The sequence below is a fragment of the Lynx canadensis genome, chromosome A2 (assembly GCF_007474595.2).
Source record: "Lynx canadensis isolate LIC74 chromosome A2, mLynCan4.pri.v2, whole genome shotgun sequence".
Classification (NCBI taxonomy): domain Eukaryota; kingdom Metazoa; phylum Chordata; class Mammalia; order Carnivora; family Felidae; genus Lynx; species Lynx canadensis.
The window spans coordinates 30,735,349-31,312,064 of NC_044304.2; the positions used below are offsets into that span (position 1 = coordinate 30,735,349).

The following is a 576,716-nucleotide window of genomic DNA, read 5'->3' on the forward strand; positions in this document are numbered from 1 at the left end:
TGGAGGCTGTAATGAAAATATTCTGTCAATCTCTTCCCATTTCCTAACAATGAACAGCTTGAATTGTTCATTAAATTTGCTCCTGATTAAAGCACAACCTTTGAGTAATTTAATTACACCATATATTTCTGAAACACTGATAAGTGCTAGCATCAAAAAAACCCACTTTATTGCTAAATCTTACCCACTGGGAATAAGTGTTTGGCTTACGAAAAGGAAAAAAAATGCTGTTTCTACATTTCTCAGATTGAGTGTCCCCAGTGACTCTTGAATATACATAGCTATGCAAGGAGGAAGGAGCAGAAGGACAGAAAGGAGAGCAGACTTGAGCATTCTTCTGCCAGCTGTCCGTACTTGAAGAGCAAATTTATGCCCTCCTATGCTTGAATACCAGCCACTGACATAATGCAATATTCTTTTATTCAACTGGACTTTTAAAAAAAATCAGATACCTTTTCAATCACACTGCCTGGAATTCCCCAGATGCTTCTGTGATAGATATCGTATGAGACTGGTGATGGAGATGGGATGTACTTGCTTGATTCATTCATTCACTCACTCACTCACTCATTCATTCTACGAATATTTAGTGTGCATCTATGGTGTGGCAAGCACTCTTCTAGGTCCTGGAGATCTGGAGAACAGACTCCAGCTCCCGACTTCATGGAGACTACATTTCTGAGCGAAGAGAGATACAATGCAGAAGTACAAGCATGGTATGTCACATGATAATAATTTCTATGTAGGAAAATGAGACAGAGTAAGTGGAATAAGAAGTGTTGGTAGGTGGGGGGGGCGTATTTTATACAAAGTGGTCAGAAAGTACTATTGATAAGGTGACATTTGAGCAGAGACATGAGTTAAGTGCAAGTTTAAACCTTGTGGGTATCAGAGAAAGAGCATTCCAGGAGAAGGAACAGCAAATGTAAGCCCCTCTGAGGTGTGGCCCTGGATTCCTTTTAAATATTGCCAATGCTGTGTAGCAACTCAGCATGTAACACAAGTTATGAGCCTGCTTGAGCTTTGGAACTCAAAAACTTGGGTAAGATGCTATTGACAATTTACAAATTGCAATTGACAAATTACTTAAAATCTCTGAGTTTTTGTTTTCTCTGCTATAAAATGGGGATTTCTACAATTTCTTTCTTCCCAGGGATATTGTAAAAATTAAGTGAAATATTGCAGACAGGTATAGCACTGCTCCCGGTATTGTGCTTAGTTCAGGAAGTGTTAGCTCTCAAACGGGAAAATGCTTCTCAGGGACACTTGAATTTTCTGCAACATTTATGTATTAAATGGATCACAAATGTTAAACTGGAATGTTCTTCTAATAGTAGTCAAAAATCATAATGTAAGCAGAAATATTTCTTTTTCTGGGTTGTCCTGGACAAGCTGCTTTACCTTCGTGAACCTTAGGTTTTGCAAAACGAGGATATTAAAACGGTCACTGCAGTCTAAAGCCTCCAGGTCATATGAGGGCTACTCTCCCTGTTTTAAACCCCCAAATAAAATTACTTTTCATAAGGATAATGAGGGGCTAGACTTTCAGGCTTGCTTTGGGCTGAGTTATGAGGCATGGAATTCAGTGGCTGAGGTATCTGGCTATGGAATGAGACAATCTGGCCAAAGTGCTATCCCGAAAAGTTGTTCAATTTACATGTACCTGAAGAGCATTGCTTTCCTCAAACTCCTGTGTTCTTGAGATATTTTCAAGGGCTCCATTATCCAGATCTAACTCCAACACCTCCATTACCAATGAGCCTCCTTCACAGGATTAATTCTCTCTCAATCCCTTCTTCCCAAATTCCATTCCTTCTCTTTCTGCCTCTTGAGGGAAAGCCCTTTCCAAGCTCACTCTGTAAGTCAGCTAAATACGGTGAGATGAAGTGTCTGAAGACTGTGAGGGGTGACTGAAGAAGCAGAAAGCAGAGAAATGATCCCTCCAGAACCATTTCCATGGGGGAAATGAGCCCAAAAGGTGGGGTGGAGAATCAGGAATCTAGTCTATTCCTCCTAAGGCGCCTTTGTCCAAGTTTGAAAAATTGTCAGAGGGTCAGGTAACACAGGCTGCCTTACTCATCCTTAGAATTTTTAAACAGGATTAAACAGAACTGGTCAGAGCACTGAAGGAACAGCTAGCTGCCCAGAGGCAAAGTAATGTACAGGAGGCCTTGGTGTGGCTAGCTGTTAAGTAGCAAAGTCTATTCCGAGAAATTGCCCAGCTCATGTTAAAAATCTCCCTCCTTTTTCCTTGCAGAATTTATCAGAACCCCCAGAACCTATTAAAGCTGATTCTGGAATTTACTGGATTTTGACTCTGGGCAAGTTGTTCAGCCTTTTCTGAGCCTCCGGCTCTGTTTGTAAAATGGGGGTGGATGACAATTAGCCAGGAGAGTTGCCTGGCACATAGTATGGCTTCAGGGCATGGTAGCAATTATCAAGATAAAGGGGCAGCATGGTGGTTCTAAGGAGTTATGTATATTGTAAGGCACTTGCTAGCTGGAAGACAGTATGCTAATTTTGGTAAGATACAAGTAAGTATGAAATAAGAAATATACGAAATGGGCATGAAGAAGATCTGAAGACTGAAAAGTCAGATATTTTGGATGTTACATAATTAAGGTGTGGAAAAACTAATCATGCAGTTGGCAATCAGGCCTCATTTATTCCTCCTGAAGTTCCTACATGGCACCAAATCTACTCTAGTGGAAACTCGGAAGCAGTGACAGCACAGGACATGTGAAATGGACACGATGCAATCACCTGCATTGAGACCAAAATCCATTGTACTAATCAGTTACTGGGATCTTTGCATAATTACACATGCTCATGGGACATTTACTGACTTTGTTAGCTCTCATGGCTGCTAACATGTGACCCTTGGGACAAACACCATCCTGGTAAGAACTAGCTTTTTCTTTCCAGTGTGGAGATATTACAACACAGTCAGAGCATAATTATTAGCTGTGTGTTGGTGACTCAGTTTTTCATTTTCACTTTTCTTTTGTTCTTAACCCTATATAATATTTATTTGCTGTCAAATGAAGTAGAGACTGGGAAATAGTTGCATTAATTTCTATGTAATCCATTTCCCAAAACAAAAATAAACAAATATATAACTCTTAAAAAGATTCTATTTAAACCACCTGAGGATTATTTAACACAATATTTTTCATGTCAATAAGCATTTTAGGGAACATAAGGTGCAAAGGGCTAAAACAATGTGAGAATATGTTCAATTTCTTTTGTTTTTGGTTTTTTAATAATTTTTTTAATGTTTATTCATTTTTGAGAGACAGACCATGAGCTGGGGAGGGGCAGAGAGACAGAGGGAGACACAGAATCTGAAGCAGGCTCCAGGCTCTGAGCTGTCAGAACAGAGCCCAACGCGGGGCTCGAACTCATGGACCGTGAGATCATGACCTGAGCCGAAGTCGGATACTCAACAGACTAAGCCACCCAGGTGCCCCAAACTCTCTTTGAATTAAAGGTGGAAAATCAAAAACCCAGGAAAAAATACTTGCAGTTAACAGACTGAAAAAACTTAAATATGTGATAAAATCCTAGTGGCTAAAGCTATGGAGAAGCAGAACTTTTTATTTTATTTTATTTTATTTTATTTTATTTTATTTTATTTTATTTTATTTATTTTTGAGAAGTATGCACTTCTGTACAAGATTGTGGTGGTATAACCTTTCCAGAGGGGAAATGTTGTCCTATCCATCAGTATTTAAATGATACTTTCCCTTGCACTTTCTCCTGGGAATTCCAAAGCTAGGACTTTTATTGTCAATATTCTTCCATAAATTTTCAAGCTAATGGACAAAGATGGTTAATGTGGCTTATAACAACAGCAACAGCAATCAATGGAACAACAGAAATTACTACCTATATTTCACAAATAGGACATACATACATGTGACGAGATAACATTTTGTAATATTACCTGTTTTGGGGGTAAGACTGGTTATCTTTTTCACCTGGTGTAGTGGGTCCCTTGCTTCAGGGGACAAATGGCACGGCAGAATGCAAATGACAAATACGTAGAGAACATTTGGCTTTTGAGTTTCAAATGCCTAGACCCTGATATTTAGAAGCTTGTGCAGTAAACAAGAGAAATCTATTTATCTGCCCTCCAAGATAAAAACTTCCTGGGTTGGGAAAAGGGAAGGAGTTACAGGAGGAGCATGTATGTGCACTAGAGAAGAGCCTTCCATTTCAGGCTGAATCCAGGGACGGTTAGTAACAAAAGCTACAGATCATTTTGCTGAGTCTAAGAGAAAAGAAAACCTGCCTCTTAGATAGAGGCCTGCATGGGACTAGAATCTACCCCCACCCCCAGCCAACTCCCATGACCACCAATTTTGATAGCATCCTGACATAGTGCTGAAAAAACAGAATAGGAAGGAATGGCTCCCAAATGCCAGCATGGCTCAGTAATCCCGTGTGTCTGAGAGTGGCGTAGACACATCAGGGAGATCCAAATAACCTAAGGGAATTGGAGTAGGAGTCGGGGATGATCAACAGAGATCTACATGGAGCAGCGCTTGAGGACCAGGGGGAACAGTAGACATCTTAGCATCTGCCAGCACAGAATGACAACAACAAGACAACATCTTGTTAGATGCCACATTCATGTCTTAGGACTTCTGCTCTACATACGTCTCATGGAACTCAGATAAATGCCATGCAGAAAAACCCTGAAGTAGCAGAGATTCCGTTTTGGGCCACCCATGGGAATTGAATCTTGAGATGAAATTAAGTTGAGCTAAAGAGAAATAAAGATAATTGAACGTCTTCCTTACCTTAGTTATTGGAATGAGACAGTCTCTCACTTCACATACCATGGAGTAATACATATGGAAAATAAGGAGGCAAGCAAATATGCTCCAATGTGAGATCTGCAAGATAAATTTTACATTAAAAAAGGGAAAAAACAATTTGAAAGTATGCCTTCATTTGCATAAAAATGTTGTATGTGCTAAATGTTTCAAGGATATGAAATAAATGAGTAACTGATTTCTTCTAGACACTGAGACTTTTCATTTTATACCACTTTCTGAAGATTTCTTTTAAACCAAGAGCATATATTACTGTTATAAAACATATTTATAATGCATAATAAAATATCCTTTTCATCTTTATAGCATGTTTTGTGATCCATTACATTGAATTAGAATTCCATTTATGTAGCATTTATTTCAATAATTTCAGAATAAAGGATGAAAATATGGGTCTTAAATATCTTTTGAGTGTGGCATAAAGCTGTCAAAGAGAACTCATTTGGTTTTCTTTTTTCAGTGACAAAGGGTGTTGCAATGTGCCTTTAAGGAAAACAACTCTTTCTCCATCGTTTCTGTAAAGTCAACACGCAATTTTTCTCACCACAAAACTACAAAAAGTTTTTCTTAAAATGTGTTGATAATCAGAACAAGGACATATGATTTGAAGAACTGGGCAAAGTCATACATTTTCATATGCCCTAGCCTATGGTCATACATGTAGGTAATAGACACTGAACATATCACCAGAACTTAAATATGCAGAAAAGAATGGCTACCTTCAAAGTCATCCTGCAGTTATTCTAAGCCATGAAAACTGTTTTGTAAGCCATTGTTTTGAATTGCTGTTAGAACGGATAGCATATTATTTTGATTGTTGTAACAGGTGCCAAGTAATCACCATTTGAGAGTGGATTTAAATTTTAATAGCAGCTAAAGGCCATTTAGAGTCAAGTATGGTAAGACAGTTGTTCAATTGAGATAATAAATTTACAATTAACAAACAAGTGGGGTACTATAAAATAACATGATTGTTCCACAAACTCTGAAGGAAAGAATGTCTATTCCCCCAAATAAACTCTTTTTTAAATGTTTATTTATTTATTTTGAGAGAGTGCACTCAAGTGAGTTGGGGCGGGGCAGAGAGAGAGAGAGAGAGAGAGAGAGAGAGAGGGAGAGAGAGAGAGGGAGAGAGAGAGACAGTGTCCCAAGCAGGCTCCACACTGTCACTGGGGCTCAATCTCACAAGCCATGAGTTTCATGACCTGAGCTGAAATTGAAAGTCGGACTCAACCAACTGAGCCACCCAGGTGCCCTGAAACTCTTAAATGTCTGCAGCATCATTTGAACAACTGTATTGCCTTCCTACCAGGCTACTTTAAAATAATAATTTTGATGAATGAATTTTAGCCTCTCTGTTAAAAATCAGTCTAATGACTCATGGTGGTAGCATTCTATATATCATAACTTTTTAAATATGGAACTACAGGATTTTAAAAACCAATTTAGTGGGTGCAACCAATATTAAGAATATAGAAAAGAAAATATCAGAGTTTATGATATGTAGTCAGGGAAGCACCATTTTATCAAACTTTGTTTCAGTTATGTATGTTTAGCCACACATTCATTATTCAGTAAAAATTTATTGAGCCCCTGTTTTGTGCTAACCCAGGGCTCTAGACCAGAGTCTTGCCCTTGTTCAAATTTTGGGCCAGGTACTCCTTTATTGTGTGTATGTCTAGCAAGGAGGAGATTGTCCTTTGCATTGTAGGATATGTAGAAGCAACCTAGGTGTTATGGGCTGAACTATGTCCCCCATATTTCATGATCACTCCTCTCCAGGTGAGTTTGGCCATGAGCTTCTAGGACTTCTCACTTGACTGGGCAGCTGGGTTGGTTAGTAGAACAAGAGAGAAGCAGAAGCTTCTAGTTTCTTAAGAGTCCAGAACGTGACACAATGTATCCCATTGACAAGGTAGCCCTAAAGCTAAATTAAAAAGGAGGGAACATCAGCTTCACACTTTGATGAGAAAAGTGTCAAAGAATTTGGGGGTCGTGTTTCAAAACTGCCACATCTTCAAACAACCACATGAGGTGTATTTTCTATTAATATGTCCTAATCTTACAGACAACTAAAACAAAGAGAGATTAAGTAATTTGCCCAAAGTCACATAGCTTTTACATGTTATCTTTTGGTCTTCAAAGACAAACCACAGCGATTCTGCTGTTCTGTCTCTACTTGAGATTAGCACATATAAAACTCCACATCCTTCAGGGGTGCCTTGGTGGCTCAGTCAGTTGGGCCTCCCACTCTGGATTTCGGCTCAGGTCATGATCTCACAGTTGGTGGGATCACACCCCACGTCGAGCCCGTGTCAAGCCCCACACTGGGCTCTGCACTGACAGCACAGAGCCTGTTTGGGATTCTCTCTCTCCCTCTCTCTCTGCCCCTTCCCTCCTCATGCACAAGCACACACCGTCTCTTGTTCATAAATAAACTTAAAAACAAAAAAAACCACTCCACATCCTTCATAATTTAGAGCCTGGAATAGCTGATTGAGGGCAAAAGACACAGGGGTTCCATAAAATGAGAAAAATATGAATAGACATTTTATCTGATGGTGGGCAGATTAAAAGGTGAAGGAACTCAGTAATCTGTGCAACAAATATGGAACGATTAGAAGATATGTGATCAACATGATGCTTGAATTTAAGCAAAATAATAATACATTAGAAAGTCTCTCCGGACTTGAGGTCTTTTTGAAAAAATTATTCCAGATAAAGTTGCACATGCCCATTAAGCATGCGGTGAATCTTTGAGCTTTTAAGAGGAAGTGCTCTAAGTAAAAAGTAATTTTATTAAAAGCCAAAACAACTCCTATCAGCACATAGCAGGAGTATGCGTATTTTTTTTATTGTGTCTTAGAACTGAATGCTAAATAGAGTCTAGTATTTTTTGTAATGTAAATGTAAGTGGTACTTAGCCATTTAACACAAAACCCAGTTCTGCCCTGTAAGAAAAACCCTTCCTCTCTAACAGAAAATATAGAAATGTTTAAAATTCACTGGAGGGCACATTACTGGCTTATTGACCAAACAGGTATCTTCTTCCAAGGAAGACACAGGAGCTATTCAAACTCATAGATATAATTCAAATGCATTCTTAAGTATACAGTATACAGCGGCAGTTTGGTTTCCAATGACACTCTTCAACTGAAATTTGTGCTGTTTAAAACAAAACAAAACAAAATTTCCTTTCCTTTTTAATCTGAAGAATCGGTATAAGAACTACGATTATTTTCTAGCCAGTGACAAATACTTCTGCGTCCATGATATTCAGTATACCAGCAAGTAGAGAAGAGGACAAGGTATTTGATCACCGAACTTCTACATTCCACGTGGGCTGGGAACCTGCCTGATGCATTCACTCTTGTAACCCCACTCCCTGGTACATTTGTGTGGAGTAGAACATTCAACAGACAGTTCCTGAATAAATGAGATGTTTCTTTTGCTCCAAGAAATAATATTTAGTCAGAGTGCGTGTCCACTTAATGGACTTAAATCAGATTTATCAATACTTAAAAATATATTTTACCTCACTTCCTTAATTGTTATGGAGCGGCAGGGACATTAGAGACAACTTCTCTTAAAATTTTTAAAAAATTATTTTATTTTATTTTGAGAAAGAGACCGTATGCACACATGGGTGAGGGGCAGAGAAAGAGAGAGAGAAGGAGGCAGGAAGGGAGAGAGAGAGGGAGAGAAAGAGAGAGAGAGAGAATCTTACGCAGGCTCTATGCTTGGCATGGAGCTGGACGCAAGGTTTGATCCCACGACCCTGGGATCACGACCTGAGCTAAAATTAAGAGTTGGACACTCAACCAACTGAGACACCCAGGTGCCCTTAAACTTTTCTTTTCTTTTCTCTTCTAGTCTTTCTTTCTCTCTTTCTTTCTTTCTCTTTTTTTTTTTTTTTTTTTTTTTTTTACTAATGAAGAAACTGAGTCTAGAAACACGGACTCTAGCGTACCTGGCCAAAGTTCACAGATGCTGCAGAGACCCAAACCAGAGCTCCCCATCCAAGTGGACACAGACTTTGCCATACTCATTTTTTTTTAACGTTTATTCATTTTCTGAGAGACAGAGCATGAGCGGGAAAGGGGCAGAGAGAGGGAGACACAGAATCCGAAGCAGGCTCCAGGCTCTGGACTGTCAGCACAGAGCCCGACGTGGGGCTTGAACTCACGAACTGTGAGATCATGACCTGAGCCGATGTCGGATGCTCAACTGACTGAGCCACAGGCACCCCTTGCCATACTCATTATTAATGCGAAAGGAAACACATCTATATCTTACCGAGTCAAGTACATGCCCGTGTTCCCCCAGGTGGGGCTTGGCCCAGACAAGAGTAGAATCTATTACATAAATGTGTCCAAGCATTTGTGGTTTCTTTTTCATTCTTCTTTTTTTTTTTTTTTTTAGCACTATTGCGCTGTTATTTTTTTCACTACCTTTATATCACCTATCCGACAACATTCAAATGCTGAAAACAACAGGTGCCTGTTGTGTTTATTAATACAGTGCCTAGTACGTGATAGGTGCTCAATAAATTGTTAGTAGGAGGAAATAAAAAAATAAAATTATGTTACAACATCCTCCTGAGTCTCACTTGTTCAATATATTGGTTAAATCTATGCAGGTTTACTCAGGGCTGGCTTCTCCACTCAGGCCAGGGGCACAATGCCTAGGAAGCATGAAGAGGCTCATAAAAGTGTTTCAGTATCCTTTAAAAATCAGAAGAAAAAATTTATATGATCCAGTCTGGATTATATTCATCTTTACGCCAATGCAGTTATAAAATACAAGTTTTAGTATGTTTTTGAAAAGAAAGAGCCAGGAAGGCAAGTCGCTTAGTGCCCACGAAAGTTATACTATGGCCCTGGGTTCTCCTGGGATGCTTTAAGAGCTGATGCATGAAACTACAGACCTGCACTGAGCTCACTGAAAACCTACAGACATGAACGTGGAGCTCAATGTGTGTACCCAGCAGTTGGAGAAAGTGTGCTGGTGTCTGGCTACTTGCTGAGAAATATACTGGGTTAACTAATGGTAGAGATGTTAAAGTCAAAGATGGAAACTCTGGGTGAGCTGCTCTCTCAAAGTTTATTGGGGAAAAGGATTCACAAGTTTTTTTCTGTGGACCACCCATAAGCCACATTACATGTAATGGATCCTTTTAGCCTCCTGGGGCTGCCAGTTTCCTAAGAAGCTGCAAAGGGAACACGTTACCAGTGGAGGCAGGAGCACACACCTTAGGTCAATGACAGCCAGGTGAGTGGTCCCTGATAGTAGGGATTAGGAGTGTCCTTCTGAAAAAGAGAAAGTCTTCCAGGCTGAGAGGGAACGAAGCCAATTTACAACAGTATCAGTCAACTAGGAGCCTTCGTACTCACTGACACTGACCCCTCTTCATTTCTGCCAGAAACCTGTTAGCAAGGGAGAGAGGAGGAGCAAGGAAAGAGCGAGGGAAGCAATCCACAGCATCCTCCGCCATGTTGGTTTGGGCTTAGGGAAAGATTTAACTTTTACTCAGTTTTGCTACTTTGATTATTAAATGAGACTGGAAATTACAAATTTCAGAATCAAGAAAATTGTAAATAACCTATAACTTTTTGTTGAGAGAGCAATTCAAAATCATGTCTGAGGTTTCTTTCAGGGGCCTGGGGCAATCATGGGAGACAAAAAAATAAGGCAATTTGTTCAGTATCATCCATTTCAGTGGAAATATTCCGAAACAGTCAATACCTCCACAAATGGGTTTCACAAATTCAGATTTCCCATCACTTGAATGTTCATTATTTCACACTGTGGAATAATCAATCTTCATATAAATAAGCAAATAAAATGAGCATAGAATTTAATTCATGATTCTATATGCCAAGTCATAAGTGAGGGCTGAGAGCTCCCACAGAGCCTTCTGAAAGAGGAAGATACTGGTCAAAGACTACATGACATGCAGACAGCAAAAGGAGAGGCCTGGGTGATATTAAGGAGATTTCCATTTCATGTTGCAGAGTACTGATCACATCAGTCAATCTATTCTGGATACATACAACACATGTGTTTGTGATCACTTCTGTTTATATACAAATATTTGTGGAAAATATGGAAAATTTAGAGAACTTAATATCAACCTGTTTTCATATGGGGGAGTTGAATAGAACTGTTGAGGATTCAAAGTAAATGTCCCAAATATGTTATTTTTTGAAGTTTCTTCACTGTGTCAACCTAGAAATTTCTTTTTTTTTTTAAATGTTTTCACCATCTGCCACCATACAGTTATTACAATATTATTGACTATATTCCCTATGCTGTACTTTTCATTTCTGTGACTTATTTATTCTATAGCTGGAAGTCTGTACCTCTTAAGCCCCTTTACCTATTTTGCCCATCCCCTACCCCCACCCCACCAGTTTGTTCTCTGTATTTAAAAGTCTGGGTTTTTTGTTTGCTTGATTTCTTTAGATTTCACATATAAATGAAATCATGTGGTATTTGTCTTTGTGTGACTTATTTCACTTAGGATATCAACCCTAGATATTTCTCTCAATTTCTATATAATTTTAATATACAACATATTTGTGAAGGTATTTTTCAAATAATTTTAATGATAATAAATGAGAAACCATTTACATATTTAAGTATCCCATTTATCTATTTCCCCAAATATAAGCATAAATTCTGTTTTCTTTTTTTTAAATATTTTTTTTTTCAACGTTTATTTTTATTTTTGGGACAGAAAGAGACAGAGCATGAACGGGGGAGGGGCAGAGAGAGAGGGAGACACAGAATCGGAAACAGGCTCCAGGCTCCGAGCCATCAGCCCAGAGCCTGACGCGGGGCTCGAACTCACGGACCGCGAGATCGTGACCTGGCTGAAGTCGGACGCTTAACCGACTGCGCCACCCAGGCGCCCCTAAATTCTGTTTTCTTAATAATCTAGGATATGATTTGCTTATGTGTTGCAGACTATGAGTTTGGAGTTCTCTCTTGTCCAGCAAGAGAACTGACGCAGAACTGAATATGAGAGAGGCTAATGTCCGGGAGGAGACAAGAACCCCAAACAGGGGTTTCATCTCCATATTCACTGAGCTCACAACATATTACCCACGTGGTGAATGTGAAGAAAACAAGATCCTACACTTGTGAATGTGGAGAAAACAATCAGACAGTAATCATTAACATGTGTGTGTGTAAGAAGCAAAGAGCCTGGGGGACACGTGGAGTTTGTGATCAAAGTACAAAAGTATATTGGCCTCAGATGGGAAGTAATTTCCTGCAGGTGATATAACAAGTTACTCATGATCCCATTCTAACCCATTTGTGTAAGTAGAACCTCTTTCCCCATACCTAAAGAAATTAACTAATGATGAATTTGCTCACAAATGCTTGACCATGGAAAGGTGGGTGTGAGGTTTCGAGTTGAAATGAAAAGTCACACAACTGCTTTTAAGGTACAGAAGACTCATCTTAGAATTTATGTAACAGCCATTCCTGTCTGGTTCTTTTTTTTACTGTTACTTCCAGTGATTATTTCTCAGAAATAAAGAAATGTTAACGTATGTATTGATGGAAACACTGGCAGGTAAGTCTTTTATAAGACTTTTTGCAAGACTTTTGAAGATCCTGTTCACCAAAAATACCTACCCACGGCCCTTCGCGGAACTGATGTTTTAAGCCCATCCTATCTTTTCCAATAGCATCCCATTCAAACCTAGTTTGTTGCATTCTACATTTACGGGCCACCAAAGGGGTGCCAGACACCAGGCTTAGCAATGAATGGGCTACAAATATGATTGATCTATATTTCCTACCTTTAAGGAGACCATTTATTTATCCAAGAAGCATTTTCTGTGAGCCTATGATGTGCCACATTTCCTGTCGAAGTTGGAGATACAGGAGGCAGCCAAGATTCTGCCATGTGGAGCTTACATAATATAGTGGGCAGGTAAACAGTGACAAGGTAAATTGGATCATAATTGTTATACAGAAGTAGAGGGTATTAAGATAGCACAGGACAAAGGCACCTAACTTAGTCTGGAATATTAGATAGGCTTCTTTGTTAACATCAGACATTACATTACAAGAAGTAGAATAAAACCAGAGAATTATAAGCTGAAAGAAACATTTTCAAAGTGAAAAGAGCACTGGGATAAGAGTGGCCAGTTCTGATTGGTTTATGACTGAAGGAAGTGGAAATCTAGGCTTCCCAGAATAGATGCCACTGGAACTGAGCAATGAGGGACATTTTATTAGGGTACAGTCTAAGGCAATCTAACAAACTCCAAAACATAATGGCATGAACAAAGTACTACCTTGTAACAGATCAAAGATCAGATGATGCTATCATCCTCCAGATATGACCTTCATCCTTGACTCTAAGGTGGCCGCTACAGCTCTTGTCATCACATATGGATCCCACCTGGCCACAAGAAAAAAAGGACGTAGATTGGTATGTGGAGACAAGGAAAAAACCCTGTTAAAATTTAAAGTGAAAAAAGTAGGTTGTGTAATAATATACATGGTATTAACTCACTTTTATTAATGATAGCATATATGTGTCATTTGAAATAGATATAACATATACATTATATTTTTAAAATATATTCATATACATATGCATATACATATATTCACATACATATACTTCTATATAGAAAACTGTATATTCCTGTAAGCAATGGAAGTAGGAGGTGGGAAAAAAAAATCTTACCTTAGGTAGTTCTAGATTATTTGAAGTTTTATGTGTATTACTTTTATAAATATGTGTAACATAAAGAGAAGAAAGGATATCAGAGTGTTAATGTGCTTATATTTTCTCTTCATAAGCTCTCATGAACACAAATGCACACAAAATATACATAAAACCAAAAAAAATTACCTTTAATTAATCTTCATATAGAAATAAAGCCATGCAGAGAGAATTACATTTCTCTTGCTTAATTTATAGATCATGCTAAGGAAAAAGTAATCCCATATTCATTTCACTTCTCGAAGAGTTGCAGAAAATTGTGTTATTTGTTATTCTATCATTGAGTATGATGGGTCCCTGGCTAGTAAAATAAAAGCACTAAGTAATGATGGACTTTTTTTTTTTTAACTTCAGGATGTTAACCTATGGTTGCTAGATCTTTTTTTTTTTTTTTAATTAAGACTATTTTCTCTTCAGGGAAGTTTTAGGTTACAGCAAAATTGCACAGAAGGGACAGAGATTTCCTATATACTCTCTACCCCAACACAAGCATAGCTTCCTTTATTATCATCTGCCACTACCTGAATGGTAGAATTTTTACAATTGATGACATTACACTGACACACTGTAATCACCCAACGTCCACAGTTTACATTACAGTCATCCTTGGCACTATATATAACATAGGTTTGGACAAATGTAAAGTGACATGTATCCATCACATGATATCAAACGGAGTATTTTCACTGCTTGAAAAACCCTCTGTGTGTCACTTATTCATCCCTTACTCCACCACAATCTCTGGCAAACAATGTCATTTTTACTGTCCCCATAGTTTTGCCTTTTCTGGTAGGTCATATAGCCAGAATCATATACTGTGCTGCCTTTTCTGATTGACTTCCAATGTTTAACAGGCATTTAAGTTTCCCCCATGCCTCTTCATGGCTTGATTAATTTTTTTAATCAAACATGCTCCTATCACCTCATTTGTACTTAACAACCTGTAACACTAAGGTAAAATAAGGAATCCTTTAAAATAAAACCTTTAGAAATCTTGAAAATAAATGGGAAAAGTGCTCTCCTCAATAATAAATGACATTGCAAAAATTACTAGTAGCGAGATGAAAACTAGTAGGACATACGAGGATTGAGAGTGTGGGATACTTGGGAATAAACTTAAGCAGGTAAAAGACTTTTACATTGAAAATTACAAAACACTGAAAGAAGTTAAAGAAGACATAAATGAATGGAAAGAAATGTGTATTTGTGTACTGGAATATTTAGTAATGTTAACAATATCCGTAGCGCCCAAGGCAATCTCCAATCGATGCAATGCCTATCAAAATCTCAATGGCAGCGTGCCTGGGTGGCTCAGTAGCCTGACTCGTGGCTACGAGTGGTTTCAGCCCCAGGTCATTGATCTCACAGTTTGTGGGTTCAAGCCCTGCGTTGGGCTCCATGCTGACAGTGCAGAGCCTGCTTCGGATTCTCTCTCTCTCTCCCTCTCTCTCTGACCCTTCCCCACTCATGTTCTCTCTCTCTCTCTCTCAAAACAATAAACTTTAAAAAATCCCAATAGAATTTTTCACAGAAATAGCAAAAACAATCCTAAAATTCATATGGAACCACAGAGACCTTGAATAGCCAAAATAATCTTGAGAAAGCACAAAGCTGAAGGCATCACACTTCCTGATTTCAAAATATAAAGTTACAGGGGCGCCTGGGTGGCGCAGTCGGTTAAGCGTCCGACTTCAGCCAGGTCACGATCTCGCGGTCCGTGAGTTTGAGCCCCGCGTCAGGCTCTGGGCTGATGGCTCAGAGCCTGGAGCCTGCTTCCGATTCTGTGTCTCCCTCTCTCTCTGCCCCTCCCCCGTTCATGCTCTGTCTCTCTCTGTCCCAAAAATAAATAAACGTTGAAAAAAAAATTTAAAAATTCAAAATATAAAGTTACAATAATCAAAATAGTTTGCACTGACATATAGACAGACGTAGATCAATGGAACATAGTAGAGAGCTCAGAAATAAACCCAAGCATATATGTTTAACTGATCTTTGACAAGATTATCAAGAATACCCAATGGGGATAGGACAGTTTCTTCAGCAAATGATGTTGTGAAACCTGGATATCCACACATGTTCTTTCCACAATTAAAAAAAAGAAGAAGAGAATGTGGATAATTGATGTATATTTTATATTTTGGATAATTAGAAGGTATAAAATTAGTTCAAGCTCTCAAGAGTTATTGGGTTCAGGGCCACCTGAGTGGCTCAGTAGGTTGAGCATCCGACTTCGGCTTAAGTCATGATCTTGCAGTTCACGGGTTCAAGTCCTGCATCAGGATCTCTGCTGCCAGTGCAGAGCCTGCTTCAGATTTCCTGTCTCCCTCTCTCTCTGCACCTCCCCTGCTCATGTGCACGTGCTCTCTCTTTCTCTAAAATAAACATTAAAAAAAAAAAAGAATTATTGGCTTCACTTCCATTTAGCTGTATGAACTTGGGCAAGTCTTCAACTTATCCATGACTCAGTTCCATTATCTGCAAACTCTGGATAATACTAACTAATTTGTAGTGGTATAAGAAGCTTATCACAGTGACTGGCACATAGTACATCCTCATTAGAAGTCACTTCTAAGAAAGCTGTTAATATCTGCTGACCATGATTTGGGGAAAGGATTCTTTCATTTTGTCTTCTTTCTCTCCCTCCCCACTCTGTTTCTCGTCTTTCCTTCCTTCCTTCTCTTTTAGTGACTTTTTGGGTTTTAACCTGTCTTCTATTTCTGCCAAAGAACCTATGTAATTATACCTTTCTTCTGGGTATTATCTGCCAAGCAGGTGTAAAAGTGCAGTGCAGTGTAATTTAGTAAAGATCTAATTTTAGGTATTGGATTTGTGTTTGTGTGAGTGGTCCAGCAGTGCCCTCACACACACTTGTCAAGCTGTGTGAAAGGACCTTGGCCAGCAGAGAATACAACCATGAAGTGACAAAAGGGTCAATTTTGCAATGTCTCATGTTTGAATTAATCTGAGTTTGTTTTTGACTTAAAGGTTCATATTGGTAAGGAATAAGTAAATGTGTTCTAATTGTTGAATAGGATGGGGTTTTCTTTGGACTCATTTAGAGTAGATACAAAAGCCATTTTGTCATACTGAGGCATGAGGTCTATAGACCATCTGGAGAATTTACTAAAATGACAAGCATGTAGTGTCTAATTTGGATTACAGACTTTTATTAAAGATAGGAAAGAATTCATCTGATCTTTCCTACCTTTATCATCTGTGAGGGTTTTATAAGTATATGTATGTAACTGTTCCCTAAAACAAGGATAAAATTATTGGAGATTGCAAATATTCCCAAGTAAAACTATTTTTAAGAACATCCTAACAGGGGCGCCTGGGTGGCTCAGTCGGTTAAGCGTCCAACTTCAGCCAGGTCACGATCTCGCGGTCCGTGAGTTCGAGCCCCGCGTCGGGCTCTGGGCTGATGGCTCAGAGCCTGGAGCCTGCTTCCGATTCTGTGTTTCCCTCTCTCTCTGCCCCTCCCCCGTTCATGCTCTGTCTCTCTCTGTCTCAAAAATAAATAAATGTTAAAAAAAAAAAAATTAAAATAAATAAATAAATAAATAAAAAAGAACATCCTAACAATCCCTGTCAAAGCTCTACTTGTAAACATCAAAGAAATAAAAAAAGACTTTCACATTGAATTGTATGTTCTTGGAAAGTGTATGTATATTGGGAAGCCTCCCAAAAAGAATGTTACCAATGTTCTTATCAACCCCCCGAAGAAAATTCCCAAGATTAAGTGACGAGCTTGGAGTTTAAGGAGAAAGGAAAAAACAAGAAACATTTGAAGGAAAAAGAAATGAGAATTTTGAAAAGAAAAAAAGGAGATAGAAGAAAATAAATGATTTTTAAGTGTTTATAAGTCGTGGTGTATGACAGTCACTTGGGATGCCAATGTCATAGGCTGTCTCCCTACCATTGTGGTAGGTCTTATGTCTTGGCTTTTTAGCAGCTTTCTGTACTAGATTCTCTAATGCCAGGTATTATTCTGGGTCCTTTACTTGTGAAAACTCACATATCCCTCCTTACAAAGCAATGTGGATGTCCAGTTAATCTCCATTTTGCTATAAGGAAGCTAAATGAAAAGAGTTTAAGAGCCTTGCTCAAGGTCACATAACAAGGGAGTGGTAGAGCCAGGATATGAGGAGCACAGTCAATCTGTTTCCAGAATTTGAGTAATCCTCTCTTATGCTAGACCCTTTTTTCAGGCAGTAACACTTTAGTCAAGATGTATCCATTCTTTGGGCTTTATTTATGTCATTCAAAACTTGCAGTGGGTGACATGAGATTAATGCAAAGCGGGTGTGATCTATGAGTCTGTGAAAACATGGGAGTGATCCAAGAAGACTGTCAAGAAGGATGAGCATTTTGGAAAATGCAGTTAATGATGAAAGATAAAAATAATTAGAATGATTGAGCCTTTGAGAAGGGGAGGAGTGTCTTCTAATTAGGTTCATGGAAAAACAGTGGTAGAAGTTGTACGTGAAGTCGACAATGGTACCCATCTTTATTTCTTCAGAGACATTTCGTTTATGTTTCAGCAAGAAAAATATTTTTGCCTAAAGCTTGTGACATTTTCAAATTTGCAATGGAAACTGCATAGTATCTTTTTTCTTAGAAAGTTACAAGGGTAGGAGAAAAATCATGACTCTGCTGTTTACTGTCTATAAAAGCTTAGCTGAGATTTTGCATTTCTCTGAGCCTGTATTTTCTTGTCTACACAAGGCAAGAAAGTGAGAAAGACTTATGAGGTTGATGAGGATACTGAGTTATGCCAACAGGGGCACTTAGCATTCTATCCAACATCTACTTAATACTGAGAGTCATTATTATGATTACTGTTACAATTTGTATTCCCTGAGGTCAATGGTGAATCTTTGGACATGCATTTTGGTCTTCTAAATTTGCATGTGTTCAAGCCAGGCCATATTTACACAGACATCTTTTGTTTAAAACAAAGATGCAAATAGAAATAGTGAAAGCATTTTGTGATGTGAGTCCACATCGGTCTTGACATTTGAATTTTTGCATCAGTTATGATTATTTTTTTAATGTTTATTTATTTTTGAGAGAGAGAGAGAGAGAGCAAGCACAAGCAGGGTAAGGGCAGAGAGAGAAGGAGACAATCCCAAGCAGGCTCCGTAACATCAGCACAGTGCCTGATGCGGGGCTCGAACCCACAAACTGGGAGATCATGACCTGAAGTGAAACCAAGAGTCGGATGCTTAACCAACTGAGCCACCCAGGTGCCCCTATCAGTTATGATTATTAATTAAGAATGATCCTGGGGCACCTGGGTGGCTGTCACTTAAGCATCTGACTCTTGATTTCAACTCAGGTCATGATATCATGATCCTGACATGGAGCCTGATGGGGCTCTATGCTAAGCATGGAGCCTGCTTGGGATTCTCTTTCTTTCTCTCTCTCTCTCTCTCTCTCTCTCTCTCTCTCTCTGTTCCTACCCCAATGAGTGTATGTGCATGCACATGCGTTCTCTGTCAAAATAAATAAGTAAACATTTCATAAAAAAAGAATGATCTTATTTGAATGCTAGTAATTCCATAGACGCCTATGAAATCTTATTTTGTGATGAAGTTTCAAGCCAAGTAAACATGCACACATCCTTGTATATTGTATTTCAGCCAGTTTTTTCAAAGTAGGCTTCAAGCCCAGCACAAAGCCCAAAGCAGGGTTTGAACTCACAACCCTTCGATCAAAACCTGAGCCAAGATCACGAGTCAGACACTTAGCTGACTGAGCCACCCAAATGCCCCTATATTGCAGCCATTTAAGACTGAAACATAAATAAAGATGGCTTTACTTGATCTGTGTGTTGACAGATATTGCTGCCACTTATTGTAAAATTCGAATTCTTGAAAATATTTCCATACCAGCTCCTCGACCGTGTACCAGCCCCATGCAAGCCAAATTTATAAGCAAATAATTACAGAGACATGCTATTGGGCTTTGCTTTTGTACTCACTAGTCAAGGAAAGATTTGGAAAGTTTAGGTTAGCAGCATAAGCAGAGAGTTCAATATACGACATTTGACTTCCACTCATTACTTACTTCCAGTATTTTAAAGGTCATAACATATGGATAGTATTTCCTCCTGTATTAAGGTGCTATGGATAAAAGTTTAAATTACTTTTTCCTCTTTGACAGAAGAGATATAGGAAGATGAAACCCAAGCATGTTATTTATTCCCTGTTATTGAGAGCAAGATTTAATTGCGTGAATAATTCAAGTTCCTCTACTGCAGTTTGGTACTTCAGTTTTTGTAATGTTGATCCCCTGTGAGAGTCAAAATGGTCGTTTTTATAACTTAAATTTTGTTTATTTGCTTGTTTTACCACATGTTGACCTGGAACATATTGGATTTGTAATATATCCCACTACAGTGTAAACTCTGTGAAGGCAGGGATTTTGTCAAGCTCTTTATAGTACCGAGAACAGTACTAGCACATAATAAGCATGCAGTCCTTACTTGTTGAATTACTTGTTGAAGTCCTAACTTGTTGTTAAGTCAAGGTTTCTCAACGGAGGCACTATTGACAGTTTTTGAAAAAATCTTTGTTGTGCGCAGCTTTCTTTTTTGTATTGTAGGAGGTTGAGCAGTATCCTTGGCCGCGACACTTTGGATGCCAGCAGGTGCCAATAGCATCTTTCTACCCCCCCTTCCCCCACCCAGTTGTGACAACTTAAAGTGTCTCCAAACAATGCCAAATGTCTCCGTGGGGAGGGAAGGACCCAAACCTCCCTCTGTTGAGAACCAGGGCAGTAAATGAATGAACTGCCTTGGCACATCAAAGGAAGTCTTCATCAACCTAAGTCCCTGGTCGAAAATAAAAGAAGAATTTGGAAACTGATTTACATAACCAATACAGGCCACTAAAATGGATTGCTTACGCCTCACCCTACTTAACATGATTGTTGAGCCAATGCAAAAATCTGTTATAGTAAGAAAGAAGTTATCTTTTGTCGTCTTGTGGCAGAAGAGAAGGTGTCACCCTCAGCCACTGAGAATGATATTATGGCAGTGTTTATTCCATCCCTCCTACTTCTCCCAGCCTACCTCTTTAGGGAACCCACTGTTATCTCTGGGTCTGAAGACAGAGGTTCTAACCCCAAAGTCTACGAAACATTTAACATTGCAAATGTGATACGGAACTCTGGGTTATTTTGGTGATACAGCTGTCGGAAGCTCATACATTTCCGGAACGTGAAAAGCATCCTGTGACAATGTGTAATTGTTGTCTAAGCTATGACACATTTGCCATTTGCCACGATTCTGGCTTCCTTCACATGGTGTTTGGAGGACTGGAAAAATCTGCCACCATATTAGCGAGGAGAGATGTTGGGTGTGAAGAAAGACCTAGGGGGACAGGCTCAATAATCACACTTCAGCTGTGTCCACTCCCCAGCTCAAATGAAATGCTAGTGGGCAACAGCGTAAATAAATCACTCTCTCTGTCGAAAGAGCCACGTTTAGATGTTTATGTTTAGATGACCCTGGGCACGGTAGCTAGCCTTTCTAAGCCTGGATGCACTATCCATAAAAGAGGGGATTGAGGTGAGGTTTAAATGATGTATTTAAAACACTCAGCACAATGTCTGGCATGCACTGAGAACTGAATTAATATAAGCTATTATAATTATCATCATTAAGCAGGAGATGTTATAGCCATAAGCTAGTTGACTGTGATGGAAAGAGCAAGGATGCAAGGACAATGAGGTCATACAGATTCAGGCAGAATCATGGTTCAGTTACTTCCTAGCTGTGTGAATCCTCGTATGAATCACCCCAGGTTGCATTGCGTTGCAGTCACAAAAGACTTAAAAGTCTCAGGTACTTGCAACCCCAAAAGCATTTCTTGCTCGGTTCCATGTTCATAAAGTCCAGCTGCTGCTCTGCTCTTCATCAATATGGTTTTTTTTTTTTTTTTTTACGTTTATTTACTTATTTTTAAGAGAGAGACAGCGAGCACAGGCACAGGAGGGGCAGAGAAGAGAGGAAGAAAAAACATGAAGCAGGATCTGTGCTGTCAGCGCAGAGCCCCGTGCAGGGCTCGCTCCCACAAACCGTGAGATCATGACCTAGAGCTGAAATCAAGAGTCGGATGCTTTCATAGACCGAGCCACCCAGGTGCCCCTGGTCTTCATCAGTCTTATGCCAGGACTCAGGCTGTCAGAGTAGCCTCTGTGTAATAAATTGTATTTGTGGTGGTAAAAGGAAACAAACAAGATGGCAAATCTCTAACGGTTCTGAAAACTCCTGCCCAGAATGCACACATCACCTCTGCCCATATTTCAGTGGCCAAAGCAAATAAAATGGCAGCTCCTGAGTTCAAAAAGGCAGGGCTACGTAGAGGAGGGGTGCTGCGGAGAGTGGCAAGACTGTGCTACAGCTGACCACAGCTCCACGGAGAACCTCTGAACTTTCACCTTTGCTTTTTGTTTTTGTTAATTAGTGTGGGCACTGAGAAATATAACTAATACATGTGGAGAGATTATGATGTGCCAGACTGCCTTAGATACATTATCTACGAAGTCTCATTGAGTCCTGGTAACAAACAGCCGAGGTAGATATTGTTGGCTCCATTTTACAGATTAAAACAACAAGTGAGGTCTTGAAGAGGCTAAGCAACCTCACACACAAGATTATATACATAAATGTCAGGTCACATACTAAGTACTTGATAACTGCTTTCTCTCCCCCTCCCCTTGTTAAGTTGCATAATGGCTTATTTTTGAAACAACTGTTTCCAATTGTTTTAGACTGTGTATGTAGGAAGAGCAGTAGGAACAAAACTGGCTGACTGCAGATGGTGCAACTGGCCCTTTGGAGTTCTTATGAAATTTCTAGTCTTCTCAAACAAAATCCATGGGCGGGGGGCATCTACTCTGGATGTGCTCTTTCTTACCCATATTTGGCCTGCGGGCTCCCCTTAGCAGACTCCTAACTACTCATTTCCATTTTCATCCCCCACTCTTAACTATTAGTCACTCCCTCCCGCCCCCCAACACACACAAACTCCAAACCTTTTTGGCAAATCTCCGTAGTAAACAGATGGGGTATCTGTGTTGCCCGGAGACCACTTCATATGTGGAATCCAGTCCAAAGCGAGTGAGAAGGAAGGGGCATATCAGCAACATGACTGAGTGGTTAAGCCCTCTCCTCCTCCTCCTTTTTTCTTCCTCCCCTCTACCCCTTACCCCACTTCTCTTTTACTGCCCTTTTGAATTCAGCTCTGGCTTCGTCATCTATTAACTGTTTAAACTACAGCAGACCACGTCCCTTCCATGGCCCTCAATTTCCTCACCTCTAAAATGAGAATAGTGTAGTAACCCATGGGGGTTTTGTGACTATGTGAAATGCTGTTTATAAAGCCCTTTGCGCAATTTCTGACTCACAGAAGGAACTCGTTTGGTTGTTGTTAGCTATTATTTCGGGCAAGGTTAGCAGTCCATGGGAGGGAAAAGGTAGGAGTTTGGGAGGCAAGGACTCAGCAACTACAGGATGAATTCGGAGGAGCTTCATTGGGGGTTATTTGTTCGCCAAAGGGTCTCGGTGGAAGAGCATGAGCTGAGAGGAACTTGAATTTCCATCCCTGTATGGCCCCTCACGAGCTGTGTTACCTTGGCTGATTCGGTCTGTAAGCCTATTTTCTACCTTTAACGTGGGCATGACCTCACACAGTGGCCTCGAGAATTAGCCTGCTGGCGCACAGTCCCCTATTCAAGCTGACTTTGACCCCCCCGCCCCCCTTCCAGCCGCGTGCGTCGGTCCCGACCCTCTCCTGGGGCTGGGGGAAGGGGCCGCGTTACCCCGTTCTCGGTTGCATCCCGGCACCCGGGCTGCCTGGCCGCGCCGACGGCGCCCCCGGAAGGCGTGTGCGGACCAACGAGTCAACAGGCTCTCTTCGGCGTTCAGAAGTCACCGGACCTCACACACCTCCCCAGGTAAGGGGTGGGTGCCCTTCTCTCACCTGGAGCCCCCGTCCTCAGTCTGGGAACCGTGCTGCCGACGGAGCCAGCCGGCTCTCCCCGCGCCCCGGCCGCGAAGTTTCCCGGGCGCCCGAGGGCAGCGGGCGCGCGCGGCGAACGTACGGCGGAGCGGGGCGCTCGGCCTCGCCCGCCCCCCGCCCTCCCCTCCCGGCGGCAGCTGGCCAATGGCGGCCCTCCCCGGGCGCTCCCCCTCCCGCCGCGTCTCCCCCTCCCCGCGCCCTCCCCGCCGCCCGGCTGCCTCCGCTCGCAGCCGGGGCTCGCAGGCTTGGCGGAGCGCACGGCCCGCCGAGCGTCAGCCAGCCCGCGCCGGCCCCGCTCTCCCCGGCCCCCGCCGGCGCCTGCACGCCCCGGGCCTCGCCCCTCCGGCGCTTCCCGACGCGGGGCTCCTGGCCCCGAGGACCGCGCGGCTGCGGCCCCCGAACTTCATCTGAAAGGGAAGAGACGATGGACCCCGTGAGTCAGGTAGGGCGGACCTGGGTTGCGGAGGGGGGGGGGGGCGCCCCGCGGTCCGGAGAGGCGCCCCAGCCCCTTCCTCACGCTCTCTCTTTCTCTCTCTCGTCTGGCCCGTCCAAAGCTGGCCTCCGCGGGCACGTTCCGGGCGCTGAAGGAGCCCCTCGCCTTCCTGCGAGCGCTGGAGCTGGTGAGTGCGGGCTGTGTGCGCGGAGGGGGACCGGGCGGCGAGCCGTCAGGTGAGGCGAGGTCCGCAGGGGCGCCCTCAGCTGGCTTCCGCTGCGAGCCCGGGGTTCGGCCCCCGCTCCAAAGACCTCCCCACTCCGCAGGTGCCGTTCCGGGCTGGCGGGGACCGGCTGGAGGGACCCAGCTTGGCCGCGGGAATGTGGACGGGCTTTTGCAGGCGCCCCGAGGTGTCCTCTCGCCTCCCGCTCGCACGCGCGCAGGGGCTGCTGTCGGGAGCTCCCGGGAGATGGAGAGGTGGGAAGGGGAGCCGGTGGAGGTGAGGCTCCGGGCCTCACCTGCACTTCTGCGCGGGGGGGGGGGGGGGGGGGGGTGGTGAAGGCTGGAGAGGAGGGACTCTCTGAAGGCTGGGCCTCCACTTGGCGGAGCTCGAAAGTTGTTCAGCACTGAGGCAGCTCTGCGCCCGGACTGGGATGCTGGAAGCCTGTGGTCAGCCGCCCTGCGGGAGCTCCAGCGAGGCGCTTCCAGGCTGTGAATGCTGTAGGTGGAGACAGCAGGAGTTCTTCCTTCCACGTTATAATTTCTCTACCCCGGCCACTCCTCCAGGGCTCTAATGATTCTTCCCAGGACAACCTACCACCCCCCCTCCCCCGATGCCCCCAGCCTTCTTGGTATAGCTTTCTTCAGCCACTGGGCTCTCCGAAGTTTTGTTACTCTTTGGCTTTGTACCCCTGTTAAAAAAACATTTTGCCAGTCCTCTGGCAACCTGTCTGTTGACAAGCAGGGAGGCACAGAAACAGCTACTCACGGGGCCACAGAGCAGTGTTGGTGTTGTTGGCTGGGATGATGGTTATTCAGAGTGAAATCTGCAGGTCGCACATTCTCTCTTGCTAGGAGCTCTGAGAGGCAAGCGGACCTATCTGGACAGAAAGTTCAAAGCCCGTCATGTAGCATTAATCACAGGCCCTACCACTGACTAGCTGGGAAATTATGTAAGAGCGTGCTCTGTCCTCCCTGATCTTAGCTCCGAGGGCTAGCGTGTGGCTTTGGCTACACAACTGTGGTGCGTTTACACGGATGATCTACAGGGTAATCACGTTTGCCTTGTTTGTGAACCTGCATTAAAATGCAGGAATGTATCAGTTTGACATACATCAAGACAGCATTTGGAAAGCTTGAACTAGCGGTTCTGGATGGCCATTAGAAAACAGTGGCCCTTACAGCCAGGTTAAACAAAGCCAGCAGGGCTCATGGTCTGGGAGGCTTCCGGTCGCTTTCTCAGAATTCTGCCCTCATTCATTCATTCAGACATTCAATAAACATTCCCTGTGGAAAAGCAGGCGTTTTTGATCAAAATCAGAACTCCATTGCCAAGCCATTGTGTCTCAAAACAAGATTCAAAGAGTTGACATCAATTTTCTGGTATCTCTGATTGTCTCACATTGTCTTTTACCTGACACATTAATCTGTATTCTTTTCAGTCCTGTGACAGCATCATTCCATGTCACTACTCACCACACAGCCTCTACCAGTATGTTTCCAAGTACAGTAAACCTGGATGAATTTGTTTAAAATGCAGATTTCTGGACCATCAGTTCACAATATTGGGAAGATGGGTGCCCGGGAATCTGCATTTTAAACAAGCTCCCTAGATAATTCCTATGCACTTTTAAGCTGGAGAACCACTACCCTAAGCTATCCAGGTTTCTTCCAAAACTCAAAAGCACTTTAAGTTTCCCTTCGTCCTCATACCCCAAGCCTGGAAAAAAATGTGTGTCTTTTAACCTCAGCTTAAATATTACCTTCAGGAAGTTGTCTTATATTGCCTCCTTTTCCTTTCCTCTACCCCAAACAGAATGATTCAACCCATTCTTTGGGCTTCCATTACATTTTATTCATGAGAATTTATCACACTGCATTATAGTTGTTTTTTTCTTGATGTGCGTGGTGAGAGAGAGAGAGAGAGGGAGGGAGGGAGGGAGAAGGAGAGAGAAAGGGAGAGGGAAAGGATTAGTAGAACATTTATTACACCTAAAATATTTATAGTCTTTCCTCTCTTTTAGGCCTCTAAGGCTATAAGGTGGAATAGCTTATGCTTGCAGATCAGTTACTACATTCTCTTTGTGGAAGAGAGCCTGAATAAGGGACAAAAACAAACAAAAAAGAAACAAGGGGACAAACCAAAACAAAGCTTAAAAAGTCAGAGAAGTTAGTTGATCTACCTTTTTGAAAATCTTTTTTAATGTTTATTTATTATTGAGAGACAGAAAGAGACAGAGCATGAGCATGGGAGGGGCAGAGAGAGGAGGAGACCCAGAATCTGATGGAGGCTCCAGGCTCTGAGCTGTTAGCACAGAGCCCGATGCGGGGCTCAAACTCACAAACCCAGTGAGATCATGACCTGAGCCGAAATCAGATGCTTAACCAACTGAGCCACCCAGGTGCCCCTTGATCTACCTTTTATAAGTGCTAAGGCGAAGAGGTGAAAGCAGAGAAATAGAAGAAGGTTAGTTACCAAGTTTAACAAAGTGGAGAGAGAAGGAATATCTATGTTACCGTATGCATTAGTAGGAGGAGCCTCTCTGAGCCATCTTTTTCTGTAGGAAATAGTGACAATGAGAGAGCGTGTGATCTCTTAGCAGGAAACTTGTTCTGTTTGTCTCTGTGTTCCCCCCTAGTGCCTTTCAGAGTTCTTGGTAAACAGTTAAGTGATGAGCTAAAGGTGAAAATTGATGATGACAGAGCACTAATAATACCCCAGTTTCTCCTTTTCTATGGAAAGCAGCTTTAAAGTTGGTGCTCCTTAAAATTTTTGAACTATAATCCTTTTGTTTTTCAGTATTTATAAATAAAAGTGTATATAAAGATACATGTTCAAGGATATTGACTGCAACATCATTTGTAGAGGAAAGAGCTGGAAACAGTCCATTCATAGGAAAATCATTAGTGTGTGATTCATATATGTTATGAAATATTATACTGCCATTAAAAAGAATGAGTTAAATTAATATGCATTGACCTTAAGGTCAGTATATGTAATTGTCTTTGATAAAATTGTCAAGTGCAAAAAAAAGGGTTTCATTCTTTTTTTTTTTTTTAATGTTTATTTATTTTTTTGAGAGAGACAGAGACAGAATGCGAGTGGGTTAGGGGCAGAGAGAGAGGGAGACACAGAATCCGAAGCAGGCTCCAGGCTCCGAGCCATCAGCACAGAACCCGACGTGGGGCTCGAACCCACGAGCTGTGAGATCATGACCTGAGCCGAAGTCGGATGCTCAACCGACTGAGCCACCCAGGTGCCCCCAAAAAGGGTTTCATTCTTAATATTTGGCAAAATTAAATTAAACAAGTTTAATTAAGTTCCATTAAATGAAAACAAGTGGCTTTCATTTTTTTAGTCAACAATTTATTCAATCAGATTTCAAAGTAATGCGCAGAGTATAATGCTATTTTTGTAAAAAATAGAAAAGGGGACATATAGTTGTGTGTGAGAGAGAAAGAGAAACAGATTTGTCTGAGCATAGAGAAAAGCATAGATGTGTACCACGGAACCGTTAAAACTGATTTTTTTCCAAAGGGTGTAATTTGAGGTGCAATGGGAAGAGGAGGGGGTGAAGGAAAGCTATGTTATGCAGGAAGAACCACAGGCATGTCACTTGTCTGCAGTTGTGCACAACTGTAATTTTTTAAAATAACTTATATTATGAATGATTTCCTATGGATTGGCCATATGAAGTTGTGTTACTTCTAAAGACATCCACTGATTTTGGATTTATAGCCTTAGGGTGAAACATGCACTTTATGTGCTCTTTGCTTAGGAAAGGCTCATGGATATAGTAGATTTAAAGTTTAAATAATGTGTAAAAGCTAAGCCTTCAGGGGAAAGCTTTAGCCAATTTCAAAGACTTTGAAGCAAAACTTGCAATTCTTAATCTCTACTTAAATGAAGTCAAGGACTTCTCACTATCTTTTGAGTCAAACTCAAAATTCAGGACATAACACTGATCCCAGTGGTCTGTTTCATTTATTCCGTGATGATAGAATAGATCCAACAAATCTCTTAAACTTTGATTTGGAAATGGTAAAAAAAAAAAAAAAAAAAAAAAAAAAAAATTACATTTACCCCATTTCTCAGTCTTACTCTGAAAACTAAGTTAATAGAATCCTGCCTTCCACTGATCACTCTTACTTTGCTACTTCAGTTCTTTGCTAGTTGGACTTTGGTCTTTTTTTTTTTTTTTTTTTAAAGTATCATCAGCACATTCTTTCTTCCCTGTACTATTTACAAAGCTCTGAATATACACCTGTGGATTTATGTGTACTAGAATGTGGCAGACCCCAACACATCTCCATCACCCAGGACCAGAATTAGTGTAGATGTAAGGGCATCAAAAGGACTTCAGCTCCACAAATGATATTCAGCACAGTCTTCCAGCATCATGATGCTGCAAGTCCAGATTCTGTCCCTATAGAAAGTCCTGCTAGGTCAAATTGCCTGATTCCTCTAATCCTTAATCTTTGACATCCATCTCAAACTGTGCTATACCATTTCTGCAACAACCCTGAACTTCACGTTTCCATTCTGCTTTTCCTTTCTGCCTTTCCAAAGGAAGCCAGCCAATCCAGGGATGCAGTGTGTCTGACAGATGAGCCATAGGGGCTACTACTTCATGTAAATGGAGGCACCTGCTTTGCATAAACTTCATCCCTGAATCTAAGTCCTCAAATATGTTTTCCAAACAAACAGAAGACATTCTGTTTACTTGATACTAATAGCATTTATAATCATGATTGGTAGTAACAAAATAAAGCAATAATATAGTTAATAAGATATAATATATAATTAACATAACGTATCACCATTTTGAACACTTAATGAGAAAAGGAACGAGAGCTACCTTTCTCATGCAGGCTTCATGTGAGGCGCTATATTTTAGTGCTTTCAAATGTTTCAGCACATTAAAATCTATATGACTAATATTTCCATTTCACCATGAAGCGCAGGGACTTAACTAACTGATCAAGAACAAAATTGTGGGAAGTGGCAAAGCCAAGATTTGAGCACTCTCACTCCCAAATGTATTCTCTTAAATGCTGCACTTTTCTGCCTTGTTCAGTGTGGCAGGCACCTGCTGTATCTTATCTCTAATCCTCAAAGAAATGTTAAAAGGCAGATACTATCCTATTTGCAGTGTTTATCTCACCCACTAAGATATATTTTTGAAGGCTTTTCTGAAAATGCCAAGGAGGGTTTGCATTTAGAGACGAATATAACAGACATCAGTTGTCTTTTATATTGTTTTATTTTTTATGTTGGTTGTTAATTAACCAAGGTCGAATAGGTTCTAATTAAAAATTAGTATCTCTTCATTTAAAATACATAGAAAATGACTATGATTATAAAGCCAATAACTTAATCTCATTTTGTGGTCCTTTTTTTTTTTTTTTTCTATTTTCTTAAAAAAAATCTGTGTGCATGAGTCAGACAAGTCTTTCTTTTTTTCCTAAGTATAAACACGACAGGGAATTCTAACATGCGAGATATTTAAATTATGAGCAGCAATCTGTCATTGAGGGCCTGATGTAATTTCAAAGCTACATTAATGTGGATTTAATTATAACTTTCTAGCCTCTCAATTAGTGACAAAAATCATGTGTGATTGGAATATGAATCAATAAATACACTTTTCATAAAAGAGCAACTCCCCAGTATGCTAATGGATTCATCACTTAATGCACTTCCAAGTTTATTAAGACCGTTGGTGTTTGGCCCCATAAGTACAGAAAAAAAGAGAAAAATGTTACTTATGGATTTGAATCCTGATTTTATTTTTCACTAGCATGGTGACCTGGGACAATTTATTTAATTTCACTAGACTTTATTTTTCTCATCTCTAAATTGGATTGATAATGGCTCCTACTTCAAAGGGTTGCCATTATGATTAAATGACTTAATGAAAGTAAACCACCTTGCACGGTGCCTGGGCTATAAAAAGCGTTCAACAAATTATGAAGGTGGTGATGATGATGATAATGATGATAATGATTTGGGTGATTCTGGGGATGATGAAAAAGGAGAAAGTAGAAATCCATTGGAAGGTAATTTAGAACGTTATGGAAACCTCTTGCGAGTTAGAATCTTGGCAAAATTCAGAAGTAGAAAATCTGTATTCACCTTGCATGTACCTCTTTAAGCCCCTCTCTCTGTATACCATGCTGTCATGGTTGGGGGTTTTTGTTGTGTTTTCTTTATTTGTTTTTATCATTTCATAAATGATTCTTCAGGAACTTGCCCTTGGAGTATCTGCATTTCAAAGAACATTGCAGCGAGGTCAGTGTGGAACCTGCAGGAAAAGGTCTCTTGAAAGAATTGCAGGCAGTTGGTTCTCCAGAGTTTTTTGTTGAGGTGCAGGGAGAGAATCTTCCTCATTTTTCTTAAATCATAATCCATAGACATTGCTTATGTTTGGAAGAGTTACATGTATCCAAATGAATTCTCCAGTTTGTAGATGAAGGCATTCGTAGGATCAACCGCAGGCAGTTATTAACCACACCCTAATACCCAGCTACACCTGGCACTTGGGAGTCTCCCAGGGTAGGGATCCTGCCTTCATGCTCAAGTAGAGACATTGTTCTTAGTTCTCTCTTCCCCAGAGGATTTACATCTCTTCCTGACCCAGGTAAGGGGAAACAAACAAACAAAAAAGTCCGGTCCCCTGGGTGGCTCAGTTGGTTAGGTGTTTGATTCTCAATTTTGGCTCAGATCATGATTTCACGGTTTGTAAGATCAAGTCGCGCGTGATTCAGCCTCTGGGCTGACAGTGTGGAGCCTACCTGGGATTCTCTCTCTCTCTCTCTCTCTCTCTCTCTCTCTCTCACTCACTCACTCACTTTCTCTCCTTCCCTCTCTCTCCCTCTCCCTACTCTCAAAGTAAATAAACTTCAAAAAGAAAAGAAAAGGTCACGTGTTAATAGAAAAAAAAATAGTCCCTAAGGAATATGTGTAGAAATACATGACTTTCCTTTGAGTCTTCATCTTCTTCAGGCATGTGTTTGACTTTGGCTATATTTGTAACTATTCTTGTTCATTCTATTAACGTATCCTTTCTTTGAGAACCTCAGTTTCCTCACCTGAATACTGGGGTAATACCTTTTGCTTCTCACAGTGTTGCAAATTTTAAGTGAGATCAGGCATGTAAAATACTTTGTAAACTATTAAATGTCCGCTAAAAGTAAAGATAATTGTAATCATCATGATGGTAATGATAAAGAAATACTTTTTTCTAGTCTAAATGACTCTGGGCAGCGCCTGGGTGGCTCAGTCAGTTACGACTTCAGCTCAGGTCACAATCTCGTGGTTCGTGAGTTCGAGTTCCGCATCAGGTCCTCTGCGGACAGCTCAGAGTTGGAGCCTGCTTCAGATTCTGTGTGTCTCTCTCTGCCCCTCCCCAGCTGGCACTATGTCTCTGTCTCTCTCAAAAATAAATAAATGTTAAAAAAAAATTTTTTTTAATGACTCTGGGCAGCATAAGATAACTGACCTAGTGTGAAGGTTGAGGCATAAAGTATGAGCACCTGATCTCTCTCTTTGAGTGGTTGAGTCCTTCCCAACCACCAACCTCTCTCCAGTCTCTCATATTGAAATCCAGTTTCTTGCTCTGTACACATTTCACATTTCTTAGATGTTTTGGTGATGGTTTCTTGCTGATCTGATGGACTTTTGCAAATGTCTCTTCCTCTGCATGGAATACCACCATTCTCTTCTAACCCAGCCCTATTTAGCTGACAAATTCCTCTTGTCCCTTGAGGTGTCAGCTTAGATGTCACTTCTCTTGGGAGGACCTCTCTGAGTAGGCTGGTTCCACTGGAAGAAGTCAGCCTCCTGATGGCTCCCCAAGCACATTCTTTTTTTTTTTTTTTTTTTTAAGTTTGTTTATTTTGAGAGAGAGAGAGGCAAAGAGAGAATCCCAAGGAGGCTTCGCACTGTCAGTGCAGAGCCCGATGTGGGCTCAAACCCATGAACCGTGAGATCATGATCCAAGGCTAAATCAAGAGTTGGACGCTTAACCTACTGAACCACCCAGGTGCCCCATCCCAAGCACATTCTTTAATGGCTTGTTTGCATTTTAGCTTCTCAGGCAGACTAAATGCTCCATGAAGACAAGTTGTCTTGTTCATTACTAGATTCTAAGTGTCTAACACTGTGCTTGACACAGAGTAAGAACAACTCTTACTATGGAGATGTTTACAAATCCCATCAAAACATCAGACGGTAAGTGCTCAGTAAGTATTAGGTGAAGGAAGAGGGGGGAAGAAGAGAGGGAGGAAAGAGAATAAAGACTGAATAAATGAATCCTTGAGAACACATTGGATGTGGTGTAAATTCGCCTTCATGATTTTCATTGTGAGGAGGAATCCTAAGGACTCCTATAGAAATAATTGTTCAGCTGTTACTTTTGGTTGTGGAGCACAGTAACTCACCTAGGCCGAGTCAACTATTAAAAGAAAGACAGGAGTTGTAGACATCCTCACTGTACAATAAAGGAGGTGAACTCTTACAGCAATACAAGTGTGAGGGCAATAACCAAAACACAACAAAAGTGTGAGGAAGGAAGTAGGAGTAGGTCTCATGTCTTGTGTTCAGGACAATGAGGACAACTGCCTTACCAAGAATGTTGCCATTATTGTGTTTTGACCACTGTCCTGCTTCATCTCTTTGTGTTCCCTGTCTCTTCTCATTTACCCCATTCTTTCCCTGATTCTAATCTAATGTCCTAAGAGAAGGGATGTGATCGGTTCAGCTAATAGTTCTTTCAGTGTGGGCACAGCTATCAGCCCCAGGCCATAGCAGGCTATGGATTGGCTGCCCATGGATCAGATGCCCACTGTTGGCTCTGTCACTTACAGCCTGAATGAAATGGATCATGAGACTCAAAACATGTCTCCCTACATTGTTCTTTCAGGGGAAGAGTGGGAGGGATAATTCTTGAAGTCACCGGCACGTTAGGCATAGTAAGAAGTTTACATGTCTAGTGGAAGAATACATCATTTGTTTTATGAGTACACCTTCCATTAAGGTAGTGCTGGCAGTTTTCTCAAGATGTTACGTCTTTGATATCTGGGACCAGCATTCCTGGAATTCTCTATGATGAGATCATTTGGTGGACTCACATTGGTAATGTTATTCGAGGGGGTGTACCTTTGGCTCTTCAGCTCACAGGGCTCCAGAGCTTAGGCCAACTTGTTCATCACCTCTTCTTTAAAGGAAGGATGAGGTCTTGTCTGTGATTAGATAATCCGTTTGTGAAGGAAAATGTATTCCTTCAAACCACATGCACTTCGTTTTTTAATTGAGCTCTGGCGCTTAATGTTAGAATACTACATTAATTACTACGTTAACTAGTTCTTGTGCTTATTCCTGTGGTAGAAAACAGGAACGCACTAATGTGGTTTTTTTGTTTGTTTTTAGTTTAAGATTCTTACCCCACTTAATTTTTTTTTGTCCTGAATATCTACTCATGAAAGAGTCATTGGCTTGCCTGGTGTGATAGGTGCTGTTTGTTTGAGGGAGAGGAGGAGAGAAATTGGTTGACAAGCAAGAATCACCATGAAAAAAGGCAGCATGGTGGGTGAAGGAGCCTGGGCTTTGGCATGTGCCTTACGCTGGAAAACTGGCTCTTCTTCCTAGCCATGGAAAGTGGAGGTGACTGCATAATCTTGCTGTTCTTCAGGGTCTGCAGCCATCGAAGGAGGAATATAAGTGTCACATCTTTTGGTCGCCATAAGGGTTAAGTCAGATAATGTTTGCAAAGCCTTCAGCACAGTGTCTAGTCCATACTAAGTCTTCCTAACTGTAACTAAGGAAGAGATTGTTAAACTTGATGATATGTTACCTATAAATGCACTTAACATTTCTAGCACAGTATAAACATAAAGTTTGCTCAATTTATTATTGCCATATTATCTTTTGTTTCTGTTATTATCTCTCTGTTGTGAGCACATTGATTGTGAGATGATCATAAAATAGATACAAGTAATATGGATACTAATACGTAGAGACAAGCACTTTAATAAGTGCTATGCATGTATTATTTCATTTAATCTCACAATCACCTTTGAAGGACCAAGCAATAATTCCTTTTTACAGATGAAGAATCTGAGGCCTAGAGAGATCAAACTACTTGCCTAAAGTCATACAGCTAGTAAGTGACTAGAGCCAGGATTTGAACCCAGGCAGTTGAATGGCAGACTCCTTCATCTTAATCATTTTTTTCCATCTTAGCTCGCATTAGTAGCGACTACTCATTACCCTTAGGTCTTGAAATTAAATGATTTCTCCAGTGAAAACAGTGGTAACAATATATATCATTCCTTCTTAAAGTCATGTCTTCTCAATCCCAATTCAGGTCCCTTTTCACTATCATGCTACCAGAGCACAAACAAAATTTAAATGTCTCCATAATGACTAGGGATGTCCAAACCCTCTTAGGGACCTTTTTACTCCTCAAAAATATTCCCATTCCCTGATAAAGATTTGCTGATCTTGGGTCTCTTTTCTAACAAAATCTTTTTTTATTTAATTTTTAATGTTTATTTATTTTTGAGACAGAGTGTGAGCAGGGGAGGGGCAGAGAGAGAGACACACACAGAATCCGAAGCAGGCTCCAGGCTCTGAGCTGTCAGTACAGAGCCCTATACGGGGCTTGAACTCAAGAATTGTGAGGTCATGACCTGAGCTGAAGTCGGACACTCAACTGACTGAACCACTCAGGCGCTCCTCTAACATAATCTTTATTCACTGATCTATTGTGTAAAGAAATCATGTTCAGGAATGTGTTGTGAAAACATAATTATGAAAAGTTCCATAGAATTCAGAAAGGATCTGGATATTTAGCAAGATGTGAACACTTAAATTCTTTTTTGGTGCCTTATAAATTACTCAAGCCAAAGGTTACATCGTGGAGGCAGAAGGAGCAAATGAATTTTGTCTTTCCCGTGTGTGTGTGTGTGTGTGTGTGTGTGTGTATGGGCTGCCATTCTTTGGATTTGCTATTTTGAAGGATTTGTGTGCCAAATAAAAAGACATACCCCCTATGGCTTTAACAAGAAGTGCTCACATATCCATCTGGTCTACCATGAGACTGCCTGGCTATGCTTTCATGCCCTTAATTCACCTGATGGTTTTGCCTGCACCTGATAGACAGTTGGCATCCCCCCTGGGCTCCTTCCTGAAGCTGGGATCCAAAAGAACTGAGAAGGCAGAAGGGTTAGATTGAAAGAAAGAGCAATACCAGGAAATTACTAGGTATGAACCCATGAACTGAGTGAAGAATGACAAATCCCGGGAGATATTTAAGCTGGAAAATGGTGTAGCTGGATAAGTAGGGATTATCATGATGACTTAAGAGTGTGCTCACTTAGAGCCACAAGCTTGAGTTTAGTCACAGAACTTGGATGAGTTCATAGGCAAATCAGGTTTGCTGAACTTCCAATTTCTAGGGATTTTACCTACAGCAAAAATATGTTTAAAAGATAAAAATGAATCAATGGCTCAACGTTTAGACAATTCCCTTCATCTCCTTGAGCTATAAAATGAGGATAATATCCATTAACACAGTGCTGTGGAATAAAATGAATTAACATGCATGAAGTTCCTATCAGAGGGCTCAATAAATATTGACTAACCCTGAATCTAGAACACTAGACCTCAGGTGTCCAGGGAATCTTTCCTCTTTGGGCAGTGCCTGATGTGATACCTTAATGTTCTTCTCTGGCTGCAGTTGTTTGAGGAAAGGGGGGAGGCTTACTTGCATGTTTCATAATCCTCTACTAGAATTTATATAAGAACTTCTATTGCCAGAAAAACATTACGAATTCTACTTATGAAACAGTTGAAAGCAAAAGCATGATTATTACATATGAATGTGAAATTTATCTTAAAAGATATGTACTTGTTAAAAAGAATCTGTATGAAATTGTTAGTGGTATTGTAGCTATTTTAGGGGAAGCCACCAAGTTTACCAGCCACAGTAGGTAAATTTGAGGTGTAAATATTATACTTTTTCTCCTTTTAAAATGATTTTAAATTGCAGACTGATTTGTGTGTGTCTTTTCATGTCTGGCTTTATTTGCTACCTTTGCCTCATCTGGTACAGAAAGAATACCTGGGCTTGGGGCGCCTGGGTGGCTCAGTCGGTTGAGCATCCGACTTCGGCTCAGATCATGATCTCGCGGTCTGTGAGTTCGAGCCCTGTGTTGGGCTCTGTGCTAACAGCTCAGAGCCTGGAGCCTGCTTCGGATTCTGTGTCACCCTCTTCTCTCTGCCCCTCCCCTGCTCATGCTCTGTCTCTCTCTCTCTGTAAAAAATAAATAAACATTAAAAAAGAATACCTGGTCTTGACTGTCAGCCCTATGACTGAGAAGCTATGTGACTTTGGACGTATTATTTAACCTCTCCGGTCCTTGAATATATATGCCAGTGAAAATCATGATAACTAGCAGGCAGAATTACTGTGTTCATTAAACAAGATAATATTTACAAAGAGTAATGGCACATAGCAAGCATTCAATACATACTTATTTTCTTTCTTTCTTACCACCAATGTGTAGAAATAATAAATTGGAAAATTCACGAGTGTGATTTTTTTTTCTAGACATTCCTAGATATCTTCCCTCCCTTCCCCTCCCCCCATACATGCACACATACATTCTTCATATTAAAGTCCGTAAAGATCAGGTCTTCATAACCCAAATGAGTTTGAGTGGGATAGTAAAATTTGGCAGGTGTGGTTTGAAAGGAAAGAACTATTAGACTGGTCTGTCAAGTCCTAGATCAGTGTCCCAGACACATTGGAGCCCCAGGCTGCCTATAGGCTTTGGCAAGGTGACCATGCATTTGTGAAGCTATTTTCCAAAAGGAATAACATACTTCTTTGTTTTAAAAAAGGACAAAGTTCCCATAAATAGTGGGAGTTCACTGTAAAGGCTGTAAAGAAATGATCTCTTGCTGTGTGTCAGGTTGTATATGTCAGTGCTACCTACATTATGTACACAATCTCATTAATACCTTACAATGAATGACCTTATAAGGCTCATTTGTACACAAAATAAGTAAATGACCAAAGGAGGATTTCAAGCCATGTCTGTAGGACCCCCTGTCCCTTCTCTGCCTGCCATGATCCAAACATACTGAGCATATATGTATTCTCAGGTGAATTTTTTTGACATGTTATCTGGAGCCATTTTATGTAGAAATAAAATGTTTATTAACTTAAAATCACAAACATTAGTAAATAGAAATTACCCAATGTCCTTCTGCCGAGAGATAACCAACACTGATATTTGGAAAAGTATACTTTCAGACATTTTCACGTTCATGTATCTTTTTTCCTGCAAAAATGATACATTCTTTTGGTAGGGTTGCCATTACAAAGCATCACCAACTGGGTAGCTTAAACACAGACACTTAGGGTCTTCTAGTTCTGGATGGTACAAGTCCAACCCAAGTATGGATAGGGTTGATTCCTTCTGAGAGCCTCAATGGGCAACCTGTTCCATACCTCTCTCCTAGTTTCTGGTGGTTTGCTAACAATTTTTGGTATTCCTTAGCTAGTAGATGATATGTTGCCTCAATTTCAGCCTCTGTTTTCACATGATGTTCTCTTGTGTGACTGTGTCCAAATTTCCCCCTTTGTATATGACACCAATCGTAAGGCATTACAGCCCATCCCACTGCAGTATGACTTCATTTTAACCAGTTACATCTGCAATGACCCTGTTCCCAAATAAGGCCACATTCTGAGGTACCAGGAGAAAAGACTTCAACATTTGAATCTTGGAGGGAGGACAGGATGGACCCAATTCAACCCATAACAGATAGGTAGGCACTATTATCACCTGTTTCGTTCCCTTTAATATGAGTGTATTTCCAGGCTACTAGATAAAATGTCTTTGTCCATAATTTCTGTGGCTATATATTATTATACTGTATGCCTGTCCTGGAAATTATTTAACTTGTTTCTAGTTTAAGTACTTTTCAAATGTATATTTGTAATAATTTTAACCTCCAAAGAACCAATCCCTCCATCAAAATAACTGGTTAGTGTACTTTTGTTATTACTTGCTTAATTTCTGGATGTAGAATTTCTGGTTCAAAAGGTTATATGTTTTTAAGGTATTTGAAACAATTGTCAGGAATGAGATAGCACCAGTGCACCTATTATCATTTAAATGTCCAGTTTTACAGGTGGAAGTGAAATCTTGGCTGAGTATGTACTTAATGGTGCAAAGAAATTGCACATTTTTTCATAACATTGGATATATTTTTACTTTCTTTTGGAAATATTTTAATGAACAGAATGGATTTATAAAGAAGTAGCTGAGGGTGCCAAATTCATGGTTCTATCCACGTAGACTTTTATATAAGCTGCTGTCTTAATCTTTCTGGGTCATGGTACTACTCCACCGTTTGGAAATTATTTAGATTGCTATACTCTGACTTGGGTAGAAAAGGAAATACTAAGCCATTCTTTCTCTATTTCATTATATAAGAACAGATTTATGTAATTTTTAGAATGCTGAAGGTAATTACTATTGTTATAAAACCTTTATGAGTAGTTTTATCATATAAATTTACTATTCTATTTGCATTTTATTTATATTGTTAATATTGAACTTACTTATCACAAACAACTTATTTTACTTTAAATGATACTCATAAGCGCTCAGTACCTTTCTGAAATGTGAAACTCATGTATATGTGACTCATATATAGTGACTCATGTATACAAATTTATACCATACCTTCTTCAGGTTTGAGACATTTAGAACTTTAACAGTTGTTTTGAGGGAAAGGCAGAGTGGATAGTGTCCCTATACCCTGTGAGGAATCCTGGGGCATATCTGGCTGGAGATTACAGAACTCCCCTTTGATGAAGTAAAATAAATTCAGCAGCTGTCTGATGCCACGGGCGTTTATGTCCTCTCTTTCTTGGATCACATTCCTGACCACACTTGCTATCATCAACAGCATCAGCATTATGGATGCACTCTGCCTCTGCCTTACATATGGCTATTTTGGGCCACCTTGGCCTCCCTGTGAATTAAAATAACAGCTGTTAGCATTCACTGTATACTTACAGAGCTCTAGGCACTGTGTGAAATGCTTTCTACATGTTATGCCATTTAATTCTAACAGCTCTTTTAGAACGTATGCATCATTATTTTCCCATGTTTAAGGGACACGACTCTTAGAAAAACGAGTAATGTGTGGAGCGCCTAGGTGGCCCAGTCAGTTAAGCGTCTGACTCTTGCTTTTGGCTCAGGTCATGATCTCATGGCTTCGTGGGTTCGAGCCCCGCACTGGGCTCTGCACTGGCAGTGTGGAGCCTGCTTAGGATTCTCTCTCTCTTCCTCTCTCTCTCTCTGCACCCCCCACCCCCCCGACTTGTGCTGTCTCTGTTTCTCTCAAATAAATAAACTTAAAAAAGAAAAAAGAAAAACAAGGAATGTTTAATTGTGTACAGTAGATAATAGAACAGCTGAAATTTGAACCCAAGTCTTCTGTGTTTAAAAAAGACCATGTGTGCTTAACCTAGCAGTAAGAGAGACAAAAAGTTCTGATTCTCTCCCAGGGACCAGATCCCTAAGAGGAAGAGCCATCTTAGCCAACAGGTGTGCCATCCACAGCTGTAAGTGAACCAAGGTTATACCTGAAGACAAGCCCCACCATCTAGCCAGGCCATTTGTACCTCTCGGGGGAAAAAAATATCCACCAAGGTGGATTCTGTGATGGGCAGGCAGAGCAAAGTTCTTAAATTCTCTGCAGTTCAAAGACAAGGCCTTTTTTTCAGGAATTGTTTTTTGTTTTGTTTTGTTTTTTGTTTTTTGTGGTTTTTTTTAGAAGTCCACTTGATAAAACAATAAAGGAAAGGATAGTTTTGATTTGCTTTGAATTGGCACACTGGAACATGGATTTCTGCTTATAGGAACATCTGCTTTGCCAGCCAATTCTTGAGTGGAACCACAGACCCAATGTTTCCATAGAATTCCACTTTTCTTGAGAAAATAGATAAGGATTTTGGTGCTATTCTTGGCAAGTTTTAATAGAGGGAGTATCTTCGATTTTTCAAACATTATAAGAGCCATCCTTTGCAGAATAAACAAAACATGGCTGAATTCTGGATATGGCCCATAGTCTCCAGCTTGTTCCCACTGCACCACAGCATTCTGGCATCCTGGGAGCTTTGTCTCTGCACCCCTAAGGACCTGGCCAAGTTCTCTTCTTGCACAAGAGATTTTCAGGAGCAATTTGTCTGATGTTCCATCATTTCTGGTGTTCAGAGATTAATCCTAACTTGGTTTTTTAAATGATGGAATTAGTGAGTCCACAGGTCCCTTTTGCCTTTCTTCAGAGAAGATAATTTTTTTTTCGCTAAGTGTCAAAAGCATAGAAATATCGGGACTATTCTTGGGCCAAAACCTTAATGGAACTGAGGCGGTGGCTTGTATTGTTTGAGTAGGCAGTTAGTTAGGTTCTAATAGGATACCTGGAGGCCAGCAATGAGGAAGTCATGGACAACTGTTAGGGAAGTCAGAGACCTTGTCCTGGCAGCACTCCACAAGAAACCAGGTCAAACCAGACAGGCCCAGGTTGGTGGGTGCCAGGAGAGGAGACCCCTGACCAAATTAGGAAGAAAAAGTGGGAAACCCTGCGTTCCCACCCCAAGTAATGAATATTCTACCCTCTAATTAACAACTGTCAGGAAAAGATAGAAACCCCACCCCCAGGGTGTTTTCTCTCTCTCTCTCTCTCTCTCTCTCTCTCACTCCTGGAGAGTATACTCTTGCGTTAATAAACTTTCCTGCTTGTGTCACTCATCAACTGTGTTGTGTGTCTGTCCTTGAATTCTTTCTCACGTCAAAACCAAGAACCTTTGCTGACACTTTTGGGACAGTCTGGGTCAAGCCACCAGGAGAGCCGGGGGTCTCCCCAGTTGACGTGCAACAACAATGTAGAGGAAGTTGGTAATACAGATTTGGGTACTTGGTGAGGCATTGAGAAAAACTGAATTTCTCAGTCAACCAGTATAATCTCAAAGAATTCTGTTCATAAAAAGTACAGTTTAATTATTTATAGCTTAAGGAATCAATGAATGAATGAATCCTAATGGGAGAAGATTCTGGGTATTTATGCAGAGTAGGACTGTCCAACAGAACATTCTGCAATAATGGAGAGGTTTTTATCTTCACTGTTCTATGTAGTCGTCACTAATAGCCACATGTAGCTACTAAGTACTTGGAACTAATGAACTGTGTTTTCAATTTTATTTATTTTTAATTGATTTACCTTTAAATAGCTGGTGGTTACTACCTTATACGGCAGAGTGGTGAGAATTAGCCCATCCATCTGGTTTACAAGGAGGGGGGTTGTGTTGAACTATAGTAAATAATTTAGATAGAGACTGGCTGCTAGGTAGTAGAATATATTCATTGTGAAGTGGCTCTGCTCTTTAGAAATTTCATTTTTACATTTATTGTTTAGTGCACATCATATAAAGCTGACCTCCAGGAGTTTTTGAAACCAACTTGCAAAGATTTATTAGACTGCACATTCTCCAAATTTTACCAGTTCTTTAGCTTATGCTTTTTATGCATTTTACCTATTTTTATGTGCTTATGAATTTTTTACATTTACACATCCATTTTGTACATTGAAGTAAAAAGATGAAGCAAATGAAAGAGTTTCCTATTTGCCCCCGATACGAAGCAAGATGACAGTTGTCAAAGTTTGCATTAATTTGTCAGCGCAAGAATATCCCACAGGATATTAGGATTTTTTAATGAGGTTATGCATTTTATTTGGGAAGCAGGATAAAAACTACAAAGACTGCTCAATATTATGTGATACAGTGAAATTAAACATTTTCTTCAAGGTTTAGTTAGCAGGAAATCATGCTGAGACATTTATTCTACGATTAGCAAGGTAGTGTGGTAATGTTTTGACAGTGGCCATATGAACAGTACCATCAGCATTCAGGGGGACATATAAGAGGAATAAGAGAATGGTAATCAGATTAAAGAGAGTGACAGTGGAACAGCTGCGTTGAGGTGGTGGTGTCAGCCATATGGACAAGAACTGGGAATGTACAATCCCGTGTGTATCACACACCCCATCCCATTTAGTCACTCAGAGAGAGTATGGAACTGTAGAGATGGCCCAAATATCCTAGTTTTGCAGAATCCTAGTTTGATTCCCCTGTGTGCAAAACCTAAGTCAAAGGTGGCGTCTCTGAAGGTAGTGTATTGGGACGTGATACCAGGGAGCAGGCATGAGAGACCAGGAGAGGGAAATGGAGATAGTAGCAAAATAATTGAAGGGCGCATTATAGAGTTGGTCCTCCTTGGGAGAGGTTGTTGCATAAACTCATGGGGCTTCCTGAGTAGCCTCATGAAATACATCTCAGGACTTTCTACCCCCAGGGGACAAAAGGACAGAACGGTAACCCCTTGGCGTCCATCCCTCATTAGTCAAGGGTGGCTTTGTGGAAGTTAACTCCTGTTAACTCCTTTTGTTCCCCAAAAGCAGACTGAGAAGGATTCCTGTAGTTTATTGGGGAGGTAATCCTAGGAATCACTGGTAAGGGAGTGGAGAAGTAAAAATGAGAATGAACAGTAAGGCAAGAGAGAGAGTACATTTCAAATGTTACCACTATTGGCAACTGCAGATTAATCCCATGGGGAGACTCTGGGGACCAGTGTGGAACACCTGTTGGCTCTAATTGTACCACCTGGCTACCCTGTGTGCAAAAAAAGAAAAAAAAAAAAAAGCTGGGAAATGTACTTTCTAGCTGGGCATGTTGCCTCCATGACAAAACCATTAATAATAGAGATAGAATGGATCTTGAGGAGAGATTTACCAGTCTCTGACAAGATACACAATAGATGTTCTTCAAATATTCTTTAAATGTTGGTGCATTCACCCCTTTGCTTTGGCTGAGCTAATAATGACAATAAAAATAATAGCAACAACAACCACAAAAAGATTCCATCCTGGTTCTTCAGTGTATCAGAGATCATCACACAGAAGTCATTTGACTGCAAGGAACAACCCATTCAAACTGGCTTAGAAAGAAAAAGTAGAATAGGAAGGTATAAGATTTATCAAAAGGTAAGAGGTAAGTCAGGCCTCCTGAGGGAGAGGGAGAGGGAAAAAGCCCTGGGAGCTGGAAAATTAGCTGGAAGTGTTTTTCTGAGTCATCCTGCTGAGCCTTTGTTGTATCTTCTCTTTGCTTCTCTTTGTGTCTTGGCTCCATTTCTCCGACTTTCTACTGTAAATATCTTGCTTTGCTTTTTTGTGTGTTCAAAGAAGACATATCTGCCCAAAGCCCGATTCTGACCTCACAGTTCAGGTGTCCAACGCTTTTGCTCTTGGCATAAATTCTCAAGAGAGGGAAAATGGTTGACTCAGCTCCACCTATGGCATGGTTCACCCAAGGGTCCTGTTGCTAGATTTGGGGTGAGAGGCAGGACCATGTAGTATACAAGGCTAGCCAGTTTTTGTTTTTTTTTTTTTTTTGGCGGTGGGGCGGGGAGAAATTCTTCATGAAGGAACAGTGGGGTAGGGAGAAAATTGTTGCTACCTCGACCTTATTAATACTAACTTTTTTCAAGTATGATAAAATGCAAAGTTGATAAGGAAGCACAGTCCCAGGAATTTGGTAATCAAAGCTGAATCACAAACCCCGAGGAGACTGATGGTAGTGGTTTCATGATAATTGAGAAACTAGCACAAAGGAGGTATCTCTGTGGGTGGTGACAGTCATTTAGATGTTGGGGATACTAATCTTCAGACTTATCTCCTGTGCAGCAGGATGAGGTACTTCCATGTCTTGTCTTCAGCTTCGTTGAATTCATTAATCATTAGAGGAGCTTGGTATTAAAATTAGCAGTAAATGTTGAGTGTCCTTGATTGCAGAATCGGGATATGTTTTTCACCAGCGCTCAAGAGCGATTCGGATATCCTTTGGCTAACTCTTCCAGGTTTCTTTGCCAGTTTCAGAAGAACTTGTCAGAGAAGAGCTAGTGGGTGAACAGAAATGGGCGGCAGGGGAAAGAGGGACTATGACTTGGCTTCAAATGATTGAATTTTACTTTGGCAATTAGCATTTAATAAAATTTGTTACCCAGAGCCCCCTTTTATTTTATTTTCTAATATGAAATTTATTGTCAAATTGGTTTCCATACAACACCCAGTGCTCACCCCAACAGGTGCCTTCCTCAATGCCCATCACCCACTTTCCCCTCCCTCCCACCCCCCATCAACCCTCAGTTTATTCTCAGTTTTTAAGAGTCTCTTATGGTTTGCCTCCTTCCCTCTCTGTGACTTTTTTTTTCCCCTTCCCCTCCTCCTGGTCTTCTGTTAAATTTCTCAGGATACACATAAGAGTGAAAACATATGGTATCTGTCTTTCTCTGCCTGACTTATTTCACTTAGCATAAACTCTCCAGTTCCATCCACGTTGCTACAAAGGCCAGATTTCATTCTTTCTCATGGCCAAGTAGTATTCCATTGTATATATAAACCACAATTTCTTTATCCATTCATCAGTTGATGGACATTTAGGCTCTTTCCATAATTTGGCTATTGTTGAAAGTGCTGCTATAAACATTGGGCTACAAGTGCCCCTATGCATCAGCACTCCTGTATCCCTTGGGTAAATTCCTAGCAGTGCTATTGCTGGGTCATAGGGTAGGTCTATTTTTAATTTTTTGAGGAGCCTCCACACTGTTTTCCAGAGTGGCTGCACCAGTTTGCATTCCCACCAACAGTGCAGGAAGGTTCCCGTTTCTCCACATCCTCGCCAGCATCTATAGTCTCCTGATTTGTTCGTTTTAACCACTCTGACTGCCCAGAGCCCCCTTTTAAAATGTACTTGTATTCGGAGTTATGAGTGTGAATTCTGGAAGGTACATTGCATCTATCTATTGTTGGGAACAAAAATTTTTCCCTGCCTATCAAAGTTCTTGTGGCTGGTCTAAGAATTAAGTTGATAGGAAAGAGGTTAACAGGAGAAAAACAGACAAAAGCTAATCACATGTATAACTACTGTATACATAGTAGAGACCCAGGAAAACTGAGTAACTTCCCAAAATGGCTGAAGTCATTACCTTAAATACCATCTTCAGCTAAAGACAAGAAAAAAAAGTTGAGGATGGGGAGCTGGTTATGGGAGGTTGCCAGGAAAAGCACAGAAAACATGGATAAGGTTTTCATGCAGATTTAAATCCATGCCTTCTGCACTGATAAGAGTTTCTAGAGATTGGCTCATCATCCTCTTCCTGTACTCCCTTACAAATGAAGATTTCTCTTATAAATGTGAATGTTTCTTACAAAATAACTTCTACTCAGTTTTCAGAGCTTCTCCTGTGTTTGCAGTTTCTTTAAAATAATCAGCCTAAAATGATGCTTTGCCAAAGAGACATATTTTAAGGTGCTGAATTCTGCTATCCTACTCTCTCTTCCTTTCTGTCTGTTCTGCCTGACCATCCATCCATCCATCCATCCACCCACCCACCCATCCATCCATCCATCCATCCACCTATATGTCTTCATTCTAAGGTTACATCAGCACAGAACTGCTGATTCCAATGCTTTGGTTAAAAAAAAAAAAGTGTCATGGTGCTGGTATTCACCAGCCTGCTGCCAATCTTCAGGTTGCTTTAAGGATCAAGTAATTATGGTGGACCCTGTCCTCTGCCCAGATCCCTTTATCGAGCTAGTGCACAGCCCTCTCCTCCTCCCTCTGCTGTTGTGAATGTTGACTGCCAACAGGTCAGAGCTGCCCTTTCTCTAGAGAATTACCTTTGGCTATTGTTGAAAGTGCTGCTATAGGGGCGCCTGGGTGGCGCAGTCGGTTAAGCGTCCGACTTCAGCCAGGTCACGATCTCGCGGTCCGTGAGTTCGAGCCCCGCGTCGGGCTCTGGGCTGATGGCTCAGAGCCTGGAGCCTGTTTCCGATTCTGTGTCTCCCTCTCTCTCTGCCCCTCGCCCGTTCATGCTCTGTCTCTCTCTGTCCCAAAAATAAAAAAAATAAACGTTGAAAGTGCTGCTATAAACATTGGGCTACAAGTGCCCCTATGCATCAGCACTCCTGTATCCCTTGGGTGAGTGGAAGTCATCACACCCAGGAACTTACACTCTGTAGGGAAACATACAGCCACTGACTGTCTAATACAGGGTACAAGAGGCTGGTTCCCTTCCCTCAAGGAGGGACCACTTTTGGTATGACTCACACTTCAGAGCCCTTGGTGAGGGCAGACTATAGCTCACTTCTAGCTGATATCATGTCCTTGATCACCTCCTCCTCCTTCTCTCTCCTCCTTTTTCCTGAAGAGCACACCCCCAATAAATGAAGAGCACCTAAATCTTTTTCTCAGGTTCTGCCTCTAGGGAATCTGATCAAAGACAAGAATGTTACTCTAGATAGACCTCATTTATAAAAAAGCATATTGGCAAATAAAGCTGTAGAGGGGTCTGTTTCTATGAAATCCTTTTATTCAATGCAGTGGAATATGATTTAGTGAAAAGAGAACTAGATTTGAAAATTGAGGCCTGAGGGGCGCCTGGGTGGCTCAGTCGGTTAAGCGTCCGACTTCAGCTCAGGTCATGATCTCACGGTCCGTGAGTTCGAGCCCCGCTTCGGGCTCTGTGCTGACTGCTCAGAGCCTGGAGCCTGTTTCAGATTCTGTGTCTCCCTCTCTCTCTGCCCCTCCCCCGTTCATCCTCTGTCTCTATCTGTCTCAAAAATAAATAAACGTTAAAAAAAAATTTAAAAAAAAAGAAAATTGAGGCCTGAATCTTTGTTTCCCCATAGGACCTTAAATCACTTTCTGAGTGTCAGTTCCCTTGTTGGAAAAATAGGAATACTATTCTTTCATGCTCTGTTATTAATCTGGCGTTTTGTAGACCTAGACTTTCTTTTCAGTAGTGTTACACTGACAAGTTGGAGAAATACATCTGGATATTTAGATGTTTTGGATAACCTTTAGGTATGAAATGTGCTTAGCACAGGGCCTAATATACATTGATATGGAACATTGTTTGGCCACCTCATACTGAATTTGATGCACATACCGGCATTCATTATTTTGAGAAATTTATTTTTGTACTGAAGTATATGAACAAAATGCGCTTAGCATAGTACCTAATATACATTGAGCGCCCTCAGAAAATGTGAATTTTGAGCACTTATTTTTAAATATCTACACTTAAAAAGACATATGTTTGTAAGTATTGACCGACTTAAAAGACAGCTCAAGCCATACAACAATATCTAGAAAAGTCTTGTTAACAAAATTCAACTGAATAAATTTGAAGATCAAGTTGGCTGTATTCAATGATTCATGAATTGGGCACATCTCATCTAGCAAGTAGAAAGGAGCCTGAGGAATTATACAAAATGAAGGTTTTTATAGGAAAGAGGGTGGGGTAAGGAAGTTATTAGCAAACCAAAAGAAAGGATTGTTTGAGGCAAGGTCACCTTCCCTTAGGGATGAGGACAAGGGTGTTTTTTGTTTTTTTTAGGTGGATTACCTCATCTTCCTTGGGTGGAGGAGGGAACTGACAGATAATTTCATTGAGGCAGACCAGGAAATTCCCTAAAACTACATTTCTGGGGTAAGTTGATGCTGTAGTTAGGTTAGGTATTAAGTACTAGTTTGGTGACTTACCCTAGTTATAAAAAGACTCCATTTTGTGGTTTTCTTTAACAGGCTCCAATACAAGGATTTAGCCTTTGTTTTTTAAGTTGGATTGGTATGGAAGAAATAGATACAGGACATTGTTTGGCCATCTCATATTGAGTTTGATGCACATACCAGCATTCATTATTTTGAGAGATATTTTTGTACTGAAGTATATGAACAATTAAAATTTCCTATAATATTCCTTCACCAAAGTAAGATCTTTCTGTCCTGAGGCTACGATGTGAATCTTCTGAAAATGACACATTGTAATTTATACAGTTCTTCTAAATTCTCTGCAGCAGTGTTTTGCTTAAATACATATGACTTAATGAGGAGAGCTGAACTATTTTAGAAAATTCTCTGTAGAAACTTAGCAATAACTAGCAGGTGTATGCTTATGGCATTAATTCATGTCATTTCTTGACACTTCTGGATTTTGTAAAGTTCCCATCTTGCCCTCTACAGCACAAAAAGATTCAAATGCTCACCTGATGTCAAATGAATTAACTTCACTCTAATATCGAATGTTACACATAAGCTTCACTGGAATGTATGCTCCATGAGGATGAGCTTGTCTGTCAACTTCACCTCTACAATTCCATTACCTAGAGCTGTGCCTGTTTCATGATAGGCATGCAAATATTTCCTAAATGAATGGATGTATGAATAAATGAATTAGTCATTTTTCCACCTGGAATGTCATTTTTCTCAACATCCCTTGTTTCATTATTTTCTCCTCTGTTGAAATTTTACCCATCCTTCTAGAACCATCTCAAACTCCCAGGTTGTTCCTTTACTTCTTTGAACTTTCATAAAAGAAATGTCTTCTATATTGGAAGACTCATGGCTTTCCTGTATGCACTCTTGAGTTAGGCTGGTGTTTCCCACCATAAACTGGGCTTTTGCAGCAGGAACCTATTTTTATCATTCATATAGATTAGTGGGAGGGAAACAACACTTTTTAGAGCATTTCCTTCATGGCAGGCAATATGTGAGGGGCTTTATGTTTCCTCATCACTCCTTGAAAGGTTGCCATTATTTTGTAGATTAGGAGACTGAATTTTGGAAATACCATTATGTCCAATGCCATGTGACTAAATTATAGGAACAAAATTTAAATCTCAGTGGGCCTGACTCTGAGTTGATTATATTCTCCTCTATACCGCTTTATTGCAATGGTCTTCAAATTATCTAGGCATGTGATATATTACATTCTTCAGTGAATGAGATTATTTTATCAAAATTTTAATGAGTTTATTTTCATTATTGAAATAAACCATCAATAGTATTCAACAGCCACGCTGAATAAATGTTTTATCATCTTTTCTTCAAATGTGTCTTTAAAACTATTTTGGAGGGACCCCTGGGGAGCCTCAGTCAGTTAAATGTCTGACTCTTGATTTCAGCTCAGGTCATGATCCCAGGGTCGTGGGATTGAGCCCTGCATCTGGTTCAGCACTGAGTCTAGAGTCTGCTTGAGATTCTGTCTGTCAAAATAAATAAACAAACATCCATATATGTTTGTATATGTATGTATATATATATGTGTGTGTGTGTGTGTGTTGTTTTTCTAGATACAAATATAATGCGTAGTCCTCATAACAAGCTTAGAAATTAACAGTGAGTTACAGGAAGGCATTTTATGTATATTTTCAGAGGTGAAGATTATTAGTTATAAGACTTTGCAAAGTATTCATGTAGAAATACTGGCTTTGGAGATAGTCTACCTTGTAATTGTGAAGTCAGAAAAAAACTTGAGAATAAAATACTCTATATGAACTTAACACTTGTAAGCATCACTGCTGTGTTCGTGGTGCCCTGGTCCAAGCATCTCTTTAATGCAGGTTGATGTAGAGGGAAGGAAGCCTGAGTTTATTCCTCAAAAGACCTTGATCTGGGTCCTGTCTTGGCCACTTACTAACTCGTGAAATCCTGGGCAAACCAGTTCCATGTACAAGCTTCAAGTGTACATACTGTGCAGGTGTTCAAATGTAGAATAAACTCATTAATATCTGTTTAGCCAATTTGCCAGATGTTGCAAATCAAATAGCATATGAGCCCTTTGTGCGAGCATGCCTACTAAGCGGTAACTCATTATATCCGTAGAAGGTACTTAATCCTCTGGAGCCAGAGAAATTCATGTTCAGGTTTGAGCTCAATCACTTCCAAGTGTGGAAGAATTTTTAATCTTATGCATCAAATTGGGATACAAATACCTACGTCATATATTTATTGTGAGCATGGAATTTTAAACTGTAAAAAACTAAGGACAGGGTTGACTCTTGGTAAGTACAGAGGATAGCTGCTATCAAGAGTTATGAAAACACTGAATGTAGACTTTAGTTTCATTTATTTCCCCCTTTAAAAAATTCATTATCACTTCACAGACATGATCTTTTAGACTCTACCAGCAATTTTTGCTGAGGTTTTTAAAGAAGCCACACCACTGTTTGGTGTTACCTGGTGTTCTCCCATAAAGCAGAGTGGTTCTTTTGAGTTGACCAAGGGAAAGCTGAATTATCTGGACACACTGTCCATCATGATCTACTGTGAGGGTTAAGGGACATAGGGTTCATGTCCCAAGGAAGTCCCATGTAATTAATTAAACCCTCCCAATGGGTACAGTTGAGGAGCAGTTGAGGAGCAAAACTATACTGTCACCAAGGGCTGTAAAACTGATCCAACATAAAAATGTGCTCCCACTTAACCTTGAAACATCACATGAATTCTCCAAAGAGTGCTTATGGCTTTTCTGCACTCTTTTCCTAGTTTAGGTCTGTTCAAAAAAGCTGTTCATTCCACAGTCGGTGATAATGTTTAAATGGCAAATTTTCTCAGAAACAGTAACAGCTGGGTTAATTTTATATTGTATTGTAAATGACTTCTAGCAGATCCTTTTCTCCAAGTGGGTTCTCTAACAGGGGAAAACATTTGGGAACTGAGGGGAGACAAAAAGGCATCACCAAGGCCAATCCAACTCCTGAAACAGTAAGACCTTCAATCAGCTTGAGAATCAGGTGAATAAGAAAAACAGGAGTGTGTGTGTGTGTGTGTGTGTGTGTGTGTGTGTGTGTGTGTGTAAAAGAAATCTTAAGTTCCTGGTCATTTGGATGTAGTTTTCCTCTCTAAACAATATCAGAATTACTAAGAGCAAAGGAAAGACCACTCCAGAGAAATGGCATAATTTACAAGGGAATTGATCCTCTAAATTGCAGGGCATGCTGCAGTTTTTTATTTCTTGTTAAAAGATTTTGTCTTTCTCTCAGTGCCTCCCAGCTGGAATTCTCTGATTTAAAAATATCACAAGTGAGAATCGTATGAATGACTCATGCAAAATAGTCAACATTTTCTTCCTCTTGGGAGTATCAGTATCACAATCTCCCCCTTCTACCCCACCACCTTTTTTTTCCCAATAAAAATATCACATGTATCTTACTGGAAGAAAAGGAGAGGATTCATAACGAAGGGTTCACCTTTCTGGAAATTAAATTTATGTTATTTAATTTTATTTAACATTAAATGTATAATTTTATTGTTTAGTGATGAGACAAATCAGTGTCTTAGTAAATGTGAGTTCATTTGATAATTTTTATTCAATGTTTTTTGTGAAGAAGATTAGTGTAGTGATTACAAGGTTTTGGACAAGTTAAACATCAGGTAGGTCTTGATTTTGGTCCCCATTCTGCTATAACATTACCTGTAGAATGATGGGGAAAATTATACTCTTTCTGAGCCTCAGTCTCCAGATCTATATAATGGGTCCAGTTTAAGAATTACAAGAGTAGCCTCCAAGATGGCTTCCAGTGACCCCTACCTCCTTGGTAGTCACATCTTTCTTTGTGTAGCCCCCCTCCCACACTTCCCTGAGTTGGTCTGCCCAATGGAGAGACCTGGGAGGCAGGAATCAGAAGCCTTCAGCCAACAGCCAGGGAAGAAATGAGGCCTTCAGACAATCACATGAATGACCTCTCTAGCTGAAGTTGAGCCTTGAGATGACCGTAGCCATAGCTGACAGTTGACTGCAATATCATGAGACACCCTGAGCCAGAACCATCCAGCTGAGCCCTTCTGGGTTCCTGACCTTCAGAAATTACAAAAAGTAGTAGATAATTATTGGTGTTGTTGTTGTTATTGTTTTCATTATTTATTTTAAGAGAGAGAGCGAGAGAGCAGGAGAGGGGCAGAAAAAGAGAATCCCAAGCAGGCTCCGTGCTGTCCACACAGAGCCCAATGCAGGGCTTGAACTCACAAACCATGAAAGCATCACCGGAGCTGAAATCAAGAATCAGACGCTTAACCCACTGAGCCCCCCAGGTGCCCCTAAATATTTGTTGTTTTAAGTGGCTAATTTTTGAGCTGTTTTGTTACAAAGCAGTTGATAACCAGTATTTCCTGTCGGTATTATGACAGGAAAAAGAGAATTCCTTATACTATAAACAACTGAAAGCCTGTTGAGTATTTAAGTAATGAGTATATGAGATGCGTTTCAGATTTTTTTCCCTTATACAAACCCTATATTCTCTGTAGTTTTCAAACTATATGATGATTAATAACCTCCCGGAGAACTTGTTTAAAACACATACACCTAGGCCCCACCAGCCTATATTCTGATTAAATCAGGGGTAGGGCTGAGGCATCTTTATTTTTAACAAGCATCCTAGGTTTTGAGATACAGTCACTCACTCACACATCACCTCTCAGAGACTGTCCTTTGTCAAAGTAAGCTGTTAGATACTCTCAGAACCAGCTCCTGCCCTTCTTGTGTATCCTGGGATGACAACTCCCCCCAGTTTGGCATGGTATTTCCCCATCCCAACGCTGAAAGGCCTGTGTCCTGGGAAACCCCTCAGTGCTGGGTAGACTGAGATGATTGGTCATTTAGCATCTTCCCATAACCACTGCCACCAGAATGCCCTGTTCACCCCCGATTTCTGCACCTCCTCCTGCCAATGTCCAACTCAACATTCAAGGCCCAGTGCAAATGCCCCTTCTCCATCCCAGACAGCTTTTCATATTCTTCTCCATTGTCCTGAGAACCTTTGGATTCTCAAAGCACGATTTCTTTTACTATATTTTATAAGAATAACATTTGCACCTTCTATATCCTTTGTAAATCCTTGGAGGCAAAGACTGCTGTCTTATTCATCTCATAATTGAATGTCAGCCTCCTTGATTTGAAATGTCGATTTAAGTTCAGGTGCCAGCTTGCTGCAGCCCTGAGGAGCAAGCCTTTGGGGCAAGGGAGAAAGCGTCTCTCTTCAGTGAAGTTTCTCAATACGGTCCCTTTCGGTATGTTTGAATTTAACGCAATCCAGTGTTCCTGACTCTCGAAACATTAAATAGGTTGCCATTATAAATAGGACTCTGCACTAGGGCAGGTGACTTTTTTTCTGGCACCTGATGGTTCCCCACTGGCAGAGCAGACTGACAGGTTCCTAGGGACTTTCACTTATATATACTTAACATCTGTCAGATTTACCAATGATGAAAAACAATATAAAATTAATTTGCAGATGGCCCGTTAAAATTTGCCAAGGAGTTCATTATAACGATAAAGATCAAAGTAGCAGGGAACTCAATATGCTTAATTAGGACTTCAAAATGCAAAGAAATCAATCACAGCTCCCTCTCACTCATCCTTGAAAAGGATTCAGTTTTCCTTGCCCAATTTCAGATCGATTCATACAAATGGAAGACTGCTTTTTGGGGACAGGTGATTTTAATGAGGGATTTCACACCAAGTCAGTTTAGACTTGAGGAAGGCAATTCATTCAGTTCATCTAGGGAAGGGAGGGAGGGATTGTTTTCTTTTCAACTGTCATTATTTTTATTGTGCTTATTCTCCTAAACTATAAAATTTACACTCTCCATGGTGAAGCAGAATAACTGGAGGAGGTTTCTAGATGATAATAATAGTAGTAGTTGTCATATATTAAATACTTTGTGCAAGGTTCTGTGCTAAATGAAAGCATCTCTCTTTACTAGGGTTTCTCATTATGCTCCCTTTCTGTATGTGTGAATTTAAAGTAATCTTGTGTGTTATCCATTGTTGCATATTGCATTATCCAACTTACTTTTCCCAGTCATACAAAGGAGGAGATATTGTTAAGGTCTTCATTTTATAGATGTGGAAATGGAGGCTCCAATGTTAAGTAATTCACCTGGGATCCCACACAAGTTACATGAGTGAGGCAGGATTCAAAGTCAGGAAGTCTGACTTCCAATCCAAGTTCATAACCACTGTATTACCTTTCCTAGCACCTTCACCACCTTCTTAAACAAGAGCTTTCTATTGAAACCAACTTTATTTTTGGAAAATCACTTTAAAAATTGTTACTAGGGGCACCTGGGTGACTAAGTCAGTTAAGCACCCGACTTCAGCTAAAGTCATCATCTCGCAGTTCGTGAGTTTGAGCCCCACATCAGGCTCTGTGCTGACAGCTCAGAGCCTGGAGCCTGCTTCAGATTCTGTGTCTCCCTCTCTCTCTCTCTCAAAAAATAAATAAACATTAAAAAAAATTTAAAAATGGTTACTAATAACAAAGTGCTGAATTTACTTTAATTCCTTCATTCATTATATGTATGTTTCCCCAGAAGTTGTATACTAATATATTCATATTTTCTCGTTGACTGACATTATAATTTCAGAAATGTTTCATCCTCCTCCGCCCTTTAATTAGCAGCTTCCTCAGCTGTTAGCTAGCAGTTTTACGATCTTTCCTTTCCATGCCATCCCCTCACCTCAGCCTCCCTGTCTGATCATTTTTTTTTTTAAGTTGAAGGAATTCTTCATGAAAATCTTTTCTAATGCAGACAGTCAGCTCTCAATTTACAAGTTCTTTAAATTTTGATTTTCATATATTAAGTTGTCTTAAAAAGAGGTCACACATGGAGATGAAGTGGTCCTCATCAACAATCCTGTGTTGATAAGATTCCCAGGAGGGAACCTATTTAGAAAGTTCACTTTCAAGAAAAAAAAAAAAAACAAAAAACCAAAAACAGACTCTGGTCTAATTGCAGTTGGTATTAAGAGACTAATAGAGATCTGATATCAGACTTGAGAAGGACATAGTTCACAGCTTTTAATCTGGCTCACATTAGGGGAAAATAATGAATAAGGATTTTTACCAAAGTAAAGGACTTTGAAGGACACAGAAAAAGAAGATTATATTCAATAATCCTAGGAAATGTTAAGGAAGAGGAAGAGAGTGCATCTTAATATCCATCATATATGAGGAATAGTAGAACCAAATCCTTCATTTTGCTTTGGCATTTAAGTTGAAAGATAAAAGAGGCAACTATTTTTTGTTGTGTTTTAATTTTTGGAGCTTTTCACTGTGGTCCGTATTTATTTATTTAAGAGAGAGAGAGAGAGAGAGAGAGAGAATGAGCAGGGGAGGGACAGAGAGAGAAGGGGAAAGAGAATCTGAAGCAGGTTCTGTGCTGAAAGCAAAGACCCCGGTGCAGGGCTCAAACTCACTAAGCATGAGATTGTGACCTGAGCCAAAGTTGAACGCTTAACCAACTGAGCCACCCATGAGCCCCTCACTGTGATCTCTCTGATCTCATTGTAGTTGGAAAGCCATTCTGGGACAAGGAATCGATCCAATCAGTGTTGTTTTCATACAGATAACAGATCTTCAACAACTATTTCCTTAGGCAAATTTTATTTACTGACACATATTTTTTAGCACTTTATTGAGGTGTAATTGACATATAATAAATGATATTATTACTGTTTGTCGTGCTTCTCATTCCTGTGCATAGATCCACATTTCTTTTTGGTATCATTTCTCTTCTGTTTGAAAGACTTTAATATTGTGTGTGGGGGGGGGGGGGCACAGGTCTGCTAGTGATGAATGTTTTCAGCTTCATTTTGTCTGAAAAAGTCTTTATGTCATCTTTGTTTTTTGAAAGACATTTTTGCTGTGTATGAAATTCTAGGTTGTGAGGGTTTTTGCTTTCAGCATTTCAAAGATATTGTGCCACTGTCTTCCACTTGTTTTGGAAAATTTCCATAATCCTTATCCTCCTTCCTCTCTACATAATTTGTCTTTTCTCCCTGGCTGTGTTTAATACTTTCCTCTTTGTAATGACTTGAGCAACTTAATTGCGGTGTATATTAGGTGTAGTTTCCTTCATGTTTATTGTGCATAGGACTTCATGAAGCTTTTTAGATCCATGGGTTTATAATTTTGAGCAAATCTGGAAATTTTTCAACAATTATTCTCCAATTTTCTTTTCTGCTCTTCCTTTCTCTGGGGACTCCAATTCTTATGTTAGGGCTATTACAGAGGTCCCACAGATCACTGATGTTCTGTCCATTATAAAATTCTTTATTCTGTGTTGCATTTTGGGTTGTTTCTCTTCCTATGTCTTTAAATTGACCAATCTTTCCTTCTACAATTCTAACCTGCCATTAATTCTATCAAATATAGTTTTCACTTCAGACACTACAGTTTTCATCCCTAGAAGTTCAGGTTGTCTTTTTTTTTTTTTTTTTTAATCTTCTGTGTCTCCATTCAACTTCTTGAATGTCTGTAGTACAGTTACAGCTGTTACAATGTCCCTGTATGCTAATTCTAACATCTGTGTCACTTCTTTGTCAATTTCAATAGATTTTTCTCTTCATCATGGACTGTATTTCCCATTCTGTTTGCATGTTTAGTAATATTTGCTTGGATACTAGATATTGTGAATTTTACCATGTTTGATGATGGGTTTTTTTTCTATAAATATTATTGAACTTTATTCTGGCAATGGGTTAAGTTATTTGGAATCAGTTTAATCCTTTGAGGTCTTGCTTTTAGGAGTTGTTAGTTAGAACCAGAGAGATATTTGGTCTAGGGCTAATTATTCCCCAGTTCTGAGGCAAGACACTTCTGAGTCTTCTATACAATGCCTGCCAGCTTTTCCACTCCTGCCAGCAGGCTCAGGTACAGTTCCCAGCCCTGTGTAGGCATCAGATCCTCTTTCCTTTAATCTTTGAGGTGGTCCTCTCTCCTCCATGGGCAGCTCACTCACATACAAGTGTTGATGAGTTCTCTACTGAATATTCAAGGAGAGACTTCTGCAGATCTCCCTCAATGATTCTTTCTGCCACTCTTTCCATTCCAGGGTGGTCCACTCCTGCAAACTATAGAGACTCTGGTCCCCTAGACTCTCCTGTGCAATGTGTATGAGACACAAATCAGTGGCCTTCTTCTGCTGCCTGATGGCTTCTTCTAGATTTTTGTCTAAGATGGGATTTGTATGACAATAGACAATACCTTAAAGTTTTGTTCTATGCACCCACCTACCTCCAGCCCCTAGGTCTGCTCTGCTGAGTGAATGTTTCCTCATGCAGAGACCCGGTGCCCAGCTGGGTTTAGGGAAGAGCTCCTCTCCGTGTCCCACCCTCTACCTCCAAGGCTCAGCCCCAGCTGCTCCCCAACCCTACCATCCTAGATCCACTTCTTTGTCCCTTTGATGGAGTTGAGATGGAGTCTATCTCATCTCTCTCCATCAGTCTCTTATTTATTTGGTTTCTTCACAGCACACCTTGACTTTAAGGAAGAAGGTGGACTCTTTCTGTTTTGTCGAGTTAAAAAAAAAAGTAGTAACATCTACACTTGCTTATAAAACAGGGAACCTACTGGCTTATGTGTCTGACAAGTCCATGGTTAGAACTGGCTTCAGGTCAGAAGTTCAATTCATGGTCATCCAAATTGATTAGATTTAACCATATGAACTTAATATTATTTGACAATATTGACTTTCAAAAAATGGAAACCTCATAATTTTAACCTCATAATTTTTTGTCTCTCAGCTCTGCTTTCACTTGTGTTGGCTCCCTCTCAGACTGATTCTTGTTACAGCCCCCCCCAGCTTGTGTCTTCTCAAGTCTAAGTCTTCTGTTCTAAAGTCTCAGCAGAAGGTTCATGCTGGCCCACGGGCTCTGACGTGTGCCATGCTGAGCCAATCTTGAGGCCACTGGCGGCACACTGGCCAGCTTAGGCTTGGTCCATGTTCCAGCTCTAGAACAAGCAGTGGGTTTACAAGGAGAGCTGGTTTTTTTAAGAGAAATCAGGAAGGAGACCCATGGGATGTGTTCAGACCATGAGAGTATCTTGCCTCGGGTTAAACTGGTAAAGACCAGTGCATTAGAGGGGACACTGATGAGTTCCCTTCACTCCAAACTCCTCTAGCTAGCTCAAGGCTATCTAGAAGATACATAAATGCCATTTAATGCAGGTGTCCTTCCCACATTCTTTCAAAAATCAGATGTGTAAAGTTGAATGTGCATGAAGGAACAGAAGGAAGGCAAGAGAAGGCGGTAGTATTTTTGTTTTGTTTTATTTAAAAGTCTCTGCTTTTTTTCATGTTTTTAATTAACTTCTGGTTCTCCCCCTTAACACATCACTATAAAAGGAAATTAGGTGTAATTGTATTTTATGAATCTCAGTTGTCAGTTTGAGAAATTTTATCTGTGCGCCTGACAACCACTGGCTATCCATGGGATAATAGTGGTAAAGAAATGACCTGATCGACTTCTCTGTAGAAGTCCTCAATATGGTATCTGTAGAGGTGCAATCTGTAAGATAAAAATAGATAATGCGTGTATGCAATCTAGATTCAAAGTTGTGTGTGTATGTATGTGTACGCGTATACATACACACACACACATATACACACACACACATACATACACACATATACATATATGCATACATGGAAGTATCATCCTCAAACAGGATATGTCTTTATGCAAAAAGTGCCTTCAACACCCAGGTTAAAGACAGTCTTCTATATGTTATTTTAAATTTAATACTCTAGGGGCGCCTGGGTGGCGCAGTCGGTTGAGCGTCCGACTTCAGCCAGGTCACGATCTCGCGGTCCGGGAGTTCGAGCCCCGCGTCGGGCTCTGGGCTGATGGCTCGGAGCCTGGAGCCTGTTTCCGATTCTGTGTCTCCCTCTCTCTCTGCCCCTCCCCCGTTCATGCTCTGTCTCTCTCTGTCCCAAAAATAAAAATAAACGTTTAAAAAAAAAAAAAAATTTAATACTCTAAAAAAATTTAAAAAAAATTTTTTTTAACGTTTATTTATTTTTGAGACAGAGAGAGACAGAGCATGAACAGGGGAGGAGCAGAGAGAGAGGGAGACAAAGAATCCGAAACAGGCTCCAGGCTCTGAGCTGTCAGCTCTGTGCTGACAGCTCAGAGCCCGATGCAGGGCTCGAACTCACAGACCGTGAGATCATGACCTGAGCCGAAGTCGGACGCTTAACTGACCAAGCCACCCAGGCGCCCCTAAAAAATTTTTTAAAAATAAATAAATTTCATACCATATCTGAATTTTGCAGAGGAAAGACTCTTGGGTAGGAGTTAGGACACCTAGGACCCACCCATCTCTGTAGTTAAATCCTTAAAAGACTTTTTAAAAAGGAACTTCCTCTTTCTGGGCCTCACTTTTCTCATATTTAGAAGAAGGTATGGGGCACCTGGGTGGCTCAGTCCATTAAGTGTCTAACTCTTGATTTCGACTCAGGTCATGATCCCAGGGTCATGAGATCGAGCCCCATGTTGGGGGAAGGAGTAATGGGGGGGCTCCATGCTCAGTACAGAGCCTGCTTGGGATCTCTCTCTCTCTCTCCCTCTCCCTTTGCCCCTCTCCTTCTGCCCCTTTACCTTTCTTGCACTCTCTCTCTCAAATTTAACTAACTAAATGGAGAAAGTAGGACAAGATGATCCCTTTGAGACAGAAAATTCTGCAGTTCTCTAAATGCCTCCCACCATTGGCAGTATGATAAATTCCAGTGGTGTGCAAATATGAAATAAATCTAACAATGAAATGAGTCATACTAAGTAATTCAAACAATAAAGAATAAAATATACATCAGAATCACTCACCCCATAAACCAATGGTGCTTGACATATTGGTTAATTTTCTCCTAGACATCTCTCTCTGCCTATGTGCCCAAAGATATATGCATATGATTCTACATAAGTAAGGTCAGCTGTACTTCCTATTCTGTAACCTGCTGACCAAAGACTTAATTTGCTGTTATTAAAACTGTAAATCCACAAACTGAGACCTAGGTGCCACCCAGCAGTCTCTGTTTCCTTAGTCAGCTCTCTCTCTTTCTTCCTGCTGTTCTTCAGAGGGGCTATTTCAAACTGGACCACGTCTCCTTAAACTTCTGTTACAGCCATCTCTCCCTTCCCTGTCAGCAGATGCACTCATTTCTTACTTCCAGATAAAAGTAAAGGCATTTCCTTCCACTTCCTGTGGCCAGACCTGCTTACCTAACTTACCAGTGTTCACACACATCCTCTTCTCCTTCCTTCTTGACATGATGAGCGATGTTCCTTATTCTTTCATGCCTGACCTTTCCACTTGTGCTCTGGATCCCTGCCTCTTCCACCATGGCATGGCTCAATGCAAGTCTTTGGTACAGAGCTCCCAAAAGCTCTACCCACTCCAGGACCAATAGCCTCTCAGTTCTTTGAACAGACTGACTGCTTCCCTGCCTTAGGACTCCTGCCCTTGTTCCTGCTCCTAGAATGTTCTTTTCTCCACTCCTCCCAGGGATGTTGCTTCCTGTCCTTCAGATCTTCATTTAGATATCCCTTTCTTTGCAAGAGCTTCTCTAATGGTCTCTGTGGATGCTTGTTCACCTCGATAGATTTTACACCAGAACCATGCTTGTTTCTTTCATAGCACTGATCACAATAGACATTATTGGATTCCTGGTTTGTTCCATTGTTCATTCTCTGTCTCTCTCACAAATTTAGAAACTTCGTAAGGCCAGAAACTCTGTTTTAATCACTAATGTGTACTCAGAGCCTAGCAGAGTACCAAATACTATTACCATATATTGATTGAATGAGTGAATGAATGAGTAAGTATCTTCCTAATTTTTAAAGCCATTTCAGTTGAAGAAAAGCTGACCTAATGTTTTATCTGGGCCAACCTTATAAACATTTAGAGATTGAACTTTGTGGAATTGCCTTGAAGACATCATGGTTCCAGTCTGGGTCTTCTTGAACAAGGTGCACAGTCTTCTCAAAATTAATAGAAATCCTCATATACAAGTTCACATGAAAAGTAAGATATGAATAGACATTTTAATGTTTACAAGAATGTAGTCTTTTTTCTGAATTGTGTGGTGAGAAATACAGAAGATTTTTTTTTTTTTATGAGATAGCCCTTATTTCATGCATACAATATAACACCGGAAATTTCTTTTGGCTGACATAAAGCTTTGCAGGGTGAAGACCTATTTCAGCCTGATGCAAGACGTCATAAATGTCAGATTTTCACAGACTATGAATTTAGGGTTTGGAAAAATATTTTTATTTTGTAATGCCATGTTATTTCTATCACCACACACATAAGAACTATTTTCAGTATTGAAGTCAACAAAGAAAATCGTATTTGAAAAACACTTGTTATTTATCTATAAGATGTCTCAAATAAACACTGGCATGTAATTCAGTCACTAAATAAGGAAGAAATCCCTGTAATTTACATTTTTTACAGTGGTCCAGCTAGCATACAGTAATGCAGTACTCAACCTAGCAGTTGCTGATGGGGTATTGTCTAACATTTAGTTGAAGAATTATGAAGAAGTTAAATGGTTAGGTCATCATTTGCATCTCCCTTTACAGAAATGTAGCTTTTACTGAAATAACTTTTATTATAGGAAGCAGATTGGCATAATTTTTATTTAAATGACAGCTTTTTTCCCCCCGATCACTAAAATGGCAACCATTGTTGTCAAAATTGGGAAAATACAAAAAAACAAAAAGCAGAAAATAAACATCACTCATAATTATAACATCCAAAAATAATGCCTGTTGTTAGACCATACTGTGTATATATGTCCTACATAATTAGAATTATGTTATAAATATTATTTTATAACCTTGTATTTTCACATATCATAATGTGAAATTTTGTCATTGGGAATTTTTCTAAGATTACTTTTTTTAATGGCAGGGTGCTCTAACATATTGCTATATAATAGTTTAATGGATCTCTAAATCATAAGGAAATGAAGTTTTCACTTTACTATCTTATAAATAATGCTGTAGGGAACATCTCCCCCCCCCCCCCCGCCGGCCCCCCTTGAGAGAGAGAGTGCGAGAGTGAGCAGGGCAGAGGGAGATAGAGAATCTTAAGCAGGCTCCACACTCAGTATGGAGCCTGACGTGGGGCTCAATACCAGGAGCTTAGGATCATGACCTGAGCCCCATGGGAACATCTTAAGATAATACAGCTTGGGGTGCCTGGGTGGCTCATTTGGGTAAGCCTTGGCTCACTTCGTGATCTCACAATTTCATGAGTTTGAGCCCCACATCAGGCTCTGCGCTGACCGCAGAGAGCCTGCTTGGAATTCTCCCTGTCTCTCTGCCCCTACCCCACTTGCACTGTCTCTCGGTCTCTCTCAAAATAGACAAATAAACTTCAAAAAAAAACAGATAATATGTCTTCATGCACATTTTTTATATTTCTTAATTATAAATTCTTAAAGCAGACTTAATGAGTCAGTGGGACATCAGCACAGCGACCCTTGGTTATTTAAAATGGAGGAGCATCTGGGTAACTCAGTCAGTTAAATGTCTGACTTCAGCTCAGGTCATGATCTCATAGTTCATGGGTTCAAGCCCCATGTTGGTCTGTGTGTTGATAACTCAGAGCCTGGAACCAGTTTTGGATTCTGTGTCTCCCTCTCTCTGCCCCTCCCCTGCTCATGCTCTCTCTCTCTCTCAAAAATAATAAACATTAAAAAAATTATATGTCAAGGGACACCTGGGTGGCTCATTTGGTTAAGCGTCTGACTCCTGATTTTTGCTCAGGTTGTGATCTTAAGGTGAGATCATCCACAGAGCCAGTTTGGGACTCTCCCTCTCTCTCTACCCCTCCCCTGTGCGCTCGCACGCTCTCTCTCTCTCTCTCTCTCTCTCTCTCTCTCTCTCTCTCTCTCAAAATAAAGAATTAAATAAAATGGATGTCAAGTTAAAGTAGAAGGAAAATAATCTTATGTATGGCTACCATATATTCTGAAAATATTCCTGTTCCTTTTAGTAGATATTTGCAGATTAAGTGGAAGAAAACTATATTCAACTTGCGGTGCTATAATAAAGGTATGCCTTGTTAAAAAAGAAAATAAATAACTCATTATAGAGAACTTTGAAATCCAAGAACTTGATCTATATATCTCTACCTCTTGACCAGGAAGACAGGGTCCACGTACAGGTCCCTGCCCTGCCTGGTGTCCATAGAATTTAGAGAATTGTCTGGCACATGGCAGTAAGTTAGGAGGTACCTAGTGAATGAGTGAGTGAGTGAATCAACCATCATTGTTAACTGACTGGCTTAACAGAACTTTTAAAACCCTAACAGCTTATCTACACCTTTTGGGAACTGTGCTCCTAATTTGTTTACTGACTTTCTGAATGGAAATGGCATCACTTTGAGAAGCAGACACAAATGTTCATCTTAGCACTGTGTTTTCTTCTGTGACCTTGTTCTTAGTTTTCCTCCTCTGTAAAATGAGGGTACAGTACTTAGTTTTCCAGAAATTCTTGCCATTTCAAAGAAATTGTAATCTAAAACCTGTTCTCTTTTCCCCTCCTTTGATTAAATCAATATTTTAAGGTTAAAAGCCAGGAGCATTAATAGTGCTAGAAAACATGTGTTCCAGAAAAAGCAGGGAGAACAAAGAGTATTACTTGGGAAAGCATGCTAGATATGGATTGGATACTTAACCCAGAAAAACCTAATTACTCAGACTGTATTTTTGAAGTATATGCCCTCCAGATATTTCTTTCAAATATAGAAAAGACTTTATATGTTTTAGAACTTATTTTTGGAAAATATCAATATTTTATTACAGCATTTTCATTTTGTCAAAATATGACTTCAAGAGGCTTAGTGCATTTCTGACCTTTAAATACAATAGCACTTTTTCTTTATAGTCTTAGTATAAAAGTAAACCGTATTTTATTGTAGAAATGTGGGTCCTGGAGAATAGTGCAAAGAGGAAAGTGTGTTTCATTCTCTCCCTAATCTTGCTTTGTTAAGGATTGTGGAGACGAATATTTACGTAAGAATACATTTCTATTTCTGGAATAGAGTACGATGATTACTGTTAACAGTGGTTATGAAAGTCAAGTTATATATGGGTACAGATAAAGGAGAAATTAATTTTGAGCCCCTAAAGGATGAGTAGTACGTGTGTCCAAATCTCTGACTTTGGTGGGGGCTTAAAAATGAGGACTGTGCTTTATTTGCTCTGTAGTTTGAATACCCAGTTCATTGCTTAGTGTATAGTGGGTACTTATTCTTCAGTATCACCTAGGGAAGGAGAAACTCTCTGCTCCTCTTTTAGGGAGGAGAGCCTAAATCTCTAGCTTCATGTACCCATATGAAAGTTCTCCGTATGTTTATACACACCTGTTCACATGGATAGCCAATCAGAACATGAAGAAACCTCCCCTTGAATAAGATGAGCTGAAGGTTTTCTTGCACCCTACAGTAGAAAGCTCCCATTTAACCTTCTGAAGTTCCCCTTGAAGGGGTCAGCCAAAAAGCAGCCATGTCAGGCTGACTGGCAGTGAATTAGCAGTTCTCAGCTCCGAGAAGGTTCAAGTGTTTTCTAGTGTGTTTTTTAGTGTAGCTGTGTTCTACTGTGTTTACAGCTCGCCTGTCACCAAGGGAGTCCACTGTTATTACTAACCCAATTAGGTCTGTTACAACAGTAAGTGAGGAGAGATGTTGCCTTCTTGCAATGTCCCTGCTTGGCCAGAATGAGGAAAATCTTCCTGATGGAGGAGTAGTATGAGAGCTGACGCTGATTGGAGAAGTACACAGCAATTCTCTGCATTCAGTGCTTAGAGGAGTATAGGGTTTTCATAATGTTGTCCATAAATGTTTGTCATGAGCATTCTACAATGTAGGTGCTGGAGATATGAACACATGTAAACAGAGGAGATGGGCTTACACTCTGGAGTGTCACAAATGGATTGGGTACTGTGCTAGGCACTTTGCTTTCTCTAACTCATTGATTTTCCATAGGTTTTCAGGCACGTGGTCTTATTTCCACTTTATAGATGAGGAAACAAAGGCTCAGAGAGGTTAAACACTCTCCTGAGGTTACAGTTTGAAGTGATCTCAACATCTTCCCTACCCTTGAGAAACTCATCAAGGAGATGAATATATGGAGATGCAAAGAGATTTACAAGTCTCCATCTAAGACTTACTTGCTCACTAAGAGTGATATTTTCTGGAAGAGACTACTGAGTTAGTGTAAGGGCCATCAGTGCCATAGGGCATTTATCCTCCGTAAGCATCCCCTTAAGGGATAGGGAGAGGCTGTTCATTGGGGATTATCCAATGAGAGCTTCCTTAGCCAGGCACTGCAAAGATAGGAGTGGAAGATAAGACCTTAAACCTCAAAGAAGCCTCTTTTCCAAGATCTGGGAGAGGCTCAAGAGAAGGACTAGTTTAAGCACATCAATAGTATTCAAAGAAGCAGGGCTCTAGCTGCAGAGTGTGGTATCTGTCAGGGCAGAGCTTTTGACATTTGTTTCTTTTGAAGCAATGATAGAGCTTTTGAATCAACAGTGCTTTTTCTTCAGGGCAAAATTCTTAAAAACTGGCACCAGAGGAAATAAGAAAGGGCCACATGTAATATTATGGATTGGCTCAAATATTAGAGATACTCACTTTCCAAGGGACAGTCCACCTTCTTTCTCCTGACTTTATAGCTTCAGTTCCTAAAGCTCTGGGTCCTTTGGGCAAAGGGATGGGAACTGGGTAAAACAGTTCTGTGAGCATTTGCTGAGGTCCTACTATTAGGGGATAGAAAGATGAAATAGATTGAGTCTCTGTCCTCAAACTTGATCATTTCATTATTGAGATAAAACATACACAGTCCAGAATGCCTCAGTTCTGTTGGAAAGGTACTCCTTTAAACTTCCAGAGTGATTTATTTCAGAGAAGTTGTTTCCTGCTGAGGCATCCAGAAAGGCTTCCTGGAGGAGGAAACATTTTTGAGTGTTTGATCTGGGTTTAAAGACTATAGGACCCAGAGAGTTATAAAAGGAACATAAGGTGTGTAGGGTGGTTCTAGAATCGGGGTGGGAATTAAAACATGCAAACAAGAATGTACACACAAAGAGAGTGTATTAAAGTAAACTCAAAATAGCACAGGAAATAATGCTTGCTTTTCCCTCAGCACTCACTTTGTTCCAAGAATAATGTTAAGCTTTTCATATGCATTCTCTCATTTAGTACTCACAGCATTACCAAGAGGCAGGTATTATTATTTCCATTTTACTGAGGTGGACAGCAAGGCCCAGAAAGGTTAAGTAACTTGCTCAAATCACACAGCAAGTAGCAAAGTCATCATTCAGGCCCAGACACTCTGATTGCAAGTCCTAATGTTTAACCACTTACACTATAGTTCACTGTTGCTGGAATATTGGCCAAAAGCAGGAAATAATACTGAAAACTTAATAGTAATGATTATAATTGTCACTTAACCTCCAAAGAATATTTTCAGTGCTAAAGTACTAGGCACATTGCTTTGATTTAACTTAATCCCTACCACAGTTGTGGAAGTGTCATTAATCTCATTTTAAGATGAGTAAACTGAAAGAATAACTAACCTGATAAAAGAATATTAAGGAAATAATAGATCTGAGCTTTGAATCAGTATCAGTGACCTCAACCATTACATTACATTGCTTCCCAAAACTAAGACCAGATGGTAAGAGTCTTGAAAGCTAAGCCAGGAAATTTGCATTTGTCTGTTGCCAACATGGCAGTATTAAATGTTTATGACCTGGAAGGTGAGATGGCTTGATCAGGGCTTTTGGATGATTAACCTGGAACTGACATTGGGTAGACTATAGACAGCTTATAGAATGGAAAATCAAAAATAGAGGGGCCAATTATGGGACTATTGCAATAGTCCATGTAAAAGGTCTTGGTGAAATGTGTGGTCTAGTCGAATGGTCCTAAAAGGTCAATATAGACTCAAAGAGGTGAGAAAGGAATTGTATAGTATTGGGTTTGTGAATGGTTAGGGTGCTGTTTTGGTGCTTTGAAACCTGGATCTCTTGCTGGAGAAGGAAGCTGCCCATAGTGAAATATGTTGGCCAGGCAGCCACTTGAGCTAACTATTTATCATGGAGACAACTGGGAGCTATGATTACCAGACCCTGGGTTGCAGCTGCAGCCACCCAGAATTAGCTTGGCCAGATGGTGATGGGTGACTGGCTGTTCTCCATAGATTTCAGGAGAGAGCACAACAAATATCACAAGTGAGAGGCACATGGCTTCCTATGAACACAGAAAACCTGTGTTGTGATTTTCTGATTCTCTGAAGATATTTTATTCTCATGTTTTCACAGTTAAATTAACTGAGGTTGATAATGGTAAAGAATGCTTTATACAAATCAGATTTTTTTTTTTTTTAATGAGGCCATCTGGTGGGTAGTCTGCATTTATATCCTAATATCCAAAAAAGTCCTCCCTCCCAGGAGGTTAAAGGCTGAAATTTTCACTGCTAGTACAGTGTTAGTAGGCAGTATTTATAGCGTGGCAGAACAGCCACCATGATTACAACTTAATTCTTGTGTGACAAGAGACAGAATATTAATTAGATCTTCCAGATAATAGTAATGACCATTTATTTGTACAAGGCATTTTCCCATATGTAACAGGTATAAATTCTCAGTATCACTCGTTTGGGTATACAAGAAACACAGTGTTAATAGTTTCTTTAATAAAATAATTCGAACTCATAATCTCCCTAGTGGTCAGAACATCACCTACACACTTCTAAAGAAGGTCTGATCCAGAAATGGGTTGGTCCAGGTTTGAAATTTGGTCATGTTCAGAAGCCCCCACCCCATTTATTCTCCCTTTTCACCCAGGGAGGATACTAAGCCCAGAGCATCTCACAGGTGCCAACCTGGTGACAGTAGGAAGTGGGTGTCCTCTTTGTCTGGACCCACCCAGCAGGGCCTCTGTTGGCCTCTTACTCTCAACATGAATTCATTTAGTCAGACCTTGACACACCTCCACATGGAGACCAGACAATGTGCCAGTTCTGACCCACCCCCATTGGATGCTTGGCTCAGATAATCTGGTAAGGTGAAGTCCAAACCTCTCATTATTCCCTGTGGAAACTACCCATGTAGCTGACATCTACACATAGCTTTTTGTGCCCACAACATGATCCTGTACAAGTCCATGCATCTCTCCTCCTCAGTCAATGTTCATGTTCCCCTCAAGACCCATGGGAAGTTTTGGATGTCCTGTCCACCATGCTACAGGGCTCCAGGAGTCTTGGATCAATAAAAGGGGATTCATGTTGTCTTCACACCTGGGTGTCTGAGTTGGAGCAAGGAGCTGAGAAATTGTCATTTTTATTAATTGGTCCAATTTTAAGGAATCTGGCTCCAGGACAAATGGTGACCCATATCTCCCCACCTACATGGGCTGAGATGGGGAGAATAAAAGAAAGAATTGGTTAATACCTCAAATTATGATTCTGCCACACACACACACATGATCTCTAACTTCTGCAGCACTTCGTACTTTCACAATGAGAAAAATGAGGTTTAGAAAAGTTGAGGGACATGTTAGAGGCCCCACTGAAGCCAAGAGTAGTACAGGAGTTTGGACCCATCTGCCTGACTGCAGAGGGTGAGCTCTTACCCAACACTCTACACATAGCAGAGGCTGAGGCTGACTTATGGGACCTCACTTAGAACTTAGCTCTCAGCACACATATTTGAGATTGTTGTGTGGATCAAATTACCTTGCAATGGATCTATCTTATTATTTTTTTAAAAATTCATTTTTTAATGTTTATTTTTGAGAGAGAGAGAGAGAGCGTGCGAGCTGGGGAAGGGCAGAGAGAGAGGGAGACACAAAATCCAAAGCAGCCTCCAGGCTCTGAGCTGTCAGCACAGAGCCTGATGTTGGGCTTGAACCCATAAACCATGAGATTATGGCCTGAGCTGAAGTTGGACGCTTAACCGACTGAGCCACCCAGCGCCCCTCTGTTTTATTCTTCCATTTTCAGATATTAGGGGCAATAGGTGAGCCATGTCTACATTGTGTAGATCTCATAACAATTGGAACCATACTGAGAGTCTAGGGAACATCTCCATATCTTGGGGATTAAAAGGAACTCGAGCGAATCGCTGATTGGGATTGCATTTTCTTTTCTTTTTTCTTTTTTTTTTTTTTTAAATTCCAGATCCTTGAGTGGCCAGTTTTGTCCTAAAGGTGATTACCTGTAATGACAATACTGGAAGGTTGAAGTCCTAGACTCTGGTCCTTGGTCTTTCACCTTCTCACAGTGATGCCCTGAAATCAGTATCTTCTTCTTCATCCATTGATGTCCCTCTCCCTGTTACATAGCAGCAAGAAAGTGAGTTGCAGTTATCACTGACTTTAAGATCTTTACAAGAAAGCAGAAGTTCATGGCAAGAATTAGACTCAATAACTCATGGAAATACTTGAGAGGTTGTGCTGGTACTCTTTCTAAGTAAGTATAGATAGGGCTAGTTTTAGGAGGTATAAGATGGAAATATGTTGGATTTAAATGGCCATCAGATTCTTTTCTGTGCTTCTAAATTTTACCAAAATTAATAGTAATATTTCTCAATCCATTACAAGACTAAATCTCTTACAGTAATAAAATGAACCACTCACGTTTTATTTTTTAGCTTTATTCCCCCAGTGACAAGATGTATGTTGATTACTAGCTATGTTAAACTTGCAATCATTCATGCAAATTGGGAGGGGGAAAAATAAGTCACTGGCTGTGACAAATGGAAAATAAAGATAAATACACACACTATAAAAGTAAATGACTTTTCCCTCCACCAAAATGACTAAAATGAAAAAGACAATACCAAGTGATGGCAAGAATATAGAAGAATTAGAACTTTTTTACACTGTTTAGGAGAATAAATTGATGTAACTTTGAACAGCTGATTAGTGGTACCTACTGAAGTGAATACATAAATGTAGGTTTATTTTGAATATATGTGTAAGTGTCATATATATGTAATAAATGCTCATGAACTACATATATGTGTATGTGTATATATTATATATTATTATTACATACAACTGTATATAATACATCCAAGTAACTATTCTGATGTGTATGTTTCCCAAAAGACACAAGTATGTTCCTAACAGCCTATTTAGAAAACCACAAATACCATCAGTAGTATGATGACATTGTGGTGTATTTATACAGTGGACCACTTGCAGCAGAAACAATGAACAAACTGAGAGTTCTCACAACACTGATGAATTTCATACAAAAAAAATTAAAGAAACCAGATGCAAAAGAGCATATAGCATACAATTCAATTTTTGAAAATAATCTATGGTCTTAGAAGTCAAGACAGTAGCTAACTCTGGTAGGAAGAGCATAGCATACTTCTCAGGTTCCGTTAATATTCTGTTTCTTGATCTAGGAACTGAGTAGGTAGGTGCATTCACTCTGTAAAAATTCACTGAGCTGTTTTGCACTTCTCTGTGTGTACGTATATGTCCAGAAATTTGCTTTTGAAAAGGCCATGTGTGAAAAGGACCAGGAAAGGTGCAAATGGGACCAGAAGCACAAATTAGTACTGTTAACACATTAATTGGGCATAAATTGTAAAATGTTATTCAAATGTAGAATATCACGTATGCTGAATCTAAAGAAGATTTTAGTGGCCTCATCACTGTGTCTTAACATTACTTCTAAGAAATTCCACAAATCTCAAATCTGTCACAAGATTAGTTATATCATTCAAGATGCTCAATACTGAGCCCTAACAACAAAATTTAGTACCCCCTCAAAAAAACTATGATGGAAACACAGTGGGTGTTTCTTCTCATTTTTCTCCTCATCTCCAGGTTCTAGAAGCTCAGAGCCCTTTCTCTTTGGGTCTGTCCAGAATCTTTTATTCAGGCTGCACATTTCACCACAATTAGGTAACCTGTTTAGCATTACTAGCCTGAGTCAGCCCATTTTGTATCAGATGAAACTGGTCTATATTTAAAACAAGGAATTCATAATGTACCAGCATAATCTAGGAATTTAATCATTAGGTTGAGAGTTCCAGGTCCCAGTCCCCTGACATGCCTATTCCCTCTGGCTTTGACTCACAATCATGTGTTTTCAAAATGGACAAGAGAATGAGCCCAAAAGCAAAATTGCTGGTGACTAAGAATAGGAGCCAGCAGTCCTGGGAAGAATGCAGGGCTCTGGAGCTTAGCAAGAAAGCTGTAGAAGCTTGTGCACTGTGTTCGTGCAAAATAACCATCGGATTGGAAGACTGATGTGAGTCTGAAGAACCGAATTCCCCAGAGCTGGTGTCTGAATCCACTGTGATTAAGTAAACTTGCCATATTTAGTGGCTTGCATTTAAACACAAGCATCGTATAGCTTTATTTTTTTCTTTTATTTATGATAATGTCCATGAGAGGCCAGATTTGCTGTTTTCCCGAATTGACTGCCACCATCTCCAGGATTTATTAAATCAGATGTACTATACGAACTGCTCAATATATTTTTTATTTGAATGACTTGAATATAATCTTTAAGTCAAATCCAACCTGAAGGTTATCTCAGCTATTCCATTTTTCTAAATAGGGGTAGTCCTTACACAAGTGAGCCTGGGAGAACGCAATGTCTGTTTAGGTAAACAAATGAAAGATTTTGACTGTTTGGCACACTAGCTCTAGACCTCTCAACTCACAATCTACTTAGATATTAAAAATAATAACCACTAATAATTAAGAATTTACTACGTGTCAGCCACTAGCCTGGTCACTTAACCTACATTTTAATTATCACAACAATCCAATGGAGTAGCTGTTCTTCTTAGCCCTATTTTACAGGTGAAAAAACTGCGGCATGGAGAGATAACTTGTCCCAAATGACACTGATGCTTAGTGATCAGCCAGGATTTGAACCCAGGATCTAACATTGATTACCACAGGGGTGCCTGGGTGGCTCAGTTGGCTAAGTGTCCGACTCTTGATTTTGGCTCAGGTCATGATCTCATGGTTTGTGAGTTCAAACCCTGTGTTGGGCTCTGCGCTGACAGTGCAGAGCCTGTTTGAGATTGTCTCTCTCCCTCTCTCTCTCTCTCTCTCTCTGCCCCTCACTGTGTGTGTGTGTGTGTGTGTGTGTGTGTGTGTGTGTGTGTGTGAGTTCGAGCCCTAAGGGCTCTGTGCTGACAGCTCGGAGCCTGGAGCCTGCTTCAGGTTCTGTGTCTCCCTTTCTCTGCCCCTCTCCTGCTTCCACTCTGTCTCTCTAAATAAAAATAAATAAACATTTAAAAACATTTAAAAATATATAAATAAACTTTAAAAATTAAAAAAATGAAATAGATTAACACAATATATAAAAAATAGTCTAATCCTTTAACCAACCTGCTTTGCTAACCTTTGCCCTGTCGTCATGATGTAGTAATTTTGGAGTAAATGGAACCAATTTGATCTTAATCTGAATAATTTCTTGAATCAGATCAAATCTCCAGAATGTAATGTGGTTCTTTTCTTTTCTTTATATATATATATATAAATAAATTTATATATATATATAAATCTCTCTCTCTCTCTCTCTCTCTATATATATATATATATATATATAGAGAGAGAGAGAGAGAGAGAGAGAGAGACAGAGAGTGAGAGAGAGGAGAGAGAGAAAGCAATGGAGAGGGACAGAGGGAGAAAGAGAGAGATTCCCAAGCAGGCTTCACGCTCGGTACAGAGCCCAACACGGACTTCAACCCTATGACCCTGGGATCATGACCTGAGCTGAAGTCAAGTGTCAGATGTTCAACCTGCTGAGCCACCAGGTGCCCCAATATGTACATTTCTAGAGGAGAGGATTGTGCCCTCTCAGGAGAGATTGCATTTCTTGGGGCTGCCCTGGCTTACACCTGGTCCTGGAGTAATTCATACTGTCTGTCCTCACTCACTAAAGTGTCTCTATACAGTAAATCATATGGTTACCCTGTAAACCTGCTTGTCTTTGCCTTCTCAAATAAGCTCAGGTGTCTAGAATAGAGGCTAGATCAAGGACGAGACTGGTTTCTTCATCTGACCCAGGACTCTCAGGATCAAGACTAAATTCTTGACCAGAAACAAGTTGTCCAGGCACCTCTGGGTTTTGCCCAGAAAGGTCATCCTTGCTTGGCCAAGCAGGAAGTGAAGATATCATTATTAGAGCAGGAAAGTAAATGCCATAGGATAGTCTTCTGAAATCAGGTGGCATGCCAGGAGGACAGGTGCCTTGTTTTCAGGGTGATGGGCATTCCTGCTGCTATTTTAGCCTCTATTTTGGCTGCCTGGGCTGAGAGAATTCTGTGATCTGGCACATGTAGGCTCAGCTGTGCTCGGTATTGTCTTTCTGGGCTCCAAAGTGCTTCTTAGCCTTCCAGAGCCTTTTATCCAGTGAAGTCCCCTTTGGAAAAGCAGTCCTCGGGCCCCAGTCATTCTTGTTCCTGGGACTGGTCAATCTCCCCTAGGTACTTCGGGTGCGTTTTTCTGGAACACATGACTTCAAGAACAGACCTCTACATGGAAGTTAAAAGTCCCTTGCAAAATAATGAAGGATCTGATAATTGTGAGTGTCCAGAATATTCCTCAGATTTGCTTAGGCACGACAGACAAACAAAAATATCCTTTAAATCTAGGTTTGGATTGCTATGTGAGTCATGACTGGATCCAGGATTTCACATGGTATTATTAGGATCTGTCTTTCTATCTCCATCTTTTAGCTATTCTCTTTGTATTTGTATCAGAGTTTCACCACACACTGCCACCATGATCACAACCAGGTTTGAGCTTCTGTGATTCTTGAGACCTCAGAAAGAGAGTGACCACTTCTCTCCCAGTGTGCAAGTCAGTCCTTAGATAAATGCCCTAACCAAAGTAGGGACATAAGAGACGGTGAACACTTAAAAAGTGTTTTTGTATGCTAGTCACACTTCAATACTTTATATGTATTAATTCATTTAATCTCTACATGCATCCTGTGAAAGAGGAATTATTACTATCTCCACTTTACATATAAGGAAACTGAGGTACAGAGAGATTAAGCAACTTGATCAAGGTCATATAGCATGTAATTGCTGAGCTGATATTTGAACCCAGGGAGTCTAGCTATGCTCTTAACAGTCCATTTTAGTAAAGAGGCATATAACAGATAGCTGGCATATGACAGTGTATAATGGATGAGGACCGAACCGTTTTCTAAAATAAAACTTGTTGCTTAGGCAAAAATTAATAGTATAGTATACTAATTAGTGTACTAATCTTGTACTCGAGATGACGATTACACTTGTACAGGTCACTAAACTCTGATCCTTCAGCATCACTATAAGGAACATACTGGTCTAGATGAGGGTCAGAAATACACAACACACATGCCACTGCCACCATCAAGCCCATGCTGTTCCTATGGCAGACATCGTTACTCAGTCACCACACTATCTGTCCTTTAAATCTGGGTGCAGCCTCAGATTCCTTTTCAACACACTAATCCAGGCAGCCTTGCTAACTGGACACCGTTTACTATTAAAAATGAAACCTGTTGCTATTTTAGGATTAAGAGATTTCTGGGGCGCCTGCGTGGCTCAGTCGGCTGAGCATCCAGCTCTCGATTTCAGCTCTGAGCATGATCCCGGGGTTGTGAGGTCCAGCCCTGTGTGGGGCTCCTCGCTGAGCATAGGGCCTACTTAAGATTTTTCTCTCTTTACCTCTGCCCCTGTTCCCTGCTTGTGGGTGCCCTCTCCATAAATACATACATACATACACAAAAGATTTCTAAAGACGTTTCCAAGGCTAATGTTTCAGAATTCTTCTGAGGCAGCAGAAATAACAGACTTTGGTTTTCAAAGCATAATCACAGAAGTTTATTCGGTGTTCATAAACAAGGGCAGTCCTTTGAATTCTTTAAAAATTCCCTCATCTATGCTCCATGTCATCCTGTGGACCTTTTCTCATCCTCTTCCAATAAGAACAGAAATAGTGATAACATACTATAAACCTCTTCTAATGTGCTCAGATACGTTTACACCCACTCTCTGAAGTGCATTCCATCAGGACCACTGAGAAAGGCCAGCAATCTGGAAGGGTCCTAGGGCTCAACTATAAAGGCACCTAAATATTTTTTACCTGGGGATCTTGAAAAACATTCTTTACAGGGCATAAACCTGTTCTTAAAGCCCTGGGTAGTACACCCCTCTCACTTTTGTTATGAGGAAGTTAAAACTCAGAGAGGTTAAGAGATTTTTCTAAAGTCATACAACTGAAAGTGACAGAATTGGGTCCTAGACCTCAGGCATCTAGCAACAAATCAATAAATATCTAGTGAGCTTTTATAGTCCAGTGCTAGAAGCTGAGGGTTTGGAAAAGGCTTATTAAGCCAGTATGTCTGTCCTACCACATACTTTTTAATTGGCAAGATGGCAAGAATCTAAAACACTGACGAGATAAAAAGTAGGTGCTGTATGATTTCTCAAGTTACCGTTAGCTGATAGGCCATCTTGAGGGTCATGCTTCCATCCTCTCTGGGGTGTGTTCCCTTTCAAAGTACACCTAGCATATAGATATAGAATATAGATCTAGCATATAGAAAAAAGTTTCAGAACCTACCCTAAGGGGAGAAGAAGGGTGAGTTTTCTAGGGGGACTTCAGGAAGTCTTGTGCCTCTTCCCACCTTAGGAACTCGAGGCTTGTGGTTCCCTGTTCTTGACTTGCTCTTCCTCACTCTTCTTTACTTGCTACTCTGACTTATCCATTACATTCAGCGCCAAGGTCCCTTCCACAGGAAGGTGTTCCTGATGGCCACCTTCCACCCCTGCCCTCAGGTTTGGTTTACCTTATGCTTGTGTGGTTTTGTAGAGTTCACCCAAATTACACTCCTGAAGGAACTTATCATTTAATGACTGTCTCTCACACTGGAATGCAAACTCCTTGATGGTTAAAATATGTCTGTCCCTTTCCCTGTTGTATCCCCAGGGTTTAGTTCAGTACTTTGCTAAGAGTGCCCCCTCAATGTGTTTACTGGGGGAAGAAAGGAGAGAAGGAAGAGAAAAGAGACATGTATACACCTTAAGGTCTGAACCTTGATAATAAGTATGAAAATGAGACGAGTACTTATTGAGCCATTATGTCCCAGGTTTGTCTCATTTCCCTGGAATGTAGATTTCATCATCCCTATTTTATAAATGAGAGAACAAAACCCAGAAAGGTTTAGTAACTTGCCTCAAGTCGCTCAGCCATTATGTGAAACATTGAGGATTTAAACTCAGGCTGACTCCAAGGTTCTTCTGGAGTCTCTCTTGTCCAAGCACAGGGTTTCTCAACGTTGGCTTTATTGGGCTGCAGAATCCTTTGTTGTGGAGGCTCCTGATTCTTTGTGCGGTATCCCTAGCCTCTACTCACAGATGTCAGTAGAACCGCACCCCCCCCCCCCCCCCCGCCAGGCTGTGACAACCAAGAATGTTTCCAGACATGGCTAATGTTCCTAGAGGAAAATCATCTCTGGCTGAGAACCACTGCCTTAATCTGCTGCATCCTTAAAGAAGCAAATTAAAACTCACACTTCCTCAAAAACAGGGTTTGTTTGTTTTTTTTTCCTAAACCTTAAAATTACCTTAATCTTGTTTCACTGAATTCAAATTAAGGAAATTTTCAAATCTGGTGAAGTCTTCATTGGTTATATACTCTCTCTCTTTGTACACCTTTCAGAAACTTAACATATAGCCCCCTACCCCCAGCCTTATGTCTTCTTTGAATCTAAAAAGAAAGAATAGCCTTGGTTTCAAGGGAAGGCAAACACAAAGTGATGGCTCATACTTAAATGGGGAATTTTTGATTTGCTATCAGATTAGCCCTTTTTTGTTTATAGCAGTCCACAGTCCAAAGATAGTTGTAGAATTAAATGTGTAATTAAGCTTTGTATTCTCCATTTACTGCATACGGGAGTTTTTTAAAGCTGAAATGTTTATTAAGACATTTTCTAAACAAACGGTATTAAAGAATGAAGAGATGGTCTATAGTAATAGAGAAATTGGTGACACCTGGTGGTGGATTGTATAAAACTTCTTAGAGTTTAAACAGGGTTATTATTATTTTTAAGAATAATCTGGGCTATTTCAGTCAAGTACTATGAAGTATTTTTGGCTCACAGCTGTTTTAATGAACAGGGCAGGAGTGTATAATTACAAATGGTTTAGCTATGGAATTCAGAATAGCTAATACAACCCCCCTTCCCCATGTAAAAGCTTTGTGCAGGCAGGAACGGTGACCAGAGGCATATCCATATGCTTATAAGACCTCTGTCAGGAACTAGCTTTGGTTCTTACAATCAGAATGTTAACCTTTGGTGGGTATGGAACGTGACCCACCAGGAGAGGATATGTCTTAGACATGGTTGCTGTAAGAGAGGGTCCAGTGTGAGGGGAGAGAGATGCTGCTTGCTAAAGGATGTAGTCAAGAGAAACCAGGTACACGTAATAGCCATCCTCATAGCTAGCTTTCATTAGCTCCTCTGCTGAAATTCAGCCTGAAATATCCAGATAATTATCTCAAACGTGTGTGTGTGTGTGTGTGTGTGTGTGTGTGTGTGTGTGTGCGCGCGCGTGCACGCGTGCAAGCAGATGGTGGTAATTACAGGTCACTTCACTAGTCCTAGACACTCAGAATGCAAGCTGGCTGCCTTAGAGGTAAGTGCTTTTGTGAGGATTTGGAATTCTAGGCTGATTGATAATTGGTTATTTCCCTGCAGTCACTCCTGACCCTTCCTCTTGCTGATGAGCATTTCCTTTGACTCTTGGTAGCTGCTAAAATTAGTTTCTGTAAGGCATGCTTGAAAAACCTGCTACTGGAAGACGGTTTAATTCCAGGATGGAGACTGAACCCCTGATATGTGCCTTACACTGTCCCATGTCTGGGCTGTGAAGGCAACTGAGACAAAGCCCTGTGCTCAGGGGTACAAAGTCCCAGAGGAGACAATGATCACATTGATCATTGATGTGATTTGTAGGGGGGCTCTGGAGCTAATGGCCAGGAAAGAATTCTTGAGATGTTTTTGAAGCAAAATGGTGTTTTTATTATAGCACGGGGACAGGACCTGTGGGCAGAAAGAGCTGCATTATAAGCGTGAGGGGTGACCGATTATGTAAGATTTTCTATCCTATGGAGGGGAGGGTGATGTTAGGGCTGCAGGAAATTGAGTCTATAGGTTTCTGGAGGTCTTACTTTTGATAAGGTTGCTTTTTTCTGGTAAATCACTTAAGGCAGTTGCAAACTGATGGTGACTGTCCTGCAGGACTGTGATCTCTATCAGTTAACCACTTGTTTTGCCCTTCTCTCTGTTCTTGGGCAGCCAGGAGTGCCTGAGGAATGTCACACATATCCCATCTAGAGGGGGCATGGGGGGGGGGTGGAGGTTGTTAACTTGTACTTTGCCCTCAGCTTGCCTTTGGCTCCCTCATCAATATCAGTGTTGGGTTTGGTGCTACGGAGACAGCACAGCTATGCACATGGGACATGAAAGAGGGCAGGGCCAGTAGAAGCCACTATACCTGGAAGTCCACAAGATTTCCATTCTCCTTGAGTTTAACCAGAGTCCTAGAAGTGGTTGCACCTTTGGGAAATTGTTCATCTGAGGGTGTCTTCAGATCTTGGTAGCCTTAACCCAAGTAGTATTCTCTTTCTCTTTTTTAAAGTATTCCCTATGCCCACCATGGGGCTGGAACTCATGACCCCAAGATCAAGAATCAGGTGTTCCACCGACTGAGCCAGCCAGGTGCCCCAACCTTCTCTTGATGTACAAAACTCCCTCACCCTTCTGACCTTGTACCTTCTCTCTGGGCCGCATTTCTAAATCTTTAAAGGCCACTTTCTGGCCTCACTCAAGTCCAGGATAGCTTCCTTTCTTATGTCTCATTTAACAACAAATAGAAATATTGGAAACAACCTAAATGACCATTAGAATTTGGTTGAATATATCATGGGGTCATATGCAATGACAAAAAAAATGACGACATAGAAAATTGCTTAGAAAAAATATTCACAATATTTGATTAAGCAAAAATTCGATAGTAAAAAGAGTATGCATAGTATTTTTCAGTGGCCACAACCATGAATTGCTGCTTTAGGATGAAACCAGAAATTATCCCAGGAAAGTACTGAGTAGGGGGACTATCAAATAGAGTAGGATTCCAAAGATGTAATACATACACACCACACGAAATGGAATAAAGATTTATGAAATATTCACCAAAATGTTACCAATGATCACCTCTGGGTATCCATGAGCATGTAATATTTTATAATCTAAAAAAGTTTATTTATAGAATCTAGCCTCAAGGCTTCCAATAGGGAAAAAATAGTATTTTCAACAAATAATGCTGGAAAAATGACATTTACATACAAAAAAAAAATGAATCTAGACTCTGACCTCTTTTAGAAAATTTAAATCAAAATGGGTCAGAGACCTTAATGTAAGATGCAAAGTTATATAACTTCTAGAAGAGGACATAAGAGAAAATCTAGGTGACCTAGGGTTTAGTGATGACTTTTTAGAAACAACACTGAAAGGACCATGAAAGAAAAAATGGAAAAGTTGGACTTTATTACAATTAAAAACTTATTCTCTGTGAAGCATATGGTTAAGAAAATGAAAAGGGACCTCACAGATTGGGAGAAAATATTTATAAAACATATATCTGATAAAAGTCTTGTATCCAACATATATTTTTTAAAAACTCTTAAAACTCTGATAACAACACAACTCAGTTAAAAGCTGTTTAGACACCTAGCCAAGGAAGAGATGCATATGGAAAATGAGCATTTGAAAAGATGCTAACATCAGATGTAGTTAGAGAATTACAGATTAAAACAACAGTGAAATAGCACTGCATTCCTATTTGGATGGCTAAAATGCAAAACACTGACAACATCCAACGCTGGTAAGGACATGGAGAAACAGGAAATGTCATTCCTTGATGGTGGGAATACAAAATTATGCAGCCACTCTGGAAGATAGTCTCTACTTACAGTCTACCCTGGAAGGTAGTCTGTCTCTTACAAAGCTAAACCTCATCTACCATATAATGAAGCAAATGTGCCCTAGATGTTTACCCAAATGTGTTGAAAACATGAAACATGTACACACACACACACACACACACACACACACACACACACACACACTGCCCACAGATGTTATAGCAGATTTATTCACAATTGCTAAACACTGGGAGCAGTCAAGATATCCTTCAGTAATTGAATGAATAAGCAAAGTATGGTACCTCCATACAATGGAATATTATTCAGAAGTTAAAAGAAATGATCTATCAAGCCACAGAAGTCATGGAAGAAACTTAGATGTTTATTGGAAAGTAAAAGAAACCAATCTGAAGAGGTGATATACTATATGATATTAACTATATGACCTTCTAGGGAAGGCAAAACTATAGGGACTATAAAATGATCATTGGTTGCCAGGGCTTCGAGAATAATGGGGGGAAGGAGGGAGGGATGAATAGGTAGACCACAGGGGATTTTTAGAGCAATGAAACTATTCAGTGTGGTACTGAAATGGTGTCTACATGACGTTATGGATTTGACAAAACCCACAGAATGTACAATAGCAAGGGTGAACCTTAGTGTAAACTATGCACTTTATTTAAAACTAATATATCAGTATTGGTTATCAACTGTAACGAGTGTAGCACACCAATGCAAGATATTAATAATGGGGAGAAATATGTTTTATGGTGGAGGGAGGGGGTAGAGAGTTGGGACTGTGTGGGAACTTCTGTTCAGGTTTTTTTTTTTTTTTTAATTTTTTTTTTCAACGTTTATTTATTTTTGGGACAGAGAGAGACAGAGCATGAACGGGGGAGGGGCAGAGAGAGAGGGAGACACAGAATCGGAAACAGGCCCCAGGCTCCGAGCCATCAGCCCAGAGCCCGATGCAGGGCTCGAACTCACGGACCGCGAGATCGTGACCTGGCTGAAGTCGGACGCTTAACCGACTGCGCCACCCAGGCGCCCCTGTTCAGGTTTTATATAAATCTAAAACTGCTCTAAGTAATAAAAGTCCATGTGTTTCTTACAAAGAAATCTAGCTTCCAATAAACCCTTTGAAGACTCTCTTTTGACATTTGACCCTAGTGGCCAACCAATTTAACTTCTCAGCCAATCACTTCCCATAAGTCGCAAATGGTGGAAAGTCTAGATGTCTAGTCCCTTCAAAATACCAAGGGAAGTGGGGGTGCCCAGCTGGCTAAGTCTGTAGAGAATGGGACTCTTGATCTCGACATTATATGTTCAAGCCCCATGTTGGGTGTAGAGCTTACTTACAAAAATAAAAAATAAAATGATTAAGGGTTAATATTTTAAAAAATACCAAAGGAAGCATTGGTCGCAGCAGGGTGGGGAGTGGTTGTCTGGCTTTCTTGGTCTTTTTTCTCTCCTTTTTTGTGTATCTTTAAATATTCAAGTTGATGGCAATGGAATAAATTTCTAAGCAGAAAATCTGGCTGCCTTTGGAGTCAAATGCCTTCTGAATATTTTTTTCAGAAGATTCAGACAGTCTATCATTGCAGACAGTCCAAAGTATACACATTATTCGAGAACCATGGACCAGACTCTACGAGTTATGTATACACGGAGGTAGTGTTATTAATTCCATTTAGAGTTGAGGAAAAGGGCAGCTCCAGGGGTCTTAATACTTTGCCCAGGGACACACAGCTAGGGAACATACACAGTGACATTGCAGAGACCCGTGATCACAGTCTTTACTCTGTTCAGACAGGCTTCCCAGAAGTGGGAACATTTCAGAATCCAGCAGTCCCACCACATGTCAACTCATTTTCTGGCTTACTTTCTCCCCTTCAACTCTCGTTTTACATTGCGGCTTCATCACTGTCCAAAGAGGGGTGACAATGTCATGAATATTATGCTAGCCTCTTCTTTCTCCTTAAAGAGACACTATGGATGCTTCTTAAGGCTAAGCAAATAATCCATCTTCTAGAATCCTTGCCTCATGCGTTTGCTTATAAATTCCTTAAACACAATGACTTTTCTTGGCTTTATCTTGATTACCTGGTATGCTGTCAGGTGCTTAGGTACCGTTTAGTAAACTCCTATTGAATGAATGAATGAATGAATGGATGGATGAAACCATGCCTGTATCATAACAGTTATTTGATGCTGACATGTTGTCATTATTGTTTATTAAGCACATTTTTTTTTTTTTATTACGTACTCCCTAGCCCCCAGGGAATCATGATGGAGTTCAGCAGTGAACAAGATAGACAATGTTCCTGCTCAGGTGGTATTTGCATTCTATTGCAAAGAGAAAAGTGGTGAGCAAATTAACAAATTTCATAGTGCACTTAATTTCTTAAATTGAATTTTTATTGAGATAATTGTAGATTCACATGTAATTATAAGAAACAATAGAGAGAGAGAGATCTCCTGTACTCTTTACCCAGTTTTCTCCAGTACAAACATCTTGGAAAATTATAGTAGGATATCATAATCAGGATAGTGACATGGATACAATCCACCTGTCTTTTCCTGGTTTCTCCACTTTTACTTGTATGTACTCGTGTGTCTGTGTGTGTGTGTGTGTCTACTTCTATACAATTTTATCACATGTGTAGGCTCATGTATCCACCACTACAGTCAAGTTAGAGAACATTTCCATCACCACAAGGATGTGGTGATGCCCTTTGATAACATACCCACCTCCCTCTTCTACCTTGTTTTTTTTTAATTTTTTAAAGATATTTATTTGTTTTTGAGAGAGAGAGAGCAGGCAAGCTGGGGAGGGGCAGAGAGAGAGGGAGACAAAGAATCTGAAGCAGGTTCCAGGCTCTGAGCTGTCAGCACAGAGCCTGTCGCGGGACTCGAACTCACAAACCATGAGATCATGACCTGAGCCGAAGTCAGACATGTCGGACACTTAACCCACTGAGCCACCCAGGTGCCCCTCTTCTACCTTGTCCTTAACTGCTGGCAACCAGGAATGTGTCCTCTTTTTCTATAATTTTCTCCCTTTTAAGGAAGTTATATAATGAAATCTTATGGTGTGTAACCTTCAGGGATTGGCCTTTTATTTTCACTCAGGCTTTCCTTCAAATTCATTCAGGTTGTTCTGTTACGGAAAACTGGTCTGGATCACCCAGCAGAAGAACCAAGTGGCACTCGGAGATCTTGGAAGGAAGGAGGTTTATTTTACACTGGTGGGCTCAGAGTAGATTATTGTCCAGAGATCTGAGCCCACAGCATCAACGGAGGAGACAATTTATAGTCTGTTACTTCCGCATCCCTCATTAGTAGTAATTGGGTGCCTGTGGCAAGCAGAATAGGAAGGAAATCCCGGAAGGGGTATCTTCTGACAAGGACTGGAATTCCCTTATCAGTCCTGTCGGCCATCTTATAACAGATTTTTCCTACGTACCAATAGTTCTGTGTATCAATAGTTCAATCCTTCTGACTGCTGAGTCTCGTCGATGGTATAGATGGAGCACAATCTAAGAATTCACTAACTGAAGAACATTGAGCCTCTTTTCAGTTCATGGCCATGATGAACGAAAGTACTATGAACGTTTGTATATAGGTTTTGTGTGACAAGTTTTTTCTCTCTCAGTCTTTTATTATATAATGTTTCAAACATACAGCAAGGTTGAAAACATTTTAGTGAATGTACCAACCACCTAGATTCTACCATTAATTGTTTTAGTTAATACACTTTATTTTTTAGAGCAGTACTAGGTTTACAGATAAAATTGGCCAGATAGAGAGTTCTCATTTAGTCTTCTCTATAGAATTTGCCTTAACATTAACATCTTGCATTAGTGTGGTGCCTTTGTTGCAATTGATGAACCAACGTTGACTAAAGTTTGGAGTTTACGTTAGGGTTCCCTCTGTGTTGTACATTCTGTGGTTTTGTCACATGCATAATATCATGGGTATACTTTCACAATGTCATACAGGATAGTTCCACCACCCTAAAAACCCCCTGTGCTACACCTTTTCATCCCATCCTTCCTCCCTACTGGAGCCCATGGGAACCACCAGTCTTTTACTGTTCCTGTAGTTTTACCTTCTCTCCACTGTCATACAGAGGACGTCATACAATATGTAGCCTCTTCAGACTGACTTCTTTCACTTCTCAATATACATTCAAGGTTCCTCCGCATATTGTTTGGCTTGATAGCCGCATAAATGTGTATTTCTTTTTAGTGCTGAATAATATTACATTGTTCGGAGGTACCACAATTTATGTATCCACTCGTTAATGAAGGCTACGTTGGTTGCTTCCAGTTTTTGGCAATTATGGATAAGGCTGCTTATAAACATGTGTGGGCAGTTTTCATGTGAACATGTTTTCAACTCATTTGAGTAAATACCTAAGGACACATTTGCTGGATTGAAGGGTAGACTAGGTTCAGCTTTGTAAACTCCCAAATTGTGTTCCAGAGTGTTTGTCCCATTTTGTATACCCCCCATCAATGAACGAGAATTCCTGTTGCTTCACATATTCACTGGCATTTGGTGTCGTGAGTATTTTGGACTTTAATCACTAATAGATATATTAGTGATTAGTGCTATCCCATTGTTGCTTTATTTGTAATCCCCTAATGACATTCGATGTTGAGCGTCTTTTCTTATATTTCTTTTCCATCTGTATTTCTTCTTTGGTTAGATGTCTTTTCAGATCTTTTGCCCACCTTAAATTGGATTATTTATTTTTTTAATTGGGTTTTAAGTGTTCTTTAGCAGATATGTGTTTGCAAGTATTTTTTATTTGGTGTCCGTCTTTTCTTGAAAGTATCTTATACCGACAAGTTTTTTTTTTTGTTTTTGTTTTTTTTTTTTTTCATTTTAATGAAGTCTATTTAAATATTTTTTTTTCTTTCATGGATTGTGTTTTTGGTTGTGTACCTAAAAAGTCAGTACCAAATCTGAGGTCACTTAGAAACATTTTCTCCTATGTTATCTTCTAGAAGTATTATAATTTTGCTTTTTATATTTAAGTATATGGTCTATTTTAAGTTGATTTTGTGAAAGTTATAAGGTCTGTGTTTAGATTCCTTTTTTTTTTTTTGCATATGAGGTCTAGTTGTTTTAGCACTGCTTGTTGAAAATACTGTCCTTTCTCCATTGAATTGCCTTTGTATCTTTGTCAAAGATCACTTAACTCTAATGATGTGGGTCAATTTCTGACACGGAGCTCAGTGCTGGCCTGGAATCCAGGGACCATGAGATAGCTGAAACCGAGAGTTGCTTAACCAACTGAGCCACCCAGGCACCCCAAAGAGGTTCCTTTTTAATCCTGGTTTGCCTTAGAGTTTTTAATCATAAATGGCTATTGGATTTTGTCACATGCTTTCTCTGCACTGACAGGTACGATCATATGATTTTGTTTATTTTACTGACATGGTAAGTTGCATTAATTTTGAATGATGAATCATATTTGCATACCTAGAATAAATTCCAGGTACACACTTGGCCACTTGGTCATGATCAGTGACCAAATAATGACCCGGTATAAGTTGGTCATGGCATATAATTGTTTGTTTACATTGTTGGACTCAATCTGCTGATGTTTTGTTGATGATTTCATGTATAAGTTCATGCAAGATATAAGTCTGTAGTTTTTATTTTGTGATGTCTTTGTCTGGTTTTTGTGTCAGAATAAAGCTGGCCTCATAAAATGAGTTGAAAAGTATTCCCTCCTCTTCTGTTTTCTGAAAGAGATTGTCTAAAGTTGGTGTTAATTATTTTTTGAATGTTTGGTATAATTTCTAGTGAAACCATCTGGGACTAGAGATGTCTTTGTCGGAAGCTCTTTAATTACAAATTCAATTTCTTTAATGGTTATAGCAGTATCCAGATTGTTTATTTCATATTGATTGAGTTTTGGTAGTTTGCTGTTTTGGAGGAATTGGTCCATTTCTTCTAAGCTAGAATTTATGAGAATAAAGTTATTTGTAGGATTCCCTTATTATTCTTTTGCATTATTTTAAATAATGATAATTGCAGTGAATAAAATAAACAGGAATGATAAGAAAAGACCTCTCTGAGGAATTGATACATGTGTGAGCTGAGATCTGAAGGAGTCAGCCATGGAAAATTGCAGAAAGCACTCCAGGCAGAGAGAGGTTAGTGCAAAGGCCCAGAGAGAGGGACCAGGTTGGCATTTTTAAGGAAGAAAAGAATTGCTGGAGTAGAAAAAGCAACAGGGAAAATGGTTGGAGTTGAACATGGAGAGTACAGGGATTAAAGAATGTGGTGGCCTGGAGCTATGGGAAGGACCTTAGATTGTATTATAGGAGAAGAGGGATATCATTGTGATGAGGTTTTGGGGTGATCCTGAGTTTTGGAGCTGACAGCCAAGAAAGAATTCTTGAAGATGTCTTTGGTGCAAAAAGGTGATTTTATTATAAAGCAGGGAGACAGGACCCTTGGACATAAAGAGCTGCACTGGGGTTGTAAAGAATGACTGGTTATATACTGTAGAGTTGGGGGAGGTAAAGTCAAAAGGGAAGTTTCCAAAAAGATTTTCATATGCTAAAGACTTACAGATTACTGGAGGCCTACATATTGTCAAGATAAGTTTGTTTTTCCCTCTAGCAAAGCTTTAAAATTAATACAGTAGGGGGTTCCTGGACTTTAGGCTATTGATGAGATTGCTTTTTTTTTTTTTTTTTTGTAATTGTACTAAGGTATTTGTAAACTGATGGAGACTCTCAACAGTTTGGTAACCATCTGTTTTCTTTCCTTTCCTTTGTTCTTGGGCAGCCATGAGTGCCTGAGGAATATCACACATAATCCCACTTGGGGTTGGGGTCGGGTGGGGTGCTAGCTTATGCTTGGCCCTCAGCTTGCCTTATTGTCCCTCATCAACTGGATGGATTAAGATAGGACAAATCATGCCCGGATTTATATTTTCAAAAGATCATGATGGAGATCATGCATGGAGAAAAGATTGTAGGAGAGCCAAGAATCAAAAGCCAAGTGATAATGAGTTTGCAATTGTTTCTGCAAGATGATGATGGCTTGGAAACTGGAGGCCGCGTGAAGATGGAGAGTAGAAGGCAGAGTGGGAACATGGCTTGAAGTTACTATTTCTCTCTTTGACTATTGGTCTAAATGCCTTTCCCTTAAGGACTAAGAATGACCACCCTTTTTTGTTGAGCATTCAGCAGAGTTAGTCTGTGAAGTTTAAATAAAGTTGAGACTATCAAAAATCATCTTAGCTAGGGGCTCCTGGGTGGCTAGTCAGTTGAGTGTCTGACATCAGCTCAGGTCACGATCTCATGGTTCGTGGGTTCAAGCCCTGCATCAGGCTCTGTGCAGACAGCTCGGAGGCTAGAGCCTGCTTCAGATTCTGTGTCTCCCTCTCTCTCCGCCTCTCCCTGACTCATGCTCTCTCTCTCTCTCTCTCTGTCAAAAAACATTAAAAATTTGTTTTAAATCATCTCAGCTGTATGTTGACTTTTCTTGTTCATGTATTCTGGCTGCTGCCACAAAGATACCATCAAATGGCTGGCTTATAAACAGCAGAAATATATTTCTTGGGACACCTGGGTGGCTCAGTTGTTTAAACATCCAACTCTTGACTTCAGGCTCAGGTCTTGATCCCAGAGTGGTGGAACGGAGCCCCACATTGGGCTCTGCACTGACAGCAAGAAGCCTGCTAGGGATTCTCTCTCCCTCTCTCTGTTGCCCCTTCCCTCCATCTCACTCTCTCTCTCTCTCAAAAAGAAAAAAAGATTCTCTCTCTCTCTCTCCTTCTAACCCCCCTAAAAAATTTTAAGATATATATATATAATATATATATATAATATATATATATTATATATATATAATATATATATATTATATATATATATATATATTCTCTCAGTTTTGGAGACTGGGAAATCAAACACAAGGCACCAGCAGTTAAGGTGCCAGGTGAGGGTCCTTTCCTTGTCTATAGATGGCCTTCTTGCTCACTAGGCAGAGGGGTGGGGAAGCTCTCTGGGGTCTCTTTGTAAGGCCATTAAGGCCTTTCATGAGCTAATTACCTCCCAAAGACCCCACCTGTAAATACCATCACAGTGGAGATTAGGATTTAACATAGGAATTTGTGGGGTGGGGCGGGGTTCAGTCTATATAATACAAGACCACCTAAACCCATGAAGTCAAAATAAAGTTCAAACTATCCGAAATCCTCTCAGCTAGATTTTGGCTTTCTCCTACAGTGTAAATTACCCGAAAAGTTTTGTGCAGGCTCATGATTCACTGCCTAACTTTGGAGGGTTTCTTGAAAAGGCTTTGGCCATTTGTTCTGTCAGAGGCTTGGGCCATTGTTCAGAGTGTTGAGAGATAACAAGAGTACAGTTTAATGTGCTACAGATGTCTGGGACGGTGACTCAGGCTCCTGGCAGAGATCCAAGGCAGGAAACCTGCTGCTGCCATTCGTATTCTCTGTGTCTATGCCGGAAATGGCTCGAGCTGTAATTTGCAGAGTTTATAGTGATGTAAATGCAGCCAAACCCCAAGTGAAGCCTCGCAGATGTACATCATTAGGAGAGCTCTCAGCCTCTCTTGTATGCTGTTCAGAGGCGATTCATTTGCAATCAATTTCAAAGACTCTGTGGACGGGAAGAATGTTCTCTCATATTGTCTAGCTCATTTTAAAATCTGTCCTCCTGACATTTTGATAAAAGGTAATAACCAAACCTCTTGTGTTCAACAGAATGTGCTTATAATAACAAGCCTGGCATTAAAAAAAAAAAAAAAAAAAAAAGACCCAAAGTATCAACAGCCCTTTAAAAATGGAATGCATCATTTTCCATTTGACTCAATTGTCCAACTGTCTGCAGCACCTCTTCTGTCTTTACCTATTTTATGATTAGTTAAGGAGATCGGCATTTGCACTCATAAGGCAGAAAGCTTTGGGTACAAGTTTTAGAAGCTCTGCTTGTTTCCTAACGTGAAAATCCAAAGGAAAAAAAAAAACCCACCATTTTTTTGTTCTACTTAAATATATAAGCTCTTAGAAATATAAAGGAAATGGTTAATATGCAATTGTAATAATTAAATGTGAAAATATTAATATTTAATGTAATTCCTTATGTAGTATATTTAGATCCCAATGGGAAACAGATACATACTCAAACAAGATAGTTCATTATAAAGGGAGCATTAATAAAAGCATAGTTGGGTATAGGGGAACCACAAGGGTCAGCGCCCGGGGTCAGTAGCAGCAGTGTTCCTACCCCTAGGCCTGCCTCTATGGTACAGGAAGAAGCAGCTGTGTAACCTGGGAGGAGGGAACTGTTAAGAGTGGTGGCCTCCAGTGAGGGGTAGAGACTGGTTGGGCTGGCCTTGTCGGGAACAAAACTGAGGAACTGACACCCTGACTTCACTCTTCTGCTTTCCCCCATCCTCTGATCTTCTGGGCTCCACTGGCTGAATCCGGACCAAACCAGAGGCCAAGAGAGGCCATGGTCATAATCCATCCGAGTTACCTCCTGGGAGAGGGCAGGGGGAAAAGAGGTAGAAAGTAGATCTGAAGGAACAAATTCATATGTTTTTAAAGATTTATATCCTAACATATTAATTTTGAAATATTGCCTTTGCCTACCCCAGCATTTCCTGAAACTATTTCATTTGAACTCTTTTCATACATCAATTTTGTTTTCATCACTAGAGCCTGTAGAGGCTGCTTTTAAGCAAACAGACTTGAGCAATGGAATGCAAAAAGGGTCCACAGTGACCACCTGGCTGAATACAGACAGGCCCATCAGGCGACCCACCTCAAGATACCCATAGACCCTAACTAACCAATGGACTACTTACAACGAGGCAGTTAACCAAAAAGGAAGATTCCATGCATCGCCATACCTCCTCGTCTTCCCTTCTTTAAAAACACTACCACTACCTTTTGTTACACACAGCCTCTCCTCTGCCGTCCTGCCTGCTACTCCCTTGTGGTGTATTCAGTAAACTTCTATCTCCTCTGTTCTGCCTCTAGTGAATTCTTTATTCACCGCCCACACCATTGCCACCAACTTCCACCTGATCGTCGTCCCACATTTGGGGCCCCCATCCAATCGAGGGACAGACACCGCATTTAGATACCACAGAGCCATCTTTGAGTCAGCTAATACAGCTTGAAGAGACCTTCATTTTTTAAATACAGAAATCTTTTTTTTTAATTTTTTACTGTTTATTTTTGAGAGAGAGATAGAGAAAGAGCATGAGCAGGGGAGGGGCAGAGAGAGAAGAGAGGGAGACACTGAATCCAAAGCAGACTCCAGGCTCCGAGCTGTTAGCACAGAGCCCCGTGTGGGGCTTGAACTCAAGGACCGTGAGATGGTAACCCAAGCCGAAATTGGATGCTTAACTGAGGCACCCAGGCACCCCTAAATACAGAACTCTTAAATCTTTCTATGATCCTTTACTGGAATTTTTACCCATGTCACAAATATATATTCATGTGTTATTATGACAATTTTGACTCTTCTTGTAGGTATGTTTATATACGTCACCGTAGCTACTTACTGTTTTACTTCTAAAAATGATTTTAAGAGATTATAATAATATTGTTCTTTGTACTCGAGAAGTCATATTAACAGAAAATACAATGAAATGTGTGCAGAATTTTTTTGCCTTTCTTTTGGCCAGTTCTATCAGCTTACCTTAATAATAACATCCAAAAGTAGGATTGATTGTGGTCACTTCGGAAATGTTATGTGTCCCGCAAGGGCCACTTGGTGATGGAGTACTCTATAATTTGAGAGACTCTGTAATGAAAATGAATATAAGGCTATTACTTTTTACTTCAGGAATAATGTTATGGAGGGAAACATTGTTTTGTTCAGGCATATATAATGCTGAAACTGTCTAGATCTCAATTTCCTCCTCTCTGGAATAAGAATAATGCTAGTATTTACCTCACCAGAGTTACTGAGAAAAATTGAACTGATGTAATTAACACAGAATTGAGGACGCGATAAGTGCTCGGTTTCATTTGGCTTGTGTTAATTATTTATAAGGTTTCTAAATGGCCCTAAAAATCCATTTCCTTAAAGAACTATCTTCTTAACTGATGATTGCTTTTTTTCTTATTCAGGCTGGTAGGTAGTAGATTAACAGAGTGATTTGGCAATAAGGAAATGCAAACTTGTCGTTGAAAAACCATTTTCATCTGGTTGGTGTGGATAAATTTCAGCATTTCCAGTTTGAATTTCAACAGGAGGCCGGCTTCTTTCTGGACCATTAGAAAGAGTTGATGAAGACCGGTTTATTCCCTGTCTGAATTCCACGCACACACCTATTACCTTTTGTTAAGCACACAGTTGCTGAATCAAGGCAGCTTTTTTTTTTTTTTTTTTTCTGTTGGCTGGAGAACTGAAGGCTCTTCTGCCTCATTGTGAACAACCGCCTCTGCCCAGTAGGTGGCGAGAGCATAGAAGATTTATCTGTACCTGCCGGGTAACAAATGGTACCATTTTGTCTCCATTTTGATTATTTATTTTTAGTTTCATTTTGCTTCCTTTTTCTGGTCTTTTCATAAAGGTAAAATGCAAAAAGTTAGAATAATCCTTTGAGTTTGTTGAATTGTATTTAAGCCGAGGAAACTTAAAATGTAAGTTCTTAATAGTCTGGCATTATGATTCTAAAGTGCAGGTCTTTTGCAGCCGCTGTACATTGAAGCTGGTGAGAAGACCTCACATCATGATCTTACATTCCAGTGTCCCATCTACAGCATTTTAGAAAAGGAATCTTAATTCAAAAGACACCTTCCACATTTACAACTATACTCAGTATTTATAAATGTTAAATGGAAAGGAAAATGTACATTAATCCCTTCCTACCTACCTATGCACCACACACAGATACACACACACACACACACACACACACACATACCCCACAATTATTTTAAATGTTTATTTTTTTATTTTGAGAGAGAGACAGCGTGAATGGATGATGGACAGAGAGAGACACACAGAATGCAAAGCAGGCTCCAGGCTCCGAGCTGTCAGCATAGAGCCCCACGCAGGACTTAAACCCACAAACCATAAGATCATGACCTGAGCCGAAGTCAGACACTCAACCAACTGAGCCACCCTGACACCTCCCGCCTTTTTTTTTTTTTTTTAAGTTTATTTATTTATTTAGAGAGAGAGGTAAAGAGCATGAGCGGATGAGGGACAGAGAGAGACACATACTTTTCCTTACAGCAAGCGCCTATGTCACACTAGCTTCTCACTTGCTGGATCTAGTACAGCCCTGTGCTGGGGGGATGGGAGACAAGAAATAGGGGAGCCCTGTCTGGTTCATGTTTTCTAGCTAATGAGGACTTCATAGTATATACCGTGATGGAGGCAGAGAGAAAGTCCACATCGCACAAGGTGTGTGTGTGCGTGCACGCACACACGTGTGTGTTGGAGTAAAGAGGAGAGAGGTGTTGCACCATTATGCAGAACATCCCAAAGACATTAGACAAAAGTATAAAGTCATGCCTGCAGGGGCTGGGCAAGTCACGTGAATGCACAAAGCAGGCTGGCCATTAGAAAAATCATCAGTGTGCTGACTGGAGAGGACACTTGCACTCAGTGCTGACATCATGATTGGGAGTGTGCGTGTAAGTGCATAAGAGACACAGACTGTGGCCAATCTGAGAGCCGTTGCCCCTCCTGATTGATAGGTTAACCAGCAGTGTGTGGACCAAAACATGTGTATAGTTTGGATCTGCTCCAGAGCCCTTCATGAGTGATTTCTTTCTTTTTTCCTTTTTTTTTTTCAGTGAGTGATTTTTTTTTTAGGTTTATTATTTATTTTGAGAGAGAGAGAGAGAGAGAGAGAGCATGCAGCAGAGGGGCAGAGAGAGGGAGAGACACTCCCAAGCAAGCTCCACGCTGCCAGTGCACAGCCCCACTCCAGGCTTGATCTCATGAACCGTGAGATCATGACTTGAGCCAAAATCAAGAGTCGGACACTTAACTGACTGAGCCACCCTGGCACCCCTTAGTGAATGATTTCTTGACTTCACATCAAGGTGCAGTTGCTCTGAGGTCACTTCTTACTCCCTCCTTGTTTTACCAGTGGGGAATTTGATAGCCCTCCTCCCCAACTAGGGATACATTAGGTCCTATCCTTATTCTCTTGAGTGTGCCCCTTCTGATACTGTGCTTCCTTCCTGCATATTTTCCCTTCTATTTGATCCTACTTGTTTCTTGGGTTGTCCTAAAGTGACCACTTATCCCTGATCTTTATGGGTCTTGTGGGAAGAAATGTGCTCAGTGTCTCAAAGGCCAGAATTCTGAGTGATCCGCTCAATTGGTCTTGGTGGATTTAATCCTCAGAACAGATAAGCACCGTGAGTAGCACTCATTTACTTGTTGTGGGTCTTGCTCTTTTCATCTGCTTACTTCATCTGGTTTCAGGGATAATGTGACACTCCATGCCTAATGGGTTTGACAGTTTGAGTTCAAGCTGCAATATTGCATAATTCCAGTAGAGGGCACCTGTGCTTTTCAAATCGAGTGTGAGGGCACTGTAGGGAGAAATCATTTATGCTGACCTTCTGATGCTCCAAGAAACAGGAATCCTTGCTTTGTTGTTGTTGCTTTAAGGAAATTTAGGCCAGATGTTCCTTAGCTGAAGAAATTTAAAGTAGAAACAGTGGTGCTTTTTTTTTTTTTTTTTTTTTTTGCACTTTCAGAGAGATCAAAGTCTGGGGCAGTGAATGATACACTGAGGAATATTATCTGAGATGACAAATTTATAAAGGTCAATGTGACATTTGGTTTTATTAATCCAAGGCTGTTTTTAGAGTAATACCATATATAGGATAGTGTTCAAAGATTTTCTAATATTCATGGATTCCATTTATCACTATTTACTAAGAACTTGCTATGTGATAAGTAAAGTTCTAAGATACTTGGGGATACTTCAGAGACAATAGAAGGCTCATCCCTGCAGTCACAGAACTTGAGTTCCAAGTAAAGGAGAGGTAGAACAAATAAACAGATCAGTGGTGACCCAGTCAGTTAGTGGTAACTGCTGAGATGCTCTGGTAGATAGTATGGAGGTTGAGAAGCAAAGTGGGACAGGTAATATGAAACATGTTCTCTGAGGAGGCAACATTAAAGCTGACCAGAAGGAAAAGAAGGAGCCAGCCATAAACTTGGAGGAGGGAGTTCCAGGCTGAAGGGATAGCAAGAATGAAGGTCCCAGAGTGGAAATGATGAAAAGAAAGCCAGTGACCCTAGGGTAAAGTAAGTAGAAAGATGAATTGGATGGAATACACTGGAAGAGGTGATAAGGAGCCCACAGTCAAGACTTGTAGGCTTTGGCAAGGGGCTGTGGTTGTGTTCCATGAAATTGTAGACTTGTAGTGTTGGAAGAGACCTTCAAAGTCACCTTGTCCGGTTGTTCTCAAAGCTTGCAGACGAATCTCCTGAGGATTTTGTCCATAGGCCAAGTCTGCTGGAAATTCTGATTCTGAGGTCCAGGGTGAGCACTGTGGATCTGAGTCTTTAAGCTCCATGGTGTAGCGACATAACTGGTCCTTGGACCACATTTTGAGAACATACTGATTTATCAGTTAGGGTTCTGCGGTTGCAAGCAACAGAATTCAACTGTAACTAACTGAAATACTGAGAATTTATGGAAAGAGGCAGCTGGGGAGCTAATGGAACAAGGGAAGGTGATTTGACAAGTCCCAAAGATGCCCCAGTCATCTGGATTTGCAGAAACAACAGGGAATTTCTTTTTAAGACACTACAGTTTAGAGATCAGCTCCAACCCAGGTTCTCTGCCTCCCAGTGCATAGTATTTGCTCATTCATTACTACATAGCTATTAGGCATCTACCAAGTATCAGGCAGTACGTAGATGCTGATGGGACAGTGATGAACAAGACAGTCCTGAGTCATTGTGCCCTTTCTAAACCACATCTTTCTTTCTCCATATTCATTGAGCAAATATTTATTAAGCACCTAGGTGCACACAAGGTGCTGTGGGTGAAATAGAATTCCACACAATAGTCTTCATCTTCAGGAAACATATAATCTTGTAAGAAGGGCAGAGATAGAATGTTACAGGAATTCAGAGGAGTAAGAGGTTGCTGTCAACCCACAGGAGCTGAGATGTCTTCCCAGGAATGAGACGGATCATCTTTATTCATCTTCACCGACAATGAGGAATGCTTAGAGAGACTGCCTAGATTTCAGAATGCCTTGGGCTACTTGCTAAGATGGAACCTCTGACTTTGGCCTTGAACCTCCTGTGTTTTAAGCAGCACATTCTGAGCCTATTCTCGACATTCATGATGGGTTATAAGGTCTTTGCTCTTCTGGCCCTGGAGTAGAGATTTGGGAGTTAGCCAGTAGTTGGATCACGATGTGGACAGATCAATCAGATGATTCAGGGCCTCTGCAGTCACACTCTTGCCTGACTCAGAGATGACTCCAGTCTTCTCATCTAAGCTCCACTTTTAGCAAACTGTCCCATTCACTTACAAAACTTAAGTTTTGCATCACTCCAAGCTGTCAATACATCCAGATAGGTGGTTGAGGCAGGCTACTTAATGCTGAGGGTGGTGATATGGTAGGATTCCAGGCACAGGCATTTTCTTAGCTTGAAGATACATTATTTTGTGTGTGAATGTGAATGCATAAACACGTACTGCTGTCAGATTCTCATTTTTCACTCATTTATTCTTCATGCTTTGTGTTACATTTAGAAAGACCAGCAGACACTTTAAATTTGAAGGATGTGGCTTTCTTTTTTCTTTTTTTCTTTTTAATTTAAATTCAAGTTAGTTAGCATACAGTGTAATCTTGGCTTCAAAAGTAGAACCCAGTGATTCATCTCTTACATATGACACCAGTACTCATCTCCAGAAGTGCCCTCCTTAATGCCCTTCACCCATTTAGCCTATCCCCCCACTCCAGCGACCCTAGTTTGTTCTCTGTATTTAAGAGTCTCTTACGGTTTGCCTCTTATCTTATTGTTCCTTCCCTTCCCGTACGTTCCTCTGTTTTGTTTCTTAAATTCCACATATGAGTGACATCATATGATATCTGTCTCTCTCTGACTTGTTTTGCTTAGCATAATACCCTCTAGTTCCATCCACGTTGCTGCAAATGGCAAGATTTCATTCTTTTTCATTGCCAAGTAGTATTCCATTGTGTGTGTCTATATGTATGTATATTATATATTATATATATATGATATATATATATGATATATATATATCACATTTTCATCCATTCCTCAGGTGATGGACATTAGGGCTCTTTCCACAATTTGGCTATTATTGATAGGGCTGCTATAAACATTGGGGTGCATGTGCCCCTGAAGGATGTGGCTTTCTTATGAGGCTTTTTAATGCATGAAAGACAAGAACACAGATTCTTTTTTTATTTTTTTAATATGAAATTTATTGTCAAATTGGTTTCCATACAACACCCAGTGCTCATCCCAACAGGTGCCCTCCTCAATACTCCTCATCCACCCTCCCCTCCCTCACACCCCCCATAAACCCTCAGTTTGTTCTCAGTTTTTAAGAGTCTCTTATGTTTTGGCTCCCTCCCTCTCTAACCTTTTTTTTTTTTTTTTCCTTCCCCTCCCCCATGGTCTTATGTTAAGTTTCTCAGGATTCACATAAGATTGAAAACATATGGTATCTGTGTTTCTCTGTATGGCTTATTTCACTTAGCATCACACTCTCCAGTTCCATCCACGTTGCTACAAAAGGCCAGATTTCATTCTTTCTCATGGCCACATAGTATTCCATTGTGTATATAAACCACAATTTCTTTATCCATTTATCAGTTGATGGACTTTTAGGCTCTTCCCATAATTTGGCTATTGTTGAAAGTGCTGCTGTAAACACTGGGGTACAAGTGCCCCTATGCATCAGCACTCCTGTATCCCTTGGGTAAACTCCTAGCAGTGCTATTGCTGGGTCATAGGGTAGATCTATTTTTAATTTTTTGAGGAACCTCCACACTGTTTTCCAGAGTGGCTGCACCCATTTGCATTCCCACCAACAGTGCAAGAGGGTTCCCATTTCTGTACATCCTCTCCAGCATCTATAGTCTCCTGATTTGTTCATTTTAGCCACTCTGACTGGCGAAGAACACAGATTCTGAAGTGTCACTGCCTTGGTTAAATCTCAGCTCTGACACTTAGTTGCAAAACCTGGGGCCAGTTGCTGAACTGCTCTCTGCTTCAGTTTCTTCATTTATAAAATAAGCACTAATAATGATAACCATCTTATAGAATGTATCAGTTAACAAGTGCTATAAAAATGCTGCATAACAGACTACTTTACACCCCAGAGATTTAAAACAATGATCATTTGCTATTTCTTGTATAAAAAAGAGTTCACTTGAAGTTGGTGGCTCAGGGTGAACTTGGCAAGGCTAGTTCTTCTTCACATTGCACGATGTGCCCCACCTGTTCCTCAGACCAGCAGAAGAGCAAAGGAGGCTTTTCTCATGGTGATGGCAGCATCATAAAGAAGGCAAGTGGATATACATGAGGCCCTTTTAAGACAGAGGCTTGGAATTGGCACACCATTATTTCTGCCTTGTCCTGTTGACCAAGGTGAGTCACATGGCCAAACCCAAAATCAAAGGGCAGAGGAACTGCAAAGTTACATGGCAGAGGGAGTGGCTGCAGGAAGGAGGGAAGGATAGGAGCAAATAATGCACATAACACCCAGGGTTATTTTTGAGAATTATGTGTTTTAATGTATGTTAAGTATTTAGAAAGATGCCTGGCACATAGTAAATACTATGCAGTATTTGCTTTTATTATTATTCTTTGCAGATGTCTTCTCAGTCTAGAAAATATTGCAGGAATGATCATTAGCATCATGAGACAGAATGGAGCCTGCTCTCTAAGCTGTTGGTGTGCATATTTATAATCACCGTCAGTATGTGTTGAGTGCTTTCCTATCCATTATCTACCTTGACCTTCACAGTCAAGCCGAGGAGTAGGTATAACTTTACCTTTTGGAGGTGAGAAAGTACAAGCTCACAAATGTAGGCCAACTTACCCAAAATCACAGAACAGTAGATCCTAGGATTTCACCCAAGGTTTGCTCGGTTCAAAGATTACTTGCAACAAGACCAGCATCTGCTGTAGGCCCTAGGCTCCTGCCCCCCAGATCATTCAGATTTCCAGAGCTAGGACAGCTGCCATTGGCAACAGCTTCCCCACTCATGGTCCCACATCCTCACTGGCCGGCACCCCAGTCCATTCTACACTCCTCAGCTACAGTGATAGTTTCAAAATGCAGTTTTGATCATACTAGTCACCTGAATAAAATCCTGAGTAAATAACTACCACTTTCAGAAAGCTTAAGATTCTTAACATATCCTACACGACCTTGATATGGAGTCCTGCTTTCCTTTTCGTCCGCCATCCCCTCCCACGCTCCCACAGCTAGGTGTTCTGGTCCTTGCTTAGATCCCTTCCCTGGCACAGGACCTTTGCAGGTGTTGCACCATGGCCGGGCCTCTGTCCCCTCTTCCTCTGGCGCTCCCCCTAGTTAACTTGGACTCATCCACCATGCCTACGCTGGAAGACCACTTCTCAGGAACAGCTTCCCTGACCTTACTGAAGGTCACTTTCTCATTTCATGCATTTTCTTAGTGCTGCCCAGCCACCCTAACAGCACTTGTCATAGCTGTGTCCCTGTGCTGGTAACTGTATGATGTGAGTATCTTGAAAACCCACATAACTGCTTCAGAATCTTCAGTACAGGTGTGATGTGGCTCCCCTGCCTGTGACCTTCTGTACATGCCACCCAGCCTTGGGACTCCACATTCCCTCCTACTCCTCTTTGGTCTCAGCTCAGGCCCATATCCTCAGGGAATAGGACATGGCATTTGTCTGGTGATGTCACATCCTTCCCCCCGCAGTACTTTACACACTTATTACTTTTTCATTCAATGCCTGTCTTTTATGGAAGTCTGCAAGCTCCGTGAACCCAGCAAGGACTAGTGTGTTTATTGTACTTCTAGCAGCTAGCACTGGGCCTGGTGAAGAAGCTTGGTTAGAACTTGTTTAACCAAGTGACAGTGGAATCACCAGGCATCAGGAATGTGCTAACCATCCTGGTCTATTTGGCTAAACTTCTTTCTTTCTTTCCTTATTACTTATTTATTTTTATTTTAGAGAGAATGCAAGCAGGGGAGAGGGATGGAGGGGAAGAGAGAGAGTGCCAGCAGGGGAGGGGGCAGAGGGGAGGGAGAGAGAATCCCAAGCAGGCTCCACGCTCAGTGCAGAGCCGGATGCAGGGCCCCATGGTCCTGGGACCGTGACCTGGAGCTGAAATCAAGAGTCATTTGCTCAACCCACTGAGCCACCCAGGTGTTCCTATTTGGCCAACTTCTGAACTTCTGTGGTGCTGTTTGGAACATTGTTCAAGGCCTACAACAACAGCATGGCATCTATAAAATACTACATGTTAGAAACTATGCTAAACAGTTTACAAATATTACCTCATTTAATCCTTAGAATAACCCTATTAGGGTTCTCTTCTCATTATCTCTACTGCAGATAGAGCAATAAAACTGAAAGATAGGTTAAATAATTTGTTCAAGGCCAGTAGGCAAAGGCACCTTCTGAATCTGCAAGAATAGATTAGTGCTGTCCCCAGTTTGCTGTGTTCCCAAAGAGCGCGATGCATTTGTCATTGTCATTATTACCCTCTCCTCATGAAACTTTGAAAGCCAGATGGTGTCACTCATCTTTCTAGCCCCCATGTGAATGTTCCTGGCATATATTAGGTACTCAATTAATGTATACTGAATATGAAATATATTTTTCCTGATATAAACCCATAAGCAGTTTTAGAAATGGAAAAGGAGGGTTTTCCTAACAGATTGAAGCAAATAAAAAAAAAAAAAACAACAATGAAATCAGCCAATGTGAGCAAAGCAGGAGTCAAGGGTTAAAATGTAGAGGTTAAATGATATGGCGCTGTACCCCAAAAAATCTGTGTACCAGTCTTGCCTCTTCCTCCTAGCTATGTGAATGTTGGCAAGATATTTATCCACGATAGGCGTCAGATTCTCCATCTGAAACATGAGAGCAAAAATATTATCTATACCCTTGTAGAATTCTTGTAACATTGCTATGATTCAACATGTGAAAAAAAAATGCTTAGAATAGTGCTTTCACATAAAAAAAAAATAGTACAAATAGCAACTATTATTACAAATCTTTGTGACTTGGCCCAAATGCTCAACATTGGTGCCCTGGTTTCTCACATCTCTGGAATTGGAGTTGGCTTTCTTGGCTCTGGCAGAGTTCAGACTCTGTATCCTGGCTCTGTTCCTGGTTGTGCCTGTAGGGTGAACAGTCCTCATCTAGTTGCTGTCTGGGCTCTCACCCCTTCTCTGTTCCCTGGCCCCATGGGGAGGTGCTTCACTACTTGAGACCCAAAGATCCCTCCTGCTTTAGATGACCTGTTACCATCCTCCCTGGAACCTCCGTTTGTATCCTGGAGCCTGGCGTAGCTACTTTGTGGCTAGGTTAGGATGGTGACCCAGGCATTTTGACTTTAGAACCATTAAATATAAGCACTTTACAATTTACCTCTCCTTCCCCAAGAGTCTAAAAGTCATGTAGTGTTCTTCTATTTAATGTTAATACTTTTGTCCTTCTATTTAATGTTCTTCTGTTAACTTTATATAGCACTAAGAATTTCTAAAGACTTCTATTTTTTATTTAAAAATTAAAGTATTTTCCATGTTTTTTCTTAAAAAAAAAAAAAAAGCCTTCTTTTTATTCAAAATTAAACATCACCCAGGTACCAGACACTGTGCTGGTCTCTGGGGAACATTTGCATGAGCAAGAGAAGCCCCTCTCTTTTTCTTCCAGGTAATAACCTATTGAGATCCTGCCCTTAAATATAGGAATCCACAGAGCCTTATTTTTTACTTTATGTAGATAAATCTTATCAGGTTCTCCAAACGAGAATGCATCAACCTCTGAGAATTTTGCTGTGAATTAAATTTCTGTACCAGTCCAGAGAACAATAACTTTTCCCTTACTTGTCAACCCTTCTGCTCTCCTGTTGGGAGAACTGAGCCAAGAGTTGAGTTGATTGTACATTTGCAACAGAGAGTCGGTGTAAAATAACAGTGTGCTCCCGAAGAAGAAAAAGTAAACTCCTTGTTGCTTTGAGATGCCTCTTGAAATTTCAGGTTGGTAACTGCTGGCTCTCCTAGAGAGATGCCCTTTTCTGTTTGAAGTTGTGCCTCTCTCCTGCTTTTCTTTGCCACTATGAAGTCACTTTGAACAGTGCCCCCTCGCCCCAGGACTTTGAAGACTTTTTGCTAAAGAGACCAGGCAGGTAGCAGCTGTGCAATATTCTGACTGTAAGAGACGTGGTATCTTACAAACACACTTGGCCTCAAGACCCAGCTCTGCCCCTTGTTATCTTTGTGATTTTAGTCAGGTTACTTAACTTTACCAAACTTTGTTTCTGTATGTGCAGAATGGAGATAGTGTTGTAAGCAACAGAGACTTACTTTGAGATACAAGATGTAGAATTTATTTGAAGATCATGAGGTAACGTGTAGGTTCAACAAAAATATAAGGAAGAAGAAAGAATCAGAATCAAGCATCACTGGAGATTTATGAATTAGGAACTAATGGGTAGTCCCATCAGCTTCTCAAATATACATCCTGGCCCTTACCCCTCTTCTGATGTGACGTCTCCACCTGGAGGTATAATCGGCAGATTCATACTCAAAACAAAACTATCCCCTCACTCCCTAGCAATCCTGACTTCTGTAAACATACTCCATTTCACCCTGTTCCTCTAGCCATTTTCTCATCTTTTTTTTTTTTTTAATGTTTTTATTTTAGTTTTGAGAGAGAGAGATAGAGGGAGCGGGGGAGGGGCAGAGAACGAGGGAGACATAGAATCCGAAGCAGGCTCCAGGCTCTGAGCTGTCAGCACAGAGCCCAACTTGGGGCTTGAACTCCTGAAGCATGAGTTCATGACCTGAGCTAAAGTCAGACGCTCAACCGACTGAGCCATCCAGGCACCCCCATCTTGTCATCTTGTAGCCATCTGTCATCTTCTATTTACACCTCACATCCAGTCTATCAGCAAAGCCTTTCACGTATCCCTTCCACCTGTATCCTAATTCTAACCACTTCTCACCTGTCACATGTCACCCACAGGCCAGGAAGTCCTCCTGTCTTAAATGGATGGTGGACGTGATCTCTTTCCTCTTCTCCCATCTGCGTTTCTCACCCCTGCCCCACTTCTATTCTGCACATAGCAGTCAGCTTATTTTAAAAATAAAATAAAAACATGTCAACCCTCATTGAACTTCCTAATAACTTTCCATTGCATTAAAAATAAAATCCAGTATTTTAATTTTGACCTACAAGACCCAACATTATTCAGACATGGGCTACATCTCCACCCTCATTGTGTAGCATTTTCTTCCCCATTGGGCACATTAGTCTCCTCAATATTCCTTCAAAAGGACAAGTTCGCCTCCATCTTGGGGTCTTGGTGCTTTCTGTTTCCCCTTGGCCTAGAATGCCATTCCCTTGATAGTCACATGGCTGACTCCCTCACTTCATGCAGGTCCAGAGTCACCCTCTTAAGAGGAATTATTAACTATTCTATGTAAAACAGCCCCCTGCTTTCACTGTATTTCCTGTAAACTCCATGAAGGCAAGAGATACATGTATTTGGTATATTGCTAAAATGCCAGGGGCCTTCTGGGGCACATAGGGATAATAAATACATATTGGAATAAATTAATATGTTCAAGTGTTACTACTGGGGTATACAGCTCCAACTATTTTTCCATTCCATCTCTTAGAGGTTTTCAAATTTCCAAGAGTCTCAATGACCTGTTCTGAGTTGTATGCCCATCCCTTGGTCAGGGGAAGACAAGCCTCTGTTAAGTCACACCCACAAGGCCTTGTGCAATGAAGGACTTGTGGCTCACTAAAGGCAAATTGGAGTGGTCTTACCAAGAAAGGCAGAAAGGATACTAGGCATTGAGTTCACATTATCTCCTCACAGGACTATTGTGAGGGTTACCTGGGATACTGCATGTAAACCATGCCCCAAAGTACAGTGGGTGTAGCTTTCATTGCAGTCATGATTATCATGGGACACTAGTAACTGGAAACTCCCACTGTGTCTTCCTGTATACATATACATATGAGTATACACAAATATTGTATACAAACATTATACAGTTTTATAAAATAAAAAGTTGGTAGCCTTAAGCTACAACACATGAAAAAGAGCTGATATTATTAGAATATGTTCAACAATTGTTTTGGTGGTAGATGAGATTTTATTAATGTTCACCCATATATAATTCTGTAATTTTGAGTACAAGAGGGATTTTTTTCCCCTATTCCTTTGAATTTGAGTGTAGTTAATTGGCTAGTGTGGCCAATACAGTGTGGGTAGAGTGTTGCATGCCCTTTCTGACAGAAGCTTGAAAGGGCCGGGGCAACGTCTCCCTGGCATCTTCCTCCTGCCACCGTAATCAGAGATGTTTCAGATGGTGAAGCCACAGTCAAACTGAGTGAGTGAGTGAGTGAGTGTGTGTGTGTGTGTGTGTGTGTGTGTGAGAAGCAGAGCCTCCAATGCATGATGGACATATAATGTGAGTAAGAAATAAACCTTTGCTTTTTTAAAACTGATTAGATTTGGTGGTTGTTTGTAATATAACCAAGCCTATTCTGACCCAAACAAGGAACTTTACTCTTTTTTTTTGCTCATATTAGGTGAGCAACCACTAAGTGACAAGCACTATGTTAGGAAGCAGGTTTCCCAAGATAAATAGTGCAATTATCTCTCTATTCTAGTTTCATGGATGGGTTTAATAAAATTAGAGGAGTGTTCCACATTGCCAAGCTTGATGCTAAGCTCTGGGAAAATAGAAGAGAACAAACAGATTCACATTTACCTTTAAGGACCTTACAGTCTGGTGGGACTTACACTGAATAATCACACAAAGATAGGAGTCACAATTGTGATGAATGCTATTGGAAGCAAGTACTGGATTCTGGGCATTAAAGGGGTGGGAGTGTCAAGGAAGGCTTCCCTGAGGAGGTAGGTAACATTCTTGCTACACCCAAATAATGAGCAGTCATGTCTCAGCCTCTAACTGGGGATGCTGATATAATGACTCTACTTTCCGAAATCTGTTCCTTTCAGTGCCCCGATTCTAAAATTGTTCTGTATCTTCAGCCTCTTACTAGACAAGTAATAAGACAAAATTTCATAGAGAGCCAAAGCCATTAACTGAATCATCCTAAGGAAAGCAACTATCGACACCAATGGAATCATCTAAACAATTTCCTGAATATGGAGACTGGATTAGTAGTAAGTATGACACCAAAATTTCTATAATATTCACACAATACTACTAATCTGCGAAGTGGCAAATGCAACTTCCAGTTTTTATGCCGTCCAGAGTAATGTTAACTATTGAAGGCCAGCATCATTCTCCATAATTATTTCTTGTGCTACAGTTTTAAAAATTTCCCTTTGCATGACACCTGTGTTACAGTAGGAAATATCAGCCCCTTGGCATTTAGATATTAAAGCATCTTATTCTAAGGAAGATTTGAGAGGTAATAATGATAATTCCTCGTGTTTAATTATGCATTATCTCCTTTGAGTGTTAAAACCACCTTTCAAGGTAAGCAGGACAGGCAACATTTATTTTTCAAATGAGAATACTGAGACTTTGGAAGTTTCTGAGAGATCCCCAACGTCTCTAGTTGGAAGGGACTGAACAGTAAAGCAAACTCAATTCTCTTGATACTGTGGTTAGAGACAGATGAGGTGTATTCATGATCTGGCTGCAGAAATACATGGCTGGGACTGTTGTTCTTACACCGACTCTTGATCTTAAGCAAATCACTTAGTCTTTCTGACCCTCATTTTCCTCATTTGTAAGGTTAAGAGAATGATAGCTAACTCATGAGGCTATTGCAGGGATTAAACACGATGAGCTACTCTGTATTCATGTAATCATTTATTTATTTACATTTAGATATCATTTGAACCCTATTCAGTGCCAGATACTGTCTGAATACTCAGAATGCAGCCTTGGATGAGACAGTGTTTGGGTTTATGTCTAGAATAGCAGGTAATAGTGAAAGCACCATAAGACTCACGTAATAGTGTTTCCTTCTGCCCAGACTCTTTTCTATAAACACCTGTATAGACTCATAGCCTGCACCAAGTATGACAACTATGCATGGTAATGAGGAGGAACATTAAGTGTTAAAAGGAAATTTATTACCTCTACCTTACTACCATTGCCACTATTATCCCTGAAGAAGCAGGTTCTTTGATTTGGATGGATGAGAAAACGTTAAAGGGTAATACTGGCTGATAACAATATTGTAGTTATCATCTGCAGAAGCTTTCCCACACTTTATTTTCTCTGTCAGAGAGTGACCACAAATCTGGAAAGGTAAAACACACCACTGCTAAGGATATTGAAGCTCCGTAAAGGTGAGGTTCAGAAATCTAGATTACTCCGTTTGTTGTGTTCTGGGTGAATTGCCATTTTGTGCAAGATATTAAAAAGAGCTTTTCAATTTGCATAGATATTGGTGATGTTTTATAAAGGAGGAGGGTAACTAGATAGTACAACTTCTAGATTCAAGAACTTAAGGTCAATCCAATGCCAAATTCTAGGACAGATAGTCAAATAGATAGATGGCCTATAAGCACATAGAGAAGGAACAAGGCATACTAGAAGTACTGACCTCACTGCCTTTAAAAAAAAAATAGGGTTATAGAAATCTTATATTTTTTTAAATATAAATTAAAAAAAATCTTTATTGTTTATTTTTGAGAGAGAGAGAAACAGATCAGAGTACGAGTGGGAGAGGGTTGAAGAGAGAGGGAGACACAGAATCTGAAGAAGGCTCCAGGCTCTGAGCTGTCAGCACAGAGCCTGACACGGGGCCCAAACTCACGAACCATGAGATCATGACCTGAGCTGAAGTTGGATGCCCAACTGACTGAGCCACCCAGACGCCCCAAGAAATCTTTTAAACAGATAAATCTGGATGCAACTAGGATTTGGGAAAGCCACTCAAGAGATTCCTGTTTTCAGGCAACAACCTCTTTAACCTCAGCCACAGCAACTTCTTACTTGACACATCTCCAAAGGCAAGGGAAATAAAAACAAAAATGAACTATTGGGACCTCATCAAGAAAAAAAGCTTCGGGGCGCCTGGGTGGCGCAGTCGGTTAAGCGTCCGACTTCAGCCAGGTCACGATCTCGCGGTCCGTGAGTTCGAGCCCCGCGTCAGGCTCTGGGCTGATGGCTCGGAGCCTGGAGCCTGTTTCCGATTCTGTGTCTCCCTCTCTCTCTGCCCCTCCCCCGTTCATGCTCTGTCTCTCTCTGTCCCAAAATAAATAAACGTTGAAAAAAAAAAAATTAAAAAAAAAAAAAAAAGAAAAAAAGCTTCAGCACGGCAAAGGAAACAATCAGCAAAACTAAAGGCAACCGACAGAATGGGAGAGGATATTTGCAATTGGCATATCAGATAAAGGGTTAGTATCCAAATCTGTAAAGAACTTACCCAACTCAACACCTGAAAAAAACATAATCCAGTGAAGAAGTGGGCAGAAAACATGAACAGACACTTTTCCAAAGAAGACATCCAGATGGCCAACAGACACATGAAACAATGCTCGATGTCACTCCTCATCAGGGAAATACAAATCAAAACCACATTGAGGTACCACCTCACACCAGTCAGAGTGGCTAAAATTAACGACTCAGGAAACAACAGATGTTGGCAAGGATGTAGAGAAACAGAAACTCTTTTGCACTGTTGGTGAGAATGCAAATTGGTGCAGCCACTCTGGAAAACAGTGTGGAGGTTCCTCAAAAAATTAAAAAGAGATCTACCCTATGACCCAGCAGTAGCACTGCTAGGAATTTATCCAAAGGATACAGGAATGTTGATTCATAGAGGCACATGTACCCCAATGTTTACAGCAGTGCTTTCAACAATAGCCAAACTATGGAAAGAACCCAAATGTCCAATGACAGATGAATGGATAAAGAAGATGTGGTGTGTGTGTGTATATATATATATATATACACACACACACACAATGGCGTATTACTCGGCAGTCAAAAAAGAATGAAATCCTGTCATTTGCAGCAATGTGGATGGAACTGGAGGGTATTATGCTAAGTGAAATATGTCAGTCAGAGAAAGACAGATATCATATGTTTTCCCTCCTACGTGGAACTTGAGAAACTTAACAAAAGACCATGGGGGAAGGGAAGGGTAAAAAAATAGTTACAAACAGAGAGGGAGGGAGGCAAACCATAAGAGACTCTTTTTTTTTTTTTTCAACGTTTATTTATTTTTGGGACAGAGAGAGACAGAGCATGAACGGGGGAGGGGCAGAGAGAGAGGGAGACACAGAATCGGAAACAGGCTCCAGGCTCTGAGCCATCAGCCCAGAGCCTGACGCGGGGCTCGAACTCCTGGACCGCGAGATCGTGACCTGGCTGAAGTCGGACGCTTAACCGACTGCACCACCCAGGCGCCCCATAAGAGACTCTTAAATACAGAGAAAAACTGAGGGTTGATGGGGGGGATGGTGGGGAGAGGGGGAAATGGGTGATGGGCAATGAGGAGGGCACTTGGGATGAACACTGGGTGTTGTATATAAGTGATGAACCATGGGAATCTACTCTGGAAGCCAAGAGTATACTATATACACTGTATTAGCTAACTTGACAATAAATTATATTTTAAAAAAAAGGTAGGGGTGCCTGTGTGGCTCAGTTGGTTAAGCGTCTGACTTTGACTCAGGTCATGATCTCATGGTTTGTGAGTTTGAGTCCCGCACTAGACTCTGTTCTGACAGCTCAGAGCCTAGAGTCTGCTTCGATTCTGTGTCTCCCTGTCTCTCTGCCCCTCTCCTGCTTGTGCTCTGCTTCTCTCTGTCTCTCAAAACTAAATAAACAGTAAAATTTTTTTAAGTAAAAAAATTTAAAAATTTTTTTTTAAAAAGGAATTCTTGTTTTCAGTTTGGATAAGGTAATTTAGGGGCACCTGGGTGGCTCAATTGGTTAAGCAACTGACTGGCTCAGGTCTTGATCTCATGGTTTGTGAGTTCGAGGTCCGCATAGTGCTCTCTGCTGACAGTACAGAGCCTACTTGGGATCTTCTCTCCCTCTCACTCTGCCCTTCCCCTTCTCTCCTTTTCCCTCTCTCTCTGCCCCTCCCCCACCTCTCTCTCAAAATAAAATAAACTTAAAAAAAAGAATTTAGTAGAGGATAGAGTCAGTGAATTCTTCATTGATTGAACTGTCAGATATAAATTACGGATTCATATAAACCATGACAGATGATCTCTGTCCTTGGTCCTGACTCATTCACTGCTACAGATGACTTGTATTAAGACCTCATGTAGTGGTTCCCACACATCCAAATCAGCTGGGGGTGCGAGGGAAACACAGAACTGCTTGGACCTGCCATTGAAGATTATGATTCATTAGGCATGAGATGGGACCTGGGATGTTCCACTTTAAAGAAGTTACCTTCATCAGACTTGTCAATGACATTAGTTGGAGGATGAATTAATATATTAGGTGACTGAATTATGACCTCAAGTGACTGAATACACTGCCGTGAAGGCCGGTTTTAGTGAAATGACATTTTAAAAAACAAGGATAAACGAAAAGCTTTACTTCAGAGGTTCTGAGAGCCATCTGCACAAGTATATGTAGGGGGAATGATAGTTTAAGGTTAGTAAGTATAGAAAATATTTAGAAGTTAGCTGACTGCAAGATAAACATGTGCCAGCAGAGGGCTGTGGTTTGCAATGCAGCTGATGTGAGCTGAAGCACAGGATATTGGCGAAGGGGTGAGAGTTCAAATGTATAATTCATAATTCCCCTCACAGATTCCAACACATGACATCACGGCTTTGAACGTTGTGTTAAACAACCAGAATGTTGTTGAGAAATAGAATTTAGAGCTTGGAATGATCTACAGCCATCTAGTCCAAACATATTCAAACAGGGTTCCATGGATCGCGGGCTCCACAGAGAGTCTTCCTGACTGGCAGTGGGAGGGCTTAGGTCTAGGAGGGAGTAGGTGGAGCTCAGCACCCCCACCCCAAAGGAAGTTCCCACCAGAGCAGCTCTGCCATTATGTGTTTTACATTTTATGTGTCCACATATGGGGACTTTGGTTTTAAATTTGGTTGGTTCAAATTTAAATGGGGAAATAAAGTTGAAGTATTATTGAAGTTTGTCAGCCATACAATTTGTTGTCAAAAGTATCATCACGGTTATTTCCTCAAAAAGATGCTAAAAGAGGAAAGAAACATATTCAGTGCCTCTTTCATTAATTTGAGGAAAAACTGTTACCCAGGGCAAAAAAGGCCTGTGTTTCTTCAAAGGAGACACATATGTATCTATATAGATAGATAGATATCTTTATTTTGTGTGTATCTATATTTTGTGTGTGTATATATAAATGGATAGACAACAACATTCTTTCATTCACTACACTTTCTATTCAGCTGAGAAGTGATGCAAACATTTTGACCCTTGGTACCCTTTCAGAGTGATGAGTCTATTACTAGGGATATACCTCATATTCTGATTATTTTCCACATAAACAGGGTGAGCAAAGCATCTGTGAGATGCTTTTGATGTTCTATTCCCCGATTTCCTTTGTTGCAGCAATAGCTCTTTGCTATTTTAAACGGCATTGAATGTTGTCTGTATAATTCATAAATATTTGCATTTAGTAATTATATCAATAAAAGATCTGGAGGACTGAATTATGCAGAATCCATTTTATTTTCTGTAAAAGAGGCAGAATCTTAATTAGCTTTACTTCTAATGCTCATTAACCCACATATAATCTCTGATTATGTATTGAAATCAAGTAGAGTTTAAATCTTTTAATTGAAAGACTTTCTTGGGATAAAGTTGAGGGGTTTTCCCCTTAAAGGTTTCTTTTTCTTCTAAAATGCTAATTTTATGGGGGGGAGTGTCAAGAAGAGGAATATGTATGGTTTTAGATAAATTTAGACACTCACTGTTACTATAATAATAGGGCTAGAAGAGAGTAGCTTCATTATGCTATGAAAGAAAAAAGGCAGAGTATGATATAAAGCAAAAGCCATAAGTCACCCTCAGGAACATTCTGGATCACAACCTCAAATAAAGAGTGGGCGCTTTTATAGATAACAGTGTTACCTGGTAAGTCATTCATTGTCACTCACTGAGCAAGGGTTTATTGCGTTTTCTCTATGCTATTTGACCCTGTTGGGAAAACAGAGTAAATATAAGATATAGTTCCTTTTTGCTGGCAGCTCATCCATCTAGGTTAGAAAATAGAAGATGGATACACTTGTAACACACTTAGTTTTACGGTCTCTATCCAGGAGTTACAATGAGTGATGCAGAGTAGGTTATTGTACCATTATTGAGAGCTCACTCTGTGCCAGGTACTGTAAGGTATATGTATTATCACAGGCACTCCTTACAACACCCACTTTGAAAATTGAAAACGCCTGAGCTATAGAGTGGTTAAGAAAAGTATCCAAGGTCATACAGTTAGTATACAGAGTGAAGATTAAATGAATACTAAACACTAATCACAGTGGCTGGCATATGAAGTGCTTCATAAGCATTAGCTCATAGATCAGGCGGTGGTAGTGGCAGTAGGAAGGGTGTGCCAGTGTCCTTCATAACAGCCCTGTTATGGTTACCTAATTATTCAATTGAGAAACAGGCCCAGAGAGGGTGAATGATTGGCTTGGGGACACCAAGCATTGAAGTAACAAAGCAGGAATTCCAATCTGTAATTTTCCTCCAGTCTTCCCAACTCTATAGCTTGGATTTTAGTTTTCAGAGGATCAGTACACCCACTGAAAAATTTCTGCAGGGAATGACAGGGAGCATACTGGTAATTAAAGGTTAGTGTGTTATGATGATGTTCTGGAGCGACTGGGTGGTAAGGAGCCAGTATGGTGGAGATTAGAGAGAGAGGGTCAGTTTAGAGGTTATCACATCAATCCAAGTGTGATAAGATTGTTGTAAGAGGATACAAGATATTAGCATATGGAGAAAAGGGAACCTTTGTGCACTGTTGGTGGGAATATAAACTGGTGCCACTGTGAAAAGCAGTATGAAAATTCCTCAAAAAATTAAAAAATAGAAATGCCACATGAGTCAATAATTCCATTATTGGGTATTTTTCCAAAATAAACAGAAACACTAATTCAAAAAGATATATGCACTCCCATGTTTATTGTGGCATTATTTGCTATAGCCAAGAGGTGGAGACAATCCAAGTGCCCACTGATAGATGAAAGGATAAAGAAGATGTGGTGTGTGTGTAGAATATTACTCAGCCATAAAAAAGAATGAGACTTTGCTGTTTGCAACAACATGGATGCAACCTGGAGGATGCATAAGTGAAATAAGTCAGACAGAGAAAGACAGATACTATATGATTTCACTTATATATGGAATCTACAAAACAAAACAAATGAATCCATAAAATAAAACAAACAAAAAGCAGAAGCAGACCTATAAATTAAGAGAACAAACTGATGGTTGCCAAAGAGGGAGTGGGATAAAATGGGTGAGGAGTGGAAGATAAAGAAAAGAAAGAAACAAGATGTTGGCTTTGACGGCAAAGAATTGTTAAAAAAAAGAGAGAAAGAGGGATATGGGCCTCAGGGATGTTTGAAAGGAAGGACTTACGGAATCTAGTGATAGGGTATGGAGCACGAAGGGAGAGCTTGCCTAGACCAAGAGCACATTGCAAGGCTGAAGACTGTGTCTGTCCCATTCACCCGGTATCTGCATTGCTTAGCACTGTGTGAGCCTCCCAGCAGGTGCTCAATAAACACATGCATAATATGTTCATGAATGACCAGAGAGAACAAGAGCATCAGGCCTGAGGAGTGTCCCACACAAAAGCAAAGAGAGTGCAGAAAAGGGCACTGGTTTGAAATAAAGAGGTAAGATCATTTGCATGTGCTGAGTCTGAACTGAAAGTTGCAAATGAAACGACTAGAGTTGAATGTTAAGAGACCCAAGTTCTGAGGCAGTTCAGGGAAGGCAGTTCAGCTACTTAGTAGGAAGAGATGGCTCAATCAGTTGAAAGGGCACAATGTTTTCAAGGAAAGTGAGAACAGCAGCCTGGAAGAATGAGACTGAACCTTAGCAACTAGAGCAAAGATAGAAGGGAGAACCTGGAAGGAATAACAAGAAATCTTGTAGCGTCATGTCCCCAAGGAAGGAATGCATTTCCAAAAGGAGGCAGCAGTAATGGTGTCCAGTGCTACTTACTGAACCAGGGGAAGTAGAATGTGGAAATGGTCTTTGAATTTGGTCAAAGGAGATTATAAACAGGTTTGGAAGGAGCTATTTTATTTCTAAGGTGTTGCTTCAAGTCAGATTGAAAAGACTTGATACAGTGATCGAGGATTAGAAATGAGGCCACTTGACAGATATTCATTCAAACCCGAACCTGAGTGATGGGAGTTACGTAGAGTTGAGAAGGAAGTTTTATAAGATGCTGTTTTTTTTCAAAATTAGGAAAAATAGGGGCGCCTGGGTGACTCAGTCGATTAAGCATCCAACTTCAGCTCAGGTCATGATCTCACAGTTTACGAGTTTGAGCCCTGTGTCAGGCCCTGTGCTGACAGCTCATCGCCTGGAGGCTGCTTCGGATTCTGTGTCTCCCTCTCTCTCTGCCCCTCCCCTGCTTGCATTCTCTCTCTTTCAAAATAAGTAAACATTAATTTTTTTTTTTTAATTATGAAAAATAAATCCTCCATGCTTATGGTTTGTGTTCTGGGCCGAGTTGTGTCTCCCCCCCCCCCCCCCGCCTACCCCTGCAAATTAACATGTTGATATCCTAACTCTAATTCAGAATGTAACCATGTTTGGAAAAAGGATCATTAAAGAGGTGATTGAATTAAAATGAGCCGTTAGGTGGGGACCAAATCTAATATGAAAGGTGTCTTTATAAGAAGAGAAAGAGAGAGGGAGACACAGAATCCATCCAGAGCAGGCTCCAGGCTCTGAGCTGTCAGCACAGAGCCTGATGCGGGGCTCGAACCCATGAACCATGAGATCATGACCTGAGCCAAAGTCAGTTGCTTAACCGACTGAGCCACCCAGGTGCCCCTAAACTTCTGTTTTTTTAAAGCCCCAGTCTGTGGTGTTTTGATATGGCAGCCAGGGCTGACTAAGGCAGTCTTCCAGGTAGGAGGTGAGGATAGGCATGGAAAGGATAGCCAGTATAGTGGAAACAGACCACAGAGAATATATGTACATGCAAAGACAATATAAAGTCAGTCGAGAAATTAAAACAGGTAAGTGTTGATTGCCAAATAACTTGTCCTGTGTGATATTTCTTTATCTTTTACTTTTCTTGAAATATTTTAGTATTTGTCTTTTGCCCCCTGAATCCACCAATGCACCCTGTTGAAATTTGGAACCTGGTGATCAAGCTCTGTAAAATCTAATCTCTATTTCCATTCTGCTGCCTTTTTGTTGTTGTTGCTTTTAATAAATCACCACCTACTAGTGTGAAGGTGGAGGAGAAAGGGGATGTTGCTCTCAAGGCCTGCCATGTCATTATTTGTTATTTGGTGGTAATTCGGATAGTCATTGATCATCTAATACCCTATTTTACTTGTGGTTTCAAAGCATTTTTTATTAAAAATTTTTTTTTTATTTTACAAAGACAGAAAGCTCAAGCAGGGGGGAGGGACAACAGGGGAGAGGGAAAGAATCTCAAGCAGGCTCTATGCCCGGCATGGAGCCCAAAGCAGGATCCCACAACCCTGGGATTATGACCTGAGCTGAAATCAAGAGTCAGATGCTAGCCAACTGAGCCACCTAGGTGCTCCGTTTTAAAGCATTTTTAGTCTGTCTCCCTTCTTGTTTCTTTATGACTGTATGGAATTTTAAGATTGATTTGGGCTAGTGAAGACGAAGAATTGCCTTCCTCATCTATGGAATTTAAAAGCTGAGAAATGCAGAGTGCATTCAAACCCTCCTCTTGTCCCATGACCATTTGTGAAGAGTGTTGTGGATAGACCCCTTCAAGTTAGCTCATTTGAATCTTACTGTCTAAAGCAGACAATAAAATTTAAAAGCAGTCCGTGTGGCTCCGTCCTTGAGAATTAGCCATATTCTTTCTGATTTTTTTTTTAATATATGAAATTTATTGTCAAATTGGTTTCCATACAACACCCAGTGCTCATCCCAAAAGGTGCCCTCCTCAATACCCATCACCCACCCTCCCCTCCCTCCCACCCCCCCATCAACCCTCAGTTCTCAGTTTTTAACAGTCTCTTACGCTTTGGCTCTCTCCCACTCTAACCTCTTTTTTTTTTTTTTTTCCTTCCCCTCCCCCATGGGTTCCTGTTAAGTTTCTCAGGATCCACATAAGAGTGAAACCATATGGTATCTGTCTTTCTCTGTATGGCTTATTTCACTTAGCATCACACTCTCCAGTTCCATCCACGTTGCTACAAAAGGCCATATTTCATTTTTTCTCATTGCCACGTAGTATTCCATTGTGTATATAAACCACAATTTCTTTATCCATTCATCAGTTGATGGACATTTAGGCTCTTTCCATAATTTGGCTATTGTTGAGAGTGCTGCTATAAACATTGGGGTACAAGTGCCCCTATGCATCAGTACTCCTGTATCCCTTGGGTAAATTCCTAGCAGTGCTATTGCTGGGTCATAGGGTAGGTCTATTTTTAATTTTCTGAGGAACCTCCATACTGCTTTCCAGAGCGGCTGCACCAATTTGCATTCCCACCAACAGTGCAAGAGGGTTCCCGTTTCTCCACATCCTCTCCAGCATCTATAGTCTCCTGATTTGTTCATTTTGGCCACTCTGACTGGCGTGAGGTGATATCTGAGTGTAGTTTTGATTTGAATTTCCCTGATAAGGAGCGACGTTGAACATCTTTTCATGTGCCTGTTGGCCATCCAGATGTCTTCTTTAGAGAAGTGTCTATTCATGTTTTCTGCCCATTTCTTCACTGGGTTATTTGTTTTTCGGGTGTGGAGTTTGGTGAGCTCTTTATAGATTTTGGATACTAGCCCTTTGTCCGATAGGTCATTTGCAAATATCTTTTCCCATTCCGTTGGTTGCCTTTTAGTTTTGTTGGTTGTTTCCTTTGCTGTGCAGAAGCTTTTTATCTTCATAAGGTCCCAGTAATTCACTTTTGCTTTTAATTCCCTTGCCTTTGGGGATGTGTCGAGTAAGAGATTGCTACGGCTGAGGTCAGAGAGTTCTTTTCCTGCTTTCTCCTCTAAGGTTTTGATGGTTTCCTGTCTCACATTCAGGTCCTTTATCCATTTTGAGTTTATTTTTGTGAATGGTGTGAGAAAGTGGTCTAGTTTCAACCTTCTGCATGTTGCTGTCCAGTTCTCCCAGCACCATTTGTTAAAGAGACTGTCTTTTTTCCATTGGATGTTCTTTCCTGCTTTGTTAAAGATGAGTTGGCCATACGTTTGTGGGTCTAGTTCTAGGGTTTCTATTCTATTCCATTGGTCTATGTGTCTGTTTTTGTGCCATCTTTCTGATTTTTGAAATAAATTATTTTGCCGAATAGTCAACAAGTGTCTAGACGGATGGAGGTGGTGGGTCAGGGAAGGGAGACATTTGTAGATGTCCACGTGAAGTGATATGTTAATCCACTTTCATCACCTGAGTTCTTTCCCCTAAGGGAGAAGCTTTCCCCAAATCTAGCCCAAGATAAGAACAACCATATTTTAAAAAGCTTAGTCAGATTTCTTTAGAAAACCAGGTCCTTGGGAATGTTCCAAAAGGATTGACTCTGCCTCTATCTGGGATTTCTTTAATCCTTTCATCGTCCTTTAGTGAGTTTAAAAACAAGAACAAACCAGGGTGCCTGGGTGGCACAGTCAGTTAAGTGTCCAACTTTGGCTTGGCTCAGGTCTTGATCTCACCACTCATGAGTTCGAGCCCCACCTCGGGGCTCAGAGCCTGGAGCCTGCCTCAGATTCTGTGTCTCCCTCTCTCTTGGCTCCTCCCCTGCTCACACTCTGTCTCTCTCTCTGTCTCAAAAATAAATAAACATAAATATTGACAAGCTGTGTAGTGTGCCAATAAAGACTCTATTGGATACTTTCTTTTAATAGAACTTCATAATCTCTCTTCTTTAGAGGTCTGAAAACAAAATTTTTCTCATCCAAAAAATTATACTGGAACTTAACTATGTCCATTTCACATTGTGATGTTTCAAGTGGACCAATACCACATGGCCTTTTGTATATTATTTGTGGGCCTAGCTGGAAGTTTCTAAGCCAGAGGCAAAACTTCAGGATGGTTCTCTTAGAATTTTGTGGGGAGTGGGGTTCAGAATAAGTATATCTTCTGTTCTATAGCAATTTGGATATTGTTTAGATGTTTTTCAGGCCCACTGGGGAAAGGAGGGAGGAATTTTATATTCTATACAATCACTTTGAGCTTTCAATTAATGAGTGAGAATGCTGTAAAGTTTTAGAATGTTGAGTTACAGAAAGAATCCTGTATATACCTAGTGCATTCAAAAGCTCAGAAAAATCCTCCAAGTCCCATTGTTGAATTAGAATTCCAATTCTTCCATTTTGATTGTATGGTTAAAGCACTTTTAGACACCAAGTCTTCAAATCCTTCAGTTTCCAGTTACACTTATATGATATTTTTAGTATAGTTGTGAACCTGGAAGAACCTACCATCAGTTTTTGCTGAGGCCTTAGGTTTGCAGTTAAACTCTATTCTACACATGCTCCCTGAAATGATATTTGATGCCAGTTTAACAATTTCGCTTAGTTCCACTTTAAAAAATATTAACTAGATGCCAGTCTGTCCAAAATTCCTATCTCTAACCCTGACTTTCCCTTTAAACTCCAGACTTGAGTATGCAGTGATCCACTAGGTGTATCCTATTGGGTATCTAAAGGCATCTGGAAATTTACATGTCCAAAAAGAGGGGCACCTGGGTGGCTCAGTCGGTTAAGCGTCCGACTTCGGTTCAGGTCATGATCTTGTGGGTTCGAGCCCTGCATGGGACTCTGTGCTGACAGCTCAGAGCTCAGAGCCTGGAGCCTGCCTCAGATTCTGTGTCTCCCTCTCTTTCTGCCCCTCCCCTGCTTGCACTCTCTCAAAAATAACTAAACATTAAAAAAAACTAAACTAAACTAAACTAAACATGTCCAAAAAGGAACTCTTGATTTCTACTTTAACCTGCTCCTATGTTGTTCTCCTGTCAGTAAATAGCAACCAACAAACCAACCAACCACCCACCCAACTAAACAAACCCCAAATCTAGAGGTCACCTTGGTTTCTCTCCTCTTATCTCCCTTCACATCAAATTCATCAGCAAGTACCGTCAATAGCACCTTTTGGACATATGTCAAATCCATATGCTTCTCTGCTTCACTATCCCTGCTCTAGTGGAAGCCATCACCATCTGTCAAGAGGACTCTTATGATAGTCTTCTAACTTGAACCTTCTTCTGGTCTTGTCCCACTAAATCCATTTTCTATATCATATAGCTGCAAAACCAGTCTTGTTACAATTTCATTAAGTTCCTATCACTCCCCTGTGAAACATCTAATAGTTTCTCCTTACACTTAGGATAAAATACAAACTCTTCATCACGGTCTACAAAGTCCTACATGAAGTGGCCACATAGCTGTCTCTCTATGTCATTACAGACCTCTCTCTACCTCAGTAACCATTCTCCCACTACTCTGAGCTGCTTTCTGTTTCTGTAAAGGGGCAAAACTTCCTACCCATTGCCTTAGCACTTGCTGAATTCTCAGCCCAAAATGGTGTCTTGCCTGCCACTCTCTCTTCCCCCACATCCTCACATGATCCATCAAGTCTTCCTCCTCCTCCAGGCTTTACCTCAGGTGCTAACTTACAAGAGTGATCTTTCTTGATCCTCTCATCCAAAGTAGCTGTATATATCACCTTCTCTTTTTATTACTTCCCTTTTGTTTGATTCATGCAGCTAGTTACTGCCCAAAATTATTTCTTTATCTCCTTGTTTGTTGACTCTCTTCTCCATTACACTGTAAGCTTAACCAAGGAAAAGACCATACTTGTCTTATTTGCTCTTACATTCTTAGTGCATAAAACAGGTCATGGTGCATAGCAGACGGTTAAATGAAGAAGCATCAAAACATTAGTATTGTAGTCTCGCAAAGTCATGCCTTAGACTAATTTCCCTCTGTATCTTTGTCTCCTTAACTAAGTAAAACCGACTTAGCCATGTATAAGTTTAGGTGATGGTTTCATTGTTACATTGTCAACAAAAAGGTTAAAAGAAAAACCAAAACTAAAATATGTTGGTAGAGCCGGTAGAGTCTGATTCTATGTCATAGAGATAGCATTTATAAAATACATCTGCTGTTAAATAAATTAAACATCTATTTAATAAGAAGCACATGCAAATACTCAATTTACTTAAAAGCACTAGAAAAAATGTTTTATATTGAAATATGTCAACAGGATGTGGCTTTTTTTTTTTTTGTTTTTTAACCAGCTTTTTAGCCAGGAGACTTCCTGAGGCTTAAACAGACATAGTTTACCAGTTCTAGATTTATAAGGCAACTTGCTCCTATTTTTGAAGTCACTTGCAGGTAAGAAAAGAAGTCTTATAAGTATAATTATCAGGTTTAATTGAAACTGTCAGCCTGGAAAGGAACAATAAAATCACTTCAGGACAATAGCAAATTTCAGTAAAGTGATGCCAACCTATCATCCTTAATGAAATCACGTACTTTGAGTTAAAGTCTTTGTTTTAGTGTACTATAAAAGGTGGAAAAGCATTTTTTAAGAGTCAAACGGCAAGGAAGAAGCAAACCAAGTGAGATACATTTTAGATGCTTTAAAAAAAAAAAAAACGCTGCTTCACAAAGACACAATGCAGAAAATTGGAATCTATGTTATTAAGCAAAAACATTAATTACATGGTTTTAAACTTAGCAGAGCACTGTAGAGTTATCATACAGATTGTTCTGTATTTTGTGGTGTTACCCTCTTACTGCCAAGTTGAATCTCTAATGAAACAAGTATAACAGAAATTAGACAAATGTAAGAAACCTGGACTGGCAGAATACACGGACACACAATATTGCACAGATGAACTTCACTGAAAAAGTCTCATTAGTACTGGCTCAGCAAGTAAAGAATAAAAAGTTCAAATTATGATTCTTTAGAGTTGATCTATGGGCCTATATTGCATTTACTGTAAGAGCGTAAAATCAAACATTTTAAAAAGAAAATTGTACAATATAGTGGAATATATTATATGGAGTTACAAAGAATAACTCCATAGATATTTTTGTATGTGAATAAAGATCTTTAGAATGTGGGTATTATAATTGGGTCAGTGCTTGTAGTTTATCTACTACAGTCTTTCATGATGGGGCTTTAAGTTGTTTAAAGTCATTGCATTAAATCACATTACATAGAGTGAAAAAAGATAATCACCTTCAAATTCTTTCTCTCTTTAGTACCCTTTATTATGGAACTGTGTAAACACAAAAGAGAGGAGTGAGGAACAAACCACCGTATACTGATCAGCCAGGCTTAAGTCATTTACTAAATTTGGGAAATTTTCAGCTATAATTTTTTTTACACACTTTTTCAACTCTCTCTCTTTCTCTTCTTCTCCTTCTGGGACTCTAATGATATGAATGTTAGATCTTTTGTTATAGCCCCACAAGTCCTTGAGGCTGTGTTCAATCTAGCAAGATAGATGACTTTTGCACAGTCACTACTCCATACCATTGAACACCACTGAAGATAGCTGTGGCCCCGACGTCCGCTCCCACCAGCAAAGGGTGAGTGGGAAGCCTGGACTTCCAAATGAAGAACACTAACTACCTGCCACACCCCCCTTTCCCACCCACGATTACTGAATAGGCACCCCGACTTTCATGCTTGCTGGGCAGTAACGAAACCCCACCCCCAGTGCAGAGTCAGAGAATACTACCTGAGGAGCCGTGATTCCCACTCTCACCCGAGCAGCATTGCGTCATACCTCCTGCAGGAGTGGTATCAGAAGCTGGGAGAGTGGGGACTTTGCGCCCTGCCTAGCGGCGAGGAACTCATCCCCACTCCGGTGGTGGAAGTGGACAGAACAGTCACAAGGCATTCCTCCTCCTCCAAGCCAGGGTGCTAGCACCGGAGACCTAGAGGGGAGCTGGATTTCCCACTCCCACACCTACCACCAACACTAACAAGTATCCCTTCTGCTACTTGGGTTTCAGTGGAGGCCAGGTGGGGAACCAGGGCCTCTACGCCCACATAGCGGTAACGAGGCAGCATTCGTTCCCCCTTTTCTGCCAAGGCAGTTTCCAAGGAAGCCGGCTAAAACACATATGGGCCATCATGCTATGAGACTCTGCTCTTTTCCTGCTCCTTTGTCTAGAGACAGTAGGCTTTTGTTAGGAATTTTTGTTCTGTGCTCCTTGGTGTTTTCCGGCTGCTGGTTTCTTCATCTCATCGTCTGCGATATATGAGGCAAAAAAGAAAACTCCAGAGATCCTGCCACAGGATAAATGGAGTTATCTGCTGTAGTGAACACCAAATGAGGGAGGGTGAATGGCTCAGGTAGAGGGTAGGTAAGGGGAAAGCATTTTCAGGGGTGGAACAGCTAGTGCAAAGGCCCTGAGGTGGGCCTGTGTGGGTATGTCTGAGGAGAAGCCAGAGAGGGGAAGGGTGGGAGGTGGAGCCAGAAGGGCCAGCTAGGAGAAGAGTGGGAGCTGAGGTCAGAGTGGCCAGCAAGGCAACCAGTCACATGCGTCATAGGGAAGGGGGGCCACAGAGGCTTCTGGGTAGAGGTGGGCTTGGCTCCCCTGAGAGGGGCGAGATTGCAGGGAGGGATGAGGGTAACTCAGACCTGTCACCCCATGAGCTCAGCCTTCCCCGGGGGCATTTGTATTACTGGCAGGACCCCTCTTGTTTTATAAGATTCTTCCCATAAACATGTTCAGAATAAACAAGTAAGAAACCAAAAAAAGAAAATTCCAGGAGCTCACCTCCATGTTGTTTCTTCAGTCCCGGTGTCTCTAACCAGTTTGACTTTCTCTTTTCTCCTTTCAAGAGTCTTCTTATGTTTGTTTTATATACAATTTCTAGGGCTTGTCATTGTACTAAGCAGGAGGAATGATGAAAACTATTTCTACTCCATCTTCCTCCTGGGCTGGTTTCCACTTTTTCACCTCTTCCCCTTTTGTGCCATTTATTTATTGAAAAGTGGAAAGTTTTCCTTTTTCTATTTGTTTTGAAGAATTTCCAACATTCCGGATTGCTGATTGCATTTTTATATATCACTTAATCGATTATTCTATTTCCTGTATTTCCATAAATTGCTAATTAGAGCTAGAGTCTGAATTAGCTTCACATTTGATTCTTCAGAAGAATTATTTTATAGATGGTGCTGTGAACTTCACCCCAGGAGATGCTAAACATCTGGATATCCCACTTTTAGGGAGGTAAAGATCTATCAGGAAGTTAAGAAATGATTGGCCTTGCTTATCAATTATACAGTTTCCCATCAACATCTCCGAAGGCATTCACATTCAGTTTTCTTTCAGTCTTCTAGACTAGCATACCTCACCAAACCACATTCTGAACAAACTGGTAATAATATTATGGAGTAGCATATGGAAGTCAAGGGTTGAATTGGGGAAGACAGCTTCGTATGAGACTTAGTAGCTCCCCAGAGAAAATAGAGGGTCTCTGCCAAGATTGTTCTTTATCCTTCCCACATTTATCAAGCACACAAGTCAGTCCACCTCTCGTGCAACAGCATGAGCCACGGAACAAAAGAGGCCATGAGTCACGCTAAAAGAACTGCCATGTGAAGTGACAACACCCCTCCCTACACTGATGTCAAGAAGCACATCTTGGCTTCATATCTATCTCCTCTATAAGAGTTCAATAGATAACTGGCAGTAAGATTGTGCTACACTTTATTTAGTCAAATGTTTATTTTTTACAGGACTTCAATTTATGGCATTAAGATGCCAGTCTTTAATAATCATAGTGATGGTGGATTTTTCCTTTGAAAAATAAATTCACCGAAGTAAAAACATGAAGCAATTTAAAGAATAAAAAGATATATAGTATAGTGGAATATAGATATGACAACAACTCTAGCTATGTTACATAAATGCTTGATATTTGGGAACTTGTGACTAAATATCTAATGATTTTAGTGTAGCACTCAGGCAAAATGCCTTCTCCAAAGTATCACATCATTTGAGGGCACATCATTTGAGGCACTTGTCAGGGCCTTTGCACTAGCTGTTCCACCCCTGAAAGTGCTTTCCCCTTACCTACCCTCTACCTGAGCCATTCACCCTCCCTCATTTGGTGTTCACTACAGCAGATAACTCCATTTATCCTGTGGCATGATCCAGTGCTGGATATGAAATTCAGTTACTTAATGCCTACTTAGTTGCTCCTTTCCAAGTATGCTTTTTCCTGAACAGGTGCTAAGAAGATTGTGTGACCTGAGGGCTAGTGTTCTAGAACATTTGATTAGACTACTGTGAAGGCGGGGCCTGGGTCTCTCTTTTTATTGCTGTATCCCCAGAATCAAGTAGAGAATACAGAACAGAGTGAGTGCTTAAGAAATATTCTGAAAATCTGAAAATTTGAAATTTCTGTATACTAGTATATATCCTGCAGAATATTATCTTTTACTTCTACATAGAGCGTCCTTTGTTGAGATTCAGTTAAGATCAAGTTCTCACCTCACTCCCCCTTCCCTAAAGTCCACCTGCTTATGACAGTATCTTTGTGAGACCAAAAGGTGTGACTTTAGGTTTCCTGTATCTTAACTAGTCAGTCTTAGGAACAAGTCTTGTAATGCCCTAACCACGTTAGGGTTTGTCCTGGAAAAAGAAGGAACAGTATGTCCTAAGATAGACCAGTCAATTTCTGGTGGTGAGAACAACCATTCATTGTAATATGAGAATGTTCAAATGTTTGGGAGAGTTCTGATTCTAAGCCTTTCAATCAATATTTTTCCAGCCTATTAAAGTATGAATAACAATAAAAATTGTATGTGTTTAGGTTGTACATGTGATTTTTAAGTGTACAATGTGATGATTTAATATTTAATGCATTGTGAAATCATTACCACAAGCAAGTTAATTAACACATCCATTGCCTCACAGATTCAAGTATTAAATCACAAATTTCAAGTATACAATTAAGTATTTTTAGCTGTAGTCATCATGTTGTACATTAGCTCCCTAGACCTTGTTTGCCTTATACCTGGAAATTTGTACTTTTTGACAAACCTCACCCTATCCCCCTAGCTTCCCGCTCCTGGAAACCACCCTTCTCCTCTCTAGTTCTAGGAGTTTGACTTCTTTAGATTCCACATGTAAGATCATACAGTATTTGTCTATCTATTTCTGGGTTATTTCACTTAACATAATATCCTCTAGGTTCATCTATGTTTTTGCAAATGGCAGGATTTCCTTTCTTTTTTATGACTAACTAACATTACAGTGCGTGTGTGTGTGTGTGTGTGTGTGTGTGTGTGTGTTTGTATCAAATTTTCTTTATCCACTCATCTGTTGATGGACCCTTAGGTTTTTTCTGTATCTTGGCTATTGTGAATATGCTACAATGAACATAGGAGTGCAGATATTTTTTTGAGATACAGATTTCATTTTCTTTGGATATATATACCCAGAAGTGGAACTGTTGGATCATATGGTAGTTCTATTTTTAAATTCTTGAGGAACTTACATACTGTTTTCCATAATGGCTGTACCAATTTACATTCCCACCCACAATATACAAGGGTTTACTTTCCTCTACACCCTAACCAACACTTGTCTCTTGCCTTTTTGATAATAACCATCTTCACAGATGTAAGGTGATATCTCATTGTGATTTTAATTTGTATTTCCCTGATGATTAGTGATGTTGAGCACCTTTTCATGTACGTTTTGACCATTTGTATGTCTTCTTTGAAAAAAATGTCTATTCAGGTCCCTTTCTCCGTTTTGTAGTCAGGTTTTTTCCTTTCTTTCTCTTTCCTTGCCTTGCCTTGCCTTGCCTTTTCTCTTTCTTTCTCTCTTTCTCTCTTTCTCTCTTCTTTCTCTCTTTCTCTCTCTCTCTCTCTCTCTCTTTCTTTCTTTCTTTCTTTCTTTCTTTCTTTCTTTCTTCTTTTGCTATTGAGTTGTGGCAAAATCCTTATACGATTTGGATGTTAATTCCTTATATATATGACTTGCAAATATTTTCTCTTATTTCTTGGATTGCTTTTTCATTCTTTTGATTACTTCTCTGGCTGTGCAAAATCTTTAGATTGCAGACGATTTAGTTTGCTGTTGTCCCACTTGTTTATTTTGTTGCTATTGTTCCCTGTGCTTTTAGAGTCATACCCCAAAAAAATCATTGCCTAAAACAATATCAAGGAACTTTTTCCCTATGTTTTCTTCTAGGATGTTTACAGTTCAAGGGCTTAAATTTAAGTCTTTAATTCATTTTGAGTTAAATTTTGTGAGTGTTGTAAGATAGGAATCCAGTTTCATTCTTTTGCATGTGGATATCCAGTTATCTCGACACTATTCCTCATTGTGCGTTCTTTGCACCCTTGTCAAAGGTCAGTTGACTGTAGATGCATTGATTTATTTCTGGGCTCTTGATTTTGTTCTGTAGGTCTATGTGTCTGTTTTTATGCCCATCCAATACTATTTTGATTACTGTAGCTTCATAATATAGTTTGAAATAAGGAAGTGTGATGCCTCCAGCTTTGTAATCAGTATTTTGAGCTGACATTTATGGAGCTCCTATATCTGTGGGACTGTGCTAAATGCTTGATATTGATTTTTCTCATTGAAACACAACCCAACCCTTTGGCTTAGATGTGATTATTTTCTCCTTTTCTAAAAGCTAGATTCTGGGGGTTAGGGATGTTAAATAACTTGTCAGTAAAGCATAGCTAGTAGCATTGAAGCTGCACTCAGTATCAGATTTTCCTAACCAGATAGGAGAGCTCTTAACCTCGACCCAGACTTACCCTTGAAATGCTTTAATTATTTCGGAGGTATTCTTGAGGTGGAAAGAATACAAGATTTAAATGTGGGAGGACCCTTTGTGGCCAGCTGTCACACTTCCAGCTTTATGGCTGGATGCAAGTATGAATATGAACTTCAGTCATCTAAAACCACGTCCTCAGATTTTGCATGTGTTGATACCGCGTGCACCATTTACTTAATATATACTTGAAACTCTTTTTTAAGTAGAGAACTCTGAGGATAAATACAGCAAAGAAAGCAGTTGTTTTTAAGAAAATACTAAATACTGCATAATGCTTTGAAGGTGACAAATTATGTGTCCCCCCGCCCAACCCCTTTATTGCTTTCCCTCCCTTCTCCTCCCACCTCAGAGGTTGTCAGTACGTATTATGGAGGTGTTAAGGATGTGCTAGCACCAGACTGGGACTTTCTCCTGGATGTGATAAGTAATACTGAAAAAAATTTTAAAAAGGAACAATTTTTGGATAGTGTGTTTCAATGTCATTTAATATTGTATATTATGTAATATCACCTCTTATCCTGAGAATTGCCCCACACTTTGAGAATCACTGGTTTAAACTCTTTGAGGGGACAAAACATAAGACACTCTTAAATATAGAGGACAAACAGAGGGTTGCTGGAGGGGTTGTGGGAGGGGGGATGGGCTAAATGGGTAAAGGGGCATTAAGGAAAACACTTGGGATGAGCACTGGGTATTATACATAGGGGATGAATCACTGGAATCTACTCCTGAAATTATTGTTGCACGATATGCTAACTAACTTGGAGGTAAATAAATAAATGGATAAGTAAATAAATAAAATTATAAACTCTGAGGATTTTTGTGACAAAGGAACAGACAGGAAATCACTCAGTGAACTGGAAAGTTCTTTTTTTTAACATTTATTTATTTTTGAGAGACAGAGAGAGACAGCGTGAGTGGGGGAGGGGCAGAGAGAGAGAGGGAGACACAGAATCGGAAGCAGGCTCCAGGCTCCAAGCTGTCAGCCCAGAGCCCAATGTGGGGCTCGAACTCACGAACCGTGAGATCATGACCTGAGCTGAAGTCGGACGCTTAACCGCCTGAGCCACCCAGGCGCCCCTGGAAAGTTCTTTTACAGCTCTTCCCTTTAGACTAGAGAAATATAAACTCATAACTTGACTGTAACATTAATGGCACCTCTAGCTCCTCTCCCTGCAAGAACTAATTTATATTTTTCCAAAAAATCATCTAGAAAATGTTTTCAAATATTGCAGAGGCTGAGGACTTAGGAGTATGTGTCTAGACTTTATGTGAGGTCCCAGAGATGAAAGCCTCCTATCACAGGTTTGGGAAGACCTGCATGCCACATGCCATTTACTATTCTAATCGTGGACTTCGCTCTTCTGAAGGACACGCTATGTGTAATCCCTCTGTGGAAAAGAACCAAATATGGTTCTTAACCTCACAGACTGTGAAAGCTAAGGGACTGAAGACCAAATGTTAGCTTTGTCCAGACCTTGCTGGTTAATTGCTGAATTGTCTCTTGAGAATTGTAAGTAGGTAGAAGTTGATTCACCTCTATTACATCTCATGACACCTACTGGGCCCCTGTAATACATCAAGTGTATGGTCAGCACTAATTAGTTCGGTAACACATATACAAAGTACTTACTACAAATGAGGCTGCATAGTGTTTGGCTTTACACATTTCCCATTACCATCTGTTATTCATCCTTTTTAATAGAAAATGGAGGCACAGTGCACGCATGTACTAAATGGCTAGGTGGGACTCAAACCCCGTTTTGATTGGACCCCACAGCTTCTGCCTTAGCTGCGAAGCCTCACCCCAAAAATAGAGAAACAAATTTCTTCTGCCGTGTAGGAGTCCACATGTTCCATGGCTGCCTGCCATCTTAAAAGGCACGGGGCAGTGCTGAGTTCTGGAGTAATGACAAGGTGTCTGCCTTCCTCGTTAACAAGCTTTGTTTGAATTGTTTAGGTGGCATTCTTAATGTTCCTGAAACCTGCTTTGTGTTTGTTTAATTATAATATAGTCTGGCACTTTGACATTAAATTTTCTTGTTTGGCTGTAATTATCTTCTATGAGAATAAGAGCAGAGTTGGATTATATTTACTTCCTTTCTCCCTTTCTCTCCCTCTCTCTCTCTTTCTCTCCCCACCCCCCCTTAACATGCAATTCTGACTGTGACTCACTGTGCTCTGATGAGCCTCCACTCTGGGTGACTGACCTGGGATCGGCCTTAAGGGATGTGGCCATGCAGCCAGCCAGGGTCAACCTGGTGGGAGCTGGAGGCTGGTCATGCAAAACACAGCGTGGTGCTGCCGTAGGTCAGTGCATCCGTCCGGGCCGCAAAGTACGCTGTCTGTCTCCGTGGCTGATGGTGTGCCTCGGGTCACAGGAGAACCTCGACCACGCCGCGAGGACCCTGCTAAGTGGCCTCTGCTCTTCTTTCCAGATAATTAGGGTTTTTCAAAACAAATGGCCGTATTCTTCAAGAATCCCGTTTCCTTGGGGTCATGCTTTATTTGGCCCAGTAGTCCTCTTAGGAAAACCACCATTTCTTTAAATCAGTACTAGCCTTTAGTGCAACATTCCTTAGAGCAAAACAGATGTCTTCTGCTCAAACACAGTGTTTGTGTTTGCATGATGCTCTCACCCAATCTTCACAATGCCTTAAGAAAGGGATACCTATAATTTAGCTCTTTGCATAACAACCTTTGCAGTTTTCACCATATCCGCGTACTACCTTATATCCAAATACACAACATTATATTTTGTTTCAATCAGTGTAATTTTTAAAACTTAAAAAAAAACCCATGCAATTATGTCAGAACTCCAAAATATTTAGAAGGGAGAATATAAATCTGTGATTTTTCTCATAGATAGACTTAACCTTTAGAGTTTTCCATTGGCACGTTCAACTTAATGATCTTTAAATACCACCAGGCACTGCAGCCCCCCCCGCTTTCCATATTTAGGTTTACTGCTGGATAAAAAAGATTTTAGCGTCACTGTGATCCTGTGTGATTAGAACAACTTTGAATGTACCCTCCTAAGTCGTCCCTCATTCCTCTGGCAAACCAAAGACTCCTCTTTACTAGCCCCATTTCAGAATTTGATGAGTGGTAGAGACAAAGGGGGTGGAGGAGATGGGAACTGGGTCATAGTCAAAGAGGCCAAGTTTATCAAAGGGCTGGGCTAAAAGAGCGAGGGAAACAGGAGGAAAGTCTTATAGGGTGGGGGCTGTTGAGGAGGTTTGGAGCTTTAAGCAGCAGCTATGGGGTGTGAGAGATCAAGGGGTGGGAAAAAGCTTTGAGGATGTACAGCTATCTGTTAAAGTTGAGTTTTGCAGGAAGCTGACCCTGAGTCAGTCTCATAACTAGGACACTTGTCAGAATGGATTTGGATCAACACATGGGGATAGGAAGCAGGATCTAGCAGAGGAAGATGAACTACAGTGTAGTCACAAGAAAGACTTCAGCTGACTTTGTAGGAACTCTAAAGATAAGATGACCCACACAGCCCTCCCCAGTTAGGACCAGAGGCCTGGTTTTATGCCCATGCTTGGTCTTTGAGTGTCACTTGTCGCCAGAAGAGGGAGTGGACTTTGGGTAAGGCTGCTCTCTTCAGCTGAGGCAAGCTGGGAAGGGCTGACAGCTGGGCACTGTCCTCCAGTGGCATGATCTGCAGCTAGAGTATTATGTCCCTTATTCCTGAGTGCATATCAGGGTGGTACATCACAGCATCCACAACGAACTGGACCCCATTGAAATGTTGTTGATAAGCCCAAGTAAAGCTTGGAGGTATTTTAAAACTATACGTATAGTTTTGCATGGTGCTTTAAAGTGTGACGGTGCAGAGTGAGTCCCAGGGGATTCCAGGAGTTATTAGATTTATACCCAGAAACTTGATAGTAAATTCCCAAAACCATTAATTGATAACTGCTCACAAAACACAAATTCCCATAAATAGGAAAAAAGAGATGAGGAGAAGTGGTTTTTGTTATATTTTAACAAAACAATTTTCCTGATCGCCAAAATTAGATATTTTGGGACTTTACATGAAGAGGCTACATCTGGACTTTTCTTTTTACCAATTATGATCAGCAAGGGTAGAGTGGTGATCTCTTTGGAGTTCCTGTTAGAGAAATTAGGAATAAAGGAAGATGGTTTTTTTTTTGAGTCCCCCTTGTACATAGTTCATTAATTGGGTAGAGTGTGAATTTGGGCTCCATTTGTAGACAAATACTTTCGATTCCAAATAACCAAAATATACCTTAAGCATAAAAAAGAGAGGGAAGAGGGAATTGTTAGGCTCAACATGACTAGGGCACAGTCCATTTGATGTTATCGGGTTGGCTTCATTGTTAGTCAGCCCTCCCAAAGATCTGTTGGTATTTCTGTGCTTACAACATCCCAGGTTAAGTACTGAGCAGAAAGAGTATCTCTTCTACCAATGGGTCCAGCCATCTCAGTGGGATTGATGCTCTTTGGCTCTGATTGGCTCCCTTAGGTGATGTGCCCATCCCTGAACCAATCGCTGTGGTTGGGAGGAGTAGGGTACCGTCAATGATCAGGCGGGTGTTATGTGGGAATTTGGACATCCCATCAGCCTCTCTGGAAACATGTACGTTGAGAACGCAGTAAGGTGACTCCCCAAAGGAAAATAAACATGTGGTCAACATAAATAAATAAATAAATAAATAAATAAATAAATAAATAAATAAATAAATAAATGTGGATGCCAGACAAAACCATCTGACATCTACTTTTCTTTACCAACAAAGTGAAAATTCTGCCTCTGCCACTTGTATTTGGCAAGTGACGTCCATTCTCTTTCTCTCATTGTTCTCATATATAAAATGGGGCTGATAATTCTGACTTGGCAGGATTGGTGTAAGGATAGTTATTAATGTGTACATAAAAGCCCTTTGGAACATAGGAGGTACTCACTAATTAAGAACCATCATTATAGTTAATAGCAAGCACACTCTGGGCTCTATACTGGCATTTCCACAAGTATTATCTCACTTTCGATTAGGAACCTATAAAGCTTTAAATTGGGCCAAGCACTAATGACTTCCACTTCTTCACAAGATATTTAATATTGTCTTAGCACCATGAAGAGAAAAGCATGTGATACATCAGCATTTTCTACCTTGCACACAAATTGGCAGCAGGAAAATAGGTCTCTCTCTAAAGATCGTGATAAACAAATGTGTTTTGTAGCCTAATTTTGAATCTTAATCAAAAGATTGAATAGAAGTAGATAGAGTTCCAGTCAGGCCTTTCTCTTGAGGGCACATTTAGCAAATCAGAGTCTCAAGAATACATCCTCCAAATGGTACTCAGGTGGCTATTAAATACACCAAAGAAAGTCAGGAAACCCAGGAAAGTCTGAATGACTGAAATTCAAGGGTGACAGGTTTTGATGTGAGGAACTGAAAGGTTAGCGATAAATGAGACTGTGTACCTGAAAAAAAGATAACCTTGCTGATCCTTATAGGAAGATACGGCGTCACTGACAGTCGCTTCCTGGGGACTTGTATCTCATTGCCAAACCATGCCACCAGCACCATGTGAGAGGAAATAGAGCAGTCTTTCAATCAGACAGACTTGGGCATCCTGTTGTGTGAACTTGGGCAAAATGTTCTAACGTCCTAAGAATGGATTCTTCGTTCTTTCATACATCCCTAATGACATGCCAGCTCCAGCTTGATTGGGGTTTGGGGCACCTGGGTGACTCAGTCGGTTAAGTGTCCGACTTCCACTCAGGTCATGATCTCATGGTCCTTGAGTTCGAACCCCGTGTCAGGCTCCATGCTGACAGCTCAGAGCCTGGAGCCTGCCTCAGATTCTGTGTCTCCCTCTCTCTCTGTCCTCCCCCATTCTTGCTGTGTCTCTCAAAAAATAAATAAACATTAAAAAAAATTTTTTTTTAATCTTTAAATGCAGCCTTCTCCAGGGCCTTTCCCCATGTTCCCTCTGCCTGGAATGCTCATATCTAACTTGTTTCGGCTACTCACCAAGCCCTCCTTCTTCTTGGAAGTTCTCTCTGCTCTCGAATTTCCTTATGCCTCAGATGCTCACTTATACCCCCAGAGCCCCCTGTCCTCTTTCTTGCCCTCCTGCCCTTAGATTGTCAGCCCCACGAAGCTGGGGATCATATCTGCTATGTTCCTAGTTATATGCCCAGCACTAAGGATAGTGCTGGACCATAGCAAGTCCTCAATATTTATTTAATGGATTAATTAATTATCATTAAAATGAGGCTCACTGGATTCATCACAAACCAACATCTTCTAAGCAGTTTTTGTCCTATTTATGGGGGAAAACATGGGGGATAACTCTTCTTAGAATTCTTTCCATTGCCATTCAGAGCTCTGTCCAGGCTTTAAAATAGTCTTAGTGGAGCTTCTCTCTCCCACCTCCCCTTCTCAGTCTCTCCCTGGGACCCACCTTAGGCCACTACAGTCTCTGCCTAACCGGGACATGGAAAGTCCATGAAACTTGCACCAATGTGTCTTTGTGACCGTGTGTTTCATATAGGCATTTGTTCTGGCTTCCTGAGGACATTTGTGTCTTTTAGTCATTCAAGTAACAGGCATTTACAGAGTATCATTTTGCACCTCTCCCTGGACAGAGAGACTCTGGCCTCATGTTTGTCTGAATCTGAAAAATTCTCTTTCTGAAGGTCAGTAGTATCAGTAGCACCATTAGTGTCCCTTTTTATTTATTGAGCACTTACTTTGTGCTGTGTCCTGAGTTGAGGGCAATAAAAATTGCTAACACCTATGAGAATGTATGTGCCAGAGACACAAACACATACTTTATATATATTAACATACATATGAACCCTCACAACAGCACTAAGGTGGGCACAATTATTACCTCGTGCAGATGAGAAAAAGCGAGACAAGGGAAAATTAAGTAGTTTTTCTACAATTATATAGGAAGATAGTGGCAGAGGTGAGCTGTGAATCAAGGCGAATGGGTTCAGAGTCTGATTTCTTGGCTGTTTTGCTAGCCCCATTTTACAGATGAGGAAGCTGAAACTTACAGAAGTAGTTTTATGTATGCAAAATCTCATGGCTAGTAAATAGCAGAGGCAAAATAATAATTCAGGTGTGCCTAACTGTAGTGCTTTGACCCTCGATGACCATGCCCTTTGCCCTTTCCTAAGCTATGCTGCCTCTTCAGATGTGAGTAGTGAGCAGAGCCTTCTAAGTGTGATCTCATATTATAAATAATCTCCAACTCCATTAGGACGAGCAATTCTATTGCGTAACTAAAATGCACCATTAATAAGTAAAATTTGGTGTGCCTGGGTGGCTCGGTTGGTTAAGTGTCCAACTTCGGCTCAGGTCGTGATCTCAAGGTTCATGAGTGTGAGCCCTGCATCAGTCTCTGCTGTCAGCACAGAGCCTGCTTCAGATCCTCTGTCTGCCCCCCTCTGCCCCTTCCCTGCTCATTCTCTCTCTCTTTCTCTCGAAATAAATAAAGTAAATAATATTTGTATAATGATAAATATATCATGGAGAAGACACGAGAATCTGTCCCAGGAATGGTACCACAGGTCCCTACTTCTTCAAGGTCTTACATTAGTAGGTGCAAAGTGGAGTATTAGATTGCCGAATTCCAGGCAGTAAGAGTCAACTTTTCAGAAATGATACGGCTCTTTGGTTTCAGAGGCAAAAATCAAATAGATTCTCAGGTTACACCATTATACACAAATTCTTCAAATGACCATTTTCCATCCCCATTTGTTCAACCAGAGGGATAGCATTATATATACAAAAGAACCTCTAAAATCAGGCTACTTACGATTTTTGAAGAAGCAGTATTGTGTGTATGTGTATGTCTGCTTGTGGAATCCTGGAAATGTGCTATCTTTCCCATACTCTTGAACATCCCCTTGGGAATACAGCTGCATCCTCATAAGGCTATTGTGGGAATCCGTGGAGATAATGTATCGGGAAAGTACTTTGAAAACGGCAAAGTGCTGAACAAATGGAAAGCAGTATTATTATTATCGTCCCAGGAATTCAGTTATACCTCAAGTGCCGCACAGTTCAGCCATAATATCCAGCCCAAGCAGTAACTTCTTTTTCTGGAAAGTGGTGATGAACTAAGCCTCCATTTCTTATTGGGGGATGCTGTCACTCAGAAAACAACATTTCCTTTTTCTTTTTATTAGCTTTTGTTTACACAAGTAATTTATGATTGAATTTATGTGCCAGAAATTCCTTTTTTTTTTCCATTTATGTGGGGGAATTTTCCATTTTTTTCATTTATATGGGGGAAAATGTACTAAAATATTATAGGTAAAATTTTAGTTTTTCTTGACTCACACCCTGTTCCCATCTGCCCTCTTTCCTCAGAGGCAAGCACTGTAGTGAGTATATTGTGATTCTTCCATGCATTTTTTTCTCTTCTATATATTTTTAGTTTTCCTATACATGCATATGGCCCTGGAAAACTAAACAGTGTGTCTGAGCCTAACATAATTGATATAATTCTGTATGTGTTATTCTTCAACATGGACTCAGTCATATATCACTGAAAAATAGGTCTGGGATGTTTATTCATTAGTTTTACATAAACCTAAATCACTCCTTGGAAAAGTTGTGTGATATTGAACAGGATCAAATACACCAAAATATATTTTACCCATCTCCTTACTGATGAATATCTCTGTTATTTCCTCTTTCTTTCTTTCTTTCTTTCTTTCTTTCTTTCTTTCTTTCTTTCTTTTTGTATTATAGATAAGGCTAAAGTAAATAGTCTCATTCATGTCTCCTTCTGCATGTATGTAAGTGTGTTTCTAAGATACAATACAAGAAATACAGTTATTGGTTCACAGAATATACAGGTCTCCAAAGTGCCTGCTCATTTCATATTTACTCCTTTCACTAGTGTTAAAGAGTGACTGTTTCCCCACATTATCATGGAACTGTTGCCAGATTTCTTCATGCTTGCTAATTTGATGAATAATAAGTGGTATTCTGTTATAGCCTTTATTTGTCTACTGAACTTTTTATTGATTTGTACAAGTTCTTTACATATTATGGTTAATAAATTATATATATACATGTGTGTGTGTGTGTATAAATATATATATATATATATCACACAAATATTTTCTAAGCAGGTATAATTTTAATAGCTATCTAAAAGTATATGCAAATAGGATTTTGGGAAGTATAATACAGTGTAGATCCTTTTTTTCATCCTTCATGCCCCTACATAAATATCTTCTCCTCAGAAAGATCTTTAATTTACCAGATCAGATCAGGTCCCTTGATATACCCCTTCATGATGCAGTATGCTTTTACTTCATTGCATCTGGCATAATGCTAATTAATTATTTGCCTAATCATTATTTTTATACCCATTTCCCCTGTCAGAATGTAATCTCCCCAACATCAGGATTTTTTTCCCAGATCATAGCATGAGAGATAGTAGTACAAAATAAATATTTGCTCAGCAATCAAATGAGCTTTGGAATAGGGCAGACCTGAATTCACGTCTTTCCTCCTCCCCTTTCCTGGTTGTGCAACCTTGAACAAGTATCTTAAACCTCTCTTACTTAGCCTAAGTTTCCTTACTTATGACACATTTTATAATTCTATTTTCTGCTCATTCTTTCCTTTTTAAAAAATTCCCTATTAAAGTCTAGCTTTAACCCTACTCATTCTAACCCAGACTCGGATGTAAATTACATCTTGTTTTGACTCTGTCCAAGAGATTACTACTAGAAACACTGGAAAGCTGTGTTCATATCAAGCATGTCCTGGTCTGGTCCCCACGGACAATATTAATGACACTCTTTGTATACTTAACATTTGTTCTTGCTTTCTTAAAAATTGGGCAATTGCGTCCACACACTTTTTTCTTTAATATGGCAAAAATCTCTTACCTTTAAAGCAAATCCACTCTCAACTTTTCTGGATCAAAGAGGCCATTCAGCAATCTTCCAAAGAGAAAATGCTCAGCAGATTTCCCTGGGCAGTAAGTATGTTAAATTGCTGTAAGCCACACTGCCAAGATATAACCAAATAAAGCTGAAACACCAAGTCTCATTCTGGTTCAGAATTACTTCTGCAGAATTTCATCTGAGAGAATAGAAATATGTTCAAAGAAACAAAAATGCCTTAAGTAATCATGCTTTAAGCATTTTTTAACCAAAAACCAATATTAACCACTAAAACAATTGTGAGTAATAGCATCAGAAAAAAAGTTTGCAACTATCTCATATATGAGGCGAAATTTATCTAATAAAAATCTTCGGTATAAATAGGTGCATCCATCAAGATATGGATTTACTAGTCTATACCACCATGTGAAAAACAGTATGCTCTTATAATCCACACATGGTGAGTAATACTAGGTTTTAAAAGCTCTAAATCAGACTTGTTTCAGGGCCTGACCACTAAACAGTTCTGATGGGAAAATCATACTGGGTGCTGGTTTCTGCCTCCACTTCCCCAGTACTCAGAGAGCTGTTGGACGGCCATCCTTCTTTGCCTAAAACACGGGATTGTTGGAGATAACGCTACCAAAGGCAATTTGCACATTGCATCCGGACTCCGTTGGATTATTTCCTTATCATAAGTTCAAAAGTGGAAATAAGCCTCTTTATGACTTGTAGTATGTGAATTTATCTTGATGTCTTTCCAGAAGTGTGGCACACATTTTCAATGCTGCTGGCAAAATATGTGCAGTGCGCATAGTATAACAGCAACAAGTAATTATAACAGTAACAAAATAATGATGACGTTTAAAATTATAGTCATCTAATACTAATCATTTAATAATTATAACAGTAATAAAATGGCCAGCTCTCATATGTTGAGTGGTTACTGTGTGCCTGACCCTGTGCCAAGCACTTTACACACATTATCTTATCCGAACCTCACAACACTTTGAGGTATGTACCGTGACTCAGCCTAGTGCCAAGATGAAGATACTGAGATTCAGAGAACCAGAGAGACTGAGCAAGTTGCCTAGGGTCACACAGCTTCATTACATGTGAGATAATAATAGTAATAACTAGCAATAACGAATAACATGCATTAAATATTTAATATCCACCAATTATTGATCGTATAATACATCATATTCTATGTTACATATACAACATTATCTCTTTCAGTGTATGTGGCCTTATCACTATAACTATCTGCATCAGGTGTACTTTAAATTAATTTTCTTTCTCCTTCTGTTTTTCTTTTTTTTTTTTTTAACCTTATTTATTTATTTAGAGAGAGAGACAGAGAGCCAGCAGGGGAGGGGCAGAGAGAGAGAGAGAATCCCAAGCGGGCTCTGCCCTGTCAGCCTAGAGCCCAACGTGGGACTTGAACTCAGGAACCGTGAGATCATGACCTGAGCCAAAGTCAAGATTCGGATGCTTAACCTCCTGAGCCACCCAGGTGCCTCTTCTTCTGTTTTTCTTACTTAATGGGTACAAAATCATTTCTTGGGATTTAATTTGTTGTTGTTGTTGTTAATTGTTAACATGAACATCTCTTCTATTTTACTGCGCCAATGATTAAAATTCTAGAAATGCGTTGCATCCATCTAAAAGCTTAGGGGCGCACCTGGGTGGCTCAGTCAGCTAATGTCCAACTCTTGGCTGCTGCTCAGGTCATGATCTTACAGTTCGCAAGTTCCAGCCCCACATGGGGCTTTGTGCTGACAGGGCCGAGCCTACTTGGGATTCTCTCTGCCCGCCTCTCTCTGTCCCTCCCTTGCTGTCTCTCTCTCTCAAAATAAATAAACTTTAAAAACTAAAAAAATAAATAAAAGCTTAGCTCTCTTACTTAATCTGTCTTCACCTCTATTTCCTCACCTCTGATGATGATTACATGACTGAAGACATGTAAAGCATTCAGAGCAGCTCCTGGCCCATAGTAAACAGCCTCATAAGGGTAGCTGTTAATCTAGTCGTGAGCCCACAAGTTTAAGGAGCCATCTAGGCTCGAACTCCTGACCAAACATGGACTAGCTATCATTGCATTGGTTGCATACATAACATCCTTGGGGTGATTACACCTGCACACTGGACAGTCCCTTGTATGACATCAGGTCCACAATTAATTATTTTGGGGACTCTCATGCCCTCTCTGTGAAAGGACTTTCTTCTAATTGCCTTCAGTTCAGTGCTTCATCATATCGGAAGGCTCCTCAAGGTTTTGTTTTGTTTCCTAAGAAAAACTATTAGCTTAAAAATGAAGCTTCGGGGCGCCTGGGTGGCGCAGTCGGTTAAGCGTCCGACTTCAGCCAGGTCACGATCTCGCGGTCCGTGAGTTCGAGCCCCGCGTCAGGCTCTGGGCTGATGGCTCAGAGCCTGGAGCCTGTTTCCGATTCTGTGTCTCCCTCTCTCTCTGCCCCTCCCCCGTTCATGCTCTGTCTCTCTCTGTCCCAAAAATAAATAAAAACGTTGAAAAAAAATTAAAAAAAAAAAATGAAGCTTCGAGGGGCACCTGGGTGCCTCGGTTGGGCGTCCGACTTCGGCTCAGGTCATGATCTCACAGTCCGTGAGTTCGAGCCCCACGTCAGGCTCTGTGCTGACAGCTCAGAGCCTGGAGTGTGCTTCAGATTCTGTGTCTCCCTCTCTCTCTCTGCCTCTGCCCCACCCCAGCTCTGTCCCTGTCTCTCTCAAAAATAAATAAACATTAAAAAAAAAAATGAAGCTTCGAGAGCTCCCTTTCTGATGGAACAAGTTTTATAGAAGTGAAACGTGAGGAAGAAAATGATAAAACCAACTCTGTGGATAAGTCAATATCCCTTGTCTAGGAAAGGAGAAGGTTTCAATCACTCCTTCTTGAGACATCCTAAATCAGTATCCCTTTCAGAAATAATATTAGTTCAGGTATCACCCCTTTTTCAGTCAACATCTTTAGTTCCCAGATTGACAGCATCCTTTTTTCTTAACATGTCAAGAACACATTTGGTTAAGTGTCTGTGCTGTCAGGTTGTTAGTTGGAAAAGATGTGTGAGGGAGGGGCCAAGGTCACCCTCCAGCTCAGGGACCATCCATACTCAAAATGTGACAAAAAAGGCAAACAGTAAAATTTAAATATTTCGTGCCTATTTTTTATTTTATTTCCCGTGAGAGCTTTCTGCCCATGATTTATTTCAGGCTTCTCTAGTACTAGAATAAGGGAAACATTGACATGGAAAATGTGGTGGGGTGGGCTGGCTCTTGAAGGCTTTAAAGGAGGGAGAGAAGAGAAAGTGCCCTGTTGGGTGACAAGGTGTCTGGGAGTAGTCTTGGCATTGCCATTAACTGAGACCTGGAGCCAACCACCTAAACTCTCCAGAATCCTAGATCTGGAAGATGAGAGTCAGTTCAAATTGGTAGCTTTTAAACTCCTTAATGCAGTGGGACCTTTTAAAACAATCTGAGTTGGGAGTCCGATGTATGAGACAGAAATCGAACTGCTCTGGTTAAAATAGAACTGAGGGCTCAAAGTGCTACATACCTGGCCTCTATTTCACTTACTCCTCCCTTCCTTTCCCCTGCTCTACTCCCTCCCTCACTCTCCTCTTTCTGGCAGCTTCTGAGGCGGCTCTGAGCTACTCTTGGGCTCAGAGGATCACAGTAATGAAATCACTGCTTTCAGCAAACCCTAAGGTCGTACTGGTTCTGAAGATCTAGGCTGTCAGAAGCTCGGTGAATACTGGGCCGTCTACATGGTGGAGAATAAAGCGTGTCAACCTGGGAATTAGGCAGACGTAGGTTTCAGTCCATGCTCTCTCACTGACTAGCTGTGTCACTTTGAACAAGTCAGTTATCTTCTTTACAAAAACTCTTTTCTTTTCTGAGGAAGATGATAGCTTCCTCAAAACATATAATAATGTCCTACGAACAGTTTTCAAGAGATATTAAGTCTCTTCTTTTCTGTGTCCCAAGGGTTGTCTTTAAAGAAAATATCCCTGGAGATAGCCAGGGGAGGGAGAAGCTTTTCACTGCTTCAAGAGGGCAGGATGAAGAGGAGTGAAAGGTTTTTTTCTGAAAAAACCTGAGTTGCAAAATGATCAAGTGACCGGTTTGCTTCTGGGAGCATGACTCACCCCAGGTTTGATTGTTCTTCTTCACCTTCTGTAAATGAAGTCAATTCCAAAACCAAGAAGGGCTCTCCAGTTCAAGAATGAGGAAGTGACTGCATAAATGGAGGATGGGGCAAGGAACAATGTCTTAAAAATAAGAGATTCTGAGTTCATAGGTAAAGCAGATAGAATCTGAGGTGCCGTTAACAAAAGCACGGTCCCTATGACAAAGGGATAAGCTCTTTATTCTCTGCTGCTTCCAACACACACGAAGGGCTATATTTGAATCTGACCACATCGGGAGTGTACTTTCAGAGGAATTTCTGAGATGATAGCAAGTGAATGATGAGGGAATCAAAACCACATCCAAGATGAGTGTCCAAAGGGCCTGGAGACCCAGGCTCGGAAGCAGGCAGAAATGAAACGAAGTTGCTTCTCAGAAGCTGAAACACATGAGGGCTATGATTCATACTAGGAGAGGCCTCCTGGGGACCTGCAGCTAGAACGAATGAGGTGCAAAATGCCGGAGGAAGTTTCTCCAACTGTACACCATTTAGCTTGAGATGCAGAGTCCTGAGGCTACCATCTGATTAGATCAGCTCAGGTCACAGTGTTTGTGCCACTAGAGTCTAAAGGGTCTGGCATTATCATGGCAGTGCTTTATTCCCTCCCAATAACAGAAGTAGAGGTCCGCAGTCTTTACCACGTGACGTTGCAGTTTCTCTCACTAAAGGACATACATTTGCACCTTGACTTTGCATTCAAATATGTAACTTGCTTTGGTCAACTGAATGAGGTAGAAGTGAAAGCATGTCTGTTCCTAGTCTAACCCTTAAGTGGCTTACCTTATTTATGTTTGTTCTTTTGTGCCTCTGTCATTTCCATGGGAAGAAAATGCCTAAACCACCTCTGAGACGAGAGTGGAGACAAGAGTCCCGTGAAGCAGAACCATGTATTTGAGCCAATTCCCAGCCCATTCTGTAGAGGGATTGTTACGGAACCAGGCTGGAACGCTGGCAGAAAAACCAAGTGGCACTCGGAGATTTTGGTGGATTGGAGATTTATTTTACACCGGCGGGCTGTGTCTCCAAAGGTCTGAGCCCTGAATGCAAGTGGGGAGGGTAATTTATAGCTGACAGCCTCCCTATCTGTGGGGGTTTTCCCTGCGCACAGCAAACAAAGGAAGAAGGAACCGGAGGAGGGATCTCTAAGCTAGAGACCAGAGTTTGTTTTAATCCAATCAGCCATCTTTGGTGTACTTTATCCACTTCTCCAACAGGATGGGTGAGGATATTGATCCCAGCCAAGATCAACACAGCCATCCCAGCTGACCTGAAGATGCGCAAGGAAAAGAATGCCGGTATTTATCAGCAGATAAGATTCTGGGGCTCTGTCACAGCAACAGCTTGTTTGCCTAGTGAAAAACAGTGTATTAGTTCTCTATTGCTGCATAATAAAGTACCCCAACATTTAAAGACTTAAAATAACAGTAAGTGTTTATTATCTGACATGATTTCTGTGGGTCAGGAATCCAGAAGTAGCTTCCCTGGGTGGTCTGACTTATGTTTTTCATGTGAGGCCACAGTCGAGATGTCAGACAGGCTGCAGTTCACCTGAAGGGCTGGACAATTTGCTTGCAAGATGGCTTACTCACATGGATGGTGAGTTGGAGCTGTCTCTTGGCAGAATAGCTCATTTCCTTGCCGTGTGGATTTCCCTATAAGGCTGCTTGCTGGTATGTCCTCATTGACATGGTTGCTGACATTCCCCACAGCAAGAAGTCCCCAAGAGAAAGAGGAAGAAGGAGGCCACAGTGCTTTTGGGGGTTAGCCTGTGAAGTCACACACTACCACTGTTGCAACATTCTGTTCCTTCGAAGAGAGTCACTAAGTTTAGCCCACACTTAAGGAGAGAAGAATTAGGCTCGACTATTAAAAAGAAGAAGTGCCAAAGAATTTGTGGACACATTTTATTTAATTATTTGTTTGTTTGTTTATTTATTTAGAGAGACAAAGAGAGAAAGCAAGTGGAGGAGAGGGGCAGAGGGAGAGAGAGAGAATCTTGAGCAGACTCCACATTCAGCTTGAGGCCTGACATGGGGCTCGATCTCACGACCTTGGGATCATGATCTGAGCTGAAATCAAGAGTCAGACACTCAGATGGAGCCACCCAGACACCCCTGTGGACACATTTCAAAACCACCACAGGCAGATACTAGATTATGTGATCACTGAATTGAACAAAATGGGGCGGGGGAGGTGGTTTCCCAAAATAAATAAGGTAATTCCAATAAATAAATAAATAAATAAATAAATAAATAAATAAATAAATAAATAAATAAAGTAATTCCCCCAATTAAAATATTCTGATAATTTCCTGAGATAAAATGCTACAGGAAGGGGAAGTAGAAGCGGAACAGTCAATAAAAATAAAATAAACACAAACGGAGGGAATGCCCGCTTGAAATGTCATGCAGAGTCAGCTTAGACTCATTTGGTATGACCCAAGGACAAGGACTAAGGGCTATATCAGGGGTGCCTGAGTGGCTCAGTCAATTAAGCATCTGACTCTTGACTTCAGCTCAGGTCATGATCTCATGGATCTCATCCAGCTCCACATTGGACTCCACCCTGAGCATGGAGCATGCGTGGGATTTTCTCTCTCTCCCTCTCTCTCTCTCTCTCTTTCTCTCTCAAAATAAATAAACATTAAAAAATATTTTTTTAAAAATGAGCTATAGGGGCTCCTGGGTGTCGCAGTCAGTTAAGCGGCTGACTTCGGCTCAGGTCATGATTTCGCGGTCCATGAATTCGAGCCCCGCGTCGGGCTCTGTGCTGACAGCTCAGAGCCTGGAGCCTGTTTCAGATTCTGTGTCTCCCTCTCTCTCTGCCCCTCCCCCACTCATGCCCTGTCTCAAAAATAAATAAACGTTAAAAAAAAATTTTTTTAAATGAGCTATAATAAAACAGAATGGCTTGATATATGTGATGGAAGATCCTCTGCGATTGTCTGGAAGCAAAGCAAAATTGGCAGTAGAGTGACTAATGGCAGAATCAAGGTGGGGGGTATAGGAACCAGAGGTAATACACACAAAAGGTTTAATTATGATGCTGACTAAGAGGCCCCAGTGTGAGAGGGAGAAGTTTATGAAACCTGCAGTGCTTTGAAACCTATAATGCAGGTGGATAAAGGAAGAGAGATAGAGAGATGGAATTCATGCACTCATAAAGGTATTATGAGGAAATCTATGAGGGGAACTACGAGTGAAATGGCAAAGGAAGAACTGAGAAGATAATTGCATTTGCTGATGAGTGGCCTGCAGGTGTGCACTCAACAGACTGGCCATGAATCAAATAAAGGCTTGTTGAGAGCCCTTCAGTTTAGAGCATGCGATTGCTGTAGTCAATTACAAGTAAGAAGAAAAGGATGGCAATGCCCATTATGTTTACCACCAACTAGAACTGTATCAAGGTGAGGCTAGGAAGCGCTACTCTAACCACAGGGCATTGGTGGTCAGGCCTCCCTACTTCATATCACAGGTGAACTGGCCTCAAGACAAACAGCAAAAGGATAGGGAGAAAACACAATAAAGCGTGGTTTTCTGAACATTGGCTTACCCCAGTTGTCTGTGCAAAGTGTGACTGTCATTAACTGTGAACTTTTTAGAGAGTCGTATGTCTAGGGCACAGCAGGAAGCAAACTGTAGGATCAGGTTAATAGCAGAACAAAAGACTTAGCTATCCTATCATGAAGGAATAGCACGTATCTGGTACTGTGACTGTGTTCATGGTGGACATCTCTAGTCAACTGAATGTGGCTTTGGGAATCCTCATGGGCATCAAGATGGTGCTCCAAACAGCTTCTGCCAATGGATCAGAGCTATGATGCAGGGTGAGCTTTATTTGCCCTCTATAGGATCAGACAGTAGGAAATGAAGAAAGCAGTGCCCTTGGCAAGGGAGACAAAGTATTCTCCAATCTGCTGACTCTCAGAGACATACATTGCTCCCTTGAGACAAAGAGGCCCCTGCTATTCATCCTTAATTTCATATATTCAAACCTATCTGTTTATAAAGGAAAAGAACTATTGCAAAGGAAGGGGCCCCCTACTGCCCTAGTTAAAGATGGAGTCAGAAACAGGAGAGAAGGGTTTGAAAAAGACCACTTTCCAGATCAGGCAACATTGGCATTTTGAGCTAGACACTTTTTTGTTGTGGGAGCTGCCCTGTGAGTTATGGATGTTTAACAGCATCCTACTCTCTAGATAACAATAGCCAGTCACAACCAGTAAGTTGTGACAATCAAAAAAAAAGTCAAATTTCCCGGTGGGGGGTGGGATTATGTACAGTATCTCTCCCAGTTGAGAACCACTGCTCTAGATGATGAAAATTATAGAATAGAAATCCAACATGAATTCCAGTTCTCATCTTGAAAATAAAATCATATTATATAACTCAGTTTTCATGATGTTAAGAACTTGAAGGATTCTAGAGAATTCTTTCAACATTTTATCTGTATTAACTCCTTATGGCAAAACCTTAATAGAAAAAAAAAAAAAAAAGGCCAGCCTATTTGTGACTGTGGGCGTAGCTGGGGAGTCTCCTTCTCATTCTGATAATTCCAAGTAGAGGATGTGGGTATGAGTGTGGGTGTGGACTGTGTGTCCACTGAATGAGAGGGAACAAGTGGTGGCACAGGACTTAGGTCAATCCCACCTTCAAGCTTTGCTTTAGCTATTTCCTGGGCCTGGAACTTTCTTCCCTCAGGTCTGTGTATGGCTAGTCCTTTATAATCAACAGGGCTCAGTTCAAATGTCATTATTTAAGAGACCACCCAACCAAAGGTAGTACATCCCTCAAATACTCTTATCCTATTATAGTGTTGCATTTTCCTTTTTCTTTTCTTTTCTTTTCTTTTAGTATTTTTAATTATTTTTGTTATTTTATTTTACTTATTTTTAAGTTTATTTACTTATTCTTAGAGAGAGAGAGAGAGAGAGCGCACAAACAGGGGAGGGGTGGAGAGAGAGGGAGAGAGAGAATCCCAAGCTGGCTCCATGGTACCAACACAGAACCCAACATGGAACTGTATTTCACGAACTAGGAGATCATGACCTGATCCAAAATCAGGAATCAGATGCTTAACCAACTGAGCCTACCAGGCACCCCTAGATTTGTTACTATTTTTAAGTAATTTCTATACCCAATGTGAGGCTCAAACCTACAACCCCAAGATCAAGAGTCACATGCTCCACCGACTGAGCCAGCCAGGTACCCCTGCATTTTCTTCATAATATTTAATCTCTGTATTTATTTTCTTAATTTGAGCACATGCTTATTTCATATCTCCAGGCACTTACCAGAGTATGAGCCCAACTGGAGCAAGGACCTTATCTTTTTCACTCATTGCCATATCTCCCCATGCCTGGCACTGAATGGCAGCTCAAGAAGTATTTGTTGCACAAATGAATAAAGTGTGGCACGCTTGACATATAAGTGTTATGGTAATGCTAAAAGTCTAGGGGGCTGTGGGAGCACACAGCATGGAGACCTAAACTGTCCTGGAACATGAAGGAAGTCTTTCTAGAAAATATGGCCTCGGGGCGCCTGGGTGGCGCAGTCGGTTAAGCGTCCGACTTCAGCCAGGTCACGATCTCGCGGTCCGTGGGTTCGAGCCCCGCGTCGGGCTCTGGGCTGATGGCTCTGAGCCTGGAGCCTGTTTCCGATTCTGTGTCTCCCTCTCTCTCTGCCCCTCCCCCGTTCATGCTCTCTCTCTGTCCCAAAAATAAATAAACGTTGAAAAAAAAAAATTTAAAAAAAAAAAAAAAAAAAAGAAAATATGGCCTCAAGTATGAGAAACCAAAGGACTCTGGCCAGGATGAGAGCCCATTAGAGTAAACATTTATAGATAGAATAATTATAGATCTCAATGTGTATTTTAATACATTTAATCATCAGAATAACCCCGTGAAGTGGGTATTTAACAAATGAGAAAACAGAGGTACCCCCAGGCTAATAAGCTGGCTTGCTCAAGATCGTACTGCTCATAGTATGGAGAGAAGAGATAGAACAGAGGATGTTCTAGTATCAGAGTGTACATGCCTAACCATCACGCTGATGAAGGAAGACAGAGGGGGCATGGCTAAAGTCCCACAGGCAAGAGAGAGCATGATTCTGGGAAGCTGGAAAGAATCCAGGATGTGTCATGCAAAGAGAACAAAGGAGAGGATAGCAAGGGTTGAAGTAAGTCAGATAGAAAGAAAGGAGCCAGATCAAGGAAGACCTCATCAAAAAACTATGCATTAGCAAACTCTTTGAGTTGTTTCTAATCAACACAACTCTTACACTGCAGATTAACATCAGCAATCCCACAAGCAATTGGATGGATTTAATTTCTTATGACCGGGTCCAGTTTATCAGTTGGCAATATTTAGAAAAATGTTCGTGATAGCTGTCCACCTCCAACCCCCATTTACGGGGAGAACAAAAACAGTGAGCCCAGGTGTTTAGCATCCTGGTTTGTTTTATTTTTTGAAGAAAAGGCAACAGAGCATTAGTTTTTATCCTGGAATAGATGGTTTGTCCAGCTGTAGATGCTGTAGAAAGGAAGCTGAATGTTAATTAGATGTCAACAGTAATTATGGTGATTATGTTTTTTGAATAGCTATTGGGAATAGCTGGAGCCACATCTAGAATGTGCTGTGAATGACATTTTAATAGTTTTTTAAAAGAAAAAGAGAGCAGCCTGTTACTAAGGAAATTACAGTGAATAGAATTATAGTAAAATAGATTTCTTAACAAAGAACTGTAACAATGATAATAGTCACATGGGAGGTATCTACTGTATATTGAGGAAAATCATGAAAAAAATTTTTGAGACAGGATCCCTTATTTAAAAGAAAACCAGTTATCATGTATCTTTGCCTCAAGGTTTCACTGGAATGTTTTAGCCTAACTCTTTTTGATTTTCCTTAGAAGTGGGTCAGATCACAGTTTTCTAAACGTATCATTTTAATGATATTTTAATTACATGCTTTTATCTACCAAAGGGACTCTGTACTGCAATAACTTGTATGATCATCCACTTCATAAGAAGTTTGTATTGAATTAATTTATTTTAAAATAAAATAACAGTTTGGAGTATTAACATTTAAGGAGATATTTATCTTATTTTTTACATTGAAGGATCTTTCCTTTTTATTAAAAAAGAAGTTACTTGGTTCTTTTAAATAGAGCATCTGCTCCATAAATTTAACACATGCCATGGAAATCTTGGGGGTAAGAAGAGATTAACCTACCCTCTCAAGCCAGAATTTAAAAACATACAGAAGGGAGAGGCGTTGCACTAACTAATTGGTAATCATAAATTACAAACTAGCATTGTAGAGGACCGTACTAGCATTTGTTTAGTTGTGCATGCGACAAATTTTTGTTGAGCACCTACCACGAGTCATGAGAGATGAGTGGACAGTAACCTGCATTATTTGGTGACATTCCTAAGGGAAAGGACGTATTTCCATCAGTATAAGTGACTCCCTACCTCAACTACTGCAGCCCCGGGCGCTCTCTGTGTCTCCCTACTGCCGGCTGAGAAATGTGGCTATACACAACGAAGAACAAAACAGGCTTTGTCCCTGTATATAACTGTCTGTGGGAGGGCATCAGAATTCAGTGGGCAAATGGTAAACAATGCGATGGATAATCTATCAGAGAAAATTCATGAAGCAGAGAGATCACATGGAAAGCATGCAACATGGGTTAAGGAAACCTTCCCAGAAGAAATGTCCCATGAATTGTGAAGAAGGTGGTACCAGACGCAAAGGTAGGGCAAGAGTGAATAGCAGATGCAAAGCACTGAGGGCAAAGAGAGTGCAGCACAGGTTCAAGGAAGTGAAGGCTGTTCTATGTGGCTAGATCCTGCAGGATGAGGGAGGCCATGGTCAGTGTTGAGGCTGTAGACATGTTTAATGTTGAGTCCAGGTAAGTACATGGCCTGTGGATGACGTCAAAGACAGGACTTTATCTTCAGAGCAGTGGGAAGCAGATAAAAGGTGTTGAGCATGAGCGTGAAATGATCACATTAGCCTGAGAAGGATCCTTCAGGCTGCCGTGTGGAGAGCGGTTTAGAGGGACCAAGACTAGCGGCAGGGAAAGCAGGCTACTTACTAGATGATTCTGGGTAAGTCATGGGCGTGGCTTCTGTTAAGGCTACAAAAGAATAAATGGATTTGAAAGGAAGATTCAGTAATAGAATCTACAAAATTTTGTTTACTATAGCTTGAATTCTGTATCCGGAGAGCATTTCAATATGCTGGTTTCAATAACAATAGCAGCAATCAAAATAATAGCACTTACGGGGCATTTACTCTATGACAGGCACTTGCGGTCAGTCCTTCTCATTTAATCTTAACATCACCATGAATTAGATACAGTCATTTTGTTCTTCCTACCTTATAGAGAGAAAACTGGGGATCCAAGAAGTTGGATTTCTTGCCCAAGATCAGACTACTAGTAGGTTGCAAAGCTGGGATTTGGGCAGTGACAGTCTGACTCCAGAGCCCAGGCTCTTGCTGGAAATTAATATTGGAGAACAATAATGAGATTTGTATTATGTCTGAGTCTTGAGGTATGTGGGTTAAGAGAGTAGCCTTTTTTTTTTTTTTTTTTTTTACCACTAATACCCTGTGTACTTGTCCGGAACAATATGCCTGTGTTTCAGGGAGATTTACTCCTTTTGCTGTAGAGAAAAAAAGAATGTAGAAATCAAATAATTAGAACAAGCAAGGGCTAGCTAGATATCCCATACCTTCACTCTACCAGCTAATCTTCTAGGTGCTTTTATTTTTTTCTCACTGTGCTGGGTTTAGGGAATGCATTATTTTTAATCTTCCAAGCAACTCTAGGAGACAGGTGGTGTGGTTCCTTTTGATGAATTCAGAGGCTAAGATCGAGAGAGATTTAGCTGTATGTCCAAGCTCATTCCCTCAGGACAGGGCAGGGCCCAGCCTGGGTCTGGTTCTCTTTTAGAGCATACTCCTGCCCCTCAAAGAGGAAAGGAAGACAGAGATGCACAAGGCAGGTAGACATTTGGGCAAAAAGAAACGAGGTGATTCAAAAAGTGAGAAAGAAGAAGGAAAACTTTATTGAGTATAGAACTTGGAGCCAGGCAATCTTACAAGCAGGTCTCATTAGAGTACCAGGGGCCTCTTCTATTCACATCACTGCCAAGTTCCTTGATAGCAGGAGTGTGTTCTGTTAACTTTAGTGCCCCGCTTTGAACTCCACAACAATTAGAAGTCAAGACCAGAATGTAAGTTCCAGTCTAGATATTTTTACTGCTGGTAGAAGTGATCCAGTCACATTTGGATTGTCACAGATCAGTCCAGGTTGATTAATTGAGACTCCAAGGAATGTTAGCTTGCCTCTGAATTTTCTTGGAATAGAGTATTATCACGGTGCACCTGTCCTAGTCCCAGGATCTAATAATTAGAGGACTGAAAATATGTAACAAGTAACAGAGCACAGGCAGTTTGAATGATTTATTTAGTTATATAAAGTCCCACATGTACCTGGTGGTAAAGCTTGCACAGAGTTATTTCCATTGCATCTTGGTTTTCCATGGAGAAATCACATCAACAATTTAGGCTGGAGCAGTAATGAGCCATTGCAATATAAACCAGGAGTGGCTCAAAAGTAGTAATGCTGTGGACAATTGGCTTCTCTATCCCTGTGATTAACACAGTGACTAATTTATAGAAAGCCTTCCAAAAAAATTGCTTGCATGAATGAAGGATAGCAAGATCAACTTATTCCTGTATTTTAAAGGGACACTATAGTATAGTGGTCAAGCCTATATGCTGAGCTTAGACTGTGTCCAAATCATCCTAGCCACATGCTTGACATTTAGCACTCTTGACTACAATTTTCTCATCTATAAAATTGAGAAAATACTATTGTAAGATACTCCACTTAAACTGCTTAATAGGGCTTCACATATGGTAAGTGCTCATAGTGTTAGCTGTTAATTTATAAGCATTAATAACCTACAAGTGAAATGTCCTACTTTATAATCTTATATAATTTCCCAAAGATATATTCGCTGAAGAAAGAAAAGGAATACAGATGCAGAAGTCATTCCTTTGCAAGCTGTGCAATCTAGTCTTATTGGGGAGCAAGACAAATGGAGTGAGTAGAAAGGCTACTCAGAAGTTAGATTGTAACCCAGAGTGGGTGTCTCCATTTTTCCACCCAAATACAGATGCAAGGGCTCTCCTTTCAACACCACTATTTTGACACTGATAGCCTGTCTTTCAGAAGATTAGAGTACCCAGACTCATTTGAAGGGGGTAAGAATGGCCACTTGGATTGGGGCTCAGCAAAGTAATGGGCATACTAGGCATCTTTCTTCTGATTGATTCATAAGAGTCTTTAGAAAACTGACTAATTTGTCTTTTCACAATGGCAACATGGTGCTCATCCAAATGCCAATGGAAGTTCACAGATTTTGGCTTGGTTCCCATTGACTGCACACACATATCCTTCACAGCCTCTGTGCTAACTCTGTCTTTCTGCTTTTCTTTTTGAGGTCTCTTCTCTCTAATCCCACCAACCTTCCCCAGGAATTTTGAGCCTGCTCACTCCCTTCTTCTCTTTCCTACCCCACAAAACCACGTGACCTTTGTCTTGTCTCCCTCCAGATCAATCAATCTGCAGCTTTCATTCCTCTTATTCCCATATGATCATAACATGCACCCAAATCCCTCATTCATTTCCCAGGGACTTCCATTGTGATTCTCAAAAGCCTTCTCTTCGTTCAACAAAACTCCTCATATATCAAGAACTAGGGCTTTTGAAGCTATTATTTTTGATGTGGACTTCAAGAACATATTTTGAAATTCAGAAAAACTAAACATCAATTTTGTTGTTGTTGTTCTCTTCACATTTCTGCTGTAACCACACCAGTGCTCCTTGAGGCATTGTGCTGCCTGTGGCTAACAGGAGGAAGGGTCATAATCAAGGGAGGAGAGAAAAGGACAAAGACTGACTTCTTATGATCATATCTTGCTATATCACATTCATTCATGTGGGCTCCCACTTTCAAGTCTCAACAAACGGGCTCCTATCTTTGACTCATTGTTGACAATGGTCCCTGGACTCTGCCCTCTTACCACTGCTATGAAGATGTAAAGTGAGGACTGTGGCTGTGAGGTTCTCCTGGAATTCATTTGTTCCTCATATCATAATATTCTTTATAAGATTTCCAAAGTTTAAATATGTTTCATTAGATACATGTTGGGTGTTTACTATGTATGTCTCATTCAGCCTTCACAACAATCCTGTGAGGTAGGTACTGTTATTTCCTTATTTTACAGATGAGGAAACTGAGATTCAGAAAAGGTTAGACCATCATTTTTGCTATTTTCTCATGTAATTCTAGCTCTTGTTTTGAGAACTGCAGCCCCCTTGGAGTTAAGTATACCCATATAACGTGCTTTAAGTAAGTAAAATATGAGTAGAAATGATACATGTCATTTCTGGGTGGAAGCTCTCAGGGCCAATGTCCAATCCACCATGCCATCTTTCCCTGTGCCCCAAAGATGTCCCAGACAGTGGGAACTCCATTCACTTGCACCCTGGAATAAGGGTGACATGGAACAGAGCCCCATCCATACCTTTGTAGACAGGAAGCAACCTGCAACAAAGAAAATTTTGCTGTTTGAAGCCACTGAATTTTGGAGGTTGTTTGCTAACACACCTTAACCTTGCTCATCTGATTAATACAGAAGTCACTCATGGAATTATTTATCCATTTATTCATTCAACAATTATTCAATATTTATTATGTGCCAGATTTGTGCCAGGTAATGCAATAGCAAGCCATGATACTTGTTTTTAGAGCCTCTGGTAACTTGTTCACCAAAGCCAAGCCCTTAATTAAATGATGGAGTCAGGTTTCAAACCCAGACCTTTGGCTTTCAAAGTTTCTGCTTTGGAATCCTACATTCTACTATCTTAAATAGAAATTTCTACAATAGTTTCCAGTTGGTTTTAACAGTCTTTCAGGTTCTAGGTCTGGTCTGTCTCAGACAGAATAATAGGCTGAATTGCTTAGGAGATGTCAGTTCAGTTGTGATGAGCAAAGCAGATAGGCTGAGGTTCACCACTGAAGAGAAGTTGAACAAGATACCAAAGTTTTGACCATCATTTATAGAGTGGGTGTTGGCCATGTTTTCTGGCTGCTTAGCGTTTTTAAATACCATGTTATGTTTCCAGGATTTTGCCACTTGATGAGTCCCATCTCCTTGGGGTGGGAGCCTAAAAACTCAGTTCCAGCCCCCTCTGCAGCTGGAACATAAGCGTGAGACCCTTCTCCACCAATTCGATTCACACCGAATTCAGAAATGAGCAATCTGAGGGAAAAGGCTTACTGTGGACTCCATTTAGCTGATGAGAGCAGTGGAGGTCCTGGCCTTAAAGACAGTGATGGCCAAGTTGACTGCCTGGCACACGTGGAATATCTGTAATGAGGTATAGTGTGGAAAGTAGCTCACTCAGTAGTACCTGTGCTGGGGTGGGCTGCGTGCGGGGGGAGTAGCCTTCCTCTTATTGGGCTAGTTTTGGAACATGATTTGGGACATTATTCCTGGAAATTTGGCATCAAGCCCAGTTCTGTAGAACCACCCGCTGTCCTTTAATGAACTTTTCTGCTTAATCAGCCACAGTCAGCTTCTGCTTCTTGCAAGTAGGAGCCCCAACAGATTCAGTGCAGAAGCTGAGTCAGAAAAGTTTCGAGCCAGATCCTGGGAAGAGAGAACAGCAAATGGCTAATCTAAAGGTTTGGCGTGGATGGACGGGTGGAAGATTAAAGTCCGGAAAATCTGAGATCAGAAGTAGTAAGGGTTCAAACGGAGGTGAGCTTCAAGTCCACCATGAACAAATTAGAGTGGCAGCATCCTTCCGCAGGCCTAAGTCCTCTTCGATCTGTTCATTCAGTCATTCAATAAATATTTATAGAGTACATACTCTGTGCTTGGCCTCATGCTAGGTGGGGCATATCATGGTGGGTAAGTCAGGTATAATCCTAACAGTTTTATGTAGTGGAAAGGCTGATCATAATCAAACGATCATATTACTGAAACAATGTATAATTACAAACTGATCATGAAAGAAAGTTCTATACGAAGTGCATATAATAGGATGACGTGACCAAGTATGGGCGATCAGGGAAGGCTTCCCGAAGAAATGATTTTGAAGCTGAGATCTATAGGCTAAAGAAAAGTAGCGGGTGGGAGAGAGCATCAAAGCATGGCAGGAGACACGAACCTTGTGTGCAAAGACCCTGGAGACAGAGTGAGTGTGGCACATGGGAAGAACTGTAATGCTGAAACTAAAGTGAAGAGAAGAGGTGAGAATGGAGTGACATAGGGCTGCAGTGGTACTGGAGAGTTAGGGAGGGTCATGCAGTCTGGGAACTCTCTTAAGGCTTTTGATCTTCTTCCTAAAATCAGCAGGAGGCCCCTGAAGAGTTTGAAGCCAGGTGGTAACACTGTCAGTGCTGCATTCTAAAATGCCATGTTGACTGTAGTGGGTTCAATGGATGGGGTGGGGAGTGGAGTGAACGGAGGAGCGTCGATTAGGATGCTCCTACAATAGTCTAGGATAAAGTGAGTTGCTAGATTAGGGCAGAGCATTGACAGGAAAGAGAAAAGGAACGTCAGTGACCTTCACAGTGAGTTAGATATGAAGTGTGTGGTGACTCCAAGCTTTGCTCATGTGGGCAACTTATGCAGGGACCATTGGAATAACATCAGATTGGGCAGCAAACAAGACGGGATTATGTCTTCTGTCTTGTACATATTGAAATCGGAGTGGTTTTATAACTTCCAAGAGAAGACTGTAAGTAGACAATTGGACAGGAATGTCTAAAGCTTCATGGAGAGTTTTGCACTGGAGATGTTGCTCCGTTGACTTTAAAAGAAAAATCTTCTGAAGGTGGGACTGCAAAAAAAGCAAGTTTGCTGCATTCATCCATTCATTCAGTGCAGTTTTACCCAGCATATTTCTTGCACCTAGCACTGGGCATATGGAGTCACGACAGGGCCACTGACCTAGAGGAGCTTATAGTGTAGTTGAGAAATAGGTCAATACAAAAACATGATAAAATATAAGTAGTGGATTATTTTTTATTTATTATTATTATTATTTTATTATATTATGTTATTAGAAACAAGTAATTTATATATTTATTATTTTTGCAGTACTGCAAAGGTGTAGAGACATAGAGCAGTAAGTACATTGCTCTTAAGGAATAACCATCATAAAATATGGCTAAAGTAAGGGAACTGGGCCGTAGATGAGACTACAGATGTATGCAGAAGGCTGGTGTCGGCAATCCTATAAGCATTTTGAACTTTAACCTAAACATTGCCAGGTGTGGCTTTTCATGCAACGAGAGAATGGAACTTAGGTTCGTGTTTTAAGTAGATAACTCTGCTGGAGTCATGGTGGATGGTTTTAGTGACAGATCAATATTCAGTATCCAAACTTGCTATCTGCCTCTTTTTAGTAGGTGGATTTTACGTTTATTAATGTTTTAGGGTTCCACGTGTTCATGTCATTATCTTACCTCATTTGCAGCACAAATTGGAAAATGCTACAAATCAGTGTACTGTTTATTATACTTTATCCTTTTCAGGATTAAATTAGATAATGATCACAAAATGGCAGTGGCTTGCTCACTTGTTAGAAACCATAAAATAACTTTCCTCGTTAAGTAACCATTTTCCTAACACGAAGCAACAAAATACAGTGTATATTTGATCTTTTTAATTGATACACATTGCCTTCTATCGTATTTCATGACTTGACTATAAGTGACTTGAACTATAATGGTTTCTTATCTTTCTTGTCACCATTTGCAAAAGGCTCAGAGAGTAGCTGTCAATGAGAATGTTGAGGTAAAAGTTTGGGTTTGTTTGGTCTCAATTTAAATAATGAGTAAATAATTGAGAAAGAATTCTAAGGTGTCCCTGAAGGCTTATGTAATGGTGTATTTGGTCTACAAATAAAGCAAGATAGGAAATTAAATTCTGCTAGTTAAACAAAAGCCATTTTATTTGCCTTCATTAACACAGGGGTGATGAGGACAAAAATCAAGACAAGACCCTTGGAACAAATACAGCCCCAATACCACTTAAGCAGAAAAGACTTATGCTAAGCTAGAACTTTAAGTAGCAATACTAAGGCTGCTTTTGGCTTATCCCATTCAAATCACTATGAGCTATTGTCTTATTGTCTATTGTTACTTGTAAATTGCTGGCTGTGGCTGCTTGGGGAAGTAAGTTCCCCCACCAACTGTTTTCCTGGCTGCCCAGATGCTAAGGTTCTACTGGTGTGGAAAGATAGTGAGGGGAGTTGAACATTAACAAAAAAAGTGACCTTTTAAAAGCTAGGAGCTGCAGTGTCATCCATTAAGGAGTCTTTTCCATGCATTTCCTTAGTAACAATCAGAGTTTCTGAAAATAAGAAACCTTAACACAAAATATATCTCTGAAATAAAAGCAGGCTCTGGCTTGTTTCTTTTTCAGTCAGTAACTTGAGTTATCTTGATTGACAACCTCTCTTATGAAGCCAATATTGTGAATAAAATAATGATTCTTATGTGGGAAGAAAAGCAAAGAAGGCATACGGTGATTTAATAACAGCTTTCTGCTGGCTAGATAGCTGAAAACTTAAAATATAGTTGACAGTAATTAGTTTTGTGTTTCTTTTTTCTTAAAAATATAAAATGTTAAATATCTTTTTTAAAAAAATCCACAAACAATAGAGACCCACCTGACGAATTCCTTACTCTTTAGAGTCTTTATTAGGCTGTGAATATTTCACCTCAGCCTGGCTTCAAGTGTATTAAATTGGAAGAAATGTAAAAAAAAAAAAAAAAAAGCCTTTGCCCAACAAACAGTCAAGTGCCTTCTTCATCATGGGAACAGTGATAGTGAGATATCAGCAATGTTGCAGAAACAAACAAAAAAACTGTGTCTGCCTCTTCATTATTGCAATTCAGAAATATTGTATTTGGTCTACAAATACAATCTGTGAATCTAAAGATTCACATTTATCACAAAATCTTTCAAAACCAACCTCCACTAATGAAAAGACTGGAAAATGTATCCACTAAATATTTGGAAACAATTAAGATGAAATCCACCTGCTACTGAGTTTATTTTTCTTGAAGTTAAAAGAAAATTTATTTGGGGGTAGACAATATGTGAGTCTGATTGCTGACTATATAACCTATAACTTTTCAGCTTAGATATATCCTAGTTACAAGCAATAGCATTTGCACATACATTTGTGATTAAGTCTTCCCTTCAAGTACATGTGTATATTTTTAAATTTACCACTTTCTAACTTATGGTATGATGGCTAAGTACTTTTCCTTTTATCTCCAAGCAGTAAAAAATTTTTAAACCCAGTGATGCTTGCACTGTCTCACTAAGAGCCAACTGTTAAGTTTTCAAAGATTTTGCGAACTGCTTATTAAACGTGGTTGTTATTAAATTTTAAATCTTATCAACTTACAATTGAATAAGTTACGTAAAGAAAAAGTAATAAACACTTAAAATTCACCACTTTCTACTTATTTTACTATGTCTTACTGTTATCTGTGCCCTTGAGGTATCATGTATGTCATGATTCATATCTGTGTATCGTATTCATACTCCTATCTGTGTGGTAAAAAATATTGTCAAATGGCATGATACTGCACCCTTCTTCTCAACACTGGGTTTGACGATGCATGTTGGTACCTTAAAATTGCTCATGCTTGGCGTATTTATACCATGGAAATAGGAAAATGCTACAAATCAGAGTTTGATTTATTGTTTTGTTGACTGTCTGGACTAGAGATTAGAAAACTATGTCCTGAAAGGTAAATCTTGTCCCAGAAAACTAAGAAAGTTTTTTACATTTTTAAGGAGTTGTTTAAAAAAATATGACAGACCCTATGTGACAGACATTTTCTGTGAAGGGGCTGGTAGCAAATGTATCAGGCTTTGTGGGCCATAACCTCTCTGTCTCTGTCACTACTACTCAACTCTGCTGTTCTAGCACAAAAGCAGCCATAGACAAGATGTAAACAAATGGATATGGCTGTGCACCAATAAAGATTAATTCACAAAAACAGCTGATGGGTCTGATTTGACCCTCAGGCCATAATTTTCCAACAACTGATGTAAATTCTAAACAGGAATTTCTCAGGCTTTGTTCTGCAAGTGTCCCTCGAATCAACAAATGATAATGGCAATAATCTTTGGATCTAGGCAATGCCCTTAAGGAATTTAAGGTATCAATGACCTTGAGCTGCAGCATAGCTAATTTGAATCCCTTTGCAATTGCACTAAAGGAAAATTTCATCTCTGAAGGCTCTTTGGTCAATCTGTAATGGCAGTTGTGAAGTGAAGCTTTGTGGTTGTAAAGGCCCTCTAAAGTTGCTTGATTCACTAAGCCACACAGGTAACTCTTAAAAAGCAATAGAAGCTTACCAACAAGACACAGACACGTCTATATATTCAACCCACTGAACATTTAAGTGATCTAAAGGCGAATATTTGGGAAGTACGCTTAACTTTACTGAGACTCTTTTCTGTTGAATCATTGCACATTACATTTCGGTTCACATGGTAGTAGGAAGCTTGGCATTATGTTGTATTTCATTCTGTTTTATAGGAGTATTTTTATGTGTCGCCACAAATCCATATCCATACATAGGATATGTAGCAAACATGCCCAAGGCACAAATGTTATCACTATGCTTAATCTTTCCGCCTGATAATCTGGAAAGTCTGGTTGGTTATAGCTGCCCAGATGTGAGGCTCAGAAGCCACTAAAAATTAATGGAATGTTTCATTTAGAGCCTTAAGAGTTTAGATTCATTTTTTAATTTCCTTTTCAAGGACAATATTTATGTGCCTGCATGTTCTTTCCACTTTATCCAGAGTTCCTCTACATGACTCCTAAAAAGGATCAGTAAGCAGCTCAACAGTTTTCCCACCTGTCAAACAAATGTATTTACTTGACACCTTGTGGGAAGGGTCACTGCCTGTACCTTGAGGGCTCTGTAAAGTAATCAGACAATATAAGTAATGGTAAATCTGCCACGTGTATAAATCTGCCACCTGAGTCCAAGGCCTAGTCTTGCCTCTGGCTAACTGTGTCAACATGGGCTAGCTGCTCCCCTGTCTTAGCCCCCAAATTGCTATAACTATGAAAACTGAAGTAGGACCAGACAAACCCCAATATCCCTTATAGTTCACACTCTGTGAGATCAGATACTTAGAGCTAAGAAAAGTCCCCAGGCACATTGTTCCTGCCCTGCTCACCCTCGGGGGCTAGGGGAACTTGGTTCAGGGCCAGAAGCTAAACAGAGTCTGGTGGTGCCAGGGACACCCCAGAGGTTTACAACTGGCACCCCTCACATCTTATCGGGTCTCAGACATGCTTAGTTTGGCCCATATAATATTCAATGATTTTTTTTAAAAATTGTTTGCCAATGTTTAAAAGTCAGAAAATTTCACATTAAAATTTGGATTGTCAGCTTTTCTTGCAAAATTGGAAGATCTAGCAACCTCTGTCCCCACATTTCCTATCTGGAGCCTAGTAGCAGATGCCCTCATTAAGTGGGTCAGGGGGGTTCTAGAGTAACCATATCTTGCACACAGACTATGGCTGATGATTTTTCAGGAAAGGCATGTGAAACTCTCATGTGAGGGATCACAGTGAGCTCTACTTTGTAAACACAGAATAGAGAAAATATTGTAGACATCAGCTCATGAACAATGCCAGGAGTAGGTACGTTTTCTTTGTTGAAAGTATCCACTTGGAGAGATGCCAGTTTCTTCACATTACAACTTTTGTAGGGAAATAGCTATGGTAGTTTGCATAAAATTTTAAGACCATATCTACCTAGGAATAAATCTAATAAAGGAAGTGCAAGATCTTTCTGGAAAAAAATTTCAAAATGTTACTAAGACATATAAAAGAAGACAAGAGAAGGGGTGCCTGGGTGGTTCTGTCGGTTAAGCATCCAACTTCGGCTCAGGTCATGATCTCACAGTTCATGGATTTGAACCCTGTATCGGGCTCTCTATTGTCAGCATGGAGACTGCTTCAAAACCTCTGTCTCTGTCTCTCTCTCTCTCTCTCTCAAAGAAGAATTAAACAAACAAACAAACAAAAATCTTTAAAAGAAGACGAGAAATTGATTAGATTTAGTGTGCTCATGGGTAAGAAGATTCGATACTGTAAAGATGTACATTTTTTTCCCCAATTCGTCTATAAATTCAATGCAATTTTAATTTTGAAAATGCATCAAAATTTTTAAGGTAAACTTGTTATCAACTTTAAAGGAGTAAGATCCAGGAAAGGCCAAGATAATTCTGAAAGAGAAGACAAAAGAGGAGAAAATATCATAAATGTCCTATGAGGCTTACTGTAAAGATATTATAATTAAAACAGCATGGTAGATTCAGTAATAATCAAATATGCCAGTGCATCAGAATAGAAATCTGAAAAATAGATACATAGGGGAATTGCATATAGGTGAATTGCTATATCTATCTTTGAAAATCAGTGGAGTAAGGATGAACTATCTGATATGTAGAGTTAAGAAAATTGGCTTTCTTTATAGAAAGATACTGTATTCCTAACTCCCTTTATACAAAAATAAACCCTAAAAGCATTAAAAGTTTAAGTGTGAAAAACAAAACTCTGAAACTGATTTAAAAAATAAGAAAATATTTTTCTTAAGACTTAGACTTTTTCTTAAGACTTAGCCTCAAGTCTTAAAACAAGTAATAAAATCAAATCTTATTTTTTATTTATATTTTTTAATTTATTTTGAGAGAGAGTGAGTGGGTAGGGGAGGGCCAGAGAGTGAGGGAGAGAGAGAGAATCCCAAACAGGCTACATGCTGTCAGCCCAGAGCCTGACACAGGGCTTGAAATCACAAACCACTAAATCATGACCTGAGCCAAAATCAAGAGTCGGACGCTTAACCCACTAAGCCACCCAGGTGGCCCTCAAACATTATTTTTAAAATTTTTTTTTCAACGTTTATTTATTTTTTGGGGGACAGAGAGAGACAGAGCATGAATGGGGGAGGGGCAGAGAGAGAGGGAGACACAGAATCGGAAACAGGCTCCAGGCTCTGAGCCATCAGACCAGAGCCTGACGCGGGGCTCGAACTCACGGACCGCGAGATCGTGACCTGGCTGAAGTTGGACGCTTAACCAACTGCGCCACCCAGGCGCCCCTCAAACATTATTTTTTAAAAGATAAGTTAGTTAGACGTTATTAAAATTAGAATTTGTGTATGTCAAAGGATATTTTAAATAAAGTTGAAATACAATAGTCAACTAGGAAAAGACATTTCCTTTAGCTAATAACAGGCAAAGAATTTATACTCAGAGTAAATAAAGAACAACAAATCAGTGAGGGGAAAAACCCACAAATAACCCAATATAAAAATGGCAGAAGATACTAAGGGGCAATTTATACGAGAGGACACCTAAGTAGGCCATAAAGTGTGAAAAGATAATCAATCTTACTAACAATTAGGAAGATTCAAATTAAAATAAGAGAAATGAAAATACATGTTCATACAGACTTACAGCTTTACTTGTAATTACTGAAAAACTGCCACCCAACTGTCCATTAACAGGTGAATGTATAGACAAAATGTGGTACATCCATACACTGAAACAAACCAAGTACCGACACACAACAATATGAGTGAATATCAAAAACTATTATGCTAAGTAAAAACATCCATACAAAAAAAAAGCATATCTACTGTATTTCAGACCAAAAAATGATATACTTTGGTTAATGTACTTTAACAATCTAGAAAATAAAAACTAATCTGTGATGAAAGCAAGCAGATGAATTGTTGCCTGGTATATTAGCTTTTTATTGGTGCATGGTAGATGATAACAAGCAACGCATAGGTATTATCCCACAGTCTCCGTGGGGCAGCATGAAGCTGGGTCATCTGCTCAGGCTGAAATCAGGGCTGCAAACTTTGCTGAGGCTCTGGGTGGTCTTTCAAGCTTTCCATTTCCTGGTAGAATCCAGCGTCTTGCAGCTATAGAATTGAGGCCCTGAATTCTATAGGCACCTGTCATTACTACTACAGTGGGTTCTTCAAAGACAACAGGAGACCTTGTCTGCTTTATCAAATCTTTGTGGCTTCTTTCTCTGACCTTTAGAACCTCTTTTGAAGGACTCACATGTTTATATCAGACCAGCCTGGGATGACCTCCCTTTTGATTAACTTAATCAAGTTAATCTACTTGATTAGAGACCTTGAGTCAACTGATTAAGGACCTTAATTTCATTTGCAAAATCTCTTCACCTTTGCCACACAATGTGACCTAATCACTCCAGTGTTGCCCTACCCTATATACAGTTCCCATTCACATTCAGGGTGAGATAACACAGGATATGTATGCCAGGGGGTGGGGAAACTGAGAGTCATCTTAGAATCTTGTTTACCACACCTGGGTTAGGAAGTTGAGAAAGTGATGAATTACAAAGAGGAATGAGGGAATTATTGGAGGTGATGGAAATATTCAGTATTTTGATTGTACTGCTAGTTTCATGGGTGAATGCATCTCAGAATTTATCCAAGTGTGCCCATTAAATATGTGTAGGTTATAATTTATCAGTTATGACTCAGTAAAGTTGTAAGTTTAAAAAAAAAAAACTTCATCAGATTGGCAAATTCCTGAAAGTCTAAAAGTAACAAGTGGAAGCAATGATGTGACATAATAGAAACATCCACACACAATGCTGGGGCGAGGGTATGGAAACTGGAGAGGAATTAGATCTGATCTATAAAAAATATGAATATGGCCCTAGCCTAAGATCCAAAAATTCCACTGCTAGATATGTATCATAGAGAAACTCACCTGTCTTCACCAATAATAAACACAGGATGCTCTCCCTGTACATTGTTGTAAGAACAAAACTCAACGGCTTTAATGTCCATCATCAGAAAAATGGACAATAGCTGATTCATAAAATGAGACACCATACAGGAGTTTAAAAATGAATGAACTAAGTCTGTGTATATCAACATAGGTCTCAAAAATCTAATGTGTCTACAGAAAGCAAGTTGTAGAATAATTGCTCATTATGATAACATCTGTACAATAGAAATGTAAAATACTACCGCACATCACTTGTTGACAAATCCATGTAAGAAACAAATGTAAAAACATGGATGAGAAAAATACGCATTGTGGCGACAAAAGGGAATGAAACTGAGGAGGGATGCAAAGGGGACCTCAGTTTCATTGCTTACTTTTTTTACTTTAAAAATTCCAGGGGCACCTGGGTGGCTCAGTCAGTTAAACTTCGGACTCTTGGATTTGGCTTAGGTCATGATCTCACAGTTTGTGAGATCAAGCCCTGCGTCAGGCTCTGTGCTGGCAGCTTGGGATTCTCTCTCTTTCTCTCTGCCCCTTCCCCACTCACACTGTCTCTTTCTCAAAATAAATAAACTAAAAAAAATTTTTTTTTATTTAAAAAATAAAAATTCTGAAGCAAATATGGAAAACATTAAGGTTTTTTAATTCTAGGTGGTGAGCATTGAGTGAATCTCATTTTGTCTTGTTTTTAAATTACCACCCATAACCCCTGTCTAACCATGAGAAAAACATCAGAAAAATCCAAACAGGGATATTCTATAAAGCACTTGGCCAGTTCTCTTCAACAAGTTCATCAAAAATGAGGAAAATCTTGGGGCGCCTGGGTGGCGCAGTCGGTTAAGCGTCCGACTTCAGCCAGGTCACGATCTCGCGGTCCGGGAGTTCGAGCCCCGCGTCAGGCTCTGGGCTGATGGCTCAGAGCCTGGAGCCTGTTTCCGATTCTGTGTCTCCCTCTCTCTCTGCCCCTCCCCCGTTCATGCTCTGTCTCGCTCTGTCCCAAAAATAAATAAAAAACGTTGAAAAAAAAAAAAGAGGAAAATCTTAAGGAACTGTCATTGTCTGAAGTTGTCTAGGGAGTCACAACGACTAATGTAGTTCAGTTTCCTGAGTGGGATTCTAGAACTGATAAAGGACATTGGGTTAGCAACTAAGGAAATAGGGATAAAGTATGAACTTGAGTTAGCAATAATGTATCAGTATGGGTTCATCAGTTGTGACAAATGTATCCCGGTAATATCAACAATAGGGAAAACTAAGTGCAAAGTATGAAGAAACTCTGTGCAATATTCTTGCAACTTTTTGGTAAATCTAAAACTATTCTAAAATAAAAAGTTATTTAAAAAGTAATTATTACCTATAGCACCAGGGAAACAGCTTTGGGGCTGGGGGAGGTATAGAGAAATGCCACTTTGAAGGCCGGTGAATCTACATTGATATCCTGGCTCTCACACCCACTGGCTTTGTTGCCTTTGACCAGTCATATACCTACCTCCAGCTTTCATTTTCTCTTTTGCAAAATGTGGACAATCCTACTTTGTAGAATCATCTGGACGTTAAATGAGACAATGTGTAAAGCATTTAGCACATAGTAAGGGCTCAATAACAAGTACTTATCACTCTAATTTTATTATAATTGCTACATTATTACTACCTCAGATATGTTTGTGTCAGGTAAAAAAAAAAAACGCAAAAAACTATAGTATCCAGAATCCATATTTATTAAAAAAAATCAAGCTTGAGTTGTCTGAGTTTAATATACCAGTGTTCTGGGACAGGTTTCTAATCACTCTATTAAAAAACATTAAAAAAAAATAGACACAGTGTTAACAGTCCCTTCGACAATATGGGGCACTTTGGAAAGTGGAGGCACATTAGTAAATTATACTGGATATTATAGTTAGGCAGGAGAATTTTCTTTCCTGCTCTTCATACGTCCAAATCCCGATTTCATTATGCCACTCGTTATCCAATGAGAGAATACAAAGGAAAAAGTGTGAGTGAGTGTGTGTGTGTGTGTGTGTGTGTGTGTGTGTATAACAGTCATCTGCCTACTTCAGCCAAATTAATAGAGGGGGACAAAGAGAAAGCAAGACTGCTATGTGTAAATTCCTAGCACAATAATCCTTACTTGTGTCTGTGCCTGATGCCAGTCACATTAGCTGTATCCTCTTAGGCAGGAGGAAAGAAGAGGGCAGAATCTGCCCACTTTTTTCCATAGTTTGTCTGCAAAATGAAATCTTATGCTGTCAATGAAGAATCCTGTTCTCATAGATAGTGCAGGGGATGGAAAAAGTGCAATGGTATAATCATCAGGAAGAAAAGGCAAGATTAAACCCTATTTAACATTTTGGTTGGAAAAAAAAAAGCCTATACTTATTTGCTTTTATTCTCTTATAGAGAAAAGACTGGAAGGATATACTCTCCATGAAAGGAGTGGTCATCTGAATGGTGGAATTTAAAACCTTTTCTTTGTACTTTTCTGTATTTCTCAGACCATAACAGATATTATTTGAAAGAGAATGGAAGGAAATAGGTAAAAGTTAATTTATTATTAGGGGTATATGCACTAGCAATCATTAAAAGGCAGTATGAAAGTAGCTTATAGTCCAAGCAGAAGGCTCCTCATGTAAGTATTCAACTCAAGGTGCTCCTCTGCCAATAATGGTACTAGAGCCAACATTTCTGAGCTCTCACTATTTTCAAGCACTTGATACAGAGTATTTTATTTAATCCTTATGGCAAATTTGTAAAGCCCTATTCACTTTGCCTAGTTGCTGTAGGGCTTTGGAATCAGCCTGCCCAAATTCAGATTCAGGCTTTATGCCATTCAACCTGTGTGACCCAGGCAAAGTATTGAAGCTCTCTGAGCCTCAGTTTCTGCATCTGTAAACCAGAGATAATGAAAGCACGTAAAATGTGGAGTTATTATAGGTAATAAATGAAATAATAGATACAAAGTCCCTAAAATATCTTGGCATATGGTGAATGTTCAATGTCCTATATGTGCTATAATTACCTGTTATATGGATAAAGACATTAAGGTTTAGAAAAGCTGAGTTATTTTCCAAGGTCACATGCCTGTAAGTGGGGAGCATTCAAACCCTTATCTCCTCAAGCATCATGCCTTTCATTATACTAGGGATTATTGTTCTTGCTAAGCTATATGCCGATCAAGACTTTATTGACAAGTGACTCAAGCTGGAATTTTTCTTTTTGTTTCAGTAAATAATTTTGTTGCTTTGTGCTTGAATTCTTTCAAATTAATTTAAAATAATTTTTAAATAACTCTAAAACCCTATCAAGCCTTCTAAGTCTACCAAAATAAATATACTTGTTGGGTATATCTATCTTGATGGCTCCATTTTTTTTTTTTTTTTTGAAGAAATCTCATGACAGAATATTACCTTCTTAAACCTCGAATTTGGAAGACCAAGAAAGTCTCATACTATTTGTTTGAAAGGATGAGTTATACAGAGTGGTAAGTTCTCTATCTAAAAAATGTATTACAAAGCCCCAAGGAGACAATAAAATTTAAAAGAACTTGTTACCTTGATTTGATTTACTGCTTTTTTTTTTTGAAAGCTAACACTGAGCTGTGTATTAATATACTATATAAGATAAACCATTTCTTGGTGTATTTCAACTTGTCAGAAAGTCAGTTACATTGGTTACAGTTCAGAGGACATGTTCTCAGTTAAGAATAAAACATGTATTCACATTAATCATTTCCCTGGGGTATAAAGTACGTATTGACTAGTACGAGGCAGAAGCTGGCCTTAGGAAAAGTAAGTACTTAGAACAAGGGTCTCAGCGGATTTCTGTCCTTTGATGAACTCGGGATAACTGTCCTAGTTGTATGCCATGTGAAACCTTGGCTCAGAAATCCTACGGCCTGAGTTCTAGTCCCAGCTCAGCCATTGATCGACTCTCTGAGGAGCTTTGAGCTTCCTATTTAATCCTTTTTTATCTTTATCTCCCACCTGAAAAATGACCAGTGGGTGGATGATAAAGCAGTGGCTCCCCAAACTGACTGTGCATCAGAGTCTCCTGGGGGAAATCTCAAAACATACAGATTCTTGGGTCCAGCTCCAGATCTACTGAAAGAGAATCTCTGGCTGTGTGGCTTCAGAATCTGCATATTAAACAAGTTCATTAGCTCATTCTTACATAGCCCACTTGGTTCTTGCCATGCACTAGTGTTTGATAACCACCAGAGTGATGAATTCTGCTTTACAAGGTCCTTTACAAGGTCAGTCCTACTGCTACAGGACCCTGAGTCTTTGATTCTTCTCACCTCAAGAGATGGAAACTGAATAAATCCACAATTACCTCTAGGTACTGGTTTTCTTTACCTCCATTGGTGTCTGTCTGCTTATTTATATTTAACTTCTGATATTGCGATATCACAAGAAATACATATTTGGCCTTCATCCCCATTTCCTTGTACAGAGCTCCTAAAATCTTATAACTTCCTGGGTAACTGGGGTGATAGGAATGTCTTACATAAATGTCTCCTAAATCTGTTGGAATTTTCTGGGTGATAGGAGGAATTTCTTATATTTTGTGGTAATGGGGCAATTCTTGCCATGACACCTGACACCTTCAGGTTGCTAGCAAGACCAGACCTTGATTAGAAGCTTGGAACTTTCAGCCCCACCCACCCCCCCACCCCCCAACCTCCAGGGAATGGAGAGTGACTGGGGATTGAGTTAATAATAGATCATGTCTACATGAGGAGACCTCTAGACAAACCTCTAAAAGATGGGGTTCAGGGAGCTTCTGGGTTTGTGAATGCATCCATGTGCTGGGAGGGTGGCACACCCCAATCTACAGTGAAAGATGTCCCTGTGCTTAGGACCATTCCAGACCTTACCCTAAGTACTTCATCTGGCTTTATAATATCTTTATAATAAGCCAGGAACAGTAAGTAAAGTGTTTCCCTGAGTTCTATGAGCCATTATAGCAAATTAGAAGACCAATAACCTGTGCTTATTGCATTCCATCTTGCCTCTTCCATGTAACTCCTGATTATTTAAATATCTGACAACAGAGGAAACATTTATTTTTTATTTTTAACATTTATTTATTTTTGAGAGACAGAGAGAGAGAGCATGAGCAGGGGAGAAGGAGAGAGAGAGGCAGACACAGAATCCCAAACAGGCTCCAGGCTCTGAGCTGTCAGAACAGAACCCAACGCAGGGCTTGAACCCACAAACCATGACCGACTGAGCCACCCACGTGCCCCCAGAGGGAACATTTAAATTAGATATTGTATATCCACTGTATGACATACTAGATAGCCACTAAAAGAAACATGATTTATAACATAATTACCATTAGGGCAACTAAATGCATGCATATTGTATCAGCTATTGTTGCATAACAAACCACATAAAACTCAGTGTTTACGGTAATAGGTACTTACTATTTCTTGTGAGTCTCTGGATAAACAAACTGCTGATGATCATTTGGGCTTGGTCTTGTATCTGAGGTCAGCTGTCAAGTTGGCCGGGATACCTACTGGTCTAGGGTGACTTAATTGACATGTTTAGTGGTCAGCTGGCTGTTGGCTGGGCAATGGGGGCAGCTAGACAATGTGTCTTTTAAGTGTCATTCAACAAGCTATCCCAGGCTTATTCTCATGCTTGCTGGGGAAAGTTTTAAGAAAGAGAGTGGAAACTACAAGACAATTGGAGAGCAAGACTCAAAACAGAAACTTCATTTCTGCCACATTCCCCTGGCCGAAGTAAGTTATAAGGAGAGCCTAGATTCAAGGAATGCAGAAATAGATTCTATATCATGCACAAGAAGAGCTGCAATGCCACAATGAATGAGTGTGGATACAGGAAAAGGAATAACGGGCTCAATTTTGCAATCAGCGCACCACATATGTATGCAAGAACTGGAAGGCATATAAAAATACAGAAACTGATCTGTTGGCAAGTTCGGGCTGAGGGTATTCTTTTCTTCTTCTTCTTTATCTTTGTTGTTTCATGGAGGTAACTGTAGCATTGTCGGTGCAATAAACAATGACTGAAAGCAAAAAAAAAAAAAAAAACAACAACAAAACAACAGTAAGGGGAGCCATGGTAAGAATAAGGTCAACAACTCCATTACTCGCTGTACTTAGAGAATTGTATCTGTAATTTGTATCAGTAATTTGCATGTCATAAACCAATATAGCCTTTTGTCCCGTAGTGCATTCAGGTGGGTAGCAAGGTAAAGATCCTCACATTTCCAAAGCCAAGTAGTTCCCTAAGATACATCCAATAGCCTTGGGTCTCAAGTGGAATCTGGCCGTAAGATACCCAATTATTCTTAGCATATCTGCACACTCTGCATATTACAAGGGCTCGCACCATCACAGGGCTGTGACACTTTAGCAATCTCTAGAGCCCGTAGGGAACACTTCTTTCTTAATACCCATGATTTCTGACAGTTGAAGTTTTGCCCATGTAAGAACCAAGATTCCAGGTTTTTAAAAAAGATTGTAGCTATTCTGAATTGAAGTTATTCTTTAAAAGTATGAGTTGTTTATGTCCTTGTGCTTTAAAAGAATTGGTAGAAAACATTTTAGCAGCTTTTGACAATTTTTTTTTTTTACCATAATGCAATGCCATTCTCAGAGCCCGTGGAGCAAGGCAAGGTTTCTTTGCCCTTACATAAAGTATTCTGAGAATTTATGCTTTAAAGTTCTCATTTATTTATTTCTGTTCTCTCTTGCTCCCATGAGCTCTAAGTGTGCCTGTGTCTGACAGTTTGTTCCATTTTACTTGGCTTCTTCCAATATGCTGTCATCTTAGAAAACACAACTTTATTAGGATTTTTTGTAAAGTAAGAGAATTATGTTCTGAGTAAGGGCCAGGGAGCCTCTAATCTGAGTAAGGTGCATCATCTGTAGTAAATACCTAGTGCCTTGCTCTTTGGCTGATTATTTCCTGGTACTTGCCTATATCCAGAGGCAGGCAGGAGCCAGATTATTGGAAATCCAAAGCCTTGGCTCACAGCCAGGTGTTGAGGTCAGGATATGAGTTACCCGAATGGGTAAATAAAATAAATGCATTATAGGTGGACCAGTTGTGTGCGGGACATTAAGCATGCCTTCATCTGATGTTGTCGAAGGTTAGTTTGCCGTGTAAAATTTGAACTTTTTCAAAGCATTGATTCAGTTTTACATTAGATTTTTGGGTGTGAGCTGAGTTTTTTCATCCATCCCATACCTTCATTTATTAATTTCTGCACTGAGGATGCTCACATGCACACAAAGACAAACACAATGCTAGATATATGTACTCACTCAGGGTCTTAATAAATCTTCACAATAAACCTCAATGAAGACGTATATACTTGTAAAACAGTTTATTATGTGGTTGGCAATAAGGACTAGCAAAAAGTATGTACACTGTGTTGTCTGAGACACTTGGATTCAAATCTTGATTTCATTACATATTACCTAGGTTTTTGCTTAGCCCCACATTTCTTTTCTGAAAATGGGGCTAACTCCTGCCTTAAAGTACTGTTGGGAGAATAAAACAAAAGAACATTAGTAAAATGCTTTACACGGTGCCTATAAAAGAGTAAGTGACCCACAGATGTCACCATCTTTCCTCTTTTCCTGTTCACAGAGTAGATGACAAGTGAGCTGGGTTTTGAAGGATGCGTAGGAGTTCACAAACCAAATAATAAATCTCCAACAGGGCAAGGGTCCTTTTTTGTTTCTGAAAATGGAGGGTGATTTGTGAAGCTGTTGGCACGGCCTAGCAGAGCCAGAATGCTTTTCTGTTTCTTTCTTGGTCTTCAGGAATGTTAGGTCACTGACCTAGTGGATTTGTCAACTCAGCTGTACCACTTCACGAATAAAACGTATTTGAGCCAGCATCACAAACAAACAGTGATGTAGCGCTTAGGAAAAACAGGGAAGAAAATGCCAGAAATCAGTAACACTGAAGTAACAGAATTTTGAAAATGCACAGAGGGGGGGCGCCTGGGTGGCGCAGTCGGTTAAGCGTCCGACTTCAGCCAGGTCACGATCTCGCGGTCCGTGAGTTCGAGCCCCGCGTCAGGCTCTGGGCTGATGGCTCAGAGCCTGGAGCCTGTTTCCGATTCTGTGTCTCCCTCTCTCTCTGCCCCTCCCCCGTTCATGGTCTGTCTCTCTCTGTCCCAAAAATAAATAAACGTTGAAAAAAAAATTAAAAAAAAAATAAAATAAAAAAGAAAATGCACAGAGGGAGCATGATATCCCTTCCACAGCCACAGCCACATCCCAGCGTCTGAAGCGAAATCGTATGTAAGCTTGAAATCTCTTTATTTAGAAGTGGTCTATCCATCTACTCAATAGACACTTTTTGAACACCTATCACTCGCAAGATCTTGAATTAAAGATGGCGAACTGTGACCCAGGGAGAAGGAGGGAAGGTCTACAAATGAGAAAAACCTTTAAAGGATGGCAGTGGCAATTTCCTTGGCCTTCGAAGGACAGGTAGGGTCATGGTTTTCCAAGAAGAAAAGTGAGGGCATTCTATTGCAGGGAACAGCATAAGCAAAGGGGCAGAGGCATTAAAGCAACTAGCTGGAAAGAGCAGCCTTGTATGTCACCTAAATCACCAAGCCCATTAAAAACAGAACAAACACAAAGACAATTCATGCTGGCAACGTAGAGCCAAAACCAACACAATCTTTCCTTGGAGCCCTCACAAAACTGTCATGGTTTCCTTCTTTCCATCCCCCCCCCCACCCCCTACTTGTGATGTAGGCCTTTCAATGGTACCTGTACGCATTGCAGCAATCACTGCCAAGGCCTTGTCGTGTGCACATGGCACTTAGTGATCTCGCACAGGACCTCAGCATCCTCCTGCAGGGACTGGATCCCTCAGCCTAAGGGCTTTAGGCCATCTAGCAGGATAGGCCAGAAATGCAGGGGAGGAGATTTAATGCTGTGGGAGCCAATAAGGGAAGGGAGTTGGAGGTGAGAAGCATCAGCTTCCTGCACCTTGTGGTATCTGCCTATTAATGCATTACCTTTGCTTCCCTGTCTCAATCTCTACTCCCTTTCCTGGAATCACTTTCCAAATGAACTGCCTGTGCTTATATCCTTGCATCAGGAGGAACCCTGCAGGAGAGGGCAACCAAGGTGGCATTGCTTACGGCTACTTGTGCTACACAGGCCAGCAGAGTTGGTAAACTGACGTCGAGAGGGAGGGCTGTTTGAGAGAAGAGAGCAGAAGCCAAGCTGATGCTTAGGAGGAGGATTTCTGCTGTTCAGGGAGCATTTCTGGTGGTCATTGGGCTTTGAGTTTTTAGTTTGTTGTATTTTAAGGAGGAATAAATGGGGGTAATTCGTATGAAGTATTTAGACAGGGCCTAGCACATAGATATCAGCCGTGATTGTTACTGCTGTTACTTCTGTAGTGGTTTTCTCCTCTTGTTTGTGTGCATGAGCACGTGCTTCCTCAACGGGAAGACAAGACCCAAGACACGAAAGAGGTATGAGGAGAGGGGGGCATGAGGGCTCATTAAGCATACCTCTACCCCCCTGGTACAGATTCCAGAAGGCAACATTTCTCCCTTGAGATGAGACTCCTCTTCCTACTCGGAGCCTTTGCTGAATAGGGAACTCATCTTCTGTGACAAACAATGGTGGCCTTGTGGACTGTAACTGGACTCAAGCACTGGCTTTGTGCACTGTGTGGAGATTCTCTGACACCTGTGCCCTGGCCAACTCACACTGGCAAGAGGTAGTTGAGGGCTCTCCTGGATTATGATTCAGGAAGTCTGAGTTTGGAACTGATAATTCACGGTGTTTATAAGCTGCCCAGGTGATTCGGATGTGCAGTCAGGTGTGAGAAGCATACTGCAAAGTAGCTTCCGTCTCCAGGATCCATATCTCAGAGCATTGCCGTGGCATAGCAGAACGCACAGAATCTCAGGCCGACTCTCCTCCTCCAGCTAATGTCAGACAAGCTGTGTTATAGCCCCTTCCAGGGAGTTTCTGTCTCCACAATTTACATAGAGATGAGAGGAAAAGAGCTGCTCTTGGAGTTGAGATAAGTGACATTCTGGAAATATCAGAATGTCCTGTTCTTCAGATTCACTCTCTTAATTTGTATCATGCAACAACTTGGGAATGGCTTGAGAAGGAACTAACATTTTAAGGAAGACATTGGTAAAGCATTCTATTTTAAAAATAGATTCACAGCTGAAGAAGAAAACTGGTTTCTCTCTGTGTGAGTGCACATGGCATTTTGAACTGTTCTAAGCAGGCCTGCAGTAATAAATAATCAACGATCAGGGGAAGAACGTTTGCATCTTAGGCTTATGGGGGGAAACACTGAGCACAGGAGCTCCAATTAGTATTGCCAGTTTCAGTTCTCAAAGTACTTCCACAGGAACTGTCCCTCATTGGCATCCCAGATGACCTGTGAGATAGCCAAGATTATAGCATCTCTCCTTGAACAAGCTCTGAAACCAGACATTAGGGAAAACTATAAAGAATGCAGAGGCATCCTCCAGAGTGAAGGGGTTGTTTTTTTTTTTTCCGGTTAGTAATATTGCAGGAGATTTTATTGACCGAATGGGTTTTGTTGGTTAACAAATACTTGCTTTAAGCTAAATGGCCAAATCCTGTATCAGAGGAATCCAAAGACACTTTTGGCATAAGACAGACTCAAGGCAAAAGAGAGAGATTTTTCAAAGATTTCATGAGCCCTCAAAATAATGCCCCAGGTCCCCGTGACCAGCTCCATTCTCTTGCCGCACAGCATCATAACTATATACATCCGTAAGATTGGGACTGAAGGTGGGGGCTGAGAAGAGGGCAGGGAGAATGCTTTCAGATGGAATCATAACCAAATAGACCATGATTAGTGTCCTTGGAGCTAGTGTGGAAACACTCATGTTATAAATTCTACATTTGGAAAGCTGCATGGAGGGAGACAGATTTTATCCTCTTTCCTACCTGTGCCCTATTTTATTTATTAAGACTTGTAATTTGTTCTGGTTTTTTGGAAGCATGCTGGTTTAACAGAGGGATTTTAACTCAATTTGTTGGAAGGAAAGGAAAACCAGAAAGCCATTTTGGAGGCATTTGAGTCTTAGATCTATCTTGCATTAGCAGGGAGAGAGAATGCATGTCACATATGTTGTTAGAATTACCAGCAGGCCTCAGAGCCTGGAACCTGCTTCAGATTCTGTGTCTCCCTCCCTCTCTGCCCCTCCCCCACTTGTGCTCTGTCTCTCTCTTCTCACAAATAAATAAACATTAAAAAAAAAAATTACCAGCAGCCTTCCTTCTGTGTGTTACTTATGCAGCTCAGCATTATCATTCCCATTTTACAGGTGAAGAAATTGAAGTTTAGAAAAGGCTAAAAGGGTCACACGAGTATGCAGAGTTGGCTGACACCTCCCTTCATAGAGAAATTATCAGTGAAGAACTCATGTAGCTCTTGATCAAATTTACTATTCATTTCTCAGTGTACTGGGCAAGATTATTGAAAATGGTCTTCATGTTTTTCTTCTCTCGCTCTTACTAGAGTGCTAACAAGATGCATGCAAAAAATGGACCTCAGGGATTCTTTCTGATATAAAGTCTTAATCCTTAATCATAGCAACAACTATTCATCTTGTGGTTCCACACCAGGCTTTAAGAAATATGTGTCAGGAACAGTCAAATTTGTAAGCCATCTATTTGTTGATGGAGCTCTCTCTATTATAAAAAATGATAGGAGGAAAACAGAGAGCTGCATCTTTGCTTTTCTGACTAGAATCACAAATACAGTCTTAAGCAAGCTTTTATTCATTTTTTTTCTTTTTCTTTAATTATTTAGCAAAGACATAACTAGTCCCTACTGTGTGCAAAGCAATATTGGACTATGCAAGATAGAAGGAAGAATGATCATACTGTCCAGAGGTTTATCATGGGACCACTTTTATTTATTTATTTAAAAAAATTTTTTTTACATTTATTTATTTATTTTTGAGAGACAGAGAGAGACAGAGCACAAGTGGGGGATGGGCAGAGAGGGAAGGAGACACAGAATCCCAAGCAGGCTCCAGGCTCCTAGCTGTCAGCACAGAGCCCGACGTGGGGCTCAAACTCACAGACCGCGAGATCATGACCTGAGCCAAAGTCGGAAGCTCAACCAACTGAGCCACCCAGGCACCCCATCGTGGGACCACTTTTAATGCCCAGAACATTTAATTACACCGGAGCAGCAGGTGTAATCACCAGAAATTATGCAATTCAGATACATCATTGCTTTTGCTATCCAGTGAGTACTCAGGCGATGTTCAGCTGCCCACCTTGTATATGATAAACACATTAACAAGGCAAGTAATATGCGGATTTACAGTCAGGACTTTTGAGTCAGACAACCCAGCTTCAAACCCTAGCTCTAACACTTTTTTAGCTGTGCAGATGAGGGCAAGTTCTTGAACTGAGCTAAACCTTAGCTTTCTCATTTGTAAAATGAAGATAACAATAGATTCTGGATCACAGGGTTGAATGATAATCAGATGAGAGAGTTCATGAACAGAGCTTAGGCTAATAGGCAGGAATAAATATAGCATCTTTATTTGTATCAGAAAGATTCACTGCAGGAAATGACAATTGCCAAGTCTCTCCATTAGATCAGCGGTTCTCCACGCTTTTTTGTTTAAGATGTAAACTTTTTGTCCAAGTGCAGTCATGTACGGAAGCCTGGGATACAGAACAGCAAACAGTGGAGTGGTTTCAAGCAGAGAAGATGGAGCCCCTTGCACCTTCTTCCCATCTCCTTGCACCTTCTTCCCATCTGCCAAGGAGCATCTCTGTTGCATGCTTGGCATTCAGCTTTAAGCTATGATAGCAAAGATTATCCTTATATATTGTAATAGTGTTGTATGGCGACAGATCATAGATACACTTGTGGTAAGCATAGTATAACATATAAAGAGAAGTATGCCAGGCATGTGCATGAATGAATCATGTGCATCATAATCACAATGAATATGAATCACCATATTGTACACCTGAAACGAATGTAATATTGTATGTCAACTACACCCAAGAATTTCTTCCTTTATTTTTTTAATGTTTTTTATTTTATTTTTTAATGTTAATTTATTTTTGAAAGAGAGAGAGAGAGAGAGAGACAGAGCACAAGCAGGAGAGGGGCAGAGAGAGAGGGAGACAACAGAATCCGAAGCAGGCTCCAGGGTCTGAGCTGTCAGCACAGAGCCCGACATGGGGCTCAAACCCACGAGCTGTGAGATCATGACCTGAGCTGAAGTTGGATGCTCAACTGACTGAGCCACCCAGGTGCCCCTAATGCTTAATTATTTTTTAAAGGCTTTCTTTTTTAAAAGTTTTTTTTTTTTAATGTGTATTTATTTTTGAGAGAGAGAGAGAGAGAGAAAGAGGACAGAGAGAATCCCAAGCAGGCTTAACGCTGTCAGCCAGGAGCCTGATGCGGGACTAATTCCCACAACCATGAGATCATGACCTGAGCCAAAATCAAGAGTCAGAGGCTTAACTGACTGAACCAGGCATCCCTAAAAATTTTTTTTTGAAGATTATCCTTATAATTATATTGTGAGTTGAGATGTTTTGGTCATTTGAATGTGCCATCTATATTCTAGTGCATACAAGAATTTTGTCCAAGTATTTATTTTACTGTGACGTTTTATATTTTAAAAATTATAAGACTAGGGCAATATGTTATGTGTTTCCTTTATAATTAAGAAATACATCATAGAAGTTCAGCATTATTCATTCAGTAATTCAGCAAATATGTGTTAAGCATTATTTATACACCAGGTAGGATCTTGCTTATGCAAGAAAAATCGGAAAGATCCTAAGTTCGTTTTGGGCAGGAACTGTGTGTAACTTTTTCACAACCAAATCTGCAGAACTTAGCACATGCCTGGCATACAGCACACACTCCATAAATAGTTGCTGAGCTGAAATTTTTAGGCTAATGAATGATTGCCCTCTCACTTCAGGAGATTAACAAAGTTTCTGTGGATTTGAGAATTGTTCTTCCCTGTTAAGAACATAAGCCTTCAGGTAGGCTTTAGCATGTAAAACCTGAGTCCTTTGCTCTCTCCAGAGTCAAAGTCTTTCTGGGATATTGAATGGGACGAAGCAACTCCATTGGCTTGGAAAATTTAATTAGAGCAAGAATGAATGCAGGAGATAACCCAGTACATAAAAAATGTAGAGTTTTTGCCTGAGGTCCAGGAGATCATGGATGGACATCCAGGAATCCATAAACTCCACCAAGTATCAGAAAGATACAGCTGTCCACATACATACCTGCTCTATAGGCTGGGTAGATTGACCAGTAACCTATGAACATTCAGAAATACCAACTCTCAAAATCAATTTTCAGCAAATATTTATTTGCTTTAAACGATATGTCTCAGTGTCATTTCTCTATTCCCTCATATTCAGGGAGGAAAATCTGTTCTATCTTTCTGAACAGGGCATGGGCTCTCCTTTCCTTTCCACAACGTGATAAGCTTTTCTCTCTAGAGGACAAAGGAAAGAGCCGTGCATCAAGTCTAAGCAAACAGTAGCTGGCAAAGATCGTCACTATCAAGGTTGTAACTGTCATTATTGTTGTTATATGCCAGATGTTTGCTAGGTACTTAGCAGTCTGTATGTATTAGTTTTCAAGTAGCCAATTTTATAGGTGAGGACATGTGACAAGACTACATAAATGGTAAGTTAGAAAACTGGAGTTCAAATCCACCTGTTTGTATGGATGTCAGGTTCCAGGTGGGAAAGAGCCAGGGCACTCAAACTAACTAATTGAGGGGAATTTTTAAAAAGAGGTGAATTAAAAAGATATGGGCAGGGGACGCCTGGGTGGCTCAGTTGGTTAAGTGTCCCACTTTGGCTCAGGTCATGATCTCATAGTTTGTGGGTTCGAGCCCCGCATCGGGGTCTGGGCTGATAGCTCAGAGCCTGGAGCCTGCTTCGGACTCTGTGTCTCCCCTCTCTCTCTGCCCCTCCCCCACTCATCCTCTGTCTCTGTCAAAAATAAATAAAAACATTAAAAAAAAAAAGATATGGGCAGGGGGCACCTGGGTGGCTCAGTTGGTTAAGTGTCTGACTTCAGCTCAGGTCATGATCTCACGGTTTGTGAGTTCAAGCCCTGTGTCAGGCTCTGTGCTGACAGCTCAGAGCCTGGAGCCTGCTTTAGATTCTGTGTCTCCCTCTCTCTCTGTCCCTCCCCTGCTCACTCTCTCTCTCTCTCTCTTTCTCTCTCTCTCAAAAATAAATAAACATTAAAATAAATTGGAGAAAAAAAAGATATGGGCAGGGTTTTAAATTTTTTTTTTTCAACGTTTTTATTTATTTTTGGGACAGAGAGAGACAGAGCATGAACGGGGGAGGGGCAGAGAGAGAGGGAGACACAGAATCGGAAACAGGCTCCAGGCTCCGAGCCATCAGCCCAGAGCCTGATGCAGGGCTCGAACTCACGGACCGCGAGATCGTGACCTGGCTGAAGTCGGACGCTTAACCGACTGCGCCACCCAGGCGCCCCATGGGCAGGGTTTTAGTAAAGCAGAAAGGAAGGGTGCATGTGCCATACCTAGTAACTAACTAAGAGGAGCTGTTACTACCCAAGGCAGGAAGGGTCAACTGTGGGGGGAGAGAGAGAGACCGAAAAATTGTATGGAGAAGGCAACCTCACAGCATCTGCGGCCTTTGCCAGTGGGATGTAATCAATCAGTGACCCATCAGGAGGGATTTAGAGAATAAATACCCAGACTTCAGTTTCCTCCTGCTCTGATCTGACTGTATGTACTTCCCACTGCCTGCACCTCCCATTGGGATGCTGTGGGGAAAGGTTGTTCATTGATGTGGTCATTTAAGTTAGCCTTGTGGGACACAGTAGGTGGAAAAGGGGATCTAGAAGGAAAAACAGAAGCCGACCAGCACAATGCCTTCCTAAAGGGGAGTGTACATAACTATACATATTCTGCCCCCTAGATGATTCTGTCCATCCCTCATTAAGCAAATCATGATTGCTTGGCTGCCCTGTGTCAGGCACTTTGCTCTGGGCTGGGGACACGGAGATGAGTACGATATTATCCTCCCTTTGAAGAGCTTAGATTCATGGTCTTCAGAAAATGGGTATTGAACATGTTCGGTTAGCCATTTTAACTACCATTTTGTCTCCTTTTCCCTCCCAGGTGGGGCTACATTTCCAACCAAATATCCTAACATTCCTCAAACCTTGTCCCACTATATTTCTTAGCTTCCCCTGTTTCTATAAACTTCTCTTTTATGATCAGCTTCTTTTAGCCAGCCTTGAACTCTAGTGAGGAAAGCTAATGACCTAATAAATGTGTTCAAGTGATACTGATTTTATTTTGTCTCAGATATTTGAAACGGAAAAGATACAGAGTTGGAGAAAAATATTCTTTTTATTACAAAGGAAATAAAAGACAGGGAGTTTAGAAGGTTCTGCCCTGACTCTGTATACCTGTTTACATTAGGATAAATTGCATTTACCCGGGTAGGAGTTGTGCTCAGTCAGAGCAAGGAAGGCACCATTAAAGATGTCGAGGTTGTTCCGTAAGTGGATTGATTTTAAGTGCTCTCACTGCTATAGCTTGAAAGAGTTGTAATTGTTTTGGAGGCAAAATGGAAGAAACTTAGCTAATTCCCTTACTCCTTTATTAGTATGGCCAGAATAGTCTTGTCTTTGACTACCTCCCTTCCCCCACAGGAAGGGAGAGATACTTATGGTGCTGGAATTTTCCTCTCTGTGTTTGCTAAGTGCTTAGAAAGCTAAGTCTCCCACTGTCTAACCCAGAAGCGGGGAGGCCTGAAAGGATTCCTAATGAGAGGCCAGATGTTTAAGACTAGAAGCTTTAAGGGAGAGGAACTGTTAAAGGCACCAGAAGGTGTGTCCACCAAAGGAGAGACAAGCTTTCCAGTTCAAAGAAAAAAAAAATGTGTTTGAAGCTATCTGAAGGCCATGCTCAGTTGAAAGATCAGAGCTGAGGATTGGACCATATTGGAAATTAGCATTGCTAATGAGATCTTCAGAGACTCACAGATTATTTTAATCTACTTAACCTTCTCTATAAATACTCAATTTAGAAAACACTGTACTTCTATTTTTAATAGTCTAATAATAGGTAAGTGTTCTTTTTAAGGCAGTAGCAACACTGTTAATATTACTTTTCAAAAAAGAACCCTCAAATAATGGCGTATGGCATTATTTTTGTCAGTTTCAATGGCATGTTAGAGAGTGATAGCCAGTTGTCTGAACTATCTGATAACGTGGAGGGTAAGGACAGTTGAAGTGGCTACCTGACAGGACTACTTGCTCTCTAATGACAAATGTACAGTCAGGTATCCAAATATCAGCTTCTCTGTATGGGCCTAGGTGCTCTGAACCCTGGGATCCCAAGTTTCTATAAAACATCTGATCGGTGTGGTTCACAATAGGAGTACTCCACTATCTTTGACATGACCTGACTTAATATGATGCTGAAATCTGAAGTCTTTCAAGAATGTTCCCTGGGTGAGGAGGTAAAAACAGTCTGTGTCCACTAATATGAATGATCCAATCACCCTTGTTCACCTGCCCTGCATATGAAGGCTAAGCTTCTCTCATTTTATTTTGTTTTATATATATTTTTTTGAGAGAGAGAGAGAGAGAGAGAGAGAAAGAGAGAAAGCACTCTCAAGCCAGGGAGGGGTAGAGGGAAAGAAAGAATCTTAAGTAGGCTCCACACACTGCACAGAACTCAGTGTGCGGTTCAATCTTGCCACCATGAAATCATGACCTGAGCCAAAATCAAAAGTCAGGTGTTTAACTTACTGAGACACCCAGGTGCCTTAAGGCTAAGCTTCTTTTATGAACTTAGGTTTCTTTGCCTCTGTCTCAAGCCTAACTTGTTTTCATGTTGATTGATTCATTTATTTATACATTTGTTTAATCCAACAAATGTCAACTGAGTATCTACTATGTGCCAAGTACTATGTTAAATGCCAAGGATATAGTATTGAGAAAAACCAGTTTCCTACTTTCATAGAGGTTATCTCCTAGTGAAGGAAGGTAATAAATTAAATGAGTAATAAATAAACAAGGGCATAACAGGCGGTATAAAGTACCCCCAAAACCGCATCTCCATACACACACACACATGCACGCATGCACACACACATCAATGACAAAGAAATAATGAAATAGGGTAATGTGAAATGAGCTGGCTGGGAAAGAGAGTTTTGTGGTTTTTTGTTTTTGTTTTTTAGGGTAGGAGGTCAGGGAAGAAGAACCCTCTACAGAGCAAAGTATAGCTAAGAAGTGAATGACAGAGGAAGAGATAGCAGGCAAAAGATCTAAGGAAAGAATGTTCCAGGCAGAAGGAATAGCACGTACAAAGGTAGAGAAGGCCAGTGTGGCTGAAGAGTAGGGAGGGAGAGGGTTGGAATTAGATGCAAACAAAAAGGTATACAAGAGCCAGAACACATAAGGCTTTGCAGCCATGGGAAAGAATTTCAGTTTTACTTTAAACCTACTAGACAACTATTGAAATATTTTTCTCAGATGAGTGATATGATTTGATTTATACTTTTAATAGCTCAATCTGAATAATATATGGAGAATGATTTATAGGGATGGGGGCAAAAGGATGATCTGTTGGGAGTCTATTGCATCGGTTCAGGTGAGAGATGATTGACGGTAGGATGGTAGCAAGGGAAATGTAGAGAAGGTTAATGGTTTATTTGGCACAAAATATAGGGCAGAACGAGGTAAGTCAACCATCAGATGTGCATTGAACTTTTAGCCTTTACACCCTTATCTAGTGAAAGGTCGACCCAGGAAAGCCTTTAGAAATCATTCAGTGGAAACCCTTCAATCTAAACATGAGAAAAACTGAAACATGGACACATTAGGGGACACAAAGATCACTGAGAAGACCACTAGCAATTCCAAGACTGAGCCTCATGCCTCCCCTCCCACAGGATGTTAAATACGGTGGCCAAGTCCATACAAAATCAACAGAGATTGGGTGTGGGACTTGTCAGCTTGGTACACCTTCTGTCTACACCAGGGTTCCCAGTCTCTACAATGTGAATCCACACAGTGGGAAGAGCAATGGAGTTATTTCAGGGTCTGTGTGTACATATGTGGATTACTCATACTCTGTAGGCTAAATAAATAAAAGTGTAGGTCCAATCATGTAGAGTGGCATGGTTAACAGCTTGCTGTCTGGCATCCAACTTAGGTTCAAATCTTGGCTTTACCAATTATTAGACTGTGTACCTTTGAATAGGTTACTTGACTCTTTGGGTCTTGATTTTCTCTTTGGTAAACCGGAATGAAAATAGTAACTCTTCCTAGTTTTTTGATGCCCACTTAATGTAATCCACTTGAAAGAAAGAAAGAAAGAAAGAAAGAAAGAAAGAAAGAAAGAAAGAGAAGTAGGAAAGAAGGAAGGAAGGAAGGAGGAAAGAAAAGAAATCACTTAGTCCAGTAGGAAGAAGGAAAGAAAAAAGAAATTGCTTAGACCAGTGACACAGAGCAAATATTCAAGAAATGTTCACTCATGATGTGGAAGACAACAGTTTTCTTTCTTTTACTTGAAATGGGGCCTTTAGTATTCAAGGCTGATGAGACTGAGTCACTCTCCACCCTGAAGAAAGTATTAAATGTCATTCTCCCCTATGGGTGTGTGGCTAGAACAGCGACCTTCTCAACTCTGCTCTCACACTGCTCACCAGCAGAAGGTAGGAACTGTGGCCTTCAGCACAGGGACCTTACTCCTTCACTCAATTTTTCATTCATTTATTCAACAAATGCTTACTGAGTGTGAACTTAGATACCTGGTGGTTCTTAGCCTTTTTGTTCTGCTTCAGCTGTGTTCACTTGCTTAATTTACTGCCTTGAGTACCTTCCCTCATTGAAATGCAGTGATTTTTCAATTGGCAGGTGAGGGGTGGTGGTGGAGGGAGTAAGGGGGCATAAGGTTCCTATGAGAATTTCAAAGGGGCCATGGGGTGTGTACAATCTGAAGCATTTGTAAGCACCCTGAAGGCTTGTGTGTAAGGAACAAACAGAACAACGCTGGAGGATCCTTGTCCCAGGTTGTCTGTGTGTAGGGTGGGTTGAGAAGCACTGCCTGAGCCTCTTCCATTTGTTCCCCACACTTCCCCACTGACAGTGCCATGAGGTGTTAGCATGCCCATTTTACAGAAGACATACTGAGGCTCAGAGATCTTAAGGAACTTCCCAAGTCCACTTGGCTGGCTAGTAAGCGGAGGTTCGGAACTAGACCCTGGTTGCCTGACTCCTCATCATATTCTGTTTGTTTGTTTGTCTGTTTGTTTGGTCCTACAACCTCCTACCTGCCCAGCTGCCTTTCCCTTCCCACTGATTTATTAATGTGAATGGAGAAGGAAGGAAGGGAATCAGGGAGGTGGTGAAGATAATGATGATGTGATGCGATGTAGTGGTGGTGGTGGTGGTGTGTGTGTGTGTGAAAGAGAGAGACAGAGACAGAGGGGTAGGAGAACCCAGAGAAAGACTGGACAAATCCTGAATTAATAATACCCACCAACAAAAAACATAGTCCATCAAGGTGAGTTTCAGTCTGGCCATCACCAACTGCACAAAGGATGAAGCACACACACCTGGGTCAACTTTACACCATTTCTGCACAGAGTGGGCCCTGAAATTGGGAGCGGGAAGGGACGAGGCATAGAGGTCTCTTGGGCCATTGTTGTGGTACAGGCCATTGAGAGAGGTCACCCTCAGGAAGCCAGTGTGACAGGAGCATGGAAACCTCTCCGTGAATTCTGTGCCAATCGTCCCCAAACCTACTGCTTCAGGATGCCACGATTTCAGCCCCTGGAACTAGCCAAGCTAGTCTCCTCCCGCAGAGACCCATTTGTAGAAAAAGCAGCCCCGGGTTATGTTTAAACCTCTGAAACCTTTTCAGTTTTATGATTTTGCAGAAGGCTTTAAGAAACACTCCTGCGACAAATGAGCAACCAAGTTGTAATCTGTCCCTTCCCTAGTTGCCAGAGCCTGAAAAGTCTTCCTGTACTATCCCCTTAATGATTATTTATGGCTGGTGCATGCATTTCCCAAATGGGTCTCATGCATAACATCCAGGCATTTCCATAAAAATGAGGGCAGTTTTTTTTTTTTAACAAACATATAAACATTTACCTAATCTATGCAAATCTATTCATCAAGATTTTGTAAAACCACCACCTCCCACCCACACCCCCAAGCCACAAAATCCTGGCTCCTTTTTGTTTCCCAGTTTGTTTCTAAGCGCTGTGTGGAGGGAGGAGGGGGCTCCCGGAGTAAGGGGGGAGTTGGTGCTCTCTTCATGATGCAGCCTGCTTGCGCACAGCAGCCCTGTGCTTGCAGTTGTGAGCAAAGAGCCAAGTGTGGGAGCTCACCATGATGGTAACCACCTCCCCACAAGGCAGGCAGCCTTTCACCAGAGGGAAGTATCAGGTTGCTGTAGTTCGGCTGTGGGTTGTCACTGTCTAATAATATGACCGTTTTTCCATCTCTCTGCAAATAAGGCAGAAGCTGCTACCTGATTGGTATAACATCTCACTTTCCCTCCTCATTGATTTTCTTGTTCTCCTCCTTGGCTTCATAAAAAGAGGGACAAGTGGCTGGTGCTGTGGACAGAGAAGCTTTATTTTTAGTATGAGACAACCTCTATTTTCTTTCAGGAGAGGGAAGTTGGATTATCAATTCTTTTGTAAATGTGTATGGTGATATTTGCTCCGGTAAGTTTATATCTCTCTTGATTTACTGCTGGCTGTGGAGATGTGTGTGTGTGTGTGTGTGTGTGTACATGTTTACACGTTTAGGCTTCATACTTTTCTTTCCAAGTGTCTTTTTTGAAATCTTTGGTGGTAAAATCTTGGGTTTTTTTTTTTTACTTTGCTTTCTTATATTCATATTTTTAAGTCAAAGAGGCTGTGCTATGTGATAGTGCGATGCTTACCTTAGTTGTGGAAGGATGTGTCGGGTTTCTTTTAACATAGTAAGGAAACTATTTAAGCAAACTTATATTTGGCTTTATAAAAATGTAATGTCATTCTACCCACCCCTCCCCTTTGGAGTGTTTAATGTCCTAAGTCTATTCATTTTGCTACAACCTCCTTACCATTTTAATTAAAGTTTCTTCGTCAGTGTCAGAGCAAGAATTTCTTAAACTCCATAAATAGCTAGCAGATATCCTATGCAGTGCCGAAAGGGGTATGCTAATTTCATAAGGTCTTATAAAGGTGTAATGAATGAGATGAGTTTCCCTGTAAGATCGGGTATGTGCACCTTTAAATGAACTGAATTTGTGAAAAGTGTTCAGATCATTAAAGTCATATCTCTAGCATTCCGTGAAAAGATGGAATCACAACTGGCTGTTGCTTCTCTTCTGTCTTTCTTTGCACTGTGTATTTGTGCCACCTTCTGCCAGATGCCCAGCCCTGGCTCTCATGTTTTTGTATCTGAAGATGATTAGGACAAAAGTTGCTGTTATTAAGTTCAAACTAGTGATGACTTTTAAATGCATTACCTAGTTAGCTGCATTATTCTTTTGTTTCCAGAGAGTATTAGAAGGTCTGAGTTCTTTGTTATTAATTCAGAAGTCTGGGAGAAAATCTGTTAATATAATTACCCTAGACAGAGATGATAAGATGATTAAGTAATTGCTCTAACAGAAACAAACTGATGCCTTAAGTTTCTCTTTATGTTACACAACCAAGAAGTCTGCACAGGGTTTTTCATGGTGAAATGAATTAGAGAATATATTTATAATGAAAGTTAAAGGCACCCTTGAATGAGAAACAAGATGAGGTCTGACTATATATTTTTCAAAGATTTTGAAAGTCAAGTTGGGAATATCATGTGTATGCCCAGACCTTTTATGTGTAGAATCTTCAGAATAGCAATTATTCAGATCCTGAATCTTCTAAGGGCAACTCATGGAACTAGTAATGAGTGTCTAGGAATGCACTGATCCTCAAATCTACTTTCTTTGGGGCATTCTGCCCCTCCCACACCCTTTGGGTGCTGGAACAAAGTTACTCTTTCTTACAAACAGAATTTTGAATTCGATTAATCTAGTTCAGCCTCAAAAACCCTACAAACCCGCATGAACTTCTGTTGCCTGTTAGCAGGGTCACAGTTTTACTAACAACAGCTTTCGATGCCATAAATCCTCACTGGAACCAAGTGTTCTTCTGCAGATCATTTATTGAAAAACAAACAAAACTTTTATCCTTGGGCTGTTGGCATTTATGGCTAAACAAACGCAAGAGCACTGAACATCCCTCTCCCTCCCCACATCCCCTCTCCTCCAACATCCCTAATGCCTTTTGTTATCCTTCTCCTTTCATGGCTTTGTAACAGGTTATGTACAGAGTTGTTAGCTAAAAATGGAGCTTATCATCACCTGAAGCTGTGCAGTAATATAGATTAATGAAGATGTGAGGTGGATAGCACCCCGTGCATAAAAGCATCTGTTTTTGCCTCTTGATTGCCAGTTTACAAAAGTGTTAAGCCTCCAAGCGTGCTTGGACTCACTGATGTAGGAAGGGCAATGGGGCATCTGTATCTTCAATAGGTCAGGACCCTTAGTTTGACTTCGGGTTAGTGTGCATGGTCTTTAAAAGCATCCCTTCAGAAAACTCCAACATGCCATGGCCAAAAAACTGTTGTAATCTATTCCAAGGAATAAAAAAACCGTGCCATGTTGGGGAAGGTAATCCAGGGAATTTTTGTTTCACAATGAGATAATTTATTCTTTTTAGCAAAATAAAGAATGTTAATAGTGGTTTCCATTTAGTAAGTACCTACTGTATGCTTAACTGTGCCAAGCATTTTACATAGCTTATTTAACCTTCACAACAATCCCACGAGGGAGATAACACAACCCTCCCCCCCCCCCCATTCTTCAGATAAGAAAACAGACCTAGGGCAAGTATGTAACTTGCTTGGGGCAACACGATGATGATGATGATGATGATGATGATGATGATGATATTGATGATGACAGAACTCAGAACCAGGTAGGTTCATTCTAGAGCCATGCTTTTCATCTCTACCCTCTGTCAAGGCTTCACTTTAACCAGACCATCTTCAATCAACTCCTAGACTGGAATGCTTTGCTGGGGCTTACAAGAACACACCATATTTTCATTACTGTTCTCCCCACCTTCCGACACTGCATAACCTCCTTTTTCTCAGGCAGTGCTTTTGTGACTCCAAGCTAATTATGTGCTTGAAACTGGAGAATGTGTGTTTTATTTCCACTCAACTTGTGTATCTACAAAGATGTGGACTTGACGAAAGGGAGCCAGCCTACGGAAAGATATATGCAGAAGTGGCTAAATTAAGGTAGCTTTTTTAACTTATCAGAAGAAATCCATCCCTTTGACTTTCAATCTTTTGAACATAGGGTAAAAATAAAGATGGGACGATAACTTCCAAATCTCAAAATCTCAAGTCTGGTTTGTCGTTGATGCAAATGTAAAAAGCAATTGCAGCCGAATCGATTTATTTGTGGAGAACTTTGTAGAATTCTCATCTTCCTTATACTCACCCCAGCATGATTTTCTTTCACTTCTGGCTAGCTGGAACGGGCTGAGGTGGCAGTTCAGGTAGAATATTGCAAAGTGACTGTACCACCTGGGTCATTAAAAAATGAACACAGCTGCCGATAAGCATGCTGAGAAGCGTGACAAAGTTTAAATCCAGAGTCCCCAAATGCATTCTTTTGCACCTGAGCACTGGGCTGCCCATTTGAAATCCATTTAAGCCAATAAAATTCGGTTGAGTCTTATAGGGGGAAAAATGCGACTGACATAGAATCAATATGTTTGAAATTTCTTCTCAACTGCCAGTTTTCGGACTGGAGGCAGGGCACACTAGTCATGAGGTGAGTCTGTTAAATGCTGCATTTTATTCCCTCCAGTGAGAGAGAACAGATTATGAGTGATGGAAATGTTACCAGAAGCTAGAACCCAGCTCAGGACACCCTTGCTATATTTCACCAAAAACCAGAGGGATCTGAAAAAATGAACAAAGAAAAAAACCACCCCCCACACAATGGGCACACTAAGAATTAAGGTTTGAGGTGTTGACACATATTGACTTCTTCGTGTGACTTGCTGTGTCTAATAAGCAGTAGCCTTTGAGCTCCCCACCTCCTGCCCTGGTGTAGACACCCAGTTAATTAAAAAGAATTCCGAGTGTAGTACACAATCTAATGTTTCCAGAATGATAGTCATTTTTGTCAGAGGCAAGCTTGGAAACTTATTGATTCTCTATTACTTCTTTTTCTTGCTCTTAAAAAAATAATAATTGGATGGTTTAATCAGAAAGTGTGGCATTAGAGCCAGTCAGGATAAAGACATTTAAATCCATCTGCTTTTTCCAACAGTATTTATGAAGATTCTAAATATATTAAGAGACAGCAAATGAGCACTTTTACTGTAATGAAATATGTTGTGCTCAGCCACAGTGCTCATCAAATACAGGCTCTTCCTTAAAACTAAACTTAAAGACAGTTTTATGAAGCGTATCGTATTTCAGTCTCCATCTGCATGATACATCTTTCTTCACAGAGATGATCAAATCCAAAATAAAATAGCAGTAGAGGTTGTACCTGATCTTACCTATGTTTCCTTCTTTTTTTTTCTTTGGCTGTGGATACGTCTACTTAAACACATTGATCATTAAGAGCTTAAAAATGATCTATTAAGAAAGGAGAAAGCAGCTGGTGTAGGACGTAATGAGTGTTGGAGTAGTCCTGAATTTGTCATCAAACATTCTAAGCTGGTGCTACAAACAGAGCTGGTGGTCCTGTTCCCTACTTGTGTAAGAAAATGGAATCAGTGAGGGTTTTGAGCTTGATGTGAGTACATGAAGTGCTAAATCCTCTAGAAGAGGTTTTTGGTCATGGGTGTCTCTTTAAATGTTTAAAGAGTAGGGATGAGTTGAAAATGGAAACACCTCGGTCTTTCTACTCTGCCGACTAATGGATCTGCATAATTAATATGTTTTACAGTGGTCATTTTTTAACACAGGTTCTAGCCAGAAATACTAATGGAAAATCGTTCTGGGGCAACTTGAAACACATTCCACTAGTTTCTGGAAAGCTTATTTCCAACACAGGGCAGTCAGTTCACTGTGGAGCTTTGGGCTGGCCAATATAACTGGATAATCACTGACATTATGGTCCTTTGGGGTACTGATGTGTTGGACACAAAAGGCTTCTACTGATAGTCTCCACGTGACCTCTTTAGCCCTGCTTACGGAATCTTCAAAACCTCCCACCAAGTTATGACACATTGTCTCAGTGTAGACTTTCTGGCAAAGATGTGACAAATATTTCAGGTTCATTTTATTTTTGGTATAACACGGCCTTAAGAATGTTTGTGTCCAGAGGCGCCTGAGTGGCTCGGTTGGTGAGGCATCCAACTTTGGCTGAGGTCATGATCTCAAGGTTCCATGAATGTGATCCCTGTGTCGGGCTCTGTGCTGACAGCTCAGACCCTGGATCCTGCTTCAAATTCTGTGTCTTGGTATTTTTCTGTCCCTCCCCCACTCTCTCTCTTGTCTCTCAAAAATAAATAAATAAATGTTAAAATTTTTTTTTGAAAAAAAGAATGTGTCCAATACGAATTATTATTGCAAGGACTTTTAAGTCACAATATTGTTATCTGCCTCTCAGTGATGAACCCATATATCTTTATCTGGTTTTGGATCTCCATAAGGGAGAAAAATGGATACAATTTTTCAAGACCTATGGCATTCAAATTGCTTTCTTGTGAATTGAATGGTCAAGACTTAAAACAAATTTTTTTAACTGAAAAATTTAAAAAAATTTACTTGGGGGAAGATATGAGAGAAAGATTGAAATATTGACTTCACCAGGCTTTCCTTCATTCATCATATATTTAAGGATGCCTGCCATGAGCCAGACACCATGCTAGGCATGAGAGATACAGTGGTTAACAGGTAATATTTGCACTCCCAGAACTAAATGCCTTTTATTTTCCATTTTCTCACCTACACCTAGTTTCTATTTCATGGCCCAGGATGTGTCTTCTTAAAAGCATAATTGAACTGTTTTAGTAAGACATTCGCAGGAAATATGTGCTTTTGGTCGTATCTGTTCATGCTCAGAGAAGGAATAAGAATGAATCCATGTATTTACTGATGTGATTACTGTCTGGCTGAAATGGATGGTTTGAAGGGGGTAGCTGAAAGAGTTCATGCAAAGCATGTGTCTTATAAGCATTATTTATTGCTTCTAGGGATTCTCAGATTTGATAGGCTGTTCTTATTCTTGCCCAGTGTTGGGGTAGAAAGAAAGGGAAGAAGATTCGACAGGGCCAGAAAATAAAGAAGATGATGCATAAACTGAGAGGGTACCTAGAGGATCTAATGAGCCAGGATTTTTCAGTCTGAACACTATTAACATGTTGTCCCAGATAATTAAGTGATGTAGCGGCTGTTTTATGCATTACAGAATGTTTCCCACCACGCCTAGCCTCTACCCACTAGATATCAGTAACAACTACCCCCACCAAGTTGTCACAACCAAAATGGTCTGCAGACAATGCCCAGTAACCCCGGGTTTAGAACCACTAAGCAAGAAGCGTCAGTGATCATCATCTGCTTTGACGCAAACTTCCCATTTCATTTCTACTTTTCTTACTTTCAGATGCATTGCTGCATGGTTCACCCCAAGATTATTGCGTTGTTTTCCCCAAACATTCTGTATAACTTGCCCAACAAATACAAGCAAGATATCTCTAAGTCTTTTTTACTGTTATTATCTCATACTTCTGTATAGCACTTCACCACATTCACTTGGCTTACATTGTCTCATTTCATCCCAGCAATCAGCAAACGAGGCAGTACTAAAATGTTACAAACTTTTAACAGATGGAAAAGAATGGACATTTAGAATGGCCATATATCTAAATTCTTGCAATTAATGATGAATAGAACTGGGATTCACGCTCGCATACGCTGACTAAAATTCCAGTGTTTTTCTATAGAATTATAGTATTTAATTTAAAAAGGAGGGGAAGTATATTTAAAGCACACCTTTTTGAGGCTATTTTGGAAATAAATGCTATGTAGTAGTGGATGGAAAGCCTAGATTTGACTTCTGCCTCAATATTTATTAGCTAAGGAGTTTGGGACAGTCCATTTACACTCTTAGAATTTCCTCGGTAGTTGATGGAATATAGGGTGATACATTACAAAAGTATCAGAAAGCCCTAGAGATCAGTCTAGCAAGTCTAGCTTTTGAAGTCAGATGGACCTACTGTATGAATCGGCATCCCATCAGGAAAATATGACACCCCCAAACTGTCTGACCTCTTTTTGATGACTGTAAAATATCAAAGCTTAATTTCTTTAAGTCTGAAAATTGAAGCCCTAAGAGGTGAGTTGAGTTTCTCAAGACCTGCTGGTGAATTTGGCACAGAAGGAAGACAAAAGCAGAGCTTAATGTCCTTCTAGACAAATGACCTGAAAAATCATTTCAAATGGGGAAAGGCCAGTTTATGGATCTGGCACATAGCAGAAATGTGCATGTTTTGGGTTGTTGCCAGATGTCTAGGTGCCTGAGTTAGGTCCCTAGTTGTTTAATTGAGTACACCCAAGAATCTTTGGGGTGAGTTTAACCATGTTTCTAGCCTCATTAGAAGCTCCAGAGTAATGGAGCTCCTTGATGGATCTTAGAAGAGTGAAAGACATTGAGAACACACGAAGGATGGGTGGTAATTTCCCATAGCACTCATCATACATGCTTCTGAGCTTGAATAGATGCATGGCTTTTCCAGAAGGAGGGCTCATATTGTACATGTGCCCATATCCTTGTTAAAAGGTATCAGTAAGGGGTGCCTGGGTGCCTCAGTTGGTTAGGCATCTGACTTCAGCTCAGGTCATGATCTCACAGTTCGTGGGTTTGAGCCCCGTGTCAGGCTCTGTGCTGACAGCTAGGAGCCTGGAGCCTGCTTTGGATTCTGTATCTCCCTCTCTCTCTGCCCCTCTCCCACTCGTTCTCTGTCTCTCTCTGTCTCTCTCTCTCTCAAAAAGAAATAAACATTAAAAAAAATTTTTTTAAAGGTGTCAGTAAGTATTGAGACCCTTGGCACATTTGCCAAGGTAAAAGGCTTTGTAAGCATATTATTCTGGCAGAATGCCCATCAAGAAATGTCTCCTGCCTGCACTATCTTGCACTGTCTTGGAGAACTGACTTGGAATGAAAGGTCCAAATCCTAGCTCTGCCACTTACGCCCACGCATGGCTTTAGACCATTCATTTGTCTGCTCTGAGCCTCAGTCTCTTCATCTGTAAGATGGAAATAATGCTTGTTCTCCCTAGAATTGCGGAGAGGATTGCTGTCATAGACAATATAGGAAAGCCTTGTGAGACCTTGCAGGCCTAGATGCTATTGTGCCTATCTGCTATCACTATTGTCACTATCATTAATTCCTTTCTTGTGCAGGCAAAGGCCATTCTGCTATCAGTTTTCATTCACTCCATGCCCTGATGAGTGCAAGAGGTTAGGGGAAATGTTTCCTCAGCCTACTAGGAAAATGACTGCAGTTATGGGATGTGTCTAAAGTAGTCTGGAAATGCTTTGATGGGCAATTCCATCTCAAAGGGAGATTTATATCCATATTATAAATTGCAGAGACAGTATCATCGCTGAGGAATAACTGTAATAAAACCAAATGCAATATGGGTAAAGCAATTCCCTATGATCAGTTCATCTTAAGAAATGACCCTGAATTTTTCTTTCTACTCCCTTGGAACCTTCTCATTCTCTTCCATCCAGGCATAACCCATTTGCTGTGTTGAGTGAGAGAGTGGGTCGACATGACCTCTGACATCGGTCCATCATGTTCTAATAGTTGTGTGACCTTAATCCTCCCCTCTCTCTATGTGATCCCAGAAGCTCCTTGAGAGAATTGACAAATGCTCAGGGAAAGGCTCTCAATGCCTGCGCTGGATTCCATGTTAGCACCTGATGCAGGAAATTCACAAGTTTCTCATTTCTCATATTTTATTTACTTCTAAGCACCTCCTGACACATCTGATCAGAAACCTCAGTTCGCTCATATTTTTTTCCAAGACCATTATCTGCTGGCAATCCTTCCCCAGATTCCTTTCCCTCGGCTTACCTTTTCACCCCAAGACTGGTATTCATAAAGTCCTCATCATCCAAGGAATTTGGGAAACACTTTCTCCAAACCTCTCCCAGACCAGTTCCCCAGGATAATTTTTCCTCCTCTGTCCTCCAGCAGAGTGTTTCTCAGCTTTTGTTCTGTGGAAGACAAGGATGTTTTCTCACTCATTCACTCATTTACTTGTTCATCCAGCCGTTCATTTATGCCATCTACTCTATTTATTGAGCAGTGATGATGTGCCTGGCTCAGTGGTAAAATTTGGGATACAGAGGGACGCCTGGCTGGCTCAGTTGGTATATAGTATGTACCTCTTGATCATGGTCATGGGTTTGAGCCCGATGTTGGGTGTAGCATTACTTAAATAAAATCTTTTTTAAAAATTGGAGATACAGGGGCGCCTGGGTGGCTAGTCCGTTGAGTGTCTGACTTCAGCTCAGGTCATGATCTCACAGTTTGTGGGTTCGAGCCCCACGTTGAGCTCTGTGCTGACAGCACAGAGCCTGGAGCCTGCAGCCTGCTTTGGATTCTGTGTCTTCCTCTCTCTCTCTCTGTCCCTCCCCCACTTGTGCTCTCTCTCTCTCAAAAATAAATTAAAATGGTAAAAAAAAAATTTTTTTTAAATAAAAACTGGAGATACAGAGGTAACTAAAACAGATGTAGTCCCTACTCTCCTAACATTTGCAGTCTAATGGGGGAAGAGTCCATTTAAAAATCCCTCAAAAGTGATTTAATTACCCTCGTAGTAAGGGCTAAAAGCTAAGCCATCCTGGGTACTAATTGTGTGACAGGCACAGCGCCAAGTGCTTTATGCATATTAATTCATTCACTCTTCAGAACAACTCTTTGAAGGTGTTAAAAGGAGGAAGAATTGGAGCCCATAAAATCCTGAAGGACCTGGAGTCCTTTCATAAGTGTAGGGATATTGAATGAGGGTCGCACACAACAGGACAACATGCCAGGAGATCCTATAACTGACATGTATGTAGCACTTACCGCGCACCCAGCTCTGTGCTCTCCACCTCACATCAGCAGCGTCTGGAAGCTTCTTGGAGTGCAGAATATTGGGTTCCAGCCCAGACTTAGTGTCAGAATCTACATTTAGATGATCTCTAGCTGATCCGACCTGCACAGTTAAGTTTTAGAAAGTCAGCTGTAGAACAAGTTAAAAGATTGGGCTTCCAGCCCTGGTTTTGATGCTCATTGACCAGTTGTTTGAGCTCCCCAGATCTTCTTTGCTTTGCCTCTTCAGTGAGGATGACCTCAGCCCTCCTCGTGGATGGTATCAAGGGTCACCTCCCTGCCACCACCTCTCTCCCCACCATAAGAGCCCTAAGCTGCTGGGAAAAAAAGATTCTATAGAAACTGAGTCTCTTTTACCTCCAGGATCTTTTTCACCTAGCATGGACCATGGACCATCTACATCAGAATCACCTGGGGAGTTTATTATAAATGATGTTTAGGGGCACCGGGGTGGCTCAGTCAGTTAAGCGTCCAACTTCGGCTCAGGGCATAAACTCATGGTTCATGGGCTTGAGCCCCACATCAGGCTCTATGCTAACAGTGCCAAGCCTGCTTGGGATTCTCTCTCTCTATCTCTCTGCCCCTCCTCTGCTCTCTCTCTCTCTCTCTCTCTTTCAAAATAAATAAGCTTAAATTTTTTTTTTAATTACATGATGTTTAGGTTAAAAGTAGACTTCTCAGAGCAGCAGTAATACCAAAATATAGTGTAATAACGTCTTTAAACACTAAGAGGAAATGACTGTCAGATTAGAATTTAAGATGTAATTTATGCAGCACAAGGTAAGGTATTTATCCAGAACAAGGACACAATAAAAACATTATCAGACAAACATTATATCACATTTAGTTTTTACCTTTAATTAATCCTTTTTTTGGGAGAAACTATCACTGTGGAATGTATACTTTGGATCTATCCAAACTTTGGATTCAAATTCTGGTTCCCTTTCCCCACTACCTGTGAGACTGTTAGTCCAGTGGTTTATATTTCTTGAACCTCAGTTTTCTTATCTGTGAAGTGAGGAAAGAATTCTCCCCATGGGAGAATGAGGGGCTGTTGTAAGGTTCTCAATAGTATTTATAAGTATGTGGCATATAGTACTATACTAACTAAATCATAATTGTTATTATTGCTTGTTAAACAAAATGAAATTTCACAAAATTACTCTCAAATTATCTATAATATCATGACATAATGATGAAATTATAGTTTAGTTGCTATAAATAGAAACCCACTTTGAAAATTGTAGAAGTGATGTTTAATTTAATTTCAGCATGTAGATCTTATCATTTCAATCATTCATCTATTTAGTCATTCAACACATGTTCATTAAGATTCTACTAAGTACAAGGAACTTTCCCAGTCACTGGAAATGCAGGAGTGTTATGTATTATTCAGAGGTTTGGAGATGGGGGAGGAGGGCAATAAACAAATAATACAAAATGTTGGATCATGCTAAAAGCGATAGAGAAATATACATCAAGTCATTCTTTCAAACCCATATTTTTAAAACTTAAATGTATCAAGAGAAACCTACAGCAAAGCTTTAGAACTGTAAATAACTATTTTTTTATCTTTGTGAATTTTCAGATTTTCTCTCTAGGATTTCCTAAAAATCTAGAATTATCCTATTTGAAGAATTGAAATTGATTCAAGGCTTGATGACCAACTGGTACCAACCTTCCATCTTCCCATAGAAAGTTTGACAATGGCAGGTTCATGGTACTGAATACTTGACTGTGATGTGTCATTCCATGTGATACTAACAATACCAAGGAAACAAGTAGATTAATTGTATATTGAGTTTCCATCAATTAAAGTGAACTGTAGCTTAGAAAGTTCATTTCCATGGGGAGCCTGGGTGACTCAGTAGGTTAAGCATCAGACTCTTGGTTTTGGCTCAGGTCATGATCTCACGATTCATGGGTTCCAGCCTGGCATTGGCTCAGCACAGAGACTTCTTGAGATTCTCTGTCTCCCTCTCTGTCTCTACCTCTGCCCTGCTTGAGTGCTTGCTCGCTCTCTCTATCTCAAAATAAATAAATAAACATTTTTTAAATATCTCCCTTTCTCAAAAAAAGACCACAAAAGATTCATCATTTTCCATTGACTAGGGATTTAGTACTGGTAAGTGGTGATGTGAAGAATCAAACTCAGGTCTTCTCTTCCCAAATTCAACATGAATTCTACTATAGAACATCTCTTTAGTTGACAATCCCTAAAAGCCTCATAAAAGAAAGGTAAGGGCTCCAGGATAGTGAATGGCCTGTGTAATGTCATTTCTCTGCATTGTGGGGACTTGTTGAGGTTATTTAGGTTTAAATTATTACCATTGCCTAAATATGATGGTATTAAGGATGAAAGTGGAATAAATAATATACAAGCAAATAGAATTTATGAGCCATGGAACATCAGCTTCCAAACAATTGTACATCTATTTTTTTAAAAAGCCCACAAACCTGTTAAGCTATTATGGAATTTTCCAAACCAATTTTACATTAGGTTTAGAACGGGCTTTTAAAGCATTCTACTCCTAATATCTTTTTTTTTAATACCCTCTGATTTAAATATAGGAACAATTTTATTCTTATTCACTCAAAATTGAAATTATATCTTAGTGAATTCTATGAGCTAAGTGTCCAAATGTACCTTAAAGATGTAACATCCCTCCTTCTCATTATCCCACTAGTCCACAAACAATACTACCATCTAATAATGAAAATATTAGAGACAATATGTTAAAAGAGAAAAAATATCAGAACTATATCTAATTATTATATTAACTCTTCTAACACAATTAGAACACAACTGGGCTCCAATGGAGCCATGTCCACTCCTAGACTCTAGTAATCTGTGCATCCAACATGGGGCTCGAACTCATGACTCCGGACTCAAGAGTCCACCCCTAGACCCTAGAACAGCCTGCACAGTGTGCTTGCCTTTGCTGTCTCACAGGGGCAGCCCAGCTGGGTGTTAAGGAAGGACTGCTTAAAGACCTGGGCCTTTCTTTGAAAGTTTCTCCCTACATGGGGTAATCACTCTCCAAGCTAAGAATGCCTTCTTTAGCTGTCTCAGAGTACATCTCCAGAAATTATCTGAGGCTGTGATACATGATCAGAGCCCTCTTGTTTTCTGTCTCCTAAGGTAAGGACTAGCTTCCTGGATAATTCCTCAGTGCTAACTTTACAAGGATAGTTTTCATTTTCCATAAGTTGTGTTTTTTATTCTAGTAGCTCTATTCTATCAAATTGGTATGTCCACTTAGAAGGATCCCTTTTTATTATTTTATTTTTCTTCCTTAAGGTCTTAACAGGTCCCTGTTTTCCCCCTAAACCTTAAGAACAGCCAAGAACTTACCAATGAACATAGCACCAGAAGCACAGAAGGTACATTTTAATTAGCTCTTCAGTGATGTTTCTTGCATATGCCAAAATAAATTAGGTCAAAGTAAGATTGAAATCAGCTTCAAGTTTTTCATCATCTGACAAACTACCATTATCATCTAGAAAGCAGGAAGAAGTGGAAAGGATCTGAAGAATAAGAAAGTCATTAAATTCCTGTACTTAATAAAGGGTCAAAAGTCTCGGTGGAGCAAATTCTAATTTGTAAATTCTAATTTGTAATTTCCACCTAAGAAGGCAGGAAGAGGTTCTCCTGAAGAACTACACAGACCCACAGAGCTCAAACCATATTTGGAACACATTGAATATTTAGCAAGCATTCGTCCAGGAAAGAGGAAGTCTCCATGACCTGACTGGGCTCCTGCCTGGCAAATGGAGGATTACTCCGGGCTGATGCTTTGGGTATTACTGATGACATCTGACATGATAAATTTAATATTAACTTGTTCCTCTTGCCTTTGTTCACTCTAAATGGTAGAAGTGTCAACCCACTTCTTATGAATCATTCTCTCCTTTCAAGACCCTCAATTAATTTTTTTTTCTCACCTTGTCTCCTGATCCTAATATGCATGCACCTTTTGTGAAAATCAGGGTATTTGAGGCATTAACACTTTGTTTGCTTTTGATACATGATGAGGTAATTGAATTACTGCTTTAATAAAATCTTGTAAAATCTGCTAGTTAGGTTAATTCTTCCTTGAATTTATGTGATTTACTTAGCACTGCCCTCTGCTTCTCTCTGTCTCTCTGTCTCTCTGTCTCTATCTCTCTCTCTCTCTCTCTCTCTCTCTCTCTCAGAGTTTCTCTGTCAGTTAGTTTTTGTTGCATAACAAAATACCCCAAAACTTAATGGTTGAAACCACACTATTTACATAGCTCAAGATTCTGTGGGTCAGCAATTTGGCCTGAGCTCACCTGGGTAGTATGTCTGCTTGTCCTGACTGGGCTCAGTCATGATGCATTTATGGTCATTTTCTGGTTACTAAGGTGGCTGTCTTTTTAGGGGTTAGCCAACTGCCAGCTGGGAAAATGTGAATGACTGGGCAATTTATCTCTCATCACTTATGAGGCTAGCTTGTTCTCATGGCAATCTCGAGGTTCTGTGGAGTGAGCATGAAAGCTGCAAGCCCTTTTAAGCTTAGGCTTGATATACCTAGAAAGTTACTTTCATCACATTCTGTTGCTGAAAGCAAGTCATGAGGTCATCACAGATTCAAGGGTTGGGGAAAGAGACCCCATCTCTTGATGGGAGTAGCTACAAAGAATTATAACCATTTTTGCAGTCTATTGAGTACCCAACTATCATTTTATTACTGTGTTGCTTAATTCGTGAGTCCAGTTTTCTTATCTCACTTATAGAATATGCTCACTTGATTATCACAATCTCATCTGAACTTGGCCTCTTCAAAACAGGGCTACCTATTGTCTCCCTTTCCTCATAACCCATTTCTGGCAGCAAAACTGTCATTTTCCCAGGCTCTTCAATGGAAAACCTTATACTCCTTCCACACTCTTCTCTCTCCACTTTCTTTATAGGCAAAACTACCAAATTCTAGGAGAGTCGTACTGAAGCATCTCTCAATCTCTCCTCCACACAACTCAGATTTCTTTTTGATTTCCTTGCTTCCAGTTGTTCTTCCATCTGAAATCTCCAGCACATTCTTACCTATCTTTACCTATCTCTTCTTTCTCCTTCTCAGAAACTTACATGGCTCCCCAATATCCTACTATACAAGATCAAACTTCTCTGCCACACCCCACTTGCTGATTTGGCCCCAGGCTTACCTGTCTAGATTTATTTCCACTATCCACCAGTTTGGGTTTTCACATTTCAATGAAATGAGACACTTTACCGACTAATACTCCTTAATGGCTTATGTTTTTTTTATTCACACTGTTTTTCTTCACCCCCCCCCCTTTTTTGTCTTTTAAACTCTAAACCACATACAACCAAGGCCAAGTTCTCCTTCCTATAGCAGCCAAAAGGCAATAGTCACAACAATTTCTCACCTTCCTGTTGTTCAGTTTTTTATTTAGCCAGAACGATATAATTTGCTCTGCAATTATGCTTTATCCTATGTAATCCTAATATTCATGTGTGCTAGTGTTGTCTTCTCCAAGCTAAGTTGGTTATCCTCAAAGGGAAAGAAATATATCACATCTTCCTTTTGGATTTTCCAGATTTCATAAGACCATGGTATGGGCAAAATAGGACATATTTCAACAGAAACATATTATATTGAGTTAAATATCTAATTTAATTTCATTACTTCCTTTGAAGATCAATTTATCTGTTATTTGAGGAAGCAGAAAGGCTATGTGATCTATCAAGTGCACACAGCCTAATACTTAAGGGGCCTGAATGGAAATATGAGATCCTAAACTGATCTGAACTGATCCGGTGTTCTTTACATGGAGGCTGTAGCATCTTAATTCTAACAAAATGATTTCTGCTACCAAACTATAGGAAAATGCTGTATTCTCTCATTCAATAAAGTCACCCTTGACACCTCCCTCACCCACCAACACCCAACTCAGCTCTAAATCCTGTCAATGTTGCCTCCAAAATATCTCTCAATTTGTATACTTCTCTCCGTCTTCACTCTTAACCCTCTCTCTCCCTTGGACTATTGCAACTTCCCATAAGAGGTCTTACTGTTCTTCACTCTCCTTCCCACATACATTTCCTTCAAGCCCTTCTCCATGTAGTGATGAGAGTGACCATTTCTAAATTCAAGTCTGCTTATCCATCTCTCCTGCTTAAAATGTTCTAATAAATTCTCATTGTTGCTAGGTTAAATGTCAGTATCCTGAGCAGGATCCCATAAGGCACTGAAGCATCGAACCCTTGCCCACCTCTCCAGATCATGTCTTCCAAAATGCCCCTGATCGAACTGCTTCATCCAGTTTGGTTCTCCAATATACCCTGCTCCACCCTCCCATGGAGGCTTTACATATTCCATTCCCTCTGCCCACTCTGACGGGTATGTCATCCACTTCTACACATCTTTCAGTCAACTCCAGTTATTTTGGAGATTATTGAATTAATGTTCACCTCTTCCATCAAATTGTAAGCTTCTTGAAGACAGAAAGCCTCTGTTTATGCTCTTTAATGCAATTACTAAGTATAGCAATGTCTGGTGCATATTAAACACTCAATAAATAACATTTGAATGAGTGAATGAGCAAACAAGTGAATGAATGAATGAATGAATGAATGGCTATCTATGTTCTAGCTCTGTGTTCATGCATAAATATGCATGAGACACAGTTCCTGCCCTCAAGAGCTTACATTTTGATTAAGAGAGGAAAGTATGTGAATTATGAAGTGTAGAGGGTCTAGTAGAAGTTTGAAGACAGAGGGATCAATATTCCCCTGTGATAGAGGGAAGGAGAGACAGGAACGTGTATGAGTTTAGTATCATCACAGTTACTACAAATTGCCACAAACTCAGTGACTTAAAAAACACAAATTTATCTTACAGTTCTGGAGGTGAGACATCCTAAAATCAAGGTGTCCGCCTGGCTGCATTCCTTCTGGAGGCCCTAGGGGATAATCTTTTTCCTTTTTCCAATTTCTAGAGGCTGCTTGCACTCTTTAGCTTGTGGCCCCTTCTTCCATCTTCAAAACAAGTAGCCTGGTTAAGCTATCTTCATTTATTTATGTTTTTTGAGAGAGAGAGAGAGAGAGAGAGTTGAGAGTGCATGATAGGAGGGAGGGGGGGAGGGAGGGAGAGAGAGAGAGAGAGAGAGAGAGAGAATCTTAAGCAGGCTCCACACTAAGTGTGGAGCCTGATGTGGGCCTTGATCCCACAACCCTGGGATCATGACCTAAGCCAAAATCAAGAATCAGATGCTCAACCAACTGAGCCACCCAGGCACCCCAGCCATCTTTAGATCCATCTCTCCCCTACCCTCTCTGTTTTTGTCACCACATCTCCTTCTCTGACTCTGACCTATCTACCTCCCTCTTATAAGGACCTTTGTGAATGCATTGGGCCCACTCAAATAATCCAGGATAATCTCAACTCAGGGTCTTCAATTTAATTGCATCTGTGAATTTCTTTTTACCATGTAAAGTATTTATATGGCAGGAGATTAGTACATGGGCATCTTTGGGGGGGGGCATTATTCTGTCTACCACAAAATTACAAAGTGATATAAGAAGGCTTCATGAAGAAGAAAAGACACTTGAATGGAGTCTAAAAGACAAAGATGGGGAAAGCCCTCTAGGAAATGACAGCAGCATAGATGAGAGCTTATAGGCAAAGAATGGCCAAGATTTTTGATTGTAAGTAATTCATTGTTCACTATAGACAGAGAGAAGCTGGAGAGGCAAGGACATAGGTCTTGCGTGCCATGCTTAAGAAGTTACACTTTATCTGGTAGGCAGTGGAGAGCCATTGAATGGTGGTAAGTGGGGAAGCGGAGGCAGCATAGTCAAATTTGTATTCTAAGAAGATCACTCTTGCACAGAATAGAGTCTGGATGTCCTGAGACAAGGCTGGAGGCAGGTGCAGCTGATGGGAGACATTACCTTTACCCTGGGCAAGCAATGATGGTAGCCTGGACAAAGGCAACAGTAGGTGAATGGAGAAGGGAACATAGCTATTACCATTACTAGGAATACAGGGGCACATGGGTGGCTCAGCCAGTTGAGCATCTGACTTCAGCTCAGTTCATGATCTCATGGTCCGTGAGTTTCCTGCATCGGACTCTGTGTTAACAGCTCAGAGCCTGGACCCTGCTTCGGATTCTGTGTGTCTCTCTCTCAAAAATAAATAAACACTAATATAAAATTTAAGAACACAGAACCAGCAAAGCGAGGAGACTGAGTGAGTAGGATGAGAGAAAGAAGAATGCAGGATGGCTCTCAGGGTTTTGACTCTGAGGAGGGGACAGAAAGAGGTACCACAGGCTGAGGCTGAGTGTATCTCAAATGAGGCTATACTCATGGGTTCTAGGAGTGTCCCTAAAAGGAACACAGCCTTTTCATCCTCGTTAAGCCCAGAATCCTAATGTCATACCAGGTTTATTGTTTCATTCCCAAGACTTCATTGGACTTGTGGCGTTAAGAAATGAGAACAACATAAAAATCATAACCATTAAGGAGAGATGCTTCCTGTGAAGCAAGCTCTACATTATCCAGCTCTTTCCATTTCCCTTTGGCATTTGTCTGTCTGTTCTTCCCAAGAAACATAAACATATCAACTGATAAAAGCCAAATGTAGCAGCTTCCTCCTTTTACTTGAGCAAGTCTGTCACCTTCTTACATCTTTGTTCTGGCCTTTTTCTGGACTTGTGTCAAAAACGTTGCTTCTGATCTTTTCCCCACAGACCACTGGTTCTGTTAGGATTTTGGATTCTATTTCAGCATCTGCCAAATACAATGGTAAGTCTGAATGAGTTCAAAAGGAGCTCAGGTCCCTCCACGTTCTACTCCAAAGGCACATTCTGCTTGTCTTCAAATGCTTCTAGGTTTGGATGAGATTCAAGAGGAGGATGTCTCTGGATCTTGCTAAGTATTCAAGTCATACAGTCTAGGATTCAACTACCAGCTTTACCACTTACTCACTGTGTGATGTTAGAGAAGTTACCTTGTTATGGCTCTCCGTTTCCCCAATGTCGAACCAGGGTAGTACCTATCTTTCAGACCTGTTGGGACGATCATTTCAAATAATGCATGTAAAGGACTTTACTCAGGTCCAGCATGTAGTAAATGCTCCCTCAGTATTAGCTATTCTTTTGATTATGAGTATTTTATTAATAATTACTATAATGTTGGGGCGCCTGGGTGGCTCAGTCGGTTAAGCGTCCGACTTCGGCTCAGGTCATGATCTCGCGGTCCGTGGGTTCGAGCCCCACGTCGGGCTCTGTGCTGACAGCTCGGAGCCTGGAGCCTGTTTCAGATTCTGTGTCTCCCTCTTTCTCTGACCCTCCCCTGTTCATGCTCTCTCTCTGTCTCAAAAATAAATACATGTTAAAAAAAATTTTTTTTTAATTACTATAATGTTACTCATAGATCAGTAACAAACAGATTTCATGTAGTACATCTGGACTTATGAGGACTTGTCTGGTCCTGCCTCATACCTCAACTTATGCCATTCCTCTTCTTACCCATGGCAGCACCTTTCATTTCTTCAAACCTGCCAAGCTATTGCCCTTCTCAGAATCTTCTATCTGGGATTGTCCCTTTATCCATCTCTACCTGTTCCCAGCACTAGCTCCTTTTCAGTCTTTTGGGCCTGAGTGTTGCCTCCTTAAAGAAGTCTTTCCTGTTCATCTTATCTAAGAAGGCCCCACTGTCATTCTGTGTCACTCTACCTGCTCGTACCTTCATCTCCTTTATCACAATTTTGAATTTGTTTATTCATTTGTTGCTTATTGTTCCCACCATAGTATCAGCTCCAAGAGAGTGGCATCAATATATCTATCTATCTATTTATCTATCTATCTATCTATCTATCTATCCTCAGCACCGACACACAGGCATTCAGTGGGCAGATAATAAATACTTACATTTAGAGGATGATGCTCATTTTTTTTAAACTTTAAGAAGAAAGTCCACATACCTCTGATAAAGTTGCATTAGATAATAGACTGTTCCCTGAAGAGCCATGTATCAAATAAGCCCTGGAATTCAGTGGTGTGAGTTTATTCTCAATAACCTTTGTTTTAGGTCACTGTATTACACCTTATTCCCAGATCATAGGGGACCCACTTCCCAGAGTTGTTGATAACAGAGATCATAAAACATGCCTTTCCTAAATTGTGCGTTGATATAAAATGAGCTGAGACTTATCTCTCAAAGGGTGATATCCTCTCACCTCTATTAAGATTGGGAAGAAATGAAAACATTAGAGTGGGAAAGTATCCTTTGCATACTTCAGTGTGCGTCCATTAAAACATGCATTTCCAACCAATCTCTGCTAAGGAAGTCAAAACACCCTAAGGTTTCACTGGTCTCAAATCGGTCTCTTGGGCATGCCTTTGGTTTCCTGTAAGGGGAAATGTGCTGGTGTATGACAACCAGGGCTCTCAGAGAAATGAGTGAAGGTAGGGCTCAACCATTCCTGTGGGGGCTTTTCTACTCTGCAGATACAAGTCCAGCCGCCATGGCCTCCATCAACTACATTCCTTGGAGACAGCTTATTCCATTAGAAATGGACTTGGGGGGCACCTGGGTGGCTCAAGCAGTTGGGCATCTAACTCTTGGTTTCGGCTCAGGTCATGATCTCATAGTTCATGAGTCGGAGCCCCATGTCGGGCTCTGCACTGACAGCCTAGAGCCTGCTTGGGATTCTCTCTCTCTCTCTCTCTCTCTCTCTCTCTCTCTCTCTCTCCCTCTCTCCCCATCCACTCCCTCCCCCCACCTCAAGATAAATAAATAAATATTTTTAAACAGCAGGGGGCAGGGTGAATGTACTCAATGCCACATACAGTCACTTAGGTCTTCCTTGTGCCAGTGGGTTTCCCAGAAGGTTTCTGTCACTTTCTTCTATAATTGAGGGAACAAGATAAAGTCCCTGGCTTTATACTTTACTGTGGAGCATGTTGTAGTTGATCTTTTCAGTGAAGTGGTTTCTATTCAGGTTAGCCCCCTTGTAAGAAGTAGCCAGATCTTGCTCAAAAATCATAATAGGCAGAGTTCTAGTATACATGGAAATAACAAAAAAAAGGAATTAGATAGTAACATAATTCTAAAGGAGGTGACTTCCGATAAGTATTGAAGACCGCTGGAAGGAGTGGGAGAGACTGGAAAGTGCCTAGAAGATCGTAGTCGCCTGACAGGTAACTGGAATACATGTGAGGGATAGGTCTTAGTAGGAGGCGTGGATGGTCTGCCACCAGCTGTGGTTTCTGATAAGTTTTTCTCTTTAAGGGCAGTGAGTCTTAGCCTGAGATCTTTGGATAGCTGAGTGTGGTCTATTAGAGAGCCTCAAAGGGTCTCTGAGTCCACAGCGTCTATGTGATAATTTAAAAAAAATTTTTTTTAACATTTATTTATTATTGAGAGAGAGAGAGACAGAGTACAAGCAGGGGAGGGGCAGAGAGAGAGGAAGACACAGAATCCGAAGCAGGCTCTAGGCTCTGAGCTGTCAGCACAGAGCCCGATGCGGGGCTCGAATTCGCAAACCGCGAGACCATGACCTGAGCCGAAGTCAGACGCTTAACCGACAGAGCCACCCAGGCGCCCCTGTGTGATAATTTTTAAATATATGTGGTGATGAGAATTTTTCTATGAAGGAAGTTCACAGCCTTCAACAACTTCCCAAAGGGTAAACTGAGGGAGAATACCAACCCACAGATACTCCCCATAGCATCCCTTCAGGACTTTCCTAGAAGACAACTATCAAATTTCCCCCAAAACAAGTTCATCCTGTTCAACAAATTAATATCAAATACCTGCTATGAACTAACCATCGTGTTTACCCTGATGACAGTTCTGTCATGTTGCTCTTTATTTACATTCATCAAAGAACTTAGAAAGTTCTCTAGCCCATACGAGTCCCATCTTTTAGAATTATGTCACTATTTTTTTGTTTAACTTAATTCCCATGAACAAATAAGGTGACTCTCCAAGAGTATTCTAATCTTGCTAGATGGGTTAGAAAGTGGTATCTGTATAATATGGGAGCCAGAAGCTAAATTTTTTAGGAAAGGTCACTCGCTCTGTCTTTCAGTCACAAAATCACTAGATGGCTCCATATTTGCAGTCTGTTTTGCAGGGCTGGAGTTGATAGGCTAATATTTATGTCTCTGCTTATCAGCTTGGCCTATATGAACTCCATTTAACAATATTAGTACTCAGAAACTAAAACCAATATATTAAATATTAAGTAATTTGATATATTTTATTACCTCTTGAATTTAATCAATAGGAAGACATTGTTGAACAATAGTGAGGATTTTTGTCTTATTGTCTAGGAAATAATGTCCTTTACATGGCATGTATGGTCCTTTAGGCTATGGTGATCCTTCATCTCATTAAAACATAATGAGAAAAAGCTGGTCTCTCATAATGAGGCAGAACTAAATGGGTTCTTAGAACAATCAATAAAAGATTATTAAGAAAGAAAATTTTCTTAAAAAAAAAGAATATATTTTCCTCTAAGTCCTGCAGCATTATAATAATAGAACAGGGTGAGACTTTCTTGCTTTCAAAAGCATACCACTCAGGAATTTAATTAAGATTATTTTTGAATATCTTTTAAAAACCATGAAAACTGTTCACATATATATTAAATTAAAAAACAGTGAACTTTGTCTTTACATATACAGTCATATCTGGATTCATTTATAACATGATCTCAATTGTTAAAAATATTGAATAATGGAAATTTTCAATCACATAAAGACACAGAATAATTTACAAGACCAGTGCTCTAACCCCTGAGCTATGGAGCCTAGACACAGAATAATTTAATAAGCCTCTCTTTACTCATGGCTTAGCTCCAACAATAATCAACTCATAGCCAGTGTTGTTCCTTCTTATGCTCCTATTACTACACCTTCTTCCCAGGCATCATATCATTTTTCCTATAAATAAACTGGTATGTATCTCTCAAAGGTATTGAATACAAAAACACTATACTACCATATCTCACATTTTAAAGATTAACAAGAAGTCTGTATCATCAAGTATCTACAAATTCCCAAATGTCTCATGTAATTTCATGATTTTTTAATAGTTTCCTTAAATCTGGATTAAAAAAAATCCACCATTGGATTGATATATCTCTTAAAACCTTTTTAATCTGTAAACTCCTCTGTTTCAATCTCCTCCTCTATACATTTTCCTCTCTCTCTGTACATTTTTGTAGTTTGTTTTTGTTGTTCTTGAATAAACAAGGTGTTTTCCCCTGGAGAGTTTCTCAGGGTCTGGATTTTGCTGGTTTAATCCTTATGGTGTCATTTTACATGTTCCTGCTCTTCTGGGTTTTTTGGTAAATTGGGCATTTGGGCAGAGAGGCTTGCTCAAATTCAGAGTTTGATTGATTTTTTTTTTTTTTTTTTTTGCCAAGAATATTTCACAGTTGGTGAGGTCTTCTTCCATTAGACTAAGGCTAATAATATCTGATTGTGGCTCTTTTTGTGTTACCAGTTAACACATATAGTTACAGTTTATAACCATATCAGCATCCTATCCTTGATTTTGGCTTAGGTCATGAGCTCACGGGTTTGCAAGATCAAGCCCTGCATTGGGCTCTGCACTAACAGCATGGAGCCTGCTTGGGATTCTCTCTCTCTTCAGTCTCTGCCCCTCCCCTGCTCGCACATGTGCACACTCCCTCTCTCAAAATAAATAAATAAACATAAAATTAAATTAATAAAATAAAATAAAATAATGGGTTTGTTCACTAGTACCCTCTAACGGTGACCAATTAAAAATTTAATTTTAGTTGTTTCTTTTTGTATAGTTATGAACTCATGGATTCAAACTATCTGATTTCCCTATCTGAGTGGCCTTGGACAAATCACTTAACACCTCTAAGCTATGGTTCACCTTGTCATAAAATGGTGATGATGATTGTGCCTACTTCACAGAGTGATGAGCCTTCAGAGATAACAATGTTTTTACAGCACGCAGCACACTGCCAGACGCAAATAGAATCTTGCTAAGTCTACTTAGCAACAGTTGTGTTCTTACTATGATTTGAATTATAAGCAGAAAATAGTACTTTAAAATCTACTTCAAACTGCTCCTATAGAACTTCTACTTTATACTACTTTTCAATATGAACAATACGCTGCCTTTTAACTGCCTGTTTTAGGTTTGCTTTTTTTCCCATTATGTAATCAAAATAATACAGAGTAGCAAGTTCTCTGTTAGGACAGAGGTGATTTAATGACGATGCTTCGTGTTTGAGAGGTTCAGAGGTTTTGACCTGGAAATCAAATGGTCAAAAAATTCAGAATAGTCAAAACAAGTTCATGAATGCCATAAAGTATCAACAGTGTAGACATGCAACTTTGCCTGTGAGGTGTTCAAAAGAAGTAGAAGAAGAATGGGAAGGCCTTCAAATCTCTATTTATAGTTATTTGCATATTTCAAAATTCTCTGACCATCAGTAGCTCTATGATTAATTCTGGGTTCCTGCCTCTTAGATCATGAGCTTGAATATGATGCCTGTTTATACTCATGGCTTGCATTTGGTTAAGTCCTAGATTTTATTTAATATAGCCACAAAACACAAAAAAATACAAAACTAAGCAAAAGAAAAAACCAAAATCACCTGCTGTACTATTCTTTCTTTGGATTCTGTGCTTGTCTTTCATGAAGATGAAGCTGAATTTACAACAAAGTAATTTTGTTTTAAAAAGGAGAAAGAGGGGCGCCTGGGTGGCGCAGTCGGTTAAGCGTCCGACTTCAGCCAGGTCACGATCTCGCGGTCCGTGAGTTCGAGCCCCGCGTCGGGCTCTGGGCTGATGGCTCGGAGCCTGGAGCCTGTTTCCGATTCTGTGTCTCCCTCTCTCTCTGCCCCTCCCCCGTTCATGCTCTGTCTCTCTCTGTCCCAAAAATAAATAAACGTTAAAAAAAAAAAATTAAAAAAAAAAAATCTAGTCATGAAAGCACAGCTTCTGGCCAAGAATAGTTCATGCCAACATATTCAATACATGTTACTGAACTATAGAGTGGTGGCTATGTTCCCTGGCTTATCTTGCTTTAATTTGCCTGTCAAGCAGAAGTGTGCCATTAAGATTTTCTTCAGTGCTGTAGAGAGATGGTTATGATAGGCAAGAAAATTCAGGAAGTCCGTATCACAGAAAAATGTCAAGTTCAAAAACACTACAATAAGCAACAAATTAATTCACAAGACTCTAATCAGATGTCAGAGAAGTGATGTCAGTTCTGGGTGAGAAGCTCTGCTGAATTTTTATTTTTTCGTGTGACTCCATTAAGACAGATATGAGAGAATTAGAGTTGATTCCTTTAAAAATAATTGCCGTCACTGAATCTGATGAAACATAAGTCGTACTTTTTGACTTACTTGCTGATGGACTGTATACTTGAATCCTAAGTTCCCTCAGTGTATTTTGAAATGTTTTTTACCTTCATTCTAATGAGTGACTTTGTCAAAATATTTTAACAACTAAGTGGGTCAAAAATGTTGTTCCATTTACATCCTCTGCAAACATAAATAATTTGAAGGGATTATTGAAGACAATTCCAGAAGAGAGTGGGTTTTTTTGTTATTTTATATATTTTTTCATCCAAATGGAAGTTAAAAACAGCACCACCATCTAATGACAGGCTCAAATTACTTTGCTCAGGTTACCCAGAGGTTGTTAAGCATCCAACTTTGGCTCAGATCATGATCTCACAGTTTGTGGGTTTGAGCCCCGCGTCAGGCTCTGTGCTTACTGCTCGGAACCTGGAGCCTGCTTCTGATTCTGTGTCTCCCTCTCTCTCTGCCCCTCCCCTGCTCATGCTCTGTCTCTCTCTTCGCTCTCTGTCTCTCAAAAATAGAGAAATGTAAAAAAAAATTTTTTAAAGATGAACACCTTTCTATACTGCTCTTCATTCTTTATAACTATTGCATAATATTCCATTGATTGACTATCTCAGAATTATTTTGGTTATTCTATATTTTTATAAGTATGAAGATTGTTTCCAATTTATTTTTACTATTTCAACCGTGCATTTTACTTCAAAGATTTGTTAGGCTTTATCATGGAAAATAAAACCAAAGCAGAAATTTACATTTCAATTTACGGACATGTGTTAAATTAAGCCTATTGCATATAAGGATAGGATTTTCTAGGCACTGTCTAGGATGTCGGAAATGACCACTTAGTGAATGGGCTTTCCTATGCTGTCTCGCCTTTATAAAATGCCTTGAATACTTGTTTTACTTCTTTCCCTCTGTCCCATAAGTTCCTGTGGCAGACAGTGGAGACTGACTCACTCAGCAACCATTCTCAGCCTTTGTCCCCTTGCTTACCTTCCCTACAGAGCCCGGGAAAGTTGAATATTCACTTTCCAGTCTCCCACACACCTAACCTGTCCAGGGACACAACAGCCATTTTGTGACTATGAGGCAAAGACCATAAGAACCAAAGAGATGTCTGTCCAGACGTCATCAAACTTTTATTGTTTAAGCTACTATAGGTCAAGCTTTCCATTTTCTGTGACCAAACACTTTACTAACTGATCCAGTCTCCAGGCTGCACATTTAAGACAATGAAAACAGAAACTTCTTTTACTGTCTAAGTAATTTGGAGCTCTCTTTCTGCAGCACCTGGTCAGAATTCCTCAGGTCATGGTGTGAAGTACCAATTCTGTGAGGCCGCTCTTGCCTGGGAGGATTTCACACAAGTCACAAAGTTTAGAAGGGCACACTATCCAATATTTGACAGATGGTGTGAAATGGAATGCAGAATGGAAGGTACTAGTGCTGGTTAAGAACACGGATAGTTATGTACAACGACAGGAGAAAACATAGCTCTACGCAAGAAAGCTTTCTGACAGTAGCTTTCGGTGCCTCCCAATAAGATCCAATTATATTGCCTTCCAGGGACAACTTGCAGTTTTTATCTTCACATGAATGTCCTGTCTGAGGTTGTACAGGGTTATTCACAGAACCTTACTGGGTCAGAATATTGCTGTAACCATAAACTGATAGTAAAGAAGGTGCTTGGTCAATTTTCTTGGAAAAATCCAATTATCAGCAGGAGAAGACACACTAAAAGAAAGAAGAATTAGACAAAGATGAGAAGAAATGGAACATTAAGTTTTAAAGGTGTTCATCCGTTTGCTGGGGGCCTCCTGAGTAGCAAGTAGGGTATGAGGGAAGCCACAGTTCATCAAAAACTCGTTCTGCACCAGAAACTAACTTGACAATATGTATTCTTCGTTTTTCCGGGGCTACTGTTGTGGTGTAATCAGCTCCTATAAACAACTGTGTTCCCAGAAATGCTCTTCAGGGGTTCTTGGGACAAATGGCTCATCAGGCCAAGATAAATCCTAAAAGGAGAAGGGGAAAGAGGGGTTCATCAAAGGAAGTGGAGGAGGGGAATTGGGTCCCTACAAACCTATAAACTGTTGAATGATGACGCTGTATGAAAGTGAGCAAGCCACCAGCCCTGCTGTGGCTAACAGGTAGGAGGGACTTGGGCAGTGTAATTGACAGAGCCTTACTCACAACAAGCTTTTGAAGTGTTCCTGTCATGCCAGACTCTGACTCCCTTCCCCTGGTGGCCTGTGATGCTGCAGGGGGAAGGTTTGGCTTGCTGAAGCAAAATACATGAGCTACCACTGGCATCCATTATGATGATCAGGGCTTTGTCCTATGGATGCTTTCTTTAATCCTCATTTGGCTTTCTGAGTATCGATGTGATGGAGAACACCTTAAAATGCCCATCACTGACATTTCTGTATTAGTCTTTCCAAAGCATGTGCTGGCCAAGAGAGACCCCTGTCACAGCCCTGGGAAAGTTGAGAAGGAGGAAGATAAACTTTAGAGAAAGGCAGATCTGAGTTCAAACCATGACTACTTTACGTACCAAAAACCAGTGTGACCTTGGGCATGCTGTTTAACCTCAGTTTTATCATCTATAAAATGAGGGATTGGGGGATTGTGTCTCTACTTCAGGGGATTGTTAAGAGGATTAAATGCACCAATGTAAATAATATACTTACTGAAGAGATGGGCACAGAGAACCAAATATAATTGTTTTATTGTTACAATTATCATCATAATGTTTACTACTGTTTTCAGTGCCAAAATACGGGTTTCTCTCATCTTCTCTTGACCATTCATTCATATATTCATTCACTTGGTAACATTGATGAGCCGTGTATGATGTTTTGGTGCAGCAAGTGACATAAAGAAAACTGGGACATGGTCCTCTTGGCACGGGGTCTGTAGACCTCAGAGAAGTAAGACACTGCTGGTCTTCCAACCCTAGTCCGTCCCTGTCTCAGTCCACACTCTCCATGGCAACCACCACAAAGGCAGGTCTGAAATGCAAATTTGTCGTGCCTCTCCCCTGCTGAAATCCCAATCCCCTCATAAAATCCGAGTTTCTTCGCAATGACAGACTGTTTCTGTAAGGGCCAGATAGTGAATATGTTTGGCTTTGTGGACCAGGATCTATGTTGTTAGTATGCAATTCTACCGTTGTAGTGTAAAAACAGGTATACATCCATGAATAGATGTGACTGGATATGGCTGGATTCGGCCCGGGGGCCGTAGTTTTCTGATCCCTGCTACATGGTCCCTGCCTACCTCTTGAATAGTCAACTCCTTTCTTCCCAGCTTGCAGTGTCTGCTCCAGCTGTGCCAACTGCACAGCCCAAATGTGCGTCACTTGCTCACTTGAGGCTCTTTCTTTGACTTGCTGCTGTCTCTACTTAGAACGCTCTTCTTCTCCCTCTTACTTGGATAAATCTGGCATGCTCTCCTGATTTCTCCTTAGCTATCCATTTCTGCAGACAGCTGGTCCTCATGTCTCCTCCAATCCTCTCTGCAAGCACATACCATATGTACCATAGAATATGTGCTATATTTTCCTCTAGTGTGTTCCAGTTACACAGTAAAACACTGTCAGAGTGCGTTTTCATTCAGTTGTCTGTATCTCCAGATAGACAGCAAGTTCCCTAGAGGTGGAGGAGAGAAATAGCTTTACTTAGTCAACAAGTATTTAGGGAGCACCTGCTTCATGCCAGGCCTTGCACAACGTGGTAGAAATCCAGCAATAGGCAAAGACAAGTGTATTACCTTTCCCCAAGGAAGTGGTCAAACAAAACACAAACAGGTGACTACATAATGCCAAAAATGACAGATTTTAGAACATCTGCTCACATAAAAACAAACAAGCAAACAAAGACAGGGAGTAATGGGGCCAGCCGGGGTGGGGGCTGAGGTCAGGAAGCCCACTCTGGATAATGTGGCCAAAGAAGACTTCCTCTTTACACAGTAGCTCAACTTATTTAGAGAGGGCTGGGGAGATGAGGGTGTGAAAAGCTTGAAGCTGAGAGGAATGAGATAAGGTGGGTCAGGAGGTACAATTCCTTTTAGTAAGGCAATCCTAGAGCACACTGCAGTGCCTGAAAAGTAATAGGCCCTTGGTCAGGGTTTGATAACTGTCTCAGTTGCGTTCCCCCAAAGCAGGTCCTGAGACAAGAAATTTGGCTCACAAAGTTTACTTGAGAGGCGATGCCAGGAAGCACAATGATGAGACATTGTGGAGGGACACCCACTGTGGATATTAATGGGCAATGGGGACTCAATCCCAAAGGGCAGCCTCTGAAAAACTATGCTGAACACACCTCAGAGTTTCCCCACAGAGGTGGTTGTATCCACCAATTTCCATCCCAAATTGAAAATTGCAAGATGGCAGAGAATTCACTCGAAGGGACTTCCACCATGCCCCAGTCCCAAGGCTGAGCATATTCATGCCACCTGAGAAAGTCCTCAGCAGTGAGGCTTGGGTGTTGGAGGGGGAAGCCTTTGGGGTGGCACAGATCAGACTGTTCCCGTGAAGCTGCACTGCAGGTGGCCTCTAGGGTGAGCTGAGGGGATATAGGCAAAGCATCAACCACCTCTGCTACAATAACTAAGTGAATAAATGAATGAAAGGGTGAATAATTGAAGTCGAGAAAAAAAGAGTGAAGTACTTACTATGCAGTAAGCCCAAGGTGAGTGATATGAAGTAACAGGAAATATGAACGAAGAAGGGTGAATCAATGAAAGAAGCCCAAGGCTCTTGCCCCAGGGAGCAAGGAAAGTCCCTTGGGAGCAGTGGTTTGCTGGAACTCAGCTGACTGTGCAGCTCTCTTTCCAATCAAGTTTGGAGGTATTAGGAGGGTGGCTTGGAATTGGCCATAATGGGAGTTTTACACCATGGAAATTGGCAAATCAAATACTAGATGCCATTGCTTTATGCCCTTGAGATCTGATTGTCAGCACACATAGCTCAGTGGCAATATGAATACCAACACTTGGTTTCGATTTTCCAATCCCTTTCATACTAGTGTCCTTACTCTCACTTATTCTTCCAAGGTATCCTTCATGCCTGAGGTTGTGTATCAGGTCATGGAAGATGTCTCCTCCCTAACTTTTCTGCAGACCACAGGTCCCTATGAGAGCCATTAATCAGCCTGATTTCCTGTCCTCCTCCAACCTAGTGCTTTCAATTGTGCCTCACAAATTAACCAGAAGGATTAATAGCATCTTTCATTGATATTCCTTGTGTGATTCAGTTAGTTTCAAGGAGGGAACTGCTTGCCCTCTTTCCAGGGAACAAAACCTTTGGTATCATTAACTGTGCAAAGATATTCCTGCTATGGGTGATTTTGGTTTATGGATGCTTATTAAGCCAGAAAGTGCAAGGCAATGCTTCTGTCTCTTTCACCTGAATCTATTTCTAATCAGTCTGCATGCCAGGGAAATCTCTGCTGGTTAATTTTGTCCATTTAGAGAATAATTTTTTGTTGTTAGGAACAGAGCTGTAGATCATCCAAGACGGTAGTGAAATGAGAGTTCATTTCAGGAGATTTATTTCTGTCTCCTGAATTCAAGGGGAGTGAATGATTGGGCCGGTGGTTATGATATCGATTATCTTAGACTGTACCAGAGGGTGAGGTGTCTGCTTTGTTTGAGAACTGGAAGCTTGAGGAAAGATAGCAACACAGAGGTCTTGTAATTTCCCTTGGTTGGGTAAATGGACTTTTGCCCCAGGGTTATGACCCCAGTGTCTAGGAAGGTGAATAAGTAGGTTGCATTGCCAGAAAAAATGCAGTGTTAGCTGAGGATGAACACACGGAGCCCAGGGTTCAGAGAAATGACACGTGTGCGTGTACACACACAAACTCCATGTTTTCACCTCTCTCATCAAGGTGCATGTAGTCAGTGTAAAGTCAGGCTCAGATGGAAGTCTTTCTCTCTAGTCCCTCGCTCTCATCTCTTCCTGGCACCCCACATCCCCAGTCCCCTAATTCAGGCTCTTTCCTCTCCTCAGACTTGCAAGGCCCATGCCCACTTCTCATTCCATCATGGCCACATAACACAGTTTTCCCTCTTCCGTCTCACAGCATTAGTCTTGCAGAGTCAAGCATCTCCAAGACACAAACTTTCCTCTTGCTAATTGTAATGGTCTCTCAGAGAAACCAATGTCAAGCTAAGGAAGTTTCTGTCTCTTTACATATTCCAAGAACCTCGTTCTAAAATTCTCCACCCTATCAAGGGTAAAAAGGAGGAAGGAAAGAGAGAGGGAGGGAGGGAAGGAAGGAAGGAAGGAAGGAAGGAAGGAAGGAAGGAAGGGAGGAAGGGAGGAAGGAAGGAAGGTATGAGAAAGGAAGGAGGGAGGGAAAAGGAAGGGAAGAAAGGAGGAAGGGAGAAAGGGAGGGAGGGAAGGAAGGAAGGAAGGAAGGAAGGAAGGAAGGAAGGAAGGAAGGACGGAGGAAGGAGAACAAAGAGCACAAACCATCCATTCTGCTTGGCTAGTGAGCTTGCCATTCTGTGCCCATGAGACCCTCAGAAGACATGGAGAGCCTCAGGCCACTAAAGCACCGTGGTGCATTTCTGGGCAAAGACTAGAACATTTGACAGTTATCTCCCACCCAGATGGCCAGAAATTGTTCTCCCTGCTGTTGTAGAGCTAAGCAGAAGAATGTTGACTCAGGGAGTCCACACACCAGGATTCTGGTTCCAACTCTAGCTGAGTTGGGGCAAGTGAACATTCCTCTTGAGTTCTCTGTCTTCACGAGTGTAGTTCTAATAACAATAGTAATAAATAGTAATAGTAGCAGAGGAAGAAGGGGAAGGAGAAGACACTTCAATGTTTGTTGAGGGCTGTGAGCCCGGTGCTTTACATATGTTCTCTCAGCTGAAGCACACAAAGTCATGTGAGGTGAATAGTATTATTCTCAGCCTCTTTCACTGGGCAGTTGCCACGCTGACCTCGCACTGTCCAGCTTTTCCTCTCTGGGGGTTTCACTTGAGAGGTTTTCTCTGCCTGGGGCACTCCCTTCCACTCCCCACCTCCTTTTTGCATGGCTTCCTCTTCATCCTCAGGGTCTTAGCTTACATGTGACTTTCCTCAGGTGTAACTCCCTGTCTAGAAGAGCTTCTTCTCCACAAAACACATAACACAATTTGTAGTTGTTTCATTTGTATATTCTCTCTGACTGTCTCCCCAATCCAGCAGTGGGCTCGCTAGTGGGCTTTCTTTGTCTTTTCTCCTTCTTAACTTTTTGTTCCCCACCGGCTGGCACCTAGCAAATGCACCATTAAATGTCTGCCGAATGAACCAATGGATTAGTCCTGATTTAGGAGAGGTAGGAACTGAGAGGTTTGGAAGTTAAATAACTTGCTCCATGTCAGACGGCTAGGAATTGGACTCAAACTCGGGTTCTGCCTGACTTCCAAAACCACTCTGCCCAACCACCTAGAGAGAAGTGGCTGGGCAGACCTCTGGGAGGGGAACCCATGAGAGCGTTTTCCGAATTCCCTCACACTCTACATTTTTCTTCAACACCAAGGGAATTTTGACCCGCCAAAGAGCTTTCAGCCCCCTCTCCCCACTCTGTCTTGATGTATTCCAATTACAGAACTAGGCCCCTGGCTGATACACTCTAAAGGAGTTGATTTCACTCTCCCAAATATGGAATCAACCATGCCTGTAATACGTTATTCACTCGGCAGGATCTGACTCTCCCAGAGTTGTACAGACATTATCTGTTTAATCCTCACCAAACCCATGTGAATTTGATATCGGTCACACAGTATGATTTCCCTTTAATCAGTGACGAGTGGGGGGAAGGGAGAAAGTTAACCAGAAAGCCCATAGGTGTCATATTCAACTCAAATACAATGTCTTATGTTTTCAGAGCTCAATAGACATTAAAAGAAAAGATATTGGTGTGTGTGGTTTTAACAGTCTGACGCTTTCCTTCTATGCATCTAACATTTTGAATAGTTAAATACATAATTACCATTCCATTTTAAGTTCATTACATGGTAGTACTAATCATATGTTACTGTATATAAAGGACTTTAATGGAAGATGAAAATCCAAGGGTATTCCCTTATAACTATCAAGCACTGAAATTAACAGGACTTATCTTTAAGTCCCTTCAAGTCTAACTTGCTATTTGAAGCCATTATGCTATTCTGTGACATCTTTAATATAGAAATGGTAAGCTACACACACACACACACACACACACACCATTGTTGTTAATAGATCATATCACATATGTTAATTGCTGGGCCCAATACCTAGCCCATAGTAAGCACTTAATAATGGCAAGAATGGCCAATTCCTCCTGACCTTTATGTGTACTAGTGTTGATTACACACTTGGGACCCTTACCCCATCGAAGTGCATATATATAGCTTCCACATAAATCTCTGCATGAATTGAAAGGGGCTGCACATAAATACATATTCCATCTCATTTAATCTCTCAGTGACTCAAGAAGATACACAGGATGTCTTACAGGTGAGGAAGCTTGGACAGGGAGAGGCCTATCTCCATAGCCACACCACAGAGCTCCGGGCTCCGTTACTCCACTCTTTCTTCTGGAAGAAGTCTTACCAAAGGCAATATTCTGACATGGCACAAAGGGCTGAGACATCCAGGATTATATAAAGCAACTTAGATTTAAGCACGGAGCAGTTAATATCACTTCCTCCTTATTCCTACCGACAGTAAGAGCTGACAGAGAGCATTCGGTCCTGAGAAGTGAGCAGATGCATGCCACAGGAATAAAACTCATGTTCCCTTCAGCTGTGGTGTTCTGTGTGTACGAGCCCCAGCTTGCAATGGGGATTGCGGTAGCTTCTCAACGCCTCCTCAGATCCTATAGGCAAATTAGGAAGAACAAAGCAAAACAGATCAGCATTTCTGGAGCGCTTGGATGCTGGGTCCCTGGGGCCGATGGTCATGTAGATTTAGCTAGGGAGTAAGTCTAAATTTCCTATTTTATGGCCTGGAACATCTTACTAAGGAGCTCATCCACATCTATTTACAGTAACAGATTTCATTAACATCTATTGAGTACTTATCCTGTGCCAGGATCTGTTTTAAATGCTTTACACAGATTAACACATATAAACATAGTTTTCTCCTACCACATCTACTGTTTCTTTTGGTCAAGTTGTTTCCATTTTTAAAATACTGGTTTTAAAAACTAATCACTTAAAACTGCCACACACGGAAACAAAAATGACCCACAAAATATTACTTTACCTTTGAAGATTTTATCATTAACCAGTCTTTTCCTATTAAAGTTAGACGGCCAACTCAGACCAACAGCCCTGATACTCTTTCACCACCGAGTGAGACTGACATGGCAGGTGTTATGATGGATAATACTCACTTCGCCTTCTTCACTTTCTGAATAGACTTGGTGACATTGCCAGTTCCAGCAGCCTTCTTGTCCACAGCAACTTTCTGTTTTATATGATGAATCACAGAATGACCCAGTGGAGTTGTTATCAATGCTGTTTTACTGTTGAGGAAACCAAAGTATGGGGAAATGAAGCAACCTTTCCAAGGTCTCATTCCAGAGCCCATGCACTTAACCCTTAACAATAATTCTGTTTTCTGTGTAAAGTGGGCTAGCATTCCTAATGGGACCCCAGACCACCTAAAGAAGCTGAATTCCAAAATGAAAATAAAATAAATGGGAGTATTACAACATGAGGCATTGTTACGTGCCCTTGATTGACTTTCTTTGGAAATGAGCAGGAAATACTTTTGAATTTAGCCAAACTAAGCAAAGTTGAGCATTTGCTTCTCATCTTAGGCCATCCTTAACCTCCCAGATATATATCTTCTTTCTTGAAGACTTCCCTGATTTCCTGCTCCTAATTTTTAGTGCCTAATTTCCACAGATCCATATTCTACCCCAAGATGGACTATGACATTAATTGGTAACCAGTTGAACCTTTTAACAGTTGACATAGAGCAACTAACACAGAGTTTTAACAACCAGGGAGGCTTTGAGGTTGACATATACTGAGATCTTGTGCTCTGAAATAGTGCGTATTAGATACTCACCTACTACTCTCCCTCAGCCCTTTAGGTCTTAAATTCTGGGGCTCCTGGGTGGATCGGTCAGTTGAGCTACTGACTTCAGCCCATGTCATGATCTTGCAGTTGGTGAATTCAGCCCCGCGTTGGACTCTGTGCTGACAGCTCAGAGCCTGGAGCCTGCTTCTTATTCTGTGTCTCTCTCTCTCTCTCTCTGTCTCTCTCTGCCCCTCCACTGCTCATGCTCTGTCTCTCTCTCCCTCTCAAAAATAAATAAACATTTAAAAAAAATTAAATTCTTACTATGGCTTAAAAAAAAAAAAAAAAACCTATATTACTCCAAAAGATAAAACATGTTTATTGCAGAAGTTACAGGCAAGCAAATTAAAGCAAGGGGACATCTCGAATTCTTCCCACCTGGAGATATCTGTCATTAATCCCTTAGTGTGTAATTTTCCAGATCCTTTGATGTGAGATTACATCTCTACTTTCTGAGGCACGATGGCTCGTTACACAGTCAAACACGGGTATTTTCTCCTCCCGTTCAGTTTTTCTCCAAGCAAAGTTACACCAGTTTGCCGGACTAGTTTTTCAAACACCACCTCTGCGGTCCCCATCCTCCTCCTGACTTCCATCTCCCAGCCTGAACCAAACACAATGCCACATTTCAGAAGAACGTAACCTCTCCCAATTCAGAGACTGAACTCTGATTGATGTATTTCACTGGATTAGCATCATTCCAATGACTCCCTTCTTTCTTGCTTCTTTGTTCTCCACAGCTTTTTGCCATCTTTGCGTTTGCAACATGCGGTGGCTATTCCGGAGGCCTGCGGCTGAGTGTGGACTGTGCCAACAAGACGGAAAGTAACCTCAGCATTGACATAGCATTTGCCTACCCATTCAGGTAGGGAACGGCGGCTCGTGCTCATAGAGAAGGCACCTTCTTCTTTCTGTGGTTTCTCAAAAGATAAGCAGTTTTCTAGAGACTTAGGGGTTAACAGAGAGGAGTCTGTCTGAGCCCACAGAACACCCGAACAAGTAAATGCCCACCTGCCACCCCACTCGGGGAGGATTTGTGAGTCCTACTGACTCTTCTCCAAAACATTGATACTGTTGGCCCAGTATTCGGAGCTGTCAGTAGGAGACCTCAGATACACAATTCCCTCCTCCCCATGCTTATTTCCTATCTTAAGTTCTTCCGAATTCTCTCTAGGATTAGTGTCACCTCTAATTTCATGTTGACTGTGCAATCTTGGTTGATAATGCCTTTAATAACATTAATATCTAATATTGCTTCCATCTGCCAGACACTATACTTAGCTGCTTACTTGGTTATCTCATTCAGTCCTTTTGAAGAGAGAACAATTACTATCAGCGTTTACAAATGAGGAAAGTGAGGCACATACACATTTGCCCACATTCCTCAGCCAGCACATGGCAGTCAAGGTTGAGCCTCCCTGGGTTGAGCCCAGATCGCATATTTCTGTTGCTATACTTAAATTGCCTGAGATCATTCTTTCAATCTCTTTATAAATTCAGTCTGAAAGGTACCTTATATGTGTCTGGTAGATGACTAGACACCTACCAGGGCTTTTTCCACATTGGATATCTTGTGATTCTGACCCATATACCCAAGTGGATGAACTGAATTCAATTTTAAAATAATTTCTTTCTGTAAAACTCCCAAATACTTGCCACCAAATAACCGGTATTATTTTTTAAAACAACTTTCAGCACAATGTTTCAGAACACTCTCTTGTTCATTTCTATTTAACACACATTTATCGAGTAATCACCTTGTGCCAGACATGGTGCTGGCTCTGGAAGTACAGAGAAAAGTATAAATTGATGCCTGAAAACTCTTCTTAAATAGGAGAATACAATGTTTTCCAAAATCTTTCCCATGGAGCCCTAGATATTTAATGTTTAATGAAGAAAAGAAGGAGGGAGGGAGAGAAAGGGTGGGGAATCATTTAAAAATTATGTGGTCAAATAAATTTAAGAAATACTTCTTAGCACTCTGCTTTTCTAATGCCCATTTCGAATCACCAAGAGAAATACAATGTTTCCCAAATACATTTGACCGCAGACACCTTTTCTCACTGAGCATCTCAGAGGATCTGTATATCATGGAACACATCCTTGTTATATTGATTTAGTGGACTTTCCCTAGCCTAAAACAAAAGTGCCTCAGCTTAGAGGCAATGAATCATGGGAAGTGGCATTTATACCAACATACCAAAGGGTTTTTAAAAGTAGAACTGATAAATGTTGCAAACACCTGTGCTCAAGTAGACACTCTCCACACTAATAAGAGAGTGCAAAGCTCAGAAATACTAAGCACAGAACCCCTAGTAATTTGGTGTAAAGAGCTACACGTGTGGGTAGAAATGAGGCTGAGTTGGGGATACTTGACACTTCTAAGTTCTGGAGGAACTCCTTGGTTTATTAGGGAGAAAGGCTAAGCCACTGCACACTCACGGATCAGTATGTGGGATCTAGGATAGGAGATCAGAATGGCTGGTTCTAGGAGTGGAGATAAGAACTACCAATGGCTGGGATCTAGCAGAGGAGAGAAGAAATGTCAATGGCTGCACAAGAGAGGTAGCATGCATAGTAACATTAGTCGTGAAATTGTACGGTCTGCATTGCCTTCTACGATGATTTCGTACCAAAAAAAAAAGTGGTAGGAACAGATGACTTCAAGGTCCGTCGCTTAAGATTTGAACATCATTAGGTCACCAAACGTTGAACACAAGTCCTTCTGTCTCTCAAACTGGAAGAGAGTGATCAAGAGACCTGTTTAGACAGGAAAACAGGGCCTGGTTGTTTGGGCTTAGGAGGGTGGAGAGCAGGGTCGTGTTTAATTTCATGCAATCCTTGGCTAAGTGTACAATTTGAAAAGACACTTTAAGCAAACAGTTTCCAGTATTGGGCTTAATTTTCTTCCCAAGACATATTACCCTGGCCCAATAAAAGGCAACTGAAGAAATTGGATAAAAATGTTTATTGCCACCTATGAGCACAGTGGCCCTCTTATTTGAGATGTTTTTACTTGGCTTTTGAAACAAAGATGACCAACCATTAATTTTTCAGTAGCAGAAACTTTTCTTCCAAACACTACCTTGCCCAAAAGCTCTGTATATAAAACGGACAGGAGTCCCTGAGAAAGTTGAAGCAGGTTAAGAAAGGGGCTTGAACCATCCAGCTGGTCCTCCTTAGCCTTCTCCCTGCCACACACACAGCCCATCCCCTGCTGCAGAATCTCTAGTATCTCCTTAGAACCCTAGTCCCCTACAGGCATTATAAAAACCCACTGTTCTAGAAGAAAGCAAGAAAGCTTTTCCCACTCCGTTTACCACATCTGTACAACATTTAGTGTCGACCAGTTAGGAATGGAGATTAGCCTACCCATCCCACAGAATGTCTTGCACTTTTGTCCCATCTGTGTCCATCTAGGAGATACACGTACCATTCCAGAGAGACCCTGTTTTACTAGAGTTGCAAGTTCATTCATACATTTAGATGCTATAAAATGTTATGCCATGATCTTCTCGGGGAAGATGTCAATAGTGAGTGAACACATCTAGAATTTATACAGATTATTTTGACGTCATTTGTTTCAGAAGAAATTGGGTTAGCAAGGTGCTAATGATATAAATCATTAAAAGAGTTATTTTCTCCTAAAACTTTACAAGCCAATGCCAATGATTTGACCATAATCTTAGAAATAAAAGAAGAGATTCAGCAGCTTCTAACTCTTCAGTTTATTGCAAACACAAGGAAGACAATGAACTCTAAGGCCAAGTCTGTAAATGACAGAGCAAAAAAAGCTACTTCACTTACTTATCAGATTATCAGATGTGGGATGAAGTCAATTTAGAAAATGCTAGATAGGGGCACCTGGGTGGCTCAGTCAGTTAAGCGTCCGACTCTTGGTTTTGGCTCAGGTCATGATCTCACAGTTTGTGAGATCAAGCACAGCATTGGGCTCTGCACTGACAGCATGGAGCCTGCTTGGGATTTTCTCTCTCTCTCTCTCTCTCTCTCTCTCTCTCTCTCTCTCTCTCAAAAAAAAAAAATGCTAGATAATTTACAAAATATTCACGTGCTGCTTCTGTTAAATATGCCAAAGTATGTGACTCCTTTATACCACCACATGTACATATTTTTGATTCACATCAGAAGGAATTTACATTCAGCAGTATATCCTTTTACTATCATCCAACCTTCCTTTTGATTCATGATTAAAATGAGCAAGTAATAGCTATTTTCTCATCTACTATATGTGCTAGTTTGTTAAAACAACAACAACAACAATTTATTTGCTAATTTGGGAGGGGGGTCTGGATTTAAAATTTCTTGTACTTTCTTTATACACAGAAGTTTGAAGTAGAGTTTTTTATTAGAAAGAATTTAATATATTTGCAGAAAGTGTAGTCAAAGAATGCTAATCAACACTCTGCATGGATACCTGATTCATGTCAAATGAAAGATAAAGGAGGTTAGAAGAGAGACTTTGGGGGCTATGGGAGAAAAGGTTTTCATGGCAAAGATGAGTTCTGATGGGTCTGAGTGATGAATGAATAAATATGCAAATACGTATCTCAAGCCCATAATGCACCAAACACTGCTGGCCACCTTCATGTATATCCTGTAATCATTACACCAACCCGGTGAGGTAAGTTACCATTACATTGCTTGAGAAGACTGAATGGATAGAAATTTGGTCAGCATCACACAGAAAATCAATTGCAAATTTTTGGATTTCGTATGATCTTCTAATGTGAATAAAAACTGAAGATAACAATGTTCAGACTGTTTGAAGCATGGTGAGTAGAGCAAAAAATATGACAAGAGAAAAGTGATAGAGATGGAAAGGTAGTTTTGGGCAAGATTTTAGAACGCGTTGAATTTCTAAGGAATTGAATTAGGGAGAAGGAGTTAACGATGATAAAAAGAGAATAATAAGGAAAATGATTTTGAAGCAGAGAATATAGATTTGAATTTCAACATGCATTTTGAGGTGTTTTCTATCCAGGAGTCTTGTGCTAAAAGCCCCATGTAAAGAGAGAGAGGTGAAGCCTGATTGGGGTTCTAAAGAGTCATCTTCATGCAGTGAAACGAAAGTCCTGGGAGAAGGGAGGTCACCAAGAGAGATGTAGGACCAGGAGCACAGGGCTCAGGCGTGGGGGATGCCCACGCTTATAACAAATGAAGGAGGGGCGCCTGGGTGGCTCAATCAGTTGAGCGTCCGACTCCAGCTCAGGTCATGATCTCACGGTCTGTGGGTTCGAGCCCCGCGTCGGGCTCTGTACTGACCGCTCAGAGCCTGGATCCTGCTTCCAATCCTGTGTCTCCCTCTCTCTCTGCCCCTCACCCACTCTCTCTTTGTCTCACTCTGTCTCTCAAAAATAAATAAATGTAAAAAAAATTTTTTTTTAAAATGAAGACGGAGACAAATGAATGAGGAAATCCAAAAGAGCCAAGTGCAGACGAAGTGGGACAAAGTGTGTGCTTCACAGAAGGTAAGAAAATGTCATGCGTGCTACCAGTCAGCACAAGTAGGACCACTGAGTACTTCAGAAAGTAAAGGAGTGAAAACTATGAAAAGGCCAGTGGATATAACTAATGGTGGTGATTAAGGACTTTTCAGTAGAAAAGAAAAGCATACAAGGCTGTTGGAGAATCAGAAATAGAATTTGATGTTTTCCCTCAGACAAGGAAAGTGCAAAATTCTAAGGATTCTAACCATCTTACGTTAAGCCTGCATGAGATGATGTTTGTGGAGAAAGAGAGCAAGTTGGTTAGTCACCTTCTCATAGAGAACTAATTACTGAAAGTAATTAGTTCATTTGATGACATGGTGATAAACTTCCCACTTTGCCTAGACAATAATAAGGTTTCCAGTGTATAGGAATCATTTGAGAACAACTGAATATAAAGAATAAAAGATTTATAATGACAAATCAATTATTATGTCACTTACATGTATTGAGATCCCCCAGCAAAATTTAAAATATTAAGTTTGCTGTCAATTTCAAGTTTTCTTGTAGATTGGAGGGAACTGATCATTGCTTTAGGTAGTTAACACGATTACCCTTGATTAATTTACCCTAAAGAAATAACCAGAGATATAGAGAAGGAAGTAGATACAAAGGTATTTATTGTTGAATTATTTTAAGTTCTTCAAAATTAGAAATAACTTATGTCTAAAGATAGGGAATCAGTTAAATAAATTGTGGGACATTCATAAAACGAAAGACATTAAAAGTCATTTTCTCTGGGAATGCAAGCTGGTGCAGCCACTCTGAAAAACAGCATGGAGGTTCCTCAAAAAATTCAAAATAGAACTACCCTACGACCCAGCAATTGCACTACTAGGTATTTAGTACAGGGGGTACAGGTGTGCTGTTTCAAAGGGACATATGCACCCCCATGTTTATGGCAGTACTATCAACAATAGCCAAAGTATGGAAAGAGCCCAATGTCCATCAATGGATAAATGGATAAATAAGATGTGGTATATATATATACAATGGAGTATTACTCAACAATCAGAAAGAATGAGATCTTGCCATTTGCAACTACGTGGATGGAACTGGAGGGTATTATGCTAAGCGAAATTAGTCAGTCAGAGAAAGACAAATATCATATGACTTCACTCATATGAGGACTTAAAGAGATAAAACAGATGAACATAAGGGAAGGGAAGTGAAAATAATATAAAAACAGGGAGGGGGACAAAACATAAGAGACTCTTAAATATGCAGAACAAACAGAGGGTTCTGGAGGGGTTGTGGGATGGGGGATGGGCTAAATGGGTAAGGGGCATTAAGGAATCTACTCCTGAAATCATTGTTGCACTATATATGCTAACTAATTTGGATGTAAATTTTTTAAAAAATTAAATTAAAAAAAAAGTCATTTTCTCAAGTAACATGTTAAACATAGGTGAAATCCTCCAGCATTGTATAAAGTGACTAACCGGGATATAAAACTATACATATGTAATGGTTCTAATTTAGTTTTATTTTTTACTAGCTGGCTGTGGCAGATACTGCCCTGCCCATATCTCCCAGTCCCTCGCCATTCATCCCTATACCTTTCATTGCAAGCTTTTATGACTGTTAGAAGTCTTTCTGGGGGCACAGAAACTTGTTTGGTCAGTATGCAGGACAGGCGAAAAATTCTGGGGAGTTGCTCTCTCCTGGAGCAGCCTTCATCCAATAATACATGTGAGTTGGAGGATAAATATCCCCATTACCTCACCTCTAAAGGGATACAACTCTAAGGCACGTTCCATACCATTTCTCAGAGGCACCCAGCAGGATAGCTCTGCCCATCATGGAAACCTGGTCAGTAACACACCTTTTATTCCTTCTTTCCCTTCTTTCCCTTTCCTGTCTCAATTCGCCACTGCCTTATTGGTGTTTCCAGGGATGAAGCCTCCAGAAACAACTTGCACTCATATCTTGATCTCAGGTCTGCTTTGGGGCAATCCAGCCTAAGACACTAGTATTGCTGAATTGTGAACATTAAGGAACATGGATGGATAGATGGATGGATGCATGCATGGATAAAGATAGATCCCTATTTCCTGTCACTCTAAATTCATCTTGTATAATGTTGATCATATGAAAACCAGCTTGGTTAGAAATCAGTACCTTTAGTTCAGAACATCTTCCCTTACGGTTTGTAGTTCAGATTTCATATATGAAGCCACAGTTGTTTTTCTCTGTTCATGGTATCTTAGCATACATGGTAGGTCTCTTCCAATTGGAAGTCATACTAGCATGGACTTTGACCTCAGTTTCTGAAAAATAAATGATAGCTTAGATTTTGGAAATGATCCATAACACCTCCAAAATAAATTTTGTATGAGACATAGTCTATACTTTGTCAGTCCTCCCCAAATATGTTCTCTACATGTGGTGATTAACCGCACATCTTTTCTCATGGGATACCCAAATAACAAAAACTAAATCATATTTATGGAGATTATGTCATGATCATTGCATCAAAATATTAATTTGTTTCTTGGTGGTGAGATTATGAATGAATCAGATATTGTTTTTATACTTGCCACACTTTGCCGTGTGATTCTTCTTCTACAATATGATTTTATGACTTTTAATACTGTTAATCTACTGAAACAACATAGTGTAGCTTGAGCTATAAAGATGCACCGCCTAAGTTCATGACTCTGATACTTACTGGCTATGTTTTGTTGAGAAAATTGCTTAGCATCTTTGTTTGTTACTGTAAAACAAAGACAGTGTTACCCATTTCACAGTAAGTAGTTTGTATTAAGTGGGAAATGCTTAAAATAAGGCCTGGAATTCAGTAATTTCTCTTTTAGTATATTATTTTTACTTTCAAGAAAGGAATTAAAAATAGCTAAAAAAGATCGTTATTCTAGTTAATTAGCAACATTACCCCCAAGACAACAAAACAACCCCTTTATTATATTTTACCCAGAATGGTAGCTTCCCTAACCCTCTCTCTCCCATATGCAAACATTAAAAAGTATGTACATATTTAACTGTTTCATATTTATTAAGTTTTTACTTTTGTCTTTAATCCTATGTGGGTTGTTCTTGAAGGTATCATCAGATCTGTATTTTTTTTTCTCATTAAACTAATGGGAAAATGAAGCCCTCCCAAAGTGACAGAAAGGACAGTGCTCAGTGACACTAGCACAGCCCTTCCAAGGTTGTGTGGCCTGAATGGGATGGGAGAATGAGATTCTGAGTCCGATCCTCATGATTCTTGAAAGGGAATTTGAAGAGGGGTCTTTGTATTGAGGGAAAGGCGAGCTGGGATGCTCAGCTGGGCGCTGGCTGCATAAGCCCTGTTCCCGTTTATAAGTGTAGCCACTTGCTCTGATTCTGCTATTCCTGTTTGGAACATGGGGACAGGTGGAGGTTAATGCCAGGAAATCTGTGGAGTTTGGGCCATTACCTAGTAAAACTAGCTCTGTTGGGGGAAAAGCATTTTCTAAAATCCATACCCTAGAGCAGTGGTGATAAACTGTTCTTTTTACCAGAAGGGCCAATTTGGGGAAAATAAAAATGTTAAGGGCTGTAATGTTTTATTCCTTGTGTTCAAGAAATGCTGCATTTGCAATTACATTTAAGCATTTGTTTATTGTTTCTCATTATCAAAGCGTTTCACTCTTTTTGGCTAACATTTCAGAAAAACTTTATAACTACAGTATCTCATAATGTTGTGCATTAAAATAAATTTTGTGTGTGATGAGACCTGGTAGTTCTATGGGGCAGGGAGAGCTGGGGAGATTCGAGGGTGGTATAGCCTAAGGGTTAATAGTGTATCTCGAGCCAAACATCTGGCTTCGAATCTAAGCTGTGCCACCCAGCAAATGGGCAAGTTATAACCCCTCTGGGCTTAGGTTTCCTTATTGTAAGAAGGAAATAGTACTGGGGCACCTGGGTGGTGCAGTCAGTTAAGCGTCCGACTCTTGATCTCAGCTCAGGTCATGGTCTCACAGTTCGTGAGTTTGAGTCCCACATCGGGCTCTGCACTGATGTTGAAGAGCCTGCTTGGGGTTCTGTCTCTACTTCTCTCTGACCCTCCCCCACTTGTGCTCTCTCTCTCTCTCTTTCTCAAAATAAATAAACTTAAAAAATTTTTTTTTAAAAAAGAAGGAAATTGTACTTTCCTCTTAGAATGGTTGTGACCATTCAGTTAAGTCATACAAGCTACTTGTGCAACACAGAGTCTGGCACACATGAAGAGCTCACTGAATTATAGCGTCCTTGTTGTGGATATGATTCATAGTTTTATTAATAGAATGTAGTACAAGGACCTGGCACCAGAGTATAGCTGTAGACCAAGGACAAGGACAGCCATATTTGGAGATTTCTGCAACAACACAAGAGCTGTCATTTGTAGGGACTGTCTGCAGAGAGCACATAAAATGGTGCAGTGGCTGCTGGCATGGAATAGGCCAAATGGAAAAATTAGCGAATGACAAATTACTCCACCCCCACCCCACAATTCACCTCCCAGCCTGTGTAGATTGGAGCACTTGTGTTGCAACACTTCCCCACAGGTGAGTGGTGATGAGGACTTAGAAGGATGCCTTAGTTTGGGTTCTCCCAGAAGCATGCTGAGACAAAGATCTGTAGTTGTCTTGGCAGGTGATCCCTGGAAGCACCAGTGAAGCGTGGAGAAGGGGAAGAAAAACAATAATGAGTAGATTTATGGGTAAGGTACCATCATGGGCAATTGAGGCAACTGAGACTTCCAGGAAAACACAGCTAACATCCTTCATAGTAATTCTGTCAGGCAAGTGAGGAGGTTGGGGTAATTATCTACCAACTCCTGTTGGCCATTGGTCAAAACTACTCCTGCAACTTCTGTTAATTCCCTGGTGCTTCTTGTGGACCAAGCATGCCCTGGCAGCCCAGCTGAGCCTTCAAGCAGAGATCTCAGATGACTATATTAGAAGACCATCACCTATAGAAACCCACAGAGATGTGGATGGGTGACCCATGGCTTCTAATAATAAAATTCTTTAATCATCTTTCTTACACCTGTGAATGACCCCATGTTATATCATTTAGTCATTCTCTCAATAAATACTTATTAAGCACCTACAGTGTGCAAGGCTGTGAACTATGTGGGCACATGGTATGTATTAGTGAAGTGGACATAGCCGCCTCCCCCATGAAATTTACAATTACATGGGGATGGGAGGAAGACATTAAAGATGTAGACAAAGAATACACACACAGAGTAGTGTTAATTTGCAGGAAGAACGTGAACATTGTATGGAGAAGTAAAATAAGTGTTGGTGGGATGGAGAGAGTTACAGACACCTATATATAGAATGATCCAGAAGGGCCTCCCTGAGGAGATGGCATTTCAGCCAATAAAAAGAGAAGAGGAAAGAATGTTCTAAGCAAAGGGAACAGCATGGGCAGGGCTGACAGGAAATTCAGAAGATAAAGGGGATAGAAGGAGGAGCCATGCTGTGTTAGATTAACAGGTTGGGGAAAACCTCCCTGAGAAGTGACATTGGAGTGCAGACCTGCAAGAATTGAGAGAGGGAGAGATTGCGAGAGAGCTTGCCTCAAAGACCTGAGGGGTATATTCCTGGTAAAGGGAAGAGCAAGTGTAGAGGCCTGATGTCCCAGCATGAAGAGACTGAAAATCAACCAGAAGACCAGCCTTGCTGGGTTGGGGTAAGGAGGAGGGAGGGAGGCAGGAGATGAACTTGAAGAAGTGGACAGAAGCCGGATCACATGAGGTCTTGTGGGATCATATGAAGAATTTGGATTTTATACAGAGTGAGATGTAAGTGTAGGTTTTGAGCAATAGAGCCATGCAGCTTTGTTTTTTAAAAGATCTTGCTTGTGGCTATAAAAATAGATAGTCTTAAGGGGGCAAGGGGCAGTGGTGAAACCAGGGAGGCCAGTTAGGAGACAGCTGCAGTCATCCAGGTGGTGGAGGCATGGACAGGGGCAGAGGAAGTGGAGAGGGTGCTGTGTGTATGTAGCATCTCATATTTGCATGGCCATCCATGCCTCGCTTCCTATGGGAATATGCATCCAGAACCCAGCCCTGTGTCTCGTTTTTTCCCTGCTTTCTCCATTGCTTTTGCCAGTAATGTTGGATAGCATTTGGTCAGTATGGGGGCCGACTTCAGTCTTTTAAGTTTCTTGTCCTGACATTGGCTTAGGGGCACCTTTTGGGGCCATGAGTTTTCCAACACTGCATGAGAAAGTCAACCAGAACTGCCAACAACGCACACATAGGCAGCTGGCTGCCTTAAGTGGAACCTTCCACAATCCCGTTGAGACATGTTTACACCCACATTTATGAGAGCCATAGGAGACGTATGAAATGGACAGCAGTTCTACTTCATGAAATACCATTGTAAACGAGTCATGGCCTATATCAGTCAAGATCCAGTCAGGAGAAGAGAGCTCATCCCCAGTGGCTCAATTTTTAAAAGGTAAGATAGGGAACTAGGTAGACGAGGACCAAGAAGCAATCCAGAGGTTAGCAACTGTGGGATGCCACCACCGCCTCTAAGGCTAGAGCAGGGGATGGCAAGGTGAGGCTCTCGAGTCAAATTCAGCCAGTGCACTGCCTGTTTTCACATGGTACGTGAGCTGAGAATGGATTTTATATTTTTTAGTAATTCCAAAGCAGCAAGAGCAAGAGGGGGACAGACTCCTTGGTTTCTCCTTTTCTGCCTTGCTCCAGGTTCTGAACGAGAGCCTGCCATTGGCTGCACCTAACTGGAAGCCAGTTGATAAGCAAATCAATCCCCTGGGAAGGAGCAGGGCAGAGAACTGAGAACAGGCAATGACCAGCCCAGAGTTCCTCTTTGAAACTTTCCTCATCTACGAAAATGAGAAAACTGAATTAAAGCCTTTTTTAAAGAGAGAATTAGACCCCTAATTCTACGAAAGTAGAAATATATTGACTGCATTTTTTAGGGGAACAGTTGTACTCGGACTTGGCCAGGAACCCTGATGATGCCCCTGCCACTGCTGCTTCAGAGGGAGCAGAAGGAAAGGTGAAGATTCAACAAAACTCCTTATACAGGTCTCTTTCTTTCAACCTCATAGGGCTTGCTCTGATATTTGTCCTATTTGGTAAAATCTGAACAGACTTTTAAAGACCAGGACTGGGGCACGTATTGAGAATGATTGTAGGTTATGTAATCAAGGCTGTTGTTTCTGTTGAGCTCCCAGAGGGAGTTGACAAGCAGCGGAGATGAAATGAGTGTATGCTGAATGAGTCTTTTATGTAGTTCTTGGTCTCACTGTGTGTAATTTTACAGAGCAGGCATGGGGGAGTGTGGTGGGCAGAACCTCATTACCTGGGAGAAGCCCTATGCCCCAGAAGGATGTTAACATGGCTTTTTTCAAAGTTACAAAAATAAGTTCTGGTTCTTTCTTTTATCTGTTTTCCTTCCTAGAAGTAGAGACACAGAGACTGAGACTGAGGTGCTTAGAAAAGAACAAAGGAATTTGGCTATAGTAATAGCTAAGAATGTCAGAAGGAAACATCCCACTCATATCTGTATGTGTGTCCTGTCCTTTGAAAATGTTCCATCTGTTCCATGGCCCCATCAACCTCTGTCTCTGCTTTCTTCTTTCCTGGAAACATAGAAATGTGAGAACATTCTTTGCATCCCCTGGAGCTATCAAGCTAGTGGCCAGAAGTCACATAATATACTTTACCAGGTCAAGCTGGTGTCAGTTGAGTGGTGGTGACCAGTGTTCCCTCTCCTTTCCCAGCCCCATCCATCCTTGAAAGAATGGCATTTTGTAAGCCAGGAGATGAATTGAGTTGTCTGGGGGCCACAAGGTCAAACAAAAAGGAGCCACTTTTTGTGGCAGCCTCCAGCTGCCTGCTTGCAGGATGCTCTACAGTCGGAACAGGAAAGTAAAAGCCTCAGGGCCGAGGGTGTGACGAAGTAACAACTGTAAGGCTGGGAGTCCCATTCCAGATTCCCCTTCCAGGGTCCAGCTGTGGGAAAGCAGAGGCCTGGACATGACTCAGGACGTTAGAATGTCTCTTGATGTAGGTTCAGGGACCCCTTACCTGTGTCTGTACCATGTAGAAAGTTTGGAAGAAAGAAAGAAAGAAAGAAAGAAAGAAAGAAAGAAAGAAAGAAAGAAAGAAAGAAAGAAAGAAAGAAAGAAAGAAAGAAAGAGAGAGAGAGAGAGAGAAAGGAAGGAAGTCCTTCTTCCTTCCTTCCGTCCGTCCTTCCTTCCTCCTTCCTCTCTCTCCTCCCTCCTCCCTCTTCCCTCCCCTCCTTCCCTTCCTTCCTCCCTTCCCTCCCCTTCTTTCCCTTCCTTCCCTCCCTCCCTTCCCTTTCCCTCCCCTTCCTTTCCCTCCCTCCCTCCTCTCCCTCTCTGCCTTCTGCCTTCATGCGCCCTCCCTTCCTTCCCTCCCTCCCTCCCTCCCTCCCTCCCATCCCTCCCTCCCTCCTCTCTGTCCTTTGCGTCCTTCCTTGCTCCCTCTCCCTTTCTTTCTTTCTTTTCTGCCACTTCCTTTCTATCGCCCCTCCCTCCTCCTCCCCTCCCTCTTCTTGCTTTCGTGCCTTCTCCTCTCCCTCCCCTCCTCTCTTTCTTTCTTGTCTTTCGTCCTTGCTTCCTTGCCCCTCCATCCCTAACATCCCTCCATACCGCCCTCCCTCCCTCCCCCTCTGCCTGCCTTCCGGCCTTACCGCTTCTTCTCCTTCCTGCCTTTCTCCCTCCCTCTCTTCCTCTCTTTCTTGCTTCCTGCCTTCCTTTCTCCCCTCCTCGCTTCTCGCATTTCTTATCTTTCTTACGTCAGCTTCCTTTCTCCCGCTCTCCCCCCCGTCCCGCGCGTTCGGTTGTTGACAAATTGCTATTCTGAGATTCCCCCCACCACAGACCTACCTACTCAGCATTCCTGCCAGGTGAGCCCAGGATTGACATTTACTAAGTCCCCATGTGATTTTTAGACACACAGAAGTTAGAAAATTGGTGACCTAGGGAGAGATAGGTAGAGCTTCAATTTGCAGTTGCCTAATATTTTGTGTTTTAACATTGATAGATTTTTTCCTAAAAATATTTGAGGTTACACTTTGGTTTAAGCAGGCACTTGCCTTATTTATTATACTTAGTATGATGAAATAGAAAAGGAAAGTTAGCATAAATAAGCAAATGGATGTTTCTATTTTCTGTTACTTCCAATTTTCTGTTGTGGCATATATTACTCATAGAATAAAGAACAATAAATGACAAAAAGCAAATGTGGCAATATAAATTGAGTAGTAATGGGTGAACTGTAGCAATGTCACTACCACCCCATTATGTGCCTTTGAGCATGTTGCCCCCAGACCCTACCCCCTGGCAAAAACAGACTCAGGTGCTGGTTGCCTTTCCCCACTACACCAAGTGGAAATGAAGGTAGAAATCAGAACGTAGGATGGATATGTTAATTCTTCCATCTTCTTTTTTTTTTAATTTTTTAAAATATTTATTTATATTTGAGACAAGAGGACAGAGTGTGAGTGCGGAAGGGGCAGAGAGAGAGAGAGGGAGACACAGAATCCGAAGCAGGTGTCAGGCTCCAAGCTGTCAGCACAGAGCCCTTACGCGGGGCTCGAACTCAAACATTGTGAGATCGTGACCTGAGCCGAAGTTGGGTGGCCAACCGAGTGAGCCACCCAGGCACCCAATTCTTTCATCTTCTGTGTGTGTGCGTGCGTGCATGCGTAATTATTGGTATGGTCATTATCCTCTTGATTGTCCGACAACACAGTAACAAGGGCTGAGCCAGAGTATTTTTATTCCCCTTTTTACAGAGACTTAAAGTTTTTCAAGATCACACAGCTAGTAAATGTGAAACCTGGAAACCTGTCTAAATCTTTTGATGCCCATGACTGTTTCAACAAAGTTGCTTACAGCCACCCCAAACCCTCTTCTAACAGGGATGATGATGTCATAGGCATCATCAGTATCAGCATCGTTATGGTCAAATAAAAGGTGATTTTACCATAGAAGAACTGTGCAAAGCATATCATATATGTTATACTCTAGCATCCCTGAGAGATAACATCCCTATGAGACAGCAACTCTAAACTTCATGTGACAGGTGCACAAACGGGCTCATTGAGGTTGAATGACCTGCCTGAGGTCACACAGCTGATCAGTGGCAAGGCTAGAATTTGAATATCTAAGCTTGATGTACCTCAAGGAGTCTTCACCACTGTCCTGTAAGCAACCACAGTGATGTCCTTAGGTTGGCAGACCCCCATGATCACAGTGACTCCTTCCTTCCCTCCCACATCTATAGCCTCTTCCCCACGGACAGGCAAGCTGGGCAGGCAAGAAGGATTTAGGGAATGGTTCTCAGAGAGATTGTATTCCTTGGGACTCAGAATTACTGGCATTCGCTTTCCAGTTAATTTCCCAAGTCCAGGAATAAACTGTGAAGGAAACACAGTTCCAGGCTGGAGCTGTAATGATCACCCCTTTCCCTTTTTGCAGCTGGCTGGAATCTGAAATAAATGAGCTGTTGCCAATGCAGTTGGTAGAACTTTTCACTTTTTATTTTGAAAGATTCCGTTCCATAGTAGCAGCTGCCACTTGGAGGGTAGGTGTTAAGGAGTCAAATAAATGACATAGTTTTCTAAGAATAAAGTTATTCCAAAGGATGTACTGCTATGGCAGATCCTCATTTCCCTGGCAAAAAGGTAGATTTGGAAAGAAGCAGGAATCATTGAGCTGAGAGTTCCCACACACTAATCAGGGAGCTTGAACATCTTTGATTACAATGAAGGATTTGTAGTTGTAATGCTCCTTAAGGCTAGCACTGAGATATCAGAAATAAGTGCAAAGTGCAGAGAACCACTTGCAGAGTTGGGACCTCTGAGATGCAATTGATTAGCTCTTGGCATCTTTAGAAATTAGCTGAGAATTATGCTCAACAACCTCTACATTCATGTTTTGTTTTAGCATACCTACCAGCGGTTGCGTTTTCCATCCCTTCTTCCTCTGTCTTACATCCCCTCATCTAAAACAGTTACACTGTTTCCTATTTATAACCACATTTTAAAATTATCTTTTACTTCACTAGAAAAAGGAACACATTTTATTTTCTGTCACTGTACAGAAGTGAATGAAGTAGAATATCAGAATCTCCTTTAAATGTAACTTCTCAGAGACAATCGCTATCAAGAGTTCTGATGGATATTTCAAACTTTTTCTTTGCATGTACTTATTTTTTTTTAATATGTATTTATTTTGAGAGAGAGAGCAGGTGCATGTGAAAGAGGGAGGGGCAGAGAGAGAGGAAGAGAATCTTATGCAGGCCCCACACTCAGCACAGAGCCCGACTTCGGGCTCTGTCTCACCACCGTGAGATCAAGACCTGAGCCAGCATCAAGAGTTGGAGGCTTATGGGGCGCCTCGGTGGCTCAGTCGGTTAAGCATCCGACTTCGGCTCAGGTCATGACCTCACGGTTTGTGAGTTCGAGCCCCGCATTGGGCTCTGTGCTGACAGCTCAGAACCTGGAGCCTGCTTCCGATTCTGTGTCTCCCTCTCTCTCTGCTCCTGTCTCTCTCCTTCAAAAATAAATAAAAACATTAAAAAAAAAAAAGTCGGAGGCTTAAATGACTAAGCCACCCAGACACCCCTGCATGGACTCATTTTTTATACAGACTGATTGTAGTGTAAATATTATTTTGCAAATTAATTCTTATTTTTTTAAAATTGTTTTTATCTTTCCATGTCAGCCACTAGGGATCTACCACACTCTTTGGTCTCATCACTATACCACAGTTTATTGCACAACTATACTATAATTTATTAAGCTAATCACTTGTCAATGGACATTTAGGCCATTTCAGTTTTTCACAATTATAAATAGTGCTACAATTAACACAGTTTTATAACTTCATGTGTAAGGTAAGTTCCTGGGGCAACGGTATAGCAAACCTTAAATTTTTATAGATTTGTCAAATCTCTCTTCAGAAAAGAATTTATATGCCCACTAAGAGGATATGAAGGTGCCTGGTTCTTCACATTATTCCCAATATAGAATACTATAAATGCACTTATTTAATCATGGGAGAAGATAAACACTTTGGTATGTAATTATAAGACATTTGTATTCCTGGCAAAAAAATTTTGGAGAACCCTGTGTCCGTCTTTCTTTGTACCTGATTCCTGGCATAGGTACCTCATCACTTGCCCCCACCCCAGGTGTTTTATTAAATCGGCATTCTTAGTGCACTCCCAGAGATTTATTAATTGATACAACAAACATTCATTATGGTGCCAGGCATCGGGCCTGACCATGAAGGAAATTTAAAAATGAAAAGAGATTCTCTTTTCATGGAGCTTAGTCTTCAAAAAAAAAAAAAAAATACTCAACATTGATGAAATGGAGACACAGAGAGTTTACATGCCTCATTCAAGATCCATAGCAAGTCCTCAACTATACAAAAGCTCGCAGTAATTTCCCTGAAATCCTTACCTAATATTACCATCACACAGAGTCACAGTGCAGATAATTAGAATTAAGGCTCTATTAATCTTTACTAATGAAAAGGAGGTCTGTAGCAAATTGCCTAAATTAACAAACTGATATTTACACAGTGTGATAGAACTTGTTAAGAATTCATATATCAAATTAATTTACATCATGGTGCTCATCTTAACAAACTCTCATAAAATGTTGGCATTGAAAAGAGTCTGCCCAATAGTGGTTTCTAACTCCTCTTACTTCACAGATACAAAAATATCATAAAGATATTTGTCGTCTCTTAAAAACTGAGAATAAACTGAGGGTTGATGGGGGGTGGGAGAGGAGGGGGGTGGGTGATGGGCATTGAGGGGGGCACCTGTTGGATGAGCACTGGGTGTCATATGGAAACCAATTTGACAATAAATTTCATATTAAAAAATAAAAATAATAAATAAATAAATAAATAAATAAATAAATAAATAAATAAATAATTTTTTAAAAAAGATGTTTGTCTTCAGGGTTAATTTTCAAGAACTTATTCATATTTATCTCTGTATTGAGTTTATTGCTTGCCCAAATCAGAAGGGACTGGTTTCCCCTTGTCCTTTTGCAAGTTACCACAGTAATTGTTAAGAGAGAGTAAATGCTGTGGTTAGTGAACCATTAAATATGATTCTTTTGTCAGTTTAAGCCATCATCTTAGACTGACATGAACGTTGCCGTTTCCAAACCTGAAATTACTACCCACCCTGATTATCATGGTCTTTAGAGATGGGATTCAGTCCCTCTGCAGAATGAATGTTCTCTAAAGAATGATAAAGTTTATTGTTTCCTTTATGCAGATAAAAAGTAAAGCATAAATGTCCCACATTGGAGCAAACGGTGCCACAGAAGAAAATGAATGTAAATGCCTTATGGTGTGCAAGACTAAATGAAAATGTAATGTGAATTACTTTCTAGCTCAGGCTCATCACTAGTGCCCAGATGACTATGTTTCTGTAGTTTTAAAAATCACTTCAATTTTCAACCAAATGCCGCTAGCCAAATAAACAGTGTGTCTCTAGCACTTTTTATAATGCTTTCTGGAAGAGAAACAGAGACAGTATGAAAAAAGGCAAAGCATACTCAGCTCTTCGTGCATCACCAAGAGCCTACAGAGACTGGTTGAACTCTTGAACTTGTCCATTTACTCATTCGATCAGTAAAGGGTGCCAAGAACATAACCAGATGAGTACTGGGTGCTTGCCCTCTGCTACAGACCCAGCCCATGTGCAGCCATGTTTCAGTCCTGAGCCCCACCTCTTTTAGCTAATTGGATGATGGATAGACAGTTATTAGTTGGCCAACAATCTGTGAATGGTTGCTGGGACCAAACGAGGCTCATTCATTCACTTAGCCCATTTTTGAATGCCTACTCTGTTCAAGGAAATGGTTTTGATGCTGGAGATCCAGTGGAGAACCGGATAGATTGGGTCTTTCTTCTGGAGTTTAACATCGTAATAAGGGGAAGGAGCGAAGGAAGAAAACAAGCAAACAAACCAAAGACCAAGATCGTGTCAGATAACAACAGGTACAATGACAAAAATTAAACAGTGATGTGGTGGAGAATAACTGGGAAGAAATGGACAAGGAAGTTCCTCTTAGGAGAGGATATTTGAGCTGAGACCTGAATGATGAAAAGGATGAGCCATGTGAAGATCTGGAGAAGAGATTGCTGCAGACAGAACAGAAGTGCAAAGGGAATAGGGGACTCGGTGCAGGAAAGGAGTAGGTAGAATAGTCCAGCAAGAACACAGTGGATAATGGGGAGATACTGGGATGCAGTGAAGCAGGCAGGGAGCCAACATCAGATAAGCCTCATGAGCCATGTAAGGCATTTTATTCTAGATGCAACAGGAATCCTTTGCTTATAAGTAGGAGAGTGACATGATCTGATTTACATATTTTAAGAATTCAAAAAAATTTTAATTCCAGCATAGTTAACATATAGTGTTATGTTAGTTTCAGGTGTGCAACATAGTGACTCAAAGGTCCTATCCGTTGCTTAATGCTCATCACGATAAGTGCACTCTTTAATCCCCTTCACGTATTTCACCCATTTCCATCACCCACCTCCCCTCTGATAACCATCAGTTTGATCTCTATAGTTAAGAGTCTGTTTCTTGGTTTGTCTTTTTTTTTTCCTTTGTTCATTTGTTTTGTTTCTCAAATTCTACATATGAGTGAAATCATACGGTATTTGTCTTTGTCTGACTGACTTATTTCACTTAACATTATACCCTCTAGATCCCTCCATCTTGCAAAGGACAGTTTCATTCTTTTTATAGCTAATATTCCTTCCGATATCTTATATTCCACATCTTTTTTTCTAAATGTTTATTTATTTTTGAAGGGGTGGGAGGGAGGGGCTGAGAGAGAGGGAGACAGAGGATCTGAAGCAGGCTCCGTGTTGTCAGCGCAGAACCCAGCAGGGCTTGAACTCACGAACTGTGAGATCACAACCTGAGCCAAAGTCAGACCTGAGCTGAAGTTGGACGCTTAACTGACTGAGACACTAGGCTCCCCTATTCCACATCATCTTTATCCATTCATCTATCTATGGACATTTGGGCTGCTTCCATAATTTGACTATTATAAATATATCTGCAGTAAACATGGGGGTGCTTGTATTTTTCTGCATTAATGTTTTCATGTTCTTTGAGTAAATACCCAGTTGTGGAATTACTGAATCATATGGTAGTTCTATTTTTAAATTTTTGAGGAGCCTCCATACTCTTTTCCACGGTGGCTGTACCAGTTTCATTTCCACCAACAGTGCACAAGGGCTTCTTTTTCTCCACATCCTTGCCAACACTTGTTGTTTCTTGTGCTTTTGATTTAGCCATTCTGACAGGTATGAGGTAATACCTTATTGTGGTTTGAATTTACATTCCCCTGATAATGAATGATGTTGAACATCTTTTCATGTGTCTCTTGGCCATCTGTATGTCTTCTTTGGAGAAATGTGTATACATGTCTTCTGCCCATTTTTAATTGGATTATTTGCTTTTGGGGTATTTAGTTCAATAAGTTCTTTGTATATTTTGGATACTAACCCTTTATTGGATATGTCATCTGAAAATATCTTCTCCCATTCAGTCGGTTGTCTTTTGGTTTTGTTGATTGTTTCCTTCACTGTGGAGAAGCTATTTTTGATGTAGTCCCAGTAGTTTATTTTTACTTTTATTTCCCTTCCCTCTGGAGACATAGCTAGAAAAATGTTGCTATGGCCAATGTCAGAGAAATGTCAGAGCAACTGCCTGTGCTCTCTTCTAAGATTGTTTTGGTTTCAATTCTCACATTTAGGTCTTTAATTTCATTTTGAATTTATTTTTGTGTGTGGTGTAAGAAAGTGGTCCCATTTCATTCTTTTGCATGTTGCTGTCCAGTTTTCCCAATACCACTTGTTGAAGACAGTCTTCTTCCCATTGCTTATCCTTGCCTCCTTTGTCAAAGATTAAATGACCATGTAACTGTGGGTTTATTTCTGGGCTGTCTATTATGTGCCATCAATCTATGGGTCTATTTGTGTGGCAGTACCATACTGTTTTGATGACTATGGATGTGTAGTATATCTTGAAATCCAGGATTGTGATACCTCCAGTTTTGTCTAGTTTTTTTGTGTTTGTTTGTTTTTTGTTTTTTTGTTTTTTGTTTTGGGATTGCTTTGGCTATTTGGGGTGTTTTGTGGTTGCAAGCAAATTTTAGAATTATTTGTTCTAGTTTTGTGAAAAATGCTGTTGGTATTTTGATAGGGATTTCATTGTATCTGTGGATTGCTTTGGGTAATATGGACATTTTAACAAATTTTTTTTCTTCCAATCCATGAGCATGGAACATCTTTCCATTTGTAGGAGTCATCTCCAATTTCTTTCATCAATGCTTGATAGTTTTCAGAGTATAGGTATTTTACCTCCTTGGTTAAGTTTATTCCTAGGTATCTTATTTTTGGTGCAACTGTAAATGGGACTGTTTTCTTAATTTCTCTTTCTGCTACTTCACTAATAGTGTATAGAAATGCAATGGATATCTGTACATTGATTTTGTATCCTGCCACCTTACTGAATTCATGCATCAGGTCTAGTAGTTTTTTGGTGGAGTCTTTAGAGTTTTCTATATGTAGTATCATGTCATCTTCAAATAATCAAAGTTCTACTTCTTCCTTACCAATTTGGATGCCTTTTATTTTGTTTTCTTATCTGGTTCTTGTGTGTAGGACTTACAGTATGAATAAAAGAGGTGAGAGTGGACATCTTTGTATATTTCAAGAATTGTTTTAGCTGCTGTGTAAAAATATATATTTTTCAGGGGAACAAGGAGAACAGTTAATCTAGGCAACAGATGATGGTGGCTTAAATTAGAGTTTTGGCAATTGAGAAGGAGAGAACTGGGAAGATTTAGGATACATTTGATGGTATGGTCATAGACCAGGCTGATGGAAAGGATATATGGGAAGAAGGTAAAGCAAAGAAGAATCAAGGTTTGGGGACAAGAACTGAGACAATAGGGGTGGAGTGTTGGTGGGACATGAATCAGTTGTTCTATATTGGACGTATAAAGTTGAGATACTAATTAGATGCAATAATGTTTGGTTGTTTTTTAAAAACAAATGATTACGGGGCGCCTGGGTGGTGCAGTCGGTTAAGCGTCCGACTTCAGCCAGGTCACGATCTCGCGGTCCGTGAGTTCGAGCCCGGCGTCGGGCTCTGGGCTGATGGCTCAGAGCCTGGAGCCTGCTTCCGATTCTGTGTCTCCCTCTCTCTCTGCCCCTCCCCCGTTCATGCTCTGTCTCTCTCTGTCCCAAAAATAAATAAACGTTGAAAAAAAAATTTAAAAACAAATGATTTAATGACCTATTTTAAAGAGCAATGGTTGACCAATCGGATTCCCTATTTGGAGAATTTGCACTAAGAAGCCAGAGAGAGGGAGAGATCTGCAGAAAATCACAGGTGAAATATAGTCAAAGCCAGAGAGGCTAGAAAGAGCTAAGAGCCAAAATTATAAGGAAACAAATCTGAATCAGAAAGGAAGCCAGTTAGAAAAGGAAAAAATATCAGAGAGAAATAGAAAACCGTGTGGATACATTTCCCCCGGGGGGGGGGGGGGTCTTGTGGGGAGAGGGGTTGGTGAGCCATTTATCCCCAGAGCTGCCTCTATCATTTTTACTTCTAGATCTTTCCACACATGTCCTTCCAAAAAATTGCTCTTTTTCTTGATGTAACATAAGTGGATCTCTGTTCCTTTCTAATACACTAACCTAATTGAAATAAATGCCTCATCACACTGAGGACCACCAAGATGAATAAGATAAGGTCATTGTCCTCAAGGAGTTCACAGCACAGTGAAGAGGAAAAGATAATAATACAAAAAAATGTTATGTAAAGTCCAAATGGAATAATGCTAAGGGTATAAAATACTATTTAGTCACCATTGGTACCACATGTTCTTTTGGAAGCAAACCCAAAATTAACGCACAACCTGTGCCTTAGAATCTGCACCAAGTAATAGAAACTACAAGTAATGATTTCTATTAGGAAATGTATGGCCTTATATAAGAGGGTCTCTCCCAAATTTTGGTGAGGTTTTTACCATATGTACATACCACCTGGGCTATTATTTACTCAACATTTTCATTTGGTTAAACTCACTTTCGTAACCTAATGCATACTTTAGCCTCGTCCTAAGCAATAAAGCCCTTGAAATAATAGTTTGCTGTACTCTTTATACATTTTTCTGATATCTGTAAAGATAAATATTGACTATGAAAATAAAGAGCAATCCTGTGTGTGGTTAAAATCATATCACAGCCACCAGGGCTACCCGTACCAGATTCTTGGAAACATTCTTGAAAAGACTCAGGTTAACACACTGTGACTTTGGACTTGGCTTTCACCAAGGAGCTACTATGCAATCCTGGGCAAGTCAATGAAATGTACATATATTTTCCCTGCCCACCTACAGTGATGATAAGTACCAAATAGCCAGAATATGTTCAAAGTTGCAAAAGAAACAGTACTCAACAAATGGCAGTACTTATTATAAATGCCATTGTTGATTGTAATGTTTATATATGTGGGTTCCTGATATAAGTGCCACTTGGGTGATGCTGACATATAAAAGCCAAAAAAAAATGTTTTTTTCTCCTCTAATCTGTGTTCCAGAATGCTCCAGCTCTTTCTACGAAACTTATCTTCACTTATTGTCAGAACCACACAATTTGGACTGTGCTCAAAATCATTTGTAGTTATTTCTAGAAAGCAAGCCTTATTTCCCAAGTGTATATGGGAGTCCCCAGAAAAAGCACCTTTTGTCCAAAATGAGTTATGTATAAATAGACCATACAAAGTAAGTAACATGGCTTGAGCAGAGATTTAGTGCCACTTATTGGCTGCTGTCTTTGTATAAGATAATTAAGCTTTCACAGTCTATTTCCTGATTTGGAAAAACGGAATTAATAATCCCTACTTTATAAGGTTTTTGTGAAATTTAGTGAAATAATGACAGTTAATCACTTAGCATTAGTGTCTGACCTATTGCAAGCTCTAAATGAGTACGCATTGCAGGAGGGATGAGAACACTATTCACATTGGTGAGATCTGTATTAGGAGTCTACCCTTGTTAGGAGTTTTGAGAATCATAGTACCCACCTCATAGCAATATCCTGATAATTAAGTGAAAGTTGTCACATGTGAACGATGTAAACACATGCTGAGTGCTTAGTAGATGTAAACCTTTGCTATCATCATCAGACGTTGTTACCTCTGTGTTTATACTTTGGATAAATGGGATATAATGACTTGAAGGATTCTTAGTTGTAGAAAATTCCATGTTGAATGACAATTGATTGTCTATGTTGTTTTGTTTTCTATGGTCTGTTGTTCAAAATACTGTAAGAATTTAGCATAATGTTAGAAGACAATAGATCTTCAAAAGATACCACTTAGTAAACAGGAGAAATTAGCGTCCGGTTTGTTTTGAATACCCAAAGGTCTTTATTGATAAAGATCTGAACTTGGGCTATTATAAACTAGCTACATGTGGCTACTGAACTCTTGAAGTGTAGCTAACCAGAATGGAGCTCTGCTGTAAGTGTTACATGAGATTTGAAGGGCTTCATATGAAAACACGTATTAAAAATTTCATTAATGATGTTTTATATTGACTAGATGTTGACATGGTAATATCTTAGATTTATTGGCTTTTAAATAGATTCTTTAAATTAATTTTACGTGTTTCTTTTCACTTTTTAAATGTAGCTACTAGAAAACTTAAAATTACATATATCCAGGTCCCATTGTGGCTTGCATTATGTTTATATTGAATGGCTCTAATCCAAGCCATTTCATAGTTCAAGTGTTGACAAAATATTGCAGCTCATCTCATAATTGTGCAATATCAGAGTGGCTTTTTTGCACCTTAAACAGTAGTAAATTTTTTTTTTGAAAATTTAATGTCAGTTGTTTTTATAAAACTTTTTGTCTGTTAAAGCCACTTTTTAAACTTATTGTGTGTCACAAGCCATAATTTTAAGAGGGTAGTTTGGTCTTCTAGTTCCAGGTGTTTTTTTTTTTTTTTTTTTTTTTTGAAGATTTACATTTTAAGTAATATCTACACTCACAACCCCAAGCCCAAGAGTGGTATGCTCTACCAACTGAGCCAGCCAGGCACCCCTGGTTTCAGTTTTGTTACTTGTTTATATCTTGTTATATTCAAAATGCATAAAATAATACATTGTAACATGTGTTTCAAAATAGTAACATAACCAAAATCTAAGATAGTCATTTCCACTAAATGAAGGAGGATAGAAAATGAAAGTGTCCCCCAAACTAACAAAATACGACACACAAATGAATAATGTTATCATTATATAAATGAGTCTGAGTCAGTGGGGGAAATTAGGTGATGAATCTGAAAACACTATCAATGGTACTTTGATTAATTTATATGAATCGAATATTACTTCTGGTCATACCCAGCAATGGTATACATGCCCTAGCCAATATTCCATATTAATTTGTGAATCCAGGGGACTTTTACTAAAAATAATCATACATAAAATGCATATTCCCAAATCCCCATTAAGTAGACAGTATGTATAACAGGGTGACCTCTTAATGAGTTATCGTAGGTCACTTTTGAAATGAAGAACTTTGCAAAATAATGTGTTGTAGCTTTTAAAATCTTATATGAATGTGTGTGTTTTGGCCATGCATATTTGGACCTATGAGGAGTTTATAAAATGAAGAGCCCTTGTCAGCTAAGAGTAGAGAGAAACTAGTTATTTCATGGAGATCTTACAGGCAACATTCCAGAAAGTACTGTCGGAGCACCCAAACTAGTTTTTCTCTAAAGAGATACGAAGCACCAGCTTACTTTAGTTCAAGATTTGTAATTCACAAAATAAAACAAATGAGGCATCATTGGTTCTTTAGTCCCATCACCTGCATCTTCCTCCTTTGTTCTTACCTTCTGATCTCCAAATTTACAAATTAATGGCTTCCCCAGAGTTCATTTATAAGTCATCAGTTTCCTCTTATAGTATCAGGAGAGTTAACTTCCAAGGCTAGTCCCCTAAAGCTACTACATTGCCAAAATGGTATGCACTTATAATAAACAACACAGATGCCAGGTAATTAAATAAAAGGTGCTACAAAACCCAGATATAATCTTTAAAATGTGTCTGGAAATCCATGCTCGAAGAAAAACCGTTTTTATTTGGCAACTGAAAAGAGAGTAGGTGAGACTTCTGTGGATGTTCTGAAAGCTGATTGGGGAACTTGGAAGAACTGTGGAGGTGAATACCAAAGATTCTTCATGACACCTAATAGTATTTCTAAATGTTTGACTGCCTTATCAGTGATAGGGATATGTCCCCCGCATTACTCTTATATTCACAAAAGGTGTGATGAGATTCCTTTGTGGCTCATGTGGACAGAGGGTGGAAGGGAAGGGACAGAAAGAAAGCAGGACAGTGTTGACAGATCTCTGAGATGGTTAAGAAAGAGTTGAAAGGTAGAAGAAGGAAGTTATTAAAGTGATTGTGTGTGAATAAAAGACAGTAACTGAACTGGGAAGGAAGGAAGGAAGGAAGGAAGGAAGGAAGGAAGGAAGGAAGGAAGGAAGGAAGGAAGGAAAGGAAAGGAAGGAAGGAGGAAAGGAAGGAAGGAAGGAAGGAAGGAAGGAAGGAAGGAAGGAAGAAAGGAAGGCAGGGAGGAAGGGAGGAAGGGAGGAAGGAAGAAGAGAGAATACGAGGGACATACTCTAAGGGGTCAATGATAACAATTCTCATCTACTGAGCTCCCATTCTGTTCTAGGACTGTGCCAAGTGCTTCACACACCTGTAATTTTCACAGTTAAAGGCACTCTAGTCCCACTTTTAAGTGAAAAAGCAAAGTTTGGAAGTTAGGTGTTAGGCTGAATCATATGAAATTGCCATTTTAACCAATCAAACCCACAGAATGTTGGCAATTTCATGTGGTTCAACCTAATACCTTGCCTCAGGACACAGAACTAGTAAATTTTGAAATGAGGATTCCAGTACAACTCTACCTGTCTCCAAAATACTAACTCTTTTCCCCACTTACCACACTTCTACACAATATTGGGGCGAAGAGAAAATGTGTTATGGGAGAAGCTTGATTCAGACAGGACCCTATTCTCGCCATGACAGTCAGGTGACCCCACTAGGGAAGAAATGACTGATAGTTTTTCAGAACAGTTGAGTATTCGGTCAAGAGCAGGACCAGTGATTTGAATGCAGAAGTTATTTGAATGTCTGCTATTTGTATCTTGAAAGGTGTCTACATTAAATACTTTATACGTATTTAAAAAATTAAGCCGTATAGCGAAGGCCATTTCTACAATAGTGTGCTTACGTTGTAATTTGGTTTAGATACTTGATAAACATTTAATCCCTCCTCACCCTATGAAAGATTTATTGGTTGTCAATAGCTAGTGTCTTTAAGCAAATTACTCAATTCCAACTGGCTCTAAGTTTCAGGGAACAGCGAGATGAGTTCGATCGATGACATTAACGTCTTGTAAAGGGCCTTCTGTAGACCATTTTGATTGACTTTTATATTTACATGACCCCAAAGATTTCATCCCTTAGCTGCAACCTCTACCCATCAATAAATGCACCTCCATCTGTTGTTCTGGGCTTACTTGCCATTCTTTCTGGATGTTATCACAGACCAGAGATTAGTCTTGCGTGCATTACCGCCTTCAAACTTAGATGCTGCTCTTTTCCTCCCTCCTTTTCCCACTTCCTGATTTCAAACCTGTGAGAAGAATTGTTGGTTGGACATGGGCCCCAGTAGCTGGAGCAGACAGTGGGAAAAACCTGAGTGGCTGTTGGAGAAGATGTGCTTCTTCCCAAGTTTGCAACTCCTACTTGTCAGCACTGTGCCCAGAAAGGAAATACTTGTCGCTTGCATGCCACAACATACCCCAAATGTAGAGGAACACTGCTTTTCCCCCACTACATAGATAAGTTTGCCCAGTAATCCTCAAAATGGTTTTTGAGAAACGTTAGTCCTATTAAATGCTCCTCAAAGAAAGGACCAACACAATCTCGAACAGGTATCTGTATTTCTGTGTTCATCACAGCATCATTCATAATAACCAAGACATGAATAGATAGACACTAGGAAACCAGGGGAAGGATATATATTAACTCTGTATAATTTTTTGCAAATTTTCTGACAATCTGAAATTAGTTCAAAATAAAAAATTAATAAAATAAAGATAGCAGAAAAACAAAGAGAAAGAAACGAGACTGAGCTATTCCAGCACTAACTTATAAAAATACAGTGTGGGGGCACCTGGCTGGCTCAGTCTGTAGAACGTGCAATTCTTGAATTCAGGGTTGTGAGTTTAAATCCCACATTAGACATGTAGCCTACTTAAAAAAAATATTTAAAGAAATACAGTGTGAGACATGAATATGAGTCACATATGTCATTTTGAATTTGCTAGTAGCCAAATTAAAGGAAGCAAAAAGATATGGGTGAAATTGATTTTAATAATATCAAAAACATTATCATTTCAGCATGCACTCAATATAGAAAATTACTAATGGCATCGTTTACATTCTTTTTTGTCCTAAGTCTTCAAAATCCAGTATCAATTCAGATTAGCGCTTTTCAAATTCTCAATAGCCACATGTGGTTCGTGGCTATCACATTTCCCTATGCATCTTTTATTTCTGCTTCTTTCTACAAGGGTTTTATTCTTTCCCGCTATAAAGTCCACCTTCCTTCCTTCCCTCACATAGGAGCGTTAATATGTTCCAGGCATTGTTCTGTACACAAAACTGACATAAATTCTCAGCTTCCTGGAGCTCCCTTTGTCAAGAGGAAGTGATTGACATAAATAGTAGCTATTGTAAATAAGTAAATTATATAGTAATTAGGTAAGTGTTATGGGGTTTCCGGGGACAAAGTTGGGTGTGGTGACTCAGATATGCGGGAGGTAGGAAAGTTAACTGAGGTAGGGTCTACTTTTGAACCCGGATCACCTTTGGCTGCATTCTGATTCTTTGCATTCTTGAGTTTCAACAGATTCTCTGGAGTGGAGGGAACAATGAGCGAGTAAAAATTATGCCTTGCTTTTATTTATTTGGTCCTTAATAATGAGTCAAGTCCAGCTCAGCCGTAGAGTAGATGCTTGACTGATGTTTCAACATCTTTTTTTAAAGGAGTTAATGGCATTATGCACTGCCAGCCCAGCAGCTTTAGCAGAAATATGCTTGAGCAGCTTTAGCAGAAATATGCATGAGCTACCTTGTGAGGATAAGGATATTTCAGCAGAACACAGAGGGTTGTGAAACTATGCAGCCCACTGCAATTTCTTGATGTGAGTCTAGAGAGGTTTGATCGATAAAGTTTGATTCTTTCCTTGAAATTTGAATAATTGCTTACAGCCTGGTGAATTTAACGTATCTTAAAAATTGATTGCTTCTCTCCAGAAGAGTGTGAGTTTTGTTGACCTTCTTTGTAACAGCGCATGAGGTTCCTTGTTTGTGTTTTAAACCTCTGGTCAATAATGGCTATTCATCGAAATGCCTCCCAACCTCCATTCCTTATGCTCTAGGATATTACAATAGAGTGAAGCTAGAAATATGTGTAAGTAATCCCACACCTCAGCTTTTCAGAATTTGAGATATCTTTAACAAGTTAAAGGACAGGAGGCATGGCAGAGAATCGAGAGAGAGAGAGAGAGAGAGAGAGAGAGAGAGAGAGTATTTGTCCTGCATCTGATTATGTAAGGTGCTGCATGGAACGTATATTATTGGGCCTGGCCCCAGATCACCAAATTCCAAATCTTGGGGAGGAGGGAGAAACCTGAGAATCTGGGTGGTTAATAAGGTTCCCTAGTTATTCCTATGCCCTCTGGGTGTTGAGAATCATGGACCCCGGCACCAGAAAGGCCTGCATTTGAATGCTGATGCCCCTGCTCCCCGGCTGGGGTGCTCAGAGGGTCTCTTTTAGGGAAGTGATACCGAACTGCCCCTTGCATGTTGGTGGCCTTCCTACCCATGAGGCTTTGTCACAAAGAGAAAGCAAGGGAATTTGGATCCAGCATACCGCATCCCACCGCACCAAGTCCAGCAGGATGATTCTTTGGAGTTCTTAACTGTGACATTTTAACAAACCGTTCTGCTCCCATTTTTTAAAAAAAAATTTTTTTTTCAACGTTTATTTATTTTTGGGACAGAGAGAGACAGAGCATGAACGGGGGAGGGGCAGAAAGAGAGGGAGACACAGAATCAGAAACAGCCTCCAGGCTCTGAGCCATCAGCCCAGAGCCTGACGCGGGGCTCGAACTCACGGACCGCGAGATCGTGACCTGGCTGAAGTCGGACGCTTAACCGACTGCGCCACCCAGGCGCCCCCTGCTCCCATTTTTTAATGCAGTTGGAGTCAAGGCTGCTTTTGTCTCTTTGTTTTGCTAAGAGAAATGCAGGCATTTGTTTCCTCTCCTTTTCTTTTAACTTGGATTCCTATAATGCACGTATTTATAGTCCGAGGAGGCCAGAAAGAGAATGAGGACACAAGCGCTTTCGAGGCCTGCCATGGGGGCTGGACAGGAACATGTCAGGCCCACAAAGATGAGCCAGCAAGCTCTTTGTTTGTCTTTCTGAGCACAGGCCTTTTATCATCTGTGGTCCCATCTAAATGGCTTTCTTAAAGGATAAAGGGCCTAAGAAGCAACTTGTAATTATGGGCTCTCCAGTGGACTCACATACTATTTAAAAGCGCCAAATCAAAGAGAAACATATGAGGTTTCTGCTACTTAAGCTGGACCTAGGAGCCCTGGGTGAACTTACTTTTAACATAGCAGCCTCTTATCTTTTTTCTTCACTTTTAAAATTACACAGGTTATATATTATACAATAGTCACATAATACAATTAAGTCATAAATAAAAGCTACTTCATACCAGCCACTTTAATTCTATTACCTGTGATTCTTTCTAGATTTTTCTAGACATATGTAAATATATATGCTACACACACACACACACACACACACACACACACACACACAAGTAATTGAGACTCTTTACATTGTGAATGACAGAAACGCAATTCAAAAATGTTTTAAACAAATGGGAGGAATCTCTTCACTTACACGATCATATTGAAGTGAGGTAACTGGCTTCAGGAATGGCCAGCTCCAGGAGCTCCAAAAAGGTAGTAACTATTTCTCTCCTCTCCCTAGCTCTTGGCAATGCTGCATTTACCCCTCCTCAGTGGGCTTTTTCCATGTGTTAAAAAGGATAGCTTTCAGCAGACTTGGGACAAAATAGTGCCCATCCCCCAGTGTCATTGTCATCTCTGTTGCCTGACATGGTAAAGGAGAATTAAGATTGGAAAGGGAATTAAAATTTTTCATCAACTGACCTTACACTATGGATGTTATGTTGGATTATCTGGGTGGGCCCAAAGGAATCACAAAGGTTCATAAAGGTGAAAGAAGTAAGTAGCGGAGTTAGAGTAGAGAAGAGGATGCGATGATGGCAGTAAGGTTGGAGAGATGTAATGTGAGAAAGAGTCAAACTGCTGTTGCTGGATTTGAATATGGAAGAACGGCACCATGAGCCAAGGAAGCGAATGGCCTCTAGAGCGAGCCAGCTGGAAGAGGCAAGGACCTGGATCCTCCTGTAGAGGTTCCAGAAGAGAACACAGCCTGACTGACACCATGAAACTTGTGTCATGTTCCTCACCTACAGAAGGATAAGATAAGAACTTTGTCTTCTGGGGGTGCCTGGATGGCTCAGTCCGTTAAGCGTCTGGCTTCGGTTCAGGTCATGATCTCACGGTCTGTGAGTTCAAGTCCCGCATCAGGCTCTGTGCTGACAGATCGGAGCCTGGAGCCTGCTTCGGATTCTGTGTCTCCCTCTCTCTCTGCTCCTCCTCCACTCCCACTCTCTCTCTCTCTCTCTCTCTCTCTCTCAAAAATGAATAAACATTAAAAACATTAAAAAAAAAAAGAACTTTGTGTTCTATTGGGCCACTAAGCTTGTGGTACTTTGTTCTGGCAACCATAGAAAACCAATCAGAGCCTAACCAGCAAGAGACATTTTCCTCCTCAAAAATCCACATTTTAAAAGTCTTTGGAAGACTTCTGACTAGCCAGCTTGGTTTTTGCCCCCATCTGCATCCCATCACCATGTTTAGCAGAATAGGACACTATAATTGTCTAGATCAGGATACTCTATATGGCAGAGAAAGGGGATTAAGGGACTGATGGGCAGTCCCCCTTCCCAGAATCACATAACTGATATTGCAACAGAGAAGTGCCCAAAAGGAAGATGGTATTTGTTGTTATAGTTTGTTCTTTTAATGGGTTTATGACATGCTTTTTGTGCTATAATTTGCTTAATTAACTTTGCAACATATCTTGGAGATACTGCATTTCAATTCATATAGGTCCTACTTTGTTCTTTTTGGTAGCTGCATATTATTCCATTGGGTAGGTGAACCAAATTTATTTAACCAAGTCTCCTGTTGATGGATGTTTCCAATCTTTGCTTACAAAGAAGACAGCACACCGTATTCCCTATGCATGTTATAGTTGTTTTTGTTGTGCTCACTATTGGTTATGTGATGGAGAAGAGGGCAAGGACAAATGTAGTGGGTTGAAAAGTGCTGCCCCCAAATATGTCTAAGTCCTAACCCCCAGCACCTGTGAATGTGATCTTATTTGGAAATATGGTCTTTGCTGTTGTAATTAAGTATCTGGATTTAGGGTGGGCCCTAAATCCCATGATGAGTGTACTTATAACACACAGAAAAGGAGAACACAGGGAAAGGCCATGTGAAGATAACAGGCAGAGGTTGGAATGATGCCTCTATAAGCCAAGGAATGCGAGGAATTTCCAGCAGCCACCAGAAGCGAGGGGAGAGGCATGGAATGGATTCTCCCTCAGAGTTTCTCGTAGGAACCAATGCTGCTGATACCTTAATTTCTGAGTTTTGGCCTCCAGAATTGTGACAGGGTAAATTTCTATTGTTTTAAGCCACTTAGCTTATGATAATTTGTTATGGCAGCCGTAGGAAACTAATACACAGGTTTCGAAAACAAGCAGTTCTCCGGCCCGCCCTCATTTGGCTTGTGTCCAACTGCTCATCACCTGGGAAGATGGACCTGGTAGGTCAGATCATGTAAAGCTGTATGGCATACAGGAGTCGTTTTGCTTTTTGTTTCTTGTGAATGTGCTTTGTTATTTTTATTTTGTAGTGCCATTTGGTCTAAACAAATGACAAAATTAGTTTACGCTTCAGAGTCAGCTCCCAGTGGATATATGGCTGAGAAGCAGACCCGGTGTATGACAAGTGGCAGAGCAAAGTGAAGAGTTAGGCAGAGTATTTCTCTCCAGTGATCCATGGCATCAAAGATCTTTAGTGGTTGTGCATAAGAGAAGTGAGTAATTAAAGGAAGGAAAGAAGGAGGGGAGGAAGGAAGGAAGGAAGGAAGGAAGGAAGGAAGGAAGGAAGGGAGGAAGGGAGGAAGGGAGGAAGAAAGGAAGGGAGGGAGGGAAGAAGGAAGCAGAAAGGAAGGAACAAAAGATAAAAAAGACTATGATGATAAGTGAGGAACCTTTAAATGCCCAGTAGGATATCCTGCTAAAATGAATCCCTTTATATTTAATTCATCAACACAGCTGAAAATGCTCACGATGTGCTTGGTGTCCACTGCAGTGACACAAGCTGGCCATCCCCCATTCTCAACACCCCACCATTACTGTTTCAAGTCAGATGTCAGAAATGCAGTGAACAACAGTCAAAGCAGAGAGCTAGGAGCTAGGAATCTGATACTTTTTGATCAGTCAAGCACCCCCCCCCCCAAAAAAAGGCAATAAGGCATATGCATACACAGGCATGATCAAAGTACACAGGTATATGTCTCCTGCATTGCACTTTTTCTCATCTGCCTTCTGACATGTGTGAATTTGGAGCCAGGAAGCTTGTGCTTGGTAATTGGCAGCTGTGTTTTAACTGCAGGTCTGAATGTTTCGGGTGGGGAAAAGAAAACAAGAAATAGACAGTGAGATGCCCGTTTACAGGACGGGCAGTATATCACGGCACACCTTTAAACCTGCTGAAGGAGACAGACCAAGTCCTAAAAGTCACGGAAAGTGGCGCAACGCTACACAATTTCTACATGTCGTACCTACATGTCGTACAATTTCTACATGTCTACATGTGTACCTACTTTGGCCTTTGACTTCCTGGCATATAAATGGCCTTGGCTCCTGTCACTCCCACTGCTAGATTCCCTCCCCTCATCAAGTCTTATTGCAAATACCACCTCCCCTCTTCTTAACCTGGAAAGAACTTCAAGGGAACAGATCACACACCTTACTAAGTTGGAAAAGTTAACGCATATTGTGGGATGGGGCCATTTGGAGCCGTAATTAAGTGAAGAAGTAAACCAGTATTCACAAGAATTGGATCAACCAAGAACTACAGGTTCCCAAATATGCCTTTTTTGCATTTCCCCTGAGCTCCTGATGAATAACCTTCCACTCTTGGGAGGCCTGAGACTTGCTCTTTTGATAGCCTCTCATGTGCTTGTTTTCTCAGTGCATTTAAATTTGATCACAGAGCAGGGCCTGGCCAGTCCTCTATGGCTTCCCCCAAGGACGTTCGTCTGTGATGTATGTTTAATGTTTTCCCTCTGTTACAGAGATAAATGTCATCGGTAATTCTGATTGGCAGGCCCAGTGTTGAAGGTCTGTAGAATTATGGGAGTCCCAGAGTCACAGGAATTTCTCTTTATTCCAACAAAGCATACTTAAGTGGATTAATGATGTGGACTTCTAGAAGCAATCTGGTTTTGTGAAAATTTTCAGCAGCTTTCCCCTCCTCCATTTCTACTAATTTTCTTATTCTTTTTTCCCCTTTCTCTGTCTTTTTGATTTATAATTTTTGCTTTCAGCCCTCAAAACCTCTCTGAGCTGATTATGATACTTCCTTGCACTGAATGTCTCATTTGGCCTCTCCTGTTACCACCCCTCTGTTGTTTTCATCGCCTCAGTACCCAGAGGCCCCCCTCATGCTTCTCAGATTAAATCTTCCACTTTTGCCATTGTCCTCCTCACTTTGCTTAATTAGATAATTTCAGAGACAGCTTTGAGGACCCTACGTGTTGCCCCAGTGCTAAATGGGGTTTTTACAATTATTATCTGGAAGCCTGGCCACCATATCATCTGCTTCTTTTCTCTTCTTCTTTTCCCTTTCCTGTCATCTGGGTATGAATAATGAAAACAGTCTTTCCTTAAATGGAAAACTTATAATATTGTTGAGTTCTTTTCCCTGAGTTGGCTATTAATGGAAATTGAGGCATATCTCTGTGCTTTTGGCCTGGGAAAAGAAATAGGGAAGGTTAAGACATGGCAATATGCATTGTCAATGATTAGCATCTTTGAGAGTTTTTTTTTTTTTAATGAATTCTGTTTTATTACCAAACCAACAGAAATACATAGGGAATTTGGATAATTCAGAAAAGCACACAGTTGAAAATACATGTCATGTGTGTTTTCACCTTACAAATTTTGTGTGGGTGTATGTGTATGTTACATCAATATTAATCTATTTTTACACACAAAAATGGGTCAGCCTGAACATAATGTTTTCTAACTTACATCTTAAGCTTAATGAATTCTGGACATATAAATTAATTTTTTTTACATAACATGACCATAGAGCCCCCTTTTACACAGATTTAACTAGTCCCCTATGAACAAGTATTTGGGTTCCTTAGTCCAACAATTAATTGTACTCATATAAACAATGCTGTAATCAACATCCTTTATGCATAGCCATGACAGTTTTTTAAATAATTATTTCTTCAATAAAAATTTCTGAAGTTAGATTTGCTGTTCAAAGATATGAAATTTTAGTGAGCATTAGGTATTCAGGAAGACACCCAGAAGATTGAGCTAACTCATGCTGTTATATTGGCTTGGGTTAGACGAGAACACCCCATATCAAACAAGCTCTTTCCCAGTCTTTGGTCATCTTGGACAACAAACACTGGATTATTTTTTTTTCTGGCTACATATACTTTAGAAATGTGAAAGACCATCGCTTTCCTCCCTTCTAGGACTCCCTTCTACCCCTCAGTCTTGCAGCTTAATGGATCACAGCAGAGTTCTAAACACCATGATTAGTCTGCACCTAACTTAGCTCTATTTATCTTCTGTCAATTTTTTCTATTTTTAATATCAGCTTGGTATGCATTTGCCTTTCCAAGTGTTAGAAAGCAACTTTTCTCTTGTTTTACGTGTGGTTTGTGTTTTCATTAGAATCCTTGATATATTCAAACATTCTTCTCTTTTTCCCTAACAATATATGTTCATGAAATCTTTGAATAGTATTGTAAATGGGATGTCATTTAACCTTCCTTGCAAAGACTGTAAAAACAAGACCTGTTTATTCAGGGAAGTTAACATTCTGACTCAAAGGGAAAATACCTGAGGATCTCAGAGATCCACCTACATGTGTATTGACTGAATGCTGAAACTGAATTCTGACATATCTAGACCCAGATATTTTACAAACCAAACAGTGGACTGGATGACTCATCTCCATAAACTGAGAACTCTAACAAAGATGATGACACTATGGCAAAGGAGTATAAGCTCAGATAGACACTAATACCTACTTGGAGAATCACTATGATGGTTAAATGAGCTAATATGCTTTCAAGTGCTTTATAGGGTGCTTGGCACATGAATTACAACTCAGTGTATGATCATGGAGGAAAAGATATTTTAAGAAGCAGAGAAAATCCTACATTAAGTGACTTTGTACTGGAAAATCATAAAAGGGATATAAGAACTGATTCTCCTAATATAGAAATCAAGGATATAGTATCCCCTTTTTTCTTTACTATAAAAAGTGCTGTGAAGAATCTAGAACCTTCCTCAACTTAATTTTAATCAATTACAACAGAAATTCTTTACTTCTTATAGAACCATGCCCCCCCCCAATATGAGAATCTTTTAAAACTGAATTCTAAATAGAAATATGCACACTCACATCACATTTTGCAATCTGGGGCACCATCCTATACCAGGTGAAACTGCCCCAAAACACAGAGATTGTAGGACATACTTTCATTTATCTGAATGAAGTCAGAAAGAAGAGGTTAGAGCCATCTCAGGGCTGCAGTTGGGTATACCTGATTTCAGAGCCAGAGATTCTAATCATTACCATGTGCTGGATACATCCCATGCCCTTCAGCACTTACAACATAGAAAGGAAGATAAGTAGGGAAATAAAGAAGTACAGTGCAGTGCAGCATGTACTGAAAGGAATGACTTAATGGGAGTGGGGTACAGACATCACGAAAACACCCACTTTGCCTGGTTTCACAAGTGCACTAGTGGTCCCTTGGTCTTTCAGAATCTTGGGAGATTCCGTGGACCATGTGGCATACCTTATGTCAAAATCAGAGTGCCAGATCAGAGGGAACGTAAAGATTCACCCATGTTCTGTCCCTCTCCGTCCATCCCCCTTCTCTATATGAGAGACATGAGCAGGGGAGTATAGGTGAACAGAAGCTTACCAGGAGACAAGCCTTCACCTTTTGCTTGGCAAGTTTGAGCCCATTTGTAATAATCTATAATGTCTATGATACCCATGCCAGACTGTGAAATCTCTGAATTCTTGATTCCAGATATCCAGAGGAGGGAACAGACATCCTTCACCCCACACACACAACCTTGTTTATAGAGTGCTCTAACAACATCCCAGGCCTGCTTGTTCAGCAAAGGGTTCTAATTTGGACAAGCAAGAAGGAAATGGCCTGACCATTCAATTACACTCACGTGGTAGCATGATATCTCCCACTTCCAAGGGCATTGCTAACTCCATTAGCATAAGACCATTGCTGCTTAGTATTTTCCCTCACACACACCTAAATTCAAGTAATTGCCTTACCACTGACCTGCCTTGTTGGGCAAGTTACTTAATGAGTTAACATGTACTGACTGCTGACTATGTATGTGGTAGTGTCCTTACTGTTTTACATATGTGGACTTGGCCCACCCTCCCAACTCTTTGAAGAAGAAATTATTATTATTACCCCTGGATGTTATTCAGGATCAACAGCAAGTGAACAGAACTGGAAACAGAGAGCAGGCTATTAATCCTGAAGCCCATACCCTCACACACAAGGCCATGGTGCCTCCAGTTCAGCAGGTCAATTTCAACATTTGTAAAAATGGGATGATGCTGATCATTCTCCAGAGCAATATTAGGATTAAATAAGGTTGGTTTATTTCATCAAATAGTGTCAAGTAATGGGGCCTCTGCCCATGAAGGGAATCCTTTTGGAAGAATGCACGGGTGTAGAAGTCAGGCTTACCCCAGATAGTACACAAACACCTGTGACTACAGCAAGCAAACCCACCCTCTATATCCACAGTGCTTTTTATTTGTTTTCTTTTTCTCATCTTTCTGCCTTCTCTTCTTGTCTGCACTTGCAAGTGACTTCAAGTAGGTTAAAATGATGGTATTCCATTTTCTTACCGTCTTCGTTTCTGGCTATTTGGATCATTTTTAGTCAACAAATGAGTTGGCTTTCCCCAAACTGCCTGGGTTGATATTTTTTGTTTAAACTGCAATGTTCTTTCAAAGGTGAATGATCAGGAACTTTGTCTGAAAATCAACGATACACTCCGAGGCAGAGAGCCAATACCGTTTTGTTTGTTGCTTTAATTACTGTGTGTGTGTGTGTATGTGTGTGTGTGTGTGTGCGCGCTCACGCGCTTGGGTTTTTTGGATTGCTGTTATCCCTGCTAAAGGAATTGAACGCATACAACTGACTCTTCCGTAAACATTGTTTGAGCCCTGCATAATGCAAGGCTAGCCCTGAGCAAAGAGCAAGGGACTACCAGACAGCTCAGAAGTGAAGTTAGTTTCTAGCAGGGGGCAGGTAGTAGGGGAAGGACAACAGGCTGAGAAAGATACAAAAGACAAAGAGCCATTAGAAAGGTGAAGGTAATGGGCTGTGGTGGCTCAGAGAGGAGAGGGATTGCTTCCATCAGGAATGATCACAGAGGACTTTCTGAAGGTAATGGCAATTTGAATGGGACCTTAAACAACATAGAGAATGTGGACTATGGTGTGGTAAACCAGAAAGGGTGAAGGACATTCCAGCTCACAGAACATACCTGGAAAGTAGCACAGGATTAAAGAGACTTTATGAAGAAGGTTAATTTTTATAAAGAAAATTTATCTTGTTTGCTGAGGAAATAAAGAGGGAATTAATCAAATTAACAGCCCTGAACTCATTTCTCACCATTGTTCCCTGGTTTACAATTCCTCCAGTATAATACTGCCTCAGGGCCTTTGCACTTGCCATTCCCTCTGAGCTGAACACTTTTCCCGGATCTTTGCTTGGCTGGTTCTGTTTTGTCTTTCACATCTCAGTTTAAGTAAACCCTCTTAGAGAGAGCCTAACCTCTGTGAGGAGGTTGTTCTCCCTAACACCGCCCCCCAGTCATGCCACACTCTCCCATCTACCCACACAGATACACCTCCTCAGCATGCTTGATTGTTTCTTTTTTTTTTAAACCTTATTTGTTTCATAGCACTTTCCATACTGTCTTGCCTGGCACAGAGAATCCAACTCCAACATATTCCTACCCCGTGTATCTATATCACATCAAAATGCTAGTTTTCATGCAATCCCAGCGAGCTGGAACTCTTGATTTTTCATTCTAGAAAAATGGATGTGAAAATGCTTACTTCCCGGGGTGCCTGGGTGGCTCAGTAAGTTAAGTGTCCAACTCTTGCTCTCAAGAGCTCAGGTCATGTCTCGCCATCATGAGATGGAGCCCCGTGTCGGGCTTTGTGCTGACAGTGCAGAGCCTGCTTGGGATTCTCTCTCTCCCTCTCTCTGCCCCTTTCCTGCGTGTGCACATGCTCTCTCTCGCTCTCTCTCTCTCTCTCTCTCTCTATCAAAATAAGTAAACTTTAAAAAAAATGCTTACTTCCCTTCAAGCATTGGTTCTCAGCCTGGCACATATTAGAATCACTTGTGGAGCTTTTGAACCCCCCCCCCCCAGATTATTGAGCCTTAACCCAGAGTAATTAAGCCCAAATCTCTGCAGGTGAGGCCCAGTCTGCCCTAAATAGTTCTAGTGGACAGTCCCAATTGAAACCCAATGCTTTAGAAACAAAACGCAGGGCCAGGCACCTTTGCCGATGATATTCCCTGCTTGCTCTGGCAAGGTGGGGGTGAGTTGCAGGATCAAGGGCCACAGGTCTGGAAAGCGAAAGCAATATACATTTCCTTCATCCACAAAGGGTTAAGGCACATCTGCCATGTGCCAGACACTGTCCTAAAGGGGTTCAGAGTGGAATGAACCAGACAGAGTGGCTGGCATTGTATCTGCCCCATAAAATGCTAAGCTTCTCTTGGAGACAATACTGTTAGACTGCAGGATTTGGTCATGAACCAAATAGAATATTCTAATCAGACGTCCAAAGGAGTCTTCCCTTAGATCTTCACTTAACCAATGACATTATTTACTAGAGGGCAATAGCGTGTTCCAGAAGTGCCAATCCCTTCAGAGTATGATTCAGAGTCATTGTCTTGGTCCATGAGGCTTGTCATGCTCTTATCCTCTGGCCTCATATACCAGCACCCCTCCCATCCCTTGGTACTCTCCAGCCACACTCCCCCATAAGCCTCTACTTTCATATAATTGCACAATTTGCTCTTCCCAGCCTCTGCTCAAATATCACCTCCTCAGAGAGTCCTTCCCTGTTCTCTTGATCTAAATAGCATCCTAATTCCTCTCCATCTTTTTGCCCTGCTTCCTTTGCTTTATAGCATTTATGTATTTATTATCTCTTCATTTTCTGTTTTCCCTAATAGAACATAAGCCTAAAGAGAACTGGACCATGTCCTTCCTGTTTATCGCCATATCCCCAGCACCTAGCACAGTGCCTGGTACATAGTAGGTATATAGTAGATGCTCCTTAAGTATTTGCTGAATGGATGAATTTAATAAGGTTTAATTCTCATTGCAATTCTCATTGCATTCATGTGTATGGTTATCTTCTATTGAGGGCAAGTTGAGACTAGGTTTCTAATTAGAAGTAAATGGTCTGCTTCTTAAATGAATTAGTATAAGGAACAAGGGAATCAATATAAAGGAAAATAGCAAATAAATAGAAGCGTAAGTGCTAAGAGGGTGGCTGACATCTGGGAAACCCTAGTCTAGAGCAGCTCAGGAAACAAAGAGGAAAGAACAAGCCTGGAAGTCAGGGGACTACCATTCAGTCATCCACATCAGGATGCTGAATGACAGCAGTCACCTACCCCTACCCACAATCTTTTGTTATGTTGAGGTGCAGTTTATCTAGTATTCATTGAGCATCAGTTATGTGCTCTGTGCAGTGCGGGGGTAAGCATGATTTAGAATCCAATTCCATCTTCAAAGGGTGAACCTCAGAGATAGCCATGGGCACCATGATGATTGAAATCCAAATGTGATAAATAGAAGAAAGGCCCATAAAGGCCACAAAAGAGCAGCGTTTGTTTCTCCAGCGGAGACCAAGAAATCCTTTTCAAAAAAAAAGACAAATTTGACAGGACCTTGAAAAAAATGGGTGATTTCAATAGGCAGGAATGGGAGCCAAGGCATTCCAGACAGAGGGGACATCTGGAGTAAAGCCAGGCAGAATAGTGGCAGCAAAAAATTGGGGGGAAATGAGATCACAGGACACAATGGAAAAAATGTGTGGGCTTTACTGGAAAACTCACGTAGGACTTTCTGTTTGCTGGCTTTCGTTTGTTATTGCACCCATGTCCTCACAGAGAGGAACTTCAGGAAGGTATTTCTACTTCCAAATAACCAATCTCAAATCCATTTTCTTTCTATAAAGAAGATATCTGGAAAACCCCATCCTGCCATTTCCATTGTAAGCACGCAAGCAACAATCAACTGCTGCCCTAGATTTACGTTAAAAGGATGCCTGACCTTGATTTAAAAAAAAAAAAAGAACCCTGCAGAGAATGGTGGCCTCGGTTGCCAGAGTCCTGAGCAGCACTATGGACAGAGAACTGCTCTCCATTAGTACCAAAAATCCAAATAAATCTACCCTCGGAACTATCAAGAATCCAGCCAAAGCAAAAAGGCTCTTGAAGCAGTCCTTCATCTCAAGGGGGAAAGAATCCTTGAAGAGAGATTTCCCCTGATAGGGAAGTGCATAAGCCTTCCTGCTCCCTCTCTGCAGCAATCTCCTGATGGGTAATTAATGTCCTTTGCATGGCGATAGTCTGCTACTTCGCAGTATTGTGCCCCCCATGTGTGAAGCTCATGACCTCGGTGTCAAAATTTTTTTAAGTTAATATGATTTAATGTGGCACTCTATCTTCCCAATGTGCTTCAGAGTTAACATCGTACTTAATTTTATCAAAGGTCTTTGTCTTGAGTTACAGCCTGGAAGAGAAGATTCTAGGGAGGACTTTATGATATTAAATAATGCATAGAGAAATTAAGCACCCTTCCCAGTGGTTCAAAAGCTCTGGATGGTCCCTAGCTCCCTTCCTAATGCTAATATCTGATTTCGATCTTGAGAATACTTCCACTTGGAAGATAACAGTAGGAGAGAAATATTCTCTGCCTCCAACCTCCCTCCCTTTCTCTTTCTGAATAATAATTAAAAAAAAAAATCCATGGAGTCTCTCTCTTGATCTCCTTTTGTCATTAACATCTCACTTTAAAGTGTGTTTCACAGAATGTTAATGGCTGTTACACAACCTCAATTTAGAGCCAAATAAACTTTAGGGAAAACTGAGTTAAACAGTTAAGTAGGTATATTTACTGAGGTCATGTAATAAAACCTTTCATAGGTGACTCTGCACTATTAATACTCAAGAGGGCTGTGTATAATTTGTAGCATTTCCCAAATTTAGTGTTTCCATGGAACCCTTTTTTGATGTAGTGTCTGGAGAGATACGAGTTCATCAACCAGTGTTGAAATAGCAAAAAAAGAGGCTCTGTGACAGAAGCTCAGATGTTCCCCTAGAAATTGCAATTCCCAGGACAGTTAGGATTGTTGCCTGAAAAACCACGAGGTAGGTCACATCGCAAGAGCTGTGTTCAACCAGGCCACCTTCTCTCCAATTTTCTCATGTATATAATGGGGAGTCATAATACCTGCCTCTCAGAATTGTTAATAGAATTGTTCAGGTGACTAATTTGGAACAATGTAAGTAAGAATCCTCAGCAACATAGCAGAAGGGAAGCATGCATTCAATGAACACTAACTGGTATCCCAACGTCCTCTAGGAAGTGCTTCTCTAATCTTACCATGCATCTAATCTCACCAGTTTGTTACAATGCAGATTCTGATTCAGGAGGTTTGGGATAGGAACTGGGATTCTGTGATCCTGTGCTCCTAGTTTGAGGACCGTAATTTGAGAAGCAAGTCTTTCAGAGATACAAAAGCAACAAAACAGAATCTCCACTTTTTTTTTTAATGTTTATTTATTTTGAGAGAGAATGCATGAACAAGCAGGGGAGAGGCAGGGAGAGAGGGGAAGAGAGAATCCCATCACAGAGCCTGATGTGGGGCTTGATGTCATGAACCACGAGATCATGACCTGAGCTAAAATCAAAAGTTGGATGCTTAACTGACTGAGCCACTGAGGCGTCCCAAAACAGCGTCTCCACTTTTAAAGAGTTATAATGTTTGGAGAGAAATTAGGTATGCCATGAGCTAACTCAATGGCAAGCAGAGACAGGTACAAAGAAACTACTTGGGAGGACAAGGTTATTCTCAATCACACTAATTCACACTTGCTTTAGAAGGGAGTTAAAGCTGACTTTGAATGATGAGCAGGCCAGGAATCCTGGGTCCTGGCTGTGCCAGAAAGGGAACACATTCGTGCAGGTAGGAAAGCATATGGTTAACTTAGGAGATGCTCATAGTTCTAGGGAGCCCCGGCATAATGGTGAAGAGGAGGGGCAGGTGTACAGTGATCCATGGACCTGGATGCCTGTGTCACAGGTATCGACAAAGCACAGGATAAGAGAGTTATAAGTAAAGGTATTCGTTTCCCAGGGCTGCCGTAACTAAGTCCCACAAACTGAGTGGATTCAAACAATAAGGTTATTATCTTATAGCTCTGGAGTCTAGACGTCTAGATCCAAGTGTCAGCAGGACCGTCCTCCCTCTGAAAACTGCAGGGGAATCGTTCCTTGCCTCTTCCTACTTCCTGGTGGCTGCTGGCAATCTTCAGCATTCCTTGGCTTGCAGCTGCCCCTCTCCAGGCCCTGCATCCCTCATCATGCAGTGTCCTCCCTGTGTGTCTCTGTTTTCACATGGTCATCTTCTTATAAAGGCACCAGTCCTATTGGATTAGGGGCCACCCTACTCCAGGATGACCTCATCTTAACTAGTTTCCAAATAAGGTCACATTCTGAGGTGCTGGTGGTTAGGACTTCAACATACATTTTTTGGAGGACACAGTCCAACCCATAAAAGTAAAACTGTATGCACTCATTAGGTCCAAGGAATCTCCTGTGCCCTGATCAGATTAAGCTTCAAAAGTAGCCTTTTCTCAGTGAGCATTGGGAACAAATGAAGGATCATATGTCTGATGACCCTCTGCCTTCTCCATGTTCACCCCTCCCCATGCATGACAAGGATCTTTAGGACATTCTGGGGGGTCACTGAACTAAGCAGAAAATGCAGGACACTGATATTAGAAAAATGAGGGCAGCATTAGAATTCCTCATGAAGCCTTCTTTCCTTTTTCTGCTTATTTCTGTAGGAATGTGAGGTCACTCTCAAGGAGTATTTGGGAATGTGAGCCCCTTCAGTTTCCTTACTGGTGTTTGCACACAACAGGATTCAATAAAACAAGGATTTCCAATGTCTGTCTATCATTAGAAGTAGTGACCTTCCAGTCTTTCCGTTTGCTCTTTCCCAATGGAAGACTAATGTAAACACTGTCCAGAATGTGAATTTTGTAGGCAGGCAGAGGGGTCAGTGGGCTATTTTATCAAATTAAACCACTCTCTTAAAAAAAATGGAACTACTAAAAAATAAGTGGTTTTTCCTTTTTCAATTATATTCTCTCTGGCTAGATAGATGAATTCATTGTCACCTAGGTGCATAACGTTTTGTGTTTCAAATAACACTGCTTCCTCACATCTTAGAGGTTACCAGCATGAAAGGAACATTTCACACAAAACCTCTACAAGTATGGCCATGAGCAGTAATAAGTTTTTCAAGCCTGTTCTTTTAGACTGATTGTCCATCCTAGATTAATTCAGAGCCACCCTTTCTCTGCTAAAATGAAGAAGAAAGTTGACTTCACTGTGTGGGCAGAAAAAAGGAAGATGTGAAAATAAAAGAATATGAAATGAGTATCTTTTTCAAGGCAATTGAAAACAAGTTGCAGGTTCTGTCCTTGCTACTGTCTCCATCTAAAGAAAATAAGCCCAAGCATCTCCTTGGGGCTGGTAGTTAATTTTAAGCCATATTTAAAGACTGCTAAGAAACACATTGGTGCCAATCTAGGCCATGGCCAGTGGTCATTTAGTCCCACTGACTAAAAAGATGCAAACACTAGGCCCCAGACATAGTAGACACTAGCAAGTTCTGACATCCTTACCTTCTCAGTCCTGTCCTAAGCAATTTAGTACATTGCCCAAGAAGACATAACCCTTGGAAACTGTAATATGCTATGCTAAGAGAAAATAAACTAAACTTCTACAGGTCAGGCTTAATTTTGCAAACTCCATTTCATGGAGATAATTGGCCACCAGGCGCTTACAGGAGGATTAGCCAGCTCGAAATCTCATCTCCTCCCCTGAAATCCTCCGCAATCCTTCCAGCCTGAATTAATCTTTCCTCCTTTGTGCTCCTATAGCACTTGATCTGTACCTCAATTATAGCTCTTATCACAGTCTCTGTGGCATTACTCTTATTTCTGCAGGTCTTATCTCCCCTAGTAGACTCCAGGCTGTCTAAGAAACAAGACTGTGTCCCAGTCATTTTTGTATTTCTGGCATCTAGGACAGGGTATGGCAGGTCCTCAATAGGTATTTATTGAAGAACTGAAGGATGGAATCGGAAGAAGGATTTTGTGATTTTCTCTATCATTATCAAATGTCACTTTCTCATATCCAACAAGGTCTTAATAAATCCTTTGAAGGAGCGTTCTGGAACACTTAAGAGATTCTGGGACTTAAAGGGAATAGGAGAGTTTCAAGAGAATCTAAAGGTGAGCCTTCGGTGGAGATTAAAGAAGTCCACAAATACATATGGAAAACTCACTAGAGGAGACCTACCTGCTTTGGAGGGTCTGGGAATGGTCAGGGCTGGAAGCAGACTTTGTATCACTAAGAGTTTTTGAAGTTGCAAGTAACAGAAGCTGCCTTTGAGTAACAAAAGTGAAGTCATTTTTTGGAAAGGCATAGGAAAGTTCACATAAAGAAAGGGAACACTCAGGAACTGGGCTTAAAAAATACTAGAAATGGGGCAGTTCAAGACACATATACAGCAAAAACTAAGGAATGGCTTTAATTCATAGTTCAACCCATGTGTTGCTACGATGCATGAATCACCTCAGCCCCTCATCTCATCCTTACATCATGTCATTCAAGGCCCAAAACCCAGAAAAATAATCTTGTTGGTCTAAGTTGGGTTTTATACTGACCTCTTGGATTGCGAATGTCCCTTCCATAGAGAAAGGACAATCCCCCAAGAGATGTGATTCCCTGAAAGGAAATCAAGGTGCTATTAGCAAAAAAAGGAAAAATGAGTGCTTGACAACCAAAACACGACTAATGACTACTACAGTCTTCCCATGGAAAATAGCCACATTAGAAAAGTACTTTAAGGAATAAAACTATGTCATAAACTAATGAGAAAGATGAGACCCTAGAACACTTTTATTTATCAGTAGATTAGAGCTGAAATTCAAGTACAACACACTTGGACATGTGCCGTCAAATATTTTATCCACCATGCATATTGCCCACATATTTTAGACAGTTTTTTACCCTGTTAAATTGCTTAGAAAGCCATCTTTTTAATAGAAAAATCAAAGGAATGACCTTGGAAAAAGTCACCAAATAATGACTCAGAAATTAAGGTAACTGAATTTCTGTCAGCCCTTTTCTACTTTCTATGTGAGTAGGGAACCAAGTTACAGCTAGAAAGAAAATTAACAAACTGAATTTTTCGGTGAACTAGAACTCTAGGAATTACTTATTGTCCTTTTCGTTTCTCACTGTAACACCTGAAAATTACATTTTGTCAGCAGATACTTTGGAACATTTCCTACCAATACTAATGGTTAAAGCTTTTTTTGATTTGGGTTTTTTTTCAAGTAGGTCTGGGAGAATATAAAGAACCTCAATGCTTTCCTTCTTGTTCCAGTCCAGGAGATTAGACCTAATAATGGTTTATTAGTCAAGCTTTTTAAGTGCTTCTGCGTATCAGATGCTGTACTGAAATCTTTACATGTGTTTCTCATTTAATATTTATAAGAACCCAATGAGAATATACTCTTGGTATTAGGAAACTACGAGTCAAAGGAATTATGTAACTTGCCCAAGGGTGCACAGCCAGTAAATGGCAGAACTAAAGTAAAATACATAAAACATTGATGCAGAAAATGAGTACACACATACATTCATACATACAGTTACAGACATAGATATTAACCTTAAAAGTTATTTTCTGAAGCATTTAGATTACCTGTCCTTAAAAAGGATAGGTCCTCAATAGATGTATACTAAAGGCAGGAATTTATAATGTGATTCTAAAAATATAACTTCCAGGAAATTTATGTGGGTAGGGAAAAAGATCTATCAGCATAAAAGAATATTTTAAATAGAATATGATGATCTGTTATTCCTTCTGACTCTGAAAATGGTTGTCAGTTGTTATGTTAGGACTAAATTCAAAGGGAAAAATGATTGATTAAATATTTTTGACCTCTGCATCTTTTTTCCTCCTGAGTAGCTTATTAAAGGCAGTGGTGGGATGTATTTCTCTGACTTTTTTTTTTTTTTAAATCAGGGTAATCAAAAAAATGTGGTTGGTATTAGCATACAGATAAACATATAGACTAATAGAATAGAGTTGAGAGTACAGAAATAAACCTTTACATTTTATGACCAACTGATTTTCAACAAGGATCCCAGCCATAGTAATGGAGAAAGAATAATCTTTTCAACAAATGATGCAGAGACAACTGAATACCTACCTGCAAAAGAATGAAGTTGGACCCCCTACCTCACACCATATATAAAAATTAACTCAAAACAAATAATAGACCGTGTAAAATCTAAAACTACAAAACCCTTAGAAGAAACCGTAGGAATAAATCTTTATGTACTTTAGTTAGCCAATTGTTTCTTAGATATGACATTGACAGCATTAAGTAATAAAAGAAAAAAATAGATAAATTGTATTTCATAAAAAAAAAAAAAAAACTTCTGCACTTTAAAGAACACAAGAAAGTGAAAAGACAGCCCACACAATGGGAGAAAAATCTTCTAAATCACTTATTCAAAAAAGGACTGTGTCTAGCATGTATACTCTAACAATTTATATATATGTAAAGAACTCTCTTAAAAGAACTCTAACAACAAGAAAAAACAATTCAGTTCTAAAATGGGCAAAGGACTTAAATAAATGTTTATCCAAGGGAGACATACAGATAGCCAATAAGCACACAGAAATATGTTCAACATCATTAGGGAAATGCAAGTCAAAACTATACTGAGTTATCACTTCAAGTTCATTAGGATGGCTAAAATAAGAAAGACAAACAATAACAAATATTGACAAGGATGTAGAAAATGGTATCTCTCCTACATTTCTGGTGGAATTGTAAATCATGCATCCACTTTGGAAAACAGTTTAGCAGTTTCTCTAAATGTTAAACATATGATTATGTTAATGTTAAACAATATGATCGAGCAGTTTCACTCCTAGGTATATAACTAAGAGAAATGAAAACACACACACACACACACACACACACACACACACACACACAAAAACCTATCTGCAAATGTTCCTAGCAGCTTAATTCATAAAAGCTCAAAACCCAGATGTCCACCAACTGATGAATGGATAAACAAAATGTGGTATAGCCACACAATGGAATATTATTCAGCAATATAAGAGGAGTGACATGTTCAACAACTTGGATGAACCTTGAAAACATTATGCTAAGTGAAACAAGCCAGGCACAAAATGCCACATATTGCACGATACCATAAATATCTATCATATGCTAATTCATAGAAACAAAGATTAGTCGTTTCCAGGGGTTAAGGGATGGAGAAATGTAGTGTGACTGCTAATGGATGTGAGAGTTCTTTTGGTGGTGATAAAAATCTTCTGAAATTAGATAGTGGTGTGGTTGCTTTGTGAATATACTAAACTCTGTAAATATACCAAAAACCACTGAACTGTATACTTTAAAAAGGTGAAGTTTCTGGTACTACGTTATGGTTAATCCTATTTCAATAAAGCTGTTGCTTAACCATAAAAACTATGACCAGCTATTATCTGTCTGAGATGGTAAGTTTGTGGTGTGCCTTGTAGTTCCCCAAACTTTCTATTTGCATACATTTCTGTAACTATCTACACACTCTACTCTTTGTGTTCCAACTTCTACCCACTTTCCCATCCCCATTCTAACCACTTTCCTGCTGTGCAAATGTGTTCTTCATCTTTCATGAATTGGCTCAAATCTCATCTCTACTAGGGAATCTCCCGGAATCCCTTGTTCCACTTTGAGCTGCATTTATCTGAAGATTCATCTGAACACTATTCACATTTTCCATGGTAATTATCTCTTTATGTGTCTGTCTACCCTCTAGTGTGTAAGCTCCTTGGATCATTTGTGTTTGTGTTTTGAGGTATGGCACAGTGTCTCACACGTAGTGTGTACTTAGAAATGCTCACTGAATGAGTGAATGAATGAATGAATGAATGAATGCTTAAAGATAGAAAACTAAAGAATATCTCCTAGTTGAAACATCCTATGATGTCAGGACATTGTCTTACCATAGAAAGTGTCTTAGATTTAAATCTTAAATACTTTGTGTGTTAAATTTAAACTAACTGTGGAAATCAATGCTACAATGAATAAATATTTGACTTCTAAATGTGAGATGTCAGTCCTCAAGTGTCCTAGGATAAGCTGAGCTTTCTAAGAGAAACAAGTAATTCTTGCCACATGGAATACTCTTGCGCAATTAACTAACTATGTTGCAGGGCCCTAAGACATTTCACTGGAGCATGTAGACTTGGTTGTCAATAAAAACCCAAGATATTTTAAAGGTTGAATCGGAGTCTGTTGTAGAGGGAAATAGAGCCTCCGGTGAATAAATTTTATCCAGATTACTGTCCTTCTGTAACAATATCTCCCTGCTCGACTACTTAATCTTCCTGTGGTTTGAAACATCTGAATAAGATTATCATATAGACAAAAGGATTAAGAATTTACAACGAGTTTTCATCTATAAATCTTTCTGGTGCAGAAATCCAAATACTTAATTAACTGATGGCAGTTATCATCTGATCCAAGAGATAAGTTAACTCTTATCCAAAAGATAAGAAACCACCCTCAATGAAAAAAACAGACCAAAAATAATTGTCTGTATCGAGTGTACATCATAGAAGGTGAGGAGATGTAAGGGAAATATAAGAGGGTAGTAATTCCAGGCAGAAAAAATAATTAGTGTAAAGATGAGAATACATGCGGTGAAACAAAAGAAGCCGGGGTGACTGAGACATAATGGACATTAGCCAGCAGTATGGTAATTAATATTGCCTGTGGTAGACAAACTTATTGATCACAATTCTTCATTCCCTCGCCCCAGTAGCATTTTGAAAAGCCACCTTTGCCTTGGTCTCACAGAGACAGGATGTGTTTCCTTGCCCCACTGAAGTTGAGTGTGGCAAATGACTTGGCCTTGGTCAATGGAACATGGGCAGAAATGAAGGCGTGTCATTCCCAAACAAGACCTTAATGGGCATGGCATGTCCCTTCTTGTCGTCCTCATGCCTCTGTCATCAGCAAAAAAAAAAAAAAGGCCTCCTTCTTGTAGATGTGCTCCCGCTTCACCCGGAGCCCCAGAGTGAACAGGCAGGGAGCAAAGCTACTGCAGCCAACGTGTTAGACACAGCGTTAAGAATACATAGTTGTTATTTTAAGTCACTGAGTTTGGAGGTGGTTTATTCAGCAGGATTATCATAGCAGTGTTAACTGATACAGTCTTCGATACTAATCTTACACATTATTAGTATACCTTCCTATTGTTCACTTTTCTAAACATTATCTTATTGGTCATATAGTCTACAGTTGCCAGATCATTTCTGGAAACGACGGGTTACTTGCAAATCACAAAACGAACCTGAGCCTAGCTATCTGGATTTGGAAAGAATAAACCTCATCTGACCAGACTCCTGATTTGTTCTAGCCATGTGTTTAGTTGGAAGAAAGCAAAGGCCTTTTCTCTCTTTTCCACCTCTGCACCAGGATATCTGTTTTTTCAGGAACAGAGTGTTAAGTTTTTGCATTCCTGAAAAAAATATATATACCACTCTGTAGCTTGTGGTTTATATTTTGGCGTCTTTGTGTGTTAGTACTAGTCATTCAATAGATGGGCGATTCCTCAACAAAGTGAAATCCACCAAGTGAAGTGTGAAGTCACTCTTATAAACAAACCCAATTTGTGGCTCATTTTCACAAGTTTCAATTCCGAGGCTAAATTTTCCAAAAGAAGTTCAAGCTTTCCTGCATGTGTATCCCAAACTCGAACCTGATAGCGATGTAAATAGCAAATTAATCTCATCAGCTGTGGTGAGAAATATCATAGCGCTTCCGTCTCTTGAAGTACTAAATTTTTTTTTCCTCAAAATATATCACTTACTCACCAAGTAGTTATTGGGTGTCAGTCCACAAAGCATACCAAACAATACAGAGCTACAAAAAAGGGGGGGTTGACCTGCCCTAAGTAAATGTATCCCAAGAAATGACTTTCACAACGGAGACTGTTGGGACCTGTCTTAATTTGAATTCCCCGAGGCAGACCTTAAGACAAAGAGTTGGTACAGGGAACTTAATGTATGAGGTGAGCCCAGCAGGCACAAGCAAGGAAGTGGGCAAAGTGAGACCGAAGAGGGAAATGCCAAAAAGAAAGAGAGACAGAAAGAAAGGAAGGAGGAGGAGAAAGAGAAGAACAGAGAAGAAGTCAGGGCGAGGGAAGCAAGCCAGTATGGGCAACTGAGGTTCAGTCCTGCTGGAGATCCTCTGAGAAACTGTGCGGAACCCACCCAAGAATCCTAAGACCGGATAGCAGGGAGCCTGAAGCATTTGCACATTGATTTTTATCCCCCAGTGTTGGAAGGCTGCATCCAAGAGGGTTAATTCCCACACAACCCCAGCTGTGCCTACTTGTAGCAGAGAAGGCCTCCTCCGGCCAAGGAAGGCCCTCAGACAGGGAGGATTAGGTAAGGTGGGAAGTTTATCAACATCGGCAACAGTTGCCTGAAGTCAGGCGGGCCTAGGATATAGGGTGCAAGGCATCACCCTTGTCTGCTACAGGAACACAGCTGTTTATTCCATCAAGTGTAACAAGAGTCCATATTTACCGAGCACTTAATCTGTACCAGGCACAGTGCTAAGCCTTTTACAGATATCGTATTATTTAATCCTTGCTACAACCCCGAGAAGTAGATACTATTACTATCATCCTCTACAGACAAGGAAGTTAAGAGGTTTGCTCAGGTGACAAAGCAAGTGACAAAGGTGGAGATTTGAATGTGAGCCGTCTGATTCAAGGACTCTGGTCTAAACACTTAACTCATGAAGGGCAAGGCACAGAAAACAAAGACACCAGAAAGTCAAAGATGGGGAAAATAATGAGGCATGTAACGCTCTGGGGAAAAAGTGTACCTGAGTAATACTTTAAGAGTGACTAAGTAGAAAAGTGCAGAAAAAGAAATGAGCTTGTGCATGATAAGATGGGGAAAGGGGAAGGAGGATGGGTGCTGTAACATAATGGACATGAATTCAGCAAAATGTCCGCATCGGAGAGCACACAGAGTTGTCCTTGTTGCAGGGATAGGCATATGTAACATGGCATGTAGCTCAGTTCATGTAGCAAATATGTATCAGGTGTCTGTGTTATACTTGGAATGGGAGGTACAGAGATTAGAAAAAGGAAAAACAGACATGATCTTCTAGGGAAGAGATTTACACAGTAGATCTTCCTTGTTTCTGTTTTCTAGTACTGGAACCCCTTCTCTCAGGGAAGAGTCCATTCAGTGACATGTATGTGGCATGCCATCTCCTCTTACACCTTACACTCTCACATACATACGCACACACATGAACATGTATGCACACCCACACACGAGCACACACGTTGGGCACTTGACTGAAGCCTGGCCGGCTAAAGCACCCTGTGGCCTCACTTTCTGGTTTTGACAGGAAGTTGTGACCTAATTTGGGTTTGTCTATTGAAGCTGGGAGGAGAGTTGGCCTCTGATGATCAGGGGTACCAAACTGGTAAGATATAGGTGTGAGGCTATCATCTTACCCAGCCACATGGAGAAAGATTAAAGCCAAGCAGAGGCGAGCATATTTGAGGAGTGGAAAGTGTCCTGCCAATTTTTTTTTTAACTCTTGGGGTCAGCCTGATGGTAAACAAGAGGTAAATCTTATCTCAGTTTTTTTCAGAAGAAAACACTTTAATGGCACGTGAAAGAAGGAAGAGATTGTCTGAGTGAGCTCTTTTTAACATGGCTTCTTCTAAAACTTGACCACCCAAAGAGGCAGGATCATAATCTGTTCTCACAGTCACTCTGCAGGATACCAGGATGCATGCATCCTTTCTACTGATCTGAGTCACCACAGGCCATTGGACCCACTGAATCTTTATGCAAGTGGGATTCTGAAATAGTCATATAGATTTCAGATGGGAATCTGAATAGGTTAGTTTTTCCTTTACTGAAAGAGCCACATCTGTTGAGTACAAAATTCTGCTAATTATAATCCTCCTTTTATAAAACTCTTTCTCTTCTCAGTCATTCTCCTAATCCACTTTGGTTCATGTTCCTTGGCTCCAGATCCAAACTATGAATGTTGGCACAGGTTGGCCAAATGTAAAATTTCTTTCCCAAGATTTAGGAGCCCAGAGAAGCTAAACATAGAAATGCAAAGTTAAAAATACTTTCAGAAAAGCATGCTTTCGAATCAAGCATCATATCCAGTGTCCTGATAGAAAATAGTTACCTTCTCAAGAGGGTACTTGGAATGAAAGTAAAAAGCCAGAGGAAAGGTAGGAGGCAGCAGCATAGAGGGAGGGTAAATCGAAGAGACAAGAAGAAATGGATCTTATCAAATTTTTGATATGCTATTGGGCATATTCTGCAGCTGATGCCTGTTTAAGATAAAGGATGAAATGGGCCTCTGTTTCTATCTGAGATGCTCCAGTCACTTGTAAAGCAGTTAGATTAAAGTTAATTGATTCCGTAAATACTTTTGAGCACCTGTAATGTGCCAGGCACCATGTTAGGTGCTAGGAACACAATAAGGTACTAGAATCTCTTTCCCTACATGTTCTCTTCTGTATTAGCCTCCTTATCCTAGAGTAGGATTTAATATGCCTGTCTTTAATTTTTAAGCTCAGGAGATGAAACATGGCAATTTATTATGTCTAGATATGAAGCTCAAACCCAAAAATCAAGGAACTCTTCAGATGTTCTCAAGGGTCTCTGAACCATAGTTTGAGGAGTTCTGATCTAGAGTTTTCAGAAACATTATTTCTAGGATGCTAAACAAAAATATTGGATATAAAATTCCCTGCAAGACTTATTTCTGGCCTTATGTTCACGTGGTTTAGACCTTGATTTTTAATTATCAGAAGGGGAAGCTAGATTGAGCTCCTGTTCCCTTGCCTTCAAACAGTGTGTGAATCGAGAGGAAATATGGGGCGTCTGGGTGGCCCAGTCAGTTAAGCATCCCAGGACTCTTGATTTCAGCTCAGGTCATGATCTCACTGTTGCAGGGTTGAGCCCTGTGTCAGGCTCTGCACTGAATGTGGATCCTGCTTAAAAGTCTCTCTCCTCTCTCTGCCCCATCCCCCATCTCTAAATAAATAAACACTTCTTAAGAAAGAGGAGATAGGGGCGCCTGGGTGGCTCAGTCGGTTAAGCGGCCGACTTGGGCTCAGGTCATGATCTCGCGGTCCATGAGTTCGAGCCCCGTGTCGGGCTCTGTGCTGACAGCTCAGAGCCTGGAGCCTGTTTCAGATTCTGTGTCTCCCTCTCTCTGACCCTCCCCCGTTCATGCTCTATCTTTCTCTGTCTCAAAAATAAATAAACGTTAAAAAAAATAAAAAAAAAAAAGAGGAGATATAATCATAGGAGGGTTTTTTTTTAATTTTTGTTTTGTTTGAGATTTTTCCAATGATTAAATACCATTTTTCTGTTTAAGACCTTATTGACCCTTCTATGAATAAATTGCAGTCACTGACCTCATTTAAGAATTCAAAGTCTTTCCAATCAATTCCTTGCCTACCATGTATGAAACTGCCTTTCTTTTAAGATTGGGCCAAACTGGGGCACCTGGGTGGCTCAGTTGGTTAACCATCTGACTCTTGATTTCTGCTCAGGTCTTGATCTCACAGTTCATGAGATGGATCCCTGTGTCAGGCTCCGCACTGACAGTTCGGAGCCTGCTTGAGATTCTCTCTCTCCCTCTCTCTGCCCCCACCCCCAATTCTGCTCACTCTCTCTTTCTTTCTCAAAATAAATAAATAAACATAAAACTCAAACTGGGATGATTTGGCAGAGACGGAAGTTCAGAAGACTGGCTTGGGTAAGCAGGAAGGGTGGAGGTGACACATGAAGGATTGCCTGACACCACAAACATGTATATAGACTCCAACAGGTAAGGGAAGGAAGCCATCTCTTTCCTTTTCCTGGACAGTTTGAAGGATTAAGTCTCATTCTCAAGGCTAACTTCACCTCTGTAAGCAAGGTGAAGATGGCATTGGCTTCAAAGGTATTAAGTCATTCCCTAAGAATGCTGTTCCAGGAACAGTGTGAGGTGGCCCTGAGTCCCAAAGTTAATTCTCACCAAAACCAAATATGCAGGAAAACCATTTCCCTAGAGCCAATTTTCCAAATAATGATTTTGCTGAAAGATAGATTTTTCTCTTCTAAAATATTGTCTATGTATTAGCTGCACTGGGCCCCCCCCCCCCCCCACACACACACACACACACTCATCTACATTCTTACCAGCCTTCACATTGAGGAACATCTTCAGTTTAAGACATGGTAGTAAAACAACTGGGGTAAAATCTCCTTGACAGTTTCAGGTTAATTGATTATTTGGCCAATTGACTTTTTCAGCCAATTAATTTTTAACAAATGAGTTTTTCTTGCATCAGCCATTCTAAAAAATTTGCACAGCTCCTTCCTCTGCGGGCATATATGGAACTGACATAGATGGGCCCCTGAGGAAGGCTGAGGAAACGTCCGATCTGCCAGAGATGCATAAAGCATTTGTCAGGGAGGCAAAAGGAAGACTATACCACTGTGCAATGAGAATCCCTCTGGACAGAGCAGTTGTAGTTGGCTGACTTCCTATATGCTCAGCCTCTGTCTCCTCATCTGTAGGGATAATAATGATTATACCTCTCACGGCTCTGGTGAAGAGTAAAGGAAATACAGCATGCAAAGCACATAGTGCAATGGTTAGCACAGAGACAGGGATCAATACCTACTAGCTGTTATTGTTAACTGTTGTCAACAATGACAGAAAACAGTTCCTCAAATGATACCTTTTCACCTCCAGGCCTGAAAGCCTCACTCCTTCAGCTCTCTAGCCACCAAACCCTCTCCACCCTCATTTAAATGTCAGCTCAGCCAACAAGTCTTCTCTGGTCCTCTAGACTCGCTTAGGACCCCTATATATCCCTGGTCTTAACCTCATTGCCACTTACAGAAACAGATTCTTCAGTTATCTGCCTTTTCTTAAAATAAATACCCTGGGAGCAGAAACCATCTCCATACCGTGTACTCTGATAGGCATAAGCCCTAGCACGGTGCTTGGCACTTGGTAGATGGATGAATGAGTGAGTGAGGCATCAGCTGGGAGCATGGTCCTGAAGCCTGGTCCTGCCAGTGGGAGGATGCCAGCACACAGCTGCACAGGTCTGACTTAGACCACAGGGTCTATGAGAAAAGCCTGAGAAGGTCTAGAAGGGTTCTGTTGAGCTTCTCCAGCAACCCCCAGAAGCCTGAGAGGTGGCTTCCATTTTTGACTTTTAGACCCTATGGCTTTTCCAACCTCTAAGCATGGGCTCTCTGGGCCACTGAAGAATCTCTTCCCCATGGGAATTACAGAGTAGTAGAAGGTCCACTGATCTAGAAGCAGAAAACTTAAGTTGTGCTTCTTTTACTGTGTGACATTGATCAAGTGTCTTCACCTCTCTAAGTCCTGGATTCCTCTGGTAGAACAGCTGAGGCATCTCTTTCTACAATCCCATGAGGGAAGAGCAGGGTCAGCTTCCAAGCATATATCTGTTCTAAGAATTTAATGAGATCTATCCTTTCTCCTTCTATCCTTTCTGCTTCCCTCCCTCCCTGCCTTTCTTCTTTATTTGACAAATACCTTTTGAGTATTTACCCTGAACCAGATACAACCTAGAATTCAGTTATAGAGAGGCAGACAAAATACATGGGATCCTTGCCTTCCTGCTACGTATCGTCTAGGGGAAGAGACACAGATAAGCAGGATAATGTCAACCATTTAGATAATCAGAGCACCAAATAAAATAAATGCAGTAAAACGAGATGATGTGATAGAGAATGACAGTGGAACACCCTCTTTAGATTAGATGGTCAGGGGAGGCCTCCCAGAGATGGTCACATTTCAGCTGAGACCCAAATGAAGAGATGAACTTGACAGCAGGCAATATGAGCTTAGTTCAGAGGCCCCAGGACTTGTGTGGAGTGGGGCAAGTGCTAGGAAGCAAAAGAAGCAAGGTGGTGTGGTGATAGCAAACAAGCGGGCAAGATGCAAGTGACGTTGGGTTGGTCCGTGTGGGCCATGGTCAGGGGTTTGGATATAGCTTCAAGTACAAGGGGAGGCACTGGAGGGGAGCTCGATGCAGGGGAGCGACATGTTCTGATTTATGTTTTTGAAAAATTTCTGGTCGCGGTGCAGAAAATGAATTCCTACATGTCATGTTCCAACTGCAGCTTGAAAATGGTATGATTAATCCCCTGGTTGCTGGCAAAGCACCAGAAACATGGGTGACATTATATTTGCTGATAATAAAGGGCACTTTTTCCATCCTGAGCTGATAAATATGTTGAACAAACGGTTTCTAGTTAATTAAAATGAACAGTGTTGCCTTGTGTCTTCAGACATTTTTTTTTCCCAAAAAGGATTTGTGTGTTTATGGTGATATTAATAACTGAAGAATTGGAAATTTACAATTCCATAGCCACTTGACGGGGCAATAGCTTTTTGGTGGTTTAAAGGAGATTGCATTTTGTTCTATATGTATAAGCAGTTACTGTTTATTTTGTTATAATCTGGCAGATATATTGAATTTCCTGCCCACCCAGGGTTCTGCCAGGTTCCCTATCCTGAACATTCAACGAGGCCAGCTATTATGTGCAGAATGAAATGACAGCAAGCAACAACAGATGACCAAATAGTGCTTGATAGGGTGCTTTTTGACAAAGCAAAATAGTAATAGAACACGCCGTGTTTCCAGGTCTTTGAAGTCTACTTTTTGAAAGCATTTTGGATTTTTAAGGTCCACTTTAGTAATTAGGCCTACACCTTGAATTTTGAACTTTGGAAACTCTTGGCACACCTAAGAATAGTGACAGTAGTTGCCAAATACATGCCAACTACAATAAACACAATGTTTTCCATTATCTTAGTCGAGCCTCACAAAACCCCTATGAGAAATGGGCAGTGAGAAAGCTGAGGCTCAAAACTACTACAAGATTTGTCTAAGATCACATAGCTGGTGCTTGGTGGAGTTACTTTATCTTGCCTTCCAGTTGGAGGAAAAACAAGTAGAAAGGTGGTGCTCCATTGGGTCCCAATGGAGACAAATAGAAGAAGGTATGCTAGGGCTGTAGGTATATTAGAAGTCACATCTCATTGAATGGACGAGTTGTCAAACATTCTGCATGTTGTCCCCAGGTATAAGAGTAGATGAGGTAAATAATGGGTAGGGTGAAGAACCATCCATCGGACAAAATGTAGACCCATGAAATAGCCTGAATAAAATCTTTAGAACCCAGCTGTTATTTCCACTTAAAGCACTAAGTCACCAAAATCAAGATTAGTAAATCTTAACCCTTTTGGAATTAGGAGACCTATTAAGAATCTGATAAAGTCATGAAACATGACCCATATAAGTGATTTTTTATGATTATGAAGCTATCTGAAGTTCATCATGAACCCCTGAAATTCATCTGTAGACCTCCTAAGAACCCTTCAATCAGCCCCTCATTTTAAACTTGAGAACACTGAGACCCAGAGAACAGTCTTTACTTAAGATCACACACAAAAAAATTGGTGCACAGATAGGCCCCAGAATCTGTTCTCTCACTTTTAATAGTTCCCAGATTCTATTCTGCAGGCTCTAGACTCTGGGAGCTCTTCCATTTGAAATGACTGGCTCTCATCCTAAAAGTTTCCCCTTCTGCTTTTGGGGTATCCATATATCTTTTGCTTTATGAAATTTTGATGATGTTAAATAATAATTACTGTACTTAATTATAATTTTTGTTTTGAATGTCCTCACCTCATCTGGCTAAATAAAAAATTGATAACTCCCTCTGGTAGGTACCAAATTTCTCCTGGAAGTTGTACTGATCCAAAAACTCTAAAATGCTGGGAGTCACTGCTCTTATTCACATGCCTCTCTATCTCCTCTCATCGCCCACCTGAAACAGGTGCAAACCATATAGGAGTATCAGTCTTATCGTTGAATCTGATGCTTAACAGAAGTGAGGGGGCTCTACAGGGCCAGATTCCTTCTGCATATTCATACTGCACATATTGCAAAGGGAAAAAAAGAGGGAGGAAGAGTCTAGGTTGAAAGAGATCAGAGGGATATATCAACCAAATGCAATGTACTAACTTTTCTGGGTCCTGATTCAAATAACCCACTTAAAAACATCTGAGACAGTAAAGAAAATTTGAACACTGGGGAGATAATTGATGATATAAACAATTAACTATTTTGTTAACTTTTTAAAAAATGTTTGTTTATTTTTAAGAGAGACAGAGTATGAGCAAGGGAGGGGAAAAAAGAGGCAGACACAAAATCTGAAGCAGGCTCCAGGCTCTGAGCTGTCAACACGGAGCCTGATGCAGGCCCAAACCCATGAACAGCGAGATCATGACCTGAGTCAAAGTCAGACACTTAACCGACCAAGCCACCCAGGCACCCCAAGAATTGAGGTTTGAATTTAATAGTGTTGTGGTTGTATTTTTAAGAATTCTGATCTTTTAAACGTACATACTGAATATTTACAGAATATGGAGTTATATGATGTCGGGTATTCATTTCCAAATGATCCACTGGTGGGAAAGAGGTGATGGTGGGAGGCACCGGGTGGTAGTTGAGATAAAAAAAGATTGGCCATGAGTTGGGGATGGTTTATCACAGGGAACAGAAACATGGAGGTGATAGTATGATAGTCTCTACTTTATGTAGATTTGATATTTTCTATAATAAAAACTTCTTATTTTTATTTTTTTAATTTTAGTTATTTATTTTGCCAGAGAGAGAGCATGAGCACAAGTAGGGGAGGGGCAGAGACAGGGAGACAGAGAATTCTAAGCAGGCAGCTTTTAGAATCCTACACTGTCAGGGGTGCCTGGGTGACTCAGTCGGTTAAGTGTCTGACTTCAGCTCAGGTCATGATCTCATGGTTTGTGAGTTAGAGCCCCACATCAGGCTCTGTGTTGACAGCTCAGAGCCTGGAGCCTGCTTCGGATTCTGTGTCCCATCTCTGTCTGCCCCTACCCCTGTTCACGCTCTGTCTCTCTCTCTCAAAAATAAATAAACATTAAAAAAAAAAAGATTATAGAATCCTAAACTGTCAGCTCAGAGCCCGATGCAGGGCTTGAACCTATGAACCATGAGATATTGACCTGAGCCAAAACCAAAAGTTGGACACTCAACTGACTGAGCCACCCAGGCACCCCAATAAAAGCCTGTTTAAAAGAGAAAAACAGGGGCGCCTGGGTGGCGCAGTCGGTTGAGCGTCCGACTTCAGCCAGGTCACGATCTCGCGGTCCGTGAGTTCGAGCCCCGCGTCGGGCTCTGGGCTGATGGCTCAGAGCCTGGAGCCTGTTTCCGATTCTGTGTCTCCCTCTCTCTCTGCCCCTCCCCCGTTCATGCTCTGTCTCTCTCTGTCCCAAAAATAAAATAAAAACGTTGAAAAAAAAATTAAAAAAAAATAAAAAATAAAAGAGAAAAACAATAAGCAAATGGGACAACCTCAGTACACTCTTTATGGGAGTGCAAATTCCTACAACCTTTCAGCAGGGCCTTTTGGCAATTCCTACCAAAGACCCTAGAAATAATCCATCCATACCCCTTGTGATGGTTAATTTTATGTATTTACTGGGCTAGACTATAGTGATCAGGTTTTTACCAAACACTAGGCTAGATGTTTCTATAAAGGTTTTTTTTTTTTTTTTTTTTAGATGTGAGTGACATTTACAAGCAGTTGACTTTAAGTAAATAAAGCAGTCTTCTCCAGGGCGTGAGTCACTCCATCCAATTAGTTGAGGGTTTTCATAAGCAAAGACTGAAGTTTCCTATAAAAGACGGCATTCTATCTTCAGACTGCAATGCAGAAACTCTGGTTTTCTTGGCTTTGGACTCAAGACTGTAACATCAACTCTTGCCTGAATCCTTTGCCTACCAGCTTGCACTATGCATTTCAGACTTGCCAGGACCCACAATCATATGAGCCAATCCTTTAAAATAAATTCCTTATATTCCTTAAAATATATATCTTTATTAGTTGTGTTTCTCTAGAGAACCCTGACTAATCTACTCATTTACCCAGAACTTCTGCTTGTAGAAATTTATCCAAAGAAAGTTATCATACAAAGATCAAAAAAAAAAAAAAATGTTCAAGGCATTGTTTTAAGAGAAAGATTGGAAACAATCAAAATGTCCACCAGTGGGGGACCCTTTAAAAAATTATTGTGAAACTGCACAACGTAACTATACAGAAAATTCTGGCCCTGTAATTCATCTATCCTATGCATATATTTTATGACTGTTAAAAATAAGGTAGATCTTCCTTTAAAGAAAACGCATGTATTAACCATATTATTAAATAAACAGCAAGTTAAAAACCCTGTTTGATTTTCATTATTGTAAGTTGTTAATACTGAGGATGGAATTATAAAGGAGCTTACATTTTCCTATTAACATTTCTATATTGACTGAATTTTTTAAATAGCATATTTTGACTGAATTAATGAATCAAATCCATTTGACCTATATTTAAACAAAAAGTAAAATCGGACAGATTTCCGCTGCCCTCACCCATGCTACCTTGTGTTTATTAATGTTATAATTCTCTTTTAGTCAAATCTTTTACATTGTTTTTTCATAAAACATTTCTATACCAACCAAATAAAATGGATAGATAGACAGTTATGTGGACATTTAAGTTTAAGAAAGAAAACTGTGGAACTATTTTTGTTTCATAATTCACTTGAGTACAGTACCACAGTTCAAGGAAGGCAAACAAGATAGGAAAAAAGGGGGGCGCCTGGGTGGCGCAGTCGGTTAAGCGTCCGACTTCACCCAGGTCACGATCTCGCGGTCCGTGAGTTCGAGCCCCGCGTCGGGCTCTGGGCTGATGGCTCAGAGCCTGGAGCCTGTTTCCGATTCTGTGTCTCCCTCTCTCTCTGCCCCTCCCCCGTTCATGCTCTGTCTCTCTCTGTCCCAAAAATAAATAAACGTTGAAAAAAAAATTTAAAAAAAAAAAAAAAAAAGATAGGAGAAAAGGATTTTCTCTGCAATATACAGATAATGACCTCATTATCTATTTTAATTTGACAATGTAGAGTCAGTCTGAGTCCTCTATGACTCAAATTCTATTTGAAGAAACTAAAATTAATAAATCATAGCTTCATGAGTATGGCAGTGCCTCTTTGCAAGCCATTTTAATGGGTTTTATAGAGTTTCCTTCTCTTGGTTCCACTGTAGGACAGGCCATGACCTCCACCAGTCCATTTCTTCTTAATCACCTTGTAGTCTTTTTATTTTGAAATGTTTGTATAAACACAAACTTGCGGGGAGGGGGATGAAATTCAAAAAGATCCTTCTTAACATAATACATTTACAGTAAATCGGATAAGTATCTTTTTGGCCAGTAGACATGAAAGCCACAAACTGGTTGGGGGGGGGGGGGGTGGGACGGTCACTTTCCAGCCATGTCCTCATGGGGGCAAGCACAAGAAATTGTGCAGAAGAGAGCACTGTTTGCAGTAACCTTGATAGCATTTTCCAGTGTCTAACTCAGTTCCCTGTGTTCAGGATGTATTATTACTGTCCTTCAAAAAATTACCTTCTCTAATGGTAAAGTGGAGAGCACAGAACATAATGGAAAGTTCCTCCTATCAGGGCACCTGGGTGGCTCAGTCAGCTAAGCCTCTGACTTCGGCTCAGGTCATGATCGTGCGGTCCGGAGCCCCAGCCCCACATAGGGCTCTGTGCTGACAGCTCAGAGCCTGGAGCCTGCTTTGGATTCTGTCTGTCTGTCTGTCTCTCTCTCTCTCTCTCTCTCTCTCTCTCTCTCAAAAATAAATAAACTTCTAAAACAGTTTGAAAAAAAAAGAAAGTTCCTCCTATGGAGACAATAAACTTTAATACATTTGATACATAATCACATCAAGGAGAAATGCCCTTATTGTGTTGAAGAGCCGAAGTACAGCATTTTGTCTTTCACTTTGTTTTTGTCTTTTAAGAAAACACTTTTAGTGAATATATGCTGTTGTTACAAGAGACGAAGCTGATTTTGATTCAACTCAAGTTAGGACAAAAATGTCTCAAAAATGATTCTGGCTGGCAAAAAATGCCATTTACCTGAAGATAAGGAAGCTGGAGATCTCTTAGTTCTAGCAGACGGGAGTACAGGTCCACCGACCTTCCTGGGAACAAACAGCATCATTAGAATCCCTGAGGCACTCCTAGGATGTTTGTGAACTAGATTGTTTTATATTTCTGCTTGCTTTGATGTTGGATAGAGTCTGGTAATGACCCTTTTAGTCAGCAGAGGCATCCTGCATATACTGATACTTCTGGTCAGTATGTCCTGAGTCTTGGACAAACTCCATCCCTTCTCCTTGGCAAGCTGAGGACGTCAACTTCAAGCTGAAGTTTCCAACTTTAGCAACCTAAGTCCAAGTACTGGAGCCCTCTCTGAGTTCTCACTGCAACTGGCATATTTCCCAAGACTGTTCTGAGTCCCCACCTTGTCCCCATCTTCTGCCCTTTCCACCCCAAACAGATCCTATACCTGCAGCCCTGAGAAGTCATTCTCCCCAGATTTTGACCATAGCATAGAAACATGCCTCATAACGAGCTGGTGGCATAAGGGAAAACCTTGCTCTAATCAATATGCAAGTCTTTAGAACCAGTTTGAAATCACCCATGAGCCAGGGGAGCAGCGGAACAAAAGGCCACAGCCTCCATTCGTTCATCCCACGACCACTCATCTGTTGAAAAACAACTGAAAGCAGCAAAAGGGAAAGCCAGACATAGGAAGGCAATCAGAAAATCCAGCAGTTGTCCAAGAAGTCAGTAGACAGGTGAGGGGTAAAGAAAAAATAATAGCACTGTATTTGTTTCATATAGGAGCTTAAGAATAAAAGCTTTGAGGTCAGATAGTCTCTGTTTTCAGGCCCTTACATCAACAAGTCACTTAACCTCCCTTCCCCTCACTTTCCTCACCACTAACAGAAGAGAAATAGTACCCACTTCATCAGATTTGAAGGTCCAAATGAGATAAGATGTGAAGGCATTTGGCATAGTGCCTGGCCTGGCCATAAGTGTCATTGGTGATTGGCATCCAGCAGTGGCAGTAGTAGTGGTAGAATCGTCATTATCCCATATAGCATCGTCCCATGCCCTGCTCCAGGTACAGTAAGAAAACCAGGGACATGGCAGACAGAGGGACTTGTCCTTTTCATCCTCCTAGAAAATCTCAACTCCAGTGCCTCACAACTCATTGCTTGGCTTCTCCAATGACTGGCCCATGGGGCTCAACCCATCCCTCTTGAAGGATTGAAGGACTTGAGCATAATGGAGAATTCAGTAGCTTGGAAAACTTAGAGGTGGAATTTGCATCATAAGAAAGAAAAAAACACCTCAGAGCTGGTTTCCAAGTTTGCTCCTTCTCTATGCCAACTGGGTGATCTTTGATGATTCTTTCAAGATGACTGAGCTCCAACTTCCTCATCTATAGAATGGAGAAGGTTGCTGGAGAGAAAAAAAGGAGCTCTAGTGTGTGAACGTGTTGCTAAACTCTCAGGATTTTGTAGTGATTTATGCTGTGAATCATCTAGGCTAAGCAAGCAGAGGTGTGTGTGAGTGTATACGAGCACACACAAACGCATTTATTATGCATACACATATGGCTAGTGAAAGAAAAGTCAATCTAAAACCAGACAAATGCCAATATTTTATACTGGGAAGAGAGAAGAAGAAGGAGCAAGAGGATTAAAGTCTCTATCAGCTGATAAAAGGATATTGAAACAGGGGCTGTGGAAAATGATCAAGTGAAGAGAAACGTGCTTAGCACCACAATTTGCCAGTTGCCCTCTGATTGTCCCTTGGCGACTTTAATTCTGGGGATGAGAAATTCTGTAACAGCAGTTTGCTCCCCAACACCCTTGATGCTTCCCACATTTGCTCCTGGGGGACCGCCACCATTGGGACATGTCATTCCTGTCCCTCCCTGAGCCACCCCCCAGATGCATTGTTAGGGGCATTAGTCCTCTTTTCTTCTGCAGCAGGTGAAAGATAATGTCAATAATTTCAAACTCTTACTACCAGATGCCCCTAATGGTACAGTGCTGCATACACATGAATCTGTGTCTTCCTGTACTGAATACCTCACTTTGTGTAAAGAACCACAGGTCCTACAATGATCACAATTTCAGTGCACGAGGCATTCAAGTTCATTTGCCCTCTGCTTGCTTTGGAAGCAGATGTTAGAATGACCTAGATCAAAACTTGTTCATGGGAACCTTGTTTTTTTAATGTTTATTTTTGAGAGAGGAAGAGAGAGAGCATGAGTGAGGGAGGGGCAGAAAGAGGGGGACACAGAGAACGTGTGGGAGAGAGAACGCCAAGCTGTTTGCACAGAGCCTTACACGGAGCTCAGTCCTACGACCATGTGATCATGACCTGAGCTGAAATCAAGACTTAGACACACAACCAGCTGAGCCACGCAGACACTCCGAGATGGCTTGGTCATTTTTATAGACATTCAGCTGGAAATCTAAGGATGCCGTAACTTCTGAGAAAGAGGGGCAGAAACGTACAGTAGTTATTAGTGTAGGCTCCACCTAATCTGCTTGCATTCAAGCCTCGTCCCTGCCCTCCACTAGCTACATGACTTCAGGCAAGCTCACTGCACACTCCAAGCCTTAGTTTCCTCATCTGTGTATAACGGTCATAGTAATAGCACCTACCTATGAGCGTTATGAGCATTAGATGAGAATCATGTTGGTAAAGAAGCTAGCACAATGCCTGGAGGCTGAAACATGTCAGTGGTTGCTATTGTAAATATTTTCATTAATAAAGCAGTGCCAACTTTCTTAATATTTTTCCAGGCCCCACAAACAGAACTAAAAGCTGTGGGTGCCTAGCAGCCCCTTTCGTGTAAGTGAAGCAGCAGTGAGATGTTTACGTGTTGTTTATGCGTTGGTAAAAAATTTTTTAAAAATCTACTCTACCATGGACGCTTTTCTTTGGTAGACACAATGCAGTAAGACCCAACGAAATTCAACTACCCGTTGACTGAGGCCCACCCTGAAGGGAATTATACATTTGAAATCAACACAGTTGGATTTGGTCCCTTTTGCAGGCTCAGCAGTTGCTTCATGACGAGTTCGTCACGGGATCAGAGGTGGTCCCCTTGGCTTCCAGGTTCTGTCAACTGACACACTCTGGCTATACAGAACAGTTCTTCCCTTGTTTAGGTTCTAAATGAATGATACTTGCTTCCAAAATTATTACAGCTGCTGAACACTTGCTGACTATAAACTCTCTTCCTCCAGAATAAAACACATATTTACGCGTGTGTATCTATCTGATGCTTAAAATACCCCCTCTGTTAAAATATGTGTGTTTAGCAATATGTACCAATTGTATAGCATTAAAAATGTTCAGTCCTATGAATTATTATGCTCAGACTATTTTGAGCTGACGTGCTCGTTCTTTATAAATGATCCCTACTCCCTTCCACGGACGAGGCATTAGCTTAGAACGCACTTCCTTTTCCCCTCTTTCCCTTGATTTCACCCCAGTGTGACTGGTGGGCCAAATACCAAGCTATAAATCACTGGCGTTAATAAGTGCAGCAGATTTGTTAGTGATTTTTGCGTGCCTGTGCCTTGTACAGATAACCACAATTAACATTTACTGTAAATCAACGTAATAAGTTAGCGATAGGGGAAATGATATTCAGCTGATTGCACAGGGAAAAAAAATCCAACACCCAATTCTTTTATTCTCCCGCTGCCTGCCACCCCCACCACAGACCAACATTGCAGACCCAGTCTGTGCACGTCAGCTGAGGGGACTGGCGTATCAGAAGCACCACTAATCCTGGCATCTGGAAAGCAAGTGTGCATACCTCTGAATAGTTGCAGCAGGTGACATAGCCCTGCCTGCTATTTTTGTCTTACATGTTGTTCATTATAGGAAAATCTTTCCCATCTTTGACTTAAGATAAAGACCCAAAACTATAACCTGGCCCACAATACCCCACAGTGAGGGCCCCTGAGGACTTGTCCATCTCATCTGAAACCACTCATTTCCTTTTCCCGCCATGTTCCAGTTTTCCAAGACATATTTCATCTCTCCCCATATGCTGTGTTCCTGGCCTATGCAGGGTCTTGGTGCATGCTCTTTGTGGCCTATGTTTTAACAGCTTTACTGAGATGTAAGTCACATACTATACAATTCATTCACTTAAAATGTACAACTTTATGGTTTTAAGTATATTCACATCACCACATCCATCATCACAGTCAATTCCACAACATTTTTGTCACCCAAAAAAGAAATCCAGGGGCGCCTGGGTGGCTCAGTTGGTTGAGCGTCTGACTTCGGCTCAGGTCATGATCTCACAGTTCATGGGTTTGAGCCCCGCATCGGGCTCTGTGCTGACAGCTCGGAGCCTGGAGCCCACTTCGGATTCTGTGTCTCCCTCTCTCTCTCTGCCCCTCCCCCACTCATGCTCTGTCTCTGTCTCTAAAAAGTGAATAAAACCTTGAAAAAAAAAAAAAAGAAAAAAGAAATCCTGTAACACTTAGCCGTCATTTTGGATTCTCCCATCGTCCCCCCGGCCCTAGGCAAATGTCAGCCTACTCTTTGTTTCCATAGATTGGCCTTTTCTGAACATTTCATACAAATGGAGTCATACAATGTGTGGTCCTTTGTGACTGACTTTTTCCACTTAGCAGAATGCTTTCAAGGTTCGCTCAGCACTCCATTCCTTGTTGATAGATAATATTCCATTGCATCGATATGCCACATTTTATTTATCCATTCATCAATCGATAGACATTTGTGTTGTTTGTTGTTTTCAGTTTTTGGCTATTATGAATAGTGCTGCTGTGAACATTCTTGTACAAGTTTTTGTGCAGACAAATGTTACCGTTTCTCTTGGGTATGTGTCTAGAAGTGGAATTGCTGGATCATATGCTAACTCTATGTTTAACCGTTTGAAAAACTGCCAGACTGTTTTTTCAAAGTGGCTGCACCGTTTTACATTTCCACCAGCAATAGATGAAAGTTCCAATTCTGTCTAATTAGAATTTGTTATTCCAGTCTTATCTTGTTATTCTTACCCAATCTTGCCAACACTTGCTATTCCAATCTTACTGGGTTGTTTTTTTTTTTATTATTATTATAGCCACCCTGGTGGATGTATAGTCATATTTCATGGTGTTTTCATTCTTAACTTTCTATATGGATCATTTCTACCCATTTTTCAGGCTGCAGCTTAAAAGTCACTTCCATAGGGTATTTTACATTGACCACCCCGCCCAGGCTAGCCTCGGGCTCCTCTCAGGAAACCTGTATTTTCTCTCTAAACTTGAAGTTCAACACGGGCAGGGGCCATCCTACGTTTCTCACTCTACCACAGCATCTAGCCATTGTATGAACTACTGGCCACTTGCTAAAAATTTGTTGAATAATGACCTATTATGAAGTCATGAGAGAAAGGTATGCATTACCTGAAAATCACCTATTTGAGAATCATTGGCACGATTACCTTTTAAGTCCATTTCATTTTTCAGCCTTCCCACAGACCAAACCATGGAGAAATGTTTTAATCTCTCTGGCAAGGGGAGGAAAGGAACTGCACAATGTGACCATGACGAATGCTTCTCTTTTCCTGAATTGGGCTACAAAGCAGAACACCTTTCTGGTGGGTGAGAAGCAGGAGGAGCCTCAGTAAATACAAGCAGGATCAAGTAGATGGTGTAAACAGCTCTTTCTCAAGTCAGGCAATAGTAGAAAAGACTGGGTTTCTGAGAAATAAAAAGCTGAGGGATACTGGACGTCCCTGCATTAGCTGTCAACAGAGCCACGTCCCTAGAGATTCTGGTTCACTAGATCCAGCACAAGGCCCTGGAATGTATGTTTGTAGCAAGGCCTCTAGTGATTGCGATGAGCTTCAAGCTCTGGAGTCAGGCACAGATTTAAATCCCTGCCCAATTTACCAGCCTTGTGGTTTAGGATGAACTACTTAATCTTTCTAAGCCCATTTCTTATTCTGTAAAGGGGGAGGGGGCAATAAAGTGCCTACATCATAGGGTTGCCATTGGGCATTCAATTAAACAATGAGCATAAAACACAATTATCTGGGCCATAAGAAATGTTCCAATGTTAGTTTGCTATTGTCATTACTATTTTATCATTATAGTATTATCTAAAGTATAAGAGAATGTACACGACAGATCTGTTTTAAAGGCATCAAGTTTTGCTTAGTTAAAAAAAATACTTTCTATGCGTAAATTGGGAAATGACCAGATTCACCGATGGCTTTATCATTATTGTTACTTTCGTAGATAATTTTCCAAGTGGCACTTTGTTGATATCGTTGCTATGGCTATTTTCAAATGCCTCCCTAATACTCAAAGAATAATTTAGTCATTTCTTACGAAGCACAATTTTGGCTCCTATATTAAATTACAGTTTACCACCTAGTTGACAACATGAGCTACTGTACTGGCTATAACATACTTCCTTAGGTGTCGTTTATTGAGCAGAAAGTATTAGCCCCCAAACCTTATTTTTCTCTATTAGGTAACACACTAAGCCTGAATGCTTTCCTAATAGAACTTACTCTCTAAAATAGAAGTTCTAAAAGTTCAATCAAATTAGTATCGATCCGTCATCTTACAGAATCAAGAATGTTCATTCATTTATCCAAGTCCTATATACTGAATGCCTAACAAGTGTCAGTCATTCAAGATATACAAAGAAGAAGAAAATCAAGATTCCATCACCATGGAAGGGGCAGTGAAGACAGAAGAAAACAAGGAATTAAATACATCACCAAAACAGTGTGGCTAGTGATGAGTGCTATGAATGACGTTAACCAGGGCACTGGGATAGAAAATGTCTACAGGAAAGGAACTATTTTAGCTTAATGGTCAGAAAAAGGCTCTCCCAGAAGATGACCTTTGAGCAGACACAGGAATACCAAGAAGGAGCCAGCTATGGAAAATGTCAGGGGACAGAGTGAGGAAAAGGGAACATTGAAATGACCACAAGTCAGGACTGTGCCATAAGGACCTGATGTAAGACCTGCTGGGTCTTATTAAGGAGTTAGGGATTGAGTCCAAGCACAATGAGAAAGCGCTGGGCAATTTGAGCAGGAGGATGTCATGTAGTGTAATTTATCGTCATTTCAGGTTCCCTTTCCCTCCCCTCCTCCCCTCTGTCTCGAGTGACTAGCTACTGGGAAACCCAGTGGAAGGATGTTTTCCTGTGACATTTCTTCCATGTTTCCAGCGGTAACCTCAGTTTCTTTAATGAACCTCTCCCAGAAGCATGCCGTAAAACTCCCCAATCACCCCTGCTTTGCTTTACAACGTGTAGACACCCAGCCCCTCACTTGGTCTCCATCGCATTGTAAAGAGTCTCCTTCATCTGGCACTTTAGGTTACACCAGGTGACGTTTGAAGTGCCCACTTGCGAAGGGAAGGAGCAGCAGAAGCTGGCATTGACTGGTGACTCCTCATCTTCCGCCGAGTTCTTCGTCACGGTTGCTGTCTTCGCCTTCCTCTACTCCCTGGCTGCCACCGTCGTTTACATTTTCTTCCAGAACAAGTACCGGGAGAACAACCGGGGCCCGCTCATTGTAAGTGGCTTATTTCTTGATATAACTTGTCTCTGTCCCCTCTGATTTCTTTCCCTCGGCTTGAAGGGCTTTGGAGTTATGCAAGCCCTCGGGGCGAGTATTTTTTTTTTTTTTTAATCACATTCCTTTTCATCCACACCTCTTGAATCTGAGACAGAAGCATGATGTCTGCCATTCCTTTGTGCCCCTGAACTGGAAAGGTATCAGAAGACTTACTGGAAACCTCTGAAATAAATGGTTGGAAATCTCATGAGATCAAGGGAAGACAAGTGAGGCTTGCTGTAGATTTATTTATAATTCCAGCATTATGGAGCCAGTCAACCGTTTTTTTTTCACTGGTTATTCAGACAGTGTGACTTGTGCTTATCTGAAATGCACTGTTTTGTTAGTATAGGATAGACTGGGCATAGAAGTTTCCATCCCTGAATACCCCACACACACCAGTCTCTCCTAATCTCTGTCTCTTTCCACCACCAATCCTCCTCCCACTTTCTTTTTCCTTATACACTGATCCAAGGACTCACATGGGTGAAACCAGTACAGCCCAGAATACCCAGATGGGGACACACACACACACTTATAGGAGCACAACAACTCTTGGAGGGGCACAGTGGCCGGGATAATGGTTAAGGAAATAAATTTTCAACTTCTCAACCTTCACATGTACATTTGCCTAAAATTTATGAGAATGTTCTACATGTGAAAATACCCGGCTGTCTTCTTTCTTAATTACCTATTCACGTTTTACAAAAGAAAAACATCCTTCCTTTCCATCCCAGGTATCACCACACAATACATTGCTAGGAGGCAAAACCATTCAGGTGCTAATTAAAAAGGGACCATTTGAAATATTGATGTTGTTGGCGATGAAAGCAAGTGATTCTAATGCCTGAGTAATGCACTCTTTTGCATATAAGGAGGTTAACAATTTCTTTATTTCAATAATATTGAAAAGTCCTAATCTACTCATCAGCTGATGGACCATTAAAAAACAATTTTCTGATGACAGATCACGATGTGATCAGGACATATAACTCAGAAGGAATTCAAAGAAATTAATGGCATTGCCATAACAAAACTCCATCTGTTCTCATCTACTCATTTATGCAAGCAAGCTTTCTCAGCACATCTATAGAATGAAAAATGGGAAGAGAATTTAGGCTGAATCATAGCCCATTCTAGAAATAAGTAATATTTGTCCCCCCACAAAAATATATAAACTAATTGAAGAAAAAGCCCCACACATTTCTAATAAAATGTTTACTTTTTAAATTTAATAATTATTAAAATGTATAATATATTTATATCGTTTGGAACAATTGTGCATTAAAAATATTTACTAATAATATCACTCAACCCAAAATAAATTTTTGACACTTAAAACATTAGGGTCATGGGTAGAAGTTATTTAAACTTACAAACATATATATTCATACATGTAATAGGGTGATTGATAAAATGCTTTCCAATATAAAAAACATTGTATTAGGGTATAATTTTGTGATGGAAGTACAATGGAAACACATATCCATACCAAACAAAAATCCCATGTAAAATTTCCAACTGCTAAAGAGGAACTCTTTTATTACTTTTTAATGGAAGATAGAGATTATCGAATACTCCATTGGATTCATTTAAAAATGGATACAATGGGTATGTTTTAAAATAGAAATATGTATTGCCAGAAATTATGTTCTTTGAACTATTTAGATTTTTTGTTTGCTTGCTTACTTACTTATTTTGAGAGTGGGTGGGGAGGGGCAGAGAGGGAAAGATAGAATCCCAAGCAGGCTCCACACTGTCAGCACAGAGCCCGACACAGGACCTGATCCCACAAACTACAAGATCATGACCTGGGCTGAAATCAAGAGTCAGAAGCTTAACCTACGGGCACCCCAAGAACTATGTAGATTTTTAATAAGAACAAAATTAGATGTCAACTATATAGAAGTGGGAAAATAATTTTTCAAAATTCTTTTAGGGATTATGTAAGTGAAATAAATTTTACGGATATCTAACCTAATCTATATATTATGGAGACCTGAACTTTAAAAATAAGCACAGTTTGAAGGATAACTGGATGAAATCCCAATTTGCAGAGCTTTGTGATTCAGTTTGAAAGGACCCCCCCAAAATTCAAATTTGTAACCCTTTAATATGTTATCTTGGAAAAAGAAGAGTAATGCACAGAACTTGAATCTTTGAACAGGTGTCCTTTTTTTTTCTCCCAAATTGAAGCTACTGGTCTTTATGGTTTTAAATTACCTTTAAGAGAGTCACCTAGGGGCGCCTGGGTGGCGCAGTCGGTTAAGCGTCCGACTTCAGCCAGGTCACGATCTCGCGGTCCGGGAGTTCGAGCCCCGCGTCAGGCTCTGGGCTGATGGCTCGGAGCCTGGAGCCTGTTTCCGATTCTGTGTCTGCCTCTCTCTCTGCCCCTCCCCCGTTCATGCTCTGTCTCTCTCTGTCCCAAAAATAAATAAACGTTGAAAAAAAAAAAAATTTAAAAAAAAAAAAAAAAAAAAAGAGAGTCACCTAACTTGGGCTTATCCCTCATGTGATGTGCAGATATGCAAAAAGATTGCTATATATGTACCACAGAACCAACATGCATGCATCCGTGCATGAGTACATGTGGACACTGTTACAGAATTCTAAAGTCAGAGGAAATGTCCTGACTTCCTGAGAGAAGATGTTGACTCACCTAGTTTGCTCACCAAGTGGAAAAAGATGTATTTTGTTCTATAAAACCACATTCTCCTCATGTGAAATAATCTTGTGAAGGTATGCTGCTTCATCTCTGTGTAAATAGTGTCTCCCATCCAGCAGGATATAATGAAATCCTGAATTGTGTACTACACTGGGTAGGTTCTGTCTTATTACATGGTGGAAGAAGGGGAGGGGCAGGAGAGATCTTTCTAGTAATAAAAAAGGAAAGGCTCCTAGATGAAACTTCCGTGATATTAAACAACTGATATACTCATTACTTAGCAGATGAAAGTTCATTGACAAATGAGCCTGAGTCCTAAGAGTCACAGAAGCAGAATGAATGTCAAGGATCAGTATGATGCCATTACAACTGCAAATGGCAAGCCATTTCAATTCTGACCCCACCATGAGGAGGCCACAACTGGGGGAGAAAGAGTGGGCTATTCTACCCACCTCTAATTGTGAGTTGGCAGAGGACAGAAAATCCACACCGTGAGCAAGGTCTCAAGAAGGTGGTTCAAACCTAAGAAAACTTTCAAATGCTATGTTAACAATGATGGTACTCGTTTTCAGTCCATCCTGTTTATTCAGAAAGATGGCTACTGATCATTACTTGGTCATCTCAGATCTTGTTACCATCTCTTCTTTTTTTGTTGTCGCTTTGTTTTTAACAAAACACACATTATTTCCTTCATTTATTCGTTCTCCAAATAAATCTTTTCCTATGAAACAACAAAGCTACCATATTACAGTGATGTGAACTAATTCAAGCAGTTTAAAGAAGTCGGGTATCATTTTAAGCTAGCTCACATCTACAACAATTTCCCATCTTGCTCTATAGTCCTCTAGGACATGATGTTACACATCAAGCATAGATAAGATCAGTGTATAGGAGAGTCATGAGATTGGTAATGATGTTGGTAGTAAGAACAATAATGTCTACTGGTATTGATTGAATTTCTACTAAGTGTGAAGCTAATAGTCACAACAGCCCTAGTTTATGTTATTATTCACATGTAGAGATGAGGAAAGGGAGGCTCGGAGAGGTACCTGGCTCTCCCAGGTCACATCCCTAATAAAGCATAGAGAATTTGAACCCAGGTTTCCAACTCCAGGGTCCGAATTCATAACCACCCTGCAAGAGGGTCCAAAGTCCTGACAGGCATTATGCTATGAAGTTCAAGGGGTGGGGGCGGGTAAGACCAATTGGTTGATACACCTGGACCACCCCTAGACTGTCTTACCCTGGATACAGAGAAACCAGACACTATAACCCCTAGACTTTTCTATTCATTTGATGCCATCATGGCTTTTTATTTGCCTTTGAAATCTATTTGGAGTCCTGGAATGACTGCTATAAATCTCTGATGCTAGAATAACTAGAAGGTTCTGTTTGTGCTGCTGTTTATCTCTGTTGCACATGGAAGATGTCAATGATAGAAAACAAGCTTTAAAAGTGTCCAGGATCAGTAGGTATTATAAATCAGAGATTCCCAGGACTGATTCCTATATATTTGCAAGCAGTTGTGAGCAATTTCAGACAGAATGGGGCCATGCTTACCAATGGCTATTTTTTTTTAAAAAAAGTATCTCTTTCTACTGAATATGTTTGACAGGATGGTACACCTTTAAGTAAAACTGAAAATATGAGTGCCTTCAGAAGTAACGTAATTGTTAATGATGCTGAATGACGCAATAGCAAGAAAGTCGGGCCAGAAGAATCAACCAGCCAGTGGACGTCACTACAGTGCATGCCTTCTTGTACAGATGAATAAATTACAGTTCTCAGAAAGCAGAAAGGGCCACCTGAATGGTGGCGTGGTTGTGAATTGAAATGTCATATCTGGTTAGATCATTTTGTCATGTTCCTTAGAGTACAGTTTTAAAGCCAATCTTCTGCCTGGATTTCTGTGTCAGGATATGCTGAGCCATTTTCAGATCTCATGTCAAATAGTCACACTGTGAGGCTTTGGGGTTTTTTTCATATTAATGTAAAGTAGATTAAAAAAAAATCTTACAGGGCTGTCAAAATGCTCTAAGAATGAGTACATAACAAACACTGCCCCCCATTTTGGTGAATCCTTGTGACAAGAGGTTTGGTTTAAAGTAACTACTCTAGGAATTTAGGAGAATTGATATCCACCGTAAGATTTTGTGGAAAACGAAAAAGCTGCATTATTTAAGCTCTGCTTTATCCATAAATGTTGACCGAAGGCAGTTTATGGGACCAGCAGTGTTTACCCATTGCAGGCACAGAGTGGTGTCATGGCTCACATTTGTTTTATGCTCAATGCCTTCCAAATATTTTCTCATCTAGCCTCAGAACAACCCTGAGAGAGAAGTAGAGCAATTAGAATCAGCCCCATTCTACAGATTCAATTTACCACCTCTTTATTGAGCACCAGGCCTTGGAAAATGTGTCCCTGGGAGATTAGAAACCTTGCCTGTTGTCAGAGAAGTTAATGGCAGAAGAAGGACTGAGACTCAGTCCAGTGATCTTATGGGTAATGGCCAAGCACCAGAGTCCTGGATTTTAACCCCCTGTATGACCTAGTATTTAATAGTTGGAAGCCTTACTTCACCTGTAGAAAGAAGCTAATGATAACACATGCCACAGGGCTGCTGAAAAGAAAGGACGAGTTAATGCCTACAAGGCACTTTGCACAGGGAAAGGCATACAGTAAGTGATAAATTAATGGCATCTAATGGCCACACTATTATTGCCAATAATTTTTTAAATGTGTTTATTTTATTTTTGAGAGAGAGCACAACCTGGGGAGGGGCAGAGAGAGAGGGAGACACAGAATCAGAAGCAAGCTCCAGGCTCTGAGCTGTCAGCACAGAGCCTGACGCAGGGCTCGAACTCATGAACATCGAGATCATGACCTGAGCCAAAGTTAGATGTTTAACCTATTGAGCCACCCAGGTGCCCCTATTGCCATTAATTGTAATCATTCTCCCACCCACTACTGGTAGGACCTTAGCCCAATAAATAAAAATTGCAGGCAGCTTCCTTTAATTGGTAGTGGCCTTCTCAATTTTTCTTTGCTTAGTGCCTCTACCCCACACTCTCCTCTCTCCAATTCCCCCAAGGATGGAGCTTGACTCAGGACTTCTTCTAAGACCACAATTGCTAGGTTGAACCACCCAGTTAACCTTTCTGTTCCTGTGACCCCACTCCATTAGACAACTAGAAGGTGGATTTTTAACCCCCAAAACAAAATAAGGCTCCCTGTTTTCAAGTGTGGGCTAAGGCCATCGCTAAGAGAGGACAAAAGAAGGCAGGCAAAGAGCTGATGCTCGGAGTCTCCAATGCTGGTTCCTCGCAACTACATCTTTCTTAGCTGTAATCCAAGATGGAAATCAGAACTGCAGCCTCCGAGCTGAGAAACCTCTCTCCCTCCCCCTATCTCTCCCTGCTCCGTCTTTTCTCAACTTGTCAATTCCACTTCATTTCTGTGTATTTTCTTTTAATAGATCATAAGTTCTTCCACAGGCCAAGCAACATGCATTTAGGGGTGGATTTAGAGCATCCAGTCTGGTGGAAATTATTTAATAATTATGACTCTCCTAGAACTGACCTGCTTTGGTAACTGACAGCAGGTGTACCTCTGAGGTCCACGGGCCAGGGCGCACCCTCCCCAAGTGGGCTGGGCTGATATTCAAGACAACTCCAGAGCATTTCGTGCTTGGTGAGAGGATGCGTAGAGACTGTGTTTGAAGTTCTGCCCCAGGTACACTGTATTTGATGCTAAAAAGAATAACATTATTTGAAGCCCACAAAGTATGTATCTTGTTAGTCAGAGGCACACCTGCCAGAATCTGACACTCCAGCCTCTGGGGGGTGTGTGGGTGTGTGTGTGTGTGTGTGTGTGTGTTTCCTCCCCACTCTTTGAGACAAGAAGTGTAGACGTTGCAAAAGGGTATGGACTTAACCTTAAATGAACCTTTATCCAAACTACTACACGTTTTGCATCAACAAATGTATTTTTCCAGAATTGTACCACAGAGGAAGGGAAATAAAGTAATCCATTTAGAATGTTCCCAGCACACCATCTCCACATTTTATCAGATTTTATAGTCTCAGCTCTTTTTCAGCTTCTTATGATTAGCAACTCCTTAATTTAAATGAAGGTTAATTGCCACTGTATTTGGTGCCATGTTTCTCCAATTAGCTTGTTAAACGTGGTCCAATAGCCTTCATAAAGGCAGTGAGTGGCCCCCACCTCTTCTTATCCGGGGTGGGAGCCGGGGATTCAGAGGGTAGTTTAGCACATCTGTCCGAACTCCAACTGTTTTTGTCAGATTTCTTTTCATCTCAGAGAACTCATCATTCAGTTAGAAAAATGGGGACCTGGGGGAGACGTGGCAGAGCCCCAAATGTGTCTTTCCTGCGTGTTTCTTTCTTCCCTTTAAAGCAATATGAAATGGGAAATTTGTCTACTCCATGGCCTACCGCACCCAAGAGAGATCGTTCCCTCTTTCTCAAATGGAATAGTGGTTTTCAGCTGGCGGGCAGGAGGGGGGCACATTTGGCAGCCTCAGGAGACAGTTCTGATGGTTCCTACTGGGAGGAATCCAGGGGTAGAGGCCTGGGATGCTGGTGAGCTTCTGTAGTGCACAAGACACCACACCACAACCAAGAAATACCGGGCTGAAGATGTCAAGAGTGCTCGGATTGGCAAACCCCAACTTCTAGCAACAATCAGCAGCTGTTGAGTACCTGCTGGGCTCCGAGTACTATACAAGCTCTTTTCACGTCTTCTCTTTAAAACTTTCTTAAATGCTTTTATTTATTTATCTTGAAAGAGAGAGAGAACGTGAGCGGGGGAGGGTGGTGTGGACAGAGGATCTGAAGCAGGCTCCAAGCTGAAAATCAGGAGATCGTGAGCTGACAGTCAAATTCGGGTGCTTAACCCCCTAAATCACCCTAGGGACCTTTCTCTTTAAATCCTTAAAGTAACCTTTCAAGTTTGATATTTAAATTCCCATTTTTGAGATGCAGAAACTGAGGCTGAAGAAGTGTAAGAGACTTGCCCCCAGGTTTCTTGCCCCAGAGGCAATTCAGGTCATTCTGACCTCTGCTCAAAAGTTGCTTCATTTTTATCTGAATCTACTTCTCGCTGTGCTCATTTCTTGTGATCTAAGGACCTCACTCACCCCTGGCTGTTGGCTACTCTCACCCTGTCTTGTGTTTCTTCTTGTAGCTACCACCAACACATACACACACGTCTCAGTGTTAGAACCTTTATCTCCAAAGCTCTGCTTTCTGATCTAGCTGCCAAACTACAGAGGAAAATGGTGCCATATCCAATTCTTTAACCAATTTTAGATGTTAACCTGGAAATTAACTCTTGTATTTCTCCCAGAAGACTTCAGGAGCTTTTATACTCGTCCTGACTCCATCTCTAAGTAGGAAATTTAAGCCAGTTTGAATGTTTCCACGTAGCTCAGGGCATGAGTTTAAACTCCGGAGTACAAGTCATTTCGTGGGACTCCCGAAGTGGTAGAAAGTTGGGAAGGAAGCGGGCAAAGATATTTCCAATTCAATTAACAGCTATCCGCAATTTTTTTTTTATTTATTTTTTATTTTTGGGACAGAGAGAGACAGAGCATGAACGGGGGAGGGGCAGAGAGAGAGGGAGACACAGAATCGGAAACAGGCTCCAGGCTCCAGGCTCTGAGCCATCAGCCCAGAGCCCGACGCGGGGCTCGAACTCACGGACCGCGAGATCGTGACCTGGCTGATGTCGGACGCTTAACCGACTGCGCCACCCAGGCGCCCCCGCAATTTTTAAAAATAATTCATCCTCTGTTCGTTTCTCCTTCTAGTACCCTCAGACACTGTTGGCTTTTAGTTTTGTGTTTTACTCAAACTAAAGTTGATGTGGTATTTCCTTTTTGATTCCAAGACAAAGCTCTTTCTTGGATTCAAGAGTAATGATCTTGGCTGCTTAAGCTCTTGTAGTTCCCAGGCCCTGAGCTGGGCACCGGAGACACATAGGTCCTGGCCTCAGGCTATTTGCTTTACTCTTAGTAGCCTTGATCTCTCACGGAAGATAGTAAGGGGCCAGTGGTTATGAATTGAGGCTCCATACCCAGACTGCCTGGGCCCCAATCTTGGTACCAGCAGTCATCTGTGTAACTTTGGACAAGTTCTAGAACCCCTCCATGTTTCTGTTTCTTCACCTGTGAAATAGAGGTAACGGTGATTCCTAACCTCTTAAATTGTTGGTCAGATTAAATGAGTTAGGACACGTGAAGCTCTTACAAGAACGGCAAGTGCTCATTAATGCGAGCCATCGTTTTCATCAGCCTTATATTATTATCTACCCTGGTGTTTATTAAATCTCAATGCGTTGATCAGCTGCAAAACAAACCCACTGACTTTCTCATCTTTACAAATGCTTTGGAAGTCTTCCTGTTGCACTGTCAACACCAAACCCTCTTTTACATTGTTTCTTATTCTTTGTGTCTCCAAAGCATAAGCTGCTCTCGTTACAGACAAATGCAGTCGATTCTAAGGTGGGGTTTCACACTGTTTGGCCTTTATATCACTCGCTTCCCCCTCTCTTGGCTCTCCTACCCCCAGCCTGGCACTCAGATCTCATAATTCAGGGAAAAGGGGAGAAAGAACAGAACCCCATTAAACTAACCAGGCTTCAGAGAACTGGAGCTTGAATCCTTTCTCAGCTGGCAAGTCTGAAAATAGCAGGAGAGTGTGAAGAGCCCCATTGTGTAACAGGAAGAAACTTGAGGAAATTTGATTGTTTGGGGGCATCCAGCTGAGAAATGAGGTTCAGACTTTCACCCTCCTCCTATCATTTTTTGAAAGTGGTGAAATCTTGCCCACCCCACTCCACCCCCACAAAGGCAAAAATATCCCTACTATTTCCTAAGTTTATTTCTTGGATTCCAGAAAAAGCAGACACTCACAAAGAGGCGCAGCTTTGGATTCACTGGGGCTCTCAGCCGTTTAAGGATGCCTTGCACCAACACCCACAGTTCATTAAACTTTCAAATAATTGGCACAAAGTCCAGAGCTTGAATTTTTTTTTTTTTTTTTTGCAACCTCTGAGCTCCTTCTCCCTGCTGGGCATCTTCATTTCCATTGCTTATTAGTAGGACCCTAATAAAAGCGGCAGAGCCACGCAAGGAAATGCTTCAAAATTTGCCCTGGGAACACAAAGGAAGTAACGCCAGATAAAAACTAGCTTGGATCCCTTGGCGGGGGTGGGTATTGAAAATACCTGAGAGGCTGGCCCAGCTGTGATTTCATCTTCACTACCTACTACCTACGTATCTGAGACCTATCACTTTGAATCTGCCTCCATGTGGTTCCGAAACGTCTAAGAAACCTTTGAATGATTCATTGGCTGTCTCAAGGAATAAACAACTGAACCTGAATTGTAATGAGTTTTATTGGTGGCCAGGTGGATTCACTAGCCAATTGGCTAGCCAAACTTATGGGCAGAAAAATAGGTCGATTTTGGCAACCTAGAAGTGACCAGGCTAAAAACAAATTATTACAGTGGAAAAATAACTTAGGAAAATTGCAGTTGAGCTAGAGAAAAGCAGGCTGAGATGTCTGGCGTTTTACCACGGTGCTTACTGCCACCCCAGTGTTGCTCTTGGAAATAGGAAAATGAAAATCCAAAAATGTCTATCAGCTTCTGGAGCACCCACTCTGTGTGCAAGACATATGGGGACTGCAGTAGCATGAAATACAGACTTTTATATTCATTATTATAAACTACTCTAGTTGCTTCCATTTGGATGGCTATATAATATTTCATTTTATAGAGATAATGTGAATTATTTAACCAATCTCTTATTGTTAGACTTTAAATTTTTCTCTCTCACAAGCAAGGCTAGAATAATCAGCCTTGCGCTCCAATCTTAACACATTTTAAATCATTTCTTTGGGATAAAAACCCAGAAATTTTCTTTTCTTTTCTTTTCTTTTTTTTTTTTTTACATCCGAAAGCGTTTACAGTATCATGACTTTATTCATACTGATTTGCTTCATCATATGCAAAAAACCCAGAAATTTTCTTACTGGATTTTAAAGCAGAAATTTCTTTAAATCCGTGAAAAGCGTGTCCTTTAACAAATTACCTCTGAACTGAGTGAAAATTGGGATTCCAACCCTTGACTCTACCCTAGACCCTGCAATCGTATTGCTGTTGGAGAAAAGATCTCCCAAAGAGATCAGCAAAGAGAATTTTCTTCCCAGAGAGGAAAACAATAACGCAAAACTGCCCTGAGGATGCTGCCACTGACACATTGGCTTTGAAACTTGAGATACTAAAGGGACATCAGAAGTCGATTCAAGCCATATTTAAGTAGGCAGAAGCTGGGGCTTTAATTACCAAGGAGAAATCCCCAAGACAGGCATTAATCTGCATGGCAGCGTAAGCTTAGCCCCGTCTCCGGACTCCTCCTTTGGAAGGTATCCTTTCTCATGGAGGCTCAGTAGTGAAGTTTCAGGTCATTAATTACTCCTCAGGCCACAAACAGAAGAAGGAAACAAAAATACAGAAATTCCATGACATGAGTTTTTAAAATAATGGAATGGCTTACAGGTTTCATCCTGGGGTTTCTCCAAAGGCTGACGTTCTGTATGTGGCAAGCCAGCGGCTGCTTGGGGAACCGCAAGATCAGTAAGAGTCTGGCCGGCCCTGTCGGCTGCCCAGCAACCTCCTGAGCGCCTCTGCATAAATCTGGTGGCTCTTTTCAAACCCCCAAGTAAGCTGTTTCCCGCAACTTGCCTTGGCTCTTTTTCCCCCACTTGTTGTGTCAATTGTTGATGAAGGATTGAAAAAACCAACAGCAAACAACATGGGATTAATGTCCCTGTTTAGAAGATCCAGCTCTGGGGGAGCCCATTCTGGGCTTTATGAACCCCTCATGCCTTAGAGATCAGCACAGTTACGGGGAATGGGCTCAGGAAGGGGCTGCAGAAAGGTCAGAGTTGATTCATATTAGGTTCTAGGTATGGAGACTTTTTTTGAGAGAGACAGAGCACAGACACACGCATGCTAGCAGAGAAGGGGCAGAGGGAGAGAGAGCAAATCTTCAGCAGGGTCCACGCTCAGCACAGAGCCCCATGTGGAGCTCCATCCCATGACCCCAGGATCGTTACCTGAGCTGAAACCGAGAGTCGGCTATTCAGTCAACTGAGCCACCCAGACACCCCCATATGTAGATTCTTAATGAAGGGGTCTCCTACCTCCTGTCTTCCATTTTTCTAGCCATCATTTCAAACATCTGTGGTTTGTGCAAATGAAGACTGGCTCCTCACTCCAGCATTCAAGGCCTCCAAAGCCATGACCCCTTCACCTACTTTTCAGAGCTATCTCCTTCCAATCCCTAATCCCTTGTTTTAGCCAAACTGGAGCCCTTATCATTCCCCCAAGATAGTTACTGCACCTCTGTCTGCCACTAGGAATGGTCTTTCTCCTCACCTCTCCCATCTCAGCCTATCAAAGTTAGACTCATCACCAAAGACTCCTCTCCAATGCCGTGTGTTCCATGAAATATTCCTTTACCTTTCAAATCTACTTCACCTTCCACACCTTTCATATTCCTGAAGATCTATGAATTCCTGCTTTTCAGACCTCCACGGCTCTGTGTGAAAAAGGTTTTGTGTATGAAAACCATTACTACCTTGTATTTTAGTTAGACGTGGTTTTATCTGATTCCCCGATTCATTATTAAATATCTGAAGGGTAAAGACTATTTCTAACACAGCTATAGTTCCCTAACATCGGTATTAAAAGTGAAATGAGGTGCCTGCGTGGCTCAGTCAGTTGAGCATCTGACTCTTGACTTGGCTCAGGGCATGATCCCAGTCCCAGGGTCGCAGAATCAAGCCCTGTGTCAGACTCCATGCTGAGTGTGGGACCTGCTTGGGATTCTCTCTCTCTCTCTCTCTCTCTCTCTCTCTCTCTCTCTCTCTCTCTCTCTCTCTCTCTTTCCCCCCCCCATCCCTCTCCCCCACTCACGTGCTCTATTTCTAAAAAAAAAAAAAAAAGGGGGGAATGAATGACCTTTCACGCTAGACCTCAAGAATAGTGTCTGTTATAACCCTTCGCACATTTGTCGAATTCCCCCTTTGTGCCAGGAACTGAGGTCAGCACTAGCTGCACATAACAATTGTCTCCTCCAAGAGAAATATGAGAATTCCCAAAAGCTCCAGTTGGGGTGTCCGTAGCTCATGAACTAGAACTTCAGTCCCCACATGCATTTGACTTTCCATTTAGACCAATCATACATCTATCTGAGAGTTCCTCATGCAACCCTGTGTCCCAGGATAGCAAAGCAAGCAACATGGAAGCTATAGTTTAACTCAATGTCCTTCACTGTCCTTCCATTTCTACCTATTGAACCAGATGGCTCTAACAGGACTTCGTTTTCATCAAAATTCCACTTCTAACTATGGGGTTTTTTTTATATGTACTCTTAACTATGTCTTTTGCTACAAGATTTTTCAGAGCCTCCTCTCCTATCTTAAGCATTGTTCTTGCAACAAAGACTGATACCTGCTGACTTTGAGTAAGGCATTATGCTAGACACAGTTGCCTAAGCCTGCGTCTCTCCATCCTCTTTTGCCCTCTCATTTCATAGTTTATCTCTCCAAAACAGAAATACTTTCCTTCCCCAAAGCTCTGGAATTAGGGACAGAGGTCAGAAATTAAATGCTATCTCATCACTCTTGTTTAGAAATACAGAATCCTTATTGGTGTGTGAAAGTGGGAAATAGGAACCCATTTTTCCCATCTAAAGTTGAACAACAGCAAAGTAGAAGTGAAGGGATAGATTTAAATTAGAAAGACTATATTAAATCAGACCAAATCAAAGCCGATTTCACTGCAGGAAATGTATGCAGGAAAAGGTGTAATTATGAAAACTTGATATTCTGCTGCCTTTATGCATATTCACTTTATGAACTTCGACCTCCACAAGCCACCTAGGACTGCTTCCCCATTTTTAATAAGTATTGAGAATGAGGCATTTCCTGAAGGGATTAAAGGAGGGAGGAGGATTTTTTTTTTTTTAAGCTTAGCAGCAACATTAAAACAAAGGAACAACTATTCTTCTGGGTTTTGTGTATGCTTTAAAAATCTCCAAATAAAATGAACCTTTGGGGAATCAGCAAAGAATTATGGCTTGGCAATTAGGGGGAACACTGATCCATCAGGGGGGAAAAATCTCACTATTAATTGCAACTTCTAAATAACATCAGTGAGTCTCGTGTGCAGTTGCTGGGAATACTTACCTTGGGCAAAGGGGGTTTTCAGAGGGTTCCCAGAGGACTCAGTAACTTAAAGACCCAGGCTAACAGCTGGATCATGTTCCAGTCAATAGGACACCACAGCGGTTAATGCAAAACCGTCCTGGAGAGGGGCAAGCTGGGAATTAGCTCAGACTGGCCCATTCATTCATTCTATGTGGCTGCCAGCCTCAGAACGATACTCCGTGGGGTTTTACCACACTTCAGGGAGCCTGTTAAGCAAGGGCGTCAGGACTGTTGAGGGGCTGATTTTTGTATGCCATCTCTCCCACCCCCAAAATAAAAATCAATGCTGGGAACCCCTGAATTCCATCAGTCTTCACGGATGTAAAACTGCAGGTATAACCATGAGTGCTGTGAGCTGCTTCGAAATCGTTACTCCTTTTGTCCTCCATCTTAACCAACGGGGGCCCAGGGAAGTTGTCATTTGCCCAAAGTCACACAGCCTGTTCCAGAAAGCTCCATTATCATCCAGTTTGTCTGAGTCCACCAAGAAAGGCTGACATGAATCAGCCTCCTCATGCCCCTGTCTTCCCATTATTCCATGTCAGTCTGGTTCAGGGCAGAGGCTGTGTGAAAGGAACATGTGGGTAGTGCTGTGAATTTTCTTGTCTTCATTTACATCAAAACAATGGCTGGCTTGGGGACAGGATGCCTCCACTGAAGTTGAGATAGATTTAACTCTGTTTTGCAAAGAACATTCACTTCTGAGACGGACCAAATTTCAGCCTCCCAGGTGGGTGCATCAGTTAGTGAAGCCATTAGTTGAATGTCAAGGCTTTTTTTTTTTTCTTTTCCCTCCTAGAATCAGGGCTCTGCTTTCCCTGCTGTGGATGATGAATCTAAAATATTTATGTGGCTTTATAATGACTATTTAGCATTTAAGGCACCTGATATTTGCCAAAGTGCTTGACAATCAGTATTTATTAACAGGAAAATAACTGCTAGAAAATCTGTGCTGTGATATTTAGGGAGCAGGTTCCTTTGTGGCCATAGGGTATTTCTGGGAACGATGTTGGGGCCTGTGATTCAGAGTGAAATTCTGAATTGGCCGACTTCTGCCTAAGACCTCATACTTGAACTTCCCCCTAGTTTGCTAGACTTTATTCCAATAATCCTGAAGGATAGCATGATATTATGCATTGCATTAATTCATTAAGCACTTATTAAGTGTCAAGTCAGAGTTCAGGATGAAAAATTAATAAGATTCTGTCCAAGTCTGGGTTAGGTGCTCCTCCCATGATGCCCTGTGTTTTGACTTAATGGATGCTTCTCCACATTGGGATGGCAGCTGGGTGGGGATAAAATCTGGCAATGTCTGGATACATTTTTGGTTGTCACTACTGGAGGGGGTGCTACTGGCATGTACTTGTAGAGACCCAGGATGGAGTTCAACATCCTGGAGCGCCCAGGCCAACAAAGAGTTATCTGGTCCAAAATGTCAATCAGTGCCAAGGTGGAGGAACTCTGTTGCAAGCCTTATTTCTCAGGTGTATAATTGTGTGAGTACATCTCAGCCTCTTCCCCGAAGATCTTATTTTGTAAGTTTATTTATTTATTTTGAGAGAGAGAGAGAGAGTTCAGGCAAGGGGCTGAGAGGGAGAGAGAGAATCCCAAGCAGGCTCCTTGCTATCAGTTCAGAGCCAGATGCGGGGCTCGACTTCACGACTGTGAGATCATGACCTGAGCCAAGATCACGAGTCAGCGGCTTAACCACCTGAACCACCCAGGTGCCACTCCCCTTAAGATATTTGAGTGCAGATATCTTCTCATCGTATCCCAGCACCTAACACATACAATATAAAACTTAGTACGTGGTGTTCAAATGAATTAACAAAGACCGTATCCTATCCCTCTGGGAGCCTGAACCCGTGAACTCTGGAATGGAGATAGGTAAACAGGCAATTTAGGGATAAAATGTGGTATGGTCTTCAAAGTACAGTCAGATAAGAACTACTTTGTATGACCTTATAGTTTGTCACCCAAACAGACATATTGCGAAACTGAATGTGAACACGGTCAAGTAATGAAGGCAGGACAACAGGTGAAACCCTGCAAATGGCCTGTCCTAAACAAACGAGGCACAGTTAGAGCCCACATGTTATACACATGAGCTAGGTGTTAGATGTATAGAGGAGTTCATGGGGAGTTGGAAAGTTTACATTGCTTGTTACACTATAAAAGTTCATAGAAATAGGGGCACTTGGGCGGCTCGGTTGGTTGAACATCCGACTTCGGCTCAGGTCACGATCTCACATTTTGTGGGTTCGAGCCCTGCTTCGGACTTTGTGCTGACAGAGGGGAGCCTGCTTCAGATTCTCTGTCCCCCTCTCTCTCGGCCCCTCCCCTGCTCATGCATGTGCACGCATTCTCTGTCTCAAAAATAAACATTAAAAAAAATTTAAGTTAATAGAAATAAATAAAACCTTGCTAGAGGCTTATTCTTCATTCCAGGCCCCCATTTCATGCCTGCCCTCTGCCAAGTGCTCTGAGGCCAACAGCTACCTCCTCTGCTTCTTAAATCTTCTTCCATCAGCCTCTCCAGCCTTCCAGATTTTCCTTCTTCCATGATCCCCTGCTCCCCTTTTTGATCACAAACGTAGCGCTGTCCCAGCCTGAATCTCCACACCCATTAGCCTTGCTCAGTCACCAAGCGTTCCTCCCTGCACAGGAACCAGTTAGAAGTAGCAAATAAAAATAATCTTCCCCAGATAGAGTTCTCATGGCTCCGAGCTCCAGGTGAGGTCTCTGTAATGCTGTGGCTACAGACAGAAGAGCTAGGCTAACTCTCCCTGGGGTTGGGGGGAAAAGCTTTACCGAAGAGATAATATTCAAACACACTGTCTTCAGCTTATTCAAAGGAAATTTAATTGTGAATCCCTTGGAAACATGAGGGGACAAGTCTGGGCTTCATGTTTCCTGGGTGGGTAGAACTATTTCCAGCAGCAAGCATACTTTGTCGGGAGGAGATAGAAGCAGGTCAGAAAGATCTTATGTAGAAACGTGTTAAAGAGTGAAGTGAATAACGAGTGTGGTTTGTGACTTCTCCAAGCCTAGGCTTTGGAAGAAAGACATTGAGGCTTCAAGTTAACTTCCTTTTTGTACTAAACTCTATTTCAGAGTTTGTTTAACATCTTTAGTGCAGTTATCATGAAAATAAACATCTACTTTGGTATAATCCAGTGTCATGGTTTTGTTATGAGTAAATATTAGGAACAATAAAGTTACTATCTCCAACTTTAGTGAAATAACTTGCTTTATTCTATAGTCCCCTCTGATACATAACTGCAACAGAGAAATACCGAACTGAAACTATAATATGCCGTGTCTTCCTAAACTAGATTAAGAAGATTCTCCTTGTCACAAGATCAACAGCATCCATCACCTTTATATAGATTGAGATTTCGCTACTTGGTATGAGTTTGATGTCAAGTGGACCTTTCAGACTAAAATGTTACTGGTATTTGATATTCTCCATTCCAGCTGGCTTTCTTCGAATACACGAAACAAACACCAGATGGTAATTTGTATAAGGATAAGGGCACTGGTGCTAATTTTAGAAAGTTCTTGGCCATTTCCCTCACCCAAAGTTAGGAAGGGAATTCTCAGTTGGAATGACTTTCCAAGTTTCAAGAAGCAGCTGTCTGATTTTCTTAAAACTGTGCCATCATTCTGCTTAACAGTATGTCAGGCCAGACCACAGTATTCCATGCATAGAAAAATCCATCATCTAAATCTTCCTCCCAGTCATCGGTAAACACATCAACCGGGACAAAGGTGGGCCTCAGAAACCCAAGACCCAGTGACCCACAGACACTCCCTTTCCTCATTCAGTCTACCCCTAACCACTGCCATGTTAAGGTAGTCAAACTGGTTGAACCAGTTTTTAATCTCTGGTCTGAACTGTCAAGTGGTAAATCTCACCAAAAAGGCTCACTGGCGAGAACTAAATGGAAGGTGTGCTGATGCAGAGACGGGGCAAAGCCAGGCCTGTTGGCAATTTGTGAAACAGACGGCCCTGCAAATATGATTCTCACACTCAGCTGTAAGGTAAACTGTGAACCGGGAAGCAACAGGTGGCCGGTAAAGGCAAGGCTTCAGTGCTGTCTGCGTGTTTACATTTAGCTCTTAGAGACTGAAATCTTTCTAATTGAATTCAACAAACACTTACTGAGAAGTCATTATGTGCAAAACACTATGCTAAGCTCTGAGGTCCAGAGAAAGTTGAATTTTCGGGGGTCTTAGCTTAAGGGCTATTTGGCTCACTCTGCCAAGAGGGAAGAACAAACGGTTATATAAGAAGAGAGGAAGAACAAGGGATTGATTCCAACCATAGAAGCAGAATTTTTTTTTTTTTTCCCCCGAGGAGCAGAAGGTCTAATGTGAAAACAAAGGTTGATTCTCTATGGGCAAATATGGTAGGAAGCTTCTTCCATGAGGAGAGAAATAGAGTGAGGTGGAGAACACAGAAGAGGTCAGAAGGAGGTGTGTGCGGGTGTGTGTGAGTGTGGGTTGTTGGTGAGGGTCAGTGTGGATGTGTGTGGAGTGAGGGTGTTTGTGAGTATGGGTATATGTGAGTGAGGATATGTGTGGTGAGGTGTGTGAATGTGTGTGAGGGTGAGTATATTTAAAGCTGGAGGGTTTATAAGCGATGAATCATGGGAATCTACCCCCAAAACCAAGAGCACACTGTATACACTGTATGTTAGCCAACTTGACAATAAATTATATTTAAAAAAAAAAAAGCTGGAGGATTTGGTAGGCGGTGAGGCTATTAAAGATAAGCCTAATTGTGGAGCATAGATTTATATTGTATAAAAGATCTCTGACCCCCCACCTCCTCCTTCCAAAAAAAAAAAAATGTTCCCAAGGTAGGATAACTTCTAAGACACTTATCTACACTATTGGAAGTTTTCCCTTGGACAAGGATACTAGCAAACCAGTGTTTTAAAAAGCTTATGTTAACAACTAGATAATATGGTAATGGAGGTAGGGGGCTGATTAGCAGACAATTGCAATATGTAAAGAGGAAGCGATAAGAGTCTTGTCAAACCCGAACTCTTTCTTGAGCACATACTACATATGTACTACATACTACATGTCGGGCATGAAACCCCAAGGGCTCTGCATGCATTATCCATTTCAAGTTCACAGAAAGCCTAGGAGCTAAGTGTTTTTGCTCCCATTTTAAGGGAGGCCCAAGGTAAGTAACATGGCAGGTGAACGGCTGAGCCAGAAGTGCGTCCAGATCTTTCTGGTCCAGGGCCTGGGCTGGTAGTCACCACCTTACACTATCCCCAAGGACAGCAGAAGGGAAGCAGGAGGGAGAAGGAGCTAAACAAGGCTCCCCAGTATGAAATGAGCCAATACCTGCAGAAGGAAGAGTAGGGTTGGTGGCAGGGGGGGGACATGGAGTTCTTTTCAAACAAGTTAAATTGCAGGACTGTGGGCATCCATGTATGGATAGTAGCAAAGAGATCGGTGCAGATCTGAAATTCAGAGAATATGAGAATGTGGAGAGGGACTAGGAATGAAAGGAGAAGCTATGACTTCAGAATTCCCGTATCTTAGGGCTAAATAAGGAAAGGGCTCTCAAAGAAGACCTCAGAACTTAAGGTAGCAGTGCTGACCATGAGAAGCTCTCCCTTCTAAAGGGTTTTGATATGAAAAAGTAGGAGATTTTCTTTAACTACCCCTAGCCAAAGAGAAGATTTTGAAATACCGTGGTACTTCCTACCATGAGTATAATTTTAATGGGGTACACAGAACCCACACATACATCTTGATGAGATAACCATCCACGAGTCTGACACACGTGCACCCCAGAACTTCCTGAGTTCAGGGGGGCAGGTCCACCAAGCCAGCATACTGAGCTGATAGAGTTTGACTGCTGGGTATCCCAGCATCATAGAGTTGGGTCCCCAGTAAATGGAACTGCCGTCTTCCCAGCCAGAAACCCCGGGTGTTTTCTGTAGCACCTTCTCTCCACTTCTAAATCAAATCCCTCCCTAAGCACCATCAAATCTATCTCCTTATTATCTCTTGCTTGAATCCACTGCCATGCCCCTAAGGCAGACTCTTGTCACCTCTTGTTGACAGTGTGACCATGACCTTTTCCTCCCCACATCCTTCCCCCAAGTCCAATCTCCCTGGAACAGTATATGTCGTACATTTGTTAGCCCACCCTATAAAGACTCTCTGACTTAAAAAGGTAAAGAACCACCCTTTGCGTCATTTCAAGCAAATTAATTAAAGTGTTCATTTCTCTAGACTGATAAACCCACCAGGCTCTCTCCCATCTCAGAGCCCTTGTGCCTGCTCTTCCTTCCACCTGGAAGGTTCTCCCTACATATCCACGTGGCTGGTTCCCTTATTTCCTTCAGGTCTTTACTCAAAACCTACCTTCTTAATAAGGTCTTCCTGGCCACCCTACCTAGAATTTCAGCACCCACTTCCCCATCATATCAGTTCCTATCCTTCTTTCCGGCATTAACTTTTCTCCATATCCCTTACCTACTACCCAAATCACTATGTAGGTCAGTTACTTACCTTGTTCATTGTCTGTCTTCTCCGTGGGAAAGTACATTCTGTAAAAATTTTTGTCTGCTTTTGTCCACCACTATATTCCTCGTGTCTAGAAGCACAGTTGAGAGATGGAAAATGAAGGAACAATCAATGATGTTTACTGATTTTTTTGTTGTTGTTGTTTGTTTCTTTCGGTGTTTTTTATTGTCCTGGATCATCTAGCAAATTTTCCTAGTTCTCGCTTGAAGTGCATAAGTAATTTCAAATTCTTTTTGAGGTTGGTTCCTTCTATCTAGCTATAAAAACAAACAAACAATAAACTTATCATCTGTCATTTTAAAGAAGAACACTCTGATATTTCTCCTTAGTTTTGAATGCCAAGCGTGGCGGGGGTGGGGTGCGGTGGAAGACTGTTCCATTTAAAAATTATTAAAAATGAATTATGAATTTTCATTTGAAAGGTCTTCCATGCGTGCTTATAAATAGTCATTAGATGACTCAATTGAGGTAGGAGCTCTTTAATGGCTAAGGTGAAATTAGTCCCACATCCATTTTGTATTTAAAAACAAAGAAGTTGGTGCATATTCGAAAAAGAAGCCTCTCTATTTCATTACTTTTTTATGAGCAAAACTCATCAAAACCTCTTTAGAATAAAACTCCATTTTGAGAAAGTCCCACTTACCTTGCGGAAAACATATGTGTATTGATGATTAGCAGGTGATTTAGCAAACCCAACAGTATCTCTGGGAAGGACTACATTTCTTTCCCAAATTCATGAAATTAAGTGCCCTAGGGCAACTAAAAAATATGACTCAAAAAACCACTTCACTAACTGTTCCTTGCTGGTAGCAATACAGATCCGAAGTAAGGCACTGCCTGTGGGGATGAAATGCAGGGTAGCTCTCAACGTGGAGAGAAAGAGCCACAAAAGCCAGGCACGTGGTGCAATACAAGTGCCTCCAAGGGAGAAACTCTGCTGATGCTTAGCCTCCAAAACGCTGAAGCATTAACCTAATGCAAAGGCCACCCTTTTAAATCAACCTAGAGTCAAAACTCGTTAGATTTAGTTACCACTCCACAGTCCCTGGTCCGGAAAAGCCAGTGGGTTGTCATTCTAGCCAAGTGGATTGGTATCCAGCATACAGTCTCACTTCCAGAAAGGCTTCACCTCTGCCATCAGTGATCTGCTTCGGGAATTCATTCTTGATAAGTCAACCTCCTTGTTAGACGGTTCTGGCCTATGGTTGGTAGATCTAGAAGTAATCATTTCAACAGTTAATATTTATTGAGAATTTGCCATATGCCAGGCATGCAATGAGTGTTTCATGTATCTCATTTAATCCTCACAGAGTTGTGTGAGATAGGTATCATCCCTCAGTTTAGAGATGGGGGAACCAGGAGGGTTTAAGGATCTTGGCTGAGGTCACACAATGAGTGAGTGCTAAAGAATCCAGACCTGACTTCAGAACTGTAGCAATTAACCCCTGGACTCTACAGTCCCACTAAAGAATGAAAAACAGAGATGGGGAAATAGAGAAGTGATCTCCAAGGGGTGTATTTCTACCACTATTCTGAGTATGGTCAGAAAGCTATGTACTAAACCAGAAGAAAGACTCAGCCAGCCTCTATTCCAAATTGACTCTTCATAAATTTCTTCAAAGGAGCACTAGATAGAGAACCATTCTTTTGAGCCCTTTGAACAAGGTGGGGTTGGGGGAGTTGTCGCTGAAACAAAATCAAGCATAAAAACCTCGGCCATTCCAAGCCAACAGGATAGCAAAGCACGCTGTACGTGAACCTGACATGTGATCGTTCAATAGATGTGTTATAAAAAAAAGAAAAGGCAAAAACCAACAACACATGCATATGCATATACAAAAGATGTAAAGAAAAAATAAAAACACATTTCCAACTTGCAGCTGATCTGCTGCTGTCTCATCAAACAGCATCAGCAGAACAGTATGTTCTATCTCGGCTCCCTCGTGGTTCTCGCAGTGAGAGCAGCTCCCTGAACGGAAGCGATCCCAATGTTCAAAGATACGCGTTTTTCATACGTGGCTGTTAAACACAAGCCCACACAACCTCATGTATGCACAAAAGCAAGGACACCGCCCGCCTTGGGAGATGGAAAGGTTTATCACAGATTATTTCAGTTCTTGGTGATTTTCTCATTACAGAAAGCTCTAAGACCCCATCTCTGCTTGTGTATTCAACTCTCATATTTCCACCACATTTTAAAAGGTAATTGTGATTGCACGTGTGGATTTCTTTTTAACTTAAGCTACACACCATTACCTTAACAGGTACCATAATTTGGCTTTCACATTCTTTCAAAATCATCAAAACAAAGTACTTGCAAAATGTGTATTTCCCCGGTGTTTTCCAATGGGTTCAATACTGTTTGCCAAAGTGCATAAACAGAATGGGGATGGTTTGTAAAATATGGAACCAGGATGTTGCATTCTTACCTCCAGAATGGGGTGCAGCTTTTTTTTGTGTTCTTAAAACAATGCTTTCTGTTTGGCATCATTTTTGTAATAGTGGAAACCATTTCTAAAGAAAGGGGAATTTTTTTTTTTTTTTTTTTTTTTTTTTGGTGCCTCTTGTGGTTTGCCTCCCTCCCTCTCTGTTTGTAACTATTGTTTCCCCTTCCCTTCCCCCAGGGTCTTCTGGTAAGTTTCCCAAGGTCCACATAGGAGTGACAACATATGATATCTGTCCTTCCCTGACTGACTTACTCCATGTAGCATAATACCTTCCAGTACCATCCACGTTGCTGCAAATAGCAGGATTTCATTCTTTCTCATTGCCAAGTAATATGTCAACACTACCTAAAGCAATCTACACATTTAATGCAATCCCAATCAAAATCACACCAGCATTCTTCTCAAAGCTAGAACACACAATCCTAAAATGTGTATGGAACCACAAAAGACCCTGAATAGCCAAAGTAATATTGAAGAAGAAAAGGGGGAATAATATTATGAGCAGCACTTAACAGAGGGAGCTCTGCAAACTGGGGCAAGATTATTACAGCTTCAGCTACTTTGTGCACATCTGTGTGGACTCAGGGTCCTCTTTGTGACTAAGAATATCTTATGTAGAACCTTCCCTTCTTTAGTAACTAATTTCTTCCTCTCATCAACAGGATACAATATGGCATATTATGAGATCTCATTATTACAGATTCTAATATACCGCGGGTCAAATGGAGCCCACATAGGCTCACTTCTCAAGACCAGATTCTAATAATAATACGCAGTTGAGCTAAGTGCATATTATTGGACTTTTGTCTGATAATGTTACTCCTAATCCCCTGAAACTCAGCTCCACAGGTTTCGGTAAGCTGCCAGTTCGGAAAAAAAGAAAGAAAAGAAAAAACAGCACATATGTGTTTCTTTTTTATTTGCAAAAGAGATTTTTATTCTATCTGCTTCTATCAGAAATGACAGTGGAATAGGTGCGGCAGTGATTATAAAAATTACATTGGACACCATCTCAGGGAGGCATCATCTCAGCAAAGCATTAACGATTGGGGGTCCAGGCTCTGAAGTCAAACTCTGTGTCCTGGCTTTACCACTTTCTACCTGGGTGACCTTGAGCCATTAATTTAACTTCTCTGTGCCTCTGTATCCTCACTTGTTAATTGATGGTAATAGGATCTACCTTATCACTGAGAATTAAATGCAGTTAATGGTTAGCACAGTGACTGGTGTATAGAAATTACTCAAGAAATGCTAGAAGAGAGGAAGTTATCTTAAAATTGAATTGGCAAAATGAGACCTACCTATATGAAAATGAGGCAGAATGTCAGTGTACTCAAAACCGTGTGAGAGGGGTGCCTGGGTGGCTCAGTCAGCTGAGCGGCTGACTTCGGCTCAGGTCACGATCTCGCGGTCCGTGAGTTCGAGCCCCGCGTCGGGCTCTGTGCTGACAGCTCAGAGCCTGGAGCCTGCTTCAGATTCTGTGTCTCCCTCTCTCTGACCCTCCCCCGTTCATGCTCTGTCTCTCTCTGTCTCAAAAATAAAAATAAACTTAAAAAAAAAAATGCGAGAAAGCTCATCCAGCTGAGGGCCGTGGAGGGCAGTGGATGCTGGAGCAGACTGGGAAGTTGTTTTTTTTTTTTTTTTTTTTTTTTTTTTTTTCAATATATATGAAGTTTATTGTCAAATTGGTTTCCATACAACACCCAGTGCTCATCCCAAAAGGTGCCCTCCTCAATACCCATCAGCCACCCTCCCCTCCCTCCCACCCCCCATCAACCCTCAGTTTGTTCTCAGTTTTTAAGAGTGGGAGAGAGCCAAAGCATAAGAGACCGGGAAGTTTTTAAAGAAGTTCCCTCGTAGACTACGACCCTGCATGTCACGATTTATTCATGGACCAACAGTCCTGTTAGAAATGCAGACTCTCGGGGCGCCTGGGTGGCGCAGTCGGTTAAGCGTCCGACTTCAGCCAGGTCACGATCTCGCGGTCCGTGAGTTCGAGCCCCGCGTCAGGCTCTGGGCTGATGGCTCAGAGCCTGGAGCCTGCTTCCATTCCGTGTCTCCCCCTCTCTCTGCCCCTCCCCCGTTCATGCTCTGTCTCTCTCTGTCTCAAAAATAAATAAAACGTTAAAAAAAAAAAAAAATTTAAAAAGAAATGCAGACTCTCAGATTGACTCCAGACCTACTGAGTCAGAATCTGCACAAGATCCTAGGAGATTTGTGGCACAGGAAGTCGAGAAGCCCCTGTCCTGGGACCCATCTCGCACCTCCAAGCTTTCAGGCCTATGGTTATCTCTTATCACTCACATCAGCACTCTTGAAAGAGTAACACTGGGGAGAGGGAGACTCTTTTCCCAAACACTCCCACTGCAAAAAAAAAAAAAAAAAAAAAAACTGTAAAAGTTAAATTCTAACAGTTACATGTTGGAAATATGATAGAACTGACAAAAATAAGTGGAAACAGCTAAGTAAAGCATGAAACAGAAGTTATGATTCAATTAATATTTATGCCTAGACAGGGTAAAAATCACAAATATTTATTTCATTTGGAGTGAAAATGAAAACCAAGAAAACATATGATGACTCTCTTTGGGAGGGTTTGGGCAGAAGTCTCTGGGACCCTCAGGCTTACAATAAATATATATCCCCCAGAATGCAACAATATTTCACTTCCATGGTCTCCCTACCCTTCCTCTTCACATACATGGAATAACCACGCAGCCTTTCCAATGGTTACACTATGTATACAGCACACATTGCAGACAGACAGACACGCACCCAGACTCATCCGCACTTTGACCCCTTTTCGTATCTGCTGCATTTCTGTCCTTAGGCACCTGCTCAAATCTTGCCTGCCAGAGACACAGAATCTTAGATCTAGGATAAATCTGGAAAATGAGATGAGAAGAGGAGAACCAATGGTGAAAATAGTAACATTTATCTTTTATTAGGTGCCTTGTGCAAGATACTGTCCCACAGATTATCCTTTTTTTTTTTTTCATTCCCTCATCAACTCTCTAATATAGGCTATTCATTCTCTTCTATTTCCATTGAAGGAATAAAGGCCTAGCAAGTCAAATAAACCATCCAAAGCTAGGCTGCTAAGAGGCAGCACAACTGAGACTCGAACCCAGTTTTGTCTTCTCTCCAACTGACAGAGTAAAGCCAATGTCTGTGAATCCAATAGGCACCTTTTTGAGGAATGGCTTCTACTTTGTAATTCAAATGTAATATTTTCCCTCACTTTCACTTGGTATGATGAGTGGCGAAGTGGCAAAGGAATTTTCCAAAGTCAGAGTAAATTTAAGCTGTAGATGGTGAAGTGCAGGATAATTTCCTCCTTGGTATTTTAGAAGTTCTTCATTTTAACCATCTGTTGAGGGCTGACAGATGGGTTGATATATGACAGAATAATGGGTCTTCAATTCTAGAAAGGCATAAGGAATGCTTGAAAAAAATAGCAGCTCTTTTCATGAACCTAGCTGTGCTAACGCTTGCTCACTTGCAAAAAAAAAAAAAAAAAAATGGTGGGAGTAAAGTGTGAAATATAATCATAATCATCCCCCTAAACAGAAAGTTTCTCACAATTGCCAAAGGTCAAATCCAGTAAAATATGCCTATTCTAAAATTATGCTAATGTTTTCAAATCCAGTCATTTAAAAGGGCATACCGGGGGTAAGGGTAAGGTAAATAAAAATAATAAAACCAAAACCCCAAAAGCCCTTCTTCCATCCCTGTTTCCAGCCATTTCATTTTCTTTTTTATAGATAGCCAGTGTCATGAGTTTCTTGTATCTTTGAGATAATTTAGGAAACACGCAAATTTTTGAAATCCAAATGATTTTCCAAGTGACTATGCCAAATGTGAGCTCTCTGTCCTTTCTTCTTCCATGCAGTGGATATATATGAGAAGTTATACATACACCAGACATTTGACTAGGGACACAGGTGGTGAAGACTGTCCCATCCTCAAGGAACTTACAATCCAGTGAATGAAGCCAACATGGGAAAACACTTTAAATACCACATACAGTGTACTTTCTGGGAATGTAATAGTGATCAGGGCATTCACTGATTGTAGCAATGGCTCAGTCACCAGGCATTCTCCAAGTGACCTTTCATGTCTTAACACAATTACCCCAGTTCTTTTCCAGTCGTGTATTGCAACCAGATGAAATGTTCACATACACACACCTGGTTGCTGCCAGACTTCTTCGTTGGTGCCAAAGAGGCTTGAAGTTCTACCCATACAGAGCCACTGGCTCACACTTTAGAGACTGTAATAACAACACTTTGGCCATATGCATTGGACTTCAGCAGCATGAATCTGTTTTCAAAAGAACATCAATATACAGATTGAAAAAAAGAAGTCATTACAGCTGAGTTCATGGTCCAGTGTCATTGACCATGCCAAAAACAGCCCATGTTTCTTGAAGATTACATCATCTTCACCACCTTCATCTTCCTAACCATTAATGCCACCATTAAAATATTCTTTAAAATACTAAAATTATCCTTCATAATTTTGATCCTCATAATGATCCTGTCAGATGTGAACACTGTATCCCAGAGAATTTTTAAATCCATGATCAGGTTTGCTTTATTGCATTATTTCCAGCCATGCATAGCAACTCTTCTGTCCTATCTGGGAGATATCAGTGGTGTAGAATAGTAAGTTAATAATAGGATTATGTTTTCACAGGAGTATTTGACAGCCTGGATTTATCTCGACAGTTCCTTCCCACTCTAATATTATGTAATTCTGAAGGAGGAAGATGTGCCTTCTTTCCACTTGCAGGGAGGGTGATGGCAAGAGAACACAGAGACCAGAGAGGAGCTGACTTGGTTCAGAAGGTGGCACCTGAAAGGTCTGCTAGCACTTTAAGTCAAAATTGCTCAGAGTAGCTTACTTGAAGAAATTTCCTATAAAATGCATCCATTTTTAAATATAGGTTGGAGGGGGAATCTAAAAATATTTGAACAAATGAAGAAATTACTTTGGAATATCTGACATATTTATTATCTATGCCCCTACTATTTTTTTTTAATTTTTTTTTTCAACGTTTATTTATTTTTGGGACAGAGAGAGACAGAGCATGAATGGGGGAGGGGCAGAGAGAGAGGGAGACACAGAATCGGAAACAGGCTCCAGGCTCTGAACCATCAGCCCAGAGCCTGACGCGGGGCTCGAACTCACGGACCGCGAGATCGTGACCTGGCTGAAGTCGGACGCTTAACCGACTGCGCCACCCAGGCGCCCCTCTATGCCCCTACTATTTGCCACTGTGTAGGTCATCGGTTTTTAGAAAGTGTGTCTGTGTGTGTGTGTGTGTGTGTGTGTGTGTGTGTGTGTGATATCATATATACATATATGCACATCATATATGCACATATATATCATACATATACATCATATATATGTACACATATATACACACATATATATATACACATGATATATATACATATCATCTATATATATGACTCCCAAGTTTTATATACATAAAAAACTGTTGGTAGTTTTTTATAAGTAGTTTTTATAAGTAAACAGGTAAGTTTACTTATCTTAAGCAATCTCTACACCCATCATGGGATTCAAACTCACAACCCTGAGATCAAAAGTTGCCTGCTTTTCTGACCTAGCCAGTCAGGTGTGTGGGAGAGTTGTTTTGATCACACAGTAAGACAACATTCTAGACCAGGGTACATGGGACAGATGAAGTTCAAGTCTGGCTGCTTGTGACTCCGAGCCTCCCTCCACGTCTCCTGTATGCCACACTTCCTCCAGATGTTTCATCTATATACTGCCTGGCATGTGTTGTTTTCCAGATATGTTTACAATGCCCAGATGCTTTATGCCAGGTAGACAAAGCTGATGGTTAATTGACTACATCTTAGTATTTTTATTGAGCTGGTTCAATGGCAGCCCCCAAAATATTTTGGAAGTGCTAAAAAATACATTAAAATAACGAATATTGATAAGATGTTCAATAAGCATCTCCAATTTCCAGATTCATCCTTGACTAACTCTACAAATGTGGGGTTTTTTTCCCCCTAGTTATTTTTAAGATGTCCAAAATGGTTTCAACAGTTGACTCACCTCTGGTCTAGGACTTGAGCATCTTACTCGTTTCTGTACTTATTGGTAGACGTGTCAAAATCAATAACCAATCATTTGGAAAGAGTGCTGTTTTCTGTATAAGCCAACAGCTCACCTGAAAACAGTTAACAGCCCCGATTGTTTCCCTAAGCTTCCAAACTTCTGAGAGCATACAGGTCCAGAAAGGCAGGAATCCTCTTGTATCACCATTTAGATATATAAACAGATCCCCTCCAGACCTCTTCACCTCTTTGGTTATTGCTTGGCTTTCTAAGGGGGAGAGGGTTGCCGGTGAGCAAGTGCAGAGAGCCAATAGCTTCAGCGGTCATGTGAGTCACCAAAATTCTCACTAGGCAAGCACTCTTTTCCTTCCTTTTAAACCTCCCTCTGCTAGCAGAATGACCCAATAAATCTTTCTGGTCCTGACCTATGTCAATGTGCATTCTTCTTGGGCATGGTATAAGCAGGTAGTGGATAGAACTCCCTCTAGACACCAATTTATAGACGTTCCAGATAAGTCATTTTGTGGTGTATTTACTATTCAACATGCTTTGAGAACCACTGAAGGGAGGGATAATCCTAAGGAGATTCTGGACGCAATCAGATCTGTGCAGCTCTCTCCTTGTCCACCTAGACTGGCTGGTGCCAGGCAGTTTTGTGTTTGTTTTCAAAACACCAGTTCGTTTTTCTGCAAGGCCATTATCATCATCTGCAATTACATATTCTTTTGGGAATATCTGAGTAAGATCTGTCCTCCAACAGAGTGAATGCTGGGATCATGTCTGCTTTTATTAATTACTATATTCCGAAGACCTGGCACCTAGTTGGTTCCTACTGGAGATGTGTTGAATAAATAAATTAACCTACCTGATTTATTTGACCATCAAAACCCATTGAATAATACCAATACACTTTTCTGTACCGTTATTCAATTATATACAGAATTTTCCTGTCTCCGTGTGTGTGTGTGTGTCTCTGTGTGTGTGTGTGTGTGTGTGTGTGTGTGTAAATTCATTGGGGACTCACTATGTGTCAGGCACTGAGCTAAGTATTTTATTGAATTAGCTCATGCATGCTTGACAAAAACCCTTTGAAAATCAATGTCATCATTGCCCCTCTTTACAGATAGGAAAACGGAGGCTTAATAGAGTTCCAGAGCTAGTTAGTAAGAGTCGATGTTTGAACCCAAGACTGACTGATTCTAAAGACAATAGACTTAACCATTATGTGATGCTTTCTTTTCTCAAAACCTGTATGTTATGAGATCTACCTCACAAATTGTTGATGAAGATTAAACAGAGTAATATATTTGAAGGTCTCAGCGCAGTGCCTGCCTCAAAGTAAGCGCTGAACCTGTAGCAACTTTTACAAGCAATACTGCTACTATTTGTAGTGAAGAGGAAAGGCAGGGTCAACTGGAAATCAAGTCAGGTTTTAAGGGGTGTTTTTAATATTGATTTTCGACAACATTGCAGCAAGCTAGTGAAGACTGCATCCATACTGAGGTTGTCAAACAGCCAAGAATACCTCCCTCTTGCACAAAGATTATGAAATCAATTGTCTATGACTAAGCTAAAAGGAGGCAGAGGATCTCTTAAAAAGTCTTCTTTTCAAAAAAAAAAAAAAAAAAAAAAAAAAACAAGAAACAGGAGGCCCCAGTTCCAAAGCTGAGGAACCACAAATCAATCGATAAAGTTCTCTGAAAAACAAACTAAAAAAGGGAAAGTACCGTATGTCAATCACAATCAAATGTAACTTAAGAAAAAAGAAGAAATGAAATCTTACCTGGATTCTCAAGCAGGAACCAGACTCTTCGCACATGAAACAAGATGACTGATTATTACCCAGCCCTTATAACAGAGGATGATCCACTACATCTCTTCTCACAAAATTTCGATTCATTGACAGTGTGACAATAGTGAATCTTACGGTAATAACATAAAACAATCCAGGTAGTGCAGAGAGAAGGATGCAAACCACCTGAGGACTACCACCCCCCCCCCACCTCCTGCCCCGGCCCTGGTCCCTACTCCATTGTCTGAACGGTACTTAGCCTCTAGTGGGAAGATAATACATATCGGCCGAGTGACTGGGGAAAAGGAACCAATAAAACAATGGACAAATGAAGAAATAATGGGATTTGGAGTCCAATGGATCTGAGTTTGGTATGCATTTTCTCTACTTACTACTTCTCTGAACACTCCCTTCTTCATCTGTAAAATAAAAAAAATTAAAAAATTAAAAAAATTAAAGAAATAAAAAACAGCTACCTTGCGGGGCTCACCTGAACTGAGGTGAAATATGTAAAGCATTTTAGCATCATGCCTAACACATGTCGGGCCTCCCATTGAAGCTAGTTTGGAATATATAATGAGGTTCACCCCTCCAGCAAGGGACATAGACTTTGGAGCTCGGCAAACCTTGTTTGCCAACGAAGCTTAGCAACGTAATGACCCTGAGAACTCCAGCAACTCAATCTTTCCACACCTTGATTTGCTCATCTGTAGAGTGGGGTCAGTAATAGCTGTCTCAAAGTGTCCTTAGGAGAACTGAAGGAATGATGTATGAGACACACAGTGTCTCATACATAGTAACTGCTCCATAAATGATAGCCATACGTACTAATATTGCAACTTCATCTTTATTATGAGCCAGTAAAGTCATGGGCCTCTAAAAGCAATAGAGCACTTTAATAATAGATTAAGAACACAGATTCTGGAGCCAAAGTCCCTGGTTCCAAATTCTGGCTCTGTATCTTTCAAGCTGGATTTAACTAATTTATCCCATCTGGAAAATGGAACTATATACTTCATTCCATTTAACCAGCCACCATCCTGCACATGTTCTGAGAATGGAGGGGTGGAGTCAGATTTTCCCCTACATATGGCCTGAAATGCAGTCCCTGCTGTCCCTGCAAGCCATCTCCTCCCGTGGGTTGCCAATACAGAAGGCCTAAGAGTCTTTGGTCACGCTCGTCTGCCCTTAGATCTCCACCAGACCACTGGGGCCACGCACTGGGCTACTGCATCAACCCGCTTATGGGATCCCACAGGCCAGGAGGGACATGGGAGGCATGCTGGCTTTATAAAAGCTAAGCTGAGAGGGGGTGCCTGGGTGGCTCAGTGAGTTAAGCGTCCGACTCCTGGTTTCAGGGCAGGTCATTGTGAGTTGGAGCCCCGCATTGGGCTCTGTGCTGACAGCTCAGAACTTGAAGCCTGCTTCGGATTGTGTGTCTCCCTCTCTCTCTGCCCCTCCCCTATTCATGCTCTATCTTTCTCTCTCTCAAAAATAAATAAACATTAAAATAAAAAAAGCTAAGTTGAGAGAGAGCTACTAGGATCATCTCAGGCTCAAGTACCAAGAGAAATTGTGACATCAGTGATCCAAAACAGGAGAAGAAGCATCACTCTCACTTGGCTGTGGATGTGAACGTCCTTTCGTTTGTTAACTGTGGGTTAAAGCTACACTGTCTAGTAAGGTACCGGCAGCAACATGTGGCTATTGGACCTGAAATGTGGCTGATACAGATTAAGATGTACTATAGGTATAAAATACACACCAGATTTCAAAGACTTTGTGCAAAAAAGTAAAATATTAATAATTTTAGGTATTCGGTTTTATTATATAAATACATATACTGTATTAATATAATTAACCACATGAGTTTCTTTTGCTTTTTTTAAAAAAAAATGTCTGTTTCTTTAGAGAGAGAGGGAGAGCATGAGCTGGGGAGGGGCAGAGAGAGAAGGAGAGAGAGAGAGAATCCCCAGTAGGCTCCACACTGTCAGCGCAGAGCCCGATGTGGATCTTGAACGCACGAACCGTGAGATCCTGACCTGAGCCAAAACCAAGTGTCAGATGCTTAACCAATTGAGCCACCCAGGTGCCCCTGCTTTTTGTTTTTAATGTGACTACTAAGAAATGTAAAATTACATACGGGCTTCATATCTCTGTCTCACCTTTTATCTCTGTTAGGTAGCACTCGAGCAATCTCAGTGTTCCCTCTGCAGGTTGGGGTTATAAGCCTTTGCAAACTTCAGCCGTTCCCTGCCCTGCTTCTGTCATCTGAGCCATGAGTCATTTGCTTTTGTTCTTTAAATTATTTTCTTGGGGCGCCTGAGTGGGTCAGTCAGTTAAGTGCCCAACTTTGGCTCAGGTCATGATCTCGCAGTTCGTGGGCTCGAGCCCCGTGTCCAGCTCTGTGTTCAGAGTCTGGAACCTGCCTCAGATTGTCTCTGTCTCTCTCTGCCCCTCCCCCACTTGTGCTCTGTGTGTGTCTCTCTCTCTCCAAAATAAACATTAAACACTTGTTTTGAATTTTTTAAATTATTTTCATAAACTTAAATACAATGTCTTTTTGAAGAAAACCCTGTACCACTACTGGGTACAAAAACCCAGCATTATTTGACATAATTAGGAGACAAACATAGAAATGAATCAATGGAAAATGAAAAGTACTGTATTCCAGCCAGGTACCATTGCTTGCATGAAGGCTCGGAGCCTGGGCACAATTTTCTTTGATAAATAAGTGTTAAATATCTGTTAAATAAACATTAGTGGCAGATTAGTACCCAGCTGAGGCTTTCTTCTTTATGCCTCAGACTGAAAGAGAATTGTGGAGAAAAATCGTGGAGCCCAGTGTTATTTATTGCCATGTCTGAGTTCCCACAATAATGGGTAACTCAGACTTGAGAAAGCATGGGCATGATGGAAAAACCACTCACTAAACATGGAGCTCAATGCCCTGCATTCAAATCTCAGTTACTTGTGATGACTTGAGCACATCGCTTAACTTCCCTGAATCTGTTAAATGGGTATAATTATCTTCACCTGCTTGCAGTTATTATGAAGATCAAATGATCTTCTTCTACGTCGTGTTAAAAACCGAAGACACTCTCCAGAAGTCAGAGGTCACTATTATTCATCTTCAAATGAAACAATGAAATACACCTGTATGAGCGGACAAGAAGTTATTCCATCCAGACACTGCTTAGGTCTTCTCTCTTCCAAGACAAGTCCCAAGCTCTGTTCTGATCTGAGCTTCTATCTTGCTGCTTGGTTCCATGTCTCCTGATTCACAGCTTCATGCTGGGATTCCTGAAAGCTGACTCAGCAAAGCAAATCCATTTACACAGAGGGTGTGGGTGACTCCGACTGCCCCGAGTCTGGTAGAGGCTTTCAGGGTAGGTGTCAGCCACAGAATAAATAACAAAGTCATCAAAGAGGTGAAACAGATAATAATGCCATTGGAGGTGAAATCCTGAGAATATTTGTTAATAGATAGAAATGGGAGAATTGATATTATGGATATTACCAACATCCAGTGGGGCTACGGTGATTGAGGGAGACAGAGACAGGTTTACCTGGTTCTAAAAGATGAGGTTTTGTCACCAAAGAGGATTCCCTCTTATGCCCCAAAGTGATCTGGGACAAGTGTCTTTAATGTATTAAATGACATTCTAGTATGAAAATGAGTTTGCTTGTAGCAAATGAGGAGAAGTGGGGGCAAGAAAACACACCCAGCAAGCAAAGTGGAAACAAACCACCCAGCCAGCATTAAGCCAGGCTGCTCCCTCTGCTGACGAGGCTGTTTGTGTAGATCACTGAACACACACTTAAAACATCCTGCAGAAACACAACCAGGTAGCCTGTCCGTGTTCTCTCGGTAAAGAGTGTCAATGTTCTCAGTTACAGAACATATTTTATAAGCCACTTAATGAACCACGGGAAAATCTACTTATCTCTCTCAGCCACAGTTTCTTCATCTGTAATAAAGGCTAATCACATCCTGTGACTACTTTTTGGGCTTTTATGGGGGCCACATAGATCCCAAGTGTGCGAGGTTTTTGGAAGCATAAAAGCACTCTAATGGCAGCCTCTCCACTCTAGGAGAATAAAGAACACAAGCAGAGTCAGCAGAAGACATCTTCCAAGGGTTAATATATGCACCATGGTAACCTAGCAGTTAATGTTACAAATCTACCTCTTGAGTTTCTTCCTCTGCACACTCCGTTTCTGTTAGATCTGGGGCAGGAGCATTTGTAAACAACCGGGTTCTTGTCTGCACCATCAGAAGAAAATCCCTGCTCCAGTGCAAGGCATTTACCTCTCCTGATTCAGAAGAGGGTTTCGGTAGACCATTCACATGGAACTAAGTAACCGGACTGAGAAAGTTATTCCATGTTCACTTTAACTTCAGGTCTTCTGATTAGGTCATGCTAGTATTTCTTTAATATCCCTCTAACACTTGCTAATCTCCCTTTTAACAAAGATCCTAGGTTCTAAAGCCTTGTGCACACATTCCCAGCTAGAGTTTAAGGTATTTTGTTTCACTGTGGAGCACTTAGGTTTGCAATCCCCTTCTATCTATGGCAAGTCCTACTGGCTTCGCATTATAGTACACGTATAATTTCCTTCTGAGATAACCTTCTTTATGTCAAAAGGGTAATTTGCTTTAAATTAAATATTAAGCAATAACACAAGACTATGTGGATAATATCAAAACTGTTTTTAGGTACTGCCAAAATGACTAAAACTCAGAGAACACCAGCTAAGGTAATTATCTACATAAAATACACCAAAGAGTGTCTTTTCCCCCAACCTTACAGAAAGCTCACGATACACTGCAGTAATCAAGCCAGGCATTGATTATACACAAAGTATTTGACCTGTCTCTGCTTCAGTTTCCTCATAAGAAAAGCAGGGCTTTTCTAGTATGTATGTCGTAAGGTTAATGATGCCCATAAGTGCTTAGCAGAGTGCCTGGCATGTGGGAAATGCTGGGTAAACACGGGTGACGGCAGCTGTGGTTGTGCCCCGAAGACGACCTCTAGTTCAGGGGACAGATTCTGATGGATGCCCTGCCCCTCCCCACCATGCTCTGTGCTCAGGACGTGGCTGCATGGATCACATCAGTGGGCTCCCTGCCCTCTGGGCTCCAGCTGGGTGTGGCCAATGGGAGCCTTGGCAGGAGAAGCATAGGGTCAGGGATCTGCTCCCAGGTTTCCCGCCCTGCAAGTGGCCTCAAACTTGCGCTCAGTGCCGAAGCCAAAAAACAAAAAAGTTCAGGCTAATATATTCTTCACCCAGAATTTTTTACATAACCTCCCCCATATTCACACTTTGCTTAGTTGTGGAAAATCTGGCCCGAGACTACTTTCTGAAGCCCTTTGTTGCAAAACTCTCTATTCTGATGACATTTATTATTTGGTCCAATTATAAATCTTGATGCTGCTGTAGGGACAAATAGAACCATCTGAATTTCTGTCTGGAAGAGCCATCGATATAATCAATCAATGTCTTAATCACATTGCCACATTGTTTTTATTTGACTTAATTATAAAATAAGGCATGTATAAAAATACATAAGCTTATATAAAAGAAAATAAATCATCTCCAATCCTACCACCGACCACTAGGTAAACTCCAATGTTATATACATAAATGTAAATATTTTAACAAAACTGAGAATATTTTGTATTCTCATTCCGTCCCTCCTCTTCCTCTAAGTGAATCCTTGATGCGTACTGCATTCTGAACGCAATGACTCCGAACATCACTACATAAAAATGCCGTCGCACCAGCCTTCCCTCCAGCATTCCCGCCATCCATCAGTCCACCATTCCGGACCGTCCATCAGCTTCCTCCTCCGACTTCCTTACTTCCTTCCTCCCTCCTCTTCTTCCTTCCCTCCTTCCTTCCTTCCTTCCTTCCTTCCTTCCTTCCTTCCTTCCCTCCTTTCTTCCTTCCCTCTCTTAATAAATACTGATGGCAACTCTTCTGCCAAGACCCAGTAATAAGCAAGGTAGACAGTCTCTGCCCTCCTGGAACTGACATCTTACTGGGAAAAACAGACAAATGAAAAACCACATTTTCACTTCTCCCGAGTGTCTTATGAGACAGATACTGTTATTGTCCCATTTTACAGTGAGCTAAACTGAAGTTTCAAATTGTCTAGCAAATTGTCCAAGAACACATAGTAAGTAGCAGGGTCAGTAGTCAGCCTCCGGTCTATCTGATGACAGATTCTGAGCTGTTAACTTGTCGTGAGAAATACCTTAATATGATAGGCTGGTGCCTCTTTACAAAATGGTACCAGGGTAAAAGTTTGGATGTGCTCCCAAATATAACATACTTACCCTCAAGGACAGAGATCCTTGACTTCATTCATGAAGCCTATATATAGAAAATGATTCATTACTATTTCGTCATATTTAAATTAACCAGGACTTCCAGTGTAACTTTTGAAATTTTAGTGTACTTGCTTTAAATAAGAAGATCAATATTCCTTAAGGCAGCCATGAGGGGGGTATAGAACAATCAGGCTCACAGGTACCAGAAGCAGATGGCCAGGCTTACATTCCTGGTTCTACCACTTGCTAACTCCAGACTCTGAGCAATTTTGCTTAACCCCTTAGGGCCTCAGTTTCCTCAAATGTAAAATGGGGACAGGATTAGCATCTGTTTCACAGTGCTGTTGTCAATATCAAATGACTTAATTCATGTAAACTTGGAATAGTGCTTCATACATAATACATGCCCCACAAATGTTAGGTATTCTTACTATTATTTAATAAGTCTAAAAGTTTTGATACTATTTTCTCCAATTTCCAAGGGGGAGGTCTTCACATGACTGTTCTTGTTTCCCCATCCTCACACCCTTTTCTCAAGTCTATTTTTAATTATGATGAACAGAAATAATGACAGTTCCTGTCTCATAATTGGAAGGGCAGGGTATCTATAGCCCCTAAAAAATATGTAATATCAAGAGAGCAGAGTCCACATCTTGCATTTTTTAAATCCCTCATAAGACATTGCTCAATATCTGGCACATTACTCAAAAATTATTGTTTGGGGGGCACCTGGGTGGCTCAGTCGGTTAAGCGTCCAACTTTGACTCAGGTCATGGTTCACGGTTTGTGAGTTTGAGCTCCGCGTCGGGCTCTGTGCTGACAGCTCGGAGGCCGGAGCCTGCTTCAGATTCTGTGTCTCCCTCTCTCTCAGCCCCTCCCCTGCTTGTACTCTCTCTAAAATAAATAAACATTAAAAATTTTAAAAATGGTTTGAATGAATGCATCCATGAATGAATCAGGTACTAGATTGAACATGAACCTGAATTTGTATTTGACACAATCAACCTGGCTTACTTATCCGTAACCATTTCTCCAGTTTATAATTCAGACTCAAACACTTGAGTCTCTTGATTCCAAATATTCTTATTGATTGCTGTAGATACTGTATTTGTTTGCCTGTTTATACCACCATCTCATTCCAGAAACAACTTAAGATAGCTTACAAGAATATATGAAACTCAAACTGGAATTAATTAAAAATGAGAAGGGAAAGAAAGAATGGGTATATCAAACAAGGCTGGGAATAGGGTTAAAATATCCATGCCATTAAAAACCCTGTGAGCAGGTAACAAATTAGCCCTGAATTTTCTAGAGTCAACATGAAAAGGTCAACTGGTAAGTCATATTATTTGCAACAGCTCTTGGATGAAAAGATAACAGTTTCTGTGAAAATGCAGCCACTCTTAGAAGTGGACAGTCTAGAACATTGTCCACAAAAGCCACACCTAACAAATACCATCCACAACAGCATCCTTACAATGTAAGAGTTTCCCTGGTGTTGATCATGGGATCTTGATGAAAACTCCTTCAGTCATGTCATGAGGGAAAACTAACCAGAGCAAGTGAAATGTACCATGCCCTTGGGTAGGAAGGAGACACGGGGCAAGTTTTGTACTTGACAGGCTTATCATTCAGACTAAAACAGAAACCTTTCTCTTGGTACAGCAAATGTACTCTTCCTTTCCAGGTCAGGGTCTTTAGTATACTAGGTAAGCAGTATGAAATATTTTTATGTTAGTCAAATGTAAATACAGTAAATCTGAAAGACTGTCCTATATTAGAACATGGTCTGCTTAAGACATGGACAGTGACTCTGACTCCCCACCCGCTCTGAGTCAGGAGGAGGATATGAGAAGCATCCCCGTCATCAGAAGCTTGGTATTGTTTCTTTAAACATTTAAACATCATCTTACATCATGGACATATTGTTTCATATGGAAAAAGAAGCCTCTTTCCCCTGTATTCATAGCAGATGGTTTTGTAAGTCAGATCTGGATTTGAATTCTGGCTCTCCCCCTTTCTATATTGTTACCTTACATCTCTGGGCCTTGATTTCCTCATCTTTAAAATAAGTATTAATGGAGGGGGGAGGGGGGATAATAAATGGGTGATGGGCATTGAGGAGGGCACTTGTTGGGATGTCATATGTAAGCGATGAATCACGAGAAATGGGTATTAAAAACACCGTCTAACATGGCATTTGTAAGGATAATTTTACATAAAGCCTCTTGCCCGTAAAAAGCAGTCAAAACATTACGGCTATTTATTGCCTCCACTGAACACAGTCTCAAGCATACTCTGGATGGCACGTAGATTGGTTCACTGAAAAACATGAATGAGTGAATAAATGAATATTGCTATCTAGGAGTCTTTAACAATCAGCAAATCTCTGTTTGCAGCCATCCTAACACGGCGGTTACAATCATAGGCCTAGAGGTTTTGTTGCCCGGGTGTGAGTGCTGACGCCATCGCTGATTATTTGTGGGTACCCCCAGGCAAGCTGTCTGACCATTCCCTGTCCCAGTTTTGTCATCCGCAAATGGGATAATGATAGGAACTTCCTCACAGGGGTGTTTTAGGAACAATTAGATGAGGGTTATAAGCACTTAGCATCATTCCTGGAACAGTTCAAGCATTCAATAAATATTACTATTATTTATTTTAGACAAATATAATATCACAAAACTTTCTTTTATCTGTTTTTCAACTTCTCCCTGGTTCCATTGCTGTGGGATCTTGGAATTTCCCGAAAAGCAAGCCAAATAGTTGTATAAAGTAATCAATTTGTTTCTGGAACTCACATTTCTCTTCCTGTTTTATCTTTCTGTTTCTATAGGACTTCATCGTCACTGTAGTCTTTTCGTTTTTGTGGTTGGTGGGTTCATCAGCTTGGGCGAAAGGACTGTCTGATGTCAAGGTCGCGACGGATCCTAAGGAAGTATTGTTACTGATGTCAGCTTGCAAACAGCCGTCCAACAAATGCATGGCTGTCCACAGCCCCGTAATGTCCAGCTTAAACACTTCTGTGGTATGTTTTCATCTATGCTTTACGTCCCAAACCTTTGTTTGCCACTCAAATGAATAGGAAAAATATCTCAGAGGTCACCTTGGAGATTTCTGCGTCCAAAATGAGGCCAGTCTAAAAGGCGATATTTCACTCCATGTGCAAGATGATCCTCTGGCCTTCAAGTCTTCTATTGTCAGAACCCATAGGCTTTAATGCTGCCAATTATGGAGTCTTAATAAGAACGCAGCAGGTATTGGCAGCTGCTGCTTGGATGACAGTCAAGTCAAAATTCTAAGCCAGAAGCAGATATAAAATTTGAACTTTAAGTCTGACGCCTGCCAGAAGTAAAAGGAATATTTGATGGCAGAGAGGTTTCCTGGGAAGAAAACATTGTTCAAGCCACACATAGCTAGAATACATCCAGTTGATTGTCTGGAGGAAAAACACTCAGACCTGATAGAATACAGGAAAACTGCACAGTAGAAAAAATACTTATAACAATTACGGTAATTTTTTTTTTTTTATCTTCTCCATGTTCCCGGTTTAATTGCCTGGTAACTTTGGAAAAGCTGAACTATATGAGTTGAACAAAGTCGAATATTTTCAAATGCATAGCTCTCACAGGAAGACAGACAATCTGACAGAGAGCAGGGCAACTAAATTGGATTCTTGTGTTATTTTAAAGAAAGAAACTGCGTGTAAGAAAGACAGAAACTATAATGGCAGCAAAGAGCAGTAGTTACTCAAGACTAGAGAACCTGACAGTATTTGCTGAAAGAAAAACATTCTTGAGCAGCCCCTAAAAATAATTATCTTTGCTTCAAGGTTAACTTATGTTTCTACAGCTTTCTGAAATTTAATCTGAGCAGGCATTTAAGTAGGGGACAGGGTTGCCAGGTGCTCCCTGATGCTTTGACTGTGAATCCTGCCTTGCCAAGAGAGTAAACATGGAAAGAAAGTATGTAGGAGGTCCTCGCCGTCATTTTTGCTCATTGCCGGACACACCCGCAGATAAACACTCGAATACTTGGAGGCGTGTGTTGAAATAGACTCTCCTGCTTCTGTAGCGTGTTTCTAGGCAGGGCGGAATGAATGTTATTATAATCTTGATCTCAAAACCTAAGAGAACAACAAGAGAAAATCATCCAGTACGTTTGTTGGTTTAATAATCAATGTAATACATTATGACGTCCTACAGAGTCTATTTAATTCTACCTTTGCTGTCTCTAGTAAGTTTTAGACTAGGCGATGGGAATTTTGAATGATAAACCATGTGACGTGTCTCCTAAAATCAGAAAGAGGTATTTGCCTTTCTCTACCTGACTGATGTCACGTAGCATAACCCCCTGCAGGCCCATCCATGTTGTGTGTCAGCTATACTCAGATAAAAAAAAAAAAATCCACGAAATTAGACACATAGGTACATATATAATTTTAAATAAAATATGGAATTAAAAAAAGTTTTTTAAATCAAAAAGAGAAATGGATGGAAACCAGACAGCATGTCATGGGAGAAAGGACAGGTCTGCTGCTGTTACTGTTATGGATCTACATCAGTTAAAGGTCCTCCAGTTCCTGTGACAGAAAATTCACTTCAAACTGGCCAAAGGAAAATAATCCGCCTATCCCTAAATTCCGTTCTCTGGACCCCACTTATGGACATTCAACGTCCGTATGTGCTGGAGTGTTTGGGTTGCAAGTAACAGAAACTGACTCTGACTAACCTCATCAGGAAAAAAAAAAAAATCTTTGGAAGGATATTAAGTAGCTCAGAAAATTGATGAAATCTGATGAAACAGGCTGTTAAAAAAGCAGCATCTAGAGCAGGACCAAGGTTCTCAATGTCAGATACCAAAGAATGTTGTATCTGACTTGCATTACTCTGCTCCTGATTTAAAGTTCCACCACAGAGCTCAAGCCACTTGAATGCATCGGGGTTTACAAGGGAAACAAAATTTCTATTAGCAAAAGCAGAGGGAAAGAATGTTAATCTGCCAGAACACAGCAATTTTTTTCATTACAAACTCGTTTGGCTTCAAATCCTATTAAGCTAGCTTTTCACAAGAGGTAAAAGTAATTGGAAAAATACTAGCACTGTGTCTACCAAGGGCAGAACCTCGGACCAGGAATTATCAGGAAGCTGGACAGTTTACATTCTTCATCTCTCATCTCTCTCTTTCTGAATGCCTGTGACATTATTGTCTCTTTTCGGATGCATTTGTCTTTCTTTTTCCTATTGTCTCAAGAGAAGATAGCCACCCCCCAGTTTCTGAGATTATATTTCTTCTTAAAGAAACATCTTGGGCTGAACTAAAATCACTCAGGTCTAATCCCAAATTCCGGGCAGAGAGCATCTCATTAGCTCATCTTGGGCCACATGTCCACCTTGGCTCAGGGTTTGCGGAATCCTGCAGAAGAAATATGGCTCACAGAACCAAACCACCTTGCCTACTAAGCAAGTGTAGGCTTTGGAGAAGGAGTCAGACACACCCATAGGAGTGACCTCTACAAGTAAGTGGTTCAACAATAGCAATGATATTTCTACCTGGGTAACAAATTTACTTTCTCCAAAGCATCTTGGCATCTATGATTTCACACCAACACAAATAGGCAGGGGAGCTATCCAGACATTACAAATGCAGGTAGGTGCCGTGAAAGGATTTGCTCGCGGCTTCTCAAGTAGTGACAGCAATGCCAGAGTAGAGCCAAATTCTGTTAATGCTGCTGCCACTCGAAATGGTTCAGGGCACAGTTGTGGAGTCCGTCTGCCTGGGTTTGAATCCTGGCTCCACGACTCAATAATTGACTGCTCTTGGACAAATGCACTAAGGTCCCTAAACCTTAGTTTCATTATCTGTAAAATGGGGCTATTATCGAACAGACCTCACAAGACCATTGATTCAATGATATAATATGTTATAAGTCCTCTCAGTACAGTGCCCAGCATATGGCAGGTGTTCAATAAGTGTCGACCGAAAAGCTGCCTCGTAAATGCATTCATTTTCCTAAATGTCATATAGTGGTTAGAGCCCAAAGAAGAGGGTAGGAGGAAAGAATGTGTTTTTCTCTCTCAACTTCTCTTTCCAAGGTTCTCTGAGCCTAACTATCCTATTCACAATTTCTACTTCTGCTTCTCCAGCTTCATTATAGGCAATCTTGACACGTCTTCTTGGCCAATCTAGATTTCACCTCCTCATTCTTCCTCCTGCTACACACGGTGGCTTGCAGTCTCTCCTTCTGTTGCCTCCACATCTGAGCTTGGATCAAAATCCTTACTCTAACTTCAGCTGCAACAAAATGGCAAGAAAAGATTCAAGGGCCCACGTGCCAGCCAGGAGTCTGCAATACCTGTGTGATGACAGCGGGATAAGACGTGCCTGCTTCTGAAACATGTCCATGGGGATGCCTTGTTTGTGTACTCACTTTTAAGTTGCATGCCCCTGATCGCTAGGTTCTTCTTGAGCATCCCTTTTCTAGAAGCCAAGTAGCAGCCAGCAAAAGGGAGAAACCAAGGAAGGGGAAACATAAAATTAGAGCTCTGGGCAGAGCCATCTCTTGATATCTGAGAAGATTCCTTGATAATCTTTTCTACTCCTACATTGACATACACTTACAAGATACCATTTAATCGAGATCTCCCCTTTGGTGGAAAATATCCTAGCTATTGTACACATCGATAAAAGGTCCTGCATGTGAATTAGAGTTTTGTCCGTGATTACCGAATTCATTTTGGTCACACAGCTATTATACTGGGAGTACCTTCGTTATGTCTTGTATCTCCCATCAGCAAGGAGCCTGGAGCATGGCATAAGATAATGTTAAATAAGTATCAGCTAACATTAAAGGAAGAAGAGAGAGTGGAAGAAGAGAGAAGGAAGAAGGGGGGTTGGCCGGGATAAACCAGTCTTTTAGATCAGGCGAGGGCCTACAGAGACTGCTTTGGCTGCCGACGTCCCTCAAGAGTACGGCCTTGCCATCAAAGTCCCATTTCAGTTTATGCTGCAGCAAAAGGGCCAAATGAATACAGTTCATGGAAATATTTGAGAAAGTATCAGAACACTGCTTACCAGGCAGGAAGCATCTTCGAATGTGTCTAGCACCGTCTAGCTGCGTTATACACATTCTCTTGAATCCTCACACTGTCACCCGAGGAACGAATAGCCTTCATTCCACATTAGGAAAACAAAATAATAAGTTGAGGTCCAGAGGCTAACTGCCTTGTCCAAGGTCACGGAGGAGGAGAGTGCAGTTGAAGCCAGTGTGATTTCAAAACCCGCAGGATGAGTCCAAAGGTGACATTCAGGTAATGTGTCCTGATCCACCTGCTGCTAAAATTCTGAAATACTTTGGTAAATAGCCCCTGCTCCAGGTCCCCAAGGCACCTCGTCTTGACTTCACTGGCCCCCTCACCCCCACCTGCAGGGCACTTGGGACCCCCCTACCATCCAGCAACCGAGGATAGATGCTCGCCCAGCACCCTATAATCCAGAGCTGTGGCGGTGGCCCAAGTCCAGTTTGAATGGCGACTGTTGAGCTGGAGTGGTTACTAAATATGCTTTAATGCCATCACAGCTTTATCTCATGCTGTTGTCTATCTCCGGTAGGGGGCTGTTACAACTGACTGCTTCTGGTTAATTCCCAGGTCAACCAGTGTGCCCTGGGAAAGGTGGCAGAACAGCTGTTCTCTTCGAGGCTCTGGCTCGAGCGAACAGCTCTGCTTCCATCAGACAGGCAGGGTCTGGGGAGGCTACACCTGGTCCTCTGACTCGCCAACAACACCCTTTTGGAGAGTAAGAGGAATCTCCGTAGCAAAGCCTCACATCATCCAGTTCTTGGGAGAATACCCCATACCTCCCTGAAGCCCGTATTGCATTGAGAGTCTGGTTTCAACATTCATTTCTGGATGTGAGAGGCACAGAAAGTACAACTCTTCGAAGTCATAACCTCTGTGTACCCTCTCATTCATGTGCTTATCTGCACACCACCTGCACGATCGCTTATGCCATACTTTTTAAGTTGACTCATTTTTTTATATCATTACACAAACTGGAAGAGTAGTCTCTCTAGCCATGAAGTGAAGGTAACCTTATAAATTAACGTGCTATTATTAAAATCAAAGTTCTCAACTCTGTAGCCCCTGAAGACTTCTTACAGACAATGAGGAACACCTCACTTGGGGAGACAATAAGCTTAAGTAGGGGCTCAGACCATGGAGTCAGACAGAACAGGGCTTGACCCTCGTCTACTACTTACCAAGTCATGTGACCTGGAACAAGATTCTTATCCTGGACCTCAGTTTCCACATCTTTAATACAGGTATAATAATAATACCTTCTTCTAAGACAGAATGAATGGATTGCCCTTTCCACAGTGCCTAACGTGTAGTAAGCATTCAGTAAAAGTCAGATATTCTATGGCTAAAATTGACAACCCAGGCAACAACAGATGTTGGCGAGGATGCAGAGAAGGAGGATCTCTTCTGCACTGCTGGTGGGAATGCAAACTGGTGCCGCCACTCTGGAAAACAGTATGGAGGTTCCTCAAAAAATTAAAAATAGAACTAGCCTATGACCCAGCAATTGCACTACTAGGTATTTATCCAAGGGATACAGGTGTGCTGTTTTGAAGGGGCACATGTACCCCAATGTTTACAGCAGAGCTATCTACAATAGCCAAAGTATGGAAAGAGCCCAATGACCATCGATGGATCAATGGATAAGAAGATGTGGCATATATATATAATGGAGTATTACTCGGAAATCAAAAAGAATGAAATCTTGCCATTTGCAACTACGTGGATGGAACCAGAGGGTATTATGCTAAACAAAATTAGAGAAAGTCAAATATCGTATGACTTCACTCATAGGAGGAATTTAAGATACAAGACAGATGAACATAAGGAAAGGGGAGCAAAAATAATGTAAAAACAAGGAGGGAGACAAAACATAAGAGACTCTTAAATATAGAGAACAAACTGAGGGTTGTGGGAGGGGGATGGGCTTCATGGGTAAGGGGCATTAGGAAGACACTTGCTGGGATGAGCATTGGGTGTTATACATAGGGAATGAATCACTGGATTCTACTTATGAAATCATTGCACTATATACTAACTTGGATGCAAATAAGTAAATAAATGTTAAGTATTCTAAATGAAACAGCGGTTCCAAATGAAAAATTGAAAGAGATCTCAATGTTGAATAAAAAGTAGCCGTATGGGGCGCCTGGGTGGCGCAGTCGGTTAAGCGTCCGACTTCAGCCAGGTCACGATCTTGCGGTCCGTGAGTTCGAGCCCCGCGTCGGGCTCTGGGCTGATGGCTCAGAGCCTGGAGCCTGTTTCCGATTCTGTGTCTCCCTCTCTCTCTGCCCCTCCCCCGTTCATGCTCTGTCTCTCTCTGTCCCAAAAATAAATAAATGTTGAAAAAAAAAATTAAAAAAAAAAAAAAAAGTAGCCGTATGTATTATGCAGGATTTTCTGAAATTGAGATTTTTCTTGTGTTTCCGTCTATCAACTCATTTGCTCTGATTCTCCTTTCAGGTCTTTGGGTTCTTGAACTTTATCCTCTGGGCTGGAAACATCTGGTTTGTTTTCAAGGAGACCGGCTGGCATTCCTCGGGACAGAGATATCTTTCAGACCCAATGGAAAAGCACTCGAGTAGCTATAACCAAGGCGGGTACAACCAAGACAGCTATGGGTCAAGCGGCGGGTATAGCCAGCAGGCGAGTATGGGGCCATCCTCAGATGAGTTTGGCCAACAGTCCAGTGGCCCTGCTTCTTTTACCAATCAGATTTAACAGGTAGTCTTTGCATTCTTCTGGCGATAGCCTCCCCACCTTCCATTTTAGTTGCAGAAGAGTTTTTTAGGAGTTTCAATCAATTATTAATGCAGAGGGTGTTGAATGTAAGTCAGAGATCTGTAGTCCTCATTAAGGCAGAAAGGCCTGGGTCGTGATAAATGGTACTTAGAGAGGAGACGACATGAGGAGATACATTATTCATCATAGATGCCTAATTGGAGAGTACCTTATTACATACACAGATACTTGTATGGTCGTTGTGTAGGTGTGTGGAGATAATGAAAGCATTTGGAAGCTTACAGTCTCTAGTATGTAATATGCATAAAGTAAATTCTATACCCCTGAGTTTTCCTATGCGTTTTGATGCGAAAGATGTTTTAATGATTTCTATAAGACAATTTGGTGTATCACACATGCATGTGTTATTGTGTTTAGTTGCAGACATTGTAGGACTGTGAGTCTCTTAAGTATTTGTTTCAGACAGTTGCTCTGTATTTTTTTTTTTTTTACTTAATGAATCAGTGCTCATAAGGTTTAGTGCATGAATATGCATTTTCTCACAAAATGAACATTTGAAGTGTATTTATGAAAATTTTCCAGTTTGCACCATGAATTTGTTAAATGGACGTTTAAAGAAATATGTTCATTACTTTGTATACTTGCAAATCTGTCTTTGGCTTTACCCAATTCTGACTGCACCGTAACTAAGGTTTGGGATTTTTTTTCCCTATTAGTCAATATTCAGTGTTCTATATGGTAACTGCCCAATACTTATTCTATCTACTTAGCTAAATATTTACATTCTCGTAACTTTCTATGATGTTTTGTGGCTCTTATCCTATGGACCATAAACAATAGGCCCAATAACCGTTTGTGTTTATGGAGTGCTGTTTTCTTAGAGTAACAGAGATGCAGATATCAGATACCATAGTCGAGAAGCTTTTGTGCTAATGTATTAATTTATAAAGGATGTTCTGTAGAACCTATACTAGCAGCCAAACTTTTAAATCCTATTTGTAAAGCTAATATGTTCCTTGATCCAATTATCAGAAATTCTCAAGTCACAGCTTAACTTACCAATTACTAATTCCGATTTGAATCATAAATTAGAAATGACTTCCATGAGCAACTCTGATCCCAGAGACAGTTCTCATGAAATATTCCTCAGAATTTTTTCATTATCAAGAAAACGCCAGTCTTCCCTTCTTTGTTTTGGCTCAATTGGAACATCAAGGCCTAACAGCAAGGGCAAACTGTGCATCCGTATTTCCAGATAAAAGTTGTTATCAATGTATAAACCCTGTGTGATCTGTGATGTTGGAAGCATTTTAGCACAAACCAGCTGTGGTTCTTAGATGATATCTGTAACCGGTTTCTGGATCCTGTTGGATAAATACTGTATTGTGATATCTATTTGACCTTAATAAAGTTATTGCTTACAGTGCTGGGTGGAGAGAGAAGAATTACAATAGAATCTGGTTAGCTTTAACAATGGAAGAATAAGTTATAAATGCACGGTGTTTCCACGCTCTCCCCATGCCCTTGTTTCCAAGCCTAGGGCTGCTCATTCATTTATTCTCTCATTTTAGGACGCCGTCTGCACCCACTGCTATGCAAGGCACTGGGGCTATGGGAGCGAGATAAAACAGAAACGTGCCTCACCTTGAGAAGCTCACACTCTAGGAGGAGAGGCAGACATTAAAATAAGCACACACCACTTAGGCTGCGTGCAGCAAAGAGAGGCAGAGGATTCCACGAGAACATTTATCAGAGGGGCTTGAGCTAGTTAGAGGGAGGTCAAAGGTGCTTCAGACCTGAGGACTGCACCAGGTTTCCCAGGGACGGAATGGGAGGGAGAGAATCCCAGGCAGAGAGCAGCCTTGTAAAGCTCGGATGGTGGGAGGCAGGATGGATACGTCTGGTTGCCAGAGTGCAATGAGTGAGGAGGCCCCTCTGAGTCGAGGGCCGCTGGTGCCCTGCTAGGCAGCTGTGATTGGGATTTCTGCCTTTATCCCCAAGAGGCTAAGGGAGCTCACTAGTGGATTTTAAGCAGAGGAGGGACGTGATGAGATCAGCATTTTGGAAAGATCTCCGTGGCTGCAGGGTAGAGTGTAGACTGAAGGACAGCCTGGGCGGAGGAGGTGGCCTTGGCTGCTAACATCTACACGGCAGCGGGCTGGGCTTGGGACGGTGAGGGGCAGGGGGAGGGGGGACCTGGCACGAGGCACCCCATTCACCTCTCATTTCCCGGGACATGGCTGGATGTGACCTCTTCCTTCAGCGCTCTCCAGGAGGAGAGAGTGGCCTCTGCTTCATATACCGTTGTGAACTCTCTGATGCGGAGAAACTCGCATAACCGGCACTTCTCTTCACCGGCCTTAGCAGCTCCAGAGGGCCCTGGGGCCCTGATCTATGGAACGCACTGCCTGTCCTGGTGGAGATAGAGACGAGCTTCCACGGTCCGCTGCAGATTCACAATGAGATGCTCCTGTAATCCGACAGGGATTTCACTAAGCTGGTTTTATTCCTTCTGGTTTCAAGAAGAAAAGCAGTAGACCTGGCCTTTAAAAAGGGGAGCAATCAGGGCAGCAGGAGAGCCTAGTTCTCTGTGTCCACCAGACCTAACTTGGAATTGAAGCTTCACTCCTCCTGGATGTATTTCGGGGTAGGAAGGTGAAGTCATAACCTTCTTTCCTTGGAAGGAGGGAAGGCATCCAAGTGGAACAAACAGGTGGGTTCTGCGATCCCACTTGCCTGGGTGAAACTCCCCCCTGTGCTGCCATTTCTTTGAGTGTCTTATTTCTTCCACTGATCCCCTCTCCAAAGCCCTGGGACTTTTCTGAAGCCACAGCCTGAGACAAACACGGCCTGGAAATGTAGGGGAGTTAACACCCCAGGGACTATCCTCAATCACTGGGGGGATGTGGGCAAGTCAATCAATGCCTTTGGCAATACACTTAACTTCTTATTCATTCACCTGCCCTCTTTCTCTGTGATGGGGATAATGGTAACGTCTGTCTCATAGGATGGTATCGGGATGAGAAAGGTAAGGCATGTAAAGGCATGAGAACACCCAAGAGACGCTGAGTTTGGAAGCACAGGAGGGTGATTCCAGGAGGCAAGAGTGAAGGGGTAAGGGGAGGAGAGAGACCGGGAAGGAGAGAAAACGGACAGGATTCCTGAGTCGCGTTCAGAGTGGCTCCAGCGGTTTTCCATCAGGGGAAAGAAGCTGGAGTATTTATCTACCAACCCCCAGGCCCCACTGGGTGAGAGCCCACATGGGGTGGTAATTTTCCCTCCTCTCCCGGTTGCGCTGGCCTACAGATTGAGCAGGCTCCTGTGACTTCAGAGAAACCAGCCTCTTAAGTGTTCGGTGACAGGCTGGGATGGGAGGAGGTGAAGGAGCACGGGTGTCGCCACCACCCTCCCTTCCCCCCACCCCCAGGGAAGCCTTGAGGAGGGATAAAGGGGAGAATTGAAAGGCGCACTCGTGAAGCGGACCCCTGTCAGCATGAGCAGTAACTACCCTTCACAGCTGTGGCTGAAATTCGAGGCCGGCCAAGGGGAGCTACCTAGGGCATTGAAATCACCTTCTGCTGTAATCAGTGAACGTTACTACCGTCAGTCTGTAAAATGGCGATGCAGATAATCTGACCTGATAGGACAGCGACCTGGTCGTATGTAGAAAAGATCGATGGACTGTACAACGCTCTACAAATGGTAGCTGACTACTCAATGTTGAGGTCTAACCCTGGTCCACACTTAAAAAGCCTGAGTGTTTACAAGTCAAACTTCTAATTGTACTGAGATGAGCAAAATATAGCTCCTGGTATCTTTGAGCCCATACTCAAGGTTCAAAGACTCCACTAACGGACAAGTGAGCAAACCAAATGTGTAAGACTAAGCATTGATTCGTGCTATGCAGGGAAGAAATGAGGCACAAGGGTGGGGAGAAGTGGAATACGGTGGTCAGTGAAAGCCTCTCTGAAAAGGTGTCGTCTAAGCTGAGACATGCAGAATGGGAAGGCATCGGATATGGGGAGAACAGGTCAGGCAGAGAGGAGAGCACATCCAAGGACCTCGGAGAGGAGACCGCCAAGCATCTTTGAAGAAATGAATAACAAGAGTAAAGCTGGTGGAGCTGGGACACATAAAGGGATGGTGATGAGATGGGACTGCAGAGTCTGGAAGAACCAGACCACAAAGCGCGGTGAGGACATAGGAAACAGACTTTATTCGAAGTGAAGTAGGAAGCGGCTAGGCAGATAAGCAGAGTAATGACGTGATTCAACTTTCGGTTTGAAAAGATCCCTCTCTTGGGGCGCCTGGGTGTCTCTCAGTTAAGCATCCGACTTCCGCTCAGGTCATGATCTTGCAGTCTGTGAGTTCGAGCCCCACATCAAGCTCTGTGCTGACAGCTCAGAGCCTGGAGCCCACTTCGGATTCTGTGTCTCCCTCTCTCTCTTCCCCTCCCCCACTCACACTCTGTCTCTCTCCCTCACGCACACAAATAATAAACATTAAAAAAAAATTACAAAAAAAAAGGAAAAGATCCCTCTCTCAACTTCCTGGCTTTGATACAGTGCTGCAGCGATAGAAGATGTCAGCATTGGGGATAAGCTGAATAAAAGGCTCATGAGACTCTGTATTATTTTTGCAATTTCCTGTCAGTGAGGATGCCGAGAATGGATGAATTAATTCATCCATTGATTCAATAGCTATTTATGAGTACCTACCATGTGCCAAGCTCCGCTTTAAATTGCTGAGGATTCAGATTTGAAGAAGACAGACATTATGTCTCTGCTTATGGATCTTACAGCCTGGTTGTTTAACAATAGCTTAAGCTGGTTCCTAGGTCTGCAGAACTGGGGTGGGGAAATCTTCAATCCTGACAGAAGAATCAGAAGAAGTCTTCACTGAACCTAGAACACTTGTAGTTTGATGTCCAAAGGTCATAACAACTATAATTTCGTTTGACCCAGTGAAAAGGTGGATGCCTTGTAGCCATGTTCCCCAGAGAAGTAGACCCTGAGGCAAGAACTCAACTACGAGTGGGGGATTGGGAAAGGGAAGGAAAGAAGGGAGGCGAGCCAACTGATCTTGCATTCTGGAGGAGGGCAGAGCTGTGGGCCCCCGGGGCTCAATCCCCCTGGAGAACAGGAGGTGAAAAGCAGCACTGTGTTCACACTTAGTCCCGCCAGGGGGCAAAGGAGGCGTGAGACGGACCCACCAACTCCTGCCCGTCGCTGAACAGTGACTTTGGCAGGGTGAGGATTCCCCAGCACTTTCAGACCACCCTGTGCATGGGGGATGTGGCTACAGCGGATACAGAGCTTCGGGCAGGGTAGCAGGTGCTGGCAGGTAGGAGCCATTGGTGCCGGGTGTGTGCAGTGCTGAGTTCCAGGAGGTGGAACCATGTGTGTCCATGGGTGGGCCATCGACAGTGTCTGCCACACCGAGGTTTGGCTACAGGAAGGAGCTTCACCAACTCAATGCCAGGAAAAGACTAGAACAAGTCCTTCTCCTTTTAATCCTAAGAGATTTTTTTCCTTTTAACTCCCCAGTCTACCTAACATATAAATATGACTTAAACCTGAATATGCCATGGGATATTGTCTAGCTACCCAAAGACAACAATTTTAATAACCACTAACATTTTTTGTGTGCACGTATAGCGCACCAGCCACTGAGCTAAGCACTCGGCAATTTAACCACAAAAGCACTGAGAGGTGGTAGTATTACTCCTATACGAGGTTAGAAAACCAAAGTTCAGAGAATTGAGATGATGACAAAATCCTTGTTGTCACTGTCACTACTAAAAATAGCTCTTAACTGCTAATATCTCCTGAGCCTCCAATCTGCACAGAGAACTGCTGTTCACTTTATACCCATTTCCCTATTTCACGCTCGCAGGAAATGCAAGATAAAATACTATCTTCACACCCATTGAGCAGATGAGGAAAGTGAAATTAGTCAAGGTTAGGTAACCTATAGCTCAAGGTCACTGAGCTAGAACTAGGCAGATCCCGATTTTCAAGGCCAGTTCTCTTTGTGTCCAAAACGCCTTGGTCTAAACCACCTTGCTAGACCCCAACGGTGCTGCCCCACTGTTATACTACATTTTAAGCCAAAAGTGCTTTGTCCCAGTGGGGCGCATTCAACAAAGACCCAGACCATCAAGTGCTTCACTTGACCTTCCATAGGGATGCTGAGTCCCTAAGAGTTGCAAGGATAGCTTTTGTCACAATCATTTGCCAACGTGAATAGAATCAGACCCAATTCACTGAACATGTTGATTAGGTCGTTAAGGTCGCTAAGGGTCCGGCTGAACTAAGAATGATTTCTTAACATGCTCGCCTCGGAGTCTGAGGCTTTGCTGGGTTTTATGGCTCGGCTGAATGCCCCTTAGAACCTCCTGGAAGCAAGTACTTCCAGGAGTGGCCCTGGCACCGGACCTCCATGCACAATGTACAGTGGACATTAAAAGGCCGAGATGAAAATGGAAGGAAGACTTCCTGAAAGTAGAAATATTTTAAGTCTAGTTGAGCAGTTTCACTAAAGGCACAGGCGTCCCGGTTGATCAAACATAACCCTCGAAGGAGGTTGTAACAAATCTGATAGGTTTCCTGGTGGCTGAGAAAGGGTTTGTCTTTGAGCCTCTGCTCCTTTATTCATATTTTTTTTAATGCTTTTATTTATTTTTGAGACAGAAAGAGACAGAGCATGAGCGGGAGGAGCAGAGAGAGGGGGAGACACAGAATCTGAAGCGGGGTCCAGGCTCTGAACTGGCAGCACAGAGCCCGATGTGGGGCCTGAACTCACGGACGGCAAGATCATGACCTGAGCTGAAGTCGGACGCTTAACCGACTGAGCCACCCAGGTGCCCCTCCTTTATTCATATTTTAATTGTCTGCCCTCTTGCAGCCCAGAAGGGTCTAAATGGCTTGTGCTGTGAACTGAAGACACTGGCACATATGACCTTAAAGTCATCTCCCTACTTACCAGAAACAATCTCCTGTGACACATTACTTGTTTTCATGCCACTTTGGGGAGTACACACAAAAAAGTAAAATGCAAACTCAACAGGCTTTCTTACTTAAAACGTTTTCCCTTCTTTTCTGTGAATTGACATTTCTTTCTCCTGGATATTTTCTCCTCTGGTCTCTTCTGACAGTTGAGTCTATTCTGATTGATCCTCACTGTCACATTACTTCTAGAATTCGTTCATTCTCTCTATAGCTCACACATCGCCCCAAGCATCGTTGCCCTTTTTACAAGTCCTTTGTTAATCTTTCTATCTCAAATCTCCTAGATCCTCTTAAAATTTCACATTTATTAATGATATATGTTTCCATGGAACTTAGCGTGGAGCCACATGCCTTCATGAGGAGTGCATTTTTCAATACAGACAATTGCTCAGAGGGGACCTGAGGCCCAGATCTATGTCGTGGGAGCTGAGACCTAGGTAGCATCTTCGTTGGTTTTATCAAAATGCAAATTGATCCTGTAAATCCTAGCAGCAGAGTGTAAACATGGTCTTGTAGTAGACCTGCATTCAAATCTGGATTCCATCATTGGGACCAGCCTGTGTGATCCTGTAAAAGTGCCTCAATCTCTCACTGAGAGATTGAGTCTCTGAGCCCCAGACTCCTCATCCACATAATGGGAGAGCCTGGTCTCTGCCTCTGACTGCTGAACCTAATTACCACAAACTTGGTGGCTCAACACAAATTTATCATCTTAAAGTTCTGTAGGATAGAAATCCAACATAGATCTCACTGGGCTAAAATCAAGGAGTTGGCAGAGCTGTTCCCTTCTGGAGCCTCTAGGGGAGAATCCATTTTCTTGCCTTTTCCATCTTTTAGAAGCCACCTACGTTCCATGGCTCCTGGCCCTTTTATTCCATCTTCAAAGCCAACAACAGCAGGTCATGGGGCATCGCGGCGACCTCCTCTTTCTTCTCTCTTCCACTTTTAAGAATCTTTGTGATTTCTTCCAGCCAATCTGGATAAACCAGAAAAATCTCCTGACTTTAAGGTCAACTGATTAGCAACCTTGTTTTCGTCGGCAACTTTTGCCATGTAACCTAAGGTATCCATAGTTTCCTGGGATTGGGGTATCTGCAGGTTCTGGGCATTTGGGGGTGAGGGACATTATTCTGCCTACTGTACTATCCCCCATTAGGTAAGTCACTTTCCTAGCAGATTTGCCTCGTCAGAGTGCTCAGTAGCTGATAACAATAATAAAATGGAGAGTTGTTTCAATCACTAGCACTAACTTTTCTGTGAGAAAATGCCCAGCCTGTAACACGAATGTGTGGCAACTGATGGGTTTTCAGTGTTCTTATTTGAGACACCAGCTTTGACAATCCCCAGTCAGGTGGCCAGTGTTTATGACATTCCTTGCTGAAGTGCTCTAGTAAATTAAAATACAGTGTTTACTGATGGAATCCTGGAGGTTTCAAACATCCCTTCAGTCCAACACGTGGCTGGAGGAACAGCTGGGGAAACACAGTTCTTCCCTCAATGTCCTTATAGTCCAACGGGAGAGATTACAGATTATCTGAACTTGTGTTATGTATTCATTTATTTATTTGTCCTTCATCTGTCTCCCACTTGAATATAAATTCCATGAAGGGCTGGGACTTTACTAAAACGTACACACCTGTATTCTCAGCACCTGGAAGAATGCCTGGAATATACCAGGTACTTCATAAATATATGTTGAACAAAGTCCATGCAATACGTTATACACGCTATTGTGTTTTTCATAAAATTTGCAAACTAGGCGATGTAACATTTTTGACAACCAGAGAGAGGAAAAAGAAACCTCTCTCCTATAAAAAGCTTCCAATATATTTACAAACAGCTCACCGTGCGCCCACACAGAAAGCTCCCTGCCCTGCAGGGCCTGCAGACCTTGGACCTCACTGGCTCCTCTCAGTGTACTCTTTCTTATCCTTACCACCCTGGTTGGCAAACCTCACCTCCCCAGGTCACGATACAGTAGTCACCTGAAACCCATACCTGCGCATCATGTTAAGGACTATCCATCGTACCCACCCTCCCCCGGTACACCCCCCAGACTCCCAATAAGGAATAAATAAGCTAATTCCATTTTAGGGGCAGTGAAAGATCTGGTGAATTTGTGACTGTGGGGAAACAGGTTCTACTTACATAAGTGGGTTAGAACGGGATCACGAGTAACTTGTTACATCACCTGCAGGAAATTACCTTCCATCTGACGCCAGTATACTGTTGTGCCTTGATCACAAACTCCACTTGCCCCCCTAGACCCTTTGCTTCTTACACACACAAGTTAACGATTACTGTCTGATTGTTTTCTCCACGTTCACGTGTGTAAGATCTTGTTTTCTTCCCGTTCACCACGTGGGTAATATCTTGTGAGCTCAATAAATACGGGGACGAAAGGCCTGTTGGGGCTTTTGTCTTCTCCTAGACACTAGCCTCTCGTATTCAATTCTGTGCCTGCTCTCTTGCTCGACAAGCGAGAACTCCAGACTCCTAGTCTGCAACACGTGATCACCGTGCAAGAGCTTTGCCCGATCTTATAAAAAAGGAGAGATAAAAACAGTGAGGGAGGCAAACCATAGGAGAGTCTTAAATACAGAGAGGGCTGCTGAGTGGGGGCGGGTGGGAGCGGTAAATGGGTGAGGGGCATTAAGAAGGACTTTGGGGATAAGCATTGGGTTCTACTCCTAAAGCCAAGACTACACCGTATGTTAACCTAAAAAAGAAAAAGAGAAGTCAGTCTCCCAGGGTACCAGGGGCCCAGGTGCGGGTTAAACTTAGCACCTGCAAAACTAACCGTTTTCTATCTTTCCTTCAAGTCTGTTCCTCCTATGTTTCCAGTCTCACTTAATCCTCAAATATCCCAAAAATCAGAGCAAGGAAGCCAGATGATGTAACCTATCAGAGATAGAGAAAGAATATCGTCATCTAATTCATTTCAACTCTAAGCCTTGGATGACCGTCATGAGATAGGGACTGTGTGCTTAAAGTCGAGCTTAGGCGTTGCTGGTTTCTTGTGGAATCCAGTTTTCTGGTTCTCCTCTCGGCCGTCCCTGGGCATTCTTAACCGGTCTCCACAGGCTCACCCAATGCTTGGAGGCTAAGGCTAGTCCCCAGCCCAGCACTAGGGACCACCATGGAGCAACAGAGCTCCATCTGCTCTGCTCCGGTGTGGAAGGAGATTCAGGACCAAGCCCTGAAGACAGCCAGTGTGATAGGCTTGGCTCCCCTGAACATTCACAACAGATCCGGAGGAGCCCCCCAGGCCCAGGCTGCTCCCACGACATAGCACACGTCATGAAGCAGAGACCACGTTTTCACAAACAGAATGTGCCAGGATCCAAGGAAGGGTCCTTGTCCGGGACACCAGAGAGGTTCTTAACCACCACAACCGACCATTTAGACCAGAGGCCAAATGGAAACAGCAGATCCAACCCTCCCACCTCCCCCTCACCCAGCCCTTGGCCTTGTGTTTCTAAAAATGACACCACAGCTTTTAGCAAATGCCCAGGCGAAGACCACGCCAAAGGTAGTGTGTCGTAGGAGGCACATGACTGAAGTAAGGCAATCCACGAAGAAGGATCCCAGAGACATGAGAGTCATAAGCAAGCAGGGCTGAGCCTCACCAGGCTTGACTCAGAAAATGACCTTTTTCTGAGGAGCAGAAAGTAGCCGGGGAAAGAAAAGATCGGGAGGGAAAGAGTCAAGTGCGGCAGACTTACCCTTTAATATGCTTTCACTGAAGCCCTTTCCTGACCCCCAGCCAGCACTCCACCATGGTATTCCTGACCCTTCTTCGTTCTATTCCTACAAAGGGGGAAATCAATTACTGTGAATTTTTAAACTGCCAATACTTGATTCTAATAGTCAGAATAAGGACTCTCACACTTTAAGGGGCACCAATGTTTGAAAATGTACTTAAAAAATAAAACGAAAATAACCTTTTCTCTTGACCTAAAAATATGGTTTAATAGCCACCATCGTTTGATAATTGGCCTTACTTGAGCTCTGCTCAAACAGAAAAAAAAAACAAACAAAAACTTAAGTGTAGATATTGATACCAGTGGAGGACTTTTAAAAAGTGTGATGGGGGTGGGGGGGTGCCTGTGTGGCCCAGTTGTTTGGGTGGCTGACTTTGGCTCAGGTCATGATCTCACAGATCGTGAGTTCGAGCCCCACGTCGGGCTCTGTGCTGACAGAGCCTGGAGCCTATTTCAGATTCTGTGTCTCCCCCTCTCTCTACCCCTCCCCTGCTCACGCTCTGTGTCTGTCTCTCAATAATAAACGTTAAAAAAAAAATTTTTAAAGTGTGATGGGATAGGGGCGACTGGGTGGCTCAGTCAGTTAAGTGTCTGACTCTTGATTTCAGCTCAGGTCACGATCTCACGTTTCGCACAGTGCCTGCTTGGGATTCTCTCCCTCTCTGTTCCTCCCTTGCGAGTGGAGTGCACATGCTCGGCTCTCTCTCTCTCAATATGTAAATAAACATCAAAAAAAGGGGTGATGGGATAGAGGATCCCTGGAGGGGTGAGCGTTTATACAGAAGCTGCAGGTGATCACACATGGTCCAGCCACAGCACTGGGGTCCTGTCTCCATGGTGCAGGCACTCTGAACAGTAAATACATTTTGGATGTGCCCAGTGCATGCACATCAGTAAACTCAGTTTCACAAAACCAGTCTTACCTTCACCATAGGACACAGACCCTGTTTTTTTACTGGATTCAATTCTGTCCCATTCCATTATACTTCTTCATGTATTTTTTAATGCTGGTCTCCATTCTCCATGGATTCCCAAACACTGAGGGTCGCTAATGGTTTGATCCAGATCATTGTGGATCATTTCTGCATGACCCAAAGTTTTGACATCAGATCAGAAGTGGGGGGCTTAATGGATAAGAGCAAAGCTTAGAACTAGAAGATTCTTTAGCCTGTTCTAACCAGTTCTCTCTGCCTTCACTCTTTTTTTTTCTTCCAAAATGCCCTGTTGGGTCCAGTGAAGCCTTCATTTATTGGGAAACAAAGAAGGAATGGGAATTATATTTCATTGCAATGACTTTAAACGGGGTGTCTGGGTTCCAGGAGAGAAGAAGTTAAATTACTAAAAATCGATTTCTTTCTTCCAGTTTGAAGTTGCTTGTGAGGGACAAAGTATCCCAAAAGGGGAAAGGGAAGGAGAGGCCGTTAACTGAACCAGCAAAGCCAGGCAAACAGACCCTCCCCTCAGGTATAAGAAATAGCAGCTCTCCTCCAATCAAGGACTTCCCGGGACTCCAGCCTCATTAATGCTCCTGAACCACAGCCAGCTGGGGACAAATGAGGGGAGCCCAGCAGGTGCTCTTAAGGTTGGGCCTCCCTCCCTCCTTCGCTACATGGTTATTTGATTTGGCAAACCTTTCTTTATTTTCTCCTCCTTTTTTGTAGAAAGGAATATAATCAGAGGTCTCCCACTTCTGAGCCTCCCGGGTTGTATCCCCAGATCTTTCATCTAGATCTTTCCAGAGATGGTCCATGAAGATGTAAGTATACCTGTAATCCACTCATTCTCCACAAGGCAGTAGTGCCTCCCAGAAGGGTGGGAGGGCAGAAAAGTCCTACCCCTTGTGTACAAAGCACAGAGAATACACTCCATAAACAGATACGCTGTATGTCCGTGATCTTAAATTCTCACTGGGAGGCCATTAGGAAAAAATGCCTAAAAAGCTTCCTTAGGGATGTTAGTGAAAACTCAGCTGGGAAGTGAGTACCCATTTGTGTACGTAAAGGGTAGAGCACCGTACTGGTGCACCCCGTTCTAGGAGGCAGCATGCGGTAGGGTGGACACTTGTTCTTGGGTTTCAAACCGTGGTTTGAATCCTGGCTCCAACACTTACTGGTGGTGGGAGTTGGCCATGTCTCTTAATGTGTGCCGCTTTAATCTCACCTGGAATGGGGGGTAATAGTGGTAGCAGCTATCTCCTAGAGTAACGGTGGGGATTAATGAATTAACACACGTAAAGCACTTAGAATATCGCCTACACGGTAGATGCTCTGTAAGTGCTTGCTACATTGTGATTTTCCCACTTAATCACGTGTCTTAGAGGTTGTTCTATATTAATGGCGGAACGGTATTCCTGTGTGTGGGTGTACCACAATTTATGTAGGTCAGAAGCAAGCAAATGATTAATTGCCTACAAGCCCAAATCCAGGAAGCCACCTGTTTTTGTTTTTATTGAGAGAGAGAACACACATGGGGGGGGGGGGGCGAAGAGAGAGCGGGAGTGCGAGAATCCCAAGCAGGCTCTGCCCTGTCCGTGTGGAGTCTGGCCTGGCGCTCGAACTTCTAAACTGCAAGAACGTGACTTGAGCTGAAGTCAGAGGCTCAACCGACTGAGCCACCCAGGCGCCCCAGCCACCTGTTTTGGTAAATCAAGTTTTATTGGCACACAGCCGTGGCCATTCATTTGCATATGGCCTGAGGCTGCTTTCACACTGCAACAACAGAGACCCCGCGGCCCACAAATCCTACAGTACTTGCTATCTCATCCTTTATGCAAAAAGTTTGACCCCTAGTTCAGACAATCCCCTTCTAAAGGACACATAGACTGTCAGATCCACATTCTGCTACAACAAATATCAGAGCGATTAATATATTTTTTAATTACTTATTTTGAGAGAGAGTACGAGCAGGGGAGGGCAGAGAGAGAGAGAGAGGGAGAGAGACAGAATCCCAAGCAGGCTCCACACTGTCAGCACAGAGCCTGAGGCGGAGCTTGAACTCATGAACCGCGAGATCATGACCTGAGCTGAATCAAGAGAGGCTTAACCGAATGAGCCACCCAGGCGCCCCAGAGCCATCAATATTCTTAAACGGACATCTTTAAGCACACTAGCAAACACATCTAAAAGATGAATTACCAGAAGTGGGGTTCTTGGATCAAAAACTATAATTTTCATAGATAATGCCAACTCCTTCCTTACAGGTTATATGAATGTACTCCCACCAGCAGTGTTCAAGAGCACCCCTTACTCCCTTAAAAAAAAAAATCCTTAACAGTGAACAAATCTGGGGCACCTGGGTGGCTCAGTAGGTTAAGCTTCTGACTTTGGCTCAGGTCATGACCTCACGGTTCCTGAGTTCTAGCACCGCCTTGGGCTTGCTTCGGATCCTCTGTCCCGCCCTTCCCCCATTTGTGTGCATGCAGGCTCTCTCTCAAAAATAAAAACACATTTAAAAAATGTTTACAAAAAATAAAAGTGAACAAATCCAACATAACTGGCAGATACGTGTCACGAGCTTTAGCCTTGCAGCGACCCCAGTGAGCTAAGTTGCATTATTCCTGTTTCACAGATGAGGAAGCAGATGAGGAAACCCAGAGAGGTTAAACAAACTGACAAGGATCAGAAGCATAGGGGTGCTGTGGTTGAGAAAACTGGCCTTGGTGTCAGACTACCTGAATTTGAACTATAACTTCACTGCAATTATTAGTTGTGTGACCCCGAGAATGTAATTTAACCCCTCTATGCCTCAGTTTCTTTTTTTAGTGAGAATAACTAAAGTACTCATCACCCGGAGCAATATTGGGAAATACACGAGGGCTTTGACGCTAATGGTATTAAGTGGTGAAGCCACTGTTTGACCCCAGGTGTTTCTGGACTGGAATGGAAACTCTTAAACACTTAAGCTGTTTCCCTTGCTGACAACGTATGATAATGAAGCATTGTATATTTGCCGGATAAACAGCTATTTTTGCCTTTCCTCATTCTTAGAGACTTTTAAAACGAGCAGCAACTCTATCCATTGCTGCAAACATGCAAGTACAGAACCATGCCCCCCCCCCCCCCCCCCCCCGAGTCTGAGCATGTCTCCACTCGCTCAGCTACAATTGTTTGGAAATTCTGAAACACGAAACCATTCAGGCGTAAGGACTGCCAAGGAAACACAGAACTATTTATCGTTCAAGTGTTTCAGATCATCCCCATCCGAAATAACACAGACAGTACCAAATTAGCTTTAGAAAGACACAGATAAAAGAGTTTTTTTAAAAATGTTTTGTGTCTACACTAAATATACTCCTTCGGTTCATTTTTCTGAACGGAGCTGGCTCTCCTCACTTAACAGCATCTCTGTCAACTCATCACCTAAAATCTGGTGCACCACTGTCCCATAGAAATTTCTACAGTGATAAAGACCTTCAGTATCTGGGATGACCAATGTGATAGCCACGGGAGCCACACGTGGCTGTCAAGCACTTGAAATGTGACCAGTATGACTAACGAACTGAATTGTTACTTTTCTGTTAATTTCAGCTCACTTACATTGAAATTCAAGTAGCCACACCTGGCTAGTGGCCACTATATTGGGCAACGTGGCTCTAACCACCCCAGGTCTTGTGCATAATTTCAAGAGTTGAGGAAGAGCACTACGTGCCCAGTAAGGATTCCCTTAACACCTGGGAAACGAATTTCTGGACTCTGATGCCCCTCGAAGGGCTGGCGGGTGACCCGGTAGCTTAGGTCACTGAATTGAATCAGGCTGCAACTATTGTGCATTGCCCGCCTGAGGAGGCACAGAATGGAACCAAAGCGACTCTGTAGTCAGTAGTGCATAGGTCGCCAGCCATCGGCCCATAAGTCCCACCCAGCTCACAGAAGTGTTTCATTCGGCCCACACAGTGCTTTAGAATTCGAATTAATGGTCAACATCTAAAATTCAAAAGATGTTGCATTTCAGACTTTATCAGCAAATCCCAAAGTCCTGACAACATTTCTCCCTGTAGTAACTGGAGCTGTGATGATTCTGCTCCCTCTAGAGGGGACTTGCACTCTCCAGGTTGACAAAGTCCCCACCATTCCCTATTGTCTTCCCTCTGTCTCCCTTCGCTCATTTACCCAATGCCTGTCTGGCCCCAGGAGCCATGTGAGCTTGTGACGGCTACTCTAGGGCTTTGATCCGTCTCTGGCCATTTCCCTGGGACTTTCCCATGCGCATGTGCGTGCACGTGTACGTGCACACACACACACACACACAGAGTTTATCCATGTGCCTCACACTAATCACACCTTGTACTTCTGCACCTCTGTGCCTTTGCAAATACTATTCTTCTTACTTGGAATGCCTTCCCCTGTCTGGTTAACCCTGGCTCCTCTTTTGAAATCCAGCCAAAAGAATACCTCCTCCACAAAGCCACCTGGATTTCGCCAGGCAGAGCAGGGCTTCTTGTCCTCTTCAGTGAACTTTGTACATTCTGCACACTGCTGTCATCATTGATTTCCCTCCGTCCTCCGCTCCACACAAGCATTTCCTGAAGGGAAAGACTAGCGTCTTACCTTAGCATCTCTGAACCCTAGCACAGGTGAATAAATTCTGAATGAATGAATGAATGAATTCTGGAAACTGAATCTCTAGCCCAGGCTTCCTACAGGGACCAGGAGAAACTGCCAAGAGTTTTCTAACCTGCTGCCTACTGGACTTTTTTTTTTAATGTTTATTTATTTTTGAGAGACAGAGTGTGAGTGGGGGAGGGGCAGAGAGAGAAGGAGACACAGCTGTCAGCCCATAGCCCGACGTGGGGCCTGAACTCCTGGACCATGAGATCATGATCTGAGCAGAAGTCAGACGCTTAACCAACTGAGTCACCCAGGCGCCCCTGCTGGACTTTGATGATCAAAGTCCCTAAGGCCTTCTAGCCTCCACTTGCCTACCCTCCCCTTTCACCTCCCCATCTTCTCACCAAGCCTGTTACACCCGCTGTTTTCTCTGCCTCTAGAAATAGCAGAGAACCTGTAACCATCCCACGGTTACTTAAGCTAATGACCTGGGAGTTGTTTGAGCCCCTTCTTCGGGAGGGATGTAAAATTTGTCCCCTTTTGTTCCCCACTCTCCCACCATCCCTGGTACAAATGCCTCATTTCTGATCTTTACCATAGGTCAACAGTGGTAACAGTCTCCAGCCTAACTCCCCACCTGTTTTCACACCATCCTGATCTATTCCTCCCCATAATCAATTCCTCACTAACTCCTCTGAAACATTTCCACAACTGCCCATAACCTTTCCACCAAGCATGATGGTTTCTTGGTCACTGTGCTCCAGCCCCAACAGCTTCCTTTCCGCACCTCAAAACGTTACATATGCTGTTTCCTCTGCTTGGAAGTCTTTTCCCACAGCACTTCCCATGGCTGACTCTCATTGTTTAGGACTCAGCTCAAATATCATCCTAGAAGCCATCCCTGATTCTCTCAACTTAGTTTCCCCCACCTAAGGGCGATTGGGTGGCTCATTCAGTTAAACTTCCAACTTCAGCTCAGGTCATGATCTCACGGTCCATGAGTTTGGGCCCCGCATCGGGCTCTGTGCCAACAGCTCAGAGCCTGGAGCCTGTTTCAGATTCTGTCTCCATCTGTCTTTTCCCCTCCCCCGCTCACACTCTGTGTCTTTCTCAAAAATAAACATTAAAAAGGTAAAAAAAAAAAAAATTGCCCCTACCTAAACGGTCACCCCATGCTACTCCATAATGACATATCAGGTTCCCTTATTCAAATCAGTAACTTTCGTGCTTGTTCATTCTGTGTCTCTCCCCCTAAAATGTAAGCAGCTTGAGGTTGGAGACTCTATCTGCAACCCCAAGCCCTATACAGTGACCTCCTACAGCCCCCAAACCCTGCACAGGGATCTTGTACAGCCCTAAGCCTTACACACTTGCCTGGTACACAGCTGGCACCCGGCCTGTGTTGGTTATTGAATGTCAAACGATGAGTAACTCTGTGAAATGAGTGATGGACAGATGAATGGATGGATGGATGGACAGACATATACAAAAAGCAAGCATCTATTCTAACTCCTGCAACTATGAAGGAATCGTTCCAAAATGTGTTCCAGTGCGTTCTTTCCAAAAGCAACGCTTGTTTCAAATTAGATATTTGGAAAGAAGAACTCTCAGAGTGTATAAGGAGATAGGAATGTTCCCTGATCAGTGGTGTCAATGATAATTAGGTGGAGGTAACTAAGGTAGCTGCTAACTCTTATTTGGATGTAATTTCAGGTACTCTGTGCTCCCTGAAACCTACAAAGGGCTGAGAGACTTAAAATTGGTTAGTGGGATTTGCTCAAGCAGACTTGCTATGTAACAATTTATCATCGTGACAGGTGCTGAGGAGTTCAAGGCAACGTGCTGATGCCTGCTTTCCTAAGTCAGAGCTGAGGAGAAAACATATTTTGTTAGGGAAATTAGAATCCTCCAAATAGCTTCTTCAGTGTATTAATCTCTCTGCTGGACTCAAGATTGGATATTTCTGTTTACAACTTCGTTATCTTTATTTGTATCCGTCCAATTTCAAACATGCCACTAGGAGACATATTGCCAGCTGTTTTACATTTTAAAAGTGCAATTGTATCAACACAATGTTTTTTTTTAAACCCACAGGCACCTTATGGTGAGAATGCGACCCAAAATAGAATAAAACAAAAGCACCAGAAAATGCATAGATCTTGTGAGTATTCTGGGTATCCAAGTCTTCCAGGTTAAATCACACTCCCTCCAACACAGAAGCACCAGTGGAGATTTATATCCCATTCTATTTGACTTCCTCACGGCAGATTAGTCTCAAACTCTGACAGCAGCATACAAAACGCTTCCACTGGGTTTGAAAAGTATGTGCTGGAGACCTAAACTGAGAAAAATAAAGATCTGAGTGAAGGCTGCACACTCCAGTTCCCTGGGGGAAGGCAGGAGTACGTAAGAGCGGACTGAACACAGCAGCGAGGAAAGGACTAATAACCGGGTCGGGGTGGGGGGACAGCCAAGAACTCCACCAGGACAATAGGGAAGGCTCACAACACTCCCAATTATCGAGCTAAGCAATGCTATGACCTCTTCGACTTTCAGAAGCACAGAAAGTGGCTCATTAGAACTCAGCAGGCGCACGGCTCTGAAAGGTGCACGGTATAGACAGGGAGGGAAACATCAACCTGTCTGTCGTGTGTCCACGGGATCCCTGGTTTTACAGCTAGGGATTTATGTCTCCATGTATTCTGTGCCTGGTCCCCTAAAAGACTTAAAACAATCCTGCTTCTATATGAAAACCATGCATAAGATTTTCTTGAGGGGGGAAAAGAAATTCAGGTTTTACAACTCATTCAGATTAAGATGGTTATAACTGGGGGAAGAAAGCACTGATCAGATGGGGCACAGGAATAAGAAAGAGGTTTTTTACTATAGGCCTTTTATATGTTTGGTTTAAAGCCTGGGAATATATGATCTATTCAAAAATAAATTAAAAGTACATAGTTAACTGCTCTCTGACGACTTTGAAAGCAAGCCTTTTCCCCACATAAGCTACCATTTGGGGAAAATGCAAGCGAGCACTTCCTTGCCAGGGTGAACAATTCCTTCAGTCTGTCAGCCAGACCTCTTTAAGCAGATTTTGTGGCGCTGAGCTGTCTCGCCTGATTTCTTCACCCTGTGGGTATTAAAATCCTAAATTAAGAAGCCATGGATTAACCAAAGACTTCCAGACCCTCTTAGTGAGTAGTGGATTACTAACAATAACAAAGCCTAAAATCTTGTTTAATTTTCCATGTTAATTGACAGGATAATAGGGGTCGATTCCACACGTACTCGTGTGTCAGCTCCGTCACTGCAATTATAGGGCATGTTTTATGTATGAGAGGCCCCAGATTGTTCTAGTGATCATCAGAACCAGTCCCTCCCTATCAAATGAGCAGCCGAAAAGTCTGCATAATGAGAGTCGCCAGTGGAAAATGGAAGGTTCTTGCTTTTTTCCCCATTACACTGTAAGAGGCTGTAAGCCCAGACCAATCAAATGTCCAGCGTTCTTATTCAGAAATTTAATGCCTGCTACATCGGACAGGCTGTAAAATGCTTTCGGCCATCTGCTGGCAACTTCGCTGGGTGGGCCCATGACAAAGCTACAGTCATTCCAAGTGTTTTTGTGGATGCCCAACTGAAGAGAGAAAAAAGGTCTGGCAAGAGACCCTCTGCATTGTCAGTAGCTTTGGGCCCTGTGCCTGCTGGCTTCTGGAAAACAAATCTGAAAGAATTGTTTCATTAAAAAACAGATAAACAAGTAAAGATGTTGCGTGAAACACATAACATGAAATGATCAAATTCTGCCTGAATCTCTACCCGACTGTGGGAGTGTGCTGGCTGTCAGCACAGGGTTTTAATAGCAAGGGCCCATTATAAAGGCAAGACATCCCAGTGCACACTATTATGAGATCACAACAGCGGGGGCAGGCAGAAAGAGGGCGGCAGAATGTAGATATAAAACTTATTAGAGAAAGAGAGAGAAATAACAAACAAACAAATAAATGCCTGGCTACACGGTCTGAGGGCAATGAGTAGGAACAGAGATGCAGTGAAGTTCCACAAATGGGGTAGTGGCAAAGAAGTATGGGGACGTCGTATAAACTGTATGCCATCAGATCAGAAAATAGACTCTTGAGCAAAGCACTGAGCTCTCTGGGCATGTTCACGAACATACGGCAAGTATTCAAACAAGCTAATGTTTTCAACATTGCAGAGGAACTTTGCTTCCGGGAAGATGGAAATGTACCTATTTTCCCTAATCCTCCTGCTGAGTACAACTAAAAAGCGTGGACATGATACATAAGAGAAACACAAGTGTAAATGCTCAAGAAAAGAAAACAGATCTTCAAGGGGCCTCGGAACTCGGACAACAGGACAGTGGGTTCCCTAGGGTTTCCTTTTGTCTCATGTATTCCAGACTGGGTGAGGGGGAAAGCGATCACCCACCCAAAACACCAAAGGGCACAAAGGGAAAAACCCCTAACAAAAGCCTGCTCTCTCTAGTCGAAGGGACAGGAAGAGACAGCCTAGCAAAACAGAAAACTTGTAGACAATAGCCGCTCTGCTTCAGTTAAACACCATTACACATGACTGTGCCCCACCCACACCCGCACCCACACCCACACCCACACCCACACCCACACCCACACCCACGAAGGTCAAGTGATGGGTCCAGACTTCCACCCTCTTCAGGCTGTATGTAGTAAGTAGCCCCAAACACTCCATCAAGGTGGTGGCAGAGAAGATTGGGAAGGCGGCCAGGACCTCCATCCTCCAGGGCTGATAATGAGTCCTCTTGTCTGCCATGGTGTCAGCTGAGACCACGTGGGGAACTGGATGTCTACCCCCACCTGGTAGTAATAAAACGTCCCTTCCCCCCACCGCTAAGCAAATTTGTTGCCTGCTGATCTATCCGAAAAATATGGCTAAAAGAAGTTCCCTAAACATAATGTATTCTATATTTTCTCTATTTATCTTGTTTATCATGTGTCTCCCTTCTAGAATGTATGCTGTAGGAGGGCAGGGCTCTTTGTCAGTTTTGTTTTACGATTGTATTCTCATTGATTTTAATAGCCTCAGACTCATAGTGAGCGCTCAATAAATATGTGTTTAGGAGATGAATTGCAAGCTTATTTCTCTATGTGTAAAGTTGAGTTACTGATACTTCTATTCCCTATTAATAGGATTAAAGGAGAAAACACAATGTTCCTAAGGTATATAAAGAATTCCTATAATTAAACAATTTTTTTTTAACGAGCAGAGGACTGCAATAGACATTTCTCCAAAGAAGATAAACAAATGATCAGTAGACACATGAAAATATGCTCACTATCATTAATCATTAGGGAAATGCAAATCAAAATCACAAAGCAATTCTATCTCATTAGAGTGGCTGCTACCACAAAAAGAAAGAAACAAAAAATTAGCATTGGCAAGGCTGTGGAGAAATAGAAACCCTTGTGCACTCTTGGTGGGAAGGTAAAATGGTACAGCTGCTGTGGAAAAGAGTGTGGCAGGTCCTCACAAAATTAAAAATAGAATTAGCATAAGCTCCAAAATTCAATTTCTGGGTATTTACCCAAGTGAATTGAAAGCAAGGACTCAAACAGATATTTGCACACCCATATTCACAGCAGCATTGTTCACAAGAGCCAAAAAGTACAAGCAACCCAAGTGTCCACCAGTGGATGAAGGAACAAACAAAGCATGGCATATAGACACACTGGGGAGGGGGGAAATGGACAATTTTGTGTTAATGGGCACAGAGCTTCAGTGTGCAAGATGAAAAGAGTCCTGGTGGTGGGTGGTGGTGATGCTTGTGCAAGGAAAGAATGTGAATATACCTCCCATCACTCAACTATACACTTAAAAATGTTTAAGGGGTACATTTTACGTTATGTGTATTTTGCCATATTTTTAGAAAAGTACACAAAAACACAACTCGCATAACATCAACAACATAGTAGAGACTCGATGGGTGGAGATTATAGAGGTGGAGTATAAAATTTCTATCAGGACAACCTTGTGTTCTTGCCTATAATTACAGGCTAACAAAAGAGGACTTAGCCATGTATGTAGGTCTCGTCCTTTACACCAGCTCCCCACTTTAGCAAGATCAATCAGGAAAAAGGGGAGTGCCAGTGGCTGCCGTGACACTACCATCCAAAAGTTAGATCGCTATTGCCTGGCTACATACATAAGATCGTGTCTCAGCAGGAAAGAAAGGAAGTGTTGGGTTTCCTTATACTGCAGGAAAAGAGCAGAGCTGGCTATAAAATAACAGAATTAGATTAGGCCTTGAGAAAAAAAATCAATACAAGTTATCCCAATGCCCAGAGCCCATCGTTGCAGTTTATTCAGCTGAATTTGTGGCAACAAAATTGAAGAAGAACTCAGTCAACTAAATTATTCCTATCCAGTTCCCATTGGAAAGGAAAGGATCATCTTTACTAATGGAATTAAAGACCTTATTGAGTTGGAGAAGGAACTTCCTAAGGCGTATTCTTGCCTCGTGTAAGGAGTAACAGTGCTCAAAGACCAGATCAGGGCCCTGGTGGGTTGATGAGTCGGGCAATTGCCTTCCCTTGGCTGTGGAAACACAGGAGCGCATGGTACCAGAAGACAAGCAGTGTCTTCCCTGGTGGTAGTCTCAAACTGAGGTGATCGAAGCTTCCTCAACTTCGTTCTTCAAGTGAATTCATTTGGCCAAAGTTTTGATAAACTTCATGAAGTAAAAAGTTTTTATGCAGGTATACACCTATGTGACCACCTTCCGAATCAAGAGATCAAGCATTTTCATTATCCACAAAACTTCCCCCGTGCTGCCTCACAGTCACTGTCCCTTTGTAAGGGTAGCCACTATTTTCACTTCTATCGCCTGAAATTAGTTTTTCTTGTCTTGAACTCCATGTAAATGGAATCACACCGCATAGATGCTCTCTTGTGTGTCTGGCTTCTTTATTCAACATGTGGGTTTTGAAGTTTATACATGTTCTTGTGTGTTTGAATTTTTTGTTATTGATGAGTAGTAGTTCAAAGAGGATAACCAAACAGCCAGTAAGCATGAAAAGGTTCTCAAAGTCATCACTCATCAAGGAAATGCAAATTACAACCACACGTGACACCAGAATGAATAAAACTTAAAAAAGACTGGCCATGCCTCGTATTGGTGAGGATATCACAAAACTGGCATTCACATATTACTGGTGGAAGTGGAAAATGCAGTGATCCTTTTTGGAAAAGTATCTAGCAGTTTCTAAGAAAATGAAATGTAATTTATTCTATGACCCAACAACTCTATTCCTAGATCTATACCCAAGAGATAGGAGTGCACGTGTACACAAAAATACTTACAGAAAAATTTTCATAGCAGCTTTTTTCATAATGACCCCAAAATGGAAACATCGCAAATATCCAGATACCTAACCTGTCCTATATTCAAATGAATCGTTTTTGAGGTCCTACTGTGGGCGAAACACACCCTTCTTCCTTGTCCTCTCTTCCCTTACTGGGCATGACACCCTCTTCTTAGGGATTCCATTTCCTCCTCGGGTCCCCCTGAAAGCAGGGAGGGGGGCACTGGACACTCTGTACCTCCCAGGACCATGTATATGCCCAACTTTCCTTGGTGTATGTCCCATCCTAGATTCTGGGCCACACGGTAGTCCACAAATGTCCAATATCATAAACATTTCCTGAGTAAGATGCTAGACTCGGAGAGGAAGATACAAAGATTAAGATGTAGTTAGTCCCTGCTAAGCAGATGCTGGTTGAAAGTGTGATTCCTGGAGTCCGAAAGACCTGTTCTTGACTCCCAAACCCTATTGTGTGCTCTTGGGCAAGCCCTGATCTCATCTGTGTGAGGCATCCACACAATGCAAACGATAATAATCGTGCCACCAAAAGAGCTTTCTAAGAACTCCATGTGGAGGGCATAGGACAATGAGCCGCACTTAAGAAGTTTTAATTCAATGCTATTGATGGTGATGATGACCAAAATCTAATGAGGAGAAAAGACACACCATAACTAATTACAAACACAAAAGGTCAGAGGTGTTAGAGGTAAAATGTGCTTTGGAGAATTAGAAGAGGCTAATTTGTGCTAGAAAAATTCTAGTACGGTTTCTCATAGGATTTAGAGAGAGCTGGATGTCAGCTTAGGAAACAAGGACTACAGCTCTAATTTTAATGATCAAATAGTGCAGTGAGAGGCAACATGATATAATAAAAAAAAAGCGTTAGGCTTGAGCCCATACAGCCTTAGGCTTGAATCTAGGCTCACTCATTTATTAGCGGTAGGATTTTGAACAAGTCCTTTAACACCTCCAAGCTTGTGTTTCATCATTTGTAAATGATGACAACTCCTATTTCTAGTGGTTGTTGAGCAGAAAAAGAAATCTTTTTTTTTTTTTTTAATTTTTTTTTTTCAACGTTTATTTATTTTTAGGACAGAGAGAGACAGAGCATGAACAGGGGAGGGGCAGAGAGAGAGGGAGACACAGAATTGGAAACAGGCTCCAGGCTCCGAGCCATCAGCCCAGAGCCCGACGCGGGGCTCGAACTCACGGACCGCGAGATCGTGACCTGGCTAAAGTCGGACGCTTAACCGACTGCGCCACCCAGGCGCCCCAGAAAAAGAAATCTTTATCGAATGCCTGGCACACCACCCGTTACTCAAAGCATACACGTTAACAAACACATGAACTGAGTGAGGGACTCAGGGTCCTCCCACCCAGTTCCTCTTGGGGGAACGTTGGTGGTTCTTTCCAAAAAGAAAACATCACGACCAACCTGGTGGCATTTGCCTATAGCCGTGATGTCATAAGAGACGTAGAAAATCTAGCAGTCCTTTCAGGCAGGAAAATGCACACCTATGTAAAAATTTTACATAATTCAAGAGACTGTAAGGCTCCCCAAAATGTGATTCACGGAGTTGCCGAGACTCCAGAGGCCCCAAATAACCTAGCACCAGAAAAAAAGGGTAAGCCAAACTGTCAAAGACCAGTCTCTTAGAACCTCACTCCCATTATCTGCTCTTTAAGATTGGCAGGATTAAAAGCAGGGCAGCGGACCAAGGTGGGAGAGCAAAGCCGGGAGCAAAACCCTCTTCTGTGACTACACTTCTCGCTCCCTTGAATAGTTTCACCAAACGCCAGCACCGTTACCACTGTGCCGACCGTCCGCTGCCTGCGCCCCCTGAGCCCACGTGCAAGAGCCCCCGTGTCGTTCCCTTCGGGAAACATCTTGTGTGCGGGTCAGTAAATGCACGTGGCATCATTTGTGAAACCCCTGCTGACCTGCCACACCTTTCCTTTCCCCCAAACTGGTACCTACCTCGGTACGTTCCTGTGACACCCTCCTATTGCCAAAGGGCCAGGTGGATTGAGGGACTTTTTGAAATTTTTTTTTTTTTTTTTTTTTCCGGACGGTTTGGCCCTGTGTGTAACTAGTATGTTTCATGATGTTACAAGATTATGGTTTCAGAAAAATAATACATTCTCACCTGAACTGTCAGCAGATGCTGCTATGTCTTTCTGAGACCTGCCTTGTTGCTCCTCTTTCCTGTCCCCTCCCCTCCCCTCCTCTTCTTTTTCTTGTTCATCTGCATCATCACGCTGCTTCTTGCCCATTTGTTTGTCCCTCTCTCCTATTCCATCTGGGCCCTCCTCTATGCCCCTGGAGACTAATTCCTGCAGACTCCGCCTCCCAGGCTCCCCGGCTTCCCGGGCTGGAGATCAGAGTGTAGGCTACTTCTTCCACACCCCCTCCCTATTTTGCCTGATTTCTAGCCGTGGCTGCTTTCCTTCAACCACAGCGCTGTGAAGTGGCCCTTGCTCTAGGAATCCCGCTGTCACTGGGCTCCACCATGCAATTCCTCTCCTTGCCCCTTCAGGACTAAGGATGCCAACGGTCTCTTATTGTTGCCAGGCTCTCGGTGCGTCACCACCCATGCTTAGTTTCCTAACTCCACCCACTGGGTAATTCTTCCGTGGGCGTCTCTTGGACCATCTGAGTTAGATTCCGTGTCCTGCCAGAACTCTGATGACACAGACCTCTCTAACGTCATCTCCGTGACCACGACTGGTCGGTTGCTCCTCACGTATCAGACACCGTGTTGACTGCTTCGCCAACATTCACTCATTCTGCCTTCACGACAACCCCGTGAGGAAAGTATTCTTGTACAGCTGGCAAAGTGGACTTGGCAGTTTGAAAGATCTTGTTCATTCCAGACACCACTAGTAAGTGACAGAGTCAGAATTCCAACTCAGACCTTTTTACCATGGAGCCTCTCTTCGACCACTACCAACAGTCCCCCCATCCAGCCCATGTCAGAATCTTCGGGAATATGTGTTACAGGTCCAGGTTCTGGGAAACCTACCCAGAGCCCTCTGTGAGGAAACCAGCTGTCAGTTTGAACTTGGGCAGTGAGGCTGGCTTGAAGTATCCTCTAATCCAACGGAGATCATTGCACAGGCTAACTGACAACGTGCGGAGAGAGCTGGCATTAAAACTCTGACCGGCGTGGGCAACAGTAATGGCCGAGGCCAAATTCTCCGCCACCCTCCCACCTCCAGTTTAAACGAAAAACGCTAAGGGAATTAGAGTTAAGAGGTAGACGGAAGAGGGAAGAGAAAGCCCGTGAAGGGAAGCAAGCGATGAGAGAGTGACAGTGGCCTTATGGACACAGTGACCCGTGATGCAGTAGTAAGATAGCAATGTCCTAGAGCCAACTTACAGCCTGGACAATGACTGTTCTTAGCTTCTGTTGAGATCTGTCTGCTCTCCCCCATCAACTCGCCCGTGATCGAAATAATCATTGGTCACTTCTTCCTCGAACCAGACCTATTTGGCCGAGCTGACACAACCCCTGCGTTTTTTGTTCTTTGGGTTTTTTGTTTGTTTGTTTGTTTGTTTGTTTTTTACAGAAAGAGCTCTAAGCTAACACAAGAGGAGTAGCCTTCCCACCGGCCTTCGTACATTTATACTGCCCACCTCTCTACGCTATTCTTCACATACAAGCTACGGTGATTTTTTTTCAAAAAGGAAATCTAACTTTATTACCCTCCTTGCTTAAAAACCACAAACGCTTTCCTGTCCTTGTGGCCTAGAGTGAAAATCTCCTACCGTGGCCTCCCAGCTCCTGCATGGTCTTAACCACCATGCCTTCTCTTCTTCCTCAGGCAGGGCCTCACTCCCCACCAGCCTCTCCGGTCCAGCCACACTGGCCTTTCCTTTAGTCCCTCCTGATCACCACACTCCCCACTGCCCCTGAAATTAGTACAGGCTATTCCTTCTGCCCACAATGCGGATCCTTTGACTTTTCATCTACTTAACTCCTACTCCTCATCCAGCATCACTTCCCCTGGGACACCTCCCTGGTCTCCCTGGCTGATACCAATCTCCTAGCATCCTCTTGCATGGTAGTGTTCCCAGGTGTGACTTTTTTGCATGATCACTTGATTAATATGTCTTTCCCACTAAGCTGTCTGAGATCAGGCTCCATGTCTGGTTTTGTTCACTGTTGTGTCCCCAGCACCTTGTAGAGTGCCTGGCCTATTGTAGGCACTCAAACGTTTGTTGGATGCATGAATGGTTTAATGTTTACATACAATAACACCAGCAAAAGGCTCTTCTAAAAGTGCCTTATATAGTTGTCATGGAGTGAATGACAATAGTAACAGTGGGCAAGTGACTGTTGCTTAGGAAGGACCAACACACAACAGGCAAGCAGAGTATGTGTGGCTGTATGCACAGTACCCAGGACCAAGCCCTCCACTTGGAAGGGGACCCCAGTCTTCCTGGAGCCCCAACATCCACTTTGGCACCTAGGAAAATGCCCAAAAGGTCAGTGACGCGTGGCTCTCCTTTAATGAGTTTTATTTAAGCCTGCAGGTGCGTTTCCCAAGAGGTCCTGTCAACCTGATGGCCAAGAAATTGCGAATTTGGTGCTTATTACCCACCCCAATCCAGCTTTAAATTGAATTGGGGAAACAAAGGGAACAAATGTGCAGCCTTGATTTCAAACTGAAAAGATGATACAATCAACACAAATATCTTTGATTGCCTCTTGAGAAACATTTGTGAATCAAAACTAGCAATGATTTTAACTGTGGAACAAATACTTGCAGATTATCCGTGACAGAGGGAAATTGATTCATATCATTCAAATGTGTCAAACTATGGCTAATAAGTGAAAAATAATCTTTCTCATGTAATTTTATTTAGATGTCCTGTAGTTCATAACACTCTCTTAAACACTTCACAAGTGCTAGGCAGTATTCTGCTAGGTGGAGGTGGGAGGTGGGGAGGGGAAGATTTTTGAGATAAACTGCACAGCTCTTGCCCTCAAAGTTCTCACAGAATAATGGAGGAGATCATGACAATAGAAAATAACACAAGTCATGTTGCAAGTATACTATATGTAAGCAAAGTAAAAAGATAGCACATTATATGAAGGGGATGATAAGGGTGCAAAATTTCTAGAAAACTAAGAGGAACTCACCAAGAAGACCATAAAAGGTGTAAAATATCAGAGTCCAGCTTCCTAATTTTACAAACAAGAAAAGTGAGGCCCCCAAGGTGATGAGATCTTGACTAGTTAATGCCAAAACCAGATCTTCAACCCAAAAGTTTTCTTTAAGGGGTTGTCTAAGATACGACCAAGTACTATTGTTCTTACTGGCTTTCTCAAAAGCCATCGGGGTTGCAATATGGAGCAAATTTTGATTTGCAACTTGTAAAGGAGTGAGATTCATCTTCCTGCCTCCTATCTGGCCCCTTATCCAATCTTTTTCTGATACATCAGGTGGAACAACTTCCCCAAATGCAAACGTGATCATGCCATTCCCTTCCTTCCCACTGCCCTTAGGAGAACGCCCAGAGTCCTTCGTAGGATTCAGCAGGCTCTGGCCCTGGCCCTTGACTGCAGCCTCCCCTTCCACCACCATCTGCATCCTTCTCCGGGTTCTAGCCACTCTGTGCTTCCTTTGGTTCTTTGATCATGGCCTGCCTTCTCCCATTTCAGGGCCTTAACGCACATTGTTTCCTCTGCTTGGAACACTCTTCCTCCTTCTTCACCTACTGCTCAGATAAAATGCCATTACTCTGACCTGTAGACTGGGTTAGTTCTTCCCTGCCCTCTGTAAATGCTCTGCCAGTCCTCTGTATTGAATTACGTGTTTGAAGTCTGCTTTCTGCACTAGACTTTAAGCCCCAAGAGTGCAGGAACATGTCTCCGTCATTCATGATGTATCCTCTCCCTCCAACAGAGGACCTAGACTCTTAGGTAGGCTCAGCTCCTGGGGCACATAAATAAACTCCAAATCCTTAGTGTTTTATGGAACAAGAAGTTATTTTCTTTTTCTTTCTCATGTGACAGTCCGGAGTGGGGATTCCAGGTCTGTGGCAGACTGACTCCATGTAGCCATGTAGGGACCCAGGATAAGGATGCTTGTGGTTTCAACATGTGGGTTCCAAGGTGTCCTTGATAATTTCTGTGTTAGTCAGCTGGAAATAAGAGAGAACAGAGAAGAGCTCACATGAAAGGTGATCACTCTTTTCTACTCCTTTCCCATTGGAGGGAATTTAGTCATGTGGTTACATGAACACAAGAAAGACCAGGATGTGTGGGCGAGGCACGTTCAAGCACTTCTTTCCTATGTGGCCAGGAGGAAATGGAGTTTGCAAGACAGACGGCTGCTGCACTAGAAGGTTCAGTGAAAGCTTACTGAAAATAAGTTGATTTTTAAATCATTGTATTGCTTTACTTTCAACGCAGAGATGAATACCCAGTCTCCAAAATCCTTATGTTTCTTTCATTTTGTTGGCAGCATTTCAGTATCCAAGCAACTGGCTTCAGTGAAAGGTAAGACATGGAGTGACTGGGATGTGTGTATTTCCCCTCTACCATGATAGTGCACCGGGAGTTAAAAAGAACAGGACGGCAAATGATGCCAGAAATGTAAGAGACCTTGTGGACAAATCATCAAACACCCATGTTCTTTTTATAGAACTCTTTTGAGAACTGAAGTCCAGTGATAGGAATTAGTTTGCCCCAAGTTAGTCCGTTAAAGGCCAAGCTGAAAGCATGGATCCCATGACTCCTAATTCAGTGTTCTTCCCACACGCGCAGTTGCCTGTCTATGGGTAGCATCCTCCGGAGCAAGACCATCCAGAGCAAGACCATCAATATCTACTTGTGAATGGTCACTGGAACTCAGATGCAAACAAGCCCCAACTGCCCCTTATTGGTCGAGTGAAAACAGTGTTGCCAACTCTCAAAATAGAAATACTTACACTCAGAATTCAACTTTATAGGTAAAATATCTTTAGAACTAACATATTGTTCTTTCCGTGGTAATATTAAGAAAAACCCCCACTCATATACTTGGATCATTATCTTATTCCAAAATGTGTGGCTTTAAAATGTTCACAGAATAACAAGCATAAACTTGGATATGACTATATTGAAACTGTTTTTCTTCGTAAACAGCTGGCCAACGTCTCCAAAGGAGACTTGGTATTTTTACTTAAATAAATCTCCATCTTGATGGAACAATTGTTTTTATACTATGACAACAGAATACCTATTCTGTTTCACAATATACACAGTTTCGGACACTCGTGATAATTGTCCCGCATTTCTAATACATCTTATCCCTTCTAGGAAGTTGAGGGGAGTAGTAACTCTCCATCACCCTCACTGCCCCTGAACACACACACACGTGTGCACCATTCTTAGCACCAGATTCCTAGCATTGGACCATTGGGCCACATTTATTCCCATGTCCTAAAAAAACACAGGATAAACACGGCTCAACTTCCCAGAATGTGTTGTATTCAATGCAAGTAGTTCTAAACGTTATCCATTGAAATAAGGCAGGGATAGAGGATGAAGTAGAGGTCAGTGAGAACCCACATTTTCTCTGCTGGCTACTTGGGCGTATGCCCTTGACCTCTTGAGGGTGGGAGTGGGGGACAAGTACATCCCTGCCTCTAGCATCCAAAGCAGTTTTGTGCAGAAAAGTTGGAGAAGCACTAGAGTATTGGGGAAACTACTGACCTAGAGAGAAAAAAAGAGACCCAGTTTTTATTCTTGCCGCACACTACCTGCGTGAACTTGGACAGACCACTTCTCTCCCATGGGCCTCCATTGCTCCATTTGCAAAAATAACTGCTACTAGGAAAAGTTCTAAAATGAGGGGATTCTGACACCTTGCTGTACTGAGAGTTGTGTTCCTGTGACACTAATGTGTCAGGTACTTGCTAGATCCAGTGTTTAGATCCGTGTCCCACGTTCCACGGCAGGTGAGGAGAAAGAGGCAGAGGATTGCCCTGAAATTCCAGTCAGCTCAGTCCAACACACATACACTAAGGCCCACAACACTCCACGGCCTGAGAATGAGCGTACAGATAAATAAAATGTAGTAACTGCCCTTGGGAGTGTGCAGTCTAGAACTGTTCCGTCCAATAGAGCAGCCACTAGGCACATGAAGGTACTGAGCACTGAAATGCGTGTAATAGATAAGTCAGATTTAAGAGACTTAATATGAAAAAAAAAAAATGGAGCCTGTTTCACTAATTGGTTTAGATTGATTACATATTGAAATGATATTTAAAAAAAATTGTTTTAATGTTTCTTTTTGAGAGAGAGACAGAGACAGAGCGTGAGCAGGGGAGGGGCAGAGAGAGAGAGGGAGACACAGAATTGGAAGCGGGCTCCAGGCTCTGTGTTGTCAGCACAGAGTCTGACATGGGGCTCAAACTCACCACATCATGCCCTGAGCCAAAGTCAGACACTTAACCGACTGGGCCACCCAGGCGCCCCAAGTGATAATATTTTTAATACACTGGGTTAAATAAAATGTGTTATGAAAATAATTTTGTATGTTTCCTTTTACTCTTTTAATGTGGCTACCAGAAGTGTTTAGATTATCATTACGGCTCACATTACATTTCTCTTGGACAGCACTGACCTAGAAGGAAATTTAGATAGCTGAAGAGTGTTCTAGTGTGAGGGTTATGATAAATGTATGTCTGGGGAAATCGAGAAGCCCAGAAGAGGGACCTGTTGCCCAATCTGGGGGTGTCAGAAAGAGTCGTACAGAATACACTGCCTGAAAAACAATATCTAAAGGCAGTGTGCATCATGGGGAGGGACCAGACTGTGTGACCTCGAGCGAGCTACCTAACCTTGCTGTCCCTCAGTTTTCTCCTCTATAGAGTGGGGATGATACGGGAACCTACCTACGAAGGCTGATGTAAGAATTAAGTGAGTTGAACCCTGTATATCCTACAGAGGAGGGGCTGACACGTAGAATACCAGCTCCGTGATCATTCGTTTACAACTGTCCTCCAGAACGCAAGCACCAGGAAATTAGAATGTCTCCACTGCTGTTGTTCACGGTTCTATCCCCAGAAGTAAGACAGAGCCTGGCAATAAATATTTGCCAAAAAGTACTTGTTGGGAGAACAGAGTGAGTAAGGGGACTACACACAGTTTAGTATTATCAAAGCGTAAGAAGTGAGATCGGAAATAACAGGAGAGGTTGACATGAAGTACCTGGTTTAACACCCTCTCCGATACACCCCTTCCAGAGGCAAGAAAGCTGATAAAAGACGCCAAAAGAGAAACATCAAGCCCTTGCATTTTTATTAGGACTTAGCCCTTTACAATATGCTTTCACATATTTGCTCGCAACACTGTGAGGCAGACAGGAATTAAAAGGCAACACGCTGGGTTTAGTAAGGGAAGAACCCAGCCATAAAAACAGAAAAACAAAACATCTCGCAAAGTATCATCGGTGTTGGTAAGATAACCAGAGTGCCTTGTTAACTTTCATGTGTGATGTTTTCTAGTTCAGTTTTTACCATGAACATATGCTATTTTATAGTCAGGACAAAAACTGCCTGCCGGGTTCAAAAGAATGGAGGAGAAGGAAAGAGGAGTTGGCTAGTCCAGATGGAGTCCCCATCTAGAAGGCAGCCAGACGTCGAGTTCCTCGAAGGGTTGGAAAATGTCTGGTTCTACAGCCTCCACGGAGGTGGCCTTATAAAGAGATATTCCAAAGTGGCAGATCTTTCTCTGGTCTTTGAAATCAGACTTTCAAATGTTTCCTCTGCCACTTCTGAGCGATGTGACCTTAAAACTCTTAATCTCTCCATGTGTCAGTTTCCAATATGTAAAATTGAGACGCAAATCACACTTACCTCTGTGGGTTTTACTAAGCATTAGATAAGGTTATGTGTGAAAGGCACCTGGCACACAATAAACAAGGAAGGTGTCTGTCATTATTTGCAAGCCCACTCCAGACTGGAAATACACCCCTTCCTCACCAGAAAGAGCCTGGAGAATAGAGCAGCTCATACTAAAGCCTTCCCTAATTTATTCTTGGTTCTTAATTAATGAAGCAACTGGCCAAAATTACAGAAGGAATGTTTACCTCTTAAGGAATTAAGGTATTTCCTCTAAGCAATTTGCTTCTTTTTTTTTTTTTTTTTTTTCAACATTTATTTATTTTTGGGACAGAGAGAGACAGAGCATGAACGGGGGAGGGGCAGAGAGAGAGGGAGACACAGAATCGGAAGCAAGCTCCAGGCTCTGAGCCATCAGCCCAGAGCCCGACGCGGGGCTCGAACTCACGGACCACGAGATCGTGACCTGGCTGAAGTCGGACGCTTAGCCGACTGCGCCACCCAGGCGCCCCGCAATTTGCTTCTTAAAGACAGAATAAATGGAGTCTGGTTTTTGGCCACTTAAGTTCAAGGTTACCGCCATATAGCATCCCACCTCCTCAAGCACACACCCCAGGAAAGACAGACCCAAGCTAGAGGAATATGCTCATCTCCATGGATTTCGACGAGCCGCAGAGTGTTGGGTAATCGAGAAGCGTCTCAATTGTGACTGTGGGTGTCAGGGATGTGACAGAGGTGAAGGGAAGAGGTGGCTAAGGATGGGGGAGAGGGGGAGAAAAAGATAACAATAAAATCCAAAGAAGCAGAGAATGTGGTGAGGTTGGCATTCTAGGCTAGATGGAGGCCCAGCCACTGGGTGAGCAGACAGAAGTGGGAAATGTCAAGCAGAACCATAGGCAGGTAAGACTGAGCATCGGGAACGAGGGAAGAAATCAGGGACTAAGAAGCTAAGGACATAGATTTGGCAGACATTCATTCCATGAATATGTGTGAAGCATGTACCATGTGCCAGGCATTTTTCTAAAGATTCCAGGTGCCATAGAGCAGAAGACAGGCAGAGGAAAAAAAAAAAAAAATCTCTGCAGGAGGCTTATGTTTTTGACCAGGATTCAAATTCAAGCTCTGCCACTTACTAGCGGTGGGTCCCCAGCGAGGTCACATCCTTGCTTCATCTGTAAAGTGCTATGACGATGGAGATACATACTGTGTTCCTGAACTGGAAGAGTCGACACAGTAAATACAGCAATTCTCGTCAAATTTCTGCTAAAGCTTGAGCGCCCGGGTGGCTCAGTCGGTTAAGCGTCAGACTCTTGGTTTCATCTCCGGTCACGATCTCACGGTTCATGAGGTCAAGCCCCACATTCAGCTCTGTGCTGACAGCATGGAGCCTGTTTGAGATCCTCTCTCTCCTCTCTCTCTGTCCCTCCCTGAGCACTCTCCCTCCCTCTCAAAATAAATAAATAAACTTTAAAAAAATTCTCTTAAGGCTTACTGCAAGTCATATATAATATACATGGAAAGCCCTAAAATAGCCAAAATAATTTTGAAAAAGAGGAAAGTGGGGGACTCACTCTCCTCCATATTAAGGCTTACTATATGGAATATACTGGAATCAAAGAAATGTGATGTTGACAGAGGGACAGATGTACAGATCAATGAAACAGAACAGGAAATCCAGACACTGACCCATACAAATATGCCCAACTGACATTTGACAAAGATGCGAAACAATTCAGTGAAGGAAGTATAGCATTTTCAACACCTGATGCGGAAGCAACTGGTCCTCCGCAGGTTAAAAACCTGAACCTCCACCTAAGACTTACACCTTCTAGAAACATGAACTCAGAATGGGCCATGGATTTAAATGTAGACCATACAAACACAAAACTTTTAACTTTACATGGGACAACTCTTTCAGAAGAGGAAGCATTGATAAATCAGACTTGATAAAAATTGGAAACAATTCGTCCACAAAAGATCTCAAAGGATTAAAAACCCAACAGTTTATGAACTGGGAGAAAATGTTTGCAAAGAAAAGTCTGATGCCTTTTTATAGGCTGTAAACTCTCCGTGGTCTTGTTCTCCTTTCTTAACCAAACCTCCTTCTTCTAGGTTTCAGTCACAGCTGTCTCCTTTCAGCTCTCCCGATGTGCCACACTCCTTCTGATCCGAGCCCTCACTATTCTACTTGAGCTTGAGACATTTGGCACAACCCTAATCCTAGCCTGACTACCCCACCCCACCCCACCCCAACCCTTTTACATGGCAGGATCCCTCTCATCCATTAGGTCTTAGCTTAAATGTTCATCTACTCACAGAGACCTCCAAGACCAGCTATCTAAGTAGTTTTCCTCCCAGATGTAACTTTTTTTTAATGTTTTATTCATTTCTTGAGGGAGAGAGAGAGACAGAGCATGAGTGGGGGAGGGGCAGAGAGAGGGGGAGACACGAATCTGAAGCAGGCTCCAGGTCCTAAACTGTCAGCACAGAGGGGCTTGAACTCACAAAAGGTGACCCGAGCCATAGTCAGATGCTTAACCAAGTGAACCACCCAGGCACCCCCCCCAGATGTATTTTTAAAATTTTTTTCTGTTTCTGTGCCTTTTTTGCCTCATACATCACAAGCGGTAAATCCATGTTATCTATGTACATAGAGAAATAATTATTGAATGTATATAAAAGCAAATACGTGCATAAGCACTTATCTTATTGATTATTACTTATTATCTCATTAGATTGTAAAGTATATTGTAAAAGCAGAGGCCACATCTGGGTACTGAGTGGGAAAATATTAGAAATATAGTGGGTGCTCAATACAAAAGTTGTGTTATTCTGTCTGATCATCATTCTTTGTATAAACAATTGTTGCATAGTACCTGGGTTAAAAATGGTAGGATTTTGTTTTTCTTTTCTTCTTATTCATTCATTAAATGGCATGTCCTAGCACCTACTATATAGCAGGACTTTGTGTTGGTCACTGGGAATACAGTGATGAAGAAAGATATGATTCCCTGGCCTCACAGGGCTTGCAATGTAGTTGAGAAGAAAGGCCATTAAAAATGCAATAACTGGGGCCCTGGGTGGCTCAGTCGGTTCAGCGTCCTACTTCAGCTCGGGTCATGATCTCGTAGTTTGTGGGTTTGAGCCCCGCGTCGGGCTCTGTGCTAACAGCTCGGAGACTAAAGCCTGCTTCGGATTCTGTGTCTCCCTCTCTCTCTCTCTCTGCCTCTCCCTTACTCGTGCTCTGTGTGCGTGTGTGTCTCTCTCAAGAATAAATATTTAAAAAGGTTTTTTTTTAATACGGTAACTATAACATGAGAGAAGTTCTATAACAGAGGATGTGTTAGAGCCTCAGAGGACAGAGAACATACAAATTTTTTTTTGCTGTACCTTGTGTAGTTCTCAGTGTCCACTGGGTGCTACCCACTAGAGAGGAATGAGTTAGCATCACCCTTTCAAGGAGTTTAAACCAGAGAAACCAGCTGGGAAATCAGTATGTTTGAGGCCTTAGGTCAAAGAGGTCCCTTATCCATCATGATATCAAAGAGCTTGTTTTAAATGCTATTCTCCTTTATCACCCTGGCCTGAAGTGATGCTTTGATTGACATCGAATATAAACTCCACAAGAGCAGGACTCTGTCTTACTCACTGTGGTACCCTCAGTGCCAGGGACTGAGCCTAGCACCAAGCAGGTGCCCTTTAAATATTTTGCAGATCAAAAAACCAACTGTGAGAGAGGTGAGGTGTTTTCCCAAGGTCACATGACAAGCAGGTGGTAAATCTTATCCTGTTTCTACTAATTCTTATTGCTCCCGATGGAACTTTTGTTTCAATTATTTAAGGACCTGGTGTCAGATGTCCCTACATCCCACTCCCAGATAGGGGGCAAAGAGTCCAAGGGCAGGGCCACATTGACATACATCTTCCAACCCTGCTCATCCCAGTTCCCTCGGAAAATACAACCCTGTGTCTGGGGAAGAACCATTTCTAACCTAGACTACATCATTGTACGTTTCCTCCCTCACAGCTCTCAGGAAGGGCTCAGATCTGGAAAAGGCCATTGCTACCATTGCTCTGATTTTCAGAAACTCTTCTGACCCTGATGGTAAACTTGGAAAAGCTACTGCCAAAAATCTGCTGCAAACCCAATTTAGGAATTTCACGGAGGTGAGAAAATGAACAGGCATGAAGAAACGGGGGCCACGCCATACTGGGTGGCCCAAAGAGCCAACAACTCCAGCGAAAGGGCCCTATTATGTTGTTTCATTCAACAAATGTTTAATGAACACCTACCATTTGCCAGGAAGTGAACTGAGCACTGAAGTTAATGCAGTGAACAAGCTAAAAATCCAGCAGAGTAGAGGGGTGCCTGGGTGGTTCAGTTGGTTAAGCGTGGGACTCTTGATTTTAGTTCAGGTCATGATCTCATGGTTTTGTGAGTTCAAGTCCCGTAGCAGGTTCTGTGCGGGTAGCGCAGACCCTGCTTGGGATTCTCTGTCTCTCCCTCTCTCTCTCTGCCCATCCCCCACTCATGCTGTTTCTCTCTCTCTCTCTCAAAATAAATAAGCTTCAAAAAAAACCTAGCAGAGTAGAGAGATATGCTGAAAAGGTCATTAGAAATATGCAAATAACCATGAAACAGTATGGCATGCATTGAAAGAGTAAAACAGAGGGACCATCTTGGGGCAGTCAGTCAAAGAAGCTCTCCTGGAAAATAAAGGTATAGCTGAGATCTGAAGAGTGAGCAAGAGTTAGTTTTGCAAGGGAGGAGGGTGGGCACTGAGAACGTAGCACTCCAAGCAGAGGCAATGGCATATGCAAATCCTGTAAGGCAGGTCAAAGATCTGGGAGAGCCGAGAAGGGAAAGGAAAGTAGGAAGCACTAGGCGATGAGGCTGAGAAGGTGGAGAGAGGCAAAATTACAAAGGCATAGCCTGAGAGCAGGAGGAAGCCAGGAATGTTTCTAAATCAAGGGTGAAGAAATTACATCACCTGCAGATGGGATTGGGGTAGGGGTCGGGGTGGGGGTGGGACAAAGAAAGAGTGTCTGTGAGGAAGCACTCCAAACAGAGGCCAATGATGTCGGGACTAGGGTGCTGAACAGGAGAGACATCTGGAAGGTGGAATGAACAGGATCCGATAACTGACTGGCTATAGGGTTGAAGGACAGGAGGAGCAAATTATGACACCCCAGTTTCCGACTGTGGGAAGAAATGGGTGGTGGCCTCATTTCCAGAGAAGTCAAAGATTGGGGAATAAGCATATTTGAGGTGAGGTGGGGTGGGAGGAGAAATGATGAGTTCCATCAGAATTTGTCAATTTTAAGATGTCCATGAAACATTCTGGAGGAGAAACAGAGCAACAGGACATATGACTTGGGAGGTCAGAATAGAGATTTGTGTTCGCAATTCGGAAGTCAGAGTTAGCAGTAGATGAACAGTCACTGACCTGAAGGGAGTGACCTAAATTACCTAGAGGCGTATTTTCCAACCTTCAGTCATTTGAATACCTCCTTCAATATCTTTCCCATATCTGCCTAGAGTCTGTATTACAATTCACTTAGAACTTGTCTTCTTTAAGTTAACTTTCTTTTTAAATAAATTTATTTTATAGGAATACTTTATCACTGAGGCACCTGGGGGGCCCAGTCGGTTAAGCACCCGACTCTTCATTTGGACTCAGGTGATGATCTCACGGTTCGTGATTTTGAGCCCCGCATCGGGCTCTGCAGTCAGGGCACTGCCTGCTTGGGATTCTCTCTCTCTCTCTCTCTCTCTCTCCCTCTCTTTCTCCCCCACCTGCTGTCTGTCTGTCTCAGTAAATAAACTTAGAGAGAATTATCTCTCTTTAATAACATCACTATTCTAAGTGTTAATTCAATGGGTAAGAGTGGAAGGTAGTAAAAGAATAGATGACTACTAACTTGTATTTAATAGTTCATCCTGCCTCGCCTAAAACTGCGTTACACTCTACAAGCACACTTAGGGAAATGCTGGCTGAGGGGACATGCATAAGAAGAAAAGAGGGGTTCGTACAGAGTCTAGACCACCAATATTTATTAGTAGGTAGAGCAAGAAAAAGACTGAAAGCAGTCTCTAAAGTTCTATGGGTGTTCGGAGATACTACGAAAATAAGTACTATAATTCCATGAAAATATAAATGTATTGGCTCTAGCATATGACAGTTATATCTGGTGTCATCCACTGGGGGAAGGTGGGCCAAGGGGACAAATTCCTGTGAATCTTGGATTATTTCAAAAGACTGTGTGAGAAATCGACTTTTTTTTTTTATTCCACAAATAAAGTGATTTTATAAAAACTCAATTTCATTAGAACAGAGAATAGAATGTGGTTCCCAGGGGGAGGGGGATGAGGAAGTGAACTGATAGAGGTCAAAGGGCACATATTTTCTTTCTTTCTTTTTTTTTTTTAATTTTATTTATTTTGAGAGAGAGACAGCGAGTGGGGTAGGGTCAGGGAGAGGGAGAGAGAATCCCAAGCAGCAGCCGTGCTGTCAGTGCAGAGCCCGTTGTGGGGCTCAAACTCGCGAGCCATGAGATTATGACCCGAGCCAAGCTCAAGGGTCATTTAACTGACTGAGCTATCCAGGCTCCCAAAGAGTACACATTTTCAATTTCAGGAAGAATAAGTATTATTTGTATGATTGTTTGATTTTTTTTTTTTTTTTTAAGAAAAATCTTTGTAGCCAGAAGTATCAGGCAAGAATTTGCCAAGCGGTAAAAAGTTCTGGGGAGCCTTTAAGGAAAGCGTGGGTGAAGAAATCCTATAACACTTGCCTACATCAGAGGCCAAACGAGATGACACATTCTAGAGAGAAAAAGGCCTCATACTTGGTGGCTGGGCAGATCTTCAGGGAGCTTTTCACACGTATGAAAATGAGGACCTAGTGGATGGTCATCCTGATGTACAATCGCACCCCCTACCCCTCCCCACCCCATGTAAGGGGACAGTTCCCAGGCCCCCGTGGATGCCTGAGACCACAGACAGTACAGAAGCCTCTCTAGACTGCTTTTCCTTATGCACACACGCCTATGATAAAGTTTCCTTCATAAATTAGATGCAGTAACAGACTCCTAACAACAATAATAATAAAATAGAACAATGACCATACACTCTAGTAGAAGTTACGTGAACGTGGTCTCTCTCTCAAAATACCTTATCGTACTGTACTCACCCTTCCGGTGGGCATGTGAGATGATAAAATGCCACGTGACTGAGAGGAAGGGAGGTAAATGACGTAAGCACTGTCACGTCAACTTAGGCTTCCATTGACCTTCTGATGATCATCAGAAGGAGAATGGTTGCTTCCAAATCCCAGTTGACCCAGGCAACTCAAACTGTGGAAAGAGAAACCTCGGACGAGGGGGTTCCTGCTGTAATTCACCATCCCCTCTGAGAACAGCCAAGGGTAAAAGAAAGTTAAAGCCAAATCATGTCCCTCAGTGTAGATTAAACTTGAGAGAGGCAGTCAATTTCTGGATCTCCAGCAGCAGACCTATCCAGGCCTCATGTGAAGTCGGGCTCTCTGCTCAAGATGACAGAAAGCAGAAGCCATATTTCAGGGGACTCTAGGACATTCTCAGTATTAATAGTGGTAACTTAACTTTAAGGAGCAAACATGGAGAGTAATGTCAGGACGCTGCCTTGGACCTAGCACCCAGCTCTGTGAGACTCCTCAGGGCAGGTAGGGGCACACAGGTCAACGGCAAAAGACCGCAGCCCCTTAATGACTAACTGGGCTTTCTCCTACATCCCTACGTGGAGCTCTCTGGTTAACTGAGATGGCACTTTGGGCTGAGGCCTGGGTTCTGAGAGGAACATCTCCTTTCTCACAAGCCTAATGTAATTTGGGGGGATCTTAACACTCTATAGTCAGTCAGATAAAATAAAACTGAGCATTTATTCGCACTGATAAGAAGATACAGAAACAAGATGGCTGATCAGGCCCCAAGAGAACTACCTGGGCCAGCTCCCAGGTACTTAAAATACATAGAGAAAAAAGAGAGAAGATCTACAGCCGCCTCTGACCTTTGAGCAGTGTGTCCTTCCACTAGTAAGTAGTCCTGTCTCTGCCGTGGGCCCCACCATGTCCACAGAGCACTCAGCTGTCATGGAGCGAGGCAGGGGAAACTCTTTTTGCCTTCACTGTTAGGTGTGACCTCTTGAGGACAACCAGCCTGGAGAGACAAGAATGGTCTAGTCGGTAAGAGGAATGTATCATCATTCCTAAAGTGCTCTAGTCGTTGCTGTGATGGCTTTTTACAGCTAGCACATGGCTGAGCATTTGGGGTTGAACTAAATGCAAACACAGCCCAGAATACCAGAGAATCAAACGACCTTAATGTTGTTAATGCCACTTGGGAGGATATTTCACAGGCTGTGGTTGGAAACTAAAAAGCCTCTTTGTGGATGTACTACTCACACGTCTCCCCTCAATCTATTTAGGAGGACTATGGACTTGGGTGTGATTTGTGATGAAACTGAACGCTGGACAATTTTCCAAAGCACAGATTTTTCTATGAGCATTTTTTAATTTCGTATTTCTGGACGGTCTTATTGTTCATTAGAACACGGAGTGAATACCTCTCATAACAGAGATTATATGTTGAAATTGTGAAAAATGTAACATATCTGTGCTTCTAGAGAGGCAGATGGTTAGTAGTTAAGAGTGTGGGCTCCAGAATCAGGCAGCCAAGACCATGAACTCTAGCTTCACACCAATAGCTGCCTAGGTTGGGGCAAGTGACTTAATTCTCACTGAGTCTTTTGATGCTCATCTGTTAAGTGGGGATAATAGTCGTATATTCATAAGGTCACTGTGGAAATTCGGTGAAATAACCCATGAAAAGATTTAACACAGTGCCCCACTGGTAGCCCTGGTAACAACTTGACATGATATTGTTACTACCGTGTTATGCCATGTTACAAGAACATGTTAATAACATGTTTCTTAATTGCTTGTTATCTGTAAAACCAAGGTGACACAATGAATTCAGTTTTTACTTGTTCTTTATTCTCACAGGGACAAGAAACAAAACCAAAATACAAAGACCTCCTTTCTGAACTCGATGAGTACACTGAAAATAAGCTTGATTTTGAGGATTTCATGATTTTGGTCTTAAGCATCACTGTAACTTCAGAGTTGCTACAAAATATATGGAGTGTAAAAACGATGAAGTAAACAGCTTTAAAAATACAATCAGAACACCTGGGTGGCTCAGTTGGTTAAGCGTTCCACTTCAGCTTGGGTCATGCTCTTGCAATTCATGAGTTCGAGCCCTGCGTTAGGCTCTGTGCTGATGGCTCAGAGCCTGGAGCCTGCTTTGGATTCTGTCTCCCTCGCTCTCTGCCCCTCCCCCACTCATGCGCGCTGCGCGCAGCGCTCTCTCTCTCTCTCTCTCTCTCTCAAAAATGAATAAACATTTAAAAAAATTTAAATATGCAAGTAAACAAAATAATGGCAGTAGACTGTTAAATGACTGAAGTCTTTTCCATTTTATTTTTAGCTAATTGAGCAATTAATCCCATGAATCTGGGATTGCCTGGGATGGTTCTGATTGCTAATATTTAGACCCAATAACTCCAAAAGTACCTGCATACTCTCCAGGAATGTTTGAATGATCTAGTCTCTGGGTGCTTTACAATAGGATACATTTGATACCACTGGGTACCAAATTGCTTTTGCTTAGTCAATAGTGACTTAGAGCATCTTCCTGATAGTCTTTGAGTTATCACTTAATGAATGAATGAATGTTTGTTCAGCCTTTTCTGGATGGTACTGAGGATACAGTAACGCCCTAGCTACATACTCTCTGCCCTCAGACATGCCTGCAGAAGTCTAGCAGAAGAGGTGGATATTTAACAATGGATGTCAATTGCATATACAGTATAATTATAACTATAAGGGCACCAGGATGCTAGAAGTGTTTATCACATTACCTGAACTCAAAGGTCAGAGAAGCTTTACCGACATTCTGCAAAAGGCGAAACTACATGAGGGAAAAAAAAAAGATCAGTGGATGCCAAAACTGTGGGCGGGAAATGGAGTTGTCCACAAACAGGCACAAGGGAACTTTTGGGGGGGAATGGCAATGTTTTATATCTCGATTGTGGTGGTGGTTACATGACTGCCTACATTTGTCAAACTCTTAAAACTGTATACTACAAAGGGTAATTTTGCTGTATGTGAATTATACCTAAATAAACATGACTTAAAATCCCAACACCCCAATATCCTTGTAATCTGTGTGTCAACTTTTTATCGTCAACCAGCAACTTTTTGAGAAAGCTTCTAAAAGGTGTGTTTCAAGGACCCACATCCCTATGTCCACGCCTGTGTTTTTGAGTTTAAATTACACACACACACACACGCACGCACGCACACAGGTCAATGCCTGAGCCTTTGAGACAGACTTTCGCAAAAACTTCTACTCATTGTAAAATTATTGTAACTTTGAAAGTCCCTCCCCTTATCTCCCCTTTTCTTCCTAGTCCAGCATGGTAAGCCTCACATACATAATGTGAAGAAACTCAGGAGGGAGACCTTCACCCCTGGTCTCACCCTATAGTGTTCCGAATCCACCAAGATCTGACTCCTTGCTTCTTTCCACTTTCCAAACCTCAGGCATTCTTTTTTTTTCTAACATAACGTATTGTCAAGTTGGCTAACATACAGTGTATAGTGTGCTCTTGGCTTTGGGAGTAGATTCCCATGGTTCATCACTTACCACACCCAGTGCTCATCCTAACAAGTGCCCTCCTCCATTGCCATCACCCATTTTCACCTCCCAGCCCCGATCAAGTTTTTTTGTTCTCTGTATTTAAGTTTGTTCTCTGTATTTAAGAGTCTTTTATGGTTTGCCTCCCTCTCTGAAACTATGTTTTCCCCTTTCCTTTTCCCATAGTCTTCCCAAATTCTACACATGAGTGAAAACATATGATATCTGTCCTTCTCTGACTGACTTCTTTCACTTAGCATAATACCCTGCAGTTCCACCCAAGTTGTTGCAAATGGCAAGATTTCATTCTTTTTCATTGCCGAGTAGTATTCCATTGTGTATATATCCCACATCTTCTTAATCCATTCATCAGTCAATGGACATGTTGATAGTACTGCTATAAACATTGGGGTACATGTGCCCCTATGAATCAGCATTCCTGTATCCTTTGGATAAATTCCTAGTAGTGCTATTGCTGAATTGTAGGGTAATTCTATTTTTAATCTTCTGAGGAATCTCCATACTGTTTTCCAGAGCGGCTGCACCAGTTTATATTCCCACCAACGGTGTGCAAGAGGGTTCCCGTTTCTCCACATCCTCGCCAACATCTGTTGTTTCCTGAATTGTTAAATTAGCCACTCTAACTGGTGTGAGGGTGGTATCTCAATGTGTTTTGATTTGTATTTCCCCAAACCTAGATATTCTACACTGAGAGTTTACATACCACGTAAGAAAACCTCCAGACTTTACCCTCTATCATCCTTTTAACAGGGGATACAAATGTTCAATAGGGCTCATACTAAGTGCCAGGCACCATTTTAGGGGCTTTACAAACATTAACTCTTTCGACCCCCATAACAACCCTCTGAGGTATGTATTAATACTATCATCTTACAGATGAGGAAACTGAAGCACAGAGGTTTGATTTTTTCCAAAGTCCTTGAAGTGGCAAGTTTGAGAGTTTTCTGCCCTCTCTGTGGGTATTGCTAATTTCGTTTTAATATTAGACTTTGTCGTGAGCAATAATATTATAATTCAACAGAAATAACTGCACATTTCAGGCACTGTGTGAGAAAGAGGTATCAGCTGGGTCCTGGGGAACCATTTGGCATTCCTCAAATAGAACTCTGTGGGCTGCTCTCCCTCAAAGCCCTTTGTATCCTAGTCACAAGTAGCTGAATATAAGCAGCCTTGGTGACCAATGAAAGGTCAAATTCACACCTTTCAGAGAAAGAAAAAAAGAGGTGCTGGCCAATGGTGTGATGAGGAATCTTGGAGCCATTCCAACCCTCTGGGCTCCCAGGAAGAATTTTTGAAAATCCATCCCAGATGGAAAGTCACGCTCCTCTGAGGATATCAATTATAGAATCTATTTTAGCTTGATGTAAAGAATAAAAACAGAGCCAAAGCACGTGAAGCACTAGTGACAGATAAATCAATGAGCATGATGCTAAGACAGTAGATCACAAAGGCCTCCCTCACTTCTTGGTGCTCGTCCCAAAACTATGAATTCTACTCGTAAGACAAAGGTGCCATCTTGAAATGTTACTGGTCATCATAGGTGAGATTGTGGATGTAAATCTGTCTTGGGATTTCTTGGTTGCAAGGAACAAAACCCATTTAATCACACACACACACACACACACACACACACACACACACAAAGGAAAAAGGGATGGGTTATACTCATCACCAAGGTATGGGGGCATATAATGAGATGAAAAGTCAGAGAATGCAATTAATGTGCACAAAATACTGGAAGCAGAAACAGAAAGCAAGGACAAGATTTTGCGCTTACTTTCTCCTAAATGAATTGGTTTCTTGTCTCTGCATCTGTCTACATGTGATCATTATTCTGCTTTCTCTCCCTCTGCCTCCTTCTCCTTTCCCCCCACCCCATGCTCCCTTGTTCTCAGTTCTATCCCTATCTCTATCTCCCCTTTTTATCTCTGTGTCTCACTCAACCAGTTCTTTCCCCTCCTTGGCACAAGAGCAAAGACAGTGTCCCCATCGCTAACTTCACCATTTCCTTTAAATGCCCAACAGACCCTCGTAGCAGCTCAGAAACCGGATCCCAATCCCCAAGAGAGAGATCTGATTGTGTGCATTGAGTAGGGATTCTTGATCTTGTCTGCATTCAGAGAAGCAAATCACATGCCCACTCAGCCAGGGACAGTGGGAAATGAGTCTTTGCAAAGTAGATGGGCAGGTTCTCAAAGAAAGAAGGAAGGAGCTGGGGAACAATTGACAGGGGAAATTAACAAAAATCTCTAATGCCAAATCTGTAACTTGGACTAGAAGGTAATGTTATTTGCTTCTCAGGTATAAGCTCATTAAAAGTGTCTTGGTGGAATAATCTTTTTGTTATTCCAAGCGAATCCTTTCTTGCATTGTCACTGTATAAAAGGAGCTAACCTGAGCCTCCCTGGAAAGTTTTCCTGTGATTAAATATAGTTAAAAGATTCCTTTCCAAGAGCTGCAAGTACCCTTGCAATTTGGTGAGTGTGACAGAAACATACCCAGTCCTAGAACCCCTAATTTTCTTTATTCTAGTGTCTAAAAATGGGTCCAAGTATGAGATCAGGAACTGTGCTTTAAATAGTCCTTTGTAAGACAGGGAGAAAGGACTGGCAGCAACCCAACAGGCGTCCTGCTCATCAGCTGACCTTCACTGTCAGTAGAGCTGATGAGTGCTCTTGGGGAGACCAGTCTGCTGAATCCAGAAAGGGTGGCCCAGCCCATGGACAGGGGGAGACCATCCTTGAATTCAGGGAGTTCAGGCCTGAAATATTTATTATGCCAGTCTCCTGTCATCTATTTACAATTTAGGCCACATGGATTCACATCTGTCTTTGATCCTTTAGGGGTACAATTGTGCATAATAAAATTCTGGAGGTGCCGTGGCATGAGGAGGGTCTCAACATTTCTTCTGCTCCAGCATACTTGAGGAATACCGTGCATTCTTGTAACAAGTTTTCAATACTTCATCCACAATTCTGAATCTAAAGAACACACTGCTGTTTTTTTATACTCATTTGCTGACAGAACATGAACTATATCTAAAGCGAGGCTGCTTGTAGTCTTGATTTCCTCTACTTTTTGTGAGTGTTCAGACTTTGTAGCTGGGAGGGCTAAGCTCCCAGAGAAATCACTGACTCAGAGAGGTGGACCAGACAGTCAAAGGACCTGACTCTGGGTCCAAGCTCTGCCACTACCAGTTGAGTGGCTCTGAGAAAGTCCTCCACCATTTTTTTTTTGTTTTTTTGTTTTTGTTGTTGTTGTTGTTGTTGTGTTGTTTTGAGGTGAGCCTTGTGTTTTTTCAAATATAAATTTGGGATCAGAATGGGACCGCTTTTCTTAAAGACGTTGCTGTGAGACTCAGAGAAGCACATTAGGGGGTGCCTGACTGGCTCTGTCCAGCACCTGACTCCTGATTTCAGCTCAGATCATGATCCCAAGGACGTGGGATCAAACCCCATGTCAGGCTCCAAGCTGAGTGTGGAGCCTCCTTGAGATTCTCTCTCTCTCTCTCTCTCTCTCTCTCTCTCTCTCTCCCCCTCCCCTGCTCATGCGCTCTCTCAAATAAAATAAAATATTTTTTTAATTTCAAAATATCCATATGCATATGCTTTCCTTTCTACTTTGTCTGATTCAAGACAAGTTGTTATCATCATTATTATTAATAGCTACCCCATATAGAGCACCTACTATACCCAAGTATTGCCATATGGTCTTTTCCTGAATTCCCTAAATAACTGTGAGATACTGGTGTTATCATCTCTATTTCACACAACAGAATGAATTGAAGGGGTCGAGTGAGTTACTTAGGGTCACATGGCAATAAAGAGCAGAAAAAACCCAGGATTCCTCCCCACGCCTGTGTTTTTTGTGCCACAGTTGGGCTCCTGTCTCTGATAACACGAGTGGATGTAAAACCACCAACGAAGAGCTTCTCCATTATTTGAGGACTATACCTGATTACACCAAATTCTCCTCCAAAGCGACCAGGAAGGAGAAGCAGCAGTAGTTATGTTTCCTAGGCCAGAACCCAAAGGGATTGAACAAGAGTGAAAGCAGAAAAGCAGTAACAATAAAACATGTTTTCCTGCCTCTTTATGCCGTTCAGGGCTTAATTTTCAGGGGGAAAAAGAGGCTGTCTGTGGCAAAGATCAATATATAGAGAGCTAAATGTCAGTAAACCGAGGATGTCCCTAGAGAAAAAAAAAGATGATTCTCCTTTTTTTTTTTTTAGGTTAAAAACAGGTAGATATACTTTATTTATTTTATTTTATTTTATTTTTTTAAGATATACTTTATGTATGTTTGCAAGTGCCATTAAACCCACAATTCATGTGCTCATTTACTGGTCTGTAAGATCTTTATAAGTGGGAGACCTGCCTGTCTTATATGATAGCCTGAACACCCAGAATACCACCTACAGCTTAGTAGCTGCTTGGTGAATATTGAACGAACAAATACTGTAATTAATGAGTTCTTCTTGAATAGAAGACATACGAAGGGAAACATTTAGATGTTTGCTTAGATGCAGCTCGATGTCCTACCAAAGGGTGAGCCGGAATCTTATGCAAAGACCGCTAGTTTTTCTTCTTTCTTCATCATTTTTTTTTTAATATGTATTTCAAGAAGGGGAGAGGGGCAGAGAGAGAGGAGAAGAGAGAGAATTTCAACCAAGCTTCACACTGTCAGCTCAGAGCCCGATGTGGGCTCGAACTCACAAATCATGAGATCGTGACCTGAGTTGAAATCAAGAGCCGGAAGCTGAACCGACTGAGCCACCCAGGCGCTCCCAAAGACCGCTAGTTTTAAAAACTGGCGAGAATGAAGATTTAGAGTTAGTTTAAGATTGCTCTCACTCTGGTTTAGCTCAGAACCAGCATATAAGAAGTGCAGAGAATATTCTCGAGATCAAAGGCACAGACCATGAAACGTCCCCATTGTTTAAACAGGGCCAGTGAAGCCACACAGAGTGGACAACCCATTAGGACAGAGGAACCCAGAACCTGGAACTATCCACCAGCCATGATTATCTGGAGGCAGAGCCACATGATCACTCCTTCTGTGTCTTATTGATTTCTGGACCTCGGCCAGCCCCAGCCATTTTTTTCAAGGCACGTTTTTATAAGATAAAGCCATTTCACAGTGCGCCTGGGTGGCTCAGTGGCTTAAGCATCCGGCTCTTGATTTTGGCTCAGGTCATGATCTCATGGCTGGTGAGATTGAGCCCTGCGCCAGGCTCTGGACTCACTGTGCAGAGCCCGCTTGGGATCCTCTCTTCCCTCTCTGCCCATCCCTGCCCACCAAGGTGTTCTCACTCTCTCTTGCTCTCTTCGCTTTCTCTCAAAATAAATAAATAAGGTTTAAAAAAAAAAGATAAAGCCATTTCCAAACTCAATGATTTAGGGGCACCTGGGTGGCTCAGTTGATTAAGCATCCGACTTTGGCTAAGGTCATGATCTCACGTTGGTGGGTTCCAACACTGCATCGGGCTCTGTGCTGAGTATTCAAAAAGCCTGGAGCCTGCTTCAGATTCTGTGTCTCCCTCTCTCTCTGCCCCTCTCCTGCTCACGCTCTTTCTCTCTCTCTTCTCTCTCAAAAATAAATACACATTAAAATTTTTTTTAAAAATAAAACATTAAAAAAGAACAACAAAAACAAAATTCAATGATTTATATTCAAAGTTACTTCACCAGCTTCATCTGCTTCTCAATCCTGGGTTCTGTCCCTCTTTGCTTCGACCTCAAAGAGATTTGTACCCCACAGCGGGACAAGTTAATCCTGGGAAATTTTTGGCCCTTTCAGCAGGGGAGACAGACACCTCAGGGTTAGGACAAGGGCTTATTTGGTTGTGAGGGTGCCGTATCTCTGCCAGCCTGTAACTGGCTGCTTTCTCAAAATCTCTTGTTTTGAAAGAGAGAAAGCTGTAGGTACTAGGGGCCTCTGAGGGGCTTAATGAAAATCAATAATGAAATTCAAAGTGGAGAAAGGAGAGCCACAAGGAGGATTCTAAAGGATCTTCAATTTCTCTGACACTTTGGTCTTCAAGGAAAGAGTTTTTGATTCCCTCTGAAAAGCCACGTGGAATAGTGGAGACGTTAAATTGAGCAGTAATGGGGCTCATGGTTCAGGAGCTGTCCCTGCTAGATTTCCCTCCACCCACCTCCTCCTCTGAAATCAGGATGGGAGGAGAGGTGAAGAATGGAAACCACTTCCAATCTCAGATGACCATGTATGAGCGAAGGGGGGGTTCTTGGCTCTTAAAATCCTTTTAAGTTAACGTACAGAGGGGTAATTGGGCTGAGAGAGGAGGGAGGGTTTGGGCTGTGCCCTGAAGCCACACAGAACCAACTGGAATCTTCATTTCAACTGTTCTGGGTGATTTGGGGCTGGAAGAGCATGTCAGCGTAGAAATCCCCTCAGTCTTCTTGGAGCAACCCAGCCTAAAAAACTGAGATTCTTATTCACGTCTGCACCCTTAGGACAGCTGATTGTTGGCGTGTCCACACCAGATGTTCACAGCCGGCCTCTGTTCTGAATGGTCTGTGCTCATCCCGTTCAGGTTACATATTTTGAATGTCACCCTGTCGCAGACGCTGCTGATGCCCAGCCTGTGTCTTCTCAGCACACCTGAGTTCATCTGTCATCTCAAGAGACTATTTCCAGCCCACTGACAACTTCCTGCCTCAGGTACACGTGCCTCCCTTCCATGCAGCTCTGGAGCTTGCTCTACAGCAGATGAGGGAAACAAAGGTGGGCTATGATCATGACACAAGTCCAGCAGAAGGACCCCAGGGAAACTGAGCCCCAGTTACCCACAATGGGTCGTCGACCCATTAACACACCTTTATTATCTTTTCTCCTTGCCTTAATTCACTTTCCCTATTTCCTCAACTTTTTCCTTCCTAGGATGGCTTACCTATAAGCTTCCTGTACCTAAATCCTTGTCTCAGGGTCTGCTTTGGGGAGGAACCCAAACAGAGAAAACCCCCTCCCCTGGTCTCAGCACCAAGAATACTATTTTGCCTATCATAAGCTTTTAGACAGTACTTGTGGATGTCTTGGGAAATCTTCCTAGTGACAATTCGAGGCATTCAGTAGAATCTTTTAGAAGATGATTCGCAATTGGGCATCATGAAATAGAGAAGATAAAAAAGGCCTTTATTCCAAGAAGAGAAGCAGCATATATGGGAAAGTAGGAGCATGTGTGGTAAATGCAGGGTAAATCGTTCTGTATGCCTGGGACTCCAGACGAACTGTGGCAATGAGACAAGAAATAGGTCTCTATCAATTCTGTCTCCCGTTGACCCATTTTCTTTGAGTTTACAGCAGTAAAAGACAGATTTCAATATAGAACTGAGCTCAACTTTGGGGCACCTGTGTGGCTCAGTCAGTTGAGCCTCAGACTTTGGCTCAGGTCATGATCTCACGGTTCATGGGTTTGAGCTCTGCCATCAGGCTCTGTGCTGACAGCTCAGAGCCTGGAGCCTGCTTCAGATTCTGTATCTCTCTCCTCTATCTCCTCTCCTCTCTCTCTCTTCTCTCTCTCCCCCTACCCTGCTCGTGCTGTCTCTCTCTCTCAAAAATAAATAAACATTAAAAAAAATAAAGAAAAAAGACTTGAGTTCAACTCAGTAATAAATAGGAAAGGCTTTACATAATAATCCTGAAGGACTCTTAGTGTCTACATAACATTCTTTGAGGGTTTCTTCTCTAGGTCAGTGGTTAGCAAACTTTGTCTATAAAGGGCCAGATAATAAATATTATCTGTTTTGCATGCCAATCAGTTTCTGTCATAACAGTTCAACTCTGTTGTTGTATCATGAAAACAGCCAGAGACAGTACGTGAAATGAATGGCAGTGGCTGTGTTCCAATAAACTTTATTTGCTGTAGTTTGCTGACCCCTGGTCTACATGACCATTCCTCTGGCTCCATCCAGTTCTGCAATTCTAAGATATGTTTGTGATTGTCCTACGCAGCAGAGAGGTCTGGCTGACCGATCTTAGCAAAGCCTTTCCTCCCTCCTCCCCATGTGGACCCACAGTGAATGTGTTCCATATCCAAGGTGCCCAGTCTACCTGGAACCCATCCCAACCAGTCATTTGCAGCAGCCTCTTTATCCAATTTTGCCCACAGTCTCTCTGCTAAGGCAGAGCAACTGAGCCTAAATTTAATTATTCTGCTGGGGAAATAACAATAGTGTTACCCGAGGCTGTCTGATGCCAAGAATTTTCCATGTCATGGGAAGAGAAAAATAAATAGTGACTTGAAGTAAACAAGTCTACCCACACCCTCCTCAGGGGCCTAGAAAGGGATGAAAACTGGGGAAGCAGCAGCCAGTATAATATGGCAAGACCCCACACCACCTTCTTTATTTTTGCGCTTGAAGGTATAAGGACAGCCGTTGCTTCTGATATACCCATTTAGCCTGCATTATTGACCACCTAATGAATGCCAGGCAGCATTCCTTCATTCCCTAAGCACCTATCAAATGCCCACTTTGTGGTAGACGGGACCAGCTACGTAATTTTTGGGCCCGGTGCGAAACGGAAATGTAGGACTCCTTGTTCAACAATTGTTAAGAATTTCAAAATGGTGACAGCGGAGCATTACGCCACGCAGGGGGTTTTTCTAAGAGCTGTGCAGCTGCATAAGTCACACACCCATGAGCCGGCCTTGGTGCTTCATGTTGATGTTACAATGATCCATATGGTGTTCCATAGATGAATCCAGTCCTCACTCTACTAAGCTTACTAAGAAGACAGAGAAGATGTGAGTAATAACGGACCTATCAGTGCTGCCGCCCCCACTCTTTAATTCCTTCACCATTTTTGTCCACATCGGACCCCAATGAATGCCCACATTCATCAGCCACCATCTACATCTGTCTGTCAGCATCTGACGACAGGCTGCCAGAGCCACTCTGCCTGCGAGCTCAGAGAACCAGAAGCCCTTGACCAATGGTTGACTTGTGTGGGAATCCTTCTAGGTGGCTGCCTGCCCCCTGCCGCAGTCAACTTTGAGGCCAGATGTGCACGGATCCCAGACCTCCCCTGTAGCACTACGTCATACCCTAGCTTGGCTAGGGTCCTTCCTTCTTCCCATCTCCCTGCCGGCTCTTCCTGAGAACATTTCCTGAGGGTCACCTTGACCCAAATTCTCATTTCAGGGTCTGTTTTCAGAGGCCCAACCTAAGACACATGCGTATAAGTTGTTCTGGAGTAAGGTACCAAATGAGGGGCAGCACGGTAGAGATGGTGATAAGGAAAGTGTCTTCCCACTGGAGAACAGGGAGCGGCACAGGTGGGGGGAATCTTGGGTGGGTTGAGATTCATGTTGGATCTTGATTCAGGGATCTAATTTTGAAAAGGCTGAGATGAATGGCAGAAGTAGGGGAAGGTATTGTGCTTATTCCGTTTATCCCTCCAGGTCTCCTTGGTACTCTTTTCTACTTACTTGTGTCCAGAAGGGTGACCTCCATGGGTTGCAGCTATCTGCAACTTTGCCTCTGGCTTCTTGTTGGATGAAGCCCATGAGCTTGTAGCTGATAGGGTGGAGGAGACTGAGCTGGACGGCCTTTTCCACACAGCTACTTTTTCTGTATCTGCTAACCTTTTCCATCGTGAGGACCGTACCACTCATGCTGGTTTCCCTAAACCCTGCACACCTCTATGTAAACAGTTTCTTTTCCTAATGCTTCTCAGCTACCTATTTTGAGTGTACCCCTCTGGGGGCGCCTGGGTGGCTCAGCTGTTAAGCGTCCGTCTTCGGCTCAGGTCGTGTTCTCACGGTTTGTGAGTTCAAGCCCCGCGTCGGGCTCTGTGCTGTCAGCTCAGAGCCTGGAGCCTGCTTTGATTTCTGTGTCTCCTTCTCTCTCTGCCTCTCCCCCAGTTGTGCTCTGTCTCTCTCTGTCTCTCAAAATAAATAAATGTAAAAAAAAAAAATTGAGTGTACCGTCTGGACTGTGCGAGGACCCTGGCTAACACAGCTACGAAGGGGATGAGGATAATGCAGGTAAAAGGAAGAGCTCTCCCAAAGGCACGGAAGTCAGGCTTGCAGATGCTAAGGGAATAATGTGCAGCGAGTGCCTGGAGAATGCAATAGGACTCAAACGACAAAGGGATGATGACAGACAAATGGCACAGCCATGGTATGTCTGAACAGAGCTGTGATGTGATCGGAGATGGGTTTGAGGGGAGAAGAGTAGACATGGGTAAGAAGGAAATGGACTAAAGACGAAATGGAAACAGGCTGAAGGATTTGGAGGCTACTTCTGGGATCCAGCAGGAAGGAGATAGATTAAAATGCAGCCAGCTAGGGGCGCCTGGGTGGCGCAGTCGGTTTGAGCGTCCGACTTCAGCCAGGTCACAATCTCGCGGTCCGGGAGTTCGAGCCCCGCGTCGGGCTCTGGCTGATGGCTCAGAGGCTGGAGCCTGTTTCCGATTCTGTGTCTCCCTCTCTCTCTGCCCCTCCCCCGTTCATGCTCTGTCTCTCTCTGTCCCAAAATAAATAAACGTTGAAAAATGCAGCCAGCTGGACAGGGTCCTGATGACAATGTGATAAGAAAGCCATCTGTATCAGTCTCTCCGCCTTGAGGCCTTTGTAAATGCTGTTCCTTTTGCCTGGTGCGCCCTTCCACCTTCCCCTGACTAATTCCTCTCAACTCCACAGGCTCAGCTTCACATTATTTCTCTGGGAAGCATTTGCTGGCCCTCCCTTCTGGATTGCCTGACGGTCCTCTCGTCAATGCTCACGTAATGCCTCGTTTCCTACCTATTAAGAGCTTATACTGCCAGTGACTACTTAATGTTCTCACTGCCGCTTTGTGCCATAAACTCTGTGAGGCAGCGACATGGTCTATCCTGCTCATCATTGTATCTCTAGAGCCCAGCCTCCTTCCTTAGTACCCCAGTGGATGTATAACAGATGGATGGACAAAAGGAAAAATGCCTGGAGGCAATCAGCAGCCTCTGAAGGTTACTGTTGGGCAAGTAGCTTGACCTTGAATTTCTAGTATCTGTTCAGGTGGCATCATTCACTCATCTTCCTGTGATATTTCTCAGGGTCTTATTTATCTCTAGAGCTGAATTGAGAGGCCCATTTGACAGAGTAATAAATAGAGTCGCATTTCTTCTGAGGGATTTGGAATCTCTGAGCTGTTTGTGCTCTTGGCACAAAAGAGGACACTGACAGAAGAAGGCAGTCGCCAACAAAAAAAAAAAAAAAAAAAGGAAATTACGAGAAGCATTTGCAAAGTAAACATCATTAAGAGCAGGGAATGATGACGACTAAAATAATGTTTCCTGTTGAAGCCTACGTTGTATTACAAATCATGAAGGAGCTTGATTGGACAGGCTGTTGGTGACAAATAGCCTGCAATTCATTTCTTTCTTGGCTGACTTTTGGCCAACTCGCTGCATGATTCATGTAAGTGTTATTTAACAACCTCTCTACGTGCTGGGAGAAGATGAGGCTGGGGTCTCCCCACAGAAACATCTGGTTTGGGGGGACCGATTCTGCTGCGCATTATCCCTGAATGTATATGCTGTCGTACCCATCAAGGCCCCCACACTACATAGCTAACACACACCCAGAAGATCATTGCAGGATACTGACAAAGGGACCACTCACAAAAGAGTGGGCAGGGTCAGAGAAGCCAGCAAGGGCTGCAGCACCTGAACTTAGCGACAATGGGAGCTGCTGGGAGCATGTGGAGAGCAGACATAAGTATCCACAGTTTACAGGTGAGAAAGCTGGAGGGGGCCCGCCTCACCAGGCGGTCTAAGCGAGGAAATGTAAGTGACGACACTTGGAAGAATGAAATCCCCTGAAAATATCTCTGTACCTTTCCATTCCCATCTCCATGCTTCTACCTTCTATTTGGTGTTCTTCAAACAAAACACATTTTCATGCCTCTGTGGTTTTAAACAAGGGCCCCTTCATTCTAGAAGCTTTCACTGGCTGCCTCTCCACCGTTCCAGGGGCATACACCCATTGTCTTTGCTTACCTAGCATCTGTTCCCCCTGCTCATGACCATATACCTCAGTTTCCCTTTGGAAAATGGACTGTGTGGTCTGTCAGGGCGAGGGGGGATTAGCATACTCTGAACCTGCAGCGATCGATCACCGTGGTTGGTTCAGGGGTGGACATGTATCCAATTCAAGCGAAAGAGTGCGGAAAATGATGCCATTACTCTCTAGCCAAAGGACTTCTCTTCCAGCCAGAGTTCTTAAACCAGTGGAATATACCTGGAGAGAGGTTCCTGAGAATGAAAGCAACACACAAGGAGCCACAGCTGAGAGATGGAGAGATTCACGGTGATTTGTGCGAGCGCCTAAGTCCAGCCTGGCTGGACGACTGCAGTCCACGAAGCCAGGCTCCCCCTGTGCATCTCAGCGGTGTGAACCAGTAAGCCGCTCTTTGGGCTCAAGCCAGTTGCAGCTAGCTTTCACCACTTACAGCTCTTCCAGCTGTTCACTGCCCTGAGGCCATCCTTCCTGTGCTGTCATTCATTCTAGATGGCCTGCCTTTTTCATGGGACTCCCCCCCCCCCCACCCGGACCTTGAGTTTCTCTTGTTCCTCCTTGCCCAGGGCCCGGCACAAATTTGTAAGTGATTAAGAAACGTGGAGAGAAAGCAATACAAAGAGTCAAGTTTCCAGAATAAGGTAGCTCAGGATTCCCAGCTTTTTAATAGCAGTGATAACCATCATCGATGATGGTGGTGGTGGTGATGGCTGCCATGTATAAAGCACTGCTTTACGGCTTTATAAGCATTATCTCATTAGATCGTCAGAACCGCCACAGCAAGGGCTTGCATTTAATCATGTTGCTTATAAGGAAGAGGCTTGGGGCAGCTGGGTGGCCCAGTCAGGTAAGCGTCTGACTCTTGATTTCAGCTCAGGTCGTGATCTCACAGTTCATGGGTTCAAGCCCCGCATAGGCTCTGCACTGACAGCATGGAGCCTGCTTGGGATTCTTTATCCCTCTCCCTCTGCCTCTCCCCCTCTCGCACTCTCAATCTCTGTCTCTCTCCCAAAACAAATAAACTTAAAAAAAAGAAAAAGAAGAAGAGGCTCAGAGATTTCAAACAACTTGTCCAAAGTGGTGCAGCTAGAAGTGATAAATACAAGATGTCCGCTGACCTCAGGCTCCGAAGTCCATGTTCCCGTCCGCCATATGCACAGCCCGCAAGCCTTTCTTTTCCCCTCTCCACTTGCCTTAAGGAAAGCTTCTATCCTGACTTGGCCTCTCTTGAATGCTATCGGATTAGAGAAACAGGACTAAACTTATGTCCCTGTCTTGCCTTCCTGTGCCAGGCGTGGCCCTGATAGACCATGAGGCTTCACATCAGGCTGGGCCCAGAAGCATCTTCTCCAGTTCAGGAGCACTTCTGAGGCTGCAAAATATAGTGGCACTTAGATCATGGAGTTCAGATTCAAAAGTTCACGGAAAACCAAAAGCTTGAGTCCAACTGCTACAGGCCAATTTGCGCCCCACCCCCACCCCCACCCCCACCCCCACCCGCCCAAATATCCAGGTCTTCTGTGGGGCCTAGAAGCAATGTAAACTCCATATGAGCTTACAGGCTTTGAAACCAAAACCCACTGGAATGTGAATTCTGGTTCTGTAACAACCTGGTTAACCTCAGGCAAATCACATGGACTCTCTCAGTCACAGTTTCCTCTCAGGAAAATGGGAACACCTGCCTCAGAGAAATATCGAGAGAACATAGAATTGACATGAAGCCTGGGGGCACCTGAGTGGCTCAGTTGGTTGAGTGTCTGACTTTGGCTCAGGGCATGATCTCACAGTTTGTGAGTTCGAGGCCCGTGTGGGGCTCTGTGCTGACAGCTCAGAGCCTGGAGCCTTCTTTGGATTCTGTGTCTCCCTCTCTCTCTGCCCCTCCCCAACCTCAAATATAAATAAACATTTAAAAAATTGTTTAATCAATCAACATGAATTTGTAAATTAATGATATCTGGCACACGAGAAATGTTCCAGTGGAAGAAGTTACAATTATTATTATCTAAATCTCATCCTTTTCAGGTGGCTGAGAAATAAGAAACTTCCAGAAGTCCTGTTGGAGTGGGAGAAGGGAAGTTCCTCAGACTCCACACCTACTCCCTATCCTTCCACACACACATTTATTTGTCCACATCTTTTCACAGGTGTCTCCTTCTCCAGGGAGCCCTCTGATCCTCCTTCCCCCAGGACCAAATGGCTTCACTTAAGAATTCTACCCAACATCTAAAGAAGAATTAATGCCCCTTCTCAAAGCTAACGAGGAGAACCTTCCAAACTCATTTTATTGAGTCCAGCCATCACTCTGATACAAAAGCCAAAGGTACCCCAAGAAAAGAGAACAGCAGGCCAATTTCCCCAACGAATATAGATATAAAAAACCCTCAACAAAATACTAGCAAACCCAATTCAATAGCACTTTAAGAGGATCAAACACCATGACCAAGTGAGATTTATCTCTAGGACATAAGGATGATTCAACATAAAAATTAACGTGACCCATCACACTAACAGAATGAAGGCTAACAATCACACCATCATCTCAGATGCAGAGGAAGCACTTCAAAATTCAACACCCTCTCATGGTTAAAAACTCCCCACAAACCAAGAAGAGAGGGAAATTACCTCCAAATCATAAAGGCCATGTATGGACTAATCCACGGCTGACATCTCACTGGTGAAAAGCCGAAAGCTCTTCCTCCAAGATTAGAAATAAGGCAAGGATGCCCGGGCTCACTATTCGTGTTCTGTGAGTACAGGATGCCCGAGCACTTCGACCAGAGGGGACTGTAATGAGGTGTCAAGCCTCGTGCTCTGAGAGGGTGACCAAACCTAGAGCAGCTGGGAGGCTGCCCTTTTCTTTGGAAGGTCACATCTGTGTGCAGCCTACGCCAAAGAGGCCTGCCACATCCCACTTCAGGTGCCAGGAGGGAAAAACAGCTCTTGTTACATTTAACTTTTCGACCTTATGTTTTCACATTTGCAGTGTTCACTCCCCACTTTCCTTCAAAGTTCCCGTCTGGGGCTCCCAAGATTAAAGGTCTTATGCGAACAAAAATAGCTGTTTCTCCCTGTCTTCGGAAGTGCCATCGAGAGGGAAAGAGAACTAGAAGAAGGTGGAGGGCACCATTTGGATGCTGCGCTGAGGCGGTGGTCTGGTTGACCGTGGTTGTGGGTCCTTTTCTAATATCTTTATGGCTTTTGTGGAAAATATACACATACACGTGTGTGTGTTCGTGACTTTTAAAATTCAAGCAAAACAGAAAAGAACAAAAAGGACATTCACAAGTATGCACTACTAGGATTTGGTGATTAAGAGTCTAGGGGAACTCTAGGGATGCCTGGGTGGCTCAGTTGGTTAAGCATCTGACTTGGGCTCACGTCATGATCTTGCGGTTTGTGAGTTCAAGCCCCGCGTCGCCCCACGTCAGCTCTGTGCTGACAGCTTGGAGCCTGCTTCTGATTCTGTGTCTCCCTCTCTCTCTGCCCCTCCCATGCTCTTGCTCTGTCTGTCTCTGTCTCCCAATAATAAATAAACATTAAAAAAATTTTTTTTGAAAAAAGAGTCTAGGGAAACTCCAAGGAAACAGGGCTCCTAGGAGAAATGGCTGATTTCAGAGCAGGGCCAGGGAAGGTACAAGATGAACCTGGAACCTCTTCTTGTACCAGAAAGAAGGGAAGTGCTCAAAATCATCATCACCATAATGGAGGCATGGCATGAGATCACAGGAACCAGCCGGGGCCAAATCGAAGACAATTTAGGCATCAAAATAATCAAGGCTAGTAATGAGTTATAAAAAATTGGCAATAGGAATACAGGAGTCCCTAATGAAAATACACAGAAAAAAAGTAATCAAGGAGGAAAAGGGAGAGCTCTTTCTTAGAATAGAATTCCTAGCACTAACAAATGAATGTCAAGGGAGTGCTGGAGTTGGGAAATCTTCGCAGATGGCTGATGAATTACAAGGGATAAAAATGCTAACGATATAGTGGAGAAGCCACACAACACCTTGACCTAGTGATCAAAATTAACATCACCAGTGAAGGGCATATGGACATCATGAGCCTCCAGGTATGATGCTTGAAAGGACACATCACTTCCATAGTTTTCCAGTCAGAAATGCATAACCTGAACCCAATCATGAGGAAGCACAAGGCTCACTCGAAATGATGAATATCCTATTTTTAAAGGAGGTGCACCAGATTTTCAAAAACTTTCTAGGTCATAAAAGGCTGTGAAAGTGTTCCAAATTAAAGGAGAAGAAAGAAATAGCGTGACTGAATGCAATGGCCAGTATTAGACTGGATCCCGTGTCAGGGGAAAGTAATCTAAGGGGCATTACTGGGTCAAAAATGGCATGTGAACAACAGATTAAATGAAAGCGTGCCAATGTGACATTTGTTGAAATTTTAACTTTACTCTGGCTTTTGGAAGAGAATATTCTTTTTAAGAAATCAACATTGAAGTATTTAGAGGTAAAGGGGCATATAATAAGCAATTTATTCTCTAATGGTTCTGAAAAAAATATCGTAGAGCGAATAGCAAAGTAATTGCAATAAAATGTTAACAGCTGGCAAATCTGGGTATAGAGGACCCATGAGTTCTTTGTGCTGTTCTTGAAAGTCTTCTATAAGATTAGAATTGTTTCCAAGGACAAAGTTGAAAACATTTTAAAGACTCGAGGAGAAACATTCTGAAGACCTAAAATATGGTTGGAGATACGACGTTTCATTAATTCATACACCCTCTTCCATTCATTCAAGCCATGGGCACTCACTGAAGACGCTGAGTGTGTCCCTGCACCTGGCACTACAGCTACAGATGTGAATTGGATACAGTCTTGTCTTCAAGGAGCTCGTTTTAGTGACACGGAAGGAAAGTCATCCAAAAGTTGTTGCAATCTGACAAGCCCGGGAGGCTTTCAAACATCCCACAATGCACAGGGCAGCCCCACAAAAATTGTCTAGCCCGAAATGTCTACAGTACAGAAGTCGAGAAACCCTGAACGAGCCTAAAAGCTTGCAGGAGTTCAGCTGGAGGAGAAGGATGGAAAAGAGAAGGGCAGGAGGAAGGGCCCTTAGGTTCAAGTGCAAGAGAGGTGACTTAAACAAGATAGAGGTTTATTTTTCTGGAGAAGCACACTGTTGAGAAGTCCGGGGCTGGCGTGCCAGTTCTGCAGGCACTAGGGAGCCAGACTCTGTCTTGTTGATCTGCCATCTGCCCCAGGTGCTCTCTTCTCATCATCCAAGTTGGCAGCTGGAACGCCAACCATCGCATCCTCATTCTCGCCCGCAGTAAAAGGAGGAAGGCACGTCCCTCCCGTGAAAAACACATCCCAGAAGCCACGCTCAAGACACTGGCTTGCATCCATCGGACAGAGCCTCTCACACGGCCACCCTGAATTGCAAAGGAGGATAAAAATGTAATCTTTAGTCCAGGAAGTGATGCGGCCAATTAACAACCACGGTGTTCAATTACTAAGGCACAAGGAACGAATGGGTGCTGGGTGACAGCTCGCGTAAGTCTGCCAGAGACGCACGAACTAGATATTTGCTTTGGGACTGTTTGTCATGTTTGTGTCTTTTTATTCACCTAGCTATTTTTCTAATATCCTTCCATTGCACTCGATGTTTGTAACTGCTGAAGCAATGAATGCCGTTTGGTAAAACTGCAAATTACGTGATAAATAAGGGACAAACCCCTTTAGGGAAGGGTGACGGGGAGGAGGACTTGCATTGTCCCCAAGCAGCAAATCAGAAAACTCAGTAGGAGTGTGAAGAACATACAGAAATCTGAGCACGGGAAAACGAAGACACCAAAAATCCTAAAGGACCCACACAACGTCCCAGACAAGATAGTGAACTAATGATACCAATTTAAAACTAAAAACTAGGGGCGCCTGGGTGGCTCAGTCGGTTGAGCATCTGACTTCAGCTCAGGTCATGATCTTGCAGTTCATGAGTTCAAGCCCCACATCCAGCTTGCTGCTCTCAGGGCATAGCCTGCTTTAGATATTCTATCCCCCTCTCTTTCTGTCCCTCCCCCAACTTGGGCTCTATGGCTGTCTCTCAAAAATAAATAAAACATTAAAAAAAATTTTTAAATGCCTTTCCTGCATTTTCAGATGCTCTTTTAGGCTATCAACAGACTGCTGAGGAGTCTGTTGTTCAGAGTGTGCATTTCTCAAAGGTAACTTTCCACCCTAGGACACTGCACTTCATGCTTGCTGGGATAGTCACTCTGGAACTTCTTGGGAAGTACCACCTGCTTCATTAGTCTCTCACATACTGTTTCACCCTTTCTGATAAAACACTGCTGTCCAACTTTATCATCCAGGCCTAAACACGCTGAGTGTAGAGCTGGGTTTATAGGCAGTCTTGCGGGGCACCTGGGTGGCTCAGTCAGTTAAGCATCCAACTTCAGCTCACGTCGTGATCTCACGGTTCTCATGCCGTGGTTTGTGAGTTCGAGCCCTGCCACTGGGCTTGAATTTAAACCCTAAAAAATACATGCAGGCTTGCCATCCAGGATGTCAAGCAAATTAAAAATATTTAAGTGTCAATATCCTGACAGTGAATTGCCAACAATTCTGACTTTGTTTGGGTGGGTGGGTAGGGCTAAATCTAACCTGTCGCTCTGGAATAGAATTCACCCACCATTTCTGCTTACCAATTATGCCAGCTTTTTTCCTTGGAGACTGTTCCTGGTTAGGGAAATCATATTTGTGCCTCTTCTAAATATGCAGATACATACTCTAAACCTCTCATTTGTGATTCTGTAACAAAGAGAAATAAACTGAGAGAAAGGAAGACAACATTCTCATTTCTGGACTTAATTTGAAGGTGGCTTAACTCACCCTGAAGCCTGTATAAGAGTAAAAGCAATTCCTTCTCTTTAGATACCAATTAGAATAAACCCTTCTTATCAGGATGGGGTGCAGGTTTGGGGGAATCAGGTTGACTCTGGTTGTTAAGATCAGCCTTTCGGGTAGCAAGCAGGGCCACTAATCTCCTGAAATTTTGGACAAGGTGTTTTCTATCCCTACATATAATAACAATTTCTAATGTTCACTGAATGCACATTACCTGCCAAGCACAGTGCTACATCCTTCATTTAATCCTTTAACAGCCCTCTGATTTAGAAATTGTACCTTTTCCATTTTACAGATTAAGAGGCAGAGGCTCAGAGAAGTTAAGCAACTTGTTCAGGTCACAAAGCTAATAAATGGCTGGACTTGTAGTCAAGCTTTGGTGAGCCTGATTCACTTGTATTTTCTTAATTTTTCTTTTGAGAATTAAAAAAAAAATCTATAATTTCTCTGGGTTTTATTTTGAAACATGATGTGAAATGAGACACCAATATTTTATTTGTTACAAATGTAACCAATTGGCCTGTCACTCCTTAAAATGCTATTTACTTTTTTTTAAGTATTTATTTATTTATTTTGAGAAAAAACATGAATGGGGTAGGGGCAGAGATAGAGGGAGAGAAAGAATCCCAGGCAGACTCCGCACTGTCAGCACAAAGCCCGATGTGGGGGTCCATCTCATGAACTGTGAGATCATGACCTGAGAGGAAATCAAGAGTCAATGTTTGACTGACTGCGCCGCCCAGGCGTCATTGTTATTTACTTTTTTAATAACTAAATGACAAGGGGAAATGTTTATGACACATGTTAAATGGTGAGAAGGGAGAAGCACTAATCTATATACACAGTGTAAGTATATATATGATATATCTCGTAATATATGTGATACATGTAGAGCCATTGATACGATACCTATTGAAGAACTACATAGAAATATAATCTTGCATAGTGGTGAAGAGTCTGAGAACTGGCATCAGACTGCTTGGGAGGGTCTAAATCCCCCACCTACCTCTTAACCCCTCTGGGTAGCCTTCTGCAAATTCTTTAACTTCTCTGTGCCCTGTCTCTCAACTATACAAGGGGGGTTGAGGCACTTGGGTGACTCAGTTGGTTAAGCATCTGACTCTTGATTTCAGCTCAGGTCTTGACCTCACCGTCATGAGTTCAAGCCCAGCATTGGGCTCTGTGCTGGATGTGAAGCCTACTTTAAAAAGAAGAAGGGTGGGGGGAGGAAGAGGACGGGGGAGGAGAAGAAAGAAAGAAAGAAAGAGAAAAAGAGAAAGAGAGAGAAAGAAAAAGAGAAAGAGAAAGAAAGTGGAGATAATAATATTACTTACCTCTTGAGGTGGCTGAAAGGATTTAACAAGTTGATTCATGCAAAACACTCAGCATAGCCCTTGGCACTTTAAAAACACTGCACATATAAATATGTCAAATAGATTTACCGTTGTTATAGCTGTATGTTATAATTATACACACTTTAATTTTTTTAGGTGGTCTATAATTACTTGTTCTGCTTTTTTAACTTATACTCAGGAAAAAAAAAGAGCAATATTTTTAAAAGTCTGTGTCTTAAGTGTTCCACTAATGCTGAAATACTCTGAAACCAAAAAAAACAAAAAAACAAAAAAAACAAAAACCCTTACCAACTCCCTTTTGAGATATGCCTTCGCTAGGAGAACCCTCTGTCTCCCTCACTGAAGGCAGGCTGTTCTATTTCATAAACTGGATAACGTGGGGAGCATTAGAGCAAGGGTTTGGTGAAAAATAGAATCCTTAAATAACCAATTGGAAGTTTTTGGCATATGAAAGCAAGAAGCAATAAATGTAAATGACTCCCAGGTAAATCATCTCTTCAAGTCCCTGAGGTGTTATGAGAATCGGGGCTGGGTTCTAGTGCATTATAATTTATAATTGGATCTTGAAGTCTGTTCAGTAATAGGTCAGGTAACAGGAGAAAGAATTAATCCTCAATTCACACCTCGTGGCATCCCCGGGAACATCACTGGCCTGGAGTCCACACAAGACAGACTCTGACATAATAAATAAGGAAGCCAGACGAGCCCCTGCAACTCTGATCCAGGCACTCTTACCCGCAGGGGAATGCTGAGGTAGAAAGCTGAGGATTCAAAATCATGCAGTTCTCTTGCTATACTTCTCCAGGCCTCAGATTAGGCTAGTGAAGCAGCGATGTATCCGTGTTTCTCCTGGGATGATCAATGAAAGGAACCAGCTGCAGATACCTGGGGAAACAATTGGGAGAAATATGTTTCCTCCAGCCGTGAGTCCATCTGTCGTAGCCGTATAATTACTAGTGTGCAGAGCTACAGCATGGGAAGAAAAGCTAGCAGACGGGTCCTGGCAACTCGTTACTCTTTCGGGAAATGTTGGTTCGCTGTCTCCTTGCAGGCACCCCTGCTCCCACTGGGAACTTGAAAGGCTGAGAAAGATAATCACTAGCTGTGTGACTTTGAGCTTGTTGCTTGCCCTCTCTGAACTTCATTTTTGCCATCTGTCCAGTAAGAATACCTACTTTGCTGCAGCTTTGTGAGGACTCCACACAATTCACTTATAGGGCTTATCTTAAATAACAGCCAACACCACAGAAATACAAATAATTATAAAGAATATATGAAAAACTGAATGGTAACTAGTTGGACAATCTAGAAGACATGGATAAATGCCTAGAAACATATAAACTACCAAAACTAGGATGGGAAGAAATAGAAAACTTGAACAGACGAATAACCAACAAAGAAACGGAACCAGTAATCAAAAATCTCCCAACAAACAGAAGTCCAGGACTAGAGAGCTTCATAGGCAAATTCTACCAAACATTTAAAGAAGAGTTAATACTACCCTTCTCAAACTATCCAAAAACTAGATGAAGAAGGAAAACTTCCAAATTCATTCCATGAGGCCAGCATTACCCTGATACCAAAAGCAGATTAAGACACCACCAAAAAAGAGAACTACAGGCCAGTATCTCTGATGAACATGGATGCAAAAATCCTCAACAAAACACTAGCAAACTGAATCTAACAATACATTAAAAAAACTCATTCACCACAATCAAGTGGGATTTATTCCTGGGTTGCAAGCGTGGTTCGATCTTTGCACATCAACATGATAAGATCACATCAATAAGAGAAAGGATAAGAACCATATGATCATTTCAATAGATGCAGAAAAAGCATTTGACAAAGTACAATATCCATTCATGATAAAAAAAAAAAAAAACCTCAACAAAGTAGGCTTAGAGGGAGCATACCTCACATGATTAAGGCCATATATGAAAAACCCACAGCTAATATCCTCAATGGGGAAAAACTGAGATTTTCTTCTACGGTCAGGAACAAGATAGCAATGTCCACTCTCACACTTTCGTTCAACATAGTACTAGAAGTCCTAGCCACAGCAATCAAACAACAGAAAGAAAGAAATTTATCCAAATCAGCAAGGAAGAAGTAAAACCTTCACTATTTTGCAGAGGACATGATACTCTATGTAGAAAACCCAAAAGATTCCACCACAAAACTGCTAACACTGATACACAAATTCAGCAAAGTTGCACGATACAAAATCAGTGTACAGAAATCTGTCGTACGTCTATACACTAATAATGAAGCAGCAGAAAGAGAAATTAAGGAATCAATCCCATTTACAATTGCACCAAACCCAGTAAGATACCTGGGAATAAACCTAACCAAAGGGGTGAAAGACCTATACTCTGAAAGCTATAAGCAATCTGTATCAAAATACCAACAGCATTTTTCACAGAGCTAGAACAATCTTAAAATTTGTATGGAACCACAAAAGACCCCTGCATAGCCAAATTAATCTTGTAAAAGAAAAGCAAAGCTGGGGGCATTATAATTCCACTTCATGTTACATTACAAAGCCGTAGTAATCCAAACAGTATGGTACTGGCACAAAAATAGACATGCAGATCAATAAAACAGAATAGAAAACCCAGAAATGAAACCGCAATAATATGGTCAATTAATCTTCAACAAAGCAGGAAAAAATACTCAATGGGAAAAAGATTGTCTCTTCAACAAATGGTGTTGGGAAAACTGGACAGCAACATGCAAAAGAATGAAACTGGGCCACTTTTTTATACCACACACAAAAATAAGTTCAAAATGGATGAAAGCCCTAAATGTGAGACAGGAAGCGGTCAAAATCCTAGAGGAGAACACAGGCAGCATCCTCTTTGACCTTGGCCATAGCAACTTCTTTCTAGATATGCCTCCTCAGGCAAGGGAAACAAAAGCAAATATACGCTATTGGGGCTACATCAAAATAAAAACCTTCTGCACAGTGAAGGGAATAATCAACAAAACTAAAAGACAACCTACTGAATGGGAGAAGATATTTGTAAATAACATATCCCATAAAGGGTTAGTATCCAAAATATATAAAGAATTTATACAACCCAACACCCAAAAAATGCATAATCCAATTAAAAAATGAGCCGGAGACATGCACAGACATTGTCTCCAAAGAAGACACCCAGATGGTCAACAGACACATGAAAAATGCTTAAATCCCTTATTATCAAGGAAATGCAAATCAAAACTGCAATGAGTTATCACCTCACTCCTGCCAGAATGGCTAAAATCAACAACACAAGAAACAACAGGTGTTGGCGAGGATGCAGAGAAAGGAAAACGTCTTGCACTGTTGGTGGGAATGCAAATTGGTGCAGCCACTGTGGAAAACAGTATGGAGTTTCCTCAAAAAGTTAAAAATAGAACTACCTTTCGACCCAGCAATTGCACTACTAGGTATTTACCCAAAGAATACAAAAATACTAATTCAAAGGGATACATGCATCCCTATGTTTATCGCAACATTATCTACAATAGCCAAATTATGGAAACAGCCCAAGTATCCATCAATTGATTCTATATGTGGATACAGACCCACCCACCCACCCACCCACCACACACACACACACACACACAATGGAATATTACTCAGCCATAAAAAGAATGAAATCTTGCCGTTTGCAAGGACATGGATAGAGTTAGAGAGTATTATGCTAAATGAAATAAGTCAGTCGGAGAAGGACAAATTCCATAGGATTTCACTCATATGTGGAATTTAAGAGGTGAAACAAATGAGCAAAGGGATGAAAAAGAGAAAGAGAGGTAAACCAAGAAACAGACTCTTAACTATAGAGAACAGACTGGGTTGCTAGAGGGGAGGTGTGGGGGGATGGGCGAAACAGGTGCTGGGGATTAAGGAGTCACTTATGATGAGCACCCGTGATGTATGGAAGTGTTGAATCACTGTATCGCACATCTGAAATTAACACTACACTATATGTTTATAATTGGGACTTAAATAATTTTTTTTAAAAGTAAAGTACTTCTTTTAGGACCCGATGCCCCATGAGTGCCCTGTAGCTATTAATATAATTACTGAAGTTTTGATTCTAAGAGCCTTAGGCGGGTGTCTGGGTCACCTGCCACCCCAACGAATTTGCTAATGTTTTGAATCCCTTAAGTCGTGAATAGTCTTACTTCACTATTATAAGTAAGGCTTAGCTACAGATATCTAGGAAAGATAGCAACTTACTTAAATTTATGCTAAAAATGATCCGTATCATAAAGAAAGAAAATGCAAAAAGAAATGATCCGTATCAGATCATAGCAAGTTCTTTTTCTTTTTAATGTTTATTTATTTATTTTGAGAGAGAGGGAGTGTACATGTGAGCAGGGGAAGGGCAGAGAGAGAGAATCATAAGCGGGCTCTGAGCTGCCAGCACAAAGTCCCACACAGGGCTCAATCCCACGAATCATGAGACCATGACCTGAGCTGAAATCAAGAGTGGGAAACCTAACTGACTGAGTCACCCAGGTGCCCCATAGCAGGTCCTGAAGAGTTTCCTCCCTTGAGAAAAAACATTTGCTGATCCCTCATTAAGCATTTATTGAGCACCAACTGTGTGCCAGGTCTGGACCAGTCTCTGGGGCGTGGAAAGGTGACAAACCTGTGGACTTTGAAAATGTTCCTCTCTTGCCAGGCTCCCGCTTCTCACACTCCTCCAGGTCTCCTTGGCTTAGGTACACTCATAAGGTTACAAAGGTCCTCGGATTCTAGAGCACCCCAATACTGCAGCTCCCACAACAGGATCTTCCACAGAAGTGATGAGTCTTAGCCCCTACACTCAGGTGTGCAAGAAATCACTACTTCTTTGTTTTCATTAGACTCAGTTTAATCAGTTTCCAAATGCAACCCCCTCCAGGCTAGGTTGAAATTCGATGTTAGTCGCCATTGAGCATTGACCTCTCTGGCAGTCACTTTACAATCCAGGAGAATTTTGTGGTACCCAGAAGATAGAAAGGGCCCCTAACTTCCCATCCCCCATGGCTGTCACCAACCCCCTTGCTGTGGAAGCTCCCCATCTTGGAAGCTCTCAGCCTCTGTGAATGCACGGATTTTGGGAAAGCAGAAAGCCCTGGTGACTTCAGCCCAGTTACCCTTTGATGTCTTGCCTGCCTGAGAGGTACTGTGACTATGTAATGTGAGGGTCCCGCCATTTCTCCCGCCTCCTCCCTCTCCCCCTCATCTCTTTCTGAATCCAGGAGGCTCCTTCCATCACAGAGCTTTGCAAACATTTTCTGTAAAGGGCCAGATAGCAGATATTTTAGGCTTTGCAGACCTGCCAATCTCGGCTCTGTTGGTGGGAGTGACAAAGAAGCCCCAGACAATACATAAATGAACAAGTGTGACTTCATCCCAAGGATCATTTACTTATGGACTCTAAAATGTCACTTTTAGAAAAATTTTATGTCACAAGCTTTTATTCTTCATTTGATTTTTTTAAAAAACCATTCATAGTGTTCAGGCTATTAAAAAAAAAAAAAAGCAGACGGCCAGCCAGATTTGGTACCTTGTCAATAGCTGGCCAACCCCGGCTCTACCCTCTTGTGGGCCTCAAGGAAATCTAGCATCATGTCCTCAGCGAGGGCAGACTTTTGGAAACCAAAAGTCATTCATTCATCCATTCGTTTGTTCAACAAAGCCTTGCAGAGTGAACAGTGAACAACAGTCCCAGATCACCTGGGTTGAGGACTTGTACAGGATTTTCAGTACCGCAATTTGGACAATCCTGGCAAACTATGACAGTTAATTGCCCAACCTGTTAGGTGTAGGTCAATAATGGCTCAGGAGCAAAGAAGACACTGTCTTCCTCTTTATGAGGCTGATGTGCTCTTCCCACAGGCAAATGCCTTTGCCCACAACTCCCGTTCTTGGCTGGGGATCCACACCTCTTCCCACCCACCTCCACCCCCGCTGCAGGACAGGGGACGGAACGGAAAACGCTTGGAGGAAAAAACCCACGTTATCTTCTCAACGGACTGTCCTACCACACAGCGAAGTTGATAGTGTCAAAAATGTTTTTCAGTTAAAATTTTAAAGATCTCTTTGGCTATATTCGGCGATTCCTAAATCAGGCAGCATCCAATCCAGTATATAAAAAGGAGCTCAGAGGGGCGCCTGGGTGGCGCAGTCGGTTAAGCGTCTGACTTCAGCCAGGTCACGATCTCGCGGTCCGTGAGTTCGAGCCCCGCGTCGGGCTCTGGGCTGATGGCTCGGAGCCTGGAGCCTGTTTCCGATTCTGTGTCTCCCTCTCTCTCTGCCCCTCCCTCGTTCATGCTCTGTCTCTCTCTGTCCCAAAAATAAATAAAAACATTGAAAAAAAAAATAAATAAATAAAAAGGAGCTCAGAAAAGCTATGCAAGGTAGGAGATTTTATAGACATAAGGGAACAGGAGCAAGGAAGTTTTACTGGGTAACAAAGCAAATTGGTTTGTTGCAAAGTGACTTTCCTTATAGGGCGTTGTCGGTCCGGCAGATTAGCTAACTAGGCTGATCAGGTGATGCCATTACTGGAATTTACAACCTAAAATTGTAATTAAGTTAAGCCTCAGTTGGTGACATGGGGATTAGCGTAAGTGACTCCATTTTGGGTCTGTTGTCTTATCTTTAACATAATGTTGGTTCTAAGTGTCAAAGGGAGAGCAACGAGAATAAACAGGGAAGAGTTCTTGCCAGTGCAAGGTGAGTGAACTCACCCTAACCCAAAACGTTCCCCAGGCTTCTAGCATGGTCCAAAACACCTTTCATACCTAGACTCTTATTGTACTAGTAAATGAAAACATCCCAAAATCACATTCTAATTTTTTTTTAACGTTTATTTTTGAGACAGAGAGAAACAGAGCATGAAGGGGGGAGTGGCAGAGAGAGAGGGAGACACAGAATCGGAAGCAGGCTCCAGGCTCTGAGCCATCAGCCCAGAGCCCCACGTGGGGCTCGAACTCACGGACCGCGGAGATGGTGACCTGAGCTGAAGTCGGACGCTTAACCGACTGAGCCACCCAGGCACCCCCCAAATCACATTCTAAAAATTATGGCCTGGGTAGCCTGGGTGGCTCAGTCAGAAGAGCATGTGACTCTTGATCTCAGGGTTGTGAGTTTGAACCCCCGCGTTGGAGGTAGAGATTACTTAAAAAAAATTGTGTGCTATCTTACTTGTGCAATCCTATTTGTCTAGTCTATGTTATATTTTTGAAGCTTAAATGGATTTCATGAGAAAAGTCTACATTTGAGGCCCTTTAGAAATGTGAGATCCAGTTAAGGAAAAGCCCTCTCTCCCTCACCCTGTCTCCACCTCACCTTGTCTTTATTGTCCCCCATAATAAAGTTTGGTAAAGTAATACAGCCCCATGAAGCCTTTGTAAGGTCCATTCAAAGCTTTTATTTAATTAGGAAACTTTCTCACCTGGGACCACATGCCAGAGTGGTGAGTGATGCACAGGCTCGATCTCAACCCCTATTAGGCCCCTCTGTCAGGCAGCTCTGTGCAGTGTACAACCTACACCACCATACAAAGCCACCCTGAGACAAACTGTCTGGCCTTCAGGAAAGAAATCAGACCCTTGTCTGAAGTTGAAGAAATAAAAGGGAAGGAGAGTCTAATTGCATCAGATGGCTTGGCCCCATCGTATCAGACATTCAGGGTAACTGGGATCCAAACTACTTGCTCTGACCCCAGAGCAGTAATTTGCTTTGTAAGGAAGTGATTTCTATCTCTCAATCACTTGTGTTTTTGACAACCGGCTGTTTCTTGCCTATTGTTCTTGCTGTAGTTCTACTTACAGAATGTGCCTGCAAAGGATGGGCTGAAGCCTGGGCCGGGAAAGCTTTTGAAAGCCAGCCAGGCGGAAAAGGTCTTCAAACAGATATTATTTGCAAGCCTGGTTAAGCAGCTGCTAGGGGGGGAGGAAGGATAATAAAGAGTGTGCCCTAATTCAAGCTTCAAAGAGGAACTTACTTGGTTTAGTTGAGGGGGAGGTGATTGAAGGAAGCCCTAGAATAAGTGCTTTATCATCCATCATGACCCTCCCCCCACCGAGGACTGTTAATCAGGTACTGGAGGTGACGTCCCCTAAATGAGCAGCCCCGAAACGCTGGCTGACAGCTGGTAGTCAGGTTGCCATGTCAACAGGAAGAGACCCTATGAGATTTTGTTTACTCATCACCGTGTTCTCTGTCTCAGTAGCTCTTAGCTGTGGGAGAGGCTTAGAAACCTGATCTGTGACCCCCAGACTATTTCTTCAGGCACTGGAATTATTTTGACCCCTGTGGGATCCTGCAAAGGGAAGAGTGAGGATAGATGGAGGCTTCGCATAAGGCGTCCTGCTTCACTACGGGGGAATGAACATTTCTGGTGCGGCTGTCACGTGTCTGAAATGCCGCCTGGCAGCTCCACAAATTGTGTTTTCTCTTATTCTCAGGACTATCCTCCAGCATTGCTCTTAGTGTGCTCGTTTTACAGATGAGCAGAGGCAAAAGGGGCCAAACGGTAGAGCCATGGTTAACTAGGTGAGGATATGTTCGTAAGATGGATTATTATGCAACCATTTAAAAAGCATATTTTTGAAAGATGCTGCATGCCGCATTTGCAAAACTATAATACAGCAAACGCAAATGCTAAAATATAGATGATGAATAAATAAACCATAAAAAGTAAAAGCCTAGAGGTGGGTACAATGGGGTCCATTTTAAGGGCCAGGAAACTGGGGCACCTTGGGGGCTCAGTTGGTTAAGTGTCTGAACTTCGGCTCGGGTCATGATCTCATGGTTTGTGGGGTCAGGTCCCACTTGGGTTCTGTGCTGACAGCTCAAAGCCTGGAGCCTGCTTTGGATTCTGTGCCTCCTCTGTCTCTGCCCATCCTCCACTTGTGGGTGCCTCTCTCTCTCTCTCAACAACAAAAATAAACATTAAAAAAAATTAAATAAACGCTAGGAAACTGAGGTAATATGCCCAAACTCACATCGTGATTCCAGATAGAGCTACTGAATGTCAAAGCTCAGACGCCGACCCAATGGTTGATGACACTGGTCTGATGTCAAACAGACAATACTCAAATTCTAGTCCCATCCCTTCAAAGCATGGTGACACTGGGCAAGTTACAAAACTGTCTGAGCAGCACTTTCTTCACCTGTAAATGGAATTGAAACACGACCTTTGGGTTTCAGAGGGGATTCAGACCAAAGAGACACATGGATGAAACATGGTGAGAATGAGCTAGAGTTTCATCTGGTTTGTGGTCCCCAGACGCAGACCCCGCAACAAGACTTTGAGTGCAAGTAGTTTATTTGGACATCGTCCTGCACATATGGGGAGGGGAGTAGGGGAAGTGAGCCAGAATGGAAGGCGGCGAATAAAGGGTGTGCAATGAAGTAGATATCGCTATGGGTAATTGGGTCTCAATCCTGCCGGGACAGCTATAGGAGAATGTGAGTGTCCTCACTTACTGGGCGAGGCAGCCACTGTGTTCCCTGACCGTCTCCCTGTCCATCGCTGAGCAAGGACTGCTCCTGATAGCATGGGCTTGACCGTGCGGTGGCTAGGTCTGGCCCAAGCCAGCTCCCACAGGCAGAAAAACCCCTCTCGCAGAGATCTGCAGACCCTCACAGTGAGGCTCTTCTGTGTATGGAGACGAGTGTGAGAAGTTCCCAGCGGGGCACCAGCAGCATCTGCTACAACTTTGAGCAAAGAACAGGATTCTGATACACAGAAAGAAGCAAGAAGAAAAGAAGCTTGTTGTTTTGGTTTTTTTAAAGTTCATTGTGAGTCCAGGACATTTAGATAATCAACCGTAAGCCTACTTAATTTTTGAACCAGTAGATTTCCTTGTGGAATATTCTAATCCTGAGTGTTTTTCCCCCCCCGGACCTCAGAGCAGAATGATCTGGTGAGGAAAACTATCCATTAGTCTCCACCTCCAGGTCACCCTTGAAGGTTTTAACGCATGAAGTAGAATCAGGCATCTGTGTTCAGATCCCCGTGCACCCCAGACTAACTCTGACTAAGTCACACATCCCTGCAAGCCTCAGCATCCTTCCCTGTGAAATAGGAACAAAGCCTTCACCCCATCTCCCTCTTTCTGACATAATGATTTTCCTAAGCCTCTGCTATGCGCTGCACCCTGTGGGTACCACTGGAATTGAGAGATAACTGAGATGAGGTGCTTGTTTTAAAAGATCTTGCTATCTAGGGGCACCTGGGTGGCTCAGTCAGTTAAGCGGCTGACTTCGGCCCAGGGTCATGATCTCACGGTTCATGAGTTTGAGCCCCGAGTCGGGCTCTATGCTGACAGCTCAGAGTCTGAAGCCTGCTTCCGATTCTGTGTTTCCCTCTCTCTCTGCCCCTCCCCTGCTCGCACTCTCTCTCTCTCTCAAAAATAAAAAAAAAAAATTAAAAACATTAAAAAAATAATAATACAAAAAAGATCTTGCTATATAGAAGACAAAGAAGTAAGCCACCACCACAACACGATGAAAACAGTGTTAGCACAAAGGCAATGACATAAGGCTAAGACAGCCACAAAAAGAAATGGTTGGGAGAGAAAGAGCAAGGCTGAAGGGGGTGACACACTCTGAGCTTCGGGGTGGCCAAGAGAATGCCCCTTGCAGATCCCCTACTGCCAGAGGGTAGCTGGCTGAGTCCCTAGCTGCTGGGGCACTGAGCCCCATCTTAGCAGGGACACCTTGGCCATGCCCCACAGGCCGCTCCCTTCCAGAGACTGGGTGTGGAAAGAATACTAAGGCAAGCCCATTCCTGGGAGCCGACTTTGGCCCTGATGACATTGCTGAACATTTCTTAGCCTGCATGGCAATCGCGGATGCCTCCATTCAACTTTGTCTGTGTCTGCATTGCAGTGTGATAGCTCTCCCAGCCTTTCCGGGTCCCTCCCGATTTCTTTATACACAGGCATATTCTCTGGGTGGGGAGTGGAATCCTCAATGTTTAATCCTGTGCTGGCAATTTGCTTCTTGGAAAACCCAGGCTAACTGTCTTGTAGGATAAGTAGAGGTTAAGTAGGCAAAGAAAGCCAAAAAATGCACACCAAGCAGGGGAGATGGCGTGAGCACAGCAAGGAGGCAGGAAGAAGCTGGTCCTGTTCAGCCAGAGGAACACAGCAAACAGAGGGGTGTCTGTCTAGCACCTGAAGGGCGGGAAGGAAGTGTGTGGGGGTGGGAAGTAGTTCCGGAGCTAACTGGCGCATCAAGATGGGGACTTGGGCACTCATCCAGGACTTGTTAGGGGATTGAGCCTTGGTCTGGATGACAACGGGAGACTTGGAGAATTTTAGGGGAAAAGAGTGACAAAATCAGGAATGCATCGCTTAGGGCAGCGAGGCGAAATGGATTAGTGGAGGGCAGGAGGCTGGGGACGGGGGCCCCAACAGAAGGCACTGAAGGCGAGCCATCAGGAAGGCCTGACCTGAGAGGGTGAAGGTGATGGAGGAGAGACAAGGTAGGTTACCCAGGGTTCTGTTGGGAGCAGCCGATTATACGGAAGCAGACCAGGGCCATGGAAACAATTGCAGAGAAGCTCACCAGCGCTGTTCGCTACAGTTCCTTGACGTCACACTTGGCAATTCACATGAAATCTAGAAACACAAATAAGTCGTCGTTTCCCCCCAAAATAACACGCCCCAATCCTCCAAAGCCACTGAAATCATCTCATGCAACACACGCTGCTAGAACTGTGGTTTGTCAAGTCAGCAGTCTGGCCAGCCAGTCGTGTCATGGACAGCACCTTGGCGGGTGAGGGGGGAGCCCGCGTAGAGCTGTGCCTCACTCATAGGAGGGATCAGGGCTGAAGAAGGGTAAGGAGTGCTTAGTGTACACGTAGAAATGTCAGCATGGGGTTTAATAGGGCGGTGCACACTCACAAGGACAGGAGGCCCTTCTATTAGGTTCCTATCGCTGCTGTAACAATTATCACAATCATGCTGGCTTCAAACCACACAAGTTTATTATTGTAATGTACAGTTCTTGAGGTCAGAAGTCCAAAAGGGGCCTTTGGGGGCTACAGTCAAGCTGTCGGCCGAGCTGCCAGTACAGCCCTAGCTCTAAGGGTATGTCTGTCCCCTTCCTTTTCCTTTCTAGAGGCTGTCTGCGTCCCTTAGCCCCCAGCTGCCTCCCAGCAATGGCCTTGCTCCTACCTCCTTTTTTATTATCCTAGTTTGTTCTCCGATTCTGACCTTACCTCACTCTTTCGCTTGTAAGGACCCCTGTGATTACACCAAGCCCACTCAGAGATTCAGGAAAATCTCCCAACTCAACACCCCCAACTTAATCACAACTGCAGGACCCTTTTGCCGTGTAAGCTCATGTAATCACAGGTTCTGGGGATGGAAGGGGACATCTCTGGGGAAAGTTATCCTGCCTCCTGCAGCCAGGGACTAAATGCTGGGGAAATATGACCATTTATGGAACACCAGTCCCTGGAACAGGATAGGTAAGAACCAAGGGCAAGGATGACTTCCTGGGAGTTACCAGTGATGTTTTCAAATCCAAGAGCATCTGAGCTCAAGTTGAAGTTGCTGTGTTGAGAAGTGAAGTTTGGCTTTTTTCCCCTCTCTTCCTGCCTGTGATCTACTTCACCAGCTCAAGAGTGGGAAGCTATTTTGGGAGGAAGAAAAGCCCTCTAGGCAGTACGGGGACATGCAAGGAAGCAGTGAAAGGCCCAGAATCATATGTCATTATCATTCTGAAGTTCCTCCTCCCCAGAGGGAAATTGTCCTCTTCCAAGGGTTCTCATCCCTCCTTGAAAGGTCTGTGCCCTCATGCTCCTGATGGTGGGATAATTCTGGTTTTTGCCTGCACTCCCAGAACCCAGGCAGCATCTAGCTCGGCCCTTCCTGCCATCGAAAAGTCACGCCTCCATGTCTGATGACTTTATGGCTCTGTGGCAAAGCAAGAAAGCTGGGGTGTCACGTTCTCCTCCTGACCTAGGATCAAAATCAGCAGCCTCTCCCTGACCTGGCTTCAGCAGTTTGGTGATGGACTAGAGAACTGAATGGGACTTGAAGGTCCAGCCTGAATTTCCTCTTCCCCAGATCAAGCAGGCAGTCTAGCCCTTGGAATGTCCTTGCCTCAAGAATTTTTGTCACTTGCGACAGTGTAAACCCAACTATGAGATGACACCAGAGGTCACAGAGTATGTCTCAGGTCAAGTTCCCCACAAGAAGACACTGAGATAGGATTCATTTGCGAGCGATTTCTTAGGACATGCTCCCAGGGACAGCTGCTGAGGCACCAGGGAAAGCAGAGGGAAGGCGGAAGTGCAATATCATGCAAAGCGCCTGATCCCCTAGGGACCCCTGGGGGGCAAATTACACCCCAGAGTCTGTCATGCTCAAAGCAAGGGAGCTGGGCTTTCATAACCCTGCACTCGCTGGTCATTGGCTACGGGCAGCCCTTCCTAGCTCCCTGCACTACACTGAGCATAAACAGTCCCTACAACAGAAGGAGGCACTCAGCAAAGAGTTGTATATATTGATTGACACAGTAAAACCTTGGATCGCGACTGACTTGTTCTGTGAGTGTTCTGCAAGATGAGCAAACATTTCTGATAAATTTTAATTCCATAAACGAGGGATGCCTTGCAATCCAAATAGTACGTGTCGTCTCGAGACCACACCTGAGCCAAAGGCTCTTGAAATTCACTTTGATATACGAGTGCTTTGGATTACAAGCATGTTTCCAGAACAAATTAGGCTTGTGAGCCAAGGTTCTACTGTATTATGATTCTTGTCCTTGCCTTTTCTGTTGCTGCCACATTCAATAAGATACACAGTATGTAAAGCACCCAGTACAGTCTGAGAAGGTGTGCACTCTCCCTCTTCCTGAGGCTGCCCGCATGGCAGTGTGCCCAAGGCATATCCTCAAGTAAATGGTTTATTGTTGTTGTTGTTTTAATGTTTATTCATTTTTGAGAGAGAGGGAGAGAGAGTATGAGTGAGGGAGAGGCAGAGAGAGGAGACAGAGGGTCTGAAGAAGGCTCTGTGCCGACAGCAGAAAGCCCGATGCAGGGCTCGAACTCACGAACTGTGAGATCATGACCTGAGCTGAAGTTGGACACTTAACCGACTGAGCCACCCAGGTGCTCCTAAACAGTTCATTTTTTTGTTTTTTGTTTTTTGGGGTTTTTTGTTTTGTTTTGTTTTGCTTTAACTTTTTAAAATGTCTATTTGTGAGAGAGAGAGACACAGAGTGGGAGCGGGAGAGGGGCAGAGAGAGAGGGAGACACAGAATCTGAAGCAGGCTCCAGGCTCTGAGCTGTCGGCACAGAGCCCAACGCGGGGCTTGAACCCACGAACCGTGAGATCATGACCTGAGCTGAAGTAGGACACAACCAACTGAGCCACCCAGGTGCCCCTAAAATGTTTGTTTTTATGCAGATAGAGGAAGCGGGTCTTGTCGCTCCATAACCACCACCAATATTTTTACTGTCATTTCCCTGAAGCTAAGTGTAGGTGGGACGATGCAGGGGAAGGATACAAAACTGGGCATCGTACACTGGAATTTGCCAGAAAAAGAAGAGGATGACATGAAGCCTGGGAAGGACAAGGAGACCCTGACAATAAATGTGGCCTATTTACTCCCGAGACTCCATAGTTGCTCGCCAGTTGCCCTGGAAACGGAGCCGCCCAGCAATCAGACAAACTTGAGTTGAGAAGATGGCTCCAGCCTTTATTGTCTCAGTGGCCTTGTGGGAGTAGGTCTCAATTTCCTCATTTGTAGAAATGGGGGTGATGTCATTAGTACCCTCCTCCCCTGGTTATTCTGAGGAATGAATAGTTAGCAAGTGAGGGAATGCCTCTACTTTTCCTCACATAGAGTACTCAGGTCATTGCTATCATTTTCATTATTGACTTTTTGTTCCTTCACGAACTTCCCTCTGTCCATATTATTTATTCATTCACTCAATTAATATTTATTGAATGCTGACTCAATGCCAGGTACCAGAGGAGGCCAAGGAAATACAGTCGAATGTGAGACAAGTATTTACAGGCTAATGGTTAAGACGGGTAATAATAATAAAGCATGTGTTATTTACTATAGACCAGCTTCTATTCCAAGTGCTTTCTACACACTATCTCGTTTAATACTTTCACAGCCTGTCTGTAAGGTTGGTCCTTTTGTCCTCCTCATTAGACAGCCAGGATTTGAGGGGCTCATCTACTCACAGCAGGCCACACCATCAATGGTAGAGCTAGGGACTGAACAGGCTGGGTCTAGAGCACCTCTGTTTCATCACCAAGGGAGATGATATAAAACCCAGAGGGCTTTACAGGGGAGTTAGGTTGATCTCCGCTATGTGACACGAAGTTGCCAGCCAGCCTCTAAGCCTAAAGTTCAGGAATACTCAGCACTCAACAAACTCAATGCAATTTGAAGGCTTTCAGGGGATAATACATTCTTCTTCCGCGAGACCAAAGTTGTGACAAATCTAATTGAATCCTGGGAGCTGCATGATTGCTTGTGATTTGCCCAGGATGAATGGCTCCGCTTGTCTTCATTTCAAAAAGCATCGCTTCCTGCCCGTGGCACATGGCCCTAGAGAATACATATTCTCTCCCCAGAAAATCAGCAAAACTAATTTCCAAAATATTTCCAACAATCCGCCAACCCCCAAGCCCCAGTCAAATGAAATTAAATCCCGCCTCTCTTGAAGGTGAGGCTTTTTTAAAGAGTGAGCAATAGCCTCATGTTTCATTTCAAATCCCCAAACATTGAGTATATTGAGGCTGGGAAGCGTAAAGATTAGTACTTCTGAGAGGATACGTGAAAGGAAGTACGCGGGCAATTCCAAGTGACATCCAACAAAGAAACATAAATGAATACTTATTAAGTTGAAGGAACTATGAATACAGGAGGAAATAACAAGTGTTGGAAGATTGGAACATGTATGTGCATCTATGTGTGCAGGTGTGCATACATACAGATGACCGTGGACACAGATATACGCCCATGTGTGTGTATGGAGAGAGAGAAATTTTTGCTTTGAAAAAAACTCCTCTTTCAATTTGTATTTTTATTAGGCTAAGGGAGGGGTCCAGTGCTGTCCCGAGAGTTTGCTTTTCCCTTCCCAGCCCCTTGTAAAACCTAAAAAGTCAGGCCCATGATAAGAAGTTAAGGTAGAACACCCGAATCTGCAGAGACATGTGGCCCTTGGAGCTGGCAGTTTGTCACCAAGAGGAAAGAACTCCTTTCTAGAGAACATCTAGGGAAGAAGAAATGGTGAGACAAAATCAGGTTAGACTTGATGCCTGTGTCCCCTGAAATGCACAGCGCAGAACTTAACTGCGGGCAGGACTTCAAAAGAGTTAAAATGCTTTTTGTACAGAGAGAGAAAAACCTTTCCTTCCAGAGCTTCTGCCTAGATTCGGGCATAGACCAACCCCGTGGGGGGCGGGGGGGGGGGGGGGAAGGCCACCTAAGCAGAAAGAAGTTGTAAGAATCAAATGAGTTACGATGTGGAAGATCCTTAAAAGTGTACGTGCTACGTGTTAGGGAGGGGGAATGGACGATTTCCATTTTTAAAAGATCTTTCAGGCAGGGGGCTGGATGGAGGGTGGGCTGGAGGGTTGAACATGAGGGCAGGAAGAGCTGCTAGGAAATTGTGGACAGAAATCCTGGAGAAAGACAGGGGTGGCCTAGACTTGCTGGCTGCGTAGAAGACAGAGAGGAGGAGAGCCCCTCGGTGAATTGAGGAGGCAAAGCTGACAGGTCCTGGCCACAGCAGACTACGAGTCGAAAAGTGACCGGAGACATCACGGGTGACACGTAGGTTGTTTGGACCGGTGAGAGAGGACTGCAGTGACGTTTACTAAGAGGGAAAACATGCAAGTGAGCGGTTGGTAGGAAAATTCAGGCTTTATGATCCACGTCCTTCAACGATTTTTTTCATGTCACGTGATTTCCAAGTGGCTTTGGAACAAAGGTTCAGAGTGTGGCCTTTGAAATCTTGAGGGTCTGGCTTCAAATCATGACTCTGCTGTTTGTTAGCCCTGTGACCTTGGATATGTCATTAAGCATCTCTGTGCCTCAGTTTCCTCGTCTATAAGATGAGTTAAGGATGATAATCTCCGTCATAGTTCTGGGACTTACATCCTTTGTGTAGGGTACTTGGCACGGAGTCTGGCACGTGGAAATGTTCTCTGTACATTTCAGTCCTTAGGATCTTTGTGTTACCACTGACTACAAAGTCAATACGCAGAATGAGCATCTGTGTTACTCGTCCCGGAATGGACTCAGCTGGTCTAAGCCCCTCTTAAATTATCGGGCCCTCAGGCGTTCACGGCCTTCCCTATCGCTTCTCGCTGACATTTCTCCCCCCCCCACTCACCCTCCATGTCAGGTTTAAGGTTACTTCCTCAGGACAGCTCGCCTGAAACCCTCAGGCCCACCCTAGGTGAGGAATCTGCTCTGATTCCCTTCTAGATCCCTGGCCTCTTCCTGTATATCATCATCGCAAATGTATTTATATGTGTGTATATGTATATATAAATCAAACATGCATAAGGCATATAATATATATAATGTATATGATACAGTATTATATGTAATTATTATATGAACATATACGTGTGTGGAGGGAGAGAGAAATATATTAAGTCATTTAACGTCCATCTGCCCAAACTAGACTTTAATCCCCGTGAGAGCACATTATATGATCACATCCCCCAGGGCCTCGTTTAGGGCTTGGCATGAAACGAGAGCTTGATAAATAATCGTGGAATGAAGAATAGTATGGTGGTATTTTAAGTATTGTTTCCAAACTGATCCTGAATGTTCCTCTCTCCACCAAATACACATAAACCTCTAATCTGTGTTATTTCGTGGCTGTTTTCTCAGTGAAGAAATGGGCCCTCGGGCCCCCAGGTCACACACGTGTCTCATTTTCAGGCTCTCAGATGCTTCTGCCCCACAATTATTCAGATCTTGCACATCGGAGTTTCAGCGCTGCCTTTTACCAGCTGTGTGACCTTGGGCAGGCAACTTCGCCTCTCTGAGCTTCAAGTTCTTTATGTATAAATAATGATAATAATGCTTCCCACTTTGTGGAGATGTGAAAATCGAGTGAGAACAGGTGCGTGAAGTTCTTTGCACAAGGCCTGGACTAGCTAAGTGTTCCAGATGAGTTAGCTACTACTGATATTATCGTGATGATCTTTATTCAGTTCCAATCATACTCTCAGTGAAAAGAACTTGCTCTCCCTCCTCACAGATCCACTGTATTTACACAGAAAGCTTCCCTGCTTTTCAGTCTCATTTTCTCCAGCTCTTTTAAATACCATGTGCTTGCAATTCTCTAAAAATGCATTGGTAAGAAAAAAAATGTTTCCCTGAGTCTCACAAGATCCTCCAGTTCAGGGGAAGAGCCAAAGTGGGAAAGGAAGATGATTGCCATGGGGCACGGTATATATTTACTGATGCAATTAAGACCATCCTCCCCAACGTTGTTCCAAAATTTCTATTAATGGAATCTTGAGGGTTGTTTTTTTTTTTTTTTTTTTATCACAGGGGAAAGGGTGGGGATGATTGTCTGACGAATGAGGATGAGATTGGCTCCCTTAACTCACAAGAATAAACAAAAATGTTTCATTTCCAGATCATTCGTAATAGGTGCTATTGACCACCCACGCTGATCTCCCTGTACCTGGCCTGCATCGTCCCCCGGCTTCTGCAGGTATTGGCTGTTGATGCTGAGACCTGTGGCCTGTCTCCAGAGACTTGCCTTTGGCCAGTGACCCGCTTAGTCAAAAGATGCCTGAGAGTTATGACTTTCGTTCCCAAGGACAGCCTGTGTTCAGCGACTGATACAGGAGCAGAAAACCCTGGGCCCCTGGCCTCTAGGCAGGAGCCCCAGAGCTGCTGCTGGGGTCAGGCTGAACTGAGTGAGGGGTCATCCCCTCCCTCCCTCCCTCCCTTACAGGTCTCGGTGAGGTACCCTCTTAATGAACATTTGCACAGAAATCCCCACTTAGGCTCTGTTGTTAAAGAACTCAACCTAAGATATTGGCCCCAGACAAGTCAAACGAGCTGTTAATAGAGTTAATGAGGCTATTGTAAAAGGGACTTTGATCACAGTGCCTGAGGATAATGGACCAAAGTACAGAAAAAGGAAGAATTTTAAACAATTGATCAGCATCATCTTTAGCCCTTAATTTTCCTTCACTGTATAATTTGCAAAAATCTTTCCGGTACGTTTTAGACACGTGAGCATTGCCCTTCCTTTTTGCGATGAACAAAGTAGATTCAGCATATTCGGCTGCATAGTCAATATTTGGTAGCTATTGCATGAATTAACTGTTCAAATAGCTTGCCTGTTACAGTTGGTTGACTCACTGAATACCCAACCCAGCCAACTTCCTCTACTCTAGAGTCTGGAAAGTACAATGCATACTTTCCCAGAATCCTTAGGACCCAGTGGTTTCTACGTGACACATTCTCCGGCCAGTGAAATAAAAACTCCTGAGGAGGGCTTTTTTCTAGAAATAAAAAGGCAAAATCTCAAAATGAAATGCTTATCTTCTTCTCACCTGCCCGGAACAGGGACATGAGGCCAGAGGCACAGCAAGAACTCAGGAATAGAAGGAAGTGTGGGAGATGAAGAGGGAGATAAGACGAAGAGCCTGAAAGACTATAAACGTCGTGGAGCTGGTACACAAGTCGTGGACCCCGCCTCCTGTTACAGGCAGCCAAACATGAATACTAACTCACTCAGATCTCGAGGCCAGTGTAGACAAATGTGGAAACGTTGCACATGGTTAGAAGAGAAGCTCACGCATTATTTAAAAGGTCAGGGGCGCCTGGGTGGTTCAGTCACTTATCCGGCTCTTGATTTCGGCTTGGGTCATGATCTCACGGTTCATGGGTTCGAGCCCCACTTCGGGCTCTGCACTGAGACCACAGAGCCTGCTTGGGATTCTCTCTCTCCCTCCCTCGCCGCCCCTCCCCTGATCGTCCTCTCTCTCTCTCTCAAAATAAATAAATAAACATTTTAAAAAATAAAAAATGTTAAAAAATAAAAGGTTAGAGAGGAAAGTGCATGAAAAACATCGACAGAGCAGCAAATTTATTCAGTCTGCTAAAGAGGAAGATCATGGACTATCATGACAAATTGCTCTGTTTTCCAATGATGTCAGACCGAACTCCAACCCACCGAAAAATGAGACGTCCTTGCACAAATGCTGGATGCAAATACTTTTCATTGCTACTACCGAACATAGCCCAAACGTTATTTTACATCAGCTAACGTGTAGTGATTAATACACAGCAGCACTATGAGGTAGGTTCCATCATCACTTCCTCTTTATATGAAAAAATCAAGGCCATGAGACTCTATTGTCTGGTTTGGCAACCATTAGACACATGAAGCTGTTTGAAGTTAAGTCTAAATCAATCAAAATGAAATGAAAAGTTTAGGTCCTCAGTCACACTAGCCTTGATTTAAATAAATGCCCAACCGACACACGTGGCTAGTGGCTACCATGTTGGACAGCACAGATGTGGAACACTTTCATCATCGCAGAAAGTTCCAATGGGTGAGGTTGCTCTACTTGATGAAGTAGAATTTACCCAAGATTCTACGATAAGAATTTGGACTGACCCCAGGCTCCACCTTGCAGGACATACAACCTCTCCTTCAGGCAGTACGTTAGTTTCCTGTTGTTATTATCATAAATTACCACAACCTTGGTAGCCTACCCCGCCATAAGTTTATTATCTCACAGTTCTAAAGGTTGAGCATCTGACATGGAGCTCACTGGGCTAATATCAAGGTGTTAGCTGAGTTGCATTTCTTCTGGAGGCTCCAGGGGAGAATGCATTTCGTCGCTTTCTCGGTCTTCAAGAGGCCACTCCGTTCCTTGGCTAGCAGCTCCTTTTCCCACCTTTAGATGGAGACATCAGGCTGAGCCTTCCTCACACTGCCATCTCTCTGGTTCTCTCTCTCCCTTTTGTCTCTCTCTTCCACTCATGAAAACGTATGATCACATTGGGCACACCCAGATCAGTCAGGGTAATCTCTCCGTCTTAAGGTCAGTTGACTAGCAAATCTGATTCCCTCTGTTAATTCCTCCTTGCCATGTCACCTAATACATCCACAGATTCCAGGGCTTAGGATGTGACTATCTTTGAGGGCCATTATTCTGTCTTCTACAGACAACATACCAGGGTCTCCATGATCTGACCCTTCTTTCCCTTGAATCATCTTTATATTCTTTGTGCTCTAGCCACATAAAAATGCTCACCCTCCCCTACCAATGCCAGTCATCCCAGTAAATATGATTAAAGATCTTCTATGCTCTTTGATCCCAGGGAAATAAAGCTGATTTAGAGCAGGTCCCTACCTAGAGGACTTCTCCTCCCTGCCTTTGTTTTAAAATGCTCTCTCTTCCAGAAATGGCACTTCAAAGTCCCACCTACAGTCCAATTTAAGCACACCTAACTTCTACTTATTCTAAAGATTCTGTTCAAATACTACCTTGTCCATGAGACAATGTCTGAGATCACTCCAGATATCAGCTGGTGGCAATAGGTCAGTGATGGAGCATTTGGCCACAGCTCCAAAGACGTTTCCAGCCACATCTAGGCATCCCCTCTGGTGACTCCAAGAAGCAGGATGTGCTCATGCTATAGAGTACAGATCAAGGTATGGACTGAAGTCGGGGGCCAGGGGTTGAATCCTACAAGAAGTGGACTTAACTTCTAAAAACAGCACATCTTTCTCCTTCCCTCTACTCTGTGTATATGTGTGGAGAAAGGGATGGAGGTTAGGGTCAATGAGAGTATTAAGATAAGTGTTCTGCTTGATTTCACCTTGTTTATTTCCCTCTTTTTACGCTTCTAGTTGAAATGGACCTTACCAATATTCTTCATCCTTGCATTTTACCCACATCCTTTTCAGGATCTTTGTTGGGTGGTGGGTAGAGCATCCAGCCAGGTCACAACAACACCAAGGACATTATGATAGTGATAAATGAACTTAGAGGAAATACAGGGCCCCTCCAAGGAGGACGGATAAATAAAACCACACTTTCCAGTGTGATTTATCTAAACTCATTTATGATAAGACATTGCAGGGCAAAGAGGCCACGTCAGAGGGGCATATCTCTCAGAGAAATTCAATAGCACTGAGGCAAACACCGAGGTTTTGGTGTGGCAAGGTCCCTAAATACAAGCCAGCTACCTCACCTGGTGCTAAGCTAAGAAACAGGGAACTTATACAACACTAGAGGGAAAAATGATCTTGTAGCTTTTTAGACTTTCTGAGAGGCTACAGAATAAACACAAAGTCATGGTTTTTCATACTTTTTTGATGATTTAAAGGATTTTCCAGGGTAATTTTGGATCTACACAATTTTTTGCCTTATGTGCTGATTTTAAACACTAACTCCCACAGAAGCTATGACTCTACTCTTAAATCCCTCCGCACCTGAGGCCTTGAGAATCATTCATATTATATGAGTTTCTTGAAAGGCTCTCTGATTCTAATCGAAACTGGTCTCACTAAATCCTAGTATTCATGTTTGCTTTTAAACAACTCACACCATGGTTTAAAGTGCAGGAGCTTTTCCCAGGCTTGTTGCGGCCTCTTTTAGCATGTGGGCCCTGGCCCCAAAGAGCTTAGGGTCAGATGAGCTTTGAAGTTTAATTATTAAAGCAGCAATTACACAACTGAGAAGAACAAAATTGGAAACAAATCCAGCGGTTGATGAGGGGGTGAGCTTGAGAGGAGTCGTGGGGACCATAAGGAATGAGAGCCATGGAAATTACCAGGCAATTCAACCAGGGGTTTACATAACCAAATGAGAAGTAATGCAGTATGCTTTAGACAGTAGCCAAATGAGTCTTTCTTACTATTTCTGCCTTTTTAGCAAAAAAGTGGATGTAATTCTAAAACATGGCCTGGCCTTTGGGAGAGAGATAATGACCCTAGGAGGAAGGAGACATCAATTTCAGGATCGTCTTTCAGTTCAGGGGTGGTGTGGGGCAGGGGGGGCGGTGGGCTTGGCAAATAACCTCTTCCTATTTATAAAGAAAAGATTTCCTCTCAGTGTGTTCCAAGGAACATCCATGTGGAAAGTGTTCTATGTGTAAAAGCCTCTGTAGTCAAATAAGTCTGGCTTTGCAAATTTCCCTTACCACATTCCCCTCTTGGAAATTCACAGCATGGATTAGCATGTTAAAGGCTCTGAGAAGTCCTGTAGTAAAGAAATGTTGCTTAAACTCAGTATTTCGCAAACAGTCTTGTGCACAGATACCATTTTTTAAAAGATTTTATTTTTATGTAATCTCTACACCCAACGTGGAGCTTGAATCTACAATCCCGAGATCAAGAGTTGCGTGCTCTACTGACTGAGCCAGCCAGGCGCCCCACAGATACAATTCTTGCTGAAACACGAAAGGGTGTTCCAAAGAACCTACTTTGAGAAAACTGAACAACCTCCTGTAAGTTCTGTGAGTGTAAAGCCTGTTTCTTTTTGTTCACACCGCACCTGGCACAGAATAAACTAAGCACTGGCAAAGTATGACCAGTTTGCCAAACCCAGCCTATGAGCTAAGCATGGTTTTTACATTTTAAGTAGTTGGAAAAAAAATCAAAGGCTGTATTTCATTACCTGTGAAAGTGATACGAAATTCAAATTCCAGTGTCCATCACCAAATTTTTGGAACACAGCCACAACCACTTGTTGTGTATCCTCTCTGACTTTTGAACTACAGTGACAGAGTCGAGGAATTGTGACAAAGACCACAATGGCCTACAAAGCCTAAAATATTAAACCCTCAGCCCTTTGTGGGAAATATTGAACCTAAAGTACTTAACCCTCTGGCCCTTTAAGGGAAGGCTTGCTGGCCCCTGGAGCAGTTGTGCAAATCAAGTTGTGCAAATGAATGGAAGTCTATTCTTACCACTCTCCAGACTAAGCCATCACATTTTCTGGGAAGATCAAGGTTATAACTGGTTCCAGAATGATGCCGCCTTCTTTTTTTTTTTTTTTTGGTTTTAATTATCTTTTTTCTGATCTCTGCTGTAGCTCAGCATTGACTCGAACTGAGCAACAGCTCCCATTCCAGGTCTCTCCACGCCTCAAATTGACCCTACTTTGCTTCACAAGAATCTTTTCCAGGCAGTTAAGCTCAGGTGGCAAGGTCAGGAATAAGCCAAAAAAGGAAAGGTGGTGTGTTCCCATAGGCTGGGTTTGGCAAACTGGTCATACTTTGCCAGTGCTTAGTTTATTCTGCACCAGGTGCAGGAGACTAAGTTTGGATGGCTTTGGCTGGGACATGAGGCTTGCAAAAGCATCACCCTCCATTTTGGGGGAAGGTAAGGGATGAACACGGGCAGGAAGGGGAAGGATGGCAAGAGGCACTTTTGACTTATTTGTAAGCATTCTGATGGAAGACAGTGAAAATTAGCCCACTGAGAAAAGATCCAGGGGGCGGGGGGGCCTAGGTGGCTCAGTCCAATCGGCATCTGACTCTTGATTTCAGCTCAGGTCATGATCTCAGTTTTGTGGGTTCAAGCCCCCCTATCAGGCTCTGTGCTGACAGCATGGAGCCTACTTGGGATTCTCCCTCTCCCTCTCCCTCTCTCTCTGCCCCTCCCCTGTTCATGCTGTCTCACTCAAAATAAATCCATAGACATTTTTTAAAAATAAAAAAAAATGGAAAGCTCTATATTATTAAAAAAAGAAAGAAGAAAGAAAGAAAGAAAGAAAGAAAGAAAGAAAGAAAGAAAGAAAGAAAGAAAGAAAGAAAGAAAGAAAAAGAAAGACCCAGGACATGAATCCTCATTGCTATAACCCAAACTGAAGAAGAAATGCAGGGCACTGAAGTTAGGTACAGCCTGAATCCTGGCCCTGCCACTTAAGTTTCCATGTAACCTTAGGCAACAGTCTTAACTCACCTGGAAAATGGACCAAACAGAGTCACGGTGAGGGTTAAACAAGTTGCTTATAATTTAATAACCACCATTACAAGCATTAAGTCTTTTAATCCTCACCACCACCCTGAAGAAGAGGCTATTATTGCCACTCCTATTTTACAGATGGGAAGACTGAGACATGGAAATGAAGTATTAGACCCTGGATTTAAACCCAGAAAGTCTGGTCAGAGCCTCTGTGCCCATAACCACTAAACACCCACAAGCTGACACATTGGCGCATTGGATACATGTCATTTTTAAAATGCCTCTTGGGGCGCCTGGGTGGCTCAGTCAGTTAAGCGTCCGACTTCGGCTCAGGTCATGATCTTGAGGTTCGTGAGTTCAAGCCCCGTGTCGGGCTCTGTGCTGACAGCTCAGAGCCTGGAGCCTGTTTCCGATTCTGTGTCTCCCTCTCTCTCTCTGACCCTCCCCCGTTCATGCGCTGTCTCTCTCTGTCTCAAAAATAAATAAACGTTTAAAAAAATAAAAAAAAAATAAAATAAAATGCCTCTTAAAATATAAAAAACAAAAAGCAAAACAAGAAAAATACATGTTATTAGACTTTTGTTTTTCAACATACGTATGAAAGGCAGGGTTTCTGGAGTCAGACCAACTTACGCTCCAATTCTTGGTCCACTGTTTCTTAGCATGATTTAACGACTGTTTACATGTAGACCAGGCGTGTTGTTTCACCCTCAAATGTCAGTGTCATCTGTAAAATGAAGATAACGGCGCCTACCATACAGTGTTGCTTAAACATTGAGACAATGCCTGCGGAGCACCGGTAAAGAATCTGGAAGACCGTAACTCACACTGTCTCATGGCAGCTATGTTTTATTACCTACAACAGCCTGCCCTCCCTTCTCTGCTCGTGAAATCCTACACCTTCTTCCAGGCCCAACTCAATCCCGCTCAAATTCTCCTGGGCCCCTTGTTAGAATTCTGCCTCTCCTGTGAGATGGAGGGAGCTTTGTGTGGCTCGGTCTCCCCAACTTTAGTGAGTTCCTGAGGTCAGCGATAATGACAGCTTCACCTCGGACGGAACCTTAGCAAGATCCCACCCGAAGATACCACCACGGAGACAACTGGATCCCTCCAGTTCCCTAAGGATGGTGCCAACTCTTCAGCCACAACCGTTTGATTTTTTAATGCATGGAATGCATCATCCCTCTGCTCACCACCTCCCCCCAAACAAGTCATCAGGATCACATGGGCCGGGGGACCCCTCCACCTCTCTCCACGTCCCCTTCCTCTCAACTCCTGTCACACGAAACCCTCCGTCTCTTCCTCAAGCTTGCCAATTAGCATCTGCTGTTCTTTTGTCCAGGAAGCTCCTTCCTCTCCTTCCTCTTCACCTGACTCACTCTTTCACATCCTTCAGGTCACACGCCCCCACTGGCTGCCTCAGAGCAGAAGAACCTTCTTCCTAAGCTCCAGCACCGTTCCAAGGCATAACCGCATGTGTACATGGCACCTATAGCCTGTCACCCCTTTAGATCAGCATAGATATCATTTTAAATGTTCTTGCAGCCATAAAATGAAAAGATGCAGGTGAAATTAATCTTATATATTCTATCTAAGCCAACATCCAAAATATGACCATTTCAACATGTTATCGATATACAAAGCTACTAAAGTTAAGTTTTACTTTTTTACACTAGGTTTTCAAAATCCAGTGTGTAGTTTATGCCTACGGCACACCCCAATGTGGGCCAGCCACATTGGAAGTGTTCCGTAGCCACATGTGGCTTGTGGCCATCATAGTGGGACAGCTCAGCACTAGACAATAAACCCTCTGAGGGCACAGAACACGGCCGTCCTATGCGGTATCCACATCACCAGACTATGCTTGGCTCAAAGTAAGAGCCAAATATCTATTTGGTTTAAAAAAAAAAAAAAAAAAAAAAAAAAAAAGAATGTACAAAGTAAGAAGTGGAGACCCCAAGTGAGGAAGTGATTGGCCCAAGGTCCAGGACTAATTAACAATAATCTGCTGCTGGCCCCAACTGGAACCATATGGCCCCAGTGCCTCCTGGAAACTGCAGGCATCTCTCTCTAGTCCTCCCCTCCAGCTGCAAATGCACTCCCACAGGCCAGCCCAGATCATCTTTATTAAAAACTTTACCTTGAAAGACAGGAAAAGTTTGATATCGTGAGAAAAGTTTTCTATTACCTTGTAAATCCTATAGACTGATAGGTATTATGTAAGCGGCATTAACGTGCTATGCGCTTAACGGCTGCAGATGTTATTGTGAAGCTCTCTGTACAGCTATTGTGTTATCAGCAGAGATTTCCTTCAGGATTCAGGCTTCAATTTCTCTAGACGAGGCTGCGAAATGAGTTGGAGTTAGCACTACATCCCAGGGGCTGACGGGGGTGATGCGGGAGTGGGGATCCGTGTGCGGGAGCGTGGTCAGCATAGCTCACAACCCCAACCTTTATTTGTTCCCTCTGAAAAATCAGAGGTAAGGTAGGCCTGAGAAAAGTCTTTCTCCCTCAGAATGTTGCATTGTAAATGAAGGGACGGTCATCACCAAAGAAAGGGGAAGTAAAGATGCAAAAAAATACGGGCTCAGCCTATATTTATAGGTAGAATAAAGAGGGTAACACAACAGTATCACATTATGGCCCTATTTGCATTATGAAATTTACATTTCATTTGCATATGCTGTAAGAAAGAGATCCAGAAGATTATTGTCTGAAATATTAATTTTAGTTATCATTAGGTAGTAAAAAGTATGAATGATTTTTTATTTTCTCTATTCATGGCTGATCTATAGTTTTTAATTTTCTTCAATGAATATATGTGGAAAAAGAGAGAAGTGAAGAGTTTTAAGTAAATAAGGCCGCACACACAGGTATACACTCAACATCTGATCCCGAATGTTCCAATGGTATTTAAGCGCTAATTATTTTTGGAAGTTCCCAGGGACGCCCATTGTTGCATTTGCTCTTTAAGTAAATGACTTTGCCCCTTTCATGCTCAAATTAGCACCGCGGACAGAAAACCAGCCCTGGGTGCTCTCAAATGGCCAGGAAGGCAGCCTCCCCTGGTATGTAAACAGAAACTGCCACCCACCCACCCACCCACCCATGACCTCCTGGGGGTGGCAGGCGCCTCTAAAGACCAGGGTGTGGGAGTCGGAGGCTGGTCCTGAGAGATTTGGCACAGATAACAGAAGCCTTTCCAGGAATTCAGCCTAGAAGACAGGGGAGTGGCCCACCTCTCTTCTGTTTCGGTGATGATTAATTCAAAGAGTCATTGTCCCCCATTAGAATGAGGATCAAGGCCCATGGAGAAGGGGTGTTTCAAAACATGCTGGAGGGGTTTCATTTCCCTTACCTGGCAGCTGCCTCCCCAGGCAAACTCTTAGACGACTGGCTCCCAACCAGGTAGATTTTACCCTCAGGGAGACATTTGGCAATGTCTGGAGACATCTTCGGTTGTCACAAGTGGTGGGGGTTGGGACTGCTGGTATTTAGTGGGTGAGGCCAGGGACGCTGCTAAACATCCTACAATACATAGGAAAGACCCCAACAGCAGAGAATTACCCAGCCCCTTAATGTCAATAGTGCCAAGGTTGAGAAACCCTGTCTTAGACAAAGAAAGAAACTATTTGATTGCTTTGAAGGAAGACATGTGCTTTCTTCGCTCAAGCGAGTCAGATCACCCACAGACACTTGGCTGTATTCTCCACGACCAGAGAGCCAAAGGAGAATTTCGGCTTATCTTTAGAAATTATTGTAATGTTCTGAGTATCTTGGTTATACCACCTATATCAGTGAGCACTGGCCTTAGGAAAAACAGGCATGGAAAATGAGCTGAATTCCACACGTCAGCTCCAATCTAACGGTTGTAACTGCCAGGTCCGGTTCTCCGGAAGCCTATCTCGAGAAGGGCTTTGGGGATGAGATGCCTACCAGGGATCAAAACCTATGACGACAAGGGAGAAGAAGCAGGATGGGGCAGAGGGAGAAGACAAGGCACAAAACAAGCCTGACAAAGCCTCAATCAATCTGGGGGCGCAAGGGTGAGGGGGACTCTGCGGCTACATCTCCCGTCAGAGCTGTCCGACAGTGCACTGGCATGGCTGGGCTTACGATCACCCACTCCCCTACCCACCCACTGGGCGTAGTCATTAGGTAAAGGCATGACTTGGAAACAGCATGGTTTCCAAGCAGGGGTGGCTCTGCAGCTGAGGCTGACCTCACAGATGCTGACAGTGTCTGCTCACCACACTCCCTGCAGCTGGACAGCAACCCTCCCCTAAAAGGAACAGGGTGGCACATTTCCATGTCTACCACTGGGTGCGGCCACGCCCAGCAAAAGGGGTGCTGCAATCCATCTACAATGTCTACCATGGTCCACCTGCAGAACAGCAGCATCTGCACCAGGCACTTGGCAGCTCTGAGTGATAAACAGGGGCCAATGGCTAAGACGTCTAACTACAGTACCACGGTGATCCTTGAGAATACACTGGGTCTGGAAGAAAACCAAAAACAGTATAAGTCGAACGGGGAAAGGAACCTGCCTGCCATCTAGTTAACTCTCTATCGGGCTGGATTAAAAATGGAAACATCCCTTTGGTGTCTGATATGAAATCTCACCTTCCTTTGTTGATTCCACATTCGCTTATTAAATACTCACCATGAGCCAAGCACGGAGCTTGATGCTGGAACACAACAAAGAAGAGGGAGCCATAAGTAATGGATACATTCAGTCCTGAAATCGTTGAGTTTTCCCTTCTTGCTTGATGGATTTGGCTTTTACCCAGTGAATTATGTTTATACCACCAGCCCATGGACCCCTTCGGTCTCTACAGCTGAGCCAGGGGAGCCCAGAGCTACAATAATGAAGCCTTCGGGGTTCTACCTGACCCCCTCTGCTAAGCCTCTATTAACTTAGACCTTGGAAGTCGGGCAAGAAGGGTTTACTGCTATAGCTACGGTATTTCTTGGACCAGATTAAAACAACCAAATTGGGTCTTGGAAGGACAGCATGAAAGTGCTGGTAGGGAAGATTGAGGACATCCTGCTGATGACAGCAATAGCATTAGCGGCTAGGAAAAATACAAGTAGCGGTGGTAACATTTATAATAAATATAACTGATGGCTTTTCTCTAACACTATGCATTAGATGTCTTAGCAATCATCGAGTTAAGATTTCTATATTGACTTAAAACTAAAAGGTTGAGAGAGGTAAAGCACTCAGCTGATAGTGTTTGGCCTCAAGTCTTAACCTGTAGTCCGGTAGGTTGGTGTCCGTTAAGACGCTGCACAATGTTAAGTAGGAGCTGTTTAAATCTAATGGTATTGTTCATCACAATAAACACAAATTAAATTTGTCTTAGATCCAATGGAGTCTCTGGACTGGCCTTGTAGTCATGTGTCCTAGTAAGCAATGTTTGCAATACATCAAGAACACAATAAAACTGCCAATTTTTCTTATTTAAAGCCATCCACAGAGAGTTTGTATGATGAGCTACCACAATGAGACACAGTTAATTACATTCTTAGGTAATTTTGATCCAAAGGGATCATTTTGCTTTTTCCAACTGAAAGTAAATCACTTGTTATAGATGAAGGAGTGTAATTTTGGAGCTGGATGGAATATAAGGTAACAATAATGAATGGAAGCAATTATGCAGATGCTGTGGCCCATGGTACCTTCTTTATCAGCTGGTGAAAATCTCCCCATTTCATCCAAAGGGGTTTCTTAATACAGAAAAAAACACGTTTTTGAACTATTTAGCTTAGATTGCACACGGCCAACTAGATTTCCTCTTTGCTCTAATAAAATAATTCTAATAATTATTGTTGTTCTGCAAAGGAAGAGTTGCCTGATAAGTAGTGAGTTCCCCATCATGAAGATATTTAATCAGACCCAGGGTCAACACTGAAAATGTTGTAGGGGAAATTCTTCTCCATTAGTCTATCAGGCAAGGATTTGACTAGGAATCATTTGAGAGCAGCTGATGTAACCAGTGTTTGCTGGGGCCCTCTCTTGGGCCAGGTGCTATGGAATGGAACTTTGGGTGGGTCACCGCTCCTACCTTCAAGCAAAATATGGTCCAATAGTCCTTTTTAACTCTGAAGCTCTATAACTTCATCTTCCTGGAATTTATACCAGATCTCTCTTTCTCACCTTTTAAATATTTTCTTTGGTGTCAATTTTTATTTTCTATTATTATTTTCTTAACGTCTATTTATTTTTAAGAGAGAGAGAGAGACAGAGAGAGCACGAATGGGCAGGGGCAGAGAGAGAGGGAGACACAGAATCCAAAGCAGCCTCCAAGCTCCGAGCTGTCAGCACACAGCCCGACACGGGGCTCCAACCCACGAACCACGAGATCATGACCTGAGCCAACGTCGGACCCTCAAATGACTGAGCCACCCAGGCGCCCCAGTCTCAATTTTAAATAATACTTATTTGTGTATGTTTTTTAATAGAGAGAGAAATATTAGAAAATAGTATCCCACCTGCTTTCTGATATCAGTTAGCTCTTGCTCTATGGCAAACTAGCAGCTTCGAACAGCAACCATTTACTATTGTAGTTCACGTGACTGAGGGTGGGCTGAAGGCCGGCTGATCTAGGCTGGCCTCAGCTGGGCAGTTCTGCTCCTCGAGGCTAGACTCCTGCATCTATAAGTTGGCTGGGGGGTCTGGGCTGGGGCAGCTTCAGACTGTATACAGATAAGGCATGGAGGGAGTGATTGAAAATCTGCGAAGACTTTTTCCCCACCCAACAAGAGAACTACAGACACTCTGAGCACCCTACTGCGTAGTGCTGAAAGGCAGGATCGCAATCCTGGGGATTAGGCTCGCCGGCCTCCTCCTTACTGCCAGAGAGAGCAGGACATTACCCAACAAGGGGATGCCATGTCTTCCGGACACCCAGAGAAGTACTCAAAGGACGTGAGATAAGGTTCCTCTGTCCCCGAAACTGACAGGCCAGGGGAAGCCCTGTTGTCATGAGGGAGGTGATAGCCTATGGCTGCTATACCAGTAGCCCATGGACAAAGAGACAGCAATGCCCCCACCACTGCTCAGAAAGTCCACAGTGCCTCAGCCCCAAAGCAGATAGGAAAATGACAAGAAACCCCAGGGCCCCAAGAGTCTAAGGGAGCCAGGAACCTTGAGGAAGAAAAATAAAATAGTCACAATAGACCTCTACGGCAATGAGGCAGACACAACTTCAACACAAACAGGACCACGATGACTTAGAATCATGCGTCGCGTGCACATGTGCACACCTTCCATGCGCACGCGCGTGCCCACACGCCCCTTCCTGGAACTAAAAATATAATTTTACACCTTAAAAAATCAGGTAGTGAGCTGAAACGGAGGGTGGTCACTGTTGAAACTCAAGATTAGTGACCCGGAAGACCAGGCGGAAGAACTCTCTGAAAAGATAGAACAATAATTCACTGGGTTAGAAATCATGAGAGCAAAGTTAAGAGATTTCGCTGCTAAGTCCTGGAGACCTAATTTGAGAATAATCGATTTCCTGAGGAGAGACAGAGCCAGGTGGAAAAGCACCAGTAATTATACAAATCGAGGAGGAAAATATCCCCAGCCGCAGAAAGAGCTGAACCTAGTTTCGAGTTGATTCCACAGAAAAGCCTCAGACCTCTTATAAAATTCCAAAATAAGGTATTAGAAAAAAAGAAAAAGAAATGAATGTCCTACATTCTCACTACCAGATAATCCCTACTTACTTTATTTCAAAAATGAAGGTAGCATATGCGCCAGGTTAGAAAATTCAACGGTCTGTAAAACCCTGGAAAGAAAAGTAAGATCTCCCTTTATCCTCTGCATTTCCCTTTCTCCCCCAGACTTTCTCTACAAAGGTAATCCCCAGAGCACCTGGGTGGTCAGTCTGTTAAACATCCAACTCTTGGTTTTGGGTCTGGTCAGGATCTCACCGTTCGTTGGTTCGAGCTCTGCATTGGGCTCTGAACTGAGAGCATGGAGCTTGCTTGGGATTCTCTCTCCCTCTCTCTCTCTCTGTCCTTCCTCTGTTTCTCGCGCACGCTCTCTCTCTCAAAATAAATAAATAAACTTTAAAAAATACTCTTAAGAAAATGAGGGGCGCCTGGGTGGCTCAGTCAGTGAAGCGTCCGACTTCGGCTCAGGTCATGATCTCACGGTCTGTGAGTTTGAGCCCCGCGTCGGTCTTTGTGCTGACAGCTCAGAGCCTGGAGCCTGTTTCAGATTCTGTGTCTCCCTCTCTCTCTGACCTTCCCCTGTTCATGTTCTGTCTCTCTCTGTCTCAAAAATAAATAAAAACGTTAAGAAAAAAAATGTTTTTATGAAAAAAAATCCCCATCACCAGTTCCCTGTGATTTCTCACTGCCCCTCAAATGCATATACCAATATGTACATCTATAGAGATGCTTATTTTAATTTATTTTAATAAAAATTCTGTAGTTTACCAAACTTTATCACTTACTATATCTTCCATATCAATATATGCCTAATACTTTTTAATGACCAAATCTTTTTAATAATTTGGGCATGGTGTGATTTCCCAACAAATCCCTTATTAATGGGCTCTTTGGTTTTATCTTAGTTGTTATTCTCCTACAAACAAGGCTACCATCAACAGCCATCTAAAAAACCTTTTTTTATAGATATACAGGGAAATTCCAAGCATTAAAATTAACAGGCCGCTAGGTATCTGCATTTTTATTGATTAAAGGCCTTGAAACATTCCCAGCACGCAGTAGGCACTTGATGAATATTTTTTTTAACGTTTATTTATTTTTGAGACAGAGAGAGACAGAACATGAATGGGGGAGGGGCAGAGAGAGAGGGAGACACAGAATCGGAAGCAGGCTCCAGGCTCTAGGCTCTGAGCCATCAGCCCAGAGCCCAATGTGGGGCTCGAACTCACGGACTGCGAGATCGTGACCTGAGCTGAAGTTGGACGCTTAACCGACTGAGCCACCCAGGCGCCCCTTGATGAATATTTTTAAAAATAAACTAAAAAGGTCATCTTGTTCATCAGAACAATTGCACTGATTTATATTCCATATTAAGGTCTTTTCCATCATTGTAGTTTGCAGAATGGTGCCCCCTCAAAACATATGTCGGTATTCTGTCCTACAGAACCTATGAGGAGAATCATATTTGAAGAAAATCTTTCTGGGTATGATTAGGTGAAGGACCTTGAGTGGAGGAAAGCATCGTGGAACATCCAGGAACCTGTGTCCTTGTAAGAGTCAGGTGGAGGAACATCGGACAGATGCCTGGAGGAGAAAGACATGTGAAGGCAGAGTCAGAGATTAAAGTGACGCAGCCGCAGGCCCAAGAATGCCAGGACAGCCACCAGAAGCTGGAAGAGGCAAGGAACGGATTCTCCTGCACAGCCTCCAGAGGCAGCGTGGCCCTGGCACCACTTTGATTGGACAATTCTAGCTTCCAGGACTGTTTATGGTGATTTGTGACGGCGGCGTCAGGAAGCCCGCGCCGCCGTTATTACTAAGCTGGAAGCTGTTGATCCCACAAAACGGAGTCTCTGGGGTTTGGAGGCAAATTGATTACGACTCAAAAGAGAGGTCAAATTCCCCATCGTGCCCCCTAGAGCGGCCCTCTTCAGCTTCCCCCAAACATCTCCCCTATCGCTGTCTCTGGCTCAGCCGTTAGCTCTGGGCGATGCGTGAAACTGAGACCCCTCCCCGCCTCCTCCCTCCCTCCCCCCACCCCACCCCCCCAACAGCAACTAAACAAAGGAAAGCAACCCTCCGTGTACTAAGTTTTCTTGGTCTGGGCGCAAGCAGTTTTAACGCTAATTGATCCAATCCGGACTTTGAAAAAGAAGTTTATAAATCCTTTTTCTTTTTTTCCTTAAAAGCTCAGGTGGTGGCAGATGGAGAGTCACATATCTACATCCATCTAATCGTAATTGATCCAGCGAGAGCTTTGCTGGAGAGGGAAGAGCGTTTTCCCAGACAGTCTTTGGTCTCTCCCCTGGTAAAGCATTATGCCATCTGGAACAAGGCAGTAGACTCCTTTCACAGAAGTTGCACAGCTAATTACCAACCATTCCAGCGCGCATTGGCTTAGAACCACGGCGTGACCCCCTCTGTATTCCAAGCCTCTGCTCTCTCCATGGCCAATTTTGACTTAATGAAACTAATCCTTTTTTACACTTAAATAGTGCTTACAGTTCAAAAAGCACTGCCAGATATAGAAGCTCAACTTTTTTATGTTGTTTCTCACAACAAAGCCAGGAGATAGAAATGGGGTAAGAATAATCATACACATTCTCTAGAAGAGGAAGCCCAAACTTCCAGGGGGAGGGAGGGTGCATGACTTACCCAAGCTCCAGACTTCAGATCCACTAATGTCCTCCATACCATAATTCCTCCTGAGGATCGACCCCCCTCGGCTAGACGTAAATTAAAAATGAGCCTGTTTATTTTCAGGTGCTCTTTTTTGTTGGTGAGGTATCCCTGGATTGAAAAGGAATCGTCTGTATGTGTATGTGCAAAGGGGGCTAAATATCAAGGCATTTCTGATCATTCAAACCCCCGTTATACTCTGACTCAAATGTTAGTTCATTTGTCATGGTGCCTTTTACTTTGAATAAAAACACGTTAAAAAAAATATCCCAAGTTGGGGCGCCTGGGTGGCTAAGTCAGTTAAGCATCCACCTTCGACTCAGGTCGTGATCTCATGGTTTGTGGGTTCGAGCCCCACGTCAGGCTCACTGCTGACACCTCAGAGCCTGGAGCCTGCTTCAGATTCTGTGTCTCCCTCTCTCTCTGCCCCCCCCCCACTTGTGCTTTCTCTCTGTCTATCAAAAATAAATAAATGTAAAAAAAAATTTTTTTTTAAATATCCCAAGTTGAACTCTATTTGGGTGTTAAACATGGATATAGCCTCTACCATCAACAACCCTCTGTTTTCCTGCCATCATGTGTCTTCTGACATCCAAGGAGGGAAATCACCAGAAAGCTCATACTTATTTATAAACTTATTTATCTAAGTACATAGCTCTGAAAAGACTGGAATTAGACATTTCCTTGGCGAGCCATTAATAAGTAAAGTTTTCAGGTGGCCATTCTCCACAGCGCTATAAAAAGAAAATTAAAAGCAAGATCAATTGTGCTCTTTAAAAATCCTGGGAAAAAATCCTGCGTTTTTTATGACTACCAGAAACAAAAAAACAAAAACAGACAAAAAAAAATTGTTTTCTAAAGATAATTCCCAGTTTTGTTCTGTGGGTTATAGGATTAACAAGCAACTTGAATTAATGGCAAGAAACCTAAAGTCATATATTCAAATTCATTTATTCACCAAGTATGAGTGGAAGCCCCATTGCGTGCTGAGCATGTGCCGGGGCTATAGCAGTGAGCAAACAAAATCTCCAGTTGTAACTAGCATACATTCCCTTGGGCAAAGTCAATGAATGTATATCAGTTCAGTCTTTGGTTTTCCACAAAACGTAGTCAGAGACGGAAGGTTGGCCACGCCTGATGTCCTTAGGAGACACCCTGAATTGGAAGACTATAGGAAGTTATAAACACAAACAAAGCCGCTAGTCTCACATATACAATTTAATTTTAGATGGCCAAGTTAAAAAAAAAAAAAAAAAAAAAAAAAGCCCATGACAGGGACGTACACAAAAATACTATCCTTGCATAGGAATTTTTAAGGATGTAGACGCCTCAAAAAGGTGTGCCTCTGGGAAACAGTATATGTTTGCCACGGACTCCTGGTGCCTGGGGGACTTCTTCCACTCTCTTGCACCTGTTCTGTTATATTTATACAAATTCCCGAAGACTGTGAGAACACAAAACACAGAAAGTGAATTCTAATGAACTTGCAAAGCGTTTATTCATCCCATGAAGCGTTTGCCGAACATTTGCTATATAGCCAGCACCATGATGAATTGCTTGTCTTCTCAAATCTTGCTCTGTGACCAAAGGAAAAACTAGAAGCAGAAGTTGGAGCGTTTCGTGGTTTCACATGCATTGAAAATTGCCTCTTTAGCACATGAGAGCTCTTCTGCGCTGAGGGAAACAGTTCTTTTTCTTGACTATAGTAGCAGTGGTTCCATGAATCTGTACAGGTGATTAAATGTTATAGAACTATACATACAGACAGATAAGAAAGTAAGTGCATGCAAAAACTGGTCAAATCTGAGTAAATCTATAGTTTGGTTGATTATATCATACAAATGTCAATTTCCCTGGTTTGGGTGCTGTAGTTATGAATCATGTTGCCTTTCGGGGGAGCTAGATGGTGGGTTCTTAGTACCTCTCTACACTATTTTTTACAGTTGTGAGTCTATAATTATTTTAAAATCAAAAGTTTAAAGAATAATATGTCAAACTATTTTTTAATTGTCCCTAAAGTGTTGTCCCTTACACAATGTTGGGTGAGTTTCAAGCAGCCAACTCTTCATAGCAACAGGAATGAATTAGGGGTAATAAACAAGAGGGGCGCCCAGGTGGCTCAGTCGGTTAAAGCGTCCGACTTGAGCTCAGGTCATGATCTCACGGTTCATAGGTTCGAGCCCAGCATGGGGATCTGTGCTGACAGCTCGGAGCCTGCAGCTTTCTTTAGATTCTGTGTGTGTGTCTCTCTCTCTGCCCCTCCCCTGCTCATGCTCTGTCTCTCTGTCAAAAATAAACATTAAAAAAAAAAAGAGTAATACATAAGAGAAGAGAAACAAGGTACATAGGTCTTGATGTAGTAGGAAATCAACCAATTGTTGTTTCTCAGGGGACTAGGATGAAATAAGTAAATAAATAAATGAACTAATAAAAGCTGAGTATTTACTTTCTGCAGTATTTAGTATCTGCCATATGCAGATTCTGTTTCATATTATTAAGTCATTGAATCCACTCAACATCCTTGTGAGATACATCTGTGTTATGAGCCACATTTTAAAGATGAGGAAACTGGGGCACCGAGATGTTAAATAAGTTGCCAGTGGCACACCATTTGTAAGTGACAGATCCAGATTTCGTCCAGCTATGGATTTCTAAATACCAACTGCCTAGGGTAGGGGACCAATGTCTTCTTTTACTTAAATGAGGCTCCGTGATTGCCTTCTGCATCACATTCTGGGTTCCACAGGACATGCGACGAAGGATGGTGTGTTCCAACACGTGTAACTAAGCTTATTTTTATTTTAAAATATTTCTCTCCTCTAAGTGTCACGTGACTCTTCAACGTGCTGAGGTCTGCTCTCGAAAGTCCGTCAATTCATGAAAAGTGATTCCTATGTTAGGGCCACTGAGCTAGGTTGGAGTGCACTTCGCTGCAAACCCCTCCTTTTCACCTAAAATATCTGTATCAATACTTAATAGGGCACGTTGGAACTTGAAAGCTAATTGCTGAGTCACGCATCAAACATCCCATTTCAAAATAAGCCAAATGCACTGGTCTCCATACACAGTAACTCTACCCTTGGTGATGAGAAGACCAAAGGTGGTGAATATCAGTCGAACGCTGAACGGGCAAAAAGTGGTTCAGTCTTCGATTGTTGGCCCTTGAGTGGTTCGTTTTAGGACAGAGTCTCATTATGCTTTGCATGATGAAGAAGTAATTGATCCTTACGGTTTAACACCCTAGATGCAAAATGGGCTTAATCAAAAGATATTTAAGCACCACACCTGGATCGGTGGCTTCTCCATCAAAAGCAGTTTCACACACAATGGTTTCCTTTGAAAAAGCACAAAATGTTAGCAGTAAAGGTTGCCTGGTAAAATGTGTTTTGCCATGTATTGAGCACTTTAAGCATATGACTTTTTTAAAAATTTTCTTTTACATTTATTTATTTTTGATAGACACAGAGAGACAGAGCAGAAGTGGGGGAGGGGCAGAGAGAGAAAGGAGACACATAATCGGAAGCAGGCTCCAGGCTCTGAGGTGTCAGCAGTGAGCCCGACACAGGGCTCGAACCCACAAACCATGAGATCATGACCCGAGTCGAAGGCAGATGCTTAACTGACTGAGCCACCCGGGCACCCCTAAGCAGATGACTTCTTACAAATCACCTCATCTTTCTAGGGTACAGAGAGCTTGCAGCCTAGGCTCCAGAAACTTCTAGCTATTCTTGTCTTCTCCCAGCTTCATCCCCACATCCCTCTGTTCACCAGGCCCTCTCTCAACTCAGATCTTTTTAATGATACAAAGTCTCTTATCTTGGATGGGAGGTGTTATAGGGCTGAATTGTGCCTCCCCTCCCCCCAAATCCATATGTTGAAGCCCTAATCCACAGTACCTCAGAATGTGACTATATTTGGAGACAGGGACTTTAAAGAGGGAAGGCAGAATGAGGTCACATGGGTGGGCCTTAACCCAATATGACCCGTGCCTTTATCAGAACAAGAGATTAGGACCCAGACTCCACAGATAAGGGACGACCATGTGAGGACACAGAGAGAAGGTGGCCATCCACAAGCCAACAAGAGAGACCTCAGAAGACGTCAAACTTGCCAACACCTTCACCTTGGGCTCCTAGCCTCCACAACAGGGAGAAAATAAATTTCTGTTGTTTAAGCCACCCAGTCTGTGGTATTTTTTTTTTTTATAACAGCCCTAGCAAACTAGTGCAGGAGATTAGCCGGCATCCATTTCCTAAAGGAAGAGGCAGGGGAAAAAAACATTAAAAGAGAACCAGCTCACAAAACAATGTCATGGTCAATCAGGGCTCAGACAGGAATGTCCTTGGTAAATGCAGCAGGTGGAGAGAAAAAAGGAGAAAGGAAGACTGAAAATTCCCTTTCTTGTTCTATACTTCCTGGAATCAACCTCACCCTTCTCTAGCTGTTTATGTGGATCATTTAATTAATAAGCCTCAGCCAATTTCAAGATGGATTGTATACTCCAGAGTGTAGATTTTACCATCTGCTAAGAAACTCCAGGGTTGAAGATTTAGCTTTACAGCATATATAATCTATTTTCGAATCTTATTGTTGAGAAATGGTGGATAATGCTGGATTTCCATTTGTCTAGAGTTGTTTTTGCTGAAAATACATATAATATCTGAGGCAGATTTTGACCTAAGCCAAATTCTAAGACTGGATCTTAGAAATCCTAGTTTTGTAATGCACAAAAATTCAGCATAAGCAGGTAAGTTGAAATGACTTTATTTCCTTTCTGTGATGCCTGAGTAGATTTGCCATATGCTTGTATGAAAGAACTTTTCATTGATCAACAATTATGGAGAAAATGTAGTCTCCTTTCTTCTACTGTGGCAGGATCACAAAAATACACTTATTGTTAATACCTCCAGGTTATTTTTAATGGTTTTTGAGAGAGAGAGAGAGTGAGCAGGGCAGGGGCAAAGAGAGAGGGAGACACAGAATCCAAAGCAGTCTCCAGGCTCTGAGCTGTCAGCAAAGAGCCCGACGCAGGGCTCAAGCCCACAAACTGTGAGATCATGACCTGAGCTGAAATTGGGTGCTCATCCGACTGAGCCACCCAGGTGCCCCAATACCTCCAGTTTTTTATTTCTATTTCCAGTCATGATCTTTTCCTTTTGACTTCTATCTCCTGTTGAAAAATTAAATAAAGGAAAGGCAGGAATCTAACCTGATGAGAGGCTTTTTAAAATCACACAATTCATAATAATCGTGTAACAATGAACAATCTGTATCTTACCTGCGATATACCTTCTTGCTCTGTATAAAAAAATTTAACGAAATATCAGCTTCAGTATGCCAACACGTGGTAGGCAAGAATTTCATTTTTTTGTAGCACAAGACTATTCTCACATCTCTCCCACTCCTGATTTTTTGTTTAAAAAACTACTTTATGGGGAATAATAAACGGGTCTCATTAACCATCACCAGCCTCCTCACTAAATCATAATTACCTCTACTTAGTGAATAAAAATTTGCCTCCAGCTCTATTTTTGAAGGCATGATATTCTGTACTCTGAAGAATTATTTTTGGATGGTGATGAAAACAGCTGCATTTCTCCATTCATTTCTTTGGCCTCTCTGCTCAGCTTCACATGGGTTCAAAACAGAAGAGAGAGTACCTGGATTTATCACCTATCTCTAAACTATTCCCAATGGTTGTCGAACACCTGCCTGTGAACTGCTTGTGTCAAAATAGTATGGCGAGCCGTTTGGCATGTCTGCTCCCAAATTGACTTGTTTCAAATATATCCTCACAGAAAATCTATTTCAGACGTTCTAAGGTAGAACCCAAGAATACGTTGTTGCAGTTTTCAAAAGAAAGCTCTCCAGCTGTTTCCGAGACAGAATAGGTGTAGAGCGGTAGTAAAAGGGACCAGTGAGTCTCATATGCCAAGTAGCTTCCCCTGTGCCCCTCAAAAACAACCCGAGGCAGAAGCCTTCAGAGTACGGTCACCAAACCCAACTGATTACAATTCCTTATATCAGAGGCTTAGAAAGAAAAATCGCATACTTGGGTTTGGGCTTGGAGCCTTCCTTAGCCATTTTGTGACAGCATTCCACGGTATTTCCGTATCTCCAAAGCAGGAAACATACCCAAGAAACCAAGCTGGCAAAGAAAACAGTCATCAGAGTGAAGATAAAAGGGCTGTAGCGGTCCCTGGAGTTGTACGTGTTGATAGCTGTGTACGCAATGGTCACAACGTCTCCTGGCTGGGAAGTACTATTTCAAAGCAAACAGAACATTATTTTATGTTTTCCGGGAACATTTGTGTACACATCGCAGCATCAGTATAGAGCCGTGGTCCTCTACAGACAGTGAGGTATCAACTCATGATGTCTGGATGTTTTAAACATCGCAGGCAATACTGAGGTACACCTGAGCCTAGAAAAGCCATCGATCGAAGGATCTGAAGACTTGAATTGTATGCAGTGACTGCCCTGTAAACTTGAACAAAACCGTTTCTCCTCTTTGACCTCCATTTTGTCATCTGTAATATCAAGGGGTTGAACTCGGTGGCACCTGAGTTTCTCTTAGGCTTCTATGCCTCCATTATCTACTCTGCGCAGGATAAACCCTTTAGTGCAGCTTGAGAGAGCAGTGTGTTCTTGAAAATCAAATATTCTAGTGGAAAGATGTATTGTCCATGTTGTAAAAAAAAAGATGCCTCTATTTTAAAGGATAGAAGACCATAAATACACTAACCATAAAGTCTACGGATCAGCCTTTATCCTTGGATAACACAGAAGACATTCCAGAGTTCTGCAGAGGCTTTGCGTGTCTACTCCTGAAATAACAAAACACCAAAGCATCTGTTGAACTTCAAAGGATTATATCAAAGATCAGATGGAATGACAAATATAAGCCATAGAGGACAGTGCCTGGCACATGGTAGGTGCCCGTTACTGTGAATAATATGGCTGCAAGAGAATAATGTTTAAAAGGGCCCATTTGTAGAGTTTTTGAATCGATACAAGTCATTGACTACCGGGTCTCTCGGGTGGGCAGGACTTTCAGATCATTCACACACAATCCCTTGCTTGGGGGTCCTCCGTGCTCCACCTGCAATGATCACAAATTCTCTCTTACCCCCACACTTTATACTCCACAGATGCACACCCTAAAATGTGGCCTGGTGGCTGGATGGGGTGGGGCCCAAGTGGGAAAGCATATGGGTGAAGGCACCACAGCGACTAGCCTTTTAGCCTTTCTAGATGAGAACTCAAATTTGCAGTAGAACATTTCCCACACGCAGATCTGAATTAAATTCTCTAACTCTGTACTTCAGACCTGGCGGTTGAAGGCAGCAGCCTGTTGGCCCACATAAATGTCCACAATAATGGTATCCGTCCTGGGCCTGGTGGCTGCCAGGTTTCAGGTTATCATCAATTATGTGCACAAGGTGGTATTGTTGCTGCACGTCATCCCCAGACTCAAAAGGATTCTTCACAGTGAATTTTGGAGCATTTGAGGGGCGCCTGGGTGGCTCAGTCGGTTAGGCGTCCGACTTCAGCTCAGGTCATGATCTCGCACTTTGTGAGTTCGAGCCCTGCGTCGGGCTCTGTGTTGACAGCTCGGAGCCTGGAGCCTCCTTTGGATTCTGTGTCTTCCCCTCTCTCTCTGCCCCTCCCCTGTTCACACTCTGTCTCTACCTCAAAAATAAATAAACAATAATTTTTTTTTTTTTTTGAAAGGGTGCCTGGGTGGCTCAGTCAGTTGAGTGTCTGACTTTGGCTTAGGTCATGATCTCATGGTTCATGTGTTCAAGCCCCACATCAAGCTCTCTGCTGTCAGCACGGAGCCTGGTTGCATTCTCTGTCCCCCTCTCTCTGCCCCTCCCCGCTTGTGCTCACTCTCTCTCTCAAAAATAAATAAACATCATAAAAACACTAACAGGTATACACGGAAACACATTAAAAAACTTTTTTGGGGAGCATTTGAACCTCTAGTTGGGTCAAGCCGAAAATGATGGCTTTTGTTTCCTTTAAAAGGGATAATTCACAGATTATAATTATACTAAGAGACGTTAAAAGTTTCCTCAAGCTGCCTTACATTGCTTTTGAAACACAGTATGTATAAATAAATAAAACTTCTATTGTTCTCTGAATTTCTATACCTATACAATGCTTATAATAAAGTTGAAATCGGGGCGCCTGGGTGGCTCAGTCGGTTTAGCAGCCGACTTCAGCTTGGGTCATGATCTCACGGTCCGTGAGTTTGAGCCCCACGTTGGGCTCTGTGCTGACAGCTCAGAACCTGGAGCCTGTTTCCAATTCTGTGTCTCCCTCTCTCTCTGACCCTCCCCCATTCATGCTCTGTCTCTCTCTGTCTCAAAAATAAATAAATGTTAAAAAAAATCATTTAAAAAAATAAAGTTGAAATCAACAAACTCAGCATAATAAATTTATTATACACTGTAAGCAATGAATTCAGTTGATTAGGAAAAAAAATTGTTTTAAAGGTTAAGATCATGAGTCTGGTCCCCATATGTGTTCAGCAAGCTTCACACTATTATTAAACTATTCTACCTAGTTGAGTTCCCTTCCTTTATCCTCCTCTCAGAGCAATTTTATCCCCTCCTTCAGCTTGGTCTAGATCAGTATCAAATGTGCCAGTCAGACCACAAGTATCCAGTAAGCCTCTAAGTTTCAAGTCAAGTCTCACTTGGCCTGAAGACCCTATTGTAATCAACGTACACATCGTTCCCACCTTCGTGAAGTTTATCATCTAGCGAGAGAGGCAGACATTGAACTATTGAACTTTATAATGAATTGGCAATGTGTTTAGTGATCACGCTCCCACTCTTTCAAATACAGGACAGGAGGTCTGACCTCCATACTTTGCATACTTCCTGTTATACTGTCTCATGATACCCATCTGTAGTTTTCTTTTACAGAACTTGTCATACTCAATAATTTTGTAATTGTTCATGTTACTACTAGTGTAGTGAACAAGTTCCAGGGGTATAAGATCCACATCTGTCTTGTGAGCTACCATGGACCCATGTCCTAGCACAGATTTAGTCTCCAATAAATTTCTTCCATATGTCATAAGATGATGACTGAAGGTGATAGGAGTCTGTGTGAATCCAAAAATAACACCGTGGAAAGCATCCGTCCTAGTGAATCTGCATTAGCATCATGTGGAAAGGTGGCCGCCGTTTCCAGCCAGTGCTGTGGACAGCAGTCGTCCTCCCTGTAGCTTAACCTTCAGTGTTTTCCCCAGGGGTCCAAAGACCCTAGTCAAGCATCATTGAAATCGTTGGTAACTCCATGAGAGCTACACGTGGAAGTGGAAAGAGTCCCTTGAGGAAACCTAATGCCAAAGCTGTAAAATAGCTTCACTTTTATAAACGTAGTTATTTCTAAGATTATGTCATATTGAAGAGGGTACAACTAATGTCAATTTTACACAATCATGTGATTAAAAGAAATAATACAGGGGCGCCTGGGTGGCTCAGTCGGTTAAGCGTCCGACTTCAGCTCAGGTCATGATCTCGCGGTCTGTGAGTTCGAGCCCCGCGTCGCACTCTGTGCTGACAGCTCAGAGCCTGGAGCCTGTTTCCGATTCTGTGTTTCCCTCTCTCTCTGACCCTCCCCCATTCATGCTCTGTCTCTCTCTGTCTCAAAAATAAATAAACGTTAAAAAATTTTTTTTAATTTAAAAAAAATTAAAAAAAAAAAGAAATAATACAATATTCCGCCAGAAACCTTCTCAACGCGCATTTCAAAATCCTGTGAATCTCTGTCATGGCAGTTCAGCTTGAAGGCCATTGACGTTTGTGCCAGGAACAACATTGTCACAAATGACTGCCTTACACACAGAGGGTATACAGACAGGCGCTACATCATTCTTGTCTTCGATGTCAACGGTGACCCGTCAGCAAGGAGGGAAAAGAAACATCACGTCCATGTCATGTGACTATTTATACACGAACTCAGAAATAAGCATCTGGGTAGAGACAGATCATTTAGGATTATTAAATAAAAAGCCGGGAATTTTGAGTTGGACGAAATGTTCCTGCCGATCTGGGTTCTGGCTGTCAATCAACTAGTCAGTGGGCTTATCATTCCTGGGTCAGCTGTGACATTCGGTGTGGCCATTAGGGAGAGCTTCGGGTTCATCAGAACGGTGAGCTCACAAACTACATAAACGGTAAAAAAAAAAAAAAAAAAAAAAATCACGAAGCTGAAAAATGATGCCTCTACAAACTGTCATCTCTTGAGCCTTTAGAAAATCTATGCTTAATGGCGCACAGACCCTGAGTTTGCTTCCTCTTTTGTAACTTAGGGGTCCCCTCTGCACCATTCTCTGAAGCACAGTATATAATTTTTAGTAACAATGTGATTACTTCAAAGTATGCTCTGACCTTAATTAGGGGCTGCTATCAACTTTTCCTTAATTAAAATATCATAAATGGGGACACTGTGATCTACATGGAAAAAGATGAAAATATCAAGGATTTTAAAATGTCAGTGATGGAATACCCGTCAGCCTGGAAAGGTTATCTGCCCACCTCTTAGGTGAGTAACAGCTTCCTCAGTGACATTCGCAGGAGAATCCCTGGTGTGCTCATATTTGCAAGGATTATCTTTTTAAAATGTGTTCCGTAATGTTCTAACAATACAGCTAAATTCTTGGGAAATGATTCATTGTCTACTGCTACTTGTATAGATTGAATATAGCTGTGTGTTCTATTTAATATGTGAGGTGTTTTCGTGTGATTTTAGGGACGTTGTGATATAAAGCAAACAGCATTGGATTTAGAATCCTGTGAAATCTTTACTAAAACCTCGGGCCTTCTGCTTGCCAGAGCCTTTATTTGGTACACATGACTTAACCTCATTTTCCTCATCTGTAAAAAAAGGAGCTCTTAATCTCTCCCTTCCTGAGGTTGTTAGGATATATTCATCCAGCCAGTGAATATTTATTTAACACTTACTCTGTGCTAAACACTGATCTAAACACAGAAGATACAGTAGTAAACCAAACAGAGTCCCTGGGCCATTGTGATTTATATTTTAAGAGTGAGCAAAGCAGGGGCGCCTGGGTGGCTCAGTCGGTTGAGCGTCCGCCCTCATTTCAGGTCATGTTCTCGCGGTTTGTGAGATCGAGCCCCATGTCCGGCTATGTGCAGACACCTCAGAGCCTGGAGCCTGCTTCGGATTCTGTCTCCCTATCTCTCTGCTCCTCTCCTGTTCACGCTCTGTCTCTCTCTCTCTCTGAAAAATAAATAAAAACATTAAAAAACAAAAAGAGTAAGCAAAGCAATAAATAAATCACCAACAAAGCAATAAATAAATCACCAAATACATACATCGCACAATGTCATATGGAAATTGGCACTCGGTAGGTTAGGGAGATAGAGGGCAGCTGATGGGACCGTTTTAGTGGAGTGTTGAGAAAAGGCCTTCTTTTTTTTTACTCCCTTCTGTTTCCCTCCTCCTTCCCCATATTTGAAACGTGTCTTTAAGCAAGTATGTAGCTTCACAAAATATGTGGTGTTTGGTTATATGATTTTGATTTGCATAAGTGATAATTGTGCTATCAAGTGTTCCTGTTTCCTACTTTTCTCGCACAGCACCATATTTTCTCCCTTTTTCCAATGTTGCTGTTTGTAAAAGCAGTTTTTTTTGAAGTTTATTTATTTTAAGTCGGGGAGGGGAAAATCTCAGCTGGCTCTCCACACTGTGCAGCGCCACAACGTGGGGCTCAATCTCCTGAACCCGTGAGATCCTGACCTGAGTGGAAATCAAGATTCAGATGCTTAATCATTTATAAAACTATTTTTCTATTTCTTCTTGATCCTCAGTATCCCATTGAATGCATCGACTGTATTTTATTCTCTTAAGGATGAACAGGTGGGTTGCTTCAAAATTTCACCATCACGTACAACAGAAAAGACTTTTGTGGGGTACCTGGGTGTCTCAGGGAGTTAAACATCCAACTTCGACTTAGGTCACAATCTCATGGTTCGTGGGTTCGAGCCCCACATTGGGCTCTGTGCTGACAGTGCAGAGACTTCTTGGAATTCTCTCTCTCTCCCTCTCTCTGCCCTTTGCTGCTCACATGTGCATGCTCTCTCTCTCTCTCTCTCAAAATAAGGTTTTTTAAAAAAAGGACTTTTGTGTGTTTCCTTGGGGCACAAATATGATGAGAGAGAGAATGTGAATCACGTGGCTATCTGGAAAACAAACATGACAGCCTTGGGTAAAGGCTCTGAGAGGCAAGCATTCTCGGTGTGTTGAAGAAACAGCGAGAAGTTCACGTGGCCACATTAAAGTAACAGATAGAGAACTAGGAGCTGAACACGAAGAGGTAGCCAGGATGCAGATCGTATGAGGCACTGCCGACCTTAGGAATGACGTTGGAGCTTATGCTAAGTGTGATGGGAAGCCGCTGAAAGCTTTGAGGAAGAAAGAGTGTGACTTGTCTTTTTCAGGATCCCTCTGGCTACTATGTGAAGAGTAGACTGTACAGGGAACAAGTAGAAGTGGAGATTCTAGTCAGGAGGCTGCTGCACTAGACCGGATAAGACCTCGAAGACAGGATGATGCTGGCACAACCAGGCTGTTAGCTGCGGATGGGTGAAGAGTGGAAGCATGTGGGTATACGTTCAAAGTAGGGACAACAGAATTTGCTGATGGAAATGAGACATAATTTAGGGTATAAGATAGTGATTAAGTGCCCAGAGTCAATCCTTCTACCTGGGTAAACTTCTAAGCCTTGGACGTAAGATTCTTCTATCCATAAAAGGAGTAGAGCTAACTACCTCACGGGATGGCATTGAAGACCAAAAGAGTTATCACAGTATTTGGGCTTTACTAGGTTCTCAGGGGGTGGGTGACGATGATGATGGTGACGACAACAATGGTGATGGATTCCCCAACTTTTAGAGTCTAAAGAAGTATTTCTCTTTTCTGATCTTGAAAGTCACATGTATTTATATCACCAATTTACTTGTTACAGGCTGTTTAACTTTTCATGGGTTAAAAATTTTAAGCCCCCCTGAAGGCATGTGTGAAGTCTTACACTTTTTTTGTAAGCCAGGATGCAGTGCACAGAGTAAACGCCCAGTAAATATTTGTTAAAACAGGAACTTGTGCATATCCTCTTTCATTTATCTTTAGATCAGTCACAAATTCTTTTTGTAAGAACAGAGTCACCTGAAATTGTTTTTTTTTAATTACTTGCTTTCCCTTCTTCTAATTTGTAATAAGTGAATGATAATTTCAAGTTGTGTCATTCTATACAATTTTGGGAGTTCATAAATGTCTACAGAAAAAACTGCCACCAGTACGTAGGTATAAAGATCACTCTCAGAGGTACCTTCCTGAGAAAACCAAGCCACATAATCCTGTCCACATGACTGTAGTTCAGTCCCCATGAAAGCCATTCTGTTGATGTAAATGGGCCTGGTGTTTGCCTCACAATGACACACATAGGTAAACTAATCACCACGTAAGCAGCAAGCCAGGGGCTCTGTACAGTAAGAGAAAATGTACAGTGAGTCATCAGGCTGGATGGAGACCTTACCATTCTTCAATCCTACTTCTGTCTCTATGCCAATGACAAAACTTTATAGTCATTAATAACACTTAACACGTTATCAATACAGCACCGGTCACTCTTGTTGTCTTTCAAGAATAGTTTGATGTTGCTAAAATAACTTAGAGGACCACACTTTCTCCTATTATGAGATTCTCCAAAGAATCTACCTTAGTTAAATACCTTCCTGGTAAACACCTCCCAGGGAGAAGCAGCCTGGGATGAGTCCAGTTCTACAAACCCTGAGTAACTTCTGGTAGGTTTCCTAAACTCTGTGCTTGAGTTTCCTCATCTGTCTAATGGAAATGATAATATTGCCTGCTCTGAAGATTTGAGGTGAAGATAAACTCCATGAATATATAAAATGTACCTAGAACTGGCACATGATGAGTGGTCGATTTGCTATTATTATATATTTTTTAACCTCATGAGAATTGTTATTATTCGACCACTTCACATTGTCATTGTTTGGCCATTTCAGTGGCCATAAATTAGAATTTAATAAATCATCTCTAATATATCAAACCCCAGGCCTCTCTACTTACAATGGTCATCGCTATGCGAGGATGAAATCTGTCACAGTCCACACCTTCCACAGTGAGGTTATATCACCTCATGGTCTCATAGTCTGGCTGTGTGGTAAGTTCAGTCATTCCAGAGAGAGGGTGAATCCAGAACCGTTGTATAACCTGGATGTCTCCACTGGTTATTTTGTATGTCACAGTTTGGTGGGTGGTCTTCATCAATGGCAGTCACTCTTCCAACTTTGTAGAAAGCTGCCAATGATATGCATGAAGGTTCGTTCTTGTCATGCAGATACAATACTTTTAATGGCTGCCTAGGTCTTTGCCTTCCAAGTAGTATTACAGTTTCTTGAAGGGATCATCTGAATCCATTTGGACAATGAAATGTGTTTGAAAAACCCAAACCTACATGAGGTAAGGCAGATTTACACACAGCTCTCTGTCACTCTAAATGACATGGTATGAGTCAAATGATGAGTTAACAACAACTTTATAATATTAATAATCAGCTTACATATTTTGCATGCTTACCTTCTACCAGACATTATGCTAAGATTAGCATCAGATAATGGTTCACAACATGCACTACAAAACCAGACTGCCTAGGCTCCACATCTGAGCTCTGCCACTCATTAGCTGTAACTCACTGGAAAATTCTATAACCTCCCGGGGTCTCATATTCTTTATCTGCAAACAAGGAAAAATAATATATATACCATATAGACTTGTTGTGAGGATCAAATATGTTAAATAAAGCACATAGAATAGTGCCTGATACACAATAAATGCCATATAAGAATTAGCTATTATTTATACACATTATCTCATTGAATCTTCTCAACAGCCTTATGATATATGTACTATCACTGTCCCCATTTCACAGATAAGGAAACTACAGCCCAGTGGTGTTAGGTAACATGTCCAATGTCACAGAGCTAGCAATGGTAGAGTCAGGATTCAAATATGTGTCTGCTGAATCTATAGCCTATATTTTTTAATCACTGCGCTATAATTTCAGCGTGTAGTTCTGACAAATAATCTTCTAGAAGAAAGGAAGGTATGGTAGATTGATCGCATTAAGCCCAAATTCTTTATTCTTCCCAGGTCCATGATCTTTGCCCTGAATCTTAGTGTCCTCCCACATGACTTGTTTTATCCAATGGGATATTGGCAAACCTGTCACAAACAGGCCTTAAAAGCATTTGAGTGATTAGGATTGCCTTCCTCATCGACCTCTCCCTCTACCCTGAGAACGTGCTCGGACTAGCCTGTTGGAGGGACAAAGGAGCCCAGTCATTGTCACCCTAGCCGAAGCCAGGCTAGACCAGCAAAATGCCAGCCAATCCCCCTAATTTTGAGCAAGCTCAAGCGAACTCTCAGACTCACATGCTAATAAATGCCTATTGTTGTATAACTCTAATTTTTTGTGAGTTTCATTATACAGCATATGTATAGTGGTAGATAAATGATACAACAGGTTTACTCCTCATTTTCGACCTCAATTATACACTGCAGGGAAGATAATTGTCCTCCTCTATCCAGTGAAGTAAACACCACCACACAGTGACTAGGCTCACCAACACATGTATAGACATTTTGGTTGCTGATAATCAAGACTAAAAAATTATGATGAAGAAACCATCTCATGGCTGTCCCCACCACCTTCAGTCTCACAGGATTTCCTTCTCTGCTTACATGCTCCCTTGCCAGTCTCTGACAAGGAGTTGAACACAACTCATAATACCAAGAACAAAGAAGACATATTTGTGAAAAAGAACTTAGTATTTCATTATGGCAAATCCAGAATACAGAAAATCCAAACAAAAAGCATCATTATTAAGTGAAAGTTGTCATAAAGGATACAGGACGATGCAAAATAGATTGAGGGTGAGCTAGCCATTTCTGTCACCTGTTCCTGGGCAAAGATAGTGTCATTTTCACATTTAAAACCTGGGTGAAATATGGGAAGCCGATTCTTCTGTGCGTGTAAAATTAACCTTTCAATAAAACTAAAAGCTATTTTGAGCATCTTTAGCTAAGTTTAAAATAGAGTAATTATGAAACTCGACAACTCTGCCAACTTCCTCATCAAAAATTATTGGAAATGAAATATGTTTTCCCTTGTGATTTGCAACCTTTCATGATTTAATTTTCTTGTGTTTTCTTCTAAATCATTTCTGTTAAAGGATTTTTTTTTTTCTGCCTATGCCTACCTCTCTCTAGAAGTTTTTTGTCAATGAGAGATTGAGCTGTTCATCATCTACCACCAGAAAAAATTTTTTTGACTTTAAAGATTGTAGATTCCCATAATTTTGTTGAGATAAAACACCTCATGGAGTCCTCAAGGCATACTCAAATTCTCTGTGCTAATCAACGCAGTGTGAGAAAAGACTTCCCCATTAATGGATTTTTTGATGTCCTCAAGGTCTAGAGGTTAAATGTTTGATATTCTGAGGAGTATTTGTTTTCAAAGTTTTAACTTTGTAATTTCCTCCTTTAAAAAAAATTGCCACTGAGTTGTGAAGAAGATTTTGTCTCCTATGATGGGTATGTATGGCCTCAAAACACCAACCCTTCCCTAATTTCATTCAGTTTATGTACGTTGGTAGGGAAGATCAAGGGATGGTTAAAAAAGAAAAATAAGAAGAAGAAAAGAAAAAAGCAAAGGGAAAGTTCTGGTGCATTACAGGTATCCAATAAATGTTAGTGGTTATTATCAATTATTATTATTATTACTACTACTACTGCCAACAATGCTGCCATGGCTATTGTTGGTGGGTATCATGTAGTTTACATACATATGACTATCGGTTAAATCTCATCTCAACTCTGTGACATAGTCATTGTAATCTCCATTCTACAGATGAGAACTTGAAGGTACGTGGAAGTTATGTGACCTTCCTGAGGTCATTTGACTACCAGTGGTAGAGACAGAATTTGAACCCACTTCTAGCTGAGTCCAATACTCTTGGGTTCTCTGCTATATCATGTTGCTTCCTTTTGGAGATCTAGAAGTCTTCTCCCTAGTCCAGAGGGTCAGCAGCCAGCTATTCAGAGAATAGTGGACCTAAGGATAATCCACGTATCTCTTTGTATTCTCAGAACTTGTTTTCAGACTTCTGGTGACCCAGTCATCAAAATCCACTCAAGGAAAGCAGTCTGGAATACTAAACAGAGAACTGGACCAGGAGTTTGGATGTCTGCATTCAGTCACCATCTCTGCCACTCACTAGCTGTGGGACCTATCTGTATTGCCAGCCCTGATTTTCTTATAGAAAATAAAAAGGTTGAATCTTTCTAGCCCTCCCAAATAGACAGCACTGTAATTGAAAATCTTTCTCAGGGCACCGGGGTGGTTCAGTCAGTTAAGCGTCAGACTTCGGCTGAGGTCATGATCATGCAGCTCGTGAGTGCAAGCCCCGCATTGGGCTGTCTGCTGACCACTCAGAGCCTGGAGCCTGCTTTGGATTCTGTGTCTCCCTTTCTCTCTGCCCCTCCCCCCCCCACATGCTCACTCTCTCGTGTGCTCTCTCTCTCTTTCTTAAAAATAAATAACATTTAAAAAAAAAAGAAGATCTTTCTCCTCAGCCATCAAGAAAGTATTAAATTATGCATAAGAAAACATAGAAGTGTTCAGTACATTTAGAGAGTTTTTACCTTCAAATCATTAAATTATATTTCAGGATACATTTTGATAGATGAAAAAGAAACTGACATAACCATAAAACACTAAAGAAATGCCAGTCTCAAAAGTCAAAACCATGGGGATAGTGAAAAATCAGGGGTTTTCCAAGGGTAAAGGGCAAGGAAAGGATGAATAGCCAGAGCAAAAAAGGTTTTTAGGACAGTGAAATGATTCTGTATGATATTATAATGGTGGATACATGTCATTATATATTTATCCAAATCCATAGAATGTATACCACCAGAAGTGAGCCCTAAGGTAAACTATGGACTTTGGGTGATAATAATGTATCAATGTAGGTTGTAAAGTCAGTTAGGCATCTAACTCTTGATTTCAGCTCAGGTCATGATCTCAAGAGCCCCGCATCAGGCTCTGTGCTGGACATGATGCCTGCTTAAATTTCTCTCTCCCTCTCCCTCTGCTGCCCTTTTCCCTCTCCCTCTCTCTCTCTCTCTCTCTGTTAAAAAAAAAAAAAAGTAAGGTGAAAGAGAAACAATGTCAGATCTTTGCCAGTTAATCAATGATGGCAATGACATCTTTGCTGAATTGGATCATAGTTTTTAATGGCTAGAAAAATATTTTCAAAATTTTTGTGATACAAGTATAGCTTCAGACACAACAGACTTTTAAGTTTAATCTTCACTATTAACATTGTCTCTATCACTTACTTAAGTCTACACAATTAAAAAAATAATGAATCAAGCCCTGATATGCTTGATTTATTTGCCAATTTCCATGTTGTAAATACTCCCACCGTTGCCAATTTTAAGCTACCAACATGATGACCCTAAGTTGGAGGCGAGGTGCCATAGCACACCATTCTACACACGGAATTTCAGGTAACAGCAAAAATGTAGTAACATAAGTATGAAAGACTGAGTTTTTAGTATTTATTAGTTTTTAAACATAATTTATGGAACTAAGCTTATATAATTTTGTTTTTAATGACAATTATTAATAATCAGGTCATAAAGTTTCTGAAAATGTAATAATTGGCTCTTATAAGCCAGTAGGGTTTGACTCTAACACACAACTGGTTCCATCCATCCCTTGAGGTATTCAAGTCACACCTGGAGGACCCACCTTCCAGAAATGCCGTAGAAGGGATATGTTCCTCTCCCGGATGACAGAAAATACAAGTATTACCTCTGCTGTCCCTTCCAAATGTAACATTCCTTGGTTTATACTAGCAAATATGTCCTGATGCACACCCAGTTCATGGCTGAGATAGGACCTTGACCAAGATCTTAACTCCAGACCTGAAATCAGACGTCAGATGTCATGGGATTTAAATTGCATGGATGATGCCCATATTATCCCTACTTTCTTTACGCTGGGACCTAATTCAGAGCAGAGTGGGAGAGAAGTGGAATAAAATTTTTATATGTGTTTGCCATGACAAAAATCCTAAATCTGACATCAAATTTCAAGAGAGTCTTTGAGGAACCATCAGGATAATGTCCTGAGAGCATTACTAATGAAAATGAACTTCTCTGAAGATCTGGACCCCCACATTTCTCCCTCACCTGCTTGCGCTTTGTTAACTTATGTGCTCCTTCCATTGGTCACTCATTTGAGACCTGGTAGGAGTTCCCTTGCGTATGCTTTAACATCATCAAAGTGAGGAATCTCTTAACTCCCGAAGTGCCTGCAACAGAGAATGAATAATGTGCAGCTTTAAATATAGGGCTAAAGTCATTGGCAGGAGCAATCTCTAAAATGATGGTCACTGTTAGTGTGAAAGTGAACAGTGAGTAAACACTCTGTTGTCGTGATGGTTTCATTCTACAAACAAGCTAAGTGCCCCAGGAACAGCTTAGTGGTGGATTTTGAAACCATGGTGGGATTCTCTCTGCTCCCAAATGATCCTTGTTCCCAGACTCTGCATTCTCAAGGAACACAAATGAATTCTGGTGCCAGTCAAAGCAAGTAGTCAAAGGTATATAATTTACTGCATGCCAGATTTTATCTTATACAAGTGATATACATATAAATGTATATAAATATATAATTAGTTATCTTATACAAATGAGTTTATTGCATTTTTACAAGTCCAATCTCTTCCGTTAGAAAATACGTTGGGCGTCCCTCTTGACCCATATGATATTCTACATCCTGTTTTTAATGTATATCCTTGGAGGCAGAATGAAGAGAAACTAAGAAAACCCATGTTCAAGAATGGCTTTGATACACGCTCTGTGGCCTTGAACTAGCTTAACGTCTCAGAAGCCCCAGTTTCTTCATCAATAAAAAAGGAATAACATGAGTTTCAGTTCCTACTTCCCAGTGTGTATATGAGGGCAAAATGAGATCATGCCAAGAAGGTTTTTTCACACTACAAAAGGTTAAGTAAAAAGTAGTCATTACGTTTTATTCATGTCAGACAGATGCTTGTATATTGTGCAGTATAGAAAAGGAATTCTGTATCTCAGTCTAACAAGCCCAAGCTAACATATCAAAAAGTTGACAGAAAGGAGTTTGATGGTTACACATAAAAGCAAGCAACCTGCAAACAAGGAAAGTTTTCATAATAAAAATAAAATCATAATCAACATTCACTATGCAAGCTACTGATCCGTCGTTAGTATTGCTATCCCCATTTTACAGATGAGAAAGTCGAGGTTCACAGAGTTAGGTTTTTTGCCACCAGTTAATAAGTCACTGAGTGGGTACTGGGCCAGGTTGTGCCCACCAACATCTCCCAAAATGGCTCCTCTGAGACACTACTATGTCAAATGCAAAACGCGAAGGTATACAAAGATAAAAAGGTTTCTTTATGGCAAGACTTCTTAGGGTTTCTGATGTGTCATTATATATTTTTAATCTCCAGCTGTATATTATCCTTCAAACTTATTTGACCCTGGAAGTCGTTTTTCATGGATTATCTCGTTGAAATCATGCTCTAAGAATGCCTATTAATTGTCTGTCCTGAAAATCTATGCCACCTTTGTCAAACAAGAAAATTTCATCTGGGACCCATAGAACCTTTGCTTCAGAGAATCTGTGGCATTTTTATATCTTGATATATATTATTTTGTGTATTTTTCTAGGAATAGGGTCTATAGCTTTCATCAGCATCTTGAAGGTATTCCACGACCTCAAGAAAGGTTAAGAAGCACTGTTCCACAGAGAAGTGATTTATGTGAAAGCCTCTATATTTCCTTTAATAAATTCCATTTATGTGCTACAAGGGCAGTTGCCATTTATAGCTTTCCCGTACTATGATTTTTATTGCATCTACAAAGAGTCAAAATCATGCTAATTAGCTGGCTTATAAAAACAGACTGAATCACATGTAGAGTGTTACAAGTGTCATTTATGAGCACTTGCTGTAAATATATTGGGGTGTGAGAACGAGAGAGGATGTGGATTTATTATGGTGAGAGTTTTTTTTCTCCTCTACATTGGAGAAAGGTTCAAATCTGATGAGAGGGGTGGATTTCATTAGTTAGGCCCTCAGGAGAAGCTGTAAGCAAAACATTCTTCCCAAAAGGTCGCTTGGACTATGTTATGGGCTTTTGCATGAAACAGTGAAATTCTGCCAGTAAGGAACAGAGAAAACACAAGAACATGCCTGGGCATAGTGTCATGCATGGGTTCCTGTCCTTCACAAACCACTGATTTACCCAGTTGGATCCCTGAATCCTACAAATCACATTTGGAAACTTAGCCCCATCAAAATTCTTGTATCAGTGAGTCAAGAGGGATTTAACAAGCTCTGGATCTGTCTGTTGCTTAAAGTGCAGCATTAAGTTCCCATTAGGTGCAAACATGTACACGCATATCATCATCATTCCATCCTCCTATATCCATGACAAAGTACTCTTCCCCACTGCTTCCAGATGCAGCCTTAGAATCCTCAACTCAATAATCCAGGCAAACACTACCAGTGGATTTGAGCTGGCACAGGAGATAAAACCCAAATACCAGCCCTATTCTGGGCTCTCTCTCACCAAGCATTGACATTCTACTTCCAAGCCCAAGCATCCACATCTTCTTGGACATCTTCGATGTCAACCACCTGCTAGATCACTTATTACCATACTTCCCATATACAGTAGATGCTTGGCACTCATAACAGATGTATCCAGAAGTGTTTGTGAATCTTTATTTTCACAAATATCCCCACAGCCACAAATTCACTCTTAAAAGGTGGTAATATGCAATCGAACACGTAAATGACGCTTTGGGGGCTCTTAATGTGTATTCTTATTTGTAAAACAACAAGCAGAAAGCAGCAGTGGTCAGGTGGTTGGCTAAGCCTCCTCCCCAGTTAGGCACCCTGCCCCGTCTCCACAGCACACAGTTCGAATCTGTGCCTCAGAGTGTTCTGCAGTTAGGAAAATCATGACGGTTAAATTCACAAATGCCAAAGGATTTATGACCATGCAATCTCGGTGGACCTAACCTCGATGTACCACTGTACCCATTCTAGCACAGGCTGACCCAAAGTGGTGGGAGAGCCATGAGAAGACCAAATGGCAGAAAATGAAATGTACTTTCATGAAGGGAATGAACTGTGGAACTTGACAAATGTTCCATGGTTTGCATTAATGGTGGGCCTGCCTATATCATGGGAAATAATTCAACTAAAATAATTTTAAAAAGCATCCAATTACCTATATATCTGGTCTATATATTATTACCCACTATCTTCTCTTATTTTTTTTTCAACGTTTTTTATTTATTTTTGGGACAGAGAGAGACAGAGCATGAACGGGGGAGGGGCAGAGAGAGAGGGACACACAGAATCGGAAACAGGCTCCAGGCTCTGAGCCATCAGCCCAGAGCCTGACGCGGGGCTCGAACTCACGGACCGCGAGATCGTGACCTGGCCGAAGTCGGACGCTTAACCGACTGTGCCACCCAGGCGCCCCCATATTCTCTTTCCAGATAAGAGATGTTTGGCATTACTAAATGCTTTGTACTGAATATTTGTGTCCTTCCAAAATGTGTATGTTGAAACTTACTCCCACAATGTGATGGTATTAGGAGATGGGGGCCTTTAGGAGGTAATTAGGTCAAAAGAGTGAAACCCTCATGAGTGAGATTAGAATCCTTATAAAAGAGACCACTGGGAGCCCCCTTGCCCCTTCTGCCATATGAGATTATAGTAAGAAGACAAATATCTAAGGACCAAGAAGCAAGCCCTCAACAGAAACCAAATCTGCCAGTGCCTTGATCTTGGACTTTCCACCCTCCAGAACCATGAGAAACAAATTCCTGTTGTTTGTAAGCCACCCAGCCTATTTTGTTATAGCAGCCTGAATGGACAAAGACTCTAGACATAATATCATTTAAGTATCATGCATAAAGCTAGGCTCTACATGTCCCCTGCCACTCCCAGCTCCAAGGAGCGCTAGCCAAAGCTTTAAGAATTGTGTATTGTGGGGCACCTGGGTGGCTCAGTCAGTTGAGCATCCAACTTTTGGTTTTGGCTCAGGTCATGATATCATGATTTGTGAGACTGAGCCTCAAGTCAGAGTCCATTCTGACAGTGTGGAATTTGCTTAGAATTCTCTCTTTCCCTCCCTATGTATTTACCCAAAGGATACAAAAATGCTGATTCAAAGGGGAACATGCACCCCAACATTTAGAGCAATGCTATCAACAATAGCCATATTATTTATGGAAAGAACCCAAATGTCCACTGACTGATGAATGGATAAAGAAGCTGTGAGATACACACACACACACACACACACACACACACACACACACACTGGAATATTACTCAGCAATCAAAAAGAATGAAATCTTGCCATTTGCGACAACATGGATGGAACTAGAATCTATTATGCTAAGCAAAATAAGTCAGAAAAAGACAAATATCATATGATCTCACTCTTATGTGGAATTTAAGAAACAGAATAGATGAACATAGGGGAAGGGAAGAAAAAATAAAATAAAATATAAACGAGACAGAGGCAAACCATGAGAGATACTTAAATACAGAGAACAAACAGAGTTGCTGGGGGGGGGGGATGGGCTAAATGGGTGATCAACATTAGGGAGAGCACTCGTTGGGATGAATACTGAGTGTTATATGTAAGTAATGCATCACTAAGTTCTACTTCTGAAACAATTTTAAAAAAATTGTGAACTGTTTAAGTTGCTACAAAGAGGTGAAAAAGACTTCCCAGCTCTAATGACAACTTCCAATCTATCTCATTCACCCCTTCCTCCTTTGCCCAACTTAACGAAACTGTCCCAAATATAATGAATCTTTACATTTTAAAATCTAAAGTAAAGCATCTAAGGAAAAGGCATTTACTGCTCCTTGAAGGGTTTATCAAACCTAGGCCTGGAGGGAGGTGGGTCATCAAATACCAAAATTATCATTTCAGAGGTATGCCCAGCTTCAACTATCTCTGAGTTTTCGTAATCCAGTTCCTTGGCAACCTTGTAGAATAACATTATGTCAGAAAAAATAAGGACTTTTTTTTTAATGTATGTGTTTTAAGTAATTATTCTAGAAAAGGCAAGTGTATGCCCATTTTTACTTAATAAAGATGCCATCAGAAAATTCCTGAGACTAGTCAGATACTGACACACAGAAGTAAGCAATTTGGTGCAAAAAAGGACACTTTGATCTTCTGGAGAAGGCTACTTTTGGACAAAGCACCCTGGCATAGTAGAAGAAAAGCATGGGTCGTATCTGTCTCCATCGCATGCTAATTGCATGACCTCAGGCAAAATCATTAAAAAGAGGAAATATTTTCAAAGTACTTTGTAAGTGATAAAGCACTATAATAAATGCAGTTATTCTGATTATGACAAGGCATTTACCATTTTTAAAATATTTATTGAGTACTAATTAAGTGCCAGATACAGTTGTAGGCATTAGGGATGTAGCAATAAAAATATATGATCCCATAGCAGAGACTTGAAGACAATCTTAATATAATAGTATTGGCAAGAATCTCAGTTGACATTAATTGGATTGGGTCATTATTGATACCAAATACCCAGGTGTTTGGGAACAACTACATTTTTTTTTAAATTGAGCATGTGATTCATTCACTTCATTTATTCATTAAAGTGTATTGAGTACCCACTATGCACCAAGCATTAGAGGAGGTGTTAGTACACAAAAATGAACCACTCAAAAACTTGGGTAAAGCTAGAGTCTAATGAGAAAAGACCAACAATTAAATAGGCAGTTATAACAGAGTGTAGTTAAGTGTTTTGATAGGGGAAGTAGAACTTGTGAGCTTGTAGTAGGGAGAACATGGCCAGTTATGATAAGTAGTAAAAAATAATAATAAAATAAAAATAGAAATAAAAGCTTATAGGAATACATTACATTTAAGACCTAAAGGATAATTATGAAAATGTAGAAATTTATTAGAGGTGGGTGATGGGTGGAGGGATTTATTCAGAAATAGAACAAGCATATGTGACAGCCCAAATGTTACTTGGCATCATGTTTACAAAACTCCCATCTTTATCCAAACTCCATTTTTTTAATGACAGTTTGGCATAGCATTTAAAATGAACATCAACCCAGGAAACCTCTTGGCTCAGTACCTAAGCTACCAAATTCACAGCATATGCAAAAGCTCAACTTATAACTTATAGAGTTTGTCAAGAAAATTTAGGGTTTGGACCAAAGAAAGAGAGAGGTCATCAATGGCATTCTCAGCCATATCTTCTTGCTAAGGGGGAGTGTTTGGTGTTGTTTGGGTTAAGAAACAATTATTTCAACCTTGCAGGGATTGGTACCTTGAAATAAAGACTTATGGAAATTAGGAGTTAGAAGAGGGATTTCTTTCAAGGCAAGAATCCCATAGGGGCGCCTGGGTGGCGCAGTCGGTTAAGCATCCGACTTCAGCCAGGTCACGATCTCGCGGTCCGCCAGTTCGAGCCCCGCGACGGGCTCTGGGCTGATGGCTCGGAGCCTGGAGCCTGCTTCGGATTCTGTGTCTCCCTCTCTCTCTGCCCCTCCCCCGTTCATGCTCTGTCTCTCTCTGTCCCAAAAATAAATAAATTAATTAAAAAAAAAGTTGAAAAAAAAATAATTGCTTCATCTCATTCTTTAAAAAAAAAAAAAAAAAAAAAAGAATCCCATAATGGGAAGGGGGGGGAAAAAAGCTTACTGTGTCCATCTTCGGCCAATGGAAGGTTGACAGTCCTGAGAGGACAGAGAGAGAGGCTGATCTGCCACCCCGGTGCCAGGAGAATGAGCCATCGTCACACGTATAGTCACACAGACTTATCTCTGAGGAAATCAGCATGATTTTTAGCCTCTGATTCATTTTTCCAGTGAAATAGGAAGTAAGTTATTTTGTGCTCATTACAAAAAGGAGAAAAATGACAGCTGGCAGCAAGATAATGAAGGACTTGCCCCAAATGCCTTCCAGCAGGACAGCAGACCAGGTCAGACTCCTCTCTGCTGCATCAGAACTCTTATTGCTGAATCTACCAACCCTGTTCCAACTGTGGCCCTGCGATGATTCCATCTTGGTGGCAAAACTCCTTGGACATACAGCAACCGGTGCTCATCTGGATGAAATTCTCATCATTTGGCACTTGCTCAGAGTTGTCCAGAACCGATCGGCCCAAGCTCAAAGTATAATGGATCGTGTCAGCAGGCTCATTATGATCACGGCACAAAAGGTTTGCAACCACTGTGTCTTTTGCAGTCATCTCTAGGCCTGTGTACCTGTTTTATTTTTTAAAAAGAAAAGCACTTTCGATGAATAGTCCTTTAAAATGTAACGTTTCCCCCCATAAACATCTACTAGTTTGGATAAAGCATGTGTGCCTGCTCTATTTATCCTGGGGCAGACAGCCTAGCTTTGGAACGTGGGAAGCCATTTCCCGAAAGTTGCTATGAATTTGGTAAGACTTTCCTCATTATCTGGAAATATTCCTTTTCTGCACCCAGCTGGGTACTTATTTGGAAGTCTACCAAATACATCACCTCAGTGGAGAAACGCCGAGTGGGAGTCAGATAATGCTCTGAGACTGTTCCAATGCAGGACATGGTATGGTCCAATCCCTATGTCGTCAACGGGGACAACGCTCACCATTCTACAGTCACAGTGGACTTACTTCTATCTCTGTGTATCCACACATTTCTCCACTAGAATCTCTCTGCCCAAAAATGTTTATGGTTAATTCTTCAACCTCTAAATTCTACTCATTCTCCAAAGACCAGCTTAGCGAGTACTCTCTCAAGAAGCTCCCCTGAATACTTCAACCCCACATTTTGTTCCCCTTACCAGCTACAGCACGCCCATATAACATAATTTCTAATTATTTTATATTTTTTACTGCTGTTTTATATGTATTCATCTTACCACCCTGACAATACACAACCTCCTTACAGCAAACGGGATAACAAATACTCCTCCGGCCACCTCCAGGGGCTATAGCCCTGCATGCAGCATGTTTGACTCATTAACTGTGACCCTCCTGGGGGAAGAAAAGGGACGAGAGAGGGAGAGAAAGAAAAAGAACATTTACTGACTGCACGCCAACCCCTACACAGAGCAAATTCCCTGCATTGTTGCGTTTGATCCTTATAACAGTGTCATGAGCTAGGTTCAATGATCATTCTCCATTTGAAAGAGTAATTGGGGCCCAAACAAGACCACATGGGTAGTTATTAGCAGAGGCTGAGTTTTCTTTTTCATTAGATAATGAAGAATAAGGCTTGGTTGGAGGGCCCTGGGTGACTCAGTTGGTTCAGCAACTGACTCCGGCTCAGGTCGTGATCTCACGGTCTGTGAGTTCGAGCCCCACGTCAGGCTCTGTGTACACAGCTCAGAGCCTGGAGCCTAGTTTGTATTCTGTATCTCCCTCTCTCTCTGCCCTCTCAATCTCTCAAAAATAAATAAACATTAAAAAAAAATAAAACAGGAAACATGAGGCAGCTCTCCTATGTGTACCTGAGAGAATGCAGGGGGAGGGGAAAGAGAAGAGTGACAGAGATGTAGGTTTGGAGACTGAGCTTCAAATGGTAAACATAGTCATACTGACAGAAACACAATCCCGTAATCCCTATCCAAATTCCAAAATCCAGGAGCTCTGAAACTCAGAATTTCCTCATAACACATCTGGCACCAAAACCTGATCTGACCTTATATTTTCGATGTTCAAACATTACCTGAAGGATCAGATCTTTCTTTGTCCCATTTGGTTTAAGTATCCCCATGTTTCACAGCAGAGATAAGCAGGAATTTGAATTGGGGGCGCTTGCATAATAAATGGCATATATACCATATACATATCATATTCCTATCTTTCTAATTAAAAACCTTTATCCTGAAACATATCCAGTACTAAGGGTTTTTGATAAGGGATGATAATACTTTTATTAATAGCATTTCTGAAACACACACCACATGTACAGCACTATGCTCAGAATGTTACAGAAATTCTCCTATTTATTCTTCACCACCGCCCTAAAAGGCAAGTACTATTGTTATCCCATTTTATAAAGAAAGAAAATGAAGATTAAAGGGCTGAAATAAATTACCCTAGATCATACAGTTAATAAGTGATAGAACCAAGATTCTAAGCCAGGTCTGTGATCCTAAAGCATAGGCTCTTAACAACTTACTATCAGATCCGGGAAACCCTGCTTTCCGTAGGTCACTGCTCAGGACCAGGACAAGAGTCAAGGTGATGATGATCAATCACATGCCCAGTTGAGCCAATAAATATAACAATACCTCTGCTCTCTACTCCAGTTCTTAACCTTGTCCCACCCCCACCCCGTAGCAGCTCACGTAATCAGATACCGATCACAGAAAGGTGAGTCGTCATTAATGCCACGGATATAGGCAGTGACTGGAGTTGCTGCACACAGCTGGTCGTGGTCACTCGCCTTCACAGAGAAGAACTGAACACATGCAAACCCAGCTGTCTCCACATCAAGATGGGCAGCAGTAACCACGGTCCCATGCTCCGTAACAAAACAGCACCCCTTGTGGCAAACTGGTCCATGCAGTCATTTTCAAAATGACTGTATTACATAGGGATGAAAAAGGTAAAGTGTGAGTTATGCCTCATTCATTAGAACGAAGACACTGATTCAAAATGTAGGCATGGTATAGAATTGTTTATCACCAAAATACCTTCCTAAATCATATTATGTTAGCTGGTGGCAAAAACAAAAGTGTTTCTGGCTTAGGGGAACGGGGAACACTTTCTAGAAGAGGAGGTCCTTGTTTTGTGCCCTGAAGGATGTGTAGGATAAGAAAATGGTTGTGGGTGGGAGATCGTTCTCAACAGAGGGAACATCATAAATATGAATATTGTAATGAGATCATGACTCACTGTACCTCCTTCTATGTAATCCATCCATTCATTCAACAAACATTTACTGAGTGCCAGCTCTGTGCCAGGAATTGTGCTTAGCGATGTATATACCACATCGAAGTCCCTTGCCTTAATGGAATTTACACTCTGACCTGGGACACAAACGCTAAACCAGTGGAAAAGGAAAAATCTTTCAAATTAAGGAAATGAAAACTGATGTGATAAAAATAATGTCTAATGGTCTGGTCCTGAAATAGGCAAGGACAGAGGTCCCGAGGCAGGCAGCTTAGTCATTCGGCTGCAGTGTCATCAACAAGGGGAGCTAAGGAACAGGATGAGATTGGAGAGACAGATAAAAGGGCTGCAGAAAACAGGGTCTTGGGATGAGGTGAGAAGTCTGGATTGCATTCCAAGTGCAAAGGAAAATCACAGGAGGCTGACACCCGGGGAAGGAATATGATCCAATTTGATATTTTTAAAAAATCATTCTGGCTGCTCTGTTGAGATTATTGGAGGAGTAAGAGTGAACGCCTCGCTTAGAGGTCTGGGCAGTAATTCACATACAAGAGGATGGTGTCCATCTTGATTGGGATTCCCCCAGAAGCAGAACCCAAGATGAGGATTTGAGTACAAGCGGTTTATTTGGGAGGTAATCCAGAGCAACGTGGCGTGGGGAAGGAAGACAGGGAAGGGAACGCTGCCAATAAAAAGTGCTTATCAAGCATGTTACCACTGTGGGCAACTAGAGTTTAATACCACTGGGGAACTCCAAAAGCCAGCACATAACACACTCAAAATTTTCCCACAGGAGGGTAAGCAGCTTATACACCAATTCTCTTCGATCATTGACTGGGATCTTGTGGGGATGAACAGTATTTTTCCAACATTTCTAAGTTACTTTTTACAAAATATGTATTTATTTTTTGAGAGATAGACAGCATGAGTGGGGAGGGGCAGAGAGAGAGGGTGACACAGAATCAGAAGCAGGCTCCAGGCTTTGAGCTGTCAGCACAGAGCCCGACGCGGGGCTCGAACTCATGAACCGTGAGATCGTGACCTGTCAGACGCTTAACCGACTGAGCCACCAGGTGCCCCTCCAACATTTGTAACGTGCTGGGAAGGGGGATGTGCGAGGCAAGTGTCAGACCCCAAATAACTCCTCAAGCAAAGAAATGTAGATACTAGCAATTAGAAATCAGGCCACTGAAATCTTAAAGTCTAAGGACGTATGAATGGAATATTAACAGGCTCTACCATGGCTTAAACCTACAGATGTGCTGAAGGCGGCCATATTTCTTCTCTCCTCAACCCCAGAAGAAGCCTTACATACCACATAATCTGATCCACCCTAAGCCTCAGACACAGCTGATTGGACAAGAAGTGAATGACTGACTTCAGAAAGTCCAATCAGATCGTCTCACACAAAAATTGGGACCTGAAGCAGAAAGAAGAGTGCTTTAGATCTGAGAAGATAAGCTAGAAGGTCATGTATGGTGGGGAGCTGATGAGAGAAAAACTCTACAGGCCTGAGATACTCGGGAAGCCATTTTAGGTTTCTTTCTAAGTCAGCATGACTGCACGTAAACTTTGTTTAAACCAGAAGTCTGATTGATGGCCCACCAAGCATACATTATGCACCTGCTTTGTAAATGAGTAGCCTGAAGGAAAACCATCTTGTCCTTAAGATATCGATCAACACCCTCTGCTCCCTTCATTCCTCAACATTAAAACTTGTGATTCCTGCCTGTATGCTAATCTATTATCTTCTGAGCTTTCACAAGATGTAAAAAAGTATCCAGCCCTGTGAAAACCGTTCATTCTCTGGAACATTCTTTCCTCTGAAAAATGTGTTTCCCAGGCGGCTATCCTAACTTGGGCTCGAATAAACCTCTATTTCTTACTTTTAGAGATTCTAAAGGTTTGTTCGTTCTGCATTGACAAAGCTAAGATGGTCATTCTATGCCAGCTGCAAGTGAACAGAGTATCGGGTCTTGCAAAGAGTTATTCAACAGACATTTACCAAGCATCTACTATGTGCTTCTTGTAGGGGTTCTAAAAATGAAGACAATCTGATGTCTGCCCTAAAGAAACTCAGTCTTGCAGAGGAGACAATATAAACACATGATAACAATAGCATAGAATAGGAGATATAATTTGTGGAGTGGAGAACAATGTTCCACCTACCACGGTCAGCTACAAAGTAAACATTCCACGGATCTAGTTCAAAGGTTAAATCTCCCAAGTTATCTTCCTCAGTTGCCTGGCATGCTCCATTGGTTTTCTCAGTTGGAATTTCTTCATCCAGCGTGATGTCAGCTTTCTTGCACAGAGTTGTGTTTCTGAAAGTAACACTCAAGACAGCATTTTCAATATTGAATAAACTTGTTTTGAAAGAAACGACTATTAGAGTAGCATTTGCGTGGAGTGTATTTTTTTTTTCCTACCTTTCATGGTGGTAGAGGGGCAGGGGCTAGAAGTAGTAACGTTTCAGTGGAAACTATGACAATGAAGTTAATAGCCAGCCCATTTGTTGAGCCCTGGCTTATAGTTTAGACATAATGCCAAGCACTTTTCACATGTTTTCTCATTTATTCCTCATAGCAGCCCCCAGGAAGTAGGTACCATTTTGGTCTCCATTTTCCAGATGTGGAAATGGAGGTGTGTGTTTTTTTTTTTAAGTAACTTTTTTTTTTTTTCAACGTTTTATTTATTTTTGGGACAGAGAGAGACAGAGCATGAACGGGGGAGGGGCAGAGAGAGAGGGAGACACAGAATCGGAAACAGGCTCCAGGCTCTGAGCCATCAGCCCAGAGCCTGACGCGGGGCTCGAACTCACGGACCGCGAGATCGTGACCTGGCTTAAGTCGGACGCTTAACCGACTGCGCCACCCAGGCGCCCCTTAAGTAACTTTTAAGTAGCAACGTGGCTGAGAGGTTTGATACCAACCCCATCTGGCTCCAGAGCCTGGAAGCATAGGCACGGTGGTCTCATCCCCCTATTTTAAGAACCAATTTCTTAAAATTACCAGTCCCCAGTATGACTTTATAAACTACTTGGTGATCGTTTTAACCAGAATTTTCCTTGAGGGTAGCGAGAGTTAACCCAGCCTACCAGACACTAAGAACATTTTGCACTAATAGCACCCGATTCTGTTGCAATCTCAATGCATTTTATTGAAACTATGAAAAGCTATTTTACTTTCCATTTTTAAGAAAGCATTTTCTTTGAAATCTTGTATCTTGAGCGACTGTTTACATCTACTTTTTTATTCCCCTTTTCAGCAAAAAAGGAAAGGAAAGAAGAGAAAACCATTTCATTCTGGTGGAAATGTCGCTAATGAGTTTCAGAGACAACATTTTCATATTCAGTTTTCAAGGTCAAATTAAAGGAATTTGTTCTATTTCCTCACCTGCAGGTAAGAATAGGGTCCTTATTGTTGACACTGATGAGGAAAATCTTTAGATTTCCAGAGGTAAACAATCCTCCAGGATCAACCACTTGAATAGGGAGAAACCATGAAGGCAGCCACAGAAGGACACATAGGACTTCACACTCACAGAAACAGAATCTATGGGGCTCACCAACCGGTTAAAACAATTGATTCATTTAGTTAAAATGTCAGTCAAACCAGTTATTGTAGCAGTTGGGAATAGCTGACACTTTATTAGGAACCAAATTAGTCAAATCAGTTGAAAGGAACTCAGAAGAATCTGTGAATCCCCATCAATAATAAAAAAGGGAAGGGAATCCCTTAGCATGGTAGAGAAAACAAAGCAATGGCTGGGGGTTCATACGTTTAAATGTCTGCTCTTCAGTATTGGAAACTGATTGACAAAGGCAAAGAAGGAGGTGTAAGAACACTTCAAAACAGCTTAATGACTACGTGGAAATATTAGGATGGTTAGATGATTAAAGAGTTTTCATTTTAGCAGAGATGCTTGTGGGTTTGAGGACAGATAGCGCTCAAAATGGGGAAAGCAAATGTACTCCAATGAAAGATTAATGCTCACGTCCATAAACTGTGGTTTCAACAGTCCCACACATATCCCAGGAAACTTCTCAGTCCCAGGCAAACCAGGACAGTTGGTCACATGTTAGCTTGAAATGTACTGATGATTGAGACCAAAATTACTGTTTTCCTTTTCTTTATCCTAAAAATTAAACCGGTTCTCAATTTTCCTCTTAGTCTGTAACTTTTCCTAAAGGAAGATGATTATTTGTGAGATAACTTTTGACAAAAATCAAAAAGCCAGTACGCGTTCAAGAATAAAGGTGTTTCTTTAATAATTCTCAGAAGTCTCAAGTATAAGAGAATGGAGGGAATAAGTCATGTGGAAGATCCTGCAGCCGTAAAGACTACAAATTATGTTTGGTCTAGCTGAGGCCTGGAGAGTTGACAGAAGACAGTAAGGAAGAAATGAGCCTTGCTGAAATCTCTTTCATCAGGATTTGGACAAGCAATTCCATGGCCCCTGGATCTCCTTTGAAGGGAGGGAGTGGATAAAAATCAACGAGGCATTCCAAAATTCTCTTTCTTCTCACTAGTGACCCTAGAAACTCTGGAGTTAAGAAGAAAATTAAGCAATGGTGTGCTCTCCATAGAACTTTAGCCGCATGTGGGGTGCATGAGTGGCTGAGTCAGTCAAGCATCCAACTTCAGCTCAGATCATAATCTCGTGGTCTGTGAGTTCGAGCCCTGCATCAGGCTCTGTGTTGGCAGCTCAGAGGGTGGAGCCTGGTTTGGATTTGGTGTCTCCCTCTCTCTCTGCCCCTCCCCCACACGCACTCTGTCTCTCTCTGTCTTCCAAAAAGGAATAAATGTTAAAAAAATTTAAAGAAAAGAACATTAGCCAAATAATTATTTATTCTACTTCTGCAAACAGAGCTTCCTCTGATTCCAAACATATGAGCAAAGAGAAAGCTTTAGTTTTTACTTGTCAGGGGAAAAGTTAATTTCTTAAACTCCATTAATGATCTTTACTCCTATTTGTTAACAAATCCTAAGGTTGTGCACATCTGAGAATGGGCATAATCACTTTTCCATGAGGTATAGCAGGCCAAAATAAAAGGAAATTGTGACCGACATTGTCTGTTATGCCCAGCAATATTTATGAGATCAGATGAGGCAGAGGAGTTTCAGAGCAAGGGAAAATAGATAAAGACTTTTTAATTTTTCTACCCTAAAATACATAAAGATAATACAAATTTAGGAGTGCTCTTCTCCCGCTGACTTTATGATGTGGGCAAGAGAAAGCATATTCCATTTTTGAATCCTGAATCTGTTTTTACTAAAGATGCTAACACTTAGGAAATTTCCTCTTTCTGTGAAGCGCCTTGAAGCAGACCTGTGACGGAAAGGGGGGAGGGTCATAAAAACCATTATAAAAATAGAAATAATAAGTATGCTCCAAATGGCGACCCATTTGGCAGATGTGGGAGAAAGAAGAGAAAATGTCAATCCATTAGCTTTTCAAAGTTGCTGGATTACACTGTGGATGACTTCTGTGTCCCAGCTACCCAGATTTAAAAAACGCCCACTTTACAGCAGGTGGCAAACACCACCGCGGAAATCATTTTGGTGCTTGGCTCGGTGGAAAGGGGATGATGGAGAGAGGGGTCCAAATAGCCACATCGAATACCCAAATAAGCAATTGTGCAATTATAGTTTAAGTGATGAGTTCATGTTGAAGGCAATGCCAAAAGCATCGTCATTGAACATTAAGGCCAGATGGGGGGAATATTCTTGAAGAGGGAACTATGAACCAAAAAAAGATATTTTCAGTGAAAGAAAAGCCAGTAGCAGTATTTACCTTCTAGTTTCACTCTCAAAATCAAAAACTGCTACTGTAGAAATTGTTCCGATGCTGTTGATTATGAAGCCCGAGCCCTCCGGGGAAAGGAAGTACTGTTTATAGGACAGTAAAGAAAAAGCAAAAGATTGCAGAGAACCAACTAGTTCCCTAGAGACATTGTGCATAGCCTCATGAAGCAGGCCTGAAATCTCTTGTGTTCTGAGCCACCTGGTCTTTCCCCTTTCTCATGTGATAGGTGCTCATGAAATGTTTACCAATAATAATGATGATGAAATTATACTCCGTTCAACTGACTTCAGGCCAGACAACCTGCCTTTAAATACTAAAAATGGATCTTCATAATCTCTTACATTCAGTATGTTACCTGAATATTTCTCGCTTACTTTAGCCAAAGCTACAAGTAGATAAAAAGGAATTATAATGAGAGAAACATGCTATTTAATGAGAACTCAGAGATTATTTTGTTTGTTTATTTGCTGGAGCTGAAGATATGCTTGTTTGGGGGGCTTGGGAGGGTGACAGGGAGCTATAAAAGAGAAAAATTGAAATACTGGGGCATCTGTTCATCTTATTTTATGTGCATAAGTATAAGCAATATTTTATCAAGATGTTTTTTTCTTATCATCTCATTGACTTTGATTCATACTATCTCTTAGTTATTCTGTTAAATGCTTCAAATACATTGTCTTTTAATCTTCATAACTCTGTCGTAGGTTTGACATTATCCCTGTTTCACAGATAGGAATACTGAGGCTTAAAAAGTTCAAGCAGTCTGCTCCCAGTCTGAGACCTGAGCTTTTACATAGTGCCTCTCTGCATAGCCTCCCGAAGACAATCTTTTTTGCCAATGAGGGCAGGTGAGGTCAGGGTTTTAGACTAGGTGCAAATCAAATGATTAGAAAAAGCTGGGGCAAAAATCCATGAGGGGATTAGTATCAGGAGTTAATTATACTGAGCCTATTGACTTAATAATTGTGTAGACCCAGAGATAATTTAATCGAGAAGATTAAACCCAGAAGGATTGCAAAGCAGCCTAAAAATCATTTGGAAAAATTAGTGACCTTTTAATCTATCAATTTTCTGATGAATCATCGTGTTCTGATTAATTTAAATTCATACCATCCATTGCTACACATATAACTATGATGGAATTGATTTCTGCTTTTTCTATTCAACAGTGTTGTAGAATATTAGCACTCGGGAACTGCAGAAATATCCATCACATATTTACTTTTAAGGCGAACACAGGAATAATGATGCCCATTTCATGGCGGGAGGTCAGAGAATGGTTGGTGGCTACCCTACCCGAGAGTGCTCACAAGCACTAGGTCCCATTAGATACAAATATATATCATCTTTTTTTAAAGACACCCGCATTTATGTTTGTAGCCACTCAGGAATTGGCAGTTCCCAATTCAATTTCGGTATCACCCAGTTGCCAACAATTGTTTGGGATCAGCATATATTGAGAAGCTGTGTTTTTATGAGGTTTAATTTTTCATAAAATGAGATCGTCTTAAAAAAAAATAATAAAACCTGAAAGCACTGATACGAACAACCCCTGCAGTTGTTTGGGGAAGGCTGGAGCTGGTAGTTGCTAGGCAGCCCGGGCCATCACTGGGAAAGCCACCCAAATGAACGATCCCCTGAACAGGAAGGCAGTCCAAAGGACAAGAAATTAACTCTTTGTGGGGCCAGACAACTTAGATTAATTTTGATCTATAATAACACCATCGGTTAGTAAAGAAATAAGAATAGCATCCATCCATAAGAATAGCAATGGCGGCCCCACTGTCAAGCTCAGAGCCATGATGAAAGCTTACAGTGGAGACAGAATGTAGAGCAAGGGGAGTCTTCTGTCCTTCTGGATGGACTTATCTTCAAAATCCAGTTTATTCCCTTCTCTGAAAGACTTGTTCATGACTATTTGTTCTCAGAGAAGCTTGGGAATGAGAAATGTCAGAGCCCGAATTGGAGGCCAGACCCAATGAGAAGAGGTAGGACCTCAGTGCTTCAAGACAGCCACGGGGAACCACAACTACAGTCTTCTGTGTTGTTAGCATCAGAGGGAATAAAAACAACAACTGTGATGGCTACCAGTCACTGTGGCCCAGATTCTGTGCTCAGCACTTTTCATGAATTATTTCACTGAATCCTTGAAATAATGCTGAGATCGGTCCTCTCCTCAGCCCCATCTTACAGTGGGGGAGGCTGAGCCTTACAAACATTAAGAAAATGGTCTAAGAATAGTGGGTGGAGAAACTGAAACTCAAACCCAGGTCTTTCTGACTCTAGAGCCGTAATGTTATACTGTCTTTCTCGTGGGAGACTGTCTCCTGGGAGAAAGGCAGTATATATTTCAATTGTTTTAACGTTTATTTATTTATTCTGAGGGAGAGAGAGAGAGAGAGAGTGCTCACACGAGCTGGGAGGGGCAGAGAGAGAGAATCCCAAGCAGGCTCCACACTGTCAGCGCAGATCTCGATGTGGGGCTCAAACACATAAACCATGAGATCATGACCTAAGCTAAAATCAAGAGTCAGACACTTAACCAACTGAGTCACCCAGGCACCCCTATATTTCTATTTTTAACAAATCGTATTGAAACTTGTTTTTAAATGTTTTCAGTGGGTGTTAAAGAATCTAAGGTGAGGACATAGTGACAGAACAATCTGCTGTTACACTTTACAGAGGAAAAGAAGGGCAGGGCAGGGAAGGGCAGGGCAAGGAAAGGAAGGGAAGGGGAGGGGAGGGAAGGGAAGGTGGAGCCCTAAGAAACTTTCAGCATTTGAAGATCCAACAGAGGAGGATGAATGAAAAAAGAAAATAAGAAAGAGTACTCAGAAACGTGGGGGGAAAATAAAAGAAAAAAATGTTACCACAGAATAATGCTAATGGCATGATCTAATATTTATTAAGTCCTACCTGCCAAGCACTATTCTAGGTCCTTTAATATATTACCTCATTTAAACTTCATAATAGCTTTGAAGTAAACGCTATTATTAGCCTCATTATAAACAAAGAAACTGAGGCACAGAGAGCTTAAGACTTGCCCAAGGTCAAAAGCCAGAAAATGGTAACACCTAACTATGTTTTTTTAAGTTTATTTATTTATTTTGAGAGAGAGAAAGAGTGAGCAGGGGAGGGGCAGAGAGAATCCCAAGCAGGATTCGCACTGCCAGGGCGGAGCCCCACTCAGGGGCTTGATCCCACGAAATGTGAGATCATGACCTGAGCTGAAACCAAGAGTCAGACACTCAGCCAACTGAGACACCGAGGCACCCCTAAAACCTAAATATTTTCACCTAGACTTCCCAACATGAGGATCTGAGCTCATGTGCTGATATGTTGTGTCTGCTTTCATAGTCGGACCAAGGTAATACTTTCTTGAAGGAAATTAGTACAGAAATATGATCTGAGCTAAATTTTTTCTGTATAACAAGATATTCTGTGAGGTTTTTTCTTAAAGCACAAATATCAGCTTATCACTGATCGCCTACAAAACCCTTTATAGGAGAGATACATTTTCCAGAAAATATTTTCAAACTGTAAGCACAGATGTGATTCTAAACGAATCATTTATTATGTTAGTGTAATCTTTCTTTCCATCCTAGAATGATGCAGAAAGTAATAGCACCTTGCCGTGAGCATTGTCTTCAGCAGAAGCACCATGGGACTGATGTTTGTCCTTGAAGTTTCACATGAGATCACTTTTGGTTTCCCCCAGAGTATTAGAGCTCTCTCTTACGTTCGCTTTACAAGCAATAAGAATGTTTGCTACCTGCACACCTCAACTGGACTATTAGAGTCCTTATTCTTCCTAGAACAAAGCCTTAATAACCACATGTGATAAATACATTGTCCCAATGACTAGCTGAATTTAGGGACCCCTGTGCAAGCGTTCGCTATAACAACTTGGCTAGCTGAATCTACCCTCAGCCTCAAAATTCGTCTCAGCACTCCTTAGAGCATCTACCCATCAATCACACAGGATGTGCAAGTTGAAATGGATTTGCCATCCTGCACCAAGCCAGTTGTTGGACTTACCCAGGTGTTTAATGTTCACCTGGCCACCATTACGGCCTCTGAAAAGCAATCTTTACAAACCATTTTTGCAGTGTTTTTCAGCCTGTGGCTCGTGGACCAAATGCATATTTAAAACTTTCATCTATGAGTTAATTGTTGAAGCTGATAATTCAATGGGAATGCATTATACTGTTATCGCTACTTTTATGAAAATTTCAAAAAATATTTATTTGATATGAAAACCTACTTCATTCAAAATAGTGGGGCACAGAGGCCTGGGAACATGAATTTTTAACAGGCTAATCACAGTGATGTTTATGCATTCTAAATTTGGTTCTTTTATATTTTTAATGTTTGTTTGGAGACAGAGCACAAGCGAGAGAAAGGAAGAGAGAGAGAGGGAGAGAGAGGATCTCAAACAGGCTCCATACTGTCAACACGAAAGAGCCGATTTGGGGCTTGATGTCACGAAATCAAGAGTTGGATGCGTAACCGACTGAGCCACCTAGGTGTCTCTAAAAGTTGGTTCTTTTAAAATGACTCTCAGGGCGCCTGGGTGACTTAGTTGGTTCAGCGTCCAACTTTGGCTCAGGTCATGATCTCATGGTTCGTGGGTTCAAGCCTCGCATCGGGCTCTGTGCTGACAGCTCAGAGCCTGGAACCTACTGTGGATTCTGTGTCTCCCTCTCTCTCTGCCCCTTCCCCTCTGTTTCTCTCTCTCTCTCTCTCTCAAAAATAAATAAACATAAAAAAATTTTTAAATAAAAATAAAGTGATTCTCAATCTCGGCTGTACAATAGATTCCCTTGGGAGTTTTAAATGTTCCACTATCCAGACCACGTCCCAGACTAATGAAATCAAAGTCCCTGGGGGTCTAACCTGAGCATCTGTATTTTTTTTTAACTCTTTAGATAATTTCACAGTGCCACCAAGTCTGAGATCTATTGAGAGAGCACATTCTACCCCTTCTTACTTGTCAATCCAATGGTCTATTCAGGTCCCACATTCTTCATGGATGGGGGCAAAACAGCATCATTCATACTCTTGAAGGTTCTCTCCAGACGGGTTAACGCTGCATGATTTAAAGCCTGGTTTACACTGATGCTCAGCCCAGTGGCCTTAGGTTTTGGCATTGTCTTGGGGACCCCCGAGAAACAAATACTGAGATGAAAATTTATGTGCAAGTGACTTATTAATTAAACGCTCCAGGAAAACTAGGGTGGAGGTGGGGGAATTAGGACAGAGAAGAGGAGAAAGCCAAGCAAAAGTGCTACCTCTGAGTTCCTTAGAAGCAATTTCAGCCTGATTCCTTGAGGGAGCTTACTGTGGACCTTATGCCTCTCAGTTGTCCCCACCCAAGGAAAAGGAGGCGGGGCTTCCCTACTCCTCACCCCTCATTCAGTGGTAAAGGGCCACCCCAGGAGACACAAATTTCCAGGTACTTCCTCCCCTTTGAAGTGGAAGAAAAGTCTGAGGACAGTCTTTCTCTTGCTGAAGGAACCAAAAGCACATGGTGGTTGGCACGAGAGAGAACAGAACACAGAAACGGTCCGGAGGTATCTGGGAAGAGAGCACAGATATCATCATGAACTTCCTTCATTACAGCAGCTGAAACAGTTTCTTGGCTGAATCATGCTAGAAAGCAGTGTTAGCTAGCACATGAAGAAACCAGCCACGTTATGTGGGAGTAGCATTTAATCCTGTCCCAAATTCTTTGATAATTCTGATAGCAAATTGGCTTCATTTCAACTCTCAGTAGATTGGGAAGGGCTACGTGGAGCATGACATTGGGAAAGACTGTGAGCTCCGCGGGGGAAAGTACTACATTCTATTAATGACACCTGCCACTAGCTGACGAGCTATTGTCCGTGAATTTGGGCATCTAAGGTACCACTAGAATGTCTGCGGAGCTTTTCAAAAATACTGGTGCCTGGGCTCCACCTTCAGAAATTCTGGTTTAATTTATCTGAGGAGGGGCCCTGGCAGCTGTGTTCTGTTAAAAACAAACCATGTGAGGGGCACCTGGGGGGCTCAGTCGGTTAGGCGTCCGACTTGCACTCTGCTCATGATCTCACGGTTTGTGGGTTCACACCCGCATCGGGCTCTGTGCTGATGGCTTGGAACCTGGAGCCTGCTTTGGATTCTGTGTCTCCCCCTCTCTCTCTGCCCCTCCCCTGCTTGCTCGCTCTCTCTCCCTCTCTCAAAATCATAAATAAAAACATTTAAAAACTTAAAAAAAAAAAAAAACCATGTGATTCTATTATTGCAGCAAAGTTGAAGAACCACAGTCGTATTCAGGATGAATGGCCAGGGTAGTTCCCAGCTGTTCCAAGAAACATTTTCAGGAATACTTAAAAATAATGATGTAAATCCTCCAAAAAAACAAATATTTTCTTCCCAATTCCCGTCTTAGTGTCATAAAAATGTCTTTTCGACATGAATAGCAGAACATTTTTGTTTGTTTTGCCTTGTCGTTTTGGGTCTTCAATACAGTGTGGACTTGGAACAGGCTGGTCATTGCCAAATCTTCATTTGTCTTGTAAATAGACTGAACTTATTGATCTCTATGCTCATAGCCTTCAAATAATGACCCTTGAATATGCGTGTCTTTGTAAGTGTCTTTATAAGCCAATAACATTTACCTATAGGAAACGTTATTAGAATGTATACATTTGCCATTTGTAAGGCAAAATCATTTATTGTATAATCATTCTGCGTTGCTCTTTGTTACAAGACTGCAACAGCATGACTACTGGCTAAAGTATGTTATAAACTTGCATGCCATCTTGTGGAGGGTGGTACGAGTTGTACAGTTATGAAGTAAATACTCCAAATATTTATGAAAAAATATGACTGTGGTCTTCTCCAAACATCTGCCTTTCATGTGAAGAATTAAAGCTTATTTTCTAGGTAATGAAAGCTTTCCTTAAGATCACTTTTTCCCGAATCATATACTATTTGAAGCAAAATTGTTCTTTAGCTTGAATACCCAGATAATTGCCTCAATTCTCAAATTCGTTTGCCCAGTAGATGCCTACACTAGATATTTCACCACACACTAGACTGTTCTAAGAATGTCGTATTGAATGATTCAAACCTTTCCTCCCTTTCTTCTGGTGTTACAAAGAGGTGAAATTTTAAGGCGAAGTTAGGGTGGAAGACCAGGCCACTGGGGGCAACTCAGAAATGAATCTTTCACGTAAATACCCAGAAGTGAGACTGCTGAGTCATACTGCTGTTCTATTTTTAACTTTTTGGGGAAACCGCGGACTGTTTTCCACAGTGGCTGCACCATTGCGTATTCCCATTAACAGTGTGCAAGATTTCCAATTTCTCCACAGCCTTGCCAGCATTTGCTGTCTTTTGTTCTGTTTTGTTTCGTTTTGATAGTGGCCATCCTGACAAGTGAGAGGTGATATTTATTGTGGCTTTGGTTGGCATCTCCCTGACAGTTAGTGACATTGAGCATTTTTTCATATACCTTTTGGCCATTTGTATGTCTTCTTTGGAGAAATGTCTGTTCAAGACCTTACCCCATTTTTTAAGTAATCTCTATGTCCAATGTGGGGCTCGAACTCACAACCCCGAGAACAAGAGTCACAGGCTCTACCAACTGAGCTAGCCAGGCACCAAATGCTGTTAATTTCTGATTAACTTTTGTCATGTGAACAGCAGAATGTTTTTGTTTGCTTTGTCTTGTTTTGTTGCGCCTTTGATATAGCTATTGACTTTGAACATGAATCTTCATTTTTCCTTCTATAAATAGACTTAAATTATGGATTCCTGTGCAGTGGTTCCTGGGACGCTTGCCCTACTCCAACCCTGTGACACTGATCACAATGGGTTTTAAGAGAACCACAGAGAGCTCTTCCTGCTCCCAATAGGATGGCCACCCATAGTGTCCCCTCAGAAACAGTGATTGTATCAGTGATACAAACGGCTACAGAGACCCATCTCAGGCAGTGGTTAGGACCAGTGCAGATTATCCACACCCTGCCCCTTTTACGAGACCATCAGGACACCTCCCGTCGTAGCTTATATACCTCAGTCACCCTGAGACCTCAGTGTTCACCACCAGGACAATTGTTCATCCCACCTGATACCCAAAGGCTCCCAATGTCCTCTCAAGAATTCAGTCTGTCATCAAGAAACTCCTCTATATCCTTCACCCCTTCTCTGAACGTTCCGTTCATCTTTCACATTTCTCTGGACCATTCACTCTTCTCTCTTGGAGGGAGCAAATGCATCTCTTGCCTCAAATTTCTAGCACTCCCAATGGCTTCTTCCCTGTCCCCAGTCTCTGCTGCTTGTCTGGTTTTCTATTTCACTGAGACAAGTAGAAGTAATCAAAATGTCCCCTGGCCAGTCTATTTTAAATCATCAATTACCATTTTAAAAATTAAAATGACTCTCTTAGAGGGCTCCATATTCCCTTCCTGGCTTTATTTCACTCCATAACCTTCGCAGCACCTGATTTACCCAAATATATAGTCTATCTTCCTGCCACTAGAGTTTAAGCCCCATGAAGGCAGGGGCTCTTGTCTGTTTCTTCACTGCTGAAGTCCCACTTCCTAAAACACTGCTTGGCTGGCACAAGTAAATGCTCAACAAATTATTGTTGGATAGGCAAGAGAATGAACATGCGACCACTATATCTATTAACTTATTTGCATATGTCTCCTTATAGTCTGTATTCCTCCCTGTTTCTGTAGAACAGACTGTGTCACCCATGCCCTGGATGCTGTCACTCCCTGCGTGCACAGGCCATCACTCCACAATCTTTGCTACTTCCTCCTTCACTGTTAATTTTCTCCTCTCTACTGGATTATTGCCATCAGCATAAGACACGTTACAATACTTCTCATTATTCAAAAATAGAAATTTCCCTTGGTTTTACAACCTCCTCAAGATACTGTCTGGTTTCTCTGCTCTGCTTCTTAGGAAATCTCTTTGGGTATTGTCTTTGCTCACTGTACCCGCTTTCCTCACCTCTGATTCTCCTGAAGCTTCTCCAGTCAGACTTTCGTTCTCACGACTGCACTCAACCGCTCCACTTATCAAGATCACCAAAGATCTCCATTCATTCACTCATTGAACATCTGCTATGTGCCAGGCACTTAGCCTTCGGAGTTTCAGCGGTTGACATGGTGCCAGCTTCCGTGATCAATAATCTTAGTCTTTACCATTTCAACCGTTTGGCAGTATTCTCTCAATCCCTCCTTCCTGAAATACACTCCTGGAGACCCTCCACTCTCCTGATTTTCTTTTTACCTTACTGGCCTCACTCAGTCTCATTTTCTCAATCTTCTTTCTCTTTCTAACTTCCAAATGTTGGGACGCCCCCAGGCTCAGACCTTAAACTTTTTCTCTTCTCTCGTATATCCACGCTTTCTCCCTAGGTAATCTCATTTAGTCCTGAGCTGTAAATATAGTTCACCCTTAATCAACATGGGCTTGAACGGTGTCGCTCTGCTTATACGCAGATTTGTTTCAAGAAATACAGCACAGTATTACAAATGTATTTTCTCTTCCTTATGATTTTCTTAGCATTTTCTTTTCTGGGGTGCCCGGTTAAGCATCTGACTGTTTATTTCAGCTCAGGGAATGATCTCACGGTTCATGAGATTGAGCCCTGTGTTGGGCTCCATACTAACAGCGGGAGCCTGCTTGCGATTCTCCCTCCTCTCTCTGTCCCACCCCCGCTTGCACATGCATGCACTCTCTCTCTGTCAAAATAAATAAACATTAAAAAAATTTTCTTTTCTCTAGTGTACTTTATGGTAAGAGTACAGTGTAATAATACATATAACACAAAAAATGTGTGTTAATCCACTGTGTATATTATATGAGTAAGTCTTCTATATTGTATGAGTATATATTATATGAGTAAGTGTTCCTGACAATAGTAGGCTATTGAGAGTTTTTAGGGAGTCAGTTATACTTGGAATTTTGACTGTGCAGGTGTCCGTGCTGTGTTGTTCAAGCTACTGACTCCAAATTGATTCTCTAGCTCCCCTGTCTTTGCTGAGCCCCAAATATTTTAATCTAGCTGCCTACCCTTCCTGGATGTCTAACTGGCTTCTCAGTCTCAACAGGTGCAAAGCAAAGCCCTTAGTTTCCTCCTCAATCCCATTCCTCATCAACAGGGTTTTGCTCCCATCAAAAACCTAGAAACCATCTCAGTTCCTTTTATACCTTTACACCCTACATCCAATTGGTCTACAAGTCTGACAACATCACTTTTAAACTATATGCAAATTGCCAAAGTGTTCAGCAGTGAAGGGTATTATGTCTATAACTTACTTTGAAATGCGTAAAGGAAAGAGGAGCCATTGATGGATACATACAAAGATGGATGGCTATATGATATGCAGATACGGTAAGATATTAACTATAGAACCTAGTTCACTCTTTCAATTTTCCAGCTTTTCAACTCTTCTGTATGTCTGAAATTTTTCATAATAAAATGTCGGAGAAAAAAACCTGTAAAATTCAATCTCTCATCACCTGAATTCTAGACCAGGCCATCATCGTCTCTCACCTGAACTATTGTAATCATCTCTAAATGGTCTCCCAGCTTCCACTCTTGCCTCTATACAGTCGATTATTTCACACAAAAGGCAGCAAAATCTTTTAAAATGTAAATAACATCATTTATTCCTCTACCCCAAAACTTTTAAGGAAATTCCACATTAATCAAAATAGGATCTTCAGAACTTACCAAGTTAAAAATATTTTTTAATGGTTATTTTTGAGAGAGAGAGAGGACGGGGGTGGGGGGGGGCAGAGAGAGGGACAGAGGATCTAAAGAGGACTCTGTGGTGACAGCAGAGAGCCCAATATGAGGCTTAAACTCACGAACTATGAGATCGTGACCTGAGCCAAAGTCTGATGCGCAACGGGTTAAGCCACCCAGGCGCCCCCAGACCTCACCAAGTTTAAAAGGACCTAAGTAATCTGGTTGCTGGCTACTTTCCAACATCATCCTTCCAACTCTCCTTACTCTGCTTTGCAGTCAAATCAGGATTTTTTTAGTTCCTTAAATATGCCTGTTTCTGCCTTTGCTCTTACTGCTGTCTGTCTGAAATAGTCTACCCCAAGATATATGCATGGTTCCCTCCCTGACTCCATTCAGGTCTCTGAGCAAATATCATCTGCTAAGAGAGGACTTACCTAGCTACAATATACAAAATAATGCACACCATCATCCCTTCTCCTTGCCTTTCTCTTCACCTTTGCCCTACTTTATTATTTTTTTCCCACACCACATCCTATTTGACGTTATTTTGTTTATTTGTACTTTGGGTTGTAGTCAACTTTCCTCACTAGACTGTAAACTCCATGAGTAAATCTGCCTTATTCATGTTTATTCAGTGTGGTATTCTCAGCACCTAGAACAGTACACCCAGAATAAGCATTCAAGAACTCTTCATACAATGGATAAATTGAGCTTTCAAAAACAGCTCTAACTGCTTTGTGATCAATAGGTTTGCAAAATGTTTGAACGCTCTATTTAGTATAAAAAATTTTTGAGCTATTTTATTGGAAAATATTTTATGATCTCTCTCATTGATTTTAAGTTCCATTCATTAAGGGCTTCACAGACACTGGATCACTGTTGTGAACAAGGGAGATCCAATCCCTGCTTTTATGCAACGGATAGTTCCACAAGAGAGGCACTTTTTAAAGGACGAAGAAATGTGATCCCTATTTAGAAAGGCAAGAAAAAAATAATCTCTTTGTCGAACAATAACCCACACTAAAAGTTGATTATTTTGAAACATTTTTACTTCTATAAATGTTTTCAGGGGAATGTGAACAGTTTTAATATTGGCCAAATGTACAAAGGGAGAAAGGATCTTGAAATTTTCCAGTTATAAACAGGCTCTGTCTAGAACAGAGTCAAGTTGAGGACGATTTGGTAAGTTTGGGGAGGCTGATTCAACATGAACGGTCTCACTGTAGTGAGCAGTATTTGACTTAGGACTGTCATCTGGCTTCAGATGTGTCTGAAACAACTAGCTTGTAGGGACTCAAATTCCTACCACAAACTTGTTACCAAATGGAAGACAGAGACGATTGAAGGTCCTGGGTTATTGTAGCCACAACCCTCGTTAGGGTCAAGATTTCTCCTGGTTGCACCACAAGAGCCCTAATACACATTCTGAGATATTGAGGCTCACAAAAGGAAGAAATGAGCTCCTACTTACTAATTCTGTCTGCAGAATAGGTGCAGAAATGACACAACCTGATGCTTTCAACAGTTGAATACATTTTACCTTTTTGATGGTTTTCTCCCCACACACGAAACCTTAAAAAGTTGAAAATGCAGATGCTATTCAAAAGACATATGCGAGCCCTTCCCCGAAAGTGATTACGCTTAAAAGCAACCCTTTAATACCAGAATTGCCCCCTCAAATTATAAGCAAAATTTACATATTCTGGTTTCTAACTCAATAGACTCATTTTTTCTCCCCTTTAAATGTTTGTTTTACAGCTGAGTTAAAAAATAGGAGTGTATAATTAAAATTCTCAGATCCATAATTATAAGCTCTACTGCAGTATAATTGTTGATCCTTTTGATGAGCCCATCACTAACTGTGCCTCTTAGAATTTCCAAATACCACGTCACCACAAAAATCTGATCATTGTCAGTCTTCAGTCAATATACTTGACTGACTGGAAAATATTGTTTATTTCCATATATACTCTGTGGCTGACATTGATTCATTGCACTTATTTTAATCAAAGAGGGGGAAGTAATTAAAGCATAGAAATAGATTTCTATTTGTCATTAAATGGTGTACCTTTTTCTCCCAAGGGCTCGCATGAAATTTTAAAAATTATGTTTTATTAGAATTTTTAAACATCTTCCCAATAAGTTAACAAAATATTGATTTGGCTGATTACTTCCTTGCCTATGATAAAATTCTCAAAAGGAAATAAAAGTTTACTAATGGAATGACAATATATAGCTAAGATATATATATTCTGAGGTTTGTCACTAATTTGGGGGGGTAACTTAGAAGAAATAGTACATCTTGAAATGGAGATACCAGAACAGATACTCAACGTCACTCATCACCAGGGAAATACAAATCAAAACCACATTGGTCAGAGAGGTGAAAATTAACTCAGGAAACAACAGATGTTGGTGAGGATGCAGAGAAAGGGAAACAATTTTGCATTGTTGGTGGGAATGCCAACTGGCGCAGCCACTCTGGAAAACAGTGTGGAGGTTCCTCAAAAAATTAAAAATAGAACTACCCTATGACCCAGCAAATACCTAAAAGCTAGGTATTTATCCAAAGGATACAGGAGTGCTGATTCATAGGCGCACATGTACCCCAGTGTTTATAGCAGCACTATCAACAATGGCCAAATTATGGCTATTGTCCATCAAGTGATGAATGGATAAAGAAGATGTGGTTTATATATACAATGGAATGCTACTTGGCAATGAAAAAGAATGAAGTCTTGCCATTTGCAACAATGTGGTTGGAACTGGAGGATATTATGCTAAGTGAAATAAGCCAGTCAGAAAAAGACAGATATCATATGTTTTCATTTACATATGGAATTTGAGAAACTTAACAGAAGACCATTGGGGAAGGAAAAGAAAAATAAGTTACAGAGAGGGAGGCAAACCATAGGAGACTCTTAAACACAGAGAACAAACCAAGGGTTGATGGGGGGCAGGGAAAATGGGTTATGGGCACTAAGGAGGGCACTTGTTGGTATGAGCACTGGGTGTTGTATGTAAGTGATGAATCATAGGAATCTACTCCTGAAGCCAAGACTATATATAGTATATGTTAGCCGACATGACAATAAATTATTTTTTAAAAAGAAGCATTCAATCCCATTTTCTTCATAGAACACACTAAAATGTAAGAGAAATTCTAGAGTAAATTCCGTAAATAATAGAACTAATTAAATTAGGCAGATATTATACAAACTGAGATAACTTATGTTTAGAGATAATTCTTTCCCCTTCATTATAGGAGATTCTACTGCATAAAAATCGAGTAGCATGTCTCAACTATAATGAGATATCACCTCCTACCTGTCAGAATGGCTAAAATCAACAACACAAGAAACAACAGATGTTGGTGATGATGTGGACAAAAAGGCACACTTGTGCACTATTGGTGGGAAAGCAAACTGGTACAGCCCCTGTGAAAACAGTATGGCATTTCCTCAAAAAGTTAAAAATAGAACTACCTTATAATCCACCAATTGCACTACTGGGTATTGACCCAAAGAATACATGAATACTAAGTCAAAGAGATACATGCACCTCTATGCTTATAGCAGCATTATTTATAATAGCTGAGCTACAGAAGCAGCCCAAGTGTCCATCAATAGATGAATGGATAAAGAAGATGTGGCATATATACAATGGAATATTATTCAGCCAAAACCAATAATGAAATCTTGCCATTTGCAATGACATGGATGGAGCTAGAGTATAATACTGAGCAAAATAAGTCAGAGAAGGACAAATACCATGTGATTTTACTCATGTGTGGAATTTAAGAAACAAAACAAACACACAAGGGAAAAATAAGAGAGAGAGAGAATCAAGAAATAGACTCTTAATTATAGAGAACAAACCGATGCTTACCAGAGGGGAGGTGCGTGAGACGATAAAGGAAATAGGTGACGGGGATTGAGGAGGGCACTTGTGATGAGCACGGGTGTTGTATAGAAGTACTGAATCACTATGTCGTACACCTGACACTAATATAACACTGTATGTTAACTGGAATTAAAATTAAAACTTAAAAAAAAAAAGGAAATGGCGATATTAAACCCTTTTTCATGAAAATCGCCCAATCCCATCCCAAATGGATCTTTCTTACCTTCCACCCAACTTTCGTCCCTCCCCACTGTCCCGCCATGTTACTTGTCCTCAAAGCCTGGGCTTAATTTCCCAAGGTGCTACTTAACTGTTTCCATAGACAGAATAAGTAAGGCACAACACACCTCTCTGACAGATAACTGTTAGGGAATAAGTTTATTTTACCATTAAGAAAGGAAAAGAAGAATACATGGTGAGCCAGAAAGCTCTCTCCCCCCAGTTTCTGTTCATGATGGTCAGAGGCATCTCTATTCCCTCAAGAAGTAGCATTTTTAAAGCAGATTTGTGTTGAAATAACATGCATTTAAACTTCCAAAACTGACTTTCAAAGTAATAAGAGAGAAAGCTACATGCTAACCCCCTCACCCCCACTCCCCTCACCCCTGAACAAGGAAGCTTATGAAGGTTATACGGATGGCAGTGGACAAGGTTTGTAATGTGGATGGGTTATGACATGGATAGGTGGGGTATAGCTGAGACCCAGGGAAGCATGTGGAAGACCTCCATGGGGAGGAGTAGGGTCAGCCTCAAGTCACCCAGGGATCTCATTACTTCAGTGTGGGAAAGGAAGTGTGGCCATTTTTTAATCATCCCAGAATGAACCCCAGACGTTGCTGACTTGCCCTTTCTGGACGTTCCCTGACTACCCCCTCTCCACTCTGATTGACATTAATGTAGCTACCCCAGGTTTGCTTGGATTGGTATTACCACAGTATATCTTTCTCCATCCCTTTACTTTTAACCTATTTGAGTTTTTATATTTAAAGTGCATTTCTTACAGACAGCATATAGCTGGGCCTTGTTTGCTTGCTTTTTTACCCACTCTGACAATCTCTGGCATTGAATTGGTGCATGTAGACCACTTGTGTCCTTTGAATTAATATCTACTGTAGTTCTAATTCTTTTCTATTCATTGCATTTGTCCTTTGTTTTTCCCTCTTGTTTGTTTTCATCGATTCCTCTTATCTCTTCTCGTAGCATATCAACTTTAGTTCCTTAAAATTGTTTTTAGTTACTATCCCAGTGTTTCCAATATGCATCCTTAACTAATCTAAGTATAGCTTCAAATAACGCTGTATTACTGTATAAACGGTATAGGTATTTACCTTCATTTATTTCTCCTCCCATTCTCTTCCTTTCTTTATGTGGATTCATGTTTCTGATCTGTATTATTTTCCTTCTTCCTAATCAACTTCCTTTCATATTTCTTGCAGGTCAGGTATGCTAGAAATTAGTTTCCTCAGCTTTTGTTAGTCTGAGAAAGTCTTAACTTCTCCCTTGCTTTTGAGAGATAATTTCACTGTATACAGACTACTTTGTTGATCATTTCTTCCTTCAACATTAAAAAAAATTTTTTTTTAATTTATTTATTGGAGCGCCTGGGTGGCTCAGTCGGTTAAGTGTCCGACTTCGGCTCAGGTCATGACCTCACGGCTTGTGAGTTTAAGCCTCATGTCGGGCTGTGTGGTGACAGTTCGGAGCCTGGAGCCTGCTTCAGATTCTGTGTCTCCCTCTCTCTCTCTCCGCCCCTCCCCTCTCACACTCTGTCCCTCTCTTAAAAATAAACATTGGGGCGCCTGGGTGGCGCAGTCGGTTAAGCGTCCGACTTCAGCCGGGTCACGATCTCGCGGTCCGTGAGTTCGAGCCCCGCGTCGGGCTCTGGGCTGATGGCTCAGAGCCTGGAGCCTGTTTCCGATTCTGTGTCTCCCTCTCTCTCTGCCCCTCCCCCGTTCATGCTCTGTCTCTCTCTGTCCCAAAAATAAATAAACGTTGAAAAAAAAAATTTAAAAAAAAATAAACATTAAAATATTTTTATTTGTTTATTTATTTTTGAGAGTGAGTGAGCAGAGGAGGGACAGAGAGAGGGAAAGAGAATCGCAAGTAGGCTCCATACTGTCAGTACAGAGCCCCATGTGATCACCAACCATGAGATCATGACCTGAGCCAAAACCGAGAGTCAGACATTTAACCGACTGAACCACCCAGGCGCCCCTTACCTTCAACATTTAAACATTTTATGCCACTCTCTTCTAGCTTGCATGGTTTCTAACAAGAAGTATGTTATATTTCTTATCCTTCTTCTTTTATAAGGCAAGGTATTTTCCTTCTTGTGACTTCTCTTAAAATCCTGTCTCTGTCTTTGGTTTTTTGAGCCTTTAATATGGTTTGTCTTGGGTGTGTGTGTGTTATGTGTAGATAGATACTTTCTGGCTCTTGATTTCAGCCCGGGTCCTGATCTCACAGTTCGTGGGATCAAGCCCTACATCGGGCTCCATGTTAACAGCACGAGCCTACTTGGGATTTTCTCCCTCCCTCCCTCTCTCTGTCTCTCTGCCCCTCCCCTGCCTGTGCACACACACACTTGCTCTCCCTCTCTCTTGCAAAATAAATAAACACTTAAAAAAATAAATTAAATAAAGTAAATCCACTCTTGTCACATTAATTACTATGAGCTAGGTCTTCCCCTGCAATTTCATCTTTCCTCATGAGAGCGACTCCAGATTTGCCACATTACATCAGTCTTACAGTGGGATCTAGTATAATCTTTCCACTCTGTGGAATGCTAATTAGGCATTACATGAAATGTTAGCAGGTGTTACATTTTATTTAAAAAGCGTTATGGACAAAAAATTACAACAAATCTGATTAAACAAACATGTCCCCATTAGAGAACTCTTCAGGACATTTAGTATGCTGTGAATTGTGAATTCAGAGGAGACAGGTAGACATCGTTTCCCAAAATCATTTGATCACAGACTCTTTTTTTTTCTCATGGAGCTTCTGATGGAAAGTGTATTTTGAGGACTACTCTCTGGTATGGCTTTGTTGGTATGATAGGAAACACACAGGCTTTAGAGTAAAAGGGTCACGGGTTTGAACCTCAACTCCATAACATACTCTCAGGCAAATTGCTTAATCCTATTAGCCCGCTGTTCCTCACCTATGAATTAAAGACATAATAATCTAGTGTGTTCATCCATGAGTTGATATCGTAGTAGACAATAGCATCCAGTTCAGGGATTAACGTGAGGATTCAATGATATAAAGTGTGTGCGTGTCACATGATAAACACTGAACAGTCATTAATGTCACTGATCATCACACAGCAGGCTTTGAAACAGCAGTGAGCTCTTCCCCAGAGGAGAACCAGTTTTTCTTTGAAAAACAGGAAGAACCAGGGGCGCCTGGGTGGCTCAGTCGGTTGGGCGTCCGACTTCGGCCCAGGTCATGATCTCTCGGTCCGTGAGTTCGAGCCCCGCGTCGGGCTCTGTGCTGACAGCTTGGAGCCTGGAGCCTGCTTCGGATTCTGTGTCTCCCTCTCTCTCTCTGCCCCTCCCCTGCTTGTTCTCTCTCTCCCTCTCTCTCAAAAATAAATAAAAACATTAAAAAAAAATAAAAATGCGAACCAGGAAGAACACCAACCTGTTAACAATAAAATTAAAAAAAAAAAAAAGAAAAAAGAAAAACAGGAAGAACCAATAGGAAGGCACAAGCAAACGAAAGTTATTGCCCAGTCGTGAGTACTTGAATAACACAGCTGGTCTGATCTACTGTGTCAGAAGGATGTGTGTAGGAGTGTATCTAAATGTAAGTTCCCACAGCCTATGTCAACACTGAAATGTCATTCCATGTTTGGCAAAATTCACAAAGAACATTTCATGAGCTTTCCAAATATGGCCCAGGAACCAATTCCCTTCCACGAAAAGTATAGGGCCAGGGCCAGAAGCATTTCATCTGTAAGAGCAAGCATTTAGGAGTCCTTCATTTGAAACGAATTACTTGTGTTAATTGGCTAGTAAGTCATCGTGATTGCATGGTAGAGTCACAGCTAAATCCTATTGGACTGTGACGTGTTTTCTACCCGAAAATGTCAACATGGTGGGTGAGCTGCCATCGAGAACGCCAAGGAAACAATTGAGATATGATATCTGATTCCCATATGGTTGGAGTTGCTCAGGGCTGGATTCAATACTATAATCTTGAACAGGTTGATTTGCAGCAATACGCATGATTAGGTGGCTTAATTGCATATTGTAAAGGAAGCTGTGACCTTTCCAGTCCCATCCTGGATGCGGTATTGTGCTTTTGGGAGGAGGATGAGACAAATGTGTGGGGGGGAGCTTGACAACAGCAGTCTTCCCTTGTGTAATTACTTGAGTGCATTCAATGCTTTTGGAAACCCTGTGGACAACGCCTCAGATATTAGTGGCCATCAACTGTTGGAAGAAAATCTGTAGAAGTCGAGATGCCTTGAACAAGGATTTAGTAGCAATACCAGTAAATTGTAAACGTTGCAAATACATCACCAACATGTATAGTTATCTAATTTTTCACCAATGTGGGAAGGTAATACAATATTAAAAATGAAAGACATAATATTCTTGTCTATAAAGCCATTAGCTAAAAGTGTTATGGCCTAACAAGGCCATAACGATTCCATATGGTACCAAAAATTAAGACATTACTATAAATCCTGTCATTTGCAAGATATTTTGCAGTTTAAAAACTTCTTTCACATTCATTATAATGTGAGAGAAAGCAATATGAGAGGAGACGAAGCACCTACTCTTTTCCTAATTGTACAGTTAAAACAGAAAAGCAGAAAAAGTTAAATGACTTGCAGCCATAATGTTAGGACTTAAATCCAAGCCTTCTGAAACCAAGGCCATGGTTTTCTACCTGCTCACCACCATGGTGTCTGTAATGGGAAGACACCTATTCTGAAAAGCAGCTCATGGGGCATTATGGGCCCTGATGATGAGACCCAGAGTTTTGAAACACAAACTAATTCTGAGAGAAAGCTGTATTGTTTCTTGACAGTATGTGTAGCCAGGAGCCAAGAATGAGATGAAATGGCGTAGCATCTTTTGTCAAAAGTTACCTAAGGATTAGGCTGGGCCTGCCTTCACAGGGTGGAATGTGCTAGAAGGGAAGCAGTTTACCCAGACCACGGGGCCCTCAATCATTTTTACCTGAAATGTCCTGATAGTTGAAGTAAAAGATATGCGTGGAACCTGAATTGTGGGGATAATTGACCTGATTGTCTGCATGGCTTTGTATGTGAATGCAGTTACACATAAAACCACCAGGAACGGATACCCTCTGCTCCAACCCATGAATTACCTTCAAAACAGCATCCTCCTGGTCCTTGGCTGCTGCTCTATAAATGTCTGTGCCGGGGGCAGTGTCTTCTAGAATATAAATCTCAGTAACTGCCAGAAAATGTATAACAGATACGCTTGAATGAGTGTCACCATGATAGACCCAAAAGCCCTCATCCAATCCAGGATTTGAGATAAAACTGAAGGTATAGGGCTTGCTCGGCACAGATGCTTTTATAGGGTGTTTCCCATTAATCAAAATAATCGTAACCATGATAATAATAATCATTAAATAGACACCTTTCATCAAGTATCTATCATGTGTCAGGTATAAAGCAAAGAGGTTTGTAAATTTAAACAATAACAATGTTGAATATTTCTGAGTGCTTATCAATTACTAGGCACTTACTATCATTGATGAGTTTATTATTATTTCATTTTTACCGAGGTTTAGAATGATTAAGTAACTTACTCAAGGACACACAGCTAATCCATCAAAATTGTCTTATTATTTTATCAATGTCTGTCTTTTTCTTAAAAGCAGTGTCTAGAGGCACCTGGGTAGCTCAGTTGGTTAAGCATCTGACTTCAGCTCAGGTCACGATCTCACAGCTCATAAGTTCGAGCCCCTCATCGGCTCTGTGCTGACAGTTCAGAGCCTGGAGCCTGCTTCAGATTCTGTGCCTGCCTCTCTCTCTTCCCCTCTTCTACTCATCCTCTGTCTCTCCCTCTCCCTCTCCCTCTCTCTCTCTCTCTCTTTCTCAAAAATAAACATAAAAAAAAAGCAGTGTCTATATCTCCACGCCGTAACATGCACACATGACTTGCTTTTACCAATGAGATGTGAGCAGAGTTCTTGAAATGTGCCTGTTGACTTGTGCGTGGCCTCAGTGATATAGAAGGATGAGAGGTAGGAGAAACAGACCTGAACCCCACCCAAAGCCTGGAGCAGAACCAGGTTAGATCAGCTAACTGCTGACCAACCCACAGATAATTTTTTTTTAACTTTTTTAAAAGTTTCTTTATGTATTTTGAGAGAGTGAGAGAGTAGGGGAGGAACAAAGATAGAGGGAGAGAGAGAGAATCCCAAGCAGGCTCCACACCGCCAGTGCAGAGCCTGATGCGGGGCTCGAACCCATGAACCGTGAGATCATGATCTAAGCCAAAATCAAGAGTTGGGCGCTTCACTGACTGAGCCACCCAGGCACCCCTATGCCACTGAGTTTTGAGGTGGTTTGTTATACAGCATTGTTGCAGCTAGAGGTAAATAATGTCTTACCTTCCTCAGAATACATCCAAAACTGTAGCTAATTCCCATAAGGCTTTCTAAGGCCTCTGTGTGTGACCACTTTTCTTGCCATTCCTACTTGCCCACTGCTCTCAGCCACAGTAACTTCCTACTGTGTTTTCAAAGCATTTTAATGTGCTTTACAAAGTATTTTATACCATTTGATACCCCTAATAATCTCATGAAATTATGAAGGAATAAGACATTTTGATCCCATTTTGCAGATGTAAAAACTGCAGATCCAAACCTTGCAAAAGGACCAACAACTAGTTAATGATAGCACTGGGGCCAGCAACCTGTCCGCTAACTTTGGCGAAACTCTGGATCCTGTTTTTTGGCAAATGACTTTGGGCAAATGACTTAACCTCTCTGTTCTAACTTTTTAATCATCTATTCAGTTAGTCTCATCTGTAAGTTTTATCTAGAAAGCTTATCGATAGGGTTTTATCTATTTTTCTATTCGGATATTTTAAAAGTAGGTAAACAACTATATTCCAAATGATGGGTTTAAAAAATTAAGGGGAGGGTGCATTATATCTCCATATACAAATTGGGGCAAACATTTAACTGAATCTTAAATTATGGGAGTCAAAGTCGATCAGACAATTAAAGCCAAAGAGACAGCGTATCAGGGAAACTGCTCCCTGGAAGGTAGAGTTTGAGATGCACAGACCCCTTTCCTCCACTCACCTCTGGCTGCTTCCTCCCTCACACTCTCCCAGCCACACGGGTAACTGGTTTTTATGACATGTCAATTTTCAAACTTCCAGGCTTTTGTTGATCGTGTTTCCTTTGATGTAATGCCCTCGCCCTTGAGTCCTCTTGAAGGAATGTTAGCTCCTTGGCAGAGTCTCTCCCAAGCTTTCTCCTCTGGGAGGAGTTTGGATTTCTCCTCTGGGTTACAACTGCCCTTTGGGCCAACCTCTGTCCTGCCCGGATCACTGTTATAATGACAAAATATAATATAATAACACTAACATAGTACTGACTGAATACCAGGCTCTCTTCCAAGTACTGTATGTACTTAATATCGCCTAAGAGACAGCTTTTGTTTTTATTCCCTTTTTATAGGTGACAAGAATTAGAACAGAGGGGTGAAGTCATCTCCCCAAAATAATACATACAAAGCCAGGATCTGAACCCAGGGAGTTTGGCTCCAGAGTTCATGCTCTTGACCCCTATTTCCTGCGGCCTGTCATGATTCATCACGACTGATCATTTAAATATATGTTCATCCTATCAGTTTTGGACTCGCCTAACGCCAGGAGCCAATTCAGATTCACCTATGTAAGGCCCTTTGGTGGGAATGACAGATTGCTCTGAAGGGTTTTATCACTCAGAGCATAGCAGGCAGCATGGGTTTCATGCTCACATGGGTTCCCCTTGCTGTCTTGTCCCATGAGGGTAACGCAGAGGGGCCCAGGTGAATGTTGTGCATGTAGCAGGGTGGCGTCATATTTGAGAAACCCCAACGTTGGGAAAGCCAAAGCTTCTAAAATGAGCAGTAACTCTACCTGACCATTGTCCCAGAGGGAGAAAGTAGCTTTATTATATGAGGAAGGAAATAAAACTTCCTAACGTGGCTCATAGGCCCTGTAGGTTCTGCCCTCCACCTCTGTCACAGTCTAATCTCTCACTACACCTCCCTTTAGTTCCCACCACTTTGGCCTTTTCTTAGTCCCTTCGCCTCACTCTACTCCTTCCCATCACAGGGCCTTTGCACATGCCATTCCCTCTACCTGGAGTTGTCTCTTTCTCTTCATCTATTTAATCCCTACTCATTTTGAAGTTTGCTTCTCATATGGGTCTTCCTCAGGGAAGACTTGCTAGGTCAAATGTCTTCTTTAGGTGCTCTCACCGACCCATGGACCTCTCTTTCAAGGTTTTTATTACATTCACAACTGTACATTTGTGTGTATTCACTGATTAATATAATTCCCTGTGAACCAGGAAACACCATAAGGGCAAGGACCATGTTCCCCCATGATAGTCCCAGTTCCTTGCCCTGTGTCTGAGTAGGTCCCCAAAAGATACCTGTAAATAAGTGGATCTTGATGTCCCCAAGGGTTTTTAGAGTGTCTGATGCATAATGGCATCCCAGTGAGTGGGTGCTAAATTACTAACACACACTAGAAGATCAGAAGGGAGAGGATGGTAGTTTCCAATCTTAGGACCATTGTGGTACCAGGTGATAAAACTTGCCTACCTACTTCCTTCCCAGTGGTGTGCAGATGAAGGAGGCATCACAATGGTCGGATTACAGGCCTTGCATTAAAGATGACAGGATCTCCACTCAGAGAAGCATGAGGTGAGACAGACACAGTGATTTTGGCAACCCGTGTATGTTCAGAGGCATTTTCCCGAAGAGGGCTGGCATTTTCAATGGCAGAATTTAGGAAAGCGAAACCTCTTGGAGGAGACACAAAATTTTGCTTTTTATAAGGATCTTTGCAATGTTTCCCAACCTCTTTCACATTGTACAAGCACGAAGGAAAAGCACAAAAGTACCAACAGCTCCTTTTTTTATTAAAAGTCTTCAAATCAGTCGAGTTGGCTTGGTAGGATCATCAGGAACTGTGAAGGATCTCATAACTTACTCTACTTACAAGCTAACAAGTTAACCTGCCACAGTTCCATGGATGCTGACAGAAGACACAAGATGCCTGGGTCAGAGACTATGGTGATTAATTTTAGGCTCCACGACGAGACCCATACATTTGCCCAAACATTATTCTGGATGTGTCTGTGAGGGTGCATCTGAACAAGATTAACGTTTATATTAGGGCCCTTGAATTGAAGCAAAATGTTATGGACTGAATTGTGCCCTCCCAAAATTTATGTGTGGAAACTAACCTCCAATATGACAATATCTAGAGATGGGATCTTTAGGAGGCAATTAAAGTTAAATGAGGTAACAAGGGTGGGGCCCTTACTTTTCTTTTTATCATGCTTAGAAATGTAGAGCAGATGCTCAGTATTCCGCCCCCATTCTGTCCATACTCCCCTCTACTACATGCAGGAGGCCACTGACAGCATTGACACAGCTCAGCTTGGGTGGCAGTTTGGCCTGCCCAGTGCAAGCCAGGGTGCCAGACGGTTCATGGCCCTGGAGGTAGCCCTCCACCAACGACCAGCAGGGGCCTGGTGGTTGAACACAGCGGCCTCCTCTAATTCATAGTGGGTAACTCAGGAACTGGAGATGTGCTCCTGCATGGGATTGCTGCGTCTCCCAGCAGGACTGAGCTGTGGTCGCCCTAGGTGCTAAGGTGCTTGGTAACACACTCTTTACCACCTGCCTGTTACTTCTCTCATTTTCTTATCTGCCTACCGGTGTTTCTCAGGATCACCAGCCCAAGTTACTTGCACTTGAATCCATCTCTTTGGGTTCTGGTTCCAGAAGAATCCAAACTCCATTGACATGATAAAATCGTTTTGGGGTTTTTGCAAAGTACAACAAAATGCAAAGAATATTGCTGTGGCCATTCACAGTGAGACAAGAGCATCTGGGAAGTCAGGCAGCCATCTTTGGTTAACACTAAACTTTGGAAAGGTCTTCTGGTTGTCCTTGGATCCCTGCTCACTTCTCTGGCTTCATCTCTCCCTTCTCCCCTCTTTTTACTCTCTCTGTTCCAATAATCCTGACCTTCTTTCCTTTTCTCTACACCACCTCTGGAAAATTATGCATATGGTTTCTAAAATTCTTTTTGCTTTCCAAAATTCTACCCATCCTTCAATTGCCTTTAAAATATCACTCCCTTCAGGGGAGCCTGGCTGGTCCAGTCAGAAGAGCATGCAACTCTTGATCTTGGGGTTGTGGGTTTAAGCCCCACGTTGAGTGTAGATATTACTTAAAAATAAAATCTTTAAGGGGCCCCTGGGTGTTTCAGTTGGTTAAGTGCTCGACTCTTGATTTCAGGTCATGATCTCATGGTTCATGGGTTCAAGCCCCACATTGGGCTCTGTGCTGATGGTGCAGAGCCTGCTTGAGATTCTGTCTCCCTCTCTCTCTGCCCCTCCCCTGCTCACTCTCTCTATCTCTCTCTCAAAATAAATAAATAAACATTAAAAATAAAAAAATAAAATCTTAAAAAAATAAAATAAAATAATAAAATAAAATAAAATATCATTCCCTTCAAAAGTGTGCTCTGATCTGCCCATGTTGGATTAGATAGTCTTTCTCGGTGTTTGCATGCCACCCCATCGTGACATGTGACCCATTTTATCATTACTGCCTTTCACTTGTGTGACTCCCCAAGAAACCATACACTTAAATTGCAAGAAATGTGTTTATCCTGGACACTAAATAAGCACTTAATACATATTTGTTGAATGAATAATAGATAATACTAACAACTATTTATAGAACATTCTTTCACATGAATTTTTAAATTTAATCCTCACAACTCTAGGGCAAGGGGTACAATTATTATCATCTCTGCAATGCCCAAAATAAAACAAAGGCACAGAAAGCCCAAATGGCCTTAAATTACAGAGTTAATAAATGGTAGCAGAATTTGAACTCCAAACTTGTTTGATTTTTTTTTTAATTTTTATTGCCTATTTTTAAATAATGGAGAAAAAATTGTTGGGGTAAAAACTGGGGAAAAAGCAAAAGCGCTGAGAGTTTCAAATTTTGAGAAAGCCCTCACCAAATTGATAGCAATAGCTCTGGAAAGAAATGAGAGAGACACATCAGGAACGGGCCTTTTTTTTTTTTTTTTTTTTTAAGCAGTCTCCACACCCAACGTGAGGCTTGAGCTGGTGACCCTGAGATCAAGAGTCCCATGCTTTACCAACTGAGGCAGCCAGTCATCCCCAGGAATGGACTTACCAATCAAGAGGACTTTGGCTTAGATACCAGGACTGCATTTTACTGACCACATGACCACTTGGTCAAGCAACTTATCTGGGAAGCTGGAAGTCAACTATGGCTTGATAAAAGGCCTCCCTGGGGGATCAGGTGGGGAGCAGAACACTGTAGTTAAGAGATAAGTGATTTGGAATGTTGGCCATCATTTTAATAAAGATTTGCCATTCACTATCATAAGAAATGTAAGATTTCTTTTTACATCAATTCATTGTAAGTTTTACTAGACACGATGCGTAAAATTCTGGGTAAAAAATTGTTCCCTGAATGATGGTATTCTATACAACTTGTGTCGAACTCTGCAGAACCAGGAGATTACTCAATGCTCAAATTCACAATGCATTCAGAGACAAAAGTCATTATATGCTCCACTGAGCTGGCCTACTTTGACTCTGTTTTTCTGTCTTTCCCTCCCTTTTATTTGTTCCCTGCTTCCCTTAATTTCAGCTGGGCCTTTTCCTGCTGGTAAAAGTGATGTTTCACCTAAGGTGGAGTAAGGCTGGACTCCCAAAACACCTTTGGAAAATCAGAGATTAAGATAGTGCCCCCAATTCAGGCCCTGTTGTTTCTCTCTTCCCAAATTAAAACTCTGTTCTGGTTTAACTGGTCAAACAATTATTGAGTGCTTAGGAGGTAGGCCAGATATTGTTATACGATCATTTTTTGCAATGTACGACAAAACCAAAACGTAACAAATATTGTAACGCCCATCCACAGTAAGAGAAGATACATAAGCTCTCATACCGTGATGTATAGGGCTCTCTTAAGTGCTTCCTCTCCCTCAAACCAGGCACTGCCTATCTAATGGGAGGTGTGATGTATTAAGGAGAATTAAAGACGCTGCTGCTGCCACTTTTCAACTCTCAAGTTATTTCATGAACCTGTCTCTAACGATGGTTGCAAGAGTCTCTCTGGTCATAGGTATTTTCACCACCCTCTTTCCTATACCCACAAATCCCCGTCTGCTTCCAAATAAGTGCTTTCGGTCACACCATAGCCCTTCTGTTTAAGCAGTGATCTGATAATTTCTGAACCATGACATTTGTAAATAGAAAATTTCTATTTCTGCTCACTGATTTCCCTCCGGAACAGCATTTCCAACTCTTATTGAGAATTTTGTTCTCTATAGCTGAAACGTGCATCTTGTTAGGTGTTCTGTGCATGTGTGTTGGAGGTTGGGGGGTGTGGTTATTTAGCAAAGTATGATGCTAAAGAGAATAACAGCCCTGCCCCAAGGATGTCCACTTCCTAATCTCCAGAGTCTCTGAAGATGTTACCTTGCACGGTACCTGGGACTTGCTTTGCAAATGTGTTTGAGGGTCTTGAGATGGGAGATTATCCTGGGTTGTTTGGATGAGCCCAATGTAATCACGAGGGTCCTTAAATGTGGAAGAGGGAGGTGGAAGAAGAGAGAGTCAGAAGGAGATGCGAAGAATGGTCAGAAAGATACAACTTTACTGATTTTTGGTTTTTAGATGGAGGAAGGGAGTCACAAGCCAAAGAATATGGGTGACCTCTAGATGCTGGAGAAGGCAAGGAAATGGATTTACCCTAGAGACTCAGAAGAAAGGGAGGCCATACCAATGCTTTGATTTTTAGCTCAGTGACACCCATGTCAGACTCATAACTGCAGAACTGTAAGGTATACATTTCTGCTGCCTTAAGGCACTTTGTTTGGGGTAATTTGTTAGAGGTAATTAATTATGTAAGAGCATCTTAATTAGCACGTTTGACACAACTGAGCTGCCCATCCTGGAGGTGACAATGTGCTCAAACAAATCAAGCGACGTCACTGCTTTTCTCAAAATCTGTGAACAGCTCTTCATATCACACAGAGTGAAAGCCACATCCATACTCTGGCCTTCAGGCCCCACATGATAGGTTAAGTCCCCTATTATCTAACCGGCTCATATTCTAGCACTGTTGTGCTCGCTCCCTCTGTCAGCCATGGAAGTCGTTTTGATCTTTAAACATAGCAAGCGGGTCCTGCCTCAGGGCCTTTGTCCTTACTATATTCTGTCCAAACTGTATTTCGCTCATTTTCTTACGATTCTGATATGAGGTCCCTATATGAGAGAGGTCTTCTCAGGCCACGCTTACAAAAAATAACAACATACGCCACCCCTGCAGGCATTTCTGAGCCCTTGAAATGTCACATGTTATTTATTTATTTTCTGCGTCCTCCCTCCTACCTCAAATACGCACCTCATGAAATTGGGGATTTTTATCTGTTTGCTCCCTGCTGTATCCCCATTAACAAGAACGGTGTCTGACCACAGTGGGCATGTAATAAATATTTGTGGAATGAATAAGTGAATAAATGAATGAATAAAACGATTCTTTCTGGCTAGTTGAAGGAGGTTGATTAAGTCCTATTGACCTAATCAAGACTTTATTGACCTAATTAGGTCCTATCGACCTAATCAAGACTTTATTATTTTGTGACACCATATGCACTTGAAAACTTGCAAACAAGTACATATCATTTCATTAGTTCAGAGTTTCTATTGAGCTCTACAGCTTGAGTCATGTCAACAAGGACTTCTTGGCATTTGATAGTGCCTCACTGCTACCACATTAAAGCATGAATTTCTCTTAAACTTTCTTTAATATATTTTTATATGCTCAGAAACTTAAGACTATTTAGTTTTTTGCTAAAGGTATATTCTGAAAGATAGCTCAATACCTTGACCATATAATAATCTCTAGAAGAGAAGACAACTATGTTCAGAGCATAGTAACCCACCCACCATGTTGTTATTTAAACAAGTAGAGTTGGCATTTTATTATGCATTTCCTATCAGAATAGGTCCATAATAAACTCTCCACTTCCTGCAATTAAATCCATACGTCAAAATAGAAAGGATAAAAACGATGGACGTCCCATGGTGGATCATAAGGAGAGATTGTGAAAAAAATACTTAAAGCCATGTTGAAATGCTGGCACATGATTTCATCAAGTGATGGAGACTGAGGGGCTATATCTTTTTACCCAAGGACAAGAGGATATTTGAAAACTGGTTGAACTTCTTCCTTCCTTTATTTTTTTAAAGCCCTACTTGGGACTTGAACTCCTGACCCTGAGATCAAGAGCTGAACTGAGATCAAGAGTTGGATGCTTAACTGACTGAGCCACTTGCACACCTTGAAAAAAACTCGTTGAACTTCTTTAATGGAGTTTGTGAAATAATGGCCAACCACTGGGTAGAGGACATCCAGGTTTAGTGGAGACTTTGGTGGAAAGGCAAACTTGTCCCCACCTAAACGGGAAAAGCCACCACTTAGCCCGTGTGCGAATGTGGACTGAGTTGTCAGATGTTTTCATTTTTTGTGAGGATCCTAAAATGGAGACTTTTATGTGCAATGTGATATTCAAAACGTCTTATAGACCAAATGCAACTGACAATCCCTAGCTTGTGATCCTAGGTTTAAGATAAAAATCTTCACCCAAACACCAATAAGTCAAAATAGAACAAATTAAACTGAAATGACATCTTTATTAAACTTCATTATATCCTATTTTACTATATGTCCCACCTGCTTGAGTGGATGTGACCAATTCACCGGTAATTTTAATCTCTAAAAGACCGATGTATATACAAAACTGCAACAATGGATTCAGGCATTCCACACCTTAAGAAAAATGCTGTTAACAGAATTTCTGGAACTACAGAATAGCTCTGTCCATATGTAATTTCACATTTTCTAGTAACTACATTCTTCTTAAAGACTTTTTTATTTTTAAGTAATCTCTACAACCAACATGGGGCTCAAACTCACAACCCTGAGATCAAGAGTCACACACTCCACTGACTGAGCCAGACAAGCACCCTTCTTTTTTAAAAAGAAGGTGAGGGGCGCCTGGGTGGCTCAGTCGGTTAAGCGTCCGACTTTCGCTCAGGTCATAATCTCACGGTTTGTGAGTTCGAGCCCGGTGTCAGGCTCTGTGCTGACAGCTCAGAGCCTGGAGTCTATTAGATTCTGTGTCTCTTTCTCTCTCTGCCCCTCCCCAACTTGTGCTCTGTCTCTCTCTGACTCTCAAAAAATAAATAAACGTAAAGAAAAAAACATTTGAAAAGAAGGTGAAATGGGACACTTGGCTGGCTCAGTCAGAGGAGCTTGTGACTCTTGATCTCAGGGTGTGAGTTTGAGCCCCATGTTGGGTGTAGAGATTGCTTAAATACATTTTTTTAAAAAGTAAAAAAATAAAAAGGTGAAATTAATTTCCATGTAATATTTTACTGAACTCAATGCATTCAAAGTATTATTCCCACATGTAATCAATATTTTAAAATGTTAATAAGATATTTTATATTATCTTACACATATGAAATCTTCAAAATCCTATGTGTTGTAGACTAATAGCACATCTCCATTCAGACTAGCCATATACAAGTGGGTAATAACCATAAGTGCATGGTGGGTACCATGTTGGGAAGCACAGCTATAGAAGTTTGTTGCTGTTTTTGCAAATATTATTATTTGTTTTCATTGGACATATCAAATTTAATCATGCCTAAGAAATTGGAAATGACCTCAGAGAGGTTTTTTTCAGTTTTAAGATACGCATCATTTATTCTTAGAATATCAAGCACATTTCACATGGCATTTTTTGGGCAATGACGACAGTTCGATTTTCACCCAATTCTCAAAGTGACTGATTCTAAAAACAGATGGTTAAACTCATCAACATCCATTCATGCAATAGTGAGGGAAAAAAACATCACTTAAGCCAATGTCTTGGTATTATGCATTCAAAATGTGGGTAACTGATTTTTAAATGCTTAAGTTTGCTTTCTTGGGGGCCCCCGGGTGGCTCAGTCAGTTAAGCATCTGACTTCGGTTCAGGTCATGATCTCCCGCTCATAGGGCTCTGGGCTGACGGCTTGGAGCCTGGAGCCTGCTTCAGATTCTGTGTCTCCCTCTGTCTCTCTCTGCTCCTCCCCTGCTCTCACTCTCTCTCTCAAAAATAAATAAACTTAAAAAAAAAAAAAGAAATGTTTGAGTGTGATTTTTTTTTAGTATAAATGTAGTACCTGCTCATTATTTTTCTAAATCAAACGATATAAAGTATATAAAGTAAAAAAAGTTTTAAATCCCCTCATTTCTCCCTATCTTTGCCACTCAACCACCACTTCCACTGTCAATCTTCAAAAATAACCACTGTTAAATCTCTTCTTCCAGAACCTTCTATGCCTGTTTGCATATGAATGTAGAGAACAATTTTTAAGGGACCGCTTCATGGTCAAAGTTTTAGGACATCCTGTCTCCACTCCACAGCACATCATAGATTACCTTTTTACTCACACATCGGAACACATACATCTGGCCTTCTTTTAAATGGCTCCAGTGTTTGTAGTCGGTCTGTAGAACCATTTGTTTAATCTTCTATTGATGAACCTTCGGGTTGCCTCTAGTTTTCACTGCTGCTAATAAACCTACATTACGATGTGGGGATTTCAGTAGAATCGGTTCCCAAAGATGGAATGCTGGTTCTGCCATCTCAGATTTCACATGCTAGTGAATATTGCCGAACTGCCCTCCAAAGACCTTGCACTGATTTACGCTCATAAGAACTGCACCTGAGAGGATATTTTGATTAAAACATAGGCTTTCCAGTGTGGCACAGCCCAGAGCACTTGACAGCTTCTAGGACCAATACTGAGAAGTCGTGAAGGAGAGTAAAAACAAGCCAAATGATTATTTCAAAGCTATAGGGTGGGAGTCTCAGTCAGAGATCCCAGCGGGGGGCAGCGGGCAACGCAAAGAGCAAACGAGAAAAAGGCATCATAGACTTGAGTCTGCGGCCTCCTCAGAGACACTTGGCTCCAGCCTCGGCTTTCTCTGATCTCTAGGGAGTCGAACTATCCAGATAAGCACTCTTCTCTGTGGAAACACTTTGTCTCTAGGCACTCTACGTACACTTCGGCATGACACAATTCTTACTAACGGGCTGGTAAAGCGACGCCTTCTTCTCTCAAAAAAGGCAAAAGCTCCAGTAAGATTTGCTTGAGCGAGGAGAAGTCCCCACTTCATATTCCCTTGCAACGCAAAGGCCTCCCGAACCCCGGTGCCTCCGGGGTGGCCAGAAGTAGTGGGGACTCTTCAAAAACTGGCCAGCTTGCTACGTTCATTCATTTCCAAAATCATTCGGTTTAAAAATGACCGCGGGTCACCAAGGTACGTGGTCCTGCCCTGTTCTATGTGTTTATCTTTCCCAGACTTGGAGTAAGACCCAGAATCTCTGTTAACAAAGTTTGCAGAGGGCTTAGTAGTTGCTGGGGGAGGTGAGTTTGCAGCCAGACAGAGATAAGTTGCAAAAAACAGTTTAGTAGTTGGCCAAAAAGCCAATAGAATGCAAGTCAACACATTTAAGTTACAATTTGGGATGGAAATCAGCTTTGGGGTCACCGATGGGGAAGACCCGGCTGACTGAATGGAAAGGTGACGTAAAAAAAAAATCTCTGGGAGCAGTAAATAGGCGACCCACAGGCTAAATATGACCTGCAGGTCATATTTTTATTTTTTTTATTAAGTTTTTTTAATGTTTTATTTAGTTTTGGGAGAGAGAGAGAGACAGGGAGACACAGAATCCAAAGACAGGCTCCATGCTCCGAGCTAGCGGTCAGCACAGAGCCCGACGCGGAGCTCGAACCCACAAACCGCGAGATCATGACCTGAGCTGAAGTCGGATGCTCATCTGACTGAGCCGCCCAGGCGCCCCTGCAGATCATCTTTTTAAATGCATGAGGATTCTTAGAAATTGGAAGTTGAGTAACGTTTGACCAGCCTAGCACTCTACAGTTTGCCACACCCCCCACCCCTTCCTACTGTTTCCCACAGCTTCTCACATCTACCTGCCTGGCGCCTGCAGGCATTCATTCCTGTTGGCAATCTCTGACTTGGTGGTTTCAGTCCTCTGCTATCTCACCAGGAGTCAGCTGTTGTTATGGTTACCTAAGTAGGATTATGCAATCTCAGCCGCGTTCAAGAGAAGGATAACGTTGAGAACAATAAAGATGGTGTTTTGACCAGATTTGGCCCTGCTCTGTCTTTTTGGTTTTTCAGAGGAACATTTACAAGCGTCCAGGGAACGACCATATGGATGTGACTCCAAGCCACACCCTGTGCAGGATGGTTGAAAAGAAAAGACAATTTACCAGGGTCTCTTTCTGTCTCCAGTAATCTCTTCGTCATTAAACCACTGCAGTCTCACACTTGAACTGCAGCAACAGGATGCCTGCCGGTGTCTCTCTGTCTCCTCACCCCTCCCCAGACTCTGTTCATTTCAGCCTTAGTTATTTCCTGAATCTACACACTCTTATCTCAGTCTGCTCCTAGCCACCATCGTCTCCAGCCTGGCCCAACTGCCTGCCTAATGACCTTTTGTCAACCATCCTTTGTCCTCTTCAACGCATTTCCCAAGCTGCACACAGCAGTCTCTTTAAAACTCCAGCATCTGGGGCACCTGGGTGGCTCAGTCGGTTTAGCGTCCGACTTCGGCTGAGGTCATGATCTCACAGTCTGTGGGTTCGAGCCCCGCGTCGGGCTCTGTGCTGACAGCTCAGAGCCTGGAGCCTGCCTGGGATTGTGTGTCTCCCTCTCCCTCGGCCCCTCCCCTGCTCACTCTCTGTCTCAAAAATGAATAAAACATTTAAAAAAAAATTAAAAAATAAATAAATAAAACTCCAGCATAATGTTGCCCTTCCCTTGTCACCTCTGTTGCCACCACATTGGTCTCCTTTCTGCCCTCAAACATGGCCTGGCCCCCACCCATCGGAGAACGTTTGCTCTGGAGTTTTCCATCTGTGGAATACTTTTCCTCTCAGATTTTGCCCTACACTGCCTCCTTCTCCATGTGAAATGTCTCACCTCCAAGTCACTTCAGTAAGACGTCTTCTTGATCACTGTGGCAGAAACAGCCACTTCCGCTCCCTCTCTACCATCTTTTCCTGGATTTTTCACAGCATTCTTTTTCAGAGCCTGCAATGCTTGATCTATGTGCTAACGTGTTTGGTGTCTGTCTCCTCCACTAGGATGTAATTCCTGGGCAGAGAATCGTGAATTGCACAGAATAAATGTGCATTGAGTAGCTCCTTAAAAACCCTTATCGGGGCCCCTGCGGGGCTCAGTCGTTAAGCATTTGGCTTCGGCTCGGGTCATGATCTTGGAGTTCGTGAGTTCGAGTCCACATCAGGTGAGCTTGAGCAAGCGCTGTGAGTGAGCTCGAGCTCGGTGTCAGGTGAGCTCGAGCCCGCGTTGGTTAAAAGACGAGCCCCGGGTGAGTGCTGCTTCTCTCTCTTTCTCTCCTTTCCTTTCTCTCTTTCTCTCTCCCCCTCCCCACCTCGTGGGATTCTCCCACCCCCTCTCTCTCTGCCCTTTGCTCACTTGCACTCTCTCTCTCTCTCTCAAAAAAAAAAAAAAAAAAAAAAAAAAAAAGAAAAAACTGTATCAACGTCATAGAGACATGAAAACAGAATGACGGTTCCCAGAGGCTGGGGGCAGGTCAGGGAGGGGTGGGGAGGGAGGAATGGGGAGTTATTGTTTAAAAGGTTCAGCGCTTCAGTGTCGCAAGATGAAAACAGTTCAGGAGACAGGTGCCCATGGTTGCGCGATAACGTGAACATACGTCATGCCACTGAAATGTACACTGAAATCCGGTTAGGATGGTGGATTTTATATCATGCATATTTTCCCACAATCAAATGTTTGTTTAAATGATTTTTTGAAGACACTTAACAACCTCTCCATTGCTCTGAAGATCAAGACCACAATGTTTACTTGTTCTGTAGGAACCAGCCTGTCTTTGCTGCAGCCACTCTACCTTGTACATTTTCAAAGACATCAGACTTCTTCCCCCCGGGGCTTTGGCGCCTGCTGAGTCATGTACCTGGGACAGTCAGATCTTCACATGACTGTACCTTTTCCCATGTTCAGTTCTAAGGCTCCGTGATTCCGCAGGCAGAACTGCCTTCCCCGGCTCCTCATGTGAAGTTGAGCCTCACTATCCTACCGCCCTTGTCTATTTTCTTCGTAGCATTGCTTCTAACTAGCTGATGTTAATTTCTTTGGTTCCTCATTTGTTCCCAGCCTTACCCACATCATTTTAAGTTACGTTAGTTCAGAGATTCTGTGTGTTGTCATCCCAGTATCTCAGGCGTCTAGAATCGCACCAGCATGCACTAGGCATTTGAGTAATTGACAGCTGATTGAATAAAGCATTCCTGGAAGGTAGCGGTTACTATTCCTGTTTTATGGATGAGAAAATGGGGGTCCAGGGAGGTTTTATCACTGCCCAAGGACCCATATCCTGTTAACGGCAGAGCTAGAGTTCAAAAACAGAATCGGCTCAAATTGGTGTCTGTGCCCGAGCTGTTCTCTTCATTCTTCTCTGTTCTACCTCTAGCTTCTCCGCCTGTTCCAGGACACCCCGGAGAATCCGTGCAATTTGTCACAAAAGCCAAAGCAGCAAACGGTGCTGCCTGTCACACACACACACACACACACATACACACACACACACAGACTTGCGCACTCACCAACATGTGCGAACACAAGACACACACACAAATAAAAACCAGCTCTCTTCCTAACGTAGAATTGATCTCATTCATCTAGATATTCGACAAAACCCAACAGAATTAAGACCACTATTCCAGTGATCGATTGGAAATGATTGGCTCGTGGTTAAAGAGAATGCTCGTTCATTTATTCCTTCATTCAAGCACTAATCATTTATCACACTCTGGGAATTCCAACAACTGAGGAAAAACAGACCAGGGAGAACCACAAGCCATTTTGGCTAAAGCACATCGGGTGCGCTGCATTTCATTGTTTCCCAAAGGACCACCTGCACCCACTCTCCGAGGGCTTGGGTGCTATTTGTAGCCCTGGTTTACAGATGCGAAAACAAGCAGATAGGGTAGGTGAACTGACTGTGGCACTGGACCAAGAAACCTCTTAATCCCTCAATGTAATACCCTTCGTTCCTGACCCTTTTTAAGCTCTTTCTCACAGCACTGGAACATACAAGACCCTCACTACTTCAGGTGTGGTTTGTGGACCAGCATCATCAGTATCACCTGGCAGTTTATTCGAAATGCAAATTCATGGATTTCACCCAGACCTCCTGAATCAAAATGTGTATTTTAATAAAATCCCCAGGTAATTCATGCGCACATGAAAGTTCGAGAAGTATGCTTCAGATTACTGATGAGTACAAATGCAAAAAACAGGGTAATCCATGTATCTCTCTCTCTCTCTCTCTCTCTCTCTCATAGTTTTCTAGAATTTTCTTTCTTAGCATAGTTATTTCCTACTGAAAAACTCAAAAACGCTAGGGAGTGCGATGGGAATAAATCCTAGTGTCTGCTGCCACCTTGTGGTAAGAAGAATTTGCAGGCAGAATTTGCTCTTCCCCGGGAAATAAAGGGGGAAATCTTAGAAAGGAAAGGGATGGACGAGGCACTCAACTTTTTCAGCCCTGTGCTTTGGAGAGATGGCTACAAAATTCTACGATATAATAAAATAACCTTGGGGTGTACTATGAGATGGCCAGATAACAACTGGCCTTTTTACCGTGTGTCTCCCAGGGCCGAGAGAGTATTCATCAGCTCTAGCTGAGAAACCTGGCGAAAGCTGGGATCATTGATATTCCTACAGGGTCTTTTCTTTTTGGGACTCAAACATGCACATCTGAATGCCATAACCCATTGGTGCGTGATTATTTTATTACCAACCCAAATGGCAGTGGTTAGGCAATCAGGCCACCTTTTCTGCATTTGCCTTGCCCAAGCATCAGTGTTCCACAAAGCCAACCGGAATTTCCCACCGCCCTGTCAAATGCATCATCCCCAACCTCTGAAAAGTGGTAACAGGGCCAGTCCCACCAATGATGTCTCTCACACCTAGAAGGGAATAAGAACAAGATTCCAAAACTTTCCTACATACTTCCTGCCCCCGCCCCCAACAGCCCAGAAGTTAAAAGCGCCTGTGGCCCTGGCTATTTTGCTTTGCTGTTGTGAGCTGAAGACCTGAAGAAATCCACAACAGCTACGGCAGGTGGACTTGACAGCAATGGACCCCCCTCAACTGTACCTTCCAGAGTCTTTTAAGGGTGCCTGTGGAAGAGTTGGCCAGTACCGAAGACTCCAGCAACCCAGAAAGAAAAATGGCCCCTTCAAAAGGAAGGGGATGGAAAGGTAGGTAAACAGGAGTCATCTCCTTTTCTGTTAAGGGAGATACTTTGGATTTTGCATTAAACGATGTTCACTGGGATGGTGAGAAAGGGTGGCATCTCTGTTTCAGCTTTGCCTTTAGAAATGAAGTCTCTGAACGGATCGGGGGTTGGGGGAGGCGCTGCATTTATACATTGGTTGGGAAGCCTAGTGCCACAAGGGAAGCCTCATTTAATAGGAAAGTGTAATCGTGATGAGGAAAACCTTTCCTTTCCACCTGAATTTGGGTTTTAATGCGACATAGGACGCTAAAATAAGCACTAAGTTGTTATTTCAGTCTCAAAATTTTAGACATCACATGTCCTCTGTAAATACTATGATTTTGAGAATTCAGTACTACATTCTTTGGGAAGAGGCCGTGATGAATGAATGCTTTCTGTTCCCTTGCCCAGCAATAGGTACCGAAATACGTACTAATTGTACTTCACGCTGTGCACGTTCTTTAATCTAATGTTAAAACTGTCTTATATCTGGTATTTCCTGCCAATGGAAAAACCATAGACACGGGCATGAAATACTCCAAACATAATACATTTTAATTTGGAAAATCAATGAGATGATTTATTTTCCAATTTCTTTTGGCTTCTTTCTTACCAGGTTCATGAGCAATAGCTCAGACATGTAGAAATGAGGTGTTTTTATGAGGCCTGAATCATCAAACACCAACCTTCTGAACTTCCTTGGACGAAATGAAATATTGCAGAGATTTCCACTTTCAATAAGAAAATGAGGTTAAAAGGGGAAGCAGTACAACAAAATAAGTTCATTACCAACCAAGATACTTGAAAACTTAAGAAGGGAAGGGTTCTTTTCAAGACAGAAATTAACAACAGTTCTATTCCAAGGCCCTGGAATAAACTCACCTTTGTTAGTTATGTTATAAGCAGATTGGGGGGAGCCTGTGTGGATCAGTTGGTTAAGTGTTCTACTCTCGATTTTGGTTCAGGTCATGATCTCATGGTGTGTGATTTCGAGCCCTGCCTTGGGCTCAGTGCTGACAGCATGGAATTCTTTGTGTCCCTCTCTCTCTCTGCCCCTTCCCTGCTCACACTCTGTCTCTCTCAAGTAAATTTTAAAATAAACAAACAAATCAATAAATAGGGAATGAGGGTGCAGGGCATGGTGTGGGAGATACATTCTAGAGATTTGGACTCCTTAGAGCTGGGCTTTTAATCTGAGAGATGACGTGGATGGCCTTTGGGGTTCTTGAGCCTCCTCAAGTTGTATTTCTATTATTTTGGGAGTGTGCATGTGTGTGTGTGTGTGTGTGTGCACGCATTTGTGTATTTATGGTAGTAGAAATTGATGGCTTTGTTAAATGATTCTCACAGGGCTCTATGGAAGATTATTCTTAGCCCATAAATGGTCTTTGGGCAAATTAGAAAATGGCATTCCATCTTTCAAACACTTTACTGCCATCTGCTAGAAAGTTATAGTAACTATACACCTCGATGACTGAATGTGAATAGCACCCCCTAGCGTTTGAGTGCATGTGTAACTGGAAGAACTCCTGTTTTTAGAACTCCAGTCCTAAAAGGGAGGCTGGCTACCCAATATGGCCTCCCTTCATTTGACTTCTAGCTTGAGGTCCCTCCTTGCCTTTTACATTTTTTCCTCACTCATCTGAATCACGTATTAGTAAAAGCTATCATTTATTAGGTGCCAAGTACATGATTTTTTCTTTTTATTCCCACATTTCTGAAAACAGTATACCCGTTTTCAAATGAGAAAAACCTAAGCTTATAGAGGTTAGATAACATGCCCAAGATCACGTAACTAGGAAGTGTGGTGCAGGGTTAACAAGACCATTTAACTCCGGTGCCTGGACTCTTCTGAACCACTTCCCATGTGTAATTACAGAGAAGCTGAATGATTTAGGTCCAGGTTAGAGCAGTATTTTCTTGGAGGATGCTGTATGGTGGTACTCGAGATATTTTAGGTAGCATATGATGAAGGACATCTTTTATTAGTTATGAGCTTATTTTAATCCGTATTAGAAATACATGTCCCATATATTGCAAACATAACATAACATAATATAAAATCTGGGATTTCATCCAGAGAAATGAAAGTTTATATTCATACAAATGCTTATGTGTGTATTCATATTAGCCCCACACTGGAAACAATCCAAATGTTTTTCAATGAGCGAATGATTAGACAGTGGTAATCCATATCATGGAATATTACTCAGAAACAAAAAGGAACAAATAATTGATACATCCACCAACCTGGATGAATTTCCAGGAGATTTATGCTGAGTGAAAAAAAGTAAATCCCCAAAAGTTCATAGGCTGTATGATTCCATTTATATAACATTTTTGAAAGGACAAAAATTATACAAATGGAGGACAGCTTAAGGAGACGGTGGGGGTGAGTGGGGAAGTGGGCGTGGCCATAACACATGAAGGATCCTGGTGGTGACGGAAATGTTCTATATCTTGACGGTATCGATGTTGTGACAGTTACACTTTTACAAGAGGTTACCATTGGAGGAAACTGGGCAAATCTCCCCGTATCACTTCTTAAGACTGCCTGTGAAGTGACAGTTATCTCAAAATAAAAGGTTTAATTTTTTTTAACCAATCGAGCCATCCAGGTGCCCAAGATTTAACTTTTTTAAATCCCTGGGATTTTATGGATATTATTGTTTTGGATGACACTAAAGATAACAGCTACTTGAGGAAGAATATTAGCTAAAGAATGGTTATCATGATATAGATGATATTTACTCTAGAATAGTGAGTAACGCAGACATTGGGATCAGATCCTGGGCTTATTTAACCTTTCGAAGCTTTAATCTGTCATTTATAAAAAGGAGATGACAGTAGGAAAAGGGTAAATTACATAAAATACAGGGAAGAACTTGAAAGAGTGTTCCGTGCATAGAAAGCTGCTAAGGAACGTTATCTATTTGTATTACTGAGATATGCCAAAATGATGAAGATGGTGTGTGACTATTTGCAATTTTAGAAACAAGAGTTTAGAGTTACTCTATCCAAATGAGTGCTCTGTGTACTTGCAACATTTATGGGGCTTTGGGGACTGCGTCCCTTAACGACTACTCTAGCCGACTCTTCTCTCTCATCACTGTAGACTGGGAACCACCAAATCCAGCAAAAGCCATCATTGAGACAAGGTTGCCTATTTGCCAATATGTGTTCTAACACTCACAGACCCGGATTAAAATCGGCATTCTATGCTTGGCCAAATTAACTTAACCTCTCTTTGTTTCAGTTTACTCGTTAGTGAAACAGAGATAACAATATGACCTACCTCTTAGGGAGCTAAGAGGATAAAACGAGAGAGTGGCCAGAAGGCACTTGACTACAGTTGGGTAACAAAACACCAAGGAGTTGCTTTGGCTTGGTTTTTCTGTGATTTGATTCTTGGTCTACAGTTTTACTTTTTGGAATTGTGTGATTAGGTCACAATTCAAGTTTAGATTTTGATGATTTCAGTCATTTGTTTCTAACTTTTTAATTTCCTTAAAACAAATTCTTTTTTAATTTTTAGATGGCATAGAGCTGTGTCTACCAACCTAGTAAAACAAAACATATTGGTGCCCAAAGACGAAACGTCCGGGGATAGCGACATGGAATTTCATGAAAGCCAGCAAAATACAAAAAAAAACTGGATGAAGAAAGTGAAGACTGTTTTGGGAAGGATGCTGTCCTACAAAAGTAGAAGCAAGTCAGCAAATGGCAGCAGAGGGGCCTCCGCTAACCCTAAGGAAAATTTCCTTTCAAACCCTCAGAGCCTTCTTCCTAGAATTGTCAAGGACCTTCCATCCGCCAGGTTATTCATGAAACCAAGAATGAGAAAGCTGTCACAGAATGGTAATCAAAGGCAACTCATGGTTAAGTGTCAAGGCCAAGGGGGAATAGTGAAATTAGGACGGCTTTGCTTGCTACCCAAGTGTGGCATCTCCTGGGAGCTTGTCTGAAATGCAGAATCTCAGGCCCTGCCTGGGTCTACTGAGTCAGAATCTGCATTCTATACCTAGCCCCAGATGATGTACTTGTGCATACATTTTGAAGAGCTCTGCATTAGATTGCCTTTGAGGTCCTTCCCAGTCCAACTGGTGGTCTTTTTTTCTAAAGCCCCTGTTTTATTTAAATGTGCACCCACATGCCTATATGTGTATAGACACATATATACATCTATATGTATATGTACATGTATATGAGAAAATCAAACTAAAGTAGGATTTTTCTTTTGTTTCTGGAAAGAGCAGTAATGCAGCCTTTGAAATAGTTATTTCCTACAGTGGAGGGTATGGGAGATTTCTATGAATATAATTTATGATTGGTAAATCCTAAGTAACATTTTATTTTATGTATCTAATTCCCACGTTCCTCATGGAAGAATCAACATTTGAATTGTTTTTTTTTCCTTTCTTTTTTTTTTTTTTAATTTTTTTTTTAACGTGTATTCATTTTTGAGACAGAGAGAGACAGAGCATGAACGGGGGAGGGTCACAGAGAGAGGGGGACACAGAATCCGAAACAGGCTCCAGGCTCTGAGCTGTCAGCACAGAGCCCAACGCGGGGCTCAAACCCACGGACCGTGGGATCATGACCTGAGCTGAAGTCGGATGCTTAACCGACCGAGCCACCCAGGCGCCCCAACATTTGAATTGTTGACTTGAAGTCTTTTATGCAATGCAGTGATGCTGTTTGGTGGGGGGGAGGGGTCCTATCAGTTATAACGAACATTACCACAAATATTTGCATTCTTCTCTGTAGCTTTTCTAAGTTAGTAGACTATTTTTTTTAGAGCAGTTGTAGGTTTACTAGAAAAATGGAAGATACAGAGATTTACTTCCCATATACCCTCACTCCTTACCCCACCCACACAGCTTCCTCTAACGTCTTGGCTTAATATGACAACGCCATCATGTGATGTCCTATATCCACCATTACAGTGCCAGACAGGGCAGCTTCACTGTCCTAAATATCTTGTGTAGCTTCTTCATGTCCTTTATAGCAGAGCACCAGGAAACGTGTGTAGCCCTAAGATAGGGAATCCACACACAATCCCACATTTCACACAGTGATAAGGCTGCATACCTGGTGAGTACTACTTTTTCAGAAAATAAACAAATAAACACCCCCAAAAATGATGGCTTCCAGGTGACTGATGGCCCTTTTAAACTCTCTCTTCTGGAAAAAGCAGTCAGTAACGCTAGGATCCAAGCCTCTAGCAATTACCTGGTATGGATGGACTTACCTATTTTCATTGAAAATAACAAAGACAACATGTTTCTATACTGATGGGGCTGAAGTTGAAGAGTCTAACAGGACATAGAGGATCCAATTCTTCCTTCCCATCTGTGTGCATTGGCTTATTTTTGTCTTAGTTGGAATAACCAATATCTATACCAAGATTTCTTCCAAAAACATGCCTTTCAGGCCATAGCTCTAACATTACGACACTGTCTCACCTGTGGCTTTTCCCTGTTGACCTTCCGAACATTTTTAACAAATATTCACCAAATACTTATTTTATGTCCGCCACGCTATTAAGGATAGAGTAGCGGGTGGAACAGACATGGTCCCGGATCTCATGAAGTTATAGAATAGAGGGACGTTCCAACACTAGGCAGATAATTACATCTGATGCCAAGTAGCAGCACAGGGCACCTACAGAAACCCATCACGGGTGCTCTAACTTTGGGGGAGGAGCCCTAGGAAGGCCTCCCTGAGGAAGGGACAGCTCAGTTGAGATTTGAAGGACAACTAGAGTCAGATGAGGAGAGTGGGAAGAGTTTTCCAGGAAGAGGGGAGAGCATATTCATATCCCCATCTAAAAAGAGCACTGAGCATAATAAAGAAAAGAAAGTAATTCAGTCATTCTCTCTACACTCACCTTTACAGACTTTCATATAAGTCAGTGTTCATAATAACAATTAAGCTCTCATAATAAAGCCTTTAAATCTGCTACCTGTGTCCTCCTCTCCAAGAATTTAGGGCACAGCAAACAGGCTTTCTGGGTCTGATTCATCTACTTCTGACTCAAATGGTCCAGCTTCTACTATAATCTGGGCAATAGTAGAGTTCTGAGCTTTCCACTGATTTGTCAACTATTCAAATATCAAGTTAGTATGTTATTAGCATCAGGTCAATCATACATGGTATGTGGAGAGGAATTCACCACTGCCCAGTAGAACTTTGCATGAGGATGGGGCGCCCGGGTGGCTCATTGGTTAAGCGTCCGACTTGAGCTCAGGTCATGATCTCACGGTTTGTGAGTTCGAGTCCCGCATTGGGCTCTGTGCTGGCAGCTCACAGCCTGGAGCCTGCTTCAGATTCAATGGTACAGGTACAATGTCAAGGAAGAGCCGGTGAATAAGGTGGTCAGGATGTTGTTAGCCACATTAACAATTTTTAACTTTCTCCTAAGAATTTTTAACTTTTTGATAAGAAACCATCAAATACTTTCAAGCTGGGGATTTATATAACCTGATTTGTATTTTTTAAAGACAGCACAGGCTGCAGAGTAGGGAGGGGATGGGAGGTCAGCAGATCCAGGAAGAACGATAGAGAGGCTCTGAACATTCATTCCAGCAAGGAACGATAGTAGCTTGGTTGGTTGCCAACAGTGGGGATGCGGAGGTAATGGGAGAAGCGTTCATAGGTTGAAGTTGTGAGATTTGGGGAAGACCTGGAGAGTGGAGGGCAGGGAGAGGGAGGAGTCCCTGGGTTCAGCATCTGCTCGGAGGGCAGAGCCCCATTCACTTAGGAGCCACCACTCCTCGAGAAGTTCTCATCAATGGACCTTAAGCAAGATTGTAGGTGTGAGCACGGGGTGAAGGCACTGAAACACAGAGCGAATTGCAAACACCTTTTCCCCAATGCCCTGGTCAATCCCTTTGACTACATGAAATAAAAGCCTCATGCCCTGCCTTCTTTTTTTAATAAAAAGGAGAATAACCTAACCTTAGTCCCTTCTGCAGGCAATAACATGGTTTGTTTTTACCATATTAATTTTAATGCCTATTTATGATGCTGTTTTATTTATGCTAGTGTTTCAAGGATTCCTTTGTAAAAGCATGTATTGTGTTAAGAATTGAACTGACATAAAGAAAAATATTAAGGAGGCTGGGTTTCACATGGCTCCTGGAAAATGAGTATGGTATTTGATGACTGAGCCTTGAGCCACATGGCTGGGGAGTGAATAGCTTTAAACATTGTTTCAATTAATGACAAGTACTCAAGGGATGGTCTTATACATTAGAGGGGTACTTTTTCTAATTCCACAACAATTAAAGGAAAAAGTAATCCAGGGCAAAAACAATGTCTCAAACACAGAGACATAACCACCTTGTCAGAACGCATTGGTGACCACTGAGGTCATGACCACGAGAAAAGGCAGATGTGTACAGGAGAAAGTGTAAGATTAGAAAAAGAAAACTCAGGGGCGCCTGGGTGGCTCCGTCAGTTAAGTGTCCAACTTCCACTCAGGCTGTGATCTCAGGGTTTGTGGGTTTGAGCCCCACATTTTGGCTCTGTGCTAAGAGCTCAGAGTCTAGAGCCTGCTTTGGATTCTGTGGCTCCCTCTTTCTCTGTCCTCCCCTGCTCACACTCTGTCTCCCGCCCCCAACTCCACTCAAAAATGCATAAACTTTTTTTTTTTTAAGTTAAAACAGAACAGAAAAGAAAAAGCAAACCCATTTTTTGTCTTTAACCCTAAGGACAAAAGCTACTGAGGGAGCATGGAATGCTGTCTTTTCAGAATACTTTCTTTTTTTCTTTTTTTAAGTTTGTTTATTTTGAGAGGCAGAGAGAGAACATGAGTGTGAGTGGGGGAGGGGCAGAGAGAGGGAGAGAGAGAATCCCATGCAGGCTCTGCACTGTCAGCACAGAGACCGACGTGGGGCTGGAACTCACGAACCCTGAGATCATGACCTGAGCCGAAATCAAGAGTTTGCTGCTTAATCGACAGAACCACCCAGGCACCCCCACAGCTCTTTCTAGTAAGAAAGTTGATCATTGTGATCCTTACAAGTTCTTTTCCCCCTCCTTCTTTCTAAGCAACTATACAACTTGATGTTGTAGAAGCTGAGACAGAGGAGATAACCCAAGGAAATACTCTACTCCGGGCCAGGAGAACCACCAAGCGGTTGTCTGTGACATCCCTTCCTTCAGGACTGCAGAAGGTACAATGTTAAAACACACTCACCTCTACAGACTTTCCTCTAAGTCATTGTTCATAATACTAATTAAGTTCTCATAATAAAGCCTTTAAATCTGCTGCCTGTGTCCTCCTCTCCAAGAATTTAGGGCACAGCAAACAGGCTTTCTGAGTCTGATTCATCTACTTCTGACTCAAATGGTCCAGCTTCTACTATAATCTGGGAAATAGTAGAGTTCTGAGCTTTCCACTGATTTGTCAACCATTTAAATATCAAGTTAGTATATTATTAGCATCAGGTCAATCATACATGGTATGTGGAGAGGAATTCACCACTGCCCAGTAGAACTTTGCGTGAGGACGGGGCGCCCGGGTGGCTCATTGGTTAAGCGTCCGACTTCAGCTCAGGTCATGATCTCACGGTTTGTGAGTTCGAGTCCCGCATCGGACTCTGTGCTGGCAGCTCACAGCCTGGAGCCTGCTTCAGATTCTGTGTCTCCCCCTCTCTCTACCCGTCCCCTGCTCATACTCTGTGTCTCTCTGTCTCTCAATAATAAATAAACATTAAAAAAAAAAAGAACTTTGTGTGAGGATACAAGTGTACACTGTCCAATATTGTAGCCAATAGCCACATGTGACTTTTGAGCCTGAAATGTGGCCAGGGCAATTAAAAAGTTCAATTTTTAATTGTATTTCACTGTAACTGAAATTTAAAGATAGTCACATGTATAGACAGTGTAGCAGTAGACAGTCCAAGAGTTTCCAAACCAAAGCCTATGCTTATTTGTGCATATATAAACTTCAGCCTAAATTGCCCAGGCTATTTTTTTTAAATCACCTGAACTATTATTTTTTCAGTTTATTTATTTATTTTGAGAGGGAGATTGTATTTTGAGAGAGAGTACAGGAGGGATAGGAAGAGAGGGAAAGAGAGAGAATCCCAAGCAGGCTCCACGTTGTCAGCACAGAGCCCAACGTGGGGCTCAAACTCACAAACCATGAGATCATGACCTGAGCCGAAACCAAGAGTCAGATGCTTAATCAACTTAGCCACCCAGGTGCCTAATTATTTTAAATATAACAAATAATGGGGCACCTGGGTGGCTTAGTCAGTTAAGTGTTCGACTTCGGCTTAGGTCATGATCTCGTGGTTCATGAGTTTGAGTCCCATGTCGGGCTCTGTGCTGACAGCTCAGAGCCTGAGCCTTCTTTAGATTCTGTGTCTCCCTCTCTCTCTCTGCCCCTCCCCAGCTCATGGTCTGTCTCTCAAAAATGAATAAACATTAAAAAAATTATTAAAAAATACATAAATACAGCAAATATTTACTTAAAGCTAACTCTGCTCCAGTTCTAAGTGTTTTATAAATATTAACTCAGATAATAATTACAACAATCCTATAAGATAGATAGCAATACAGGGGCGCCTGGGTGGTTCAGTCGGTGAAGCATCAGATTTTGGCTCAGGTCATGATCTCACAATTTGTGAGTTCAAGCCCTATGACAGCTCAGAGCCTGGAGTCTGTTTTAGATTCTGTGTATCCCTGTCTCTCTGCCCCTCCCCTGCTCATGCTCTGTCCCTCTCTTTCAAAAATAAATAAACATTAAAAAAAAAAAAAAGGTAGATGGCAATACTATCCTTATTTTAAGGATTGCCCTGGGAGGTTAAATAATTTGCTTAGATAAGTGGTAGAGACAGGTTTCAAATCCAGGAAGGTCTGGCTCTTGAGTCCTTAATCTTAATTACTATGCTGAATACTAATTGTACTGTCTCAAATGATAGCCACTAGGTATATGTGACTGTTTAGTTAAAATTAAATAAAAGTTCACTTCCTCAGTTGCACTAGCTACATTTCAAGTTGATTGCTAATGACATGTGGTTCATGGCTGTTGTATTAGGCAGCACATAAAGAAAGAAAATTTCCATTTTTGCAGAAAGTTCTATTGAACAGTGCTGTTCTAGAGTATCATTGTCAGAAGGCACCAATATTAGTTTTGAGTTTTGCCTTTTGTGTGTTAGGTTCGCGTTCATTTTATTCCTATTATGTACTGGGCAATTTCTAGGTTTGGGGACTAAAAGACGTAGTCCTGTTTTGTGAACCTTATAGTTTAGTAGAGGGGATAGACATTAAACCATGGCTCTGCAGAGCACTGAGGTAAGGATAAGTTTTTGAATGAATGGCAATGGGACAAGTAGATGTTCATAGGGGAAAAAAGAAAATTGATCCCTATCTCACACCATATACAAAATTAATTCCTGTTGGGTTCTAGATCTGTGTGGAAAAGGTAAAAGCTTAAAACCTCTGGAGGACAATAAAAATTATTTCAGTATAGAGAAAGACTTCTTAGGAACAAGTATCACTGACCATGAAAGAAAAAAATGGATATATTTGGTTATAGCAAGAATTGCTGGTCAGCAAAAGACATTAAATCGAAGGTTGTCAACTGGCTGTGAAGAGTTCTGTTTAGTTCTCAGAATGATCTCAACAATGTATGTGAATTAATTGGTCACACTGAAAAATGAGACTATTTCCAAAAAAAATCAGGATTTTAAGCCTTCTTTTGAAAAATGGGATTTGGGAGCATTAGGCCCACAGTTTCTCATGATTGACAGCAGGAGATGTGCAGAGGCTGGCCCCTTGGCAGGAGGCGCATTCTCTCCAGTTTACCACCAGCTGCAACTGGTTCTGTTTTACACAACCTGCCTGGACCATCTAGGCATTTGACATTAGAATAGTGGTATTCAACAAACACAGATATAACTTAGCAATTACCACATGTGCTGAGTGTTCAGTAGGAAAAAGTACTGGGTTTTATGGGAGAGAAAAAAGAGGAGTCCAACTATATAGACGGACTGGGGAGGGTCCGGCAAGTGACATGCGAGCCTGGGCAAGTTGGCTGGGCAGAGTGGTGGGTCAGCAGACTCGTCTGTAAACTCAGACACAGGGTAGGTCCCAGATGTGATTCCTCCTCCCACTGTGTGTAGGTCTAACAATAATTCCAAATACTAGTTACTAAGCACAAGGGGAAGGAAGAGTGAACCCAGTAAGACCAAAAGGAGCCTTTTAGCCAGGAGCCATGACCTAGGAATGATTTCCAATAGCAACACTATTAGGGCAGGTACTTAGAACCAGCAAGCCAGGGACGATAGGAAAATATCAGGCATGGGGTGAAAAGAACCCAGAGCTTCCTTTTTATGTTTGGAGACATGTCTGCCATGAAAATAAGGAAACCTGCAGAAAAGAGACCAAATTAACAACTGGATCCAGTGCTAATGAGCTTTCTGGGGCACTGGTCCTCAGCACCCCCCACTCTCACTGTGCTCAGCAGCTGCAGAGGCAATGATTTCTTCTTCCCCTTACGAATGACCTGCTTTTCCCGACACTGTATATTCTTTCAGAACCAGACAATCTCATTTCTCTGCACCCTATAGATCTCTTCAAAGAGAGCTCTGGGCACAAAGGAGATACATGGGGCGTGGAGAATAATATGAATGCTGTCTCCAACCCAATGTTGTTATGTGGCAAATGTTCAGTTTATAAGAGAATGTCCCAAGGGTGAGAATTCTTAGTTAAGCACGGTCACAGAAATAATGTTGGTACTTCTTAAGCTGAAGTGGTTTTTTTGCATTTTTATGATAGGTTCCGTACTCATCAAAAAAGAGATCCCACTTTCCAGCACTCAAAAAAAAGAAACATAGCGTGGAAAACATCCTCCGAAAATCAGATTTGACAGTGGGAAAGCTTCAAATGCAGGTAGTGGACAAAGGCTTTTGCTTTGTGTTTTTCAGAAGCATCACAGAGGGCCCAGTTGAACTGAACACGCAGCCCTGCTAGACAGCATGGCTATGGGATGGAGTTAATGATTAGCATGAAGAAATCATGTTAGTGGGGGGCATTCTGAGGGTGGCTGAAGGATTGCTAAGGGCAGCTCGGATGATGCTGTGTGCCTGATAAATATTGAGTGAATTCAATTAGAATGAAGGCATGCACACAGCCTTCTTTTGAGAAGAAATGAGATCGTCTTTACCGCTGGGTGGTAAATGCATGTTTTCAAGCTCTGTTTGCCATGACTTGAATTAGAATAATACTTTGGGATTTACAAAACGTCCACCAAGTCCTGAACTTGTCTCTCAGGAAAAACAACCGCCCCTTTGGTTTCTACAAGGTTTTCCAACACGCGGCTACATTTCTTTGTATCTGTCATAGGTGGATGACCTCATAGAAACAGTGACAGATAAATCCATGAAGTTATTGGCCCAAAGACATGCGGAGCTTCAACAGTGTGAGTTTCTAGGGGATGAAATTCTTCAGTCTTCGAAGCAGTTCCAGAGGATATCCAAGAGAACCATGAGGAAGTATAAACTGAAAAATGTATGTTTCCCATGTACCCGCTGCTGCTTCTGATTTTGTCCCTGATTGCACAGAACTTATCTTTATGGGAATTCTTATCTTTTGGTACATAATCCTGAATAAATCTAAGTGAATTAATCAACTGGGGAGAAGGACATTTCTTAGAATATTCTGCCCAACAGTCCTTCAAAAAAATTCTTTTTCGAAAAACTGATTTTTAATTCTGAGTCAACGTAATCAAGTTTTTGCTTCATAATTCTTCCTAATATTGGAAAACAGAAACATTTATCAGGGCATAGGAGGTCTGCAAGGAAATTTCTCCCATGATTTGCCAGATGAAATTAGAGGAAGCCAGTTAAAGGTATTATGACACTTTTAATATGACTACTACTGAGCTAATTTTCAACTTTCATATTTAGAGATAAGAATTCTTAAGATTACAAAAATTTAACATTGTTTAAAGTATGATTCATGCGAACTGTCATGTTTCCGAACTAAAATAAATGGTAAGGATGGAACCTAACAAGTACTGAGCATTAAATTCCATACTTAAGAAAATTACAAATGATTCAGCCTTAGCTTAATTTTTAAGATGATGAAATCCTTTATGCAAGACCATCTTAACAGACTGTTTTTCTGAGACTTTTTCTTTATCAATTTTTTTTTTCTGCTGAAAATGACCCCTACATAATGAAACAGTAGGAGAAAACATATTCACAAAACATTTTATAACCACATTGCTCAAGTGTTGAGGAGAGAGATCTAGAAAGCAATGCATATTGATTTGCTTTCATCTTATAATTACCTCTTACACCACCGATTGTTAGTATCATGCAACTTCTCCCCAAATGAGCATATGCTACCCCTATTTTGAACATAATTTCACAAATTTGCAGCCCTCTTGAAGCCTATTCATGAACTCCATTTTCAAAAGTGGTAACAATTTCCAGATTGACTCATTTTCTCACCCACATCCTGGAAATGCCGCTTTCTCACAACCTTCAACATAGTTTATAAGCCAATCAGTGTTACCAGTTAAAAACTACCTACAACACTACTGAGCACAAAACATATCTGGCTTGAAAACATTCTATTAAACATTTTGGGATGTTGCTTCCTACCTTTCAAGAATAAAAAATGCATTTCAATACAAACAAATCGATATTAAAGTCTTTTTCCTTTGTGTAAAGAAATCGGAATGAACTGTACATTAATATTTAAAAGCAAAGTAGTTCACTGCCAAAACTTTAAATCTCAAGAGTGCAACAAGTTCCAAACACAGTGAGCATGTTGTTACTTCTGTTTTCTTGGGAATGGTGAACGATTAGCCTGTCTATGGCTTGGAGTCTGTTTCCATGCTGGTTTCTTGAGCTTCTTCTACTTCGGAGAGCTTTTCATCATCTGTAGTTGAGAAAGAACCATAAAACTGCAGTCAAATTTTCTTAAGTTATATATTTAGCGAATACATGACAACATTTTTATCCTTTATTAGCTGATATATCTAAAAAGATGGCAAAATGGCAGTCCATGACTGCAATTGGCCCACACAGTGTTTGGTTTTAAAAATGCTGTTTTGGGGGCGCCTGGGTGGCGCAGTCGGTTAAGCGTCCGACTTCAGCCAGGTCATGATCTCACGGTCCGTGAGTTCGAGCCCCGCGTCAGGCTCTGGGCTGATGGCTCAGAGCCTGGAGCCTGTTTCCGATTCTGTGTCTCCCTCTCTCTGCCCCTCCCCCGTTCATGCTCTGTCTCTCTCTGTCCCAAAAATAAATAAACGTTGAAAAAAATTAAAAAAAAAAAATGCTGTTTTGGCTGTTGGTGTTTATGAGCATAATCAAAATGTAAAATTTATGTGATAGAATACATTAAAAAATTTTTTTAATGCTTATTCATTTTGGAGAGAGAGAGAGAAAGAGAGACAGAGCATGAGCTAGGGAGGGGCAGAGAGAGGGAGACACAGAATCTGAAGCAGGCTCCAGGCTCCGAGCTGTCAGCACAGAGCCCGACGCGGGGCTCGAACCCACGAACTATGAGATCATAACCTGAGCCGAAGTCGGATGCTTAACTGACTGAGCCACCCAGGCGCCACTAGAATACATTTTTTAAAATGTATGTGAGAGAGGGGCACCTGGGTGGCTCAGTCAGTTAAGCGTCCGCCTTCGCTCAGGTCACGATTGAACTGCTCTTGGGTTTGAGCCTCACGTCAGGCTCTGTGTTGACAGCTTAGAGCCTGGACCCTGCTTCGGATTCTGTGTCTCCCCTTCTCTCTGCCCCTCCCATGCTCACGCTCTGTGTCTCCACAATGAATTAATGTTTAAAAAATGTAAAAAAAAAAGTTTAAAATGTATGTGAGAGAATACATTTTTTTAAAATCTAGGTTTTAGGCTTTTCTTTTCTTTTTTTTTTTAATTTATTTCTTTATTTTGAGAGAGAGAGAGAAAGTGTGTGAGCAGAGGGAAGGGCAGAAAGAGGGAGAAAGAATCCCAAGCAGGTTCCTCCCACTCTATCAGTGCAGAGCCTGACGCAGGGCTCAATCCAAAATCAAGAGTGGGATGCTCAACCAACTGAGCCACCCAGGTGCCCCTAGGCTTTTCTTGAAAATGATCAGGAAATCAGATAGCATAGAAATTTCCAATTTGCTATAATCAACACAAAGAGCAAGTCTCCAGTTCCTGAAAGTACGTTCCATTCACTGACTAGGCAAATGTGCTTATGTGCTAATTACTTCACCTACTCACCATTGCCTGCCTGCCTGGGTCCTGAATTACTTCACAGCATTACTTTACAGCAATAAACTATAATAAACCAAGAAGAATTCCAAATCTATCACCTTTGCATTTCTCTTTATATGAAACACTGGTTATGTATTTAAATCATATATTGTTACACCTTCAGGCTTTTCTGCATATATACGGAAAGTTGAACTACATGAATGCCTTCTGGCATCATCCAGCTATACTCCTACTCTGAAACTGCAGGTATGCTCTGTCAAGAAGACGTATATTTTAGAGGGCACACACCCCTGGATCACTTAAAAGTCCTTATAAACATTCATTCCGTGACTTCTACTTACTTTCCAGCGTTTGCTGAAGTTCGTGGATGGTACTAAGTAGAACGTGAAACTGTTTCCGTCTCAGTTCCAGCTGTGTTCAGGAGAAAAGAGTTAATGCACACCGATCTATAAACATACACATATCACAGAGGCTCAAATACGTGTGCAAATTACCTTATCTTCCACACTTTCTTTAATATGTGAAAGATGCTCCAGTTCTTTTCCTAGAGACTCTAGTTCCCTGAAAATAATAAAACAGTGTTACATTTTGCTAATTGGGGAAACAGAATTCACAATTAATGGCTAAATTTTTAATTACTTAAGAGTATTTAAAATTTTTTTTTAAAGGATAAGAAGTTCTTAGACTCCATTATGATGAAACTTTGAAGCGAGGGATGATTTCTTAACTTCTAAATGTGCACTAATTTCATTAAAATCAAATTTCTAGATAATTTTTGAAATCTAAGAAGACACAGATAATAGGATATCATACCCCCAAGAATTGACAACTTTTAATGTTTTGTCATTCTTATTTGACAAAATAAGTCTTTCTTCTCTTTTTTTTGGTAAAAGAAATAAACACTGCAGATTAACTTGAGATACTAGAACCTTATTGCCTGTCCTCTATCTCAGGCCTTTTATCTTCCTCTACTCCCCAGTCAGGCAATCACTGTATCATTCCAACCCATATATTTATTTGTCCCTCTAAATTATATACAGTATTAGTAGATAATGAGGGGACGTTAACTTTATAAATGGTTACTATTCTGCAAGTATTACAGAAGATCAGGAATAATTTAAAATTCATTGTATGTCTTCTGTTTTTCTTTTCACTGATTGTGTTTTGAAATCTGAGCTTAAAAAGTATATAAGATGCGCCTGGTGGCTCAGTCGGTTAAATGTCCGACTTCAGCTCAGGTCATGATCCCACAGTCTGTGAGTTCGAGCCCCAAGTCAGGCTCTGTGCTGACACTCAGAGCCTGGAGACTGCTTTGGATTCTGTGTCTCCCTCTCTCTCTGCCCGTCCCCTGCTCATGCTCTCTCTCTGTCTCAAAAATAAATAAAAACATTTAAAAAAAATGTTTAAAGTGTATATCTAAAAAATAGTGTATATCTAATTTGTTTTACACTCCTCATTTAGTATTCTACTATATGAATACACCATATTTTATTTATCCATTTTAGTGTGATGTATATTATATGAATTTATTTTTTTAAGTTTATTTATTTTTGAGAGTTAGAGGGACAGAGAATCCCAAGCAGACTCCACACTATCAGTGCAGAGCCAGATGTCGGGCTCGAACTCACAAACCACAAGATCATGACCTGAGCCGAAACCAAGAGTTGGATGCTGAAGCAAATGAGCCACCCAGGTGCCCCTATATGCATTTATTTTAGACCTAGAGGCAGTTAGATTGGAGGAAGGAAAAAATTTAATCAAGCAGCATTAGAATATGTTATCGGGAAGATGTGACCCCTCCTTCTGAAACATACTTTGTACTCCCATAAAAATGGAAAACATAGGCAAGTATGTGAACATTTATGTATAAAGATTAGTTCCTTTCAAAGTAAACTCTAAACTTACTTTAGTGTCTCATGTCTGTCTGGATGATGCTGGATCACTTTTGCCAAAGCATCATATTCTGAAAGATATAAAAATACTTATCAAATTAAGGTTTTTTTGAACCTGGATATGAAAACAAAATGTATAACATGACAGATCTCTCTTCATCACTTTCTGAGTGCATAAAGACATAAAAACAACTTGAGGATGGAAAGAGTATTGCCAATGTCACTTGGTTGGCCTATAACTATAATCCATTATTTCAAAACTTTTTTATTCTTTTTTAATGTTTATTTGTTTTCGAGAGACAGAGAGACACAGAGAGAGAGAGCAAGAGAGCAGGGGAGGGGCAGAGAGAGAGGGAAACACAGAATTCAAAGCAGGCTCCAGGCTCTGAGCTATCAGCATAGAGCCCTATGCAGGACTCAAACACACGAACTGTGAGATCATGACCTGAGTTGGAGTCGGATGTTTAATCAACTGAGCCATTCAGGTACCCCTATTTCAAAACAATTTTAAACAAGGACTTTTGCTCCCAATCTGTTTTTCCATTTACCTATCCCTAGGTAGGATATAAGAAGCCAGCAGAGTATAAGTGAACTTAAGCCACTATTGATCATTAAGCAGACTGATTCTGATGAGGATCTTACTACCTATTTGCCCAGCAAAGAAAAGATCAGCTAGGTAAATATATCCTATCATTAATTTTGGATCTTAACCAGGGCAAATTACACATCTCATTCTCATTCTAAAGGTAAAGATTTCAGAAACTTAGAAATGATTTAAAATTCAGAACTGATAAAATTCCTTGTTTCTGTTCCACTGAGACTTTCAGGTTTCCTTGTTATTTCCTGTTGGCCTTTCTTATGAAATGATGAATGGCAGCATTCCTTTAAAAGCCTCAGCTAATCCAGAAAAAGCACTGTAAAACATTTTTAAATTATTTTAGAATCGGTATTAATTATTAAATACATTGCTGTAAATTGGCCACTGAACTTGACCATATGCATTTTAGAACCAATTCAAAAAACAATTTTTTTAAAATAAGGAATTAAGCATCTTAATTGGTTCATTAAAATGTAAAATTCATTGTTTTGAAAATCAGCATATTAATTCAATAAAAGTGTGACTAAAAAAGTTTTTTTAATGTTTATTTTTGAAAGAGAGAGAGAGAGTCGGGGAGGGGCAGAGAGAGAGGGAGACACAGAATCAGAAGCAGGCTCCAGGCTCTGAGCTGTCAGCAAAGAGCCCAACATGGGACTTGAACTCACAAGCTGTGAGATCATGACCTGAGCCAAAGTCACATGCTTAACTGACTGTGCCATCCAGATGCCCCAATAAAAGTGTGACTTTTATTTCTTTATTTAAAAAGAAAAATTTTTTTAATATTTATTTTTGAGACAGAGAGACAGAGACAGAGACAGAAATAGGGTACGAGCAGGGGAGGGGCAGAGAGAGACAGAGACACAGAATCCGAAGCAGGCTCCAGGCTCTGAGCTGTCAGCACAGAGCACGACACAGGGTTCCAATTCACAAACTGTGAGATCATGACCTGAGGCAAAGCCGGATACTTAACTGACTGAGCCACCCAGATGCCCCAAAAGTGTGACTTCTAATAAAATTTTTTTAGATTACAAAGTAATACGTGATCAGTGAAAAAAAAAAACAAAAACAAAAAACCCTAAGCCATAAAACCCCACAGCCCCAAAATAATAACTGTTTACATTTTCTATTTCCTTCTAGTTTTTTGTATATAGGTTACAATTGTGATTATGCATTATATTTTTTACCTTTCTTTCTTTCAGTTTACATTATAGGAGAAGCAATGCCCCAGCCATTAAAAATTATTTTGGACTAGTTTTTATGGACTGCAATGAGGACAAACCCTGATTAAAAAACAAAAGAAATCAGGGCAAAACTAAACTTTACTTCTCCTCTTATTAGATATTTAGGCAGCTTGCAAATGTTTGCTTGCTTTGTACTTAATAAAAACTCACTGAGCTTAAATTCTTTTTTTTTTTTCTAGCAAGTAGTTCCGTGAAACAAATAACAAACAAAACCTGAGGTCTAGTGTATTTGTCTGAATTGCCTTTGCTGATTAACTGTAACATTATTTAGGCAAAGGGGTCTGAAGAGTAAAAAGAAAAAATGAATACTTAAGAAATATTTGGATAATCAATACCATCCAGCAAACAAACAAACAAAAACACAAAAAAAAATATTTTTTTCTAGCATAGCCTTCCTTCTCCACTATTTTAAGGAATACATAGCTTTAAAGAATTAAGTTTAGCTCCTAATTCTTTTAATAATTCAGGTTGATTCTTACTGAAGATTTTACCACACAACATTAACAACTGCATGAAATAGTACTCAGTAATAAAGCATTTGCACACTAAATTCCACAAAACCCTTACCTTGGCGATTTTTTCGTATTCGCTTTGCTTGAAGAATTTGCTTTTTGCACTCAGCAATTTTTTCATGTGCTCCTGCAATGCTACATTCTATATGAAAAGGTTTTTTTTAAAGACAGTTGTAACAACATGTATAATCTCCATCCATTTTTAATTTTAAAATGTGTTTTTATTTAAAAAAAAAATTTTTTTTAACGTTTTTATTTATTTTTGAGACAGAGAGAGACAGAGCATGAAGGGGGGAGGGGCAGAGAGAGAAGGAGACACAGAATCGGAAGCAGGCTCCAGGCTCTGAGCCATCAGCCCAGAGCCCGACGCGGGGCTCGAACTCACGGACCACGAGATCGTGACCTGAGCTGAAGTCGGACGCTTAACCGACTGCGCCACCCAGGCGCCCCTAAAATGTGTTTTTAAATTAAGTTCCATTGCTAATAAAATAAATGCTGGTGGTTTAAAAAACAGCTGTAACCCTAAGTATTGTATCATATCAGAATACATTTTTGTAGCTAACATTTACTATATTCTATTAACATTGTTATTATTTTACCACAAACCAAAGAAAAATGTTAGCAGATATTGTCTCCTTTGGGTCATAAAAATTAAAATTACATGGAAACATTAATTGCTTTAAGTTTCTTTACCTATTTCTTTGTAAATTTTTTCATAATTTTCCATTTCTCTGAGATTCATATCATATACCAGCAAAGTTTTCCCCATTGAAAATTCACATTGGGACAGCGTGCTCAGCATACGTTGGTACTGGCTGTATCTAGCGAAAAAGAGAGAAAAAACAGAATAAAGTTTTTTGTGAAATACCAAAGTTGGACCATTATAGTACAGGCCAAAATTTCGTAATTAAATCCTATCAAGTTCTAAGAGAATCCTTTGCTTTATTTAAAATAATTTTTAAAAAATTAAAAAAATTATAAAATAATTTAAAATATCTTTCCCTTATGTTCTTTCTCCAGATGTGATGTACTTGAATTTATAAACTGCTTTAGTTACACGTGCAAAGATGAGACCACTGTTCTTATCACTATAAGCTAAATTCAAACAACTACTTGTTTGAATTTTGTTTAAAATACATTTTAAAATGTTTTCATTAAGATGTTGTTTTATGCTCCCAATTTTATTTTCACAATTTTTTTCACTCTTTACAAAGATCTATGTGAAAAGTTAACTCAAATGAGGGAAATTTTTCTAACGCAAGAAAAATTATTAAATATGTATAAACCCTTGCAACAACTATCTATTAGCTTATTAAAAAAAGGGAAAATTGAGGTGCCTGGATGGCTCAGTTGGTAGCACAGGTGACTCGTGATCTTGGGGTCATGTGTTCAAGCCCATGTTGGGCCTACAGCTTACTTAAAAAAAAAAATAAAACAAAGACAATTTCATTTAGATACTTTGTCTAACTTACCTGCTAAAATTGACCAAATTAGTGAGCCAAAATTTAATTCTCCTTTCTTACCACCACACCTTCTGCACATTTTAATAAACATAAAGCAGGCCTCTGAATAGAAAGAAAGACCAGAAAAATCTATAGCTGATTAACCCCAAATTGCCTCCACTGGACACTGAAGGTGAGTGAAAATCTGAAATATTGATAGGCTGTATACAGGGTTTAAATTCTTATCAGCCCACTGGTGTAGAAACAAAAGTGAGATGAAATAAATACCCCTCTTCCTGGGACCCAGAGTTGCACCATTTAATGAAACTTTTCACTAGCAGATTGATTCTCCGATCATCTCCAGCGCCGTCTCCATCAATTAGGAGGCGCTTCCGTATGACTTCGTCTGGAGGAAAGAAGAACATGAATTAAAATGATGGTCTCACTCTTGTTGACTTTCAGAAACAAGTAACTGATACCACTATTTATGCATTCATCCGAAAGAAAACCACTGAGATGTGAGTGTACTTCACGCCTCTAAACTGTGTACTTAAAGGTGGTTAAGACGGCAACTTTTGTTATGTAGGTTTTACTGCAATTGACGTGTGTTATTTCTATGTCTCTGTCAAGACAGTTATTGTCTATTGTGTGCCAGGCAGTGTACTAAGGGGCCAGGTTACAGCCTGCGCTAATGGATCTGCTCTTGTTGGGTTGCTAAGCAGAAATCGTTTCCGGGGACCATCAAAGAAATAAGCCCAGAGCTCTTGGAGAGCTTTTTTTGGGAAAAACCTGTCCACACAGAGGGCTGAGGTGTTCCTATCTCTGACTAGTGTGAGGTAGAGGCAGAAGGTACAGAATGAAAAGGTTTGAAAGAGGTAGTGGCAGACTGGGCAAAGAGAGGTGGGTCAGAGAAAAGAGAATGGGTTTATCAAAAAAAATAAGTGTCATTTAGTCATTATGTCTGCGATGTTTCTTTCCCCATGAAGATTTTTTTTTTTTTTTTTTTTTTTTTTTTTAAAGCTAGGCTGTCTCACTCTCGCTCCAAGGAGAGGAAAAAGGATAAAACAGAAGAGCAGGGCAGGTAATGACGAGGAGCTCTAAGAGGGGCTCTTGTCGGCCTGTCCGGCAGCCCGGAGCTAGTGTTCTTGCTGGACAAAGTAATCCTGGATTGCGACAAGAGAAAGGCAGGTTGAAACCCAATAAAACATAAATTTTCATCTACCAGATTTGCGAAGATCAAAATACCCGATAAAAAGGGTTGGCAAGGATCCTGAGAAAGTGCACTTACACACACTGATGGAAGATACAGTGACACCCTCTTTGTGGGGCAAATGCGCGACAACAAACGGTGTTTAAAACATACATCCCGGGCACCTGGGTGGCTCAGTTGGTTAAGCGCCTGACTCGATTTCAGCTCAAGTCATGATATCCTGGTACATGAGATCGAGCCCCACATCAGGCTCTGAGCTTACAGGGTAGAGCCTGCTTGGGATTCCCTCTCTCTCTCTCTCTCTCTCTCTCTCTCTCTTTCTCTGCCTGCCCCTCCCCCACTTGATCTCTTTCTCTCCCCACTTATCTATTTCTCTTAAAATAAATAAATGCTAAAAAAAAAAAAAAACTAAGATGCACCTACCTTTTTGACCCCGTAACTCCAATTCTAGGAATTCATCCCATAGATAACATCCCATAGATAACTGTGCACCCATGCACAGAGATAAATGTAAAGGGATGTTCTTAGTGTTGCTCATAGTAGAAAGATTGCAAAGCTAAACATTTACCAGTAAGAGACTGGTTAAATTATGAAACGTTCATATAATGTATTATGCAGCCAAAAGAGTAACGTGGATGTACATACTGATGCCCAAAAATCTCCTTTGATACATGAAGTGAAATGAAAACAAAACAGGTGAAGAGAAGCATACAGTTAGCTGTTATCTGTGTGGAAAAGGGGGAGGCTTTGTGTATGTGCATATGTGTGCACATCGCACATGTATGTGTTTGTGCATTCAAAGAATATCTTTGGAAGGAACACAGGAAACTGGTAATAGTGCTTTCTTCTGGTGAAAAGGACTACAAAGATGAGAAAAAAATTGAATTTTCTGTATTATTTTGCAGAATTGTGTTTGTTTTTCATCATGTGCATGCATTATTTTTTTAAAATAAATTTTAAAGTGTGAATAATTCCTGGAGAGCCTGCATGATGAATCAACAGCAAAATCTTTGAACAATAGTTCCTGTGTGTGGGCAGAAGTATTTGTGAGCGCAGGTGCAACGGAGATAAACTTTAGAAGGCCAGGTGGCTGCAGTTTTAAAATCTATTCTGTGACAACATCAGATAAACACTTTTAGAATTGGGTTTTGTTCTCGGAGTCATGGCTTTGACAGGCAGCTCAAGTTATCGATTCATCAGGTATTTAATGTTACACTTTAAAATACAAACTAATGCTTTCAGTTTTTGACCACCAACAATGTTATTTGAGGAGCCTCAGACAAAACAGTCCTTGAAGAGATTAAAATGCAGAAAATGAGTTGATTTTATTTTTATTGCAAACATCCTCTAACTTTGTTAAAAGTTAAAGTAATCTCTACACTGGGCACTGGACACGGGAGCACCTGCTCCAGAGGGTGCATATTCTGATGTTTGATGCTGTTCCATTCCTTTCCTTTCTTTTGGTCAATTTGTTTTCTTTCTTTTCTTTTCTTTTCTTTCCTTAAGTTTATTTATTTTGAGAGACAGAGAGAGAGAGAGAGAGAGAGCAAGCAAGCACATACCAGTTGGGGAGGGGCAGAGAGGGAAGAGAGAGAATCCCAAGCAGGCTCCGCGACGTCATCCAGGAGCCTTACGTGAGGCTCGACCCCACGAACTGAGATCATGACCTGAGCAGAAGTCAAAAGGCAGACACCTAACTGGCTGAGATACCCAGATGCCCCATCAATTTCTTGTTTTCTTATCTCTGCTCTCCCAACCCCCCCAACAAACCCCATCTTCCTCCAGATACTGGGGCATCCTACTTTATTGAGGCCCAGGGATTTCAAATATAAATGCATCAGGGAATAGGATATAGGAAAATTGGGAATGAGTACCCACCCAAAGCGGGGGAAACTATTACCACAGATGGCTTTTCAAGAGCTTTTTAAAGTTTGGTGACTAACTACAAATGTTTCAAGCACGTTTTGTGATCATTCCAGCTGCATATTTAAGATCTGGGTACCTTTATATATGCAATATATATATTATAAATAATATATATTTATAAAAATTACAAAATTATAAAATTTAAATTATAAAATTATAAAATTTATAAAAATTTATAAAATTATAAAATTATAAAAATTACCAAAATTTTACCAATTATAAAAATTTCTGAAAAATGTTTTGAACACTGTACAGGCCAAATAAACTTGGGGAAAAAGGTCATGAGGTGCATGTCTTATTCATGGTTTCCTCCTCAACCTCTCACACTGTGTCTTTACACTTCTGATGCTCAATAAATATTTTTTACATTGGATTTGTGGTGCCTGCCCCAGACCATCTGCCCTCTGAAGAGCTTTGTTTCTTTTATTTTTTTTATTTTTTTTTTTAATTTTTTTTTTTCAACGTTTATTTATTTTTTGTGGGACAGAGAGAGACAGAGCATGAACGGGGGAGGGGCAGAGAGAGAGGGAGACACAGAATCGGAAACAGGCTCCAGGCTCCGAGCCATCAGCCCAGAGCCCGACGCGGGGCTCGAACTCACGGACCGCGAGATCGTGACCTGGCTGAAGTCGGACGCTTAACCGACTGCGCCACCCAGGCGCCCCTGAAGAGCTTTGTTTCAATAAGATACTAACAAGGATCAGCAGGCAACCATCTTTATTTTCAGGTCCAAAGCGGAGATTTCTCTTCTTGTACAAAAGACAAGAATTCTTGATCAATGAGCAGATGTGTTCACCACGGTACCAGGAATTCTAAGGATGTGAGATAAAGAATTGAGCTCTTTTGCTCTAGGTGGAGACATACATGCATATGAACACAAATACAGAGGAGGCTGGGAATGTTAAATAAGTGCCGAAGACCCATAATAGAGGAGATTAGGAGGACAGCTCCCTTTGGCTTGGGGGGAGTTAGGGGAAGTGGAATTTGGGGCTGCTCTCTTCATACTTAAAAATTACCAACCAAGAAAGCTAAACGGTATTTTAACAATATCTACCTAAACTTCAATGACATATGCCTTTGCCCCAAGAATCCTAGATAAACTTGCACATATGCAGTATGACATATGCCCCATCAACAGGGGACTAGATAAACTTTGGAATAAGGATATGATGGAATACTATGAAGCCAAAGAAAAACAAAGAATGAGGAAATGTCTATTGTACTGATACACAGAGCTCAGTTAAGATAACTTGATAAAAGAGCAAAGTGAGGCAGTATGCATGGCATGTTTCCTTTCACATATAAATGGGAGGGAAATGTATCCATACAGATATCCTAGAATGATATATAAGAAACTAATAGAAGGGGGGGCGCCTGGGTGGCTCGGTCGGTTAAGCATCCGCTCAGGTCATGATCGGCTCAGGTCATGATCTCGCGGTCCGTGATTTCGAGCTCCGCGTTCAGGCTCTGTGCTGACAGCTCAGAGCCTGGAGCCTTTTCAGATTCTGTGTCTCCCTCTCTCTCTGCCCCTCCCCTGTTCATGCTCTGTCTCTCTCTGTCTCAAAAATAAATAAACGTTAAAAAAAAAAAAAAGAAACTAATAGAAGGGGTTACCAAGGGAGAGGGGCAGGGTAAGTGGGATAGAGAACAGTTTGGAAGATGGGGAAATATCTTTCTATATTATTTGACTTTTGAGCCATATGAGCACTCAAAATCTGTTAGCTGCTGTTTGAAAAAGAAAGCTATGATTATGGTGATGGTATCACAGCTGTTTGCATATGTCCAGATGCAGTGAATTGTACACATAAAATATGCAGTTCTTTGTATAAATTATACCTCAATAAGCTGTTGGAAAACAGAGACAAAAACAAAGGGGGCCCCCTGGCTGGCTCAGTCTCTGGGTTGTGAGTTCAAGCCCCATGTGGGTGTAGATATTACTTAAAATAATAAAATCTTTAAATAAACAAATAAAACGAATTTTTAAAAAGAAAAAAAAAAAAAAAAAGAAAAAAGAAAGCAAGCTAAAGTCCCTTTCCCTGCCCCCACCACAGGCAGGGAGAAAGCTGTGAACTCCAGCAGAGGTGGGGAATCAGAGACTGGATTGTAAAATGTGTACACGTGAGAACATCAGGGAGGCTGCACAAATCTTGGGACCCAAGGACAGAAAGGCAATTAGAGGTCAGAATGTGGGCGTCTCCACTAGTGAATGCCAAACCAGCAGACTTGGACCTTGCCGGTGGGCACCTGGGAACTGCTAAAGATTCAGGAGCAGGACTTTCTAGGAAGATTAAGCTGAGGACAATGTACAAAATGGACTGCATCTGGGAAAAGCCCAAAGGCAAGGAAGCTATGAGGAGGCTACCAAGGCACAGGCAGTTGGAGGTAAAATGGCATGAAAATTAGAGATTACAATCACAGGTCCTGGGGCTCCTGGGTGGCTCAGTTGGTAAGCAGCTGACTTCAGCTCAGATTATGACCTCATAGTTCGTGAGTTCAAGCCCCGTATGGGGCTCTCTGCTGTCAGTGTGGAGCCTGCTTGGGAACCTCTGTCTGTCTGTCTCTCTCTCTCAAAATGCCAAGGTGGCCTGAGTAGGAGTGTGGTCAGACCAATTCTGGTACCACTGGGGATTCCCTGTCAAGGCAGTTCTGGGCCCTTCTCCCAATTCAGTCTCTTCCTTCAAAGCCAAACCCCTGGGCCAAAGTCAAAAACTGGGACCAAACATACAGTGTTTGCTTCGTGGTGTGGCACCAAACTTCACTTCATCAATAAAATGGGAAAAAAACTTCTTCCGTAAAATGGGAATAGCATCTCCACTGTGAAGGAACTCTGCTGTGAAACTTCACAGAAATGAAATTACACAAAGGAGCACAATGCTTTTTCATGGTGGGAAAGCAAGAAAAAGAGAAAAAGAAAGTTACTTATATGTTTATTTTTTTTAATGCTCACTTATTTTTCATTTTTTTTTTTACTTTAGAGAGAGATTGAGTGGAGGAGAGGGGCAGAGGGAGACAAAGAGAACGAGAGAGAGAAAGAGGAGAGAGAGAAAGAGAGAGAGAGAGATTGCGAGCATGGGAAAGGGGGAGAGAGAGAGAGAGAGAGAGAGAGAGAGAGAGAGAGAGGAATCTTAAGCAGGCTTCATGCTCAGCATAGAGCCTGACACAGAGCTTGTCTCCACGACCCTGGGATCATGACCTGAACCAAAATCAAGAGCTGGAAGCTTAAACGACTGAACCACCTAGGCATCCCATATGTTAATTTTTTAACATTTTATTTTTAAGCAATCTCCATACGCAATGTGGGGCTCAAACTCACAGCCCTTGAGATCAAGAGTCACTTGCTCTACAGACTGACCCAGCCAGGTGCCCCTGCTTATGTTAAATTTAATCCACAACTTGTTCCATCCTAAAAATCTGAGAGTGAGTAACATTGTGGAAGGTATATCTGTAGATACATCTATACAACTACACAGGTATATATTAGGCACTTACACATACAGAGTTTTAACCAGTTAGGATTTCTCCCACAATTTGCTTCTATCTCAAGCTTCATATTGCAAGGTCACAGTATTTCTAGCTTAAACTGCATAGACAGTGTTGCCTAGAAAATTCTCTGGGGATAAAAATTCCTGAAATAACGTAAATAAAATAGAGCACAGCTCCAACAGCAATAAAATAAAGGGTACAGTGTCAGTTTGAAAACAGCTTTTTCTTTTTAAATATAAAGATGGGCTGCTGATGGTTCCCAACAACAAATGACATGAGCATTGTTATTTTTAATGATGCCTCATCAATTGGCGCTAGACTGAACACACCTAAAATAGCTTTGTTTACTACATACGTTGACTTCAAAAATTATCATCATGCTCGAAACTATAAGCAACTTAAATGCTAATATTAATAATTTGGGACAGGCCTTGGCCCACCCTATAAAAACGTAGGCATGGCTTAGAAAACTATTTTAATGATGCTATCAATATATTCCTTAGTTGTCATGATTGCTTCTTTACTGACTATGAGGACCAGTGCCTCTGGAAAGAGCTTCTAACCCCAAATACCTAACATTTGTCCTGAGATGGTGGTTTTCCGCCTGACTTTAGGATTATAGGAAGATTTCCTACTGGATTCAGTTATATGTTGTGCCACAATACACCCACAGTCTGCCATTCAAAATCACTTTAAAATCAGTTATGACACATGTATGCCGACAAGCAAATATTTACTCGCAAAATTGGGATGCATTTTGGACCCCTTTCTGTCTTCTATACTGACCTATTTACTACCTAGAAGAAATATGTAATCACTTAAAACACCAAATAATCCTCAAAAAGCCCTTGCAAGGGGTTAGATTTTAATACCCCATTTCTATAAACAGAGAGGCAGGAAGAAATGACTGCTTTACAGTCACGAGACCAACTCCCCTCCTCCAAGCCTCGCGTCAGTTGACATGGCCATTTTAGCTGTGCTCTCATTTTATCCCGGAAAGGACAATCTCTCATAAACCCAGACTAACATTCTTTTCAAAATTCATCATTGTTATTAAAACCCTGATTACAAAACAAGGTTTCAGAACACCTTGGGGCAAATATTCAAAATAGGAAAAGGAAAACAATGGAAGATAATAGGAAAATGGAAGGTAATGGTGGGCCAACTTTCAAAACACTTCTTTAGGGACAGGTCAAGGCTTCACAACCAGTGTCAAGGGCCTCACGGTGAATGTAACTTCCTCCTAGGGCTAAGCTACTCTCAAGTGTGCCCTCCCTAAACTGCTAGACCTTATAGCAACCTATAAGATTGCTTAAAAGCAACCTCACCTGCTTTTAGGAAATAGCAATTCTGTGACCTCCCAATGAAGATTAGCATTTCCTTTCTAAAGGCACTTTAGCAAAGAATTCTGTTAGCACAGAAATGCACCACTGAATTTTTCTTGGTGTTCCAAACCAAGAAACTGGTGGATCCAAACTGAAAACCAGAGGGATAAATTTTATTTAACACTTTCAGACAGGGTGAACTTGAAACAGCGGGCTACTACAGCAATGTAGCAACATGTATCAAAATTAAAATACGTATATTCTTTGACCTGACTTCTAGAAATTATTCCCACAGGTGTGTGAAGACATCTATACAAGTATCTCTATTAGACACTACTTGTAAGAGAAAACAACTGGAAATAATTAAGTGCTTGGCAGAGAATTAATTTTAAAAATATAACAGAATACTACACAATTGATACAAAATAATGAGGTAGAAAGAGCTTCAAGATGTAGTAGAAAGAGTTCTAAGATGTAACAATTATAGAAGTATATAGCACAGGTGTGCCTGGTGGCTCAGTTGGTTAAGCATCCAACTCTTGTTCTCAGGGTCATGAGTTCAAGCCCTGTGTTCAGCTCCATGCTGGGCATAGAGCCTACTTGGAAAAAAAAAAAAGTGTAACACAGAAGAGTTTGTAAATGTTTGCATAAAATTTTAAAGTATACATACATAGTGGCCTACGACTAACATATATATAATGTTTGCAATATGCTATGTGTTTTTCACATATAAACACGTTGAATCTGCACGATAGCCCTATAAAGTAGATATTACTACCCCTATTTTACCCATGAAGGAACTGAAAGTTGCTCAGATTAAATGTCACCGGAAATAAGGAGTAGAGCTGAGACCCAAACTCAGAAGTTTGGCACTAGAGAAAGTGTTTTACCCTTTACAGGCACTTAAAAATCATTCTGAAAAGGTGCACTCACACACACAAAAACAGTTTCTAATAATTACCTCTGGGAAGAGGGATTAGCCACGGGAGGTGAAGTGGGGAGGGTTTTCACTTGTCACTTGATGTTTTTTTTCCCTGAATTGTCGGACATGCATTACTTTTCTTTTTAAAAATACCAACAGTGGTTATCTGGAGAGTGAGTTTATTGGTCATTTTGAGGTATTTTTCTTCATTTCTTCTGCATTAAAAATTCTATTCTATGTCCTTTAATAAATCTATCATGTGTTAACAAGAAAAAAGGAAACTTTTGACCAATAACAAAAGGAAACCAAAGGAAAAAAGGAAACTTTTGACCAATAACAAAAGAAACTAGGGCCGTGCAAAACCAGTGTGCATGCAGACTGCTGTTAGATCTATCACTGGATCACCCCTGCTTATGGGTTATTAGGCTGAATTATGTGTGTCTCATTGTTTAGATTACTTATGGTAAAATAACAGGTAGTCCCTCCTTTCAAGAAGCTTAAAATCACTAAAACAATTTTGAAGGCCAACAATATCAAGAAGTCACAAAAAGGCAGTGGAAAGAACAGTAAATATGACGGTTTGCTTTTTCCATGTAAATATTGATCTCTTGTGAGATACTTAGAGCTAGTCTAAATACATTGCTGATGCCAAAGTAAATTACTTAAACCAAAATTAAATTTAAAAAATTTTAATAAAGCAAAAATAATAGTGTTGAGGTCCTTTGTTTATCTCTAGATTTACTGAGACGTTTAGAGAAAGGTGCTAATAAAGTCAAGATTGAAACTCCAATCTTGCTTTGAGAAACCATGTTATCTTAGCTAAAGAAACATTATTTTATAGTTGCACTGTTAAGCCCTGTGCTGGGATCACAGCTGAAGGAACAAAGTGGCCAAACTCCATGACCACGAATGGAGTCATTCATTGATCTGCAATTGAAATAGGAATAATAGCAGTGGGCACTTGTACAGCATTTATAAGCTCCTATTTGATGACCATACATCCTGTTTGTTCCTTTCACTCTGAAAAGTTTGGACCATAAATTTGTCCTTCAATTTCGAAGTGCTTTACGTGTATTATCACGCCTCACTCTTGAAGAAACCCTATAAAGTGCGTATTACTATCTTCTTTTTACCCAGGAGTAGTGTTGCCTCTGCAGTAACAGGAAAATATACACAATCACATTATCAGAAAGTGACAGTACAGCTGCAACTGTTCTGCATATTGTTCACAGGCATGTTAAAAACCATTATTTCCGGACGCCTGGGTGGCTCAGTCGGTTAAGTGTCCGACTTCAGCTCAGGTCATGATCTCACAGTTCGTGGGTTCGAGCCCCGCGTCGGGCTCTGTGCTGACAGCTCAGAGCCTGGAGCCTGTTCAGGCTCTGTGTCTCCCTCTCTCTCTGACCCTCCCCCATTCATGCTCTGTCTCTCTCTGTCTCAAAAATAAATTAACGTTAAAAAAAATTTTTTTAAAAACCATTATTTCAAGTTGTAACAAGCATGTATTCAAGCATTATACTTTCTAATTAAAAAACAAAGACATATATACAGTAGAATACCACTCAGCCATAAAAAAGGAAATCTTGTCACTTACAAAAACATGGATAGACCCTGAGGGCATTATGCTAAATGAAACAAGTCAGACAGAGAAAGACAAATACTATACGATTTCACTTACATGTGGCACCTAAAACACAACTGAAAAAACAATAAAAAACAAACAAACCCATACAGAGAACAGATTAGTGGTTATCAGAGGGGAATGGGTTATTGCAGGATAGGTGAAATGAGGGAAGGGGGTCAATTGTATGGTGATGAATGGTAACTAGGTTATCAAGGCAATCACTTTGTAGTGCATTCAAATACCAAACCATGTTGTACATCTGAAATATTATGTACTCAATTCATCTCAATTAAAAACACTACCGTCAAAACCAAAAAGCTCTATTATATGGAACGTAGAGCCACAGCCCGGCTCCCTGCCACCCCTTTCCCATCTCCCATATGTGCTCTGGCACATAGATATATATACCTAATGTTCTCTGTACTGTAAGAAGTGCTTTTGAAATGATTCTATCAGGGTACTAACACTGTTTAACACCCAAATACAAACTGTGAATATAGTTTAAATTAACAGTGACACCATTTAAACTATTTTTGCAGTTCGCCAAAATACTGGGTAGCAACAGGGGAGGAAAGAGAATGACTTTGCCAAGAACTAGCTATGTGACGTAAGTCACTAACTTCCCGGGACCTCTATTTTTCCATCAATAAAATGGTAGTGTTGGTGATGATATCTATAGTTCAGTGTCCACAGATAACAAATACAGGGTCTCTCCACTTCCCTCTGAGGAGGGGCACTTTCTCAAAGTAACCAGTGTCCTTGTACAGGGGACAGGGAATAAAGAGCTTCTTCTCCAAGAGCTCCCAGTCCAACTGGATAGGCAAATCCGTATGTAAGGATTACACGAGGGCACGGCACCTTGCCAGGCACTGCAAATCTGTAAGAGGGCATTAGCGGTCCTTTAGGCTCCAGAGACATAATTTTTCAGGATGACTGAGCTATCCAGGTCACTCCTCCATCTTCTTTCCTGCCATCATCCTAATCCAAAATCACCTCAACTCTTGGATACTTCTTGTTGGCCTCCCTGCTTTGATTCTTACCATCCTAGAATTCATTCTATACACAGGAGCCCCGAATGATCCAAAAGAAGTGTGGGAGGGGTGCCTGGGTGGCTTAGTCAGTTGGATATCGACTCTTGATTTCGGCTCAGGTCAATGATCTCATGGTTCCTGAGATTGAGCCCTGCATTAGGCTCTGTGCTGACAGCGCAGAGCCTAATTGGGATTCTCTCTCCTCTCTCTCAAAATAAATAAATGTAACAACAACAACAACAAAAAAGTATGGGATCACTAATTTTTCTGCTTAAAATCATCCAATCATATCTAAGTATCAACAGAAGACAATCCAATCTCCAAGGCTCTTGGCGAACTCCTGTTTACTTCTCTGACCCTCCTTTTCTAGCATATCCCTCCTGGCCCACCTGGATACTAGCCCTTATCTTACTCCTTAACCCTTATTCCTTATCTTCTCTAAAGGGCACAGAGCTTATTTTCGCCTCAGGCCTTTGCGCTAGTTGTAGCCTGTCTTGTATACTTTCCTGGGCTCTTCACAGGGTTGACCCCTTCAGGCCTTACTCTAAAGGTTACTTTTCAGAGAGCTCATACCTGACTGTTGGCAGCCCTCCCCCATTATTCTTTCATATTCCATCCAGTTCTTTTTCAGAAGTTATTTCAGAACTTCATTATGTTCTTTCTCAGAAATGATCTTACTTATTTGATTTTTATGCTATTGCTCCTGTCCCTCCAAGCAGAAGCCAGGTCTTCCTTGGTAGTTTACTGCTATAGACAGCACCCCGAATTGGGAACTAGAAGGTATGTGACCTATCATACCACTCCTCACTTCTGCTTGAATTTTTGCCAAAAGCCCATTTGAGGAAAACCATGTTTACCGTATCTATAGTTCAGGGTCCATATTGCCTGAAAAAGTTATATTTCATCCTTTCTTCTATGATCTAGTATTCTTAAAACAAATTAGCAAAAAAAAAAAAAAAAAAAAACCCACACAAAAACCCACAAAAAGCCCTCCAAAAAAACGAAAACAAAAACACACCTTGGTCTGAATTAAGGCAGACCAGTAGAAGTATTCACCTAAACCACATGGCCTATTGGCTTCTGGATGCCTTTCTAAATTGTGAGTTAGCCTTCTTTGACCTAGTCAGGGATGTGCTAAGTAACAGCCCTATGATCATCAGTGCCGATAAAAGGTTACAGATAGGATACTGCCTTGTCTTTATGGAGCCTCTACAGATCAACTTTTCTCTCGTGTTTAAATCACAAAGAACTGCTTATCCTGTGTATCTAATGTTGCCTTCTCTCATGTACACGAGATCACACAGTGGAAGTGGACCAGGTTCTGCCTCTTGCTATGAACTAGACAAGAGTCACTTCCAGCTGTCTTCATTAATGTACCAGATTTTACCTCTTGCATTTTGAAGATCATACACTTCTAATTCCTCTAGTCTTCCTTACTTTCAGTGCTCTGTTTTGCCATTTTCCCATCCATTTTTCATGTTTTCATATTATGGTGAACTGCCTTAAATATTTTCTAGAATGTATCATTTAATTAAGTACTGAGGGCTACAACAGCAACAGGCATAAAATAATATGGTTAAGAGGTGAAAGATCAACTGGTTCTAAAAAGAGAGGAGGTGAATATTTGAGGTGGGTGTTGAAGAATAAATGACAGTTACCAGGCTGGAAAGGGCAATCTGTGCAAATACAGAGATAAAGAAGACACAGCCCTCATCAAAGGAAAATGGAGAAGAGACGAGAAACCAATTCTTAAATTTAATAGTATTTGCTGAACATTTCTATATGTTGGACTCAGTGCAAAGCACTTTACAACTTTTATTGCATTTAAACCTCTAAACAACCCTTATGAGGTAGATTTTATTATTATCCCCATTTATAAAGAATAAAACTGAGGCCCAAAGAGGTTAATTAACCTACACAAGGTCAGACAGCTTTTAGTGACGAAGTAGGGATTCCTGTGGCCTCTAAGGATATGTGGGGGGTGGGGCATTTGACTGAAGTTACTACTGTTTCTAGAACTCATCTTCCCTTCCCATCTTCCATGTTGACCCTACCTCAATAAATAGAGAAGTAGTACATTTAGCACATACTCACTCAAATCAGCAGCCTGGATTAATACTCAGTTCTTCCCCTTACATCCACTCAATCAGTCCTGGCATTCTATCTTATTCTACGTCTCTGTATTGTCTGAGCTCCCGTTATCTCTACTAGGACTAGTGTAGCAGTAGCTGAGAGACGGATGCACAGTAGTGAGGGACAAAAACTCTGCAGTCAGACTGCCTGGCTCTGAGCTCAGGCTCTATAACTTACTAACTGTGCAAACTTGGGCAAGTTACTTAACCTCCTTGTGTCCCAGTCTGTAAAGTGGAGTTAATGATTAGAACACTCCTTGACGCGTGATGATACTATACAAATGTTAGAGAGAACCTAACTCCTCGCTTCCCCTCATCATTCTTCACATAGTAGAGTGGGGTGGTGGCTTTTTTTTTTTTTAATGCAAATCTGATCATACCACACCAATGTTAAATTGTTTCCCATTGCCCTTAGAAATCGCTGGCTATAACTTTTTTTTTTTTAATTTTAACATTCATTTTTGAGAAATAGGGCGTGAGCAGGGGAGGGCAGAGAGAGAGAGAGGGGAGACACAGAATCTGAAGCAGGCTCCAGGCTCTGAGCTGTCCACCACAGAGCCCAACGCGGGGGCTCAAACTCAATCTGTGAGATCATGACCTGAGCCAAGGTTGAGGCTCAACAGACTGAGCCACCTAGGGGCACCGCAACTTTGTAAATTCTAGCCAGCATTGGTCATCTTTGAGTTCTTTCCAACACTTTGGGGCTTTTGCATAGGGGGTTCCCACCTGGAACACGAGTCCAACCACAACTATTTATTTTTCAAAAATGTGACTAAGGTGGCTTCTTGAGTTCAAGCCCCACATCGGGCTCACTGCTTGTCAGCCCATTGGCACGAGCCTGATTAGGATCCTCCGTCCCGCTCTCTCTACCCCTCCCCAGCTTGCACTCTCTCAAAAATAAATAAATATTTTAAAAATGGGATTAAAGTAACTGTCTCACGGAGGCTAATCTTCGAGAATGGATAAGCCATCTTTGCTACATGCTGCTATAGTTCCCAAACTTGTACTTCCCCTGTGGAAACATATGCCACCCTTAAAACTAATTATCCAAGGCGTCTTTCTACCAGAGTGCAACCTGAGAGGGGGAAACAGTCTTGCCTGTTGGTTCTGGACTGTAATTCCAAGGCCTAGCCCAGATGGGGTAAATAAAACTGGAATGAAGCAAAGATAAAATTTCCCATGAAGCTCCTGGACCTGTAAGTAAGCCCTCCCACTTCACTACTTACTGCAAATGCCCTCTTATTACTCTTCTTCCCATTGCTGGCCCTTTCATGTGGGGATCCTGTGGACCCCCAACTTTTCACAAGTGGCCGGTCCACAGGCATCTACCCTTACTGGTCACCTTCTCTGCAGATACATCAGCAGCCCTAGACATTCCCTTCCCACATGGTAAAGGACTTCTTCGTCCTTAGGTTCTCCCTCCAGCGGCCCATCAGCCTGTCCACATTCCCAAGAGCCCTCTGTTTTATTTGTTCAGTCCACAGACCACCCCTGGGTCTCTCCTCACCAGGGCCCACCTCCCTAAACTGTCCTCAAACTTTGCACAAACCCAGCCTCTGCCTGCGACCCTCCCCCCATTCCTGCCACAGACCACCGTACCCAACACATAAACACACACAAACACATCTTTTATTGTCTTGATCTATCCTATCCCCGCACTGGCTCCTCCTAAATCCCCCAAGCACACTCTAGATTGTCCTCGATACTCTGTCGACATCTATCCTTTTTTAGATAATTGTCCCTAGTTGCTAATCCAGGGCTAGTTCTCGGGCACCGCTGCCATCCGCCCCAATCTATGGGCCCCCACCCCCCACCTGTCCAGAAGACCCCTGCAGGTGTCACCCTCTGTACGCTGACACCCCTAGAACCGCCCTGGAACGTGTCTCTTTGTCCGAGCTTGGTCCGAAACCTCGTGTCCTCACTCTCCAGCCCCTCCGAGGCCCTCCGGACCCCGGACGGCAGGGTCTCCACCATTCCCTCCCCTTCGCCACTGCTCGGACCCCATATTCTCACCAAGCGCTCCCTCACCACATCCGCCGACGGCCCGGACCCCTTCCTGGTACCACCCCCACGCACCCTGCACCTTTCCCGGCCGCCGCCGACCACGTGCTCCCAGCGCGACCATCCTCAGCACACCGTCCCAGGCCGGGGCGGACTCCGGCCGGGAGTCCCAGGGGCAGCAGGGGCGGGGAGACGCCGAAGGACGGGGGGGGGGGGGGGTGGGAAGAGGCCGGGAAAGGCCGGCTCTCCGAGGGGGTCTGATCACGGAGGCCGAGGGGCTCCCGGAAGAGGCCGATGAGGCCGGGGGCCTCGGGAAGGAAGGGGAGGCCGAGGGGCTCGGCGCAGAGGGCCGGGGTGGCGGGCGAGCGGGCCTCACCGTCAGTCACGGCTCCCATGGCGTGCGCGGCGGCGGCGGCGGCGCAAGCTGAGGCGGCGGTTGGCGGCGGCGGAGGTCAAACTCCCACAATGCAGCGGGTAAACAGCCAGGGAGGAGGAGGAGGAGGATCGAGAGGAAGAAAGAAGAAGATAGGAGAAGAGACAGCAGAAGAAGAAGAAGAGGGGAGAGAGAAAAGAGAAAAAAGAAAGGACGGGGGACGGACAAGCAGGCCGGCGAGTGTGGGGGGCGAGGAAGGCGGGCGGCGGCGCGGCCCGGCTACAGCCCGGCCCCGCCGCCCCCCCTGCCGCCCCGCCCGGCCCAGCCCAGAGGCCGCCCCGGAGGCCGCCGCCAGCCGCCAGGTGAGCTCGATCGGCCGCCGGGGGGTTCGGGGGCTGCGGGCCACCCGGCTCCGGGTCCCCGCGCCTTCCCGGGGAAGGGGACCGCCGCCCCCCTCCCTCCCCCGCCGCCCGCATCCCGGCTGCCGCAGCTGGGGGTGGGCTCGCTCCGCCGCGGGGCGGGAGGGTGGCGGGGACGCCCGGCCCCGGCTGGCCCGGGAGGCGCAGGACTAGGGGCGCCGCGGGGGCACGGCGCGAGGTCCCCGCGAAGTTGGCGCCCACACGCGCCCGGGGTCTCGAACGCGGGCACTTGCGCCGGGCGCGGCCGGCGAGCCGCAAAGGCCCAGGGTTTCAGGTCGCTCGGTTCCGGCGCCTGGGGCCGCCCCCTTCCCTCCCGGGCTCAGGCGGGTGCTCGCGGAGGGGGGGAAAGAGAAACTTGGGAGACCTCCGGGAGGAGTTGGCGGAGCGGCCGGGGAGCGCGGTGCCCGCGGACCCCCCGGGGCGCCGGGAGCCCATCGGTGACCTGGATGCGGTGCTGTATTTAATGCTCTCTGCGATTTACAAAAAAAAAAAAAAAAAAAAAGTCTCTGTGATTGTCCGCATCTTAAGGGGAAGTTGAAAGTGAAGTTGCGGGGGGGTGGGTGTTGGTGCCCAAGGAGTAACGTTGCCTCGTGTGTAGAGTTACACATTTTCCGGAGCACTCTGTAGATATTGGCATCTCTTCCCAAAGTCACTTTGATTCACTTCGATGAGTTTCTCGTAAATGGCAACATTTAGGTGGGGAGAGGCTGGAGGAACCAGAACCGGTATAGCTGATTTGATCTCCAGCGGGGGAGATTCACTTTGGCAGAAGGAGCGTGTGTGAGTTTTAACCCAGGTTTGGTATCTTCTTGAGCGTGAAGTTATTTTCCAGTTTTCCTGCCCCCCCCCCACCCCCCAAGTACCCTGCCTCTTTCACATCCGGGCTGAGGCAAGTTATGTGGGTTGGATTTGGTTGTTTTTGGTCTTTGCGAAACCTTGGGTTCATTCTCCCTGTTTTGTCTCCGTTCTTCCGAAAAGGGAGAGCTGTAAATGCAAATGTATGGCACTGAAGTGTGTTTAATCCCTAGCTGGAGATCTGTATATGTAAAATTTTATTCACATATAGGAAGTCGAAACTCTAATAATGCTCTAAAACCTTGCTCTCAAGAATTAGCACCTTCGACTTTCGGCACAAGGAAAAAAAGATTACTTTGAAGGTTGTGAGGTATAACTTGACCTCCGCTAGGGTGAAAAGCCTCCCCTGGCCTTAAAATAATACTGACTTAACCGCTGTGTGTGCACGGGCCTCAGGCTGTGTTCATTTTCTTGGTTTTAGAAGGAGAGAACATATTCTAACCAAAGCAATACTTACTTTAAATCTTAGGACTACAAACTGTACATTGAAGTGTTGCTTGATTATACATCCCAACTGCATTTTGGTGAGGGTCAATTACTGTTTAAAAGATCATTGTCGGGTGAAATGATGTTCTGTGTAAGCAGCTTGTACTTCATGTTATCAAATAATGATTTTGAAACAGTATCTTAATGATTTAAAATAGTCTTTGGTGCTGTTGATAGGAGCGTATCACTGCCCCTTGTAACTTAAATTTTTATCTGGTATTCACAGGTGGAGTTCTGGCCACTTTTATAACTTCATTTTGTAACTAAAAATATGTTGGACAGTGCTAGAAATTTTATAAGCAGTAAGACCAAGAGACATTTGAAAGACTTTAAAGTTTGAGGTATACCTACAACTAAACACTTCTGAAAGCTCTTGACCCACCTGGTTGGAAACACGTCAAAATTTGAGCCTTTATGAAATGTTTAAAGTCTGCTTGCCAACCACATAATTTATCTTGCAAATGAACATTTGTGAATTTCTTAATTGACTTTATTCATATGTGTAGTAAAAGGACACGTTTTAGTAATTTAGAAGTAGTCCTTTTTCATATAATTATCTTAATATGCTCACGAGTGTTAAAGTAGGAAGGACTAAGCTCTAGGCCATACTGATGTTTCTTTTTTAAGGAAATCTTTGTGGGCAGAAAGAAGTAACAGATTCTAAGCTCTAACAAAAACCGATTTGGACTTTGAATTTATATGACTTTAGATTTGGTGACTTTATTCAAGTCCTTAGATTGCTGGTTTCTTGGAGAATATGGGAGTCTACTTGTGGAAGTTTATTTGAGTGTTCATTTGTTATTAGCCTTCTGAAATTATAAAGGATGATGGGAGAGCTGGCTATAAGGTCTTTACCCTGGTCCTATGAAATGATGTAGGCATTTCTGCAGTATGCTTTTCTTTTTATTTATTTTTATTTTTTAAGTTTATTTTTTTTTGAGGAGAGAAAGAGAGAGACAGACAGAGCGTGAGCAGGGGAGGGCCAGAGAGAGAGGGGACACAGAATCCGAAGCAGGCTCCAGGCTCCGAGCTGTCAGAACAGAGCCCAACACGGCTCAAACCCACAAAACCGTGAGATCATGACCTGAGCTGTAGTCGGACACTTACCCAACTGAGCCACCCAGGTGCTCCCTGCAGTATGCTTTTAGAATCCGGGTTGTCATGAGGTCTTTGGACCTCTCGGGATCCATGAATTGACTTCAAGAGATTCCGGAATTTCCTATAGTTGTGACCAAACTTTTGTGTGTGTGTGTTGCCTTTCTAGGGAGAAGGTCTGTGGTTGTGTTATAAAAGAGGTCCAGGGCCCCAAAATGTTAGAGTTGTATGTTTTTCTTCAATAAATGGGAGAATAATCCTTGAAAGGAAAAAAGAAAATGTAGGTCTTTGTGCGCAGTACTTGATGTTTAAAGTTGTCTTGGGTCTAGTCAAGTGGTCTTAGAGGTACAAAAACACTTCCCACTTTGTTGCCACAGGAAAGGCATTGCCTGTTAGTTGATTAAACCATTCACACACATAAAGGGCTCTGACATGCTCTTCCTGGGTGCGTTGTGGCTCTTTTATTTTTTAAGTTTATTTATTTATTTTTGAGAGAGAGGAATGGGGGAGAGAGAGCATGTGCACGTGTAAGCAGGGGAGGGACAAGAGAGAGAATCCCATGCAGGCTCTGCACTGTCAGGGCAGAGCTTGATGTGGGGCTCGAACCCATGAGCTGTGAGACCATGACCTGAGCCGCATTTGAGAGTAGGATACTTCACTGACTGAGCCACCTAAGTGCACCTGTTTTAAAATTATATTTAAAAGTTTAGACCAGATAGACTGATGGTCAGTAAGCAGAGATTTGATCTTGACAACCAGCCCTTGAAGCAAATGGTTCGCCCAGCTCCACTTTCTTATTGCTGTCCAGCAAATCTGAAACGGGACTGGGAGGTAAGCATTCTGAGCAGAGCGTGATGGGAAAAACAGTTTCTCAGTCAGACAGATATAAGTTCGGATCTGGGTTCTTTCATTCAGTGTGGCTAAGAAACCTACCTGACCGTCCAGCTCCTCATCTGGGTAAAGCCTATGCGGTAGAGGTATGGGGAGGCTAGCATGAAGTTTCCTGTGTAAAAAACTCTAAATCCCTCACTTGGCCCGTATGAAGGACTTGGAAGCTAGGCGCAGGTAACACTAATAAAACACCTGAATGAATGAATGAATGAATGAATGTGTCTAAACATGGTATGTGGTCATGATTATATTATTTCTTAAAGTATGATGAAAATATTAACAAATTGAACATCTTTTAAAAATTAGGTTTTCAAAAATGAGTTTGGATTAAGTGGTCCTTCTCTTGTAGAGGTCCGGGGGAAGGTTGAGGAAGATGATGGTGATTGGTGAAATTGAGGACGCGAGTGCGGGGCAGAAAGAAACAGTGCCAGCCCACCAATATCATAGCTGTCTCCTTGTGTAAGATTCCGCTTAACTTTTTCTCTCTCATTTGTAATTTGAATGAAAAATCTAAACTAAGAAACTGCCCCTATACTTTCTAGTCCATTGCCTCTGAAAATGTTTGCTCCTCTGCTCCTGACACGGACCCTCACAGGTGTTCCAGGGACTTCATGAGTGGAAATTACACCTATAACTTTGGCTGCCTAGTTCTGACGTCTTTAAAATGGCTCCACAACTGGGTGCCTGCATTGATGTTTCTTACCAGGGAAAGGAGTCTGGAAGAACTGAATTATATTTTCCTATCTCTAAACACTGAAAGAAGAGAAGGTGTTACTAGTTTAGAAGACAGATGTGATTAAAATACTTATAATGCTCATTGGCTGTAAGAGCATACTTGCTTCCACTGTTTCTGTGGTCTTTTCCTTTCATTATTCGTGGTGAGCCTTCATGCCTCCTGCTTTCAAGTGAGGGTAGTGGTATGGACACAAGCTGTGATGGGGTTTGACTCCCATTTCCTAAGCTTTCTGGCGTGTTCAGCTTGAGCCATCCAGCCTCTTTGAGTCAGGAGGAGGTGACCATTAAATGAGATAATAAAAGCAAAAGGCTTTGCTCAGCCCTAGGCCCCTAGTATAAATCTTCAAGGTACTAGGCATCTTGAGGCTGATTTCATTCTTGTCTTTCAAAGGAAAAGCTAATACGGTTTTCAAAATATTCCCGTGTAACCTTTAGGGACCATCCTAATTCCAACTCATTAAAGCCTTTCAAATCTTGCTGGTTACCATGGCCAGGTGCCCCAGCATCTACAGGACCTGTCTGCTGTTCTTAGCAGTGGGGTTGCATTCTCTGTTAGGCTGGCAGGTTATGTCTAAATGCTGGGTATTTTAGGGGCGAAGCCGACAAGCATGCACAGGTTTGGAGCTGTGATCCATTAAAAAACTACATGGTTTTATGGCCTAGACAGAGGTCAGCAAACTTTCTATAAAGGCCATTTTCCAGTTTGTCAGCCACCTCTCCTACCCCCCATCCTTTCTGTCATACCTGCTCAACTCTATCAGTGTATCTAGAAAGCAGCCAGAGACATAAGCAAATGCCGTGGCTGTGTTCCACCAAAACTTTATGGACACTGACATTTGAATTTCATATAATTTTTATGTGCCATGAAATATGTTTTTATTTTTTCAATCATTTAAAAATGTAAAAGCCATTCTGGGCTCATGGTGTGTACAGACAGCGGGTAGATTTGACCTATAGCCCGTGGTTTGCTGACCCCTTGCCTAGAAGAATGTTAGACTCCTAAGTCCTATAGGTTTGTGGCATCATCAAGCTACCCCCTGCCCCACACCCTGCCTGCACACAGTGTCATTTGCCTTAAGTATTCTATGCTTTTGGTATGGCCGCATTACCTAAGGCCCCTGTCTCCCTCTATCAGGATGAAACTCCGTCAGGTTAGTTGTTCTCAGTTATAGTGTGTGGCTTTCCCTTTTTAAAAAAAAAAAAAATTAATGTTTTTATTTACTTTTGAGACAGAGAGAGACAGAGCATGAGCAGGGGAGGGGCAGAGGAGAGAGGAGACACAGAATCTGAAGCAGGCTCCAGGCTCTGAGCTGTCCGCACAGAGCTGGACGTGGGGCTCAAACTCACGGAGTGTGAGCTCATGACTTGAGCTGAAGTCAGACGCTTAACCGACTGAGCCACCCAGGCGCCCTATCCCTTCTTAGCAGTATATACTATATCACCAGTAAGTTTTATGTATTGTTAAAAATGTTCTTACCTTGCCCAGCTTTCCATAGGTCTTGATGTTTGACCCCTGTCCTGTGTGATGGTTTTGAGAGGAATCAGTGCCTTTGGAGCTGTCTTATGCTTCAAGTTCCTGTTGTCCCCTTGTCCTGACGGATGTAACTAATATACTAGGCCATCAATCTGCTGACTAGACGCTCTTACCTTAAGGAAATCTGTATGTGGACTCCCCCACCTCCTTTCTGCATGATGTTTGGTTAACTAAAGCACACAAAGATTCCTCGTGCTCTAACCTCTGGAGACTAGCTCCAGGATTGATGTGTACAGAGCATGTAGATGTATATGTCTGTGTGTAATTTCATCCGGCCATCGCTGCAACGCTGAGGGCTGCTGCTTTTAGTTTCCCTTTTTCTGTCTCTTGACCCTTCTCTCTTGGTCATTGTATGGGATGCAGATTTGGTGACCTGGTAATTGCTGTAACTAATTCATTTATATTTTGCCTCCCTTTCTGCCTTTTAATATTCTCCACTAATTTGCTTGTTTTGCCTCAACTATGTTTTTTTTTGGAGTTTAACTTTTCAAAACAACAACATTATGCTAAGAATAAAACCACTAGAAGTTACTGGGCAATTTAGAATTCCCCCCTCCAAATATAAACTGAATGTAATATCAGTTATGCACCAATATTTTAGATTTAAAGATAAGATGCAGTTTTAAATCTTTTTGCCATTTAATCTAGATAGTAGTAAAATATGTTATTGCTCTTAGAATTTAAGGGTTTCTTTTTTTAGTTTTCAAAAAGTGTTATTTTTGAGAGAGAGAGTCAGAGTGTAAGTGGGGGTGGGGGGCAGAGAAAGGGAGGACAGAATCTGAAGCAGGCTCCAGGCTCTGAGCTGTCAGCACAGAGCTCGATGAGGGGCCTGAACTCATGAACCATGAGATCATGACCTGAGCCAAAGTCGGATGCTCAACCGATGGAACCACCCAGGTGCCCAAGGGTTTCCTTTTTTTTTTTTTATAAATTTTTTTTTAATGTTTATTTATTTTTGAGAGAGAGACAGAGCATGAGCAGTGGAGGGGAGGAGAGAGGGAGACACAGAATCCGAAGCAGGCTCCAGGCTCTGAGCTGCCAGCACAGAGCTGATGCGGGGCTCGAACCCACGAACCGTGAGATCATGACCTGAGCCTAAGTCAGAAGCTTAACCAACTGAGCCACCCAGGCGCCCCTCCTTTTTTTTTTTTTTTAAAGGCAAATTTGGTACATATTTTTGGATGACAATTTAGGCAATATGCATTCAAAGTCCTAAAATGGCAAGTCCACATCTAGAAATTTATCTTAAAGAAACGGTCAAATGTACATAGGTGTGTGTGCTAGACTGCTCATTGCCCCATTTTTTAATAATAGCAAAACAGGGGGCGCCTGGGTGGCTCTCTAGGTTAAGCGTCGGACTTCCCCTCAGGTCATGATCTTTCAGTTCCTGGGTTGGAGCCCCTCGTTGGGCTCTCTGCTGACGGCTCAACCTGCTTCGGATTTTGTGTCTCCCTCTCTCTCTGCCCCTCCCTGCTCATGCTCTTTCTCTCTTTCAAAAAAATAAACATTAGAAAATTAAAAAAATAGTAATAATAGCAAAACATAGAAAGTAAGCCAAATGCTTGTGAAAGGACTGATTAAGTCTATCAGGACCTAACCATGCAGTGAAATATTGTGCAGTCTTTAAAAGAGATGATGCGGGGCGCCTGGGTGGCTCAGTCGGTTAAGCGTCGACTTCAGCTCAGGTCACAATCTCGCGGCCCGTGAGTTTGAGCCCGCGTCGGGCTCTGGGCTGATGGCTCAGAGCCTGGAGCCTGCTTCCGATTCTGTGTCCCTCTCTCTCTGTCCCTCCCCCCTTCATGCTCTGTCTCTGTCACTGTCTCAAAAATAAATAAACGTTAAAAAAAAAAAATTAATAGGGATGATGCAAGGGGTGTCTGGCTGTCTTAGTAGAGCGTGCAACTCTTGATCTCGGCGTGAGTTTGAGCCCCATGTTGGGGTAGAGATTACTTAAAAATAAAATCTTAAAAAAGATGATGCAGGCCGATATTCATTGACATAGAATGATGTTTAGGAAAAGAGGGTAGTATGAGAATATGTGTAACGCATGAATTTTTTTGTTATTTATGTATGATTTCTTTTTTTTTTTTTTTTTTTTTTCAACGTTTATTTATTTTTGGGACAGAGAGAGACAGAGCATGAACGGGGGAGGGGCAGAGAGAGAGGGAGACACAGAATCGGAAACAGGCTCCAGGCTCTGAGCCATCAGCCCAGAGCCCGACGCGGGGCTCGAACTCACGGACCACGAGATCGTGACCTGGCTTTAAGTCGGACGCTTAACCGACTGCGCCACCCAGGCGCCCCTGTATGATTTCTTAAGGTGGACAAAACCCCGTGTATAGAAACTTAAAAGGAAGTATCTGAAAGGATATATCCCAAATAATGGGAATTTGTTATCTTTAGGTAATAAGATTGTGGGTTGTTTTAAAAAAAATACATTTTTCTCATGTAGCAGTTGCTTTTATAATCAGGAAAAATAATAAAGATACTGAAGAATAAATATAGCAATGAAAATATCTGTTTGTGACTAATTGAACTGCCTTGACTACTTCCTTCATAGTGTGTGTTGTATTAGATGTGAAATACGCTTTCTCATATATCTTAAAAATGTTTTCTGTTTTTTTAAAAAAAATGCTTTCTATTTTGCTAATAAGAATATTTTCCAGACCTTTCTAATAGGACAGAAAAAATCCATACAGAATTAAATAAGTTTTCAGAAGAAACTTACTGACACATTTGCATGATAGTACAATGTGCCCCATTTCTTGTGAAAGATTCTCCCCCTGTTGAAATTCCTGTAATATCATAAGTAATTTTGTGTGTACGGAGGCAGTATAGTGTAGCATTTAAAACCTGAGCTTCACACACTTACTATCTGTGTTACTTTTCTCCATTTAGGGCCTCAGTCTCCTCATATGTAAGATGTTGGCAATACAGGGGCGCCTGGCTGGCTCCCTCGGTAGAGCACGCATGCAACTCTTGATCTCAGGGTCACGAGTTCAAGCCCCGTTGGATGTAGAGCTACTGAATGAATGAACAAATGAACGGATGAATGAATGGAAATGCAGGCAATACCTTGGTAAGTTGTTGTGAAGATTGAAGGCAGCAAGTGGTTAGTAGAGTGCCAGATACTTAGCAGTCATTAAGGAGGAAGAAGTGGTGGGACGGGTAAAGGTACATGGTAACAATGGTAATGATAGTGATAGTATCGGTGATGATAATGTCAGCTGCTAATATTTCCCTCCTTCTAGAGGCATGCTTGCATGAGGGCAGAGCCTTGTTTGCCACATTCACCAGCCTAAACCCTCTAACCAGAGCGGGTACCTTGACCAAGACAGGAGTGTGATCGAGGTTCAGCCTAGTCACGTCATGCTCCCTTTACCTGTGCTGTCTCTGTCCACTATCAGGTTGTTCAGGGGCTAACAGCTCACTAGCTTAGACGTGGTACTCCATAAATATTTGTTGAATGGATAGTGACCTAAAGTAAGCATTTCCTTCCTGTTGACAATGCATAGTGACAAACCTTTAAAAGAAGGTTTTGGGGGGCGCCTGTGTGGCTCAGTCAGTCAAGCGTCTGATTTCGGCTCACAGTCTGTGAGTTCAAGCCCCGTGTCGGGCTCTGTGCTGACAGCTCAGAGCCTGGAGCCTGCTTTGATTTCTGTGTCTCCCTCTCTCTCTGACCCTCCCCCATTCATGCTCTGTCTCTCTCTGTCCCAAAAATAAACAAACGTTTAAAAAAATAAATAAAAGAAGGTTTTGGTCATCTTTAAAGTATATGGAAGGAGGAGCACCTGGGTGGCTTAGTCAGTTGAGCGTTGGCTTTGGCTCAGGTCATGATGTCATGCATGGTGAGTTGGAGCCCCCATTAGGCTTTGCACTGACAGTGCTAACCTGCTTCTGATTCTCTGCCTCCCTCTCTCTCTCTCCCCCCTCCCTCACTCATGCCCCCCCTCTCAAAAATAAATGTTAAAATAATAAAGCATATTGAAGAAAATGCAGGCACAAAAACTGCTAGAAGGGAGAGTCTGTTTTGATTTCTATTATTGAATGAAACGGAGCAATTTTGTTTCATTTTTTTTTTTCTTTCAGCCAGTTACTTCATTTTTAGCTCAACTATGTTTGCACCTGCATCCTTGTGGTGTACCTGTGATAATTTTAGAAAATTTTCACTTTATTTTCACTTAAGTTATTTTGGTTTGGGGGTATGTTTTACTTTCCACCCTAAACCCCAAGTTCTGAGATATATTTCAATGTTTCTGTGAAATTAGAAACATTGACCTGGTGATGATGAATGAGAAGTACAACCACAGCAGGCTGTGACATACTTATTTGCAAAGATAGGGGCTTTGGGTTTGTTTGTAGGGAATTTTAGGAAATGAGTAGAATAAAAAAATCTAGAAATACTATGGTAATTCACTAAGTGTACATATCAGTTATGTATTGTAGACTAAGAAGAATCCACTCCAAAACTTTGTGGCTTAAAATAATGACCATTTACACAGAATTAGGGTAGGGCAGTTCTGCTGCTGCTCTTGTTGGGCCTGAGGTCACTAATGTGGCTGCTGCCCTCTGAAGGCTCCAGTCAGAGCTAGTCTAGGGAATCTCTAGGTCTAGGCATCTAGCTGGGACAGCTCATCTGACCACCATATGACCTAGCAGCTAAGACCAGGTAAATACTGTCACGTGGAGATGTTACGTTTCAAGAAGGTGAGAGCTGCAACGCTACTTGAGGCCTAGGCTTAGAAGTCCCACAGGGTCACTCTGCCACATTCTGTTGATCAAGGAAAGCCACAAGCCCAGTCCGGATCCAAGAGTTGAAAGTAGGCACCACCTTTTGATGGGAGATGCTGCAGAGTACATATGACAGGTCATGCTGACTGCAGGAGCGGGGTGGGGGTATTGTTGTGGCCATCTTTGCAAACAGTATGCACCTGGCTTTTGTACATTAGCCCTTGTTTGCCATGACTGACAAACTCTGCTGTGAAGCACAGTGTTAAGTGCTTCCCTGTGTTATCTCTTAGGATAACTAACGCCTCTATGAGATAGGTACTATTATTACTCCCATTTTAAAGTTGTGATAAGTGAGCCTTAGGGAGGTTAAGTAACTTGTCCTAGATCTTTAAGAAGTTAGAGGCAGATCCTAAAAGTTAAGGAAGGTTTTCCCTGGATCAGTGCTTCTTAAATCCATTGCTAAAGAAACTTTCCTGGGAGAGAGGGAGAGGGAGGAGGGGGGAAGAAGCATATCTTTAAAAATCTCAAAAACAAAATCCAGTATCTCAAAATTTTACATGAATTCTGTAGCCTACTCCATGGTAACATCCCTTTGTTTTTGTCATAAAACTAATAGTTTAAAATTACTTGTCAAATTACATTTTACCCCCCAAATCGTTGAGAAAATAGACTCTCCTAGACAGAAAATCATGGCTGATCGGTTAAAGGTCTTCCATTGTAAGTAGTAGAAACAAAATCGGGCTACTAGAAGCAAAAAAGGAGGTTATTCGAAGGATGTGGTGTAGCTCTTCTAATTGACAATAGAGAACCAGCAGGCCTCAGTGGACAGTCTTCTCAGGGTGCTGGACTTATTAACGTGTCTAACTCTTTTTAACTACATTCTCTACCGAGAGATCAGACCGGATCCTGGAAGGTGCCTTGGTTCCTGCTTCACCAAGAAACTACCTGCTGGTGGTGGTGTTTTTGGGGAGCGTGGCAGTGTTCCCCAGCAGGGGAGTGAATGCAAAGTTGATAGAACCCACAGATGTCTACTGTCTGAACATTTGTATGAGCCGCTTTGTGCTTTATTAAACACATCTATTTGCAACCCCTTCATGACCTCTGGTTCACCCCTTTCCCTCCTAGCCCCACATGCCTCTAAAGGTTCTTAAACCCCAGTTTGAGAAGTACTTTTGTGACTCTTCACCATCTATTTCCATTTCTGCTAGTAATAAGTGCTTATCATTCTAAGAGCAATAACAAATTTATCCATTTTTTACATAGTCATCTTTTCTATCGTTTCCCTGATTTTTAAAAGAAAATCATATGAACTGTAATTTGACCATTTATTGGTTACAGGGTTCTTGTTAGGAACATTTTTACCTAGTGCATAGTGATCTCCTTAGGATACAGATAAATGTAATTATTGGCTCCTGCACTAAATGTTCCCCATACTGCCCTGCTTTTCTTTTTCTGTCTTCTCCAGGTGTCTATTGGCTGTCGTTGTAACCTTGCTACTTAAAAATAAGTGTTTTATTTTTTTGTTATTTAAACTATTTTTTTAATGTTTTATTTATTTTTGAGAGAGCACAAGCGGGGGAGGGGCAGATAGAGAGGGACAGAGGATCTGAAGCGGGCTCTGCATTGACAGCAGCTGGCCTGAGTTGGGGCTTGTACTCACAAATCACAAGATCATGACCTGAGAGGAAGTCAGATGCTCAACCGACTCAGCCAGCCAGGTGCCCCACAAATAAACATTTTAGGTCTTACAAATAAACATTTAGGTCTTATGGGCTGAAGGAACAACCTGCATCTGTATAGCCTTTAGCGTAGAAGTTAAACTATGTTTCTAGCAGTAAAATGTGCAAATGCAGTGTGATTTTTATTCAGAGCATTTTCACACACACGCATATATATACACTCATATGTATCAAATATACATGTATCAAATATATATACATATATATTCCTATTTTGTTTGATAACCATTTGAAGTCAGAAAAACGTATTTTCCCTATTTTTCATCTAAGCATATGGTTTTAGGAAAGGTGAGCCATTTCCCCTGCAACAAAGGACTGTTGGCAGGAAAACCGAGGTGTGACTACTCATGCCTTTGCTGAGGACTGTTCAAGAAGCCTCTCTTGTGGTTTCTCAAGTTTTGGGGATAAATTGGAGCTAAGTGAATATATGTTTGGCCTTTATTACTGTGGGGACATTGTTGTGTGATGCAGGTAGTTCCCTTTCGTTTATTCTTGATGTGGAGAACCAGTGTGTTTTATTTCCCCACAGTCCGTTGAGAAGCTGATTTGTCCCACCTCTTCTTGCCACGATTAGATTAGCTGGTTTTGAAGTACCTCTTGGAGCCCTTCAGTCTGGCCTTTTTTATTTTACCACGGTGTAATTACCACCTTGTGGTGTAGTCACTTGTCTTCCCAGCCCCTGGACTCTTCTTTTAAACGGTCTGCTCTGTTTTCTGCTGTTCAGGCCCACCACTACGAGTGATTTTGAGAGGAGTACTTGACACTTTTGTTTAATTAGGGTCTCTAGACAGTGTTGTGTTAACAATAGGGTTGTATGTTAGGCCCTTTCCCCTTGCTTGTAAGGTGTCACTGTAGTTTGCACCATTAACACGGTCATAGTGGTAATGTGGTGGTTCTTATTTGGCCAGAACTTTTTGTAAATAGACACATCTTAAGACTTTCTCCGTAGCTTCTAGAACCTTGTCCTGACATTTAACACTAGTTTTTAAATGCTCTTTTCCTGATTTGTTTCAGGTGCTGATTTCTACAGCTTCTAAACATGTTAACACTAGTCAGAGACTGTCTTTTTTTCTCTTGCATTTCTAGTTTGCCTCATTTTTGCAGGTATTTTGAACCTTTAGAATCCTTGAACTTAATCCTGAAAAGAGTGCCTACGAAGTTCTTCATTGAAAAATGCATACTTTTCATCTCTTTATATTTTGTTCACTGCTGTGTTTAAGTTTTAACATTCTGAACACAAAGACATTTTTAGTGTTTTGGAACATAGCTCTTCTTAGCTGCTTTGAAAGGAGATATTTAAGACTCCATTTGCTACTCCCTCCACTACCCATCCTGTTGATTATTATTGTTCTGGTACTTATAACTATAAATCATTTGGAAATCGAAGTTAGAAAAGAGACCATTTGCCATTACATTAGGACAGTTTAAAAGGAATCACTTGTTCAAATTTACTAGCTTCCTGAAGCTAGTAAAAATGTTTATGGTTTTTGAGATTCCGTGTGAATATATTTCATCACTACAAGACAGTGAGTAATATGTGTTAGTTATTATAGATTATGAGAACAGTAGCTCCTAGAAAAGATAGTATTCCAGTTTTCTGTTTAGAACAATGATGGAGCTAAACTGAAAAATCCGTTTGCATAGTAAACAGCAGTCATGATGTGATAGGACACAGTTTTCTTAGTGTGTCTGTTGATTTAGCTAACAGCCAGCAATGATTAGCTTTCCTTTCCATAGACCAGGTATCAAGTATTAATCAGCTGTAGACTGGAAAAATTTTTTTTTTTTTTAATTTTTTTTTTTTTCTATGTTTATTTATTTTTGGGACAGAGAGAGACAGAGCATGAACGGGGGAGGGGCAGAGAGAGAGGGAGACACAGAATCGGAAACAGGCTCCACGCTCCGAGCCATCAGCCCAGAGCCTGACGCGGGGCTCGAACTCCCGGACCGCGAGATCGTGACCTGGCTGAAGTCGGACGCTTAACCGACTGCGCCACCCAGGCGCCCCGACTGGAAAATTTTTATTGGCTAGCATTTGTAGTGGAAGAAATGCCACTCTTTGTATCTGTAGTCTCTTAACCATATAACTACATATGATATTATCTGAGTGGTGTATTTACAGAGAGAAACAGTCCCCCCCCCCCCTTTTTTTTTTAATCTGTGTTAGTACTTTAGAGTATGAAAAGAGCCTACATGATCTCAGTGAAGGTTGTGATATGTCCTGGATAAAAATTACATGCTAAATCCAGTTTAGCATTTGTTTTTCACATTTTGAATGGTTTTATTTTATTGAGGGAGAGGGAGTGCGAGACGGGGAGAGGAGTAGAGGGAGAGGGAGAGAATCCCAAGCAGGCACCACACTCCAGGGCAGAGCACAACGTGGGGCTCAATCCCACGACCCTGGGATCATGACCTGAGCTGAAATCAAGAGTGGGACAGTCAACTGACTAAGCCACTGAAGCACCCCTGGTTTCTTATTTTAAAACAAAAGTTATAAAGTATAGTATTGAAAATCTTAAAATACACAAAAGCTAAAAAATATGATTTTGATTTTGAGTTTTAAGAATTCCGTAAAAAAATTACATAAATCTGGTTCTCGTGGAAAACTGAAATATTTGAATGTTTGCAGGGTTTTTGGTTAATAACTTTTTCCTGATTGCAAAAATCAAGTGTTTGAGTTAACCCCCTCTTAGAACAACTAAGAAAAAATAGGTATTTGTAGAAAAATTAGAAAACTTCACAGGCACAGAAGGAAATAACAGTTACTCATAGTTCCACTACCCAAAGATACCACTATTAATATTTGATGTAGATCCACCCAGCTGGTTATAGAGTTTCCCAATTAAATATCCTTTGGAATGAATGTTTATAAGTAAGGGTAATTAATGAGTGATAGGAATGGATATGTAGTGGGAATCAAGTTTTGTTAATCTCACTGCCTCTTAGGTGTTGCCCAAGGCAGGAGAGAGAGGCTTCTCCCTTGCACCCCAAGGTGGGAGAAGAGAGCTATCTTGCCGCTTGACTAGGCTTGGCTGAAGTGAGGCAGAGCATCTTTTCTGCAGACTACTGTCTGTCTGCCTGTGTCTTTATCTTAGCAACTCTTCTATGTTAACTCTGAATGTCTACTGGTTGCAGCGGGAGACATTTGGAGTTCTTGGTGGGGTCGCTTGTTAAAGAAGCCACATCAATTCTTATCAGCCCCCTAGAAGAATTATTTAAATCAACTCTTGTTCAAAAAAATGTCCCAATATTCAGAAATATAGTCATCTTCAGGTTACTTGTACTAAGTGAAAACAAGGTGGAGTGTTTAGATACTACCAGGTGAGGGGCATCTGTGTGGCTCAGTCAGTTAAGCGTCCTACACTTGAGTTCGGCTCAGGTCATGATCTCAACGGTTCGTGAGTTGGAGCCCCACATCAGGCTCTGTGCTGGCAGCGCGGAGCCTGTTTGGGATTCTCCCTCTCTCTCTGCCCCTACCCTGCTTGCACTTTTCTCTCTCTCTCTCTCTCTCTCTCAAAATAAATAAACTTTTAAAAAAAACAAAAAAACAAAACTTTGTTTAGATATTCCCAGGTGATTTCAATTAACATCTAACCTCAAATCCGGTCGCCTTGATAAAAGAAGAATCCGAAGGAGCTCAGAGCAGATTATGGTATAAGCATATGCCAGGCCTCTCCTGTGGAAAAGAAAAGTGCTAATCTGGTCAGATCTGTTAAAGCGACAGGCAAGGCTGAACAATTAGAATTTTCTCAACTTGCTCATCTTTTGCCTTAGTGTAGAAGAAAGATTTATCCCGGGATGAAAGATCGAAAGAAGGAAAGCTCATGGGCAAGTGGCTAGTAATACAAGATGGTTGGCTCTCTTTCTGTGTGCCTTGGCCTAGTGGTAAGCAGATCCTCAGGTCGGAGAAACCAGCAAAGTGAGGTACCACGCAGGACGACTTCCCCAGGCAGTGATACAACTTCTTGGTGTTCTGTGTGAAAATACAATGCTGACTTTGACTCCAAGCCCTTAGTGAGAGGAAACCCAGGGAGAAGTAGGAGGAAGTAGCATCTCTTCATCAAACGTTTTCTTCTTGACACGTAACAGACTCCTGCCTAGAGAATTGCGTTGGGCTCTCCATTCTGCCAGCTGTCTTTCAAGAGCACCCTCCAGTGTTCTCCTGTACTGACCAGTTTAAAAGGTGTCATTTCTTTTTTTTTTTTTTTAATGTTTATTTTTGAGACAGAGAGAAAGTGGGGGGAGGGGCAGAGAGAGAGAGGCACAGCATCCAAAGCAGGCTCCAGGCTCTGAGCTGTCAGCTTAGAGACCGACGTGGGGCTCGAACTCACGAGCTGTGAGATCAGGACCTGAGCCAAAGTCGGACACGCAACTGACTGAGCCACCCAGGCGCCCCTAAAAGGTGTCATTTCTGCTGGAGCATTGTAAGAGCTTACAAGCAAGGCTAGGTCTGAAGGTGTTGCTTTGGGAGATGAATAACCATTGTGATGATAACTGTTATATGCTAAGGAGGGAGATTGCTGGTTTTGCAAGTCTATAGTTTTAATTCTTAGGTCTGGCAGGAAACTGAGCCCATTCAGATGGTTCTGAAGACTAATGAAAGGATTATTTTCAGAGGAATGTTAAGGGTAACATGCGGTTCCTGTCACCCAGGAACTAATAGCAACAGAAAACCATTATCACTATTAGATCCAAAGGAGCAAAGAGAAGAGGTAGCTTTACTGAAGTCCGGCGAGAGACCTGGAGCCGCGCGGGGGGGGGGGGGGGGGGGGGGGGGGGGGGGGGTGGTACGACGCTGCCTGCAGGAGCTATAGCCCCGGAGGGTTTCAGCCACTGCCTGAATCTGTAGGCCAGAGCAGAGAGGGAATAAGAAAGCAATGCTCCCCTCCTCCACTTTCTTTCCTCCCTCTTTGATCTTCTTTCAGTGCCTTCTATTGGCCAAACTCACCTGGAGGCCTGCCTGTATTTTTAAAAAAATTTTTTTTACATTGATTTATTTTTGAGAAACAGAGTGAGACAAAGCGTGAGCTGGGGAGGGGCAGAGAGAGAAGGAGACACAGAATCTGAAGCAGGTTCCAGGCTCTGAGCAAGCGGTCAGCACAGAGCCTGATGCGGGGCTCGATCTCAAACTGTGAGATCACGACCTGAGCCAAAGTTGGATGCTCAACCGACTGAGCCACCCGGGCGCCCCAAGGCCTGCCTGTATTAACCCAGTGATGCTACCCATAGACGTCAAGTCTTTGGTGCATTGAGCTGGGCCAGAGTGGTGGCCGATGGAGAGTTACTAACACACCCTAGGCATATTCATACTCGTGATTTCATCCTGCTGGCTCACCATTCTCACCTCCTGAAATCCCCAAACAAACCATGAAGCATATGAGCTATTGATTATGACTAAGTTCTATCTTTTAATAGAGTCCAAACAGTTACCCTACTCTTATCAGAGTAATTAAATATTCTAATCTGAACAATTCTCAGAAGAATTGGAAAATCACTGAAAGACCTTCTCCTGGGGCATTTTGGTTTTGGTTAAAATTAAACTAAGATTAAAAAAAATAATGCATGTGAACTGTACAAGTGATTTATCCTAAAATATAAAAAGTATACTTTTGGTCACACATTGGTGAAATGGGTTTTTATTGTTAAAGTTAAGCTGCGGGGGTGCCTAGCTGGCTCACTCAGAGCACGCAACTCTTGATCTTGGGGTTGTGGGTTCAAGACCCCATGGGTGTAGAGTTTACTTAAAAATAAAATATTTCTTTAAATAATTCTTTTTTGAGTTTATTTTGAGAGAGAAGGAGAGTACATGCACGAGCAGGGGAGGGGCAGAGAGAGAGGGAGGGAGAGAGAGAAAATCCCAAGCAGGCCCTGTGCTACCCGCACAGGAAGCATTCCTGTGCTACCCGCACAGTCTGAGTGGGACTCAGTCCAACAGTCTGAGTGGGACTCAGACCCATGAACCATGAGATCATGACCTGAGTTGAAACCAAGAGTGGGTTGCTTAAATGATTGCGCCACCTAGGCGCCCTTAAAAATAAAATCTTTATAAAAACAAGTTAAGCTGTAAAAGTGGAACTTTTTTTTATCCTTGCATTTTATCCCTTCAGATCTATTTACCATAGATGAATTGGCAACAAAATTCTTACTCAGCTGATTTATTTATTTATTTTTTCAACATTTATTTATTTTTGGGACAGAGAGAGACAGAGCATGAACGGGGGAGGGGCAGAGAGAGAGGGAGACACAGAATCGGAAACAGGCTCCAGGCTCTGAGCCATCAGCCCAGAGCCCGACGCGGGGCTTGAACTCCCGGACCGCGAGATCGTGACCTGGCTGAAGTCGGACGCTTAACCGACTGCGCCACCCAGGCGCCCCTCTTACTCAGCTGATTTAGAAATATAAGAAGGATTTTAAGCTATTAAAAGAGGGTCTGTTTCGATCCTTGACTTTATTGAGCACGTGGCTTGGAGAGATGAAAAGATAAATAAGATACCTACTTTGCTTTCCAGAATTTAAGACCAGTGAAAAAAGGTCCACACCCAACTGCAGTAATCAGTGATAGGTCCTTTAATAGAAGCATCAGCTGTGGGATTAATGAGGGAGAAGTGGTTTAGTCTGGTCTTTACCAGAGAATCTTTCCTATGGCTCACAATAACTTACCAAACGTTTACACCTTCCTATGTTTTAGAAATAGAGATGACAAAAAGATACCAAAAGGCCCTGAGCTCAAGGAGCTGGGATCAGAGTGAGTCTTTTAATACTGTTTCATCACAGGCAGCCAATCTTTTGGTGGTTTCCCTTGCTTCAAGGACGGATGGTGTTGAAAACCCTTACCATGTCCCTCTGTAGTCCTCTGATCTGGCTCCTCCTGTATCTCTAGCCTCAGGTGCTCTGGCCTTTTAGTTCTTCAGACACACCATACTATGACAGTCTTTTCTCTTGAGATTCCCTTGGCTTCAAGGTTGCCTGCTCCACCCTCATCTAAGAGCGTCTCTTCTGCCTCCTGGTCCTAGTTGAAATGCTGCCTCTTTACCAAAGTCTTACCTGACCTTCCAGACAAAATTCAGGGATCTTATTACTTGTTCTAAAACCCATATATAATCAGGCACTTTGCTCTTCTTCCTCAAGCACTTTCACATTTATCAGTATAAATGATGGGTGTCTTCATTACCAGAATGTAAGTACGTTGAGAGCAGGTTACATGTCTCTTTCACAGCAATGGCTTCAGTCCAAGCATGGTGTTTAATAATGGTGCTCAATAAAGAATTGTAGAAAGAAGGAAAAAGAACTGTCGTTAAGCCTTGACCGCTACCACTCATCAGCTCTGTGACTTGTGGTATCTTGCTAATTGAGACTTCAATTTCTTATCTGTAGTATGGCACTTAGTATGTGCTATGCACTGTGCTGGTGTTATCTCCTCAATTAAACTTTATCATAGAGGTGAAATGACTTGCTTAAGGTCATTGTAAATAGAAAACAGGATTTAAATCCTGATCTGTTTAATTACAAAAACTGATTGCTCTTCTCCACACCTCTATGTGATTGTCCTAGGGGTAAAACCTGTAGGGAGGTCTTTGATACAGGGTAGTATGGATGCTCACTCTTAGGATATTGACATTCATGAAGAAGTGGACTGAAACCAGTTTTACGGAATCAGAGTATGGGATTACTCCCATTTATATGAAGGGGTACATGACTTCTAAACTGAGTCCTGAAGAAGTTAGCTGGGTCCAGGGGCACCTGGGTAGCCCACCAGTTGAGCATCTGACTGTTGATTTTGGCTCAGGTCATGATCTCAGGGTTTGTGGAATTAAACCCCCTATCCGGCTCTGTGCTAACATGGTGGAGCCTGCTTGGGATTCTTTCAGTCACTCTGGAGTGCTCTCTCTCTCTCTCTCTCTCAAAATAAATAAACATTAAAAAAAAAAAAAAGTTAGCTCCATCCAGAAGTAGAATAGTACAAATGTCCCAAGGCAAGAACTGGGGTGACAGGGGGAAGAGTCTTGCAGGCTAGGCCGGGGAGTTGCTGCTTTCTGTAAAACGCTGTAGGGAGACCTTGATGAGTTTTATGTATTGAAAATCTTTTGGAAGTGGGAAGTCCCACTTTGCAGTCCCCTTTGGGGGCCAAAGTGTCTATAGCCCTTCTCCCAGTTTGCATCTCTGTAGCAAAGGAAGCATTTTAGCTGATGGTTTCATTCCACTGTAGCACCCAGCACTAGTGTTTGAAAAGGAATTAGCAGCGTGAGGTAAGGAATGGATGTTTATGTTCAGTTGTTTGGTAGAATTTTGTTGTTTGGTGCTGTTTTTCTGTGAGGGTAGATTGCCTGGCAACCTCACGCAGGTTACTTTACCTCTATAGCCTCAGTTTCTCATTTGGAAATTAGGGCTCATTAAAATGTCTGCTTCGTGGGCTTTTGGTGTAACATCCACACAGTGCCAGGCACAAAAATAAGCTTTCAGGGGCGCCTGGGTGGCGCAGTCGGCTAAGCGTCCGACTTCAGCCAGGTCATGATCTCGCGGTCCGTGAGTTCGAGCCCCGCGTCAGGCTCTGGGCTGATGGCTCAGAGCCTGGAGCCTGTTTCCGATTCTGTGTCTCCCTCTCTCTCTGCCCCTCCCCCGTTCATGCTCTGTCTCTCTCTGTCCCAAAAATAAATAAAAAACGTTGAAAAAAAAAATTAAAAAAAAAAAAAAAAGCTTTCAGACAATGTTAGCTGCTGTTGTTAATACATGTTTCCTGTCCGTTCTGGCCCATGCCTCCTCGATGAATGTGCATTGTTTATCAAACACAGGTTGACTTGGACATAGGAACAGACATTTTTTTATTTTTAAAAGATCGTGATTTTAGTGTTTACAAAGATAATAAAATTGCCAAAAAAAAAAAAAAAAAAAGACAGTGAACCAGTCACCTTACTGGTGCAGTCCTAGTGTTTCCTGGGTATGTTTATGATGAAATGCAAAATGTGAACATGAACTAATACTTACAGAACCCATTGTGTATGCCAGGCCTGTGCTTTCCATTCAATATCCCTGTGAAGTAGGTTTGCTTAGATCTGTTTTACAGATAAGGAAGTTATGATCTTTCTAAGGTGTTGATATCAACATTATAAGTAGACATTAAACCATGTGCTTCTTCAAACCATTTTGTACCTTTAGCGTTGTAAAGTCCTGACTTATCTCCCAACAATTTCAGCATCTCTGCTGGGAGGTAAAAATGGGAACAGGGCTCTTGATTGTTTGTCTAATCTATTGGATTAATTGGAAGCACCAGGCATAATGTGCTGCCTAGTACATAGTAGAGGCTCAAGAAATGTTGATTGAGTATAAATGTCAGATGAGTGAGAAAAAGATGACAGAGAAAAGCAGTATTAGGGGCTGGCTCCAGCCTATTTTCTTCTAAAAAAACAAAAAACAAATCCGAGGTCACCAAAGATTTTATTAGCATTGCCTGTTTACACAGACAAACGGTTGGAGTCTGAGGTCGAATTTTCCTGTGTGTGTTGCAGGGGATTAACTCCAGTCTGTAGAGTTATCTACAGTTATCTACAGAAATCTGTTTGCTTCCCCCTAGGTGCCCCCACTGCTGCAGAAGCTCCTGGTTCTGTCCTTGTGTTGGGCTGATCAGTTTAGTTTCAAAGAAGAAAAACTGTGTAACATTAAAATAAACAAACCATAAATAGGAAGGTGTAGCTGCTGCCATAACTCCTCACTAATATATTTCAAAGCCAGACCCAACTGATATTTGTATTTTCCTTTAGCTCAGGTAATTAAGAGTTGACATACTGTTTAATGTTAATGAGGGGAGAAAGGAGGAGACCTTCTTGATTAGAACAGCAAGCATGCTGCATTTAAATCTAGATTTCCTCTCTCTTCCCCCTTAACAACAGAAAAAAAATTTTTTTTGGAGGAATTTGATTATCATAAGGCATTTGTTGTCCATATCAAACCTGAAAGGTGGCCAGTCAGATGGTAGTTTGATTACTGAGCATCGTCATGATTTATCATATTATACCACAAAAGGAAGATACTTAAAAGATAATTGTTGATTTACTATAGAAGTAGTTTACGTAGAAATTTTAAAGTGTCAAACATTAAAAGACTATATGATAAGACCCAGTTGCCCAGACCTTGGTTTCTAAATCCATTCAGCAATAAAAGGAACCAGACATGACTTAATTCCACGGCTGGGGCAGGGAATAAACAAGATGAGCCTGGAGCATCTTCTGATGCCAGAAAGCAAGAAAGTGCTAAAACAAAACACACCAATTAAAAACAAAAACACCACACAACGTACCTGATGGGGTGTGTCAAAGGGACACAGGAGCCTAAAAGAGCTCCCAGTGGGTCAAAGCTAGGACAATTTAAACAACTAAATAATATAACTTTAAATTATAACCCAAGATGTAAAATAAATACAAATGAAATATGCAATATACATATCTAATGTAATGGTGCTAATAAATATATAAACAAGTAAAAATAAAATATTAATATAAAAGGAGTATCTGTGTGTCCATACTGATGTAAATAAATGATTGGCCAAGTATGCAAATAGGAAAGAATAGATAATCTTCCATGTAGAAGAATTTCCAATGATTTCTAGCAATAATCTCCCAAAAGGAGGTAAAATATAACTGTCCATCCCCTAAATGTGGGCTGTACTTAGTGACATCCTTCTGAAGCATATAGTAGGGAAAGGGAGGAAATAAACCTTTACAGTGGAGAAACGTGACAAACGCTACCTCAGCCAGATGATCAAGGTAACATGAACAATGATAAATGTACACTTGATATGATGCAATTAAAATGGCACTTTACTGTGGTCTTCCTCCCCAAATCTGATAATCCTATAATCCATGAGAAAGCCATTGGACAGTCGAGACTTTCTATAAAATTTCTAACTAGTACTCCTCAAAACTGCTGTCAAGGTAATCAGAAAAGGAGTCTGGGAAACTGCCGGTTTCAAAGAGGAGTAAAGAGATATGACAACTAAATGTAATGTGATATTCTGGATGGGATTCTGGAGCAGAAAATGGATATTAGGCAAAAACTAAGGGAATTGGAATAAAATGTGGACCTCCGCTAAGAATGATATGTCAGTATTGGTTCATTAGTTGTGGCAAATGTAGCATACTAATGGGAGAGGTTAACAATAGGGGAAACAGGATGTGGGGCATATAGGAACTCTGTATGGTCTTTACACCCTATTTGTAAACTTAACATCATTGTAAAATTAAAAGCTTATTTTTACAAAAAGACAGTTGCACGGACGAGAGTCTGTAGTTCAAGTTTAATTTTCATCACACTGGGAGCCTGAAGTAAATAAAAGCCCTTGGTGTTCTAGGCTGATTATGGTGTAAAGTGGGGCAACTCTTCTTTGCTGTCATCTTGTAAAGCCATGACAGTTTGTTTGCAGAATCAGAGAATGCAGGATTTTTAAATGTTCTCTTGTGGAATTTCCTACTGGCATGACTTTTTCCCCCCTTTGCTTCTGCCCAGTAGCAGTCCCTTGAGTGGCATTTGCTGTCCTAGTTAATCAGAGGGTAGGAGAAATGAAAAACTCTCCTCTTCCCCCTCCTATGAAGTTTCAATGGGCACTGGAAATGTAGGTCAGATTGCATCACTAGAAAGGAGCGAACAGGAAGGTATTTATGAAGTGCTGCCAACCTCTCTTTAGATTCCGAGTTATGATGAGCCAGTGTTGAGCCAGCTTAGGTGTGAGATACATGGAATCGGGGAGTCATGTTTTTGATGTTGTCCCAGTATGTTACATTTAATCAGTGATAAAAAGATTTCTGTCTAAAGCTCAAGTGAGAAGAACTTATACTGGCTGTGTTTAATTTGCATCCCACCTTCTGGAATTCTTTTTGTCTCTTATTTATTACTGGTATGTGGCAGCAATTTATATTAATTTAGCCAGAGAGATGTTTGAATTGTAGAAACTATTGCCATGTGTACCTACAAAAAAAAAAAAAATCTCTTGTTTGGTAATCATATAAGTCTAATAATGTATTTTGCAAATTACACATAATCATATGCACAGTGGGATCTTCATTAGCATACAGAAATCATAACATTTGTTTTTTATTTTTAAGGCTTCAGGTATGCTGTTCCATGGCTTTCTACCTTTTCTTTCTTTTTTTTTTTTTTTTTTTTTTTTGGCTTTCTATTTTGTTTTTAGTGGCAAAGTCTTATGGATTTTAAGATAAGCCTTTAAGTGCATGTTTTTGTTTTTTGCACATCATATATTACCTGCCCTTTGTAAGACATGCAGATAGTTGCTGCTGCTTAAGTGGTCTATGTTACTCATGTTCTCATGAACAGCAAGCATCCTGACAGCAAGACCAATCATAAAACCTATTCCATTTCTACTCTTTCCTTGCTTTTATCAAGATCATGGGTAGTTTGTATACAAAATGGAAAATCAGATGATAAAAAAAATAATTGTATAGGCTTGAGTTTTATTTAATGTTACAGGTTTCATAAATGATTCTGTGAAATATGTTTATAATCTAACATACTTAGTTTAGTTTAGTTTTTTTTTTTTTTTTTTTTTTTTTTTTTGAAATAATTAAAGATTCACAGGTTGGGAAGACAGTTCAGAGAGGTCCTGGTTACTCTTCACCCAGTTTTTCCCATCAATTACATGTTACCTAACAATATCAAAACCAGAAAAATGATGTTGGTATAAAGTATGTGTGTAGTTCTGTGTCATTTTATATCATGTGTAGATTTGTATGACCATTACAGTAATCAAGATACAGAACTATTCCATCACCACAGAAATCCCTGTCATGCTACCCTTTTATGGTTATAGTCATTTCCGTTAGCCTCACAATGCCTAACTCCTGGCAACCGCTAATCTGTTCTCCAACTCTATAATTTTGTCATTTTGGGAATGTTACATAAATGTGATTTTTTGAGATTGGCTTTTTTCATTCAGCATTTAAAAAAAGAATTTTATTTTAAAAACAGCATTAATGATAAACTTTTAAAAAACATATTTATTTTCAAAAGAAGTTGTTGCCCAGAGTTTAATTTTCAGACCTGTACTTTTCTAGCTTGGGTGTTCTATACTCTGTTGCTATATTTGAACAACAGCTAAAGTCGTATGTGCCGACGTAATAGCTGATTATAGCATTAACCTTATTGCGTACTGTTAAAGATGATACTACAAAGTTAAAGGGAAAACTACCCAGGGAAAAGTCCATCCCATCAAAAATTGAATACTACAACTATTTACCGAGCAGGAGTAAGGAAACCAAATGTATACTTTAGTTATACCAAATGAAGTAACTGACCCACATTTGTGTTCATTTCTTCTCAAAAGAACTTTTCAAAGAGAGATGTTTTGGAACATGATATTTAAGTGAAAAGTTTAAATATTTACATTAATTAGCGAATGTAAAGATCAGAGAATTGCTATACAGATCTTCCTCAACTAATTAACGGAGTTATATCCCAATAAACCCATCATAAGTTGACAATATTGTAAGTCAAAAATACATTTAAAACACCTAACCTGGGGACACCTGGCTGTCTCATTCGGTAGAGCGTGTGATTCTTGATCTCCAGGTTGTAAGTTTGAGCCCCAAGTTGGGCGTAGAGATTACTTAAAAACCTACCTAACCTCCCTAACATCATAGTTTAGCCTGGCCTACCTTAAATGTGCTTATGAGAGCCTACAGTTGCACAAAGTCCCCTAACACGAAGCCTGTTTTATAAGAATATGTTGAATATCTCATGTAATTCATTGATTACTGTGCTGATAGTGAAAACCAGTATGACTCTATGGGTATGCGATGGTTGTAAGTGTATGGGTGGGCAGGTGGTTGACCCTCATGGTCGAGTGGCTGACTAGGAGCAGTGGCCCCGCTGCTGCCTGACATCACGAGAGAGTGCCACACTACAGATAGCCAGCCTGGGAAGAGATCCACCTCCAAAATTCTAAGTATGCTTTTTACTGAATTTGTATTAATTTTGCACCACGGTAAAGTTGAAAAATCGTTAAATCAAAACATTGTTAAGTCAGGGACGTTCTATATGTGGTTAGTGTGCAATGTCACCATATGAAGGCTAGTGTCTGCATCATGTTAATAATATCTTATGTAGGAAATGGAGTCCTGTGGCTAGATGAGGGATGGGAACAAACAGCTTCAGAAGGAACAAATCTTCCTCAGATGACTGTATATTGTTTTCTAACAAAATATGAAAAATTCGGTAGGAGCTGTAGGAGGGCACATTAGTGTTTTGCTGCAAATAATGATATCATGGCTCTAGGGAATCCCATGTGGCCAGACCTGTGTAACTGAGCAAATAGAAGGTGAGTCCCCAGGCACCATTCTGCAGCTCACTAAGCAATGAAATGGGGTTGTGAGCACTGCTCCTTGGCTTGCCCAGAATTTGTGTTCCTGAAGGTTGTGCCCGAGCAGAATTTTTTTTTAAGTTATTTATTTTGATAGAACGAACTCGTGTGCACCGGGGCAGGGCAGACAGAGAGGGAGAGAGAATGTCAAGCAGGCTGTGTACTGTCATAATGGAGCCCGATGCAGGCTCGAACTCCCAAACTGTGAGATCATGACCTGAGCCAAAATCAAGAGTCTGATGCTTAACTGATTGAGCCACCCAGGCACCTAGAACAGATTTTCATAAATGAGATACTCTTGTAACTGGCAACTGATCTTCATTTGGTTGTAGCTCCTAACATTTTAGGCAGTCTTCCTCCCTGATAGGAAAATACTCTTTGTAATTAAAGTCAACCTCTACTTACCATTTTAACATTTTCTTCTGATCATCTTTGTTTTCTTCTCGTAACATAGGATTGTACTTGAAGTAGCTGTTGGGATAGAGGAGAGGGGAAGCAATCATTTATCGATCACCAAATGTATACCAGGCACTGTACAAAATGTATTAAGTAACTCTTCATTGCAAATGAGCGAGTTTTCTTGGTCGGATTTAGTTAAGAGGCCTGCTGCCCAAACAGAATGTGTGTGTCATAAATAAATAAATAAATAAACAAATATGTATATATATATATATGTCACGTATATGTTATTTATGTCATATATGTTATATATATAATTTAATATATTTTATATAATTTATATGTATAAGTTGGTAACCTAAAGAATATATATCTGTTGATTTTTATATTGATGAAGCAATGTATGAAATATAGAGATGTAAGACCTACATTTCCTATTAGGAGCTCTCTATCCAGATGAGGAAAACCAGTTAAACTCCAGGAGTGAAAACTGCTTGACCTATCAATGCAACATATATAATAAGGTAATCCATAATTAATTACCAAATAGATCCTTCAGATTATAAATGCTGTAGTTTAGAGAAGGAAAAGATTATTGATCTCTGACCCTTGGTTGTGTCCCCTGTAAAATGCAGTTGATACTTACCTCATAGTGAGAAATGAATATGTACGTAGAAGACTTAGTATCTATATTGCCTGTTAGTACACCTTCAATAAATTATAGCTGAACTGTTAATAACAAAAATTAAAAAAAAATATTTTGCCACCCAATGCCTCAGTAGGTTAATAAAATACATGTTTATTTCTCATTCAAGTCACTGCTCAGTGTGGGTTTGGCAAGGAGGCTCTTGATTTATCCAGTCACTAGGGGTTAAGTTTTGTGGTTCTGCCCACCTCTAGGTGCTGGGAGCTCTCTCCATTGTACCAGCAGTGGAGGGTATGAGAGATAGCATCAAAACAGGGGTTTGTTTATTTGTTTACATATTTAAAATTTTTTTTAATGTTCATTTATTTTTTGAGAGAGAGGATGAGACAGAGCAAGAGCAGGGGAGGGTCAGAGAGAGAGGGAGATACAGAATCCGAAGCAGGCTCCAGGCTTTGAACTGTCAGCACAGAGTCTGATGCGGGGCTCAAACTCCCAAACCATGAGATCGTGGCCTGAGCCAAAGTTGGACAGTTAATCAACTTAGCCACCCAGGTGCCCCAAAACAAAGTTTATGTGGGTCAATTCTAGAAGTGGAACCCAATGTTTGTCTTCATGTTTTAGGACTCACATAGCTACACCTTACTGCAATGAATATTGGGAAATTTAGCCTAATTGTGTGTTCAGGAAGATGAGAATGTGGATATAGGTTAGCATTGGCCATCCTTATCACAAATAATACTTAGAAGGGCTTAATAGAAGAGGAGGGACTTAAAGTAGGTAGAAAGAAGAAAGTAAAAGTTGTAGTAGATTGCCCAGCCAGCCTTTATTTGAGGTGGTGTTTAAAAAGGAAGGGTATGGGACGCCTGGGTGGCTCAGTCAGTTAAGCGTCCGACTTCGGCTCAGGTCATGATCTCGCAGTTCGTGAGTTCAAGCCCCGTGTCGGGCTCTGTGCTGACAGCTCAGAGCCTGGAGCCTGCTTCACATCCTGTGTCTCCCTCTCTCTCTTCCCCTTCCCTGCTCATGCTGTGTCTCTCTCTGTCTCAAAAATAAATAAACATTTAAAAAAAAACAAATTTGGGGCGCCTGGGTGGCGCAGTCGGTTAAGCGCCCGACTTCAGCCAGGTCACGATCTCGCGGTCCGTGAGTTCGAGCCCCGCGTCGGGCTCTGGGCTGATGGCTCGGAGCCTGGAGCCTGTTTCCGATTCTGTGTCTCCCTCTCTCTCTGCCCCTCCCCTGTTCATGCTCTGTCTCTCTCTGTCCCAAAAATAAATAAACATTGAAAAAAAAAAATTAAAAAAAAAAAAAAAAAAACAAATTTAAAAAGGAAGGGTAGAGGGCGCCTGGGTGGCTCAGTCAGTTAAGTAAGCATGAACCCTTGATTTTGGCTCAGGTCATGATTTCATGGGTCGTGAGGTCAAGCCCCTGAGTTGGGCTCTGCTCTGATAGCAAGGAACCTGCTTGGGATTTTCTCTCTCTCTCTCTCTCTCTCCCCCTTTCCCTCCCTCTCTCTCTGCCCCTACTCTGCTCATGTGCACACACATGTACTCTGTCCCTCTCAAAATAAATAAATAAACTTAAAAAAAAAATAAAGAGGAAGGGTAGGGGAATTAAAAAACCCTGCAAGCATTATTAATAAAAATTACATATTTATCACACTAGCCACTGCTTTGACTGTGAGCCAGTTGGTAGTAACCTCAGGCAAGCCATTTAACTATTTTAGACCTTCATTTCCTCATTTATAAATGTTCTTCATAGTGCTGTGGTGAAGATTACAAAGGGTAGTACATGTAAAGTATTTAGCACAGGGGCTGGCCCAGAATAAACACTCAGTAAAAGTTGTTACTATTATTGGTAGTGTTAATAAGTATGCCTCCAGTGTTAAATACTGGCTAGCTGTTCATTTATTTGACATCTTTCCTAAAGGACAGTGCTAGAGTAGCAAAGAATGATTTGACTAAGTATATTTATGTGGATTTTAGAATTTGATAACCCTACTCCAGTGATAGGAGGTTAATGTCCCCCTGGCAGAATATTGGGGGGGAAACCCTTTCTGTCCCTCTAAGGCTCCCCTCCTCCCTGTCAACACCACCGAATTTTTATTCCTCTATCAAGAGGACAGTAGGAGTCGTGGCCTTGACTTCTCATCCCTCCTTCCCTTTTTTCCTCTATTGGTGGATTTGGCCTGGAAGAGTGAGGGTGGATGGCAGAACAGCTACATATTGCTCAGGCGTAATTGCAAGTTCTTAGCAAGGCAGGAGCATCCCACCCCAGGCCCACATTATCTTGAGTGGTTGGGTAGCTGTCAGAGCCTGTGGTTCCACTGAATTCAATTCTGTTCAGCAGGCATTTATTAACACTTAAAATACCAGGCCCTGGGGATACAAGGGTGAAATGTTGCAGACCCTGCCTCTAAGAAGCCCATTGAGGGACTTAGGTGTGATGACCTGAAGAGGTTTATCGGGGTTTGTTTTGAAGGCTGGATATGAGTTGCTTGGAAGGTAGGAAGGAGAAGTTTCCGGTGGCAGGAACAGAGGTAGGGATTGCTGTGCTGGGTGGCAGTAGAAGGAATGGTTTTAAGCTCCACTTTGGTATGCAGCTGCCTCACTGTTACCCCTTTAGGGCCTCATCTCACAAGTCTCTGTTTTTTCTCTGCTAAAGGAGTGCAGTGAAAGTTCCTATATCATAGA

The 576,716-nt window shown here is 41.6% G+C and overlaps 4 protein-coding genes and 1 non-coding gene across 6 annotated transcripts; 3 read left to right on the plus strand and 2 right to left on the minus strand.

The window, feature by feature from the left end:
* The first annotated feature begins 23,996 nt into the window (after positions 1-23,996).
* On the plus strand, positions 23,997-338,551 carry SYNPR (synaptoporin). Of its 2 annotated transcripts, XM_030307164.1 has the most exons (6): positions 23,997-24,063; positions 24,176-24,241; positions 218,608-218,732; positions 289,865-290,063; positions 330,141-330,332; positions 336,847-338,551. In XM_030307164.1, the coding sequence occupies exons 1-6, from the start codon at positions 24,046-24,048 to the stop codon at positions 337,102-337,104; spliced, it is 858 nt and encodes a 285-aa protein (XP_030163024.1). In that variant the 5' UTR covers positions 23,997-24,045; the 3' UTR covers positions 337,105-338,551. The 2 variants fall into 2 exon arrangements, with proteins under 2 accessions (XP_030163024.1, XP_032448224.1); XM_032592333.1 differs by lacking the exons at positions 23,997-24,063; positions 24,176-24,241 and adding an exon at positions 182,537-182,989.
* LOC115509510 lies at positions 300,745-300,807 on the minus strand. The gene has a single exon (XR_003967398.1). It is a non-coding gene; the product is annotated as a small nucleolar RNA Z39 (small nucleolar RNA).
* A 26,628-nt stretch (positions 338,552-365,179) lies between the features above and the next one.
* On the plus strand, positions 365,180-379,882 carry SNTN (sentan, cilia apical structure protein). The gene is made up of 4 exons (XM_030307165.1): positions 365,180-365,289; positions 367,275-367,309; positions 374,666-374,805; positions 379,680-379,882. The coding sequence occupies exons 1-4, from the start codon at positions 365,180-365,182 to the stop codon at positions 379,836-379,838; spliced, it is 444 nt and encodes a 147-aa protein (XP_030163025.1). The 3' UTR covers positions 379,839-379,882.
* Positions 379,883-512,713: 132,831 nt separating this feature from the next.
* On the plus strand, positions 512,714-521,750 carry CA2H3orf49 (chromosome A2 C3orf49 homolog; the record flags this gene model as incomplete). The annotated part of the gene is made up of 4 exons (XM_030296144.1): positions 512,714-513,050; positions 517,248-517,372; positions 520,986-521,099; positions 521,553-521,750. Coding segments are annotated over 4 exons (774 nt in total), but the record flags the coding sequence as incomplete, so codon positions are not given.
* A 301-nt stretch (positions 521,751-522,051) lies between these two features.
* Positions 522,052-546,239, minus strand: THOC7 (THO complex 7). The gene is made up of 8 exons (XM_030307166.1): positions 546,141-546,239; positions 530,399-530,516; positions 529,362-529,489; positions 528,724-528,810; positions 526,331-526,388; positions 524,920-524,986; positions 524,767-524,836; positions 522,052-523,097 (listed from the first exon to the last, which is right to left on the minus strand). Exons 1-8 carry the CDS (start codon positions 546,157-546,159, stop codon positions 523,030-523,032), a joined length of 615 nt encoding a protein of 204 aa, XP_030163026.1. The 5' UTR covers positions 546,160-546,239; the 3' UTR covers positions 522,052-523,029.
* Positions 546,240-576,716: the final 30,477 nt, after the last annotated feature.

What these genes read in the sequence shown, in the direction of transcription:
- SYNPR (XM_030307164.1), top strand. An exon ending in TCCTGCGAGCGCTGGAGCTG is followed by an intron (nt 24,242 to 218,607) that starts GTGAGTGCGGGC and finishes TGTTCTCCACAG; the next exon opens with CTTTTTGCCATCTTTGCGTT. An exon ending in CCAGCTTAAACACTTCTGTG is followed by an intron (nt 330,333 to 336,846) that starts GTATGTTTTCAT and finishes TTCTCCTTTCAG; the next exon opens with GTCTTTGGGTTCTTGAACTT.
- SNTN (XM_030307165.1), top strand. Translation starts at nt 365,180, where the DNA reads ATGTGTGGCTGTATGCACAGTACCCAGGACCAAGCCCTCCACTTGGAA. An exon ending in CCTAGGAAAATGCCCAAAAG is followed by an intron (nt 365,290 to 367,274) that starts GTCAGTGACGCG and finishes TTTTGTTGGCAG; the next exon opens with CATTTCAGTATCCAAGCAAC. An exon ending in AATTTAGGAATTTCACGGAG is followed by an intron (nt 374,806 to 379,679) that starts GTGAGAAAATGA and finishes TTATTCTCACAG; the next exon opens with GGACAAGAAACAAAACCAAA.
- THOC7 (XM_030307166.1), bottom strand. An exon ending in TCTGGGTCCCAGGAAGAGGG is followed by an intron (nt 529,490 to 530,398) that starts GTATTTATTTCA and finishes CTTTTTCGCTAG; the next exon opens with ATACAGCCAGTACCAACGTA. An exon ending in AAAAATTTACAAAGAAATAG is followed by an intron (nt 528,811 to 529,361) that starts GTAAAGAAACTT and finishes CTTTTCATATAG; the next exon opens with AATGTAGCATTGCAGGAGCA.